This window comes from Sylvia atricapilla, chromosome 12 (genome assembly GCF_009819655.1).
Source record: "Sylvia atricapilla isolate bSylAtr1 chromosome 12, bSylAtr1.pri, whole genome shotgun sequence".
Lineage (NCBI taxonomy): Eukaryota > Metazoa > Chordata > Aves > Passeriformes > Sylviidae > Sylvia > Sylvia atricapilla.
Genome location: NC_089151.1, coordinates 8,349,728 through 8,915,143, shown reverse-complemented (window position 1 = coordinate 8,915,143; position 565,416 = coordinate 8,349,728). Strand labels below are relative to the sequence as shown.

Sequence of the window (565,416 nt, the reverse complement as noted above, 5' to 3'; positions counted from 1 at the left end):
CAAAGTTGATAGCTAAACATCTTACCCAGCACACAGAGATAAGAGCCATACCACAACAGTTAAACAAAACAATCCAATTTTGCATTATGAGTGGGAAGTTGCCTACCACTTAAAAAACACCAAGCACGGCAGGTATGAGGGAGGAAACAGCACCTCATGTCTCTTCTCTCTAAGCAGGCTACGAGACAGATGTGTCTTTCATTCCAGATTCCAAGGCTGGAGCCTTTTCCCTAAAACAAGATGCCTAACGGTGCTACTCAAAAATATCTCAAAGTGTTTGGAGTATTCAGACAGGAGACAGGAGACACTTCCCTCACCTGGGGCTGTTGATGCCCAAGTTCAGCCTCCCAGTCACAATTACTCTCACGCTGGAGAAGCTGTATCCACATCTCTGCTCCAGCCCTGGGTTACTACCACAGTGCAACAAAATACCTAAGTCTTCATGGGTGGCCTACCTGAAAAGCCAGTAGTTACAGCCATCCTTTCCTGTGGATTTGGACACTCTGGCTATACCTGGTTGTAAGCACTGGCAGTTTAACAGTGTGCTTCACACAGGAATAGGCCTTTGTTTCAATGATATACATGTGCAGCTCCCCCAAAAAGCATGGCCTGCACAGCCTGGGACATCCACCTGAATACACCCTTCTGACACCTGATAGCCACTTTTTAATCTTAAAGGGGTCACAAATGTGCAAATATGAAAGTACAGTGTGATATCAGGTTCAGGAATCTGGTGTAGCAAAGGTTACCTCTGATCAATGACCTTGGTACACAACATCTTAATGAATTGAAAATCTGTTTAAATCCTTTCCATTAACCAGGGGAATACACTTGTGTTGGTTTTTTTCCTAGTAAAAACAATATGAAATAAAACTTGAGAACATCAGAACAAATTATTCCTCCAATGATGCGATGGAGCCTCAGTTACACAATTGTTAGAGAATTAAAACAGATTATCCCAGAAGGCTATTTGATTTTCATACTGCTTATTTGGGACAGTGATTATGACTGCAGTAGGTATATATTTCTATGATTCTGTGCTATCTATACATGTTTTGGCAATGGAAGTATGCATTTTTTCTATTTTAACCCCCCTTTTTTCTCATTTTACCAATTGCAGCACGAATTGTTTGAAGAAATTTTTATCTGAATTCAGAGTCTCCCTGGTCTGGCAAGCAAAAACCAGGACTGGGTGCCTCTTCCAGCTTTGCCTTTGGCCTTCTAAGTGATTATTTTGGGCATATGGCTTCATCTCTAATGCCTTTATTCGCCCACCTATCAAGTGACTTGAGATCTCCAGATGAAGATCTTGAGATATCTATGTAAAGAGCCAGGCACTGTCATTATCCCAGATGTTGAGCAATGAGGAGAAAGTTTAACTGAGCACAAAATGTGACTCACACAAGCCTAAATACATAAAAGGAAGTGTTTAAAAACTGTCTTTGTGAAAATAGCTCTGAAGATGCTCTTATCAGCATACAGACAGTGCTAATGGCACTCAATTGTATGTTGTTCAGACATAGTTTTTTCTGTGTTATCTACTGTGCTGCCGTCAGCCACACTGTCTCCTTACATTGCATTTTATAATCCATTAAAAACTTAAAATCCTAGAATAGTTTGGGTTGGAAGGGACCTTTAAAGGCTATCTAGTCTAATCCCCTGTAACAAGCAGGGACATCTTCAACTAGACCAGGTCGCTCAGAGTCCTGGCAAGCCTGACTTTTAATGTTTCTGGGAATTTGGCATCCCCCATCAGTCTGGGCAACCTGTGCCAATGCCTTGCCACCCTCACTGTAAAAAAAAATCTTCCTTATATCTAATCTAAATCGACCTTCTCTTTGTTTAAAATCATTACCTCTTGTCCTATTGCACCTATTGCAACAGTGTCCCCAACATTTGTCCCCATCTTTCTTATAAGCTCTCTTTAAGTACTGAAAAACTGCAATAAGGTCTCCCTGGAGCCTTTTCTTGTTCAGGCTGAATACTCCTAGCTCTCAGCCTGTCTTCATAGGGGAGGTGCTGCAGCCTCTGATCATCTTCACAGTCTTCTCTGAACCAACCCCAACAGTTTGATGTCCTTCCTCTTCTGGGATCCCCTGAGATGAATGTAATATTCCAGATGGGGTCACAGCAAACAAGAGTAAAGGGACAGAATCACATCCCTTGACCTTCCTCAAATGCATATACATGATTTTGGGGAGTGGCATGTGATGGTGGAGAGCCTTTTATAAATTTTAAAAACATTAAGCACAATCAGACATAAAAGGGCCAGACAAGATATGTAATCCTGGAGTTGTTCTGAAACTGCCTGCAGATTTTCATATCTCAAGGGCTTCCAGACATGAGAATGGACAATGCAGACAGTTTCAGTTCCTCAGGCCTAGCACAAGCTAGCTGTACTATTCAGGCAGCTCGGAGTGGATGTGAACCTGCTCACCCAGGATATGTGAAGTTTCCTTCCAAATGAAAGAATCAGGGTGACAATGGTCATGAGCAGGGACCCTGCTCATATAAAAGGTAGTCAAAATACTCACATGCTCTAGTAGCCTCCACCACTTGATCTGTTAAGTTAAATAAAACATCATCACTCTGGATTAATAATATTTTTTTCAGTCTTCAGGTGGTCTTGGGCTTTGGTTTTGCTTTGGGATTTTCCCCTCCTGTTTGCATATGCAGCGCTGTAAGACATTGGTTGACACAAACTAAACTGGTGGCTGATGTGAGAGGGGAGCTTGTTTCCTGCATCAGTGTCTGCTCCTGCCTGAGCAGCACAGGGTATGTTAGGATTCAAAGCATGGAAGCAAAGCCCTTGTAGGGATAGCTGTTCGTGGGTTTAATTTGAGATCACGGGGAAGAAAGCTAAACAGTGACTCAAAGCTCTGTTCTTCTTTCACATGTGAATGTTTATTACTGAGCAATCTGTCCTACAGTCTGTTATACTTTTGATTATACTTAGTAAAACAGCTAGAGGTGATTCAGTCTTGGTACAGATAAAGTCCAAGTGACTTTTCAGATTCTAAAGAGATTATTCTTGTAAGCTTTGAGATATAATTCTTTCCTCTCAGAGATCCAGTGGTGGAAAGAAATTGCATTTGTGAAGATTTCTTTCCTTCTCTTTCTAAGGAGTTTTCCTGGAGATACTGTAAGTTAGTCTCCTACCATTCAGTCATCTTGATCACTGATATTTATCCACATGCCCAACTTTAAATTTGCCTCATAGAAGGCAGGAAATTGTTGACTTTTTAAACCATCAGATTATTCTAAAAATATTGTTCTTACTAAAGGATGAATTTCATTTTCAAGGTGAACGTTTCAGAACTTAGCTGAGTTCTGCTGGTTTGTTAGACAGTAACCACATCAAAGCCTTATATTTCCATACACCTAACACACTAGGCTGCCGTGTCTCATTGTAACAAATGGATTGTTGGCTGTTTTATTGTGCTTTCAGAGAAAACAGTGATCCACTTAAGAGAACCAAGAGACTGGGAGACAAAGTCATGAAACATGTTGTCTAATTAAACATTCAAGGCTAGAAAGAGCTGCCACCATTTACAGATGGATCACCATGGGGTGAAGTCTCTTGCTGAGGCTGATACTGGAAATTAGCAATATTTAAATGTATGTCTCCAACAAAGTCCACAAGGAAATATTCGTCTTTATCAGCACATTCCATCGTGGGCAGGTTTGGAGTGCTCTGGCACAGGGGTGCCGACCGCTGCTTTCATTACAGAGCTCGTAAAGTTAAAAAAAAATACCTGGCTGATGCTTTGGGGTGCTACCAAATTGTGCCAGCCTCATGTCAGCTCCAAGAAGGCAAAGCAAAGCCCATTTCTTGGGTGTGTGCTGCTGAGGGAGCTGCCTTTTCACCTTCATTTCACACAGAGCTGTTATTGTTTTTGTTCGCATTGATCTTATCCTTGGAGAATTTGGAAGGGATTTCAAAAAGGCAGGGTGTTGATAGTAACTTTGTTTTCATGCTTCTCCTCTGTTGCTAGAGCTATTTGTTTTTTACTGACTAGGAATTAGGATGGCCCCAGTCCTCCACCTTGATCCAAACAGGCGCGCCCTGGGTCAGAACGAAGCCTCATAGACTTTGCCTTGACTTTGTAAGGGCACAAGAATTTCCCCATGCAGATTTGGTTGCACGTTCCAGGTTGAAGGGTTTATTTACAACAGCCCCTCTGCCTTCTTTATGTCCCAAGACGGATTCCTGAGCACATTCTACCGCAGGATTTTCCTATTAGATGTGGATTTTCCCTCTTTTCAAGTGCTTAGTGTTATAATTTGCTGCAGTTTTGTGCCTTTCCCCCTCTGCCTGGACCTATGCTTACCAAGAGGAAGGAGATCAGCAAGACATCCACGAGCCAACACTACAACAGCAGCAAAAGAAGCAAGGCATGAGAGTGGCAGACGTTGCCCTTCACCCTTCAGTCACCTTTGTGGTCTCTGTTAGCAGCTGCAGCCTTTGTAGATGTCCAGTTAAGCTTGAGACTGACCTAGAGAACAAGAAGAAACAAAGGTCACTTCCAGTTTCACCAGAAAGAAATTCCAGTGGCTACTCCAACCCCATAATCCAGCCATGATTAATGTGTATCGAAGGCAGATCTGGTTTCATCAGAGATCCTGGATTTTAAACAGTCTTAACTGTTTGGGGGAAGGAATAAAAAAAACAAAATAAACCACCCTGGAAAGCTGAAGGAGGAAAAATATATCTTAAATACAAAGTTGGACCTTGTCACAGGGACATTAACAAATGACAATGTTCTCCACAAACATAGTCTGCTCTGCAGAGCATTAAAGCAAAGGTACTCTGGCTTCCTCAGGATTTGCACCTCCATTCTCCCCTTTCACTCGTACCACATAATCTAAAGGCTTTTGAAGGAAATTCTGAAGCCTGCTTTCCCTCCCATGCTCAAATTTACTTGAGTTTGCCCTGCAGACTCAACAATTTGTGGTGTGAGAGAACAGAAAAGAGGGGAAAAATGCATACAGGTGTAGCGAGCTCCCACATCTTGCTTTACTACAAGTTCCATGTCCAAAGGAGTTTATGCTGTGGAAGATAAGTCTTCTCAGGACAAGAAGAGTAACTCCTGAACCTCTCACAAGGAATATCTCATTATGAACTGAGGTTTCTAGGCCAACCAACCTGTGTCCACCATGGGGAGCTGTCATTTTTGGGGGGTTAGCACCTGACTGCTTGATCTTCAAGTCACAGCCCCTCTCTGAGATTTCAGATCAGAGCACTCGAGGTTTCCAAATATAGTCCCCATTCTAGTTCTCCTGTTCAGCCATAATGCAGCAGTATCATTCCCTAACCTTGTTCTCAGAAACAGCTGAGATTTTTGGCTGCATTTTAAAACAAAAAGGCAGAGATGAAGAAAAAAAAAAAAGCAGGGGGTGGAAAAGAGCTTGAGGGAAATGCCTGGCATGGAAAGGCTTTAGCCTAAATAGCTGAGCTTTGGCAAAGCTGTAAGTAGTCAGACTGCTTCTCAGAGTGAAAACCACACGACACACTTGATGGGTACAAACCCACTCATAAAAACCCAGACACCTCTCACATCTACAAAAACCTGCACTCCACAGCAGATAGGGTGAGCAGTAATGAATGGGTTCAAGTCGCAGCAGCAAGATCAAGATTAGGTAACAGCAGAATGTTTAACTGTAAAGATAACTCGAGTCGTGGGGTAGGTTTCCCAGGAGAACTGAACTTCCATCACAGGAGGTTGTCAGAAGCAGATGGAATGAAATCATCCCTGATATAGCAAAGAGCACTTCAACACTCTATTTACTCTATAAACAATCATCTACACATGCTAATAATAAGCAATAATTCTCTTCCCTTAGTGAAAGGATTTTATACCTGTTGAAGTGATCTATTTCCTCCACCCATGTTTCAACAGAGACAACATCTTTACCCCAGTCTGAAAAGGAGTGGTGAAGCAGAGGCCTATGTAGGCTGTGTGACCTCTCCATGCTCATAGTAAACTAGTTTGGGTAGGGTCAGTGACCAGTATTTAGAGTTCTGCATTCATCACTTCATTGCCCAAGCTCTTCTCCCTGGGAATTTCTTAAAAGTTCACATGCACGTTTTTATGGCCACTGATTGATGGAGTTCCTTTTTTTGACTGCTTCTTCTTCTGCTCTAGGGTTTATTTGAGCCCATTACCCTAGGATCTCCTTAGAGCTACCTCGTGGTCTCTTCTTTTCTCCAGCCAGGGGGTTTCCACTCTGCTGTCAGATCCAAGGTTGCTTATGTCCCTTTTATCTAGCAGTCTGCCGTGCTTCATCTTTCTGAGGAAAGATCCTAAATGGGAGCTTTTCCTCCTTATTTTCATCATCTACTTTTCAACTGTACTGCTTCATTTCCAACCTGGCAGGTTTTCACTGTATATCTAACTACTTCATAAAATGGGAATCCTGTTTATTTGATGTTTCTGTTCTTTCTTGCTCAAGGCTTTGTTTTAATTGTAGGAAGTCAAAGAGGCATCCTTTGGGAATCAAAGGAAGCCACTTGAGCATGTCAGAAGATTCCACAGAGAACATCGCACTGCTGCCTAGCTGAAGATGTCTGGTGAGCAGCTCATGATCTTGGCTTGGTTCATCACCACTTCTCTTTTGCTCTTAGCAGCAGCTTCCTTGATGATGCGTAATAACAAATTTATGACCATCGATTTTGAGTATCACAGATCTTCTGGGATCCAGAGGTTTTTATTTTGCACTCTGCAGACTGATTTCAGAGAGTGTTGAATCCTGGCCCCATCACGTCTGCTCTCATTCAGTTTGGCAACGAACTCATTTTGCAGCATGCCATCTTAATGGCTCTTTTCTGCTCTTATAAGGAGCCTATTGCCATTGCAGAGCTTTGCCCTTTAGTATGTTCTTGTCTGGCAGGAACCTGAAGCATGCATTTCCAAAGATGAAAGCCTGGTGTGCTCTTTGTGCTCCTGTTTTAGGGTCAAGACAGGGTATGTTTGGCCACCCACCTTAGGTTTCTGTCTCTGGGAAATGCCAAGTACAGATTCAAGGGGTTCACACCTTAGGCTTCACCAGTAACACTCTGGATGAAAGTGTGCCAGAGACAACCTGCAATGGCATTCAGGGATTACCTTCCTGAGAGCTCTGCCTGCAGGCAGCACAGTCCTTCATCACCTCCAAGGCAAAGCTTGCATGTTGCTATGAAGGAGAAACCAAGCCTAACCAACTGTTACTTTGCAGCTCCTTCACAGTTAGTAAGTTGTCAGAGCAGGCCTGTTCTCTCTGGGCACCAACTCATCTGAGAGTGGGTTAGACAGTGACCAGGAAAATTGTTCTTAGCAGAATATATAGATTCAGGCACTTTAACTTTCATGTAAAAGTACCAATAAAGCATTTCAGAGCAGAGTCCTAAGGTCCAACTTTCCCTGTTTTAAGGTCTGTCACCCACCACATTGTGCATCTTGGTTGCTAAAGGCTGAATTTCAGTGGGTTTTCTCCCCTGGCTGGAATTTTATCTCCCACAGAAGAAGGCATAAACACCTAAAAGCGTCACTCAGGAAGCAAATCCCCCCTGACAATCACAAAGCTGGGAAAAGCCTCCACTTTCTGTCCACTAAAAATAAAAATACACCTTAGTCATTTCGAATTCAAGTAGTTGCAGTCCCTGAATTCCTTTGGCACATGCTGAAATTGAAGCCGGTTGAGTCATTCTGGTCTAGGTAACTAGAGCTCAACGTCAAAGCCACACACCACTGCAGTCCCCACCCAGGCACAGGAGTACAGAGAGTCCTAGCTGTGCTCTCAGTGGGTCTGTTTCCCAGCATTTATCACTAACGCTGCATTTAGGATTAGTCTGATTGTCAGCAAACATCTAACAAAGGCCCAGGAGCACCATGCGGTGATTGAACTCACTGCCTGGGAGCTTCTCGCTCCCACGGCTCCTGTCTGCGCACCAGCTTTCCCTCTGCTTTATGTGAAGGGTGTGCAAAGTGCTTTGAAAGTCAGGTCTGCACGTTTTCCTCTGAAGCTGCCTGTAATCCACTTTTTTTTTTTTTTTTTTTTTTTTTTTTTTTTTTTTTTTTTTTTTTTTTTTTCTAATGTTTACGTAGGCAAAACTGAGTACCTCGGGTAACTAGCTGCAGTCCCAAGCACGGAGGCAGGCTGTTAAAAACATGCTGATGCCCTTTGTTTGGAAGTACCGTCCTCCTCCGCTTTGTTTCTCAAACACCGGTATTTAATCACAAACAAGAACTTTTCTCCAAGGAAAGCGACATTGCCACAACACAGAAGTGAGAAAACAGGATCACGAGTTGCTAAGTGCAAGATGCTACGTTTGAAAGAGTCAATGCAGAGGTGGGCATGAATATGGACATGAAGATGGGTCTCTCCATCTCGATCCCTCTGCACTGCCTTTGAACTGAAGAGGAAGTGCTCGTGGCAATGCAGGATGTAAAGCTGATTATGCTTTGCTCTGTAAGAAAACACATGTATCCAGGGAGCACATGACTGCTGAAAGATTAAAAGGAGCCTAAAATTCAGCACTTTGTCTTTATCAGCAGTTGGACTAAGTACTTGTTTTTTTCATCCTGCTTGCTCTTCAAAGATTTCAGAAAACACTTTAGAGACAGCTAAATGAACACCCCAAATCCTGAGAGCAGAGGTAGAGAAAGTGAGGTGTAGTTCATTTTCCAGTTCAGCTGCATAAAATGAGCTAGAGCAAAGCAGCAATTGCAATTCAAAGACTTCCAAGTCACAGCCTTCATCTGCAGTAGCAGCTAGTTATATTCTCATCAAGTATTCACTTACTGGTTTGTGAATGCTGCCCACCATTGAACTCTCCCTTGCTTTATCCTCTCCCTTGATCCCCAAGTTTTCAGAAACTCTTGGACCTTTGCAGAGGCGATGTTCACACTCTCACTTTCCTGCATTTTCCATTAATCTGCTCAGAACTATTTGAATAGTTTCTTTGTCTTTTTGATTTCCTAATTTCCATTTTGAGCACGTGGAGCCTTTGCTGTGACAAGCGTTCCCCAGAAGAGCTCTTGTTTCTCTGCTGATGAACCTGTAACTTAAATATAGTGCCAAGCACCTGTGAGATGCACGTGTTCAAAGAGACAGTTACAGTTCCTTGAGGTACTAAGCCAGCGGCAGCTATTAAAAGTCATCTGGGCCAGAGAAAGTGCTCCAGCTGCTGATGGCTGGGAGGTGAGGAAGGAACCACTTCTCCATATCTGGGACTCCTGGTGCAGGCAAGGCACCACACACCTGGCACAGAGCTCAGGGGTGCTTCAATTGCAGTGGAACACAAGCTTCAGCCTAATTTTTCTTCCAAAGCTTCATTACTCCTGTGGGCTTTTCCTGTAAGATGTATTGTCCTAACCCCAAGGGGTTGGCTTGTCAGGCACAGCTTTATCCTGACTTGTAAAGGCAGAAATTCGAGACCAAGAGCAGCTGCTTTCTGTACATTGCCAATATGTTTCCAATGACTTGTGCTCTCGCCGTGCTCATGGGTACGGCCCCAGCTCAGGAAGACATTTATTCAGCACATGCCTAAAAGCCATTGACCTGAATGAGCCCCAGGCTTGTGCCTCAGATTTGTTCTGAATCAAGGCCTGATAGACGGGATATTTTTCCCTGCTCATTTAAACATTGAAACCGAAGACTGTAACACAGTATATTGAAATGTCCCTCTGGCTGCTGTTCCATCAGCTCATGAATCTTGTGGAAAGGCCATCAGTTACAGGTTGCTGCAACTGTGGTAAAAACTGAACCTTACATTTATCTTTTCATAGTGTACGTTAATGACTAAGATGTATGATGTTTTCTTGCTATCAAATTTAGAAAATTTGGAAGCTTGTGGCATATGATGGACTCCTTGAAATATTTTCTTTGGATTGAATATCAGGTTGCATTTTGATTAGGAGAAAAATATAGCAGCGGAAGGCAAGCAGTGATGAATTAACAATTTCCTATTGCTTTCTCAGACTTACTATTCATTTTAGGTGGAACAAATTTGTGTCAATTGAAAATTCCATAGAGGCATTGATTTATTTGGAATTTAAAGATACAGTAAAGAAAACATTCAAAGAGTCTTAATCATGAAGAGTATGGTTTTGATTAACTCTAGGATTTTTAAAAAAGAACTAATTATTTTCCAAGCTGTGCCAATTTCCGAAAAGCTTTCTCTTTATACCAATAGTTTAGATAGAGGCACATTGTTTCTAAAAGAAAAAAGCAGCACCGTTTAGGTATCTGCCATACAGCACTAACACCAAACTAGCCTCATCTGTCATATCCAGCTGCCATTTGTCTTTGGGTATTTCTAATTAAAATAATAACAAAGGAACCAACAACGGACCCCACCCACACCAAAGAGGGGAAGCTTAAAACAAATCCCAGATTACCCACTGCAGCCAGTACTTGCTTCCCTGATAGCCTTACCCTTTTGAGAAGGTTTTGGAAAATGCAGCTCACAATAAAATTCTCCATCACTCTAAGGGAAAAACAATTGGTCTATATTTAGGTCAAAAAATTAAACAGTAATAAACCCAGTGAATTCTAAGCAAGGCTGACAGTTGTGCTCAGAGCAACACAATCACAGAGGAAGGGTCACACCAGTGGTCTGCCTGTGCAGCTGCTGTCATGAAGGTGTCCCCGAGCAGGCTGGTGCCCACAGCTGCATTTCCCAACACCAGAAAGGCACAAGGAACAGTCCCAGTGCTGCTGGCAGTGTCTTGCTCTTCAGAGGCACTGATCCAGCTGCAGCCATGCATTCAGGGCAAGGATGGGATGATTTACAGCCTGAGCTGGTTTAGGGGCTGGTTGCTGGACACCACCTCCTGCAGAGCGGAGGGCAGAGAGGAGGGAGCTGCAACCCCTCACAGATGCAGAGAAATGCTCCCTCAGGTGATGCTCCAGCCTGGACTTCATGTGTTAGAGGTCTTTCCCAACCTAAATGATTCTCTGTATCTGTGTTCCCAAGCCCATACAATAAGACATCTAAACACCACCCACCACACCTGTACAGCAACATCCACACATGCCAGAAAAATCTGGAAACTTGGAACAGCTCTCCCACATGGTCTAAAACCTATTGGAGCCTCCCAGGCATCCTGAAGTAATTCAAAGTTGGGACTAATGCTGTTTCAAAGGGCTCCCCATACACTATCAGAAAAAAGATATGCAAGAACACATACATTTAAATGAGGACAGGGGCTGTGGATCTTTTAGATTTAAATGAAGAATTGTATCATGTGTGATAATTACAGCCTTTGCAGGCAGCAAATGCTTCAGTCAAGTTCATGTTCCTTTAATTAAAAGAGCTGTATCTCCTTTCACGTTACATATCCTCATCTAAATAATGAACTTCCAAAGCACATGACCCAATAAATACTGCCTCCGGATTGCACATTCAGTATCTTCAATAAATAACGCTATACTTGCAACTACTAACTAGTTATGAATAGCAGTTTAAAATAACAAAGCAGCCATTCAAATGCAAAGCTAAAATGGCATTTCAAGTGGTAAAATTGTTTGAAATTGTCACTAATGGGAGCCATTCTGCTCCAGTCAGCAGCCTGTTGTCACAGAGCTGGACACCCCAGAGACTCCTACCTCTCCATCACACTGAGCTCAACTTGGCCCTTGGGTTCAAGCTAATTGGAGCAGGAGATGGACGGCCAGAGCACGACCTCCTCGGCTTTGTTTACGGAGGAAGCTCTTCTCATTAGATAGCTGGATGAGTCTGCACATTGCTGGGAGACAAATATACGGACTTTCACTTGTAGGTCAGCAGTTCAGATCTGATGGGGATGAGTAATGACAAGCTAATTGATCTCAGATGGCCGTTTGGTGGTCTCTGCAAAATGAATTTGGTGATCTGGGTTCACGTCTCAGGGGATGAGCATCCGTGTCAGAAAATTGGCGCTGCAGAAACCCTCTGCAAGAGCAAGGGCTGGAAGGAGATATGGAAACACCCTCTTTTCTTATTCTTAGAGAGAGTCCCTTGGTGGCAGGGCTGCAGCACACTGGCAGCTGGAGTCGAGGAGGTGGCTCTTTCTGAGAAACTCCACAGCTTCTGAAGAGCTGGGCTGTATTTCCTCTGCTGGGAGCAGAAGAGCCAAAGGTTTGCTCACAGCCCCTCTGCGTGCCGGGGAACTTGATGCCCACGCCTAATTGGAGAAATGCTGGCGATGTCCACTTCTAATCAGAAACTACCGTTTGCATTCTGGCTCTCTAATAATATATCCCCTGTCCTTCCAGCACACGAGTTAAAACATGACCCAATGCAATTCATCTTCTGGCTAAAATTAGTGATTTTTTTAGCGGCAATGCATTTCTTAAATTGTGTCCAGTGGGGCAGAAAGAGCCTGGAAAACTCCTTCTCTCAGGAGGGTCATTTATTCTGACAGCAATGCTGAAGCATATATCTTTCTGTCACAGCTCTGGCCCTCAGAAGAATTTCTAGATACAGTATTGCTTTTTTATTTCTTTTGTTTAAACATTATTAATTGCCTCCCCAGCCCTCTTCACTGAAAACAATTGTCTGGGGTCAGACTTGAGGGCTGTTGTTTCCATTCCTGCTATGCACAAAGGACTGCTCCATTACAGAGCCTTGCTGGAGGAGCTGCAAACGGACAGATCCTGCTCTCCCACTGCTTCATCCTGGACTCGCTTTTTTAATACCAAAGTTGCTCAGCAGGTTTGCTCCCGATTTGCAGGGGTAGGTAAACCTCAGCCACTCCAACAGCATCGACCTAAGGCCAGAAGGTACCAAAGCTGAGGGGTGGCTCTGGAGAGGGCTCCAGAGTGTCGGCACATCCCCGTTTCCCAGCTGGACTGGTTGGAGGCAGCAGCTCCAGCGGGTAAATGGGGAGGATGTGTCTGACCCAGCGGGCACGGCCAGCCTCACAGCAGTTTCTGTTTGGCTTGTCCCCATGGGAAGCTGCCTTGGAAAAGTGGTAAATACTCCAAGGAGGAAGTCTGCGCGGGTCGGAGGGGAGGTGAAGCGCCGGCTTTGTTCTCCGTCCCAGACACAGCTCGCGGCCCCGGGCGGGCCCCGCGGCTCCCCGCCGGCCGTGCAGGCAGGTGTGGGCAGCGGCGGGGCCCCAGCACGGCCCGGGGCCGGGCAGGTCCGGCCGGGCAGCCACAGCCGTGGAGACACCCAGGAGACACCCAGGAGACACCCAGGAGACACCCGGCACCGCTGCACCCGCGGCAGGGCGAGACGGCACCGCCTGCCGTTCTCCGCCCGAAGTCTTTGCGCCCCAAAACGTGAAGGATAGCCGGCAGTCTGTTCGTGATGGGAAAATCCACGGGGGTGCTCGGAGGGAAAGCACTGAAGGAGCGCAGAGTGCTGTATTTGCATGTTTAATGGCCGTGTTTGTTGCTCCCTCCCCTACTCCCCCTCACCTACCCCTCCCTGCTTCTCCTGCCATAAATTAGGGAGCAGGCAGGAGGTGTGCCGGTGCTCATCTGCCGGTAATTTGGTTAAGGCAGGGTGTAGCCGTGGCATGCAAATCCGCTTTTGCTTCCTCTTGTGCCTCGAATGGGGCGCCTTGGCACGCAGCGCTGCTGGCGAGGTGGGGAGCTGCATGCCCAGTGCCCAGGCCACCACAATTCCTCGTGGCTGACCCCAGGCGAGGCAAAGCTGGCCAAGGATGAGCCTCCGGTGGCATGGAGCCAATGTACCAGGTCCTGCATTGCTTCCTCCCCCATGGCAAGTGCACTGGGGCTTCCCAACCACTCCTGCCCCTCTTGGAGGGCACTGGCCAGATCTCATCATTCACAGAATGTTTTAAATTAGGAGGAGAGCCTGCTAGGGGTACAGTGTGGAGCATTGAGGCCATTCCTCCTGGCTCTTCCCAAGCTTCCCCACCTGCTCTTGGGGCATGCAGGGATGAATGGGAGGACAGCTTCACACTCAAGTCATGGGCTGTCCAGTTGACAGCCCACTTTCCCCAGGGATGCCATGCTCCCTGTGTGCAGGCTTAATCCTATGCCAGCTCAGGGATAGCTTTGGCAGGATTTACACCAGTAGCAGCTCACACCAAGTTAGAAAACCTCGTGCTTTCTAGGCAGGTGCCAGCACAGCTGTCAGCAGGGTAAGGACTGGGCAGCAAAGTCTGGGCATCAGCCCTGCAGCTCTCATTGTGGTGGCCACATGTGGATGGGACTGGGACCCTTTTGGGGGCTGCAGTGGACTGCAAGGCCTGAGCAGAAGGGCCTTTACCCTCCTGCTGTTGTGGTGGCTGTTGTATTCAAATCAAGGTCTGATGTCAAAAATAGCCATGGGTAATGCCTCTTGGTCCTCCATCATCCTTTCAGCAGATCTGCTTCATCCAGCAGTGACCACATCCCTTCCTATGCCCTATAGGCCTGGGTCTAAATGAAAACCCTATCTTGCACTACTGTATCCTCCTCCAGGGTCATGTCAGCCATTTGCAGCTTGTGCCCTTCCCTTTCCAGCACACAAAGAGCCAGCTGAATTAACTCTCAAGCAGCCTGGCAAGGAAATATTCCATTTGTCTGCCCCCAGCCATCCCAGACAAGCCCTCCTGTAGCAGTGGCTGCTCACTACCCCCATTCCAAAGCATCAGCTGCAGTTAGCAGCAGCACACCCATCTGCAGGGATGTCAGGCAGGAGAGAGCACATAGGTGTGTGCTCTTTATCCTCCTGCCTCACTGGGAAACACCCAGCCTTCCTGGCTTCCAAGGCCACAGTCTCTCATCTCAGTGCCTCTGCGGAGCTCAAAGCGCGGTGGCAGCACGACTTGCCACATGAAGAGGATGCAGCATGCCTGGTCCTCCTCCACGGCAGCAGGGGAATGTGAAGAGGTGTTTGATAACCCGTGGGGTTTTGTGTCTCTCAAAGCCCCCACAAATCTCAGCTGAGAATCTGCCAGTGCATTTGCTTTGGTGTTGGGTTCAGGACCTTAAGCTTTGACACCATTCCTTTCATGCAGCACCTTGTATTCCTTCACCAAAGCTGCTCCCTCAAAGCTCATGGTTCAGCACTGGGTGACACCAGCCTGGCAAGAGCTGCCCTCTGGACTAAAAACCTTCCCACACACAAGAGCACATGCACTTGCATTTGTGCTTTCAGGCCCTGCTCACCTCTGCAATCAAACAGCACATTTCTAAAACTCCGCAGGGTAAAGGTGCATTTGATTCCTAATGATGTCTCCACACACAGACCCCAGAGACTCCTTAGACTGCTCTGTGTTTACTTCCAGGCTTCTGGAATAGAAAGACAATCCCTGCACCAAGATCCATAAGTAAGTCCTGCACTGATGAGACCCCAGCTCCCCCTTCCCAGAGGGACCCTGGGCCCAAGCCCACTGCACATCTGGGTGGAAGGGCAGGGCCCCTAAGGGGATATCCCTGGGGCTGCACATCCCTCAGGGATGAATTCTAGAGTCCATTTTCCCGTTGAGTAAGAGAAGTTCTGGGTTTGGTACAAGGGAAGTAGGTGCCCATATGAGCAGTGTTAGCCTTGTGTTGGAAGGAAAGCCATGGTCTTGAAAACACCTATTATACAAGAACCGGGTTTACTAGTTTCTATTCTGTACATTTTTCTTCATTGTAAGGCCAGAGATATGTTTTTCATGCACTGTAGAGAGTAAACCTTTGAGAGCTGATGTTTGGAGACATGGAAAACTTAATGATTTTCTAGTGAAGGAGGGAATCTTGGTGTAATAAGAGCTTGAGCCCATTGGAAGGAGAGGAAGCAAAGTTGTCCTCACGCTTCCCAGGAGGTTCAGAACTGGTGCCCACTGGAGCTAACTAGGCAGCTCTCACTCATTTTGGACAACCAGCAGCAGCTCTCTGATGGCTCATGGGCTGGATCTGGACTGTCAAATGTTACAGAGGACCCTATGTTGGTCTGCTGCCCTGTTTCCCCAAGAGCTACAGGGTACAGAGGAGGGAGAAAACCCCTGTGTGGATCTGTGATGTTTTCCAACCACTTTTCCTGCCTGGCAAAATGAAAAGAGCTCATTTTTAAATGATAACACGTGGCAAATCATCCTGAGTACAGATGGGAAGAGCCCAGCACGATTTTCCGCAGGACATAAGCCTTCTCCGGGAGTTTGCCAGCGCTGGAAATATCACCTTCAGATCAAAAAAGTAACCTTGCAGCCGACAACTCAACAGCTGATTTATGTCATGGAAAAGCCAGAGCTGCTCATCAAAACCAAACTTAAAAATAACATTGTGGTTGATGTTCTCACAGTTCATAAATATTCCCACTCACTCCACAGTTGGGGGGGGGGATTTTTTCTTGGAGGGGAGGGGGGAAGAGGAGCAAACCAGGATTGTGAGCTCTTTATTTGTGTCAAATGCAAGGAAGAAAAACCCACCCAGCAGCTCTGCATCTGAAGCTGCCAGGGCTTCATTGCTGGAGGAGGAAACATCTCTGCCCTTTGCTCCAGCATCCTCCTGCCAGGCTTCCAGTGCTGCGTGCCTTTGCAGGCTCTCAGCCAGCCCCACAGCCTCTTGCTGGTGCATTATTCACCCAGGCTCTCCCAGAGCAGGCAAACCATGCTGGCTGTGCCTTTACACCACAGCGTGCCCTGGTTTCTGGCGGGGTTTTACACCCAGATAAAAATCGATTGCTGTTTTATATCAGAAATCCCCATGGCTGCAGCTCTCCACCTTCCCACAGGCAAAATAAATCACTCTCTAACCGTCCCCACACACACAGAGATGCTTCACACAACAAGGACCAAGCCAGGGAGGAGCAAGCTGCATTTGGCCACCAGCACGTGCAGCCACAGGGCCCTGGCTCCTCAATCCCTTGGCACTTTGGCTACTGATGCACAGCAACCTTGGTGGGCAGCTGATTGCAGTGGCTTCTAGTTCAAATTAGAACAGCAACTGCCTTGACCAGTGCTGGAGAGGAATAAATTAAGGTAAGAAATCCTGTTTATCATGTCGGGATATTACCTGTTCACAAACATACAGCAACAGAGGTCCTTGGGGGAATCTGAGGGTGCATGTACCAGCTTTGCCAGCCTGGTAGAGTATCTCAGAAGAAACTTAAAATGTGTGTGACTTGGAAGAACAGACTAAGTTGCATCACAGCCCAGACCAGCTATGTCTTGTGAAACCGAGCAATGATTAAAACAACAGACGTGTTTTGGTTGGTTTGGGTTTTTTTTTTAACATGCTTTAGATCTCTCATTGAGGAAAGCTAGGGCATGACTCACCCATGGCTTCCAGACGTAGGGAAAAAAAGGGGAAAAAAACCCAGAAAACAACCCTGAAAAAAATCCCCAAACCATTTTCTAACCAAATGTTTGAATGCATTTGTTTTTGGCATGCCCATGGGCAGGGTGCGAGACCAGCCCTGCAAAGCCTGCCCGCCACCTCACGCAGCTCAACTCGAATTTTGAGTAATCCCCACAAGCTGTTTGATGTGGTTGAGCCTGGCAAGAACTGGGGTCGATACAGGTGAACGGCTGCACTCTCGCTTTCTTCACCACCTATACAAACTTGCCACCATCTGATGAGTGAGACCTGGCCATCCTGCTGCCACACACTGCAGGAACATGGCCCTCCCCACCACACACCTCAGGGAAGTCAGGATCTGCCCTGGGAAGTCTCTGTAGAGGAGAGGTAGCTCCTGATGCTGTTTACTGGGAGCTCAGGGAGGCACCTTTGGCAAATGCATGAGTAAACATGTCTAATTGTTGGTTGCAAAGTCCCCCGAGCATCATTTAAACTTAGCCCATATGGACCCCGGGCTCCACCTCTGCATGGGCAGTGCTGGGCATGCCCCTGCCTGCTCCTGTCTTCCCTGAGCATGGGGGGACACACAGGGCACTCCAGAACAGGGCAGCCATTGATGGGCTGTGTGAGAATTAACATGGAAAGAGAGAGAGAGAAAAAATCTTGGATATTTCAAAAGCAGCTGGAAGGCTTCTGAACGTCTCATACCAGCAATTGGATAGAACATCGTACGAATTACCTCTAGTAATAGGTTGGTCTTGGCTTTCACATTGCTTTTAGCCCCAAGCTCTGTATTAAGCAGGCCAAAGCCCACAGAAGCTCCCTTAATGGATTATTTCTTAATAAAGCAACCCAATATATTTTCTCTATAAATTTTGGCATTCTTAGCATCAGCCAGCGTTCCTGAAGAGTGCTGGGGGGTGTGGGGTGATCCCTTCTGTGGGCAGCTGAGGAGCCCAATCCTGAGCTCACACACCCACTTCCCTGCAGTGGAATTGGGTGTTTTGGTGTCTAAGTGGGCTGTACAAGAAAAGGAGGGTGGAAAGGAGAGGAAATCCAAGCTCGGATGGATGGAAGTGTGGACTGTAAATCCACACCAAGAACGGTGTTTGATCCATCACCAGAAAGCAACTTGGGAGGAGGAAGGCAAGGGCAATGCTCAGTGCCTGGGGGTAAAAATCAACTAACAAACCCTCCAAACTACCTGGAGGGTTTTGCAGAGGGGAGCAATGCTGTGCAGGGCCAGAAACTGGGGAAGAGCAGAAGCCCCAGCAAGCCAGCACATGGGGGGAACTACTGACAATGAAGCAGGATGCTTCTTCACTGTCTGAACACTTCTTGAGCCATAATCATCCTTCTTTTCCAGACAAGAAAAAAATACTTCAGAAGTTCTTCCCCGCCTCCAAGCCCGGTGCCTTTGCTTGCTGGATCTATATCAGAAGACTGTAGTACTCACCCAGGGGATTTTATTTAGCGTCCCTGCCTTTGTGCCAGCAGACCTTGCATGGCAGGTTCAGTCACTTTCCATGGGGCCTTAAGAATTCAATTTTGCTTTTAAATTTGCTGCCTCTAGGCAAGATGTAGCAAGTTTTTATGTGCATGGTGCCTCTTTGTCTGCGTAGTGGTCTCATTCCTAATGAGGAGAAAGAAAACAAAAATTCTGTCTCTCTAAAGGATGCTATTGTGTGAAATTATTAAGTAAACAGGGGAGCTGGGGCAGACTCATGTGCTGTGAGTGGCAGGGCTGGCCGGACTGGAGCCTGGGTTGCAGTCCCCCTTTCCCAGCGACATCGCTTGCCAGGCCCAGCTTTCATAAGAGTTTATTTTCAGAGTTTCTCTCGCAGAGCAGAGAGGAGCAGGAATGCTCCAGCCCCGCATCCCACTCCCAGCACCATCCACCTTCCCTGCGGGGAGGTTTTGGCATGAGCTCCTCCACTCGTTTCTCTCTTTACTGTTGCCAGAGACCCAGCCAGCGATAAACAGCAGCGGGTGCCTTTTAATTAACATCCTCATTTCAAGGCAACATATTATTTTCATTAAAATCAATAAATAGTCTCTGCTTGGACCTTTTCGTATGCCTTATATTGAAAGCAAATCAAACCTTACCCCTGGCATCTGGATCCCATACTTCCTCCACAGGATGCTTTGCTGCAGAGGCTGCACCTGAGCAGGCTCAGCTTGCAGGATGGGGATTTCCCGCCAGGAAAGGCAGCAGCAGGTCAGATGTTTTGGGGGATGCTTCTCCCTGAGTGAGGAAGTTACTATTTTGGATACAACAGAGGACAGAACTCAGAGAGCACTGGGGTGCAGCATCCCTGGCAGTGTCCTATCCTGGACCACATCCCTTCCTGCCTCAAGCGGACCCTGGGGCAGCTCTGGACTCCTCTACATGACCAAGCAAGTGACCCTTTCCTTCCTAAACTGAGTGCTGTTAAATTAAGCAGGCTGACTTGAGATAGCCAGGCCTAAATCTGCAGTACTTTTGGATCCAAGTCTGAGTATTTTGAGCTGAATAAGTGGTATAAGTGAAAAATCACCTCACAAAAATAGGAATGAGGGCACTGTGTTGGTAAGAGCTGGGTCCTGGCATGCCAGACTGGACATGGGGGACTGCATGTGGTGAAGAGGTGCACGTGAGCATGGCAGTGCACAAGGGCACAGGGCTGTGCATGTATGGATAAGAGTTCTCCTTGCAAAGAAGGAAAAAGGCTGAGCAGGGTCTATCCCAGAGCAGCCAGCACAGCTCATCTCTCCAATGTGCTCCCAATATGTTCCCAGCACCCTGTCCCCAGTGCCATCTGGGCAGGCCTGCCAGGGCACAAAGAGGCCTCAGTCCCCTCCTGGCTTTCACTGGCCATTCTTCAATCCCTTTTTCCCCACACTACAGTCCACTTCCATACACAAAGCCTCAGTTTGTCCTTGAAACTCCTTGCAGAAGAGCTGCTGTCCTTTCCTACAGGCAAGAGGCCAAAGCACCACGCAGAGAGATTTCCCCAATTGAGACGAGCACCACGCTGGGAGGTTTCCCATGGCCACACAGCAAACAGACCACCCCACTGAGCCCTATCATTCCCATCTCCTCCCAGGTCACCCTGACCCCCAGGCTCATCCTTGCCTGCTCCTGTGTGCCACAGAGAAATGCCTTTGCTGCAGTGGCTTTGGCAAGGACTGTTATCCCGATGACTTTTCCAGGAGAGCTGGTGAATGAGATGTTTGTCTCCTGGTTCTTCACAGTTTATCCAGCCAGGTTTATTCTCAGGGAGTGGCTGGGGTTTGTGCCTCCCCAGTCCAGGAGCTAGCTTGAAGGGATCCAGTTCCCAGGGACAAAATTAATCCATTAGTTGAACACGATCCCTGTGCAATGCAGCACCCTTGGACTTCACCCAGCACAGAATTTTCCTCCAATTTGGGGCTTTATTGCAAATCTGTGACAAAGCCTGGATTTGTCAGATGATTAATTTTGACTCCAGTATCAAACATTACCCAAACACAGAACCCACCTCAAACGGACCTATCAGGAAATCTCCAAGCCCTGCCATGCCAGGCAAATGTTGATTTAATGAGGGGGCAGCAGTGGTTTGGCATGAGTTGCTCAGGCATTTTGTGGAGAGGATAAATAAATGCAGGGCACCCACTGGCTGTCACCAGGTGACTGCTGTAGGACCTCAGGGTCAAGGCATCCTTCCAGACCTCCTGAAAACTTCATGGAGCATCTCTGTTAAGCACTAGTAAATAGCAAAGCTACTGTCCCTTGTTTCTTGCTCTTGGTAGGGGCACGTCCTGCTGTCCCTTTTGGCAGGCATGTTTCTGGGAGTGCTGATGGCCTTAGTTTGCCCTTAGTGGGTCTCGTAGCTTTGAGAAAGAAGGTCTCCCAGAGCTTTCCTTGTGTTACAGACCAAACTTGAGCATGTGAGAGCTTATTCCGCCTTTGGTTTCATATTTTGATTCAAAGCAAATCTTCAGAGGCCTCCAGACCCTGGAGCTGGGGACGGCAACTCACCACAACGCTCAGAAGCTCAACCAGCCATCAAGTCCAGAGAGTTTCTACAGAGCTGTGTCCACCCACAGCCAGGACATCCCTGCATCCAGCACCCCTGCTGCCAGCACCAACTGCAAGGAGGGAAATTCGGTTGCTTGTCACTGAGGAGCTCAAAACAAATGGATTTGTATAAAATGCACTCACTCCGTTCACGGCCTCAGCAGAAGCCGTCTGCCCGCCTGGGAGGGAATATGTCATAAAGACCTCATTTTCTAGCTTGGATTTGAACCAAATGGTCACCTGCACGTAGAAATAACGATCACAGGACAATCTGGTGCCCCTTAAAATCTCCCAGCTCAAATCCAAGCCCAGGAGAGCCGGGTGTGCAGCCGTGACCCGGGGGCAGCCAGGCGTGCGGACTGCAGCCCTGCCGGAGGCGGACGGCTGAGCCCTGAGCGATAAAACCCGACTGCTGGCGGTTTCTTGGCTGGCCTTCTCTTGAGCAAGGAGTGTCTGAAGTGGGGTTTCTCACTGTGCTATTGTCCCTTGAAAGCCGCCATCCGGCTTTAGTCCACAGACACTGCCTCGCTGAGGCGGGCAGCCCTGGCACCCAGCCCGCAGGGATCTCTGAGCCCTGCCATCCCAGCCCTGCACGGGGATGGGGAGAGGGACATCTTCTGCAGCAGCAACTGAAATCTATCTGACATTCAAAACAACGTCTGGAGTTCATTAGAGCAGCAATCCGCAGATTGGGCATCAGGCACTTCTGAGGGATCGCACAAAGGCGCTTCACAGGGGTGTGAGCTCACGTCGGCGCGTTTTCTTCACGGCCCAAATTATTACAGGATCCAGATGTGCTCAAAGGCGCATCTGCAGTGTGCGTAGGCTCCCCAGCCCTTTCCTAGTCCTGCTGAGGCCATTCCTGCCTGCTGTGCTGCCCTGCACACAAGCCTTCCCCTGCCTGAGCCCTGCAGAAAAGCAGCAGGACCTGAGGACATGTCACCTCAGGAGTGAACACTTTTATTAGCAGAGATAATCTTCAAACCAGGCTTAAAGTTAAACCTCTGCTTGAATTTCTTGTGGCTACCTAGGAGCCCTGGGCTCATGGTAGACAGGCTGGTTTCCTGCCTGGTTGCACCCACTGCAGGGTTTAATTGAATTACAGCAGTTAAGGGACATCAGTATTGCTGCTTTCCATAGTTCCAGGCTCAGTCCTTCAGCTGGGCGGTGGCAACACCAGTTCCTCCCCAGCACAACCCCGCAGTCTGGTTTGCAGAAGCACCAGTCAGTGCAAAATCCCTGCAAGCTGCTGAACAGACCTGAAGTCGCCTTCAATAGAAAGGGGGGACAGCTTCCCCTCCATGCAGGGATCCATTTCTCCTGCCATCCTCAGCAAAATTCCCTGACTACTCCATCTGCTCAGGGGCTCGAGTCCTTGTGCACCTAATGATGCTTGCATAACGCAGGCCGAACACGTCCTGTCCTTGTCAACAGGTTAAGCCTTGAGAAATTTAGTGATGTTGGAAAAGAGCTGCTTGTGAACGGAGCCCCGTTGGATTAGTCCAAACAAAACACATGTGATGGATTAAAAATAAAAATGCTATTAAATTCTTTCAGGATGTGAAATTTAACAAAAGCCCTGTTGTGCACAGGATGGAGGGGAAACGCCAGAGTCGGGACCAGGAACTCACTTAGCCAGGCAGTTTTGGAAGGACCACCTTGGATTTATTTTGCCCCTCTATAATTGGATTTTACATGTAGGTTTTGTTCATGGAGTGACCTATTAATGCCTCTTTCTTGTCTCCCCAGGTTCCCCTAGCCCCAGAGTTCCACAGTGGGCACTCCAGGGCAGGCTGGCCGTGCAGGGCTGTGCCAGAAAGCAGAGCTCTCCCTCCCTGCCCGGGAAGCCATGACCTTTCCCAGCAAGCAGAAACAAAACCCGACAAATTCCAGAAAGTTTCAAAATCATGACGGCAAAACCCCAGAGCATCGCCTGGGAGCAGAAAAGCCCTTTTCAGATCAACACTGGAAGCTTTTCGGCTCTGATTCCCAAACGCTTTGGTCCAAAAATCACTATATTTTTGCCTTTTTTTTTTTTTTTTTTTTTTTTTTCTACCCCAAGGGGAAATCTGTGACTCCACCAAAGCCACATGTGACACAAGGGTATTGTCAGCCATCATGGCTCAGAAAGCAGGATAGAGATGACCCATCGCTGCCCTGGCAGCACCTCTTGCTCCTCCAGGCTGCTTTCTGCCCCTCTCGCTCTGTGCCCAGTTCACATAATCCCTGCTTCTTCTGCCGGCTGGCTGAGAGGAGCCTGCCAAGCTGGAAAAGGGCCCGGAGCCCTGGCCCACCGCAGCTAATGCAATATTTACTGCTGTGCAGCAGCGCTGGAGGCAGCCGAGAATGGGCTGCTTTGTGCGGGGCAGCTGCGGGAGGGTTGGGGTTCCCGGGGGTCCCCCCACCGCCCTCCTGCTCAGGGCATCTGGGGTGAAACCAAAGCTTCCCGGGGCACAGACATGAGCTGGGCTGTAGGACGTGCACATTAGAGTGTCAGTGTGTCCAAAGGCCTCTCCACAGGACTCCAGGGCCATCTGGGGACACAGGGACAGCCTCGTGGTGTGGGGCAGCCGGGTTACTCTCCTGCCAGGATGGCTGCTCAGATCCTTTCTTCTTGGAAAGATGGTAATTAAAAAGTGGAAACGTGGCCTCAGTTTGCAGGATCTCGATTTGCAGGAGTGAGGAGCCAGGCATGTGCTGTGCTGCTGGAGGGCCTGGTAGGGAGATGCCCCCACTGCATGCCAAGAGCCCTGTATGGGAACTCTTTTAGTTAATAAAGTGCAACTTTTGTGCAACCTCTGGCTGTTTCATCAAAAAGAAAAAAATGTATTTTCCAACAGCAGCAGGCAGAGACCTGCAAACTGCACTCTTCTTCTCAGGTAGCTGTATTTTATTGACCAGTTTTACTGAGAAATTGTCCACAGGACTGGACTGGAGCTGCTCCAGTGACCTTTGTGGGTCATTACCGAGGATGCCTTTGGCCCCAAGAGCAAAAGCATTGCAGTTTCATCGAGGATTCAGCTGCCACGGCTTTAAATTGGGGAAAATGCTGGTCTGAGCTCTTGGGAAAACCTAGCCTGGGGAAGCTGGGGTGCCTTGGGGAAACCTGGCTGGGACATGTGCTATCTTTCCAAACTTGGCATGGTGCCCCTTTGAAAATCTTTCTCCAGGATGTGACTGAGGTCAGCCAGGGAGGCAATTGCTACACAGGAAAGGCCATTCCTCCACAGTATCTCTGGGGTGGGGAATGTGCATGATATGGGGGCCAGACCCCTGGAGTGAGCTGCTCATGCGAGAGCTTTGAAAGTGATGGGATCATCTGCATCCTCACTGTGGAATGGCTGCAGCAGTCAGACAGCCTGTACTCACCACTTCACCAGCTGGTTAGTGCTGAAGAGTTAAACTGAGCTGAGAAATACAGCTGGCTGGTAGGGGCTGCTCAGCCTCCATTCATGTTTCTCGGTAGTCAGTAGCTGTTATTCCTCCTACAACAGCTACCTGCTCTGCCCAGAGTAAGGCACCAGGCAGGGCACTTCTTTGTGAGGTGATTACCAGTGTGTCAATAACTTAATTCTGCCTCTGTGTCCCAGGTTTGCCGCCATTTGCCAGCAGGGCAGGCTGGCTGCTCCAGCCTTTCCTCTTACTCCTGCTACAGGTGGAAGGGAATGACTTCTCCGGCACGAGTCCATTTGGTGCTAAAACCAGGAAATCAGTTTTCTATCGATTGGCATTTCTCTTAACGTATTCTCGCAAGTGCTCATTAAATTTTCATTCAATTATCCCGGGCTACATTGTATTATTTTCCCCCCGTCCTTTTCAAAAGGAATAGGCGATAATGGAGGCATCCATCCCTCCCACGGAAGCAGGCCGTTCAAGCTAATTTAATCAAGGAAAGGCAAATCTTAATAAAGGAGGAGGGAAGAGCAGTCCTCCTACCAGGATGGCTGACGGTATAATGACCTATCTTTTGAAGAAGCAGCATAGCCAAAGCTCTTCTGGTGCCATTAACGTTCAATATATCAGAGCTGAAGGTAGAGGTGAGAGGAAAACAACATCATTAAGCAGGACATCTCATGCTGGAAGGGAAGGCACATTTGTACTCTGACAGGGGATTATCTAGGCAGCAATAATAATAGCAGGAGTAATAACAATAATAATAAATCATTATCACTTGACATTGCTGGCTGTAGTGGGACCCAAGGGTGTGAAATGGCTCTGGCAGAGATAAAAGGGTGAGTGGTAGACAGGAGCATCAACAGGAGAAGACAGGTTTGCAGGGCGATCTGGGAGAAGACCCTGTCTGCTTCTGCCTCAGTTTACCCAGCTGCAAAGCCAGTCTGGATTTGCTCCTGCTCTGCCCAGAAGAGCTTTTCCCTGCAGGATCACCACACTTGGTGCAGAGCCCCCAAGGGCAGCCCAGCCTTTGCTCAGCCCATTCCACAGGAACAAGAGGGACGATGCCAAATGCAGACCTTGTACAAGCTTGGAGATGAGCTGGTTCTTAGAGCCTTTTCAGATATTCACATAAAACCTCAGGAAAACCTCAGGAGAACATTTGTCCTAAGGCTTATGACAACAGCTTGTCCATCTGCAACACTGACAAGCCCACTCACTAGCCAAAATATATTCCTGATCTGGCTCCAAATGCCACGTGTTTGACACACCTCTGAAGACCACACATTTCAGACAGAGTTGTTCCTCTGTGCAGCACCTTCCTGGGGTGATGTCTGTGTGGCACCATTGTGCCCATCAGTGCCCAGTGCATGAGCCAGTGCTCAGTCTCAGGGAGATACACTCACTGTTAGCTGCCTTGGGGAGGTCTGGCTCTTGGCAGAGACGGGCCAGCAGGGGAGAGCTGGGCCCTGGCTAATCTCCACAGCATGTCTGAGTGGTTACATGTGAGGGTGGGAGCCTCACTGCATACACCACCCTTTATCTGGGTTTCAAGACAGTCTTTGATAAAGAACCACAAGGCAGACGGCGGCAGCAGCCGAAAGGGATCGGGGATCAAGGTAGTGAAGGAAGACCTGGCTCCAAACCAAAAGGTGGCTGTGCTGAAGGGTCGGCCCCTGCTCGAGGTGGGATGGGGGTGTTCCCTCCTCTTCAGAGCAGGGGACTGGAAGGGAAGAGGGAAAGTGAGGCTGCAGTATTTCTGTGCATCCTTCTTGCACGTATTTTGCTGCACTCATTCCCTTCACTCTGCCTCCTGCAAAGACCTAATTTATCTTCAGCAATAGTTTGTAGTGTCCCGCTGGGGCATGGAGAGAGGAATGTCACACATCCCGTAGGCATGTGGTGTTGTCCCACAGCATGTCCAACATCCCTGCAGCTCACCCATCCCCATCACTATTGCCCCAGGTGCGCTCTTGGCAAATGTAAGCCTTGAAAGGAGGGAAGAGATTCAGAAACTCAAGATGTGCTCAAAGCAAATAAGTGTTTTAGCCGAAGTGCTGAGAGCTCTTTCCCTGAGTGCTTGTGGTAAGCTCCATTACCGCCGGGGCTCGGGACCTTTGGAGATGTGAGGCGGGAGAACGCTCCTTAACGCCAGATTGGAGCTGCCTTTCGTAATGCAATTATTCCTCAATAGTCTTGAAATGGAATACAATTAGGAAAGGAAGAGGGGGGAGAGTGTGCAGTGGTAGTCAGGATGTGTGATGCATGGGCTGTGCTGGCACTGTAGGGACACTGGACACAGCCCTTGGCCAGGGCCACAGGCCGTGGGGCATCTTCTCCACACCGAGCTGGCTGAAGCCTTTACCTTAACAGTGAGGAGTAAAGAGGAGGGTTTGGGGTTCCTCTTTTCCCTTTCATCTTGAAAAATAATCAGGCTCAAAAGCATTTCAGAAGAGGCTTGCAAGCTTGAAAGCTTCTGAAGAGCAAGCTTCTGAAGAGCCTTATCAAAGCAGCAGCATCTCCATCTCTGGAACTCCCCCGGGTTACAGAGCTGTGCCATTGTCCCTGGATAACCCCTCCCGGCCACAGGGATCTGAGGCCAGGATGCAGGAATCATAAAATCACTGAATAGTTTTGGCTGGAAGGAACCTTAAAGGTCATCTTGTTCTATCCCCCTGCCATGGACAGGGACATCTTCTATTAAAAGCACGGATAATCCATCCATAGGTGGAAGCACCCAAAAATCCTACAAAGAATTTTCTTCCTAGGACTGATTCTGAAACCCTTACTGGTCCATGTTGTCCCTATCTCGTACTGCTGTAGGCAAAATGCTTATTTAAATTGATGATTAAATGCAGCTGGTGTTGGGGGCTGAAGGATGGAGGAGAGTCTGTGGGTTTTAGGGGCTCCACATCCCTGGGTATGGATGCAGAGAACACCCCCAGACCCCTCTCTGAGTCTAAAGCTTTAGGATTTTCACTGGTGGTTGGGAACCACGGAGCTCCTGGACCATGGCTGGCTTTGCTTCACCCATCGCTGGACAGACACTCCCCCCACTCCCAGACAGACACCCCCTAGACAGACAGCTCACCAGTTTCTGGGAAATCTTAGCCATGGAAAAAAAAATTCCCAGTCCTGAGTGACTCATGGGGGAGATAATTGCCTACACTGCTTATTTTTCTTGCTTCTTCTGCCTAAAGAAACCATCATGTCCAGTGCCTGGCACTGGGACACCACAACTTTCACCATTTCCCTTTGTTTTGTCTGCATTATTTACTCTGGGAGGATAGGGGGTGTGTGGAAGGGCTGTTTCTGCCGCTGCCCCTGGCAGCAGAGCAGGGCTGGGGATGTGCCTGGTCCCCAGGAGCCACCTCACTGTGGGGATTCTTTGGTGGCTAGAAAGGGTTGTGGGGCAGACAAAATCTCTCCCTTCACTCCATCAAGTGATTTCATGAAACCTGCAGGAGCATGATCACTCCTGGGGCTGATTCTGGATCCCACTGGCCCCATAACTTGGGCTGAAGTCGGGGCAAGAGCCACAAGTACTGTGTACATCCATCCCCAGGAAGGCACCAGCTTTCTTTTTCTCCAGGACTGAGGCTGGAGAAAGAAAACAAAAGCTTTACAGGCAGCCCCGAGCTCACACACACCTCTCCTACCTCAGGGTACCCAGTGGAGGGCCCAGCCTCAGCTGGACAGGGGCTGTGATAGCCCAGCACCCACCACAGCCCCGGGTCCTCTGAACACCCCCCACACCATTATAAAAGCTTTGCTGAATCAGATCTAAACCAGGCCTGGAAATTCCTTTGGCATGAGCTGAGCCGGGGATTTCAAACCACATATTGCTATTTCATTGCAACGCCTGTGCTTTCTTTTAAATATATATATGTATTTTGATTTGGAGAGGGTGGGGGTTCTGCTGCTTTCCCAGCCCTTGGGTTTTGTAGAGTCTCCATCCCGATGCTGTTTGGCATTCCGGGGCTGCCCCACTCCCATACTAAAAGCTTTTTCCTTCTGGCTGCTGGCTCATTAATGCAGCTCAATTAATGCTTGCTCCCCTGGTGTCCAAAGGTATTGGATTCCCAGTCCCTTCCCACCCTGCTCTGTTGTGCGCACAGTCCTACTGAGTACCAGGACTGTTACCCCTCTCTGGGGTTAAAAGGGGTTTTGTGGAGATTTTTCCCTTTCAGGCTTGGGGAGCAGGGATTTCTTATGTGTCACTGGAGCAACACTGCTGCAGAATAGAGATACATAACCTTTGCCTTGACTTTACCTCGTGACTTACAGAGCACATCTAAACACATATCCTGGCTGAGGGACATGGGGTTGGTCACCCCACAACCACCTCCCTATTTCCCACAGGGAGATTCTCCCAGTGCTGCCACAGGAGCATGAAGCAGTTCTGAAACTATGAGAGATGGAAACTGGGCAGGCAGGAGAGTTTTTCCAGGGTGGGATTAAGATGTGATCATTTCCATCACAGCCCCTGCCTACCATGGCTGGGCAGAGCTCCTGTCCCACAGCCCTCTAGTCCCCTTCCCCTGCCCACCTCCATGGAAAACACCTTCACAGGATGCAGGGAGCTTTAAATAGAAAATCAGAAGTTTAAATTGGCACAGCAGCAGCTGAGGCAGTGCTTGGGGCCATGCTGTGCTGACAGTTTATTTAAGAGAAAAGAAAAAAAAGAATAAAAAGGAATAATAATAATATTGAACATGCAAAGCAGAGTGAGGAAGAAGCGGGCTGTTCCAGCACTGCTTCTCGTTTCTGTTTGGGGAGACTTAGGAAACACTACTCCCAGGCTCAGAGCAGTGGGACATTTAAAGTTTAAATTGCATTGCTTTGCTGTTTGGGTCTGGGGACTGGGCATGGCTTTAGAGCTGGCATTGCTCCCTAAGCTGGTGGCCCAGAGAACACCTAGCAAGATCCAAAACCCAGGTCCTTCTCTTGGGATGCTCTGCCACAGCTCCCCAGGGCAGTGACTTAAAATATTTCCTTTTCTCCATAGGAAAAGGTGGCAGGAAGTCCCCAGGAGCTCACATGGGCAGAATTTATCCCCTTCCCTAATTTCTAGACTGCCAGCCAAACTTCTGGTAGCAGAGGACTTCTTTTGAACAATTTCTCATTGCAACAACCACAAAAGAGAAGTGAGGAGGAAAAAAATGGGCTGAACTGCTCCATTTGCTTTGCCAGCATGAGGGTTCCCTGTTTGGGACAGGTTGAAGGCTGGAGAAGCAGCCAGGAGAGATGGAGCTGAGTATTGGGTGGGCTGGGTATTGGGTGGGCTGGGCAGGGTGTCAAGCATCTCTGCTTCCATGGAAGGAAAAGACTCTCCAAAAGGATCTTCTTTTGGAAAGGGTTCTATAATTATCTGGTTATAATTATTTCCTATGGTCCCTAGCAGCCCTGCCCCAGCTCAGCATCCCCTCACTATGGACATCTCCACCCCAAATATTTAACATCCAGCCTGCTACCACTTTTCTGGTAGCAAATTCCTTCCCAAATCTCCCCTGCAATTTGTGGCAGGCAAACCTTGTTTGAGTTTGAGGATTTAGCACATTTTTGTTGCACTGTTTTTTGCAGGGAGGGCCCAGCCTGTCCAGGCTGCATTTTGTGTGGTCTGGCCACCCCCAAGCACAGCACCCCACACCCCACCTCACCAGGGGCACCCCAGCATCCATCCTGCCCAGCCCCAGCAGCAGGAAGGCAAAGGGACCCCCACACCCAAGGACCCTCCCTGCACCCCGTTCCCTCTGCCTGTGCCCCTGCACATCTGGAGCTGCCACTGAAGCTCAAGGTCGTTGGGCTTTTATGTTGTTCTTTCTTTTTCCATTTTATGTGGTTTGTGGGCATATAATGGAAGGTGGATTCTGGATGGGTTTGTTCTCTTGCCAGCCTGAATTAATAATCCAGTTGGGCTTCTTTCTTTCCTTTTTTTTTTTTTTTTTTCTTTTTTTTTTCCTTTCCCCTGTGGATTTTATTTTAGGCAATGGCAAAGTCACTGGCTGGCAAGGCTGGCCCTCGCACCGGCCTCTGATTGCATCACTCGCCGAAGCACAGCCGCACCCTGGCCCACGGCAGCGAGAAGCTGCCAGCCCTGGGAAGCGTCCAGGGGTTTATCTGCTGCTGGTGGTGCCCCTGGCTCGGCACAGCCGGCAGGGAGGAGCCCGGGAGCGCCCTGCACCTCTGTCATGTATAATCTATAGCGTTTTGCTGGAACAGGGGGTTGGAGGGCGAAGTAAAGCCTCCTCCTGCCAGCAGAGAGGCTGCCTGAGCCGGAGGCGCTGAGCACGCAGGGCTCCGTCACCATCCTCACCAAAAGGCACGGCGCTGGGGGATGAGGAGCTAAAAGCCTGGCCAAGGCAGAGCAGGACCAGGGCTGATCCAGTTCCCCACAGCAGTTTCATCAGCACCCTGAGCCATTCCCAGCTCCCCAGGCACGTCCCTACGGGCCATCAGGGCCCAGGGTGTCCCCATCCCTTGCAAGCGGGATGTGCTCGATCCCCATCAACCCCAGGGCAGAGCAGCACAGTCCAAGTCCCCCGGGGTAGGGACAGCCCACCCACGCGTCGCAAGGCGGAGGGGCAGCCCCAGACATGGTGGGCCGGGGCAGCATTGTGGCCCCCAGGCCCACCGCCCTTACCTGCAGGCGCTCCCCGGCAGATGCGCCTCTGCTCCCCGGGGCGCTGCCAGCCTTGGCACCCGCCCCGTGGCTTTGGGTGGCCCTGACCCACCCAGCCGCCCCCGGAGCCTTCCTGGCTGAGCGGCCTCTGTTTGTTATGGCTGTGTCTGCTTGTCCCCCTGTGCACCCTGCCTGCTCCTTCCTCCTCTTCCTCGTGGGGACTGGGGCGCTGGGACTGCAGCGGGCACCCCACCCTTAGCACACACCAGAGAATCCACATCAGAGGGAACGGGTGGGAGCACCCCCGCACGCAGGAGCAATGCCAGGGAGCTGGGGATGCCCGGCTTTGCCCTGTCCCTGCTGGAGCGCTGCTGGGACTGCCGCTCCCCTTTGACAGCAGCCGAGGGGCGATGGACTCCTCCAGGTTTCCGCGCTCTGTCCCCTCCTGCTGCCCCACCCACGGGCAGGCATCGAGGCATCGCACAGCTGGCTTGGGTCTGGGGGCATTTATTTATCCTGGCAGGACTGGGAGGATATTAAACTGAGCATCGCCCAGCGGCCGCTGCGGAGGGGAGGATGCTCCCTGCCATCGCTGCTGCCATCACACAGCGGCGGGCGAGCAGCCTCCCCCTCTGGAGCGGGAACGCGCCTTCCCGTGCTAACGGAGCCCCGGGAGGGCAGGCAGCAGGAGAGCCTGCGGCGAGGAGACAAAAGCGCTTGTTGAAAGCGGCAGCCAGGTGGGAGCAGGTCCGGCACCTCTCCGGCTCATCTCGGCACGGCAGCAGCGCGCTCGGCTGCGCGGCACTTCGCCTCTTAATTAATTGGTGACCCCCGGCTGGCTGCAGCAATTAGAGCCGCAGCCCTCCCGTCCCCCGGGCCTCTCATTAACCACCCCTGGCTTTCCCCCGCCGGGAGCTGGCCGCGGGAGGCTGCCGGGTAGTGACTCTGTGCCGGCCGTGTGCGCTCCCTCTGCCCGCCTCGGCTGGAGCGGGAGCTGGGTGACAATCTGCATGTAGCTGCGCTAATTGGCGCTGTTGCTGCCAAGTTGTGTTGACTGGAGAGAGGGGAGGTCAGTAGATAAGGGTCATCCTCCTCGGAACAGAGGGTGCCTGTCCCCAGGGGCTTCTGCTTTGCGCTTACTCTCTTCCCCGAAGCACGTTCTGTAGCAAGGTAACTATCAAGGTGATACTTCACGGTCAGCTCCAGCTCCGGAGAGGGGAAGGATTCAGCAGCCAGATGGGAAAAAGAATTTCGTCTCACTGAGCATCTGAGGCCAGATACTCAGAGTTTTGGTTATACTGAAGCCTATTTTATCCCTGTCCGGCTTAATGTTATTTTCCATAACTTTTAGCTACGCAGAATCAGGACACAACCCGTTAAAGTCGTCTTCTGAACTTGCCATTTCAGGAGACCTGAAAATGGGGAAAATCAGTAAAACCTACAAGTGCGAACCCATCTCTGCACACCAGGCTGGGCAGCACGAAAAAAAAAAATAATTTACTGCCTGTGGAAAGCTAAGGCTTTGCTGAAAAATAGAGATATTGGTGTAGAAACTCGGGCCTCCAGGTGGTCAGCAAGGTTCCAGCCCCGAAATTATAGCACTGATGCGGCAGGCTGGGAAAGCCTGGTGAAACACAGCACTCATCTTTCCCCTCCATCCAGACATCAGATGGCTCCCCTCTCTGAGATGAGATTGCCATCTCGCCGCGGGAAGCCATTGGCTATCAAGGACAGATCCCGGTGGCAAAAAGCATCTTTGATCTCGCCGTGGCTGTTACTGGCAAGGCTGCCCGTGGGGTTGGCTGCGAACGTGGCGCAGCAGGCTCCCTGCTCCCAGCCTCAAATATCTGTCTGTTCCGCTCCGGCCACAAACCCTCCCCCGGACTAGAAAGAGGGAAAATTACATGCTACGATTTGCAGATTTGGCAGAGATAAATCCCCCACGGAAGGCGCGGCTGGAGATGCCGAGGGCGATAGCGCCGGGCTGAGCGTGTCGTGGGAGCGCCCCGTCTCCCGCCGAGCCCACTGCGCTGACACTGGGGCTGTCCTGCTCCCGGGGGAGAAGCTGGGAAACTCCCTCCTGCCCCGCTTCGGGGTGGCAGTGGGCCAGGCCGATCCCGTAAAACCCTGAGGGCGGATCGCTCCACAGGCAAAATCGTCTTGGATTAAACGTGGGAGAAAAAGCAGAGCGGTTATGCAAAAAGGGTGGCCACTCATGTCGTGAGAGAGCTTGGCCTCAACTGCTGGGGAGGGCAGCCGGGCTCAGCAGCATCCTGAAAGGGCAGAAAGGATGGAAAGGACAGACAGCTCCCAGCAGACCATCAGGGAGGGATGGGGTGGGAACCAGCGCTTCCAGCACGATGCAGAGCGGGATGCTGGGCGGAAGGGCTGCTGGCTCTCCCCCGCTGTCAGCTGAAATCCGAGAGGAGCCCAGGAAGGGGAGAAAAAAAAAACCCTGACGTGTGCCATATTTCATAACATGAGATGTGAAACTTTAATGGGCTCTGCGATATCGAGGGGAACAGGAAGCCCAAACCTGTACGTGGTGCATGAAACCCAACAGCAACACGCGATACCATCACACGTCCCTCGCCCGCGGCGTCTGCCGGCGGCCCCCGAGGCCAGTCCCGCCCGACTGCACAGCAGCAGCTCTTTGCTTAGCTCCAAGACATGAGACACTGACCTGAGGAGCTGCGACAGAGCAGCAAACAGAGTCCTAAATGAAAAGTGGTGATGCCCGAGGCCAGGCTCCTGCGGAGGGCGAGCTGGGACAGCACCGCGGCGCTCGGGGCTGGCAGGTGCGGCGCCCTGAGTTGTGGCCAGGGCTGTATTTCTCCCCTGCAAAGTTGAGCAGTAAATCCTGGACTGAGGATCTCACGGAGGCACCGAGGGACAGTCACTGACAAAAAATATGGCTCAAAGGCGGTAGAGACGGGCCATAAATACAGGAGGTGTGCAGGAGAGCTGCCCCCTGCACTTCCCGAGGGGAGGCTCATCGCCTTGCCTGTCCTCTTCTCTCATTTCGGCTTGGCAGTCAGCGTTCATTGTTGTTAAAATGTCCCACGCTCTGAAAGGAGCTGCGACCTGTCCCTGGCAGCGCTGGGGATGGTCACAATGGGTAACAGCGGCCTTGACTCCCACCAGCAGCATCGGGAATAAAAGAGAGATGAGACCGGGGTAGTGACACCTGCGAGCCCTCTCCCTGTCACCACCATCCATGGTTGGCCTCCCCCGGGTTCACTCCCTCTGCTGCACCCACAGGCTCACTCATCATTGACCTGCACCAAACCAAACCTTGTGGTTCTTCCCACACCCGAAGGCCAGAAAAGATGATTCCACCTGTGCCAGCACTTATCCCAGTGAATAAATCTGCAGCAGTCACAACCTCACTGCCAAGTGACACCAGCAGCAGCCAGTCAGGCTTGGATAGAGAGTAACGTGAGAGCTGAACGTGCCAGCCCTTGATGGGTGGCACTGGGTGGCATTGGGATGGCACTGAGGTGACACTGGGATGGCACTGGGTGGCACTGGGATGCAGGCTGACACACAGGCTGCGAGCACACTGGGATCTCATTGCAGGTAGGGGGGAAATGAGCATCTGTACTCCTGAACAGTGGCCAGGGAATCGGAGAACATTATCAGTGGGCTGAAGAAGGAGAAGGAAAGGTGTCCTGGGAGGATTAACCTGACATTCGATCCCACAGCAGCGATTGCACCCCAGGTAGCTATGGGCTTGGGAAGAGAATCCAAAAATGGGTTCAAAGGGATGAGTGGAAAATCCTGTCAGAAATGTGAAGGAATAAAAGCAGCTGAGAGGGGAACTAAGCAACATTTATCCAGGAATTAAAAATAATAATGAAGAAATAAAGTTCTGCTGTTTACTTCACTTTGGGACTATGCCCTGATCCAGGATTTATAGGCCACATACCTTTCTCATTTGGGGAAGGATTTGCAGACCTTTACCAATTGCACGAGGCAGCAGTGGGTACCACACATCTGGCTTTTCTGGGCACAGCTGATGCTTCTGCTGGAAACCACATTGGGAGCCAAATCTGAGCCTGGGATGAGAAGTGATCCCATCCAATGGTAACAGTCACCACATTATGCTGGGGCAGCTACAGCCGTGACCTTGAGCCAACAGCCTGTTGATAGGAAGTCACAATTCCAAAACGGAACATGCTCCTCTGGCCCAGAATTCTGATGATGACAGCAGAGCCTTAGTGAGCTCATCCCGGCAAAGAGGTTTCTGTCCAAAAGAGGAGGATTTTTCCAAAGGTCTGCATGTTCACAAGTCACAGTGAACTTCATAAAGCCATGAAAAGGATTCCAGATTGGAAAGCCATGAAAGAGATTCCAGGGGCTGAGAGAGGCACACTGCTCCGGGGCTGGAATCGATCTGCGGAGGGACAGCAGCAGAACCCAGGTTCCAAAACTCCTAATCCCTTGTCCAGCAAGTGAGAAAACCGCTCACAGAGCCCGGCTCAGCCCCACCCGTGCAGCACCCACCGAGCGCATCCCTCGGTGCAAGGGGGGTTAATTACACACCCCAAATCAATGAACCCCTCCGGCCCCGCACATCCCTCGGGGCACGGGGGTTAATCACACACCCCAAATCAGTGAACCCCTCCGGCCCCGCACATCCCTCGGGGCACGGGGGTTAATTACACACCCCAAATCAATGAACCCCTCCGGCCCCGCACATCCCTCGGGGCACGGGGGATAATCACACACCCCAAATCAGTGAACCCCTCCGGCCCCGCACATCCCTCGGGGCACGGGGGTTAATCACACACCCCAAATCAATGAACCCCTCCGGCCCCGCACATCCCTCGGGGCACGGGGGTTAATCACACACCCCAAATCAATGAACCCCTCCGGCCCCGCCGCTCCCCGGCCCTGCTCCGCCCTGCCCCCTGGCGGCCGCGCGGGGAACGGCGCCGGTTCCGCACCCGCGGCGCCTCGGCTCCGAACCGCGCGGGGAGTGAGCCCCGAACGCCTCCCCCGCTCCTGCGGGCCGCTCGGAAAAGGTTTTCCGCCACGGCCATCAGCATTTAAAAGCTCTTTAATGGCTGGGCTACTCCCCGCTGAGTTGTAAATAATTTTATTTTTTTTTTTCCAGCACTGAGTATTGTTTACTAACATGTTGTTGGGGCCTTCTTTTCCAAAGAGGGATGTGGCTTGGACACGGATGGCGACAGCTCAGCCGGGGCTCTGGACCGCGTTCAATGGCTGATCAGACACTCTTTGTAATTCATTTACCATATTCAGAGTGAAACTTTGCAGTTTAGAAACAAAACATTGTCTCCCCTCAGTCTCAATATTTTACTCACCATTTTCTTATGTTCTACTCCAGTTTCAGCCCCTAATCAGAGCAGGGGTTTGGATCTGGGTTTAACACATGCACTGCTCATGCCTCAATACTTGCAGTAGCACACCTCAGCATCTGCTGGGATGGCCCCAGACACCTCAGGAGAGGGAGATTTACCCCTGCTCTGCTGAGAGCCCACCTGCAGTGCTGTGCCAGCTCTGGGACTCCAGCATATGGAGGACATGGATCTGCTGGGGTAAGTTCCAGAGGAAGCCACAAAGATGCTCTGATGGATGGAGCACCTCTTCTTCTGGAGACAGGCTGAGAGGACTGCAGGTGTTTAACCTGGGGAAGAGAAGGCTTGAGGGACACCTCAGAGCCCGTTCCAGTACCTAAAGGGGCTCCAAGAGAGCTAGAAAGGTTCTTTTGACAGGGGCATGGACTGACAGGACAAGGGAGAATGGCTTCAAACTGACAGAGGCAGGATTACATTGGGTATTAGGAAGAAATTTTCCCTGTGAGGGTGGTGAGGCCCTGGCACAGGTTTCCCAGACAAGTTGTGGCTGGCCCATCCCTGGAAGCGTCCAAGGCCAGATTGGACAGGGCTCTGAGCAACGTGGTCTAGTGGAAGGTGTCTGTGCCCATGGCAGGGTGGGTGGACTGGATCTTCAGCGTCCCTTCCAGCCCAAAACATTCTAGAATTCTATGATTCTATGCCATGCACCCTCAGCCTCTTGGGATCCAGAGAAACCCCCAGGAGACAGATTGTTTCTCTTGCCTGTGTAAAGCAGAGCCCAGTTTCCCCAGCACACAAGGGCTGGCTGTTGGGGCGTCATCGGAGAAGTGGCAGTGCTGCAACGTGAGGCTGGGAAATTATACAGCCAAGGGAGCTGCTCTAATGAGAAAATGAACCAGACATCATATGGTGTTGATTTAGTGCTCAAGTATGAAGAATAGGGGAAAGGGAGGAAAATAATGCCAGACCAACCTCAACCCCCCAGGAGTCTATAAAGGCACTTTGTGCAAACACGCTGCTTTTACCCCGCGGAGCAAACAGTGCTGCTCCCCTCGCCCGTTCCGGGCTGCAATTAATCTGGTTCTGGCATATCACAAACAAAGTCCCCGACTCTATTAAGAGCTACCTCTTGTGGCATCTTGAACATCTGAGCAACTCAACTCTGCTTTGTAAGAGGCTGGCCAGGATGAAGGAAATGAAAGCGACGTTCAGCATGACGCCATTCAGCTCTTCCCCACGAGAGTTATAATGATGCTTTTGTCATTTGAGGCACCTGATCAGTTTCCAGAAGTGTGGCCCGGCATCTCCCTCAGAAACTTTTGAAATCTGCATATTTTTTTTCCTAAAAATTGTTTGTTTGGGATCCAGTGAGAGCTCGTCTTTCTGGGGGATGCAACAGACTGTGACTACCTCTCGCCTCCTATGGCCACAAAAACTAAACATCCCTTGTAAGGAGTCCCAAGGCTGGTGTCTACAGATAAAAATGAAGCCTGCTTTGGTTTCTTCCTGAGTTCCAGCTGTTGGCAAAGCAAGTGCACTCCACGGCCAGGCTTCAGGCTAATAAACTGAGTAGGTTTCCTGAGCAATGCAACCCCAAATCTTCTCCATACCAGGGTGGATCTGCCCTACCCAAGCCGATGAATGTAAAGAGCTGCAAAAGACCCTGAGTTTTAATCAGACACCCAGTTTATACTTTTTTTTTTTTAATCCACTCTATTAAAACTTTGACAAAATACAAGTCTCCCTTGAAATGCTCTGTGACCAAGCGTGTCCTGCTGCCCAGTCAGCCAGCTTGGGAAAACACAGGAGTTCAGCTAAGACCATCCTGTAAATGCAAGCTGATTTAGAAATCTGAGCCATCTGCAGCATGTGGAGTTTGAATCACCCACACTGAGTCCCCTCAGTGAAGGCAGAGGCAGACCTGTGTTTGGGGAAGACATAATTAGGAGAGATCCCAGATCATTAACTTCATTACTGCAGCTGTGATTAATAGCAGCAGCAGCAGTGTGGATCATCACCAGGGAGGATGGATATGGGATCCCAGCTCGCTGGTGATTTCCCAACTCCATGAGCTGCTCTCAGTGGCTGGTAAAGGAATTGAAATTAATTTCCAGCCACAGAGCCCCGTGACTTGGTCCCAGGGTTATGGAGTCAACAGAGAGGCGGTGGGGATGTGGCAGCTTTGGGTCTGGAGCTGTTGTGGCTGTGGACACTGCAAGTCTGTCCCACACCATCACCTGTGCCCCCTGCTATCATAAAACCTCCTTGTTTTGCCCCATGGATAGACATTATGATACTTGGTTAGCACAGAAGATGCTGCATCTAACATATAACACTCCAGTAATGTCACAGTAACCTGCTGGGGATTTTTAAAAATTCATTCCCTGGCTGTGCTGTGGTTGTCACACTCTGACCCTTGGCTTCTGCTACTCCAGCCACCATCAGCTGCTCCCACTCCCCCTCCCCGGCTCACGTAGCTGAGGGTACATCCAGAGGGGGTTTCTTCTTCAATAACTATATTAACATGCCAGCAGCAAGTGCTGCAGAGCATCAGAAGAAGCCGGAGAAGTCGCTCGTGCAGCTGCAGCGGTGGGGCCGGCGGGGCTCGGGCAGAGCCGGCTCCTCCTGCGAGATGCTGAAGGTGGCAGCATGTACCGGCAAAAGCCACCCGGCCAGCAGCAAACCTCTCCTCCCTGCACAAAAACATCGCGACTCCAAAATGTATCTTGCTACAGGAGACAGGAGCAAAAAATAAATTAACCCCAGTTCCAGGTACAAAGCCAGAGAACAGCCTCGTGTGTGCAGGTGTGTGTGTCTGTGGGGCAGAGTAGGGCTGCTGCTGCTCAGTTATGCACACAAAAGTCACGGTGCAGAGCTTGTGTTGGTGTTCATCCTCCTAGGAAATACTTTGGATATTCTTTGGATATACTTCTCACTTGGAGTGTTTCATTCAGGCGACTTGCAGAGGCTTTGCTCTGCACCACGCTGTGGTGGCTCCTGCTCAACCCAGCTGCTTGTTCCCTTGGACAAGGCTTTTGGGCAGAGATTTTGGGTGATGGGAATCTCCCCAAAAGGGAGAGCCAGGGAGAGCAGCCTACATCCCACTGGACAGCCACAGAGTCAGTGCCACCGGGGAGCTGCTGCTGGCTGGGCTCAGTGTGTGATGAGGTGACAGAGGGTGACAAGAAGTGCCTATAAATCCATCTGCAAGAAATCAGCAAGGAAACCAGGCACACAGTGAAGTTGTGTTTTTATTCCTCCTGCCAGGCCAATGGAAAATGTCCATGCTGCAAAATTTATGGTGAATATGGTTTGGGCATGGAATTGGCTTTTATTTTTCCCCTTACGGAGTTAAGCTCAAACCCAGGAGATTTGCTTTGTGGGATAGGTAGTGCTTTATTTCAGAAAGAATTGTTTTCAGTTCTGACATGTTTAAAGATGTTTGGAGTTTTAAAGGGAAAGAAAAGTAGAAGTGAAGGCACTTTAGAGTGTTGAAATGAGGAAAAAAAATCATCTCTTCAGAAGCTTATTTCTAAATGCTCCAGAGCTGACACATTCACTTTTTATTCTTTCATTCCCAGAACAATGTGTTCTTGCTGTTGATCAAATCCTCCAGGACTCAGGAACAGGAATGATGCAGCATCCCAATGGAAGTAGCAACAAAGCTGCACAGATGCCCAGGACATGGAAAAAATCGATTGTGCCTCACAAAAACACATGAGGGAAGCACCATTTCTGGTGTGACATAACTGTGCTCGTGGCCAAATCCCAGCTCTCCCAAGCACTGCAAAATCCTGAAGTATCCCAGCCGTGGCAGCCCTGAGGCTCCTGGCACTCAGGAGACCTCCTAACCACCACATACACTGACAGAATTCTTGCAGAGATTGAACTCCAAGGGATTAAACACCAATCAAGAGAAGCTCACCCTAAAATCCAACTGCAGAGTGCAAGGATTCAGGAGAAGAAATCAAACCTGACTAAAAGCCATCTCAAACCACCTCATCTGCAGTTTCAAAGTGACTCCAAATACCTGGGCTTCAGGAGCTCATTGGAGATGTTTCACCTGGCTTTCTCCAGGAGCAGGGATGGGGTGGGAAGCAAAGGCACAGGCACAGCAAGTGCCACAGGCTTGGTTCAGTGCTTGGCACACAGGGCTGCAGCAGCAGCTCAGTGATTTTCCCTAAGGAGAGCCTCTCTTGCAATGCACAGTGCTGATTTTTGTGGCTGTCACAGGTAAGGAGGCTTCATCTTCCCTGATGATGCAAAACCATGATGGACCATGAGGATGCAAAATCTGGATTCTGTAAAACCAGGGCTCTGGGTAGGGGGAGCCATGACCCAACGGGAGCTGATGGACAGAAAGGCTCTTAATTGCCAGAAGTTCCGTTAGAGCTGATATTCTCTGTCCCCCCTGGATTAGCATCTTCCACCCCTCTGGAACAACCTGGGCAGTGGCCATGCACAGGGCACAGCCCTGGCTGAGGCTGGCCAAGGTGGCTCCCATCTGCATTTCTGTGCTCACTTATCAAAAATAAGGATGGCTTTACCATTTTAGTTTATTTATCCATCCCAGGGCAGGTATGGGGCGTTTATTTGATGTTATAATTGCCTCAGTGATTGTGTGGTACACGATAATGGAGAAAGGGAGGAAGTTGGGCTACAGAAACTGGAAGCAAAGCAGTGATTTCCTGCATAGGGATAGCGCCCTGGCCGGAAGCAGAGGCATGGCCAGGGAAGGAACCTGGGGAGAACAGAGCATCCCCCTCAGCACCCAGGGGTTCATAGCAAGTGGGCAAAAGAGGGAAAGAAAAGCAATGCATCTGGTAATTTCCCTGACATTGGCTGAGGATGAAGCCATCCTCCTAATTAATTGCAATTGTTTTTGGACAAAGCAGGAGGGAGGGAGGGAGAGCTGCTTCTGCTCACTGAAGTGGGAAGCAAGAGCCTCTGGATGGAAATTTGGTTGCTGAAGGAGCTGCAGCTGTGGCTCAGGTGCCACCATCCCCCGGGGAAGGAGCCTGAGCCAGAGGCGAGGGCTGGGAGCTGGGAAAGAGCCGGCTGGCACTTCTCACCTCGCCGGATGCGCACGGCCAGGAGATGCCCAGCTCATTGTTCCCGGGATCCGGCCAGGGCCTGCAGGATATCCTGGAGTACTTGCTGGACCCAGCATCTGCAGAGGTGGTGAGGGGGAGCATTGCGACAGTGAGGACCCGCCACCAGTGGGACACTTGGTTTTATTTCATCTTTTCTCTGAGAAAAATCACATACAGAGGATGCTGAGGTTGTGAGGACGTCACAGTAATTCAGAGTGAAGCAGGACAACCGGTTTAATTTGGTCTCATCTGCTGGAAAGTTAAAACCCAGGGGGTTGCAGTGACCTGTAACCTTATGTGGGTGTCGGGTGAAGGGGTTGGCTGGAAAAACCGCAGCCAGCAAGTGGCCGGCCGGAGGGAGGGGAAGTTTCCCAAGGTCTGATAAGCCCTGGGGACACGAGGCTCCGGCTCTATCTGCCTGACTGGGTCTGCTTGGCGCCTGCTGTACCTCAGCAAGGCCACCCCTGCTGGTGCCACCGGCCCTCAGGCCCCTGGAGGGTTTTCTTCAGCGCCCCTGAGCGCAGGGCAGCAGAGCCCTGGGGCTGGAGATGGACCCGACCTCGCCACGTGCTCACTTGGCGTCTCGCCACCCGCCCAGTATCGAGCTGCTGAAAATAGTCCAGAGGATGCAATGAGCACCCGAGCCTCCACAGCTCTGCTTCACAGTGCTTGGGCACGTTGGCAGATAGGGCTGGCTGGGCTGACGTGGCCACACTCCTGTCCCAAGGGCCCTGGATGACGGTGAGGGATCTGCCTTTCCTCATCCACCCTGCAATCAGGGAGAGAAAACTCCACGGAGCTGCCAGACCCAGAGTGATTTCCTCCCATCCGCCTTCCCAGCAGTGGGAGACTGTGCACAGTGGTGGAGCTGATCCTGTCAGCAGTGGCCTTGGCCACATCCCTGCACCTCCACTGCCCACACAAGGCAGGGAACCCTGGGCTCGTGTTGGCAGGTGAGAATCCCTGCTACCTGCCTAGTTTCCTTTGGGTTTTGTTGTTCCTGTTGTTTTATTGATTTTTTGGGGTTTTTTTTATGGCTTTGGGGTTTTTATCAAGGTGTAGGAAGCAGGTGGGAGGGAGAGCACAGGAGCCCCATGCTTGTGCCCTCGTGCCAGCACCCACAGTCTGGGAGCACAGCTCATGTCTGTCCACATCCAGCGTGGCCCCGCCAGCTCCTGCTCTGGGAGGTGTCACAGCCCTGCTGAAACATGGGATAATATTCCTTGGGTTTTCCTCTGCCTCTAACAGTAGCTGATTGAAACTGCTGAGACATCTCAAATACTCAAAATGTCCAAATGTCCCAGTGAGCACCAGAAATATGAAATATGCTCTTTTTTTATCCTATATGTGTAATTACTTGGTTGTTCATGTATTATATTTGCACCCCAAATATATGCACTGGGGAGTTTATGGGAAAGCAGCCACAAGGATGGGTTTCTCCAAACCATGAGCCAAGAAAAACCATTAGAAAAGAAGATTTTTGGGGTAAATGGAGATATAAAAAGTTCAGTAGAGACTGGTATGAGAAAAGGGCAACTGAATTGGGTAAAATGTTTAGTTTTGGATTCTGAATTGCTTCTTTAAATTGCACTGGGGTACATTTGGTGAGGAGATGTCAGTACAGAAAAAAAGTGTCAAATCCTTCTGAGACAACCAGTGTGAAAGAGTCTGACTTGGGAGAGAAATTTTGTTGAGGTTTTTTTCTTCCCCTCCTAAAAAAAATGTGATGAACAAACAGGAATCCACGGAATGATTGACTTGACGTGACTCTGCTGATTTCGGTGTGAGAAAAAAAATAGAAACTCTGTGATGCTGTGACTCAATAACGCTGCCCGGTACCAGAGCACCTCCTGTGCCACTTGTCACCAGCTCACCCAGCTCCATCCAGCCCCGAGCATCTCCAGCAGCCGTGGGACAGGCGGGCAGCTCCCCCTGGGATGTGTGTCCTGCCGCTTGCCCGGCTCAACCTCTCCTGCAATGTGGCACCAGCCGCGGCTCCTGCCGGCGGGACCGGGGATAATGCCCGGCTTTTAAGGGATGAAGCGCGTTGGGCAGGAGAGCTGGTCCCGGCTGCTGGAGCGATTCCTCGTCAGCATCTGTCAGGGAAGATTAATGCCTAAGTAGGTTGTGGGCTGGCTTCCAGCAGCATTTTTAATAATCAGATGCTGTGCGCTGTTCGAGCAACCCGCGGAAATGAAGTTGCCTCATTACCGAAAAGAAATAAATGTGTTGATATGAAGTAGCTCATTTGCTGGGGATGTTGGAGCTGGTGACAAGCCCAATTCACTCCTGAGGGGCTGACACTCGCCAAACCTTCTCCTGGGCTGCAGCATTGTCTGTGCTGGCCCAAGGGCGTGAGGAGGGATGGGCAACCAGCACAGGTCCTGAAAAATATGTAAATAAGGCCCCAGGCTAGCACTTGCAAGGTCTCGGAAATTAAAAATAGAGCCTGGCCCCAGGGAAGAGGTCTGGCTGGGTATGGCGTTTGGGTCTGGAAGCCCACGTGCTTGGATCGTGCCCCAGAGCATGGCCATGGCTGTGGTAGCACCATCATGGTCCTTGAGTGTCTCCTTGAGCCTCACCAGCAATGTCACCAATTGGCAGCATTTGGTGTATGGTGGAAAACAGGTCTTTTTCATCTGCCGGCACTCAACACCAGACTGCTGCTTCATGTTTCCACAAAATCCTTGTTGCTCTGGAGTTTGCACTTCATTTTCCACTACCTGCAGAGAAAAGTAGCCAGTTTTGGAGGAAATTACAGATATTTTAACACAGAGTTCACTCAGAGATCATCAATCCTAATCCTGCAGGATGCTGGAGTGCTGGCAGTGCCAGTCAGGGAGCAGACGGCAGCACCATGTGCACCCAGCCCTGGAGACCGAGGGGGCTTGGACATATCCTGAGGCTTCACTGGGGCTGGAGACCCTGAGCAGCTGCCAAACCATCCTCACCCTCCTGGAGTCTCACTTGGCACCAGCCCAGCATTAAATGGGAGCTTAACCATGCAGAGAGGCTGGGCAGGATATTAATAGAGGCACAGCGGAACCACCACTTACGGTCCCAAAATAGGCTGCCGAGACGAGGGGATGCCCAAATGGGGCTGCTCTTGTCAGGGAGCTCCCCAAAAGGGTGGTGAGAGCAGGCACCAGCATGTCTGGAGCTGTGATGTGTTGGGAGCACCCATGGGCATGGGGCAGCATTGGGCCCCATCCCTGTCCTGGGGCAGTGGCAGCCAACAAGCACCAACCTTTCACCGCTGCAGTGAAAACACAATTCTCCTCCCTGGCATTACACAAAGGCTCTGTGGGTGCCCCAGGCTGACCCCCATAAGAGGATTACCAGGCTATTAGTGGATTGGGACAGTGGGGAGGATGTTTGGAAAAATTTTCTCTCTTACCCCTCAGAAAGTAGTGCTCGCAGAGTCATGGGTGGTCCCAAGGCTCCCTATGTCTGTCCCCATCCCTCTCAGCCAAAGGCCACCTGCAAAGATTAGGACAACTGCAGGGCAAAGACCTCTGGTCTGGCTGCAGCTGGCACTCAGAGCCCTCCACAGGCTTCCAGAGATGAGTTTCTGGGGCTGGATTTTGCACTGGGAGAGCCCAAGTGCCCATATACCTGTCTTCTGGCCACTACCATGGGACATTGCCAACTCACCAGGAAAGCTCCTTCCCCTGGAGCTGGAGAGATCCTAAACACTTACATTTATTTAACCTGAAAACGTAGTGGGCTGGAAAGAAATCTGGGAGTAGTATCGACAGCGAAATCCCATTATTGGCCATGAAATATGCATGTGCTGTAACTGCGTGGGAAGGGCAGGGGTGGTGTCCATGCAGCCTCTGCCACAGGCCCTGGACAGACACCCTCACCCCTGGGGCAGCACCAGCCCCATTTTGTGAGCCAGGATACAGAAGGAATCCCTCCTCACGCTGCTGGGGAGCAGCCCCCTGCCAACACGTCCTGCTGTGGTGCTTATCAGGCTGACAGGAGCCAAGTGTGCCTAAATGCACTCCACAGTGTTTATAATTCAAGGCACATGTTGCAGCTGCTCTGCCGCTGCACTTGCTGTGTGCAATGCCCTTCACAATTCTTCCCCCGTGCAAATCCCATCCAGACCCTTAAATCCCTGCATTGACTTGATATTTGGCATCATTGGGGGATATTTTCACACCAGTTCCAGAGGGAAAATTCCAGGTTAATTTATTTTGGCTCGGTGCTGTTCCTGCCACTGGTTCCCATTGCTTCCTGCCACTCTAAGGACACAAAACTGGAGCTGCAAAGCTGAAGAAGCTGATGAAAATTTCTTGCTGGTGATAAGCCCTTGAGAAGGGTAGGGATGCCCCTGAGCAGGCCTTAATTATGGCTCCAATTATTTGTCTGTTGTTAGAGCTGGTGGGGGCTCCAAGGGAGCAAGACTTTGGCAGTGAGACCACAGAAATGGGGTACCCCCTCACCCGGCCAGCTCCTGCCCCAAATGTGGGGTGCTGTGAGGTTTGAGGGTGCTGCCTGGCCCTGTGTCCTGCTGGGCAATGGTGCTGCCTGTTCTGGGAGCATTTATCAGCCCTCTTCCCACCACGCTGTGCCCCAGCTCCAGGCTCAGGTGCCTCTCCATTCCTCTTCTCAGCCAAGAGGGATGGAGATGTACTGAGTGCTGTGAGACTCTGTGCTGTCACATCCTTTGGGATCAATGTGACCCAGGTCACAAGCCCAAAGAGGGAATGTTTCATCCCAAAATCATCTCCATCATCTCAGCACATCCTGAGAGCTGCTCCACATGCACATTCACGTGTTTAATCAGCACCCAGCTAATTACCTCCAGCAATAAGGAAACCCTGTGTTTGTAGTGAGTATCTGCTTTAAATGATGTTTTACACAACATAAAAGGATTATTTTACAATTAGCTGTCTTCTAAACCCTGGCCTATTGAAGCTAGGATATTAAACCATACACTATTCTCTGCTTTTTAAATATCATCTGGAAGTTGATTAGTTTTGCATTACTAAAGAGGAACCCATTGAAATATTTAATCATCATGAGACCTTTCTCATAGAACTGTTAACATTTGATTTTTAAAAAATTTCCCCCGGTAATTACTCTAGCTTTGCTTACACCAAAAAAAGATTGTTGAAGCAATTTCCCCACAACGAAAGGATCAAAATAGTGCTGTGCTTAACACCTGGAGCATCCTTCTGTGCTTGCTGCCTGGCACAGCTCCAGACAGGAGTCTGTGCTGCTGCTGCTGCAAGCCCAGCGACCGCCCTTAGGACAGGGGGAGACTTTCCTTTCCCAAGGGGTTGATCCTGGCTCCCAGAGGAGCAGGAGGGAACAGGGCAGGTGAAATCAGGCAATATGCCCCAGGGGATGTAGGATTTTACACGGACTGAGCAGAGATTTTACGACAGACAGATCTGAACTGCAAACCATAACAGCGGGATGCTCAGAGCCCTGGGGCAGGGACCCGGAGGGTTGGAGCATCACTCTTGGGCACACAGAACAGCCTGGGGGTGTGGGATACCCCTGCTCACAAAGAGGGACAATGGAGCTTCTGGTATGTTAAATGCAGAAGGAGAATCTTTGGAGGGGGGTGAGTTATTGCCTTTAAACCCACATAGAATTGCACATGGGCATAAACAGCTCATCATGTGCTCAGGTAGAGGTGGGCGCCAAACTGCACCATTCCCTTGGCAGGATGGGAGCAGGGGACAAAGGGCCAGACATCCTCACCCCTTCTGCTCTCACATATAAAGCCTGAGCCAGAAGGTCCAGGAGCAGGATCTGTCCCACACCAGGGTCTCACTCCAGTGTGGGGAGCAGCCCCTTCCCCTTGGCTGGTCTGGCCACATCCACACCAATGCTGGGAATAAACCAGCTGGATTTAGACACACTTTAAATTCATCTCCTGCTCCATGCCAGTCATTGGAAATGATACATTTGTTGTGAAATGAAGCCAAGAGAGTAGTATTGAGAGCTTTTTTTTTAAGCACGCCTTAAATAACAAGAACATTTATTTTATAGGCGATAAAATTCTTACACATTTCGGTCAAATAATGAGGATAATGTTTCTGGCTTCAGGAAAACACTTCTAACATCAGCAAAGGGGAAATGCATATTTCAATTTATAATTTCAAGTTACAAATTTGCATGCAAATGTATATTTAGAAATTTGAAAGAGCTAAATCATACATTTTTGGCAGGCTTTTACTTGCAAAAGAAATTTCCAGCATGGATATAGCTTTGTACTAAATTCCATTATGTTGCTTAGAAGAAAAATATAAAAGATATGGAAAAGCAAAGGAGCTCTGCAAAATGCAGCCAGGTGTTTTTCCTGAGACGTGTCCTAACCCTGCAGCTGCACTGGTCAGACCTGGGAGTGTTGCCTGCCAGAAAAGTGGTCCCAAGCTGACATTTGTAGATTGACTTTTGCAGCCTGTGCATGTTGCATTTGCCCCTTGATTTGAGGGCAATTTAATTTTAGTCTCAGGCAGTTTAGGGGATAGAGAGGTGCTGGGGAATGTAGTGGCTTTGGGGACCATGGGGAAATAGTTTCATCTCCTCTCCCTGCTCAGTGAGAGATGGAGTTTTGTGTGAATGCCGCACTGAAAAGCCTTGAAACACTTTGGGTTTTGTAATATTCCCTTCTGAGCAATATTGGGGGAATCCTCCTAATGTTTGACCTAAAAGACCCCAAAAACACTTTTCCTCATCAGAGCTTTATTTATTTTCTCCATGGAAAGCATTGCCAGCATGATCCAAACCCACAAAGCCTAAACCCTCCATTTTCACCCAAAAGCCACCTTAACCAGTAAAGACACATATTCCTACCCCACTGCTGGGAGGAAAACTTTCCTCCCAGCAGTGGCTCACTTTAAACTAACTTCAAATGCAACTTTAAAATGTTTTCTCTCCTTGTTGAAGTACATAATGGTTTCTACTTGCAGTAATCTCCTCTGAGGTGTTCGTGGCTGGTTTATCAAATAACTTCTGTGCAGGAGGAAATTCATCCATTAGTTGTGGATGCTCCATTCACCATCATCATTTTGCTGGTATTTTGACTTGACATCAGCATCCAACACCCACAGGACCAGGGAGGCCACTGGAGGAGTCTCCCCACACTCACAAATGCCATTTGTTTTAAGAAATGGAGGATTTGGGCTGCAAAAAGAGGGCTGTGGGCCTGGGAACCCATTGCAGTGGGGCTTGTCCCCAAGCCCTGTCTGTCCCTGGCCTGCCATGGACATGCTGGCACTGTTCTCCTGCCTGGATTCTTCCTTGCTCTGGGGATGGAGAGTTTTTGTGGCTCAGGGCACACCATGTGAAGGATCCCCCCAAAAGGAAAAATAATCTGGAATTAGGAGGAGTGTTGCTAGGGAACCAAACATGATTGCTCAACTCCTTTTTTCCCTAAAGAAAGTCCAAAAGAAATCCCTGAGTTTCAGATCATGTGCAAAGAGGAGCTTGGCTGGTGGCTCACAAGCCTCTGTGCTGGCTTGCTGGGGATGTTGGGATTTGGCAGAGCCATCCACCACGTGGATGGTGAGGAAGGATGGAGAAGATGATGCAGGATGGGAAGGAGATGATGGGGGGTGGAGGGGGTAGCAATGGAGGATTGGAAAGACAGTGATAGAGAATGGAGGAGGAGAAGATGGAGAATGAGAAGGATGACGATGAGAGATGGAAAAGGCAGTGATGAAGAATGGAGAGGATCCAATCAGAGAGAGCAAAGTGGGAAACAACCAAGGGCTGTGGTTGGGGCCTCTCACTCGACCCAGAAAGAAGCTGGGTAAGCTTTAAGGCAGTCTCACACCAGCAAACATTATTTATTTATGAGGCTCCAGTATTCCTGTGTCATTAGGCCTGAAAAAGGCATAAAACATAAATGGGAGTAACGAGAATCAAAGGGCTGAGAACTCTCCTGGCTACTGGGGAGGGATGTGCTACATTCTCCTGACTGGTGACTGCCCACTTTCCACCCAAAAGTCCTGGGATTGCTGCCAGGGCCAGCAGCACCGTGAGCCCCTCTGCAGCCACCATGGACCCAGGCTTTGCTGGACTGCCCAGCACAGATCCCCTGTCCAGGTTTCTCCTCCTCACACCCTTCCTCATGGAGCTCAAACACAAATCCTGGTGCATGACACATGTGATTTTAGAGCCCTGAAATGACTCTTAACCCACATTGTCTTCCAGCTCAGGACACAACTGGCTTCTGTTACTAAACATAACTCTGAATTTTCCTTTTTTTTTTTTTTTTTTTTTCTGAAAATATTTTAAATATTTTTCAGAGCAAAGATCCAGAGATGCTATTTTCATCTCCCCAGGGGGCTGAGGAGCTAGCTTGTTTTCCGCCCACCAAAACAGCCATGATATTACATGGATATTTCATTTTTTACAGGTTGCTTCCCACAAGCAGACAGGGAAAGGAAGCTCCCTGGTGCTGCCCTGTGCCTGGGCTAACACATTTCAGACCTTACAAAGAGGCTGGTGCACTGCTTTTTTCTTTCTTCCCTGCAAAGGAGTTGATTTTCTAAAACTTCCTATTTCTCTAGCACTGCCAGTTGCTGAGTTGATGGGCTCATCTTTCCAAGGGACACTGAAAGGAGTGTAAAACACACAGCCAGGATAACAGGATTGTTGCTGGCACTGCAAAATGCCACCTGGATCCCTCTGCATGCAAAGTCAGACGAGGATTACAGTATTTCCCAGATTAAGCCATTTTAAAGAATTCAACAGTACAGGGGATGCTGGCAACAGCCACTGCTGAGATTCAGCTCCCCATCACCCAGTACTGCCAGGAATGGCAGAAGTTTTGGGTGCTCTGCGTAAATGTAAAGACATTTATTCATGATCCCCGTGGGGTTATTGATCTCAGAGAAGGCATGGAAGGCTTCAGCTCCAGGAAAACGATGGAAGGCAGAGAAAGAGGATGGGCATGAAAGCTGGAAGCTGATCTGGTTGATGTGGGGACAAGAGCTCTGATCAAGCAGAGCACCACTCCTCCCCCCACACCTTTGCACTGTCAGGGATGGGAAGGATGCTCTTTGCTGCCAAACCAGAGTGACAGTGCACAGAGCCCAGCTCCCAGATGCTGCATTAAGCATGAGCAGACAATTCCCACCAGTTGCTGCTCATCCTTCAGCAAGTTTTAACAATTTAGGGGCCAAATTAAATCCCTTCAAATTGGAGGATTTTAATGGGTTTTCAAACAAAAAATCTCTCTGCCCTAGGACCTCTCAAGCAGAGTCAGGGGGTACACACAGCTACTGTCTTCTACATTTCTCTGGTGTTCAGGGCTCAGCTCATTTGTCCACAGTAAAAGCCATTTTGTTGGAGAGGTGCCTTATCACAGCTGAGCCCCATCGGGTGGATGCTCAGAGGGGAATCTGACATCTGGCTAAGGCCCAAGGACTCTAAAGAAGATTTTAGTCTAAAACTCTACATAATCCTGTGATAACATAACCTGAACTTGTTCTCTGAGTCACCCTTTTGCTACCAAATCAACCCAAACTTCAGGAATGACCTTTGAGCCCCCTCGGCCAGCTCAGTGCTGGGAAAACAAGGGAATGTTTGTACATACCCAGAGCTGCAATTTAATCCTGCCTGCCTGGGGGAAGAGTGCAAGGGACTGGCTTTTCTCGGGAAAATATAAACCAGTTCCTTCTTCCCTAGGCATTCCTTTTCTATATTAGCAATTGGACAAGGTCAGCATCTGGGAAGGACAGTGCTGGGGAGGATCTTGTGTCCAGACCCCAGACCTGGTGCAGTGGCATCCTTCAGGCCTTTCCACCCACCTTCAAACCACCATGGAATTCCTCAGAACCAGACCTGAGCTTTCCCACATCTCAGCCTCTGCCCCAAAATTGTGGTCCATGGATAGCCTTTGGCGTAAGCAGGGTGGAGGACCCAGATTCCTCTGAGCTATGCCAACTCTTCCTCTCCTCCTGTTACAGCCATTTTGCTTGATGTTTCCAGCCCTTCTTCAGTCCCAGTGCCCATCAGACCCTGCCTCCCTCCCTGTGCCAGGCACCTGCCCATTCCAGCCCTGGCTTAGCCCTGCCAGGGGATTAGGATTACACACACTGTCAGGCAAAAACACGCCTGGGAAGAAAGCACTTAGTGTTGTATTTTTTTTTCCTAAGTAGGTAAATATCCCTGTTGAGTGAAATATGAATATCCATCTTCAGGCTCAGGATGGGATTTGGTGCTGTAAATCTCTCTTCAGGCTAACTCGCTCCATGGGGTTTAACCTGGGGTGACCCAGGCTGGAGCATAACATCCCTATCTCAGGTGGGCACGAGGCAGATGGACACAGCCACCCCACCCATCTGTTCTGTATACCCCAAAAAGCAAAAGGACCGAAGGGAAAGGAAAATTGCTCTGTGAAACCCAAATGCTCAGCATCAACAACGTAACAGGTCAGTAGCCATGCCAGGAATGGCCTGGGCTATTGGAGGGTAATTCATGGAAACTGGGAAGAGACAGCTCAGGGGAGATCTTAAAGCCGCTTCCAGTACCTAAAGGGGCTCCAAAAGGGCTGGAAAGGGACTGGACTGATGGGGCATGGACTGACAGGACAAGGGGGAACGGCTTCAAACTGACAGAGGGCAAGGTTAGATGGGATATTAGGGTGAAATTCTTCCTTGTGAGGGTGCTGAGGTACTGGCACAGTTTGCCCAGAGAAGATGTGGATTCCCCATCTCTGTGAGGGTTCAGCTCCAGGTTGGATGGGGCTTTGAGCAACCTGGTCTAGAAGGAAGGTCTGGAAGGTGTCCCTGCCCAAGGCAGGAGATTGGAACAAGATATTCTTTTGGGTCGCTTCATAAATACAATAATAATACATAATACATATTACAATAATACAATAATACATAAATAACACAATAAAACAATAATAATGATGAATATACTGACACAGGCAAAGAGCAGGGAACAGCAAGGCTCTATGGCCTCAGCAGGAGACCCCAGCACATCAGCCCAACTGGTTTTGTGGGTCCAACTATAACTCAGCATGAGGCACGAGTCTTCCCTAGAGCCAGCAAAAAGCAATAACCACCCAAATCCCAGAAGAGTTGTTGAAAGGGAGGTACATTCTCATGTCGTAAAAATACTCTGCAAATAATTGCTTTTCTTCATCTGCTGACATTTAATGATAGGAAGCCAGAACAAAAATTCATTTCAGGGTGAGACAATGTGACACTGGGTTCTCAGTTTTTCCACTCAAGTGAAATAAAAAATCCCTGTAGGTGGAGCAAAACAATTCATTCCACACTCAGGACATTTTGTTTGGTTTTAATATTTAATTGAGGCAAGGTAATTTTGTGACCAAAGGTCAGTTCAAAGCCAACATTTGCAGTGTTTCACTTGGAAAATGGTGAAACAAAAGGCTTTGACACTTAATAAAGCCTTGTTACTGGTTTTGTTGCCACTGATGCTTTAGCACAGTGGCAGCATAAATTCCCCGTGCCAGGACTGCTTCATCCCACTCCTCTGAACGGCAGGAGAGGCCAAAGCAGCTCCTACTGGAGGTGCCAGCATTGCCTGGATCCAGCTGGTACATCAGCTCTCATGCAGAAGCAGGTTTACACCACATTAAGCCCCCAAAATGCAGGTTTGATCCCCAAAGCTTAGTTGCTGGCATCTGAGCCCTTCAGTAACATCCATGGTGAGAGTTAATTCCAAACCACGGGGAAAAAATAATTGTAACCCTTATTTTCAGTGTAGTACCCAAAATACCTCCCTCAGTGACTTCTGTATTTTAATTTGACAGGCTGATGATGTGAAGAACATCTCCACTCACACCACGCTGGCTATTCCCTGCCTCTGCCTCTTGCCCTACATGCTGGAATCAGACATGCCTCTTCACAGTCCAGAGCAGAGCATGATGCTTTATGACACCTTTTTTTGAACCTATTTTTATTTAAACCCAAGGATTTTCCCCTCAGCAGGGTTTTATTCTGAACTAAACTCTCGAGCTGGGTGTGCCTGGTGAGGGACCAAGTCAGACCAGTCCTAGCAGAGGGCAGTGTGTGAGGGCAGTGTCCCTGGCTGGGGCTGAAGGTTTTTGGGGTGCTCCATGCAGCACCCAGCCCTTCAGTGGTGTCCACTGCCTCTGCCGTGTCCGTCCTCCCACTGCCCGACACAGTCTCCTTTCCATCATAGATCCAGTTGCCTAAAGTACCTGCTCACCGGAAAAAAGATGACATTTTAGAGGTAATTAATATCCAGGGAATATATATCTCTGCTTCCTATGCTTGTACATTTGTAATCTGAGTCTCTCCACTCACTCTTCTCCCTCCTCTGCAATGCCCTCTGGGGAGAGCTGAGCTGCAGGGGGATGTGGGGGTGCCTTCCCCCTCTGAGCCCAGCCTGTGGCTTAGACCCCACGGGCCCCCCTGGGTCCATCTTTGCTGGGAAAGGACTGACCTCAAAATCAGCTGAAGACCATGGGCTGCATCCCAGGGAGAACTGCCTTTTACCTCCCTCTGGCTCAGTTTTCCTTGGGGATCTGTGCCCTTGCTTTAAATCTGAAAGGCACTGCAAGGGCTGGGCCAGGATTGGCTGAGAAACCCCAAAATGCTCAGGAGATTGTGTTTCCATTTAAAATGAGCCACACAGTGCTGCTTTACCTCCAAAGACAAAACATGGTTCTGCTTTTCTCCACAGGTGATGCTGGGGAGATGCCTGGGCAGCACAAGTCACTCCCACTGCTTTGAACCAAGGGCATCTCCCACCACCCATTTCATTACTCCTCATCTGCTCCAAGCTGGGTGATGTTTTGGGCAGAGGGCTCATCTAACATCACCAGTGCCACATGCTGTGCATAACCCAGAATGATTTTCCATCCTGAACCCAAAGAAACTCACCAGGAGGTAGTACAGGCGGAGCCAGCACCATCTGCAATCACCTATATCCATGTCATATTCCTCAACCCCCTCTCCAATCCAACTGTCAGACACCCAAGTTTGTATTCACAGCTGGTGGAAACCTGGACATGGAAACTACAGTCCAGAGCAATGGTATGCTGGGAGTCAGGCCAGCAAAGGCTGAGGTGGTCAAAACCCAAAACACTCACAGCATCCCCAGCTGGAGGGCAGGAGGAACACAGAAATCCTGCTGCTCATCTCCACTGAATATGAGAGCTACACTGTGGTCAGTTTTCACAAAACAGGTAAGGCCCATTCCAATGAAGCCAACAATGGGCAGTGAGGGCACTCAGCTGGTACAGTGGAGCTGGTGCAGTGTGGAGGTGCTTCTGAAGTAGGAAGCAGAGCATGAAGATGAGCTCTGTTCTGCAGCTGAATGTATTGCCAGGCTGGGTCTGGTTATTGGTCCTAGCACAGGACTGGAGGAGGTCTCAGGAAAGGCAAACTGCTGAGCAAAGCACAAGGACACGGATGTGGCTTCTCCATCCCCACACACCCTGGCCAGCCCAGTGGTGTGTGACACCAGTGCTCCCATCACTCACCTGGTGGAAGTGCTGCCTCTGCACTGGCAGGTAATTTAACACTAGCACAGCCCATCTACTCCCTATCACAACCTTGAAGAGCATCCTAAGCTGGCGCCCTCCTTCCTTGTGGACAGTGGCAGGTGTTGGAGCTGGTACCACTCCCTGCAGGCAGGTTTTCCACTGGGAATCAGCAATCCTGGGCATTAGGAGGATCAAATTCCAGGAAACAGAGCAGGGGACCAGGAGAAGCCTGGGCTTGGAAGGAAGGATGGAGAAGCAGAAAGGTCCCTAGTCTGCATGTCACAATGCCCGGGTCCTCCTCCTTGTGGTTTGCTTTCTGGCTTTAGGATATGATGTACCCATCGTAGTGCAACGGTGTGCTGCTCTCTGGCCTTCCAGGACAGCCATAGGCTCAGCTCAGCTGACTCACAGTGCCTAAAAGTCAGCTTTTGACTCCCAAGCCCTATGCTCCCTTGTAAAGTGTGCAGCCAGAAGGGAGCCCCAGGCAACAAAAGGTACATCAGGCACCCAAGCACACCTCTGCATTTGGATGAGATGATTCACCCTGCTTTCCTCCTGGGATGATAAAATAAGCCCAGAGTGATTCATCCCAGCTGTGGCCCCAGCTTTCAGCTGTGGGCATGGAGGGACACGATCCCTTTGGACCAAACCGTGCTTCCCTCTCTCCTGCACCAGTCCAAGCCGCCTTCGGAGAGAGCGGCTTGGCCACAACACCACACAGCAGAAATGGGGCAGGAGAAGTCCCCTCTGCCCGGCTTGGGGCAGAGCAGTGCATTAACTGCTACATCTCTTGGACCACTCTGTCATGGGGAGCTCAAAGTCATAGGGATTGGGACAATGCATCTCCAAGAGGTGGATGTCCCACCTGCACTGGGGCTGATGGAAACATCCAGGACATGGGTTTTGCTGCCTGCTCCAGACAGGATGAATGTGGAGCATCTGACCTGGCAATGCTGTTCTCCATTGGCCATGCAGGGAAAACTGCAATGCAATTTAATGAAATATTAAAACCCAAGCAGACCTTAGTGAATGGCAAAACAGATACACCATAAAAACCCCATGAAGCAGCTTTATTTCTCCTTCATGATACCCCAGAGAGTCTGTCTCAGCTCCATTCCAGTCTTAGCCAGGGCCTGAGAACCCCAGGGATGTGTCAGGGCTTCCCTCCACTTCTCCAAGCATACCTTCCCTGCTCTGCTGGAGCCCCATGGGACACCCCCACATTTCCCCAGCATGCCCCAGGTGAAGAGCACATTGCAATGACAACCCCTTCTCTCCAGAGCAGCAGCAAGGGCAGCCCAGCACCCAGAGCACCCCCACGAGCACAGCCCATGTGCTCCACGGGGGCTCATCCTAAAGCAGTTCACAGGTCCCCTCTGCCCTACAACCCCCCCATGCCACCGGGGTGGGGACCAGAGGTCACCCTGCAGTCCACCCTGCATCACTGGTGGCTCCTCTGTGGAAGTACATCGAGTGCTGCGTTTCCATGGGAACCAGCATCGCACACATGCCAGTGTGGCCAGGCAGCTCCCAACCCTGGGAGATGCTGCTGTCGATCTCTGTGGCTTCCTTTACCTCCCTCCCTGGCTCCAGCATCATTCCCTGTGGTATTTCCTGCCCGTGGTAGCAGTGAGGGGCAGTGGGGCAGGGAGAAATCCCTCTGCTCAGTACTGCAAAGGATCGTGGGGGCACACAGCTCATGCCCTCGGCCTGCCTTGCTCCCTGCAGGCTGTGGTTGCAGGCGGCACATGAAAATGTCCAGCTCCTGGCCTGGGGTGATGCAAGAGATGCATTCCTGGCAGAGGAATGAGATCCACACACAAGGATTTTCCTTATTGTAGCTTGCTGCCTCTGGGTCTCAAATTTCTGGCAAATAATCACAGCCCTGCTATTCTTGCCCAACCCTTCTCTTCCCTATTGACATCTTAAGCACAGCTCCCTGCTGCTTGTCCCAGGCTGCTCTTGAACAGCATCGCTGCAGAGTCTCGGCTGCCTGAGGAGGGACGTGCACTCCCAGCAGTTCAGGGGAGAGGCTGTGCGGGCTCTCCTCCATCTAGCACTGCAGAAGGGATTGGATTCCTCCCTGGAGCCAGGCTGCTGGAGGAGCAAGGGTGTGTTCCCATGGTGCCAGGCTTGTGGCAGGGTGCAGAGCTCTTTTTATCACTGTCCAACTTCTTTCCTCCAGGATCTGGAAGCTCTGTAGTTCTCCAGTGCTATTAAACCCTTTATGAAACAGAAATTCTGACAATTATGCAGTTTATCAAAACAATATTCCCCATGTTTCCAAGACACATTGCTCTGGCCACTCTCCTCCACATCTCCTCCACTATTCACAAATACCTCTGCAAGTGCAGCATCTGTCCCCTTCCCTAGGCTATGACACCTGCCAGACAAAAACTACCACTGGAAAGGGAATTCTTGGCCTTGGCCCTTGCTAGCAGTGATGCAAACCCCACTCCCAACTCTCAGGAGATGTTTATCCAGTTCCCCCCAAGGGAGCAACAAGACAAGCACTCTACTGGTAAATGCAGCCCCCAAAAGGGAGGAAAGATAACCACAGCCCACAGCCACTGGAGCTGCAGTGATACTTGGCAGTTGTCTGTGGCAGAGTTAGCATCCATATCAATGTTGATAAGGGCTTTTAAATCCTCTTGCAAATCACAAAACCACAGAACGGCTGGGGTTGGAAGGAACCTTAAAGCTCATCTTGTTCCAACTCCCTTGCCATGGGCAGGAGCAATTTCCCCTGGACCAGGATGCCCAAAGCCCCAACCAACCTGGCCCTGAACATTTCCAGGGATGAGGTAGCCACAGCTTCTCTGCTACATATCTTGTGGGTATTCCCTGGGTAAGAGTTATGCACAGGGATAACATCTGAATTCAAGAAAGGGCATGAGAAAGAAGGCCAGAATGCTTTCAAAAAGGAGATACTGTTTCCAGCTAAATTCAACTGTGTAGCTGATTTTATCTTCAACTGAAATCACAAGGTGATGGTAGGGTTTGCAGAAAAGTTTTGCTCTTAGATGGTGTTGAACACATTTATACCTGATACAAGGCAGATAATTTTTATTTGTTTTGCCAGTTTCTTGACTGGTGAAAGAATCTGGAGACAGCTCTACTCCTGACACACAACATTTCATACCCTGGGTGTTCCCAGATCACATCCAGACTGATGGACAGCATCACCTGAGGTCAGCAGGATTTGCCCTGTTTGGGCACAGCTGCCCCACAAACCCCAGCACCCCACTGGTTAAGCAGGTGCTTATCCCTCTGCATGTCGCTAATACTATCAACTAGAATAAAACCTGGACAGGTCCCCTTCTTAAGCACACAGCCAAGTGCTGGTTTCCTCCAGCAGGATCTTGAAAACCCTCTGTTTACAACGGCAAAAGTTGATTTTAAAATTTTTAAGGCAGCCTTGAACTCTACAAGCTCCTGAAATCCAGCCCTTCTGCATTGCTTCACTGCTGTCTTGGCTTTCTGGTTGCACATGATGCAGTAAGGATGCCACGTCCTTGTCCCCACAAACACTGAACCTTGTATTTATCGCCCGAAAATTGCTATGCAATGCAAAGAGCTCCATTTCCGGATGGATGGAGCACATTTTCAATGCACAGGGCAGAGGATTAGGAACAGCCTTCAACGTTCACAACAGCTCTGCGCCAAGTGGGAATAAAAGTTTCGTACCAAATTAGAAACACGGCTCCCATTCCTGCTTGCAGATCTGTGGTCTGTGAATACAGCTAAAATGAATTAAAAAGGAAAAAAAAAAAAGCAACTTGGCAAGCACTCTCTCTCTCCCTTTGAATGAATTTGCTTTGACCAACCGCACGAGGTTTCCACATTTGTAGCCTCGCCAAAATAATGCTCCGTGCATGGGCAGGGAGGCCAAGCCCCAGGGAGCAGCAGGGGAGCCCCTGCGTAGCAGGAATGATGCAGCCCCTGGAGAAAAGGTGGATACTGTGATTTGCTGGTGTGTACAAACTGCCTGGGCATGGCTGTGGCATTGGGAACCACGCTCCACATCGGTGTTTTCTGGTGTTCCCTGCCTCTCGTTCATGAGTCCATCCGTATCTGTCAGCTCTTCTGGTTTATACATGGATGGCTGACTCCATTTCTGAAGCAGTGGGATGCTAATCTATAATCAATGCTCTGGAAACCCAATGCTCTGGGATCTTATCTTAATGCACTGATTGCAATACACTCCTGAGTGATTTCTCTATTTGAACAGCGCTAGTCAAAACACTTCACGTCTTGAATTTCATAGGGTGGATATCACTAATGAACTTACTTCTGCATTTTGCATAGTTCAAAAATTGTCGGCTGAAGGGTGAAGGGAATCCAAATGTCTTCCCTGCAACCTGCAGAGAGAGAAAAGGGAAGAACTCTGCCAAATAAATGATTAATTACTCAGCCTAGGTGCTTGTGTTAACCTCTGAAGAAGCCATCTCCACATGTGACTTCTCCAACTGCAGAGTAAGAGCAATTGGTGATGTCCTGCCAGAGCGAGAAATGTCTTTGGTCTGGGCAAGTTGTCCCCTCTTGCTAGGAACATCTCAGTGCCACTGGTTTTGAGAGAAGCAGCACCTGTCCTTAACCTTAAGTAAAAATCCCCCTTTCCAAGAGATACCCTGAAAGCCAGAAACCCCAATCTCACACCACATTGAAGAGACAGGAAAGAGAAACAAATAAGCATTATGTCTCTTTGCAGGGTAAGTATATATATTATTGACACCAGCAAAATGCTAAAGTCTACTGATGGGCTACGTGTGTTGTTGAAAGAGTAATTATCCCATTGAGTTTCCAGCTCTTGATGACGCAGAGGATAAACAGAAGTTTCCTGTTTGGAGCTTCATAAACACCCTGAGCAGATAAACACTCATAAGCGAGGGGTTTGGGATGGGGAGGGGATGGGCAACAATCCTCTTTTATGAGAAATGAGATTGGAAAAATGGTAATCTCCTAAAAGGGCATGGCTGGTGGGCTGATAAACAGAGCTCCTGGTTATTACAGTGATGAGCTCCATAGAAAAAGTGTAATCCCAGCCCAACTGTTCAGGAGATCGCTCTTCCCCCCTCTCCCAAATCATCACATTAGGCTGATAGGGGAAAATAAATGAGATTTCTTTGTGCCAGGTTGTATAACGCCATTGAACAGAAGCATCCAGCTTTGCACTTTTATCTGGGGACATCAGTGACTTCCTGCCCTGGATCACGGACAAGAGCCTCAATTCCCTGCATGCAGCTCATGTCCTCTGGTCCCTGCTTTCACTGAGAGGCTCTGCTGGGTCTGGCTCCATCTCCTCCACCAAGCAGCAGTGACCACAGCTCTTTCTTTTTCTGGGGTCCTTTTCCAGCCAGGAGCTGAGGCTGGGGCAGCTGCACACTCGGGGCTGGGGCACTGCTTCCTTCCTGCCTCCCACCAGCAGCACTGCCACCAGACCAGCCTCACCAAAAGGACCAACAGCCCTGCTCACTGCACTGTGCAGAGGGAGAGGCATCGGGGGAACCCCAAAACAAAGCTCAAGGATGAAAATTCACAGGTTATGGGGTGTTTTTTCCACAGTTCCTTTAGTAGGACTGCAGAGGAAGGCTTTGCATCCTGGTGCATATAGAAACCCTGTCCTCACTGCCAAAAATGCAGGCTGGGGCCAAATTAAAGACAAAGGACAAAATGCCATTTGATGTATTTTTGTTTTGTTTTAAAATGTTGGGGGGCAGGGGGGGAAAGGCCACGTAAAAGCTGTCAGCAGCATGACAGAGACAGGATAATGACTACCCAGAAAGCCATAGGAGCATCACAGACCCACAGCACCAGCCACATCAAAGAAATCTAAACAGTCCCAAGTTACATCAGCCAAGCAGCAAATCAAAGCAAAGGGACAAGCTCCCAGTTCTGGGAACATACTCACAGTTTTTCCTCCAACCCTTTGCAAACAAAGAGCTTTCTGCAGTTTGTTGGGAAGCTCGTAGGGTTTGTGCTAATGCAAGTGGAGTCAGAGGGATGGCAAGCGAAGGGCAAACGCAGGCACTTCGGGGAAGTTAGTTTTTGGGAAATAGCTTTAAACACAGAGAATAACAAATAGACCTCAAGCATTTGTGGCATTTTTTTTAATGTATTTTGCATGAAATGAAAAACTACAACAACAAGCAGTATATACAGTAACAATAAACAGTGCGAGGATACAACAGAAAGAGGATTATAATTTCAAATCGGTGTGCCCTGCATACGCAGTGCTTTCAGTGCTGGGGAGCAGAGCTGCCCTTATTTCTGCTGTCTGAAAGGCTGGGGATAAAAGATGTCAAACTACAGATAAAACTGAGTGTGCAAGGATAATGATAAGGTAAAAAAGATGAAAAGGAGGTTTCATACGGCTAAACTCATGATTCACATTCACGCATCAGGCTCTAAAAATTGCCTTTGAAAAAAAAAAAGATTGCTTTTTTCTTTTTCCCCCTGTACTCCACCTGAACAACTGTCCACTTTGGAGATGGCTGGTGGATGGATGTGGGTATTTAGGTTCCTCATTTACATCCAAGCAGCAGGAAGATGGGATGGTTTTGAGGTTCCCTGTGCCAGAACTGGGTCTGGCTGAGCTCGGGCTCCTGGCTGGGAGAGCGTGATGCAAGGCCATCATCTGCTCAGGGGGTAATCAAACACCCAGGAAGGTGGAAGGAGTGGGCAGGACTCACTCTGGACTTCAGAAAAGCTTTTGATGCCTCAGCACATGAAAGCCTTGCTACAGGGGTAGTAAAATAGGATTGGAAAAGAGCAGTTCTTGGAAAGATAAAAAAGCTGAAAACAGGAGTGAGGATATCAAAGGCTGTGGGGATCTCACAGGCTTCTGCATGCCAGAAGAACACCTCTGCCGTGGGTCCTGTGCGCTGCAGGACTGTGCTGGCTCCTTTGGAAATCAGCAGGCACAGTAGCAATGAAGTTGGCAGCATGGATTTGTGACCATGGGAAAAACCTCAACAGGGCTCCAAACCCTGAAAACAGAATCTGAGGGCTGAGGGCATATTGTGCAGCACATAAAAAGCTTTAGCATCCTTTTTTCTCCCCTCTCCTGCTTTGCCTGGGAGTATCAATCCCTGCTCTCAGTACGTTTAGCCAAGGGGCAGGGAGCCAGGAACAGGGAGTGACCCCACAGAGCCCTGTCCCCCAAAGGACTGCAAGGCATTCTTACCAAGAAAGATCAACAAGTTTCAACCCACCAGTTTGATGTAACTCAAACATTGTTTGGCTAGATGGGGCAGGGGAAAGGAGTGGGTTCAGAGAAAAAAAATAACTAATTCTCCATTCATTATATTGGTTGGGAAAAGTAAAGTTTGATGATGTATCACACTAAGTAGTTAGTTCATTTGCACTGACTGGTTTTGGTTATACTTTTCCATGGACCCAGGGGGAGGGGAGTTACAGATACAGGGGGTATTAGTGAAGGAGGTGCAAAGGTACACAGTGCAATACAACAATTCCACATTTTCTGCCCTTTCCACGAGTTTTGAGCCTGCCACAAGCCCAGCACAGCACCAACACGAGCTGGGGCAGAGCCTGTGCACACAGCTGCCCCATGGCCAGTGCCGGGAAGAGCAGCCACAGCTCCCAAAATAAACTTCCCCCATCCCGCCCCTCCCTGAGGCTGGGAGGAGGCCCTGAGGGCTCTGGTTTGCTCTCTCTCATTCCTGCTCTTCCTCACGTGGAGTCCATCTGAGGACACGGGAGGCGATGCTCCTGGCTGCTCCATCAGAGCTCAGTAAGAGCCGGCCAGGACCAGGCTCAGAGTGCTGTGCCATGGGGTGAGGCAGCCACGGAGCACAGCTGCTGCTCCTGTCCTGCTCCTTCAAAAAGCAAAAAAGCTTTTTAAAAGCATCTGACATGAGGAACGTTATATTTCAAGGATGCTTCATGCAAAAAAAATAAGCCCTGGAAAGCTTGTTCAGTACATGGGGTTGTGTTGGAGGCTGAAATCTTTCCTCCTGTGTTTGTGGGGATGTGCTGCTGTGAGGACAGCTGGGGAGCAGGAGGTAGGTCTGTGTGCCTGCACCACCCTGCACACTGGGCTGTTGTATTATGGTTCTGTCAAATCTGACATGGGAATTATTCCCTCTTCCACCAAAACATAGCCTGTTCTGGGGAAAACACCCCAATTTTAACATATTCTGATTTGGGGGGACTTGGGGCTAAGTCCTGGCTGCGCACAGTGCTGTATAAAAATGAAAGGAAGAAGGTGATTTTGCCCCTTCCAGCTGGGATACAAGATGGAAGCAGAATGCAGACAGGGACTGCATGGGACCAAATCTAATTTAGAACAAGAAATAGAGTTTTTGCTCCTGCAGGGATCTGGCAGACAGCAAGCCAGGGCTCAAATCCCCTCATATCCCCTCTTGTCATGCAGGAACTCACAGTTTCAGGGACTGAGCAAAGCCCAGAACAAGCAACAGTCTTTTCTTCACAGAGTGTACCAATAACAATACCCAGGGCTTTCTTCTCGAGGGAGCTGGGATGCTTCACTAATTGAGAATTTCAAGGATCTTTGAAATCAGCAGCTGGAAGATGCTCTAGAAATACAGAACCATTTTATTTTTAGAATGGACATACAATGAAATCTCTCCCCTTATTTTCTGAAAAGGGCTTTCTCGCAGTCTGGAAAAGCCAGCTGGGCTACCTTAGTGAAACTGCAGTGCAGCTGGAGGAGAGGGAGGGGTAGCTGCGAAAACACAGAAGAACAAACCCAAGGTGAGATGAACAAAGGTGGATTTTTTTTCTTTAATTTTTTTTTTTTTTTAACCAGAAGGCCATGAATAAACCTGGATTAGTGAAGCATTTTTTTGCTGGGTGAGTGACAGCAGGAGGAGCTGAACCTCCCTGAGCAACCCTGCACTACACAGCCCATGCAGTGGCATTGCTGCAGCAGGAACAGTCACACTGAGCTATGGCCAAGCAGCTTGCCAGCCCTGCCAGAGCCCAGGCACTTGCTGTGAGCAGCTGAGTTAGGAGGGCTTTGCTTAAGACAGGTCTTGAAATGACACAGTTAATGTGGTCAGAATGGGCATCTTTTGGGGATAAAACAGCCCTCCAAGAGATGCAGCTCTCTCCTGGATGGAGGAGTTATCCCAAGCCTTGCTCCGACCCAGGCTTCACCCCATCCTCCACAAGACCATGTGTTTCCCTGGAAGCTCTGCTACCTCCAAAAGCCTCTAGGAATGAATATTTATCCAAATAATCCACTTCTGCTCTTCATTTCCACTGACCAATTGCATTCTCTTTGCAGGATATAATTCAGCTCTGGTTTATTCAAAGAGGGCTGAAAGGAAGTAACACAAAGAAGAAACATAAATGGGCTGAACAAATGAAGCACAAATGAGATCTGTTTGGCCTTGGGAAAGGTACAATTCCTTTTGTAGATGGGACTGAATGACTGTCGGGACATATTTTAATGGGACTAACATTATTTGCTGTAAATCTGAGGTTAAGCAAAGCTTAGGTGCCCAGCAATGAGCCAGACTGTGTTCTGCATAAAACCAGCTGGACCAAGCCAGATTTCATTCATCATTCATTCAGCACACTTCAAGTAATTTCTGTTTATCTCTCCATTTCCATAAGACACAAAAGCCTTTGAAGAACATTTTCTCCTAAACACCCATTTCTATATAACCAGAGCCTAAAAACAGGGAGCTGTCAAGGTGAGACACTTTGGTCAGGGCATCCTAGCAGGCTTATCCCAGATGTCACCCCAAATGAGTTTGTCATTTGAGCAGTAGTTTCAGAAGGCAGTGCTGGATTTTCAGCGCCCAGTGGATCGAAGGACTGGAAGAGGAGAGGCAGGGAGGGAGCATCTCCCCTTCCTCTGTAGCCTTATTTCTCCTTGGAAATGGCTGCTGTGGCAGGATGGGGAAGGAGATGTGCTGAAAATGGGGGTGAAGCAGCACTGGGCAGTATAACCCTTCATTTCCCAGGCAGGGCATCCCACTCCCTCCCCGGCGCTGGAGGAAGGAAGCGTGGCCAAACAATGAGCTCCGGGAAGTGGCAGCAGCCAAAAGCCAGGCCCTGAGTCAGCAAACCAAGGGGCTGAAAGCAGAGCTCCCCTCGTGCTGCTGCCCAGTGCTGAGCTGGGGAAGGCTCCTCATGGGAGGTGTGCCTTCTGCACCCAGTGTGACAGGGAAAGGGTCCTGCACATCGCCCTGAGGGACCAGATCCCACCCTCAGCCATGGGCAAGTGGCGCATGTTGTGTCCTCGAGGCTGGGGTTTTAGCTCTGAGACAGATGGGAAGAAAATGGCTTTTTAATACAGCCAGGGCTGAGCAAGTTGGTACAAAAATAGGTGTCTTCTTGGCTCTTATGTCAGTGTTTTCCTCCTGTCCTGGTTTTCTGTCCATGTAGCCTTCAGTGGTTCACTGAGCTGCACAAACACCGTCTCCCTCCAGGACTTGGGAAAGTTCCCTTTTTGTTCATGTTCATTTAGCTCTGCCAGAGTGTGCAGGAGAGTCCTGTGCTGGGACACAGCATTGGGACCTGGTCCTCTGCCAAACACAGCACACAGTGAACATCCCACCCTGACCCACGTGCTGATGTGAGAACCAACCATAAACATAAATAAGTAATAATTTACTACCAAGCTATCACTGAATTATTCCTTTTCCCTCTCTTCTTGTGCTTGGCCAATGCTCAGTTTCTAAGTGATCTGGTAGTTGGCCTCATGTAACAAACAGATGAGCTTCTGCTGCTTATTAACTGCCTAAAACGTTACTCCATTGCAACATATTGCCCCATTTGCTGGGAATCCCGTGGAATTCCCAGGCTTCTGGATTACAGCACCCCATCCTTGAGAGCTGCAGGATGGCCAGAAACACCCCTGGGTACTTCTGGAGCACCCACTGCAGGGACAGCAGGGGAGTTTGGGGTGTGGGATGATGAGAGAAGATGGGGAGAAAGCCACTTCACATCACTCAGCTGCTGGCATTGAGCTGCACTGCACAAGCGCCCACCCTCTGACAGCTTGCTGGGAGAGGAGAAAAGCCAAGCTCACGTGCTGCCAGCCAACACCCTCTTTCCTCTGCAAGGCAGCTTACAAAAGCCATTTGCTATATTAATATGACAGCCCAGTCTCCCTCCAGTGCACCTTTTCTCCTCCCCTGCCCCAAAAGGCAGAGGCTGGGTCTAGATGAACGCTGCCTTCAGGGAGCTTCCCCTCCCAGCCCTGGCACTGCAGAGCCCTGCTCATCCAGGGCTGCAGCTTATGGGACAGAGCCCATCATTCTAAGCCCATTCCAGTGCCCACCACTGAACCCCTGAATTGTTCAGCTCCAACTGGCAGGAACAGTATTTTTCTATTCTGTGAATTTTCCCAGCAGATTCATGTAGCTAATTCCTCTGCTTTCCTGGACAGGATTTCCAGGAGGAAGGAAGTCTCATTCTCAGTGAGAGTAATTAAACACATCCCCAGCAGAGACACAAAGTGGCTGTTCACATGCTGAAGCATCACACCAGCTCCATGTCAGCAAGAGCTGCCTCCCCAGCTCCCTCCAGACACCCCCCCACTGCCCACATGGAGAGCTTTGGCACAACAGGCCAGGCCCCCACAGAGACACAACAGCCTTGGTGCCAGCCGAGGGACTACTGTGCCTGGTTGGGACAGTGTGAAGTTAATGCCTCCCCAATGGAGAACTTCCTCACCACCTTCCAGCATGACGCCTGTCCCCAGCTTGTCCCCAACACTGACAGATGCAGGGCTGAAATGCAGCATTAATTACAGTGGTGAGGTCCTAAAGCAGCTTCTTCCTCACAGTGATCTAAAAGAGTCAGAGACAGGAGGGGCTGGAAGAAGACAGCACTAAGGAGATGTGGATTCAGGAGACCTGTAAGCAAAAATACATCTGCAGCTTAAAGGCTGCAAGAGAAAATGTAGGGCAATGAATTTATAGAGTCGAAGCAACTTGAACATTGATCAAAAGTACAGAGAACGCAACAGGGAGATGGGGAAATAACAGAAACTTTAATTCAGGATCCTACCTGCCAGTGAAATAAATATTAATGGAATAAGTTGGAGAAGGGGGAGGCCTCCTTGAGAAAGCAACAGCAAAAACGCTGAGATTGATTTCCCATCAAATAATGTTTGACAAAGTAAAACAATTAAGGGCTGAGAAACAAAACCTAATTTTAGGAGGGTGATAGGCAGGATAAATGGATTTCCAAAGAACCAACAATCAAAGCTTTGGAGCTCACTTCAAGCCCAACACTGCTGGTTTGAATGAAAGTTCCCAACATGACACCAGGCTGTGCCCTTCAAGCACTCTCTGTCCCAAGGGTTTCTCCTGCCATTCCACAATCAACAAAACATGTTTTTACCCTCAAGGCTTTGTAGGCACATAAAACTTGGACCCATCTACAGAAGTCAATTGCACTCCACATAATGAGCTACCTCCACACACTGATACTACCCCCACCTCCCTTCCTACAGTGCCCACATGGGCCACTGGAAACTGCTCCTGTCCACCACCAGTTCCTCTGGCAGAGGAGGAACCTACAGATGCTGTTTCTTAGCTCAGCACATATCATACACATACACTCCAGAAAATAATTGCCCCCATCATATAAGCCTGAGTACTGTCCCTCTTCCAGTTACCTTGGCCAGTTTTTGTCTGATTTACACAAGGAGATATGTACAATTTGGTCTGAAGGCACCACTGAATGTGGCACTGGATGTTTCTCTTTCAGAGACGCTCATTGCTCATCAAAATTTTCCTCCTGTTGATTCCCTGTGAGGCTAAGGGGGAAACTGGGAGGTTACTGCCAAGTTGTGTGGTTGATGCTGCATCCTGTGAGGGACTCCGTGGGACTTTTACTGCCATCAGTAACACTGGAAGTAGTGAGTTCATCCAGTGCCCCAGGCCAACATTTTACTCCAACAAAGACAGGTTATTGCTTGGTATCTTCAGCTTCTGCCAGGAGCAGACCCCTCCTCTCTGTACCCCTGATGGTCCTTCAATGAGCCAGAAATCTCCTTCATCACTGCACCACCCACCCCATCCAAACCTTGCTGAGCAGGCTCTGCTGCACCACGCACCATGAGAGGAGCACATCAAAGCAGCCTTTTAATTGCTAGAGGAACAACTCGGATGTACAAAAATGCCAGCGAAATTTGCATGACTAATTAAATAATTAAACACAGCCTGACAACCGAGGAACACAATCACACATCCGAAAATCAAAACCACCTCTCAAGCATTGGAAGAAAGAAGGGATTCACTGCCCTGCATGTCCTGTCAACAAGAATTGCTGATGGGTTGTGCCTTTCTGATTACAGACCAAGCAGAAGCAACAGCACCCCCGTTCTCTGATGAAGCCTTTGATCTCTGTCCAAAGAGCTGCTGAATCCTGGGCTCAAGCGAGTGGCTGCAGCGGAAAAGCAGCACTGAATCTGGCCATGCTGCTGCTGCTGCTGTAGCAGGGACTGAGTGCTGCAGGCAGCTCTGTGAAGACTCTGGGTAGGGTCTGCTAGCCCAGTTTCCAGCTCTGGAGAGGCAGCAAACCATGATGCTGGTCAGCTTTGGAGTGCTGGAAACCTGGTCAGGGAAAGGTCACACTTGCGTCTCAGCTCCCATGTGCCTCTCAAATTTCACCCCAGCCCCCAGCAAAGGCCAATCCCACTCCCTCCAGCCACAGGTATCCAGACCTAAAGGGTTAAACAATGTTGCTTTCCAGCAAGGAGAATGCAAACTTCCCCTTGCTTGTTCCAGCAAACTTATAAAATCCACTTACAATACCAATATGGAGATGGTCAGAATTGCATGGGCTAAATAGGAATTTGAAAAGATTAATTCTCTATTGCAATTCAAGCCTTGATTTCATAACCTTAGAGAGCAGATTGCCTGAGACTCTACTGTGCTGTGGCAGGACGCCTGGGTTGACAACATTGTGACCTGACAGGAGCCAGAATCTGACATACTTTAATTCTTCAAGAAAAAACAGCATCAACACGGGTTTGAGGAAGGAGGGAGATGAGATGGGAAATCCAGCCTTAATGGAAAGGCCTGGGATGTTGCCAGTATTTTACATTCTTCGTGACACAGTTTGCTGCTGGCTCCATCGCCTGATGTGATTAGTCCAAGAAAAAATTGGCCACTGCCTTCCCAGCCCAGTGCTGTCCAGATGGTTCTTGCCTCATTCTCTGCCCACAGCCAGAATCCCTGCAGTGACCAGAAGCCCTGCAAGCCTCCAGGGACCTGTCCAGGAAGTTCATTATTCCTTTCCCCTGCATTTGGTGATATTATCTGGAAAAGCACTGGCACGATTTCAGTCCAGATTTTATTGACACAGAAACCAAGGGGGAAAAAAGGAAAAAAAACATTCCTAGAGGAAATGAAAAGGTCTAACAAGTAGTTTAGCTCCAGAATAGACCTGCTAAATGCTTGCACATCACAGCACAGCCTATCTGGCCACATAAAGAGTAAAGAAATTCCTTTCCATCCCCAGCACCTCACAAACCTGGCACCAGGTTCATCAAAACATTTTTTCTCAGTCAACAAGGTCCAACAAGTGCAAAATCCCTACACAACCAACCCTGCATATGTTTCCACCTTGCTTATGTAAAGTGATTAGTGATAAACCCATAAAAATCCAGAGTGTGAACCAAAATAGCTGGATGAGACCATCCCGGATCCACTGGAGCAGCTGTACTGTGCACACCGAATGTAGAGCAGCTCCTTACCACTAAAAGCTGAGAATCAAGGTACAGAACCACAGTGATTTCTCCCAAACCGTCTTCCCTGGGCTGGCTGAGGAATGCCAAGTGCCAACACTGAGCCCACTGTGCTGCTTGGGGGGCTGGAGTTTGCGTGGCCAGGATGATTCAAAGCAAGAACAGATCCTCCAAATGGCAGTACTGCTATAACCAGGGATGCTGTCTTGGCTTGCCTCTTTGCTAGCTGTGGAAATAATTTCTCGGCAGCAGAAGTGTAAGTAAGTAGACGAGAAGCACAAGAGGATATATTTCTCTAATTTACTCAAGTCACTGAGAAGCACCAGGGCAATTTTTAAAGACTGCTCACCACTTGGGAGGTTAAAGTCTGTCAGTTTCTAAAAAAAAAAAAAAAATTTATTATATCTGGCTGTAATTACAAATCTGAGTAAGAGACTATCTAGAGAAGCAGATCCATTTTGCCTCCACAGCAGAAGTGTGTTGGGGGCTTAGAGCACATACTGGGGACCCAGAAGAACAGCGTTACTGTATTATCCATAACTAAGACCTTCCCCAGATATCCAAGCCTCCAGGTCAAAAAATACAAAAAAGCATCCAGAATCTGGCCTAGAGAAACAAGTTTCCTTCACATGCACAGCACTGGCACAACAAGAATTCTTGTTTGCTGAATACTTGTGAAAAACACTGCTCATTTTTCACGTCTCTGAGCAATTTCATAAAGTTGGCCTCAGAAGCCCATGTTGCAAAAAGCAGGACCCTTTTCAGGCAGGCAGAATTCTCTGATGCAGGCTCAAGCAATACCCTGCCTTCAACCTTTATTACACCATTTTGTTTATTTGCAAAGCTGGTAAACACAGACCCATCTTCAGGCTCCTGCCTCGCTGAGCCATTTGTCACATCAGTGATGTTGGAGCTGGGATGGGCTAAGGGCTCAGGGACATGGAGAGAAGAATTACAGCCACAGAGGTGATGGCTGTTATGTTAATAATTAGCATCTGTTGCCATCAGAGCTTGTAAGCAAGCTCCAAGCAGAGAGGAAAATGCTGTGCCAGCATCTCCATTGGGTTTGTGGCTGGTCATTGGGACTCTCCAGCTTCCCACCACCTGGAGGGACTAGTGAAGGCTCTTGGAGCCATTGAAAATTGTGAGTTCAGAGCAGGCCCTGCATGCCTGGCGACAGGAGCTCCATCATTTTCCTTGCCAATTGAATCCCAGAGAATTTGCTTAGACCTATTCCCCAAACCTGTTTTGGAAAAGAGAGAAAAAGACAATGAAACCTCATAATTCTTGTATTGGAAAAGCACTTTATTCCCAAAGCACAGAGCTAAACCCAGCCTGCACTGGCTCCTGAAGAAAACCTCCCTCGGTTGATTCACCAACACATGTGCACATTTGCTTGGGTGAGAAAAAGGATCTTTCAGGCTGTCACACACTTGTGAGGGATTTCCAGCCCTGGAAGTTACTCACCCTGCCTGAGAGATGGACTCCAGGACACTGTTATGCTCCTGCCATTTTCTGGGGATGATGTTTTACCCTGGCGCCTTGAAAAACTCTGTTCTGCCCACTACATTAACACAGCTCAGAGGCTGAGCTGGGCAGAAGCTTTTCCAGGGGCCCAGGCACATGCTGGCCACATCCCCCTGCTGTTTGACTAAACAGAGGAGATGAATAGCAACACTCCTGTCATGGCCCTGTCTGATGTTTCAACAAACACATAATGAATATCTCACTGAATCTTGGAAAAAACGCTCTGGAGTCACCTTCACTAACTGCAGCCTTCCTTCTTCCATCTTGGTGGTCTCCTGACAACCAAGACTGCAGATCCAGCTGTGAAGGGGCTGTTCTCTGCTGCCAGCCCTGTCCCCAGCACTTTTCCCTCTGCCAACGGAGCAGCGCCAGGCGGGAGGTTTGCAGAGAGACCAGGAGTTCCGAAGCGTAATCCCGAACAGATGGCAGCTGTAGCCGTGCAGCCTCACAAGGGCACTTTTAAAAGTAAATAGCAACAAATGTTTTGGTGTGTAATGCGTTGAAATCTTCATCTCACACAGAGCTTATTTTCTTTTTTTTTTTTTTTCTCTCTCCCAGCAGTGGCAAATGGCTGAGGACAAATGCTGCTGAAAAGAATGGAGAAAGAAAAAACCTCAATCAATTAAATGTTTTAGAAACAATTGTGTTTCAAAATCAACAAGAAGAATTCATGAAAATCAATCCTAATTCAAGAGGGCTGTACTGATTTGTTCATCTTTCCCTTTCCCTGCCTAAGCAACCAAAGCAATAAAAAATGATAGCTCCATCTCAGGCAAGGAAGCAATTGAAACTTCAAAAACGTTCAGCATCAGCTGATGAAGCTTGATGCAGTCTCCATGGCCTGAAAGCTAAATATTCTGCAAGAGAAGCAATGTACCAGGCAGATGAGTGGGAGTTTCAGATAACTCCTACCCCTTCAGCTTGTTTCTCTCAATAAAGCCAAGCAAACCAAGGTAAGATTGTCCTGTCACAGGGGAAAAGCAGAACTGTTTATATCAGCAAAGTCACTGCACAGACAGGAGCTGCCTCAGTCGCTCTTTGCCAGTAGGAAACAACTGCTCTGTTCTCACATGATGCCCACCCAGGGCCACCACCACAGGGACATCAACAGGGAAAATCTCCTGGCAAGCAAAACTAGGACTTGAAAAGCAGATCCTGATGATGCACCTTCCTGAAATGCCACAGCCACGGGAACACGGGCAGCATGCCACAAACCTGCAGCTCTTCATCTCAAAACACCAAGTGGTCCCAGAAAAAACACTTCTTGGGAAACCCAAAGAGGAGGGCTTGGGCACCTCCTGCTCCCTAGATCTGGCCCCAAAGCAGTATCACATGAGAAAAAGCATTTTTCAGGCTGTCACACTGGCATGGAGGGTGGCTGGGGGATCACTACCAAGCGTGTTGATATTGCTCCAAATAATGACAGTTTTTCCAGAATGTCCCACTCAAACATAGGGTGGGGGAACACATCCCCCTGCCACAATCTGCTCTGCTCTAAGCTGAAGTCACATAAGCGTAATCTTGCAACACCCAGCCTTGTGCAAATAAACCGTGTCCAACCACCTTCAGAGAGCTTCCTGGCAGTGCAGAGAGCAAGCAAAGCCAGAGCAGGGCACCCGTATCCACAGGCTCACGTCATCTCACCTTGGCACCATCAACAGCAGCTACTGAGTTTTGTCTTGAGACAAGCAAACGCAGACTCAAGTATGGGTTTAAAGGTATTTGGAAGATAAAAATTCCTAGTTAGCAAGGACATACTCCCAAAGGAGGGTTTCTCTTTAACAGGCACTGACAGCACCCTGTGTCATTGCATGGCAAGGTCTGAAATACTCAAAGTGGAGATTGTTTATCTCTGACTCACAGACATCTTCCCCCATGCTCTCTAAAAGGGAGCAGGAATTTGAGCAAGAAAAAAAAAAAAAAAAAAAAAAATAGCAGTGTGGAAAGAAATGAGGAGAGACAGTTAAGAGAGAAGGAGAAAAAATCTGGAGACAAAACATCACAGGAAGAAAAGAGGAAATGTAAAACATGGTCTTAAGAAGGCTCTCAGACACCTGAGATTTTTACAGGTTCAGATTTTCTTCAGATAAGGCTGATTCACTTCTTTATAGAAAGTAATGAATTTTGTTAGACTTCTGTCTGCCCCATATAATCACAAAAATTATTCAGACAAACTTCATCATACTTCCTATGTGTCTAGTGGAACAAGATAGAGATTTTAGGATGGAGACAGTAATGACCTATATGTCCTGCTGTGGTCATAACCCAGGGAACTTAGATACCACTTGATAACTTTGTATATACTTAAGGATTCAGTGTCCTGTTCTTCTGTTTCCTGCCATGTTCCCTGTTACTGCAACTTGAGCAAATGCTTGAGGACTTGGGATGTATTTATCCATAGCACTGTAACAGAAATTGTGGAAAGGATTTTCAGAGAACAGAGCAGCTGCTTTCCAGATGGCATCCAGAATTTGGGGTCCTCTTTGTGACCCTCCTGGTTGTAATGCACAGCCCAATTTCCTTTTTGTCTTATATTCCACAGGAAAACACACTGCAGTTTCACTGTGGCTGTGAAGACACAAGAGTAAGGCAAGGGGCTGAAGTTCTTCTATGGAAAGAGAAAAACAGGCAGAGATAAGTGCTTTACCAGCCCCTGCCTTGGACCAGCCCAGCAACACATGCATGTGTTTGTGCTGCTGTTCAGTGCTGCCATCACCCAGCAACCAGGGAAGCCACTTGCTCATCAGGGAAGGCTCAGGATGGTGATCAAGTACCCAAAGGCAGGGTCGTCTCCTGGGCTGCCCCTGCAATGGTGTGATCAAGGGGTGCATCACTCTGCAGCCTCACCATGATTTGGTCATTCCCCAAATCCTCTGGCTCGTCTGGGCACGCAGGAATGGAGGGTGAGCCCAGCAACCCACTCACCCAGCAGCCCAGCCACACTGTGAGCAGCTTTTTCTTTCCTCAAATATATCCATTATATCTCTTCATTTAGCTGAGATTCACTGAGACTAATTTCCTGTAGACTTGGTTAAGAAAATAAAACTATATTCCCAAGCCAGCCAGCCAGTATGACCCATTTGCTACAACGGATAGAGGAAATAAATGACCTCACTACTTTTTTATGTCAAAACTGCCCAGGATATATCTTCACTTCCTTGCTGGACTTTGGTTTGATTATTTTTAATCACATGCTAAACTAGCTGACGTATGAGGGAGGCACATTTTATTTGCTTGATAACACTTGTGGTGCTGGGCTGTCAGAGACCCCTTCTGAACCATCCTCCTCCTGCCAGGAGTACAGGTGGCTTTCCAAAATGTGCCTCTGGTGCTCAGTTCATGCAGATCAGGGCTATCCTGGGACAGAAGAGATCTACAGCTTTCACGTGAACCTCCAAACCTTCTCCGACCACTGATCATCATCAGGAATTAAAAATATCTGCTAAGACCCTTACTTTCTTTCTTACAAAAAACCATTTCAATTCTTGGCACCTTGGCACCAGCCTGTTGAAGGCAGTGGATTTACATACAGCAAGAATTTTCTCTCTTCCAAACAATATCCAGCTCTGCACACAGGTTAATTCCTACCACATTCATCTTCAGTATTTAAAAAACCCTTCTCATTGACCTATTTTCTTCTTCATAACAAGCAAAGAAAAGGAGATGGGGTAGAAAGAAATACCATTCTTATGTGTATGCTAATAGGCCATCTACCTTTTTCCAAAGGTTTTTAAAAAATCAAGAAGATATTAATAACTTCTATTTACATATCTGTTAATCCCAAAAAAGAACATTGAACTATAGGACTACCTATGTCTGTCAGCTCCTGCTGAAAGGTAGAATAGGACAGGTGTTTAATAATTCAGTGGAATTGTTTTCCAGCAGTAAAGGAGGTGAAGAAAATAATGCAACATTCCATGAATTCAAGAAAGCAAGAGGCAGCCAGCTTAGTACTCATGTGAACCATCAATGCAGCTTGCCAGAGCTTCCACCCCAGCACTCAAACCTCTTGGACAAAATTCTGTTAGGAGATCAGGGAACTCACACAGTACATTTGAAAAACTCTGCTTCAGCCACAGAATAAGCATTTTCAGCCAATTTTTGGATCTTCTGGTCCAGGCAGCAATGAAATATATCTCAGAGAAGCTGGACTACTACAGAAATTGAATTCCTCATGCTGTGACAATGCATTTTTCAACGTTTTAGTCATTAATGTAGAACTCTCTTGAGCTGGTCAGATGCTCAGTTTCTGACATCACCAAAATCAAGGGGAGTTTCACTGCTGCCTGGTGAAGCCACAGCAGCTTCCAGGGCAACACCCTGCTCTTGGTAATTTCCGTGGTATTTGCTGGCCACAGCCAAACTCAGCAGGTAAGGACGGCACACCACGGCAGAGTGATGAGCTCCCCAGCCCAGCCTCCTTGATTCTCTCCAAGGCCAGTGGAGGCTGCACAGGGAGGGATATGAGCCCTGCAGCCTCTCCTCCTGCACTCGTGCTCCTGTCACTCTGTCACCTGGGGACAACTTTAGCCAGAGGCAGTAATTTTCTGTATTTTATAACCTTTGATGGATCTTTTCTACAGGACTTTGTTCTTCTGCTTTTTGAACCTGGATCAGGTTTAGCATCCAGCCAATATTTTGATATTAAGTGAGTGCACTGATCCTCCAAATACAGAGTTTGCTTCAGGTACTGTTTCGTTCTTGCCCGAGATGTCATTTTCCCCAACATGACCTTCTCAGAATACCACTGCCTGTTTTGCATGTGCAGATTTTGTTCTCCCAAATCCCCTCCCAGTGAAAGCAAGTCCTTATCTTAGGGCATTGTGAGGGAGGCTCACAAAGGTTAGCTTCAGCCAAGGACAGCCAGTCTGTGGGCTCTCTTCAAAATCAGAGGTAAGAGATGATTCCTGTTATTCATCCTCTAGAGGAGCGTCTCTTTTCCTCCACTGATTACAGCCTCTTTCAGCTAAAGGCAGCCTTTGTGAATCACATCAGTACTTAGAATCAGGAAGCACTGCATAACATTGAAAAAACACTTCGTAGAGCCAATGCTTCTTTTAGTATTTTAACAGATATTTCTGATAGAAAACAATTATAATTCTGTAAAAAAAAACCCAAAACCTGAGAGGTTTTTGAAGAGAAAAAGTGCAGAGGTTGTATGTAACTAACGGTATATTTTTACTTAGAGTTAGCTTCTGAGAGCTGTGAATCTTATAAGCACACACTGATATTTTCAGGGATTGATTTAGCATTCCTCAATAAGATCACTCATCAGGACTATTTGTGTGAATGAGAGCTGCAAGGTTCCTGGATAGCATTTATATAAAAACAGGAATGTTCCTGAAGTGCTGTAAATGGAGCTGCTTTAATTGTCTATCCAAGTCTTGCATCTGATGACAGTAGCTGAATGAAATGACACTTGTGTGCAATCAGTTGTATGTCTGAGCTTGAATGCTCAATGCAGAAGGTTAAGCTCAGTTTCACCAAGACCAAGCAATGAATGATTTTCCTACACAGACTAATCAAGACTTTGCCTCTAACCAGCACTCCTGGACTGTGGCTGGAATAATTTAATTCCTACTAAATCAACACTCCTGGTGTTGTGGAAATAGGAATAGTAAAGGGCTGATGGATCCTTGTCGTCATTAAACTCCAAGCCAAGGTCAGCTACCCTGTATCATTTTTGGCACCATTTTCAACATTTTACCCTCGCCTAAAGGACAACATTGCATAGCTGCAGTTTTGTGGCCTTTCAAGGTTACTGGTGCACCTGCTGAATCACCCATGCTATTACATATTTCTCTTACTGTGGAAAGTGGATAGATGTCAGCTTCTTCCCTGCTTTTAGTCCTGTTCCATTAGGTTCTCCCATCACCATCAAAGTACAAATATCTGCACTACCATACAGGCAGAAATTGGATCAGATGAAGAGGCAAAAAATAGCCCATCATTATGTAAACCTGACCCAACAATGAAAATACCCATGAAGGAATCTGTACTGATTTCCTCTCAATGATCAGCAGCAAAAGAGTTAATAATTTTGCTTCTGATTTTTTTGTAAGCCTACAAGCCTTTTAACCACCACCTGTCCCTGAACTACTAGAAAATGGAAAACATTGACACTGCAAAGACTCCTTAGAGCTGGGAGCTGAAAGTCATTGCAGAAAAGAGAGAGAAGCTCACATCACATTAAGGGTAATTGTCAAGTTCTTTCTCACTTTGAGAAACCATAACATGAGACTCTCTGCAAACTTAGGTAATGTCCTGTTTCAGGACACACAAGAAATGTCTTTTCACAATAAGTAGCAGAAACCTTTAATTTTTTATTTAAAAAAACTTCATTGCCCAGAAACTGATGTGGATTCTCAGGAAATTGGTCTGAACCACAGTACTGAGCAGTGCTTTCATTCAGCTGCTGTCTTCTGGGACTGGTAGACAGACCAGCCCCAGGACCTCCTCCAGCCCTGGTACATCCAGTTCTCCTCAGCTTCTCCTGCAGATCTTCTCTATGGCATTTGTTACTTTCCCCAGAATACATCTGTTCTGTTCTCTGTAGCATGACAGACCTGAACAGAAAACTTTCTAAGGTTAGTTCCATGTACTTTGAAGACAAGCTGTTGTATTTCTCTGCCGTGCAAATGCGTTAACCCCCTAAGCCCTAGCCTAAAGACTCCACCCAATTCCAAGACAGGAGCTGTCAGTGACTCCCAGATACTGTAGCTATCATTGTCCACCCAGGCAAGCAGGAAAAACTAATATCAAAGGTCAGTTTTTCAGCATTTCTCTAGACTTCATCAGGCTATCCAACTTACTTCTTGACACCAATTATATTGCAGGTCATAATCTTATGGACAAGTCACTTTTTTTTTTACTCTTGGTTTACAGCAAATTTTCCACACAATAAATCCACACTAGACCATCTGTTCCCTTAAAACTTATCTCTACTTCTCCAAATCGCTAGTCAAATTCTAAGGTGCTTTCTCATTTGATTTGCTGGAGTAGAACATATTTGTGGGGTATGGAGTGAGTAAGAGTGAAGTAAGGATGCTTGCAATTTAACCTAGTATCTGTGCATTTCATTAATCCTCCCTCCATCAACCACTTAACCTTTACGGGTGTTCTTATTGCCTCTCATTGTATTGATTTCTGTCCATTTCTCCAATTTAGTGAGATCATGCAGTATTTTAAACCTGTCTTCCACTGCATAACTAGGTTTAGCTGGGGGGTAATTGACATCAATTTAAAGAATGAAAAATTAAGCTGAATATCCAGGGAAAACTTCCTAATGGTGAGATCTGCTAGAATGCATTGCTATCTCTCCGTGGGATTGGTGGCCGTTCCATTAGCATGTACATTAAAACCACACTGAAGGAATATAAGATTATAGATTGGACAGAACAATCCTGAAGTAGGAGGGGAAAGACAAGCTGAAAAGCTTTGCAGCTTTCCTCCTACAGTCACATCATTCTGGGCTTGTCCCACTCCCTCCTCATACCACCCACCGGTTCTCTGAGGATGTGCTGATCCCGCAATATCAACTAATTACGGGGATGGAACCAATGTGGTATTCCCTCCAATACTATTGCAACCTCAGCTGTGGTGGTGGGAGTGTCGTGGTAGCTATGAGACTTTCTCAAGGCCCCTGAAACAGTTTTCTTACCCCTCTTTACTGCCTCCTGGCACACTGTGGAACAAACGTTTCAGCAATATCTGTTTCAATAAGAGAAGGAGTCTTGGTTTTACACAAGAAGAGGGTAGACTTAAATTAGATATGAGGAAGAAATGTTTGATTTTGGTGGGGGTGAAACATTGCAGGTTCCCAGGGAGGTGATGAATGCTCCATTCCTGGAAACATTCAAGGCAAGACTAGGGAGGGCTCTGAGCAATGTGGTCCAGTTGAAGCTGTCCCTGCTCACTGCAGAGGGGTTGGACTAAATGGCTTTGAAAGGTCTCTTCCACCCCAAACTGTTCTGTGATTCTAGGAAGAAGCCAGAGCACTCCACAAATCCTTGAGCTGGGTAGCAGTGCCCAGGATGGTGATGTGTGCTGGAAGGTTCATCTCTCCCCAGTCTGGAAGCACCCAGGATAACACAGGTGAGATCATAAAATCATCATCCACCCCACAACATCACTTCGGCACAGTGTTCCTCAGTGGCATCCATTGGTTCTGTTGCCATCCTTCACTCCTTGTGAAGGACGGCAACTACTATCTGATTAACTTTTCTAGCACAATGCTTGAAAACCGATTGCAGAAAGAAGCTGGGTTTTGCTGAGACACAGATCAGATACAGGGGAATAAAGACTTTTGCTTAAAATACACTGCTGACTCTTAGGTTTGCAAGAGAGCAGTCTGAGCAGAAACAAGACTGTTCTTTATGCACCTTGATGAAATAGTTTAATTGCTATTAAATAGCAATTAAATAGCCAGAAAGAAAGTTCCTCCTCTCCACCTTTAATGGAGAGGTTCTCTCATTTACAAGGGGAAAAAAAAGAAGCCTATTTTCATCTGAAGTTGTTACTACCAGCAACCACTTTTTATTAAAAGAGGACTTCTCTCAGCTCCTGAAAAAGGGAAACATCTCTTTCAGCAACAAAACCCAATATATTTATCTCAAAAGCCAAGTAGGCTGGAATGCATTTTGTTTGGTGGAGGAGGCAATCTTTTTTCTTTCAGGTTCTTGAAATTCATCTGCCATGAATAAGCAGATTTTTTTAAAAAATTAAATTTCCCTCTAAGAAAATTTCAAAAGAAACATTTCCACCAGCTCTGCTCAGTTAGCAGCAGCAAAAAAATGGCTCAGAAATGGCTCAATTTCACAGCTGCTCTCCTGAATTTTTCTGAGAGCTGAGAGCAAGAAGACGACTTGCCAATTTGTGATTTTCCCTTAAGAAAGAAATTAGCAGATTATTGTGTAGCAATGGGGATGTTCATGGGACAAAGGGCTGACTGCAGACTCCACACCGGTCAAGAAGAAGAGAAATAATTTTCTCCATGGCAGGAGGCTCAGGCTACAAATTTGTCAGATAACAAGTAGCCAGAGGCTGATACAAAAGACTAATTCTCTTAGTAAAACCCTTGGAGAGTTTCCCAATATGAGTCCAAGGCTGGCAAGCTGCTGGAGGAGACGGGAAGAAAATGCAGCCATCTCATGAGGACACTGCCTCTGGATTTCTTCATTGTGTTTTTTCTATACGGCACTTCTCAAAATTCCCTCTGGCTAGAACCATTTAAATGAAAGTTATTGATTGAAATTCTGATCCTATTGATTTTACACATGAGATTTGTGCGAATATGAAAGAGCAGGAACTGCTCTGTAACCGCACCCATCTCCGTTTATTCCCTGCTGAACACATGCTGTAGGCCTGCTTGTCCATCTCAGTCCCCCGAGCTTCCAGAAATAAATTACCTAAAATTCAAATATACTGCACCTATTAGCTCACAAATGTGTAGTAAATATTACTGGTCCTTGAATACACTGAGTTGCCTTTTGCTTTCTTTTGTCTGCTTTTCTTTCACACTCCCTTTTTACCTTGTAAACCACATGTCTTGTTTTTCCTTTTTGTTTCAGAGGTGAGGAGAGAAAGTGGGAAGAACATGTTCTGTGAGGAAGAAAAGATGGGAAACAGCACTGGGAGGAGATGACGGTTGTCTGGAAGGAAAGTGCCTGAGACTTCATGCTTAAAATACTCTAAGTGCTATTAGAAATTATATTTCTATCCCTAAGGAAATGGTCCTGGATATGGGATCTGGTGAACTCAGGACAGCAGGTAAGACAATCACAGCGTGATCAGAGGTCCCAAGTGGAAAACCAACACAGTGCAAGTAACACATGGTCATCCACACCCAGCAGAAAGAACAGCAGCCCCCTGCCTTCCCTGAGCCCCCGTGGGGCAGCCCTGCATTTCCTTGCCACAGCACAAGGATGTTCCTGTCAAGCCTCCTGTAGCTGGGTGCTTTTTGGCAGAGAGGTGGAGTGGCTTGTACAGGCAAAATCAGCAGCCTCAGCATTTACATCTACTTCCTAACAATCAAACCTCCCTTTGCAGGTTTCTTGTTTACTGAAATGGTGGGTGTCCTTTCCATGGATCAGGTAGCAATCCTTTATTATCTTCATTTTAATTTGATGCATTTTACCTCTCTGTGCTCAACACTTCCTTATTTCTTCTCTAGATCTTTTTATAGATAGATTGTCACATATCAATCAATGTTATGGATTAAAGTTGAGTATATTGGGACTTGTCCGGGCCTGTAGGAAAGTATTTTAAACAAAGTTCTATTTATTTTATTTTCCCCATTGACACTTGTTTTCTTCTCTCTTTTCCAACCTTGTGAAAGAGCAAAACCTGCCAGGAAAATTGTAGGACTTTAATTCACTTGTATTCTTAAATCACTGTTAGATGTCATGGAATGGTTATGAAAAGAAGGCAGGTCATCTGGTGAGGTCTGTGACCGCACTGCAACACAAAAACCCAAACCATCTGTTAATTACACTGATGGAAAACATAATCCAACATGGTGGTGAAACCTGACGCTTTGCATGGAGCATGTAAACGATTCATGTTGCAAGTGTTGATCAAAGTGCCTGAACTGTGAGGAGCTCCCAAAGGGCTCCTTGCGGGTCAGGTCACAAACACGGCATTGTGGGGTGGGGACACAGGGTGTGGGTGCAGGAGCTGTGGGGGACGCTCAGGGTACGTGAGGAGCCAGGGCCCCACAGTGCCCGGGACAGTGCCCAGGGGAGCGCAGTGCCCACACACTGCTGTCCCATCCCCAGGCACCCAGCTCAGCACTGCTGGGACAGACCACAGAACCGCGGCATGTCCTGAGATGGAAGCGACCCACAAGGATCGTCGAGTCCAACTCCTAGCCCTGAAACGGGACATCCCCAGGAGCCACACCACGTGCCTGAAAGTCTTGGCAAAATGCTTCTTGAAATCTCTCGGGCTTGGTGCTGTGATCAGTGCCCTGGGGAGCTGCTCCAGTGCTCAAGCTCGCTCTGGGTGAAGAACCTTTTCCTAATATCCAACCTGATCCCCCCCGGCACAGCTCCAGCCCTCGCCTCGGGTCCTGTCACAGCAAGAAGAGATCGGTGCTGACTGGCCCTCCACTGTCCCTCCTGTGGAAGCTGCAGCCCACGACGAGCTCTGTCCTCAATCTCTTCTCCACGCTGAACAAGCCAAGCGCCCTCAGCCGCTCCTCTTACGGCTTCCCCCCTAGACCCTCCACCACGGCAGACCCCAGCTCTGAGCCACCGAGAACGGGGGGCAGCAGCCCGAACCACGGCCTCTCCCGTCCGGGGAAAGGCTCCGGAGCCCGAGGCGAGGGGACGGGCCCCGGGGCCGCGACCTCCGTCCGTGCGGAGCCGGAACGCGCGGCCCCGCGGCGGGCAGCGGGCGCGGGCCCGGGTGGGGCAGCCCCGAGCATGCGCGAGCCGCGCGCGTCACGGGCGAGGCCGGCGGGAGCGCGCAGCCCGGCGCGCCCCCGCGCTCCCTCCTCCCTCCTTCCCGCCGCCGCTCCCGCGCCTCCATTCGGCTCCGCCGCCGCCCGCCGAGGAGGGGACAGCGACAGCCGGGAGCACGGGAGAGGGACGGACCCTCCCCCGCCGCCAACCCGCTTCCTCCTCCTTCTCCTCCGCCTCCTCCCCCGCCTCCGCCTCCGCCTCCCGGCCGGGAAGAGCTCGCCGTGCCCGCTGCAGCCCCGCTGGATGCACTGAGCGCTCGGGCGCGGGGAGAGAGGGGCAGGAGGGAGCCGGGAGCCCCGCCGCGGAGGCGCTGCGCTACCCGGAGCCTTACGGCCATTTGCTTTAATTCTTTTATTGCCCCCCCGGCCGCCTCCACCTCTCTGCCCGCGGGAGCCAGCCGAGGCGGCGGGGGCTGCATCCCCCCTCCCCCCCTTTTTTTTTTAATTTTTTTTTTTTTTTTTTTAAATTTTCGTCGCCGCCATGGGATGTACCCTGAGTGCTGAGGAAAGAGCCGCCCTGGAGCGGAGCAAGGCCATCGAGAAGAACCTGAAGGAGGACGGGATCAGCGCGGCCAAAGACGTGAAACTCCTCCTGCTCGGTGAGAACCCGCCGGTCGCCCCCCCATCGCCCCCCTCCTCCTCCTCCTCCTCTTTCCCCCCCCCCGCGCTTATCCCACCTCATTTCTCTTCCAACAGGAGCCGGAGAGTCGGGAAAAAGCACCATCGTGAAGCAAATGAAGTAAGTCCCGCGGGGGGAGCGAGTGAGCGGCGGTGCGGAGCGGGAGAGCGGGGCGGGGGCTCGCGGAGGTGAGCGAGGGCCGCGGGCGCCATGTTTACCTGAGGGGACCGCGCAGGCACAGCGCGGGGCCGCCGCCGCTCCCGGCGCTGTCCAGGGCCCGCTGGTGCTGAAGCGTCGCCCCGCGGCCTCGCCCCCGGCGGCGCTGAGGGGAGGCCGGCAGCCCACCTTCCCCCTCCGCGCAGATGTCCCCGTGAAGAGAACCGCTGTCAGTTAAGCTTAATGTCGGGGTGTTATCTGCCGGCCCTGCGGATTTAAACCAAGGCTCCCTATCACGGAAAGCCCCTTTTATTGAGCTTGTACCTTCTCTTTTTAATTAATGAACGACGAGCTTGGCCACTCATCTCATTCAGACCTCTCCTGCTCTGGGATCCGGGTCTCCCTATGGTACTCGGCGCTGTTCCTCGCTGGGGCTTCCCACACCCTCTTCCTGTGTTTAATTAGATGTAACCGTGTAATAAGCAGCAGTGAAAAGCCCCACCGCAAGGTCTCTACCAAGCATCCCCCTGGCTCCTGTAAACGCACCCTGTAGGAAAGCAGGTGCAGGGAAGGCTAATAAGGATGGAGGTACACCCGTGGTGCGACTATTCTGCCCCCACCCTTTTTTTTTATTATTAAAATACAATGAAATACCCCGTTCTCCCACTGCTGCCAACATGACGGGCTGGTTGGAGGCGGGCGCCATCACAGAACGAGCCTGGGCGCTGGTTCAGGGTCTGGATTTCAGCTGGGAGCGGTTGCCGCTTTGCGATGCTCGTGGTTGCAGAGGGATCCGTGTCTGGGAGGGGCTCCCCCGGGGCCGGGGTTGCTTAGCGAGGAGAAGAGGCTCGGAGATGGGTGTGGATGGGACGCGGGGAGCGGCGTGCGGGTCCCGGTGTGGCGATCCGGGGCTGCGCGGGCCGACGGGCGGGTCCCGGCGCGGCGTTCAGGCGCTCGGCGCTGGACAGCGCCCGGCGGGGGCTCGAACCGGCGGCGGCGGCGGGGCCCCTCCGGCACCGCGCGGCTCCTCCCGGCGGCGGCCGCGCCGCCTCGGCTGCCTCCGGAGGGGCTCCGGAATAACCAGAGGGGCCCTCGCGAGCTGCTGCCCTGAGCTCCCGTAGCCGCCCCGGGTGTCCGTGTGAGTGTGAGTGTGTGTGAGTATGTGTGAGTGTGTGAGTGTGAATGTGGGTGTGCATGTGCGCGTGCATGTGCTGCACCACAGGGGCAGATCTGGGCCTTCAGCCCAGCTCCCCTCCAGGCAGGGTGGCTTAGCGAGTGACCCGGATATTTCTGTATCAACTCCGTGGCCGCTGTGTCCACCCCTCGGGGGTTCAATGAAACCATCATCCCCGCCTGAGGCAGTGCTTTTCCCAAAGCGCTGCGGGGCTGGGAGGTCTCCTCTCTGTGAGGAGACTCGCCTCTAGTGTACAGCGGTGTCAATGGCTTTCCTCACAGACGTTTGTGTACCCTACTTCTGCAGAGGCTCTGATTATCCCCTTTCACTGTTTGAAAGGAGGCTTTCCCCCCTTTCACCCCCACAGTTTGATTTAGGTCTGGGGTGGGGTAGGTTTGGTTTGCTCTTGTTTGTGTGCAAAAGGTGGATCAGGAGACATGTCGCTGCAGATGAACACCAATAAATTATTTAATCTCTAGGAACTGCTTCTGCAGAAGCATGCTGGAATGGCGGGCGGTGGTTTTTGGTTGAAGGGAGAGGCTGTAGGAGCTACAACAGCAGAGTGCACATGTAGAGCCCATAGGCAGGAGGGTAGGCAGTGACCACACTGGCTACACAATAAGGGTACAATTACTCTTGTTTTCCAAAGAGCAGAGCTCTTGTTTTTTAAGCAAAGCACATCAAGATAATAACCTGTTTGCTGGACTAGATTGGTATATTGAGGACAGAAATATACCATTTTGTGTGCGTATCTATATATATACACACATACACATTTCATTAAAATGTCTCAAAGTTAAGCCATGCAATGCTTGCAGCTCTGTACCTGCTATGAAAACATCAAGTAAGCCGCTCTGTTGGATGGGCTTACAGCGATGGAAATTGGGAGAGGCATCAGTGAGAGTGGAAACTCCAGCGAAGTGTGCGGAGGCTGGGGTGGGGACAGCGGTGTTGCCATGAGCACGGCAGCAGCATCTGGGGAGAGCCGCGCAGCCGCGGGCGCCGGGAGAGCGATGTGCTGGGAACAACGCGGGGAAACTAACATTGCTGAAAATTAATTGAAATATAATGTGGGCATTAGCATTTCACCTGGTCAAGCTCCATTAGACAGGCTTGCTGAGAACCTAATGAATTCTTAATAAAGATTAAATCGCATGTTCATTAGATTTTGATGAAAGAGACTGCTATTTTTTTAATACTGTATTATTGGTGTGCTTCTAGATAATAAATCTCATCCTCATGAATGGCTAAAGCAGCTTCACACTTGGATATTGCCTTGAAAACAAGCACAGGAATCTACAGACAGATTGGAGAATGCTAAGACAAAGGAACAGAGAGCAGACATTGTTACGTAGTACTGGAAGAGGTTACACACTGCCCAGTTAAATGAAATGTCAGGTAGCAGGAGAAGAAGTAGAAATTACAGTAATTTGAGAGTGTAGCCAGGATGGAGATAAGGATTTGTAAATTTAATTCAGGGCTTTTTTAGTTAAATATTTTGAGATACCTTTTAGCTGGTGAATGGGGGGTTATCAAACAAAAAAAGAGGAACTGGTGAATGACAGAGGTGGAACTGGAGTCTGGAATGTACATCTCAAACACTGGCAGCACAGGCTAGGAATTACACTTTTCTTAGCACCCATGGTTGTTTTGACACCCTTAAGCCTTGCACTTTGACTACCCCACCTTGGCTGATTAATTTTGCTGTATTTTTTTCACAACTAGTCCTGCAGTCCAGATACTTTTACCCATGCCTCAAAATGAAGGGTCAGAGCCAAGCTAGTTAGAGGAACTGAAAGGCATGGTTGTGCCGTGCAAGCCAATGAGACTCCAGAGTGTGCCACAGCATTCAGAATCAGGCTGTGACCAGATTCTGTTTTCACTCAGCTTAATCTAAAAACTATCTGTAACCAAACAAAGGTGGGGATTTCCTTTAATATCCAAGGTAGAAGGTGAGCGTTACTGGACAAGAGAGATTCATCTTCCACTCACACCACCCTATCTCAGTAAATTCACAATGTAGGACTGCAATGGATGTTAACATTTTCTAGATTGTATATATTCAAATAAGTGTCGAGCACATGCAGAATTTGGAACTTACAATCTTCTTTTCTGGAATACCTGGACTGTAGCATGAAGTCGAGACTGATTTTATTCTAGGATATTTTTGTGGGGACATAAAACTCTGGTGAATGTGCTTGTTCATCAAAATCCCCAGCAGAGTAGGACACCGAGCATATCTCTACCTCTTACTGCTTAGCAGGACACTTAAATCCATGCAACGGTCCAGTGGTGAGCAGGGTTGGACTGCTTGGGTGGGGACACCATCCCCATCGCTGCCATCAGCACAAGGCTTCCAGGGAATTCAGTGTTTAATCGTGCTTGTGAAGAGAGGCTGAGTTAGCTGGCATGGCTTCAAAAACAAGGTCCTGCCACCTACTCAGCAGCCACTGTTCTGGATGGTGAGCCAGGGCAATATTTCACCTTCCCAAACGAGGGGTGAGTGATAGGTGTGGCATTCCAGGGCAGACATGGCTTCACCTGCCTGCAGGAAAAATCTTGGAGCTTGAGATTTGGCGTTGGATTTTCCTTTTGTAGAAGCAGCAGCTTCTGTCCCCTGCTGAGCTGTGTGCAGGGAGCTGGGTGCAGCTCCTTTCACAAGATGCTGGAGCTTCCAGCCCTGCATGTCCTCCAGAGCAGCTATCTGCCACTTCACCAGAAGTGCTGGTAGTAACTCAGTTGATAGGCTTCTCTGCTGTGTCAGTTTTCACAAAATGTTTTTTATGTTAAGTATGAGAAGGATGGAAATATACAATCAGTAGGAAAATACACTAGTGTACAGTGCTTATCTTGAAATATCTACTATCTCCTCCCCAACAGCCATCAGTCCCAACAGCCGGCTGATACATTGTTCTGACCTTTTTCAAAAAGCCCCTCAAAACAGCCCCAGGTTCTACTTGCTCTCTATGTAACCAAATTACTTATAATCTAATGAACTTCTTCAGTGAGAAGCAGTCCCCGCCCACTGGTTTTACAGCAATTTGATGCCAAATGCCATTGAAATGAAATGATGTGTTGTGAACACCCACTTGAGTGCTCTTTGCTGCATGTCTGTGTCTCAAATCCGTAGTGATTTCACACTTGCAGCCCCTTCCCCCGGGAATACTTCACCCCACAGGGGCTAACAGCACAGAGTTGCTTTGCCTCTGCAGCATCTTTGCAGGGACAGAGCTGTGAACTGTGTCTTCATGGTCTGTCCCAGTGCCCAGCACAGCTCCTCTGCCCCGTGGCACTGGGTGCAGAGCCCCCCTCGGCTCTGTTTCCATCTGGGAACTCTTTGGTCGTGGTGTGAGCTGGCAACCCAAAGGCACAAACCTCACTAGAGCACCAGGTCAGGCTGAGCCATCCTCATCGTTACTTGTCTCCTGCTGTTTTCCAGGATTTCTGAGATTTAAGGCCCAAAGTAGGGCAGTGACAGGCTGCACCTGGGCAGTATTTGAACTGGGTTTCAATAAGCAAGGGAAAGGGCTGCAGCCTTCCCAATCATTGGGAAGTTGTATCATTCCCCCAAGACGTGCCCCAGTGCACTTTGCCCTGGGTGTGGAATTGGCACCGTGCATGTGGCACAGGGACCCCAGCAGGAAGGAGGCTTCGGTGGGGCTGTTCTGGCAGTGGAACCTGCAGTGAAACCAGTAGCAAACTGCTTGCTGGGGCAGCTCTGGGATGTTGGGATGGCAGCTGGGCAGTACTTTACCTGCTCTGAGCAGGGCAGAGTGTGCTGCCAGGATGTCAGAGATCATCCCAATGGAGGCTGCTGTAGGAGGGGGCTCTTCCCTCACTACAACATTTTTCCTCACCTTCACAGATGCTTTCTTGCATCCCTGGATGCTGTGGGTGTCATGTTCCACACTCTGCAGTGGCACAGCACAGGGAGATTGCCCCTGAACCAGCCAAGCAGGATAAGAGCTGGGAACAGAGAAAAGTAAGGCTGTTCATTTTGGCTTGTAGTTGCAAAGAGTAATAATGTTTCCAGCATTTATTTCCTTCCTCTTGGATTTTGAATTGTGCCAAAACATTAACAACCATAGTTCCTTCTTTTATATTTAAGGCTCTTGTTATTAGACTGTGAGAGATTTCAGAGAAAAGCAGTAACAATATCATGAGGCAAGATGGAATACATTTTGGGTTTGTGTTTTTTCTCTTTCCTTGACAGTTCTTAATTTGTTTCTTGTTTTAGGGACTCAAAAAAGTAAAAATATCTTTCAGTGACAACAGTGAACTGTATAGCTTCTCCTCTTCCAACCCAGTTTTAAAGCCTTAAAAGAAATTTGCCTGTCATATTCTGACATGACACATCTAGTCCTGTTGGAAATGTTTTAGCAATCTAATGAGATGAAAGCAGTTGTTTTAATGAGCTCAGAAGAAAGAGACAAATCTGCTGCACAAATGTAACCAGGGATCTGTTTTGTTTTATGGCTTGGCTAACCCAGAAGTTGTAAGAGACATTAGATTGACAAATGAATTAGATAACAAATAAAAGAAGGTTGTGGTTTTCCTCTTCAGTCTGTCCTTTCCCATTTGTCTGGCATAAAACTTCATACCTGCTGTGAGTTCTCCAGGGTGCTTACCTGAGAAATACAGGGAAGATAATCAAAATGGGTAAAGAATGAAAAGGAGACAAATAATGGAGGTCGAGGCACTGTTTGGCTCTTCTGTTTCATCTGGTCAAGAGAAAGAGTGAAATGAAGAAGTGCTTCACTGATGGCCAAGGCAGGAGCAAGTTGCTGGAGAGTGAGAGCCAGGCAGTCAGGAATGTCTCTCACACCCATCATTACCTAGTTTTCTTCAGTCCCCTGTCAGAGTTACAGCCTGCCTCTGCGAGTATCAAGCTGCCTTGGTTTCTCCTGGATCTGCAGAATACAAAATCACAGCTATGTTGAAAGCTGGTGGATGTGCAGCCAGAAAGCATGATGCATGTGCAGGGTCCAAGAGCTCAATTTTGCAAACTCCTGCTCAGGTAGTGAAGAAGGCAAAAAGCTTTTCCAACAAGGCAGTAGCCATACACAGTGCACAGCCAGACCCATCCTTTACCATCTGAAGTCCGTGGTTACACCCTGAGTGCAACAGACTGTGAAAGATGGGATTTGGTCCTTTATTTATTATGTTGGTTTAAAGAGGAGCTCCAGCAGGTGAGAATTGCCAAAACCTCAATTCAAGCGGCCAGGATGTTTAAGAGTCTAGTCACTTCTCCTGGTGCTATTACAAATCTCCTGATATTTGTGGGTTTGTGTAGAGCTTGAAATTACTTCTGTGGAGCCTGGACTCACATGATGACTGGATCAGCTCTAATTTCAGGTGGTCTTTGCTTAGATGTATATTTTGTTTTTTGAAAGAAAACTTCCAGCTCTCCTCACTCCAAGGAAAAGTTAAAAAATAATAATAATAAAAAAAGTTACCTTATTCTAGCCTGGGGACTCAAGAATTGGGAGAAAAAAAAAATCCCAAATTGAGGTGAGGAAACCAAATACATCTCAATCACTTGGTTACTTTTGAAACCTGATACCTTTTAGCATTGACAATATTGAGACCAGAACCTCACTTATTTCAAATCAATTTGAGTGCTACTGACCCCAAATCCTCTCTTTGAGCTCACTGGACTTCGGGCCAAGTTCTTCCTACACTGAAGATGTTATCTGTTCAAGCTGTAGGTTTTATGAGATGTGATGAATTTCAAATGTTTGTGTGACACTTGGTGGATGTTGCTAAGTTTCATTCACAAAGCCAAAACCGGGAAACAAAAAGATCTAGAAGGTATTGGCACATTAAATCTACAGCCATTTTCTTGCCTTAGGATTTTTTGGGATTGGGTTGTTGGGGTGTTTTTGTTGTTGTTGTTATTTTTCAGGTTTTTTGTTTGTTTTTTCTTTTATTCATAGAGGGAAATAATAATGATTTGTGCCACATTTTTCCTAATGCTGAAGAAATGCTCTGCCTAATCCCCCTGAACTGTTAGTTGAATTATTTTATTTTATTTTATTTTATTTTATTTTATTTTATTTTATTCAGGAAAATGACTGATTTAAGGGAGGTTGGAGGATTACAGTCCTGATCATAACATGCTTAGGAATCTGCCTAAAATCAGAAAAGGCAAAAGGCTGAAAAATGTTACTGAGTAACACAAAGCAAAGGAACTGATAGTTTTCTACTGCTGAGAAAAAAGTATTTTAATTCAAAACTCAGTCATTGTGTACTTACTGTGATATCAGAATAAAACTCTTGATGAAGGCATTTCTTAACTCACCAGTAAAAATGCTTACTCTCCCCAGCTTTCATGTTGAGAAAGAACTGAGGATTGCCCTCAGAAGGGACCCCAGGAAACTGTAGTTTCTGACATCACACCTATTTTCCAGTTGCTAATCAATAGTTTTTGACATTGAAAGGGAAGGACTGGCAGAGCTGAAATTACTTGGTTTTTCCTTATTCTTGGGCATGTCCTGCTTTGCTTGGTCACCAAAAATTATTTCAGTTCATCAGCAAACCTTTTATCTGAGTATAAAATCTGTAAGTTTAAAACAAAGGAGCTGGAATGTACCAGCTTGAGAGACAAGAGGGATGGGTGACACAGGATCCTCCTGCAATATAAAGAGTTTGGGCCGCGGCTGTTAATAACCCTCCTCTCCCCATCAGGCCCATCTGTGAGGTCTTGTGTCCTCAGGAGCCGAAGACAATTTATCATCTCTTCTGTTTGTTACAGAATAACTTGTGCAGTCTTTCAGCAGAAATTCTGCTGGTTCATGTTGCAGGAGTTGCATGTGGGAAAAGGTTGGGAACTGCCAATCCTAGTCAGTGCTTTGGGGTGTGATCTCTGACAACACCCAGAGCTCTTGACTGACTGTTTAGGATCGAGATGTTCCAGGAAAATTTGGAGCAGGTTTCAGCAGAAGCAGGATCTAATGCTGGTAGGAGATACAGGGTTTGATAACAAGGAAAGGGATTCTCCTCTCTTAGGCATGTGTCAGTGCACTTATAGCATAGGAATGGGGAGATCCATGTTTCCATTGGGAGACCATGAGGGATGTCTTCAGCTGAATGGTTCAGCAGCCTTTCACTTGTCCAAGAGAAAATATCCTCTTTAGAGGATTCATGACCCCAGTCTTACACCTTGGCAGGGAGGCTGGAAATGGATGTTTCATCTCTGTGCATGTCCCTCCTCGGAAACAAGCCCCCAAGTGCTTAAAACAGTCTGAAAGGCAGAGCAGTGAGTCAACATGCATTGAGATTCTAGCAACTTCAGACTTGTATTAAATGCTCTCGTCTACAAGAGCATAATCAACACCAACTTGTACACATCATCACAGTCTGGTACAAGACTTAGAGTATTTCTGCATCAGCTGGAAATCATTACAGAAGGGAATGAGATCAGAATGGGCCTCTATTGAGGAAAATAGCACTTAAATGATAGAAATGTATACTACCTCCTAGCAGAATTTGCTCGTTTATCCTCACCCTCTTTGAGCTGATTTGAGCTAGTAGCTCCAGTTTTAAAGCATTAAATGAAAGTGTATAAGAAAGGCTGAGTGCACAAAATGGATGTTAAGCAGAATTATCAAGGTAGCAAATGAGAGGTTTTATAGGTGGATTTCTAGAGCTGTGATGTGTGCTATCTCACTGTGAAACAGAGATGTCTCCTCTCTGCCAGTACAGTGCTCCTTATTTATTACAGCTGGACCTTGCTATAATCCAGCTCCTTCCTTTACAGCAAAGGAGAGAGAATATCTCATTTTGATGTCTCTCAATGAAATAGTCCCATGTATATATTTCTGGAGGAATTTTGTGTGGAACTGGTGCATACCACCTCTGGGTCTCTCCAAAACTCATGGTGAGATCTTAAATTACTTCCATGGCACCACAATGTGGATCTGCATGCCCTAAATTCAGATTGCAATAGATAAGACTATGTGAAATTTTCATGTCTCCTGTGCTTCTAAATGGTTGACATGGCAGGGCACGTGCTCCTCCACAGCATGAAGGTTTCTGCTCAGCTTCATCCACAGGAGGGAAATACCATCCTCATAATGAGTTTTAAATGTAACACAATCCGCTTGGCTTCCTAAGTAGTGCAGAACTGAGTGTTTGATTCAGTATATTTTGGGAATCTGTTTTTATTTACTCACAGCCTCTTTACATCTATAAGCAGCGCGAAAGGATGTTACAGCAGGGGTGGTTACAGAGCAGTTTAGCTTGTTGCAAATAAACCAGTTCTGACCAAAGAGAGCTCTTACTACAAGGCCCTTGAGAATAAGGAATTAATTACTCATTGCCAGGCTGGTGCACCGATGCCCAGGCAATAGATACTCCTTCCAAAGGTTAGGTGGGGACCCCATCTCACCTACTGTAAGTTCTAAAATGGATTTTTACCCCTGGAATATTTATTCCCCCACCACAGACACTGCAGAGCCTTTGTCATCACATTTTGTCAGTAACACCAGCACAAATCACTGGGATGAAAGAAAATTGTTGTGATGAACATACACCTCAGAAAGTCATCACAATGTTCATTAATCACCAGTCACTCTTTGGTGATTAATTATTTAGCCAAATAGAAAAAAATTTCCACATGAATGAGAAGATGTTTACTTAATAAAGCAGAAAGCTCCTAGAAGCATGCCCTTGTTTTCCTCAATTTAGCAGTACGGTAAATTTATATCCTCCTGCTTTTACAGCTCAGGAAAAAAGACACGGTGCTGTATCAACTTGTTGCTGTTGGTTTCTGTCCAGCCTGTTCTTCAGCAGGAAACCTGAGGCTGCTCAGTGTGTGCATTTAAGATGTTTAAATGGTAGATACATGAGCTGATGGTCATGGTTTGTTATCTGCATCTCTCTGCGTGCCCTGAGCCCTTGTGAAACACTGGTAAGGAGGAAAGGAGAGTGCAGTGCCAAATCCCAGCTCCATGGTTGGCATTTTTCCAGCACTGCCTGATGGCATCAGGGTCACATTAGAAAAGAGGAAGGCCCCCCAGTACCTTCATCCTGGCAACAGCCTTGTGCGTAACAAGAATTCCCCTGAAGCATGTTGCTGGGACCAGCCAGATCTTACCTCTGCAGTGAGGTGGGATGTGCAGGAAAGAGGAAAAAGCCAGTGTTGGCACTGGGGAACACAGGTACTGAGAGCAAATCAAAATCTTGGTATCTTCTGTGGTCACATTGATGTCTGTTCAGTGTCTTTGAACATAGCTAATTATTAAAAGCATTCAACAACAACAAACATGTGAAGAGGAAAGAAACACTAAGAGAGCCCATAAATGGTAAAAAATTAGTGATTAGTAATTTTAATGGGGTTCAGTAAATAATTCAGAATCTAGCCTTTATTTTTCTGAGTTTTTATTTATCTACTACTGTTTCTTGATACTTTCAAGAAATCTTTTATTTTAAATTTATATTTAGCTGAACAAATTATGAAGTTTTTCCTACATGACAGAGCATGAAAATTGAATTATTTTACACTGAATTATATTACACTGTACTTTTAGCTCCGATCAGTGAGATCAAATAGTACTAATTTCCCCATCTGAGATCAAACAAATAGGTGAGACCTTCTGGCATAAACAGATACACAGTATACAGGACTAAATTTAAATTCTGATTTTATTCCCTACTCCCTCATGGTCTTTGAAATAGGTTTTTGGAGTTTCCAGTTAAAAAATTGGGAAAAAATTCTTACAAAGTGTCCAGAACAATGATACAAACCCAGCCAGAGAAGTGTATTTGAATTCTAAAGTAACTGGGCAAATATACTGAGATTTTTAAAAGAACCAAGATAATTTTTAGTGGTTCTCTCACTAACTTGGGCACACACTGGTGCAGCACAGAGCCTGTGTGAAGCTCTCAGGCACATCCTGCTCAGTCTGTTCTCCAGGAGAATCCAACTCATTCAGCAGAATGATTGTCTGGATCCTCCTGAGGACTGACTCTGTGCCTGACTCTCTGCTGTTGGTTTTCAGCAGCCCCACAGCTGTGTGACAACTGTACAGCTCAGCACTGCTGCTGCAAGGCCACACGACTTACAGGGCTTCCAAATGTGAGCTGCAACTAATCTCTATGTGGTTACATTTAGGCAGTAACTCACATTTCATTCATGCTCAGACCCCAAACCCCAAAACTGAGTTTTCTGATACTGTGCACATCAGCATCAATGGGCTTGAACAGAACTGGGTTAACACCTGAGCCTTGCTGAAGACATAATCTCTGTTTGTGCTGATTGCCCCCCAGTTTTAATGTCACTCTGTGTATCTAACCATTGTCCAAATATTATTCTGTTTCTTACACTTTTTGGAAAATAAAAGATTAGGGGAAAAAATATTCTTATGTTGTGGGCTTTTTCATGCCACATGCATTTCTCTTTTGCCACAGGAGCTCTCAGGTACCAGCTTTCAAATCTATTTCTGTTACAGTTCTTTGCCATGTTACTTGTATAAGCAGAAGGAAAAAAAAACACTGGTTTTAGGAAGAGCAGGTTTAATTGTAGCATTTTGTATGTATTTAATAACTTCAAGAATTGAGGTTTTGTGAAATCATCTGGAACTAAATCTTCCTATTCCCCCCTCACTTGGTGCTCACAAAGCAGAATCTGAAATGTCATGTTTAGTTTTGGATCTCCTAAATCAAGGGGTGAATCACTGATAAACTGGGCCCTCCAAGGTATTGGGGGCTAGAGCACAGGTCAAGTAAAGGGGGGCTGAGGGAGCTGAAGAAGAGAAAGCTGAGGAAAACTTTTCTGCTCCTTTCCACCACCCAAAGAGGGCCAGAGATAAGGGGAAGCCAGACTCTTCTTAGAGATACACTGTGAAAGGATGAGAGGCAACATAGAAGCATTCCATGGAAATTAAGATGGAATATACATAAGGAAAAAATGTTTCATGGGGAGGTTGATGCAAAAGTGCAGCTGGACCCAGGAAAGGGGAGAGTCATCACCCCTGAAGATTTTCAAAACTCAACAGGACAAGGACCTGTGCAACCTGGCCGACATGAGATGGTAGCTCTGCTCTGGACAGGGACCTCTACCCCAAGTTATTCAACGATAAGAAAATCCAAATTAGACTCCTTATTCAATGTCCCTAATGTCAACGTTGACTGAAGATCTACATCTCTGAACACCAGAGGGACAGTGTTGTACAGCACTAGCAGAATTTTCCCTGCGAGTGCATAAAAAGCCAGGCTTAGCTGGGACTGTTTGGTTATCATTCCTAATTCCCCTTCACACCACTTTGGTTTGTTTCTTTGCTCCTGAGTGTTGTCTTGGATTTATTCCTTACAGCATTTTACTGGCAGCCTTCTGAAATCGTAAGTGAGGTTTGACCAACATCTCATTTTGTTGGTGGTGTCTGTCCCTACCAGCTATGGTGGGATGGTGGCATTGTATGGTGATGTGTGGCAGTGCGATGAACCAGACTGTGGCACCAATATGAGTTAACAAAAAAAAAAAAAACACCCAAAAAAACCTGAAAGAAATGTCTGTCAAATGCTCCCTTAAGGCAGCAATGTACTGAAGATTGAGGTGTGGTCTTGTATTGAAGGATTCAGTCACTTCTGGCTAGTTCTGTGTGCTAGGGCTTAATTTTTGATGGCAAATCAGTCACATTCAAGATTGAAAAGTAGTTTCTAAGTTTTTCTGTACCATTTGGCATTTAAATGATGGGTGTTTTTCCCCAACCCAGCCTTATTTTCTCTGTGAATTCTTGTAAAAGAAGTGCAAATCTCTCGCTGGCTTGAAATTTCTGTGTTGTTTTAAATAAATTTCCTGTGATGCATAACGCAAAGGAAAGTGCAGCCATTTGTTGCTGTATCACTGTATTTAGACCATCTTTCATGCTTCTAGAGGTCAAATCCATTTAATCTGGTTATGCTATTTCAATCACATTTACATTTTTAATGCAAAGCTCAGGTTTGCTTCACACTAGAATGATCACTCTGGTTTTGTAACAAGCTTTAGCCGTCCTGGGCTTTGGAGACTTCTCTCTTCTGTTTTCTCTCAGCCTTAGACACAGTCTTTGTCATTTATAAGGTAACTTTCCCTCTTGAGGTGCCCAAATGCTACAGAATCCTGATTACAGGAGTGCTGAACAACATTTGCAAATTCCATGTTACTAGGAGCAAATTTTGAAGCTTGCATTAAAAGCCTGTCATTGATGTGGTTACCCTAACGTTGGTGCTCAAGGTGGTTTGCATAGGTCACTGCTGGCTTTTAAAGGGAGATACAGAATTGCATCTTCACCCATCTCCCATTCAGACAGTGAGCTATCCCAGTGCTCCCCTGGCCTCACAAGGGCTCACCAGTTCACAGCTTCATTAGGACACCTTTTGCACTCTTACTGTAAATAAACCAGGCTAGAAAGTCTGTCTTGTGCAAGATATTTGTCACATTCATAGTTTCTCAAAAGCTTCAGAAGGAGCCTGCCCTAACCTCTTCCTCTGTAAGATTTGTGTTTCCTCTTTTCCTTAAAAGAAGGCTTCCCACTTAAACACCTTTTTCCCTAAAGGAGGATGCTATATGTTAAGGAACTTAGGAAAATCCAAGAAAGCATACCAGGCTGTTAAGTGTTCTTTGAAGCTCTACTTGCTTCTGAATCTGAACAATTCACCATTCCCGTTGCCTTTTGCAGTAGTAACCTACTGGCTTCGACTATGTTCCTGCATTATCCCCCAAGGAAATAGAAAATAAGGCCCTAAATACTTGTTTTGTTTACTTGTAACATCACTTACAAACATGCAGGAGAGAAATAGCCAGGCTGGCAGAGGTTTGACACCACCAGGCAAGACAAGAACTTAGTGTAGATAGTGAAAAAGAGGCAGAAAAGGGCAGAGGTTGATCTTCTGAAGCAGGAGTCAAACAAGGAATCATGATCAAGTTCAGGCTTTGGATAACAAAATGAGGTTGTTTGCTAAGCAATCATCCAGAAGACTGACAGCAGCTTGATACAGCAATACATGGACTGGATACTGACATCTTTATGTGAACCTTGCTCAAAGCAAGTGCCAAGAGTAAGAGGATCAGACTTGTCAGAGCTGTTAAGAAGGGCAAAAGCTGGCAGCAGAAATGGCAACTCCCCATTTGCACTGTAGGATGTTACCATAAGCCAACAAGAGAGATCCTAGCAAGCTCTCTTTTCATGGTAAGACTCAAAGACTAGCTTCATAAATAAGGCTGTAGAAGCAGGACTCAAAACTGTACAAGCTAAAAGACATAATGATACAATGTGCTTTTGGTTTTTAAAAGACATCCTTCCATAACCAACATCAAAAAACGGGGGGAAAGGAAAGAAACTGATTTAATTCAACTTTAGTTACAAGCAAGCTTTCTTTAATCTCTGATTTGTTATCTCCTAGAACACCTCCTTAATACATATTCCTGCAAGTAGTGGTCCTTACCATAAGTGGAAAGACATTTAACCATTTATCAAAGTTCCTGCAGTATATATCCAACAGCAGCGTGATGAGTGTAAAAATAAATGCAAACCTACATAGGTACAGAAGCAGATCTTATATCCAATTGCAAACTCACACTTAATTATTAATGACTGAAGTGCTGTAGTTTTTCACTGAGTAGCAAAACATACCCTGAATATCTCTCAGGTTATGTCAGATTGACAGAGCATCAGTGCCAAAGACAACGTCAGCTTTTCAGTGATGGATCAAGTACTGTGTACAAGAGCAAGAAAGGTGAATATTCAAATGAGAGTCTCCGTTTCCTCTGATAATGAGCCAGAAATTCCACATTCCAATTCAACTCATTGATGGAAGTTGCCCTTGTCATAGACAAAATGGTAAACAGCTTCAGAATAATGAATTACAAGCAGAAATTATACAAGTGAGTGATGGAGTAGATCACGGAAAGTTCATTTTGTCCATCTCTGTCCTAATGCAGAATTCTATTAGATTACATATTCCTCAGTGTTCTTCATGGTTTGCTTGTAAATGACTTAAAGACTTGAGTATTTAAATTGCTATATGAATTGTATATCGCTCACCTGCAGGTAGTTTTTGCATTAAAGCACTTTCTCCCATGGCCTGATAATTTTGTCTGAAATTTTCCTTGCTTCTCTTAATCACTTCTGCCCACAGAAGAGCATTTATCACTTTCAGCTGGAGTAGTAAGTATGACTGGTGAATCTCTGTGAGGAACTGTGTCTTTTCTAGCCTTTGTACCAAAATTTGGATGGAGGAGTTGCTGTGTTTTCCTGTACTGAAGATTTCCAGTGCAAGAGACCATCCTCAACCACAGACAGGAATTGTTCAGTCCCCACAATGAAGGGAAGTGGTTGGAGGAAGCGATACAAGTTCAAGGTGGGAGGTTTCACAGGTTACATCTCAGATCCCTCTTAGTGAATTTGTATCTAATAAAGCAGGCTCAAAGCTGAAAGAAAGATCATGCTGGTGGCAAACAAATCCGAAGCGGAGAGGTTGTGGCTAGGCTGTGTTTGGAGTGCTGGCCTGCCAGGAGCTCAGGGCAATTTTGGGGGAATATGGAGGAGAAATCTCAAAATAACTCTTTTTAATGCTACTGCAAAGCCCTGTTTGGCTATGCTGACCCAGCAAAATAGAGACTGTAAACCCAGACACGGCGTTTTGTCTGCTGCAGTGACAACTGCATAGCTCTGCAGCCCTCACATGTGTCTTCGAGAGGGCAGTGGAGTTAGCAAAGAGGCTGGTCTTTCTGAAAAGCAGACTTCAAGCATTACAGAACAAGCACGGGTGTTATTTGGGCTCTTGGTGCTTTTCTAAAAGTAGAAGATGCCCAAGAACTCATATCTGCAGCTGGTGCTTGCCAGAAATGCTTGTATGATCTATATGGATGAGTGGAGAAAAGGGGGGAGAGGGGGGGAAAGGCCTTGGAGGGGAAATAACTGTGGAGATACAAATGAAAATTCAATTAAACAGAAAAGAAGGAAAATTCAATGTAGCATTGACACCCTGCTCAAGGCTGCTGATGCATCTTGATTTCATCTCTAAACCTAGTGAATGAAGGTGACAGTAAAGAAAATAAATTACCTCCCTGGAAGGAGCTGAATTAGATGACCATTGAAGATGAAAACATTCAAATACAGATATTCCTCTATGATATGCCCAGGGTTTGTAACAAATTCAACCAGAACAATAGATCTTGGCCTTGTAACCATTCCGAAGCTTGTCTAATATATGAGATTTTTTGTTTGTTTCTGTTTGTTTGTTTGGCTTGGGTTTTGGGGTTTTTTAGATTTTTTTTTTTTAAGGTCTCAGTTTATTTGCCAACTGGAAGACTTGAAATGGATGATGAATGTAATCCCCTGTTGCTTTCCATCCTTTGTACCTATCAGAATGGTGCTAATTTGACATATTACATTCAGAACGGTGGCATTTTGCACTCATTTTACCTTCTGCCCTCAGTTATGCTGGTGTGAGGTACAGAAAGTGATCTATTGTGTTGTTCTGGTTGCTACCGATTTCCTGGTTTGTGGGAGAGGTATCAAAATGCTCGGTGTCATAAGCTGTTTTAGCAAAGAAGCTGAATGTTCTTTTCTCTTCTAAGATAAACTGTCATTCCTCCAGAATGTGGTCGTCATCAATTTATTTCGGCTTTATTTTGCTCTTTGCCAGCTGTGTGAGGAGCATGTTCAATATAACCAGTCATTCCAATAGCTTAATTTCTCCCCTAAGTATTTTGCTTCTTTCGGGTTGTCACCACAATCCCATTTAAAAGCCTGCTAATAGTAATTGAAAACCATTTTAAGTTTGCATGTAGTATCAGAGTTTGAGCTGTGTTTTATTTCTGTAAAACAGAAATAATAGTTAGCTATGACAGATACTAGGAAGCTAAACAGCAGCCAAGGCTACCACGCTTTTGGAAACCTACATAGCTAAAAGAAACTCATGGATCCAGAATCCAGTGAAATGAAGTCTTCCCAAGGACTTCAGTGGCATTGTGATCAAGTTCTGAGTGCAAAGTGTGATCAGCAGTGGCCAGATGGAGGTTAGGCACAAAATAACCAGGAGCTGTGCCTTTGTAAAGAGGGTTCCCGGAACTTCAGCCTGTGTTTAAGGTGAAAATTACTGATCCTTCTGCAGAAAGCGAAGGGCAATGGAAGGGAAAGGGTGCTGGCTGGGTTGGACTAAGCAGTGTTTAAACCAAGTAGTCCTCTCCACTACTTGCAAAAAGATACCAGCATTGTTGGGAAGGAATCAGCTGATCCTATCTGTTCAGTTCCTCGTTCTTAATTATTTTGGCTGATATCATCTTTGTGCTAAGTCAATCTCAATGAATGGCATTTGAAACATCCCAATCAAAGTCATTACATTATCACATTCAGGCCAGGCTTTAAGTAAAAGAGATTTGGCTTGTTCTTTACACTGTTTGGCCCCTCTCCCAAATGTATGGCCATTATAACAGAGGGTTATCTGCACTGGACATTTTCTTCATTTCCATTAGGAGAAAAATTTCACTCAGTGCAGCGAGGGCAGCCTGAGATGGCAGGAGGAGATTGGCTCCATGCTGACGCCTTTGTTATCTGCTGAGCAGAGCCTGACACTCCCTGACACTGCCGGGGCCTTGGTGAGGGGCTGTTATTTATTTCAGTGTGTGGAACACATTGTTTTCTGAAAGGGAGGAGAATCAGCCCTTTATGAACAGGAGTCAGTGGGCAGCATAGTCACCAAGCTGCAGGAGCTGGCGTTTGTTGATATAGTTGGTTTTTCAGCAAGCGTCTTTGTTGTGCTTATCTTTTCTTTAAGTCTGTGTCTCTCTGGTGGTGTTTAAGGTGGGTCTGGACTCTCCCTGTCTTTCCCAACCCCTCTGCCTTTTCTAACACAAGAACACAGGGATAGGGACAGAGGGGCTCAAATTTTTCAAGCTTACAGCTCTCCAGAAGGCCCCTACCCTGAGATCCATAACTTCTTATCTAGAGATACCACTTGTCCTGCTGTAGGTTGCCTTAGTTCAAGAGGTTCCTCCAGTCTGTTTGCATACCATGAATGACCCTCCTGCATTGATAGGCACTGCTTGCTGGTTTTCAAGACTGCACAACACCCTTACAAAAAGGGCTGCTGCTTGCTGGTTGACACCAAAGCAGTTTGACCTCTGCATCACACAAGTCCTTGTAACAACCCCTGTGACGTGTTTGCATTCAAGTGGAAGCCAGATGGTGTAGTATCCTCATGTCTTCTAGAGCCTAGACACTGCACACATATGGTGTGTTCACCCCTCTGAGAGATGCCATATGAATAAAGAATATACTAGAACCCTTTGGAGCAGTGACCAGTCTACACTGAATTCACTTAAAAGTCAAGAAAAGCAGGCATTCAGTGTTGGCATTAAACACTGAACCAGCAGCAGTGTATGTGTGGAAACCAGGAGGAGTTTTTCTCAGAAGTGTCACAGAAGCATTGACCTAGCTTTGTGCAACACATTCATCATGCAATCATCCCAACCTGGCTCATGGGGCGTGTTCTTCAGGGCCTTGATCTTCCCAGAAAAGTCTTGGAAATACAAACCAAGAAGTGAATAAAGAGCTCTAAGTCTCAGACTCTGCTCTGGACCAGTGGCTTGTAGGGCAGTTCCTCCAAGACACAAGCCAATAAGGGAAGAACAACTTTCTTTCTGCCAGATAAAGAGACATCTGGTTCCAAGAGCCATCCAGTGACCCGCTACATGCAACCACCTGCCCTTCCCCATGCTGCCTCATATCCTTGCTGCAGGGCTCCCGGTGCAGCCAGTCTGCAGATCAGCCCTCAGGACCAAATGTGCCCTGCAAGCCTGCACCGCACTTCAGCATAGGGTCTGGCATGTGCCATGGTTATGCTCAAGACTACATTCAAGTTGCTGTCTTGTTGGGGTGGCTGCTAAGGTAGATTCAGAGGGCCATGTGCCACCAACCAGTTTACCAAGTGTTCTGAGGTCTTCAGCTAGGAATAAATTTTAGCATTAAAAGAAGAATGCATAAGCATGCAGATCACTTCTAATTATCTTTCTTATCCTAGAAAAGTGTCGACAGTAAAGCTGAAGGGGCAGTAGCCATAGCAGTAAAATGCCATTTGCTGCCCAAGATGGAAGTCTGACTTCAAACCCAAAATGAGAGAACTTGCAAGTATAGATTTGTGCTAAGATAACTGATTCAGAGCTTGATGTCTCTGAGAACCTTGTAGATAAATATTTTGTGTCAGAGATAGCCAAACTGATTTCATCTGATATTGAACTTTCCATTTCCGGTTGATTTCTTACATTATGAATCTTTTAAGTAAATCTGTTTGTGGGTGCTGCAAAACATGGGAAAACAGCTCTTATCACACCTGGTTTTTCAATGCCTGCACAGAACAAACTGATAGTGTCCTGGTCTGCTCCCACCTAACTGAGGTGTGGGGATTCTGGACTTTGGTCAGTCCAGGAACAGGAACAGAACTCTGTCCCAAAGGGTAGATGTGCACTGCTGCATGCAGGAGTCTGCTGCACACCTGCAGATGCCAATAGGCTGTGCAAGAATATATTCCACAGTTCAAGTAAGCCAGGTTGGGGTGCAGCAGCTCAGCAAATTCATGAAGTACTGAGGCAGATTTTATGCAGTGGTGCTGTTTGATTATTTGTTGATCTTGTTCTGATCAAATTTGCTTTGTTGCCATGATAGTAAATATGGTACATGTGAGGCTCAGGGCCATGAGCCACAATAAAAGGGATAAGATAATGCATGTTGCTTGAGCCTTTTACGGTCTTTGTAGTTAGAACAGTTATTGGAAGGCACTAATCCCTTTCTGCTGATTATTGACTTTTGAATGCATCCTCATACACTCTCCAGCAGCAAAACTTGTGGGTTTTCAGGCTCACTAAAGCTCAATAGAACCAAGACCTTGTCATTTATTTTCACTGTTACTATTATTTTTCTATTTCAAAGCAGAGTTTTCTGCTGCGAATTCCCTACTGTTTGACCACAAAAGCAAGCAAGGGAAATTGTTATTTTTCATCCTGAAGCTTTTGTCCTTTTTACTTTTATAATCCATGTGAGGCGACTTTGCTGGTCATTAGCCGAGTCAGTAAAGCGAGCTTTCTTTGTTGGGCGATAGCAGGGAAACATCAAGTGTCTGGTTCCATGGTAGCAATTTGCTCTTGAAATAAAGCAAGCGTTGATAAGTTGCTACCCTCAGCTATATTTGTCCTAGTAAATAAACATCATCAGGATTTTAGCACAAATACAAGTTGTTTTGCCCTGTTTAACTATTCTGAGATTGTGTTGGGCTGACAAAATTTCCTCTGCATCAGACAGACTTGTTCTGTTGCACCCTTGTTTCGCTGATGATGTGTTTCTGCACACCTAGCCAAAGATGTATTTTTAAAGCATTGATCAGCAGAGCAAATATGCCTGGAATGCTTCCCATTAATGTAAAGCAAGCACTACATGCTTTTTTGCTTTTTAGAGGCCAAGGTTTCTAGCAGTGGAATGATCTGCCTTTGCAGCGCCTGGGAATGGTGGATTTGCTCAGAGGGTGCTGTGGTGTGCCAGCACTGGTCACACAGGGGACATCACACCCTCAGTGCTCACAGTGCCAAGCCAACTGAAGGGCAGCAATTGATACGTGCTGGCTTACGCTGGCCAGAAAAAGCCCTTAGGATCTGTCATTGGGAGAAAGATTCAATTTTCCAGGATACTGATAAAAATGGTCATTAACCCTTTGGCAATGGCCTGTTCAGCTTCAAAGTGAATTTGCTCACTTGTACCTCACAAAATCGGGATTGTGCTTCTTCCCTGACAGGCAGCAGGACCCAAAATAAAATAAAGCAGCAGCAGGAGACCACGTGAAACACGACACTGACATTTGTTCCACTTGGAGCAGTGGAGACACCGCTAATTTGGGCTGGAAGATCAGAGCACATGGCAAAGGATGGTTTGATGGTTTCAGTAAATAAGCATATTGGGTCAGTCTGTAGCTGCAGGTGCCACACATTCTACAGTGAGGTGAATTACAGCAGAAACCAGCCAATGCTACCTCTTTGCCATCACAAAATTTCCCCTAGCCTTTTCTAGAAAATTCAAAGGGATTGCACAGCTTCCAGACCCAGTTCCAACATTTCATGGGGCTTCCAGCTGCTTTGACATGCTGCAGGATTTGCAGTGTGCATTGCTTTCCCTGCCCACTTAAACAAACAGATTTCCATACTCCAAAATTGGGCTGCCCTGCCTGCTGTGCACCTGAGACCCAAAGAAAATGCTTTTCTTCACACTTCTGATTAGAGTAATTAGATTAGGGAAGTTCACAGTGACGGAGGAAGGCTCTCCTCCATGGAAAACCACCCAGTGGAAGTTAGTAAGGGATCAGGAGAGCTCTGTTACGGTGATTTGACAGAGCACAAGCAAGCTGTAACCTGAGCAAGATCCCATCACACTAGGAACTCTACATCCAGCACAGAGAGATGGTGCCTGCTGCAGAGAGATGTGCTCTCACTGATTCTCCCTGCTCATTTTAAACCTCTCATTCTAACAGATCATGCTTTGAGCATTGGAAATGGTGAGTTCCAACTTCAGTGAGTTCTGTCTCAAAAGTCAGCACCAGTTTGGTTCCTCAGTGATGCCTGTCCCCAAGAGATGGAACAGGGAGGGCTTTTTCTCCTCCACCACACCTTGTAAAATTCATTTAGGAGCTCAGTTCCTTTGAGATCTCCACCAGATTTGCTAAAATTGGCCAAGAAACTGAAACATTACTGAAAGAGGAGCAGGAGGATCATGCAGGAGTACACGGGTGGCCATGCAGCAGGTGATTCATGGAGAAAGAGCAGACTGAGAAGCACTTTGGGAGACCTATCACCCAGGTTTCCTAAACCACAGGACAAATACCAAACCTAATTATTCCCAGGCAAGTAGACATATTAAAGCCACTCTGAAATCATTCTTCACTGAAGCATTTTTTTTTTTACAAGGAAAATTAATTCTGGGCTTATTAACAAGTTTCAATAAATAGAATCACACTGATGAACAGACACTGCTAATTGCCTTCTGTAAGATAGCTGGGGAAGCAGAAAACAGGAGCTGAATCTCCAGGCACACAGCCCCCTTCTTAGCGCCTCTCCCTCCATCTCCCTGAAAAACAACAGAAAAGCTCATGTACCCCTTCTGGCTGGGATCAATTAAGTACTGCTTTTAGCAGAGTTTTAGTATATTATTTTCCAGTTTAGGCCAAATTCAGAAGTGAAGCTGAAGATGGTTAAGATGCATGTCAGAAGGAAATTGGTCAGAAAATGGCTGTTGGGTGGGCGTGAGTAGCACGGCACAGTGTAACTCACAACACTTCGGTACTCAGTGGGAAAGCAAAATTGATTTAAGTGAGAATAACTTACACAGATTTGGGGCGGGGGTGGATGTAGAAGCACAAACTCTGAAAATGGCCTTTTTCTGAGAGGAGCTAAAAAGGAGAGGCCAGGAAGGGATCTGTTTGTGGTGAGAAATGGGTACCAGCCGCCAGGAACAAAGGGCTCTGTTTGCAGGATGTGCCCTGAGGAAAATGCAGATTTTTCCAGTGTCGCAGAGCCTCCTCTTTCTCCCTGTGTCCTGGGAGGCACCACCCTGCCAGCCACACACCCAGGCGGAGTGCAGAAGGATTCTTAGGGTCTGTTGATTAAAACAAAGCCACCAGCAACGCTGGAGGTGACTGGCAGCCCCCAGCCCAGGCAATTTCGGTTCGTAGGTTCCTGAGAAAGGAAGGGTTCTGTTCAGTGCTCATTGCCTTGGGGGAAAGAAAAAAGAATTGCTGTAGTGACAGAAAAATGCGGGGCTTAGATTTTGCGTAGATGGCTTATTAGGTCAGAGCCGGAACATGCTTTGATTTGTATTCCTGATGATTGTACACGGGCACTAATTGGCCCAAGAAGCAAGGGATCTTTGTAGTTTAATGAGGAAAATACTGTGTAATGTGATGATTATTTTCTAATCAAAAAGCAGAGGAACAGAATGGGAAAGAAAACCTGTGTGTGAATACAGACTGTAATTTTAATTAATATTTGCTTTTGCTAATCAGTTTTTCTGTTCTGCGACCAGCTGTTAGCCCTAAATATGGCCTAATGTTATATAAATATTATAGAAATTAATATTTAATATTTTATGCTTATTATTATAGAAATATAATATGTGAAGCATTTTGCCTATGCATACTTTTTACTCACATATATGAGCTCATTTAAGCCAACAGGACTGGCAATACTAGATGGATAAATGAGAATAACACCCATCCAGAGCATTTTCCTTAGTGAATCTCAAAGTACTTCACAGGTGAGACCAGTATTATTGCTCCATTTTCCAGGTGAAGAAACTGGGGTGGGAAGAGGTTGAGGGGAGAGGCTTGTACATCTGGCAGCATGTTGGCCAAGCCAGAGGTCTAACCCAGAGGGTCTCCTGTCCCCTCCTTCCTCCACATCCTAATCACTGCTCCAAAACATGTCACCTTTCAACAAGCTCAAGGTACATGCTCATGTCTTCCTACTCAGTGCCTCTCTGGGCAAGGGGTTTTTTAATTCTCCACAAGTGGCCCTTCTGCCCCACAGAAAAGCAGAGCTGGTTGCAAAGCTGAGCCTGTGGAGGAGGGAGTAGGATGCCTGTCACACCACTCTCTTTTAAACAAAGAAGCAGTAAAAAGCCAGTGATCCCAGTAGCATTTGGAAGAACGAAGTTGAGTTGGAAGGACTGTTTGTCATGGGCACTTATGTCCCCAGGAAATATTCTTTACTACCTTTGAATCTTGGTGCAAATAAATCTGATTCACGCAGCTTCCATACTGCACAGTGCTGTGACACTGTGCTGGCCTGAGAGCCTCCTACCTGGCTACCTGCTGGATTTTGAGTAACAAAAAAATATCAGTTCCTCTTTCAAGCATAATCAAAGTAAATATTATTTGAAATGAAGAAGAATTGGGGTTACCCTACTTTAAAACATGTAAGTTTTATTCACTTCAGTTTGACAGCCAAAAATTTGGAGCAGTCAGTGAACATAATTGGACTTCTAGTGCAATAAATGATTGTGGATAATAATCAATTTGAACTTGGTGATTTGTTTCTTTAAAAAAATAAAAGCTAACATTAAACTTCTGTGGCTCTACTCTCATACTTCCAGTGTTGACTCTGCTCTAAAGTCTCTGCAGGGTTCCCACTCCTGTTCTTCTTGCAAGCGTTATGATACCTCCTGAATTTTCCTTAAAAGCCCGTGGAAGCACATGGATTTGAGAAACCTCAATTCTAGGGCTTGGGTTTTAAAAAAAATCTCATCCTCCATAGCAGCATTGAAGTTGACAGTGGTCCCAAAAACCTGAAAAATCCAAAGGTAACTAGAAAGAATTATGTGTGGTCATCATAATAGAAGAGATATGAGAAATGCAATTCTTTTATGCTTTAGAGCAGCAATTTCATATGAGTCATCTCTTTAAACACCTGAAAATCTGCAAAACATCTCATAATCAAGATTTTTTTCTGACTTGTATACATTCCATAGTCAGTGACCATGGCAGCGTGGTTGTTATGTGTCATCCTGCCCTGACAGTATTTTGCCTTACACTGGCACACGTCCTGGGGAGAAGGGCTCTGGTAATCCTGCTCAAGGCAAGAGATCTCTCTTTCTGACTCTTTGCCCTCTTGGTGTGGAAGTTGCAAAATTTAATTTTTGACCCTAAAATGAGCAGCCCAGAGTCTGCACCCCCTCCAGGAACAGAGCTGCTGCATGAACACGCGCCATTTGCAGGCAGATGTTTTCTGAAATTGCTCTTTCAGGGTATGACTTCTTCCAGGTAGCCATTAAATTGCGAAAGTGCGAACCTTAAGGAAACCCTGTTTTAAAAATGAAAGGAGGGGAAGGGGACAAACTTCATCCCCTTTGCTGGCATTTCACAGAGGGCATTCCCTCTGAGAGGCAGAGCCGGGGCCGGGGCCGCTTCCACTGACAGAACGGGGCCAGCGGCCCCCTGCGCTCTTTGCAACAACGTGCCATTTTCCCTGTAAAACTGCAGAAGTGTTAATTATCCGGATTGGGCAAAGGCAGGAGCTGTTTATTGAGGCTTGCTGCTTTCCTGCTGGAGCAGGCTCGGGATCCCCAGTGGAACCATTCATCAGTGCTTTGACAATGACAGTCTGCTGCAGGGCTTTCAGAGCACAACAAAGATTTCCTCACAGCTCCGAGCGACCGGAGCTGGCTCCTGTTATAGTACGGATTTGACAAAGACAAAAGGAAAGAGAGTCACTTGCTAACACGTATTTCTCTTTCTGTATTGTATTTCTTTCTCTTTCCTCATAGCACTTCACACATTTAGAGAGAAGTGGTGTTGTTTGCATTTTACAGAGGGGAAACTGAGGCCCAGAAGGGGGAAGCAACTTGTACAAGTTTTTTCAGGCAGCGATGGTCAGAACAAGGAGCAGGAGCACTAGCCAACTCCTAATTCCTTGGCAGAGCCATGCATTCATCCAGCTGTACTGAAAGCCACTGTATTTCCATGCACTTGCACTGTGAGATACAGGCAGTAGGGAAAATACAGGGGGTAATGCAAATTTTTACAACCCTCTGTCATCATCCATCAAGCCTCTACTTTCCTCCTCCTTCACTATGTCATTTACTTTGGGGACAGGCTGCACATGCCAGTACAGTGTACTTTGGGCAGTATGCATATTCATAGCAACCAGGCTCCAGTTTCACTTTGCACAGGCTTTTCTCCAAGCAATTTTTGCTGCTGTTGTTGCAAAACATTTTAATTAATCAGGAATTTTAATTAATTGTACCCTGCTGAAAATGCCAAGGCAAAAGCACAAATGCACGGAGGCAGTTGCTCAGGTCAGAGCAACCCGTCTTTGGTTAGCTGTGTTTTCTCTGAGATAATGCAGTATGATTACAGACACAGGCACAGGGAAAACACTGGATTCTGAATGGCATTTTAAGTCTTAGAGAAACAGGGTGGTGTTTTTATCAAGTCAGGAAGCCTGTATTGAAGCTCTGATGGTGACACTGAGCTGGCATACTGCTAACTGGAAAGCTGCATCCCAAAAGGATTACAATGGCCTTTTTTCTAGTCCTCTGACTGCTTCAAACAATCACTTTCTCCAAAGGACTTCAAATGTTCAGTGTTTTATAAAGCTGAAAATCAGGTCGTTTCTAGACCGATTTCACATGCAGTGAATGAATTAGCACAGCTGCTTATTTCCACCTTTTGCTGAGCCCCTTCCTGGGGACATGTACATCTTGCAATGTTACTGCTGAAAGAGATCCCCTTCTTGTTCAATGTGTTGGGGAAAAAAATAATCGCATTCTGGTCTTGTTACTTGTCATTTTGCTGTGATGCCCAGCGAATTGTGGCACATTTTGTACTGAGGTAATTTGAGTTCATCTGTCTAGTTATACACTGGCCTGGACCAGTACTCAGTACACAAACTGATTCACCTTTCTGAGCCTAAATGTCATTTTCTACCCTCTTAAAATGGTTTCATGCCTTGGTGCACAGTCTAGACAACCCCCAGCACACCATGAATAATAGATCCCAAAAATCTGTAAAAGCTTTATTTATTTAAACAACCAAATATTTAGAATTTGTTCATATCATTGGCATATTTACCTTCCTTCCCCTGCAGTAAAAGCTCTCCAAAGGATTTCCACCTTGTAAACCTTCTCTGAGCAGTATTTACAGCCTGTTGTGTGTTTAAGGCCCACAAGTGAGGCAAACATGATTTCACCCTTGGTGACTTCAGCCTTACCTCTTTCTGGAGAACCAGTGGCCTAGGTTGCATTTTTCATCATAGAAGCTCCTCTTTAGAAAGCTAATGGCAAAGCCAGGAGGTGAAAAACCCTGAAAATGTGTCTTTGGTCAGAAAACCATTTAATTCCCTCATTTTCTTCTAAATGCTGCCACGGGTCTCATGTGAACTGGAGCAGAGCATGGAGATCTGGATTCTGCTCATGCCTTTTCTACAGACTCTCTGCTGCTTCACCATTTCCCCTCGGCAGTGGTGTGTCCTGCTGGAGACCATGTCCATCTGCACAGAGACCCTGCACAGGGAGCTGTGCCCTCTGGAACGCCGTGGCAGCCTTTCCAGGCTGGTCTCAGGCCTAGGGATAAGCTTTGGCAGCTTAGCAGTAAGCAGATGTGAGATCTCAGTGACTCACTGTAGAGCAGAGGGGCCAGGTAGGAGAGGAGGAAACCCAGCTCAGGGCTTTCTTCCTCTACAACAATTTTGTTTTCTCCTGTGCTTGCTCATGGGCACAACTGGCCTCATCAGCTGCATCCCTGGCTGTGTCTGAGGGCTTTGAGATGAACTTCAACAGGAGCGGGACTACAACCCTTTTCTTGCACTGAGATTATTCCTTCTCTGCTGTTACTGGTGTAAATCCACAGAGCTCCACGGATCTCAGCAGCGCTGCTTTGGAGGGTGAAAGCAAGAATGGCCACATGCTATAGCCTGGGGCTGATGGCTTACTCAAATTGATGAGCTCCTTGTGAAGATAGCTCTAAGTGACTCAGCTCTCAATCTGTTTAGACCAACTTCATGGACTGAGGTAGAAATTGAGCCTGAGTAAAGTTACTTCTCATCCTCTGGGTTATGCCTGGAAGCACACACTTCGCCTGTGCACATTTCATTGTCATAAGTGGTACCTTAGTGTCAAAACCCCCCTGGCTTGGAACTGCTCAGTTAATAATTTTTATCATCCGAAGGCAAGGCTGAGCACCTCAGGGTTTTACTGTGCTGACACATTGTTGTCCCATTTGTGCAGACCACAGTTACTGCCTGGCTTGCTTAGCTGAGCCCATTCTTCTCAACACAGCCCAGGTGAAAGGTTCTACACCACGAGGGGAGAGGCAGCTCGTGGGTTTGTGTGCATGTTACATGGGCACAGGCAGCAGCTGAGGCTGAGCTCACTCAGCCTTCTCCTCCACTGTGTGCCACGCATCCCGGCAGAGAGGGAGTCGATTGTGTGTCAGCAATGGGATCCCTGGGAAAAGGTGTCTAACTGCAGGATTAGTCACAACAGAAATTGCTGTGCTAAGCATGGAATATCCCTTGGCTCTGCAGATCTTTAACTTGGTGCTGGAGACATAAGGGTGAGGCTGGAGCTGGTATTGTATGAGGAGAAAGTGAGCAGGCAATTTGCCCAGGACAATGGGTGCAGGGAGGAACCCCCCTACCAGGTTCCTGCTCCCCTTTCCAAGCAGGTACTTTAAATTACAATGGTGTTTAACGTGCTGTTAGAACATTTACCTTCCATAGGGAGCACCAAGGGGAAATGCAAAGGTTTTCCTTTGAAAAAGAAACGTCTCGACACTAGGAGCTCAGTCCTGAAGAGCTGAGGAGAGGAAAGGAGATGTTCGTGTTAGGGGATCTGTTGGAGGTGCAGAGGAGGGAGACAAGAGGCTGGTTTAGGGTAGTGCAGACAGCAGAGGTTCGTGCACTGGCTGTGGGAGACAAGGATAAGCATAAGCAGAAACACAATTTCCCTGTGATCACCTATTCTACCTGGCAGCCAAGCAAGCTGGCTTAGAGAGCAGACTGCAAGGCTGGTGCTCAAGGTACCCCCCAGTCCTATTCTTCTGGGGTGCCTGAGGCACAGAGCTCTTTTTTCTAAGCGAAGTGTTTTACATGTCCTGGGAATCCATGCTGTGTGAACACAGTTCTTGTGCTACATAAGGAAAAGATGATGACTTGATTTTCCAATGGTCACTTTTCCCCTATGAAATCTCCACTCATTGTCTCTTATTTTATTTTCTCAGTTTTCATGGGTTTTTAAAACAATTGTTTTTGTTCCTTTTTCCTGTACTTGATTTTTCTCCTCCTCTAAAACCATTTTTCTTGACATTTTGGGATTTCTGATATGTTTCCTTCTGAACAGATTTTTTTTTTCCTTCTCTTTCCCCCATCCTGTTTTCTTTAGCCCGAGGTTTTTGCAGCTCTTACAGCTTTGTTATACTCTCCCAGCCTTCCCGGGAGGGGGCTGGAGCATTCATCCCACTTGCTTTCCAAATGTTGACAACAGTGTTTTGGAGGATGAGTGACTGACAGACAAACACCAGCCCCAAATACTCTGAATGCTCTGTTACTAATAGCTTTATTCTTGTCAACACCGTAAGCAAAATAACCCTTGATAGGGATAGGCCATATTTTTAGCCAACCTTAAACTCAGCTTCTAAAAAATAACTTTATGCTCAGCTGTTCGTCTCACTCCTTGGCTCCGTGTTCCCCAATCAGATATTTAGAGGATGGCTTTTCATGTTGAGGATGCATAATTAGACTCTTGGAAGCTTGTTTTCTTCAGGCACCTGGCAGTGCCACAGAAGTGGGACTCTGAGGCTGACCCACAGCTTGTGGCTGAGTTGGAAGTAGGAGATGCTCATCTGAGGCTTTGCTGCATATTTGGTCCCATGGCTTGGACCTGCACAAAGGGACCGAACAGGGTGAAGTTTGAACCCAACCAAAACTAATTGCTGACAAAGTGTCAGGGTTTCTCCGCCACCTGCAATCACCACTAAATTTAAAGTTTGACAATTTCAGTATATCTTGAAGGAGTTAACATTTAAAACAGCTCAGGGAAGATAAATAAGGATGTTTCTGGGCTGACCTTGGATATGTGTGACCTTGCCTTCCTCCGCTCCTATTGGTTTTAAGACAAGCCAGATTAAGGAGTGATCTCTTTCAAACAGTCTTCAGTTTGTTAAGCTTGTAAACAACAGCAAGAGTGGAAACCATTGCAAGATGGATAAAGCTTAGAAATGCTGGCTGGGATTTCCTTATGACGGGCTGTAAGGAATGTGTGCTAGTTAACAGGGCTAATTCATTTTGAGGGAGCTCCTTTCCTGAAGCTTCATGCATTTCCTTTTCCAGGCAGGTGCCTGAGGTGCCCTGTTGCTTGCCAGTGCCACCACAGCCTAAAAAAATGGGCCTCTGTGGGACAATACTGGGAGCAAGGAGGGGAACCTACCGCTGGGAGAAGGACAGAGGTTTGGTCTCTGTAGTCTGAGCCTGGCTATGAAAGCTCAGCATTGTTCCCCCAGCCAGGCACCCCACACTACCTGCCCTTGGATCAGCTGAGCTCCAAGCAGTGCTCTGACACCCAGCCAAGCTGAGAGCATTTCAGCTTGGCTCTAGTCTGTCTTTGCACAGCGCTTGGTGTCAACACATCCTTTGCTGGAGCAGGGCACAATCAGAGGCAGCGTGCTCAGCAAGGGTTTTGTTCTCACTACTCTTTTAGGCTGGAAAGAAGCCAGGGATCATCCGGGTAGGAGAGACTTTTTGTTGCTGATCAGTTCAGGATTTTTTTTCCCCTGCTTTCTCACAAGAGATACAAACCAAAGAGACTTTTGCAGTGGCAGCATTAGAGGCTGCTGTGTTTGAAGTGCTCTCATTCATTTGTAAGGGATGGCTTGTTTATGGCAAAACAGCTCAGAAGCAATCATTAGGATAGAAATGGAAAGGTAAACCTTTTTCTTTCATGGATTATCTGTGAAGCTATCAGTACAGGGGGGAGAAAGCAAGACCACTGATTAAGAAAAACAAAGAGGGATTACAGAAGTGAGTGTACCTGAACTTGGTAGTGAGAAATGCCATCAAAAATTATCAAGCAGCCTATGAACAGCACCTTGTAAGACATGGTGTTGAGCATAGACTGAGTGTACAGTGAGTTTGTAAGTGCCCACACTGTTTTTATGTGCTTTCAAACAGTGCTATTCAGTGTTCCCATTCATGTTTGGTGTGGTAGTATAGGAAGAGTACAACTCAGAAGAAGATACAGCTCAGAAATACTGGGGAAGAGCTGCAAGGGCGTCTGTGGACAGCAGGAGAAACAGTGCTGCTGAAACAGCCCAGGAAAATCAACGAGATAAAACTCAGTAACAAATATAAAGGTGCTGCATTTAAGAGGGAGAAACTGTGTTGTCCCAGACTGCAACTGTGCTTGACCCAAGTTAGGCCAAGTTCTCATGTGGGTACAGTCTGTACCAAGCAGGTGCCACGTGAAAATAGACTCAACACTTCAGAGCCAAGAGCCCAAATCTGGGTGAATATAGCAAAGGAAACCCACCTTCACTGATTACGGGAACTGTGCCATTCCCTTTCTGTGAAAGACCTATTATCCACAGTTCTGCACAGGCGTGGAGCAGAGCAGAGAATACTTTCCCAAGAATACTCTGCTTTAAGATGCCACAGCTGACATCGGCTCAGGAGGGAGGATTGCAAATCATGTCCACTGCTTATAGACAGACTGCTGGGATGGCTTTTCTCTCCAAGCTAAGAGGCATCTTTTCTGCTAGCGGGGCTTTTGCTGTTCTTTTGGCAGTTTCAGCTGGATATGAAAAATCCAGCCCAGCTGCAGACTTTAAGACATTGTTTTAGGACAAGACCTGTCAGGAGGAATGAGGCGTTTTGATGGCGAGTCGCTTATGCGGTGACTGTCACATGTGCGCAGGAGAGGCTATGTTTGCCTTTGTGCCTGCTGTCCTTTCTGTATCTGAAAAAAGCAGGAGCCAGTGCAGTGTTTTCCTTTGGCCATTCAGCACTGAGTGTACCAATAATAGCACGGTCACATAGTGAAAGTTTAGGGGAAGGGCCTGTGTCCTCTTCGCAAGGGACATGGCCCTAGCACGATGGGGATGTGGTGCTGCTACTCACATAATGAAAAGGACATGATTGTCCTTAGCACTTTTCCCCAGTTCCCTTTGATCTTGGCATAAAGCTTTGGTGCCCTTGGTACCTCTGTATGGGAATGTAAATATAAAAGGCAGATCGGAATTCATATGCAAAACTCCTTCTAGTTTAAGAGGAAAGGTCAGAACAAGTTTTTTCCTTGTTACTTTTCTTTCCAGCCTTCAAGAGAGTGATGGGGTGAGGGACAGCCAGGTTCTTTCTTGTTTATTTCTATTTCAGCCCTGGCCCGTGGTAGTCACTGTGTCTAGCTGGAATCCAGCTCTGCAGAATTAAGACACCTTTCTTCCCACAAATCAAGCAGAGGTTGAAGAAAGGCACTTGGAGGACAGGGTGAGATGCTTTCAGGTTTCGCAGGTTAAGAGGTTCATGATGTGATGTAATTGATTGCATTGCAGGGAGTGCCTTGGGAAGCCCTATCACTCTTAAATTTTGCAGTGAACAAACCCCAGACATGGCCACAAAAATACACATTTTCCTGCTTCACAGGACACCTGTCCTGTTTGTAGCACATGCCCAAGAACAGGGCATGTTGCCCTGACTAATAAAGAAAAGGAAGTTATACTGGAGGACGGTAGGGCAAATTTCTGTGCTAAAACTTAATGACATCCATGCTGCAAACCTCCAGCCAAATTCTTGGCTAAAGAACTGCCAAGTTGAGCAAATCTATGGAACCAAGTTTGGATGCAGGTGTGAATGAGCATGCGACCTCAAAAGCCAAATGATGAATGTTCACCCAGTCAGAGGCTTTTGAGTTTCTTCAGTGGATTTTTACTCACAACAGGTTTTTAAAATTTCTTTGACCACTCTCAGGTTTTGTCCCAATTTTCTGTATATCTCTCATCTGTTCCCTCGCTGTGTTTTTTTTCTTGAGCATTTTTTAAACCCTGCTGCCAATCCAACAGCCCTCAAGTTCGTGTTGAACTTCTGAACCTACCCTGTTCAAGTGGGTGCTAAATCAGGCAGGACAAGTCAAGCCAGCTCTAATTCTGATGATAGCAATTGTGCTTTTGGAAAATAATTGACAAACATTCTGCATTTAGACAAAGCTTGTCTAAGGGAGAGAGAACGTTTGTATTCTGCAGCCCTGGTCTGCAGAGAGCCTGTGTTCAAGTAGGACATTTTAATAACATCCTTCATAGACAAGTGTTTTGCTTGGAACCCTTTTTTCCTCCCTCCACTCAGACAATTGTCAGAGAAGGGACTCACAGGGAACAAAATGGAATTACATCTATTCAGAAAATTAGAACAGCCTGCATTTCTTTCTTTCTGTGCTGAATTCAATACTAGCGGGGCTATAATCTGCATTTTTTTGCCTGAAGCACACTCCCACTCTTACCTCTTCACGGCAATGCTGCTATTCTCACAGATAAACAGGTCCTCCCTGAATGGATTATAGCTTTCAGCCAAAGGCAGGCTGATGACAAGGGAAAAACAAACAAATGCATTCCCAGGGCCTGATCCAACTCCTCGGTAAGAAACTAGAGACACTCACGGATTTCACTAGAGTTTTATCCAGCACTTAACAGCCCCTTTGCTGATGACTAATTGCAGAAATTTGCGTAGTAAGGAGTCAGCGTTAAGTACATTGTGTCTTCCCATCATCTGGCAGGTAGCTCAGGGGGATCGAGTCCGCGGTCCCCCCACAGCGCCACTGCCAACGGGATTGAATTGAACTGGGACACGTTGGCTTTCCATGTGACAGGATTCCTTCTGCTGCCGCAGGTTTGCGAGGTTTTATGAAGCGGTGACTTCCTGGGTGCACAAACCGATAAAAGCAAGGATCCAAATTGCCAAAGGCAGCTCCTGAAGGGAGTGGGGTAGCGAGAGGCGACACTAAATGAGCCGAGATTGACATTAATATTCGCGCTTCGAGGAAAGGAGAGTGAGTAAAATAAGGAAATGAGGGGCAATTGAAAGAAAAATAAGACAGAAATATGAATGTTGAGTTAGGAAGACACTAGAGAGGGGACAAGAGAGATCTGAGTTGAATGATCAGGAAACCTTGTTGATTTTGAGGTGGAAATAGTCCTCCGAGATGACTCAGTTCCCCAGGCCTGGTGGGGGGCTGTCTGCCTTCTGCTCCCGCAGCAATGGAGCTGTGTCACTCCTGTGCTGTTGTGCATCCTTCCATCCCGGCTGTTCAGCCAGGTTCTTTTTATTTGTCCTGCTCAATTCTTGTGGCTGCTGAAGCCAGGGAACCAGTGCTTTCAGTAGTAATAGGCTCACTATTGCTTTGAATTAGGAGCACTTTTATCAGCCCAGTGTTCCTGTAATTTACCGTGGTTTAGAGTAATAATGAGGATTTGGGTATGTAAAGAAACCCTAAAGTACACATGGAAATCAACACAAGGGAGTGCTACTCTGAGCCTTGGGCATTAGTGACTATGAATGGGTGAGTGAGTGCTTAGCACAGGAAACCAAAACAGGGGAGACAAAAGCCACACATAATCTTCCTGTGCTGGGAAATGCTGTTTATCTTATTTGTTTAAATGACTGGAGAACAGAAAGCTTTTCTTTCCTTTTGTTGCTCAGTAGCTGTGTTACAGTTTAGCCTCAGCTGTGCACAGTCGCTTGTAAGACTTTGGCAAGGAAACCTTCCTGGGCTTGTCCTATGTGGGACTGGGAGGTGGCCCGGGGAGTCCTGGAACCGTGGGCATGAGTCCATCGCCCCACCACAGAAACCAAAAGAATCGAAGGACTCCTTTCAGTCTTATTATGTCTGTAGAACCGCAACTGAAAAACAAGGAGAGGGGAAGTTCTTTAAGAGTAATGTTATTTGGGAGTAAAAAATGTGAAATGTTTTCTTGCCAGGGTTGGTCTGTAGCAACAAATGTAAACTGTGGTCACAAATAGTCCTGCCAGTGGATATGCACCCTTTGAGTGGACAGTGGCATAATTGCATGTGCAAGTAGGGTTGGAAGCACACTGGTTTGCAAGCAGATTCCACAGCGGTGCAAATCGTTTGTAACATTCTTGGTACTCAATTAGCGCTCCCATCTGTAATTTCAGAAGCCTCATTCTAAGCCGAGGGGAGGAAACACATCAGGCCTGTCATTTCTACTGGCAACACTGGTACTAAAAATAACTGTGTGAATGACATTGTGGAAGCTGTTTTTGAGTTTGTCAATAGATAAATTTTGACTGGACAGCAGGAATTATTTCTAAGGGATTCATTGTGTTATGCTATGGATTATTATTCCTAGAGAAGAGGTGAAAGCCTCATTGCCCAGGATCCTCTAAAGCAAGGATTTAGGAATGAAGAGGAGCCGGATGAAACAGCCTCAAGACCAGTCTGTTTCCTGGGGTTTTCTCAGGGGACCTTTGACCCCATCCCAGCCTCTTGTTTGGGCATTAGTTGGATTAAATGTGATTCCCAGTTCCCAAGCAGAGACCCCTGTGGCAATCCTTCCCAAAGCAGGGATGGACTCGTCCACCCCGCCTGCCTTCCCCAGCCCTGCCAGGGCTGCAGCCGCATTCAGCGTGAGTTATTCCATTTAACATTGCCAATTGATTAGTTAATGAGCCACTTGTTTGCCGAAGGTTACTCAGCACTATTGCCTCTGCTCATAGATAGGTGCTGCTTTTTATCATGCATTTCCCCATATTCTGTAGATTGTTAACTTGTTATATGGATATTAGTAAGCACAATCGCCCTGTTAAAAGGGGACACTGTCAGGGCTATTAGATGCTAAATCAGCACGTCCTTACCTGTGTTTCCTAAGTTTAGATCGCTGTTGTGTTTGTTTTCTTTTCTTCCCGCCCACATCCCCCAAAGGGCAGAGGTGCTCCCAGCTCTCCTCCCCAGACCAGCAGTAGTAAAGCTGGGAGCAGTTCCTTTTCAGGGTACTGTGGGTGAGAGGAGGAAAGCCCGGCCACAGAGGGAAGGGAAGGTCTGTGCTGTTTGGAAAACTTGAAAGCTTTGAGAAACAAATGAGTTGTCCAAGCTTTCCTAGATAGGTTTTGGAAAAACAGAAGTCTACACCATCAAAATGGCTCATCATCCAAATACCAGCAGTGTACCCACTATGTGGGTGGGAAGAGAAAGTCAAAGAAATCTATGCTCATTAAACCTCAGCCTCTCTGAATCTAATCAAGCCTCTCCATAAAGCAGTAATCTTTTACACTGGAGACAGTAAAATAATACTAGAGATAAGCTTAAACACTGATGATCAGATGTGGAATAAATTTATCATGATGCAGATTTACCATATCTAGCTGGATGCTTTATAAGACGGTTCAGACAGTCACTCTGAACTGCCTTGCATCTTCTCAGGTACTCTTGGGAGAGACCTACAGGCAAATTTGTAAATTAAATCAATAAGGAATTTTTCAACTGAAGATGAGGACATGGGGGATGACAAAGACTGATGAAAGCAGTAGGAGGCATATTCTCATGTTCTGAGGTGTTTGCAGCAGCGGTCGCTTCCCAGCGTAATGGGCAAACACATTTACACATCTGGTTAAATGTGGCTCTGCTCAGTGATGGTGTCTCCTGGAAAGCCAGTGGTGGCTGAAGCAGAATGAGCCTGTACACGCAGGAGCTGCCTGCACCACGGCATCTGCAGCCTCTGTGGGGATGGGGAAGAGGTGCCGGCCGTGCTCTCCGGGGCTGTTCCCAGGGGATCGCTTCCCGGCACTCTCCGCCTTGGTTCTTGGTAGTGCAGTGCTCCTGGGGCTCCCATTAACAAGGAATAGGCCTGGGAAGGAGAACTTAAGTGCTGGCCTGGCTCTAAGCCAGGCTTTCAGATGGAAGAGCGTCTGGCCAGGGTACCCCAGATACTTGATTCTTGATGACTCCTTTCTCTGCTGGCAGGAGCTGCTGAGCCAGAAGCTGACATGAAACTCTAGGAAAGTGTAGGGACCCGTGCCTTACCCAGCGAGGGTGTGAGAGGTGTGCCTGAGGCACAAGGGCTCTCCACAGATCCCATCACGGTGGCTGAGTCACACAGGGATGCAGGGGAGCTGGTCTGCTTTGCGCCAGTGGCCAGTCCTTGGTCGGTCTGCTGATTTTATAGGAAGGAATTCTCCTGGTTAGAGTCCTGTTTTTCTCTCCCACTGCCGCCAGGAGGTCACAGGACAGCACTTGGATCTGGTTACAGAGTGCCAGCTCACTCTGCAGAGCAAGAACAATAATTATTCGTGGTCTTTTGGCAGTGGGTGCATTCATTGTGGCGTATGTTTGTACTCTTCCTGTACTGGCAGCACCCCACCTCCCAGTTCCACCCCGTGCCTCAGCAGCCTCCCAGGAAGGCTCTGACTGGCTGTCCCAGCTCAGAGAGACAGGAGATAGAGAGACACACAGGGGGACACCAGAGCAGGTGTCCTCTGTGCCAGGAATCGCCGTGAGACACTGAGGATGCCAAAGGTCTTAAAATCCTCTTTCAAACAGTATTGTGTTGGAGTAGGTTGGCTGAAAAGCTTGGAAAAACACTGAAAAAACCTGTTCCTTCATCCTTTTCACAGTAGTTTTAGGTGGGAGACTCAGAGCTGAAGTAGCCTTTCCCCATTGCTACAGGCAAGGTATATCTGGAGGCATGTGCCGAGTTAGACCAGCCGAGGTCTTCTCCCCCCACTGGGATTTTCTAAACATCAGCTGCATCTGAGGATCCCTGAAGGGTTATTTGAAGCCTTATGACAGGTGTCAGGGAAAAGCTGTAAAAGCTGTGCATTTGTCTTCCTTTCAGATAACCTGTTCTCTGAGTACAAGTGAAGTTATGATTCAAATATATCCAAATGCATGTAATTAACCACAAGTGCAACATACCTCCTTCCTGCTGAGAAATCTTATTAGCAGTGTGGGCAGAATCCTAAAATACTGTATCTGCCAGGTTTCAGCTCAAAGTCTTCAGCTTGGAAAGCCTCAGTGAGCAGACCTGGGCAGGCAGGCTGGGAGAGCTCAGAACCTGGCATTACTGAGCACAGGGGCTCAAAGCAAGCTCTCACCACCTCTGTCTGGGGAGATGCCTACTCCTGCTCTATCAGAGCCTGACCCTGCTCTATCAGAGCTTCAGCTGTAGGCAGACTTCCACGGGGCTCCAGTAAACACAGCAGAAACTTTGCAGCCCCATTGCAAGCAGTAGCACGGTTAGACAGGCAAAGTTTGGGTTTCTGCTGCCTGCAGCAGCAGGAGTGACAGAGGCCAAACTGATGTTCCTCCGCCCAGGACTTGTATCTCATCTGCACCAGCCATCCTCATTTTCACTACAAAATTTTCCATTGATGATCCATTACAGTCTTCAGGGATTTTTCCCAGCACCCAGATACCCTCCCTCAGCCTGCACTCTGTGGGGTGTGATGTGGTGCTTGATTACATCCTCTAACGGAAAGGCAGCGCATTGCAGAGCTGGGAACACCATGACTCAAAAATCTCTGAGCTGAGATTAGTGGAGACTAATGTCAGCTTGGCAGCACACCCAGGGGCTTGTGGCAAGCACACTGTTCAGAGATGGAGCCCCTGAGCTGTAATCGTGCCAGAGAAGATGGACGGGATACAAGGAATGGCATAATCGCTCTTTCCAGAATTGATTCCTTCTCAGCTTAACATGTTGAAACATCAAAAGTACTGAAAAACCCCCATCTGCCACCAGACCTAATCAAACACATCAATTATTGCTTCAGAAAGACAGTTGCTGCTAGATTTGATATCCCAAAAAAGCAAAGCTGCTTTAAAGCATCTTTTTATTTTAGCTGAGTGTTTTCATGACAGCACACAATTCCTAATGAGCACTAATACAACTAGGACACACAGAAAAATATGTCAACTGTGCAAAGATCAGCTCTAGACACAGAAGAGGAACTCTGAATTCCAGTGGATTTCAGTGGAACGAGGACTTTGGAAGCCAGGTTTGTTGCATGAGGGCAAGGAACCAGGTACATCCTACCAAAGCCTTACTTTGATACACTGAGAGAGTCGTACACTGATTCTTAATGTCTGGGTAAAATACACAGGGTTGGTCTTCTTGTTGTGAGTTTTGGCACTGGTGCTGGATTGTGAGGATGGAATGCATGGGGCAATGAAGAGACTATGCATGCCTCTTGTTTCCTCTGTTGTCCACAGAATATTTGGTTATGGAGAGCAACATCTGAAAAGGTTTTGAAAGGCAAAGTCACCTTGCAGCTATCAAAACACTTCAGATGAGGCAGATGGGAAACCAAAAATATTATTTAGGTTTGGGCAGTAAAACTGACATTGAACCCATTTGCCTCATTTTTCAGGCTTTGATGATAGTTAATGACAGCTTACAGAAGTTGTAAGTGATCTAAAAAAGCCATAAAAAGCTGCTTTGTGTCCTTGTTCAGGGGATGAATTTAACAAAACCATTATGGGGCTTTAAAACACTATTTTGACTTTCTAGAACCAGCTGTGGGATGATCCAGCTGCAGTTGGATCCCCCTTGCATCTAAGAGAACATTTAAGAAGATTAATCCCAATAATTTTAATTCAACAAAATGACCTTATGTAACATTAGCGAGGAATTAATGAGAATTCTCTCATGTGGGTCATCACCAGCCCGGTGGATTTTTTTTCCCTGAGGGATCTCATTGGTCTCAGGCAGAGCGTGGACAAAGTAGATTGACTATGTAGCACATTGCATGGGATGAGACGATAAGTCACTTGGAGCAGGAACACTTTTTCCTTCACTGAATTATTTTTTGGGGATGCACAATAAAGAATGCAGCTGTCAGCCTCCTCTGGTGCTATTTGAAACCCTTTTGGCTCCAAGGCTTTTTCCACAGAAAAATGCAATCTCATCTAATGCAAATGCTGCTGCAGGAATCTGTGTAGTCCAGCTGCCTTGTTTTAATCAAAAAAAGTCCTGATCTAATTGTTTTTGACTTTGTTTCTTTGCTGTTCTTACTGAGCTGAGCAGGATGCATATTAAAACTAATTAGGTGCATGTAGGGTATTCAATATTTGATCTTAATATTAAAGGCCCCAGGAGAGGGCACATTATCAAAGCTAACCAACTGCAAATTTTAGTAAAACCAAACTATGCCAGTGGCCTGACATTGCATAAAACCCAAGTCTGCGCTGCTCCCAGCTTTGTGCAGGACGTGGGGGTCAGGGGCAGCCTCTGCCTGCATCCTGCTTCCACCCTTTGCTTCCCATCTGGGCAGATCTGCCTCTCAGGAGCAGAGGAAACTGATTTGGAGCAGGAAAAAGAGGATCTGTGTGTGGCTTCCGTATTAGCTAGCGTGATGAGGTTTTTTCCCCCTGACTATGCCCCTATACTGCCAACCCCTATCTGTGCTCTAGGGGAAGGGTCTGAGGTTTGGCCTGGGGACTGAGGTGGGCATTGAATTGCTGCAGTTCCATGCTGGGAGTCAGATCCTGAACCTGTGTACATCAGTGTGCCCTCCCCAGCTAGCCCCTAGCCTGGCCCTCACCAGAGCCAGCAGCTCCCAAGAAAGGAGGAGCACATTCATGGTCATTAATGCTTGGCAGCAGGATAGTGCATCCAAGTGCCAGAACTCCTCTGGGGACCAGTGGCCAGCAATCTCTGCAGAAAAAAACTCATTAGGTTGCCTCAGGTGGGTGAAAGCACTGGTATGGCTGGCTCTGCACAATTAGGCTTGGTGTGGGCAATTATTGTCACGGGTAAGCCATGGGACAAGAGGAAATGGCCTCAAGTTGAACCTGAAGAGGTTTAGATTGGATATTCAGAGGAATTGAAGGGGTTGTCAAGCACTGGAACAGGCTGCCCAGGAAAGTGGCAGTCACCATCCCTAGATGCATTTGAAAGATTTGTAAATGTAGATGTGACACTTAGCGACCTGGTTTATTGGTGGAGTTGGCAGTGCTAGGGTAAGGTTTGAGGTATTTTCCAACCTAAACAATTCTATGATTTTCCTGACTTTGTAATGTTAAATTCTAAAGGATGACTATGTCCCTATTGTGTTGGGTGAAGTAGTAGCAGAGTAGCTGGCTTTGCTCTGGCTGCCCAGCCTTGCCTTCTTTTGAAGTATCAGAACTGGTGTCTTTCATTCATCAACACTAAATAATTGCTTTCAGGATGCAGTAGACTGTTTACGCTCTTGAAATTGTTTTATACACACACTTAAAAACAAAATCTCAGCACACAAAATTTCGCTCCACTGCTTCTTGTTGAGAATATAAATGCTGAAACAATCCTCACGCTGCAGAGATGGGAATGTCATTGGTGCATCCCAAATATGGGGTGCAAAAGCCAACCCAACAGCCCAGTCCAGTGAAGGACACATAGCAGGAACCTCGGCATGCTATCCAGGAAATCATCTCTCATCTCAGCTACAGCATTCAACCGAAGAGAGATCACCCCTCAAGACAGCCCAAAGCCAAAATTAGGCATTGATGTAGAACTCAATTAAAAAATAATAATAATAATTAAAAGAAGACTAAGAGCTACTTCGAAACAGCCACAGGGCCGCAGGGACACAGCACCATGTTGGGAGTGCTGTACATGTTTCTAGTTTAGGGCTATATTAATCTGGAAACGAAGAGTATTCTACAAATATTTTGTACACCTGAAAACAATCTGAAATCAAAGGTTTTGGGGAAGATGCAGTATCTGACTCTTGTATGTCTGGAAGCTAATCATTGTTGGCTCAATAGCTACTTGTCTACAGACAAAAATAAGATGTCGATGCAATGTCGATTCTGGGCAGACACAAGAGGGTTTCTTATAACACCATCTTCAAGCTTTTTGGCCAGCAGTTAAGGTGCAGAGGCTCATGGCTAGCTTTAAAGAGACGCCGTGAAGGCATCAGAGGGACTTACAGGCATTAGACACGAACTGAACTGCCTCAGAAGAGCAAGAATGCTTCTGCCTTGCAGAGGTCTGTGAAACTTCTGCAACTGATTTGAGTAAGCTCGGCCATTTCCAGGGCTGTAGATTTTGGCAGCATTTCAATCGTCTGATGGATTTGCTTATTTTTTAACGTGAACCATCTGGTTAGTTAGAATAATATCTTTGCATGCAAGAAATACTTTGGTGGTATGAATTCAGTTTTGAGTGACCCAAAGGTATTTCCTCCAGAAAGAAGATTTTCCCCAGCTGGGTGTCTATCACAGGGCTTCATCAGTGTTTCTCAGAGCAGTGTTAAAAGTCCAGGTTGAAAAAGTTACGTTTTTTAAAATGAGCTCCATTTGCAGTTTTTGGATGATCCTGACTAAGGAAGCTGTTTTTCTTTTTTTAAAAAAGGGTATGTAAAAAAAACAGTCATCTTAATTTTCATTTTGGAGAATTTCTTGTGGGAATAGGATGTACAACATGGCATTCTAGCACAGCTGGGGGGAAGAAGAATGAGAGTTTAGAGAGATTTGCACCCTGTCACGGAGGTCTGAACTGTGCCTTTGCAGTCTTTGAACACAAGGTCATGGGCATCTGCGTTGATTTAGTTTAACATAATCCAGGAGTTTTTAATCGCATTTCAGGCTATTAAACGAGTGAGAAGAGAATCACTGGAATTTAGCTTCATAACTCCACTGTAAACAAAGTTTTTAACCTCATATCAAGATAAAAATAAATTTAAAGTAGCTGATTAGCAGGAGATTTTCCATTAGAATTTGATCATCCTCCTCTCTACATATTAAAGTCAGATTTTTGTGCTATTTTTCCCCATTTGCAAACAAAGATTGCAGAATTTTCTTCAGAATTAGGGGAGTTTTTTGACTCAAGCTCTGCCCAGCCCCACCAGAATAACCTGCCTAATTCTGGGTAGGAGACATGAAAGATTATTTTTGAGAGAAAAAAGGGGGAAAAAGGGAGAGGATAAAAATCAGAAAAGTTTGCTGAGTGAAAATAGATTTTTGTGATGTATGTTTGTTCCAAGATTCCCCATCTAAATTCTACGTTGGATCAGTCTATACCCTAAATATCAGTGTACTAATGGGACTGAACAGCCTGAGCAAAAATGTGTCTGTGGATGAATTCTCTGTTGTCCTGTAATGCCACATCCCTTCTGCCATGGCCCAAGTCATCTCCTCCCTTTTATACAGCATTTTACACCCTTGCAGCATCTCACACACTTTGCAGTGTCCCACAGTGTCATGTGGACTGGGAACACTGTGCAGACCTGAGCTTTCCTGAGGTGGAAGAAGATGCTGCTGAGGAGCTCAGAGCCACCCAGGCTGGAGGGAACCTGCGGGTGCCACTCAGGGTGGTGCCACTGCCAGCCCAAAGCAGCTTGGTGCCCCAGAGCCCTGAGAGCTGAAACTCGTTACCAAGGCACAGGGCTCTGTAGGAAAGCTGTGCAATGACCTTTAAATTCCTTAATTTGTCCAGGTGAAGGTGAGGACCAGGTCTGCTTTTATAGGAACTGGACTGTTTGTTTGTAAGGTATTTGCTTGCGATACACTTTGAGTGTAATAATCTCCTGGTGATTTCTTGCCTGGTTTTATTCAAGCAAATCACTGTAATTGTAGGGATGTGCATTGATATGGGAAAACTTCATTCAGCTGGAAACATCTTGCTGATTGAAAGTAAATCATCTTAGGTAAAACAGAAACAGTATGGGTTTTATTTTCTCTGGTAGGCAATTTGAAGTTTATAAGTGTGTCTTTCACAGTGATGCAGGCAGTTTGAAGCCACACAAAGATCTCTGAATTTTGCAGGAAATATTTCAGAGGCATTGGCTTGAGGTTTTGGAGTGATGACAAAGGGCAGGAGATGAGACAGGACTGTTTCAGTTGAGGCACGAGAACCTGCATGTGAAGCTGTGAAAGGGATGAAGGATGCTGAGCACTGGAAACAAGAGGAGGTGTCCACAAACCTCCACTGCTGAGCATGCCATTCCCTCCTTCTGGCGTAGAAAGGACAAGTTTAATAAGACTAATTGCCTTCAGGTCAGCCATGCTTAAGGAAATTCTTAGTACATTCTTACAGGCGCCATCTCAGAAATACAAACACTTTCCCTTGAGAGCTCTTGGAGGGCAGGTGAGGCACCAGAAGACAGGAAAAAATGTAAACACGGTGCCTCTCTCTAAATATAGAGGGAGAAAGGAGGAGTGAGAATTATAGACCAGTCAACTTCTAGAAGCTTTCAAGAGAATTGAGCTATCAATCATATAATTTGCAACCACCTAGGAGATAAAAAGGGAGATGAGTGACATACAGCATGGATTATACAAAACTGAGGCATGTTAAACTAGTCTCATTTGATTTCTCAGCAGAAGTAGGAGAGCAATAGTTGGTGCCATATCTAGATTCTGGAAAGGGTTTGTCAGAGTCTCACTGGATTTTTAAAAAGTGACCTGGAAAAATAGTGCGGATAAACCTACTGCAGCTCTTACACAAAAATGCCTGAGAAGCTCAACTCATTCCCAAAGTATACAGTCATCAGTGGCTTTATGTTCAGAGCAGAGGACTCTGTCCACCAGGACTCTGCTGGGGTCTGTGTCAATTTCCTTCAAAATTTTCATCAGTGAAAAATGGATGGAAATACATCATCACTTACCCCTGGCAGTGATATGGAGCTGGGAGAGATGCTTCAGCACATCAGAGGATAAACTTTACAGCTTCAAGTGATCTTGGCAGACTGGAGACATGAGGATTTGGTCTAGTCTGGGACACTGTGCTTCAAAAAAGAGGAGGAGGACCTGCTTGGAGAAGGTGTAGGGAAGTGTCAGTGTGTTGACTAAACCTGGCTCAGGTTGGAAGGGCTGGAAGGAAAGCACCAGAATAGCTTGGCTGGAAAGGATGTATGGGGGTGATGATGACTGTAGCCTCTGCTCCAGGAAGTTTTCAGGATGATGGACAAGTATTTCCCTCAGGAGTGACCTGGGCAAACTCCTTGGTGGAGCCCAGCCCAGCCCCCAGCTGAGCTCCAGCCCTGCTGCACTGGAGCTGTCGTGGGCTTTGTTCAGAGCCGCTGTTCCACAACCGCTGGGGCCGCGCGTGTCAGCAGGGACAGGCGGCAAAATCAGCCCTGCCTTTGCCTTCTTAGTGCATTCGCTGTGTAGTGGAAGGCTGAAGGCACGTAAGTGCTTTGTTGAACAGAAGCCAAAGCAAGCTGCTATGCAGAATGCACCCCCTGTTTCCAAGTATTTCATTTATTTTGTAATTAAGCAATAATTGCTGAGGCGCTGGGCACTTCTTCAGGATTAACGACTTGCTGGGGGATGGCAGAATATCTGATCTGCAGTGGAACCATTTTCTCCAGCAGATACCTGCCTGTTAACTGCCATTCTGAAATGGGTACAACAACACAACATGCCAACATATGGGTTTTGTTGTTAGCAGCTGAGGGATGGGGAGCAGGCATTAATGGGTACCTTAGGCAATCAGGTTGCTTCAGTTGTCTCTCACCATTCCATTCAGAGCACAGTGTTTTATTAGTCACTTGGTGAATGAAATGGCTTTTTAATTGCTCAGAATCACTTTTTTAAATTACAGCACTTTCTTCCCCTCCACAGCCCCTGGGGATCCTCTTAAATCCCTTTTCTTCCTTTGCCCTGGAGAGAACCAGCGCTAGCACGGTAAAGATGAACCTGCCTGCAGCAATTTCCTTTGTAATTCGGACACTGGGAAAAATGTATGCCATTTTGAAAACAGAGGATCCACATTGTTGGTGTTGAAAACCCTCTGTTCCCATAATTTTCAGGTTGATTAAGGAGCAGCCCACCCCATCTAAATCTGTAAAGACTTTACAGTTTTGGTGTGCTGCTGGCTTCTGTTCCTACACCTCTATGTTTTTAATGATCACAGCTCACTACAGCACACAAACCCCACTGCTTCTCATGTCCTGTGGCACCAGGAGCTGGCTCAAGCCATGTCCCATAGGAAGATACCTCCCAGGAGTAGTTTTGGAGCTTTAAATGTCCTCTAGAGAGTAAAGCACAACTGCAGGCAAGAAGAAAGATATATCCCAAACAGGTGAGTGGCAGCATGAATGTTTCCAAAGGACTATGGAAAAAGCTGCTACAGGATTGGAACCATCAGATCACCAAGCAAATGGAGAAACATTTGTGAAAAGCATATAGGACAATAAACCAGTTCACAGTGTCCTAGAAGGCTTTGGAACAGGAGTCAGGGGGATTTGCTCACTCAAATATTAGGTAATGTGCTCACTGCATGATTGATTAATCCATAGGTATTTCCTACAGCAAAACTCCCATACTGGTATCCACAGTGCTGCTTTCAGTCACCATGGATGCCTTCTAGAGAGAATTCACACAAGAACAATCAGGGTGTTTTTTCTCTATGCTCTCTCTGCCCCTATTAAAAGTACCAGTTTTACTTCTGTGTTCAAACGACACCAGAGTTGCTGCCCAGCTGCAGTGTGTTCACTGAGGGATCCCAGAGCCACTCTCCATCCCTTAATTCTGCCCCTTCAGCACAACTGTTACTCGATGGGGAACTTACGGCTTGGAGTATTTAGAAGTGAAAATGTCAGGCACAACTTCATGGCACAAAGCTAAAAATGGGTTAAACTCTGAGGAAGACCACAAACCAAAGCTCACCTCTTTCCCCTGTTCCCAGCTGTTCAGCCCTCTTTGCCTTCTGAATTCCTGAGTTGATGCCTGTCAGTAAAAGCCAGAAACAAATCCAGCCCAAGCTGTGAGCATCTCTCCCATCTCCTCCAGCCTGACCAACAGTTGGACCAAGCAAATTTCAGCAGCATCCTCTTGAGGCCATTACAGTGTCCCTTGTGCCTGTCCTCACACTTTTCTTTTCCCTCTTCTTATGTTTCCTTCTCTTAGTTGCCCAAAACTCAGTATTTAATCTTGCTTGCTTGCCCCAAAATCCAGCTGTGAGCCAACCATCCAGAAAGAATGAATTATTCCTGGTGATGCTTTCACAAACTGCCTGCCTGCCTCCTGTGGGACCCCTTCCCTGCTGTGCTTCTTGCTGTCATGCTCAGAGCTGGGAGGAAGTGATGCTGTACAGTCTTTCTTGAATTCAGACAGAATGGATGCAGATCCTTTTGCCTTGTGCCACCCACAACTCTCTGGTTGAGTGCTCCTTTTGGCAAAGAACACATTTCCCAGAAGTTCAGCAACTTGTCTGAGTAACAGTAAATGATCCATGAGATCCAGTGCTGATACATGGCTCTGCTGCCCCACCTCCTGCCCCATCACTCAAATGCTACTGTTCTAAACCTCACCACAATCACTGGATTCACAGAAAACAAAAGCTACAGACTACAAGAACTGCTGTTGCCCATAACTCCATCAAAATCAAAACAAAATATTGAAATGTTGGGGGCAAAATAGCAAGTCTGGATTTACTAAGTCAGAAAGATTTTCATCCACCCATGTTATCCTCAGCTTAGGTGAGGGGAACCAGCAGCCCCCTGTGCTGTTTCCAGCACACCAGTGTCATTTGCCTTTACTGGAGGGTACCCAAGCAGGGGGCTCTGCCCAGTTCCTCAGATCTTAAGAATTTCTTGGCTACCAATTGATTTCAATTACTGTTTGTCCGAGGCTGTCTTTGCTTGTGGTCATGTTTTTCCAGGGGTTGTTGAGCAGCTCCCAGGAGCTCAGTGTTCAGTGTTGAGTAAGCAAAGATTGTGGTAGGGACAGCAGAGAGTCAGACATTTATATTAGAAAACCTTTCTCTGAGCTTCACATCAGGGGAAGGAGGTCTCTGTCTTGGTCAGCATGTTTCTACCAGCCTTGTTCTTCGTGTAGTCATCTGTTAATAACACTGGGCTGGCATCCAGCCCCATTCTCCATCCCAGCACTGTATCTATTGCAAGCTCACAGTGTGAGTTAGTGCTCCCTCTCTCCCTGGGGATACCAGCACTTGTCGGGACCTTTGATGGTGTGTATCTGATTTAGAAAAAAAAAGAATCAAAAATCCTGTTACAGAAAAGGTGCTAGGTTTTATCAGAGATCAGATTTGTTACTGAAAGACCCTCTGTTGTCCAGTGACATCTGAGGATGAGCAAACTAGGATTTCATTTTAGCTAAGCAGATCATCCCCTCTTCCGACATTTAAGACATAACTTATGTCTTCACTGGGAAGAATTATTGTCAAACACAATTAGTTCTGCAAATCCTAGTTGCTTTTGGAGATACATCCAGACTTAGTTCTGGAGTTAGTCAGAGATGAATAAATTACAGGGGTCAGTCTTCTGACCTGAGCAAGGGACTGCAATAACTTGTTCCATCAAATGGTTCGTTTGCAGAGTTTAACAGACACCAATGCACAGAGCATCCAGTGTGCAGAGCTGGTAGGACTGTGGGTCACATTCCCATCTTGCTTGGGGAAGGGATAACATAACATGCCTTGAGGCAAAAAAAAAAAAAAAAAAAAAAATCTCAGCACTTATTTGAAAGGAGAGAGAAGGTGGGGGGAGGAAGTGTGGAGGGTAAGTACTGTAAGTGCTTCATAACAGACACTTCCCCCTCCTGCTTGGCTCCCTGTGTGTACAGGGGTATTTTGACTCTGGTTCCTTTTGTAAGGTACCCCAGGAGTTACTACTACCAAAAGGACTAGACAAGAACTAGAGGATTTCTATCACTTGTTTCAGTGGTTAAGATCTGTTCTGATGGTCATTTATCCCCACTGACCATATTTCCATGGACCTTGACTGGGGAGGTAATGTAGGACCTGGAAACCTCCTTCCTGTGACTGCTGAGCGTGCAAACATGAGATGCTCCAGGCTTCAGCATTTGCAGTTCATTTGGGAAGGAGGCACCATATGCACCCACTGTGCACAAAACCTTCTTGATAGAGACCAAAAGGGATGCTAATTCCAGCACTGGGCTCAGACACACTACTGGTGAACAACCAGAAAGGTTTAAAAAGAAATGCTGACTAAATTAAGTGAATCAAGCCAGCAGATGTGCTCTTCAGAAGAGCACAGCTGTCTTTTAAATATCTCTCCCGCTGAAATCACATTCTCAAGAGTTTTTTGTCCTTTGCATTTTCTTCAGGATCATCCATGAGGATGGCTTCTCTGGAGAAGACGTGAAGCAGTACAAGCCAGTGGTCTACAGCAACACTATACAGTCACTGGCAGCTATTGTGCGTGCCATGGATACCTTGGGCATTGAGTACGGTGACAAGGAGCGACGGGTAAGTCAAAATCAGCCCTGCTTGGGCACAGGCAGCTGAGCACCCAGAGACTCCAGCCCATGAACAGGAAGCATTTGCACAATCTCAGTACCTTGGAGGGATCAGGAGGGAGGGGAGATTTACATCACTGTTGTGTGCCTCTTGCACATGCGTTTTGTACAACAGAGACACAAGTGCATGTGATGCACCATTGTACGCTTACACTGGGAAGTGTAGCCCTGGGGACCACTGTATCACAAAAGCCACAATCTCTCATGCCTTGGCACTAGTTAGGCCAAGGAAGAAAAAGAATCAGTTGTCTAGGGACAGCCTAGTCCCATCTACTGACAGATTTGAGAAAACAGTGATAACATGTGTCCTGTGTCCTGTCTCCTGTGCATGTGCTGGACACACAGGCTGCATGGACTGATGAATCAGGGAGAAGTCTTGGTGCCATTCAAAGCCCTTCCACCAGCCTGCTAATGCAGGAAAGCTTTTAGGATTTACTTGTTTGGGGCTTGACAGATTCTACTCACACATCCCCTCATTTAAGTGTACTCGAACAGCAATTTCAGTTGCAAACGAGGGGATGTATTACTTCAGTGAGGTTGGTATGGACAGGCTCTTAGGCAGCAGCATTGGCATCTGTCTTATCAGAACAGCTATGTGATGCTTGGCAGACTTCTTATACCACACACCTAGGCCAGCCTGTCCTTTTACAGTTGCTAGTCTGTGATTACTTTCACCAGCTCCCTATTTTTAAACAGTGGCTCCTCTGTGAGGTGCCCCTGCCAGCCTCTGCCTTGCCTTATTGCATTTCTGGCTCATGCCAAGCCCACACAGAGGAACTTAGAACCCTAGAGTGAAGTCAAAACCACCCTTTTTGAATGCTGCAATCCCAGAGAAGGTAAAACTACTTGATTTTACTGGAAATAAAATAATTTCAAATTAAAGACGTGGTAAAGACAAATTCCTATATGCCAGTGAGTTTGTCATGACTATTTTTAGGTAGCTATGAAATGACAGATGTACAATATACTTCAAACTCCTTATCTGAGGGTTGATAATAAAAGCATTCACTAGAAGGGATGCCAAAATCCTGCTGTGGTGTTACTGTATGAGAAGGTACCTTATTTCTCCCAATCACAGAGGTACTTTGATTTCTTTGCATCTAGGGATTTTCCCGTAGGAACTCTAAATCCTGGAGACATTTCCATCCCAAACGTGGAGATGATACCATAATGGAGTTCTTGTGAGCTTGCCGAGAACTAATGCTGATGGCTTTCAAACTGAATACATTAATCTGTTGATTACTCAGTGACTCAGCTCCCAGCAAGGCAACGTATCTCACTCAGCTAAAACCTGGGAAAACAGAAACAAGTCATTCTCCATGTCTGAGAAATAGTCTGTGGCAGACAGCTTTAAAATGTAATTTTTTTTTTTTTTAACGCCTAAAGTCCTAATTTGAGGAGGGAAAACTCATCAGTGCTTTAGTGCCAGGCCTGGCACAGTACAGGATGTGGAGGAGGAGAGCTGTTATCAGGACTGCCAGGAACGAGAGGTGGAGTACTGGGCTGAACAAAATGTTGTGTCCGTTCATATTCGCGTGGAAAAGATGCCAAATGTTCCTCGGGTTGTACAATAACTCAGGCTGGAGAGGAGCTCAGGAGGTGTCAAGCCCAGTGCCTGCTCAGGTAAAGTCTGAGGTCAAACCAGGTTGCTCAAGGCTTTACTCAGCTGGGTCTGAAATCGTTCAAGGGTGGAGACTGCACACCCCTGCACACCCTCTTTGGGCAAGCTGCTCCACTGCTCTTACAATCCTCATGATGAAAAAGTTTCTCCTTACGTCCAGTGTGAACTACTGTTGTTTCAATTTATGCTTTATGGCAGTAGGGATCTTGTGTTATGCTTTGCAAAGTAAAAAGTAAGTTCAATTAAGTTCTCCCCAGCCTAGTTTCTCCTCAGATGTAGTTCTGGAGAAATTACTTCTGTCTTAAAATGGTGTCATGCTGACTATGTGAGACAAGCCTGCCACAAGCCACTGTAAACCAAACCACTGTCTGGAAGGGTGATTCAGTGTATCTGTTCCCTTCATAGATGGCAGAAATATTTCTTCATTCAGCAGCAGACAAAGGGGAAGGAAACCAAGTCTCTCATGCTGAGGTCTTCCACTTGCTCCTTTCTCTTAGGCACAGAAAGTTGCTGGTGTTAGTATGAAATAGTATTTATTTTAATCTTACAAAGAAGCACATGGCTTCTGCTGCCCTGCTTTTGTTATTAATGCACAGCTGCTATAAAGAGAGGCCATTAAACAGGCGATTTGTTGAGTATTATGCTACGTGGTTCATCCCTTTTCAGGCAAAGCTTTTCTAATTTTAAAAGTCATTCCTCAGCCAAGGGTTTCCAATGCAAATCTTTTAGTGGGGGATTTTCCCCTACTCATCACTTAAGCCCCCAAGAGAAGGGAGCTCAGGAAGGGGAGCCAGGGCTGTAGCTGCTCCAACCTGATTCAGCAGCAGGGAAGGAGGGGACTTGGGCCTGGGACAGGTTTTCCCCAGAGATCACTTGGCCATTACTGCTTTCCCATCCCATTTTCTGGGAGATGGATCTGCACCAGTATCCCTTTTAAATCCCACCCTGACCATCATGTTCAAAAGGAAAAAACCCTCCCCTACTTAATAAATGCATGTTGTTATTGAGAGAAAATAACCAAATCCTCTCACCATTCTCGTTTTTCTCCTGCCTGTAATTTTACCTCCAGTATTTAGTCTAATAGAAATGAAAAGACTGGGGGAAGACTAAACCCCTTTGCTTTTGGCGGTCAAAGCAAGATCAGTGTAGGAAATGGAACTTAAAAAGACAAAATAAATCACAGAAGGCATATGCTCCAGGTCTTGCTGACCCTCTCTGCTGATAAGGACTTGTCCCCAGGTTGAGAACAAAACAATCTATGTGTCAGATTTCACTTTTCTGTGTGCTCCTTATCCAGGGCAGCGAGTTTTCTTGCCCAGCTCACGAAAGGTTCATGGCCTGTGGGCAGCACCCAGGTCCTTGTTTCGTGTCCTTCAGCACAGGAGGCAGGAGCACATCCTGCCAGCTCACAGCACATTATCACTGCACACGGCATGGAAGGGCAGGCTGAAACTCCAGAAAAGATGTGCAAGTGTAAAGTCACAAATCCTTCATGTGGTACAAAAGGGCAAGCAGAAAAGGAGCAGTCAGTGAGGAGACAGGAGCCAGCTGCAGGAGAAGTGGCATCTGTGGGTGTTACTCATCAGGGCCACCACTGCCCTGGGTCTGGATCCCTGACAAGCCAAGGGGTTACACACAGGAAGAGGCAGAGGCTTAGTCTCCCCTGCCTACTCAGGACTCTCCAGCTGGTCTGTAGGGCACCACTCAGTCCTTACCTTGATAATCAGATTAACAGGCAGGAAAGAGTCAGGCTGTAACATGTAGCCTGTGGATTAAATGGTCCTCTAAAGTGCAAATGTATTAATAAAACAAGCTCCTCACTGATTCCATTTCAGTGTACTCAGGCAAAGCAAATGGGAAATGGAGGTTTGAAACCAGGAATCTAAAAGGCAGTCCAAGTGTTTGGAAAGGATCAAGCAGGAAGGGCAGGGTAAGGATGGATTTTCATATCTCTGTTTGAAAATCTCATTCCAAAGTCTGGCTTCAGAAACCCCAGCCAGAAAAAGCATAAAGTCTCTTCTTCTGTGAGTCGACGCTGACCCCAGTACCTGCTTGGAAGTGCAGACTTGTAATCCCACTTAGGTGAAATGCCAGAGCTGCAGCCAGGCTGGGGGGCCTGGGGGCTTGTCTTCAAGTTGAATTTGTCCCAGGCTGCAATGGCCAACCTGCCCTGTGCAGGCTGGTATGAAAGCAGCTGTAGAGCATGCTCATATTTTCATAAGCCAGACAAAAACAGGCTGAAATTGTTCAGAAAGTACTCAACAGAGAATGCAAATATCAGTTGCATGGCTGATATCCAAGTGTCTGAGGCAAGAGGTCACAGGTTTAGTGCTTGGAGTCTAGAGGTGGCAGGCAGTGACCTTCACATCAAACTTTTTCCCAGTGTGAGTCTGGATGTCTCTCTGCTTCAGCTACAAATGGGAAAAATAAAAAGCTGCTAAAGTGTTAAAATATTTTCATTGGGATTTTTTTCTTTCGGACTTTGTAGCAAAGTGTGTCTGTGGTGACCTTCTGCTGTGTACAGTCTGCAACTCCTGAACTGTGAGCCAACCAAATATGTGCTGGGACATTTTAAAATACTGGCTAGTAGCCTTAAAAAACTCCTTTCTGTAGTGTAATTGAGCAGCCCACCCGGGGTGGCTGGCAAAGAGGTGCATGTCAAATCTGCTTCTGAACAGAGAGGTGCCTGTAGAAACCTTGTGTCTCCAGCCCCTTCCCCTCTGCACATGCCAAAAGGGGATTTTAGAAGCTGCCCTCTTCCTCCCCTTCTTGCTTGGCAGAGGAAGGAGCAAAGTTGTAGCCGCTGCCACCTGCTGCCTTCCAGGCACTGGAAGGGAGCAGAGTTGGGGAGGATCTCTCTTTCATAAGATCTGTTCCTGCGTAACTGGCTTTTTGTACTTGTCAGCTCAAGATATTGTGCTACTTCATTTGAGTCAGGTATCTGTTTAGACCAGCTGGCTCCTACTGTATGTCCCCAACCCAAGCTCTCTCAGAAATGTAAAAAGGCTTCTAATAACTTCAGGGAGGGCAGGTGAGGTTAGTCAGGCACTGCTGTCCTGGTAGGAAGCCTGCGTTAGCTACCTGAGTGGTCTAGGGGATGGACACAGGATTCCTGGGCTTGTGCTGCTTGACTGAGGATGCAGCCAGTCCTTGCTGATCTGCTGTTGTGAGTGATGGGAACTTAGAGCTGCTTTGCAGAAGGGCAGGATGGAGTGGAAGTAAATGGAAGTGGAATAAAGAGGTGGCACTAGACGTGCCATTTTTTACCTGGTGCCAGCATTTGTCCAGATATCCAGCTGCAGACAATATCTACTTGCAATAGTCACAGCTCACATATAATCGTATTTGCTGTACTGTACCAGACCCAGTAGAAATACAAGTAACAGTCCAGGACAAATATTTCAGCCTGTACTTCATAAAGGTGTGTCACTTTTCCATTAAGACTGAAGCTGTCGTGGTCACACACCTCCCTCTTGGTCCTTCCACAAGGTGCATTTCAGTTGCCATTGTTCATGTTTCTGAGGGGTGCGGAACAAATAAAGGCCAGGGCATTTCTTTAGAGGTGGGAAACATGAAACAGAGAGGAAAGCACTTGTTATTGTCACAGCCTGCCTTGTTGCCACGGAGATGGTTGGCTCATTCAAGAAATGCTTGTGTTTGCCGGCCAAGATGGCCAATGCATTTGGAATCTTTGCTGCAAAATGAGGGTGTGGGAGAAAGAGGGAGACAGCAAAAAACAAGGGAAAGCACAGGGTAAGCTGTGCCTACGTGGTCACAGGGCATGACCCACATGCCTCACAGCACCACCTATGGAGTCTCTCTAACCAAAGCAGCAGCTTCTACATTCCACTAATACATTTTCCTCCTTTGAAAACCCCTTGAGCTCCTGAAAATACAAGAGCTCTCCTAATAAATGATAGCAGTAAATTAACAGCAGAACACAAAGGCAGTTTATGGTAGCACTTTGTGCCAGCTGAAAGAGTTTTGAAAGGTCTACTTCCATGCCTTTGCTCTGCCTCTTATGGAGGGATAACTCTGTCATAACCAGCAGGGATCCCAGCCAAGTCAGCTGAGACCTGTGGCTGGACCTGGGAGACCTTGCTTTGCAGCAGCAGCAGTGCAGCCTGGCTCTGTGCTCCTGCAGAGCTGAAGTCGTGATCAAGTCTATAACATACAGTGATCTTCACATGGCAAAAAAGATCCCCCAGAACCAGCGTCTGCTTTCTGTACACATGCTGCTATTAAAGTTAATGATTAGAAATGAGAAAAAGCTGCTGGAGTCATGGCTGTAAACATATCATGGCCAGAAAATGTAGTAGTAATAGCAGAAACAGCTGGATGCTCTAGGCAAGCAACTGAACCACATGGCCAGTGCTGCACCAGAGGCTGTACCAGTAACCTTTCTTTCAGCAGAAGACTGTCAGTCACTCACAAGAGCTTTAAAAACCCAAATGTCCCCAGCGTGGCCCAATGTACTAGTTTTATTAAAATTCCTAAAGAATGAAAAAGATGGCTTGAAATGGATCCAGGAGGAGGCAGGGGAGAGTGGGCGGTTGTGGCGTAGCACGCTGGGAACGCGTGTCGTGTGGAAGGCGGCCCGCTGCAAGGTGCCACCTCACTGAGCATCGATGTGCCAGCTTGATGTTGTTCACATTGGTCCTGTTTCAGGATGATATCTGTGGTGTTGTCATGGCAACCTCACTCTAAAGTAAACACTCCCAAGTATACCTTTTTGGTTCTCCTGGACCCTGATGGTGAATGGGCAGCAGTCAGGCGACAGGGTGGAATAGAAGTTCACCTGTCCAGTCCAGTCCCTCTGTGCAGTCAGAAATCTGTTCCTAAAAAACACATTTCTGGGGGGAAAAAAGCATTGTGCAGCGTCATTTCTAAGGGAGCCAGATGAGAATAAGAGGTGTGGTCACACCTTAAAATGCCACCAGATCTGTTTCTTTAGTGAACACTTGGCATCAGCCAAGCATTGTAGGTTGGTGATACTTGCTGTCCATGCTGCCTTCCTAATTCTGAGATGAGTCTTATAGCTTAACAAAAGCACCTACCAGAACAGATTCCATCGATTAAAACTAGCCTTTTAATTTTCTTTTGAAGAAAAGCAGAAGATAAAGAGATATCTCAGGGGATCATTGCTAAGAAAGAGACCACAGTCACCTCTTTCCAATTCCAAGTTCCAGACTGAGTCTAATCACGCCTTTCACCACCTAAAGAAGGCTGTAAAGAAGACAGTGCCAGAGTATTCCCAGAGAGACACATGAGAGGACAAGGCAGTGGTCACTGGTGCCAGGAGAGGGAATTAAAGTCAGAGATGAGCTTGGGCTCATAGTGCTTTTCCTCTTCTCTCCATGGTATCAGGTCTGCACTTAAAGGACTACCCACCCCTTCAGGTATTAGATGAGTTGAGAAGTAAGAGAGGTCCGAGGACGTTTGTGTATGGGAGGATCAGTGAAAATAGAAAAGACCCAAAAGGTAATTTTTAAATTACAGGTATTGCCTTCCTCTTAAGCAGCAGAAAAGCATCTCTCATGAATTCTCCTGGCTTTGTCTTCTCCCTGGGTAGTGGAAGATACAGCCTCTTTAGGTGCAAATCCATCTTTAGACATGTCAGTTTTTTCATGGTGCTTCTGCTGTCAACTGCCATTTCAGGCTTGATTTCTGAGGAATGAATAACCCTAGTCCTTCAAAGCATCCTTGAAAAGGATCCCCACCTCCCCTAAAACTGTCCAACACCCCCATGCCATAGGGAGGTTAGGCTTTCCTCCTCCTTGTGTGCAAGCTCTCTCTTTTCACCAAGAGGGATGTATTTTTCCTCCATGAGCTTTATGTGTTTGATACCGATTTTTTGGATGATGCAGGGAACATTTTTAGTTTGAAAAGAAGGGGAAACCCCCAAACATTCCTGTTTCTTGGAAGAAAGGCTGCCTTCCCCGTATTTATTATACCTGAGATTTGTTATTCAAATGCAGCTGCAGTTAGGGCTGCCAGGGCCATGGTGTGACAGGAAAAAAGCACAGAAGGGAGGGTGAAGCAGATGGGACTGTAACATTAGAGGCAAATTAATGAGAAGTGGAGTGCTACTTTCCATTCCCATAAGATACTGATTGGAAGACAGCTTCTCTGGGAGCCCCTGGAAAGCACCAGAGTGGGACAGCACAAAAGACAAAGTGTTCAAAAATATTTGGCGGATGGAACAGAGCCTTGAGAAAGGCAAAACCTTGTTGCCTGAAAAGGGGCTTCCTGGCAGCTCCTGACTCCAGGGTCAGGAGAATGCTGGCTGCACACTCCATTCACTCCTTCTTGGTGGATGGCACAGCCAGGCCAAGGCAGATTCCATCTTATCAGAAGGGGCTCAGTGCAGCCACTCCCAACAGAGCAGGTGGCAGTGGCCTTGGTGGCATCTGGTATTGGTGAACACAAGCAGATACTGTCTCCCCTTCACTAGAGTCTTTCTGTCCATAAAGGGGTTGAAGGGCTTGTAAGCCAGGACAAAAAAATGCATCTAGGTATTTGATGTACTCACAACAGAGGCACTGAAGTTAAACACTGGCATGGCAGAGGCTTCAAAGAAGCCTGTACATGTTTCTGACTGCATGGGTGATCAGGCACTTGCTGAAGTCCTTCCAGAAAGTCACCACCATGTTTGAGACTGAAGTTCAGGCTGTGTCTGGCCACAGCCTTGCACAGGCAGGAGGCTGCCTTCAGGTATGATTGCAAGTCAGCTCTCCAAGCAGCAATTGCAGATAACTACTAACTACTCAGCATATTTCAAATACATGTCAGTTATTAAATAGATTTATTTCCATCTCTTCTGGGAAATGTTGGGAAGTACTGCTGAGTCACGCTGCTTACTCACCAGTTTTAGGAATGCCATTAAAAATATTTATTTTCCACATGCCTTCTATGATGTTCCTATTGTTTGGATGTCTCCAGATGTAAAATGAAAATATTTTGTGTCGGGTATTCCTGGTCTTAAACGGATCTCTGATGCAGAACTCACAAAAATATGCAAAGCAAGGGATCTATCTCTTGGCTCTGTTGTATGATACTTATTCAGGGATGGTGGTGAGGGGTAGTCTTTGCTCCAAAATGGCAGAAGCACAGGCAAGCTGGGCTTGACACAGCTTGGGATGGAGGAAGGAGAGTGTGAGCAGCTGCTTTGCTGTGCCCAAACTCATGGGAGAGGAGAAACACAGAACATGGAACATGTTCCTTGCTTACAGCAGATGCTCATAAACTCAGGACACAATATTCTGCCATGGTGTGCTCTGGCCATAGACCCCAAAACAATTCAGCCCCCAAGGGACTCGGTGTCAGGTGCCCTTGCAGGAGCACCAGGTCCAAGGGCACACTGAACCCGGGTCCTTGGCCACCTCACACTCTGTGAGAGCAGGTTTCACTGTCAGCTTCAGCGGGGAGGTGTGTGAAGGCCTCGCTGACAGCCCGCTCCCTTCACACCCTGGAATGAACCCAGACAAGGGAACACACTAGAGCAGAGGAGCCATTTCATGGCCTGTGGCTGTGATGTCCCATCCTTCCAAAAGAGGAATTTTGCTGAGCTGGTGAGGCAAGGACACAGAGCTCCCAGCTGATTGCTGCCCTTGAGGAAGCTAAAATGTGCCTGTGCTGTGCCCAAGCCCCACAGCACCCAAGGGGAACCCTGTCCCTCCTGAGTGAGCAGCTGCTTCTCGTAGGCTGGATCAGCCAGCTGGGAAGGGAGTACACTGGCTGCCTTCCCTCACACAGAGGCACAGTGGGATGGTGGCACCTCAAACGTGTCCCTTGCACTGCATCAGTGATGGGGATGGCAGAATGTCTGCCACACATGAAGACTTTATTACCCGAATACAGGTTTTACTGAGGCTATTAATCAGTATTGTGTACCTTGGTAATGACTGATTAAAGATACCACAAGGGAACTCATTTAACAGTACAATTACAGCTTTGACCTCAGCCTCACCCACTGAGTCGGATGCGAGGGTGCCTGGCAGTGCCGCAGGGACCAGCCTCACCCAAGGCTGCAGGAGCTCGAAGATGCCATTCACCCAGGTCAGAATTGCTGTGGCAGGTGACTGGGCAGGAGTTCTTGGTGTTTTGTTGAAAGGAAGGAAAGAGTTACAAGCTCCACATGAAGCCTCAAGAAAGCCTCAAGATCTGCTGTGAAACAGTATCATTTTGCACCTTGGCAATGTTTGGCCTTGCGGTCAAAGTCAGAGAGAAAATGTGGAGGAAAAAAGTGCAGGATATGTGAATTAGCCTCTGTCTGGTTTAGGGTTTTTGATAGATAGTCACTGGGGGGCCCAGGACAGCTCATCCTTCCCCAGCAGAGACCCACATCTGCGTCACATCACCCCTGAGTCGCTCCAGGCAGCACAGCACATCCCCTCCAAGTGTCAAAACCCACTCAGGAGCCAAAGAAAATCTCACCCACAGGCTTTGAACACATTTCCTACTTTTTGCTGTGCTATTCCTTTTCCAGGGCTGTAGGAGTTTCTGGTTTGCAACACATTGTATCTGTGTTGACGGTGAGACTGTTGCTAGATACTTTTCCCTTACTAAGAAATAATTCCCCTAGGTTGGCTATGTATAATTAAGACCTCATTTGCCTACAGATTGGTTTAAGACTAGATTAACTCCATTGAGTAGAGGGGAATTACACTTGATTTACACTGAGATCATGGGAATGGAGACTCAAGTGACACACAGGAGCAATCCTACAGTAAATGCTCGGGGTAGCTACGTCATTGTCACCCACCTTTCTGTATTTGGGACCTCCCTGGGCAGGTGTTTGTTCCTTTACGTGAAGGGGGTACTAAGTCAGTCTTACATGCTGAATAGACCTTACAGATGTTCAGTTGGGTATTCAGATTGTATGGTCATGTGTTGAATACAACCAGTTATTCCTTAGTTAGTCTGACAGTAAAACTGGAGCAAGACTGTCCTCCAGAGAAATTGCTTCTGGTTTGATGAGGTTTTACCAGTAAGGATGGGAGGGGACTGTACTGCACAGAGGAAAAGAAGCATCCAGTAACAAGAGAGGATACAAACAGAATTACATCTCCAAAATAACCCTTTACATGTTTGGGAAGGAAAAAGGGTTCCATCCCTTCTAACTGGCAGCATCTGCTCCAGAGGAGAAACGTCATTGTCCAGTCCTCCTCAGGAAGGGCACAGCAGGACGCAGCCATGCCCACACCCTTTGGATCACAGCTCAGCCCTGCTCCCTCCCGTGTCTCTGTCCGTGCCATCAAAGCCAAGCAAAAGGAGGCAATGGCAGAGAAGTGGAGTTTTCTGAGTCCAGGAAAGTGTTTGGCTTGCCAATTTTACTCTGTTTTTATTTTAAATTGTGAGAGCTTTTGGTGCTGGTAGATGATATTACAGGCAATAAAAGATTTTTTTTCCTGAGAAGAAAGAGGTGCCAGTAGCCATCATCCAGTGAGTCTGAGTTAATTCTGTAAAGTTACTAATTCATTTCTTCCAAGTGAGGAGCAGGTCTCACTTCTGTTTCTCTCTTCCACGTCATCACATTTGTTGAATTTTTTCTTTCCTGCAGGGCAAGTTTGCAACACAGCCCATCTGGAGGTGTGGTGTGACACTGTGGATGCAAAAGACAGGGGAATTTTGGGCTAGTTTTTCCTCACCACCTCACCAGCACCTTAGCCAAAGGTCTCACAGCCATTTTTCTGCTAGCTTTTATTCTTTATAATTGCTGTTATTAGTCCTATAAGCTTCAGAAAGCTTTTCTCTTCCCAAGTTCCCCTGCCATGGGCACGTTTCTAACTGGTGATATCTATGCTATCCTCATTTGAATTCCTCAGTTTTAAATAGGCTTTTGTCTTACTCCAGCTGCCCTCAATGCACACTGCAAGCAGCTCCCACCAAGATGGACACCTTGTGCTAGCGAGTTCATGTTCTGCATCTCACAGCTGCTGTGGCTTTTGAGTCTTCCACATTCGCTTCCACTTGGGAGATCCTTCACCCAGGAAATAGCGCAAGGTTAAATCTGCTGTCTGCAGTTGGGGTGTGCATGCTGCTGTTGCAGCCTTCTTTGTTAATTTGCTCCAGAGGCAAAAGTTGTACCAAGGCTGAAAAGACCATATTCAGCATTACAGTGGATTGTGTGCCAAGTTCAGGCAGGTCTTGTGACCAGTGAGTAGGCAAAAATCCTTTTTTCCTCAACTTTCTCTTCAAGAACAGAATCTCAGGGAAGGCTCTAGGACAATTTGCAGCAGCATGTAAGACTCTGCAGGTCTGAGCTTTTGGATCAGATGATCTTTATGTTGTTGCAGACCAAGTTTTGAGCATCTTCTATTTCTTGTTGGTGATGCAAGCAAAAATTTTACACCTTTAAAACAATCCCAACCCTAAAGCCCTGCACCACGTACCAGGAGGAGGAAGCCTGTCCTCCAGCATGAGGACTCTAAGCAATTACAGCATCAAGGCTCCCTGGACCATGAGGTTTCAGATACAGAGGCACCAGATCCAAACCACAGCTGTGCTTATTTCAGTCATGGGTTGTATGCACAGACATTGAATCAGCTTAAAAGCCACCTCTTGGGGTGACAGCCCTTTTCTGGCCCTCCTCTTCCCACTCCTGAAGGAGTAGGGTGCAAAGCCTGGCCCTGCTTGTGCAGTGTCTGGGCTCAATGTCCCTCAGCTGCCTTTAGCCACAAGCCAGCCATGGCACCACACGGACACCTCCGGGCACTGCTGCACGGCACGGCCAAGGAGCCAGCCATGCCCACCACAGTTCAAATTGCCAGAAAGTGTGATCAACTGATACATTCGTAAAAAGAAGAAAGATTATGAGGAGCTGCTAATAGTAATCCACACAGGCAGCAGGAGCTCTGAGTTGCCTTTTCACCACTAATCAATCATAAATCCCTTAAAATCCTGGGCAGACAAGACCACAGTTCTGGAGTCATGCTGCTTGCCAGCACACATTCTCAGCTTCGTATCTCCAGGCCGATCCAAGAGCACAAAGGATGGAAGGAGTAAACAGGCTATTGCACTGTGTCCCTTTTTCCTTTGCCATCAACTTTGCAAAGAAGAGTGGAGAGGAAATAAACAGTAAAGCCTAATGGGGAGGGGAAGCCTATCAGTCCACACTATCATTATCTGACTTGCCTTGAAATCCTCCAAGAGATTGCCAAAAATTAGTTCCAGTGCTCAAGAGTCTTCAGTGACCCTTTAGGAAGAGAACTGAGCTCAGGAGCCAACTCCACCACAAAGCACCAGCTTTCTGCAAGCTAAATCCCAGATGTAAACAGATGTTCTCCCCAGCAGCCCTTGCAAACCCTATTACACGTGTCAGGCAGCACCAGCACACCGTGTGATTCTAAGCCCTTTTCCATAAGAAGCTGGAGGGTATTGCCTGGGATCAGAAAGAATGAGTCCAGCAAGTTCCTCGAGGCAGAAAAATCAGATTTCGTTTCATACTGATTATGCAGCTCCTAGTTCACACCACAAGTTACTGGTCAGTTTGCTACACTCAAACCACAAAGGAGGTTTAGTAATGCCAGGGCAGTTTCCAGTTTGTCCCTAATCTCCCCCACCAAGACTGAACTGCATTCTTCTCTTGGCAGTTCTGGAGAGGAGTGATCATCTGTGGGCTAAAGGGTGGGGCCTCATCAGGTGAGCAGAGGCAGTGCTGACTTCACTCTGATCTTCCTCACTGAACCAGGCAGCTCCTCTCCTTTGGGGCAGGAGCTGGAGTTAGTATCACTTCTTCCTCTCAAGGCAAGTGTCAGGATTCAGGTGAGCTTTGCTCAAGTATCTTCTGCAGAAGGCAGCTGGAGGCCAGGTATGCCAAAGGGAGAGACCAACTTCATTTCTTTTTCCTCTCAGTTGGCCTGGAAAGGGAGACTGCTAATGAGGAGTGCCCATTAGTGCCTGTGATAAAGGTGGTAGCACTGAGAGATTAAATTCTTACAGAGCCACAGAGACTTGAAGGTTACCACAATTCTGGGCTGGAACCAGACATCACGATGTTGTATGAAACAATTTGCTGAACCGCCAGCATCTTCGTGCAGACACAGAAAATTACAGCTGTAAATCAGAGCAGCTGAAACAGTGACCAGCACCTAAATCTGAATGGACATATGCTAGGAGCAGTCAGAAATAAAGGGCTTGATGTGTGGAAGGAAGGAGATAAAATTTCATGTGCAGGACCACCAGCAAAGATCCTGAGATGGTTTTTTGCAGCTCTTACAGGAAAGGAAGGGGCAGTCGATTCTAGCTGAACGCTAAATAGAATAGCAAGTAGTGGAGTGATAAACGTAGCGTCTCTGTAACTGCAAAAGGTTGTTCTAAAGGTCAGATCTGCATGTACTCTCCTAGCTCTGTGAACAGCTATTCCTTTCATCCACAAGTTGAGCTTTTGGCTGGGACAGGCTGAAATAAACAGGACTAAAGCTGTCCCATCCGTTATCGCTGAGAATGGCTTGGCTCCAAGAGCAGGCTCTGCCTCTGCAGATACAACACATAACATGGCAGGGAGCAAGCCCAGAGGGGAGATGGCTCACGTCCATCCTCACCACCAAGCCTTCATCCCCGGGCTTCAAAATGCTGCAGTGCCCCTCTGCGGAGAGAGGGCAGCGCCGATGTCCTCACTGCCAACACACCCTGAGCACAGACCTGCTGGTCAGCGCCCCTTTGAAAGCACAGGCAGAAGCCAGAAGCCTTTTGTTCCACACACACTGCCCAAGGCTGTTTATCTGGAGCTGGGCTTCTTTTTCCGCCGTCTAAGGTGAGATGTCAGGAAAGAAACACTGGCAGGCCTGCCTCTGTTTTCTCTCTCTCATACCGAGTCAAAACCAAAGGGCCCCACTGTCCTGGCAGCACACACATACAGATTGACAACCATTCTGCACAAAATAGCCAGACAAGGCTAGGGATAATCCAGCCCTGCTTTTTCCATGCTTTTATGGATGTCCTTCCACTGTGGTGGCAATAAAGCACTTTATTGGCAACTAAGAAACAAAACCAAAACCAAATCAGTTTATTAAATGTCAAACAGAATTGGTGTGTCTCACAGAAATGCTGCCAGGACACCGAGATAGCAGCGCAGGGAATCCCTGGACAGTTCCTTTGGGTCTGCATGTTGCCATCATCTCTGAAGCAGCCGTCCTGCCTTCTTCACACATCAGTCCAGGGATGCTAGAGCCAGCCACCTCTGAGACACCTGTCTCAGCAAAGCCATTTCTATCTTAATGTGTAGATGGAGGAAGGCACATACTTTTGCAGGCTGTCTTAAATCTCAGCAGCCAACACAGTGAGGTTCTGCTGCCACCACCATATCCAGGTACTCCAGAGAGAAAGACCTTAAACAGGAAATAGAGCCATACCCATTATGACCAGAGCATTAGGTCCAGGAACCCTCTGTATCAACAACCCTCTATATCTGCTAGGCTGGTACAGGTGCAGTAGTTTGAGAGACGACTCCTCAATGAAAGGAGCTCATCTTCAAACAAAAAATTTTAAAATGTTGTCAACAACCCCTTACTTTCTATCCAGAAGAAAACATAAGCTGAAATACTCAGTTTGGGCATGTGGAACCAGAGAAACTAATCTTTGCTATCCTGGGAGTCTGTCGGGACTATAGATAGGATTTCAGCCTATCCAGGATTTCAGCCAGGAAGTCCATAAAGTGCTCTGGTTTCTAGTGAAAGGGCTGATCCTATAATACTCTTTTGCATTGCAGGCTTCAAGAAGCAACTTTTTGTTGGTCTATCTTGCTGTCCTATTTATAACCAGCTTATATAGAAATAAAAAGTGTATAATTCACAGTGCCTTCTAATTAGATGTTGTAACTACAATCCTATTTCACGGCACTCTAATTTGTTCCATCACAGTATTTTCGAGTTTTGTATTAACTATATCATGCAGGGCAAACTCTTCAAAGGTTTGAAGCCAGCAATTATGCACCACTTTGATTTTTACACAAAGCTGATGTGAGTCCACATGGTAACATCCCATCAGGACATCTGAAATACCAGAATTAAAAGACACTGTTGAAGCTCTGTCCGAAGTCAGGACTCACTTAGTCCAAAGCGTGGCAACTCAGAGCAAGCTTGCCAGGCTAGAGGAGATTTTGCAATCTGAGTCACTTCTGACCTTTCTGAAAGGACTGAATTTTGAAGAGTCCATATTTGGTAGATCTCCAGACCAATCTACATATAAGTTTGTGGCTGACATTTAAATCTCTAAAAATGGAAATGGGCCTTTGCCACTTGAGCTTCAAGATTATTCATAGTAGAGGGAAAGATATTGGGAGTAACAGGACTAATGTAGTTAAGCAAACATGATGGGATCAGCACAGGCCAGGATTAGGCATTCCCCTTTAACACACTGGCATCTGGAATAGCAGAAGAGGTGTGGGCTGATTCTCTTTGTATTGTGACTGTACAATTGTTCACACTGTCTGTGCAGATCTGATAACCACTTCGGATCATTAGGAAACTCCTTAGGTGTGAACACCAAAGACTCAAATGCAGTAGCAAAATCAGCCATAGAAAGTTTTTCCATGCATGTTTTAACCTTGGACCTCTGGTTTGCTCTTTGCAAGTGTTTATTAAAAAAAAAAAAAAAAAAAAAAAAAAAAAAACAAAAAAAAAAAAACAACACCCCACAACTTTTTCCTGGTATTCATCAAGTGAAAAACACAGTAAGACTGTAGAATCCCCGTGATATTTTCAGATGTTCTCAGCTATCTATTTAGGTTAAGAGTTCCAACTTCAGAACTTCAGAAAAACAACCATTTCTAAAATGCTCTCTATGTGCTTTTGCCTCCACATCTTTCTTAGAGACTGAAACATCTGAAATCCTGCAGATGTGTGTTAATACAGCAAAATTGAATTTGTCAAGCTTCTACGTTGAAGGGCAGCAGCTCCAGGTTAGGGCTTTCCTTAGCTGAGCTATTGGAAGAAAACAGCAGGAAGGTGCTAAAGGAGTGTCTCTCCCTTTATCCCCTCTTCTCCCAGCCCTCCCTGCCCCAGCCACGCCAGGCACAAGCATCCCCGTGCAGAGGCCAATCCTCAGCCTGAGCACATCCAGCTCCCTTGGAGTCAATCTGGCTCCAGGGCTTGTTTTGGTTTTTTTACAACAGAACAAATAGAGCAACATTTCATAACGTTCTAATGAGGCACATTGAGGAATGCCCAGGAGACAGAGACAATATCAGTGTTCCTTGGCACACAGAGAAAATCAAAGGCATTTGTTTGTTATCTGAAATGTCGATCTGTGTTTCTTTCAGTGGTGGGCAGACATTTTTAAAGTGTAGATTCCTGGAAATACTCAGATGTCACTGTCAGTGTGTTCTAAGAGCAGTATTTATTTTCAAATGTACCTATAAAAACTGAGACTGAAGCATGGAAATGTTTAGAGCCATTACAGGATTATTAGGTTTTGAGTAGTGGTTTGCACTCCGTATGGCCCCAAAAAACATTTGTGGACCTGTTCTTCTTTCATTGAATAGGAATTTTATCACTGACTTTATCACATGAGAAAGCCCTAGAGAGAGAGAAGTCTTTGCTCAAGAAATTTCCCAGGTTAGAGCCAGGCAGCAGAAATAAAAATTAAAAGACACTAACTACACCTGGCCAGGACATTGAGGAAACACTGTCTCTCCTGTTAGAGTGAACATTTGGTTTGGATCTCTGCTTGATGTGTCAGAATGTAAACCAGTGCCATTAAGAGGCATCTCTACTGCACATCCCACTGCATTACAGTACAGCTCATGGGCGTGGGATCCACCAGTGTCCCAGTATGTCCCAGTATCAGCCCTTTCCTGGGAGCTGGCAGGGTCCACATTTGACAGCTAAGGACAGCTCTCCAAGCACCATCATCACCCTCCTGCCTGTCTTCTGTGTCATGACAGTTGCTAAAGTTTCATCCACAATTCTGACAGTGCCTTTAGAGGATCAGAGAATCACAGAGTATTAGCTGGAAGGGACCCATAAGGCTCATCGCATCCAATATCCTGCTCCTCACAGGACCACCTAAAACTAAATTATATGACTAAGAGTATGCTGTCCATTCTGTCAAGCTTGGTACTTTTTTTTAAGTCTGGACCCTTGTTAAACGTTTCCCACTTCTGTAGCCTTAGTAATCAGGGACGTACCCCAAAGGCAAAATAATGATGACAAAGGATTGTCTCTCCCTTTTTCACCTTTTCCTCTTTGGAGTCTGTCTCAGGCTTGTGCTGGGACAGGAACTGGGACTAACTAGTACTGGACGCATTTGCTAGGAGGAGCTGCCAGCAGGCCACCTCAGCTCTGTCGCTTCACCTTTAGGCTCAGAAGGCTCTTGAGATCTGCCCCTCACGAAAGCAGCAGAGACAGCCTGGGCTCCATCTCCTCTCCATCCCTGGGAGAGGGGTATTTCCCAGTCCAGGCTGCTGTTACAGGTGAAATCAGAGCATTTGCTGCTGAGTCTCAAAGGGATGGGCATATCCAGGTCGGCTGATCAGAGACAGGGAAGATTCAAAGCCTAGGGAGGCTGAGCTGAGCTGACCTATTCTTCAGAACAACCAAAAACCTCCTCTTTAAACCCTTGGACAGCAAATGCTGCTGTATTATTTAGAAGCCCAGCAACTGGAAGGTATTACCCCACTAAAGGAAGTACATCTCCTGCAAAAAATGTTCCTGAGCAAGTAGTGCCATTCTGCTAAGGTTGACCTTGACAGAGATTTCACTCTTCTCATTTGGATATGGGAATCAAGTATATGGATAAACTCACTGCTGAGAAACTTAATATTATCCTGTACATTCTACTCACTCTGGAAGCCTGATTAAGCATAAGAGAACAAGGATGTTTCTTCTTTTTCATAACATTTTTTTCCGATTATCATTATTTAAGAAAAAACAGAGATAAAATAGCCCCCTACCCTTCTCCCCTCCCTGACCAAAGCCAAAATTATCTCAATTAGGTCAGATTGGTTCATTGTGGTTTCTCCAATTAAAAAGCTATCATCCATCAGGATTATCCATCCATCAGGACTCTATCAGCCAAAAAGCTTGTAAAAATGAACACTCTTCTGTTATTTTTGAGGACACACAGGCTGTTGCACAAGATCAGCTCATGCCCACTATTTCAGAATGCCTCTGCAAGAGATTAAAAAAAAGGAAAAAAGTGGTTAAAAAAAGCAATTCAGACATTAACAATGTCATGGCAACAGCAAATTAGAGCCTCAAAAGCAGAGCTCAGCTTGAGAAGGTTTAGGGAGTCACTGCACTGCAGGACTGAATGAAATATTCAGCACATAAAAGAGGTCCCCAAATGTTTTTTGTATTTGGGATAATGACACCAAGCTGACTGCTATTTATGTATACTTTTGCCTAACCATCGATTTTTTTTTTTGCCACAAGAGATTTTAAAATAGTGTATTTGTCAGGTAATCGTGGGTCTGTTTTGATTCTTGGGGAACTTTGGCATTTGGAAGTGTAATCATAAACATCAGCTTTTCCTCAAGCAGAAAGTTACTGTTGTAGGAAAATTTGATAGAGGGAAAATTGAGCATTTGGGGAAAAGTTACCCAGCAAGGATTTTGCTTGTTGAGGAAGACGATTTAACGTGAGGTGACAGCCTGACCCGTGACCAATAGTGAGGTATGCAATCTCAGTTTCTGTGTTTTCACCTAATGCTGTGCATGTGTGCAAGGAGACAATGAACCTCCTTTGCTATTTCTTTTCCCTCAACACCCCATGGCTTCTCTTCTAGGATTTTTTCCCCATGGGGTCAACCATGTCAGGCTGTCCATGTATCCAGTGACCATTCCCACCTCCCATAACCTTTGCTTTCCTGATCTTTACTCCAAGCTTCACTCTAGTGCTTACTTTCTTGATTATATTAGCTACCCGTGTCCAGTACCAGAAACAGGATGAGATAAGGAGAAAAAGCCTGTATTGTGAAAAATAGGCTTTGGTTTTAATTTGGGTTTATGCCAGGTTAGCAGGGAAAGAAAAAGTCCAGCGGAGTATGCTCTGTACACTGAATAAAACTCAGAAGTGAGACAGTACTCAATATTGATTTGTCCTGGGTTTGTATCATTCTTTCTGCCTTTTGTCCTCCACATCTCTCAATTTTACCACTCTCTTTTGCCTTTGCTGTGCTACTTTGGGAACTTGAGGTTTGAAGCACCTCAGGGATTTCTGTCCCTGTGATTTCTCACAGAACACTCCATTTTGGTGATCTACAGGGTCACTGCTGATGTTTCCAACCTCATCTGCCTGGTAGTGGGTGGGAAAATCTCTGAGTATCTCAGGCTGTTGCAATATTTGCCCATTCAGTTGATTGCCACATCCTGAGATTCTCCTGCCTTCAAAGATGCTGGGTGTCTTTTAGCTAAGTCCCTACTTCCTATTAGTCCTCTAAACTCTTGCAAGTTACTCCTCCAAACTCTTTCAAGATATTTCTCACAGTGCTGGAATCTTAAGGTTTTGAACCTGACCTTAAAGTTACATTTCATGTAGTGCTTACACAGGCATCCGAGTCATAGGGGTCAGGTCAGTTTGGAGCTGTGAACTTTCCCAGTGTTTCAGCCCAAGTTCTGCACCACAGTGACTCAGTACCAACAAGTAACAAGCCTCACACCCTTCATGAACAGGTATTGAAAGAGAGCAGCCTACTAGACTTTAAAAGTTACAAGCTTTTATGTTTTGCCAGCTGGGAACTTCCGATACCTAAACCCAAATCCACTGTCCTCTATGTCTCTGGAAGGGCTGGGAAGCACTTAGGGTTTGGATCAGTGAGTTCCAGAGCTGCCACTAAACAGGGGTGGAAGCTTTTATGATTTGTGCAATTAAGCTTAAGTGAGTAAAGAGGGCTTTCAGACTGTACAACGCCTGAAGTTAGGACGCAGCAGATTGAAATCTGCTGTTTGTGCACACTCCTTACCATTGGCACGCTGGGCACCACCACAGGGTTGTCTGATGGAGAGGTTTTGTGGCTGGATCTAACCAGTGGGTTGCTGAACAGCCTTAGGGTGGCAAGTCAGCCTCACATTTCCAGAAGGTGAGCAGGGAAACAGCACATACACAAAGCAGCATATGAACAGTGTAATTAAGAGCAAAAACGAGCTACAAAGAGGTAAAAAAGGTGTTTAGAAGTCAAAGTCACAGGAGTTCCCAAAGGTCGAACTTCCAAGTTTATGGCACAGTTTGCTATTTTCCACTTCTCTAGGAACTTGTAAAAAAGCAGTATGAGGGCTTAGATTTCACACTTCTTGGGTTTCCCTCTCCTCCGTGGCTGAGTTCCTGACTGCTCTCAGTTGCAGGAACCCTAAAACCAGAAGTTCCTCCTACACTGCTGCAACGCCCAAGCTGTTGAGACAGAGCCCAGAAAAGCCTTTATTGTGAAGGTGATTGAGCTTATTTCTCTCCCAAAGAAAAGTGTCTAAAACTTAAATTTTTAGTCTCAAAGCCGTGACTTGGGTCCTTCTGTGCTCAAAGGACACAAAACTGCCTTGAGACAAACAAGTGGCTGGAGAGGAGCAGTCGGGTTCCAGACAGAATTGACATGGGGCAGGTAGCTTGGGTAACCCTTAAAAAATGGGCATTTTTTCTTCTCCAGTTTAGAGAGGTGACTGTTTTAGAGCATCTGTTGTGTGCAGTTAGAAGCTAAAAGGACTACAAGAGAAGGATGAGAGTGAAAGGAAAAGAGAAGACATCAGCTGTATCTTGCCAACTTTTAACTTGGTTCCCTATCAACAGCTTCATCTTAAAGAGAATAACTCTGCTGTCAGGAGCTTCAGAGCCCCTCTGTACTCTGCTAATCTCCTGCTATTGCTTGTCAGAAGTCTCTTAAAGCAGAGTATGGATTTTCTAACAGAAGCCCTAACTGCTACGTTTGAACATGATGTATCCTCTCCAGTGCATAGAGCCCTTGACTTAACCTAGACAACAACAGAGAGGTGCTTTCCTTGCTTCTGCTCAGCCTTTCAGAATCCTGCACTCCTCATCCTTCAGAGCAAGACCCCCTTTGGTACAGCAGGTCTCTCCATTTATGTGGCTCTGCTAACCATTATTAGCAGATGAGAAGTACTGGCTGTGTAATCACCTGACCAAAAAATTTCTCCACAGACTGGGCCCAAAATATTTGACAGACCATCTTTAGGCTGAGATTTGCTGTAGCTGGTGCTGGTTGTGAGCACAGAGGCCCAGCCCATCTGACTCTGAAGTGTGCTCGCCCACAGACACGATTCCTGGATCCCACACCTCTCTGTCCAACTTGCTGCTACTGGAAACATCTGTCAGTTTGTTAACACTTGTTCATCTGCCTGTCCCACTGCTATTCCTTCAGTGGGCCTGCAGGGTTCTGGAAGGTGGGTTCAGTGCTTTGGCTTTGTGTGAGGTGTGTTTGCGTGGCAGCTGCTGAGCCTGGCTGCGTGTGCCCCATGGAAATGCTCCGCTGGGTATGTGCTGCCCACTAACTTAGGAGGGCTTATCTCTACCAGGCTCCCCAGGAATGCATGAGGAATGAATGCAACTTAGGCCATCACAGCAGTATGTTCCCCTGACATTTTCTTGGAAAAGAATGGTTGCTGTGTGAGCTGCATGGGGGAAGAGCTGGCTCTGGGTAAAGACACATCCCTGGTGCTGCCCAGAGTGCGATCATACACACGACTCTGAAAAGTAGTTTGCTGTCGAGAGCACCCTTTCCCTCCACTACGTCTTCATCGTTGCTTGCAAGCCACCTACTTCTCCATAGCTTTACCTACCTTTTGACAATTCCACTCAGGATAGATTTTCATCAGCACCTTTGAGAAGAAGGGGCTGCCAATCTCACAGTCACCCCATGTGTATCTCAGAGCTACACAACCACCCTTTCTTTTCTTCCTACAATGCCTGGTACCAGCAGTGACCAGGGAACCTGGGCAGCCCAAGAGCTCTTCTGGCCCTACAGCATGGCTGTCACCCTTTGAGGATGCTCTGAACTGCTAAACTCCTACAGAGCCCCTTCTCTTTGCCCATCTCACACTTGAAATGTAGTAGAGGAACCATGTTTCCTTCCCAGTAACATGTAGGTAACATCATCTATGTAATGCTGAAGGATGAAGCCAGGGATTGCTGTCAATCCCCACAGCAAAACCACACAATGCTACTTGGGGTTGCTCACCACCAGAGTCACAGCACTTCTGCTACTTTAATGCTGTCCAGCAAAACCTGCCTGATGGATCAGTTAGCACAGAATTCCTGGTCTTTACAGCAGTAGGAGCTATTAATAAGGAATTACCTACGGATTTCTGTGTCTGCAGATGAATGTGTTTACAACTCTGTAAGCCTTTAACCTTCACATGGTGGTTGCCTGTAGTGTGGGAATGACCACCAAGGCCAGCCATGGAAGTGGCCCTGGGCAGCTGAAGGAGCCAGTCTCTTGGTCTTCTGTTACTGTTCAAGGATAAACCTTCCTTCATCTTGCTGTCTCACATAAACACGCTCAGAATGATGGACAGGAAACTGATATTTTTGGACATTTTAATCATCAAAACAAATCAGAGCCATTTTTTCCTGCACATCCAAATGATTGAATTTTAAAACAACTCCCCTTCCCTGAGATGGAAGGAGCTGAGCTAATGCCAGCACATGTACTCTATCCAATTTTATTTATTTCCCTGGAAGTAATTTTCTGTCTAAAAATGCAGATTTTTCAAAATCCACCATTTTCAGGGAAGGTGGTTCTGCTGGAATATTTGACAGTGAGAAGCTAAACAGAATAGTTTACCAAAATACCAAAAGAGGGTATTTTGCTATTAGTCTAGTGCAAACTTTTGATACTGCTGAAGTGAGAGAACCTAATACTGTCTAAACAGGGTATGGGGAGAAACACCTGCCAAAATCTGTTGGCACATTTGTTTTGCAAAAAACAGTGTAAGTTTTTTGTCATGGCACTGAGGAGAAATGCCAGCATCCAGCTGGCTCTGATGGACATAGGATTGGCAATGCCATATAAGACATCTCATGTTAAAAAAAAAAAAAAAAAAAAATTAAGCCTGAATTAGTGTGAACATCATCTCTCCCTCCACACCTAAGCTGATGAGAGCGATGAGTGATCACCTTCTTTGCAAGTGTTGACTGCAGTTCCTTGAAGAGGCTGGTGGCACCCACGTAGGCAGTGTGAGAACAGCCCCTGCTCCCCTCCTCTGCAGGGGAGAGTCCTGGATGCAGCATGTGCTTGGCACTGCCTGTTCCTCCCAGGAAAGCAGATCCTTCAGCTGGCACCTGAGCCTCTCGGAGCGGACTGCAGCCGTGCTTCCCACCCAGCATCTGTCTCCTACCCCTGAGGATGGGCATGCTCCAGCCTTTATCTCACACATCCCTGTAGCCTTGACTTGAAGGAAGAAGGTATTACACAGACCCAGCAGGAGTGGGCTCATGAGCTCTCATTCTCCTCTCCTGTGTGTTAATATGAACAGAAGCAATTTCACCAAAGCCACTGCAGGCACAAACTGGGAGAGAGAGGAAACAGGACCCCCCCCTCCATCACTATCTTTTTCAGAGTTGGAGATGGTCATCTTGAATTTGGGAGATAATGAAGTAGAGGAGAAGGTGGAAGGTGTCAGCGAAGAGAAAAGAAACATGCTTGGGAGAAAATAAAGAATAATTAAACAAGGGCTGAAATCAGACATTTATTGTACTTCTGGAAATGTTTCCAAGTTTGAAAGCATCTGAAGTACAGGAAAAACTGAGTGTTGCTGTCATGGTCCCAGGAGAGAGGGGCACAGTTCTTAAAGTATGTGAACTTCAGAGAAATGCAGACTTCTGTTTTGGCTATGAAGCCTATATTTTATTTCATTTTTAATTGAAAGGATGTTTTGAATTTTTCTCACTAGCTGTTTCATTTATTCTCCAATCTAATCAGAAATCAGCTCCTACTGAGGAATGGACCTTGAGAATAACTCAACAGGAAAACACTAATGAATCTCTGAAATTAGTCTCTCCATCAGAGCATGAGACACAGTGCAGCATACAGGGGCTTCAGTGCAGGGGAGATACACTGGTGGGGCATCTCTGTCATGGGCACGTTACTCCCCACTCTCTGCCTAGGTACTTGGAAGATACCCTGAGTGTGGCTTCCAGGAGGGAGAAGCCTGGCATTTCTCTTCTGCATGAAATGCTGCCTGGTCCATGGGGCCCTCTGGGAGCAGTGTGCCTGTGCTGAGACGTCAGTAACTTTCCACGTCAGCTCCATGAGCACAATTCCTGTGCAGAACTGTCTGAGCATCTTTAGTCTCTGAAGATCTCTGTGATTTTTGCCGCTTCCTTTGACGATATAAATAATATGGTCTATTCTTAGCTCCACAGCAGTATATTCAAATCTTTATCTAAATTCTGCAGAATTTTCCATTTCAGATGTTTGGGCTTCCAGAGGCAGACTGCTACTTATCCCATGCATGCCATTATTCCTTTGACACATGATCTGAAAATTCAATTATCAGACCAATTACTGATTTTTACTGAAATTTACAAGGAAAACATTAAAGTTTGAGTAAGTGAGAATTCCCACTGGACTGATCAGTAGAGAGATCAAAATTAAATTGTATTTTTAATAGCTTCATCCTGTTGCAATGCATGAGAAGTATCTGACTGTGAAAGCCCATTGCCAGAAAACAAAATTGTGAACCTTGAGCAGCTCAGCAGAACTTTCAGCAGAACTCTGAAAGACTTCTTTCACTCATCATAAAAACAAGTACATGCTGTTCAAGCACCAGAGTGGGGCCAGGCCAGTGGTGTCAGAGGTGCCTTTCCAGCAGCAGCACTGGGAGTGAGCACTGCATATGAATTATCCATGCAGCTGAACCTAAGTAAAAACAAGATGGGGTCCTAACCTTTGCTGTTAGAAAGGGCTGAACAGCATCACATGGAGAAGCAAAGCAACAAGAAAACAACCACTTCCTATGTGGAGCTGGATCAACAGCAAAATGATACGGCATTGTCATCCCATGGTAACCTAAGAGACATGGGCTGCTCGAGGCATCATTCTTAGGTGCCTTGCACCAGAACCAGGAGAACATTGGCCATGATGGACGTCTCCAAAATGCTCATGGGGATTCCTGTTTGTGAGGCACACGCTCCCAAAGGACACTTTTGCAGGGTATAAAGGCTTTTATCCCTTACAGCTAGCTGTGATATACACCCAGCTTGTTACAGGCAGATGAACATGTGCCCTCCAAAAGATTGGACTGACATCTTAAAATACAACACTCTCAACTTGCAGGTGTAAAAAACCAAATTAATTTTAAACATTCGCTTGAGGAACAGATGAATCAGTAAATAGTAAAGGACAGAGATGTAGATACCTACAATTGCATCATCAATTAAATGACTGAAATCAGCTTAGGAACTCTGAGGTCTGCCAGCTACTGGTTTACAAACTTCAGAAAATGCAGTGCCTGAACAAGGTCTCTGTTTGAACCTTGTGCCTTCGCCAAGTTCTTGCAGTACCCAAAACTGTTTCTTTACAGGGCTGAAGGTGAGGATTTGGGTGGGTTTGTGTACTGATGATACAAAACTGTTCAGAGAAAGTAGGGAATTTACTAAAGAGGGTGGAAATGTTTGAATTCCCATCTGCACTGTGGCACTCAGTATCAGGGTACAGGGGCTCTCACTCCCCCAATTTTCCCCACCTCCACAATATCTCTCCATCTTCCAGCATGACAACAAGGAGCAAGGAAAAGCACAGAAATGCCTTTTAACCTTCAGTCTCCATCAAATCAGAATTTCCTGATGATGCATAATGCATAAGCACTTAGTGTGTTCCTTGTGAGGAGGGGTTAATGAGTGAAATGAATTGTACAGTGCCAGGGCCTGATTCCTTTGGAAAGCTCCTCTCCCCTTCCAGAGCCTCTGGATTTATCTTTCTTAAATAAACACACTTCAGAAATCTTTTGGAGTGTAAATAAGTCAGGGCAGCAGCAAGAAAGCAATTGCCAGTGAATAATTTGTAGAGCTGTTTGCAGCTGGCCCATCCTCCTGGGGCCAGACCTGCTGGTTGGCAATGCCCTGCTTATACCTTGATGATCTTGGTACATAAGCTCCCTCATTTAAAAAGATTTCCATGATCCCCACTCATTCTTTTCCTCTACCCTCCCTCCCTTTCTGAGCTGTAATCGCCAAGACACTGTTGACTGCAAGTACTTCAAACAATAACCTTCTGAATGATTTAGCAATGCAGCTCCTTCAATAACAGGTTCCTCTTGGATGAAATACATTCATATTTATGTAGGACAGAGGTTTTGGAATGCTATTAAATTTACATGGTGAGCTGGCAGAACAGCTATCTTCATCTGATACGAAGAATGGGAAAAACAGCCTCTTCAGAGTAGCAGGGAAATATTTACGAATACAGAAAATTCCCACCAGTGTTCCTTACCCCAGCTGAGGAATAGGACCATTCATATTAAAATGGAAAAGCTTGTAAGGCTATGAGTCCATCAGGCTGGCCTGGAGCAGTGGGATGGGAAGTTTGGTGGGATAGGTCATGCATGGGTGTTACTCACTTGTTTGACAAGGCCCTAGTGCTGGAGCGGGCTTTGTACAGCTTCTCATAGAAATGAAAAAGTCAAAGAAAACTTGCTGGAGTGTAGTGAAAGCAGGTAAGATGCCACATCACACAAAATATCATTTGGCTTTGGATGTCTAAAGATGAGGGGAGAGCACTCTCATGGAGCAAGCAAAGCTTTGTCCAGGGCACAGATGTCAGACAGAGAAGGGTACCAGCAGCTGACACTCAGCTCAGAAGGATGTTCCCTGCAAAACATTGTTTCTTAGGAGTTTGTTATCCCTAATCCAGCGACATGCAGAGCTCACAGGTGAGTGTTTAAGGCAAGAATCACCACACCCATAACAATAAACAGAAACTGGGTCAACAAAATATTACCTGCTGTAGACCATGATCCCTTCAGCTAAGCCTCTACAGAAAGGCCACAGGCTCATGTCTCGGGCCCTCAGCAGGCATTAAGTACAGATGCAGCCAGTCCATGCCTAGCCCAGCCCAGCCAGAGAGCAGAAGAGGTTTTCCTGGAGCTAAAGAGTGAGCCAAAACACAGGTGACAAGGACCCATGTCAGTGTAAAGATCATAGGCTGTGATGGAAGGGGGTATTGGGCCCACAAGAGGCATGTTCCCAACTTCACCTCCCATGCTGAGGCTGAGAGCAGAGCTGCTGGAAAGCTCCTGTGCCACCTTCCCATGGCAGCAGGACAAGGTCATCAAAGACTCAGCACCTTGGTGCTGTGTATGAGTGACATACCGCGTAGCCATGAGCAGTCAAAGGTCCATTAGGAGTGGCTTTACTGACCCCTCTGTGATATGGCACTAGCACCGTTGCTGACACTGACCAGCCTCTTGTGTGTTTGCTGTGTCTGGGTTTGGGGAGCACTGTGCTCTCACCAGCTCAGCTCCATGGCACTGTTCTCTGTCTCACGAGTGCTGTGTCAGTGACATCACCAGCCTGGGATGGTTTGGAATGGCAGTGCTAAGGCGGCCCCCTCCTCCAGCCAAGCCAGGATCAGTGCACCCAAGGACAGATTGCTCAGGCAGGCTTTCCAGGGAGGGAGGAGAGTGTCAGAGGAGGGAAGCAGAGCTGCTGGGCATACTGCATCCTTCTCCACCTCAGAGCTGGCCTGCTTCTCCTTTTAATGTGAGGAGCCCCATGTTGGCAGGAGAGATGTGACCCCGAGCAGCTGAGCACCCATGACCTTTGAAGAGCCTGTGGCATTTTTTTATAAGAGCAGAGAAGCATTTACAGCGACACTGTGGCCAACCTCCAAAGCGTGCAGATTACTTTTTGTCTCCTTAAATATTCTTTGCGGTGTCCATCAGCTCTAGAAATGCCAAAAGCACTGGAGCAGCTCCAGCTGAAACAGATAACTTGGTGTTACTCATTTGGCAAAGCAGCATTTTCACCTCCCATCCTAAACTGTTGTGCGTGGTAAGCAGGCTGCTCAATAACCTCTACGTTTAACCTCAGCAGAGGCTGCCCCCCAGTCATTGTCACAGTAGTGGCTCTGTGGTAAATAAGCAGTTGGAAGGAAGAAGTAGTATGGAAATGTATGATCCCTTTATAAAACTCACTGGGCTGTAGGTAGCAAATAACTTCAGCGATTCCCAAACGGCCTCAAAACATAGCGGCTGCAGAAGCAAATTAGTCATTTTATGCTCTAAATACTTAATGTCAGTGCTAAAAATGAAGAGATGGAAGAATGTTGTGGAGAAGCAGATCAGGATGCGGCCAAAAACAAACCCCATCTTCATCTGGTGTAACTCGATGTGGAGCAGCAGCAGAACTAACACAGCAGTGGTGGTTGACAGCCAGTTCTGTGAGCACTGACTGAGCAGTGCTATGGGAGAACGACCCATACACTTCCAAATATTGATACTGAAAACCAAGTCTCCCATTTTTTACAGAGAAAATGTTTGAGTTACAGAGTTCAAAACAGAGGCCAAAAAGATGACTTCAAAGGTGCTGTCCACTGACAAGCCAAGGGACATGAAAGGCACAGCATGAGGCTTTTCTCCTTGTGTGGGAAATAAGGAGGGGAGAGATAGGAAGCTGGCACTGCAGAACAGAATTTTTTTAAAAATAAAGGACTAATAAGTACAGGCTGTGGTGTGCCTTGAGAGGGATCAATGCAGCAGCTTTCCAGCGAGGGCTAACTGAGGCAGCAGTAATGTGGACCGGGAGCAGCAGAGCCCACGGCTCACCCCAGGATGGGCAGAACAGGAGCTGCTCGGAGCCGACCGGTCCAGCTGGTGGGTATTGTATCCACGGGCTTTGAGCTGGGAATGGAGCCTGGTACTTGGGCTCTTTTCCTCGTTTGATTAGCTCCTTTTCCTTTGGCAGCTGAAAAGACACTTGGCAGCACCAGGGCTTCACATCTTGTTGAGTTGAATAGGAGGGAGCAGGGTTTTGGCAGGGACAAAAGAACATACCACTGCTCCATCAATGGCCTCATTACTGAGTGCTGTGGCTCGCAAGGAGGGAAGGAGAGCTTGCTTCTGGTAGGCAGACATGGGTTGGAAATGCATTTCCAGCTTGACCTATTAGTCTGAAGATATCAGCTCAAAGGCAAGTTGAAAGCTTGACAGTTTTTATCTGTGGAGGAGATATAAGTGTGTATTGTCTATCCCTGAGGGTCTGGAAGCCAGCCTGAGTGTGTGTGTGTGTCTGTCGATCCCCTGTCAGTGAGCTAAGCCACATGAAGCAGAAGGGTGGCACAGAAAATGAAGGGGCAGACAAGTTTTTAGGAGGGTGTTGGAGTGCCCTGCTGCTCAACAGATGCTTATTACCTGGTCATGTTAGGACCAAGGGTAACAGGTATATTGTCCCCTTTTCAGTCCTCTGGAAAAACCAAAACAAGAGATATTTGCCAGCAAATACACAGAAGAAGTATAATACAGCTACCCAGCTGGCTGTATTTTAGCTCTAACTTATTCTCTAAATTTATTAGAGTATAAATCAATACTATTTATTCATTCAGGCATAATGGCAAGACTGTCCATGCAAATGCCATTAACGACCTGAGCAAATGCATTTTTAAAGACATCTAGGTGAGAATTTTTAACAAGCCGATAATAATGTATCCTGCAAAGTCTATTTTCTCTATCATTATGTCCAAGAGATGGGATTTTCAGGAACATTCATTGTTCCCTGTTGCTAACAATTTACAGTCAAGCCCAGTGTGAATCAGGTTAGTTCAATACCAAGCACCTTGGAAAATCCCAGCTCCTGTATTAATATTTTGAACTATTTTGACAGCCAGTTGTACAGAGAGTACCACACAATTTATGTCATGGTTAAGTGGGGGTGAGTGCCTTGAAAGTGGTCCAAGAGTATTTGCAAGTGAAAACACAAAGTGAACTATAGGAATTGTTTCATGTAGAAGTGAAGTTCAGCCACGTAGGAATGAAAGTTATGGCAGTGGAAGGTGATGCAGGAACACAGCAAAGGAGTTTAGGCTAGAAAATTATGAAGTTCACAATACTCTCTGTGGGTACTTGCAGGAAGGATGAAATGGGAACAAGAAGGTAAAATGACTGTGGTGGTATTGATACAAACATCCAAGTCCCATGTTCTCCCCATTCTTAAATCAAGTCTCATTCCTAGTGGTCCAGCCTCGAGCCCCAGGAGCTCCCTGTTGCCCAGGTTTTCCCCTCTGAATGTCCCCTGGGAAGAGGGGGAACAGAATGACTGAGCAGACTGGTTGTCCCCCACTTTTCCAGCAGCCTGTGCCTCCTGGGCCTGCACTGCATGTACCCAACTGCTCCCCAGGAGTCAGAGTGACACACCAGCACTGCCCATCAGGAGCGGTGGTGACAGCAGACAGGCCAGCTCTATTTCTCTGCAGGCAGGCTTCCCATGGCAACCCTCCAGCTCTGGGCAGAGCTGTAGGGACCAAATTCCAGCCTTGCTTCTCCAGGGCAGTTTCAGAGGAATTCCCTGAAGTTAATTTGAATTTAAAACCATTTCAAGGAGGAGGACTGAGAAGCAAACCTCCTAATCTCAAAACTTGCTCAGACAGAGGCTCTGCTCCACATACCAAGATGAATAATAAATAGCAGTCATCCATCCATCCATGTGGATGGATTGGCTCTGCCCACAGCAAACAGTGTGAAAAAAAAGTGTGAGGTGAGCATTTCCCATCAGCTCTCCCTCTGGGAACCTCTTGCTCACATGGTATTGATTGAGAGAAGATACAAAGAAAAAACATTAGTTAAATAAAATGTTTTAGCATCAAGCAGGACATCAATGGCTGAGTTGTTCATCATCCCTAAGAGTCTCTGAGGAAAGGAGAGGGAGAGCTCGAGCCCAAGGCTGACTCCAGTCCAGGGCAGAGACCAGCACCCACACCCCCTAATGTCCTCAACCCCTCCTGGCCACCCCAGGAAATGCCCAGGCCCTCTCCTCATCCCCACTTTGGGCATGGTGGAGCTCCGTGTAGGTTGTGCTGCTGAGGAGCTGAGAGCCAGCTTGGAGGAGCTCCTGACCCAATGCCTGTCATGTTCCCAGGGCATCCATGCCACCTCCTGGGACACAGAGCAAAAGCTCTGGCAGCTCACTTGGCATCATGATGCTCAGCTTTTAGGCATTCCCATGAGACCAGAGGGAGAGGGAGGAAGGAGCAGTGCCTCTGCAGGCAGGCGTTTCAGCCTCTCCCCTCCCTGTCTGATACCAAGCCCATCAATGATCCCGGGGGCATTTGACTGCAGCAGTCACTTATGTAAAGGCAGCTTGCACATTAGATGCACCACGGTGGAGTCCCAGACTTGCCTGCCTGCCCTCATCAAGGGAGGGTAGTGTCACACAGGGGCCGTGGGTGCCATGGGTGGGACATGGGGGGCACAGGGGTCTGTGCTTTGCCCATGCCTGATGCTCCCACTCTGCTGTTCAGGCACTTGGCTCAAAAGGATGTAAGAGCAAAGCCATCCTTGCAGCCATAGTGAAAGAACTGACTACAGCTTGGACTGCACACAGATATTAACACACTGCACGGCTCTGGAAACCTTGGAAAATGGGTGAAAACATGTTTCTTTCCTGGAAGAGCTGGAGGGATGCTCTGGTGCTCTGGCACCTCCTGCCTGCCTCACTGCCCTGGGCTATGGAGGGAGGAGGCAGCTCTGGCAGTGGGAAACTGGGGTGGCCAAAATCAATAGTGAGCTGCAGCCCTGGCTGGGGAGCTCCTGGGACCGGGAAAGTCTCTGCTCTGGACAATAGATTATTTTTAACTAGTTCCAATCTTCAAACACTGTAGCTTAAAAAGGGGGGGAAAGAAAAGAATAGCTGATTTGTGCAAGCTCCCCTGCTCCCATTAAGTCTGTGGAAGTGGTGCTCTGCATTTCAATGGGGGCAGGACTGAGCTTCTCATGAGATAAATTGCACCCTGTCCCTTTGCATGCTCTGTGCAGCTACTCCTGGCTTGTTTAGCTTCTCTCTTTCCTGGCCCCCCTACGAACACCCCTCCCTTTCTGAAACACTCCCCAGCAGATTTTTTTGTTGTTGTTGTCATTTAGCTATTCATTTTCCATAGGCTGCCTTCATTCCCGTGGCCTTTTGCAGCTAGGAGACAAGATGTTGCCTTGGAAACAAAGCCCCTTAGATGTTTGGAGTCTCTGGGATTGCTCTGTCTGCTCCCGAGTACTTTTAGGTTATTTTTATTAACCACACAAAGATGCAGCAGGCTCGTAGCCAAGGCAGAAAGTAGCCTTGGGAGGTGGAGGGAAGGCAAGAGTCTTACTGGCATCATTCACTCTGCTGGGGATATTTTTTTGCGATGCACCATGGGCTGAATGCCTGCAAGAGAAATGGCATCTCCAGAGAGTGCTGCACAGGCAGGGCTGTTCCTGGGGCTGGGATGGCTGCAGGCAGGCAGAGCTGCAGTAGTGCCAGGGAGAGAGGCTTGCCAGGAGAGAAAAAGACAAAGTAACCAGGAAGGGAAGGAGTTAGGAATCACAGAATTTGGATTTCTTGGGGTTTCTCACTTTCCAACTAACTGGCTGTGCCGTGGAGGGACCTAGTGTGCACTCTACTGCCAAAATGGACATGGTGACTACAGACTTGGGCTGCTTATTTTAGAAGAAATCAGGTTTCTAGACCCATTAGACAGCTGTGAAAATCTCTGCTCCAAAGTTTTATTGGCAATTCTGCTCTGTGCTGCTGGGCAAATCCAGGGCAGCACAAACAGACCCCAGCCCTGAGTTTGCTCCCAGCTGGATGGCTGGAGAATGCTGGTTACTTCTGCCCCAGATCTTTCTGCAGGAGAAGTCTGACCCCTTCTGCAAAGGGGCTTTGGGAGGCAGTCAGGCTGTACTGTTATCACATCCCATTATCCACTGGCTTCACTGCATGACACTGCCAAATCCCAGTCCCTCCATGGAGGACATTTTGGAGTAGGCTTTTACTCCTTTTTCTGCAAAGATGTAAAAAAGGAAACAAAACAAAAGCAGATTAAAAGAAGCTCCCTAATCCCCAGATGGTACTTGAAATATTTCCAGTCCAGGCAAAGTATTCCAGAAAAATGTGAATATATATAATTTTCCAAGAAATACTCAGTACATTATTAAGCTCATTCTTTGCTACTCGTGTCAGCACAGTCCTCTGCTCTGTGCAGCCATGAGAGAGAGCTTCCCACTGCAGCACCTGCAGGACTTGCAGACCCGGGGAGGGTGGCACAAAGAGAGAGGGAGCACAGAGGGGAAGGAAGGAATGCACCTTCAATAGGATGAACCTGGGAGACAGAGGGTGAGGACTGGCAGTGCCACAGCCCCAGAGATGAACACCACCAGATGATGAGAGCCTTGACCTTGGTGCTGAGATGGTGCAGCCATTTCCATTCTTGCCTACAGGCAGGCACTGGTGCCATCCCCACTGTGTTCTGTGGGGTTTGAGGTGACCTGTAATGGCAGCAAAGGGTTTTAGAGGGGGATTCACCCTCTGTCCTCTATTTGTATCACACAGACTTACACACAAGGGAGCAAATCTATTGTTTTGTGGTATTTTCCACCATAGCTGAGCTGCACAGATGCCCAGGGTAGCAAGATGCTCCCAGATTTTCTTATCCCTTCTGGTGCATCCTCACCAGAGCAAGGAAGTCTGCCTCACCCTCACAAGTGTCATAAATTCTGGGTGTTTTTTTCCCATTGTTGTTGATCTTCCTTGTTGTTACTACATGATGCCATGGTTACAGAGATGTAGGACTAATCCAGTGACAGCAGTTTATGGGCTTTTTTGGTTTTGATATTCTTTGATGCTATATTTGTGTCAGAAGAATGAATAATAAATATACACAACAGCATCAAAGATTTCTTCCAGCCCCCAGCCTATTTCTGCCTACCCTTGTTAAGCTGTTAGAAAGGTAGTTCTCTGCCAGCCACTTGTCTTATGAACTATCCTGTCATCTAATGATGCACCTGAGGTCCCATTTATCCATTTTATCTGAGAAGAGCAGTTAATAAAAATAAAGTTCCTCTTAATTTCCCAAGAACAGCTTCCCCTGAAACAACACTCACAATCAACCCAACAGGTTCCTTCCACTCCCTCTTCTTTTGCTTTCCCCCTTCTTCCTCTGCCACCCTCCCCCTATCAAAGGGTAGGGGAACTTTCTTGATGCTCTTGTAAGGAAAATATAGGACATTTTTTCTCTGCAGCAACCTGAAACAATGTGTGAGCAAATCTGTTAGTGTGTGACGTGCCTCAGCTCCGGTAAGGAGGAACTTGCTGGAGGTTAGTCTCTGTAATCCCTGCTGATCAAAGGAAGAACTCCTCCAAGCCTGTTAAAAGCACCCTAGTCTTGATTTTGCTGCAAATACAGCAGCACAGGGGAGATTTAACTAAAAAGTTGTTTTTCATCTGCTCTGAACTCTGGGGCTCCTTTTAAGCAGCTACAGAATCCTTGACCAGTCACTGCTCAACCTCAGCCACATCAGATGCAGCTTCCACTCACAGCAGAACCTCAGCCAAATGCTCCTCTACCCCCACCTCTGGTCCTCCCTGCAGAGAAGAGTTCACAGTCACCTGGAAATTAAGAAGGAAAGAAGCTAAACAAAGATCACATTAGCAAGAAGTCATAGGCAAAATTTTGCTAACCACTCACTCGGTGAATTACATCTTGTTTCAGTCTATCCCCTTCACAATGTAAATACGGAATTCTAGAATGGTTTAGGTTGGAAGGGGCCTTGAAGATCATCTTATTCCAACCTCCCTGCCATAGGCAGGAACACCTCCCACTAGATCATGTTGCCTAAAGCCCCAGCCAGCCTGCCTTGAGCACTTCCAGGAGTGGAGCATCCACAGCTTCCCTGGGCAATCTGTACTGGTGCCTCATCACCCTCACAGGGAAGAATTTCTTCCTAATTTCTAATCTAAACCTGCCATGTATCAGTGTGAAAGCCATTCCCCCCTGGGGTCTAGGGTCAGATGGGGTCACTCTGCATCTCCATCACTGGTTGTGTTGCAGCCAGAGACCAAAACACAGGGAGTTACCACAGCAGCAAAGACAGGAAACAAATGCTTTACTCAGGACCTTGCTTGGGTATTAGCTTTGGGAACTGCTGCAAACCCCTTCATTGCAAAGAAAACTGAGCAGCAATCATCTTGTAGGACATTTGGTGAAAGGGCACAGGACCAAATCCAAGATAATTTGAGATGGTGACAACTGAAATTAAAACAGAAAATAAGCTGTGAATGAAGGACTGCTGATGACAAAGTTCTTGTTGTACTTATTAATAGACCTGGACAGAAATGCTTGATGAAATGGCTAAAAAATAGTCATAAAGAAACCAAAATCATTTGTAAAATCTGGTCAAATTCTACAAATACAGTTAAAATCTATATGTAGTCATGGACAAAAGGAAATTATGTCAGAATTTTTCAAGAGGATTTTGCATTCCTAAAAGGACAAAGTAATTTGTTTTCATTTTTCCAACTTTTCATTCAGACTCAAATTTTTTGTTTGAAATTTTGCATACTTCTAAAAAATAATACTGAGCACCTAAATAACTCAAAATATTTTGATAGGATTTAAGGCAAATGCTTTGCTGGATGTGAAATTAATTTTTTCAGAGGATTTTGGGTTCACAGGAGAATGCATGTTTCATCCAAGCTGATTTTTTACACCACCTAATTTTTCAGTTCTGCTGCCAGGTGGAAGAATCAGTATTCTTTGGCTGCTTTGATGCCTAATGTCATATCAGCAATGCAAGAGATAATTTTGACACCCCCCCCCAACATCATCACAAAGCTTAGTATGCACAGCAAACCCACTGACTGCTCTGTCAGTGGAAGGCAGTACAAAATCCCTACCCAGATATCCCAGTTATGAGTTACAGAAAAAATTATGGGTTATGAGAAGAAAAGAGACGTTGGGAGATGAAATTTGATAGGGTTGAGACGAAGGGAGGGATTTCCTTCTCCCTGTTTTCTTTAGGTATATATCTTCAACAGAGATCACCAAGTAAAAAAGGACCATAAAATGAAACAGGGCCATTCCTGGTTGAAACACCATCTCTTTCTTCAGGGACAGATGAATGTAACCCACAGGCTTAGTCCTTCATCACAGAGGTACTGATAAATCTGTGAGATTAATTGTAGAGTACAGATTAGCACCCACCGTTCAGCATCAAGCTCTGAGCATTAAACTAATTACTAGGTTCCAGCACTGCACGACTTCCCAGCAGGAAGGCACTGCCCTATAAACCATCATACACAAGTGGCATTTAGCCAGAGATGTTTAAAAAAATCTTTCTCCTGGAAATGCACCCACCATAAGAGCTGGTTTCCCTTTCTGTTCCAAAGACAAAGCCTGTTTTCCCCCTTTGTACTGGGAAAACTCGGAATGAAAGTTTGTCCCCTCTGCCCTGCCGCCCTTAACACAGTCACCCAGAGGGATGTTGGTGTGGAAAATCTTAAAGACATTTGAAGAATGGAAAATGTACAGCCTAAACCCACCAGGAATTCCCAAACCTATAGTGTGTTCCCAGAGAATCACCACCACTCCCACTCAGCCGTTGCAATGAATGGAAAATAGCCATTTATTTTACAAATGCCAGCAGCCAAAGCAGCTTCCCCAACCTGTGTTCTCACTGTGGCATCTCAGGCATTTCCCTGCCGTTTACTGCACCGCAAATACTCGAGTGCTGTTACATTTTATGGACTTCTACCCAGCAGAGGATATTAGGGGGAGGAGAGGGCAGTAAGCTGCAAGGATTTTGCTCTCTCATCTTTACATGTTTCCAGCTCCTCAGCACTGCGGCAGAGCACTTCCCTGCGGAGCATGAAGCCATGCGGCTAATGTCCCCCATCTGTGACTCTCTCTCTCATCCCCTCCCTGGTGGGCAGTGCTGTCTGTGCCTGCATGGCCTGAAAGTCCTCAGGAAGGGATGCTGTTTGGGCTTTCAGGTCCTGTACCCAGCCCCTTTGCTCAGTGCTTGTAGGGCAGAGGACCCATTAAAGCATCCTGTTCTTGGAGGAATGCTGGTGGAGCGTGCAGAGGCTCTTGGTCTCTTAGGGATGCCCTCCTCTTGAAATAGAGGGGACTGGGATGGACAGAGCACTGTTTTCCCTCCTGCCTTTGTAGCTAGTGGGTCAGGACCTATTTTGAGACCATTTAACACATGCTTTCTGGCTTTCCCATCCTTGCTTGAAAAATCAGGTCAGCTACCCACCGTGTTTGTCTCGCTCAGCTCTGGAGCTTCTCTGAGCTCCTCAAGAAGAGGGGAGGACCCTGCATTTCCTAGAAAAAAGCAAAATCAGGAAATTACTTGTCCTTGCAGGTTGAGTTCCATGTTGTTGGGTCGTGGTTTTTCCCCCAATCGTGAATGAACCACTATTTTCTACAGGATGTGGAGCTATAGAAATTCTTACTATGGTGGTGGCCAGCTGGCAGCCCAAGAGCTTAGTCTAGTCCATCCAGTCTCTGGACTGCCATCAGTCCAAGCAAACCAGGAACATTATTTTATAGGTGTTGCAGGAGGGAAAAAGAGGGCTGGCAAATTACCAAATTACCCACATAAGGGCTGGCAAATTTTATTTGATCAATTGCAGTATCGTACAGAATGGGAATGGAGGTAGTACTGGACACAGCAGTTGGCCTGCTGTAAGAAACACAGTAATCTGTAATATCAGTCCTGCTCAGTATCTCCCCTAACAGGAAGCAGCAGACAGAAAAAAACAGCTATAACAAGGTTTCAGGCTAGAGATCCTAGACCACACTTCCCAGACACACAGAATTGCTTGGCCAAGACAGTGAGAGGTGGTGGTGCCATCTTGGCTCCAGAAGGATCTGAAAACCAGGGCTATACTGATTGCCCACAAGCTCGTGAGAAGATCTGAATGCCACCATGGCTGTTGGGTTATGTTTTCTCTAGAGTCTGTTTGCCCCTAGACAGACAGCGGCCCTTTGGCATTGTATCCAGGTCAGCTAACCTTTTTGTGAGAAGTTTACATGAAGGTAGATGGCTACTGTGGCTGTGGAAAGCCAACCATCTCTAACTTAGCTTTTTAGGCTTAGCTTTGTTGTGTGATGCAAACTGCTAGAGAGCATTATGCTGAGCTTTTGTGTAAACCCCTTTCCCAGACCACTGGGATCTGTGTCCAGAGTTTTGCATTTCCGCTTCCAGCTAACAAGAGCCAAGAGGGGAAGTTGGGGTGCCCAGCTCAAGGTAATCTCCAAAGGGATAGATATTAATAAGCCACTGGAGAGATTTTTACCTGCTCAGTGCCTTCCAGGATCTCTCAGCAGGCCAAATGCCAAGCCGAGGTGGGAGGCCTCAATTAAATGTTCTGAGGGTAGATGGAAGGGTGCAGGAGGAAAGTTGTCTCTCCCACGATGCACAGCAGCTGCTTAATGCCAGACGGACTTCACAGATTGAGAGGTCAGCTCTGAAACACAGATGTGTGAGAAAGAGAGGGAGAGTGTGGGGGAGAGTCATACATGTAGCTATTTATTCAGTGTCTACAAAAACTTCTAAGGACTTGGAGATAGGCCCTAGATGTCTCTGGAAAAGGGATATTCACCAGCCATACTTTATTTCCAGGATTTCTTCAGTCTGAAATGCTGTGAAAATCACTGGCTTTTGCTGCAGTGCATCCATACTTTGGCTGGGAAGTGGGGTCCATATTTCTGAGACACTCTGTAAGGAAAGAGGGAGGTTTTCAGTTTATGAGACATGTTCTGCCACAAATTCACAGGACATAATTTCTCATTGGAGTAGCAGAGGCACTTACTGCTGTGCCCTGAGGTCAGGATCTGGGTCCCCCACAAGGGTTGCCTTCCAAGGACATCATTTAGGATGCTGGATGGTCTCAAGACATCAGTTTGATTACCCCCAGGTTCGTGACTCATGATTGCCACTACTATTTTCCCAAGATTGCTTGCTGATGACTGATACTGTGCTGATTTGCCTCATACCACCAGCCAAATTGCAGTGCTTATCTTTTCCCCCAGTGCATGGATTTTCTGAAATGTTCCGAGAGGCAGCTCCTGGTACAACCAGCCACCAGAGGACATTGCCTCTGGGTTAACCTTTGAGTTAGGCTAAGTGACAAGTATCATTAATCAGAGTAAATAACAGCAAAAAAAATTGATATTTACTGGGATTTAGTTCACCAAAAGGAAAGGACAATACAGTTTGGCACACCAGCTCATATCTCTGGTGACTGTAACACTGCACAAGTCTGTAGGGTTTAGCAGATTTGTGCCACACAGCTTCACACAGGGTTTTGCCTCTTCCTTAAATTTCCCCTTCCAGAAAACTATTCCTTTTGGAAAAAGAAAAAAAAAATTATCCTAGTCAGTGTCCAGGCAAGTTCAAAGGATCAGAGCCAGGATTTGCCCTGGGATAGTCAGAGATGGGGACCTGGGTCCCCAATGTTACTCTACTGGAGGGATGGCAGCAGCAGCTTTGCTGGTACCTTCATAGTGCAGCTCTGCTGGTATCTTTGTGGGCACCAGTTATGGGTCGTGGTAAGGAAGAAGTAATTAGAGGTGGTCTGTATCAGTGTGATGGAAAATAACTTGCTTCCAGAGACAAATGCAGCTGCCAGTAGCATCAGACTGCAGGGAGGGGCCCCTCTCCCTTGCAGCCAGGAAACAGATTAATTGGGCTGTGTGGCTGTTGGGAGTGAAGTCACAAGTTTGTATGCTGAGCACAGGCTGTGAGCCTGGTGACAGTGACATATGGGAGACAATTAAATAACTGCAGTTATGTCCAGGTTAGGGACAGAACAGATCCCCTTTTGAACTGGATTTATACCAAAAGTGCTGTGCACAGGTAGGCCCACAACCTGGGGTTAGGGATGACACATGCCAACTTCCCACTGTTTGCAAGCTTCTTGTTCACATCTGCCTGTGGACTTCAGACCCTGCCCTAGCCTTACAGAGCCCTCTCCATTCCCCAACCAGCATGGAGATCTGTTCTTTAGCAGAGTTGTTTGGTCTCTTGGCTTGATGTCTAACGCTTGGATGTATAATTTCACCTTACCATGGTCTCTACGCTCAGCTGTCTCTCCAGGCCATGCCCAGCCAGCTTTAATTTTCATGTAGGTGGAAGGAATCAGCATTCAGGAACGACACAAAGTGACAAACCCCCCTCTCCATAATGAACAGCCCAAAGGCATTCAGCTCAGGTGTTAGGGTTTCACCTGCTATGGGAAATGCAAGCCACTGGGGAGTGGCAGCAGGACGTGTGGGAATGCTGCAGAGATAGGCTGGGGTGCTCGTGCTGGATAAGAACCAGCATGAAGGAGACCAGCCTAACCTCTCATCCATCTCCCAGATGTCTTGTTCCAAGGAGATGGGAGACAGAGCAGCTGGGAAAGGCAGAGGCAGCAGTGGTGGAATGAGCCCTGCACCATTTTGTAGCTCCTTCCAGCAATCCCAGGGGCCAAGCACTGCCTATTTTTAGCTCCCGAGGTAGCTGAAATACCACCGTGATGTTCATTAACGACAACCCTGTCGGATGGGAACTGCAAGGCAGGGGACTGGGGGGCTGGTTGGCCTGTTTTGTTTTGCTTTAATTGCTGGCTGCAGCACAGAAGCAGAGCGTGGCAGGAGGCTGGGCTCCTCTCACCTCGGGAAAAGCAGGAGCTGCAGACCCGGGGGAGGCAGGCAGGGAAAAGTCAATCAGGCAGTATTTAAAAATCTACCTGCTGGGCCCAGGGGGAGTTGGAGATTTTAATGTCATTCCCAGCTTGAGACACAGCCTGGAGAGTGAGAAAAGAAAGGGGTATCTTCTCTTCTTGGATCCTTAATTGCTCGTTAAATCATCTCACAAATGCCTCAACTCCTGGATGGCCCCATGCTCCTTGACAGAGGGACTTCAACCTTGGCAGGGGGAAGGGGTATTTTTAAAAGTATTCATTTCACCTGCTTTTTCTGGATCTGTAAAACCAAGAGTTCAGTGGTTCACTCTGTAAAATAAAAGTAAGTCTGGAATATTTTTATTACTGTTCAGCAGAAGCAATAAACTTTCCTTCGAGTTCTTCCCCTGTTTCAGCCTGCTGACTCTTAGTCTGCCCTGCAGGCAGGTGTCTGTGCTGTGGGAGGACAGCCTCTCCTGTCCCCAAAGGGGACCTCCAGTGACTGCAGAGGAGCATGTACCAAAATAATCCCCTGCCCTATGTGCTCAGCCCCACTTCTGGCCCACCAGACTCACAGATAACCATAGCAAGAAATGTCTGTGCCTGGTCATTCCCATTCTGCCTTGTCACTGCTGTTCATCTCTGTCTTCTGCTCAAAACTCCCGTGTTGGGTCTTACTCATGGGGAACTGCCACAAGTCTCACTAGTTGAAAAGGTTGACACAGCCGCTTCCCGGCACAGAAAATATGACAACTGTGCCATTCCCTCTGATGTTTTACAAAAAGCAGCCTGCAGTTAAATCCACAAAATTCAGAAGAAGCCCAGACCATGTCTGTGACAGCTGGAGAGCTTCAAATGTCCTTAGTCATCACAGACAGATGGACAGGTCTGTGACTTATACCTATAACCCTCTCCAGCAGTCAAGATGATATAGAAAGATATCCATCTACCTGACTTGAAGCATGGATGCTTTTCCTGCATCACCCATACACAAATAACGGGGCCAAGGCAGACCGCAGCTATTAGCAGGTTTTATGTCATTTAGAGTCTGTGAAAAGAGCAGAACTGCAGCTCCAGCAGGGCAGGCAAACCATACAGATGATTTATGAATATTCACTCAGCTCACAAAGCACTCCGGGGCAGAAAACAAGCTTTTGAAATTAACTGAACTCTTCAAGGTTCTTCGTTTGTCTTGGCTTTGAGGTGTGAGTCACCAATACTTTTTCTCCAAAATGAGCAGAGTCTGTACAGAGACCTGAGAGGATTCCTGGGCACTAAAATACGAAGTTAAGTGCTGTGTGAGAAAGATTTTATGTTCATAAAGCCTTCAAAGCATAGAGTCCACCCCATTAAGTTTTATGGGATACAGTACTGAGACATACAGTACTGAGACTTCTTCAGCCCATAAAGGCTGGATGTTCAGGGCACCTGAGGCTCTTTCACTGAGCACTGAAATCTCCAGCAGCTTCGGTCTCCAGTGCTTTTGGTTTGGTGCCCTGCAATTTTTCCATAGTTTCAATGCTCAACAAAGAGGCTACAGAGTTTTGATCCTGACCATACAGACCCTGTTATACACTTGTCATTCCCATCCATACAATAAAGTTATTGTGGCCCTCCTGAATGATGGCACTTTTAATTGTACCCAGCAAAGCATGGGCAGATCCTGCACTCCCCTCTTGAGATTTGTGTTTCTGGGCTGCACTTGCTGGTTTAGATCAAACACCCTGGAAGGCAAAGATTTCCACCTGCATTTGGCCAAGAATGGGTTCAATCTATCAGGCAAGTAGTAAAACAAGAAGGTTGTCTTCACAAGTTTGCAGCATACACACCAGGAACAAGCTCCTCTTTTCCAATTAATTATAGCAATAATAGTTGGGTTTGTTTCAGCTAGTAGAAATATGAGACATTTTCAAAACAATGAAAGAAAAATTCTGCAAATTAGTCAAGGATTTCAGGAGTCTGTAGGTGCTGTGGGACATTTACTTCTTGCAAAGCAAGCAGAGGGGGTCATGAATTTGAGTGTCCTGCTTCACAAACAAACGAAGCATCAGCCACTGTGGACTATTACAGGAGGGCTGAACTCAGCTATTCCAAGGCTGTCTAGATGTTCCCATCCTAAATCTGAGACATCTTCCAGACCCAAGTTGTGTTAGGGCATTATCCTCCAGAAAAACTTCTGTCCCAGTGAATCTTCTCACTAAAAAAGACTCCATCTGACAATGTCCAGCTGGCCCTGCCCTCACGGCCACGCTCCGTAACCGTGGGAGATTCCTCTCCCTCTGAGTCACAGAGCACCACAGCCAGCCAAGGTGGTCTGCATTAACATGAATTAGCCCTCACAACAGGGGCTTGTAGCAAAGAACAAGAATTCAGGAAAAGCAATAAACCAGCATCTGGAAAAAATTGTTTCTGGAGTCTTTCTGCTGTTCTTTCTGATACAAAGCCCCCACTTCAGCAACGTTCCAGACTCGGTTAAAGCAGGCACTGTTGCTAACAATTTTAAATATCCTTGTACATGTATGAATTTCTTTCTGTTCTTACGAAATTTCACACATGTGCAGTGCAGACTGCTTTTGTCTGTTGAACAGAAATACTTGTTGATATGAAGTGGATTGCACAAACGATCTTCTTCCTTGTGATTTCCTACCTCCATCCTCCTTTCGCCCTTTCAGCTGGATCACACAGTGTATATGCTAAAGCCCTATCTCAAGAAACACAGCCTCTTTACTCCTGATGGTTTGGTGAACTGTTTCTGAAATCTCTGCCTCCAAATTCTGCCTTGAGCATCTATGTGACCTCTTGTTTCTTTCCTCTGCAGGCTGATGCCAAGATGGTCTGCGATGTCGTCAGTCGGATGGAGGACACAGAGCCCTTCTCTCCAGAGCTGCTGTCAGCTATGATGAGGCTCTGGGCAGACTCTGGGATCCAAGAATGCTTCAACCGGTCCCGAGAATATCAACTTAACGACTCAGCTCAATAGTGAGTGTTTCTGTCCATATTCTTTCGTGTTAAGAAGCTGCATTTGGTTTTGTTCAAGTTTTTTTCTGAAGTGAATGACTTCATAGCAGTGGAACAGAACATGTCTCCGCTTACAGTCTGGGATGTTTGTTGTGTCACAGGCCACTGCAAAGCACAAAGGATCAGGCAGGGCATTCATGTCCCCTCTTGGCCAGTCTGAGGTCAGGTCTGTGACTCCAAATCCAGGTTCCCCAAACTGCTCCCAAATGTGTCATGGTAGGTTTTTGAAAACACGGATCTAGCAAATATAGGCAGATCAACCTGTTGGCACAGCGGATGGCTCCGTTATCTATCTGATTGAGAACAGAAGGGTGTGATCACCTGCTTTGTACAGCATACAGCTCTTGGGTCTGCTTTTCTTTCCTCTATTTGCTTTTCTTTCCCACTGTATTTTCCAGACTTTTACAGTGTACTGATAGGTCAGCTAGGTTACAGCCAAGGGTAAGGGACATTTTTACTTTTCCTGGGGCATTGAGTTACTCTTGTAATACAGCCAGTGGCTTCTCTACCATGAGGGATCAGATGTCATACAATGGCGATTGTCTGAATCCATGGCTTTGGTTCTTACTGTCATGAGGACAAGATATCCACCCAGAAAAGGCTGCTGTGGCTCTGAAGAGATGTTCAGTGTCTCCCCAGTTTCAGTTCAGACCCATTTGTAGTGACGGTTGATCCAATTCATTTGCTTCTGCCTAGGCCAGGACACTAAAGGTTTGCATCCCATGATTTCAATCACAGCATCTGTTGCAGTCAGGCAAAATGCCCCTAGCCCTGGACTGTGTTTTGAGCAAGAGTCAACCAAAGGTGGTTGAGTATAAACATAAGGAACAGGCAGGCAGAATGCATTCATTTTCCCAGTTGCACCCTTGGACCTTTTTTTGGTAGTCAGGGAAATAGAGGCTTCCCCATGGTGTTAGGCAATGCTACATCCATGCTTTTGGATGTCACAATATCCCATATCAACGAGTTTACCAGATGTTTCATGCACTTCTGGAGTTGTTATTGCATGTTTTGATTGTTTGACATCTCTGCTTGGGGTGTTGTGTTCCTGGATATCTATCAAAACACAGCCCAGGCACTGGCGTGGCTGCTGGTTTTGTTCTGTGTCGTGGGCCTGGTGTTCCCAGCTGCACCAGCTGCTCTCATCCAAGCTGGCAGGGCAGCTCTTGAGGTGCTGCAGCAGAAGGCAAGTGATGACACATCGTTTGGCACTGATAGAAAACTGAATGGGAAACCTGCAGATGTGTGGTTGGTGACACAGTGTCCTACCCAACCATGATCACACCTCAGAGATGATCCTGGAATTCTGCTGCCTTTTAATCAGTACTAGGTGGATGATAGTTTAGTCTATATTTTATTGCCTGTAATAGCAAAATCAGCTTTCTCTTACCATCAGCTTTTTCCTTTTTTCTTTTTCTTTTTTTTTCTTTTTTTTTCTTTTTTTTTCCCCCATGAAAGAAGTATATGATGGCAAAAACATACCTTTAGAGATATAAATTATCTAAAATGCCAGTCCTAGTTGCATTACAACTTTGTGGAAAAATCTTCAATTATTTTAGAGCCAATTACCTTGAGGAAAGTATTTTGATTTTCCTTCCATGCAAGATAGTAGTTGAAAATATTAAGTTGAGCCCTTCCAGTATGACCAGCTGCTGGGCAATTCATCAGCAAGTGCTCTGAAACCACAAGCAGTTGGTAGACATCAACTGAAGAGGCTCTGTGCTGTAGTATTCACAGCAATTTTAATCTGGGGTTGCAGCCTAGCCAAATGAATTCTGGTGTCTCTGACAAAATCTCTTGCATCCAGATGAGGATGGGTGACCCTCCTTGCTGGGGGAGTGCTGTGCTGCCTCTCTCCTTAGCTGCACTGTGAGCTGTGGCTGGACACCTTTTTTCTCTGGGCTAAGTCCTTCTCACTTACAGCCCTGCTGGTGTTTAGGAGCCTCTGGTGGTTCCACCACTGGGAGCAGAGCTGCTGTCCTATGGCAGGGAACCTCATGACACATCCTGCTGCACCTCTAGGCCTGGTGCCATCACAGGAGATGGTGGTGCAAATGAGAGCTCAGTTGTCACTTACTCAAGCCCAGTGGACTTCCAGTGAAAAGAGGCATATATTTTATTTAATTCTTCAATGCTTTGGGGTTGTTTACTTTTGCATGAATGGAAGATTCGAGACAGTTTTGTAATTTTTTTCCTACCTTGGGAAAAGGTTTGTCTTTATTGACACTGATACTCAATTTAAAACACTAACAACTACAAAATATGTTTTCATTAGGGTTGAGAAAAATAAATTTCAGACAAGAACTGAATTCTAAGTTCCCCAAATTCTGAAAAACAGTGACAGGTAGTGAGCTGCACTAGCATTTCATTTCAAGCTTCCCTTGGTGTTAAGCCATAGGGACTGGCATTTTGCTGGCAGGAAGGAATTTCCTGCAGGAGTTGGAGATTGGGCTCCATGGCTGCTCAGCACGTCACAAAACCTGAAGGCATGGAGTGACCAGGTCGTGTTGTGGCCAGCACGAGTGAGACCTTCAGGAGTGCTCCCGGCATTTCCCTTCACACCAGAAACCACCCACCAAATGCCCTGAATGCTTTTCAGAACTTCCTCCTGCTGCTTGGCTATTTCTAAGGAACCACCACCTGGGCTTCTCTGAGTCAGTGCTGCTGTTGTCCTTAATTGCTCTTCCAGTGCTTTACCTTGAGTTTTTTTATAAATGGCTGGAACAACAGGCCTTCTGTTGCAGCCGCTGGGAGACCAAGTCACAGGCTAACCAGCAGCCTGCAAGGGTCGGCAGCATGCCTCTTCCCAGTCTGTCATCAATTTCACAGAAAATAAGTTTAATCTTTTGTGTTAGACTAAACAAGAAGTGAGTATTAGCTCCCTTCTGGAGCCAGATGGGCCACAGCACATTGCTTTCTAGCCTCTGATGCATGCAGACAGTATGGATTTTCTGCAAAGCTTTGTTTCTTTTGCGCTCTAAAGTCAGCTGGTCTTTAGCAAGGATTTTGTAGCTACTGCAAAGGAGCAGTAGAAAAGAGCACTTTTGCAAAGAAAGAACATGATTGAGGAAGAGGGAAAGTTCTGTAATGGACCCCCTGTCTCTTGGACTGCAAAAAGCAAAACCATAAGGAAGGTAAGACAAGGGAAGAGAGTAAGATGTAGCAATTGGTTTCATCCTTTTTTGTTACTGCATTTTTTCGTAGTTCCCTAAGGCAAATTTACGGGTGGGTTGCATTCCACATTCCTAATATCTTGATTATGTTTTTATTCCTACTTAGTCTTCTCTTCCTTTCTTGTCTCTATGCCTAGGAGCTAAATCTACCTCTGATCATCAAAGAGTCTGGGCAATGCTGATGTCTTTTTCTTCTCCAGCCAGTTTCTGTCTGTGGAAGCACATCTGTGACCCACATTTTGCTTTCAAAATCAGCAAAATAGAGGTTTCCAGCTGGTTTCCTTAATCTCCTACTTTTGTTCAGGTTTTAAAATTGTCTTGTGTTTCCTAGCCTCGAGTTCCTAACTAGGCTGGTCAGTGGAGTGCAGCACATAGGGCAAGTCTGACCTTAACCAGCCAGAGATGGAGACCTGCTTTGAACAGCCTCCAAACTTCATGGGGGAAATGGAGCAGACAGAGCATCCACACGAGCACTGATTTTCCAAGTGCATCTCCAAACAGGAACAGACCCTGCAAGATGTGTAGGCAGAGACAGTTTGCAAGTACACAGACACAAAAAAGTCAGAACCTCTCTCAAGTTCTTCTCTTCCTGCTTCCAAGTACTTTGAAAGATCATTTGATAATGCCAGGGCTGTGAAACTGCCGTGAAAATGTAAAATATTTTAGGCCCGCATTCAACCCATCCATCTTCACACATATCAGAGGTGTCAGGGCTAGGAAGCTTGTTGCCTTTGGCTCCCTCCATCAGGAGGCAAGGGAGGGAGAGATGCCTCTGAAGAGGGATACAGACCTCACTGCTCAGTGGAGAAAGAGAGATGCAATTGTGTTTGTTGCTCTACCACAGCTAACCACAGCACTGACATCTCAAGTCTGTGCCAAATACCAAGCCCAAGCTGGACAACATTTTGGTTATTCCATCTTCAAGAACTGGTCTGGCAGTGCCTTACAGAAAAACAGCACCAGACTCTGAATAAAATACTGCAGTGCATTCCTTCTCACCCCATCTTGTGTGGGACTGTTTTCTGATCTATTTTTCTTGCAAAAGAATTGTCTTTTGCACGATGCTATCACCTTCCCTACTGATACTTACTGCATCCCACGTGCCAACACACACTTTGCATCAAAAAAGCAGTTAAGAAAGTAGAGCCAGATGTTGTTGTGATGTGGTGAATGGCTTCCAGATTGAGCCCTGACAAGGCAGCATTGGAACAGACTGCCCAAAGAGGCTGTAAAATCTCCATCCTTGGAAGTGCTCAATGCTGAGACACCTGAGCTAGCTTTCAAACTGAATTTAACTTTGAAGTTGGTCTTGCTTTGAACAGGGGGATGGGCCAGATGAACTCCAGAGGTCCAAACCACACTGGCACTCCTGGATTTGTTTTTTTCCCTTTGCTCTTTCTCTGATAACACTCAGTTTAAAAGAGGGAAAGGGTCTTCGAGGTTTGATGTAGTTTCCTGTGTCTAGTCATGTAGGACCATGCAGCTCTATGATAATGTCCACATCCCACAAGTCCCATGGTCTAAACATTTACCTTGCTAGCTTCACCAGCAAGGCAAACGTTTAAACCATGGGACTTGTGGGATTTGGTCATTATACATGACTGTCAGGACATGATCCATTTTAATGAGCTGCAATTGTTTCTGGCACGCTTAGACTGAAGAAAGAAAAATTATAGGTCAAAGTTTTGCATTAATATTCCCATCAGGTGTGTAGATTCCATTTTCTCATCACAGCTTCTGCATTAGAATATGGTCTTCTGCACACCCATCTTACTCGTGCTTGTCACTTGTGCTCCCTTGCATTTAATTGGAGGCAGTAGCAGCATAAATGGAACAATCCAATTAATTGGGATGACTTGCATTGCGCTGTTTATTGAGCAATCCACCTTTGTGTCTTGAAGCCCAATAAAGCAGAAAGGAAAAATACATCACAAGTGTAGAGGTAGGTACATTTGTCTGAATTTATGGTTTAATTTACCCCAGTAAGTAAATATGCCCACCAGCTCTGAATAATCAAGTTCCCCCTACGACAAGAAAAACAGAACAGTCCATAAAGGCCAGACCTGGTTGACTGGAATCACCAACCTTGCTCCATTCCCACAAATGAGATGCAAATCTGTTTCCAGAGAGGAGCAGCTCTGCAATGTCTGCTGGTGCTGGTGCTGGCTCTGGAGTGGGGCTGTTTCTTGTCAGTGAGTCTGAGCCTGAGCCTGTTATAGTCTAGCAGGGCTTGGTAGAGGTCTTAGGTTTTGTTATTATCCTCATAAATTAAGGAATTACTGTTGTTATATGGCTTCACCTAGGCCTGAGTGTGAGGTGAAGAAAAGGCACAATAGGAAAGACATTGTTTTTTAAATCAGCTGATGTTTTCCAGCATCTCCCCCTCAGTCTTCGCCCACCTGCAACATCCAATTTCACCAAAATTGGGTATATACTCTCCAGGGGCTGCCTCTGTTGGCCTAAAGCAGAGTGAAGACCACATCAGACTATCTTGACAGTGGCTGTTAAGTTATTCTCACCTTCCTATCCCACCAAACGCTGAAAGGAGAATATGAGAATTGAGCTTCTTTGGCAGAAAAACTCACAGCCAGGTGAGTCTGCAGAGGTCTGCAGGACTCTGTACAACACAGCCTCATCATGAGACATTGGATCTCTTTATAGTGCCCGTTCCATTTGGCCTCTCTCAGACCCCAGGGCAGAAGTAGAGCTCCACTAACCCACCCTCCTTTGGGGTACAGCTCTGAAGAGACGCAGGAGGTACAGTCTGCCCTGAAGGGAGGAGCAGAGAAGCTACATAGGTAGTTCATTCCTTGAGGACAAAGGCATAGCAGTACTTACCACCTCCCTGCCAGTTTTCATTCAGTGCTGCATCTAACAGTGTTGTCTTTGGCCTGGGATTAGTAAAATCTTGACATCTTGGCTAAGTAAATTGGTATTTAATGAGACACAATTAAATGGGCTCATCAGATCAGGGCTGTCCCCATTTTGGCAAAGCTCACACCAAAAGGGTAGGAGCTGAGGTAGTTCACACTGCCTGGAGGAGGAGACACTGCAAGAACTTGGAAACAATCTCCTCTCCTTTCACATTTTGCTTCGTGGGGAGGAGCAGCCAGCACCATCTATAAACACAGCACAGGGCATCCCCCCAAGGAAACCTGCTGAACCGTAGTCCTGAACCCCGGATAATCTGTTCTCATCACCGACTGACAGACCCAACAGGAATTTCTTCCTGCCTCGTGAAGGGCTGTGGGTGACAGATTCGGCGCAGAAAGATTTGACTTTTTTTGGCTGAGTATTTGTGTATTTTTAGGCTGAAATGTCCTTATGAAACCAGCTGGAGCTGGCAGGCTGCCACCAAGGGTTGGGGTTGGGTTTTTTTTTTGTTCCGTTCAGTTTGTTTTTTCACTGCTGCCCCTATTGCTGGCTGCAGCCTCCTTCTCCCACCAGCTCTGCCCTTCCACAGGCAGCACTCACACCTTGCAGTGAGCCCCTCACTGTGTCTCCCACCTTTGACCCCAATCTCCTCATCACACCGGGGCATGGCAGTGCTGGGGTGCAGCTTCACAGCCAGGGAGGCCAGACTCTCCTGGGAAGTCACAGCCCCTGCTCCTCCTCTCCTGCAAAGCCAAGGAATCCAATTCCTTCTCCCTTTCTGCACCCTGAGGTTTGATGTGCATGCACCCCCAGCTCCACCATCACACCCTGCCCTACAAGACAAACAGCACCACTCACACAGGCTGAGGACAGGAGATGGGCACCTCCTGAGGGGTGCACCAGAGAGGCTTTCAGGGTAACTATTGCTCCTAGAAGCTCCTTAGGGAATTGGATAGCTCTAGCAAGGCATATGTCCCCCTGTGTGTGTGATTCCTGCTTTATGCCAGCAAATCATCACCCAGCTCTGTGCACCAAGGGCTCTGAGCCCTGTCCCCCAGCAACACATGTGACCACGTGGGGACCATCCGGCTGCTCTCAGCCTCCTGATTCTGCAGTGTGTCTGCAGGAAAATCTGTCAGGAGACCACCATGCCGAGGCTCTTCACACGGCTGGCGTCAGGTCTGGCACCATCTGTGACGCTGGGAGGAGAGTGTGGCATGTGGTTTCCCAATGTATTTGCTATCCTTTTGAAATCCTTAAATGGCAAAGAATGGCAGGAACGCAGGCATTTCTCTGTGGCCAGGCTCCACGATGGAGCAAGCTGTCTTCCACGCAGGTCTGCAGGCAGCAGCGGTGGCGGTGTGATGGGGGGATGATGCACAGCTGCCTGTGGCCCCCCTACCCAGGTCCTATCCCAGAAATCATTCCAGTTTGTAAGGAAAAGTTGAAAAAGGACTTTGCTGCAGTCCAGGGAGTATGTAGCAGCACATTGGGAGCTCTGGGACAGAGCTGCCTGCACCATCCATGGGGTGAAGAGCCCAGGAGGAGCCATTCCAGCCTGGGACAAGCTTAGGACAGATCAGCTCTGTGCACTCAGGATGCAGATATCTTCCTTTCCCCTCCCTCACAGTTTCTGATGCCTCCATGGATCATCCCATTCCCCATCCTGTACCCTGCAATTCATCACGCCCCATGGTGCAGGAAAGCTCCAAAAGCTTTTGAGTGACTGCTAGAGGTGTGCAGCTGCTGCCACTCATTCCCCCCACCTGCTCCTGGGGACCAGACAGTGCACACACTCGCCCTTCCCACTAGAAGAATGCAGCATCCCCATGCTCAGGTTAGGAGTTTTATCCAAAATCCAACTTTAAGGTTAGGAGTTAAATCCAAAACCAATCACAAGCTTAGCTAAAACTCCCTATTTTTATTTAGAGAACCATTGGAAAATTGCTTTTATCTGCTGCTGCCTAAACCCTCTGGCTTGTACTTTAAAACCTTTTGTCTGTGAACAGTAGAGCTGGAAAGCCCTTTTTTATTTCCTTAAGCAAATAGCCCATCTAATATCTAGCCTTGAGGGGCTTGACAGAACAAAAGTGAAGGGGGGAAAAAATGGATGTAGCAAACGTTGTGACTCGCTGTAAAATCACAAGGTCACAGGACTCAGCAGTGATGGGTTTGAAGCACCAGATGTGTGCCCATGAAGGGAGAGTGGCACAGCCTCTGTTAGGAAGGCAGAGCTCCCCAGGCCCCTGGGAGCCCGTGGTTACTGTCAGCCAGCAGCTGAAGCTCCTTGTCACGGTTCTGGTGGGGACAATAACACGCTGCTCTTGATGAGTTGCTGACGTCCACGGTGGCGAGAGCAGCGGAGGCAGCAGCAGAGCGAGGCCGGGGCTGGTGGGGCTGGGCAGGCAGAGCATGGCAGAGGGGCTGGGGAACCCCATGGGAGCAGAGTCCCAGCACCTGGCCAAGACTGTTCTGTGGGCAGGGATTCGCTCTGTGCAGCCCAGGGCACAGATTCTTTCACAGACTAATTGGTACAATAGCTCTAATTAGCCCTGGAGCAAACAGCACTTTGTGTCTTGTTTATCCAGGCCCTGTGCTGAGCCAACATTCTACCCGCAGCCATCGAGCTGCAGTTTGGATGGGAAGAGGGGAAATATGGGGTCCTTTCTCCAGGACTCAGCAGCATGGACACACGTTTGTTCATGGCCAGTGCTCTGTGTTTGTGGTGTGTAAAGGGAGTGTCTTGGGAGACACCTGGAACCCAGGGGTATTTGGGCACAAGCTGTGCAGGCAGCAGGGGGCTGTGCTTTTCCTTGGGACTTCAGTACAGCCCTGTGGAGACCACCACTCCAGGGCTGGGTCAGTGCCAGGGGTGGCCTTCCTGCCTCTTCCCTCTCTTGGTAACCTGACAAGGGATTTGTTTGTATCTGTTTTTCTCCAGAGCAGTCACAGATGAGACTATCATTGATTTGGGCAGCAGAACCGAAGGCAGACAAATGTGATGCTGCCATGGCACTGCTCATATGCTGCTCTACCATACAAGCTGGGCATAAGCCCCATCAGCACAGGGGGCCTAATACACTGCAGAGAGATTTTTGACCTTTTCCTATATTTTTTTCTTTTTGCACCTGCCACACACTAGTTGGGACTAGCTAGTGCGAGGTTCGTATCAGTCCATTCATCCTCATCTTTTACACTATTACAGTAAAAATAACAGAGACTATCTGTGAACTATTGTTTCATCTTCCCCATGTACGTTCCTTGCCTTCAGACCACTGACATATCACACAGATCCAAACCCAAAACTCCTGTATTGTCAGTCCACCCAGAAAACCCTGTAATCCCCCAACCTGCCTCTCCCCCTGCCCAGCTCAGGCTTTCAGGGTATTGTCAGGAACAGGCACACATTCATTCTGCTTTGTGGGCAAATGCTCTGGGCATGGTTTCTCAGTTTGTTCATGACAGCAGAAGGAGGCTGGAGAACAGCAGAACGAACACCTATCCTTGTGCCAAAATCCTCATGCTTACAACCTTCCCCACCTCCAATACATTTAATGCATTTGAATGCTTGAGTGCCTGGAGAAGGACCTCCTCAAAGATCCCTGGGCACCCCAAGACTCTCTGCAGACTGAATTTAACGGGAAAAAAAAGAGGAAAAAGATTTCTGAGCTTAGATTTTAGGCAGCTCCATGCTGCTGGGAGGGGAAGGAAGAGATATGAGGGAGAGGGAAGCCAGGCACAAATTGCACCATGGAGCCACGCCAAGAAGTGTCAGCTCCGGTTTTGGTGGTTAGTCCAAGTCTTTTGCTGAGGATTTACAATGCACTTTATGTCAATGTAACCCCTTCCTTGCTGGGCTGCATTGTCATCCCAGTGCTGAGCAGGAGGTTTGCTGGGAACACCAGCATTGAAAAAATATTTAGTGCTCTAAAACTGCAAGCCTAGTCCATGGAATACCATGTGAGCAGTCACTGTAGCTCTGAAGCTTTTACAGCACTTTTAGTGGTATAAATCAGAATTTCCCAACCCCTCAGTATTGCTGTTGGTATGTGAGGTTTGGCAATAGCATAAGAACCATTTCCAAATCCTCCTTCAGGAAAACACCAGCCAGTACATCCTACTGAGCATCATTAATGTCAGTTTAAACATTTGCAGTTAAACAGATCCATGATATTGCAGTCCCCAAGACAAAAAATACTGCACCAGTGTGCTGAACATCGATGCCAAATCTGCCATGGGCAGGAATAGGAGAAAGAAAGAGACGGAGGTGACTGATGCTAGTTAGCAGATGCTGAGAGCTGGGAATTGATAATAGAGTCCAGGCAAAACCCTTTGCTCGAATTATACTAATGTTACAGCAGCAACTTTACATGAAGAAATCCCCAGAGGACCTTCTCATTGAGCAAAAATGCATAAACAAAGAAATGACACAAATGCAGAAGTTACAAACAAATTCAGATAAAAAGGCTGCATATTTCTCCCCAGGAGCTCAACTACCTATACCCTGCCCAGGGGACCACAGGTTCCATCCTCTTCCATCCACACTTGGGGATGGAAGAGCCTCTTCCTCTACATATGATAAAGAGCTGAATCTCCTGATCCACGGTCTTGATCCAGCCCTGCACCTAGGGCTGTCAGTGCAAGGTGTAGGATAAGCACCTTCTCTGAAGTCCCAGCGAAGATCATCTCAGCATGGCACTCCCTGGCTTGTCAGGGCATCCTGTGGCAACAGTGGGGAGCAAGCAGCTTTGCTGCATGGAAGGGGAGACCTCTTATAGGAACAGATAGCTCACATCAACAGGGAAACCCTGAAGAAAAATTGGACAAAATCCAGTTTTTTTCGTTACACATGCTTCCCTGCCTCCCCTGCCACGTGTTCCCATAACAACAGTGCCACATTACACACCTCTGTGGTTTTGGCTGTGGTCCCCCAGGTGCTCCCATCGCACCACGTCACGCTGGCTCGCTTCCTGTGCACACCAGGCCTGGACACATGGGACATGCCTGCTCCATGGCCTTTTTCTCTGCAATGCTGCTTCTTCTTTTTCCTTACTTAAGCCTTAAATCTCATCAGTCCAGTCCTCAGCTCTGGGGACAAGTGGGTCATGCAATGAGCATGTGAAAAAGACCCCACAAGAAAAATATTTGTAGGGATGGAGAGGCAAGGGTCAAGCAACAATGCAGATATCACAGATCCATCCTGCAGCCTTACCCTGTATGGACCTTAGGAGGCATTCCTGGGATTGAGGAGGTTAGTTCTATTTTCACTTTGCAGTGGGAGCCAAAAAACCTCTGTATTTTGAGAAGCTTCAAACATTGATTGGATACGGCTGATCCTTCCATCAGCTGGTGCAGTGCCACCAGATGAATAAATCTTGCATGCATCTGTAATTACTGCTTAGCTTGTGTTTAAGTGCTCTGTCATTGATCTGCAGAACTCATCAAAATCCATAAGGGAATGCATGAAATTATATTGGATGAAGCAGAAAGGTACATGACAACATCCATTTTCAGCCTTGTTTGTTCACCAAAAAAAAAAGAAGAAAGCATTTATCTCCATTCAAATTCTTGAGTTAACTTGGGATTTAATCATCAATTGTAACACCATTTTATTAGCTTCTCTTTGTGTAGGGAATATATTTCTTTCTTATAGTAGGCCTTCATATAATACATTCAGTTTCTACCAGCCTTGCAGTACCTGCCCCTAAGTGGGCAAAATCTCTATTAAAAGCATGGAAGACTATTCCTTGGGGGTTATAAAATTCAATATGGAAATATCTCGTGGTCAAAGCTTCTGACTGGATTTTAGGGAACCCAAAGTGACTTCCAAGTGCCACCACAGACTTCCCATCATGTCCTCAGGCAAATCATCTATCCTCTTAATATTTCTATTCCTCCTAAAGCAAGTGTGATTAATAGTATTTCCCTTCTCCATTGGGAGGCTGGGAAGACACGTCAATCCTGCTCAGCAAGAGCTGAGGTGCTCTAGCAGCAGGGAGAAGGGACAATGTTTTGCTAACCAGCTCGAGGTGCTCTCCTCCTCTGCTGCAGCCAAGAGGAAGCACACCAAAGGCATTTATTGGGAATAAAGCCCACGACGTCTGGAAGAACTCCTGATGTTTTCCAGACCTACTGTTTCTCTGGCCCAGTTCCATCCTCCCACGGGGAGTGAAGTGGTCCTGGGTCAATTCAAACTTCCCCCACAAGCAGAGAAGAACTCCTGCTCTGCTGGCCTGGCTTACTGCAGCACCATGGCCCGTGGCTTGCTCTCAAGAGATGTGGTCACTGACAGGTCCGTGGGCAGGCAGTGGAGGCTGCCTCTGGCAGGGACGTGTCCCCAAGGCACAGAGGGAAGTCTGCACAAGCTCAAGTGCAGACAGCTTTTCCCAGCCCTGTGGAGGGACATGCCTCTGAGGTGGTGTCCTCAGCTCATCTCCCACAAAACCAGACCGGCTTTGTGGCTGGGCTGTCCTGTACAGAGTATCCTAAATCAGTTTTGTCATGCAAATGTCCCTGATGCATCTTAAGCTGAGCACAGGGATCAGCCCTCTCCTGCAGAGACCTGGGAGCAACCCAAACCTCTGCGTGGAGGACTGCAGGAACCTAACCCCAGGGATGGATGTGTGGTGGCAGGAGACTGTGGTAATAGACCTCTGAGGTTGCTCATGCCAATAGAAGAGGGAGAAAGGAAAAATGGGGGACCAGCAGGCGACAGCCTTTCCTGGTGAGAACCATCGAGCTTTTTTGATATACTATGAACAATCTTCTCGTGACAACAATTCGGTTGAACATTTTCTAAAGGGATGAGAAACTCCATGAATTTTCCCTTACGTGTCTCTGCTTCTGGATCCGGCCTGGACTGAAACCAAAATGCTGCAATACCACAAGCAAAGCTGTTTTTGAAGGAGCCTCAGCCTGACAGCTGCTGAGAAGGACCAGAAAGTCCATTTGCGTAGCACAGATTTTACACGCCCAAGAGATCCACCTATGTCTGGGATAACTAGGATATTTTTAGTGTGCAGCCAAGGGTAAAATTTCCAGGTTTTGCTTTTGCTATGAGTCACATCTGTCCGTGTGGCAGAGCACTGGCTAATTTTGGTACCCATGGTTTTTGGCAGGGATGCTTAAATGACATTTGAAAGCAGAAATCCCCATAGCTTGCTAACAGACCAGGAAAATGGACAGATGAGGAGATCCAGAGATACAATTCCCACTCCATCACCAGCAGCACATCTTCCTCAGCAGGGTGAGTGGATAAATGAGGCCGCTGATTGAAGTCAGCTCCCAACAGACCTACCCCACTCCTCGTAATTGCACCATCATCCAGCCATGGGCATCCTCCAGCTACTTGATACGAGAACACGGATCTCATTAAGTGATGCTTTCCTTTGCAGCATTAGATCTGAATCTCTCACTGGTGCTATCCCTGCTGCAGACAGACACCGAGCACTACAAAACACTGCAGCTATATCTAATTCTTTTCCTCCAGCTTAGAAATGGAGATACTAATGCTACTTCACCAACAAGTGTGTAAATAGATGTCCCAAGGCCTTTGTGCACACCCTGATGAATATCTCTGGCCAGCGGCTGATCAAAAGGTTAAAGTCTGTGGGACTGGTTTCATCTGTGGTCCCAGCTGTCTGCTTTCCAGGGCTGGAGTAATTCTGAGTAATTAGCTCTTTTGGCCTTGGGGCCAAATTGAATCGCCTACTGTGCAATGCAAGGAGCACTGGGGCAAGCAATCCTTCGTGCTGTGCTGGTGTGCTCACTGGGGGCTGTGCATGCAGCAAACTGGGTTAGTTGATGCCTCTCCCCAGTCTGAGCTCAGCAGATGCTTGTGAATGCACCAGGGGCCCTGCTCCAGCACGGGGCCTGCATTTTCTGAGCAAGGCTCCTTCCCAGAACAAGCCCTTCATTATCCCAAACTCCTCGGGGCTTATTTTTAGCCCCTCCTTTTCTTTCCTTTCTTCTTTTTACAGTATAGAAAACCATCAGCTCCACTGTCAGCCAGCTTATAACAGCAGTCCTGGAGCAAGGAAAAAAAGCTTCAAACCCACTGACTCTGTTGCTTAAAGGTTTAGGCACAGATGCTGCTCACTTCCAGGGTTCCAAGTCCCACCATTCCTCATCTCTTTTCCAGCTCAGCTACTGTCCTTCAGAGCTGGTTATCAGAAGGAAGCAGAGGCTTATGTAAAACGAGGCTGGAGCTTTGAGCTTTCCTCTTCTTCAGCTGAAGTTTGATCAGTGCCTGTGTCTGCCCTGCTGTGCAGAGGACACCTGCATGCAGGGCCACCAGGGGAGAAGACCTTGCACAGCCTGAGCCGTGCGTCATCCCAAGCTTACACAGCTGGACGGACACAGACAGCCCCTGTCAAAATCCTTTGCTTATAAAACAAAGGCAAGTGTGCCTTGTGGTCAACAATTTAAACTGTATAAAACAGTGGCATTGCCCAGATGAGGACACTGCTAAAAGGCATCACAGCACTGCTGCTGGACTGTGGTCACCAAATCTGCCCCGTGTAGCAGCCCCAGGGGCCTGGTGTTACACTGCCTGGTTCTTCAAATAGCATCAGATTGAGCGACCGTAAAACACATGGTCACTTGTAGAACCAGGCAGCTATGGCTCCCTCCTTTCTCCATCTTTGGATTTGGGACATAAGAAAAAACCCTACCTATGTGACAAAAGGCTCCAAAGTGTTTCCCTGCAGTTATGTCTTGGTAGCAGAGTAAAGACACTGCACAACGGGTGTTGAGGAGGTCTCAGAGACGTCTACAGAGAAACAAGTGGGGGATACAGAGGAGAGAGAGGACAGCTGTTCCCATTCAAAAATTAACAAAGTTAAACTCTGACACAGCAGTTTAAAAACCAGAAAAAGGCAGTTTGTTCACAGACAGGGTAGCTGAGCTTGGAAATTCCTTGCTGCAGATGTGGTTGTTAGAAGATTAAATTGCTGCAAAAAGTGCCTAGACAAATTTCTGGAAGAAAAATCATTGAGGGGTAATAAATATAAAGATATCACACTTCTCTTGGAAGCTGTTATCCATATGAAATACTGGAGGCTGGGAAAGCTGAATACTGCATGCTTGCCCTGCATTCATACTTTTCTCTTAACATCTGCTCTTGGACACTACCTAAGCTAGGTGAGTCATTGATCTGACCCAGACATGTTGTTTATCTCTTTTGTAACGGTTCTGACATGTCAAAAAGCATCTTTTTCATCCCTCATACATCCCATCCAATTTCCAAGCTTCAGTGCAGAAAGATAAGCCCACATCTCTTTCCCTAGGGCCCTTCCAAAATCTTTTCTGGGTAAGTTACTCATGCTTGCTTTTCCTCCAAAACCCACCTCACCTCCAGCCAGAGCTCTCTGATCACAAACTCAAACCATAGTACAGTGGCCTTTAATCCCAGCAGTAAGCAGAGATATGGCCAGAGCTGACCACCTGTGAGCAAAGCCAGCCAGCACTTGCACCTGCAGACCCCTCATGTCCTCAAGTACCTTTGTTACACAGCTGCTATTGAGGGACTCTTCTCATCCACATGTAATGCTAAAAATTATTCCGGATCCAGTCATGCCTTGGAAAACTGCAAGTCTAACTAGGACAGCTAAACTTGAACCTGCTTTATTCATTCCTCCTGCCTATCATTAGTATTAATATCCACTTGTCAAGTTGATCTTCATGTACAAGCCCTGTACAGCCTTGCTTCAGTGCAGGGCCAAAAGAATAAAAAATGCATCACAACTCAGCATCTTTTTTGTCAAGATTTGGTACTTTCCTTTAATAGCAGGGACCATCCTCCTCACTCCCCAGAGAAGAGTAATGAAAACCCATGGCAGCCAGCAAGGTTCTTCCAAGAAAGTAACCCAAATAATCCCTGAGCCTGGTGGCAGAGCTGAGTGATGCAAAATGACTGCCAAGGTGTCGCCCTCAAGGCAAGAAAAACCCAACAGACATTTAACCATCTTACTGCCATTAAGCTCAATAACGTGAATATCCATCTGTGCAAGTTTTACCACAGGTATCCAGCTTTGACCACAGCCTGCAACCTCAGCTCCAGCTGTCAGCAGCCTGCAAGAAGCAGGCACCAGAAGTGACATCTCACTGATCAGATTAAGTTAGGGGAGGGAAGTTGGAGAGTTTTCATGCTGGTATCTCATCTGGTTGGATGTGAGATGAGATTTATCATTAGGAATAGCAGCAAGATAGCAGGGCTTGGCATGTAATTCATATGATTGCCAGGGAGGTAGGACTGGCTGATGGAGGAACACAGCCAGAAATACTAAACGCATTACCTCAAGTCTAGGAGCAAATTCCCAAGACCTTCCTTCTCTAGGCTGGACTGAGAAAGCACCAGACAATGTTCTTGCCCGCAGATGAGTTATTATTCATCCCCTACTCATCCTGTTTTCCCTGCCTGCCATAACCCCCATGGAAATGCCTCAGGAACAGTGTGTACCACCTTCTGGCTTAGGTGTTAGGGGGAGAGGAGGGTTCTGCATGGTCTCTGCCCTTAGACAGGATTGATTCCGTAAGGGACACAATGCCACTGCTTGGCAACATTTCAAGCCTTTCATAACTGATGATGATTTAAGACACTTGTGACATCACCTCTCTGTGTGCTGGATTGGGGCTGGATTCTGGGAGTGGGCTGTGCTTGATTTTCCCCTTTCCCTCAAATATAACAGTAGATATGACTGGACATAGTGTCTGCAGAAAAAGCAGTGTGGTGCCATGACCTCTGGGTGCTTGCCGGGCACCAGCTGCCCTGGGTAGCCAAACCAAACTGTATCACACCTTCAGGCAGCAGTGCCCACGTGGTTTTGCTCTCTGGAAGGAAATACTACAAGAGTTTACTCTGCTGTTGTAGAGCCACTACTAACACTCCCTAAACCCAGTGCTTCTCCTTTGAACCCTTAATCTACAGTCACCAAATATTAAATGGTTTTAATGCTGCATATACATTGAATTGTGTGTTCATCATTGAAAGAAAGGAAGAGGATAAAGTGGAAGATAAGATACAGGCAGCCTTCCAACCATGAGCAACAAAGGAGTGCTCAGGTAGAGCCGTCTTTACATAATCATTTAGATTTAGATGAGGTTGGAGCCTGCTTGTGACAACCTTGATTTAAAACTCAGCATTTGCCAGGACACAGTGTTGGAGCTGCCCCTTGAGTGCCTCAGTACACAGAGTCCAAAATAACCCAGCAGTGACTCAGCTGCATGTGTTGACAAATGGGGATCTGCTTCCTCATCAAACACAACACAAGCCAACAAATCAAGGCTGGGATGTCCCACACACACATGGTCTTTCCTTCATGGAGGAGACATGGCCAGAATTCAGGACAGCCAGGATCAAGGAGCCACTGGGAAGATGCTGCTGTCTCCAGGCTTGCTGTCTTGAAGCTCCAACTCCCACTCCCTGCAGACCTGCCCCAGACCAAAACCCAGATGTGGCTGCTGCTGCACTGCAGCTCGTTGAGCACTGAGGATTTGAGCATGGTATCAGCACGGTGTGAGCACCTTGGGTGTGCACAGGGGGAGCTGGATGATGCAAAAAGACTGCCAAGGTGCCACCCTCAAGGCAAACCCAACAGACGTTTAACCATCTTACTGCCATTAAGCTCAATAACGTGAATGTCTGTCTGTGTAAGCTTTGCCGCAGGTATCCAGCCTTGACCACAGCCTGCAACCTCAGCTGCACTTCTTCATCCAAGAAAGCAGGCAGTGGAGCTTTTGGCATAGGCAGCACAGTCCTGGGAGAAGGTTCCCCTGGTAGCCAAGAGCTTGAGGAGGGGTCCCTGTGCACGCACTGCACGTAGCTGCTGTCGCCGAGCTGTTCCCATGGGACACCTGGACTGAAGTTCCTTTTCTCCATGCAGTGTCTCTGGCACCAACAGTGCTGCTACCAGATGCTTTTGGAAACAGCAAATGAAGGGGCAATACTGCTTTGTACAGCTATTCACTATCAACTAACCTGTATAGAGTTCCTGCCTTTCTTAGCCTCTGTTCAATGATCTCCTCTCCCTGTATTTGTAAATTGCCATTTCCTCTGCATTTTGCTTTTTAGCAGCATAAAATAGTTGGGCTTCACCTCCCTGAGCATGGTAAACCGAATGACTCAGAAACCTGCAATCTGCTTCAAAACAAAGCATTTAAAATAAAAGATATAAGGAGTAATGGAGCTCCTCGGCTCAGGAGCAGAAATGCTAGAGGGTTACTTATTACTCACAAACCTTCTAACATTCCTTCAGCTTTTTTTAACCCCTGCAAACCCGGGGCAAGGCAGGCTGCAAGTAAGAGCTGATGTGTCATTTCAGATATGCTTCCACTCCAGTGTGCAAACCCTGGAGCTGGGAAATGGAAGACTCTGGTGCCAGCACCGATGATGTGGAAGGGGGAGCCAAGCTCTCGCTCCACGGCCTCCAAAGTGCTCTTATTTCTGCTGGTTAAACAGATGCCAGCTTCTGAGGGGATTATGTGTCATAGAGCCTGTTGGCTGTGACAACTAATTATCTCCCACAACAGTTTGGCCTTGAGATTTTCAGCTCAAAGGGCACACCAGCAGTGCTGCCATCCAGCACCATGTGTAGCAATTTGTCCCCACTTGGGTGTCCCTGTTCCCAAAGAGGTGGCACCCCCGAGGTGCACTGTCATCCCCCAGCTCAGGCTCACCCCAGCAGGTCCTTCCAAACAGCATGGGCAGGGAGCACCAGCACTCAGAGATGCTTCCAGCAGGAATCCAGGAGAACAAGCAGCAGCAAAAATCAGCTCAGCATCCAAACAGCAGCCCAGCCAATCCTCCCATTCCCACAGCTGGGTGTAAGTATGGCAGCCATGCCATGGCACACTCCTCTAGCTGAGCTTCACAGGCTGCACACACCAACAGGGTCCAGCTCAGCTGCAGCCAAGTGCAGGGAAAAAAATATCTGCCACAGCCTGAGTCTTTCTAGGGAAGAGCAGCCAAAGATTTAAACAGTTTTGGAATGCAGCCTCTAAACCAGCGCGGAAAATGTTTTATAACTTCATATAAATTTGTGGCTGACCCCCATCGAGACTCCTAGGAACAGATGAAAAGCAGACCCAGATAATTGAAAGAATTTAAGTCATTGAGAAGCACACAGAGTGCTGGAAAAGACTAGAGATGAGGAAAGAGATAAAGAGAGGCGTTAAGAGAAAAGGCAAAGGGTGTATTGGCAAGCAGGTATTGGAGCTGGGGTGCCCAGCAGCCAGGCTGGAGACATTGGTGTGGGAGTGACATCAAGGCTCTGGACTTGCAGAGTTCAGCTCCCCTGCAGCCAGAAAAGGTTGAGTACTGGGGTACTGAGTATTCTTCTACCAAGAACTAGTTAACCTCTGGGAAGCAGGTGCCAGAGGGTGTCCAGCTGAGGTTCCTATGGAGATATCCCAGCTGGAACCACAAACTGGATGTTGCCAGGTAGGAGAGGACAGATGGGATGGATCCTGCTTGGCTCTCTCCTCTCTCTATAACTATCATCCTGCCCTCTGGAGAGGTTGGCAGGCTGCACCAGCTTCCCCAAACTCTTGGTCCCCCAGAGAACTTGGGTAGAGCCAGACACAAGGCTGCATCACAAGGGAAGGGAGGCAAGGCTTTCCAAGCCTCAGAGCCAGGTTGAATGCAGGATCAAATCAAATCTGGAGCTAACTTGCTGTCAGACAGCCAAGGGGAATACTGTGTGGAAGAGCCATGGACTGGGCATGCTGTAGAGAGAGTGAGAATGCCCTGAAATCCCAGCACACAGCCCAGGGTTTAGATGATGCTGCCACTCACCAGCAAATCATCACTGGTTGGAAGCAACAATTACAGTAACGAGCTTCTCCATCACTGCACTGCTGAAGACCTGAGTCCTTTGGCCAGTTTGCAGTAAATTTCTTCATTTGCTGCACTCTCAGCATAAAAAGACGATCTCAAAAGCTAGAGTAATTAATGGGGAACGTTAAACTGAAGAGAGTTGGGTCATCAGAAAATGCAGAAAATGGAGGAAGTGATAAAGGACTTCAGGGTACTGCCAAGAACTGCAAATCCACCCTCTTACATCTCAACCTTTTAATATCACCTTGAAATACTCTGTTCCTGAGGACAGAGGAGAGCCTGAGTCTCTGAATACCAGCACTGCAGAGCTGCCTCGGTCTGCAGGGCCCTGTGAAGAGATGCAGCTGTCTCTTAAATAACAGGAGTTGACACCAGTTGTGAATAGATGAGTGATCGTGGCTTCAGCCGTCACAGCCGAGGATCTGATTTCAAATGAAGCCCCATTCATCCACCCAGTGCCCATCACAGGGTTATTAAAGGAGCATCTGTCACAAAACCACAATGCCTTTAAATGCTTGAAAAAGGGCACAACAAAAATAAGCCTGCTTAGCTTATATACTCTTCTCTGGGTGATGGGATTCTTGGAATTGTTTAGCAAAAATAAATAATTCATTTGATGGGCAGGGAAAATATGTGATACGAGCAGGATGGGGTTTGTATTTGACCTTAGAGTAGAGTTTGGCTGTTGTTCCAAGCTTGTGGGGTAGGCATGAGAGACAGTGGCAGGGAGTTTTGTTGGGTAGCAGAGTACACAGCCCCAGCTCACTAGGTGTCCTTCTCCAGAGCCCTGCTCAGTGCACTCCCTCCAGGACACAAATGGAAAGCCATTCCTGGTTTGGATACAGCAGGGGTATCACCTCCAGCAGCACATCAGGGCCAAGTTCAGGCCAAATGGGATGTGCTATGGAAAGGCAAATGAGGGGGGTTGGTTTGGTTACTCATCAGGACTAAATGCATGTTCTGTGTTTTTAAAAAATTGCATTTAGCTAAACTGAAAGTCAAGTGTAGATGTCATGGCTGTCTTGAGTGAATGGTTCCAGCTCATACCATCTCACACTCACCAGCAAACTCTCACCTGAGACAGCAAAGTCTTTTACTTCTCTGCAACTGTGCAGCTCCTCTTACTACTTTTTATTGTCTGCCTGTTGCATTGGGCAAAACTGCCATCTTCTGGTACCTGAATAGGTACCTGCCACCAGCAGGTCACCTCTGTCCCACTGCCTCTCTGGATGACATCCAGGCACAGGGATCAAAGGAAAAGATCACTGTTCATGCGCAGACATGCTCCATTATATCCGCAATATATTGAAAGCATCTCAGAGCATTAGATTTATGCTCCTAGGGCTAGAGGTGGACATTTATGCCCTGTAATGCACATCAAACCTCTTTTAAGAGAAACTGTGCCTGCATGCACAGGCTTAATGGTGGTGAGAAAGACTGTGCTGTGTGATGCAGGTCTGTGTTTATAATTCATATTAAATGGTAATCCAATTTCCTCTTTTCTTTTTAACTTCTTTTAAAATTGTCTTGAATGTGGATAGAGAACTGGATTGTGGTCATATGTGCAGAGATCTTGGATTCCTCTACACAAACATCTTCTGCCAAAAGACAGGACTTCCTACCCCAGGTTTCAGCCTAGGGAGGCATTGCTTGTGTTCATAGATTTTAAGCCTAAAGCAGAATAAAGTTACATGTTTTAAACTGTCCAAGAGTTTTAGAAAGCTAAATCTCCTCTCTCTTCCCCCAAAGCCCCAATTTGTACTCCTAGATTATCACCATTTAGGTGGCATCCTGGATTCTTTCCAAGAGCTGCATCTCCTGCAGCCCCAGCCCTATGCTGGATTTCAGACTGAAGCAGTGACTCACCTGTGGAGATTCATCTGCCTTCATTTGAGCTGACTGAAAGCAAAGCATGCCATGTCCCTCCCTCGCTGCCCAGCGCAGGGAGAGGCATGTCCAAAGGGGACTCGACCGTGTGTTCTGGAGCAAGACCTTTATGCTCCAACCTCTTATCTGAATAAACCCTTGCAGAAGAAGGTGTGTGTACAGGATCCAGCACAATGGACTGATTTGGACCCTTGTTCCTCATGGAATAAAAATAGCAAGTTAATATTAAAACTGTGTATTTTCACAGATTGCAGGCAGGACCCACAACACACCATGCTTAATTTCCTGCTTTCAGTTCCCTATCAGATTTTATGCTTGGCTTACTGAGGTTTGTTTTTCCCCAGAATAGGTTTTTTTTTTTTTTTCCTTTAGCTACAATACATTCAGCCATGAAAAATGAGATTGAAAGATTAATAGGAAGCTGAAGGAGTCATCTGAGATTTACAAAGATTAATGTGTGTCTTATTCTTAGCTGTTTTCTTTTTCTTTTCCCTTCTCTTAGCTACCTAGACAGCTTAGATCGAATTGGAGCTGCAGACTACCAGCCCACCGAGCAGGACATCCTCCGAACCAGGGTCAAAACAACTGGCATTGTAGAAACCCATTTCACATTCAAAAACCTCCACTTCAGGTCAGTCTAACACTGTACAGTAAATTTTCAGAACAATTATTTATCACAGGGTTGCCCCATATTTCCTAAAGGAGAAGTTGTTAAATTGCGTGGGCAGCTCCCACTGCAGAAGACACAGCATTTTGGAGGGTCAACAATATGAAAAGTTTTGCAATCTTGTCTTCAAAGTCACTGCCTGTAAGATAGAAGCTCATGGCAGCTTCTTCTAACCCAAAAAAAACACCTCTTTGTTGGAATGTATAAAACAAGATTGACCCCCAAATCTGATGAACCCTCATAAATGTAAATATATTTGGCTAGATCTTTTCTCTTCAGTGGGTCAGTGACATGTAGTTTAACACAATACCTTGACCCTCATGATGCCATCCAGCAGAGAGAAGAGGGCACAAAGACCGAAAACCTGACGCAAACAGTATTTAGAGCATATAAAAGTCAAGAGTATGTGGTCTCCACCTCCACAGACCCTTTGGGACCCAGCAGGCTGCTCAGGCTCTCCCACAAATCCCCACATCCTTGTCTGTAGCTGCTCCTCCTGGTCCTCCTCAGCTGGAGGCTCTGGAGGAGAACACCAAGCTAGCAGTGAAAGACCCACTGCCTTGTGTTTGGAGCCTCCCAGGCCCGTGTGGTCAGGGAATGCCAAGAATGCTGAGGTTCCCTGGTAACTAGGGAGGAGTGGGTGGTGATGGTCCTCCCCTGTGCTGCAGGCTCTTCGATGTTGGGGGCCAGCGGTCAGAACGCAAGAAGTGGATTCACTGCTTCGAGGACGTCACAGCGATCATCTTCTGTGTCGCGCTGAGTGGCTACGACCAGGTGCTCCATGAAGACGAAACCACGGTGAGTCTAACTGGGTCTTGGAGGCCCCAACATCTCTTTTTGGGATACTGCATAGCCAGCAACTCCTCAGAGATCGCCAAATGCTGCCTGGGGTGCTGCAGTAATAATGTGCCTTAGCGCGTCATTCCCCCTTGACTCTGAAATCCTGGGGAGATCTCTCCTCCTTCACATTCTTTGATATGAAGTCTGCATTCCCAGGTAATGCTTCCTTACACTGGTAAAGGCGCAGTGGTTTGCTTCTCCTTTCTAGCCAGCCTGTGTTTTCAAAATGCATTACAGGACCCTATAACCAGCAAGAGGATACAGCTGGGTGGGCTTTAAAACAGGGAAGTAGTCAGGCTGTGGTGCAGAGGTGCAGTACAGCACTGTACCCAGGATTATAACCTATTTCTTCAGGCTACAGAAATTTGTTTTCCTTAGTGAGAATGGAAATGTTTGAGTCCTCAGGTAATTTGCTCTAGGAGAGGTTTTATGACTTCCCACTGTGACATTAGGCTCAAAATACCATCTGGAAATAAAGCTGGTGAGGACCTTTGTGCTCCCTGGTATTAAAGTGCAATTAATACACGTGAATTGAATACGCAAAAAAGGATGCAGTAAGACTCATTACTGTATTCTGACCATTCATTCAGCATGATGGGGATGCATGTTTTTGGGACTAATGGCAACTGCTATGAGCACCCAGTTGCGTTTGTCTAATGAAAAGGAATTGGAAGCCATACTCAGACTCAGTAATGGTTTCATTGGTGCCCAATCTGCAGCAGCAGCATGGAGTGCTCACTCCTGCCAGCTCTGTCTCTGACATTCTTTATTCTCCTGCTGGTAAAGATGTCAGGCTTGCAGAAAGCTGTGGATGAGGATGGAATCGAGGGAAAGATTGCTGTTAGGTGATGCTTGTCTTGTCCCAAAAAGACTAGGGGAACTGTGGTTTCTGGCCTCTGAGGCAGGTTTTTCAGCTCAAGCAAACTCTTTGATGAAATCACCTGGTAGTTTGAATCATACTGATGCCAGAATTCTGGGTGATATTAACATTACCAGTCACAGGACTGGTAACAGTGTGAAGCCATGCCAAGGAGAAGTTTAAGCTGGAAGTAAGAAAAAAGCTTCTTCACCCAGAGTGTGATCAGCTACTGGAACAGGCTCACCAGGGAAGGGGTCACAGCACCAAGCCTGACAGACTTCAAGGAGCATTTGACAATGTTCTCAGGCACTTGGTGTGACTCTTGAGGTTGTTCTGTGCAGGACCAGGAGTTGGATTGGATGGATAGTCCTTGTGATTCTGTGATCATGACTGTGTCTCCCTCCAGACTGACTGAGATCCTCTACATCCTGTCATGTCCACTTATTTATAATCCCTAGTTGTCTCCTCCCTCTGCCCCTGGCCCTGATACATTCAAGGATGCTCAGCCCTGTAGAGTTTACTGGGAAGGAACCAAAATCTCCTGACATGATTTGAAAAATCCAGCCATTAGCTCAACATTATAGAGCTCTGCAGCTGGGCTGCAAAATCAGCCAGGAGACACAGAAGAACACAGAGGGACAGGGCAGGTCCAGGGGGCAAGGAACAAAGCTGTGATATGAGTAGAGAGCAAGGTGCTCTGTAGGTATAACTTGGATTACGACACCCAAATTGTGAAGGCAAAGGCAGCTTTTAATACAGGTCACCTTTGGGTGCCCATCTATGCAAGTCAGAGCCTGTGATTCAAAGCCATGGAGCACAAAATGGAATGGCCTGAATGCTAATGCCATTTTTTAAATGTCAGCCTTAACTCTGCTCCTCTGAACTGGAGGTTAGAGCATCTCTCCTGGGGAGAGCCCTGCCAGTGATTGTCCCTCACCCAGCACCACCCCGGAGCCAGCTCAGCCTCCCCCCTGAAGTGCTGCGCTGCAGAAGCTGGGATCTAGCATCTCCAACTTTCCCTTTGCAGCAGGAGAGCAGCCTGGTGCAGCTCTGGCACAGCACTGACATTTGCTTGCTATTTCAGTCCCTGCTCACAACACATTTCGGGGGATGCTGAGCAACAGGAGGGCAGAGGCAGCTGCTGCTCATTTACACATTCGGCGTAAACGGGGAAAGGATTCAGTATCACCACCACCACGGCGGCAGGACGCCCCTGCCTAACCCAAATAAACAGCCCTGGGCAGGGCCAGTGCACTCAGGAAAAAACAATGGTGTTGGATCTTGCCCACCCTGTTATATCCCCATCACAAAGGGCAGGTGGAAAACGTGGCACCCACAGACCCTGATGCCTCCCAGGTGAGCCCCCAAGCATTTGGCCACTTCCTTGGTAATGTGGTGCCTCTCCAAAAACCCAGCAGTAAAACAGCATCCCCTCAGACAGCTGATTTGCTATCTGCATCCGTCACATCTGCTGGCTTTAATGACGTCAATCAGCTTTTATTGCTTCTCACTTGGAAAACACAAAGAGGAGGCAGCTGAGAAAGTGAGCTGGATGCTGCTCCTCCAGCTTCATTTTTTAGAGATACTTACTGCAGTCCAGGCACTTGCAGCTGCGTTGGGGCACTGAAGGTTTGGGAACTGTACAGGTGTTTCCATGAGTATGAAAGGACTTGCAGAGAGCTTTCATTGCTGGCATGGAGCCATGAGAAGGAAAGAGCTCGACTGCATATCAGGGTCCAATAAAACCCTTCCAAAGCTGGGTGCTTTTCCTCCTGCGGTCAGCACCCTGTTGTTAACAAGCACAGGATTTCACAGGTGCTTTTTGCGCTTCTCTTAAGTCAAGCTACGCTTCAGGTGGAGAAAACTGCAGTTCAGATGCAGTCAGCATCACATGGACCAGGCTCACCTTGGTAATCTCCAGGTGGGACAAATGTAGGGTCAGCTTGTCTCACTGAAAAAACCTCACAAACAGGTTTATTGTGAATCCTTTCCAAAAAGCTGGTTAAATCCTTTCCAAAGGCTGGGTGAAACACTCTGACCTGTCCCTGCCCTTAAAATTCAAACACAGCTCTATACTTGTAAAGTTGTTTTGTGGGTTATTGTGCTCTTTGTTTTAAAAGACTGAGCGCCCATCCTCTTGCAGCAGCTAAAACAAGACCGTTGTGTTTGAAGCTGTCCCTGCTTCTTAAGACCAGTCAGTCTTTTATAAGAGATGTATTTTCTCTCTAATTCCCTGTAACAAAGAGCCACACAGCAGGAGTTGAGGAAAGCAAGTACTTCCCTATGTCCAGATCAGAAAGACATAAAGAAAATAAAGACAACTTTCTGCATGTGTCATGTTTAGGCCGGCAAAGTTTCTGTTTTCACAGAAACTCCCAGTACTGCTGAATCCAGCTTCTCCCATTGCTTCCAACACCTTATGCTGCTGTTGGCAGATCTAAACTGTGTCCCTGTGTGCCCAGCTCCCAGGGGAGAGGAACAAGGCATGAGAGAGATTCAAGCAATACTTTCATCAGTCCCATTGCTGCCAGCCACAGCCCCAGTCAGAGCTCATGTGGCAAAATGGTACCCTCGGCCCAGCCCATCCAAAGCACAAGGCAGTGCCCTCGAGGTATTACACCTGCCTATGCCTTTACCAAGTCCTTCACAAGGAGCAGCCAGGCTCTCTGCCATAACTGTACACAGTTGGAACATCCTGCTTTCATTGGCAGAAGACCTCCCTGGATTATGTCTTTGCATAACAAAGCTGTTTTCTCTCATTTGTGACTTACCTTTTGTTTCATAAGCTGAGGTTACAGAAGGAAAAGCCTCAGCTCTGTAATCTGGGAAGAGAGAGTGGCAGTCATATCATTCAGTAAAACTAGAGAAAGATGATTCACAAAAGTACATTTTCATTGTTCTTTCTAAATAGAATTCCTAATGGATTTTTTTTAAAAAAACAGCAATGGCATGGGACCTGCCATGAGAACTGAGACTACTCTCTGTTTTTTACCTTGCAAATTCAAAGGAGTCATGGCAAGAGAGGGAGATGTTGATGGTGCACATTGCTGCCTCTGAAGCTAAGATATTTAGGTCAGCCAAGACATGCAAGTACTGTTTGTGTCCCTGTTGCTGAGGATGGGATGGGTGGAAGGCTCTGTGCTGGTAACCCTTGGTGTGCATTACTGTTGGCCTGTTGGTTTGTATTGCACTGCATGACCTGGTTAGCGTGCTCTCTCTGCTGTCATTGGGCAAGGAAAATGGAATTGCAGTGCTCAGAAATTGCCTTAGGAGTGACAAAGCAAGCCAAAGTGGCTTGGACATCTTAGGAAATAAAAGCAGGAGGGGGAGTATGGAGTTGCTGTGCTTAGGATAACCATCAGTGTCCTTATAGTTCGCGTGACAGCTAGCACTTAATCACCAAGGAAAACAGAAAATATTGAATCAACTGGGTGTTGCAGAAAACACCAAGTCTCCTCCCAGGCTCTAAAAAAAAAGATGGTTTTTATGAGTGTGTTTCTGCCTGGACAGCGTCTTGACCGCAGCATCCTTTGTCCCTCATGCTGAGTGAAAAGCTGTTTGTTCTTCACATCAGTGACAGGAACACAGCTGTGCAATGACATCTGAACTCAAATATGAGCAATTCTCTCTCTTGTCTTGTGCAGGAAAAGTTAACTGGACTTTGAATATGCAGGGGCGAGTGGTTACCCCTCTATAGCATGGTTGTTGGTGCTGCTTTTCTTCTTGGGGTACAAAATACTTGTCAGTATAAGGATTTAAAACACCAATTTTGAAATAGGAAGTGACATTAAGAAATTAACATCCAAAGAGCTCTTCCCTTAATGATAAACCCAACATAAGGTGAGATAAAGCAGCATGATGGGTCCAAAAGCGGGTGAAATAATTTATGGCATTTCTTCTAAAAGTATGAGGAGCATAACCTTTAGTGCCTCCTAGCAGAATAGGCACATCTGCCCCATCACGGTAGAAAGGGGCCCCAGGCAAGTTCTGTGGGACTAAACTGGTCTTCCACTGTGGATTTACTGAGAGGAGGGGAATTATTTGAGAGATTTAAGTTCTCACTCCACGTTTAGCAGCAGTCTGTCCTTTTACATATGGTGGTACCCAGACACTGCTTCCTCATCCTTGCCTCTACACCTGGGTCTGCCTGAGCTGTTGGAGGGCTCCTACAAACACCTATTGAACTAGTAAGGGTTGGGAAGGGAAAGGAAAGGGACATAGTGAGGATTCCTGACGCTAGCCAGCACCCGGACAGCTTGTGTCCATGTGTGGGCTCCCAGAAGTCCTCCTGGGATGCAACATTTCCCATATGGCATACAGGTATGACAACAGAAGCATCTGTGCCTGCTCACCAGAATATTGCTCTGCACCTTTGCCACACACAGAAAGCAATTTATGACTTTTGAATAATGTAATCTTCTGGCTTTGGAATAATGTCATCTTCTCTTTGGTGATGGGGAAGGAAAAGGTGGATTTTAAGACCAAAATATTTTCCAGATAAATAAGGATGAGTGGGCAGAGTAATTCATTATGTTTACTTGTCTGACTGGCAAAGCTGAAGGAGAGATCAGAAAGCCAGGTCAGACAGCCTTAGGAAGCTTTGAACCTTGTTTCTCGAGTCTGAAAAGAACAGAGGTCATTTAGTGTAACCCTCATGTTGTAATGGGATGTATTGGTTTGTGCTGTGTGTATGTGATTCCGTGATTCTATATTCTGGTTACTACTGAACACTAGGAGTTGCTATTTCTTGGAAAAACGGTCTCATCCCCTAACATTCATTAATGGAAATTGATCAGACTGGATAAGAGAAGTAGGAGGACTTCTGTAGGTTCCTTACATACTCCTACAACTGTAGAACAATTGGCTTCACTAACCATGAAGCCCAGCTCAGAAGTCCTCAGCTTCTGTTTCTTAGACAAACCCGATGCCACCTGTGGTGGTCGCCGTGCCATGAAGAGCAGTCTCACTCCTCTGCTCTCCACCAGGGCTGTGCAGTGTGGCAGGTGTGGCACGAGGCTGCCCAGATGGCTGATGGCTGCTGCAGATGAGCTGTGGGTTTAGCCCACAAGCAGTATTCACGTGTTTCTCCGTGTTTTTAGTTTAAATCAGCAAGGATGATAAAAATGTAATTTAAAATGTTCTGGGAGGGACCCTGCTTAAAAAAAATGGTTAATTGTATTTGCTTTCTGTTCCCTGATCACTTCATTCTCTCCTCTGGAAGGCTGTGGGTATCCAAGAATCTCCTGCATAAAATCTTTGTACACCAGGTTTCTATGTGGTTACAATTTTGGCACCACAAGTAGCAAAAAGGAGCATTGCTCCAGGGTACCAGCCAATACCAAATGGGTTAGCAAAAAAAAACAGCCCACAGGCACAGGATGATCCAGATAAGCAACGTGTTGCAGCTGAGACCCAGTGAGCAAATGCACTTTTACATTCTTACGTGATCGCATCGTCCCCATGTGTCGATACAAATGGTGGGGAAATAAATGTGTGGTCATCCAAGACAGGGCACAGCAAATCACACGTGTCCTGCTTCACTCTGGGCTTGATCAGATGTTTCTTTCATCCACAGAGCCTCTTCTTTCTACATAAAACATTCAGTAGACACTAAAGCATATCATTGACAAGGAATGTGTTAATCAGTGAAGTGCTGGCCTCAACTTTATGCCAGCACAGGTGTGAAATGGAGTGGGAGAGGGGTGAAGACCCCTGGCTGACTCGTGTACCACTCCACATTCCCAAATCCAGGGCTGGGGGCAACAGGACATGCTGCACCCACCCCAAAAACCTCTCCAGTCACAAGCCCATGCAGCCCCGTTCTCTCCATTGTGTCTGTGGTGATGGCTGTACCAGTTTCTTACTTTTTCACTGGCGGGTTTGGGGAGTGCTGTTCTAAGGAGATCCCGCTGGGAAAAGCCGAGGAGCCGGTCTGGTCTGTACCATGCTTTGCCTTTGATAACCCCCCTGACTCTTGGGTGTGCTTCGTCCTCACCGCGCCTGCTCTCTGCGCTGCCCGGCTCCCGGCTGAGAGACGGCCACGCGACCGGCGTGCGCGCTCCGGCGTCGGCCTCGGCGCCAAACGTCGCCAGCCTCGGCACCTCCACAGCCTTGCCTCGGCCGACTGACCTTATCTAGCCAAACAAAGGCCAAAAAATGAGCATTTGAGAGATCAACTAAATTTGGCAGGTATGAAGCTTCTCTTGAACCGAGAAAAAAAAAAAAAAAGAAAAAAAAAAAAGAAAAAACGAATTGAGAGTTGAAAGCAGCAGGGAACATGACACTTGGTTGACTTTGCCGTGAGCTCTTTCCACCACCATAAACCCATGTGGCGGACCTTGCAACTCTCTAACTGGTCTGGTTTTTCAATTCCTCTTATGTCTCTCCTTTTCTGTGTCCTTTTTTTGCATGAGCTATAACCAAAAAGCTGACTTCTCACTGTGTGTACATATGGATATATGGCTCTTCTGCTAATCTTCTTCTAGTGGCATGAGCTAACACCAGCAGTAGCTGCCTGACTTCTAGTCTGGTTGTTCTTAGATGTTCTCTGTTATGTTTTTCCTTTTTATACTATTTTCTCTTCCTTTTTCACTTTTTTCCTCTCTGCGAGACACTTTCTGTTGAGCCATCTTCCAAGAGAACTAAAATGAAAAAGTTTAAAAATTAAAAGCCCAACAACAGACAACACTAAACAAAATAACAAAACCAGGCAAAGGTCACGGCAAGGTCATTTCCAAAATTATGTCACCTTGATGTCTGCTTCCAACTCTAGATTAATTCAAGGATCTACCAGTCCTTGGTTAATGTATCCAACCAGTTGTGTGCCGCACACATTCGAGAAAGTGGAAAAAACATTTTAGAAAAATTATTGAAAATGTTTTAGAAAATCTGCATGAGCTACACCGACACAAAAATCTGATCAAAGGGCAAAAATAATTCTCCATCCATGCATGGTGCATGATGATTTCTATGAGCTGGGATCCTGTAAATTAATGTTATGTAAAATCAAACAGCTCTGTATTGTTAAATGCCCTTAAGTTACTAATTGTCTGTCAAATGTAATAGGGACTGCATCTGTGTATGTATATGTTCAGCTGTATGTATACATAAATTTATTATGTATATTGTAGATTTTCTTTTTTGTTGTTTTCCTCCTTAATTTAGTTGTTTTAGATTTCCCTACATGTTGAGTGTCTTTGGGTCGCTGGCTTTGGCCTGATGTGATCTTTCCTTTTTATTGCAGAACCGCATGCACGAATCTCTGAAGCTTTTTGACAGCATCTGCAACAACAAATGGTTCACAGATACATCTATCATCCTGTTTCTAAACAAGAAGGACATATTTGAGGAGAAAATTAAGAAATCACCACTGAGTATCTGCTTTCCTGAGTACACAGGTAATGAGAAATGTGGCTGTACAGGAGTGCTTAGCAAAGGGGCCACAGAGCTCTCCCCTGCCAGGCTGATGCTGTAGTGTGTCACAGGCAGCAAGGCTAAAGATGCAGATCTAGAGCTCCCATTGACTTCATTACAGGTTTTGTTTCAATAAGTGCCAAAGGATCACCCCCACCATGGTCCACTTAAAGCAGTCACATGTCTTGACCCAAGTTCTTTGCTGGCAAAGGGCCACCACCACTGGTTCAGGTGTCTGATCTCCATCTCACCACTGGGTTTGATGCCAAGCCAGCACCTGCAGGTGTGGGGCCACTGTGCACCCCCCAAACCCATGTGCACTGGTTGCCTGTGTCACACAGGATCATGGACCTTCTTGCAGGTCTCTCAGAAAGGTGCAGTGAGTGTAATGGGTGACTGGTCTCCAGGAGACCAGCACTCGGGGTTTGTTAGGCTGTCCTCAGCTGGAGTACAGCTTTGTTCTTTCATACCCAACCATCCTCCCTTATGGCCACAAGAAGAATCCCTCTGCAAAAAGGGATTCCCTCTGCAAAAGTTTCTGGCCACTTTTCCACTTCCAGGCACTGTGAGGCTATAGAATCATCATGATCCTGGAAAAATTCATGTCCAAGCTGGATGGAGCTCTCAGCAACCTGACCTGGTTGAAGATGTCCCTGCTCACTGCAGGGGGGTTAGATTAGATGGCCTTTAAAGATCCCTTCCAACCCAAACCATTGTATGATTCCATGATCAGCCCTCCAGTATGCAGACAGCAGGTCACTCAGCTTGGCTAATTCAGCTCAAGCAATACATTATCATCACATTAGTTAAAAAGTCCCCTGTTTTTCTCTCGGGTTTGCCAACCTCAGGTATCTGGACATGAAAACACTTCCAGTTAAATGCAGGTAGAAAACAAGGTGTTTCATATTCTGATCTTCCCACACCTCTTAACCCATAGTGCAGGCAGAGGAGAGCCACAGTGAGCCCTGAGCTTGGCTGGGGAGAAGGAGGCCTTGGTGATGTGTGGAGTTGAGAGCAGGAGCTCTGGGATGGGCAGTGAGCAAGAAGCCCCCACTCCTGCTGCCTTGGCATCTGACCCGCTAATGATGGGAATACATCAGCCATGCAAAGGCTGCAGCTGCACCCCGCTGCTTCCCTCTGCATCTCTCCAGCTTCCACAAACCCTCATTACCATTCTGAGATGGCACAAAAATAAACTTTTATCGTCATGAATTATTTAAACTCACCGGAGACATCCAGACGAATCAAGCCGACAGACAGAGAAGCCAATCTCTTTGTCAGGAAACACAGTTGTGAACCAGGAGCACCAGGAGTGTCACAGTTCTGGGCAGGCCAACAAATTATTAACCAGAGCTTCTTATCTCTGAGCACTTGATTTTTCACTGTGAGTAGACAAAAGTGATCCCTCATTGCTGCTTTGGGCTGAATGATCTGTGGCCATGGAGCTGAATAACTCCAGCTGAATTCAGAACATCTGCAGGCTTCCTCTCCAGAGAAGATTTTGGTGTTTGTCACAACCAGCACATTTCAGGCATCTAGTCATCTGCTTGGTCCAGACAGAACCAACATATTCCCAACATATTTGTCTGAAAAGATCTAATAATGGAAATTTCAGTCTTTACAGCTGAGCTCACAATAATGCCTATCCCCAATTTTCCTGGTTGCAAATTAGATTGCTGCTTTTGGATGGCTTGTAGAGCAGCTCATCACCATCTTCTTTATAGCAGTGTTTCTGTATACTGGATGGTTTCTGTCAGGTCCTCTTCCCTTTTCTCAGTGAAGCAAACCTTTACCTCTCACTCCTTCCTGATCACAGCTTGTGCACCTGGTTTTATAGATCTTCACTGTTGTCTCCCAGAAACCTCAGTCTGAAATAACATTCTTACAGAACCCCTGATGTCAGAGAGACTAGAACAAGAAGGAATGTGATTTTAGATACTCCTTCCCAAGCTATCCCAGCCCAAGAGGGAAGTTCAGTGGAGGAGGCAGACATTCATACACATGGAGCTGAGCTCCCGGCTGATTAATCAGAAGAAAACAAAGCTTCTGTCTGGAGCACTGCAGCTGCAAGGGAACCAAACCAATCTATCCCAAGTCTCAAGGGAACCCAAAGGGGCTCTAAATTCCTTCAAGATGCTTTTCTGTAAGCTGGGAGTTTTCACAATGTCAGAGACCCTCAACAGATCTCCTGTCTCTCTTGTGCCATCAGAGAGGGCAGGAAGTCTGACTGCTGAAAGTCCTTTTACTGATCCAACAGGGATCTAAGGTAAGGAGTTTTCTCACCCCCAGGTGCTCAGCAATGCTGTTCCGAGCTAGCTGTGCTAACAGTCAGCCCAGGCTTTGGACCCAAGCACACACTTCAGGCTGCTTGCCCCTGCTTTGCTGGCCACAGCTCACAGGATGAAACCCTCGTGGCCTCATGAAAAAGCAACATTATTAGAATGTTGCCCTGGAGTTAAAAAGAATTATTTGATAAAAGCCTATAAACTGAACAAGCAGACTTTCAACATCACAAGTAGGTTCCACAAAATGCTTTTAATGAAATGAAATTTCTGATGTCCATTAGTTCTCCTGACAGGGAATTATTAGAAGACTGCATCCACAAATTTGCCTGCTGTTTGCTGGAGCGCTGTTTCCATCCCCTTAATTCACTCATGCTTTTAACTAATCCACAATACTTAGTAAAGCAGCAGCAGAATCCACAGCTTGATTTAAACCAAGCTGGCATTAGTGATTCCCTGCTCTTGTAGACAGAATCAAGCATCTAAATCCTCATGTCTTTGAACAACCAACTTCCTGTTCATGAAATACCCTCCTGGTTGTGCTCAGCATGTGGAACTGATTCTTTACATAGCTCTTCATGCAAGAATCTGCTCCCAGAAAAAACTTTGCTTCTCTTACTTCATGCTTATTCTCAAGTCCCATGGTCTTCATGAACTTGTGTCTTCAACTAGCAGTGCATGTGTGTGCAAGTGGGATTTCCCAGAGCAGCTTCCACCACAGTGCATCTCCAGCCTCAGTAAGCTTCTCTCTAGCAAATAACAGCACTTCCCATCAGTAAAGCATTGTGGAGAGAAAGGGACCCAAAAGCAGTAGCAGTGTTACTTTGTGGAGCCTTTCAGGGTTCAGGCAGAGCCTGGCAGTACTGGGAGCTGCACTCCAGGCCAGCCAGAGTCTTCATCAGCCTTTAGGAGGTGCCCAAGTGGAGCCATGTGTGTGTGAGCAGGGTCAGAACTGGCCAGAGGAGAAAGGATCTACTCATTTGCATTACTCCTTCTAAGCTTTTTTTAACACTAAATTTGAGGGTTAATGAGGTTTGGCACAGATATCTCTATATATCAAAACAAGAAACTCCTCACAGTGTGATTTTAGTCATGGCTGTAGCAGAGAGTACTGCAATCCAAACTCCTTTTTTTTAAAAAAGGGACGTTCTGTATCAGTCTTTTTGTTGAGTTTTGGGATTTGGGGTTTTTTGAGAAAAACCCATTTTGCACTGTAACAGAGGCTGGATCTTTTCATGTCCCTTTCTCTTACTGATTTAGGGAAAGGAGGACATAGCTACCAATACTGCCCTCAATTCATGTTAACTCTTCCATCAAAAACTGAAGCTTTAATGAAAAAAAATCTAAAAAAGGAAAAAAGCTAAGCCTTTTTCCTAGGTCAAGCACTTACTGCATTTCTGGCAGGTTTCTTCTCTTTTTTTGTCACCATGATGTGGAATTTCTTCCATCATAGCCTGTTTAACACTCAGCTCCCTCATCCATTTCATCCCTATAGACTATAAACAGCAACTCAGAATAAAAATACAGCTGAGCTGACAGTCAGGGAGCATCTCCTGCCTGGCAGCAATCCTGGCTGCTAACACATCCTGAGATGCAGAGAGGGCACCTGGGCTGCACAAGCTCCCCACAGCAGGATGGGGATCCCACGTCATGGGGCTGCTTTAACCCGCTGTTTCTCCTTTGCTCTCGGCTGTCCCGCAGGCCCCAACGCTTTCACGGAGGCGGTGGCCTACATCCAGACTCAGTACGAGAGCAAGAACAAGTCTGCCAACAAGGAGATCTACACTCACATCACCTGCGCCACCGACACCAACAACATCCAGTTCGTCTTCGACGCCGTCACGGACGTCATCATCGCCAACAACCTGCGCGGCTGTGGACTCTACTGAGCTCCTCCTCTCCTGGAATGTCCTCCGCTCCCGCGGACAGGTCCTCCCTTTCCTTGTTTATTCCTCCTCAGAAGATGACAAGGAAGAAATACATAATTCCCTCCTCCCGTCCCAGAAAACTCTGCAGCAAGTTCTGCTTTCCCCAGACCCATTTATTTTGGTTCATTCCCTTGCTGCCCCGTTCTGCTCCTCCGTTCCAATTCACAGTGTTGTGCAGGGAGCTAACGCATTTCCCACGAAGTGCATTTCAACTGCCAAAAGACAAAAATACTTCAGTTTGAAAGAGAGAAAAAAATCAAAGCCTTAAAATACTGGTCAGGAACAGTGTAGTTTGGAACCAAAACTTTTTTTTCTGCCTTGAAAATTAAGGGATATTGTTAATTCTTCTGGTTATTTGCCTTTTTTTCAATGCTATTCCTTTGGGAAGTGCTAAATACAACCTGATCATTTTGAAGGTCCCTTACAGCTCCAGTTCTGACCCAAAGCTGGAGGGTTTGGTGTTGAATGCAGCCACCATAGCTTGGATTTGTACATTCTCCTTTTTTCCAAACAGCTATTTGAACAAGTAAAACAGCCATATCAAGTCCTGCTGGTGTCTGAGTAACAGGGACACAGTAACAAAGCCTACTAAGCCTTGCCTAAAATCATTCATTACTGGTAGCAGTTTTACCTCAAGTTTTTCAAAATTAATGATAAAATTTACCTAGTGGTTGCTGTAATCCATTTCTGAGGCACTTCTGTGGAGGCCATGGAGGCGCTGGGCTGGGACCTCTGGAGTGTAGGCAGTGAAGATGCCCCAGGAATGGTGTCCTGACAGGGACCCCCCACTCAGTGGCATCCTGACAAGGAATCCAGCCTGGGGACCTTTCCCACAGCACCTCCCATCCTTAGTCATTCAGCAGAGGTGATGCTCCTGCACACGGCATCACTTTCCAAACTTCAGCTTTGAAATGCTGGGGTGCATGAAAAATATTTAGCCCTGGCTTCTTGTAGGCAGAGTCTGACCTTCAGGTGCCTGAGATGGGGAAAGGTGCTTTGGAAAACCTCCCTGTGCTTGGGTGGCAGCAAAGTGTGCAAGAGCCTCGTGCCCCTTGGGCATCTAAACCCCTCGAGAAGCCAAGCCCAGTGCCCTAAGCCTCCTTGGCTGAGCACAAGCCAGTGGCTTTCCTGTGTCACCTCCTGCCTGAGCATCCCAGAGAGACAGCTCCAGGGTTGGTGTATCCAGTCAGGGCATCTCTTTACCAGTATCTATACTGAGATGGATGGTTAACACTGGCAAGGGAGCTGATTTGAGTCAAGTGATGGAGTTGGAAGGAAAAGTGCAAGGAAAGGAAGAAGGAAGGGCAGGGAAGAGGAGTGGGAAAGGCAAGGGTAGCACCCAGCACAGCAAAACTGGGGGCTCAGAGAGGACAGATGCAGGTAGGCTGGGGTACGTGTGGCCACCACCAAGAAGTCTGGATGCTGCTGAGTCAAAGGCAGAAGGGAATGTGAGAGGTGGGGTATTACCTCTGTGTACATGGAGGGACTCGTTAGAGTCTACTCCAAAAACTTGTTTGTTGTCTGGGTGAGACAATCACCTCTGAGGTCCCACTGGGGGCCAGTGGGCAGTGTTGATCCCTGCCCCTTCTCTGCCTCTTAGAAGTCCATTATCTTGGGAATCATGAATCTTTGCAGGCTGGCCAGAAGTTCAACTGTCCTCTCTTGGGAGCCTTATCTAGGAGTGGCTTTCAGGTCTCAGGAGGTCTCTCCAGGGCTGTAGTTGAGAGGGACAATATCCCTTTTCACTGTGCCCATTTAGGAGAGGTGGTGTGAGAGCAGCCCAGAGCAGCACAGCCCAAAGGGGAGGAGCCAGGTGAGCCTCAGTGTGCAGGAGGCAGTGACAGAAACACATACGGTGCCACAGGAGGGAGAGGTCAGTGGGAGAGGCTTAGGGAACGTTTTGGGAGAGAAGCTGCAGAAGGGAGATGAGGTAGATTAAGACAGCAGGGAGGATGGGAAGACAAGGGCACCTGAGAGCCAGAGGAGGGTCTCCATCAGAGGCTCTGCCAGGACAGTGTTTGTGGGACATTTGTGACAAATCCCCAGCCAGGGATGTGAACACTCTGAGGCAAGCAGGAAAGGTGTGCAGAGGGAAACAATGTCACCCATCCAACCAGCTACAGCCCAGCATGGCTGGTAACTGCCAGTAACCCCTAGAGAGAATTAAATGATGCATTTACTATTGTACAGCAAGGACCTGCTGCTGCTCTGCTGGGCACTAACAGCAATAACACATCTCCCTGCCTCCCCTGCTCTGGCACAAGCAAGTACACACCTTTCTCTTCACCACCTCAGCCTTAAAATGCCTGCAATGACATCAGCTCCTGAAAAGAGCTGGCCAGCAAAGCCAGGAGCTCCTCACTGCTCCTCATGCCACAGCCCACCCACACATCTGTCTGAGCCCCAGCAGTAACCCCCAGCATCCACGCAGGTGTTCTGTCAAACCCAGGGCAGAAAAACCACACATTGGTTACATTTGGTACCTAATGTGTAACCACTGCACCCAGCGTGATGATGGCTGGTGCTGGCAGGGATGTAGGTCTTTTATTAAGCTCTGTGAGAAGAGTTTGATCAGAAGCACTGGAGTTTTGGAGATTTTCTGTTTGCACCCCTTGCTGTGAATGATGTTTTATCCAAGCAAATAAGTAACAGAGGCTGTTCCCAGGGAAGGCAGCACCGTATCAAGGCTTTGTGAGCTCCCAGCATAAAAAACACAGGAATATTTAGGTAAAGACAATTTAAGTTAACTCCAAACTGCCAAATGCAGTCAAGTGGCCAGTACTGGCTCAGTGCACTTTTACCTCTCTCCAGGCTGGATTCAGGTAACCCATTCCCAGCTTTGCCAGCTGGGAGGTCCAAGCCCCCTCTGCAGCTCCAGCTGGTCCCTGGCACATTGGTAACCATCAACAGCTGGTGCCCCATGGGGAGAAAAAGGAGAAAAAAGCAGAGGAAGTGTTGCCACACAGAGCCTCTTCTTTCATTTTCTTTGGCATATTGTGTGTCTAAAGCTTCATCTCAGCTGCTGCTGCTGACATTCCCTCCCTCACACGAGTGTCATGAGGATTCACTGACAAATGCTGGAAACAGCCTTTGGAAAATGAAATGCTTCCAGTGTTAAACACTACTATTTCTCCCACTTGATGGCCACGTATAGATTTGTGTCTCCAGAGCGCCTGCCAAATTATTACTCACTGCTGCCTTGTGCATCTTCCAAAGCCCTTCCTGGCAGATGTGCCTTCCACAGGCAATCTTTTGCCCCGTATTTTCTCTAAACACCAGCAATTCTTGCAGCAGTTGCCTAAAAAGTACCTTGAAATACATCTTTGCTTTAAAAAGCCTTTTCTTAGCAGCCCCTTGAGCTTTGCAATTGCCATACTCTGAATCCAGACCCTTGGAGATGCAGAGCTGTGTTTCATTTGCAGTCTCCACATAGCAGGGATGTTGCAACTGGTACGGCTGGATCAGAAATCCTGCCAGGGCATGGAGGCTAGATTTTAAAAGCACAAAATTGAAACAGCTATATATATACCCTGCTGCCCTTCAAAGCTAATGTGGGAATTTGAAGGAAAAAAAAAATAAAAATTAAAAAAAAAAAAAAGCCCTTTTTGCGATGCAGAAGCAGAAGGTTTTTAATGACTCAGGTCACTGTTCCAGCAGCAGAAGCATCCAAGTGCTGTCAGCATTGAAAGTAGCATTAGCAACTCGTGATGAGCTTCAGACAGCAGCAAAAAGAAAGAAGGAAGCTCCCTGTCGGCTTGCTCCATAGTCAATGAGAGGGTCGGCTGTGGAGCCATGAGACCACAAAATTGCAAATAGCTTCTTTATTTAAACAACTATTTCAATGAAATAGAGAAACCCGTGCAAGGAAAGTCTTGCCGTGCTGCCGGGCGGAGCTGCAGAGCTCCTTGGGAGGAGCTGGGCTGGGAAAAGGAGCAATAACCACGCACCGGGGAAAGCACACACCAAAACACAGCCCCAGGCCGCCAAAGGCAGTTTTTAATCTTGCATACAGAAATTGCACGCAGTCTGGTTTTCACGGGGGCCGGAGGAGGCCGGCGGAGCGGCAGGACAGCGGGGACGCTCAGCGCGGCCATCTGTCCCCGCCGCCTGCTGCCCGCTCCTCCAGTGCATCTCCCTCGGGAGGGTGTACCGGAATATGCTCCTTGCCTTCAGCCAGCTTTCCTGGATGGCCGGCCAGCCTGTCCCTCCGTGGAGGACAGAGCAGCCTCAGGAGGAGCCTGCCGTGCCTCCTCTGTTGATGTGATTTTGTTTTACAGGACAGTAAAAGTATTAATGAGGGCAGTCTTTAATGTATATTAAAACGTATCTGGTGGGTTTAATCTATCATGGCGTGAGCCCAGTGCTTGCCTGCAAGGAACGGACTTTGTTCTCAGTCCAGGAGCGTGTTCTCCAAGAGGTCAGGATGTGACATAGAAGATGTCCTTTTGCCAGAAGGTCCCCGTGTGCCCAGTCTCACTGTGCAGCTCAACAAGGCAGACGTCTCCCCTGGGGGATTTGCAGACAGTGCTGGGAAAGGGACCAACCCTGCACTATTAGTCTGTGTGACATGTCCCAAGCTTTTTGTGGTCACAAAGTCTCCTGGAGCCAGGGAGAGTTGCTGAGTTCCTGGGAAGAAGGCTGACCATCTGTCAAGTCAATTAGAGAAGCTTAGTTGCAGTGGGCTTGGGTGTTTTCATGGTTTGTCTTCAGGCCTACCACCAAAAACTCCACAACCACTTCCAAGGAGACTAAAACACTCATTAGAGATGTGACACTGGACACATCCAGGTCAGCGGCAGTGGTGTTACTGAGCATCACCCTGGGCACCCAGACCCATCACTCACTTGCATCCCCAGTGCACACAGGAGAAAGCAGAGACGTGGTCCAAGTGGCACAAAATTGCAGACCACCGTCTTGCCTCTACCTCCCTGCAGGAAAGAGCAGGCAAACACACCCCAAGGCTCCCTGAGACTTGAGAGTACTGTGTCATTGCTGAGCTCCAGCACTGACACAAGGTAATTGATGCTGACAGATATAGGTACGTGACCTATATAGTTATACTGAGAATGTGGCTGTGGAAAGGGACTTAGCACAGGACCACTCATGCCCCAGCCAGCAGCCTGGGAAATCTTTATTTGCGTGCAAACACAAGCAAGTTCAACCCTTAAACACCGATGCCTTAGTGAGAGGAGAACTAAAGCCTCCAGCTGGCACCCTGCAGGCAGAGGGAAAGGGAGCTGGATTCAAGAAACAGCCCCATCTCCCGAGGAGGGCAGCTCTGTTCATGGACACTGAGTGCAGTAGGCACAGGGAGGAGAGACCAGAAGAGGCAGAGGGGCTGGCAGCTGGCTGGATGCTCACTGCCCCAGGCCCTCTTCCACCCAGTGTCTTGGAATTGAGATGCAGTGCTGACTGCAGTGCAGGCAAAGAGCTCCAGAGCTAAAGCTGCTGCTCCAGGTGGGGAGAAGAGATCATGGCAGGTAAAACATCATTTTCAGCCGTGCCTGAGTCTCACCAGCTTTTCCAGTGCTGGACCAACCTGGTGGTGCTGGGCAAGCAGATAGGGTTGTTTAAGCACCAGCCATGGCCCTGTTAATTAGCCCAGTCCCTAATTTGTGCTCCTCAGCCCTATTCCCCCACCTCCTTTTCCCCACTTCAGCTCGACAAGGGAAGAGTGACCATCACCCTGCCTCTGGGCTCCCGGTCCCCGTCACAATTCCCAAAGGATCGCCGGAGGCCGCCACCATTTTCCTTTTGCTGGTTTCCCGCTGAATCATTTCTCCTGCATGTTTGATGGCCCAAACTGTATTAACTGTAATTTTGTACGAAGAGTGACTGTCCATTGGTTTAATAGAGCATTAGTTATTGTAATAATTTATTGGCTGTTGGTAATGTATTTATTAGTTACAAAATGTTAATAAAGTGCCAGCTCTTTTCTAGTGTGAGAGTGGTTTTATTGTGTCTCCCTTGAGTGCGTCCAGCTTCTCAAACTTATTTAACCCTATGGCTGCTCCACAAACACTTGCACAACACACAGCACCAGCTGCCTGCCAGAGCCTCATCCACCTGGAAATAAGGAATTTGAAAAGGATATAACCAAAAAAGACTTCATTTTATGTAAGTATTTTGCAGGATTTTTTTCTCCTTTGCTTACCAGAGGCAGCAGCAGGGCAGAGCATCCTTGCTGCCCCACTGTTTCCTCCACCACATCAGTTACAAATCCTGCACAAGTCACAAGCTTTGCTTTTCCACTGTCTCTTTGTGTAAGCACAGAGTCAGAAGACCAACTAGTAGCAGAAAACATGGAGCATCCCTTCCTCCCTTTAGAACAATGCTTGAGCCAGTTTGTTCTTCTCTGTTTAAACTAAAGATCTTCCATTATTTGGGGCATAATAGAGAAGTAACAAACTTGAAGAAATCAAGAGAAAATTTTCTATAAACCTCAGCAAAGTAAAATGAACCATTGCTCCTATTGACTTCACCAACTTCCAGTGATGTGGCTTCAGCTGGACTCATCCTCAGTCAGGAATTCCCACGTGGGCCATCCTGTGAATCAGACAGAACTACAGGCCAGCCTTGAGAAAAGAAAATAGCTGAGAAGGAAAGGATTTTGCTTTGTGTATTGATATTGGAGATTTTAAAAACTTCCTCCAGGACACCATCCTGCTCAGATTCTGCCTGGGTGTTCAGGACCCTGAAGTCATCAGGGTTATTTTGCCTAATGGGAATTCTCATTTCCCTGGGCAGAAGCTTTATTTCAGCTGCTCTTCCACCAACACCATCACTTCTTTATTTAAATATAACACATGTAGGATAATACCAGAGATGAACAAGGAAAAGCCCATCCTGATACTCGCCATGAAAATCTCAAGACCCAGCAATTTTGCAACAAGCCCAAGTCAACAAGAAAGAACCATATCCTTTTGTGGCAGTTTCTGGTTTGCCTATGAATAAGGCCTTTTTTTAATTTCAAGATAAGGATCAAATTGAAGTCCCGAGGCTTTGGAAAGCGCCTGCTTGGCATCCCCAGCTACTCTTTGTCAAGGAACCGACAGAGCAATCGCAAAGCCTTTCAAGATGCAATCAGACAGCTGCTAAATTTTGCATGCAAAAGCTACCGTTGAAGTGGAGCTAATAAAATGACTCACTAATAAAACATTCATGGAAAACTCCAAAATGTGTAATTGGGTCATCATTTCATTAGCAAACATATGTGTTCTCGCAAATCTGCGGCGAGTCCAGAGCCCCTTTCACTGTGCCTCCAAAAAAAGGGGCTGTGGGGGGACGTTGTGGGGGATGTTTGCTGCAGGAGGGTTCCCCACCCGCTGCACAGCCTCCTGTGCACATGTAGACTTTCCATGAGATTTCCACAAGGCTTTTGTGAACAGCTGTGCCCCCCGTGAGCTTGAGGCTCCTGTGAACTGGGGGGCTCAGCCCCCAGCAGGGCTTACAGCGAGGGGCAGCAACTTCAGACTTCCCCAAGCCCTGCCTTTGCACCAGAAGCTTTGCAAGTTCAAGCAGAAACAAGGTGGGTACAAACAAGGAAAGGGACACGGGGACTTCCCAAAATGTCCCCCAAAGCTGTCAGTGAACTAGCGGGGAATGGCTTTCTGGTGATTCTAAGAGCAAGTTAATGATGGAGGAAATGCTTGGGGGCTCTTGGAGAGCCGGATCTGTCCTGTCCAGTGGCACCTTCATACTAACAGTGAGTGCATGCACCTGCATGGGAACACCCTGCTCTGTGGGGCCCTGTGGCAGCCACTGGGGCACAGGACAACCTCACCTCACCTCCTCCTGTTCTGCTGTCTGCTCTCCACTTCTTAAGAAACTTCAGTAGCATAGAGGGAAAATGACTGTTTAGTGGGTTTTGTCCACATGTAAATGGGAAAAAAAAATCCACACCAAAAAAACCCCAAACCAACCACACTCCAACAAAACTACAGCTTTTGGGAATTTACCCTTATGCTCCTATAAAAGCTTTTCCAAGCTTAAAGTCTCCTTGGAGCAGCCTGCAAGCCCAGAATTCTCAGGAGAGCTGGGAAGTGGGCTGGCAGAGACACCTGTATTGGTTACCCCCCTGCAGGTAACCTCCTTGGGATTTCTTGGAAGCAGCCCAGCCACCACAGGTATTTTCAAAGCTGAGCTGAGGATTTTTCCAGGGACAGGACCTGCCCCAACCTCTGGGCAATGCCTTGGCACTGGTTTCACTATAATGACACCACTGAGTGCCAAGGACCCTTCCAGGCAGGCCCATATGACCACCCTGGGATGGCCAAAGCCCCCTCCATCCCAGTCCCCATGCCCAGTGTGTCAGAGCTGCTGGCTGATGCTGTCTGTCCATCCTTTATTTGGCTTCTCCAAAGGATGCTTCAGGGGTGCCCAGTCCCTGAAGAGAGACAGGGCCCCTTTCCTACTCCTTTGGTGAGGCAGGGGAGGAGCAAATTACTTTTTTCCTGCTCTTTCTTGAGGTTTCAAGTGTCTGTCCTGCCAGAGTGGCCCCATAGGCATGAGGATCAGCTGCAGCCCCACACCTGCCCTGGCCTCCAGCCCAAGGGGAGCACAACACCCCATTTCCTCCACCTTTGTAACCAGCTCAAATTTACCACTGTCTTATTATAGAGATTTTTTTGCTTTCTAACCGTTTCAATTCACAAAAATGTTCTCCTCTCCTCTAACTCTGTCTTTGCCTTCCTCTCTCCCCTCTCCTCCCTCTGTGCTCCCCTTTGCAGAACCGCATGCATGAATCTCTCATGCTCTTTGACTCCATCTGTAACAACAAATTCTTCATCGATACCTCCATCATTCTCTTCCTCAACAAGAAAGACCTATTTGCTGAGAAGATCAAGAAGTCACCTCTGACCATCTGCTTCCCTGAGTACACAGGTGGGTCCTGGGGCTGACACGGCAGAGCCGCTGTGACGCCCACCCTGCGCCACCGGGGCCAGGGAGACAGAGGGGACAGGGTGCCTTTGGGGGGTGCCAGAGCCCTGCAAAGTCACCTTCACGAGCTGTGATGCAGCTCCAGCACCCCGCTCCTGGGCTGGGGCTGTGTCCTGGGTGGGGCAGTTCTTGTGGCAATGGTGCCCAAGCAGCCGGTGGGACAGAGGGGCGTCAAGACAAATGCAGAGGAGCTGGAATGAGCCTGGACACAGGGAGCTGTAGAAAGAAGAGTTGGCAGGAGCTGACTGGCCAGCACTGGAGCCATCCTGTTTGCTGGGGGCTCCTGGGAAGCTCCCACAAGAGGAGCTCCCCAAGACTCGTGGTCGTCCAGGCTGTGTCCTCCCAGGAGTGCCTTCACACTGGGTGTGGCTGGGGGAGGAAAGAGGACTTCTACAGCATGAATCTGTGGAACCACAAAAGAATCGTCCGTTTTGTAGTGAAACCAGCGTGGCCTGGGGAAAAGGATAAATAACCAAGAAGATGGGCAAGCATAGATACTTTGGAATTGTCTAAGGAAAAGAAAACAGCCAGTTTAAATTCAGACTGCAGCATCCCCTACAGATACTGAGATGTCTCTGAACTGTCCCGCCCAGAGCACATCCATCCTGGATGCCAAACCCTGGGGACAAGGGAGTCCCCCAGCCAGAGGGCACCCATTCCCCTACGGCATAAGTGCACCAGCATTTCCACCAGAGGCATTCTCCATCCTGAAGGCACCAGCAATTTTCTCACAGCCAGGCTTCCCCATGGAGGGGACAGCCCAGTGGCACCGGCCCAGCTTTCCTCTCCTTCGGCCACCCACTGCATCATGAACAAGGGGAACCAGCGAGCTGGGAAAGGAAAATAAATCTCCAGATAATAGCAGCTCTTGCAAAGGCGATTTCAGGGGCGTAGCTCAGCTTTGTGGCTTCCCGCGAGGGGCCAGCGCAGCCTCTCTGCTGCCCTAAGCAGCTTAATGCAATAATGCACATTTTTCGGCTCAAACATCTGGCGCCTCTCCAGCCCACCTTCCCAAAGCAGACCTCCCAGCCACGGGGCCAGCAGGCAACACGTGTGTCCCCACACGGCTCCTGGGCCACCACCACCCCAGCGCCTGGGTGAGACCCCCGCCCAGCCCAGGTGGGGCTCAGAGGGGCTCAGCCCCACCGAGGGGCTACAGCCACTGTCCATGGGTGATGTTGGGGTGGCCACCAGCTCTCCTGGCCACCTCGCCTGGCTGGGGGCCAGCAGGCCTTTCCCCCCATGCCATGGGCTGTGTCGGGGGGCACCACGGGGACATCCCTCGGGCACAGCCCTGCTGGGCACAGCTGGGGGGACTCTGCCCTTCCTGGGGCAAAGGGGACGGGCGGAATGGGCAAAGCAGCAACACCTGGGGAAGGAGGAGCCCTCAACAGCGCTTAGGAGTGATGGGTTTTGGGGGAAGAGGGGGAGCAGAAGGGTAATGGGGGGTAGAAAGGACGGAGATGGGAGGAAAATAAACCCTGCAAAGGGGTGAAGGAGGGCGGTGGGGGGAAATACGCAGTGTTCCCTGTTTGTGCTACAATGAAAGCGCTTCGCAAGGGGCCGGGTGCAGCGGGAGGGTGGTGGCCCTCAGCCCTGACTCCGCTCTGCCCGCAGGTCCCAACACCTACGAGGATGCGGCCGCCTACATCCAAGCACAATTCGAGAGCAAAAACCGCTCCCCCAACAAGGAGATTTACTGCCACATGACGTGTGCCACAGACACGAACAACATCCAGGTGGTTTTTGACGCCGTCACCGACATCATCATTGCCAACAACCTGCGGGGCTGCGGCTTGTACTGATCGCCCGGCGCACAGCGACTGCTTGGGTGGCGATCCCGGCGCCAGGAGAGAAAAGAAACATAAAAATAACAACAACGAGAAAAAAATAAAAATGAAAACCCCAAAGCAACCACACACAGACACACAGACACACACGCGCGCGGGGAAAAAAAAAAAGGAAAAAAAAAAAAAAAAAAAGAAACGAAAAAAACAGATTGAAGGAGAGAAAAAAAAAAAAGTCATCATAATCATGTGAATTGGTAAATAAAAAGGCATAAGGAAAAATTATATATATACGTATATATATATATAAAAAAAATCCACACCCACCTTTTTAGTTTGTTTTTTTGAACCTGTTCCCCCATCAGGCTCCTCCCTCCAGCCCCCAGTGTCCCAACTTGGGGGCACCCGGGGCCAGGGGGGCTCTGCCCGGCCCCAGCATCCCAACAACTCCCCCGGTACCAGGCAGGGAAAGGGGTAAAGGGCAGCGCCCAGGGTCACTCTGGGCGAGTTGGTCTCTCCCAGGAGTTAGTATTTTTTTTATTATAATTATTATAATTAATTATTGTGGGTTGGCTTTTTTAAATTATTATTATTGATTTTTTTTTTCCCCCCAGCATGGGCAAGGCAGGGCTGCCCCTGCCTTTCCCCAGCCCTGCTACCACCTTCAGAAACAAAAAGATTTTTCTTTTTTTCCTTTCTTTTTTTTTTTTCTTTCTTTTTTTTTTTTTTTTCCTAAAATGGAGGGAAAAAATTGAAAACTGCCCCTGGCCACATGTCACAGCTAAACAGGGAAACAACAAGTGGATCTTCTCCCATTTCCACCCTGACTGTTTAGGGGGAAGGCTGCAGTGGGGGCATCCTCCTCCTGCTCCCTTCCGTGGGTTTCAGGGTGTTTAGGTCAGATTTTTTGAATTCCCACACCAATTCAGGCCAAAGCCCTCACCAGCCAGAGCCGGCGGGTTTTTCCCATTTTTTCCCTCCTGGTTCAACAACTCCCTGCTCCTGGTCACTGCTCACTCTCCAGGTCCATATCCAAAAGCACAGCTCGGCCCCCAAAACCAGAGTCCCCCCTCATCCCTCCTTCAGGGCCGACCAGGGACATCAGGGAGGGCTACACAAATACATACAGATATTATTTTATTTTTTGTTTAGAGTATTTTTTTGTTTTCGTTTTGTTTTTATTATTTTTAACTCTTTCCAGTGAATGCTTTTTTGTGCTGCTTTTCTCTCCCCCTCTCCTGCCCCAGTCCTCTCTCCCTTTTAGTGAATGGTGTTTTCTCTCTCATGTGGGGATGTTTGTGCTGCAAAATAAGAAAAAAGGAAAAAAAAAAGAAAAAAAACTTAAAAAAAACTTAAAAAAAAAACAAGAATGAAAATAATTTAAAAATTTTAAAAACACACACAAACCCACAAAAAAATATAAAAAATAATAAAAAAAAACCAACAAAAATCGAATGTAGTGTTTACATTGAAGCCACAGTTTTCATGACCAATCCCTCGTCATTTCTACTTTGATTAGTAACCAGACGTCTTCACGGTTTCACTTTTACGAGTTACCTTTGCTGAAGAAGAGCAGTCACACCTGTTCAACAGAAAATTAATACATAAAGAGGAAACTTAAAAGAAGATATTATATATATATATATAAAAAGCGCCAGGTCTTTCTAAGCCTTTCTATTACCAATCAGTGAGGTTTCTGTGATATATTACACACTGCCAATCTCTTTCTCTGACTAATGGAAAAATTCATGTGTAGCTCAATAAAGAGAATGTTTGTCTGTAGCCCGGGTTCTCCCTCCCGTGCCTCCGTCTCCTTCTTTCCCCCCACGCCTGCCTCCTTCCAAAGAGAGGAAGAAGAAATACCAAAAATTGCATTTTGGGGGGATTTGCTGCTGGTAGCAGAGGGAGAAGGGAACTATGGATTGGTGTAAGTATAGGATGGGTGTAAATCTTAGAAAAGTGGTGTGTGGAAGCTCTCTGGTGTTACAGAACATCACTGTGAGCAAAGGTCCCCCTCAAAAGGCCTCCCCAGGCTAGAAAAGATTATTTTTTTAGGGAACGCAAAGTTAATCACCAGGGTGAGTCAATTATGGCAACATCACAAGTCCCACAATATTCAAGTTTTTCCCCCTAACATACAGAGGAAGGTTTTTCAAGAAAGTTGAGGTTTTCTCCCTCCAGCTCAAGTGATTCAAGGATTGTTTGGATTTTTGAGGGGTTGGGGGTTTTTTTCCACAGTTTGGATTTTTCCTGCATTCTCCCTCATCCCAGGTCCCCAGCTCCTGTGCATGCCAGCACTGGGCACCATGACCACAGGTGGGACCCTGGGAGAGCCACCATCCCATGGGCAGAGTGCTGGCACCACATGGTAGAGGGCTGGGTCTGGGCACCACACCTGACATCCCCTCCCGTACCACGGGAATGCTCCCAAAGCCCACGGGACCACCAGGGGATGGAGCCACAGGGAAGGTGACCCAGGCATCCAGGACCCCCCCGTGCCACCCCTGGGTGTCCCCTGCCCAGCCCCAAGGAGGGAAGGGTGGTTTGCAGAGACTCCCACACGCAGCAGCAGCTCCTGACCAACTCGGCTTTTCCAAGGTTCCTGCTGTTTACAGCCACCAGAAGCGTAGGTTGGCACTGGGAAAGCCCATCAGGCCTCTCCTCAGATGACCTCCCTTTCCAGGGAGGCAGAGCCAGCCAAGAGGCCACCACCGGTCCTGTGCTCCTCCGCACAAACCAGCCTTTCACGGCTCAAGTAGGTCATTTTGCAGCGGTGCTGCAGGCAAAGGTGCCATCCAGTGGCTGGCCAGGGTCCACTCCTCAGGGAGCTGCCGGGAAAAGTCAGGAGCACAACAGAAGTCGGAAAAGAAGAGCCCGAGTCTCTGAAACATCCCCAACCATGAGAAAACATGAGAAATCACACTACAGAAATTTACAAACAATTTCCAACACTGATCAAGGTTTTATTTTTGTTTGGTTGGGGTTTTTTAACAGTAAAAACAAAACAGCTGTGTTCAAAGCAAAACCAAAGATCTCAAAAAAAATTTTTGAGATTTACTAATAGCATTGCAAGGTAAGGCTTCCCAAAGAGTTTTATTGAAATAAATTATTTTCACCTAAACATTGATGCAATTCCTCTCATTAAATTCACCTTCACCTAAAAACCAACAGTAAAAAAATTACCAACAATTCTAGATAATACTGGGCTCCTTCTAAAGAACGGAGAAACTAGAACTCACTCTTCAGAAGTTTAAAAATTAAGTCACTGCCATGTAAAATTCAACTATGTAAGCTAGCGACGGCAGTGCCAAGGGGATCTCAAAAGTTCTTAAGAAAATCCAGGTTAGCAGGTTGGGCTGCAGCCAGCAAAGGTCCAGCTGCCCCCATTCCTCCAATCTTTCTGAAAAAACTGAGGTTGTGGGGTTAAAAAGGAAACAAAAAGCAACATACTGGAGCAATCTCCGCGCCATCCCATCCATGCTGCGCTGGAGTCCAGGACAGGCAGGTTTTACTTTTGACTCCCGCGGCTCATGGCAACACTGTAAGCTCACATTAGGTCCCTCTTCTTCACTCAATCCCCCTCTGTCCTTTGCTCGTTCCTGGACATAAAAGGCAAGGGAAAAGTGTAGCCCTGGGGATGAACAGAGCCAAACCTCTGCCAGTGCAGAAGGGCCCAGCAACAGTGAACTATTTTATGTGGGAATCGGCGCTTTGCTGCACAATTCATTGATTCAGGTTTTCTGTGTTGTGTAGCCAGACAACTTCATCCAGTGTAAGTAAGAACCTCCCAGCGATGCTCCCCCAGCCCTTCAAGCCGCCCTACGTAACTCCCTTGGCTGCTGAAGGAACAGGGACTGAGGAGCCTGCTCATCTAACACAGGGCTTGCTGCAAGCTTCTAAGCTTCCTTCCCTCAGAGTGACTGCCCCTGATCTCAAGCAGAACATGCCCGTGCACTCCGTGACCTGTACCCACAGCTACCTCAGAACACACTTCCCCAGCCTCTGCTGTGCAGTCAGCCCCACAGCTCATGCCAGCTGCAGAAATCATGCCCGTGGTTTAGAAATTGCCTTTTGTTGTGGAGAAGATCAACGTCACATAGAAAATATTACAAAAAAGGTTAATTTGTCAGCTGTCCAAACATTATTAGACCACATGCTTTATACAGCAGAGAGGCAGCCAGCTCACTCGGCAGCACAGCCAGCTGAACTCTGAAGAGACACTTTCTTGCTGGTATAGAAAGCGCAGGGTTTTTTGTATTTAATTTATTTATTCAACGTTGCTCACGAAGAGGAGGAAGGAGGGGCAGCGAGCGCTAAGAGTTTTGCTGCATCTGAAGTCTCCGTTCAGCGGCAGCAGCGAGGGTCCTGCGGCGCAGGGTGACGGCGTCGGCAGCTCCCTCGGGCAAAGGCTTCTCTGTGCTCAGCTCCTCATCGGAGGTTTTGTTTAAGTAACGCCTGAGGGAAGAAAGGAAAAGATGAGTGAGCAGAACCCACCTCGTTCTGGCTCTGAAAAATGCATCCCCGCAGTCGAGGAGGGCTGGAAGGCAAACTAGCAGGAAAATGCCTCAATAAAAGTGCACACAAGTTATGCGCTCCTAAAAAAAGCCCACGTCACCGACAACAGGCTCTGCAGAGTTGGCAGAAGCTCTAAGGTTTTGTGTAAGATCCTGGTGCCTGTGGGAAGGAGCCAGTTCTAAAGGTCAGAGGTGTTCTCTCAACTCAGAGCCATTCACAGCAGGTGAGTTACTGACTCCCTCTTGTTCCTCTTACTCCACTCCTCAGCCTCCGGCACTGCCTACCACAACAAGGCACTGATGACAGTGGGTAAGCCTGTGACAGAAAGGGCACTAGGGGCTGCACAGTGTAAGGTAAGGCCAGAGGGCAAGGAAGTTGCTGCCAGAGTTAACATCCCAGTGAATTTTTACACTTTAATGGCAAAAAAACAGTAGTTTGAAACTCAACAGCTCTTCAAACCAGTAAACCAGAAAGTCTAAAATACTCTGTCTCTAAAAGACATTTTTTTCAAACATCAAGGAAAAATTAAGTCTAGGAGCAAGTCTGTTTATAGACTTATAAAAGGTGTCACACCCCCAGGTATTTATAAGGTATTTCAGTGTGGAAAAGAAAAAGAGCAGCAGTAGCCTGACAACTCCAAAGGACCCAGAACACAGTGGAGTTGTTGTAGACCCTTTCAGCAGTGTCCCTGCGATACAAAAGAAGGGAAAATACTTGTTAAAAACACTACCAAGTTTTTTCTACATCATTAAAGTGCTTTTCCTTCTCTGCTTAATCAGCAACTGGATGCTAGTAAATCCAACATTAGCTGGAATTCCAGTAAAAAAGTTGAATTCTATCTGTAACAGCTATTACTGGTTGGGCTAAAAGAAACAGTTCAAGTTGGTCCCTCTCTCTTCGGTGGTACTGACTGGCTGGTGCTGACTCCTCTGGTGAGGTCTAGTAAAGGTAACCTGTCAGATCTGCACTGCTCTGGGCTCTGTATCTGGAAAAAGTGGTGCCTGACAGGAATTTCAGTTTTTAAAGCACAAGCAGTGAGGGGCTGACACCTGTGCTAGGAGCCAAACTAAAGATTGCTGAAGGATTCAGCCCAAGTAACTTGTTCTCAGTACATTCTTAGACTAAAGCCCACTGAAGCTGGAAAAATCAGGTTTTTGATTTCAAAGTGCTTTGGATGAACTGCACAGGAAGCTGTGTGCATGTTGGGACACACAACACTATTTTAGAGTTGGGTTTAGTAGCATCAAACAGAATCCTGAGCCTGCTGTGGCAGATGTATTCATTCCTCTTACTGCTTTTCACATCAACCCAGGCTCTCAGTGGTCCAAATCCATTTGAAACCCATTCTGGGGGACTCCACCTGAGTGGCCAGGCTGGAGTTTTAGGAAGGAACGTACTTTCGAGCTTGTTGCAACAAGTCCTCCTTCCGCTGAACCAACATACGCTGCCTTTCATCGGCTGACTTGGAAAAGCGACTTCCCCTGGCCTCAAAATCTTCTGCTCCACTGGGTTCTGCTTCCATCTCATTGAATTCCACCATTTCTTCCAGTCTGGAGTTCAGTTCAAGTGGCACTCTCTCAGTCTAAAAAAAAGGAAAAAGAGACATATATCTTTGCAAAATGTGGGCTTCTTTGCATCAAAACAACAAGCTACAAAGAATTGTCGCTTTCTGAGGCACTGGAAGAAACCAGACTCTCACCTGCTATACCAAATTCCCTTGGGTTCCTTTGAAAAGCCCAGCCAAAAAAACAGAACAAAGCTATTTCCATCCATGCTCAAAGCTCAAAAATCCTATAACGCTGTATCTTTTATGCCATGTTTGAAAGTAATGTCAAAGACAAACATTTATTACTCATAATTAATGCTCTCTGAAAATGGGGCATTTGAAAGTCAGATTCTGCAGCTGACTTGACAAGTGATGCAACAGTAAAGAGTTGAAAAAGCAGAAATCCACATACTAAGGAAAGAATAACAAATGCATTTGCAAAGATTATTCGTGCTCAAGAAGGGAATTTATGAGGCTTCGGTTCACTGAGTTCTGCAGTAGCCACATTATCCTGGTTTAGACTGCTGGAGCAGGGCTGGCAACTGTCCCAAACACCGTGTGCCAAAAGAGGAGCTGGCAGACCCCACATGGCACCTCTCCCCCCTGACAGCCAGCTGATAACACTAACCTGAAAACTGAGCTGATGGATGATGGCGCTGGGTTCAGCAGCAGAGATGAAACAGCACATCCTGATCACACCCTGCCACACAGGATCACATCAGCCCCGTGATGAGAACCACAGTGAGAGCCAAGAGTGGTGGTGACAAGAAACCAATCACCTCAGTGAAGGGCTGAACGTAGCCATCATTTGGTATCCCAGAGGATGACTCAAGCCAGTGGAATGCTCCAAGGAAGCAGTGGCCAAGGCAGCTCCTACTGCCTGGTTTGGGGCCTTTGGCAGAGCTGCCAAGGAGCCACCATGGCCAGTTCCATGGGATTGCTGCTCCAGCCCCAATGGCCCGGACGTGGCAGCATCACAGTACAGCACACAGGTTTAGGCAGCTGATGAGCAAAACAAGTTGAGTCATCCCAAAGCCCTAGAGACAGGCCAGTAACGCCATCTCCCCGACACAACGCCTTCAGAGAGCAAACACCGAGACAAATGTCACTTCCCATTAGGGAGGTGAGCCAAGCAGGAATCCCAGAGCCCAAGTCAGCACAGTACAGACACTGCAACCTCAAACTCAAGTACAGATGTTTGAGCTCTCTGAGCAAAAAACACCAGTGCTGCAATTTACCGAAGGGCTCCCTCCAGTACTCACACAACTGCACTAGGATAACACAGGGGCACCACTGGACTGCCTCAAAGCACTGCCACATCCCTGAGGAGGGAGGGAGAGCCCCACAGAATGATCCAATGGATTGGACTTGGGGCCAAGATGACCTTGGCAGACCCAGAGGAACAGGTACAAAGCAACTCAGCTGCTGCTTCCAATTACCACACAGGTGGGCAGGGAAAAGGGCAGCTCTGCTGGGGGAAGCAGTGAGGAGGCCACTCCTTGCAGTCAATGTTCAGACAAGATCACTCTCTTTTCCTCCGGGCCATTTGTATGAGAAGATGCAAGTTGCCTCACCCAAGTTTTGGGTTTTTTCATAAGGTTACAAAGATTCAAAAACCAATACCCTGAGCCCTATTCTCCATCATGAGCACAGGAACAGTTACCAAGGAGGTTTTAGAGACAAAACTATCACAGCTAATTGCAGTAAAGGTTATGACAAGCCTCAGATGCAGAACACAGATGCAGAAGCCTGTATACTACAGAAACTGTTCCTCTTTCAGACTCCAAGAGTAAAAATAACATGATTTATACCATGATGGTGATCAGAGATGCCTCTCAACTACCATTACATTATATCAGCCCTCACTCCCCAAAACCACAAGCTACAAATGGGAAAAAAATGCCAGTCATCATCTCTGTCTTAAGACCTTTGAACTCTAAGTGGAATGAAGTCATAATATGACAAGGTACTAGGAAAACCAACACTACTCATGAAGAAGAGCTCTTTTATTTGAGCATCTTAGCTGCCCTAGGAAGTTCTGTTTCCAACAAGCAGAAATGATGGGTTGTTGTTGATCTCCACTTGCTGTTGGAGATCTAAAAAGATTCCCAGTGGGTATGCTGGGAAAAAAAAAAAAAGATAGAATACTTGTAAAACTGACTCTAAGGCTGCAGCACAAAGGAAATGGGAGTTTCCACGGTCTCTCTCAGAGACTGTGCCATAAGGTGTCAAGGTCTATCTATCCACAATTTGGAAATTCAAGTCACACTCAGAGGAGATGATGGCAGCTGCTTATGTAGCTTGTTTGCTGCTTGCCCTTTTCTCACAAACAAGCCTTTGACTGACTACAGCAACAGATTCTTCTGGCAAGCCGAAAGAGATACACCAGGTATTTGGTTACAAATTAAAATCACAATCAAGGGGACACCAAAGTGACAAGAGTTTCCTAGAGCCAGAGGCTCCCAAGGCTCCTCTCCTCAACAGAAATACTCTCCCAGCAAGGAGTTAAGTAACGCTCCTTGGTAGAACTCTGAGTTCTGTAAGAAGAGTGAGCAGTTTGTCCAAAGGCAGCCTAAGCTAACGCTAAATGCACAAAGCATTTCTGAGGCAGGAAGAGGAAGCTTCCAGCTTCCACAACACTACCCAGCAGCACGTCTCTCTATGCATGGCAGTCTCAGTCTCCCACTTCAGCTCTTGTGTGTGATTCCACTTTGGCACAGCATGTATCCATGCAGGAAAACCCTCACAGAGGCCACCAGTTCATCCCCCACAAGCAGCCACCAGCAGCCTGACTAAACTGCAGGATATTCACAACTGTCTCCAGGTCATCTCTGTGCTGTCCTACATGATAAAAACAGGTTCTTCATCCAAACCACCATTTGCTCCAGCCAGAACACATCATCTGAGCAGAGCTCAGCAGCACTGCAAAGCAAAAAGGCATCTCTATCAGAGAGCACGTGCTCAGTGCTGATGTATGGACACCACTCCCAGGTTTTTCAGGTTCTGTAGAAGGAAGGACAGAAAATAAAGATAGTGCCAGGCAGGAGGGAAGAAAGATGAACAGCAACACAACTATTCGAAGTGGGATCTGAAGCCAGAATCAAGCTAAGGATAACTAGTTAGTAAAAACTAGTTTTTACCAACAAAAACGTTGGTAAAAACATCTTTATGAAGAAATGTTTCTCTCATTTAAGAGCAGGGCAAATGCCTCCAAAACCTTCACAGGAACTCCCTTGATTCAGACCAAGATTTTCATTCCTGCAGTTCTGTAGCTGCTACCAGGCTCTTACCAAATACCAGTACCATCACTACCACCTCTTCCTCAGCCTCAACTGCATAATCAGACACAACCAAAGTCTTTTGTCTTACAATCTGCTAACAAGGAAACTGCCACAGTTGAATTCCAGGTAGTAACAGGTTGGCTATTCAGGTCACTAAAGGCTGCAGAGAAAGTCACAACTTCACAAATTCACTCAGCCAGCAGAAAGGGAGATTTATAAAACAGAAACCCTGAGGATGTCCCTATTACAGTCAGGGAAAACAAAAGTGAAATGAGATCTTACCAGACTCACAGGGTAGTTTTTGTCCCTGCCACACTTTAGCTAGCACATGCTGCTTAGTAAAAGCCTTAGCAAAGAACAACAAAACCCAATATTGTGCTTTGTATATAGAAAGGCTGTTATCTCTTGGTCCAGTTCATATCTCACTCTATTCCCACCAAAGCTCCCCATGTCCTAAAGTGCTTCCTCCAGAACACAAAAGAATTCTTATACTCAGAAAAGAAATACTCCTCCTTTTAATGGAAGTGTTTGGGGATGTACAGAATGGGAATGAGAAGAGAAAGGGAAAGAGCAAAGCATTCTGCTCTTCATATTCCATAGACAGGCATGGGCTGACCAGACATGAAAAGAGACATGATGATCTTCTGTTCTTTGTACCATTTGAGAGCACTTTCCCTCAAGGAAGAAAAAGAAAAGCACACAGATAATCCTCTACAGGGGCACTATATTAATATCTGATTTATCTGCCTGACTGTGTTAGCTCTGATGTGAAATGCAAGGAAGGGCTGCCACCAACCTGACCTGGTACAGAACCAAAGGCACCTACCAGTCCATGAAGCTTCTAATTGTGCTTTCTGCCCATTTTTATGCCAATTTACCTGTGTGACAGTTCCAGTATCCTCCTGATCAGTACTGTGCCTTTCCACAGAGTTGTTCAATGCAGGTCTAATGCTATCTGCACGCTGAAATGCAAACATCACAGGTTTAATACAGTGTGGGAAATAGCAAAAAAACCCGAGTTCTCTGAACACATTCAAACTCTGCCCTCTGCAATGTCAGGCATTGTGTTCAATTTAGAAACAGGTAAGTTAGCAATAAACAGAATGCTCTGGGTCGAGAGAGAATTCTCTCTGCTTCCCCACACGCAGACTCCAGATAACAGTACTATCTGATGTGCACAGGACCAGAATTCAATATACTTATTAACAGAAACATTGTCGCCAGACTGCTTTACTGGAATCTGCTGGCGCTAATTAAGAACAAGGCATCATTTTGCCGACTTTCTTTGCAAAAAATCTTCCTAAGTGGTACAATTCAATTATCTGTCAGCAGAGATATCAACTGGAAATGTTCTAAAAGCTCTGCACAAGAGAGACCAAGAAGAGCTGCTTTAACTGAGCAAATACTTGTCTCTTGTCTAGGTAGGACATTTTCAATATATTTTTGGTACATATCTGAATACACTGCATTTACAGAGATTTAAACAAAGGGAAAAACAAATCCCAGATTCACCAGCGCTTCAACTCGCTTCATTCCCCTCACTCAATTATTAAGAGGCTCAGTGCTGTGGTAAGAAAGAAAGTAATTTTAGGTGCACAGTCTTATGACTCACCTGTGTGGGGAAAGGCACCTGGATGCGCCCTTCTAGGATGTTGTCAGTGGTGATCTCCACAGAACGAGTTAGCTGCAGATCCTGCAGAACTAAATGATAAGGAACCTGAGGGAACATCTCCTGAATCTGATGGGCCTGGAGAAAGCAATACAGTCAGTATCAGCAGTAAATAGAGGTTAGTTGATAAGTACGTCAACAGAAAGAGATTAAAAATATTATCAGCTCAAAGATGCTGCTAATGATACGCAAACCCACAGACAGAAGGAACAGAGAAAGAAAACCCATGCTGGCTTTGACTTATAGGGCAATATGCTGCCTGCACTGAAGTCAACACCAAAACAGCAGCTCCTAGGGAGACATGACATGGCCCTGAACAGTGCCTGGAGATGCACAAAGGCTTCAAAAGCTTCCCAACCCTCTTCTTATGACAGCCTTATATCTTTAATAAAGATCTACACAAAACTCAGGGGTGACTGAAAGTTAGATCAACACTGTGAAGAAAAAGCAATGTTGCTTTTTTTAGCCATATTGTTTCCAAATTGGCAGTGATAAGGACAAGTGGAGTAAGTTTTAATAACCCACTCCCTCCAGCCACCCTCCCTGCAAACCAGTTTAATAGGGTCTGAAAATTCAAGTAAATTAAACTGAGTTTTCAGGGAACTGTTATTATTGAATTTCAAGTTAAATAATATCTGAATTAAATAAGTAAAGGTAAGAGGGAAGACAAATAATATGCCTTTAGAGTCGAACAACATGATTTAATTTAATATTTAAAACTCTATTTTCACTAATGCCTCAAGTCATAAAGGCAGAGGGGAGTGAAAACAGCAAAAAGAAATGAAAGGTGGAAGGAGTTTTTGAGAACAAATCAAAAACTATGCCCCAACTGACAGTGAGTTCCAACACAAGCAACTGCTGCAAACCTAACCCTCCATTGTACTAACCTGTGACCAAAACAACTGATTTAGCATTTCAGCCTCTGGCTTTCCCCTTAAAAATACTTCCCTAGGTTTTTATTCAGAAACACAAAGCAGAATGTTTCTGCTATTTTCTATTAAAAATGTGTAGCACTTTAATAATTTGCTAACCTTTAACCAGCTTTCCATTAAAGTCGACATTTTAATGTAAGTTGCTACTGTACTTTTGATAATACACAATCCTAAAAAACCATTACTCATCCTTAACAAAAGCCCATTTGTATCACTGTGTCCAGTAAAAGAAAAATTAAACTGACCTCAGATGGAGAGTTTCAGCATGTTTAACTAATAAATCATCTGCCAACATCTTACTGGTCCCTCCCTGCCTCAAACACCCTAAAAATAGTGGCCTTACCCTGCTGATACTTAAACACAAGTATAGGCTATGGAAAAGACCTAATATTCAGAAAATTCCATCACTTTCAAATGACACCTCACTAAACACTTATTACCATGGTATAGAACACAGTAGTTTGAAGAACTCAAAGAAAACAGCACTTCTGAAAAAAATAAAGTGTTTGACAAGGCCACATCCTTTTCTATTTGTACTACATTGGAGTTTTTATGGATAGATTCAACAAATACAGAATTTCATCCTCTACACTTCTATCAACATCATGAATCAGCAAAAGCTGAGGGTGCTAGAGAGTCCATCTCACACTGAGAAGACACTGAAATTGCTATCTTGAAGCTTAGTGCTATTAAAGATTAAAAAAACAAATCAAAACCTATGGAATGGTTTGATCAGTTACTGCATGACCAACAGGTAATTTCTCTGGATACAGACTCACACCCTTTGGTGCAGCAAGTTGTCAGAGAAGTACTGAATAAGAGCTAAAGAAGTTGCACTAAGCAAGCTGAGAAAATGTCTGCTTATCTAGCCTGGAAGTACGCGTCATTCTTCTACCTCATTGACTTACCTCCAGACCTGTTCTTTCACGCTGGCACATTTGAACCCAAATATGGCCCTAACTTCACTGAAGTAAAAGCTTCTCTCACTCACAAAAACAGCTTTCATCTAGTGTCCAACCACTGTTTTGACTTCCTTCCCCTTTACAATCTGCACTTCCATGTAACCCTTTCCCCTACACAACACAAACAGGAAGGCTGAGGCGCAGTCTTACCATAACATTGAGCTGGGAGTTGCTGGCTTGTGCAATTCCAAGGATGTTGGTGGTGTGCATCACTTCCACAGAAAAACTGGGCAGCCAGCTGGCAATTCTGGAGCCTGGGAGTTAGAAATCACCAAGAAAGTCAAGAAAGAGCATGAGAATCTCAGCAGGCCAAGTACTTCTACATGTATTTAACATAAGTCTTCATATTCCACAAGGCACAAGCAGAGAGTTCTGCAGTGCAATCTATCCCTAATCTATCTCCAGACATGGAGATGGCTGGAAGGAATCAGTAACTGCCCATACTCTCTTCAAACACTGTCACAATGGTTTAACAATCTGGGGACTGGAAATGGATCAAGGAAGCAACACATCCTTGTTTTCTTTTTTTAATATTCCTATTAAAGTGAAAATAAAAATAATCCAGAGTCAAATCCAGTTTTGGAATATATTACTAAATCCAGCAATTTTACAAAAACAGGACAGCTTCTAAGCAATCTGAATCCAGGTCCAAAATGAGTTACCACTGAGAAATACTACTTCAAAGGGACACAGAATAACTGAAAAAAGTGACTGCTGCAATAGTGTGCTTCAGCTCAAGGGAGTAGGGCACATGGGTGGCTCCCTCCTCCTTCTGTGCTGCCACTTAAATAAACATGGGCTTTGCTCTATGCTACTTTGCCTTCTATCTCCATGGTAATCCTGCACGTCTCCAAGCCACTGGAGAGCCATCAAAAAGACAGTGTTATTCTAAATATAAATGTCCTTTGGAGACCTAAAGCACCCCAGAAGTGGAAGCCATACAGAAACTATCAGCAGTCTCCATGTACCTAGAAATTGTCTGACCTTTCTCTGCCCATTATTTTCCCCCACCACAATCTCCAAAGATTTCAAAACAAGCACAGATGAGGAACAGGTCACTGGGTAAGTCTGCAGTATCTCAACTGCCTCATGGGAGCTCCACAAAGGCAGAGCCCGAAGCTGAATATTTGCAATACTGAAATCATCTGAGAAACACCAAGACTACCAAGAAAATCTGGGAAACTCTAGAAGACCAGCACACAACAATACGAAAACTCTAAAAAAATCTGGAAGACAAACAACACAAATTGCCTTTTTCAAAACAAGTTGCCTCCATACACAGAATTTATCGTGGCCTGGAATCACATCTGCTTTGAGAGAACTTACAACACGCTACTAAAAAACCCCAAACATTTTAAACTGTTGTGGCTACATGATTCCTTCTGAGACTGATCTTCTGCACTTAACCAAGCATTGCAAGTGTCTTGTAAGCTGAGTGGCAAATGGACTTTTGACAACCACACATTAGCTAGGGCATAGGGGAAAGACTGACTTTTAGACTGCATCACAGAGGGCTTTTTTTCCTCTGACTGTTGCTGATTAACCACCACATGGCAACAAAAAAAGACACAGGAATTTCCCATTCTGCTTGTCAACATGGCACACAATGAATAAATGTCAATAACTTAAGCTGCTGACTACAACAAATCCAAAAAAAGGGAGCACTTACACAAAATCTTTCAAGAAATCTCAACAGCTCTGGGAAACCTCAGAGACACATCTGAGCTCTTGCAAAAGAACCACCAGAAGCACAGTGGTGTTTGACAAACACAAGCAGAGCACGGTTTGAGCTTCAGCTGAAGCACAGAGAGAATTCCCTTCTACAGAAGGCTGCTCCTCCCCTTTGTTTATTGGGGCAACAGCAGCAGATGTCAAATGTGCTGAGCTCACCGTCAAAGTGGAAGAAGTGATTGTGCTGGTTCAGGCGTGGTCTGCCTTCTGCTGCTGCCACAGGGACTAGGTTCTCATCCAGATTCTCCCTTTGGTGATCCTCCCTCACGTGATGGCTGTCAGTGATATTAAGAGACATTCTGCAGGTGGGGCAAGATGTGTCTTGTTCCAGCCAGGACCGCAGGCAGGAGCTGACAGGAAAACAGTAACACTGTGGTGAGCTTGCAGTGTTTTTCCAAGACTCCACTATCACCAATACACCAAGCAGCTGTAGCATATTCTGTACACAACATCAACACATGGACTACTCAGAGATACCCTTAATGAGCTCCTGATGACTCTGGCATAGCTTTCTTATTTCTTTCAGCTGAAAATCCTCAAATGTTCACTTTTTTTAAACACGCATGCAGATTTATCACAAGCTTAAAACACTCTCCAAGCTTGCTGTCCTTCTAGCTCAGGAAAAGTAAGTTTTGCCTGGAAGGGAAAAGAAACCAGTTCTTTTCTCTCACCATTCCCAAGTGAAAAAGGCAAAAACCAACTGGACGCATAGTTAATGTATCCTGACACATTTTCACAGCAGCTCTGCCTGTGATGAGGCAATGGCACCTCCAGTGTTTTCAAATAGCTTTTCAAAATACCAATACCCAAACCACAAAAGTCAGTACCACTCCACAAACTCCCTAAACAGATTTATTAATACTAACAATTCTGTACCATTACAATCCTTCCTTAACTCTGAAATTTTCTGTCCTGCAGAAAGTGGAAGTGCTTGAAATGAGGCTCAAACACTCAAAGCAGTGCATGTTTTTTGATTCATGCTGATATGACCCAATTGCAGTATTTGTTCAAGTTAAACCTAATTTTCAGTGTGGAATAACTGAATTTCACAGGCCTGAACACTTATCAATATTATAACACATACTTCATATTTGCAGGGTGGGTTTTTTCCAGAAGTTCTCAAAACACTTTAGAAAGGTAAACATACCAAAAGATCAAATAAACCTGTTCCCCAAATTGTGTATTTGTAAACAAAATGAAGGTATGCATCACAGGTTTGGGTTGACACAGCAAGGGAAAAGCTGTAATTGCAGGACTATAGTGAAGTCAAAGATACAAGCATTCTGTCCAGCTCCTGAAACTTTGCTGAAGTGCTTTCCATCATATTGCAACAGACACACAGTGATGGGTTTCCCAAAAACAACCAAAGCACCACAGTAAACATCTGCCACCTTCCACCACCCAGGTTACCAGTACAACCAGCATGCTGGCACTGGCAGTGCTGCCCAACATCACCTCCCTGACTACAGGAAAACCACCCTGCCCACAGCAAACTCAAACCTCTTCTACTCCAAAGCTCACTTGGGAAACACCTGGAGTTTCCCCAGCTGCCACCACACTGCTGCTCCTCAACAGTTCAACAGCCAAGATGCTGGAATGGGCAGAACCCCGTGTCAGCTGCATCAGCACCAGACCCAAAAAGCCAGCTGTGGTCACACCCATTGTGCACCACACAGGCAGAAGGGCTTGGTCACCCACAGCACCTCAGGAGGAGGAGGGCAAACAGCAGGTCAACAACTGGCAACCTTTCAGAGCAACAACTCTTGAAATTGCCTGCTTCCTAGAAGGTAAAGAAGAGAGTTTCAACATGCCTAAAAGATTCAGACACCTATTCCCATTAAATTTCTTTAATATTTGGGAACAGGGTTGATCTCAGCAATGCGAATTTTCCCTGCCACCTTCTCTGCCACTCCAATTAACTGATGGGGAAAAAAAAATCCTACATAATTGAGAATGGACACAGTGTTCAGCCTGTCGACAAAATCACCAGGCTTTTATGAGGAGAGAAACCACTCTCAGGTTGTAAATAGGGTTATTAGTTACATCTGGTTTTATATGCAAGCCATCCACTGAAACATGTTCCCTCTCTAAAAGCACCAAGGAGTGTAACTTGCTTCAGAACTATAACTGCTTCAGAAAAAAATACAAAAGGATCCTTTTAAATACAGAGAAAATGACTTTCTGAAGAGAAGACCCTGGGCTTCTCAAGTGCTCAGCAGGTGATTAAATATTCACATGATTCAGTAGCACTGGAAAAGGAGTTTCTGCTATGGAGGCACATTATCTCATTAGAGACTTCTTGGAACACAGATAAATATTTATGGCAAGGTTTGTCATAAATGACAACAAATTAGCACACAGATTACAACCTCTGGTTTGACAGTTACCAGAAAAGCAAAAAGCTATTTACAGAAAGTAATACCACAGGGACAATTTAACTGACCTGCATATTCATCACATGGCCCTCCAGAAATGCCTGCTTCAATCCCTGTTTCTCATTTCATATTTAAGGATGGGCATGGGTGTGTAAGCACTGCTACAAAGGATTCAAGGAAAATCACATCCAGCTCAGCATACTGTGTCCACAAGCATCTGCTACTATTCACTACTGAATGAGTGTAAGAAGCAGTGTAAAAAGAGGTGCTTTGGCCAGAAATCTCCCAGTTCTAACTACCAGCTGCTTAGGGACCATTTTCTGCTGATTTGGTTAACCTCTTTACAGCCCTGATGGACTTAGTGCCACAGATTAGAAACCACAGATTCAGACCTGGTCTCCACAGCTGGGGGATTCACCACCATGTGAGGATGCACTGTATAAAAATACTCCCTGTTTTCTCCTTAAAGCTGATATCTGGGAAGTATTTAAGGATCCAGCTCCAATTGTTCTTCTTCACCTGAAAATCAACACAACTAATCTACCAACCTGTGTTTGAGAAACTCAACACTAATTACCCACTAGCTGACAAGGTGCACACTCTTAGTTTGGGGGAAAAGAAGTGCACCAGGTGGAACAACTCAAACATGAAAATGACTGGAGTGAAAAAGACTTGTACTCTGTAATCGGAAGCAGACCAAGACAACCCAAGCAGCAAGCACCCAACAGCTCTGCTGGTAGTTTGTTATTTGTCATCCCACTGTAAATTACAGCCATGCCCATCTATCCCTTCCTTTCTCAGCTGGGTGCAGCCTCTCCAGCCCAGACACATACTTGTGGAAAAGGTGGCCACAGGGGAGTTTACGTGCGGATTGCATGGAGTCCCAGCAAATGGCACAGTCATCATTGTTCACTGCCAGCTCCTCTGGTGTTGCAACTGCAAACCTACAAAGAAGAGACAGAAGGAATGACTACACAAGCTCAGCATGGCCTCCTCTCTAGAGAATCCAGTACTGAGAAAACCTTACCCTCCATGCTAACTTTTCATTAAGAGAGCTATGCCAACAGATCTGTTATTTTTTTAATTTGCTGTTTTCCAGGCACTGCAAAGGAACACACACACATCACTCTGACGCCTTTTGCAGGCACTTTTTTTGCACATCTCTTCATACATCCTAAGTGCAAAAAGCTTTGACTTAGTACCTTCCAACACACAATTATATGATCATTTTGTTGAGATTCTTAAATTATAATCTGTATAGATCCGGTCTATGTCATTTTTCTAAATGAGTTTTAATAGCTGTACCCATTAAGTTGTCTCTTTGGGATCATAAGCATTTATGGTGACTAATTTGGGCCTCAGATTTAGCCATTCCCACTTGTCTTGACTCTTCTCCCTTTTTTTATTTAAGCTACAGCGCCATGTAAGCAGTTATATAGAAATGAGTGGTGTAACATTTCACAGCACTGCTGGTGGGGAATATACCTGAAGAACAAGCAGCACATAAAGGCAGCTGCCAGTGGCAGCTTCAGAAGTAAATTAGAATGCGGTTCTTCCAGCACAATCAGAATGACCAAAACACATCAAGTCATTCAGACAAGAAGTCTGTGACACATGCAACTCAAACAGGTTCGTGAGCAGCTCAAAGGGATTCAGTGGCTGCATCTTACTGGAAAGAAACAATGCATTGTGGATGAACCTTATTATGCAGCTCTTAACATGATATCACAGCCATTAAATGAATTCTCAAAAAAAAAAAAAAAAAAAAAAAAAGCGCCTCAGGAATTTCTAGACAAGCCAGCCTTCTCCACCTGGATTACAGCAGCAGGAATCAGAATTAATCAAATGCACAGGGGCGCAAAATTAAAACAGTACAGTGAGAGAACAGTCAAGAAAGAGTAAAACTCTCCCTGTGGATCTTAAAATTTTTAAGAATATAGCTGAATTTTGAAAACATTGGGTCAGAAATCTGACTACCTGGTATAATATCAGGTTTTAGTAGGCCTCCCAATTTCTCCATATTACCTCACTAAAAGAGAATGGACTAAAGTACTGCCAAGGTGTTCTCAGCTCTACTTTAGGTAGAATCTTAGAGTTGGGTTCAGGTTTAGTAAATACAAAGGTAAAGCTATGCAGGTTTTAATTAATATTTTGATTTCATTTCAGTCAGTAAGGGAATAGTATGGCCTAATGAAATTAAGAGTATTGATTTCTATCACAGCCAAAGCCAGTAACTGACAGCTAAAACAGGCAGAGCTGTGCAGAGCTTCTGTCACATCACTAAGGTAGTACGCAAAAGAATAGAGAAGAAGAAATACTGGAGAGGTGAATTCACTTTTTGCCACTTTATCCATTACCAGTAATACTGCCATTATACAAGTCAATCCTACATATCTGTAAAATACAGAGTCTCCCCACTAACAAATAAAACGGATAAAAACATACTCTAGTGTAGAGACTTAAGGATCAGGTTTGCAACATTGCATCTGTCCAGCTTACAGCATGCCACTGTGTATCAAAGAAACATAAAAGAACCCAACTTCTTTCTCAGGATCCTCTCTACCAGATCTACATCAAGACTGCAGAGCAAGCAAGGGGCTCACCTGGCTTCCATGTTTCCAACCACACGCAGGTAGTTCTTGTGCCGCCGGATTCGCCGCTGCACCTCGTGGAACAGGTAGCGCAGCTGCATGAAAATCACCAGGCTCGCCATTGACAGCCAGATATTGCCAAACAACTTGGGAAAAAAACAGAGCAATGATTAGAAACAAGCACCATGAGAAACAAGAAGCTGCATCAGGTCTTAAGAGACAAAGAAACTGAGAACCCAGCCCTGAAGAATTTCTCTTTTGTTGGGTCCATTCAGGTACTACCATTAATTATCTCTTCACACACAACTTTGGCATCACAGCATTTATAATGAGGATAAACTGAGTTGTTCTGTCCAGCTTAGCATCCCCTGCTGCCAATGAAAATAATTCAGTGTGATATTACTCTATAAGAAAAGCTAATTAAACTCCTACTAAACAGATAATTACACACAGTAGTTAATACTCCTTAACAAAGTTATTTGTGAATACTTCAACTACACAGGAAGAAAGAATGCCAGAATCCAACCCCTCTATATTTTCATCTTTATTTAAGTAACTTCTCTGTAGTATCTGGTTTCTAAAATAAGTAAAAAAAAAAAAAAAAAGTATACCCAATATCCTTTATTTTAATGCCAGTCTATTTGTTCAAAATTATGTCCAGTATTTCATACCAGCATATGAATATGATGCATCAAGTCCAGGGAAAGCAAGGTCAGCTCCATAACAAAATCTGTGTAGTAGACGTAAGTGCCTTTGCCCTCCCACGTTCCTTCATGGTTGAGATCCCAGAGATGAACTACATATCTGCAAGTGAGGAAATTAACATTATTCTTTTTTATTTTTGTTGGTGGTGGTAGGTTGTGTGGTGGTTTTGTTTGTTTGTTTGTTTTGTTGTTGTTGTTGTTTGTTTGTTTGTTGGTTGGTTTGTTTTTTTTTTTTTTTTTTTGTTAAATTCATCTCTAGAATTCAAAGTATTTTGTCCATTTTTCAAAAAACTTCTGGATATGGATTCTTTGCCCTTCCAAGGCTCTGTGCCCATAGTCTGTGCTCACTCAAGGGGGACTTCTTTTAATGTTACTGTTTTTTAAACAGCAACATCTAAAAAAAAAAAAAAAAAGCAGTCAATGCTTAGCCCACACTGGCACTACAGACACTGCCAGCCGATAGAAAAGATGCAGCATTTGCTAAAAACTACTTCATGTACTGAAAGTCAATCTTAGCATTGTAGTAACTAGAGAAGCACATTTTTCAGCACATGAGGCGTTTCTAAGGTGAGTCATTACAGCTCAGTGTCAGACCTGAAATGCTGACAGTGACCTGTACAAAGAGGTTCCTGTGTTACACACAGGTGTGTTACAGGTACACATGCATGTGAATTTTTCAAAGCAAACCTTCAAGAGACCAAGGCCTTAAAACAAATCCTGGAGAATGATATTAAGTAGCATCTATCAACCCTCATCCAGCAGCAACAATCCACTTTAATCCATGCCTCGAGCTATCACCACCCACTGAAGCTATCCATGCATTTCAACCTCCATGTGTAAAAAGCACTCCTAAAACGCATTTCCATCTGTAAAAATCATTCTGAAAATGCTTCTATACATATTTAATCCTTTGTACTATCCGACATATCTGCCAACTGTTTACTAGCTGGCTTTAAAATAAATGTTCCTGTAACTACTTAAACACCAGTACAATCTTTTATTCAAATAAAGGCTACAGGATAAGACACAAACATAACTCAAATAAAACAAAAAAAGTCAATTGCAAAACTTTTGCTAAAAAACAGGGCGAAAGCTAACCACCTTTGCTCATCTCATAGAATCCTGCAATGGTGTGGGAGGGATCTGGAAGATTATCTCTTTCCAGTCTCTTTGGCTGCCTCATGCAATGAGGCTGTGACCACTTCCAGGATGGGGCATCCACAGCGTCTCTGGGCAACAACTCACAGTGCCAGTGACTCACCAATCTCACAGGGAAGATTTTTTTCCCTAGTATCTAATCTAACCCTGTCTTCTGTCAGTTTGAAGTCATTCCCTCACGCCATGCCCTTGTCCAAAGTCCCTTTCCAGCTCTCTTGGTGCCCCTTTAGGTACTGGAAGGGGCACTAAAGCTTCACTAAAGCCTTCTCTTCTCTAGGCTGAACAAGTCCAGCTCTCTCAGCTTGTCTCCAACAGCAGGTGCTCCATTCCTCTGAAAATCTCTAAGGACTCTTCTAGACTCACTTCTAGGCAGGTCCACATGCCTCTCGTGTTGGAGGCCCCAGAGCTGGATGCAGCAGTCCAGGGGGAGTCTCATCAGAACAGAGCAGAGGGGCAGAATCCCTGCCCTGGACCTGCTGCTCACACTGTGGGTATGCAGACCAGGATGTGGCTGAGCTTTCTGGGCTGCAAGCACACATTACTGGGCCATGGCAAGCTTCTCATCCACCAACATCCCCAAGTCTCTCCTCAGGGCTGCCCTCAATCTCCAAATATGCATTTGCAATTCCATGAGGTAATGACACACACCTCATTACATAAACACATCAACATGCTATATGCACTACCATCCTGAACACCACCCTGTAAAATATAAGCTACTTACCGTAAAATCACATGAGCAGTTCTGACTGTCACCAGCAGAGACTGCAAAAGAGGAAGAAAAAGAACACACATGGTAACAACATTCTGGCAGAGACAGATGCAGGAGCTCAATGAATTTTAAAACACAAAATTCATTTAGGCAGCTTAACAAGTTCCTGTGAACCAATGGTCACTAGAGGTGACTGTGTGCACAATATACCTGAGACAACCATGAAGCTTATAAATAAATATGGAAGAAACTGTTCCCAAAGACACAATGCTTTTAAAGCAGCCACTAGTGTTAGTGCTGCTAAGTGTCATTTTCCCCAACTACACAGGATGCATTGCCTTTTTCAATTATTATCACTGAGCAAGTGTTAAGACCACAATCCCACCAACTACCTCTCCTCATCCCACTTCTTAAAAAAAGAACAAACTGGAAGAACTGAATAATAACAGAAATTTGAGGAAGATAATTTCAGATAATTCCCCCCCTTTGCTGAGATGTAAATGTTGCTAAAAGAACTTCTCTCTTTAATCATACTTATGTTTCTAGGCTAAGTACAGACAAAAACCCTGAGTATATCAGAAAGCGTAAGATCAGAAGTGTAAAGACAAGTCACCAAAAAGATAACTACATTTCCATGGGTTCTTACCATCTAAGAGACAGTGGCCCCATCACCTCTCTGTAATCCCTGGAGCCCACAGTGCTCCATCTCTTCATTCTACCCTCACAGTGCAAAACACCAGACATGCTTCCCCCAGAGACTGCCCACACCACCCTGTAGTTATCAGGGGCCAAGTGACACTGAGATGCAGGGGATTTACAATGAGTAACTGAAACCACTTCTGTGAAACTGGTCTGATGGCATGCCTTCAGCATAAGTACTACAAACAGGACAGAAGAATTATCAAAACCACTAACTTCCCAAAGTAGCAATAAGCCAGTTAGTTTGAATAATTTTTTCAGTGTGTAAAAAATATTCTTTAAGTGTTTTGATATATATTTCACCCTTTGCAATACCCAACATATCTGCCAACTGTTTACCAGCTGGCTTTAAAAAGAAAACATGCATAGATAGACAGACTGCTTGCTATACTATAATTCTTGAACAACATATATTAAGGAAAAAAAGATTAATGTTTTCTCAAAAATACAGACAAGTCCCTACTCAACTTTCCCTGGGCATCTGCACATTTCATATCCACCCTCTGCAGCAAAAAAAAATGCTGACAAAGAAACAGAGAACAAGGGGAAGTTACCTAAAACACAAGAAAAACATCTATATTGCTTTATTGAAAAACCTGAGCTAAATCATTGTTTGCAGAAGAGAGATTATTAATAGCTTAATGTAACTTAATGTAATTCATTCACACTAATGGAATACACTTGGCAGGGTCCCTCTCGAGGAGCATCACACAAGCTGTAACCAGAAAAACATTTCAGTCTGAAAGATTTATTGTTTTTTACTAAGAGCTTGAAGTCTGCTATGAGATGTCACTGCCAGTACCCATACAGAAAGAAACCTAAATATTTTATTCCACTCACATGAGTGCTGGGTATTAAAATCAAGAAAATTACTCATGGTTGCCCAATCCATACAGGGAATATTTAAAATGTTCAAAAATGCCAAGATATTATACAATCTCCTTATGAGAAAAAATTGAACAGCCTAGAATACTTTTGCTTAGATTAGAAGGCAGCAAAGGAACAGACAAAAGGATGATAAAATCACAAATTCTATGAAAAAGTTTAAAAAGGGAATGATTTTTTGCTTATTTTCACCATAAATGTATTTGATGATAGCTAAGGACATTACTCCCTGCCCATGGTGGGGGGTGGGAACTAGATGATCTTTTAGGTCTCTTTCAACCCAAATCATTCTGTGATTATCAAACACAAGATTCAGAACAACTCAAAGAGCTCTTACATGTACACGAAGCCAGGTAAAAGTGGAATTTGTTGCCTTTGGATATTACAGAGGCTGATACACAAACATTCCATGAATGATTAGACAACTTTCCACAGTACATCTGGGACTATCAAACCCAATGGGTTTGTGCAGCCCTCAGCTCAAGAATATTCTCAAACACCAGTGGCTGCAATGCTAGAGACCCTTCCTTCTGTATTCCCCACAAATTTCCTCACTGCCCACCAGCAGCACAGCAGGGGATCCAGGGCTTGGCTGGACACCCCACATTTACAATGACTGAGCCACTCCTTTGTTAATCAGCACAGAGAACAGCTCTCACTAAAATGAACAACTGGGCCCCATCCTGCAACCCCAAACACTCACACTACCACACAGGGCAGTGCTGAGGAGCAACACAGGCACCACAACACTCCCTGATTAACCCACCCCGAGCTGGTGCAAGGCTGATAATCCTTCTGCCAAGCCAAGATAAGAGACATGGCACCAATGAGACCTCACCTTTTATAGACAGTGTTAAATATTCCAATTCCCTTCCACTGTTTAATTACAAATCTGGTCTTGCATATTCTCGTATTCATGGAAAAACAAAGCGACGTATTGAATAACTGAACTGTGGTGTGACAAGCATCATATTCTCCTACTATCAGTTGTTTTCCTTCCTGCTTCCTAACTCCAAGTATGAATTCAAGATAGGAGAAGAAAAATAAATTGTATATGTTATTTGTTATCTAAACTAATGATGTGGCAACACAGCATACTTGGATCGGATTCCTCTCCTTTGTTTAAGATTATCACTTCCTCAGACAGAGTGCAACAACCCACCACAACATCAAAAACATACTGATGTTCACTCCACAAACATACTGATGTTCAGTCCACTGCACAAAGTGTTCAGGAGTGCACAAAAATGCTTTGCTAATCTCAGCTGAGACAACTCAATACACAAACATAAGCAAATCCCAAAAGTATGCTTTAAGGAAAGGATGCCTCACTCCTTTTGGGGAGAAATCAAACAGAAAAGACAACCTCAAAGAAAGAGGCTGAAGTGCACATTACACTTTCATACACACTCTCTCAGTCTCTCAAGCGCTGTTTTACAGACCCTTCCTGCAATGTTCATGAAGCACAATCATTACTTTTTCATAAAGCTGTCATTTGATTTCAGCATCATCTTACAGGTCTATCCTCTCATTCTCTTCTTCAGACTAAGATATTTTTCAGGATTAAAGGCTAAAGAGAGATAGCATGCCAATCTGGCAACTTCTGGGAAACAGGGGAGGATTTGTTTGTGTCTTCAAAGTCTCTTTCTTACGGGAATGAAAAGCAAACCCATTGCGTACCAGGACACCCCCAAGTGAGGGGTCAAAGGCAAAGCAGAAACCACAATACATATAAAGAAAGTCTCACCTCTGCTGCCATGAAAGCCAATGTGTGCATGCCATGGGTATAGCCAACAACTCCACAGACAACTGCTAATCCACAGCAAGACAGGAGCATGGCTATGAGCAGGGCCAGCACTCTGACGTGGCTGCTCATGGGTGTGGTAGGAGAAAAGGAAAGCTGCAACACAAATACATAAATACATGACAAGTGTAAATGAGTACTTCAAACACCCTGCCTTCCATTGTCACCTCACCAAACAAGGCCTCATTCAGGAAAATCTTTTGCTTTCTAGCATAAAACCAATTTCACAATGTAATAAACTATGAAGAATAAAGCTAAATCCACCCACTATCCCAAAGCCTCATTCATGTAACTGTCATTTACAGTCATATTTTAACAATCAGTTAGATTTTTTATTTACAATTATTATGATTATTTGAGCTGTTTAAATCACCTGTGCAAGAAAACCAGAGATATTCTGCACCAAATCCACAGCATCTGCTTAGGATTAATACACATTTTATAAAGACAGCTAACTTAATACACAGTCTTCAAGCAATGTTTTGCCAATTTTTCACCCAACAGCTGATCTGAATTTGTCCAGTTTAGTCTTCTATCCCATAGTTCTTCCACTGTCATTTTATTTTCTTAAAAAAACATTTCAGCTGCAGCTAGAGACTGTTGGACAGACTCTGCTGATAAACAGTTCTGTCATTCAATAGCATGCAAAGTGTGCTAAATCTCTAACTACCTTAACAGAGGGCTACACCTAGTCTCTTTAAATCAAAGGCAACCCAAGGGGATGTTGGTTCATCCTTTTTCCAGGGCAGGATGAGAAAGAACAGGACAAGGAAAGAAGGAGTTGCCCAAAGCTTCACTCTGATCTGATAACAAAGTTGATTCCCATGTTTTGTTTTTAAATGGGTGCTTTCTAACTTCTTTGTATCTAGTTCAGCCCCACATGCTGCATCTTCACAAGGCAAACCATAATAGTATCATTTGTCCAAGCAAAAAATGACTATGCGTGCTTTGAATGCAAAAGGAATATAATAAGGATTTCTTCCCACGTGACCTTTGTTCGTTCAAAGCTTTCTGAACAACACTAAAAATACCAGGTGACTGCCTTGTTCACTGCTGTCTCAATTTTCCTAACTCTAGCCAATTCAGTTTAAAATTTAAGTGCTTAGCAACCTGTGAATTAACAGGCCTTACTGGACACTATTTTACAAGAACACCCAAAAAACCTTCAAAGGCCAGATCTACCAACAAGAAATTAATGGATTCAATTCAGGTCAAACTTCTATGTCAAGACAGCAGAGACTAGGAAAATGCAGGTCCATTATTGTTTAAAGGCCAAGATTTACTGTTTAAATTGCAGTTTTGTCTTCCTTGCCTAGCCTTCAATTTCTGCATCTCTACCTAATTTATTCCTGGTAATAACAGAAAGTGGAATGTAGCTTAGAGAGAAAATTGAACAGTATATTGTAAAGACACTGGCAGTCAAAATTCAGCATATCTAAGTGAGTGTGAAACCTGAGCAGAAACAGGTTCCATAGGCCAATCCTAAAGGGCACCAATCTAAGGGATGTTCTGATAAGATACTTTTACTAAGGAGACCTATGAAGCCATCTCATGCAGTTATGTAATAGTAATTACAGGGCTCATATAAGGAGCAATTTATTAAAGAAAATAAGTATCTTCAGCTCCATTTGTCTCATGGGAAAACTGAAGGAGTAAGATTGACACTGTACTTTAAAGCAAGTATCTGAAGCTAATGAGAAGTGCACGTGTTCAGTGCAGGGTGAGGAAAAGGTCTAAATGATCTGTTTGTACCTTATCTGAGCCAGTGCCTGAACCAGAAACAGAATTTGCACATCCCAAAAGACAGCCCATAATCAAAACTTACATATTCAAAGCGATCCTTGCAGAGCTGAACCATCAGATGGAGAAACACAAGTCCAGAGAACCAGAGGCACCACATCACTACTTCTTCCACTGTCTGAACATTCAGCACACCAAAAATGAAGATGAACTTGTAGAAAATGAAATTCCAGAATTTATCCTTGAGATGCTGTAATGGAAGAGACTTGGTTACTGTAGTGAAAGAACTGACAATCAACACATTGGAGAGAAGGAAGGGAAAAGTGAAAGGGAAAGGAAAAAAACCATGGAGGTAGAAATGCAACAATACATTAGCTGAAGTCTGCTGCATACACATCTTGAATAGTGTTACCCTTACTCAGATAAGAAACATATTAAAAATACTAGCAGAACTTACTGTCTATCTAGTTTCTTGTACCACGGCAGCATAACTGTGCTACACAGCACACAATGCAGTTTCCTGCTATATTCCTAAAACAGTGCTCAACACAAAGCAAGTCTGATCTCAGTTTGAGTCTTCATGCCCAAGCAACTCAGCTACCAGGCTGCAAACACACAGTCCTCTCTGCTAGAAGAGCTTCCAGTTATTCAAGATGCCCAAACTGCCTAGCACCTTGCTTCCAAAAACTTGCCACAAAGTACGGATGATTAAGAAAAGATGATAAAGTCTGTCCTTAAGAATCACAATGCCTACAGTGGAGAATGAGATGGATGAGCAATGAAAATAAAACCATTCCCACACACACGAAGTATGAAAGAAATAATATAATGTTCTCAAGCAGCAGACAGCAAGCCAGCTTGGAGGGGATAAAAAAAAATTATGAAACAAAATGTTTTGTTAAAGCACACGATGAAGTCACCAGGAGTTTAGTTAAGACAGGCCCTGAATTCCTTAATGATGCTGCTGTTTTAGGCTCGCCAATATTAATAAGCAGCTTTCCTTTACATGACAATTGAGGCAAACTCCCACTGTCCAAATACAAATGGATCTATCCATACTGCTACTGCTTTTCACTTCAGTTTTTAAGGGGGTAGAGAACTTCCTGGAAACCATCACCAGTTAAAATTCCACATCCTTATAGTCAACACGGACTGGAAAGAAAATCTGGCCCACTGCAGTTTGATAGTGCTTGGGTTTTAACACTCCACTCAGGGCCCCTACGAGGTATGAATTACAAATACAATAGGCTTTGAGAGATCCACAGTTACTAATGAGGCTTTGTGCGCCTCAGTTCTGGATGTCAAAAATCATCATGGCCTAATTCCTCCTAAAGAACTCTTTTTACAGACTTTTTTTATAAATATGTGAACACACTCCAAACCACTGCTACTGCATTTACACAAGCAACCTATCATTTGCCTTACTTTAAAAAAAAAAAAATAGAGATACTATTCAAGGTCCTGCTGCTGCTTTCATCTTCTGCAGGATCCTGTTTTTTAAAACTCTGGGCTTTCATGGTTCCCTTGCTGAATTTTTACAAACATTCCACATAGCCAAGAGCAGGACTATACAGTCTCAGTTTTCAGTCCTGCTCACCGTCTTTCTCTGGGGATTTTCTTGCCTACTCCCTCTGAAACCTCCACTCAGTGTATGAGGATGGAAAGCACTTCTCCAGCAGTCAAGGTACAAAAGAAGAGGGAACTCAAGACTGTCAGTGCTGACAACTACAAAATGCAATGGAGAAATGCTGCCAGGTGCAGGCAGGATAGAGAAGAACATGTTACAAGTATTTTTAAGTGAGGTGCACTTGTAAGAAATCTGACAGAGTCCATTAAAGAAACAGGATTTTCAAGTTGACTGTGGGCTTATAAAATACAATAGGAAAAATTCCCTTAGAAATAAACCAGAAGCTGATGGCTGTGGATATACTAGCTAATCAAATGGTAAAACATATATTGTAAAATCTATTTTTCCTGTGCAGTTTCAGCAATCCCATACAGAAAATCACACCATTTGTCATGTTCCACAGTTTCCTTGTTTACTGTCTCACCTGCCTCTCGCTGACACGAAGAGGACCAAACACCATACACTGGATTAGCTTAGCAACCAGCATCAGAAAACAGCAGGCAGTATTCACTAGTACCTGGAAAGCAATAAAGCAGTCAGCAACAAATACTTCTGCCCTATTTAGAAGAAGGGAGAGAAGTGGAATGAACGAGTCTAACAAAACCTGCCATTGTTCACAGAACAGTCTTAGTTGTCTTTTTTATTTTTGGTGAAATTTAAGCCTGGCCTCTTCTAAGACATGTGAAGTATCTGATAAGTCACTTAGCTGCTTTTTTTAATTTTCTAGAAATACTAACACAGTTTGATACAGCAGTAAAGCCAACAAACTGCTCTACTTCTTCCCAATAAATTATTTCATACAAATTGCCAAATTTCATAAAAGAACATGGGGACAAAACCTAGAGATCACCAAGATGCTCATTTTGTTTAATATATGGCAGATGAGAAAAATCCAGTTTGAATATGTTGTTACAGTAAGAGGTTTCAGAGGTTGCCTCAAAACATGCTGAATAGCACACATCCCTTCAGTAACAACACGGCTTGCAGCTTTCTTGGGAAACTTTTTTACAGCAAAGTAGCAACAAGCAGAACACAGGGGCCTGGGAAAACTGCTATCTCACATTTGGCAAAGGTATTTGTAATTAACTTTTGACCTAAGCAGGACGCTAAAAAGGCTAGAAGGTGGATGATGAAGCCTCGCCCTGTCACTTCCAAAGGACATACGACAAACTTTTCCAGGACCCTTAAGGCCCCAAGACCAGGTTTCAACAGGATGAATGTGTTCGGTATATTAAAAATCAGCACCTCAGTCAAGCAAGTATGCTGTGAACCAAATGTCCAACTACTGCCACCTCTGAGTGACAGACAGATGAAAAGTTCAACAGCAACAACTCAGCAAGGTTTCCAATATCCCCTTGTTGAGCCTTTACTTCAACTACAGGTCAGCGAGCCAAAATTCATAAACCATTACGAGATTTGGGTTTAAAAAGATACAGAATTTTTTTTCCTTAAATGGTGAGAATGTTTCCTCTTACCTACAAGACTCTCAGTGTTATTTAAAAAATAATAACAAATAAAGGCAGGCAAGTCTTGAGCTCGAATACCTGACAGCCCCTTACTCAGATTTCTGGCAGAGCATTTCGGGCAATGTTTCCAGAAGCTTAAGCCCAGCAAGCGCCTGTGTCCGCGGCAAACGCTCCCAACAGCTCCTCCCAAAGCCCCCGGCAGGACGAGCGGGGCTCTCAGGGAGACAGGCTCCAGCCGAGCTCTCGGGGCGCTCGGCTCTAACGCTGCCCCGCCGCCTCGGCCAGGCAGGAAGGGAAGCGGCTGCGGAGGCGGCCCGGGGAAACCGAGCCGAGCCCCCGCTTTATGCCGCGAGCAGTTTTCAAACAACAATAACGAGACACCCCCCCGAGCCGCCCGCCTTCCCCCGGCCGCGGGGAGGTGCCGGCAGAGGCGGATCCCGCTGCCAGCCCCGCAGGCCGCGGGCCCGCAGGCCCCTCCGCCGCCCCGGGCTCACCCAGACGCAGAGGCTGTCGGAGAGCAGGTAGTAGGCGACGTCCAGGGCCCGTGGGCCGGCGCAGCGCTGAGACTCGGCCGCCTCGGTGCCCGCCGCCTCGCCGGGCGCCTGGCTGAGGGCGCGGTAGGCGCTGAGGCCGGCGCCCAGCAGCGCCAGGGCGCTGAGCGCCGTGTAAGTGCGGAGGCTGGGCCAGGGGAAGCGCTCCAGGAACAGCAGCGGCATCGCGGAGCCCTCGCCGCCGCCCGGGCCCGGCCCGCCGCGCTCCCCCGGCTCAACGCCCGCCCCGCCGCCCCTCCCCGGGGCCGGGCGAGCCGCCCCCGCCGGAGAAAGGAAAAGAGACCGGGCCCGAACCCCCCGCTCCGGGCGCCGCGTCCGCCCGTCACCCCGCGCGCTGAGTCACGGCCGGGGCGGCGCTTCCACCGGCCCGGCCCTGCCCCGCACCCCCCGCGCCCGGGACAGCGGCCGGGGAGCCGGACGGGCCTGCGGGAGCCCCGAAACACACGGGCCGGGGGGCAGAGAGGAGCGCCCAGAGACTGCGGGAACAGCGCCCTTCCACAGGCAGCCTGGAAAAACAATGTGTGGTAAGTAAGGTGAGAGGTGCTCTAAGTGCCAGGGCTCAAAAGCTGCACACTGCTCCTTGTTCTTGCAGCACCTGGCTTCCAAACTTCCACCTTCCCTTCCTTACTTCCACGGGCAAAAAGGGTTCTGTTTTCCACTCTCCTACTATCTTTATTTCCCCCAGCTGGCAGCTAAGAAACCATACATTCTACTCACCATCTGTCTGGACCTTCCATTCTATAGGGCCAAAGTGAACAGCCCTTGCACTGCCTTTCCCAGCATTTTGCAGTACATTTGCCATACTGCACAGCTTCAATTTGACCAAAGCACCAAGCTGTCAGGCTTGTTCTGTACATTGCTTACCAGTGCAGATGGCAGCAGAGCCAAGCACTTTGGCAAGAGTCAGTTCTCTTGGCAGCAGGCTCTCTCCAACCCTACCTTCATAAAAGAGGACAGTGCACAGGCAACAGTGCATCTTCTGATCAGAGGCAGAACTTGGAAACAAATCTTTTGAAGACTCATCAAGCAAAATTATGGAAGACTAAAAGCATTGGGAAGTGTCCCATCTAACTGGACTTCACGTTTAGCCAAGCACGTAAAAACCCCAGAATTAGAAAGGTTTATATTTACTGCCTACAAAAGACTGAAATGCTGAGAAAAAGCAAAAGTGTGCATATCCCTTGCAAGATGAGACAGCACAGGACAGCGTAACATGGAACCACTTGTATGTAGCACTGGCTAAGTGTTTCAGCAGGACCCTAATTCTGTCCCATATCTAAGGAAAAATATACAAAATTAACTTCACTTTCCCTGTTTTAATGACATCTCAGACCAGTCCAATAGAATTTTTGGGGTTGTTACTGTCTTAAGGGGTCACTGAAGGAAAAGATGCATGCTGAATCTCCTCCAAGCCCTGTACAAACACATCAGTTCTGGTAAAAAAGGTAAAGGCTACACGTGCCTTTAAGTACTCATTCTCCCTCAAAAAGCAGTTCTGGTCCCCAAGTAAATTAAGACTTAAAATGATATTGAATCCACTTTGCTATTTCATTTCTCCCTGATCCTAGGGATATTCCCTGCTCATGGATAGAGATCACAGCATCTGAATGGGCCCTGAATGGCTTAGCTCCTCCTCATCCCAAGAAGATCTGCATTCCTGGAGAAAAGTAAAAAAGTTTAAAATATGCACCTAAAAGTAGGAGACAATAAGGAAAAATAAAACAACTAATAAATAAAAGGAGAAAATCCTAGAAACAAACAAAAGATAACAAATCACCAAAAAAACCTCACCACCCCAACAACGAAAACCAAACCAAACCCAAGACAAACAACATCTCAACCATATTGTTTAATGTTGTACAAAACAAAAAATTGGTGAGTATTACAATGAAAAGGGAGTGGTAGCCCATTGCCATCTCTCTAGCTAAACAGTTGAGATTCACTTCTCTGCTCATACCATAGAATGTTTAGTGGCCTTCAGGAACAGAATGACCTAATAAAATCCTTGTGTCACACGTATTCATTTCTCTACAGTTCAAAGCTGTGCTCATAGAGACGGCTTCTTCTACTGGAGTCTTCAGGTACATAGGAATTCAGTTGTAAATAAAGTTGAACCTAAAATTAAAAGGATTATACCAAGTGAGGAATTTTCATCCTTTTTTTAAAGGGCATTTTAGAATGAAAAACAAATGTTTTGTTTCTGCTCTGGATAAGCCTCCACCTGACAGGAAAAAAGTGCATTTTTTAATAAGACAACTTTACAGTACAGCAGGGAGCATATTTTTTAACAGCCAATCCTATACTAGCATTGCACAACTGTCTCTTAGGGTTGCAGAAAAACTAATTATTAACATTTCATCTCTTATAAGAGGCTCAGAGATACATAAATCACAGTGAGAGTTACATTCCTCCATCAGCAACTCTTTTGCAGCATTTCTGCTACCAGGCCAACCTTACACAGGCCAACCTTACACGTTCCAAGGGGAGCATACAGACATACTGAAGAGAGAATCTTTCCCAACTAAGTTTCATAAGTAACTGTGGAAGCAAGCATCCAATTCAACTTTCAGATGCCCAGCCTTTGGCCGTGTCTGTTGCACCACTACCCAACCTGCGTAACAGTGTTTTGCTGGTACTCAAGAGGAAGTACCTGCTATCTTTAGAGGAGAGGAAGCCAAAGTCTGGGCTAGAGAGAAAAAAATATTCAGCAGGAAACAAAAATATTATGGGTAACACCAGTGCTAACATTCTGCTAACATACTTTTTTCATCACAGTTGGTGCATGACAGAACTACTACCCTAAGGAAGAGCCAGCAGGCTGTGGACTCCTGGCATGCCTCAACATCCTCTCAAGTAAGAGACCAGTGAGCTCTGGAGAGACGAGCCACAGGCCATTTACAGGTAAGAAAGTCAAAGCATGTGTAATTGCAAGAGAAATGAAAAAATACAGCTATCCCTACAGATATTTGTGTCATAAAGATACTACACTTCTTTAACTCTACTGGAGACTGTAAAAAACCAAGGACATTTAACAAGCACAAAGCTGTGATAACATGCACACCCAATTCAGTGCTTCAAACTCACATCCTGGCTTTAACTCTCCAGCTGTCCCCAACAGCTACAAGAAGCTGTTCCTCAGTCTGTGCAGAGCCTCATCCTCACTGTCTTCCATGTCTTCCTTATCTACAACTGCTAGGTGTGACTTTGGTGCTAGGCAGTTGTGATCAGAGCCTTGAAAGTGTCCATCATAGCTCATCTGAAGCAGAATCTTTGGGATAGATGCCACCTCTTAAAGTTGGTTTCTGTAGCATCTTGCCTTGCTCTGGTGTCCCACGGCAAACATGTTCCCAAGACCCACCATACAAATACAACACACCTGCTCAAAAGTTGAGGAAGGCTGGAAATAATGGGTCCATATCCTGGTGCATTGTCATAGAGCTCAAACAGTGGTGCAGCAACCAGCTTGTAATTTTTGGGGACTGCAAACAAAGCTAAAAACAAATACAAGTTGATGAATCAGAAAAACCAGCACATTCAGCCAAGGTGTCATCATCCCACATCGGCCTCAAAACAAGTTCACTACATGGAGCACTCAGGCAGGTTTATTCCTTTAGTTAAATGTGGGATTCGCATGCTGTACACAGACTGATGCAGAAACAGGAATAAAAATTTACTAGGAACTCATATTCAAAGGATTATCTACCTTCAAAGCAAATACCAGTATTTAACTATGTTAATGATCAACTACAAACAACTGGAAGCATACAATCACAACTTGGTTTTCTTTGCATGAAATGCAAGCATAAACATTGTTACAAATACCACCCTTTGATGCAAACAAACACTCACCCTTTTCTTGAAGCTGGACCAAAAAAAGCTTTTTGTGTTCTTTTGGCTTTGTAATATGAGCTGGGATATATGGATACTAGAAGAAAAATGGTAAAAAACAGTTGTACAGAGCTTTGAAAATATTGTGTAATCTTAAGTGCTGCTTTATAAATTATCAAGCCCTGTACAAGCTTTCAATGTGTCATATTTTCTTTCCTGGCACCAAATAAAGAAAACCATTTTCATAAGAAAGTACTTAAGAAAGGAATGCTGTTGCTGTCTCAGCTATTGACAGGTTCTAAAGTGGCACCAATACTCACAAGCAGTTAAAACAACCCAATAAACCAAAAATGCATAAAAGCAAACTAAGCAAGGTTTTTAATATTTAAGCACTTAGAAATAGGGTGGTAAGACTAATTTATTCACAGGGCATCTGATCCATAAGCAGCAGTGCAAGACTGCTTAGCAGTGCAAGACTGCAAGACTCCACTGCTGCTACAAAAGAAATTTAAATGGTGCATCTGTCTCAGCACAGAACTGGAAGCTACTACATCCAGTGGTTTCTCATCCATCAGGACAGGTATGAGAAGGGAGACAGGAGTTTCCATTAATAAAAGGCTGTCGTTTCTCTTCAGTCATAGAAGGAGATGAAACAGCTAAAACCCAGGAAAACTAATTGCTCATGCAGCAAGTACTCAAGAAGCCCATCTGGAACGTTGAAGGCTTTTAGAAGTACAAACAGAATTTGACCAAAGAAGATGGAAGCCCACAGGAGTACTCACCTGTGGAGGTTCAAAGTTTGGTCTCCACCAGTTGCCAATGCAGTCATCAATCACCCAGTCTTGCTGAACACCATCCTGACGACCCAGTATCTATCACAAATTCAGTACTAATCAGACCTCAAACTACCTCAAGGAAATTGTTAGTAAACACATACTGGAAGCACAAAGATTTGCTGTAATATGTGTCTGATGTAGTTCGTAAATGCTCTGACACAGCTTTCAATAGAATTGTAGAGTATTTTTGTATAAAATGAGATTTTTTAGTAAAAGCCTCACCTGGTTGGACAAGGGCACTCTAAAAAGCTTTTCAAAATCTTTGCTGTACTCAGTTGGACTGAGTTCTATCAGACAAATGGGAAGAATGAAATACATTGTTACATTCTCTAGAAGAATTAATTTAGCCACTTGGAGAAAATGGTGCATTGGGAGGACTATCTCAAAGGCAAGTCCCCATCAGTTGTCCTCCACAATATATTTTATTGCTCATCTCTACACTCACTTGCCTGAAGCCAGTCAGAAAGCAAAGCTGCAAATGAACACAGGACTTGAGCACCGGGTAGGAGTCAGCCACACTCATGATGCAGACAAATGAAACCTTGACTGCTTTATTTGTTAACTACCTGAGAACATCACAAAAGCAACAAAATAACAACAGTGGTAAGACGACTATTCTATTGCTTTTGCTTATTCTGGTAATTCTAAAATAATGTAACATTCTGCTATAGCAACATAATGAAAGAAAACAGACCTCTGTCATTAAGCGTTTGAGCCCTTCTACTTCATCTTCTCCTGGATTCAGTTCACCACCAGGTCTGTTAAAATAATCAATCGTGAAAAAGTTATTTTATTGCCTTTACCAATCTTCACAGGCAAGTTCCAGTGTGCTTCCAGGCAGGGAGTTGCAAATTCACTTATGGCTCTTAAGTCAGAAGTTCCAAATCTAGCTTTGCTGAATTTGAAGACAGCAGGACAACTTTCACCAAAACCTAAACTAAAATGGCTATTTACGTCCCTTAAAAAAATAATGCGTAAAATAGTTTCAGCTCAGCAGAATAAAGCATAACAATACACATGATAATAACTGGGACACTTAAAGGGTAAAGTTTTGAGAATAACAACCAGAGGCTGAAGGGCTCTGAAGAGCTGTAACTACTGCCTGTATTTGTTCTTATCACAAAACCAGCACTCACTGAAGCATACAGAAAGCAGAAAATAAAACTCATGTGGGGAAATTATGCAGGATTACTCATTTTCGTGATTACAGCATTTTGCAAATCATTTCAGTCTTGTCTACGAATCTAGATATAAAATGAGACTTGAAACACACATACAAAATTGAGAACAATATAAAATGTTAAAACGGAAGAACAAGAATACAAATAGGGTAACATGAGACAAGTCAAGCCCATCTTGTTTAAAAAAGAAAATAACCACCATTACTACAACCACATTCAAACACTAAAATTTCACTCTGGCTATGATAACTGTGAGATGAACTGAAGTAATTTTCTCAAATTTAGATGCCTACCTTTCTTGCTGTCCCAGCTCAGCCATTAGTTTGTAAACAGGTATCACTCTGCATTTACAGAGGGTTAGTCCTTGACCTCCTTTTGCCCATTTTTGTGGGCATAGCATAAGCTACTGAAGCAAAACAGCTTTCACAATGCAAGTACAACACACCAACTGCTGATAATGAGTTTTAAACAAGGTTTTACTGTAGTAATGCACTGTAACTAAAATTCCCAGTCAGTCCCCCTCATAAGCAGAGTCAAACAAACACACTTTAGATGAAAACCCCACACATTCAAAAATTACTTTCTAGACCAAATCTTTACAAGCAATGAATCCCATTCAAAACATTGAGCAGTTGGCCACAGTTTAACCTCTAGCCCGCATGTTTTGTGATCTGTGACAATAAACGAAAGTTACACTTAAGAAACAGACACTTACAGCTTGAAAAAAGTTGTACCCAGCTGCAGTAACAGCACATGGGGCAGCCTGTGCTCATGCACAATCAGAACTCCTTCCACTGTCCGCCTCATGCCAATCTTGTCAAACTCCTCTCTCATGCGCTGAAACCGAGCGGCCACGGAACTGTCCTTCTCATACAGAGGCTCCTTTGTGCCAAATGTGTAATTTGTCAGAGGATACCTGTAAGGAAGAGAAAAAATGTTACTGCGTAACAAGAAATCTAACTTTAAATCACCATGAGGCAAATCTTTCATTGCTTGATAAGTAAGTCAGTGCAGGGCTAAAATCTTTGTGGGTGGCTTCTGAGGCCCCAGGGAGATCTGCATTATGGAACACACAAGCACAGACAGTCTGTTGAGCTGCACTCTAGCCTGCTGCAGGCTCAAAAGAAGGAAAAGAAGCTCAGAACCAACTGTCATTCAACAGCCACCCTCTTTGATCACGCTGCAGGGAAAAGGCAGCTGAAGCTCTGAAAGGAGCTGGAAAAGAGACTGGAGAAAAAACACTGCTGGGAAGGAAGGAAGCTGCACAGGACTGCAGTTTGTTCTGCAGATGTAATGAGAGCCTGAGAACTAAACTGTTAGAAGTGGGTTTTTTTTGAAGTGGGAAATCAGACATGTGGATCACAGAAGAGGAGAAATGCTGAGTTTCTCAGTACAGGGTTGGGAGCCTGGGGTAAGATCAAGAGTGTGAGCAGATCCCTCTGTTGGGCTGATGCTGGGCCCCTGCACTCTGGTGACAGTGCAGCAGAAACTCAGCGATTTCTCCAGGTAAGAGGGACTGAAAACAGAAGACAAAGTAAAGGTTAGTCAAGAAATGGGTCAGTCCAAGACAGCACAGAGGCCAACAGCGAAGTGTTATTGTGCAATTAAATCCTTGTAACAGAGAGGTCTGATGGCAGGAGACCTGGAGGAAACACAGAATTACCCAGATAAGTCAAAAGGGAGAAGAAAGTGGTTCTGGGCAGAGCAGTGATGAATTATCACCATGGTTTTTACTGACTTGTGGCACACAGCAACTGAATTAACAGAATGAATGACTGATCTTATGTTTTCCTTGAGATGCTTCTTGGCATGGATTCTTTCCCCAAACATGTCAAACTTTAGTATCATACACTCTTCCCCCCTCAAATTCCAGCCTCCCTCCTCCTCCAATTTTCCTCATGTTTTACAGTGGTTAAAATAACAAGCCAGTTGCTATTGTTAGAGCCTTTTCTCATGTAGACAAGTGAGCCAAAACAACCAGTTTCCAAACCACAGATTCCCTTACTAACAAGCTCCCCCACTTTTAATTATAGTTTAAAACCCTCTCTATATTTCTTTTTCCATTAGTTTCCATTCTTAGATACACAAATGCCTTTAATAATAACAACCTATTATTCTACCCCATACTATACTAATGTGGGTGCATTAGTCTGTACATCAAAACCCTAAACCTAAAAAAATGCTGCTGATAACACAGCTTCATGATGAGTCTTTGCTTCAGAAACCCGACAGAAATATTGCAGTTTCTGATGTTCATACCTGAACTTTCACACAACTCTGTGAATGAACTCAGCTACACAAAGCTGTCAGTGAGTAAAGCTAAAATTGAATATTGACTGTTGCAGCTAACATGTGCTAGTTTTTGCAACTTGACAGATGCATAATAGCAAAGAACACATCCCAAATCCACCAGAGTTTACTGGAAGAAGCAAAAATATATGACCTCTCATAAAAAATGCATGAATACTTATTAGTAACTAATTTGTATCTATGACGATTTTCTGTGGTAGCAAATACTCTGAATTTTAATTCCAACACCTGCAGCAGACAATCCACAAACACCAGGCACATCCAGCCACACCCTACTGACTGCCTAGGGTCAGCCCAAATCCCAGCGAGGGCAAGAAAAATCCCTGCCTCTCTCTGCCGCCCTTCTGGATGCCTATGAGGGCGCGAAAACGTCTGTGATGCTGAACACACTGAAACCTTTCCTGGGTTACTTGGGGTTCACACCTCCCGAGCCAGACGCTATTTCTAAACGCACTAAAGCGTTTACACCAAATATTCCACACTCCCCCGAAGCCCTCGGTACCCTCAGCGCGGCTCAGCAGCCCCTGTGAGGGGGGCGGGCCCCCATCGGCACACGGGCTCTGCCGCCACTGTGCCCCCAGCCCTCCGAAAGGCCGGGACCCTCCGGACCTCGCAGGGCGGGCACTGAGGGAAAACCCCGCCGAGCCCGCTGAGGGAGCGGGGATGAGCTCGCCAGCGGGGCGGGACAGGAGGGGGCACAGACGGGCAGGCCCGAGGCGACGCTCACAGGTTGATGGTCCTTTCCAGCGTGAGCGGCTTCGTCTGCTGGATGTACTTGTTCCCGAACTGGTTCACCCCGCGGGGCCAGCCGGTCTGCGAGCGGTTGGGCGGTACCACGGACATGGCGAGAAAGCGGCGGGAACGAGCAGAGGGAGCGGTCGATCAGTTCTGGGCGGCGGGAGCGACGTCCGCCATTAACGCCCGCCCAGCCCTCAGCGCCGCGCGCCGCCTGCCGGGACCCACCGCACTCCGCCTCTCCTCGCTCATTGGCCAGCAGCTTCCCGTCCGGCCCCCACGCGATCCGATTGGTCAGCGCGGGCCAAGCGCGGGGGCCGCAGGGAGTTGTAGTTTGGCCTGCCGGTGCCATGGCCACTAAGCGTCGCGGAGCGGCAGCGCCGGCGGCAAAGCGCGGGAGGCGCGAGGCGGGCGCAGAGCTCAGCGCGGCCCTCGGGGACGCAGCGCTGCGGGAGCGCGCGGGGGCGGCCTGGGCCCGCGGGGAGCAGCTCCAGCACGGTACGGTACGGTACGGCCCGGCCGGGCCCGCGGGGAGCGGCTCCGGTACGGTACGGCTCGGCCGGGCCCGCGGGGAGAGGCTCCGGTACGGCCCGGCCGGGCCCGCGGGGAGCGGCTCCGGTACGGCCCGGCCGGGCCCGCGGGGAGCGGCTCCGGTACGGCCCGGCCGGGCCCGCGGGGAGCGGCTCCGGTACGGCCCGGCCGGGCCCGCGGGGAGCGGCTCCGGTACGGCCCGGCCGGGCCCGCGGGGAGCGGCTCCGGTACGGCCCGGCCGGGCCCGCGGGGAGCGGCTCCGGCACGGTACGGCCCGGCCCGGCCGGGCCCGCGGGGAGCGGCTCCGGCACGGTACGGCGTGGCCCGGCTCCCCGCCCCTCGCTGATGTGCCTTCCTTTGCAGAAGCGGTGGTGCTGGAGCCTGCCCCGTTCCGGCACGGTGTCATTCCCGGATTTCTGGCGGGCCCGGCTTTCACGGAGGCGCTGCGGGATGAACTGCTTGGCCTCGGCTTCCGCGAGCGGCGCAACGACCTCCTCTCGCTGCGACAGGTGGGCCCAGGGCTGGACTGAGCCGGGCCGGGCCGAGCTGGGCCGAGCCGAGCCACCCTAACCCCCGTCCCTTCTTGTCTTCCATGGGCCGCCGCAGTCCGAGGAGCTGGGGGCGAGCCCGGAGCCCCACGTCGCCGCCCTGAGGTAAAGCGTAGGCTCGGGGGCTTTGCCCGCCCGGGGTGTGGGGAAGAGCCGTGGTGGCTCCACAGGGAAGGCGACTGCGGGGTGGGCCCCGGTGTGGCCGCCTTCTGCCCCCGTACACGAGCCAAAAACCGGCCCTGGAGCACTGAATCTGCTCTGTGTTTTTCATGGGCACTGAAGTCTGTTCAGCTTTCATCCATATTCAGCTCTCACCCCTCTGTCACCTCTGAAGTACCTTCCGACTGGTTGCATGTTTGCAGCTGGTTATTGCCAGCAGTGCTGTGAGCACTGTGCTGTTTTCCTGGCCAGCAGGTGGTTCTACAGGAACACACTGTCACTCACAACAACAGTACCTGTAACTGTTTAAATCGTTGGCAGGGAGACAATAAATTAGTTTAGTCTGTGATGGTATGTTTTGTAACACAGGAGGGCACTTACTATGTGCTTATCTTTTTAGGCATGCTCTGTGTGAAGAATTCCGAGTGTGGCTTTCTGCTGTGACCCAGATAGTGCTGGAACCAACTATTGACATATCCTGTGCTAAATATGAATATACTGGTCAGTCTATAAGTGATCCTTTCCCTAAAGCTCCTGTGCATGTGTAAGGAACAAAATATCTATAGAATACCTAATTTCATTCTAGTTCCAGAGGGTCCCAGAGGCTGTCAGCAGCAAAACAGTGTCTGAAAATGAAGGACAAAAAACTGTTGCTGGTGTATACTGCCTGTACTTTCAGAGTGATCCATCTGTCAATTGCAGTGCAGTCCCACAGAAGAGAATCTTGCAGATCTCAGGCTGGTGATGCTGATGAGTGAAATGCAGTTCTTGGAAAGAACATGTTTTTTCTTGTCATATCCTTGCGGGGACAAAGCTGGGAAGCAGTTGTTGGGATGAATCATGCATGTACTGGAAAGACACTACAGCAGCAAAATGTGTGTAATTGCAGATGTCTTGCTGTGCCACGATGATGAACTGGAAGGTCGGAGAATTGCTTTCATCCTGTACCTTGTCCCACCCTGGGAGAAAAGTGACGGGGGAACGTTGGATCTGTACACCACAGACGGTAAAAGCTCCAAGCTCAGCCTCAGGTGGATGAAAAAGATGAAGCTTATATGCCCCTTGCAGCAATTCTCACCTCAAACAGTAGAAGGGAGATAACGAGTTTCTCCTTTGTTCAAAGAAGCTGATGTATCAGTAAAGTGTGCCCCTTAGAGATGGGCTGTAGCATTCTTTGCAGACAGTGCTAACAGGCAACAGCAGACAAACTTTTGGAAGGGTCAAGAGTAGAGGCCAGATGGAAGCGATGCCAGTAAATGTGCTTGGAACTCCAGACTGATGAGAGTAACTTCCCTTTCCAGCAGAAGCACAGAATGGAAGGGATCTTAAAGTTCATGTTGTTCCAGTCCACCTGCTGTAGGCAGGAACACTGTCTACTAGACCAGGTTGCTGCAAACCCCACTGAGCATTTCTAGCATGGGGCATCTACAGTTTCTCTGGGCAACCTGTGCCAGTGCCTCACTGCTCATAGTAAAGAATTCCTTTCTAACAGCTAATCTAAACCCACCCTTTGTTTGAAGCCATTCCCCTTGGTCTGTTATTCCATGCCCTTGTCTATCCTTAGTGCTTCTACAGCACTCTTGGTAGCTCCCTTTGGCACTGGAAGAGGCTTTGGGTTGCCCCATAACCTTTTCTTCTTCAAGCTGAACAGCTCCAGCTCTCTTCCTGTCTCCATGCAGAGGTGCACTGATTCCTCACCAAGCCCTTGCTCTGAGCTCTATCCCTTATATTCAGGTGTCCCACCAGTCAGAGAGTCATGAAGTCAGAGAGAAGTCCCAGTTCCTATCTTAACCAGGTATGTTTTCTTCCTCAGAACACTTTCAGCCACAGCAGATCACCAAGTCATTAGTGCCTTCATGGAACACGCTGGTTTTCTTTGAAGTGTCTCCAGTCTCTTTCCACCAGGCAAGGATCTGTCTCTTGTTAATTTTTTAATTCTCATTGTTGTGGTTATTCATTCTGTGTGTTATTACAATCCTGATGAGAAAGGAGAAGAACTGTGGATAGAGTGGATACTCATGCTAAGTGCTGTGTGCTAAAGAGAGGGCTTCAAGGACTTTAAGGAGGACAAGAACCAACAAAGCTACCTTTAAACCATCACTCTAGCTGCATCATTCTGGGAAAGAAAAATTCCCATTTCTATTTTGTGTTACTATCCTGGCAAGCCACAGCTGTGAATTTAGCTCTCACTTCTTTCTGTTTGTTGGCTTGTCCTAAACTAGATCACATTTTTTGATATGATGGTCATGACTTTGCTCCAGAAGAGTTCCTCAAGCCATCCATCACCTTGCCAACAGTGCAAGGGCACTGTGCAGATCTGGCTGTACCCCCTCAGTGACACAGGCATGGTTCAGTGCCCTGCAGCAGAAATGCTGACATAGTTAAAGAGTACTCTGTGACACTTGTCAGGAAAATGCCTGAGAACAGGATGAATAATTTGGGGATCTGCATGACACAAGCACCTGAGTGAAATCTCACACTTGTGTACCTCAGAGTACCAGGGACTCTTACAAAGGGCCAGAGAGCAGAAGGCTGGAGAGGAAGATGATCAGTGATAGAGGTTAGGCATGTCCTGACCTAGGCCACTTAGGGGGTTATTTTTGTGTCATTTATGTCTTACAGTTATTAATTAACAGCAGCATCTACTTGTCACTGCCCTGATTGTTTTCAGGTAGTGATTTAATTTTGTCTTAAAAATCAGTGACTCAAAACTCTCAGAGGGAGAGAGAGAATGGATTCTTCGTGAGCTTGGAGTTAAAGCTTAGTCTGGAATTCTAGAAACCTGCAATGGACTTCAGGACGATAGGCCTGTCTCTAATAATGTGACCTGGTCTAGGTCTGTGTGAGATTTCTGTGTACACAGTGGGCTCTCTGGAGCAGAGTCCATCTCCTGTCCCAAGTTTGCATGGTCCCAGTGACACGTGGTCCCTGTCTAACTTGTGACGTGCTGCCCACCCTTGTGCAGGTGTCAGAGGTTCTGTCGCACAAGTGCCGCCTGTCAGTGAGTGGGTGGTTCCATGGCCCGGCTGTGGCCAGACCTGCACGGCACATTGAAACCCCCTTGGCCAGGAGCCCACACATCCCCTATGATGTGAGTAACGAGCCTACATCTGTATATCTGCATTTCTCTCTGTGTCCTGTAATGCCTGTTAGAGAATGCATCAATGCACTGGGGATGCTTTAATCTTTATCCCATTCTCCTTTTTGTTTCCTGTCCACATTTGTATGCAATTTCTTTCTTATGCATCTTTGTATGTTTTGCATACCTACAGTAGTTCAGAGAATGTGGTGAATACCTGTGGTGCAATGAAATAAGGCAATAGTGTGTGTGTGTAGGAATTCAGTCCTGTGGCCAGCTCAGTAGAGGGAATTGGGGAATCTTCTTTACTTTTGAAAATTCAGTATTCTAATCAATTTCCCTTCTAGCATGAAATATTGTATGAGTGGATCAATCTAGTTTATTTGGACATGGACTCCCAAGCCCAAATCCAGGAGGAATTTGAGGAGCAATCAGAAATTCTCCTGAAAGACTTTCTTAAGGTGAGCCTAGTGGTTCAATCTGATGTGATCTGCCAGAACTGGTCAGACAGCTGGCAGGTACCACATGGCACAAAGGTTGGGAAAGGGCTTGCTTGCATATCTGTTAAAACACCTTCTAAGTTTCACACCTAAAAGGGAATGGACCAGGTGACCTCCAGAAGCCCTTCTAACCTCAAGCACTCTGATTTCTGTGGAATGATTCCCTCTGACTGCCTGTACAGTGCTGCATGCGTACTCAGCAAAAATAAAATACTTTTCTTCAATCTTCTTTTCCTGGGAGCTAAATGCTAACATTTCTGCATCTCTTTCCCCTAGAAAGAAAAATACCAACTATTGTGTGAAGCACTGGAGAACAAAGGGATCCAGTGGAGTAGTCGGGGGCCAGCTAATAAAAGGTGAGGAACAACAGCATGCTGCACGTGGTGATCAGGCTCAGCAGGAGCTGCCATGAGGCTGCACTGGTCAGTGCTGTCCTCCTGGGCATGGTCCTTGTTGGCTCTCCCACAAGGAGATGCATCTGCTGTCTTTCAGACTCTATGAGGCAGCAGAGGAGGACAGCCTCCCTGACACGCTGAAGAAATTCCTGCAGCTGCTGCGCTCTGAGGCCTTATTTTTACTGCTTTCCAACTTCACTGGCCTAAAACTGCACTTCCTGGCTCCCTCTGACGAGAATGAAGATGCTGGGGAGGGACAAGCAGCAGACACCACTGGGCACAGCAGTGTCAAACCTGAGCAGGAAGAGAATGAACAACCAGCTAATGGCAGTCCCCATCAGCCACACCAGTCTGAGAACACCCCTGAAGCACAGGACGGTGAGATGCAGAGCGGTGAGTAGAGCAGCAGTAGTGTGAAAGCATTCAAACACAATTCCCAATGGTTTTCATGGAACTAGTGTTGTGTTGTACTGTAACCAGCACAAACATGGGACTTGAAGCATGTTAGATTGATTATCTGGAAACAGTGACCCATTGCAAAAGAATTTGGAGTAATCAATGACTAATTTGAAGATACCATTTTGAACAAGTCTTCAGGGTGGGACTTTAGGGGGGCTGTTAATCTTTTGTCAATGGTTATGTGGTTTCTACATCCACATAACCCCTGCTTCATGTAGAGCATATTCTTGTATGAAGTAATAAAACAGAAAAGTGAAAAGGTCAGAAGTAAAACCATTTTAGAATTTGAAAACTGATACCTAAAACTAGGATTCAGTCTTTCAGAAAACAGTAAGCTTAAACCACCACTTAGTTGTCAGCAGTGATAACTATCCAAGATTAGGTTAATTCTGGATTTTGATTGGGGATGGTTATTTTAAACAGTGGCTATGAAGTTTAAGGGTAGAATTTTTGAAAATGCTCATTCTGCACTGTCAGGCAAGTTAGTGGACACTGGAATAAAAGGTAACAAAAAAAGTCCTACTGAAAACAATCCCACCAGAACACTTCCCAGGAACAAAGGCTGTATGGAGCAAATCCTGGTCCCACTCCTACACACTGTTCAATGTAGCTAACCTAGAGTCATCTCTAGGAAAGATATTGACATGTGATCTGTGGTTTTACTCTTCTCACTGGGGCCAGCAGACAATTTCACAGTGGTGTGAGATCACTGAGCTCCTCACATGCTTTGAGCTCAGCTGATGTGGCTTCATAGCTTTCCCTGGGTGTCTGTTCCCTCTCCTAGGCTCGGGTACCCCTGTGTGTGCGGGGGAGCTGCGGCGCTGGACCCATGGGCACTACACTCTTGTCCACGACTCTCAAGCCACAGAATTTGCTCTTGACCTGCTCTTCTTCTGTGGCTGTGAAGGTAAGCAGATGAGAGAGAGATATCAGACTCTCCTTTTACAAGGTTTGCATAAAGGAATGAATTCTAAGTTCTCAGCAGGGCTAAAACAGCCAAATTTTCCCTGCTTTTTCCTACATAGAAGGTGTCTATAGACTTTGTCCTAGTCCTCACTTTGGCATAAACCCTGTTTTCAGTAGTCCTCACGCAAAGGGTTTGATACTGTGGCCTTGGAATCATCTCTGGCCTTTCCCGCTGGCACCAGGAGGTGGCGCTTGGACAGAGGGAAAGGCTGAGCTTCCCACGCCTTTCCACTCCTAAGCAACGGCTCACAAGGGCTCTGGGCACGCTGGAGGTGGCCACAATACCCAACCAAGAGTGTTCCCCCCCTTTCCTCACCGGAATTACCACTACACCTCCAATTCACAAAACCCAGGGTATTCAAAAGTTACTTTAGGCATGTCTAGGCATTTTGGGTCGATTGCTAGTTAGATAGTGGTAAAAAAAGAAAACCTAACCTTAAGCATTTTAGACCAGATGAGGCCCGAATGTACAGCTGAAACCATCTGGCACATGCTGGTGATTATACTGAAATATATACTTTATACTTTGGCTAGGGCCCAACTATTCTACAAGTGAGGACCACTGCACCAAACAACTTTAAATAGCCCATCTACCATAAAAGGCAAATCTAGTACATTTGCTTCAAGTTCTTTCTGAACAGAAGAAAACAAATAGACTGGCGGAAGGTAAATACTTACCTTGTATCCAGTAACTCTGGGAAGCAGGGTGAAAAAATGGCATCTCCTGGAAGGCTGCATGGAGCCTGCACAGCACTGAGGTTTCTAACGATCTTTCTTTTCTATTTTAAGACTGGGATCCTGAATATGGTGGCTTTACTTCCTACATTGCTAAAGGTGAAGATGAAGAGGTAAGGATCTCAGTTACTAGCTGCAAATCAGATAAAACTTCTGAGGGTGGAGAGACATAATTAAACTTTGTCATAACGCCAACATAATACTGAGGGTGCTCAGTAGTGCACTGGAGCCTCCTTGCCCCAGTTACTGCTCGTGGGTGAGGCTCTGGCCTCAGCTTCAAGAGGCTGCTGTTCACCTAATGCATGAGACCTGGGCCCTGAGAGTGCCTCATAGCACCTGCACCCAGGGCCATTTGGGAAGCCTGCCTCCAAGGGACACAAGGTATAGCAGAGATAACATTCTTCCAGGGAAGTGCTGTTCACTGGGGTCACATTCAGCATCAGTACTAGTTACAGTGCTGAGCAGTCATACTGGTAAGAAGTCCAGAAGCCCTTAATCTATAACAATGCTTAAGGAAAAGGGTATTAGAATGAAAATAGTGTCACAGTTCATTTTCTAACACCAGACCTTTGCTCTAACTTTTGAAACTCTTAAGGAGTTTTGTTTTCTCTTAAGAATTTTATCAAAGCTATTTTTGTGAAACTGATTATTTCCTTCCGTATCTTTGTGTCCTCTAGCTGTTGACAGTGAATCCAGAGGCCAACTGCTTGGCCTTAGTTTACAGAGACAAAGAAACTATGAAGTTTGTGAAATATATCAACCATAGAAGCTTGGTGCGGCTGAACAAGCATCCAAACAGAACAGGATTTTGGGATTTTTCCTTTGTGTATTATGAGTGATGGTGCAGTGTGACCACTGTCACAGAGAACAGTGATGGGTGGTGGGCAGGTTCCTACCTAGACATTCAGAGCACAGACAAACTTTGCTCATGCAATTCCATCACACTGCATAATGTGGGGGCAGGTGGTTTTTTAACTGCAAAAATGGAAATTTAGTCTTCTCCTGAGTCCATTGTAACACGTTCTCAATTGCTTTTAATGCTCTGTGGGTGAGGTTGTCACACAACTGTCAGCTTTCCAGCTGTTCTCTCATGGGAGCAGCACAATGGCATCTCTGACCATCAAGAGTTGTACATTGCCCCAAGCTGCTGACCGATATTATTAAAAAAAAGAAAAAAAAAAAAAAAAAAGGAAATGGGTCAGTTAAATGATTCACACACTGGTCGGGCAAGTTTTGTTACAAAATGCCCAAGACATTTTCTGGGGTTTAACTCTGTTCCTGAGACAAAAATAAAGGAGCTGCCGTGGGAAATATGAGGTTTTTCCAGCTGCGCGACTCTGTGGAGTTGGGAAGGAAGACAGTGACGCTGTAAAGGCACTGGGAAGGACTTGGCACCATAACAAGGAGCAGGATTTTATTATGCTAAGTGCTGTGCAGACAGACCTAGATGCAGCCTTTTTTCCAAAGAAAAGCTGAACAGCCAAGAAGAAATCTGCTCCTGCACACTCTCCTTGGGTGGGTGTGCAGACAGCTCCGCGCTCCAGCCTCAGAACAGGGGCCAAGGACTGGAAACAGGAATGAGGTAACCTTTTACTGGCTTAGTGTCCACAGGTAGTAGGGAGGTGACCCAAGAGCATGGCCTTGTGTCCTTTTATTTATGTCTGGGATCTGCTGGGTTTTAACATGGCTTCTGTCACTGGACAGATGATCAGCGCAGATGTTTGAAGGCAGCAGCCAGCCCAGTCCTGTGGTAAACACTGCAAGAAAGGCAGTGAATGTCACATTGGTGCAACAGCTCCCTGCATGTTTTCAATACTGTGCACCTGCCCCACATTCACTGCAAGCAGGACTATGCCAGACTCACCTCTGAGGTGTCCAGCCCACCAAGAGGTGCAACAGACCTGTACCAATGCATCAGGAGACAGCCGGAGTGCAGAACACCCTGCTGGAGGCACAGCCCTGGCTTGCACCTGCTTGTCTGAAACTTTTTTTTCCTCAGAGACAGGTGTTCTTTCACCTCATTCAAGTCAGACAGTGCAGGCCACAGGCTTGCAGTAAGCTGGGGAGTGTGCATGTTTCATCACTCCTGTCTCTCCTGGGTGGGGAGAGGGTAGTTTTAGATTAAAGTCTGCTCCTCCAATTCCAGGCCTCTTGTTGGAGGCCACCACAGTGGTCTAAGACCACAGCTGGCAGTGCAGGAGCAGTAAACTCAAAGCAAGGCTGTGGACATGAAGTACTCTGCACACTTTCCTGAGTAGGTGGGATATTATGTGGGCATGCTGCATGAAGATACAGGAGCAACAACCTTCAGCTTCGATCCCAATACACAAAGTTCATAAAAGGAATCCCTGCCATTGCTTCCAAAGGGAAAGGTATCTCAGTCCCCACAGGTGGCAGAGCAAGGGGCCAACACTGCTGTTAGCACTGTGCAGGACTCCCTAGTTCCAGTGTCAGTTCCACCCTAGATGATGAGCAGCTGCTCAGTTCTAGCTATTCCCTCATGCTCTACTGGGTGGGAAGGATGGTTCCGAGCGGCTTTTGCAAGATCTTGTTCATATTCCGACTCGTTTCCCAAAGCCAGCGCTGCCAAAACTCTCTTGCTCAGTTTTAATCTTCCTTTGCCACTTAGGAAGACAAGGGGATGAAGTTAGAAACAAATCCTGAAATGAGGACAGAACTCTGAATCATGGTTTCTGAGGTACTTCTCTGCATATTGAGGCAGTAGCTCTTCTGGGAAGAAAGCAGTTCTTATTCTGAGCTCTCCACTAGAGCAAGACAAGTAATGGAGGTTTCAAAGACAAAACCCTAAACAAAGGGAGGTTTCAAAGAAAAAACACCAAAAAAACCCTAAAATTATTTGTGTGGTCTGAAACAAAAGTGACAGACATCACAGCTATTCAGAATGTAGTCAACTAGGCAAGTTGGGAGTAAATTCATGAACAAAATAGTTACTTCTTTGACTGCATTGTGAGCCTAAGAATGTGCTTGGTAGATCTTGGAACATCCTTCCAGGAGACTGGGAAGAAGTCAGGCTCTTTAGAGCTTGCTGCTTTTTAATAGTAAGTATTACACTAGAGGGCATACCAGGTTTGCTTGAGTAAGCCCCTATCTACCTGATCACCCAAGGAACCACCCTTCTTCCTCCAGTGACTCAGATGAAGTAATTTAAGAAGCTGAATTTGCAGTTAGCTTTCAAAGGTTTAAAAATGAACATGTCTCTGCTCTCCCACCCTTCTTGTTAGGTCCTAAAGCCACAGGCAGCCCCAGGCATGACTGGTGCTGCAGGTACAGAGGAAAGACTTCACTCACTAAAATTTCAAATTACATGAGCTGCTAAAGGAAGAGGAGCCTTCATTTATATAGTGCCAGTAACTGGAGCTTTCTCTATAGATGCTCTTGCTGGATACCAATCTGTATTTACAATTAGATGCAGCTGCTTACAAAGCATGTGCATTTTTCATTTGGCAAAGATAAAAGTTGGTTTTACAGGAAAATACGTGACAAATTTGTTGTCAGAAACTTAGATAGGGGAAATCAGTCTTACCGAAGGTCTGGACAGTGAGTGAAGGACTGACCTCACTGCCAGGAGGAGAACAGAGCTGGGATTGGCAGTGCCTGGTGCATAGTTCTGAAAATCAGACTAATGGGAAAGCTGCTTTCTGATCAGAGCCGCTCTCTTGCTCTGTCATTACATGAAGAACATAAATATAAGCAAGCAAGCCTTAGGATTTTAAGCATAAAGAACGAGAGCTTGAAACAGTGGGAACAGGTACAGCAAGTGGCAGAAAGCCCAGCACTTATGCCAGGAGACTGTTCCATAATCAAGTCTCTGAGTTCACTTGCTTAGAACAGCATGGGTGGCTCACCACCCTTCTACCAAGCAGCTGGATTTGACTAACAACCAGTTTCTTAAAAGGATTCAAATGAGCTCCTGCTGCAGATTCTAACTGACACAGGTCTGTGCTTTCAGCACCATAGTTCTCCATATAGAAGGGGCCAAGGAAGTTTTGGGGATAAAACATGTTGCAAGAATTACATTCCCTATTCAACTGGTCACACCATGCTCACCAGTGGCTCTGTAACAAAGGGTGGGTTGCTGGTTTTAATTAATAAGAGAGACCAGTAAGAGAACATGACTCCTGACAGCCCCAAGAAGCCACTCAAGGACTTCAAGATGGGCCAACTCCTCCCTGCCCACGTCACAACCACCATTGTATGGTGGCAAGGGTGATGCTGATGCAGGAGCACTGGGGCCCAACCTTCATCCTGTGCAGGTTATTTTTAGCTTCCAAAAGAAATTTGCTTTGGCAAAGGTTCTAAAATACCTTTAGATCTGAGATAGAGCCTTACTGTAATATTTTAATCCAATTCTAAGAGATCACACAATTAAACAGGTTTGAGCCAGGAGCCAAGTCATTTTCCAATACCACCTTCTTTTGATCCCATTAAGTACTACCGGCTCTTCATGATTATGCACCAAGCTTGGGTGTGTAGTTTGTTTTTGTTGTTCCTGAAATGCATCCTTGCCCACCTCAGTATCTGCAGTTTTTCCAGCAGTAGCACAGAACCAAGTAGCTACAGTAGCACAGTAGCTGGAAGCAAAACTTCTTGCAATGCAGGTGTGGGGAGAATGCTGGATATGAAACAGACCACTTCATACCTGCAACAATCATGGAACTGGATACCCGTCAAAGATCTTCTGGCTTAAAACCCAGCAAAATGTTATCATTGATGGTTTTCAGGCACTGGTCTGCAGTTTACCTAAAGAGCCACACATCCCTGCAATGAAACTCAGGACTCTCCAGCACAGGAAGTACTGGAGGAACTGTGCAGCAGAAACCAGAGAAGTTGTTTGGCTTGGGTTTTTTCAACAAATAAACTTAGCATTACACATCTCCCCAGCTAAATCAGAATAAAATCAGTCAGGCCAGTCTATGTTTTAATGGAAAAGACCAATGCCTTAACTACAAAATATATTTAAATACATAAATAAGTTACTGTAATAAAAAATAAGTGTAAGCTTCTGTCTTGCATAAATACCACATCTGCAATTAAACTGATGCTCTCTTCATGGAGCTTTGGTCTCTGTAATATTTCTCACCTGACAACTTAACTACACCACTACCGTTGTAATTACTTCACCCTACAGTGGAGTAGGGGTCTGAATCAACTGCTTGTCATCCATTATGTGCCCAGTGCATGGAATCACTGCCTCTGCACAGCTGCTGCTGCTCCTCTCCCTAAGAAGAAGCTGTTCCCACACGCATTATCCTGAACAGTGTGTTGAAGTTGTTGCTTCTTATTGCATCCCGACAAGCACTGACCACTTGTGTTTTAGGTTTACCAACTGCAAAGAGGAAAACAAAGGAAAGAAAAGAAAGAAACTCAGTTACAGAGTAAGAAACTGGTAAAAATACTTAATCCAGTGTGAAAATTTAGGGGTTTCTTTCAAATACTTTTTAAACACATGATGAAACACCACCTTTTTTCTAGTACATAAATCCTTTTTCTAAAGAAGAATCCCCTGTAGCTCTGTTTTATGAGAGCTTGTTGGAAAGGGAATGCTATAAACATACAAAAAAGTATTTCCCTCCCCAAAGACCTAGAGGACTAATAATGCAGATAAAACAGCCCTGCTTAAGATAGTAGTTGCTTTTTTTTAAAGCAGAATTATAAACTAAGAACTGAATTCTAAAAACATTTCAATACTATGTTTAACAAAACTATCAATTTCTGCCTCATTCAGAAATCTGCAAACTACTTCAAACTGTTCTTTCTAGAATTGTGATCCCAGATTATACTAGATACTCACAGCTGACTGTCTCACATAACTGGCTATGACTAAAGAATGAAAGATGACTTCTACTAAACTGAGTTTCAGGCCAAAAAGCCTAAAGTCAATTAACTAACCCAGGTGACCTGTGGGACACATCTTATGTGCCTCACTGGGGGTCTGAGGCTCCTCACTGCTTTCAAAAACACAGACTTACCACGTAACCGCCCAGCCCTTTGGATTGCCTGATTCACAGCTTTCAGATTATTCAACAGCTCTGTGTGATTGTTGCAACGAATTTTGTATTGATTTATTAAATCTCTGTTCAGGTCATACAGCTCACTGTACCGTGTCTTCATGTTTTTCCTGGGGAAAAAATCAGTCCAGTTATTTGCATCTCTGAGGACAAGAAAGTCATTTCTGGTTTGTCAAAATAAAGGTGTAGAAATACATGGTTGTGTTGGCTACCACAGTCACCTGCATGTCTGCCAGCTGCAAGACAATAGACTTGTCTAGACATGTTGGTTATACTCATTATTTTACTAAAAAAACCTGAACAGTCTATTTTTGCAGTTACTTTATCCAGCAAGACAAAGTGGAGACACCACTTTCCCCCCTGCAGTAGCTTGGGCCTCTTTACTGCTGCTCTTCAGAGTAAAGCTCAGCATTAGCAGAAAACAGCATACCAGAGTGAAAAGCTGACACCTAATATTTCTTCCTTGGTGTTCTCAAAAACACACACACCACAGATACATTAAGGGAAGAAGGCAGGGAAAAGCTATCTAACATATCTCACCATCTTGAAGTAGATTCACCTCACCTGCCCCTACCTTGCCCTCTTGCCTTCCCCTAACTGGTTTCCCACCTAAAGAATCTGACAAGGTTCAAGGAGAGCTCATGGTAAGACAATCAAAGATACAATTCTACATCAAAAATCTTAACTACGCAACTCATGTATCACACACATGTTTTTCTGTGCTCTTTTCTGCCTGAAAGGCAAAGATTGGCCATTCTAAACCCCAAACACACAAACCAGGAAGCAACTGCTCACATGTCTCCCAGGAGCCGGGCATCTTCTGCCTGAACCAGCATGCTGCGGATGAGGTTGGAGTGTTCAGCCATGTCAGCAGTGAGCCTCTGATTCACTGCATGGTGCTCATCCACCTGTCCAAGGCAAACAAGTCATGAGCAAGGGTCCTTGGCACCTTGGGCACACAGGGTTCAGGCTAAACCTCAGCCCAGTGCAACAGGAAATAACATCCCAACCTAATCAACCAGCATCCCTGACACTGTTCTCTTTCCCCTCACTCTCCACTGCAGGAGCAGTAACTTGGTCGCCAGAAGGGGTGACCATGATGACCCAAACCCAGAGCTCAGTCTCCCAGAACAACATATTTACTTTATCCTGAACAACCAACTGATGGGGACTAAAGGCCTGTTCTACAGAACAAAAACAGACAGAAAGTTGAGGCTGACCCACAGAATATACAGCAAGCCATTGTGGGCTGATTTCCACAACAAAGATAAAGCAGTTTAGAGATCTTCTAATAAAAAAGCCCCAGTGACTGCTCATCTGCCTACTTAGAAATGCCCAAAGCCTCCTCACCTTCACCAACACTTTCCGCAGCTCCTCAAAGTATGCAGGAAAATCTGCTTCCACTTGCAAATCTTCAATGGCCAGGAAAGAGGCCATTGACTGGATAATGTCACCAGCTAGATCAATATCATCTGTGTTGATGGAAATCTGTCAGAAAGGAAAGAAAGACCAGGCTGAAAGCAGGTCTTTTTATCAAGAGGGCATGGACAAGCTCTATAGCTTTCAGTAGACATGAAGACACTGATTTCAAAGGGTCTTTTATTCAGGTTTGGGATAGAGAGGCATCTGTGCACACAGGACCAGAGCAGAAGTTACAGGCAGCTTTGTGCCTCATATTATGGCTCCCTGAAACAATTCTGTGAGGAAGTAATTTCCCTCCCTCCTACAGATCCACAGACTAAGCAGTTTACTTCACTAACAGGCCCTGGAATTTTTCCCACCGACAGTAAACAGATACAGAAGTTTCCAAAACACGAGTACTTTCTCTGCCTGTTCATCCTTCACTTTTCCTGCATCCTACTGGCAGTATGACTATACTGGTTTCACTGGGGTATCCAGGGAGATACTCACCTCTCCACCAGGCTTGATTTTGATGCAGAGCTGACCTGCATTACGAAGGGAAGTGAAGCAAACCTGAAAGGGAGCGCTCTGAAACTCTGCATCCTCTGGCAGCAAGAAGCTCTGATTCAGCCACATAACGATCTTGCAAAAATGAAATTAAGAGCATCAACCATCCCTTCAGTGTGGAAAGCCTCAGGAACCACACAATGTCCCTGCACATGATGTGCACCAGAACACTGTGTTCAGGGTACCCTGGAAATTTCATTTACTAGATTTCATCCCATAACCCCATGTCATGAACTTGTTAGAATGAGGATTCAACTTGTTAGTTGAATCCTTGCACCAAAGCTGAATATTCCTAAATCAAACAATCAGAGACTGCTGCAAAACTGAGCCACGACCTGACCATTGTGCTGCCTTTTTCCTGTCATCTGTTCATTTACAAAATTCAACACTCACTACAGGTCTCCTGCTGTCAGCAGGCACACAGCAGCTAAGATAATATATAAAACACCTTCTGATCAGAAGCCTTTAGCTCCTGCAGGAACTCCTGATGCTTGGAATGCCTCAACTGAGTCATCTTTTAAAGACAGAAAAAAGCAGGGTTGACTGAAATACACAGACTGCTAAGGCCAGTAGTGCAGTTCACTGCATAATTTTTCCTTTGCTATTGGAAATCTCAAGCTGATTGCAAACCTTCCACCTATGCAAGCCTTGAAACCAGGAAGAAGAGCAGAAACTCACCCTTTGTGGCCTTTCATTCATGGTACAGTTAACAAAGCTCAGGGGCTCTGTGGCCGAGTCTGGGCTGCTCAGGGCATACATGGAAAAGCGAGGAAGCTGTCTTGTCAACTCAAATACATGGAACTGTGTGCTGGAAGCAACCCAATGGAAAAACAGAGTTACTAACAGCACGGATTCACCTATTGCAATGGCTCCTGGTTCTTTTTTAGCTGGAGACTGACACCCACAGTTTCCAGTTACATAATTAGCTGCTTACTGCTTCCCCAGAAGAAACACTGAAACTTGGAAATCCCAGGCTTATCACAAGGTTGTGTGATTCCTCCCCACTGCTGTCATTTTCAATAACCCTTCCACTGAAGTGTACTCTCTAGGCTAAAACACTTACAATTTTACTTTATGATTGGATATTTTCTTTACAAGTTCAGTGAAGTCTTATTAAAAGAAAACAGAGAAAACAGAAAGTCTGTTTTCTCTATTTCAGTCCCATACAGTCTTTCTGCAGTGGGTGGCTAGCTTTCAAAATATGGCACCCTGTTCAGGGAAAGAATGCTGCCTTCTCAGGCACCAACAGCTCTGGCAGATAGATGTGAGCAGGAAGAAAACTGTTTTCAAGGGTATATGAAGAGAGATTTTATTTTCTATGGAGAGATATTTCTAAGGGAGACTGGAAAAATGTTGTCTTGAAATCAAGCATGTGTTACTTTCTATTTGCCCTCAAGCCAAATGGATTCAGGGTTACGTTACAGCTTGAGAGACAAAGCTGTGTCTCCACAGTGTTCAAGTACTCCTTCCAGAGCAGCCACCATCCAGGGCCCAGCCCCTTAGTGATGATCACAACAGAGTCTCTTCAACTCTTGATTCCCTCCACACACCCACAGTAAGACATCTCCTGCACAAATGTGCATTCCTTCCCCAAAGGCAGAACCAGAACAACAGAGCATTTCAGAGCATTTAAACTTTGCCTGGAAAAGAACTCAGTGCCACAAGAGTATCAATGTTTTTAAGAAAGCATCCCAGCTTTCCTTTCAGTAGGACAGAGAAATGAGGCACCCAGAAATTAACGGTGCACTTCCAATGGGACAAGCATGAAACCACATTATTGCTGTTTCCTGCTCCCACAGTTCTGGAGAGCAGCAGAGATCACACCACAAAACTCACCTGTTTCGGTAACCCACAAAGGCTTTGATGTGCAAATCCACAGGGACATCTTTGGGTGGAGTAAGGGGAACACGAACACAGCCTGAGAGGTTCTGGAGACTGGGGTGCACCACATGGCTCTCTCCTTCAAATATGCCCTCAGCAAAGATCAGCACAGCACGGATGATTGTGTCTTAGCAACAGGAAGAAAAAGCAGTTCCCAAATTAAAAGCTGTCCTCTGGCAACAAACTGTCCTGTTTTCAGAATTAAACATGTTCGACTCCTTACATCTCTCCTCTGAATTGTTAAAATATCCCAGGCAACCAGGAGTACCACATCTGGACTTGACTGCATCCTACCATGTCTGGTGCAAGGTGAATTTGCTGTCCTGGGGTAGTTCCAGTTTTGCATGTAAAGCCAGCTGAGATCCAGCTGCATTTATGCAACACCCTCACTAAAGCAGCTGTGGGTTGGTGTTTACAGTCAATACAAGAAGTGCTGCAGGGATCACCGAGGCTGGTTTCATCCAAGCTAAATGTAAATTGCCTCAGAAAATAACATATAATAAGAAACAAATTCCATCAAACTCCTCTCCACTAAGACCCATCCAAGGAACACAGCTTGATTCAAAATTCCATGAAAGGAAAGAAACCACAAAAGGGACATTAGAGACAATAAAGAGGAGACATTCAAATCACCAGCTAAATATAACTAAAAATTTGCATGATTTTACATGAAGTGAATATCAATGGTTGCAGGTTACCACTCACCATTTGTGGTGGAAATACACAGCTCCACATGGGCAGACTGGCTGTCAGAGCCCAGATTAACTGAGAGGGTTGTCTGAAGTTGGGTGTTTGCTGGAATCACACCTCTCTCCCCGTCAGCTTCCTTCAACTGAGTGTTCAATTCAGCCTATTACAAAATACATATCCTTCAGTACCAGAATTTCAAAATTTTCATTCAAAAAATCTAGAAAACATATGCACAAGTCAGTTCTCTTTTCTTTCAGAAGAAGGTGGCATTACAGCAAGTCCCAGACACTTCCAACTAGCTCTGAGTGGTGGTTGGCTTAGGCATGGAGCTATGTACACATGGGCTACAAATGCATTTGAGCGCTTCACTCTGGATGGACTTCTGCTCTGCATGCAAACTTTCACTCAAAAAACACTTCAAATCAGTCAATTTTAAACACAATCTTACAGAACTCCAAGCTTCTGCTATGGTGGTCATTTGCTGATCAAACAGGAGTTTGCTCTTTTCTCAGACTGTTTTCTGAAATGCTCACCATCAGCCACAAGTGTGATTCTTACATCCTGGCAGCGCTCCCAGCCCTCACCCAGTGATCTAATCCTCTCACACAATTCCCTCTGACTCCCAAGATGGCTTATGTACTGAAAACTACAAATTTCAGTCATAAGCCAAAACACAAGGCTGAAGGGGATCAAGCTCTAAACACAACTGCTCTGGCAAGAGGAAGAAGCAAAGAAAGCATTATTAAAATACAAAAAGCAAGTTCTGAACTTGCACAAGGAGCCAGCCAAAAGCAGAGGCTGGAGCCCCCAGCAGACAATCTCACTGCATCCTGACAAGCTACAGCTCTGACTTGTCTGAACTGCCCCACAACCGCTCCCCAGATTACTCTGGATTTATACCAACAGGAAGGTGTGTCTTGGCCCTACACATTATTTAAGCAGTACCTTTGCATTTTCCTCATAATTTTTCAATTCCAGCAGCAGATTTTGCTTCTTTTGACTAAGTTCTCGGATAAGATCCTGCTCAGCACTTGTATCCATTAGGTTCCCTTTCATTTCCTCACCTCCTGGTAGGTAGCCTCGGACTGTACAAAAACAAAACAGAGCCCATTTCAGCAAAGATTGAAAAAGCCTGCCCAGAACTTCAGTTTCTGTGACATGACTCCCTTGTACAACCTCTCCAGTTCTGGTCTTCAGCTAGAACTATTCAGCTGAAAACCTGACCACTGATTTAGATCCACAGAGGCTCTCACTTTCCTGGTGACTGGGGCAAGAGAACTGCATGTTAAAAAAAATAAAAATAAATAAAGAAGGTGAATTTCAAACTTGTCTTTAAGCTGTACTCACCTGACTAAACAAGTGCAGCACCCAGTCCTTTTGCAACAGGATTCCCACTGCAATCATTCTTTCAGGTGCTTAGGCAAGTTTACAATTATGCAAAATTAATACAGTGTGTGCCTGGATTTCTAGAGCTGGTCAGAGGAGTTGTTGCTGTCTGGAAGTGACTGTAAGTCACTGTTAATCAGCCAGTAAACAAGATTTACCCACATTAGTTTTTTCTCAAATCAAGGGATACTTCACTTCAAGGGGTAAGACTTGTTTCCCAGTAGCCCAGTGGAGCAGAGTGTTGAGGAAATACCTCTGTGGACACAGAGGACCTGAACAGGTGATGAGACTACTTTCATTTTGCTCTAAGGCTGTGTGCCCTGATTGAAGCTCTGACAATGAAAGCCCAGGACAAAAATCTTTTACCTGGGAAAAATATGCTGCCTGACTGCAAATGACTGCTGCCCTGTAAAAAGTTGAGTGGAACCTGAAATCATTCAGCTTGCACATTGTCCTCTGATGACACATTTCATTATTTCTGAGCAAATCATTTATTTAAAATGAGAGCAAGAGAAAAAACAGTGCAACACAGGAGAACACCTCATGTGAAAGGATGCTGGTCCCAAAGGGAACTCTAATAATATTGTCTATATAACCCCACATAACTAATTATAAAGGCCTAAAGGGATCCCCATCATGCCAAGGCTTGTTTACAATGGACCCATCAGAAAAGGATGATCATGCTCACTGACACCAACCTACACAATTCTGCTAAGAAAAGGTTCTCCAGAACTGCTTACAATGCTTCCCCTTTTGTAAGCTTGGGAAAAAGGTTTATGAGCTGAAGCCCAGCAAATCCCCACAGCCTGTGATTAAGAAAGACAGCAAAACACTCTGCTATTTAACAAGGACAGGCTCTTGTTTCAAATGGGTTGTGCCAGACCTGCTTGTCTCAGGCCACTGACGCCAAGGAGTCGGATAATCACACCAGTGTCTTTCCCGGAGCCATCCCTGTAAATTCATACTAAGCTTATTTAAATCGTCTGTGATCATATTTATTTCCACTCACAATAGCAAGGTCTGACTTGTTGAATGCATGGTGGGATATATCCACCACTTCTCCAGTCTCAGGATAGCATTTTCCAGGAAATAAAGTGCTGTTAACATCTAAAATGTCTAATATAAAAACTCTTCATCTGCAGAAGACCAAAACACACACACCCATAGTTCTTTAAACACCTTTACCAACTGTAAAGCAGCCAAAGAATTAAAACATAGAAAAAAAATTTCCTATACATTCATCTATTATAATGTAGCCTGAAGAACCAGAGTCTGTACTGAATATCATTATCTTTGAATTAGGATGGGGTTTCTTCCATTAAACAAATGAATTTTGATAGTTTCTTGGATCATAATGAAACACGTGCTGATTCTCACAGAGAAGGCAATATTCAAAACCCTGTTTGCAGATAGCATAACTCAAAATTCCCCTAACTGCACATAAAGCTAAGGGAAATTGGCACACAAAATGCTGGAACCAAAACAATGTTTAGCTAATCTGAGATGATGTGATGTGCCTGATACTGCTGTGTATTACATTAACATCCTGAACAATGCTTTTACCTTCACCATCTATTGAGCAGCAGATCAGCTGGGTGCTCCCATCCATTCTGTAATCCCCCTCCACCAGTCCTGCAATCGAGGAACCAAAGTTGTCCTTAAAGATGACCTCCCCAGTGCGGTCACTGCGTGCATCAACCTGGAACAACAAAAAGTTCCAAGCCCCAGCATGAAGAGAAAAGCCAACTCTAAAACACATGTCATGCCATACTCTGAGCAGCTAAATGAAAGCCAGCTCTGCATACAGAACTGCAGGTGAAGCTGCAGCTCTGCTCATCCAAACACCTCACATGAAAAAAGTACTATTAAGAAATGACCTCTAGGCAGACTCTAGAAGGAGCTAGAAGGAACTTCTCCTCAGAGATGCTTCCCTAAGTTACAAAACTAAAAAAGGAAGGAAATTAAAGGGACTGCAAGTCTACACTGGAAAGGTTATGCACATATGATGCAGCAATGATGGGACTAAACCAGAAATAACTTTACTGCAGTATTTACAATCTCTCCTCTCAGCTGCAGCTCTTGTGTGGTGAATTATTTTTACACACAAATACCACAACCTTCAATTATCTTTCATTCGATAAGAAGGGTGAGGTGAGCTAAGTTCCATGCACTGTGTATTTTCCAAAGCACAGGTCACAGCATTACTCCTTCTATGGAGTATAGACTGTTTCAGACCAACAAATTGGGCAGAGACAATCAGTGGAAAAGAACAGGAGCAAAGCAAGGAGAGGTCCTCTCTTTAACAATGTTACACATCTAATCCAATGTAAGTTACAACACATCTGGGCTCCAGACTGCCAGCTTGATATGAATTTATTAAAGTGCCGCAGGCTAATGAGAGTAAGGAGAGGTGTGAAGAAAAAAAGCACAGCTTTACAGAAAAACCTGGCAAGCTGCATCCAGGAGAGATGTGGCAGTTAAAACAGTCATTTCTGGCAAAGGAGAATACCAAGGAACAGGCTTGAAAGACTAAAACTGAGCTGTATAGAACGCCTCTACATAAAATGAAATATCCTTGATTAATCCTGCCACAGTCAAGACTGATGCTGCTTTCCTGTTACATAACTGCTTTGTCTTCCCTGTAGTTTGGGAACATTCAGAACACACTGCAGAGGATTATTAGTGTGTCCTCAAGACACACCTGAATAGACACTCAAGAACTCTAGGATGTGGCATATGATCTCTGCTGCCATGGAAACAACTTGCCACACCTTAGCAATTGACTCTGAGCTAAGCAGGGGAAGCAGCTTTTCTCTGATCTTGCACTTGGCACAGGACCCACCAGCCAAACTAGGTTTATTGCAGTAGATCTGCAGTGCTCAGGTTTCTAAGTATTTTTCATTTTTGGGTTGCTGTTCTTCAGATAACTTAACAGCTTTGTTCAAACACAGCCCCCATATCTACAGCTCCTCATTTTCCCCCTGCATAAACTCACCTTCCCATTAGACCAGCCAGTGATCAACTCACACACTCCATCAGAGTTCAGGTCAAACGCATGTATGCTCATTGCTTGGTTTTTTGACTGAGGGCAGGAAAGAAAGAACAAATCAAGCTTTGGATACATTCTCTAAACATCACATGCTTGCCACTTGGAAAACACTGGATTGTGAGACTACAGAGAGTACAGAAAAGAATACAACTATGCCTCTCAACAGGAAGTTTGAGCATTACTATTTCTAAGGTCCCAGACACGTGTGACACCTTAGCCCTTGCACTACTAACCTAGTACACTGCTTTCAAAGGACCTGATTGTTCCTTTAAACGTATTTCCATCAAAATAGATGATTAGAACTCACAAAAACAAAGTGCAAAAAATCAAATCCTCTAGGGAAAAAATATCAGGGCCTCAACACTGTAATAAAATTAGACTACTGAGGACAACCATGAGCCTCTTCCTGACACCTCTTGAGCAATCTTCTTATTACTACTAAATATACTATTCTGCGTTATATTAAGAATATTAAAATGAGCATCAGCAAAGGATCTTGCCAAACTGATTTGCTGGTGCAGGAAATCACTGTTGATGAGAAAAATTAACCTTGAACATAGACAATGCAGTATTTCAGTTTCTGAAAAACAGTGTATTGATTCAGCCAGAGGATTTTCTAACATGAATTTGAATGTCTCTTGTTAAGCTGAAGAATCCCTTGTTGTATGGTTGTATCACTATTGTTTAAACCACCACCAACAGCCCAAAAGTACTGCAGGAACTGACCTGGTATTTTATACGAGCCTATAAAAACAAATAGATTTTGTAAGAACAAAATTACATTAAGTTCTCTGCTCAGCAAAGTTCACCTAAGGGTAACATCGAATGACCCGAAATTAGATACCAAGTCTCCTGGCAGCCTTCAAGCTTCCAGTGATGATACTCCAACAGTGGACTAACCTTAATCCTCCAGTAGCGCGCTGTCTTGTTGTAAACTCCGACGGTGCCATTGGCGAGAGCGTAGCCAAAGCGACTGCCATACATGGGGCTAAGGGCAGTGATGGTCTGGTGGGCAAGAGAGGGACACAGAGGACACAGGAGTGAGACCCTGTGCAACTTCAGCTAACATGGAACAGCCTACACATCTATCATATGAATCCTACATTTCTTAAATGGCAAGTAAGTCTGTTGTAGGAAGGATTGAATACTGAAGTAACTACTTCTAAGAATCAGTCTGAAATCACTGAAGGTCTTGTAGGATTTCCTCACACAAGCTGTATTGCCAATGTTAGGACACGCTTCAGCAAGGATTGCAGAACTGCCCTCAAACTGTGTACTTTGACCAACTATTTCCTACCACAGGCAGCAAAACAACTGCTCATAGGATTCCTGTGGTCATCAGTGCTAACACACTATCATTGAGAAATACACACAATATTCCTTAACCTTAAGGAGCTGATGATGCCAAAAGTTCAACTTGCCCAGGTTATGAAAGCCCCAGAAATATTATTGGTAGAAAATCTTTGCTCAGTACTAGTAAGTTAAAAATTAAAAATTCCCACAGCTGGACTCCTTTGGAACACAACTGGAACACCAGGCTAAGTGTCCTACCTGAATAAGCTCTGGGGAAGACCTGAGAGTCATAACTTGGCCTGTTTCTCAGTCCTTTTAAGACCCATTCCTCACTGAGCTACAGTTCTCAGGGCTTGGAAATGCAGGTTTTTCCACACGCTAAGATTAGAGATTTTAATGTCAGAAGGAACAATTGCAATCATCTGTCTGATCTTCTACAACATGGCACAGGAGACTTCCTTCAATTAAATTCTTCTCCAACTTCTTCTTTAAACTCATCTGACTGTGTCCCTTGGATGTTTTACCACAAAACTTTGTTTCCAAACCCTTTATTCTTTACTCTCACAACCTTCTGCAGAGTATTTCCTAAGTATCAAACTGAATTATAAGCACCCAGTAGTGAGAGAAGACCACAGCAAGAGACAGAAACTCAAAGGTAACAATAAACCCACATTTATTGTCCATTTATAAGAACCACAAAAGTCTACAGCTTCAGCTTCACCAGAGTAAGTGATTAAAAACAGAAAACAAAAACTATCCAAGACTTCCAAACCAAACATAATGTACAAAGACACTTTTCCCTGAATTTAGCCTCCTAAAAAGAAATGTTTTGATTCAGCTGTGTCCTTTTATCTTAGAACAGTAGAATTGTAACAGGCCTCCTATGACTGCAGGTGTGAATTTAGAACAATTCTACTGAGGATCTGGAAATAAATCACACTTGAGAGTGACAGACCTTTAGCATCCCTTTAATTTGAAATATCTAACGACCAGACTAGCCACTGCACAGAGAGCAGGACATATTACAGGCCCAGTTCTAATTGTAGTGATAGCAACAACCTCCTTTTCCAGAACAGTACCTGGCTTTGTCTTTTATAGCTCTTCATAAGTGGTTTATTAGCTAAGCCTTTTAGTCCCATCTTGAGCAGCAGGGAGGCCTCAGATCTTCAAGGACAAAGGTCTGTGACCTTACTCTACCTTGGGTCCAGAAGGGCCATGAGAACACTGAGAACACTTCTAAATGCAGTGATAAGGGTATTTGACTCCCTTCCTAGAAACTAACATCCGTGGGCATCTTCTCTCAGTTCTTAAGCTAAACAGCAACTCCTACACCTTTTATTTATCCCTCTGTAAACCTATCTGCCCCATACCTTACTTTAGTCACCATAGCTATTTTATTTAGCCATTGTGTAACCCCAATTGCAATATAATCTTCCAGTTTTGCCTGGGCATCCCCCTTCTACCCTGTCATGCACTGTGTGGATATACACACAGGGGCAAATTACATCATCATGACTGCATCAAAAACATTTGAGGAAAACTGTAGAAGACATCCTTTTACTCAAAGGACACTAAGAGCTTCAACCACAATCCAGCAACCTTAATCACCCTTGCACAGGGTCCTGACTGTCAGCCAAGAACAGTCACTTTTCTCAGTGGAGTGAAAGGTTTGTAAATAAACAAAGCAAAAAGCCCCCTGCATAATGAAAGACATTATTAAACTCAAACTTTTGCAGTTCTAACAGAATAGATACTGTGCCAAATAGTTGAGTAACTACTTAACTACACAATAAATCTGAACCAGAGAAGCTTTAGAGTATACAACACTTTCAGCTCTGTCAGCAACTATAACAAACATAAGCCACAAATAATTTACCTCTGTCTCTGACATTTCTGCCACAATCTCATCTTCTTTAAACACACGGATGTCAAAATCTTCAGAGCCAACAAGAAGCTGAAAAAAAAATAGTGTTCTTTAAAAATAATTATTCAAGCTAAAGAAGCAAGTGCCAGGATCCAGAGGACAAACAAATATTTCAAGTCCAGCAATGAAAAACTTTTAACAGACCTATGAAATGTTGCCAGTGTTCCACTGAAGACCCCTCATTTGAAAAAAACCAACCAAACAAATAGACACAATAAAACCCCAAGACAAGCAAACCCCAATGAATTCAAGTATCAATCATCTCTGCTCCTCTGACCTAAGTGGTGGCTGCCACTACTGCAAAGTAGGAGTAAAAGTGGGTTTATTTTGATGTAAATGATTATACCAACAGGCATTGAATTTGGTCTTCTGCATCCTCACTCCTTAATATTCCCTACATTTCTCTCATTAACAGCAAGATGTGCATTACAAGTTGTTGCCATTTAATTCAACAAACAAAAAGGATTTCATTTCTCCATGTCACTATAAGGAAACAGAAGGGCTGGATGTGAAGACAGATTTCTTGATTTTACCAAGTGTAAGTGAAGCTCTTCAAAAGAATAGCCGTTTAAAAGTTCACTTTTACATGTAAGCTTGCAAGTTGTTTCTCTAAAATTTAAGAGTTCATAACCATATTCAAGAAATATCACTGAAATAAATTCCTTGCCAACTGATGATCACAGGCATTTCATTGTACTGCTCTTGGCATTAAAAAAAATGAGAAACTTTAACTGGTGATGTAAGTCAGTTGTATCTGATAATCTAATTTTTTTTTTATTATCATTTCACTACAAGACCACAAGAGCAGCTGAATTTATGTGCAAATGGCTACAAACCTCAGTTTTCCCATCATCATCAAAGTCACACAGTGCTAAGGATCGAACATTATCTCCAGTAACCTACAAAGAGAAGGACAGTACTCAGTGATGGTCATTGCTGTCAGAAGCTGAATTATTTTTATTATCTCAACTGCAACAGAACAATTGACACAGTGTTCAAGTAACACTGAACAACACTGACTGCACTGAATACATGGCCAAGACACAGTTTAAGGCCTGAGATAAATTAAGAACAATCAACAACAAAATTAATAGTTATTCTATTAAAAAAAAACCAAGATGATTTAGTGCCATTGAAAGAATCTTCTAATAAGATCAAAACCATTATGTGTGGCCTTACCGTCCAAAAACGGTCATTTCCTTCACAATCAAAGCCCTGCAGGGCACAGTTTCCACCAATAATAGCAAGGGGAGGTGAAATATCTCCCAGCCTTCCAAGAACTATTGCATTGGCCCCATCTGAAACCTACAGAGAAGCATTAAAGAAAAAAGAAATAGCAGACAATAATACATTAGAGCACACAAATGAAGAAGAGAACTTCCAACATTATCACTGTCAGTTTAGCTGAGCTCTGAAGGCCTAATTTTTTTAATGTGGTCTTGCAAGGGGATATGACATACGAATGCAATGTATGTGTGAGAGTAAATTTTCATCTATTAATTTTGAAATATTGCAGATATTCTAGAGACAAAATGTTCTGAATACAGCAGCAGGAATAATGCATAGCACAGACACATAATTAATTGACAAAGTCATGTAAAAACTGTAATCTTTACAGTTCAAAGAAACAGAATATGATGGGGATACTAAAAAAAAAGACAGTTAAATCAACTTGCCTCTCTGTAAAACAAATCTGAGTTGTTATACACATCATAAGCCAATAAATTAGTCTGTGTTCCAACGAGAAGACAATCATAACCCAGCTGAGGGTTCAGCACCCCCGACGTCAGACACGTGATCCCTTGATTAATGTTCAGAAGAGAAATGTCTGAATCTTGGTTACTTGGCACCATTCGGTTTGTGTTTGTTCTCTGTCCCCGGGCATGAGGATTGTGAATAAAAACCTGTAGAAACAAAGATATAAATATTAATACACACATGTATCTGTTTGTATACAAACAGCAAAGACTATTGTTTGGATAATAACTGCAATGGGGACAAAAGACAGGGGGGTTTTACTGACAGTTATTGAGTTTCCCTCACAGTTATCCTTTAAACTATACTAGAAAAAGGGAAATGGCAGGAAAAACAGTGTTCTGGCCAGTGGAGCTGCAACATCACTGTTCTGTTTATTTCTGAAAATGACAACTGACAAGCCTTCAGAATAAGGCAAAAATAGGAAACCAAAGGGAGCAACAACAAACTAAACAAATTACCTCCAGCTGGTAGCAGTATTTCCAAAACACCCCAGACATTTAGGACAATTTACCTGGTACATATCTGTAACCTCCATCTGTAGGTGAACATGGTTAACTTAAAAAGGATGAATGATAAATATGGTTTTACTCTCACTGACCAATGCTCAATCACTGTAATTGCCTGGAACCAAATCAGAGGATCACAGGCTCAACAGTTTGCTTTTTGGCTGTGCAGTCTGACCCTCAGACAAGCCCTTGTTCTATGCTGTTCCTCAAGGTGTCAAAATAAAATTAATAATACAGGGAAACATCACAGATTAACCCTGTTTGTATTTATAACCTAAGCACCTCTGTGGGTTTATGTTTCAACCTATGCTTTATTATTCAGGTTGTACTTAATCTTGTTTTGTTTACGTTTCTAACTCAAAGAGAGCACACAGGATGCTGCTCTCTGTTCCCGTCAGGCTGTTTTGTGCATCACCCACAGAAACCTCAGCCCCGTTATCAGCACAGAGCTTGGTTTGTAACCGTGCCAAGGCTCACTGCCCTGAGAGCTGCAGGATAAAATCCACGGCTTAAAAAAATCCCACTGGTCCCTAGAAAACGTGATTTTCCTTAGAGACTTGGGTCTGTAACGTGGTTCAGGCTGGAAGAAGCCACAGAAGTCATCTAGTCCAACCTCCTACTCCAACAGGGTCCCCCCAGAGCGTGTTACTCCAGGTTGTGTCTAGACAGCTTTTGAATATCCCCAGGGCTGGAGACGCCACAGCCTCTCTTTGCTACTGCTCACTCCGTCACTCGCAGTTAATGTTGGCAAGCTCCGTGCTGCAGCACCGCGAGGCCGGAGCGCCGCGGCCCCGTGCCCGCACGCAGCTCGGGCGCCTGGGCCACGGGCGTGCGGAGGGCGAGGGGCACGACCCCCAGCTCCTGGCTCGGCTCAGCCCCGCCTCAGAGCACCCGGCGGGGGTTATCGCCGGGGCTGTTCGGCCGGGGCTGCTCGGCCGGGCCAGGCCGCGCCGCCGCTGCTCCTGCCCCGTTACCTTGCCCGCCTGCGTGGCGGCCGCCAGGCAGGGGTGCGTCCCGTCGTACCGGCCCAGCGCCACCATGCGGGGCAGGATCTTGTGGTTGAGCTTCAGCGTGAACACGGGCACCAACATGACGGGCGAGGGGCGGCGGGGCGGGGCGGGGCGGGGGAAGCCGGGCCGGGCCGGGCCGCGCCGGACGCCGATCCACCGGCACCGCAGGCGCGCATGCGCAGGCGCCGCCTCAGCGGGAGGGGAGCGGCCCGAGGGCGGCCGCTGGGGGGCGCTGTGGGCCGGGGCGGGGGGCGGTGAATGTGGGCGGGGGGACATGGGGGGACATGGGGGACCGGGGACTGTGCGGGAGACGAGACCGGGGACTGTGCGGGAGACGAGACCGGGGGCAATGGGGGAGATGGGACCGGGGACTGTGCGGGAGACGGGACCGGGGAGCAGGACAGTGGGATCAGGGACAATGGGGGAGACGGGACCGGGGGCAATGGGGGAGATGGGATCGGGGACAATGGGGGAGATGGGATCGGGGGCAATGGGGGAGATGGGGGGACCGGGGGCTGTGCGGGAGACGGGACCGGGAACAATGGGGGAGACGGGACCGGGGACAATGGGGGAGATGAGGGGACCGGGGACAGTGGGGGAGACGGGACCGGGGAGCAGGACAGTGGGATCGGAGACAGTGGGGGAGACGGGACCGGGGAGCAGGACAGTGGGATCGGGGACAGTGCGGGAGACGGGACCGGGGAGCAAGGCAATGGGATCGGGGACAATGGGGGTGATGGGACTGGCGAACAGGACAGTGGGACCGGGGACAATGGGGAGGATGGGACTGGGGTAGCAGGGCAGAGGGACTGAGGGGGCAGTTAGTGAAGTAGAGGGCAGGCAGGTGGGGACATGGGGTAGCACTGGGTCGGCAGTTGCAAAGGTCAGGGCAGCTGGGGCGTAGGAGTGGAGGAGGTGGGGGTCACTCAGAGGGATATGGGGAGGTTGGGGGTGCAACTGGAGATATTAGGGTGAATCTGGGAGAGATGGTGTGTGGGATTAAAGGGCCAGGAGGACAAACGCAGAGGTCAGAAGAACTGAGAGGTATTTTGGGATGCAGGGGGCAGTTGGAGGTGTGGAACTAGGAGAGGCGTTTGTAGAGGTCAGGAGTACTGGGGGAGGTACTGGAGGGCAACCGGGGACAGAAGGGTAGAAGAAATTTCCCCCGTGGGCAGCTGCAGTGGCCTCCAACACCCACATTGCCATCTCAGTCCCAGCTTCTCTGCAGGGTCAGCACCCAGTTGGGGCCAAGGGCTGCCCCCTCTGTCCCCAGTGCCCTCGCCTGACCCTTTGTTGCCTGCTGGCTGCCACACACCCCCTTATTTACACCTTGCCAGGAGCATCTCCAACTGAGAGGTCTCCAAGCCAGTAAAACCCAACCCAGAATTACAATGTCCTGTGAAGCCAAAAGCACAGCCTCAGAACATCATTACTGCTGCTTTGTGGGATTATGCCCTGGATCCTACAGAATTCAGCCATTGGGACACTGGGAGGAGGTTGGAGATGAGGAGGATAGAGGGCAAACCCTCACAGAGCCACAGTGTAAACACTGATGCTGGTGCCCATCCTAGTGTGGATTTTGGTATGTAGACCCTCATGGGTCTCCCTGCAGTGCCCACTCCCTGCCCAGACACAGGCTGGATAGGGAACCTCTGGCTCAAGGTAATAACTTTAGAAATTCTCCAATTATTTAAGGTTTAAGAAATACTTTAACATGATAACCCTCATGGGTGCTGTAAATAGACAGTGCTCTCTGACAGTGCCTGAATCCATCACCTGCACTGGGACATTATCACCTCCATCCTAGCAAAAAGCAAGTTTGGAAGAGGATGCACTGAAAAAACAGCACTTCCTTCCCTGCAAAGGCCACTGGTTTGAGGCACAGATTCATTTATTTCTAGGAGAGCTGGCAGACACATCCCAGTTGGCATTTCCTTGTGCGTTGGCCGGGCCCTGACCAGCAACAGTGTCCCTGCCCCGCATGCGAAGGAGGGCTGTAAAAAGCAGCACTCAAACAAGGATCATGCGATTCTGAATGTGACAACCTCCTTTTCCTCTTTTTTTTAATTGTTTTTACGGAGGTTCTCTGGCACCTCTATCAATGTGCCATTATATTTGTGGATAACGAGGCAGCAATTGCGTGCAGCATATTAAGGAGGGTGTTTTTTCCCCTCTGTAGCTCTGTTTGGGGTGAGCGTGGGTGTCAGTGCCAGCCGTGCAGTGGGTCCCCCCTCCCTCATGCTGGTTTGGGTACCAGAGCACAAAGGCAAAGCACTGGCGTGAACTCAGGCACGCAGTGGGATGTTGCTCTAGGCCAGCAAACACTGTTGTCTTCGCAGGAAAAAATGCAGAATTCTAGAATGGTTTGGTTTGGAAAGGACATTAAAGATCACTCAGTTTCAACCCCGTGCCATAGGCGGTGACAAAATCCCCAGCTCCCCTCCCAGCAGTGCTGAGCATTGCTCTGCCAAGCTCTTCAAACCCAACCAAGCAAAATGGGGGGGAAACTGCGCTTAGAGACCTTTTTAAGCTGGTAAAATTGTAAATAGATGGAAAATTCAACTTCTTGCTAAATATGTATGATTTGAGCTGTAAATATTATTTTGAATCACTAATTATGGTATTGGGTTTGGCATGTCTGCAATACAGTTAAATTACAGCTGCCACTTTGAATCAGCTGGCTCTGAAACTCTTAATATTCAAATCGTGCTTTTAGCACTCATTTCTCTTTGTTTGAAAGGCCCATCATCTATAAAGTTAAATTAAATGTGTTTATTTTATAAATAAAGTAATAAAACATACTAAAATTTATTTACATCCAAAGGTACAGCATGCAGTTTTTGCCACTTTTACAAGGGGAGAAATCCCATAAAATCCTCACTAAGCCCCTGGGTTTCACTGCTTCACAGAAAAGGGCTGCTTTGCAGCCCAGATTAATTTGACTGTAGTTGAGGGATTATTCAGCTTCTTCACTGCAACAGGGGTCTTAAAATCCAGCAAGAGACCATCATCATCCTGCTTCCTGGCCAGTCTGCACAGGCTTGGCAAGGCAATGCCCTGTGATGAGTGCTTTGTCTTTTCTAGCTCCTACTAACTTAATTGATACACTATAATAATTTAAAATAACATTGTTTAAGCCACTATGATTTAATATAATATTATACAATAAATTAGATATAGATAGAGATTATATAATCAAACATGCTTGGCACAGATTGCTGGCTTTCTAGGCAGCTTGCATGGAGAAGCTGGACCTGACAGCACAACAGGTATGAGAATTATCGCACACCCAGAAGCTGTTTCTTGGAAAAGACTTCCAATGTAACCAAAAATTCACTATGCCTTTATCTGCCTGGCAGAGGAATGCTGAGGAGTGCTCAGATACTGAGTTTGGGAAAATATTGGCTAAAAATAACCATTCCCATCCTTCAAGGAGGGGGATTATATGGCTAGAGGGAGTGGGGAGGGATGAGCAATTGCATCTGCACACTTGAGTATTCCTTAAAATGAAGAATGACCCTGTCTGCAGGAGCTTTTCTCTTTCGCCACCCCAGGTTTGCTCCCCCAGCTGGAGCATTTCTTGCCCCCATCCCATGCCCATTCCTGGGATGGGAGACACTTTTGGATGGGGATGTAAAGAGCTTTTGTGCCAGATCCTTCCTCTACAGCTATGCTGCTCTTGGGGGAGGCAGGATCCAGCCCAGCAGCTGCATGAATCATTCCCAGGATAGACAACAAGGATCTCTGGATCTCAGGAGAAAGGCTATAAAGACATCAAGGAAAATATCACATCCTTTTATTTCACACCTTTATACTGAGGGGGCTGATGTTTTCTTTGCAAGCTCAGGCAAGTATGTACTTGACATCCCAGGGAATTACTCATCCCCTCTACTCCTGGCTTCTAATTAGCAACTAAAGGGGAATACAATAATTAAATATGCCCAAGGTAACGATACTTGGAAACTTTGGGTCACGTTTCAGCCAGGGGAGGTGGCGGGTAGTTGGAGCAGGTGAGTTTGAAGTCTGTGGGAACCTGAAAGACACAAAAGGGAAGGGAAGATGTAAGGAAAAAAACAAAACCAAAGAAAAAGAAGAAAATCCAAACTGTACAATGGGAAAGCATTAGATTGGTGAATTAAAATGATGCCTGGAGTTAAGGTGATGCTTAGAACCTGTCATGTAGTCATGCAGTTGCCAGCAGTGTTGGGCAAAGTAGGGGATACCTGGAAAACCCTTTTCCCAGAAGAGTATGCAAGGATGCTGGGCAGCCCCTGACCCACTGGTTTTCTGCTCTCAAAGGTGGGGGACCAGGTAAATTCAAGCACTTTTATTTCCCAGCCAAAGCCTGGTTGGTCCTCACCCCCTTCCTTCCCTTGGGGGCTGCAATTCAACCCTCGTTAGACCTCGAAGTAATTCCCATTAACATTTATGAGAATTTCATGATCAAAAGAAGAATCAGCCCTTTCATCTTCCAGACATGCCCCAACGCACATCACCTGGCCCCAAAAGCCTGTCCTGCCAGGCAGGAGCTCCCACCTTGCACTGGGGTCTCTCAGGATGCACATCCCAAAACTGGCGGGAACTTTGCAAGGTCAGTTTACCCTCCTTCATGGCATCAATTCAGCATTTCTTCCTTTCCCTTCTCCCCATAAGTCAGTAAGTAGCAGATCCCCACCCTCTCCACACTGCTTTTTCAAGGGGAAAGTAATATCGATAGCTCTGTTTCAGATAAAAAATAAGGAGTAAGGGCCAAGCCCTCGCCTGGAGCCACAGGATGAGCCGGCAGCTGAGCCCGACTCATAATCCCGGCCTTGGGAGTCCCAGCCCCAGCGCAGCCGGCTGGGTCACAGGGCGGCTCCCAAAGAGCCCACATCAAAGAGCGCTGCCGGCTTGTGAAAGCGTCCCAGGATTGCACGCCGAGCAATTCCTGCTTAATGGAAATCTGCCCGTCCCCTTCCCACTGCCAGCGGGCCCTCGCTGAAGGTGCCTTCCTATGGTTACAGACGTGATGTGGGCCAGCAAGTCCCCGAGGAGGGCATTTCCCCAGGAAAATGGGACATGCCACGTCTTTGCTGATGGCTGGTATTGGAGAAGCCCTAGCTGGGATGTATTTTCCTAAAGCTGCAATCAAGGTGCTGGCGTGGAAGCAGGCAGCTTCCCGGGAAGATGTAAGGAGGGAGAACAGACATGGACTTAGCTTATGTCTGCCACTGAGAGCAGAACAAGTCTTTGCTCCCAGTTTTCTGGGAAAAAGAAAGAAATCTCCACAGCCTGAAGCCACCCCACTGATCCGGTTTCACTCTCAAATATTTCCAAGGCTTTGCCTATGCACACGGGGAGTGGTTGGGAATGGCTTCCCAGGGCAGACAAGGGGTGATTCACCCTCTTCCTCCTCTGCCAAAGACCTGGCAAGCGCCAGCAAAATAAAACTACGTCAGCACCTATTTCCCGTGTTTCAAACACTTGTTTATCATCAGCAAACAATAACCTGAGATTCGGATCAAAGCCAAGCCTGCTTTCTAAGCAGCAATCACTCCTAGGGCTTCCTGCTGGCTTTCAGCACTAGCACGTTCTGGGTGTTTGCTGGGTGCTAAAATACTTTTTATTTTCCCTATTTGGATTTAAAACGCTGGTCCCAGGTGGGCTGCGGTTCCATGTACCTCTGGCAGCTGAGCCCTGGCCAGCCACAGCTCTCCTGCCCAGAGACCAACACAAAGAGGCCGCTGGAGCAGGCAGAGCTGAGCTACCCTTGCTGCTGCTGCAATGTTGAGGCCATCCCTGGGTACCCTGCATCAGCATCCTGCCTGGCAAGCAATAGGCAATGGTGAGGGGCATGGTACCCCCAAGGACTGTACCCCAATGGTCTTGGTGCTGTGCCCACACAGGGTTCGTGGGTCCCTGCATTCCTACCCACAGTCTGTACCCACCAAGCCATGGTGCTTTGCCAGAAGAGCCCCCTGGTTGCCCGGGATGTTGTATCTGGGTGAAGGAGGGGTCACCAAACCCATCACTGCTCCAGAGGGGATGATGAGCCCAGAGCAAGCACTTTGGGGGACAAGCGCCATGAGAAAGAGACTTGTAGTAGTCTGCAGGGTCCCCAGAAGGTGATGTGCTGGGTGGCTGCCCCACAGGCAGCTGGGGACTGATGCTGGTCCATTACTTGTCTCCGCGTGCCCACAGGTGACTGGAGCCACGTGTCCTTCAGCAGAGAGCCAAGGCAGACCTGTGCCAGCTCACCTCCACGGGAGCTGGCTGCTGTGCCTCCCTCCTCGTCTGCCTGGCACCAGCCTTGAGTCACTGCCAGTCACCGGCACCAGCCCTGACACCGTCCTGTAGATTACCTTCAGTAATCAGCTCTAGACACCCCAGGTGTCACAGGAACAGGTGCCTCCACCACACTGTCCTGTCAGCCTCCTTCTCTCCTTTCTAGGGAGTCCTGTCCCTGGCATGTCCATGGTGATGCTCAGCCATCACCATCCTCCCCGGTGAAAGTCATCTCCGGCTCTGCCTCGAGCGCTGGAGCATCACATGCTGACTCACCCACCCAGCAGTCTCCGGGGGTAATTGCCACGGATATGCCTGGGGACAGAGCCAGGAATCCCACGCAGGGGACATGAGAGCCAAGGGTTACAGCTCTGGTATGGCAAGGGCTGGTGAATAAACTCTGTGCAAGGATCCTGCCTGTTTTGCTCAGCCCTGGGGAGCAAGATCAGGCCCATTTAAATGATGGAGAACCCCCAGGCACATGGAGAGCACGGGCCAGAAGGCAAACTGAGGCTGGCAAGACCTTGTCACTGGGGGTATTTAAACAGCAGGAAGGTGTCCTCAGCTCATCATTGTCACCACAATCACAGGTTGCTTTCTGGAGGTGGTCTGATTGGTGTGTATCTGCCTGACAACCCACTATTCTAGTCTAATCCCAAATTAATTATAGAATGTATCCCAAATCAATTACAGAATAGACCAGGAGCAATGTAAGATCTACCAGTCTTGACTCCCGGTCCTACATCACCTGGAAGATGCTTTTTTCCTTTGTGCAGAAAGAAAGGAAAGAAGGTAAAAAGGGCTGAGGTCTGACTGAAAACAAATACTGGAAAGCTTTTCCTGCACCCTGTCCTTTCATGGCAGAGATTGTTCTCTTCCCTTTGTGTAGGCTTCACCTTCCTCCCCTAGGCTAGAGGAGAGGACCACTTTGGAGAAACCACCTGTCCCCATATCCCTGGGCCACCACCAGCTGGGGACAGGGCCAATTTTTGCCTGTGTGGCCAAAGGTGCCAGCCAGTGGGGGAAGACACAACAGATGAAAGAGTGATATTGCTGTTCCCCATTAATCCATCACAACACGGCAAGAAGCATTTCCCTCAGCATATATAGTGCTTGGCTGATCATTTCAGCCAAGGAACAGAGCAAATGCAAGATCCCAGGGAGATGTTGTCCCTCTGTCATGACACCAACACAGTACAGTGGGCTGTGGCCAGCGTGACAGGTGACCATTTGCACATGTGTTTCCCATGTTTGTGTTTCCCTGCTCCCACAGGATCAGTAACACTCTCAGCATGCACCTGGTCCCTGGCACCGTCCCCTGCCATCACACCCTGGTGCATCAGCAGCAGTGTGACATTCACAAGACTGCAGGGCTGGCACGTCAGGGCACTGACAAGCTGCTCCAGTATCATTATGATTCAGGACGGCCGTGTAACGATACATAAAACCTCAACCTCTTCAGAGGGCATTATAGCAAAATTTATTGAAAGAGAGATTCTTTTTAGACAATGTTTTGGTACAATGAATAGGATTGGTTGTTTAGAACACCACTTTCTTGTAAACATCTTCACCAGTAAACAAGTTGGAAAAACACCAGGTGTCAGGAGGAGGCCATCTACAGGGATTGTTTATAGGGATTGTTTTGGGTTCCTCCTCACAGTTTCCCAAGCCAGCTTTTCTCACAGGTTTCAAGTCACTGTCTGGTGTCTAAGATCTATTTTTTGAGCACTGTCAATTCCCACACTCCAGGGTAGAGGAGCTGAGGAAGGGACCCATTGGCTCTGTCTTCCTTAGGCTTTTCCATTCTGATTTCCCACACTGGCCTGGAGAGGCTGGAGCAGACACTTAGTTGGGGTGCTGGCAATGCTCCCCATCAGGTCACCAAACAAGTTCCCAACAAGCCCAGACAACTGAGTGGTAAAAATACTCCTTGGGCTGCTGTTTTGGCTGGATTAGCATCCACAAACTGCCTCAGCCAGGTACCTCAGGCAAAAGCCCAGCTGGGATAAAACCCCAAGGCAAAGGAGTCTCAGAGCAGGGGGCAGCTGGGATGGCGTATCACTGACACCAAGGAGCTCACAGAAACACAGGAATGAGGAGGAAGGATGCTGCATGGCTGACAATGCCTCCTGCACATGAAGCAGACTGTCCCCACACTAAAAATCTCAGCAAGCATCTTTTTTTTTTTTTTTTTTTTTTTTTTTTTTTTTTTTTTTTTTTTTTCTTGTGCCTCCCACCCCATACCCTCACTGCGCTTTCGAGTGGGTGGGTAAAACCCGCTGGAGGAGTTGACCAGGGTGATGGCAGCTCACCTGTCACCCTCCTCCCCTGCACACCCAGCTAATGGCACACGGAAATTAATTCAGACGAGTGGGATGGAGCACCACAGCCAGGAAGGAGACAGGGCCCCGAGGTGCCATGCACGGCGCCAAGGGGACGTGGGTGCCACTGTCCTGGGGCACTGGGAGGGCATGGCAGGCTCTGGCCAGGCCAGTCCAGCTTGTTGCTGCTCCTGCTTGCAGGGAGGGTGTAGGAACCAGAGGACAGGGTCTCAAGCAGGGACTGAATCCTTGTCACAACATAGAGCCAGTTCCCCATCATCCACTGTGCCAGTTCTGAGAGGAAGGGACTGAAATTTCCCAGCAAGGGTGGCACTTTCTGGATTAATGTATCCCCCAAGTCAGATTGGCAGATTGATTTTGGCATCAATCAATAAATCAGTCAATCGTGGGGGCTCCCTGAGTGCATCCCCTCAGCCCCCAGCCCCGTCGAGTGCAGCAACACTCCCGAGACAGGTGTCATCTGTGTGATGAGATCCGGCCGTTCTCTGCACCACTTCCAATATCTCAGCGGAGAAGGGTGGTGACCCCGGCAGCTCTCTCTGCTGCCGCAGCACGGCGGGGAGGGGGCGCGGGGGGATGCGGGAGTCCCGGGTCACGCTGCGCCGCCCGGGGAGTGAATCAGCAGCGCCCGGGGCAGCCGCCGGGCTGAGCCGTGCGCAGGCTGCAGGGGCGGAGGTTTTGCACTCGCTCTCGCCTGGCCAAGGATAAATAGGAGGCGGCTGCGACTCCTGCCAAAGCTTTTTCCCGTCGTCCAACGTGTCCGACAGCAGGCACCCAGCCCAGCCAGACATGGACTCTCAGGATTGCCCTTGTGCCACAGGTAAGGCAGCGTTTCCTTCCATCCCGGGGGCAGCGGGAGCTCCAGCATCCCAGCGGGAACACCGGCACTGCTGCCCGCCGGCCTCCTCCGCCATTCCCGATGTTCTCTCTCGTACGGGCTGGGCCAACAGCTGAACTCCTCTCCCAGCACTGCGGTGTCACCTGGGAGCACCTCACTGGAAAGCGGCTGGGAATGCCGTGATCTCCCCTCTGAGCGAGGCTGAAGCATCAGTAGATGCTCGGAAGGGAGGCAGTGCTGCTCCCCGCGGATGTCTGGGTTGTTGGTATCCCCTCCCACCACCTCTTCTCAACCTCTTTTTCTCCTTTTCTCCATGTTTTAGGTGGCACCTGCACCTGCGGGGACAACTGCAAATGCAAAAACTGCAAATGCACATCGTGCAAAAAAGGTAAGAGGGATCCGTGAGCCCCCCGAGAGGGAAGGCGGGAGCAGAAACATTCGGGGGGGTTTCACTACACGTCTGTGTATGCACTGAATCAAATCACTCTTAGCATTGCCAGTGGCGAGTTTCTTCTTCGCACATGGTTTTTTGCCCCTAAAGGAGCACAGTGTGAATCCCACCCCCTCTCCAGGCAATACAAGTAACTCAGTAGCACCTAAACCTGAGCATTCCCCTCAGTGGCCCCTCAGGCTCAGCACAAGTGGATGCTGGGGATGAAACCTGCACTGGGATTTCTTCTGGGTGTTCCTGATGCTGTCACCCACAGCAGAGCTGTGTGCCATGGGGGATTGCAAAGAGAGGGACTGAGGGAATCCTGGTGAACCCCTGGGAGTTCCAGACTCTCCCCCTTCCTCTCCAGTGCCAGCCATGGGTGCATTAACACCCTGGCAGACACTGCCAAGAATGGGGATGCTGCTAGAAGGGAATGACATGAGTACATGGGAGGTCTCCAGAACAGTGAGACCCCCCCTGCAAGCCCCAGCCTAAGACTTCCCAAGAATGTATAATTTTTATTTTTTTTTTTTTAATTTTTTTTTGTCTCTCCCACAGGCTGCTGCTCCTGCTGCCCAGCTGGATGTGCCAAGTGTGCACAGGGCTGTGTCTGCAAGGGGCCCCCATCTGCCAAGTGCAGCTGCTGCAAATAGGGGACCCCGGGCTGCACATCTGGGGGTGATGCACATCTGGGGGGCAAAGAAGAATAACCTTATTGTGTATGTTGGTTGTCTTTTTTATATATGTGTTCAGATTCCTTTAGTGTTTGTCATTTTGACATGTAATAAGCTACCTAAATAAAGTGATATGTATATAAAGGTCCACAAGGAACTTGGCATTTCTGTTGGGCGCAGCAGTTTCCCTGGGGAGCAGGAGGACAGTGGTTGTGGGAGGTCATGGCAAAGAGCCTGTGTCTTATTTTTGCTCCTGTCTTCTAATCTTGGCTCTGCTCTCCCTACCAGTAGCTCTGACTCTTGTTTTAACACTTTCCCAACACAATAAGGGATTTTTCCTCCCCCACCCTCTTGTTACCCAGGGGCAAATCCCATGCTGTCTCCTCCACCAGAGATCCTCAGGGCTAATGAGCAGCTTATTATTACAAGCTTTCACTGTAATAACCACCCCAGCCCTGCCCATTTCCAGGGGGAATATTTCCAGGCAGGTGGGGTGGCAGAGAAACAGGTTTAGCTTTCCTCCTGGCAGTTTAGTTGAACTGGCTGGAAGAACCACATTGCTTATCCCCCTGCCACCTCTGCCAGCCTGGCAGAGTGCTCTGGGGGAGCCTCAGGTGAGCTGTTTCCCCACCATGGGGTGCAGTGCACATGATGGGGTGTGATCCTCATAACAGGGTGCACTGCCTGCAATAGGGTTCAGTGCCTGTGATGGGACATGATGCCCAAACCAGTGTGATGCCCACTGTGGTTTGCAATGCCCATACCAGGATCCCAATGACGGGATGTGATGGGGTGCAATGCCTGTGATGGGGTGGAATGCCCACGATGGGACAGGATGCCTATGCCAGGCTGCAAAGCCCACAATGGGATGTGATGTCCGCAATGCCCATGTCAGGGTGTGATGCTCACTCTGCCCAAGCACAGCCATGCTGTCTCCAAAACGCTGCACCCCAGGTGCCACGTGCCACCCTGCTGCTTCCCAGGAACATGACAGGTTCTACCTGTCCCCGCACTCCTCAAATGCAGAAGTTCATGGCCACTTTTTAGGTTAAAAACCTTTCCTGACCTACCAGTCACCATCGCCAGGACTCAGCCAGGGATTTGGCATAGCCTATGGCACAACACCCTCGCCCACAGGCTGCTCATGATGCCAATCCCTAGAGGATACCCCTTGCTACAGGAGAGCTCCTCCCTCAGAGTATCCCCTGAGATGTCACCATCACCCCACACTTCTGATGGGTGCAAAGGCCACCCCTGTGACAGCTGAATTTAGACAGGGCAGGCACATGTCAGGCACGGAGCAACAACACTGAACTCCATTCTGCAAAGAGCAAAGTTATTTTTATTCCTTCCAACCCAGAGAGATGTAAGTGCCAACCACACAAAAACATCAGTGGTGAGCTCACAACAAGAGTGAAGGAGAGGTTGCTAATGGGATTTATCACCAAACATCTTGTTTAACCAGCAAAGCTCACAGAATTGGTCTGGCTTTGCTGACCCCTGTGGCTTTGCACTGGTCCTGCCCCATGGCTCTGTGCTGTGCCCATACCCATGCCCTATGGCAGTATCACGGAGAGCAGCTGTCAGGTGCTGTCCCCTGTCTTCAGGGGATTTTGGGGCGGGGGGGAGGGTGTTAGTGTGGGAAGAGAGAGGTTCCAGCATCCCAATTCTGACTCCTGAGACCTGTGCTGGGCAGCTGCAGCTCTGCCGCTCACTTTATGACTGTTATAAAATCAGAGTTGCACCTGGCACTCCTCTTACATGGGAACACACTTGAGTTTAACTACTCCATGCCCCGGGAAATTGGAATACTCGCAGTTATAAAGGAGACCTCTCCAAGCTCTCATCTCCCCACTGATGTCTGGCACAGCCTTTCAGCAAGCCCGCAGCTCAGGGGATATTCATTCCTCCCTCCCTCTTCTGCTTGCGGGATGAGCTCACTATTTAGTGGAAATGCTCAGATTGGGAAATCAGGCATTTTCCAGGCTTTTTTCCCAACTCAGCTTCACATTCAGTTCTGCGGGAATGCTGTGCTGCCTTTTCCCGCTCACGGTGACACAGGCCCAGGACAATGTGTCCCAGGTTCAGCACAGCCCCTCCATGTACGATACACAGGATTCCTAGCAATCTGGGAATTCCCCTGCTTTCCCTGCACAGTCATCCCGGTTTTGGTATGGCCCCGTGCAGGGATGTACGATCCCATTGTGGGTGGTCGGGGCTCTCTTTTCCTCGACTACGGGTGCAGCAGAACCCGCCCCGCCGGAGGGGGGGCCCGCGGGCCCAGCACATTCCCGAAACACTGCGCTGGGGTTGTCCTGGAGGGAAGTTATTTCACAACCCGTGTTTATGTGCAGCGACACCACACGTGCTCGGCTATTCCACCTCTCCTCCTTCCCGCTCAGCCAGTGGCGTGTGCAATGCCTGCTGGCTTCGCCTCACTGCTGCTGGCAAACGCTGCCAGGAAAAAACAACTCTATGCTTCTGCAAATAAGCACGAGCCGTACCCTGGCACAACCACCCTGGGTCACTGAGCCTCTCCTGGTCCTGGAGCCCGCTGGACCAGGCTTCTGTCTACAGCACTGATTCTGAACTCAGGCTTGCCCCATCTGGGACACCACCAAGAGCAGGGGATGGAGGCACGGGGACAGCCTGGCCCTGGCCCAGCCAACTGTTTTCCATGTTGGATGTTGAACTGGCCAAGGGCACGTGCGTGGTTGTGGAAGCCAGTTGGTACAAAAACCCTGTGACAAGGTGGAAAACTCACAGGGATGAGAAAGTGATTCCCAGCAGCTCCCAGCTGGCAATACCAAGCTACCACACTGCATCCCCATGCTCACCCGAGGGAACTGCATGAAACTCTGTCAAGGGAGGTTTAGATTGGGTATTAGGAAAATGTTCTTTACCCAGAAGGTAGTCAGGCCTTGGAACAGACTCACCAGGGAAGTGGTCACTGCACCAAGCCTGACAGAGCTTAGGAAGTTTTTTGACAACACACGCAGGCATATGGTGTATTTTTTTGAGTTGTCCTGTACAGGTTCAGGAGTTGGATTTCATGATCCTTGTGGGTCCCTTCCAGCTCAGGGTGTTCTATGATCCACCCCTCCTGGGAGGCCATCTGAGCACTCCAGACCCATGGGGGCTGCCCAGGGCCATCCCACTCTCCTGTGGAGTGCTGAAACAGTCAGTCTCATCCTCATGGACAGCCCCGTGCACCCCACAGCCACCTTGAGGTGGTGGGCACCGCAGCGCTGGATACATGGGGCAGCATCCGGGGGCTGTCCCAGGTGTGCAGGACCTGGTGGCAGTGCCATGCCACTGCTGTTACCCCCACACCCCGTGCATTCCAGGGTCTCGGTTCCTTGCAGTGCAGCACCCTGCCGGGGAGGGAATACGGGTGGGACACCTCGGCCTCCGGGCAGCGGGAGCGGGGGGGAGCGGGCAGGTCCGTGACTCGGGTAAGCACGGCACGGCCCCGGGGGTGGGCACGGCCCGTGAGTGAGCACGGCACGGCACCGACCCCGGTGAGCACGGCCCCGGGGTAGGGCACGGCCCCCGGTGAGCAGAGCACGGCCCCGGGGTGAGCACGGCCCCCGGGTAGGGCACGGCCCCCGGTGAGCAGAGCACGGCCCCCGGGTAGGGCACGGCCCTGGGGTGAGCACGGTCCGAAAGCGAGCACCGCCCCCGGTGAGCACGGCCCGAGGGTGAGCACCGCCCCCGGTGAGCACGGCCCGAGGGTGAACACGGCCCCGGGGACAGCACCGCACGACACCGCCCCCAGTGAGCACGGCCCGAGGGTGAGCACGGCCCCGGTGCCCACGGCCCCGGGGTGAGCACGGCCCCGGGGTGAGCACGGCACGGCACCGCCCCCAGTGAGCACGGCCCCGGTGCCGACGGCCCCGCTGCACCGTGCGCAGCGCCAGCACCGCCCCGCGTCCTGCCCCATAAATACGGGGCGGCCGGACTCCGTCGGCACCGCTGCCAGCCCCGCCGGACCGAGCCGAGCCGAGCCGAGCCGAGTCAAGCTAGACTGAGCTAAGCCGAGCCAAGCCAAGCCATGGACCCCCAGGACTGCACGTGTGCCGCCGGTAAGTGCCCCGTCCTGTCCCGGCTGACTCCCGCCTAACTCCCGGCTGCCTGACTCCTGGCTGATCCCGCTCTCCTTCCCTCGCTCCCCAGGTGACTCCTGCTCCTGCGCCGGGTCCTGCAAGTGCAAGAACTGCCGCTGCCAGAGCTGCCGCAAGAGTGAGTGGGGGGCTCAGGGAGGGGGAATTCAGCCTTGTCTTTTGGAGGGAGCTGTCACTGCCCTGTGGGACATCCTTAGGCATCTCTCTGCTCCATTGGGAAACTTCTTGTACTGTGGGACTCTCTGAGCACCTCGCTGCTCCGTAATGGAACCCCTCCTTGCCCTGTGGGACTCCATGGACACCTTTCTATCCTACAAGGGAACTCTTTCTTGCTCTGTCGGACCCAATGGAGATCTCCCAGCTCTTGCCCTGTAGGCAGTCCCTCTTGCCACGTCAGACCCCGTATGGAGTCCCCAGCACTCTCTCTCTTGCCCTGTAGGACCCTCACGGGATCCTTCCCTCTTCCCCTGGCCCATTGAGATATACACGCACCCTCCCCTCCGGGGGGCTGCCCCAGTTCCTGCCCTGTAGGACCCTCATGGAAATCTCCCAGCCCATTGGGATCATCAGCTCTGCTCATGCAGAGGTGCTGTTTCCACGCTCCATCGGGTCCCTCTGCCTCATAGAACCCCAGTCCCCTCCGCCTACCTCCTAACTCTTGTGTCCCTCCCCAGGCTGCTGCTCCTGCTGCCCCGCGAGCTGCAGCAACTGCGCCAAGGGCTGCGTGTGCAAGGAGCCGACCAGCAACAAGTGCAGCTGCTGCCACTGAGCCGCTCGTCTCTGCCTGTAAATAGTCGGCATGCTTCGGGGGGTGGGGGGCACAGAAAAGCCTATTTTTTTGTTGTTTTCCATGTTTTGTATTTTCTGTACCAGTGGTGAAACTGGAGGGAAATAAAGGAGTTTGTCTGGAGGTACGAGTGCTGCTGTGGATCTGGAGGCTGAGCATTTTTGCCGCTTGGGACACCTGTGTGGGAATTGTCACTGTGGGGTGGGAGAGGGCTGCTCACAAACACTCCCCTATGTTCTTCCCTAAGTGGGCTCTGCACCTCCTTGAGGGGGAGAAAAAGAGCTTCACAGGGCACAGGATGAACCTCATCCTACATGTGGGGTTGCTCTGGGCATCTTGAAGGTGCTGGTCTCCCAGGGAGAGTGGGTGTGGGCAAGCAATGGAAGGAGGGGCTCTAGTCCTCTCCAGCCTTTCTTTGGCTTCATGGCAGGTGCCTCTGCACCACACTTGGAGCTTCCTTTGGGTGAAAGATCTTGTAGGAACAAGTGTCATAGGTGGGAGGCTGATGTGTGCTGGCAAGATACCCTGCCCTGAGCTGTTGCTGGAGAGCACTTGGATAAATTCTAGTAGGGACAAACCTCTCTTCCTCAAGCGCTCCTGCTTTGCAAACCAATCCGTTGCAGAGCAGATCAATCCCCAAAGGGACATTTCCCCTGCAGCCTCCCCATGCCAGATACCTGCAGCTAAATGCCTGGCTCCTGCTGTAAGCAAAACCCCTAAGCACTTTTTTCCAGCTCGTTTTTGGGAAGCACCTTGCTTAAAGCTGCAATGACCTCCAGATGCATGAGGGCAGGCAACCATAGCCATGAATGCAATGCTTGGCTGCCTAGATTTGGGGTGGCTGCTGTGATGGGAGAGGGAGGGCAGTGGGAAGATGCATGGGATGTGTTTTGCTTTCGAAAATCTCTGCCAAGTGAAAGAGTCACTTTTTAGGCACCTGCTTGCCCATGCACGTCTCCTGGGTGTGCCCCACCACAGATGTAAGGTCCCAGCTGTGCTGCTCTCAGCCGTTTTGTGCCTCTTTGGGCAATCAGACAGCTCTGCCTGGCAGGAAAATCTCCTGCAGCCCTTGATGACAAGGCACTAGCGACAAGGTAAATTTAAAACCCAGCAAAATTGGTCACTTGGGTATCCACGTAGCCCTTTCTGCTAGGCTGGGTGGCACAAGGTGGGGTGTTTGCACAGTGGGAGCATGGCAATACCAGTTCCTAGGGATGTTTCAGGCATCCAGGATGCTCTAGTCTCACCCCTTCCCCAAAGTCTGCCCAGCTTCAGCACATGGCTCTGCAAGGGGTGCCCAGCCTGCTCAGCACCCAGCTTTGCCAGTGAGAAAAGCAACACCTAGCTCAGCACCCATTTGCCTTTTAAATGTGTTGCCTTATTGCATCAGGCAATTTGTCTTTGCCTAAGCAGCCTCCCAGCACTGCTTGTTGCAACGGGCGTGTAGTGCTGGTAATGGGTTTTAAGGGTCTGCCCTGCCCTAAATGCATATAAAAAACAATCCCATGGGAAGACGCTCTGCTGGAAAAGAAGATTGGCATGGCTCTGCTGCTGGAGCCATATAAAACAGAGCTGCGACGCGGGCCACTGTGGCGGAGGGGCTGCAGCCTGAGCCCCCCGGGGCCAGGCGCCCGCATCCTGCACCAGAAACAAAGCGGATGGGGTTTCCCCTCACAGGAAGCGCCCCAGGCATCAGCCACTCCCCGTTCCCCGCGGCGTGCCAGGGCGGGACGTGGGCACACACTAATGCACCGTGCCGGTGCCAGCCTGCCGTGCCTGCTCCCCGTTCTGCTTGCACGCCCGTCTGGCAGAGACCTTCAGCTTTGGTGCCCTTTCCAGCCTCCTCAGGAGGGATTTGGGGCCAGAAAAGCCACAGGACCAGCGGAGTGGGTGCAGGCACCCGTGTGAGGAGCTGGTCAGGGACGTACCCCGTGCCCATCCTTGCCTGTAGTTGCTCTCAGTGAGGTGGGTGGGGGCTTTCTGGTCCCCTCAGGAGTATTTTCTATATTAAAAACAAAACAAAACAAAAACAAAAACAAAAACAAACAAACAAAAAAAAACCCACTACTTTTTGATGAAGAAAGGTGTGCTTCCTGTGGACAGCTCTGTATAGTGGTAGGAGGGAAGGAGGCAGGGGGTGAGGGGAGCCTTTGGTTGAGCCAAGAGGCTGATGTGCTTTATTCAGCCCCACGAAGAACAGCCCAGCTCAGTTTGCAAAAGTGGTCTTGAAGTGACCATGCATCCCCTCCGGACACCCAGGGAAGCCAGGCCCAGGGGGTCCTGGATACACTCCCAGACAAGCTGCCCATGAGGTTGCATCCAGTTCCGCTTTTTCTGGCTGTGTGTAAATCCCAGGGGGATGATGGATGTCCGTGACCCTGCGTTGTGCCTGCACATATCATGCTCAGGAGGGACAAGTGCCCTGTGCAGAATGGATGTGTGCTCTGTGCAGAGGAGTGATGCACTGTGTGCAGAGGAGACGAGCACCCTGAGCACATGTCACAGGAACCTGTGTGCTGAGGGGACATTGTCCTGTGCCGAGGGGACAAGCGCTGTGTGCAGAGGGGACATGCACCCAGCGCAGAGAGTAAACACACCTTGTGCAGAGGTGACAGGCACGTGTGCACAGCGGAAATAACACCCTGCCCTCAGGGGACGTGCGCTCGGGGCAGAGGGAACACGTACACAGTGCGGAGCGCAAATTACCCAGTGCGGAGTCACAGAATTATTGGAAAGGCTGGAAAATCCCTCTCAGGTCATCAAGTTCAGCTGCTACCCTAGCACTGCCAAGCCCGCCCCTAAACCAAGTGACACATCTGTGTGGTTTTTTAATCGTTCCAGGGGTTGTGATTCCACTACTTTCCTTGGCAGCCTGTTCCAGTGCTTGACAATACTTTCAGTGAAGTATTTCGATAAATATCCAGTCTAAAACCCCTGGCACAGAGATGAGAAGCACTCTATGCTCATGGGATGGCCTCCATCCCGTGTACGGAGGGTACAGGCGCCTGATGTAGAGGAGATAGCACCCTGCGCACGCTGGCCAAGGGAACACTGCGCGCCCTGCGCCGCCCTGCGCGCCCGGTGTAGAGGGACGGGCACCCACAGAGGGGACAGCACCCCTTGTCCCTGCGCAGAGGACACGGGTCTCCCGGGTTCAGGGACGGCTCTCCCGGGCGGCTCCGCTCCCGGTGCCGCCGAGCCCTTCCACAGGGATCTGCTGCCACCTGCCTGCCCACAGCACCGCCGCCCGCCCGGCCCGGCTCCGTGCTTGTCCCCGCTTCCCTCGGTCCCTGCATGTGCCTGCTCTTTCCCGATCCCGCCCCGGAGGGCACCAGCGCCGGTCTCCGGGCGGACCAGGACTCTCCTCGCTCTGGAAAGGTGCCCCGGGAGCCTGGAGGGGCTCAGGGAGAGCTGGCGTGGCACGGTCACCCTGCCAGGGCACCCATCTCATCAGGACACCCGTCACACCAGGACAACAGTCCCACCAGGGCATCCATTCCGCCAGGGCATCCTGCCGGAGACAGGTGCTCCACTCAAACCGAAGTGACGGGCAGGAATGTACCCTGATGCCCTGCATGCACTTGGCAATTAGGAGCGACTACAGCCGATGCCAGCGCCGCCTCTGGCCTGGGAACTGCTTCTTACACGGGAAAATGTGAAGTTAGAGATGTATTAATGGGGAAATCTGTTTAGCTTTGAAGGTTTGATGGATGATGTTTTGGAACAGTAGCAAGGCCCAGACATCACTTCTTACACAAGCCGGCCTTTCCCAGTTCCCAGATTTCCCCCAACAAATCCCGTGTCATTGGCAATATCTGTTTTAGGGCTGTTGTGTGTGTGCCCAAGAGGGGACCAAACAGCGGACCCCTATACACTCTCAGGACACCATGGTGCAGGTGATGGTGAGGGTACCTGTGGACTGGTACTTTTGCTGGTGTATTTGGCCATAGGTGGCAAAATCGGGATGAATACGGTGTCCTCATTTTACCTCCCAAGGAATCAGCTCACAGACGGGGTTTGCCAGCAAGAGTCAGCGCTGACTAAACAGAGAGAGGGGATAGAGAGAAACAACCCCATGAACGTTATTTCTGTCTGTATAGCTCTTACTGCGGTGATTCCGGCGCGGCGCGGGAAGGCGGGACTCAGCCTCGAACCCGCGGCCTCACAGGCAGCCGCCCCCTCACATTCGGTCCGCGCCCCCTGCGAGCGCCTCAGTAAAGTTGTTCTCGCGAGGGGGCGGGAACCGGCGCACGACGGAGAGCGGCGGCTGGGCCAATAGAAGCAAGCGGCGCCGGGATGCGCGGCGGCTCGGCCAATAGGAGGGCCGGGACGGGCAAGAGGGCAGCCAATGGGGGCGCGCGGCGCGGCCACGGCGGGTGCGGCGCGCGGCCCGGAACGCAGGTGAGGTGAAGGCGCCGCGCGGGCCGGCCGGGGCTCCGCGTCCCTCCGCCTCTTTCCCCCGCTTCTTCCCTGTCTCCGGTGCTCGCTGTCTGCTCCCCCCCGCGTCCGGAGCCCCCGGCAGCTCCTCCCCGCCCATGGCTCCCTCTCTGGGCCGTGCAGGCCGCTGCGGCGGGAGGCTGGCTCGGAGCGCTCCAGGCCTCCTCGTGGGCCCTCCTGGGGCTGCCCGGAAGCTGGTGCTGTCAATAACCCGCGCGAATGCAGCGGGGCCGGCTGTGGATGCCCGAGGAGGGGTCTGTGCTGGTCGGCAGTGCTAAGCCCGGCTGTGGAAGAGAAGTTTAGTGTTTAACCAAAGTGCGGTGTTGGTGCTTTAGGAAGCAGAAGTTGGTTGTCTGGGAAGGTTTCAGGAGAATGGGTTTGTGTATGCGTGTGGTTTGGTGTCTGTTTGGAGTTCTGTGCATGGGGGTTGTTATTCCCCACTGTGGATTTGCTGGTTGGTTCCTAGGAATTCATAGAATATTAAGGAGTTGGAAGGGGCTTCAAAGCTTGTCTAGTTCCACCCCCCTACCATGGGCAGGGGCACCTTCTGCTAGAGCAGGTTGCTCAAGGCATTGTCCAAGCTGCCCTTGAGCACTGGCAGGGATGGGTCAGTCACAACCTCCCAGGGCAACCTGTGCCAGTGCCTCACCACGTTCACAGTAAAGAATTTCTTCCTAAGTCTGAATGTCTCCTCTTTCAATGTTTATCTGTTATTCCTTGTCTTGTCACTAGAGTTCCTGACAAAGAGTCCCTCTCTGGCTTTGCTGTAGGACATGTTCAGATACTGGACAAATATATGAACAGTGAGTGGAAGGCTTGAAAAGTCCAGGTGCAAAGAAGGACTGCTTCTCTTCTACTGCAATTTGATTGTGTTGTTCTAGGGACAGTAGTTAAGGCACGGAGAGCTAAGGTGATAGTAAGAAAGGAACACCAGTTCCTGTGTGCTTTTGTGCTGTTATGCTGTGTTTTAAAAAGTTTTCTACTCCTTGGGAAAATTTACTGATAGAAAAAGCTTAAAATTGCTTGGAAGAATGTATGTGATTCTGTCATCTAAGTCTGTAAGGTTTCTATGGTGCAGCTATGACAGGAAATTCAGTGAGAGGGGAGGATATGGGTTTTCATGCAGGGAACTTAAAATACTGAACCAGATGCTCTGTCTAATGAGGGTCAGTTTGCCACTCTGTGCAAGTTATTGCCCTGCTGAGTTGGGTGCTTAAAATAAAGACTGTGTTTGGAAAACAGGAAAGAAAAGTGGTAAGATGGCAAAACTGAGTCAGTTATTCAGAACAACTGAGTCAGTTATTCAGAACAGTAGGGACTTGAGACCATTATGAGGAATTTATGGCAGATAAAAGGAAGTGTTGACAAATGTGTGATAGTGTGTTTTGGTAGAAATCACTTCAAATGCCTACTTTTCAGGTCCACTTTAAATAATGACCAGTGTAGTGAAGCACTGTGTGCCCTTTCTTGTCCTTTCTCACAGTGCATGTAACCCAAAGTTACTGCCTTTAAAATTGGAAAAAAACCCATTTTTGTTGAATGTGCTTACTGTAAGGGCTCTCTGGGGTCATAAGATTGGACTTTTGCATATCTACCTACAGATGAGATGAAGAAGAAAATATGCAGGACTCAAAGCTTTTTTTATAGGATTAATTACCACCATTAATTGATCGGTGGTAGAAGAAACAATAGGTTTTGACGGTTGTTATGGGATCTATTCAGGATTTTCCTTCATCTGCCTTTTGTTGCAGGGGGAACAGGCTGTTGTACCAGATGGGGTAGCAAACATAGCTTGAAGCTTTTCAGTATTTAAGGTGGCCTATTGTCATTTTATCTGGGTTTAGTGTAGTTAGGGTATGGAAGCTTTCTCTCTGTTAGGTTTGATGAACATTTTGGTGTTTTACCGACAAGAGGATAGTGTGCTGAAAATGTGCAGCAGGTATTTGTGTTGTACAATTGTCCATCTCTCTTTGATTATCATCGCTGTGTTTCTTAATCACTTCCTCTGTCTGTAACATGGGTATTACATTGCTGACGTCTTTGAAATGTCCATGTGTCTGCTCCTGCCATGTGGGAACTCAGTATTATTGCTGCTGCTCAGACAGAATTCCCCAGGCCTGCAAAATGGACCTTTTACTTATTCATGTTTAGCTTAGTAGACAGAAGCTGCTTCATTCTCTGTAGCAGCCCAGGCTTCGAGCCTGTCAAAAAAGCACTTTGATCTCAGATCTCAGCTGTAGGAAGTAGAGCATTGCTGGCTTGCTCTTACGACTTGTGCTTTTGTGTTTTCTTTCCACAAGAAGCTGATCCTGACTCATCAGACTGGGTCTCTTGAGCACTTTGGGGTGGGAGCCTCTTTGAGAAGCCAACAATGATTTCTTCCTTTTTATTTCACATTTTGAAGAATCTTTCTGCATCTTGTGGAACTCTTGGTTCATCAGCTACTCTGAATGTAGTGGGTGAGGCTTTTCTTCTCCCCTGTGACATCTTCATCCTTTCTTTTTCCCAGATCACTGGAAAAACCTAATTCTTTTACTGTTTCTCAAAGTTAGTTGGTTAGTTGACGCAAACCCTGTCAATGTTTGAAGTACAAGAGACACTTGCACATGCATTGGAGTACTTCAGCTTAGTATATTTCTGAATCTAGTGCATTAAAATGTTCATCGTGGCCATCCATGTTTGGAGTAGAATAGCTACAGTTTTCTTCCTGAGATAGCATTGTAGTGATCTTGAGGAGTTTTTAGTGTTTTTTAGGTAAGAATTCTTCAATTATAATCAGTCTGAATAGACTTAAGAAACCTGTCATCTTTTCTGTTTTCTTTGTGGCTTAAACTTAGTCAGCCTGTGCAGTATATAGTGCTTATGTGTGGTTTTAAATGTTGGGGAAATTAAACTGGGATTTAATGGAATTGTAGTCTAATGCAGCAGCTTCTATTGATAAGTCATCAAAGTTGTTTTACAGAAGAGCTTTTTCAGTCCTGGCTTTTAGCCCAAGGTCAATCTGGTTTCACTGAAGTTAATTTAATTTCTGAAGTATTTTCTTTCTCTTAGTGTTGGTTTTTGCTCCTTCTCCAGCCAGACATGAAAATCTGCCATTGCTATGCTCGTTACTGTGGAAGCAGTTTCCATCTTGCACAGCAGCAGGAAGAGTCAGACTGCAGTGTCATGAATGCAATAAATTCTCAGGGTGGAGACAAAGTTGTTTGTGCTGTTACGAATGTATGAATATTCAGTCTAAATGTTTGAATTCTGTCACTTAGAAAAAGCTGTTTAATGTTGGCTCTCTGAGTTTTGAGTTGCTTCCAGTGCTTGGTTAGAATCATAGGTACTTTAACTTGCTCTAAAATAACCAGTTTTTTCAGTATTTGCTGAAGTGGGCTCAGTCTCACAGAGTTGTGGCAGTTGTCCTACACTGGCAAACTTATGTAAGACAGCTCGTACATGGTATTAATGTGGTGTCTGCAGGTAACAAGAGCACATTTGGGAGCAGTTCTGTAGCACTCATTTTTCACGCTTTTGATTTTGGTAGTCTGAGAAGTTGATGCTTCTTGCACTCTGAGCTTTTTATCTTGGTAATGAAAGGAAGAGATGCACCAGATCAGATCAAATCAAGCTGATGTCTGTGTTGTTCTCACAGTCACTACTCCTGGAGGATGTGATCAGTCTTTGAATGTACAGGAGTGTGACTGTTCTGGTCAGTGTCTGCCAACAGAGGCTGTTCCTGGCAGGGCTGCATCTGAGTTATTGCAAGTAAACAGTGGGAAGAGGTTCTGTACTGCATTGCAGGGCATGAAACTGCTTATTTCCACCCTCCTCCTCCCTGTTCACTCGTCTCGGTAGCAGGATAATCTGTTCAAACAGATCAGGTCTCTGCTATCTCACCTGATTAACAAGTCATTGCAAATACAATCATTCCTCCCTCAGCTTTCCAGAAATGTGTGGGGAGTGCTTGTGAAATTCTCCATTTCTGGATGATGCTGTTAGGGTTTGTCCTGGCACCCAGGCAGGAGGGATCAGTTTCTCAAACTGCATATGTCTTAATGAATCATCATGCAGTGCTTTTAAATCATTTGTCCAGACAGAGGAAAGCACTGCTACTGCTGCTGGGTAGTTGTACTTGGGAATGGTGGTGAGACTGAGAACATGAGCAATGTTCAAGTTCTACTGTAAAATTGCTTTGGTTATCATTGAGGAGTAAAAAGAAATACTTGAATTGCAGGCTATTGTTGATTTCTAAAAATCCCTGTTTTCTTCTTAGGGGGCTTCCTTGAACCAGATAGTCTGCACTGATTTTACTTTTGAGTAAAAGTATAAACTTTAAACAGTTATAAACAGTTGGAGTTAATGCTTGAGATCTGTTTTTTGCTATTTCATCCCAGGCCCTGAGGGTTTGGGTGCAAAAGCTGTGAGAGAGGGACTGTGCTGAAGATTTCCATCTCTGTAACACCATTCAGCACCACAGCTTTCTTACAGGCCTTACAGAGGTGCCTGAGCCTTACTGCTTGTAGCTGGTTTAGCTGCAAACCATGATCTGGTGTGTGAAATCCAAGTTTTGGGTTTTGTATTTTGTTAACGTAGACACAGTTGCAGCTGCATGTCTTTTTCCATAGTGATCCCAAGCATGTATGCTTTTGTCCTTTCTGTAAAAATAGCAGGCTCCATTCTGAATTTAGAAGTGCATGATGCATTTAATGCCTTGTCTGTTCCAGCTGTTGCCTTGTGCTTTAACTTCTTTAATTATTCTGTCACTGGGTCAATGCAAGGAATTCTCACACTGGTAAAACTTTCTGCAGGCATTGAATTTAGACACAGGTCTTCTAAACTGGAAAAACACGCACTAATTTCTTTTGACTGGGGGTTAATCACATATGGAGCAACACATTCTAACAAATAGCTAGTTATGGCTGCTTGTGTGCATCTATAGCTCAGCTGTTTTGCTATTAATTTAACTTAATGTTTATGTGTGTTTTCAGCCCTCATATATTCCTATGCTTGCGCATGTATGCATCTTTCTTCATAATATATAAAAATATAGAATCATAGAATGGGAAGGGACCCATAAGGATCACGGAGTCCAGTGCTCCAAGTAATCTGTTTTTGTGTGTATGCAAGTAGTTTATAGCTAAATTAACACCAAATTCTTCTCAGGGACCTTCTTTGCTTTCACTGTATTTTGTTTTAAGGCAAAATATGAACTAAGATATGGTATCTGCATCCCACTTCTGGCAGGTCCATAGACTGTAGTCCTGCAAGAGAAAGCTCTCTGAGACCACTTGCAAGGATTTCCTTGATGTTTAATGCCTGGGGAGGATAGCCAGTGTATGCTGTTCTAGAAGATGTGCTCTTGCCGGTCTGTGACCCCACAAGCGTAGAAACTGTTTTTAGCTGAGCAAGAATTTTCCCTCTTTCCCTTAAGGTTTCAGCGTGTCTTGAGTGAAACCTGCAGCAGAGATGGACACGGAAGGCTTTGGAGAGCTGCTGCAGCAGGCAGAGCAGCTGGCAGCCGAGACAGAAGGGATCTCAGAGCTCCCACACGTGGAACGCAACCTGCAGGAGATCCAGCAGGCCGGGGAGCGGCTGCGCTCCCGCACCCTGACCCGCACCTCCCAGGAGACCGCCAACGTCAAGGCGTAAGTACGGAGCACTGCCCACGGCGTGGGACCTGTTCATGGGTTTGGCTTCCAGCCTGGGGGTGTCCTGCTGGCAGAAATACAGTGACTGCAGGGCTGTTTTTTAGAAGGACTGCAAAGCCTGTGATTCCTTTTATTTTTTCCCAACTTTTCTCCTACTTCCAAAAAGCAATAGGATAGTTGAAGGATTTATCTGAGGAGCTACTGTTCTTGGTTTTGGATGCTAAAACTGAAAGATGCAGTGCCTTGTTCTGGCTGCTGCTGAAGATGTTTACCAACATGGTGTACATTTTTTTTCTGTTTGGAAGGACTTGGCAGCTGTGCAGCACTGCAGTGGAACAGCAGAAGGAGTTCAGCAGGGCTGAGGTGTTTACGTAGACACAAAGAGCTGTTCAAAATTCAGTTCTGTGCAGTTTTTGTAACACGTTTGGGAGCACTGTCTGTACATGGCTAGCTGCTGACCTAAATATTGGCAGTGAGTCTGGGTTCAGAGTTCTTTCTGTTCAATACTAATTTCATACCTGTACAATTTCTTCCTTATAGATCGGTTCTTCTTGGGTCTAAAGGACTTGATATATCCCACATTTCTCAGAGACTTGAGAGTCTAAGTGCAGCCACTACATTTGAGCCTCTTGAACCAGTGAAGGACACTGACATCCAGGTAGGGACGTTTTTGAATTACACTTGCCTTGCCACTGCCGTTCCTGTGTTGTGGTTCAGAACTGTTCTAAGGCTTCTGTAGAGATTGTCTTGCTCTCTGTTTAATTCATTGGCTAGAGGAAGTGCAGAGGGGAGATGCTCCTTTCAGTGCTGAAAGATGTTTGAGTTAGCCATGAGAAGTAGCAATAAGTACCAAGATAACAGAAGTATTTTAAGTTCCATAATCTTGCTGAAGTCAAGAGGAACTAGGTGCATACTTACTCCCTTTGTGGACTTCTCTTTGTTGGCCTTGCAAGCCTAAATTACACAGGGATAGCTCTCTCATCTCATAGTTTTGAAACCCTTTTTATGTCTGGTTGGAAAAACACATGTGGGAACACTTTTGAGACAATTTTGAGGTGTTGGAATAGGGGACATTTAAGTCAACAATCAAAAGGGGTGAGTATAGCTTTTTTTCTTTCATTGTATCACAGATGTCATAACCTTGTCTTGGTGATAGACTGAATTTGCTGTGGTTCAAATGCTTTACCAGATGATTTTATCTTGTAAAGTTTCCTGTAAATTTTCCCTGTGTGTCTTAGAAATTATTGTGACCTGTCTTGTTTTGATTTCTGATCATTACCTGCTTTTGTAGAACATCTTCATGATGAAACTGGCAATATTCATTACTCAGTTAAGAGCTGGAAATGGAATTGATGTTGTGGGTTGCATTGAAGGTAACAGTCTGAATTACCGGTTAATCATTTTGATGCTCATCTTTTCTCTCCTTTCTGGCAGATGGCTCACTTAGGAGGGTCAGAAGAGTTGTAAGCTCTTCTTTGTTTTTTTGCAGAAGTAGTATGCTAAACTGCTTAACTTCAGGAGGGGAAGGGGAGGCATGTGAAATTACCCCATGTTTTATGCATTTGGTGCCATCCATTTTGGGTGCAGGGCCCTTAGTTGAATCTCATGCTAGTGCTAGGAGCCCTGTGGTCTCCTGTCTTCAGGCAGACTTATTTAACCCCAGTTTTCTAAGGCCTCTCACTAAAGATTAGTCCTCTCTGGAGACTTCATTTGTTGCCTGATCATAGAGTGAGAGCTCTAAACCACTGGCATTGTTCACTTTGTCTTTTCTCATTTTATCCCTTTGTCCCAATTTCTGATGTTGTTGTCTAATTGGTGATGTTAAACTCGGTACGCGTCTTTCTTGACCTCATTCTGTCTAGATTTTTTTCAACAACTCTTGCCTCTTTTTTCTTTTTCCTTTTTCTTTTATTGGTTTGGGGTTTTGTTGGTTTGTCTTTTTTTTTTAGGTTTACTACTGCTATTATTTATTTGATTTCTACTGTTTTCCCTTTCTGTTGTAAGAAGAATCTTAGTGTAGATTCTAAAGCCCAGAAGCAGTAGAGCGCTTGACTCTTTGGAGCTGTGATTTGTGGCACGTGAGAAAATGGATATGATTGCATAATAATCCTGTTTTATATTATTGCTGGTTACCTAACCAAAAAGTGAAGATTTTCTTATTTATTAATTATACTAGATCTCAAGGCCTTATTTGAAATGGTGATTCTGGGATACTCTGGTAGTGATCTTGGTGTTTTCTTATCTCCACTACCTTTTTTTAATCATTCTTGTCAATATTTGAATGTATCCTCCTGTTCAGGAAAAGCTCCAAATTTAACATAAAACCAATGGTCAATTGAAAATCAATGTGTTTAAATGGCCAAATCAGACAATGAGGTTCAGCCCTTTCTTCAGGAAAACAGCTAAAAAGTACAAATGAGAAACAGGATTAAAATCAATCATTTAAATCAAAGTACCCTGTTTACTGTGTTGAATCATGATTAACACTAGTGATTTAATCACTGATCACTTCAACAGCTCATCTCTGAGGCCTAATACTTGGGTGCTTTGAATCTTACATATTTTTGCAGGCCATGTGCAGAAAACATTCGTTGTCAATTACCTAAAAGTGATTTGCAAGGGGAGGCATGGCACGGGGCTCTACTTCAGACCATCTTGGAGGCACATGAGCCAGGTGTCAGTTTTAAATGTTTTGTCCCTGTTTGTTTTTGCAGTTAATGGGTGCAAGGATTTTATGTCTTGCAGAACATCATCCTCTGCTCTGAGCATATTTGCAGTCACATCTGAAGCTGTCTGGCTGGTGTCAACTGTCGTCTGTACCTGACAGTTATTTGCTTAGAATATGGACTAGTCTCTGTATCCATCTGTAGGTTATGCAGTGGTCAGCACTTTAGAATAGTTTTAAAGTTTTTGTTAGTTATATAAGAGGACCTTTGTGTTAGACATTGCTGATACTCCTCTAATTACCTCTGTTAATCAAGGTCGTCCTAAAACTACTTGGTGCTATAGATAAAGATATGCTGCAAAAGATTCTTTCTGTGTTACTTTTTCTCATACCTTCTGATGACTGTTGGCATTTCTTTTCCTTGTTCCTAGATAGTTTCTTAAGTCTTCTACCAATTGTGCTTGTTTTGGGACAGTTGAAGTTATCCCTGTGCACTGTGTGGAATCCTTCATCTATAAGCTGTTCCCATTGTATCTGAAAAGCAATATGCAGAGTGATATACGGGAGGGTCCTGCTTTATTTCTTTACAGGACTTTACTGTTCCTCTGCTGTTACTCAGTATTTACACAGGTACACTGGTAAACTTCAATTCTGTGAATTGGGAAGGCCTCTTCTATTCTGCATCAAGCCCTCAGCCTGTGCCTTCTGACATTATCATTACTCTTTTTAACAAAAACTTCTTCACATATTCTTAATGAACTTGGTCCACACTTTATCATCAGTGTTGTAGGCTCAACTGTCCTTCCTCAGACCTGTCTTTCCTGATGCTCAACACACTCACAACCCTGTGTAGCTGGCAGCAAGTTTATTTAGCCTGAAATCTCATCTGAAACTTAATTGTCATTTGTAGATTCTTTAACATTCCAATTATTCTTGTCTGTGTGGTTCCTCATATCTGTCCCTTAAGCTTCAGTTTGAGCACGTATCAATTCATAAATACTTTACATCATTATTTTCCAAAGAGACTTTTTTGGGTGAGCATCTTAGACTGGAGGTTTGTGCCCTCTTCCTCAGAAGAGGTAGTGCAGCTGCATTGGTGTAGCCTGTGTAGCACCACAGAACAAGAGAAGGTGGTGAATATGGGCACAGACCTAATGCATAGCCTTTGCTGACTGTTGCAGTTGTGTGAAGGCTACAAATATAATTAAGCCTTTATTGTATGAATTTTAGGGTTCTGCTGACTTTTAAATTCTATCAAAGCTCTCACGGCATGAAAACACTCTTTAGACTTTCTGGCCTGTGTTCTCATGTCACTCCTTTGCATCTAGAGATTTCTCTGGCAGTTTGCTTGAGCTTTCCCTGCATTATTTCCTAAAGCATTTATTGTCTCTCTTCCTTCTTCCAGTGCAGTCTGTTCTAGCAGCCTGTGGGAGGCCATCACAGAGAGATATGCTAGAATCTAATCTCTCAAATTATGGCAATCAGCACTGCAGAAGGGGAATGCCAGGAAATATCCTGTTTCTTATATAGAGAGTAAAGCAACAAGAAAAATAAGAGGGGGGAGCATCCTAGGGCATGAAGTCCCAGGATGCTGGAGGCATTCAGAAAGTGTTAAGAGAATCTAGGAATTCACCTTAATAGAAGTCCCAGCTTGGGTTAACAAGCAGGAGGGACTTTCTGTACAGAAACTCTTTAAATGGTAGTCTATAGTGCTGACTAAAAAGTGCACCAAATTGCAGCTCAGTTAATTATCTGAATTATTTATCAGTTGTAAAATGTAGATTGCTTGCACATAAAAGGGTTGTGAGTCCAGGAAATATCTCCCACTAGAGCAGTAGGCCGGGAAGATTATGTAAAAGATTCTGGGCTTGCCATTAAATTATAGGATTTTGTATTTTTCCTCTCTCATTTCAAAGTTTGTGTTATTAAATTGCATGCAGAACAACAAACACTTCTTGCAGTAAATCCATTTTACAATAATTCTTATGTCAGGAGTTTATAAAGATCAAGATTTTTCTAAATTGTCAAAATGCCCTATTTTGGCAAAATCTTTTCAAACCTGAATGTGTTAGTCAAGTGCTTCTTGATCTCATATTTAGCATGTTTTTATGTGCTTGGGTCTTTTTGTTTGTTTCTTTTTAAAAATCCAAGGTAAGGCTTGATGATGCAAATCCGTATCCCAAAGATGGGTTATGTGCATATAAACATAACATGGCCATTCTGTTCAGAAAAAGTGTATTTCTTCACTCTCCCAAAGATGCAAACTATGATGTCCTCTGCTGTCTGTCATAGCAGATCCTCTCTCAGGGTGCAGTAATGGCAGCCAGAGGAGGAATTACTCCAAAATTGTGGATTGGCTGTGCTGTTGTAACGTGTGAGGTGGGACCTGGCCCCTGCACTTGTGCTGTTTGGTTTATGTGAGGAGGTCAGAGAGAGATTCAGTGCTGCTCTGTCAAACTGATTTTTGGGATACCAGGTAGGAGTTAGCTGCTAGATCAAGGCCTGATTTATTCCTGCTAAGATAATTTGACTGGTTACAATGTATATTTTGCTTTACTGTGGGATTTCTTTTGGAACATGTCACTTAGCTTGATACTGGGTTTGGTCCTCTCTATATTTTGTTTTGAAAAATATAAGCCCAGAGTCATGGTGGGGATTTTAAAAAATGGGTTTTGTCTCATTTTTCTGACTCAGTCTAGCTCTGTGCAGATTTGTGAAATAAATGCTAGGGTGAATGAATGCATTGCTTATCTGCTTAGAAAGTTTGAGGTGAAGGCCTAGCTCCATTACACTGAAGGAAAATTCTGTTGAATTATCTCACTTGTGCAAGTTTCACCTTGGCTTTCTGACCCAGGCAAAACTGACATGAAAGGTTGCATACTAGGATTTGGTTTTAATTTCTGGGTGTGGGTACTCAGAGTATTGACTGAGTAGCTCTCTAGAGGTCCAGAGACAGAAATAAGAGCTTTTATCTAAATGAGGGCAGAGGGTTAGACTGAAATCACTCCAAGTGGCAAAAGAAACAGACTGAAATTAAGTATCTGGGATATTTTGAAGCTTTTCAAAGTACTGTAAACAGGTTTTGTATCCAAGGTAGCTTTAACTTCTATTTAAGTGTTGATAGAATCTGGGTGGCAGGATGCCCTCCCCAGGGCTGTATGTCCTGTTTGTGTATGACTCGTAATTGAAAAATTCTTACTCTCACATCAGGTACTGAAAGGGTGCATTATTCAACAATTGAGCTCTTATTGCTGTTTTATGTTACCAGTGGTGATCTACTTTGTGTTATCTGCTAGAATAATACCAAAGCCTGTGCTAATCTACTAGAGTGTAACTAAAATCAGAGTTTATAAATGGAAATGCTGACAGAACCTTAAAGGGCCAACCTCAAGTGCTGTTCACCATCCATTGCTTGCATTAGCTTAGCCTGAAAATGCATTTTTCCTTTTGCAGATTTTGTCCTTTCTCATTTGCCAAACATTGATTTCTCCTCCCGCCCCCAAGTCCTTCAGTTCTAATGGAGCTTGAAATTAAGGTGGCTTTATTTTTCTGTTGCTTCCTTGTTCACCCTAATCAATGATGCCAGCACAGCTGTGGGGTCCCTTTAACCATTGCAGAGCCATGGTGGTGAATGCAAGAGGACAACCTTTGACCTTGGTTTTTTTTAGGGTTAGTCATTAGCTGTTGGTTTCTTTGCATTGCTGCAGTCCAAATGAAAAATACTACTTGTGGTCATAGTTGGGAATTCTTCAAAAACTGTAGAAATGTTTGGCTCCAAAAATACCTCTCTGCAAATGTTCTTAGAAGTAATTTTTTTGTCCTCCCTTTACTAGTGCATGCTGGTATCAAACCCTGCTGTCTTCTTTGCCTAGGTTGTCTCATTGATTGCATTCAGGATTTGAGCCTTAATGTACGCATGTAGGCATGTAAATCAAGAATATAAATATCCTGGTAATTAAATGTGGCTAGAGGCAGTTTGCACACAATTGAAGAAAGTGGTGGGCAATGAATGAGTATTTTGACAGGCAGAGCAAATGGAGCTAAGGGATGTGGACCTTGGAAATATAAATTACAGAACCTTCCTCAGCTCATCTCTGCTGTGTTTAATGTCTCCTCCTTCTAAGTAAGGTGTAACAATTTTACATAAACTGCAGCCTGCCTGTGCTCGCTCCTGGTGCTCTCTCCTTGTCTTGCAGGGCCTTGGGCAGCTTGCAGCCCTGGCAAAGCAGCCAGGGGATCAGTGGCCTGTCTGCCACCTCCCTGACACAGACAGTCCCCACTGAATGAACAGGCTGGCTCAGAGCCTCCCGAGGCCTGTGCTGATTAAAGGATGCCCTGGGAATTACCAAGGTGTGTGTGGATTGCGATGTGATAGGATTTAAGAGTGCAGGTTCTCTATTTTATAGCCAGTGTGGGGTTTTGGGGTCTGTTTTGGTTTTAAGTTAAAAGGAATAAAACCCAACAAACCCAAAACACCCCCTTCTTTTTGGCATCAGGTAGGTGATTGAGTAACACTATGGGAAACAAAAAGGCTAAAAACATTGGGAGTTTTTTTTTTTTTTTTGCTTGTCACTTTTTCCCTCATGTTTGTAATTTGCATTTAGCAGCAGTTTTCTCTAGTTTCCGTTACTGCTTTAGTGGCATGGTTTAGAGCAGTTTTAAATTACTGTGGCCTTATGAACTTTAAAAACAAGTATCCACACCCCCAAAAAAACCCAAACCATGGTACCTTTAATAGAATAGTAGAATACTCAGGTGTTTCATTAGTTGGCCAAATTACAGTCATTCAGTAAATACTCTGATACTGAGTTATTTTAAATTTCATTTGTTTGCTTGGTTGCATGCTAATTGGAGTAATTATTTGATGATCTTCGAGTTCATGATGGTTCTGATCATGGATTCCTAACACTAAGGGGTTGGGAACAGGGAGAGAAGATACATAATCTTCCTTTCTCTTTTTTTATGGGTATCTAAGAGGGTAGGAAAGGTATTTCAGAACTTTATGCTAATGCAAGGTCATGAGATGGAAAAACTGGGAACTCTGCTTCTGGTATTGATCTGTTTAAATTCTGCTATGTCCTGGCATATTTCACATTTCCTGTCTGCTTAATCCAGATAGGTTCTTTGCATTTCAAATCAGGACAACTGTAAGCGTTTAATAAATGTTTGTGTAGCAGATACTTCAAACGTCTTAAAACATACCAGATTTTGAGTCGTAATGCTTGACTTCATTCCCCCTCCCATGTTTTTCTTCTTTTGCCATGTAGCTCTGCCCTTGTTGGAAAATGGCTTCAATTTCTAATTGAATGTTAACCTTTATTTCTGTGAAGGAGCAAATACAGTATAAAAAGGCAGTTTGGACATCCCATACCCAAAATGCAGCCTCTCATGTGCTGAGGTCTACACATCTCCGCTTCTCTTGGTAGCAGTGCAGGATCCTTTCATAGCTGGAACTTGGGAGCAAACCTGGGTGTGAGGACCTGAGGCAGAATTTCCCCAACACCCTGCCTGTAGCAATGTTACTATTGCAAGATGTACTGTGGGATCATTAAGGACTTCCAGGATCTGTGTTGCATCTGGCCAGGAGGACGTAATTTCTGGCAATGTGGTACCTCTTAGTGTCACCCTGTCCCATTAATTCAGTGCTCACTGAGGTCTTTATTGACTACTGACCTAGACAGTGTGTGCTCAGCATGTGCAAATGAACTGTTGGAATTAGTGTTTTCATTGTGCAGGAAAAATGTAGAATGGTTTCATCTTTGTGTTTATACAGATTGGTGAGAAGAAACAATGCTGAGATGCAGCCAGGCAATTTGCCCCCTCCATGTATCATGTGATAGAGCACTTACTTGGATTAAAGAAATGGGTTTTTTTTATTTATTTGAGGTTCAAATGCAGCTTTTGCAAAGCATAACTCCTGTTTTGTTCTGTAACATCTTTTAAAACATTAATGAATAAAGCATAAATCTTACAGGAGAGGATTTGGAGTTTTCCAGTACCTTTATTATAGCTCTGAATTGAAAGATTTGCAGGGCTGTGCTGGAATTTCACAGTGGAACTGATTATACACAGAAGTGAACCCAGTTCATCTGTGTTGCATTTAAGTGGGAAAAAAAAAGTTGTCAAAAATGAACGAGAAAGTAAGTGAGATTTCTAATATATGAACAGCATTTTGTATAGTAGCAGTATAAGTTATACCATGATTTGGAGGCGGTGGTTGTGTTTTGCACACTTATTTTTAAAACAATCCAATTTTCTCAGTGGACCTTGCTATGACCTTCTAGTGCCTCTGTGCCCTGCTCACAGCCACACAGAGGTCACAGAGGTGTTGTTGTTGAGGGGACTTCTCACCTAATGGCAGAAGTTTTCAGTTCCAGCATTGCAGTGGGTTAATGGAGTTAAGCCATAGGTGTGGGATCAAAAAATTAACATTTACCTGTTTAAATCAATATGGCTTTTTAGTTCTTCTGAAAAGGAAGAGAAAGAAACTAAAGAAAGTTTCTGAAGTGCAGTAGGAAAAAAAGAATTCTGATCTTCAGCAAACTTGTCTGAAATGAGACAAGGGGCTTGGAGCTGACCTATAAGAGAGGTGAAAATGTTTAAGAGCTATTGTTTTTGTGGGGTTATTTGCTAGTCTTTATTACATGAATATTGTCTTGACCATTTTTCTCAACTAATCCCTCAAGGGGCTGTGAGCAAAACACTCTTCCACAGGAGAAATCTGTAATGTGGGTAGGCCAGACTCTCTTGCTGAACTCCTGTGGTCACAAACAGCATAAAACCCTGGACACCCTGTTTTCACTGAGGCAGTTCATCAAATTTATTAGGAAAAGCAGCAGCTGCTGCAGCTCTTAATTCCCTCCCCTCCTCTCAAGCTCTCCTCATTTACTCAAGCCTCTTGAAAGTGTTACTCGACTGATGAATTCCACTGGGGTTTATTACTAAACCATTTGCGTAATTTAGCAGTCTGGGAAAGGCCACAGGTATATTGTTGTGCATGCCCTCCTCTCCCCTGTCATAATTAGTCAGTTTGACTCCACATCAAAAATCTAAATCCTAGGCATTATCAAGCTTTGGTTTAAAACAGTCACTAACTAAGAAGTGTGTCAACTGTTTATCAGTGACTGGGCATCAGACTGTGTGTGTACTTAAGGTGCCCCATACAAAACAGCAGCCTGAAAATTTGGCAGTTTGTGGAAGATGTTTGGGTTGTGTGCAGGGATGTTTTTCAACTTTTCTTTTTGAAGTCAAAATGAAATTCTTATTCCTGCCAAGGTATATTCCTGAAAGAAAGTTGCAGCCTTTTGAGGTAGAACTAAGGATACATGCATTTGTTTTGCCCGTTTAGATTTTTGAAACAACTTCTGGTTTCATTGTCTTCTGTTTTCTAACCTTTATTTCTCATCTTTCTTCCACTCTTTTTTTTATTATTTATTTTTTATTTTTTCCTTACTCTCACAGAGATGTTCTTGGGGATATCTACTTGCTTTATTAGGCTTCATGTTGTTCCTTAGTGGTTAGAGACTGGTTATCCTGAAGCATGAGGAATATTTCTTTCCAAAATTTCAGTGTTAAAACTCAGCTCTAGATACTGTGAATATCAATACACATACTGAGTCAGTTCTTAATCCCATTGTGGTTTTGGCCTTGCCATCTTCCTGTGGCAGTAAATTCCACAATCCAATTACAGATTATGTTAAAATTTGTTTCCTTTTATTGATTTTGATCTTGGCATCATTTACACAGACATCGTTTCCTTTTTGTTCAGACCTATACGAACTGGATTTCAAAATCTGCCCCTTCTAGAACACTTACTTCACTTAAAGTACCAGCTCTTTCTTCATTCTTTTTTGTGATGTTATTCATCCCAAAAGTGTTCCCAGACCATGTCACATGCTTTTGACAATTCCCTGAGTGTGTCCTGCAGTTTTTCTTTTGAGGGTGCCTGTTGAGCTTACACAGTGTTGTTGATAACACCAGTTTGTTTGGGTTTTCTGATAATGATGTTTGGTGTAGCCAAACTCAGTGTGAAAGGCAGAAGTAGTAATCTGTGAAGGATTTGATTTTAATCTCAGGTAGATGGGAGTGCATAGGTGGGAATACTGTACAGTATCATGACAAATCCTTATCTGTAAGCACAAGTCAGTGAGATTCTTTGGGCTGGATTCTAATGTATGAGAAAAGAAATATCTGAAGAGTATGGGGGAGGAAATGCAGAAGGAAAAAAACAAACCACATTTCAAATAGATGATAAAACCTGTGTGTTATCTCAGATCCTCTGAGCAGTAATTGATTTTGCCTGCTATGGTTACCATACAGTAACTCTGAAACATTCATTATTTCTTTCCTGCCCCAAGGCTTGTAGCAGAAAATGGCATTTTTAAATCCTTTTACTCTGTCTGTTAAGTATATACAAAAACCTGAAGGTTTTAATGAATGTGAAATAAGTGCTAATGCAGTAGTCAAAAGACTCACCATTGTTTTGACTAAATGAGACTGTGACCATCTTTGGGTTTGAGTGAAAGCTAAATGCTGGAAGCTGGATACAGAAATCCATCTCACTGTGGGATTACACATTTGAACCTTGTACTCTGGTTTGTTTTTATTCGTTTTCCATAGATCCAACTCCTCCATATTGATTTAATTTATCCAAGGTTAAAAATGGCTTATCCAGAAAATTTGCAGCTCATTGCTAATGGTAAGAATGTTGATTACTCAACAGATACAGTGAATCAATATTACTTCTTTTTGTTTTACTGTTTGACTTGAGGTTAATGTTTTGGCTTCATATTTCCTGGTAGGATGAGGTGTATGACATTGCTGTGCATAATTAGCTAAAGTTACGTTAAATGTTTTGTTGCTTGTCTGTGGTAACATACTCTTAAATGCCTTGTTCTCTACATTTTCTAATGTCCTCCTGTTTTTTTTTGTTTTCCTTGTCTGAGGAAAACTTTGGTTTTATTTTCTGGGTTTTTTAAAATTAATTATGAATTTAAGCACTCAAGGTGAATGTTTCCTCTGGCTTGTTGCTAGAAGCAGGGGAAAGCTGACCTGGAAACGATTCCTATCAACTAGTAGTGTGAAATCTTTGGCTGAGAGTTGACAGTAGCTTGTTACTCAGTTATATCCCTGTTAGTCACTGTAGCAGAACTGTTAGCTATCTCTTCCTTTTTTTCTTATTTCCTCTGGGTTACTCTCTTTGCTTTTGCCTTGCTTTGGCCTTTTCCCTCAGAGACATCTCTCCAGGATGTAAAGTGTTTGTTACACTGTGTCTCTTGAAAGCTGTCAGAAGGCAGCTGGCAATCTCCAGGCCTTCCTTCCCCCTGGTGGATCCTGGATCCACCAGTCAGTGGGGCAATCCTGTGTGTGGAAAGAGTCTGGGACTTGTTTTTGAAGGCTGGATAGTTCTTGCAGATATTTAGGGATGCTGGATTTGGGGAGGAAATATTACATATGAGTCCATCCATCCCCAGGAATGCGAGAAATGGAATGCCTTTTGCAAAGCATCCCCAGGAAAAGAGAAGGAAGTCTGGCTCATCAGTCAGAAGTTATTCCTATAATAAATACCCAAAGCTAAACTTTGAAAAATGGCATTCTTCTGCAGCAGAATAGTAGAACAGATCCTCTTCCTGCAGGGGGTTGAAACTGCAGTGTAGCTTAAAGGGTAGAATTTAGTTGTTTGTCTCAACTAGATTTGTCTTCTCTTGGTTGTAAGTTTGCTCTGTTTGTCTTAGAAAATTTCTTCCTCAAATTCTTCAGCATGCATTGCCTCTGAAAAAGCTGCTGTAACATTTTCTCTCTCTGAGATGAAATACTAATTTCCAGCCAATATATTATGTATTAGCAATGCATCCTGGCAACAAATGTTGAAGCCACATATTCAGAGAGGAAGGTGGGAAGCGCAATTCAAAGACTCATGTTGCAGAGACAGCTCAGCAGAACATGTTGCATGTGGGAAGTGCCCCTGTGGATCCAGAGAAGGTTCATCTTGCCATCTTGGAGGAGTTTCTAAATCATTTGATTTTATGCAGATCTCTGAAGTGGATCCTTTTCCCTTCAGCACTCGTGGCAGGTGTCATCTACAGGAAAGAACACCCCTTGGTACTGGGCATTTGGAAACCAGTTTGTCTTGCGGCAAGCGTGCTGGATGGTTATGGTCATCCAGAAAAAACATGGAAACTTTGAAACTGGAAGGTCAGATGCTGAAGGGGGAGAGAATGATGGCCACATCTTAAAATGCAGATGGCTTTTGCTGGAGCTCTTCTATATGCTGACTGACTGACTTCAAGCAGTTTATATGGGCAAAGACTTGCTGGCTCACTGTACCTGGTGCAGGAGTTGCAATCTGGTTGTCCATGCCACTGCAGGCTGTGCCTTCCCATTAGTGAGACTCTTTCCAGTGTCAAAGGCAATGGCTTGCTGATCTCATCCTTTTCCTAACTGAAGTTCCAGAGTGATAAATTGAAAACTATCTTGACCAATATCCTGTACCTCTCCACTTTATGGAAAATGCATGCAGTAGACAGTGAAATAAAGTCTCTACCACAAGCAACTAAAGAAGAGTTCTTTTTGTGTCTTCCACAATTTATTATTCAGAGAGCATTGCAATTTGTTTTTGTAACCTAGCTGTGTAGTCAATGCACTACTTTGAGAAGCTAAGGAGCTCTGTTAAATCCGTGAATTTGTGCAGGGAGAGTAGGTAGGCAGGACCTCAGAGTTTAAACAACTCCGGAGCTTATTGATTTATTTTACTCAAGTTTTTTACATCTTGAAACAGCCCTTTGCTACAGTTATAGCACTGGATCATTTGCCTTGCTGTGTAGTGTTGACTAATTATCTTTTTAAAAAAAGGAACTTGCAGCTTCCAGAGCAAATCAGGAGTGACACCTTATCAGCACCACAGGTGGCAACTTTTTCCTCAGACAGAGAGAGACTCCACGTGGTCACACAGTAACGCTGCTGAGTGTGAGGCTGCTGGCCCTATGAAGTGCCAGATCTGAAAGACTGAAGTACCGACCCTTCTAATATTGTTTGTGAAATCAGTGCAGTGAGTTAGTGACTGCAGCATTCACTGATAGGCACAGCTTCACAGACTAAATCTTGCTCACTCAGATTGACAGTCTCACACATAATTCCTCTGGACTCTTCCAGGGCAATCGTGAGTGTAAATAATTTAAGTATAGCACTACCTTTTGAAGTGTTCGTATGAATTCAGAGCATTTTGATATCCTGTGGTACATTCCACCAGAGTGGAATCTTACCTGTGGGATCATCAAAGCTTCCTTTTTGCATTAATACCAAAGATTTAGTTAATTGTTACTTCTGATAGCCCAACATAACTGAAAGAGTCCCTTGGATTTTGGCTATGGTTTGGGTCTGGATTTTTGTTTGTTTGCTTTTGCTATTAATCTCTGAACAATTTGCCTAGGTGCTACTAGAAGCATCTGCTGAACAAGCTGTTGCTACCAGCAGTAGAAGCAAAACTCTGCAAGTGTCAGATGCATTGTCAGATTTCTGTGGTCAGTAGTTAATGTGTTTATTACAACACATTAAAAAACAGAAAAACCTTGGTGATTCTTAGGATGTGTTATTGAAATCTCTTTTAAAAGACTTTAAAATTTTATTTTCAGGAGGAACTTCAGCTGTTTTGGAGCTTAGGTGTATTGACAGGCCTAAGACACAGAAGCGCAGGGAAATGAAGGCTGAGATAGAAACAGGTTCATGCAAATCAATATTGAGTGTAGCTGTGGAGATGTCAGGATGGGCATCTCCAGCAGAGCTGCAATTCAGTGTATTGAATTGTTAGAGTGTGCAGCCAGGTGGATTATTGGCAGTACACATCTGCTGGGCTTCTACCTCCAGTTACAGCAACTTCCAGCTCATTGAGTATCACGTAGTTTAAAAGTGGGGGCTGGGTTGGGCAGCACAGGTAGTGACTGACAATAGGGAAATGTTGCCCTACAAGATCATAACTTATATTAATGACTGGTTAAAACAATTGGGAGGTTCAATTGCATGTGGAATATCAAAATGCTGTTGTCCCTGGCCTTTGACTTCTTGAGATCTATATTGAGATGTAGGCAAATATGTGTCCTCCATAGTTTGTGTCTAATGACAAATTGCATCTTACATTGTTTTATAGCACACTTTGTGAAAACAACTGAAATGAAGGCCAAGCAATTAGCTTTTGAAGACAGAGATTATAAATGAGATGTAAAAATGGAGAGTGTTCTGGAGTTTCGGGTTTTGGGTTTTATTTGGGTTTTTCAGGGAAACAGGGTAGGTTTAGAACAAGAGCTCATAAAGAGCCAAGGATATAGGATTTCAGCACATGAGATTTATCTATTTGTACTTGCTGACTGAAAGCAGCACATTCAAATCAAACCAGCAAACTGCTGTCAGATGTGTTGTGGATGAACAAGGAATGGGGTTTTTTTTCAGAGGTTCCAAAGGACAGAAGAAAGAAGGGAATGTTGGTTATAAACTTTGAAAATAAGTGGCTGAAATACATTCCAAGAGTATTTTGGAGCAAGAGTGCTAGTTTAAATATTTATGCAGTGTTTTATTGTACTGATTCAGGTATTGAATAGCACCTGACCCTTGAATTTTTGGACCCTTGCCTGACTGGCAGCCCCTGATGCATATATTTACTTAGAAAATGGCCTTCTGTGGCAGCTGCTTTTCATAGCAGGAAATTGGGAAAGCTGGATTTTGATCCAGTTTTTGTCATGATTTTCATGCTTGACTTTGGGTTCAAGAAATGCCTTCCTATACATTAGTTTCTTCAACTGAGAATTTAAAGTTGCATTTACCACTGGCTCTCACAAGATCATGAGATTCTGTAGTGGAAGATTATGTGGATGGTTTCCTTTTTGCTATTTCCTCAGATCTCTTTATTGTTCACAGTCCTGATCAATATTGGGCAACATTTCACTGGCCTCCAACTTCCCTCCCTCAGATACTATCAGACCTTGTAAAAAAATAAGGTTATTTCATTCCATCCATTGTTTTCTAGTTTGGCAGTGCTAAACAGCACCGTCCTTGGCTGCCCCTGTGGTAAAGACTGTCAGCAGAGCTCTATTCCCTACATGCTGAAACCACCCTTTTGTCATTAAGACAGCTGCAGTGGCTGTCACCAGTCTGGTCTGGAGACCTTTAACTCCTCTGAGCTGAAATTGTGCAAAGACTGCTGTTAGTTGCTGCTCTGAGCTGGAATTGTGGCCACAGAAAAAAACCTTTCAATCTGGCAGTTTAGAGTTGTAGGCTGAAACTTTGGTCAATACGGCTGCTGCCTGCAACCAAATATAATAATTTTATGCAGCAGTATTTAGTAGTGTGATAACTCTCACTTGGGATGGATTATTTAGGATATACCTGATGTAAAGAGAGTGAACTGAAGCTGAAAAACCTAATAGTCAGAGGTCTGGCCTAGGCTATTGCTGGTTGCACACCCTGCTGCTGAACTTGGATTGTGCACTGGCAAACTGCTCCACGGTCTGTGAGGACTTGGGTATTCCTGCCCTGTCCCTGCCAGGCGTGCAGCGTTGGCTGCTTTTGCAGAGCTCAACCTCAAGATGCAGATGTCCTGACTTGCCAGCAAATGCCAGCAAAAAGTCTTTCCAAATTCCCAACCATGCTCTGTGCTTGTTATAGCTGAAATCCCAGGGATGCAAGATGGTTTTAGCAAATAAACGTAAGGGATCTGTGGAGGGATTTCTGAAACAATCATTTGCTGTTTTCCTCTGTGTATTTGCAGACTCGGAGAAGAAAATAGAGAATTCAGTTGCCTTGTTTACCCAAACTATTAGGCTGGCTTAGCCATTCCATGATGAAGTTCCATTTCAGTACTGAGCTTACTAGGCTGTGGAGATAAAAATAATCAATTTGATTGTCTTTGTCCTCCTCTTTTTACATTCAGGTTTCACAGGATTGGATCAATGTCTGCCACCATTTCTTCCTGAAAAGCATACCCTGAACCTTTCTGCAGACTTACAGAGCTGCTCCAAGCACCCAAAAATTGTGGGTTTTTTTTCCACTGTCAAGAAATATAGTGGTGGCTCAGCATTATGGCCATGGCTCTGACTGGAAAGCCAGAGTTAACTAAATTTGAAGCATTTGCTCTATTGCAGAGCAATATGGCTTGATGGTCATGCTTTCCAGAGGGTGTCCAAAACTCCTGCCTCTGCAGAGGTTGCCTTTGGCTTCGTTTGATCAAACTGATAGGGTGGATATGTCAATGGACTGTGCAGGACTGATGTTGTGCAGGCAATTAAAATCTATGAATTGGATTAAAACACAAATGTTAGGATGCTTTGATGGGATTTTTTTTTTTTTGATTGAGATGCTTTTTGGAGATAAAGCTGGAACCAGCTCCTAATTTGCAGTTGCTTGGGGCTTTGCTGTTTTGCGTTTTCTTTATTTTGCTGCTTTTACCTATTGACCTGCTTGATTAATTTTGTGTCTGAACTTCTGTCCTTTTTATTCGTCACTCCTCTGCCCTATTTGAAAAACAAAAATCCGTACAGTTCAGAAGAGCAATTAGGCCTAGAGTTTAAGATAAATGTTTAATGACTGTGTGTGCTTCATTTCTTGCTTCAAGACTTATTTTTTGTTCAGAGCTGAGCTTGACACAAAAGGATGAGGCCAGTGGCAGTTACAAAGGGTGCATTGTATTTTTACTGCAATACTGAAGTATTGATTGTTGACTTATTGATAGGCTTAATGCACAACCATTTCCTTAGTTAGTGTTTGAATGTCCATTAGAATGTGGCTTAGTGCCAGAATATTGAAATGCTTCTTTTATAATATAATTTGTCTATCCAGAAGTACTAATGTGGTTTGGATTTAAAAGGAAAAGATAAATAGGCAAGTTTTGAGTTTCCTTGTTTTGTATTTGTTAACCTTCGCATACTGAATTGAACCTCTGAAGCAGGAGACACTGGAAAGGCAGAGGGAGGCTGACAGAAATCCTAATATTTTAAGGTTTGTACCTATTGATATTTTTCACCTTTGATGTTTGCCATGCCCATCATTTGCTGAGCTGCCAACAGACAGTAAGAGATACTCTAATTTATTAATTTTAAACTAGTTATTGTTTTTTTTTCTAGGGGAAAGTTTATTTGTATAGCTTCACAAGTGTGTTGCATGTCAGTAGCACTACTCCTAAAAATATGCCTGTTGTGGTCACTGTGTAATGCTTCTCCAGATGTGAGGTGGGGTGTGCCCTCTCCTCCCTGCAGCACCATCAGTAATCTCTGCTCAGTTCCTGGGATCCTTCCCAGTGTGGTTTAATGGTCAATGTTCCTTTTGGTCCCTTCTGCTCGAGCTTGTGCTACTGATGGCCAGTTGTCCAGCTTGTAGAAAAGACCACATCAGGTTTTGGACAGATGCTATTGCTGTTGCACATGAATAGTGTATAGCTGTAGAAAGCAGCTGTCCTGATCATTAGGGTGACTTTCTTGTATTGATAAGGTAGACAGGGTGGAACCTTTAACTGGTATCAATCACTTGCCACTGTGGTGAGCCAGAAGCCTTTCCTTACCCAAGCCTTTCCTTTCTGACTGCTCTGGGACAGGTGACCAGGGATCCTTCAGGAGCTGTCGCTCCCCTTTATAGAAACACAAACCTTCACAAAGCAGAAAAGATTAAGCTTGTTTTGGTTTATGTGTATCTGTGGGCATGGCCACACTTTTGGTAGAAAATAGCATTTTCAGCTATCTGGTTCTGTCAGGTAGTTTTGCTGTTTGTTACAGCCTGCTGTGAAAACAAATAATTACACAAGTACTAACTAGTTCACTGTGGCTAGACTTACTGGAAATTAAGGGAGACCAAAACACCTTTCTGCACTTTCAAATGTGAGGGGAAACACTTGACAAAAGGTGAGGAGCCAAGAGTTTGCCCTCTGGCTACTGTCTTGAGTGTTAATTCATCTCTCTCACTTAGACTTGTAGCCAGGACTTGATGCAGTCGCTTTCCTATCATTTCAGCTTTCCATTAAATAATAAAATTTTGTAAGGTAGGGGGTTTGCCTGTTAAGAGTCCACCATTTTAAAAGAAGTTATTATGATATTTTTGCAACAACAACAACAACAAATTCTCTCACTGGGAAGTAGTGGCAATTGCTCTAGCTCTTAGCAAATACCAGTGTGAGCAGTATGATTACCAGGATGAAGCTTGTGCTGGTATTTGTGTTAAAACTGACTTTTTATCTGCCATGGCATATATTTGGCTTAGTGTTGGTTTCTGCAGTGATCTGACTTTTCTCCATTCCCCTGTTTCAATAGTCTGCCAGATCTGATACTTTTGTGCAGAGGTGGCCATCACTATTGTTCACATATAAAGATAATGGAAAAAACCTTTCAGGATTTGTTTTTTTTCCCTATGCAGTTCATATCCACTCAATTACTGTGGTTGGTCTGTGAAATTTTATGGTGATTTTTTCAAAATTCTGAGTTTGGGTGACAGATGATGAAGCAGTTTGGAAATTAGTCTCTTCTCTTTCATACCAAGTGGGAATGAGAGAACATAACAAGCTACTTCAGATTTTCAGCTCATCTTTGTGTGGAGTACAATACAATGTCTAAGCATTTGTACTCACTTTCCATGGACTCTTACAAGGCATGGTCCCAGCTTACCTGACTTTATTCAGAGTTCAGCGTTAAAAGGTAGAAAAGAAAGGACATTACCATATAGCAATTTAATTAACACTGTGGCAACAACTATTTATAGACTTTAAATAATTGCAATGCAAATTTAAGTTGCTCTATTTTACTTTTTTAGATACTAGCAGTAGGAAGAGATGATAAATTCCCTTTCTACAAGAGAGTGAATTAATTGGTGCCCCAGAAGGCCTGGAAGGGGCAGGATTTGATTGCATTCCTTGAATGCTGAGTACTAAGTCTCCCAAATTGGATAGTAAAGAAAAATACCTTGAAAGACTTGACTTACAAGAAGGGCCTTTCCTGATAATGGAGGACCCTAGGGAAAATGCTGGAGGATCTTGTTTGGAACAAACATTAATAAAAGTTTTTTTAAAAAAAAAGGAAATAAAGTCATCTATGTCCTTGCTTCCAATAAATAGACACAGGAATTAATGTTACTTGCAGGATTCCAGTTCAGTAATAGTACATGAATAATGTGCTGTATCATAATTGAATAGCAACATATATTTTTATATAAAAGTATGCATTGATGTACGTAATGATGACTGTGCTGTTTAAACTGCAGGCCCATAAGGAAACGTTTGCTTAATAGTAGGTCAAGAGTGGTTTGACACAACCTCCCCTGTAAATACACCTGCAGCCTGTATTATAGTGCCCAGTAAAAGTGAGAAGGACGATGCTTCACTGGATGTCCGTGGTTACAGCCTGGTGTGGAATATATTAGAGCTGTGATTCCCTGTGAAGGGAGATGGGTGATACCCAAGTTGTGCTTGATGACCAAAGCTAAAGTGGCTGCATTACTGGATGTACCTCCTGAGTAGTAAACATGGTGTGTTTACTGCTTTTCATTACTGAAATGTATGTTTTGGAATACTGTCTGCCCTCTTTGGATGTCCTCTGGAAGCATGTTATGCAGTAAGCCTCGTCATAATATACATCTGAGTCTGCAGTGCTGCAAGATCTCTAGGGATAACTGGAGCCTCTTCTGAGCCGTGTTGGGGGAAAAGGATAAATAGCGTTTTCATGAATATATAAGTTATTTGACATTAGTGAATCAGCACAGTATTTTCACAGGAAAATTCTCTGACAAAATAATACTGAAAAACCTGCAATGTGATCTTAATGCTTGTTTATAGATGCTAAGTGGGTGTTGTTCAGTGCAATATCTGATAATATGTATCCAGCAACAAACATTTGAGCCCACTATGGTAGAGTACCTTAACCAGAAGGAATAACTTGGCCATTTTAAGCAAATGGAGCATTGTATCTCTCTCATTTCTGCAATGACTAGGGAACAAGCACTTGGTGTCTAGGTACCCACCTAAGCCCTGGCTGTTCCTCTAGGGCTGGACAGAAAGTAAATTCTGCATTGTTTTCTGCGTGGATCTTGCAATATGGGCTTCTGTGTAGCAGGAGCTCAAGGAGGATTAGCAACACATCTTTGTTTACACCACTAATCAGTCTTTAGATGCTTTAGTCTTGGCCATAACTGATCTAGTTTGTATTTGAACTAGTGACCTCTATTTAAAAGTCACTTTGTCCTTTTAATAGTTTTCTGAGTCAGCCTCTGTCCCTTCTTGAGAGTCTCTTTATCTGTACACTTGAAAAGGTTGTTCTTTTTTTGTAAAAGACTAATCCCGGTTTTGTATGGCTATGCACACTGCATTAAATAAAAGCTCTGTGCATTCCCTTCACTGGTCTGGAATGAGTCCTTGCTTTTCTCCTAATCTAACAGCTGGTGACTCAGTTTCAGCGGGCTTCTTTTACCTTCAGTTTTGAAGGTTTGGATGGACAAATGAGGAGAAGGTGGTGGTGAGTCTCATCCCCTGCAGCCTGTTGTTTCCCAGTCTCTACCAAGTTTATGTTCCTGAGTTTGACCTTTCTCTAGGCATTTGCTTTTACTAGAAGCATCTGCCTAACCCCAGCTAGCTGACCTTAAGACATGTAGCATTGCCAATCCTTCATGATCTTGATTGAGTCTAAGATTCAATCCCTCCCAGTTCTTTTCCTTCTAGCTCTTCCCATTCTCTAGCTGTCTCAGTGTCCTTACAATGTCTTTGCAAATAATTACTGGGTTATAACTCAGAAGAAATGGTGGCATAAGTACTTTTCAGCATCAGAAGAATAGAGATATATAGATAGATAACCATTGGGAAAGGTGAAAAGCATGTGAGTACCAAAGTAATAATTACTGACTTCAGTCTTCTAGTTTTGCTATTCAGGTGAAACCTCTGTAGCTTTAAAATGTGTTTTGTAAGGGATTTAAGGGCAGGATAAGCTGTTCATACCTTTGTTGTCCTTTTTGGTCAAATTCAGCAGATGGATGCTTTTATTTCCTCTGCTGGAAGATGTATCCTCCGTGTTGTCTAATGTAAGATGACAAGGCAAGGAGATTTAGACAGAGAAATGAAATGATAAAACTCCAAATGACTTAATTTGGTCCAGAAAGGACAGACTTTTGTTTGTCTTCCAGTCATGTCAATTTTGCATGGAAATGCTGCTGGGAGGAGACCTGGTGCTTTTAATACGTATAGCTGCTTAATCATTCTGCTGATGACTGTGATATAAAACTATTAACCAAGCAGACACGGCCATGCTCTGTGTGAGCCAGGGCTGAAGGAGTCTCCCTTCCCAGTCACTGGGTGTTCAGTGATCTGCTTGAACACAGTGTTTCCACTCCTCCAGGAAATGGAGAACAAACAACACTGACAGATGTTAGTCATGTCATTTAATACAGGACTGGAAGGCACTTGGATATTAATGTAATGAGCACAGTGTAAAGACCTGAATAGAGTAGACCTGACTTCTAATTAAGCCTACTGAGATGCCAATACTGATTTCAGTTGTACTTTCACTTTGAGAAATACAAGGATAGTTTGACAAAGCAGCCGTGCACTGCTGTTGTTCACTTAACCAGCATGCTTGTGGGTGTTCATTTTCCGTGCTGGCCAGCAGTTCTAGTGCCACTTTCTTCAGAGCTGGCAGCTGTAATTAAAGGAAAAGCACAAATTTTCTTCTCATCTAAGAAAAACCTAAAATGCTGTCTTCATCCTGGCTTTTCACTGCTAATTTCAGAATGGCATGGCACCCCAATCCAAGCAGACATTCTTGTGCATTTTGGGATACAGCAGGTCTTTTTAGGTCCATCACTAGTGTTTGTTCCCTCTTGGTATCTTGTGGTTTAATATGTGGATTCCTTTGGCAGAGAATTGAGCAAGTTGTTCTTCCTGAATGGTGGGATGCTGCTAGAGATGCATTTCTTGCATCCAACTGGCAGGGTGGGTCTGTGCCTTTTGGAAGGAGGCTGGGCTGCCCTTTTGGGTATCACTCATCATCATAAGGGGTGACTGCATCTGTCTTCATCTATCTACTATTGGTGAGCAGGCTGGAAGCCACAGCTTCTTCTGTGTGCCCAGTCAGGCTCTGGGCTGCAAACAGCTTGTGCTGTGTGATGTTGTGACATGGCCAAGGATGGTTCTGAATCTGCAGGCAAGTTTCTGTGACTGCATTTTGTTCAGTCCAAGATGGATTAAATTGCTGTGGAAATTAAAAATATGGACTTGGTTCTGCATATGTGACTCTTCTGTTAGTGTTGCAAGTCCATGAATAATTGCTAGTAATGCAGGTGCAAGGCAGAGCTTTCTTCTCTCAAACCACTCACGGCTGATAATATAACCCTGAAGAAACAAAGGTAAAAGCACAGAATTGTTTCTGCTTTCATACATTTGGATGTACATTTCTGTGTGGTGCCTTTTGGACTTTGTGATGGGGAATTTTGAGACATTTTGTGAGAAGCAGAAGTATTGATAATTGCATTCTGGTTAACCATCATAGAAGGCTCATATTTGCTCCTAGCTGACACTTTGTTGCTTCTGCTGGAGTTAATAATTCATTGCTGGACTGTGTCAAAGCATGCTCTTAAGTCAGGTTCCTCCATGGATTGCTGGCATTAGTAGGAGTCAGAAGAGATGAAAGATGGTTTTAGTGTTTGGCAGCCATTAACTTGGTGTGGGCCTCTTAGGCAGTGTTAGGTTAACTTCCTCATCTTGTGCTTCTTTGTGTTTGGGAATGTGAGGGATGTGGGAATTTAGCTTCCTGTGAAGCTGTGTTAGAATTTCAGTAGCCAGACAGAAGAATGCTGAAATGAAGGTGTGAATATCAGTGGCCATATGGTTCTGGTTTAATAGGCTGTGGGTCGAGAGGATTTGCTTGCCACGATGCTGAGGTGACAGTTTTATAAAAGAGCTATTTTACTACGAGGTTGAGTTGCTTTCCAACGCACAGCGCCAAACCTCCCAGGGAGAGTGTGCTTTTACCACCGAGGGTTGAATTTGGTCATGTCAGTGCTTACAGTCATCTGCAAGAGGGATTGACATGCAGGGTTTGTACATAAAAAAGGGGTTAGCAATCTGAATTAAAAATTAACACATTCTCCTCATAATTACAGACTTACAGCAGGCTAATGCTGTACAAAAGAGGGCTTTCCAGACATAGTTTAATGGCCTCAAAGCAGAGCCATCACTTCTCTCCCCCCTCCTTTTAAATTAGCATTGGCATGTTTAAAACACTCCTCAGATTCTGCTGCAAAATAGCTGTTTGGCTTTCAGTTGTGGTTTTTGGTGGTGTGCGCTTTTTTAAAGGTGATTATTCTTTTCAGTGCTAAAGATGGAAAGTGGTTTGCATATTCATGGCGCATTATAATTTTGAAAATAATCTCCTAGTGGATATTTAACAATGGCTTTGGGTAAATGGACACTTGTTGCGCTTTGTTTAAACGATTACATCTCAATTATCGCTTGATGGTGAGAGCATGGGTAATACCCTCAGTTCTTTGTCAAACAGGCGCTAATTAAAACTGGTTCCTGCACTTGCCTCTTGGATAAATATGGACGTGAGGTAGTTCAGTGACACCCTGTCAAATTGCCGAATTGAGTGCAAGTTCCCCATTCATCCGGACAAATGATACCACTAATTGGGGTGTGGATGGCAGTAACAGCTCTGCCAGTGTTGATGCTAATCCTCTCTGCTTGGCTGGGCTCCCCTCACCTCTCCCCTGCTTGGGGACCAGCACTCTTCTAATTTTACAGGGTTCGTGTTTCACTTCCCCATGTATCTGCCTGGTCACTCAAAGCACTGGTCCTCAATCAGTTTTCTCAAGGGTGTTTCCCACTCTCTGCCTTTACATCCTGCCTTTCGTTTGATACAAATTCAGTTACAGAGCTGTGTTGAAATTCAGGTGTCCTTTGAGCTCTGTAACAAGCCAGCAACTCCCAGTGTGAGTGTGCTGGTGGGTTTTTACCCTGAAGGAGGATGGCTCCCTGTGATGGTTATATTGGATGGTACTGGAGCTGGTCAATTCCTAGTTCTAGTTTTTGTTTTGACTCTGGATGGCTCATTTGTTCATACCTACATAGTTCATGTAAGTTAGCCCGTTGCAACAAAGCCCAAATTCCCTGCTAGACCAGTAGCATCATAATACATTCAACCTGACTTTTTGCTCTGCTTGTATTAATGTTCAAGTGTTTGCCTGGGTTTTCTTCATTTTCTCTTCACCACAACCTGCTTGGATTGGACTTCTGAATTCTCTGGCTGTTCTTTCTGCATCCCTCTGAAGGGGTAAGATGAGTGTGCAGAGCTGAAGGCAGAGGAAGAGACCTCGCCTATCATTAATGCTGGATAATCACCCTGCTGGCCTTGCCGAGTACCAGCTAATGCTTTAAGGCTTTCTCCAGAGCCAGTATGACAGTGCAGTATTTACTGCTGCTGTTACAGTGCTGGATTAAGCAGAGAAGAAATACTGGGAAGGAGCTACCTATCACTGTTACAATTCACTGCCAGCAATGTCTCTCAATTTTGCTGGCTAATGCTCACCAGCAATGGCAAACTTTGAAACTGTAGGATTTCAAAATGGAGCTAATACAGGAGCAGATCCAGGGATGCTGGTCCTATTCTCCAGCTTATCCCTGTCCAGTGCAAGACTGAAAGAAAAGGAGGTGAAATCGTTGATTGCAGGCTACCATGTTTTATGGTTTGTTGGTGGTGTGTTTTTTTAAAGTAATGGTGATTGCATCTCTTCATTTTTGTAGTCGTGATGAAGGAATCTCCTTTACTCCAGAGATGAAGCTTTACCTGACAAGGCAGGAGGTCATTGTGGACATGCAGAGATAGAGTGAGGGAATGATCCTGACCTAGAGAAGGATATTCTTACTCCAACGGCTTCTGCATTCTCTTTGCATCGTCATTCTCTTAGATATTTGATGCTTTCTTCTCAGAAGGAAGACTTCTGCAGTTTTCCTTAGCTGGGGCCCAGCAGCCCTGAACAGTAGTTTTCCTTCTCCTCCCACAGTCACATCAGAGTGCAGAAGTGATTGATGCGTGAGCTGACTGAACGCTCCACTAAATTGATTGCCAGTGAAACAGATAGCAGTTCCGACATCTTAGCTGGGTTAGCACTCACAGTTGTTTACACTAACAGCCATTTGGGGTGGGTAGTTTCTTTCATATCCCTCAAAGCTGTTGCTTTAAGAAATCCATAGGTAATGTGAGACAGTGCTTTGCTGAGCCACACCAGGAAGGCTTTCCCTGGCAATGCGATATGTAAAACAAAGTGCAGATATATAATTGTGCTGATTGTAATGCACAGATCTGCAGTTGTAAGGAGCTTCTGCAGTAGCATTACATGGCCAGAAAAGAACAGAGAATGTCTCTTGATAAAAGCAGCATCTTTAAGGTTGTGGCTAGCTGCTCCAGATGGATGATTGCGCTCCTGAAATCCCTGGGAGGCTGCTACCTGTCCTAAAGAGTCAACTGCCTCTCCAGGTACCTTTACCTGTTTCAAAGTTTGGCTAGGAAGCAAAAGCTCTGTATATCCTCAGTGCTTCTGCCTCTGCACCACTAGTGGGTTATGCAGATTAGAGGTAAGTGGGGGGAGAAGCCATCAAAGGCAGAGCAGTGTGTGTGAGGTGAGTGGCAAGTTACTGAGGCAAGCCCAGCAGCAGGGATGGTGCCAGACATGGATGCTCATAAATGCAGGAGGAATGCCAGAGTTAAATTATCCCTGCAAATGTATTAACCTTCCTCTCCCAAAAGGGACTTCGCCTGCACTATGGGGTGTAGCTGGCTGTGATCAATAATTTTCCCTGCAATGCAACTGACTGCAGTTTTCCACTAAGAATGTTAGATTTAGACCTGTCTTCTCCACTCATGAAATGCCTGGTAGCAGGATTCAGATATTCGGTGTTCATTTGGTCACAAGCAGGGAGAGATTGCTCCTTGCAGTCACTTGTGGAAAACCCCCTTTCAGATAGTTTCTTAATTTCAAAGAAAAAAACACACTGGAAGAGATCACTCTGCCACCTGTGAAACTGAATTGGGCAAGGTGCAGTGATGCCTTTGGGGTAGGTGAGCCTGAGCCACAGAGCACCTTCTGCAGACATAACCCTGTTCATGGGAATTGCTCCCAAACCAGAGCATTCAATGTTAATTCAGAGACTCTTGTTTTTTCCATATAAAATGTCCTGCACCATATTTTCTGATATTTCCTGTCCAATATACACATTGCAGTGTTTTAATTTAAACAGAAGTGGAAATAATGAGTTGATGGTGATTCTACATGTATATCAGTGTTCATGCACAGTAGAACACTCTCCTGATAGCTTTTTGTTCTTCATTAAATGTAGACATCTAAGTCTGGATTTTTTTGCCTGTGTGTGTTTGCAAATTCAAGATGTGCATTTGTGAGCAGAATTACTGAACTGTGAAATGAAGTGATGTGGCAGCAGGGCTGTTGTTCTGGAATTTTAAAAGAATGAACTTTGAATTTGGTAGTGTCACCAGCAGTTTGCAGACTGGAGCTGGGTTGGCACCCTGGGTTAAATGTGCACTTGGGACCTGTGACAGTAACTTGCCAATAGTGTTACACACACATTCTGTGAAACGCTTCTTCATGGTCGTACATTTGGCATATTAGCAAGTACATTCTTTATTCCTTTGGTGCTTCTAATTTTTTTCTTGGAGATGGGGGTGGTCTGTTTCTCGATTTTTCTGTGGCTTTCTGCACTGTAATGATGGCACCATCACCTGACTGCTGGAATACACTGGCCTGACTTTAATCACCGGGTGACTGGCTCTTAGCATGGTTTCATCTCTGCCGTTTTACATCTCCGCTTGTAATTGCATGATTGCTTGCAGCATTGTTTTTCTACTGGTGACAGTGAAAGGCACACACGAGTATTTATGTAACCTTATACTTTTCCGTTTGATGTTTAAAGTGTAGGTGAAGAAGTGGTACTTTGCAAATAAAATTCTCTTTATTTGATTGTAAGCAGCATCTTTTCACCCCTTACGTTGCAATCATTTTATTTTCATGCCTCATGTGCAATCATTTGTAAGACAAGGTTATATATATACACACACTCTTTAAGTATCATATGGAGGAAGAAGTAGGTTGAGCCTGTATGAATAACAAGGCTGCATTTCTGTAGTGCTGACAGTTTCATTGATGTATATATGCTTACAATTAAATAAACTGTGTAAAGCTACAAAAAAGAGCGATGTTTAACATAAGTAGTATCGCAGTCTTTTAACTGCTAAATAACCAAACACAGCAAAACAATGGAGAATCAAAGCTCCCCTTTAAAGAGCATCGACATCAATTAATATGCAGTAAAATTATCTGCCTGTACAAGTTGTACCAACAGCTCTGCAGGTCTAAAATGGCAGAAGCTTTCAGTTGCTGTATAAAAATCCAACTACCATTTATTTCAGCCTCATGGTATGTGCAAATTCATGCAGCTCAGTTAAGGGAATAGCTTCACAACTGGTGTTACAATCTGTGGCTGGAGTGCTGCATCACAATGCAGCAAATGCATTTTCCACATTAACCAAACATGACAGCTGAAACGATTATTAACCATGCAATATGTCGGAAGTCATCAAAAATTCACATCAGAGTAATTGCAGTGGCTCAGGGAAAAAAAAAAAATAGTAGCATCTCTCTCCTCTTGCCTGCCTGCCGCCTCACCCCCTCCTAATTCCTACATGGTACAGTCCGTTAACAATAAAATATCCTTCTGTAACCTATAAACTGTTACTCCCATCAGTTACTGGTTTCAGACTGATGCTTTCCCTAGAATTTAAATAAAGCACCACTGGAAAAAAATATATAGATGCTTTACAGGCAGTGGTGTTCAGCCGTGGAAAGCAGCTGCTTTCTTATTGTCTTGCTGGACTCTTGACTGTCTCAGCCATTTCAGGACTTGCAGGTTTGATTTATATATATATATTTTATTTTTTTTTAAAGATGAGAAAACTTGAAAATTAATAGAGATAGATACAGCTGTGTATGCCTAAATACCAAGCAGCTGAAGTGTGGCAGTTACAGCCAGCATTAACAGGTTTGTAACTCCTCAGTACTGAGATCTACAGGTAGGAATGGCTATCTTTTAAAATATATTAGAGTAAAAAAGCTTGCTTCAATAATAGAGAGCTTTTCTTCAGGTGTCTTTTATGGCAGTTTTTCTTTGTATTGTTGCTGCAGGTTGTTTTAATTTGTAGGTGAGTAATTAAAGAGAACAGGTGGGTAGTTTTGGAGAAAAGGTCCTTTGCTCACAGGAAAGAAACAGGAAGGTTTGTGTCTTTACCTTCCAACGTTCTTCGCTAGAGCAGCTGTTGGGTGGGGCAGTCCAGCGTCTGCTTTGGGTTTTATATGTATTGCCTTTTTAAAGACCCTCTTGACATTGCTGACTTTGCTTTTCATTTAAGCAGAAATACAGTAGCATAACTTTCTGAATGCCTTTATTCCTGTTTTCTCTTCCCTAGGCTGTGAAAAGTCTATGGAAGTATTTTAAACAAAAAATAAAGATAAATGCTACTTGATTATGTTTTTTTTTCTCCTGCTTTTTTTCATTGTGGTGCAGAGATGTTGGTCCATTCTGTTTCCCCTGTTCTTACATATGCACTTACAATTTATTTAGAAGACATGTTAAACTTTCTTTAGTTTTATTTTGAAGTAAGGATTTCAAATGTAGTACAAAAATAAGAGAGAAAATATTTCTACTCTTTCAAAGCAAAGGAAGGTACTTGGAGATTTGCTTTTTCTGTTTATTTCTTAAATGAGGTGGTGAAGCATATTTGCTTAGTCAACTGGAGTTTGCAGCCTAGATCCCACTTCTCTTTTAGGTGAATAGGAGAGATTATGAAAAGGGTTAATCCAGTAAAGTCATAGTAAGGGGAAGCAGTCAGGGAATTAACATTTATATAAATGTGGTGGCCGTGACTAGCTGGGTGGGTGGCAGCTCATTTAATACTCTCAGATCTGGGGACTTAGACGCTGCATGAAACTGGGAAATCTGCCTGGCTTTGGTATGGGGACAAAAGTACAGAGTGGGTTGATTTTTCTCCTTTCCTTTCAATTCTATTTTTGTGTATGAAAGGAAGCAGTTTAATAAAACATACTGTGCTGGGACAGCACCTGGGCTCTTGCAGTAGAGTGAGTTGCCTCCTTTGGGGCTCCCTCCCCAAATATTAAGGTGCCTGTGTGCCATGTTCTGCACTCTTCCTTTTGTCAGCTGAGAAATGCTCAGAGGGAAGACATGGAACAGTGGCAAAGCATAGCCAAAAAGTTGCCTCTCTCCAACCAGATTACCTGTGCAAAAGCAGGGGGATCTTTCTACAAAAGCAGCTCAGCAAAAAATCAAGTAAAGGACAATGAAATGTGTGGTTTGCCTGTGTAAAAACATGGAAGAAACCATCCCATCCCCACTGACCCCATATGGGAGATGGCTCAGTTATCCTTGCAGTTAGTACAGTGTGGCAAATTATTTTCCTTTGTTTGAAGTGGGTGGGAGACAGACTTCAACTAAGCTCCATAAATTAATGTATGAATAAATGACTGAGCCACTGTAATGAACAATTAGCTGTAGGTCTCTTTTAGCAGGGTTTTCTGTGATATCTTTTGGCAGCATCTGGACCTGACGTTTAATTTACATTAAAGTCCGAAAGCTTGTGTGCCTTGTTAATGCAAGGCACAAATAAAGGCATGCACTGCTAGACAGTTCCTTAGCCAGGGTGGAGTACAGCCAGAGGAGAAAAATGGAAACCTATTGTCTCTGGTGTATCCTCAGCACACCGGCCTCATGCCCCAAGTCTGGAAAGTTTAAACCTTAGGTTTATTACACAATAGGAGAAATAAACTGCTAAAGGATAAAGTGTTTATTGCAAAATATTTATTGCAGCAGAGAATTTGGATGTATGCTTTTCTCTCTGAGCCCTTTAATGTCTAACATTTTAAAGTATAAGTTGTATAATTATAACAGGCGTATTCCAGACTTCTTTTTTCTTAATTTAATGATCTGTAATTAATAATGAATATGTAATTTAAATAATTAACTTTGTGAAATGTATCAGTGATGTAGTAAAGAAAACCTATTTCTAAAGACCATGACATGTTTAAATTGAGGATTTAAAGATATCGTGACATGTATGAACTCCAAATTGCTTGCTTTCACTGTCGGTAAAATATTTATATTTATTCTAGGGGATAAGGTGTCATGTTGAAGATAGCTATTAGGTGAACAAAGTAGCTATGATTTATTTACAAATACTAAGGAAGAATGGGATAGCTAACTTGGGCTTATTTTTTTAACTCAGGTGGATGATTTTGCCAAATCATCTCATGTTATTTAAGAGGGCTGAACTTCAAATTTGCACATTTTCTTGACATTCCAGTGTGTATTGAAAAGAAAAAAAGCCTATATTCTTCAGACTACAGTGAATGTGATCTTATCTCTGTCATGTTAGCCACTATCAGCGAAATAAAGTAAATTTAACTTGGGAAAGGTTTCCTTTCCCTGTATGGATTTTTCTGAGAGACTTCAAACTGCAGTAGAAATGTTATAGGAACCCCCTTTGTGGAGGTACAGCACTGGGGAAAGCCACCTGTGCTGGTTTAGGATTTGCATCCCGGTGTAACTTGGTTGTCGCATTTCCAGTGCTGACAGGATTTTCACGTCTGAACCAGGCGTTGTCCCTTCGAGGCAATGAGCATTCACTGCCTGCATCGCTTTCTGTCTGAAATGCAGATGGAGGCTGGAAGATGCTGCTTGGCATTTCTTTTCAAGAAGCAGAAAGATGACTCGTGCTCCTAAGGAACATTCAGGAAGGCAGTACGCAGGCTTTCAGCTGTGGGATGGGGGCATGGCAGCCGAAATCTTTCTGCTTGAGTCAGCCTGAGAACAGGGACAGTGTCAGACTCAGTGCTGCCAGGCTCACTACTTGAATCCAGAGGAGGTAAAGAGAACCAGTTTTTTTCGTTACTGTTCTGTTACCTGCAGTTTCAGACTAACTTGAAGGCGTCTAATTGTTTCTACTCATCTGAAATCGTGAAGGAAGAGATGTGGAAATAACAATCATGTTTTGGTTTTCAAAGAATCCTGAGAGCATCCCTGTTTCTTGCAAACAGGAGGGTTACATGTACCCAGTCAGACAAGCAGAAGGATAAAGCACTTACCAAGGTGTGGGGGAGACTGAAGGACTGCAATGAAATTTTTAGTAGTCAATTACAGGAGGCTGGGTTTTAATGAGTAGCAGGTTTGTTTAATAATTTGCCCCTCTTGCTGGTGATCCATCAGAAATGTCATTTCGGAATAAGGAATACTTTATTGATTGACTGGGGTGGCTGTTTGGCTTTTGGATATGATCCTGAGAGATGAATTTTCTGCTGCCAGGTTAAGTGGGTTTTTGTGGTTGCCTATACGTTAATGCTAATGTACAATTAGTCCAGCAGCAGGCAGTGCAAGCTTGTCTGTGTGCCTCCCTTATGCCTTTTGCTTCTCTTTTCAAAATACTCCCTTGCTAGCCAGTGTTTTCTGTGGGGTTCAGAGCGATACCTCCTGTAACAAGGCTGGACACTCCTCTTTCCTCAGTTGTATCTATTTTCTGTGTGGTGCCCATGAATTTCCAGTGGCTGATTTCTCAGCTTGCACCTTCTCGGGAGACTCCTCGCCAGCTCTCGGTACAGGGAATTGAGGTGTGGTCTGCAATGGCAACTGTGCTTCATCCCTGCCCCTGCCATGCAGGGACGTGGGCAGAAATTCAACTTACAGGTTTCATTTGTCACTGTGTTATTCGAGCGTGATTTCCTCTTAGAGCAGGGAGAATGCACAGCTACTTCTCGAGGAAATGTGGAGTAACCACGATGCTAAAATGGCAGCGAAAGAAGTAAGAAAATGGCGTCATCAGTGAAATTGGTTTCGATGGCTTGATTTGAGGGCGTCCTGCCTGATGTAAGGATGTTTCCAGCAAGAGGTATTACATTACAGCCTTAGTTATGACTGTACAATGAAGGTATTAAATCATTTAAATCTGTAGGTTTTTTCACAGTATTCCCTCAAAAAACATGATACTGGAGGGGCGGGTATAACAGCTTATTCTTATGGATGGTCAGAAATTAGCTTTGCTTGCGTGCTATAAATATTTTTACTCTGGGTTGCGTTGTGGATCTCAGACCCACTGGAATTTTCTCATAATTTAATTTACCAAAAATAAATTCCAAAAAGAGGCAAAGCCTTGAGTTTTGTTTTGATTGTGTATCTCTTGATGCGTTTGTGATTTTTGTAGGTTTGGTTTTTTTAAATCACAATTATAATGTGAGGACTTGTATAGCGCAGGGGAGAGGCTGTAGCCACTCATCATAGCACTGAGCAAAGCCCCACACTAAGGTCATCCCTCTACGTTCAAAAATGTCAAGCAAAACAGGTAGCCATGTATTTGGAAACTTGATGTTAGAGCTCAGGTTTCAGACTGTGTCGTCTGTTAGCTCTGTGCTGATGCCGTTGCTGATGGTGAAATGCCGGTGCCACAGGAGATGGGCTTCCCGTGAGTCCTGCTGCTGGTCCTGCTGCCTGATCTGTGTGGAGAGATTTCCTCACTCAAGAAGCTGTAATTCCAAGTGAGGTCTTGTGTTTAATAGCCTTTGTGACATTGTAAGACAAATAGAAACACTGTCTGAGATGTTTTCAGGTGTGATGTACCAGTGTTAGCCAGCTGAACAACCTCCTTCTTGAGTAACATCTCCTACTGCCACAGCTGGCTGGCTAGCAAGAGCCTTTCTACCTTCTTTCTAGTCTTCCATTTTCATGTTCATTCAATTAATAAAATACAGAGATGTTTATATTCCTGATAAAAATATATTCAGGAATACAAAGATAGCAATATTTTTTCTAGTTGTAGATTTTTTTTTCATTGTTATTTCTCCTGGTCTTTGCATGACCTCTCAGCAGTTTAGGGCCACTCTAGACTTTGTCTTGTTATTTCACAGATCTCCTTGGTGCTTTGTACCTTGATAGGATCTGGGGTTCTTGTTGAACCACTCCCAGTTATATCATAGGCAGTAGGAAAATGAGTATGTGACTGAGGAGAAAGACAGGATCACTAGAGAAAGTAGCACTGTTGTTTACACTACTTTTGTGTTGCATTAACAATTGCTGTCAAAAATTATCTATGCAGTGGAGGCTGGTGATTGTATGTGAAAGAGAACCTCATTCTAATCAACTTTACTGCAAAATTTTGGATTTAAAAATGTATTATCTTAGTCTTATGCCATTAAAGTCTTTGTGACTTTGAAAAAAACATACTAAGCAGCATTCCCATGCACTGTGTAGCCCAACATGACATGGCAACAATTTTTAGAGTCTGAGAATAAGAAAGTAACTTGTGTAATTGAAGTTATTTTGTTCTGGTTTCCCCCCCCACTGTAATGGAGGGGAAAGACAGAACAAATAGTGTGGATAATTACTATATATTTTAATAATTAGGTGTGCTGTGTAAGTAGTATATAAATTGTTGCAGTGGTTGGTATATATGGTGTTATTTTTTAAAAGTGTCCTACTTTACTCATTTTAATTGCCCTTGGATTTGTTAAATCTTGGAAAGGTCTCTGACGTATTTTGTAAAATCTGAAATACACAGGAACACTGAATTTTCATGTTATGTTAGGAGTTAAGCCACTTGTAAGTACAGTTTTAAATGAAATACTAAAATCTCATAGTGCATGAACTCACTGAGCATCCTGTGTTGTCTTATAAGAAACTAAAATTAAGCAGAGTCATGTTTCTTGCCAGCAGTGATGATCTCCATTTATACACAGAACAAGCAGTGCCACATAGCAGAGAGTTCGATTTTGGTGCTGCTGAGTGCCTGGCACAATATTCCTGCAGGAAATCTGAACAGTGGTATTTTTCTAGACTTTCCAGTATGATAAAGCTGTGCTCCCTGTATGTTTCATGGTAAATTTTGCTTCTATTCACTGCAGGTACCAGCGCTCTCCTTGCTAGTCACATGCTGCAGATGTGTTTTGGAGGACTGCAGTTGAGTGCGGGATTTGGTGGTGCCTCTCAGTGCTGGGGATGGTTTGATATTAACTGATGGTTTGATACAAGTTTCCCATGCTTAATGGATGGTGTGTGGCTGAAGTGATCTCTAGGAGGTGTTTGTATTTCTTCCCTTCAAGGCTGTATGTCTGAGGAACACATTTGCAGTCTTCACTTGCCAGATTCAAACAGGCCCAGCAAGAGTCAAAGAGCGTGCACCATCTGCCCCTGCTTATGTTAGAGCTGATCCGTGATTTTCCCAAGGAATGCCTCTTTCGGCAGTTTGAGTTTCTCCTGTCACGGCTAGAAGGAATAATGGTATTTATCCAACACAGCAAAATCCAGGGTTCCTGGATACTGTCTTAAGATTACTGTGAAAACTGCATGAATTTCACAGATCAAACAGTCTAAACCAGTAAAATAATACCAAAAAGAGTACTAGATCTTTGCATTGCGGGCACTAACCTGCGGCAGAGGGCTCTTTGTAAATATTTGCTTAAGGCTCACTCTGTAACGCAGATTAAAGACTGTTTGAACCTGGGCACTGCATCAAAGTGTGCCGATGGTGAGGTAGGGGAGACCCATTCCTGCCCCAGTGCTTGTCTCTGCATTTTCCATGGTGCACACAGCCCCAAGGGAGAGCCCTGTGGGCAAGTGGAGGTGCCCCTCCTGTTCTGCACTTCACTTGGGCTCCAGCTTGGTGTGCATCAACTCCTGCTGCTGCTGGGGTGAGACCCAGATTGCTGCTTCTCCATCATGAAAGGAAGACAGTATTGCAGCTCTGCCAAATTTGATTTTGCTGGAGCAGGAAGCTACTTAAAAAACCCTGAAGTAATCTTTAAAATTGCTACTAGTCACGCAAGGAAGCAGAGATGAAGCCAGGCTTTGTATATTTTAATGACTTACTGCCACTCAAATGCTATTGGCTTGCAGAGTGGGGAAGAACTCTCCTAGCTTGACTCGCAAATCAGTTGAGCATGAGTGTTGGCTACAAGTGTGTAGCATGATCACAGTGCATGGGGGAATGTGATTCGACCCCTGTGAAGGCAGGTAGCAGAGCAGCAGATCTTCCCCAAGCTCAGTGTTTGGCTGTATTAGCACAGTTTTGTGTCCTAGCTATTGCTACGTGCTCTTCCATGTTCAGCTTCAACACGGCTGTTGCTTTGAAAATCTCTGATGCAACAGCCGACTCTTAGGTCCTACCAAATTCTAAAGCCTTATGGTTTTCCTCTGCTTCTCCTGTTCAGTCAGCAGGGAATTAAAAATGTTACAGGATTTCCCACTCTAAACATGATGGTAAGGAAGTTGAGAAATGTATGTTGTAGTTTGACAAGTGCAGCTGTCTTAGGCTAAGGAAATTTTGTATTGCTAAATCCTTAAATTGGACAATGAATACAGCTATGGGATGAGACTCATCAGACTGTCCTTTTCAGTGCACTTTGTCTGTGTACAGATGCTTTGCTCTCATGCAGCTTTGAAGTGATGCTGACTAGTGAATTACCCTTCCTTGGGTTGTCTTCCTCTCTGCCCTGAGTCTATTTTGGCCCCATAGCAGTTTTGCCATCTGAAACTCTCCAAGGAGAAAGCAAATTTCACAGATGCTCTTGGCTCGTTGTGCTTGGTAGTTGATCTTTGAGCATCTGCCTTGATGCTTTGAAGGGCACAGTATTGCGCAGGCCAAGGTATGTAGTAAAGCTGCTTATCTACATGGCTTTAGCAAAAAAACCTGATGCTTTCTGAAAAACAAATCATGGGAGACCTTTGGAAGCTTCCAAGACATGGTGGTGTCACATACACAAAAAAGAGTAAATAGACTGAAATATTGCCCATGCTACACTGGTGTGTCCTCATCCTCAGGAATACAATAGTTGGCCGTGGCTCTTCACCCTTTGGCCTTTCTCTTTAAAGCCAGCTAGCAAGCACTAATGCTTTTGTCAGCACAAACAATAATTTAGATTAGAAAAGTGCCAGGCAGTTTTGCTTCATTTTCTGTTTCCAGAGAGAATGTGTCCGGGAGGGTTGTGCCAGGGTACACCACCTGAGGGGTGACTGAGATGTGTCCATGTTTTCAATAAGATTGTATTTAGCAAATTGTTTCTTAGAACTGCTAGTAGAAATAATAAATTCGGGTGCTTCACCTGGAGCTGCCAAAGAGTGATTTTTGTTAACTGTCCCTGCTGGATTCACTGGATCTACTGGAAATCCAGCCCTTGGAAATATTTTTAATCAAAGAGCAATTGACTTGAAATGGTCCCAGATTGTTCATTTCATTTTCTTCTTTCTTTCTGTGCCAGTGAAAAAGTACCCATTGCTGTCAACATCCAAGGCCTCAATATACTATTTGGCAACATTCACCTTCTCTTGACAGCTTGAATACTAAGATCAAGTATTAAAAGTATGGCCTGGCTGATGAAAGTAATTAAGAGATTTCTCTCAGCCAGGAGAGTTTAGTAACCTCATTTACTGCAGTAAATTAAAGAGACTTTCAGTCTCCTGTCAAAAAGAGACCATCGGTGCATGCACGTGTGCCCTTTTGTACTGATAATGAACTACTGGAACACTCTCTTGCTGGAATTCAGGCTGGAGCAAGGTGCTGATTGCTGTCAAACCAGCCTGTTTGTCAGTCAGTGGTTGTTTGAGATGAGAGGTAATAATGAGCCAAGCACAGGCTGCCAGGGGTACTGTCCTGCCCTTCCACTATGGGCCCACTTCTACAAACAGTCATCAAGTGCGGCAGAGTGAAGCTGGATTTCAGCAAAAAGGGAAGACTCTGAGATCAGGCTGAAGTTCAAAGTGTAGGAGATCCAAGAGGGATCTGGAATTTGCTTAGGAAAGATGCTGAGAGTCAGTAGACGTCTAAGTGTAAGCAGGACTGACTGAGAAGCGGGAACCTGAAGGTGCGAGAGTGGGTGTATTTCTATGCCTATGTCCCTGTTTTGCAAACACCATCGCATCGGATATTGTACAAATGGTGTGTGGGAAACATTCAGCAGTGAGTGGTGCAGAGAGCTGGTGATGGAGAAGAGTTATGCTGCTTCCCTTCCAAGCTAGATTGCAGGAAGGATGTGTGGGAGTCAGACAGTAACAGAGAGGAAAATCAAAAGCCACTCACTAAAGCAGGGCAGAGTGATGTGACATTAAGGCTCTGTGAGCTTTTTGCATAAACCTGCCTCAGGGAAGTAAGATTTTCATTTTCAAGCAAAATCCAGGCTACACTGGGATCCCTGCACTGGCAGAGCTTGTGCAGGGAGAGCTGCAAGGTGAGGTTTTCACCTCTGAGATTATTGCAATGCTCATGTTGGCTGTTCCTATCTTTGCCATCTGCCTCTGCAAAATAGCCTTTTGTCTCCTAACAATAATCTCTGTTTTCCTCCCGCTTTTCTCTTTGGATGCTGAATATGAAGCAATGTCTCGTTACTCGTTGTACAATGAGCAGCATCTCCCCCGAGAGGGCGGCTCCTGCTCTGTGGGTCGTGCACTCCCTGTGCGTGCTGAACGCTGCACCTCCGTCTCCTTGTTACAGTCTGCCAGCGTTCATGGCAAAGTCAAACCCTGCCTCTGGGACTGCAGAAAGCTTTTAGGGCAGATGTAACTGGTGAGCACAACCAGCGCTGTTCACAGCTCAGCCTTCTTAAGAGATACGTAAACCCTTAAAGTTGTGACCTGGGATTTCTGAGGACAAAAATTCTCCCATGTAAAGTGCATCTCAGCCATCTTTCTGCCTAGCCTTGTTCCGGGGCTCTGCTTTTTCATGCAGCAGAGGTACATTTGTGTGTGCATTTATGTATGTCCATGAAATCATGTCTGGTGATCAAAGTGGTAGTGCACCACTAGGTGGCAATGCGATAAATCAGGGAATCCAGCAGCCAGCCGGACACACCTCACTTTCTTCATTCTGGCCACCAAAGCCTGGAGTGACACCCCCAGGAACTCTGTTATTTGGCCTGACTAAATAGAAGCAGCTCGCACAAGCAGTAACAGGACCTCCAGCATCAGTTACTGAAACTCCCTCTTCTGAGGTCTAACAATTAGCTTGTAATTAATTGAAGCAGAAATTGTCAATGCTACAGTCATAATGTTTAGCACAAGATGTAAGGCAACCTTTTAAAAATGTATTTCTCCTTAATGAGGCAATACAGATGTTATTTGGAATGTGTGAGGATTGTATTTTGCTAAAGAAATAGTTTTTGAGATTGAAAAAGACAATTATCATCCTCTAATTGGCATTCAGTGTAATGTGTTCCCTTAAACAGACCTAGTAGAACTCTTTGGGAGCTGGGCGGTTTCATTAAGATACTCAGCCTGGATTTACTGACATCAAGGGAAGTTCAAGCACATCTTAAATTGCTCTGTTGATTGCCATCATTGCTGTGTATATTTCTAGGCAGGTAGCTGCTAGGGCACACATCCCTGAAAGGAAAGAGGGGAAGACCAAGGGCAGGAAAGGTAGCGCTTGTATCTCTTGGGGTTTTCAGGAGTCCAGTGCTCACAGAGGGCGCTGGGAGCCAGGCATCCAGGACCTCTGCAAACTCACACCCTCCATCACATCCAGATAGCTGAAGGTCTGCATCTTGGAGACAGAGGGCTGGTTTTGCCTGTAAAATTAGCAGTGTTGTTAGAATACAGCTAACACTAATACGCACTGTTCTCTGCAGTATCAGATCTCTACCATCAGAAATGGGTCTGTCTCTTCTGCTTGTGTATTGGTGTGTACTTTGAAGGTCTAGAAGCATTGCTTGTTTTAATTCCAGATAATTTTTCTCCATTTTAGGTTGGAGATAGTAAAAAAAAAAAAAAAGAACCCAGAAAATTCATTGTCCTCCCAAAGTCCTTCTACCCATGGAGGCAGGGACAAGCCTTACAAAGCACGTCTCCATCCTTCTTCTGCACAGAGCCAAGGCTGGGTCTTGGCCCAGTTAGGTGACTGCGGCAGCCCTTGTCTCAGTGACAGCTGCTGTAATGGTTGGTCCCCAGACGTGTGCAAGGATCTGGATTTAGCTTCCTTTTTTTCAGGTTGTAACTGTGATTTCTCTGTGGGCATTGTCTAAAAATAAAGCAGGACCTGTCGGCTGGTGAAATGAAGAATAGGCTGGGTAGCAGTGACCGCTCTCTTCTGTGTGTAATTCAAGGGCTGTTTCTGGGGAGCTGCACTGCACATCTCTTGGAGGATGGTGGCTTGTTCTCTCTCTGGTGTACAAAGAAAGGGGTCACCTTATTTCCAGCTGGAGGGGGTCACAGCCTGTCCCATGTACCTCAAATGGTTGTTCTACATATTTCAGAAGGAGAGGGTGCAGTGCCCTTTATTTCACATGCTGGTGCTGGGGAACAGGAATCAGGCAGTACAACTGTGCAACAGTGTCCTGCCAGATAGCTTCAAACTGGGGAGATTTGAACTGCTCCTCATTTCCCAGAGCTAAGTAGAACTCTGTGATGCTTGTGGTTGTATGCATTACTGCTGCAGGGCAGTTTCTACCAGACCTACCATAAATATATTTTTCCAAAAGCCCAAATCTCCGTGTATCACCACAGGAATTCTTTGCAGGGGAGACTAAAAGGCATAAAATCATCCTGATTACTGACAAATTCAGTTGGACACTGCTACAACTGTGTTTTCTCTTCATAAAAGCATAAAGTGTGGTCCACTGAGTTCCCTCTCTCTGGGTTTGTTAGCAGCTTTTAGTTGTAGAGCTTTGGAGTGAGTGTACAGATTTTAATGATATTAGCACTTAATGGAGTTGATAATTTATAGCTGATTATATCAGAGGGATACAAAAGCTTCTGTTTCTTTTTTATGATCTGAATAATGAGTAAGATGAAGTGTAGGCTTAGAAATCAACTTGGTTTATTTAATTGGTGATGTAACAGTGAAAATTCAAAGTAAAATAGCCATGTTAAAATGTGATAAACATATTCTGACTGTTGTATGTGTGTGTGTTACTGCAGTTTACCCCACAGCTACTTCTTTTAAGTTAAAACTTTATTTTTTATTTGCTAGTATAGGTCAAAGAAGTAACCTTTGGGATAAGGTGCTAACAGCTCATCTAAATCAGTTTGTTCACACACACCTGACCTCTGAGATTTACTCATATACTGTGAATTAAAAATACACTTCTTCCTTTTCATCCACTCCAGCTGTATTCATGGAGAGAAGCTGTGTGGTAAACTTTTTCTGTATGCCTTCCAACTGCTTAGTTATTTCTATCCTTCCTCAACTAACTATTTTTAAGGCTCTTTTTCACAGTTGTATCGGTCCTCCAAGAGCTCTTCTTCTGCCTGAAGCTGCCAAGTCAAAGCCTGTTTTATTTTTTTCAGGATACTCAAGTCCAACCATCTTATCTTGGCTTATCGCTCCTACCAGCTTTCATCCTAGCTCCCTCAAATGGAGAGCAAGAGGAAGCAGATGCTGGGACACAGAGATAAAAGAGAATAGAAGCAGGACATTTCACTAGGATTTAATGCATATTAAAAGAAGGGATTAATGCATTTTCATTTTCATGTTGCTCTGGATGGTCATCTTACTGTACCTTCAGTGAAGTAAAGTGATCTTTAAACTTTTTGGGACTGAACTGCAGAGAGAGCTCTGAGCACCTCTCAGAGCTGAAAGAGCTGAGTACTACAATATGTATCTGATGTTAGTGCAAGGCTGGTTTTTTTTGGCTGAAGCTCTTTTTCTTCTTTTTTGCAGGGATTCTTGAAGAATGAAAAAGATAATGCATTGCTATCTGCCATTGAAGAGTCTAGGAGGAGGGTAAGTTGGAAGAAAGCACCATGGTTTTTGTCTAAAAACAAAATCAGGACAAGTTTGCAGAGTCCAGTTTTCTTCCCTTGAAAGGGATCAGTACTTAGTCTCTAAGAAAAAGACAGAGTTAGCCTTCCTGTCTTCATCTCCTGTATCTTCACCTCTGAATAAATAGTTGTTTTGAAGATTATCTGAGCAGCAACTTGTTTTCTGATAAGAAATTCATCTAATCCTGTTTCTGAATCTATTTGTGCTTTTGGTATCTGTCAAGTTCTGGGACAGTGATTTTTGCAATTGAATTATGCAGCATGGAAAAACACTTCCTGTTGTTTGTCTTGAAACTCCTTGGAAATGTCATTCCATACTTCCTAATGCTCATGTTATGATTGTTTCCCTCCATGTATAATGGGGGCATCAGGTTTAGAACTGAATCTGTGTTTCTTTCAAATGATAAGAAATAGTACATAAGCATTGTTAAATTATTTCAATTACATGAAATTATGTTGTAACTGTTGAAGCATATTTAAAATTCTGTTGAAATTATTAGAGTGAAGGTACAGGTAAGACCTATATCCTGATTAAAGTATAAAGTGAATTTTATAATGCAACAAATAAACACAAATGTTAAGCTCTAGCTGCATGCATGCACTGTAATTAAATATTTGCCAAACTGTCAGTTTCTCTTATAAATTCATTCCTTCTGAGAAATGTTTTGCTCATTAATTGACAAGATCCTAACAGTGAACTGCAATGAAATGAAAAACTCAGCCAACCAAGACATTTAGTTATGTACATTGCAGCACGGACCTGTGTGAACAGGAAAAAAGAAGATGACACAATATAGCTTATTCTCTATTTAGAATTAGTGGAGATTCTCTTAATTCCTGTGCTGGTACACCTGAGGCTGTTAGTCTCACCCCAACAATAACAGAAAAGGTAGTGAAGCATCTTCTCTATCCTAGCACTATTTTCCATACTAAGGGAAAAGCTGTTTCCTCCCTTATGTTCCCCAATTGGATCTGAAGACAATGTAGCACATCAGCCATTTTAAAGGTAAAGGTTGTTTCTTCTTGGGATATGATTTTCCTGTGTGCTTTCCCAAGATATGTTCCTGATGAAAGAGACTTCCTAATTCTTTGACACTGGTTTATTTTCCCTTAATATTTTGATTTTTATTTTATCCTACTTCCTGTTCAAAAGAAAAAAACACTGGTAAAGACCTGAGAATTATTATTGGCAATAAACACACATCTTTGTTCAGAATGCAATGAGTCAGACCTTGGTCACTTCCAGGAAGGTGAAAAGCTAGTGGGCATTAGAGAATTAAGTCTCAACAAACACAGATCAGTGATGAACCTGGACATTGTGTGTGTGCTGCTAAGTTAAAGAAGGAACCCTATCGATTTTCAGCCTGCTCAAATTCCTGTGCTGCTGTGCTGTGGAAGAGACACAGTTTCTCTCTTTTACCAGCTGGGGGTATGTGAGAGTTGTCTTAATTCCACATGCACCTACTTTGTGAATCCCCTTGTACCTGAGCAGGAAGCCTGTTAAAATAATACGCAGAGCACCATTAGCTCTTAAGGGCTGACCTCGTTGATTTATGTAGTTGCTATTTTCTGTTTCATTTTGGGGCTTGTCTATTAATAGCAGAGTTAGGCTGGTGGGTGTTTCTATATGTTCCTTAGCTCTTGTTCTTCTTCACCGACAGACTTTTGCCATGGCTGAGGAGTATCACCGAGAATCAATGCTGGTTGAATGGGAACAGGTGAAACAAAGGATTCTTCATTCTTTGCTTGCATCAGGGGAAGATGCTCTTGATTTCACACAGGAAAATGAGGTAACACTGTCTTTCTAAATTGTGTGTATGTGACAGTCACACATGGCACTGTACACAGCTGGCATTCCAGCACTGCTGAAACCACCTCTGAAATATTCTGCAACTACAACTATGTGAAAACGAGAAATATAAAATCTCTATTTAATTCTAGAATGGCTCTGACTAGCAGAATGCATTGTCTAGCAGAATATCAAGCCTTTGTGATTGTTTCCATTTATTGGCTGATGGGTATAGGCAATGGAGATGCTATTGCTGAAGCTGTGTTTTGAGAAACATATATGCTGGCTGGAAACTTAGTCACAAACACATACTAGGTCATATACCCAGGGGACAGAAAACACACTGGGGACTTCAGGAAGCCTTTGGGAAGTGACACCAGGGAGTTTCTCAGGTGCAATTGTGTTTGCACATAGGTCTTAGGGTGTCTCTTCCCCTTATCACTGTGTGCTAGCCTGGATTTATGGCTTTTGTTAGGAGGCTGATGAAGTCTCTCAAGTTTCTTGGCAAAGCCAAAGGAATAAACACAAAAAAAAGCTTTCCTTTTCATCTTGCTGTCTCATGCAGAGCAGATTAGAATTCTGTGCTGCTCACACCTCTAGTGTTCAGGTTAATCCAGCAGTGACCAAACCCTTTGGGCAAGACTGACCCCTTGTTTAACAAAAGAGATACTGACTATCATCTTAAAACATTCCTTCTGTGAAATTTAAACCTTTACAGTTTATTCTCTTAAAGAAAATGTTTCCGTTAAACAAGTACAGCAAAGCAGAGTTAGTGCAGAGTGTTGGGAGCTCAGCTCCTCTGAGCTGAAAGCATCAGACAGCAGCTGTGATCCCTGGGGCACAAAGTTACATCACAGCTGCTGCACTGTGCTCCATGAAAATGCTCACCTTGAGAGGAGAGGGGATAGGGAGGGGGGGGTGGAAGTTGCTGTGCTTTCAGGCTGAAAAAGAGACACATTGTTTATAGCCACCTTCTCCATCCTTGAAAACGAATTCTTGTTCGTTGGAATGACCTGCAAGTATGCTAAAAAAAAAAAAAAAGTCCTTGGTGCTAATGGGGTATGACCTGTATAGGGATTTGAAAATAATTAAAATTGTTAATGAAATGTCCCTTTCTGATTGCTGTTCTTTTCAATATAGGTTAATCCCAGTCAGCATACATCTTTTTATAGAGTCTGTCTTCCCCAGAAAATATTTTACTAATACTTTACTGGGACTTCTCAAAGGTTGTCCAGGTTTCCAATATTAGAAATGCTAAATAATGCAGACTGAATTAATTTAAAACTACGAACAGCTATCCCATTATTTTGGGATGTGAATTTGAAGACTTGGCAGTTAAACTGATAGCTTCCAACATCTTTGATTTATGTGCTAGTTACTGGTATGGGGTTTTCCTTTTGAAGTGTAGATGTTAACTGCCAGCAAAAGTAATGTAATAACCCACTCTGAACAGGTAAAACCCCTCTTCTGGTGTTTCATTGTCAAATGGATGCTACCCCCAGTCCATGGCACTTGAGAGGCTAAGCATCAAATTGGTGTGAGGGAGGGGAGAAAACTCAGCTCCTAATGTTTTTCATGAATGAGTTTAAAGATTCAATGTACACTATCACTCAGTAATACTCCACTCTCTGTTTCAAAGCTTTTATAGTAGCAGTATGTCATTTCAGGAGCATTTAAAATCCTTGATATATTCTAGTCTTAGCCTCAAGAAGTCAAAGGTCTGAGAGGTTTGAAGTGCATCTACTGTGTTAAAAGCCTGTTATCTAACCTCCCCACAGCAGGTTGTTCTTCTAAAGCCTTGTTCCAGTCAAATAAGTTTTTTGTGTGTATGTGACACAAACAGACACAGCCTGTAGAATATAGTAGAGGTTTAATTGATATCCTCTGGAGATGGAGAATCAGCTGAAAAGGCACAGATCCAAACACAGCAGGGGGCTGGTCTGCCTGCGAGCCAATTCTCAAGCTTTGGGCAAGCTAATTTGGGCAGAGTGAAATACCAACACATTATTCATGGAAATAAGACCAATTAACAAGCACAGCTCATGATTCAAAAGAACCTAGTGCAGGACTTGCTATTAAGGTTTTCTTTTCCCTCTTGTCTTCCAGCCTGGCCACTTTCTTGTCAGGGAAAACCAGAGCTGATAAAAAGGTGCTTCTTGTGGGGCTGGAAAAGGGTGAAAGGCTGAGTTTTGTCTACAAAACCTGTGGTCTGAAGATGTTTGTGCCATGAGGTGCCAAGGCATTTCCTTTGTCCTTTTCCAAGTTTTTCCTTATTCCAGGCTTTTCTTTCTTCCGCCCTTGCCGTAAGCTCTTCCACTCCTGCTGTCAACCAGCACACTCCTGCAGTGATACAGAGACACAGGCATCTCTTGGTTTCTGTTCTGCCCTTCTGTATCATGTCTTTATACCCCTTAAATCCCAAGCACTGCGAGATGCTTTCCACTCCACCACAGTGTATTTTGATGGTGTTTCTCCAGCTTGGTCTCCTGCCTAGATATTCACTGCGTCTACTGGCCAAGCCATTTGGAGTGCTGACAAAATGTCTGCCCAGACTTCTGCTGAGGAATGTGCATATGCATATGAGGGTGATGAATAATGCATCTTCACATGCACGGGGTTTGGTGTGTAAGTGAGGCTGAATGCTTGGCTGAGTGCAAATGAAGGAGGACTCCTTTGAAAAGCAGCATCATTTGGCTAAGTGAATTTAAAAGATAAAAATGTGATGGCAGTGCAGCTAAGCTACGGCTTTGAGAAATGGATAATATTCAGAATAAATATTACTGTTCTGAAGAATATTTTGGAAAGACCAAAATTCAGGGCAGGGAAAAGCAAAAGTGGTTGAGAAAATCAGCACAAGCCGTTTAAGCGATATCAGACTAGAGATGCAGCAAGATTTGTGTGTGTGCACTTACACTTCTGCAGTCCTTTGTGCATTCCCCACTTTTCTGCTTTTTCTTTGCTGCTCCAGTTAAACTTCAGAATCTGACCTGAAACACAATTCTTCCCATATTCTCCTAGCTGCTGTTTTGACCACACCTTTCATTATCTTTTTCTTGCTTGAAACTTGGTAAGTTCTGACTTGGCAGCAAAGGATATTCTCGCCCCTGTTAGTTTGTAGGGGCTGTCTCTTCTTGGGAAGGACTGCCTTAGCAATCCATTTCTGCAGTTCCGGGGGAGCACTGGAAGTGGCCTTCCCCATGCTGACTCACTGCTTTAGTTTTCCTTTTGAACTTTCCTTTTAGCGCAGCCATGAGATAGTTCAGTGAGCTAGTGCTTTCTTGTAGTTTAATAATTCAATGGTAAAGCCAGAGAATGCACGCATGAGATGGGAGAAAAAGGAAATAAGCTTGCTTCTGTGGCTCCTTTTCCATAGAAAAGAAAAGTATAAGAAAATTAGGACAAATTCTAGATGTCTGATTTATTTTTTTTCCTGAAGTGCCAAGTCAGTAAAATTTAAAGAATTTAATTCCACTGTGGCAGTTCTCAGCTGTGGCAGATAGTTAAGAAGTGTCTCTTAAAGCATAGCAGTTAAAATAAAATTGGAGAAAGGAAAACTCAACCCCAGAGCAGATATTTCTTCGTTTCAGACATGCACTTTTGAATTCAGATTCTTACCTGAATTGGTTTGAACCTGGTAGTCACACACCACTCTCTGGAGTGGCAGCCACGTGGGTGTTCTTTGGTGCTGCAAAGCAGAAAAAGGAACAGATTCACAAAACAAACCCCCAACCCCTGTATGTCAGGTGCTTGGGCACAGGCTGAAAAGTGACACTAAGTCACTATGTACTAGTCTTCACTTGCTTTAGGAGATGAAACCTCATCGGTAATTAATGACAACGTCCATAATTTAGCATTACTTTAAATAACTCTGCATTTTATCTGGCTTGGCACAGGGAAAGGCTGCAAAGCGCTATTTCTGCCATCACGTCTGTTTCCCAGGAAACCTGCTTTAACAGCTTCTTTGTTCTAAAGAACAAAGAATTTGTCGGGTTTTAGGTAGGTTTAAAGGAATTTGTGTCAGATGATTTGGCACTGAAAGAAAAATGCAGATGCTTCTGAATATCCGTACCCACTAAGAGGGACTGTGAAGAATATTTTTAGTGTAAGTTCAGTTGCAGAAAGAAAAAGTGAAATTGCTTTTAGGTTTTTTGTAAGGTGTTTTTATATAGCCTAAGGTCTAAATGCACCTGCCTGAATTTGTAATCAGGTTAAACATTATTTAAGTTGCATTATTAGTGAGAAATTAATGCAGTAATAGACTAATTTCAGCCATTTTCAAGGAGTGTCCAGGTTCATCCTTGGTACCTTCGTTCATTTATATTTAATTATATTAGGGACAAAGACTGCTCAGTATTTTTTATTATGTAATCAACTGTTGTATGCAGTGCAGAAAGCTGTAACTACAGATATCACAAAGCTGTTATAGTTTCTTGATAGGGGTCAGTGCCCTTATCTTCATGTATAAATTCCTAGCCAATGCTAACAGTTTCTTGGCCATTGCAATTGTGTAACTTTTTTTTTTTCCTAAATTTTAACTTGTGAACACTTTATTGATCAAAACTCCTGAACTGGGAAGTGAGTAGTAGTTGTCTTTGTAAGGACACATGCTAATGACTGTAAGAGAGGTCTTACACAGTAGATGTTCCAGGTTAAGCTGATACCAAAATAAAATTAATTTGGGAATGACTGAGAGAATGCTCAGTGCAAAACTGATCAGTAACATGTCTGGGAGTTCATATGTTTGTATTATTGCATTTTGAAGTTGGGATACAGTTCCCAAAACCAGTGAGATTCTTTTGAAGACTGCCAGTATTTCATCCTCATTTGAAACAAAAAACTGAATGATGGCACCATCTGGAGAAATGCTATCCATTTCTGGATCTCTTCCTGAAATCCGCATAAGCCAGGTCATGGCAGGAACGTTGCTCCTGCCATGCTGCAATCTGACAGGTGTCAGCAAAGCTGAACTCTAAAGCTGATAAAACTGGAAGTGAAAACAGTGCTTTTCCTATTGCATTTGGGCTTTATATTGTTTGTACAGGCAGCAAGTTGGTCACATTTAAGTGAGCTCTTCCAGGCAATACTAGAGCACGTCCTTAAGCAATCCTTGGAGGTGATCCTGTCTGCACTGTAAAGTGCTGACATTCCGGGTGACTGGTGTAAGAAGCAGTAAAGCTGTTTTACAGTATTGCTTAGGTGCACTGTAACAGCTAATGAGGATGTGCAGCCAGTTGTAACTGCCTTTGATGGTAAAAAGCTTAATTTTTAAACTCTGCATTTGTACCTGCCCTTTCTTGGAAAAAATTACTGATTCCAGTTTAGATTAATATCCATGGCCTTGAGTTATACGGTAACAAGCCTGAAAACCTTGCTTTGCTGAAAGTTTGTCTGTTCTTTTTTGCTTGCCCCAACTATGTCAGTTGGCTTCATAATAAACATTATGCTTCTGTACTGTGCTTGTCTTGCTTTGATCTTCAGAACAGCATGGCTTCTGAAGCAGCTGATATTAAAGGACTGTTTACCTCAAAGGGATCTGTCTTTAAAATGATTGTACTTTATTTTTCAAACTCAAGACCTACAATGCTGATGCTGAAATGAAGAATTACATTCTTTTAGAAAACAGGAAAACAGCAGAGAGCATTGTTGGGAGTATTCTTTCCTCCAGAGTGTTGAACATCTATGTACAGTGGTGCCTGTACTGAGAACATACCTGTGCCTTGTACTGAATACTTAAAATTGCTTTATGCAGCATTATACTATTATGGCATTGTGTTACAAGTTTTACAAAAGTATGATTTTTTTATGCCATGATTCCTTCCATTGGCTGTCTCTCCCTGCTCTACACTCAAAATATCTCAATCTTGGCATAGTCTCTGTGGGTAAAAATACTATTTTTTTCAGGTCAGGATATTGCCAGCATACTTCTCTTGCATCAGACCAGCAGTGGGGCAGTTTACAGCATACGATTGAATCCTGCAGTCCAATTTTATGTCTATATCATGGTACTGGGACAAAACTGGGGTATCAGATTTGCCAGACTGGATCTGTTTGAGGTTGTCCATTAAATGCTATGTCTGTGCTGTGATGGAGGTTCAGACTAGATGCCTCACAGCGAGACACTGACAAGAAGCAACCTTTCAAGAAACAAAAGCAAAGAATTAAAATTATAAGGTGCTACCAAGAGACACTGATGTCCTAATTCTAGAAAGCTAATGGTTGGTTTGTGGACTGAATAAGGAGGATTTCTGTCACTTTAGATGGTTTCAGCTATACTGGGAAGATAATGGGGTATCACAGTGAGACCGCATTTTTCTCTGTAAATGGTTCAAAACCCTGTACTTAGTTCTGTCAGGAACACAGTTGCTGTGGTTCTTCAGGAGAAGATGCACTGATAAAATATATTGTGGGTAATTCTATACTTAATACCTTCCTATATGCTTCTCATTAAACAGCCCAGCTATGTTGGTGAGGTGGGTCCTCCAGGTCGCAGCTCTTTGGACAGTGTGGAGATGGCATATGCTCGTCAGGTGAGTGGAAGTGGTGAAACTTAATTAAACACTGTTCTACATGGACAGAGATAGGGAAAATAGACTGGAGCTTAGTGTAAAAGATGATATGGTAGGTAAAACATGAAAATATCTGCCTAGAGATAAAATGCTATTGATAAACACATAAATCTTGATGTTTTTAGAAGCATACTCACCTGTTTGGTGTAGGATATTTTTTGTCCAAAAGAGATCCTGAGCATCATATATTGAGTGTAGAAAGCATTTGTGCTTGTAAAGTAAACTGAAATTAGGTTTTCAAAAGTTTTTTTTTTTTTTAGGATTTGTGTCAATGCATACTTGTTTACAAATGAAGGCTTTATATTCCCTTTATTTTCATATGTGGAAGATGATTTTTCTCGTGTATGTGTGTAGGAAAAAATATGCTGAAGTGTTAATCCTGATGTTTGTTGACTTGCATCCTATTTTAATGACATTGCTTCTGAGAAGCTTTAGTACATCAGCTATGAATTAATATGCCTGGTAGCATTAGACTCCCTCTGGAAATTTTCAGGGAAAACTGATAAACCTTTACATAACCAATTTGTTACTGTTGTTATTTGAGATTATCTGTTTACTAGCACTGTTGAGAACAAAATGAAAGAAAAGGACTTGATTTTTCAAAATGGAATATGTGAAACGACATTGCACACAATTACTGTTATTGTGTTCTTTGGCTCAGTCTGTGCTGAGGCAGGGAGCAGCTTGTGCATCTGTTTTCCTGCATCTGCATTCAGTTATGGTAACTGGGAAGAAACTTAATAGCAAAAGGTTCATGGTTGTGCTGATAAAGCATACATTTGATTTAGTGGCTGTTAATAGTTTGTTAATTTAGTTCATATCTACTGTAATACACCCACAGTAAAGGTGTTCTTTAAAGCATAATTGTCTGTGCTCTGAAGCCATCAGTGTTACTCCATGCTGGTTTTTGGCTATGGGAGGCCCAGTCTCTAACAGTCCTGGCTCTGGGTTAGCTGTGGAGTCATTGTGGGTGGTGGGCCCTTGTCAGGGTCACGGGCTGTGCCCAGACTGCTGCAATGTGCCCTGGAAATGTGGTGTTGTGACCAGGCTTCTGCTACCAAAACACTCGGTGCAGTCACTGCGTGCTCCCAACAAGGGCTCCAGAGAAGCTGGCCTGGCTGAGCCATGCTTATGTCAGCCTGCTGCAGTTCAAGAATAACCCAGTGTCAGCATTCTGTGTGCGGCTCCTGTGGCTTCAGTGAGGAATTGGAAGACCTGGAGGTCAGGCAGGAGACCTGGAGATCCATGCTGCTTCCATTTATGCGCAGCCGTGAGATGTGTTGTAATTACACTGAAGTGATTAATTGTTCTTTGTGAGTAGTTCAGACTGTCTCACAGGAACACAGTGACATCCACAGACAAGATTTCACTAAGGCTTCATTCTGTTTGCAGTCCTGAGCTCTACATCTTGTCTGCACCCTGGGCATGTTGTAGTACTGCTGCACGCCAAATGGAGTTAAAATACAATGGCATTGCCTTTCTAGTATTGAGAATTATTTTTGGACATACTGGAAGGTCTTTGGACTGAGAGTAGAATAAAGAACAGTAGACAGATCTCAGTTAAAATCAAGAGTTAAAACAGGGAGGTGTGTGTACACGTTTAAGAGCAGGCTCTAAAGGGTCAGATTTCTGTTCATTTCCCTGTGTCAGATTTCCCTGAATGCTGCCACAAACCAGCAAAATCCTGTTTCTTTCACATCAGCAGGTAGGAGGCTGCCATGCAGGGGAATATCACAGCCATCCATTTGTCAGGTCACTTCTGAATCTTTGTCCTCCAACAATTAGCTGCAATTAGTCTAACAGGACATTCAGCACAGTGCTCTGCCATGCAGAACCCCCAAACAGCTGGGCTGCTGCTGGCCTTCGGGCGGGCCTGGGGCTTTGAGGTGCTGTGCAAGCTTGGGTGATGCTGGTGCTCATTCCTCCACCATTGGGTTGGAAGTGGCTTATGTGGGAGAGAAGCAGAGGGACTTGCTGGGAACAGTTTTTGAAGCCTGATTTAGATTTTGCTGCTGTGGCTGGGGGTGGAGCAGAGCAGAATTTATATTGTTAAATGTGCTTACTTTAATTATGTTTTAGATTTATATTTATAATGAGAAGATAGTGAATGGACATCTGCAGCCTAACCTGGTGGACCTTTGTGCTGCTACTGCAGGCCTGGATGATAAGGTACTGCCAGTAAGTTAACATAAGGAAATGTATTTAAGCTGTTTTCAGGCTGTGATTAACAACCTGCTGACATCAGGGGGAAAAATACTGATATTGCCAAAAAAAATTGCATGGCTCCACAGAAAACACAGGGGCAATACCAGAATTTTCTCCAGTTCAGCAGGGCTCACCTGCAGTGAAGTTGGTCATGGTGAAAATTTCTTAACAGAGCGAGGAAGAAACGAACCTGGTGTCCCATCATAAGTGATAAGCTGTTGAGGGAAAAATTGCTTTTAATTTTAAATAGATTCTGCTGTCTTTGATTTACAAAATGTGGTCTCTTAATATCCTTTGAAGGTATATAGTTGAGGGTAAAGGGTCTTCAGTCAGACTCTGCTAGAGCTGAAACAGGCTCTCGTAGCAAAGCATAAAACCCTTAGGATTGCCTTTAAATCAATGATTTGCCTACTTTCTTTTTTTTCCTCTTCCTTTAATTGTGTTGCCTTGATCCATCCCAAAAAAGAAAACAAATGCACAAACCTTGGAGAAATGCCTGGAGGAGAATACTGCAGCAGGGTCAAGCTATGAAAAAACTCTGCAAATGGGGAGAGCAAAAAGCTGCTCAGAAGCTGAAGGGCAAACCCTTCCATTGGATCTGAATTACAGATGTGCATCTTCACTCTGAACAGCTCTGTTTGTTTTGCAAAGGCCAGCACAGGGAGTTTCAGTGTTCTTGGATGGCTTTGAAGCACTGAGATCAAAGAGCTGCCCTTGCCCAAGTGAACAGTGCTGTTAGTTCTCGTTATTTCGCCATTTCAGCAGGGACACCCTAGTCCTGTAAACACTGATATGATCTTGTCCTTGTGAATAAGCAGATCTGGATAGTTTTCAACCTTTATTTATAACAGAGCTTTTGTCCAAGTGATCAGTGTCCTTTTGATACTTCTTATCACAGCTGATCGCACAGCTTTCCAACAGCCTCCAAAGCCATTGCTTACATGGAAAGCTGATGATGCTGTGGTATATATTGAGTGGGAAGTGTGAACTAAAAATGAGCAAGAGACTGAGTACCAAGTACCCAGCCTAGTTTTGGAAATAGTTGTCAATTTCTGGGAACAATTGCAGGTACAACTTTCATAGCCATTTTCTTAAATAAAAACTGTGCAAAAAAGCCTGTGATATTTGAATTCCATGGGGCAGAAGCACCTTCATGGCTGTATCCAGTATCTCCATTACAAATCTAAACTGACACGAATTACTCTTGTGTTCTTATGCTTTTCTTGAGCATCAAAACACAATGTAGCTCAAAACAGTGTTGCTTGTTCATCTCTGTACTAATCGCTGAGGCACGGAAAAACTTTTTTACAGAACATCTCCGAGATGTGGGCCATGGTGAAACAAATGACCGACGTCACCCTGGTTCCTGCCAGCGATGCCCTGAAGGTCCGGACCAACATGGAGGTGCGCATGGAGTTCGTGAGGCACGCTCTGCACTACCTGGAGGAAAGGTCAGATGGGTGCTCTGAGTACAGATTGCTACACTTCCCTAATAATAAGCCAGAATGACTTTGTAGTGCACTTAAAGAGTCAGCTACCTTGTGCTGCCACAGACGTGTCTCTTGCCTGTCTTTTTTATTGTGCAGGGCTTAGAGCAGCCACTTAAATAAAAAACTGTTCTAATTTAACAGTGTTCTAGTTTAAAAGGCCTTGAATCCGTGGGGAGGTTGTTTAAAAGATGCGAAGACTTTTCTTCTTTCTTCTGTGTTGCTTATAAATATTCTATATATGTATGGTGATATGTGAGGGTTTTTCACTTGAGTAAAATGATCTATTTATCTTCTGCAAAAGAATGTCCTCTGTTTTATATGCTCCCCTTCTGATTGCTGTCAGCAGCCCGTGAGAACAGCATGGGGACAAACCTGGTGCAGTGAGTCAAGTTCTGATCGTTTCATTTCTACACTGAAAAGATTTTTGAAAATGTGAAGAAGCTGAAGTTAATACATGTAGCAGTGATTTACAGACAGTAGAAAGTGGTTTCCCGTGTGTATTAGCGAGTACCATGGGGGCCTAAGCTCCTTGGCCAATAGAGTTCTCAGAGAGCTGCAGGCTGTAAAGCTTTGCCCAAAGCCAAATGCCCATTCACTGCACATGTGGATGGATATTGCAGTGTCTCTTTTCTAGTAGCTGCAATGTGATGCAAACAGGCTCTTCCAGCCCACACAAGCAATAACTGCAGGGTGGTATGTGGGCATTTGTTAGGGACATAGGTTGCATCAGAGCATGGAAAGCGCTGTGCTCTGACACAGCACTGTAGGAAGAGATTCTCTCACCTCCTGGCAGAGCCTCTTCCTGGCCCTGACGGTTGTCACACCCCATCAGCACTTGGTGTCACCCGGGGATGGTGGCGGCTGCTGCCTGTGCACAGAGGAGCTGACACATCAGAAGGATCTTCTGTTCCCAGTTCCTCAGTCTCAGCAGAGTGCGATGAGCCAGTGACTCTTAACCTGAATTGCCACATATCCAACTTGCTGAATTCTTACAGTGCCATTAATTGCTAACTGAAGATAGGAGTTAGTTATATGTAGTACTTCCCCCATGCTCCCAACTGTGGAGATCAGGCCTCTCAGGCTTAGTTTTTGTTGGGTTTTTTTAATGAAAAAACCACCGTGCCTTGCTTCATAGCTTTTCTTCCCTGGTGGGACTTGGCTAATACTCGTGTTTCCATGCCTCACCAGCCCCTCACTCCTATACAGAAGAGATGTAATGCCACTTACAGCTGTTCATACATTAGTTCCTTTGTAACAACTGTGGTCTTAAGCCCTGAGGAGTATGCACTTGCCTCAGCCATAATTCTGTTTATCACACTACTCTGATACCTGATTATATAGTATTTCAGATTTCTGATAGTGCACGAGTCTAACATGCTGCAGAGAAAGAAAAAGAACTTAATGTCATTTGTTGATGCTGCTTACTTAAGTCTTCCTTCAGTGTACAAATTTTTTGAGACTCCTGCTTCTAAACATGAGTATTTGACAAATTGATCTGCCTTGATTAAATGCTTTGATGGGTGATTTTAAATAATTTTCTTGAAACTGCCTTGTTGTATAATTATCGGTTATATTTCTCTAAATTTCCTTTTTCTCTGGGATTTCCTTCTGGTGAGTCCATAGCCCTAAGGCTGATATTTTTCCATAGAGCAGGAAGGAGAGACAGAGTCATCTATGGTATTTAATGGTCCTTTCGTGATAGGAATGAGAATTAAAGTATTAGGGTAGAAAGGCTTTTTGCCAGTTATGTTTGTGACCTTAGCCTTGTATAACAAGAATCTAATAACAGGAACTTATAATTGAGAGTTAAACCTGGAGCAGTCCACCACAGACTCCAAACACGGTGTCTTCTGAGACCACTAAATACAAGGATCTTCCTAAACTGACCAAAATTTGTGCTTCATTTTGTTGTAATGATAATGTTTGATCAAGTTATTTTCCATTAAATTGTTTATTCTGTCAGATCTGAAAGGCAGTGGATGTTTTTGTGGCAGATGTGTCTCAGTTTGTTCATGTTTGTTTGGCTTGTGTTGTTTTTCAGTTACAAAAATTACACTTTTGTGACCGTCTTTGGAAACTTGCACCAGGCTCAGCTGGGTGGAGTCCCAGGCACCTACCAACTGGTCCGCAGCTTCTTGAACATCAAACTCCCAGCATCTGTCCCTGGTCTGCAGGTATGGCCAGCACTGTCAGCCAGGGAGCCAAAATAACAACACAAATCTGTGCACCCACCCCAGTGCAGCCTCCAGTGACTTTTCTACTGTTTGAGCTGCTCTTAGGGCAGCAGGCTCTCACTCCTTCTCTAGAATTCTTCACTAGGAAAACAGGAGATAGCAGACAAAATCACTCTTGAGTTCAGACCTAGTCCCAAAGCATAGTGAATGATCAGTAACTGGAGTTCTAATTCTAGAAATTATGGTGTCTTCTTGTCATCATCTTAGAAATCAACAAGCAAGAATTGAAATGCACTGTGATGCTTCAAAAAAGGAGTAACTTAATCTCCCTCTCCCCACATGCAGCCTTCTTACCTGCATGTAGTAAAAAGTGCATAGCTGTGCATGTACAAAATTATCAGATAGGCAGTCCAGGTTGAAAAATTAAATATGAAAGGTAAATGAAGAAATAATAAATTATAGCATTGGAGAGCCCACAGCTAAGACTAGCTGTCTTTTACCTGCTGAGATCAGTGATTAGATTGATATCTTTCTGTTTCACTGAAAATGTTTTTAATACCTCAGTGGCCTAATCCAGATCAATCTCCTGTGTGGGGAGGATAAAATATGCTAATTCTGGGATTCTCAGAACCTCCCTCAGAATTGAAATCTGGGCAAGCAGAAGAGAATCACACCTGTAACTGCTGAGATGAGCAGAGCTTTGCCAGGATTTAACCCTCATGACCTCTGGCTTCTGTAACAAACAGATTTTTTTTACCAGATGACTGTGGGTGTAAGGGCAGAAATAATGGAAGAGGCAAAGGATAAAGAAAAATCATTCAAATATGTTGCCTTTAAGAAAAAATTATGTCCTACTTCCTTTTCAGGATGGTGAGGTGGAGGGCCATCCTGTGTGGGCACTGATTTACTACTGCATGCGCTGCGGAGATCTGACTGCAGCCATGCACGTGGTGAAACGGGCACAGCACCAGCTGGGAGAGTTCAAAACCTGGTTCCAGGAGTACATGCACAGTAAAGACAGAAGGTAATTGGGAACTAGGAAGGGTCTTTGTGAGGGGTGGGAATTGCTGCAGGGTAGTGAAATTATCAGTGGCTGGGTAGAAATACAAAAAGCTCATGTCTCTTCTGGTGATGATGGCTGCCTAATGTTTATATTACCTACTTAAATTACATGTAGAAGTTTGCATATTTTAATTTGTGGCTTTGAAGCTGAGAAATCTCAACAGAGAAAGAGTTGTTTGAAAATACTCAAAAATTTACATTTCAAAAATAATACAGTGTGGTGTAGCTTTACTTTTTTACAGAAGGATAAGCACAGTGTCACAGTGGGATATGGCATACAGTAGATCAGATTTAAGCTGCTGTCATGAGTCCTGTATCTTTTTATTTCCCCTGTTGCTTATTTTAGCTGAATTTCCTTTGGGGAACACTTCTTACTACACCTGTTTTCATAAGAGTGCTACACAGGGAAAGCAAGCAGTGTTTGCTAGAGGCCTTTAGAGGCCTCACTCTCACATCTTTCTTGTGTTTATTCTCCTCTTCCAGTTTTTGCTGTCCCGCACTAGACAGAGGCCATTGGCCAAACTGCTGCTGCTGTGGTTGCAAAGTGGTTGAGTTAGTGCACCCAAAGTTGTGCTCTGAACTCCACAGTGGGTTTTTTTTTTTTTCATCTTTCCACTTGCAGTGAATTTCAAAAAAACCCAAAAACCAACAAAACCCAAACCAAAAAACCAACAAACAAACAAATAAAAAACAACTAACCAAGCTAACAAAATTAACTGAAAGGATAAAAGTCCAAGTGCCATTTACAGTGTATGGTATCCCATGGTATTCTTCTATAAAGAAGAGAGAGTATCTAGGAGTGCTCATTGTATCAAGGTTGTTGCAGAAACCTTGTTGAAGGTACTGTCATTGTTTTCATTTCAAACACTTTTATGATCTACAACATAATAGATTTGTTTTTATTACAGCTATGAAAAAGTGCTCTGCCTACAGATTTGACAAACAATGCCTTAGTCTAGGAGAACACTTTATTGATTAAATTCTGTAAAATCCTCAACAAGACGTTGCAAAAAAAGAGTGACAAAGAACATTATGACTGTGGTTGATAATGATGAAAATGTCTCTTAAAAGACCTCATGGTACAATGACCTACTCATTTGTTAGTTACTAACCCAGGCTTCCATGTTGTGAGCTCTCTTTTTCTGAAATGATGCATAGCAGAGTCAGATAAAAATAGCTCATCTGCCATAGTATTAATGTACCCCTGAAGAGACTGTCATATGTGGTCTCTTTCCCTGCAGTGAGCATTTGAAGATGATCTTCCATAGCTTTAATTACGTGTTTAAATTCACATGTGCAAAATTTTTACCTACAGTTATGAACAGGAAGTGCAAGAAGTACTGGCCAGTGTTTTATGCTTCATTATACCTTTGCTGTGGATATGCACCTATTTACCTTTATTTGTACCCCAGTTTCCTCATACAGGGAAAATGGGTTTCATGTCTTTTCCTTCAATCTGTTCTTTTCCTTAGACTGTCTCCTGCCACAGAAAATAAACTGCGTCTTCATTACAGACGAGCTCTGAGAAATAACACTGACCCCTACAAAAGAGCTGTTTATTGTATTATTGGTCGTTGTGACATTACAGACAACCAGAGTGAAGTTGCTGATAAAACAGAAGATTATCTTTGGCTAAAAGTAAGTCTGGTGTTGGGGTTGTGGTGTTCGGCTTTTCTTTTTGTAAGAACAGCTCTAAATGGTACCACATTTTTCCACTGCTCTTCTACCTTTTCTACTTCTAGATCTGGTGTTTTGCATCAATGCAGTGCATGTGACCTGACCTTGAAGATAATGCAGGGCTGGGAACCCAAATCCCAGAGCTGTTCTGTTACTCTCTGTGCTATCAGGTGTTAGTTTGGGTACAGTTGTCTTTGCAAGTGTCATGTTCTTCATTTGACACTGATCTCTGTCAGTTGTTTTTACAAGTAGTATTAGCTTGCTATAGTGAGGAGTTTTTGAATTCTCCTTCCTGCATGGGTGTCTGAAATGTCAATGTGAATTGACCAAAGACAATACTGTCAATGTCTCTGAAGTCCTTACAGTTTTGGTGAGGGCAGGGTAGATACTGGTTGGTACCTGTTTCTCCCTTTTATCAGAAAAAAGGTGGTAAAATGATGTATTTGTTAATATTGTATTTGTGGCAAAAAATGCTGCTTGAGAGTGTTCAGAGTCTTAACATCAGAGTTTGCTGGCAGGGATGGAGATGGAACCCTGGGGTTATATCTGCATGGATTTCAGCTCTTGCTGCATTAGAAATCTTTGCTTCCCAGCAATGGATGGAGCTGATGTTGTGGCTAGATGCAGTTTCTACTCAGTTGGTCAAATCCTCGGAGGGGCTTAGATGGAATGAATATCTTCTAAGTGCATTTCCTGTGCAAGGGACAATATCTGTGCTTCCTCTTTTTTGGATGTGCTTTTTAGCTGAACCAAGTGTGTTTCGATGATGGTGGCACGAGCTCCCCACAGGACCGGCTAACGTTATCACAGTTCCAGAAGCAGCTGCTGGAAGACTATGGTGAGAAACCACAGAGTGATGTCTTGCTTGGGGCTCTGCTTTTCTGCTGAGAACAGTTCCCAGTTGTTATTACACAAAGCCCAGACTGCACAAAAACCCTGCCGCTCTCCACTAGTGACAGGCATCTTCAGGGTGTCCATGGACAGCCTGCTTCTCACTCTGGAGTTATGGCAGACTTCAGTGAGGCATGATGAATGAATCCCATGTTTTCCCAGCAGTCCAGAGAGTGAATACTCATCTGCGAACAACACTACTGCAGTTTTTCATTTTTCCATTAATTGTGGGTTGCTTTCTCTCACCATAAATATGCAAAAGTCCTTTAGCAGAACTTCCAGTTTTGGGAATACAGAACAGAAAAGCAGTCATTACCTAATGTAAGCATGTATTTCCAGGATTTTCTTCTGTGTGCATCTGGTGTTCATCTTTTCCCTTACCTTAGTGTTTCAGGGAAATTTCTGGGGACCAAAGTCATAGTTCCTTCCACTTCAGAAGGTTTTAAGAACATCCATAGAATACATTTTCCTGTAATCGTCTTCCAGTCAATCAAAATTAAGTCACTTGGAACTGTACAAAACATACCAAATTTCATTCTCCACAGCCTTCTAGTTTGTAGTATCACTCTCACTCAGATAAAAATGTGTGGAAAAGAAAAATAATAAGCTACTGTTGGTGTCACTGAGTAGGAAAATCCAGGGTTTTAACATTATTTGTACCATTTGGCGTAAGTATAAATGAAGACAAAAAGTTGTGGTCTTTAGAGAATCTGTCAGAGGTGATGGTTTATTGTCTGAAAAGAACAAAGGAAGTTTTCTGAGTAATGGTTTATTCTGTTTCACTTTTTGAATATGTCTTTATACTGTGGTCCTTTGTGATAAATCTGCAGCAGCATAGTTGTAGGTGAGCCACTGATGTGTGGTTAGGAATTCAGTTTTGTGTACTGTGTTTATTTCAGCTGGCACCTAATAAAAAGTAACGATGCACTTTGACAGGAAGCATCCCTTGTCAGTCATCTCTGGTTGCAAAATCATGAAAATGATGTGAAAATGCTACGTGTTGTGGTTTTTTTTCAGGTGAATCACATTTTGCGGTGAACCAGCCACCTTTCCTCTACTTCCAAGTGTTGTTCTTGACAGCACAGTTTGAAGCTGCAATTGCATTTCTTTTCCGGACAGAGCGCTTGCGCTGTCATGCTGTTCATGTTGCTTTGGTCCTGTTTGAGTTAAAATTGCTCCTGAAAGCATCTGGGCAGAGTGCACAGCTATGTAAGTCCTATTTACTTCACAGTAAAGGAATATTTTCCTACCCCTCAGAGTACCCTCTAGAAACTGCAGATCTATGTGATTGATTGAAGATTTAGCAGAACAACCTCATAAAAGTTAATTGTTTTAGTTGCATTAGAGCTCTGGATCATGGTTCTGACTAATATGAGTTGAAGATCAGCATTTTCCTGGCATTAGATTCTCTGACAGTGCTGTTTCTGACATTGCAGTAAGCCATGAAGCTGGTGACCCTCCTGGTGTCAGACGTTTAAATTTTGTGCGCCTTTTGATGCTTTACACCCGTAAGTTTGAATCAACAGATCCAAGGGAAGCTCTGCAGTACTTTTACTTTCTCAGGTAGGAGCTAATATATGTCTTCAGATTTTCTCCTAGTTACAATTGTTTCATTATTCTTATCTGGAAGGTTCTCAGAAACAGAAGTCCCTTCCTCCCTCTTTCTTTTATAGGAACGAGAAGGACAGCCAAGGAGAGAATATGTTCTTGCGCTGCGTTAGCGAAATAGTAATTGAAAGCAGAGAGGTGCGTTTTGGCCATGTTTTGCCTTCAACTGAAATTCATTTCTTCATTGAAATCTTTATTAGAACAGTGTTAGAGTTGCCTAGTCTTTCTGCCTCATGCAGACTAAGACAACAGAAGGTCTTGCAATGGCCTTATGTTTAAGACATTTAATCATGTCATTTTCTCTGTTATTTAGTTACAAACACTTTTGACATTGGTCACTGTTTTTCATTCCATGACTGTACTTAATAAATATGCTATGATATATGTGCAATTCATCTCTCTATTTTTGTTTTCTTTTTTTTTCTTACTTTACATCTATGTGGATATAGTTTGATATGATTCTTGGAAAGCTGGAAAAGGATGGAAGTAGGAAGGTGAGTTCACAATTTATATTTTACATTAAAAGTACAACCTATGTATGATTTCCAAAGTAGTCATGAGGCTATTTGGCTTCTCTTTGTTTTTCACTAATTGAATTATTACTGTGTTTGAATACATTCAAGTTCTCCCAGTATGAGATCCTTTTACAGAATAATCTGTGACCTGCCCTAACAAAAGGCAGGTCAGAAACTGCTGACCAAACTATGTTCCTCTAGACAGCTGGTGTAACTGAAGAAGCAAATGGCATCAGTAACTTTAGTGAGGTCAGAATTTCGACTTCCCAGTAGGAAATGGAGTTTAGTTTAGGCGAGTGTGTGAGAGTGTTCTGTTAACCAAGGTGTGCATGTGAAAATGATTTATGACATCCTCATTCGCCTCACAGAAGAAATGAATTGCAGTCCTTCAAAAATCCTCGTAACTAAAGGAGCAAGGACTAACAGACCACAAGCATAGCCACAGCTGCTCTGACCTTCATACAGGTGAGAGTAAGTATTGGATCAAAGTTCAGCCATTTTTAGATGTGATGGATCTTACTCCAGTGCAAAAGCAGTTTCATAATAGTAAAATGTAAGATTGCACAGTCAGAAGATAAAGGAAACCTTAAGGTTTTCCCTGGAAACAGGAGAGTGCATGCAAATGATGAAAATTTTAGATCACCAATGAAGTTTTTCTGTTTGCTGTGACAACTTTGGAAGATTCCTGTGTAAAACAGACTGCCGAATCATTGCATTTTAATTTTAAGATTAGTGCTCATACTGCTGTCAGAAATAGGGGGGAAAGTTATTTCTGGCAGGAATTTCCTTTAGATGTCTTTATTTTGTCATTTCAAAAGCAGTGAGAATGCATACAGGAGAGCAAGATAACTTCATGATCTTTACAAATATTTTATTGTTTTGCATTTTCTTTTATGTGAAACCAACAATCTTAAGTTTAAAATAAATTCTTCTAGATGATATAGTCTTATTTTTGAATCCTCAACTACAGTAATTTCCAGATATTCTTGACTCTATAATCTCTTTTATTCTATGTGTTTATTATTTGTTTTAAAATTCTTGTTGCCTTTTCATTTATCTGTGTGATATTTCACTCACAATCTGTCATGCCAGTATAAACAAACTGCATCCCTGGAGCCCCTGAAATGCTCTATGCTGAAGTCTTTTGTGTTTTCTTCTCTGTGTCATCAGCAATTAACAGCTCAAACTCTGAGTTATTTTATCTGGGTCATTTTGAATGAATTAGAGACCAAGGATGTCTCAGTGCTGACTCCATTTAGGAGAGAGTCCCTCTTGCAAAAGAGCTCATTCTATTTTTAATGTCTCACTTTTGCACATTCCCATGGAAATGTACAGGCCATTCCAATCATAAGCCAGCATGTAAAATATTCATTGCCTTGACAGAATATTCTGGTGTGTTTGAGCCTTCTGATTCTTCTTTTGATTTTTGTATCATCTCTTTAGCCTGGAGTGATAGACAAGTTTACAAGTGACACAAAATCCATTATTAACAAAGTTGCTTCTGCAGCAGAAAATAAAGGATTGTTTGAAGAAGCTGCAAAACTCTATGACCTTGCAAAGGTATGTCTTGTGTGCTGCCTTAAGTATGTACTTGGCTCACCTTTTTCCTTTCCAAACATTCTGCCTGTGATTAGGAGGTTAAATTTCATCTCAGAGATTGAATTGCCCTTATTCAAGCAGCTTATTTCTGCTGCTGGAAGAACAGAGCCACAGACTGCATGAAGAGATGATTTAGTTAGCAAATCCAGATGGATTGTGCTCCAGGGATTCTAATTTAGGACATTGTGGCTCCTGATCAATGTGCTCTTTTGAAGAGAGTGCCCCACGCATGATTTAATTCTGTCTAGTGCAGTTATTTACCTGGAGTGTACTCTTCCAGTTTCATAGACGTTAAACTGAAGTCTAAAATACTTAGTCTTTATACTGAGTGCTCTTGTTTCTTTATAAAATAGAAGTGGATACAACCATAACCACTGTTGTAGTGAAAAACTAGGGGGAAATGCCTTTTCCTGTGACCCAGCATCATTATGTTGCTTATAGCTAGTATGATCTTGGCTCTTCATGGGAGGGAAGTGGCTCTGGGCTCGCAGGAGACACCATGGCATGAGACTTTTCTGCTTTTTCAATGAGATTAAGACACCATGTTCCATCATGCTCCTTTTATTTGTGTAACTTTAATGCCAACAGAACCCTGACAAAGTTTTAGAGCTGATGAACAAGCTCCTTAGTCCAGTTGTTCCCCAGATCAGCACTCCCCAGTCAAACAAGGAGCGGTTGAAGAACATGGCCCATTCCATTGCTGAGAGGTAAGACTCAAGTGAGGGCAGGACTGGGTGATTCACCTTGGGACTGTCAGTGCTGTGGGTGTTAGTTCCTGACGTTGTTTCTGCAGGCTGGACTGTGGCATCCACTGCAGTGTATTTAGAAAGACAGAGAAGAGGTCAGAATTTACCCTGTCCTGCTTGTGATGGCTTGCAGTACTGAAACCAGAAATCTTCAGGGGCAGGTCAGGTAAATTTGGCAAGAAGTTTTATCTGTAGGTGAATCAGGATTGCCAGCTGGAGATAGAGCCTGTTAAGGAGCAATAAATATAATGAATTGAATGTTTTATATTGACTTCAAAGCAAAATATTGTAACAGTCACTGAGTCGTTGCATGCAATTCACTTGTTTGAAATTGCTATGAACGCAGTAATTCTGAGTTATAACAATAGTTCAGTAGCTGTCTGAAAACTGCTGATTTAATGAAAACTAAAAAGGGAGTATTTAAGATGAGCTGTGTATGGCTAATGCAAGCAGTGGGCCACATTTCCACAGCCTGTTACATTAGCCAAGTACTGTGTGGTGTCCAGAAAAGAAAGGAAGCAACTGTAAGGAGTGTCCCGTGCTGTATACTAATTAGGGTATGTGCTTGAGAGACATCAGTGCTCAAGACTTACTAGCAGCTAGAAGTTAGGAATAACTTGATTCTGAGAAGCTGTAATTGAAAAATATGTCCATGATTTTTTAAAATCATCATCTTTTGGTGCATCTTGGCACGGTGACTGCCAGGGACAATAGCTGTATTTTACTAGAGCAAAATGTGGATACCTATGAGAAATGCCTCACTGGTTTTTATCAACCGTTGAGCTGCAGAGAGAATAAAAATAAACCAAGCCCATTTGCTGGCACTTTGAAATTGGGAAGACAAATACAGAAATGTATTGATTTCCATCAGAGGCCTTTGCCATTCTTCTTTTACAAGTGGCATTTGCCAGTCACTCCTTCTGGTCAGCCTTTCCTTCATTTAGGCAGACTGGGATCAAATTAAAATTGTTGCCATATTGACTTAGTGAGAGACTGATTTGGTGGCAGACATTAAAAAGAATTAAATCTATGCCTTGAGTTAAAGCTTCAGCAAAGGCTGTAATGGGCTTTTTTGGTTTGCTACATGCTTTGATCTGTCTAAAAGCACTAAATACTACTGTGAAATAATGCCACTTCACAGCTGCAAATCTGGGTAGTTGCAAAGCCAGAGCAATTCTGACTAGTACATCTTCTTGCCAGTTGAATGTAAGACAGGGCTTTTCCTTGTGTACTGTCCTGATGACAGTGCTGTAGGCGTGCAGCATTCCTCCTGTGTGTTCTTGTGATGCTTTTGGAACGGGGAGAGACACCCAGCAAAATGGTCAAGAGGCTACACAGCTCATCTGCAGCACCACTCTTGGGGAAACAGCTGCTTTGTGCCCTCATGCAGTTAGGTGTGAGAGCAGGCAGCCCTCCAACTCATGCTATAGCCAGTGTAGCTCCTGAGAGCGTGCAGGAGTTCTTAATCCATCTTTTAAGTCTTAACTTCTTGCCTGAAGCAGGCAGTCGTGCTGGAGGATTGTCTGCTGTAAAACCGCGTGTTAAACGTGCTTTTACAGAGCTTGCCTTGCAGGTCTCTGCTGCCTGGCACTGTTTCCCCATGAATGTGGGAAATGTAAACACTTTAAAGGAAACAAATTCTGGATTTGATGCAAAACTGGAAGTGATTAACAGTGGTTTCAAAAAGCCACAGCCTGTGAAAATTCCGCCTCCTGGTTAAGGAAAATGAAAGCTGTGTTTTGTTAAATGCTCTCTGTCCTTGAGTTTGATGTCTCCACTTCCAAGAATTGCAAGGACACAATTATAAACGGTTGCCATTTTGCACAATAAAATTGTAACACAATTTCTTTCAGGTACAAAGCGCAGGGGATAAGTGCAAAGAAGTCCATTGACTCCACGTTCTACCTTCTGCTAGACTTAATCACATTTTTTGATGAATATCATGCTGGTCACGTTGACAGGGCCTTTGATGTAAGTTTCAAGAGTTCTGTTTGAAGTGTAGCCTTCCTAATGCCCTTGAAAGCCCCGAATGTCTCAAATAATATCACTTTAAAAATTATATTTAATGAGTTAGAAGGGACTGCAATGTTACAGGAATTTAGAAAGGTGTTTCTTCCCTGTTGCTTGATAAACAGGATGATCTTCCTGGAGCTTTTTTGTAGACATTGAACAAAATATTCCTGTTGCTCAACAAAGTGAGGAGATAAACCAGTCAATGACAATGAAATTATTTCTCTTGAATGGAAACAAAAGCATTTCATTAACACTTCAAAAACACACTTTATTACTATATGGTACATCGAATGCTGATTATCTGTCCTGATTCCTGCATTTCTTTTTGAAGATTATTGAACGCCTGAAGCTTGTACCTCTTAGCCAAGATTGCGTCAAGGAGAGAGTCGCTGCCTTCCGAAATTTTAGTGATGAAGTAAGTAATATCTTGGGTTTAGCTTCCTAGAGCCTTTTGCTTTGTTAAAAGGATCCTAAAACCTTGTCATCTTATCATTCTTATTCTTTAGCGGAGAAAAAGGATGAGATTATTTTGATTTTATACAAGTAGACTCTTGGCTTGCAACGTTTTCTTCTTAATGCTGCTCTTTTGAGCGCTAGAATTCACTACCCAGAAATCCTGTCTCCATTTTGAAGAAGGTATCTGCAGATATGAGCCTCCCTGAGCTTACTGAGTTTCATTCAAGAATTCAGAATACTGAAAACTTTTAACTTGCTGGTGACTTAGTTTTTCTGTGCTTTTAATGGTCACTAAGCATTTGTAGGGTGTTTGTTTCCTTCCCTCTAAATTACAGGAAATAATGGATTTGTGTATTAGCAAATGAAGCATAGTGGAAAGCTGTTCCTGCTCTTGAACTGTTTTAACTGGAGGGTGACACTTCTTTTTTAGGCAGTAGTTGTGTGTATTTGGGTGCTTTGGGGGTTTTATCTGACCTGCTGCTATCAAACATGAAGATGCAGCCATTGGGCATGTCTGTCTTAAAGCTCTGGGTAGTGTTTCTGCTGGATGGTGCAGTCAAAGCAGGGGTAACCATTTACACCTCTGACTTACAGGAATCTGTATAGTAAGGCTCATGGTTCTATCAACCTGCTTTTGCTGCAATGTGTCTTTTTCCCCCCCCCTCCTTTGTGTAGATCAAACACAATTTGTCTGAGGTCCTGCTTGCAACCATGAATATTTTATTCACCAAGTATAAGAGGATGAAAGGCACAAGCCCAACCACTCCTGCCAGACCCCAGCGGGTAATGGAAGACAGAGATTCGGTAAGAATATAATCCTCACTGCCTGACAAGTTTTCCTCTATTCTGCTGGTTTCAAGAGGCTGGGCTTCAAGTAACTGTGAATCTCTAATGGTCTTGGTTTTGGCTTGCTCAGTTGCTTAGAGTCTTGGTCCACTGAGCTTGTCCAGTTGCTTAGTGTCAAGGCTGGTCTCTGATGCCTTTGGTTTTGTGTAAAGAAAGGTTGGAGGTGGGTGGTCTTTACGGTCCCTTTCAGCCTAAGCCATTCTGAGTCTGTGATATTGCTTTAAATGACATTGAGCTAATGGAGATATTGCATCTATATTCACCTCCTAGCAAGAGAAAACTTGCTTCTTAGTGGAATCTTAGATGGTAAAGCAAACGGGCAACCTGCATTGTCTCTAAGATGGTTGATGTTGCTGACTTGACAAGTGAGCTGTTGCTTTTTAAAAATCTGATTGCCACTCTTTTCATTTGAGTAAGTGCCCATTTCTGGTGGAAGGGCCTTGGCTCTTCCCCTCAGCTTGATTCTTAGTGATGCAGGCCAACATATTCCAGGTGTTCCTGGATGAAACACCAAGATGCTCGAGCACATCCCCTTGGTGACTGCATTGTTCTGGTGCCCCTGCAGGGAGTGGGCAGCTTGCAGCAGTGCTTGGTCTGGCTGCTGTTGAAATGCATGGCAACAATGGGTTTGACTTCACTGCTCCAGTTGGTGCAGAGGCATTTCCCCAAGCCACTGATGGGAGCCTCCACCTCCAGCAAGCTGCAGAATAGGCAGCATTTAAATGGCATGGCCAAATCTGTGAGCATTCACCTGCCAGCATGTGGGGTTGAGCAGAAGGGTTCACAGCCTAATTCCAGCCAGGTTTGGTCTTGTAACTTTTACTAAGTTAAAGCTTCTACAGGCACTTGAAACCAGGGCCAAACCATTCATCCTGTCTTAACAGATTAGAAAATAAATATCAACTCCTGAGAGTGAAAAACCAACTTGGGCCATAGCCAGCTTTATTCCAGGCTTTAGTCAACTGCAGAAGTGCCTTTGATCTCTAAATTGTAATATTAGTGAAAATCTTAGTAGCATTTTTAAATTAAATAGAAAAATAAAAGGCTCAGGTAACAGTACAGCTTTTGTCTTTGGGGTACAGCCTGCAAGAGCTGAGGGATCACAGGAGTGCTGGTACTCTAGATCAGCAGCACTGGAGAAGGGTACACACTGTTTGGGCTTCTCCCACCTTAAACTCTACACATGTGAAGAAGTCCCAGGCTAACACAATCTGTCACTTGCTGTGTGTCTTCACAAGGTTGGCACTGAGCAAAGAGTGCCTTTGCTCCTTGCTTTCCTAGTGAGCTGTTTGTTTTGATTTGTGATTTCAGTCTTGTGCCTCGTATAGAAGGATTTGCCATCTCCATAGGGGTGGAGTGCTGTCAGGTGTCAGCTCAGAATGGATACCATGGGCTGGTTGGGGATGGGATTAGCAGCTTTGCTGGCAGAGGTTTGTGTGGAAGGAGGCCACCATGATACTGTATCATACCCACATTGTGCTCAGTGTGAGCATCACTTCATACTCCTGCACTCTGCACTCTTGTGCTATCACAGTTGTGGAGATGGACTGATAATGTACCCTGCTACAAAACCTTGAAATTTTTCTTTATTTCAAGTTTTGTTAATCAAAAGGCCTTGTGATGGGATCTCATGACAGCAGGGTGTCAGCGATGTTGGGAGTGTGGGGTTTCTGAGTCACAGATCTTTGGCTGCCATATGCAGTACAAGCTGTGCTTTGCCACCAGAGGGGACAAGTGTCCACTGCCTCTGGTGTCAGAGAGGGGAGAAGAGAACAGCTTTGTGACTGGAGCGTCACAAGGGAGTGTAAATCTGCTAATGTAGGATTAGCAAGAGAAAAAACCTACCACCCTGTAGCTCCTGTCTGCCTAAAGATTTGCATGTGCAAAAACAACCAAAAATACAGGCATGAGCACATTCAAGGTAGGGTAAGAATGGCTTTAGCATGTGTTGCCCTTTTTTCTTACCCTGAAGAATTTCTGGACTGCAGGAGCAGGGAATTTAGATTGTTTCAGTTGGGATGCAACTCGGGCAATTTTGGTGTGAAATGAGGGCATTACAAATGTGAGGAGAGAGGTGTTTCTTCAGCAAAATCTCATTCACCTGGACAGAGATGGCAGACATGAGCTTCAGCAGGCTGTGCATGACAAGAATTTGTCTCCTGAACTTCCCTGGGAGAAGGGCAACATTTCTATATTCTCTGAGGAAGCAAATTTATGGGGAAATCAGGTCCTTTTGGAAGCTTTAACAGTCTTGGCACACCGCCCAGCAGACATGCAAGTAAAAAATTACCTTTCCTTGAACAGGTCTTTGAAATCCCTGGCTTTTTCCTTAGCTCCATCAGAACAGGCAGATTCGGATCCCTCTGTTCATCAGAAGAAAAGAGAGTTGCTGTTTGTAACTCTAAGGTTTATTCTACATAGCAGGGAACAGCGTCCCCCAGAGAGGAAATCAGAGCCCTTGTATTTGTCCTCTGGTGCCAAGCACTGCTCTGCCAACCACCCTGGGTGGGGATCCTGGTGCCATGGGTGGGACTTCAGCAGGAACAGCATGGACCTGGCAGGATGAAGAGGAGTAGTACTGCTGGAGCCCCCCCAAGCCAAATAATGCTCTCTGTTAAACATCTCCTGTCCCTCTTTGGAGGGGGACTGGACTTTACTTAGAAAAGATCAGGTTTGAGGTCAGAGCTGGCATTTCTGCAATTTCTGCATTGTGTTTATTTCAGAATGAAGTCACCCAAGCTGTGTTTTGAGTATTTTTTCTTTTACGTATATAATTAATTAGTTTTGGGAATGAGGGAACAAAGTCCTGTCTCACTTGGCCTGATCCATTTTGTCAGATTTCAGGCAGAGATTGCAGGGAGCCCAGCCTGTAGTGCTAGAAACTATGGTTGTGGTGACAGCCCTGACCCAGATGCTGTGAGTGCAATGTCATAGGCTCCTCACCCCAGTCAGGGGTGGTGAACTCTCTGAAGCAGCCCAAGGGCATTATCTTGGCAAATTAGGTCATGAATGGAATGGAATTATTTTTTTTTTCTTTATTATCTATGGTCTTATTTAAAATTGCAAGTAACTCTAACGTTCATTAAGTAATTACAGGCAATAGAACATCTAGACCTCCAGGCTGCTCTTAACCTCTGCAAACCTCTGTTTGTTCTTCCCAAAGTATTGTTTTAATTTTTAAAAATGAGCCAGCTCTGGTGTCATTGCTACTGTAAAGGTAAAGAGAACAGTGACTCATGTTGCTCCTCAGCCCTTCTTAGTCTGGTGAGAGTTTTTTCTTCTTAATACTGTAACTCCAAAGTCAGATACCTTGACATGCTTTTTTTTTTTTCATCTATCACCTGTTTTGACCTCCACTGAAAAGCAGCAGCTCAGACATAATTACATAGCCTCAGTGTGTAAAACATTTGGGAGCAGTCTGGGAGACTGTGACTGGAACAGAATGAGTGATTTCCAGGCCACCTTTGTCAAGTTGCCAGTCTGTTGACAGGGAACCCTTAAAACATGGGAAGCCTGGACAGAGCAACACAGATCAAACCAATATGGTTAACATGATGTTCTCTCTTTATTCTAGCTCAAATGGCAGATTATATACACTTCAGTATGGTTTACAATTACAGGTCATAAAAAAGAATGCAAACAAACATTGTTGATCTTATTCTTAGGTGGCTAAAATGTTCACACTACAAACTATACCTATCAACACCTAAAAACCCACTATCCCATGTGCACACCTTAGCATAATTTCTAACTGTGCCACAGACTTCACAGGCCTGAATTTGGGGCCCAGGCTGGGGCAGCTCAAGCCTTAATCCAAATATAAATCATGTCCTTGCTCTCTACGAAATTCTGCAACACCAGTCCATGGGTAGTAACTGACAGCTTGAGAGGCAAACCTGTCCTGGGAGATCTTAGCAGGAAGGTCAGTCTGGGGAAGACTCCCAGCTTTTCCATTATCAGCCTCCAAAGCTTCTCTGTGGCTATTGAATAACAGACTGGTTTAACATCACCCTGAAAAAAGGGTGGAATTGGCCAAAGAGGTATTAGGGATGGTGTTTATAACAGTTCCCAACTGAGGAATGGGCTTCAGTCACTTCTCAGTTTGTAAGTTCCTGCTTTCAGATTTATCATCCACAGGCCAACAGCAACCTGAAAACCTTTGGCTTTTCCTGCAGTCAGCAGGTGAAAGCAGGATTTGAACAGTGGGATCTTCTAGTACAGTAATTTTGAGATGCTTAATATTTAAGAAGAAACACCTGTTAGCAGTCACAACAGTCTGAACAGTTTTCTACAAAGATTTGGGTTTTCTGTGTTCTCTCTCCTACTAGTTATTGGAATGACTGTCCTTTTACTTTAATAACAGTTTTAACAAATGAAACAAATTACTCCTGAATTCCTTCAGCTGTTCTGTAGTCATCTGGTGTGCAGGGAAGGGTTTGCTTGCTTTGGGCGAAGGTCTGAGTGGGCTTGGTGCCTCTGCTTTCCTTGTGTTACTGGCAGGAAGAGCCTTTGAGGAGATTGGTATGTTGCAGGTGATGCTGGAGATCTCCAGTTGTGTGTGGCATCTCTGATTTGTTTCTAGTGCTTCTGCTTTGAGAACATTAATGCTGCGTTTCAACAGGTTCAACTTGGTTTTGCAAGGTGGGATGGAATCCTGTTGCCCTGGGAAAGCCCACTTCATGCAGAAGTTACAAGATTGCTGTAATACAGCAATGCCCCACATTGCTGAAAATGGTTTTTCTTAGGTATTTTCAAATAAATGGGATTATTTTTTAAGCAAAAGGATAACTTGACATGCTTTTAATGGTTGGAAAAGAGAATAATTGGATTATCTTCAAAATGCAGAGACTCCTTTTCCAGAGAGCAGCTCTGAGAAATAAAGATTACATGTGCTGGTTTGAAGAGTATTATATCACTGTAAATTTTTTTTGATACTAAAGTAACTGTACTTTGTTTTTCTGTTTTTTAGCAACTTCAGTCTCAAGCTCGTGCACTGATAATGTTTGCTGGGATGATCCCATACAGAACATCGGGAGACACGAATGCAAGACTGGTGCAAATGGAGATCCTTATGAATTAGCAGAGCAGCTTTGGCTGGGGTTGCAGCAGCCTGTGCCTGTCTTTAGTACGTTCAGGGGGCCCATGGGACCAGTGTCATTTTGTATTCTGTATTTTTGTTGATGGAAATAAATTTCTTTGGTTTTGATATTTGTTTTTGACATTTTCATTTTCACTGATTCTTGTGTTTTTATGTTTTTATTAATTTTATTTTCACTTGGTTTACATTTAGAAATTCTTAATTATTTAATAGGGCATGCAGAAAAAGAAGTCATAGGTCTGCAGTAGGGACGCAAATATAGAATTTTATAGCAGAAGAGGAAATGGAGAAGAAAACTTTGATTTATTGCTTCATGAACTTAGAGCTGAGAAACTTTAGGGAGTTTTGAATGCATGTTAAGTGTTGAAAATGTGTCTGATGCCCCACCCACCCCTGTGACACTGCCATCAGTCCATCCCGTTGTCTCGTGTGGCACATGTGCTGCTGCAGTGCTGGTGAGCTCTGTGTGCTGCACAGACCCCTCCATGCTGAACCAGGTGCTCACAGCCCTGGAGCTCTGCTGAAGCTTTTGCAGGAGCGGCTGAGTTGGAAACAGGTATATTTTGGTAGGAGAGTTTTCTTGTGAGCAACACATGAGTTTTGAGTCGGTTGCATTCCAAGTGGGCCCCTGTTGAGTTTGCCACAGGTGAGGAAGCTGAACCAGAGAGGCCCAGCTGTGTTGGGTGTGGGTGGATATTACTGTTGGTTTAGCAGGAAACCTGAGCCTCAAAAGCAAGGGGCTTGAAAAAATGGTTACCTTTAAATGTTTTGAGCTACAATTAAATACGAGTGAAAGCCCAAGGAGCATGTTCTAGTAGAAACTTTTATTATTAATATAGCTGCCTATCTTTGAAAAAAGAAGAGAGGAATGTTGGTGGTTACTCTTACTGCTCCCCTACTGCTGTCTCAGCCTCTTGTGTTGCTGGGATCTGAGAACATGTGGAGTTTGGAATACAGAGCAGGCAGCAAAATGTAGGGGCTGATTTTGGCCTTTGTATGTTAATAGTGATCATGGGAGAGAATTCATCTCTATTTTGCAATGTCTTACTTTACTGTGATGGAGGAATATCTGACTGACATGATGACAATTTTTCAATTACTTTTTTCACCAGAAATGTTGTAGCATAAGTTTTGTCCACCTTTTGGACAGGAAGCAAAGGGCTTGCCAGCCACCCCAGTCCATGTCTGTCAGCATTAGCAAACCACCAGCTGCTGGGTTCTCAGAGGATAGAGCTAGGGACTGTGTATGGCACGGAGTGCTCCTGTAGCATGGCCAGCATTGTCCCAACTGAAGGCTGAGAGAGACTTGGACAACACCCTGCAAGTAAAGGGGCGTTGGTGAGTTACCAAGGAGTTATTTGGGGGTGGGAGTGGGGTAGAATTGCTTAACAAACTTGTCAACAGGTGAGTGTGGAAAGTTGTATTGGCTATTAATGTTTGTGGCAAATTTGTGTGGACATGCTTCTTTGGCATATCTCAGGTAAGAATTGATCCCATTCCCTAGAGAACAGGCACCTTGCCAGCTGTTTATGGGCAGTTGTAGTGGGGCCAAGGCCACCCCACATGCAGTCCTGCAGGATGACCCTGCTCCTGTGTTTTCCTTGCTGGTGCTCAGCCCCTGTCCCCGAGTTACCCCCAGCATCAAACCACCTCCTGTACAGAAAGTCTGGCAAGTCTGCACCTGTCCTCAGGCAACTACTGACCTGAGCAAGAGGGACAATGTTTGCTGGAGTCTGGAAAGGGTGAGGGCCACCTTCCTCACTGTAACTCCCTCTCCCTGATCTGCCATTCATGCAGGGACAGAAGTCCTCTGGGGCTCAGCTCTTACTGCTGCCATTTCAGGAGCTTGTTCTCCTGTCTCTTGCCCATCCCCTGCTCAGAAGAGCTATTGTGCTGCCTCACTGGCATGTTCTGGTGTCCAGTGTTGAACCTGGAGACCTTCTATAAGCAGTACATTACCCTTCTCAATCTGCCCTTTGAGGAGGCTGTAGCAGGTGCTTTCTGGTGCTTATCAACCTTCTTGGCTATTGGTAAAAAAGACAGTTGATGTCTGTATATAGTTTGCTCCCTTTGTGCCCAGTGGTTGTGACTCCGGCCCTTGCTCCCTTTTGAAGTTAATCAGAAACTGAATTATTTCATGCTTTCAAAATCCAAGATGATCCTTCTCTGGTGGACAGATGGGAAATAAACCCCGGGGAGTCCAAGTCTCAAGACTAACCCCGAAAAGGTAAGACCGGGCCCATTTCAGTCAAGATAAGAGATTGTGGGTATAACAGAAAGTGCCACAGATGTTTGAAGTTAGTTTATTACTTGCTGATTGCCCTGTGATTTCTTCTTCAGTTTGTGCAGGTGGTGAATGTTACATCCCATCCATCTTCCCACATTTCCCAGAGTGGCAGGTTCCAGCTCAGTGTCTGAGGCTGGCTCTGGCAAACCTGACTCCTCTGCATGACTTCAAGGGCTTTGCTGCTTTGAGGTAGATGCTGATGCACATACTGATGCTTTGCTGAATAAGGCACCCCCATGGTTTTCCAGATGTCCCTGTTTTCTCTCCACCTCATGCTTATTCTGCTGGAGAGAACAACCAGCTTCTGCTCCCTCAGGTTTTGCATCATCACACTGACTTTGCTAATTTACAAGCTTTTCTAAAAGCTTTATGTTCTGGAAGGGTTTTTTGGGGTGTCACTAAACTCATGCCTTGTGTTTGATACAGCCTGTTCAAAGGTGCAGCCCCTTTACAACAGGGAGTAGTGCACAGTGTGCAGCTGAGGCAGGGCTGTTCATCTGAGCTGAATTCATTCTGAGTAAAAACAGACAAATCTTCTCTAAGTCAGTGGAGCTCTGCTCTTTATACACAAAGCTGATCTGCTGTTTATACACAAAGCAAGCACAAGTTAGGTTTAGGATAATTCCATCTGCTTTTTCCTACTGTGAGACTAGATCCCTGGCATTAAAGATCCTCCAGGTAGATGAGATGCATCCAAAGGATGACTCATTGGTTTGAGTCAAACACAGCTGAAGCTTGTGTTGCTGCAGGAGATTAGAGGAAAAAGTGAAAAGGTGTTTGCTGTGAGAGCATGTGACAGTCTTGTTCTGGTGTGGATGCAGCAGAGGCAGGCAGTCTCCAGGTCTGTGTCCCACAGTTTGTGTGGTTCTGAAACATCCACACGTGCTGCAACAGCAGCACAGCAGCTCCTAAAGCTTTATAGACTGCACCTCCTGCAAGGACCAGAGGCTGAGTGATGTGGTCTGGATTTGCAGGGAAATCTAGAAACACTCACTGTGAAATTCTGCTCTGTTACCTGTCCAGTAGGGAAAAAATTAAAGTTCTGCCCAGGGTTACCCTGGTAAAAACTACACTGAGCTAAGGGAAGACAGTCATCTCCTATTGGAACTGGTGTTGCTGAAATGTGCCTCGGGGGCCTCCTAAACACTGTCAGAAAGCTGATGTCGGTGGGTCTTGTCTTCTCAGCTGTGTCTGTGAGGTTTTTCTAGTCCAGACCACAAAATTAATCCTTTTAAGTATTTTCACCATTACCCCAGAGTATGCTGGTCATAGTAAGGGTACTGCCTGTGTGTTACATTCCTGCTCCTCTGCCTTTTCATGGATTTCCCTATACAGTGCAGATTCTGCATCTCAATCTGATTTTTGTCATGTTTTCCAGAGCCTCTGGCTGGAGTAGAACTGCTAAATGAAGTGGCTTCTCTGTTCATCACCATTTCCTACTACTACTGCTGCATTTGTCTAAGACACTGCTTGGACCTTGTTCCTCGCAGAAGCTGAAGGAATTGAGTTCAGAAAAAGTGAATTCAATAAATTTCTTTTGGTTTTGTTACTCTCCCAGCCCTTGGCACCCCAGCCTCTCAAAGAAGCAAAATGTTTTCGTTCCAGCCTCGAAGAAGTAAGGGGATACTGTTAATTCCAGTTCTGTGTCCCTGGGATGGGACAGCACTAAATGCTGCCTCTGTTCATGTCCCTGTACCAGCATTTTTGTCCTCTTTCTCTCTGGGTTTGAAGTTGGAAGGATGGAAATGGTGTCTGAAAGAGATAGATGGGAGATGACCTCTGTGTTCCCACTGGGAAAGGTTATTACTGACTGGTGGCTGAATAACCATCTCTCTTCTCTTCCCAGGCTTCCTTTGCTGTGGTGCTGAGAAACTGAGTCTGCTCTGCATGGTGGGTTTGCAGTGCTGAGCCCCTGCATCGTTTGTGCGTCCTGTGTCACTCAGGGCGGTAGGTTCCCTCTTCCACAGGGATGGAAACAGGTCAATTAGAGCCTCATTAACGCCTCTTGAAATATAACACTTCGGCAGTCTTTAAAAGAAGCTGTGTAATGCACTGCACCATGCTCTGCTTAACTCGAGTTTGGGTTCATTTAATGTCTTTAATATTCAGAACAAACTGGGGGATCGGCTGGAAGTGAGGGAAAGCCCTGCAGAAACAACTTGGCACCTCTTCCCTGTGAGCGGAGCGGCTGGAGGGAGGTGCCGCAGAGCTCCCCTCCCTGCCCGCAGCTCCCAGCGCCGCTCAGCCCGGTATTGTTGCTGCAGCTGGTGTTGTGAATCAGGCCGACGACAAGCGCTTCCTACAATCCGGCTATTTCACTACACCAGGGTTGCATCATACCACTCGCTTCGCTCTTCGCCTGCCTCTGGAGCTCTCCTGACTCTTCCGGAGCATCTCTAACCGTGCTGTTTTTAACAGACCCCCCACTTAAGAGACTGATTTGTGCTGTTTTGGCCAAATCAGCGGTTTTGATGAAGGTTCTAAAATAAAGCCATTTCTGCTGGATGTGAGTCTGCTGGTGCGTCTATTGTGAGTGGAAGCTGGTGTCCACTGTGCGGAGGGTGTTGCATGAGGTGCTGGCGTGAGGCTCTTTCCTCATCCCCACCTCGCCCTTGTCCCCGCTCTCCAGGCTCTGAATGCTCTGCAGTGCAGTGAGGGCTGAGCACGGATGCAGACCAGGCTGCCTGCCCTCAGCTTCCCGGGTAAGCGGCTGTCTGCCCACAAGCAAGGGGGCTGGAGCGAGTCCTCAAAAATCGGGTCAAAATTTGTGTGTGAATGCAGAGACAGCCAGAGGCAGCAGGGCAGGCAGGCCCAATTTTCCATTAACTTGCAAAGCCACACAGAGCTGAAATTCCAATGGGCTGCCCTCGAATTTTATTGCTGGCCTTGTTTGCTGTCTTTGCTGATCTTATCTATAACTGCTTTCGTGGCACATGTGACAGGGGCTGCAGGGGTGTAACAGGCGCCCATCCCTCCCCCTGTCCTGGCCTGTTGTGGCTGTGGGGTTACGGGCACACAGCTTCAGCTTGTGTTTTGTGTTAAAGGAGTAAGGGTTTAAGTGGCTTATTAACTCAAGGATGGGACTGGGAGCAATTCTGAGCCCTGGGTGTTCGGTGGTATCCTGTCCGTGGGTCGGGAGGGGAAGGGAGGTGTGGGACCGTGGGCATCTCTGCTGCCTGGTCCTGAGAGCTGCCAGTTCCCGGCCTGGATAAGCACAGGCAGACTTACACTGCTCTGTGCACCTTGCCTTCTCCAGCCCCCTGGAGCCCGAGTCCAGCAGGGACATCCCTCAGATGTCACGCTTCTCCCTTCCCCCAGGATTCACTGTGAGATAGAGGCGCCATTCCCCTCCCCACATCCGGCCCAGCTCAATGCCACAGGCAGCATCTTGGAGAGCAGCCAAGATGATTTACGGGATCTGACGGGTCTCGGCAGTATCCCAGGGAAGGGCGAGAGTGCGTGGGAGTCTTGCTCCCTTTTTCCATAATAAATCCCTGTGGGAACTGAATGTTCCGGGGTTGGGGCCGGAGGCAAACTCAGCGCTGCATTTCTCTGCTGATCTGTCCTTGGGACTTAATCTCAAATCCGTTATCGCTGCCCCCATCGAGCGCTGGGAGGCAGTGATGCCCATTATAGTGGTTTTGGTATCCCTTCCAGCTATTTTTTTCCCCCTGACCAGCTTGGGGTGGTTTAAGCTGATTCCTTTCCTCTATTAGCATCAGTGGTGGGTGTGTGCCGGTCACCTCGCTCCGGTTTTGTGGGGTATAAAGCCGGCAAGCCCCTCTCCACCCTGTCCCCCACCTGGCAGGCTCCTGGGCAGGGGCAATGGCCGAGCTGCCCATCCCAGATCTGCCCCTGGCCCGCTGCAGTGGCCGCTTCACCATCAGCACCCTCCTGGGCATGGAGGAGGGGGGCCGGGGTCCCTACACACCCACCGAGGGGTCCAGCTGTGACAGCGCCCAGCCCACCCACCTGTCCAGCAGCACCCTCTGCACCAGGACCTTCGGCTACAACACGGTGGACGTGGTGCCAGCCTACGAGCACTATGCCAACAGCAAGGGGGTGGAGGACCCCAGGAAGGGCAGGCCCTCGCTGGCTGACCTGCACTCCATCCTTAAGGTAATGGGGCTTTGCTGTACCCACAGCATCTCCGGCATTCACTGGCCATGCTGCTGGTCCCTGCGATGTGTCTGTGGTGGGTCACTGTGTCTCCTGCCTTTTGCTGCCATAACTGGTGCTGTGCCGACTGCACATCCCCAAGAAGGCCCTGGGAGAAGACAGAGAATCCAGCTGTTTCCAGCTGTGTGCTCAACCAGAGCATCACCTCCAGGAACAGCTGCCTGAAGTCCACCCTCACCTGCCTTCCCCTTGTCCCACAGCCTGACTCAGGCCGCCTTCGCACGCCAGTGTCTGACCTGCAGCAGAGCAATGGCCTGCCAGAGGCTGGGCCGGAGGCCGGGCTGGAGGAGGCAGAAGGGGAGCCAGGCAAAGATTCTGTGCAAGAACCTGTCCGCTTTGGATGGGTGAAGGGCGTAATGGTGAGTGTGACCCATTCCCCACAGAGCATCCTCCTGTCCTCCTACCCTGTAGGCGTTTTACTCTTGTGTTGCATTTTTGCAAGCACATGTACTTTGAGAAATTCCCTGCCCTCCTCAGTGGGATGGTTTTCTCTGAGGAGCAGCAGAGCTGGCATGGTTTGGCCATCCCCAGGTGTCAATGCCCTGATGGCCAGTTCCCCTCTGTCCCCCCCAGATTCGCTGCATGCTGAACATTTGGGGAGTTATCCTCTACTTGCGCTTGCCCTGGATCACCGCCCAGGCAGGAATCGGTGGGTGCTGCACTTCACTGTGGGCTGGACAGGGGCACTGGGACCATCATCACCCAAACACCTGGGGGGTGGTGGGACTCCTAGGGAAGGCTGTGGGGCTGGGGGATACAGCAGTGAAGCAATGCCCTTTCCCTGCAGCCCTGACATGGCTCATCATCCTCATGTCCGTGACAGTGACCACCATAACTGGCTTGTCCATCTCTGCCATATCCACCAATGGCAAAGTGAAGTCTGGTAATCTCTTCCCTCCTGGCCACTCCAGGGGTCTCCTTATCCTGGGGCTGCCCCATGGATGTGAACTCCTGGCATGGGCTGTGAGGTGTGTGGGGGCCCCAAAAACGTGGGGGAAGCAGTGATGCCATGGGGTGTTCCCTGCCTCAGGAGGCACCTACTTCCTCATCTCGCGGAGCCTTGGGCCGGAGCTGGGCGGCTCCATCGGGCTGATCTTTGCCTTTGCCAACGCGGTGGCCGTGGCCATGCACACAGTGGGCTTTGCCGAAACCGTCCGGGACCTGCTGCAGGTAGGAAAGTGGCTCTGTGTCCTCTGGGTCCCAATATACCCCCTACCCCTTCATACCCACCTTCTTCTTGCACTATCTGTGTTGATTATCAATATTTGTGTTATCATTGGACTACTGATAATCAAAGGGTGGCTGCTTAAAGTCATGAAAAAAACAGTGGTTTGCTAAGGAAGAGGGTTATTTCCACGTTGTGAATAGTTCCCCTTCCACAGGAGCACAATTCCCTCATCGTGGACCCCACCAATGACATCCGAATCATTGGGGTCATCACTGTGACAGTGCTGCTGGGCATCTCCCTGGCTGGCATGGAATGGGAGGCCAAGGTAACCCTCACTCCTGCTCACGTTTTTCTCTTGGCCTGGTAACAGCTGTCCCTGCTGCCCATCAGGCATCTGAGGAGCAGAGGACATGTGTTGCTCCCCAAAAATGGGCATGGGTTTCTCCTGATGCATTCTTCACTCTTTCTGCGCCCAAACACCAAATCCTTCAGCTGGCTCTTTCTGGTCTGGCAGGCACAGATACTGTTCTTCCTGGTCATCTTGGTTTCCTTCATTAACTACCTGGTGGGGACAGTGATCCCAGCCACGGCTGAGAAGCAAGCAAAGGGCTTCTTCAGCTACCGAGGTGAGTCCACCACAGGGTGGGTTCACTCAGCAGGTCCAAGTGCATCTCTGGAGCCTGGTTCTTTGCTGCAGTTGGGGTAGATGTTTGCTATGGGAAGGTGCTCCTTGTGAGAGACATCATTAAAAACAGTGTCCTCTCCCATGGGGTCCCTGCCATCAGCACTATGCCCCCAGCCAGTGCTGAGGTACTTGAGCCAGGAAAAAAGTAGCTAAGAGGCCTTAAATGCTTCTCCTCTGCTTCCTCCCCAGCTGATATCTTTGCTCAGAACTTTGTGCCCAACTGGCGTGGACCTGAGGGCTCCTTCTTTGGCTTGTTTTCCATTTTCTTCCCGTCAGCAACCGGCATCCTGGCCGGGGCCAACATTTCTGGTGACCTGAAGGTGGGTTGTGACTGTTGCTGCATAAACCAGTGTTTCTCTGTTTTCCCTGGGGCTTTCATTTTGATCCAACTGTTAGACTTTGTTTTATTTCTTCTGGAAGCTTTGGGCTCAGCCAGGAGATGCTCTGTGGCTTTGTGATACAGGGAATTAAAATTCCTCTTGTACAGCAGCCACAGATAAACTGCCTATGTTAGCACTGCTGCTGGAAAGTTGTCTTACATATCTCTGCAACTTCCTTGGGCAGGATCCTGCCGTGGCCATCCCCAAGGGCACCTTGATGGCCATCTTCTGGACCACCATGTCCTACCTGGTGCTTTCTGCTACCATTGGTAAGCAGCACGTCCCCAGGTGCCATGGGTGAGGGGCTGGGTGGGTGGGCTGGCCCCCACCCAAAATGGGTGGCCTGGGAGGATGCAGGTGGGTAGGAGCCAGGAGCAAGCCGTGGACACTGGCACTGATATCCCGGTGTGAGTGCCACAGGTGCCAGATCTTGTTCCTACCCCCATAGGGGGCAAAGTCATCCTGGGTGGGCAGTTGAGCTCATGGCATTGCTCAAAGCCATCATGGAGTGGGGCAGGCCCATGGCAGGGACTTAGGAGCTGTCACAGGGAACAGGATGTGGGGATGGGCTTCACGAAACCATGGAGAGGTGCCGGCCCTGCTCTAGCCCTGTGTGTCCCCCCAGGTGCCTGTGTGGTCCGAGATGCCTCAGGCAGCCTGAACGACAGCGTGGCCATGGGCTCACCAGGCTGTGAGGGACTGGCCTGCAGCTTTGGCTGGAACTTCACCGCCTGCACCCAACAGCAGAGCTGCCGATACGGGCTCAGCAACTACTACCAGGTAGTGCTCAGAGCCATAACCAACCCCTGTTCCTGCTCCTGGTCAGGTTTGTGCTGCAATAGATGGGTTTCCAGGGCAGCTGCAAGCCTGGCACACCCCTGGCATCCTGCGGGGCACCCATGCTCTTGAAACAGCCATGTTTTAACAGGAAGGCACCAGGGAGTGGGCTTTTGGATGGGGCTGGACTTTGCTGCCTGGATAATGTTAGAGGAAATGAAGCAGGATGGGGCCTGGGGCTGGAAATCCCTCAGGGCTGGGGTGGAGGTTGGTGCACCAGGGATGCTGGGGTTCCTGATCCCCTGGTTTTCATACAGAGCATGAGCATGGTGTCTGGATTTGGCCCCCTCATTACAGCAGGGATCTTTGGCGCTACCCTCTCCTCAGCATTGGCCTGCCTTGTCTCAGCCCCCAAAGTCTTCCAGGTGAGGGGGTGATGTCTGCACACCCCAGCTCCTCTCCCTGAGCTCAGCACTGGGCGATGCTCCTTGGTGCAGGGCCCTACATCCATGAATAGCCTTGGGGCAGGGAGGATGCTGCTGTCAACACAGGGCATGTCTCCAGTCCCGCCCTTGCTCTAAAGGATGCAGGAGCCACCACGGCACTGCCATCCCATGTCCCTGGCAAAGCCTGCTGTCCCCACTGTGTCTCTCCTTGCAGTGTCTCTGCAAGGACCAGCTCTATCCTCTCATCGGCTTCTTTGGGAAGGGCTACGGGAAGAACAGCGAGCCCATCCGTGGCTACATGCTTACCTATGTCATTGCTGTTGGCTTTATCCTCATTGGTAGGTGCTTGCTGCCCAGTACCCTCCTAGACCGTGCCACCAGCAGGATGGCTCAGTCCCCACCACTGACAGCTGACTCTCCTTCTCCCACAGCTGAACTCAATGCCATCGCCCCCATCATCTCCAACTTCTTCCTCTGCTCCTACGCCCTCATCAACTTCAGCTGCTTCCACGCCTCCATCACCAACTCCCCAGGTGCGCTGTGCCACGCCACGCCGTGCCCTGCGGCAGCCGGCTCCGCGTGCGCCTCCCCCTCCCGGCAGCGGCCGCTGTGTGTGTTTGCGTGCAGGCTGGCGACCCTCCTTTCGGTATTACAGCAAGTGGGCTGCGCTCTTCGGAGCCGCAGTCTCGGTGGTGATCATGTTCCTGCTGACCTGGTGGGCAGCCCTCATTGCCTTCGGCATCGTCATCTTCCTCCTGGGATATGTCCTCTACAAAAAGCCAGGTGGGTGGTGGTAACCTGGCACCAGCGATGCCCCAGAAGGTGTCCGGCCCTCTTGCTAATCATCTTCCCCATGCAGATGTCAACTGGGGCTCCTCCATGCAAGCCAGTTCCTACAACATGGCCCTCAACTACTCTGTGGGGCTGAGCGAAGTAGATGAGCACATCAAGAACTACAGGCAAGGGCAGCTCATTGCAGCGTTGGGCACAGAGGGAGTGAGATGAAGAGCCAGCTCCTGCCTCTGGTAAACCCAGGGAGGCTTCGTGCCCGTGGCCACAACCCCACGACCACCCCCAGTAACCAGGATCTACAGCAGAATGTGTCTGTCTCCAAAATCCCATGTCTGTGCCATGTAAGGTAGAAAACTGGGCAAACCCTGCCCTCCCTGTACCAGGCAGACACAGACACATTGGTCTCATCTGATATAAAAAGACCAAAGAGTGAGACTGGACCCTAAGGCCACAGAATGTTTTCTCATTCTAAAGATGCTCCCTATAGTTGCCACTGGCCAAGCATGGAGAAGAGACATGGCTCATTCCAAAGAGGCTGGATGCCTCCAAGGTACCATTCCTCACTTCCTTTTTCCCCTGCCTGCAGACCACAGTGCCTGGTGCTGACTGGCCCACCCAACTTCCGCCCAGCCCTGGTGGATTTTGTGGGGACTTTCACCAAGAACCTCAGCCTGATGCTCTGCGGCAACGTGCTGATTGTGAGTCACTTGCAGGAGCTGGCTGTTCCTTCTCCTAGGGGCTATGGCCACTGGTGGGTGGTGGGCTGGGAAATCCAGTTGTATCCTGGTGGGCTCACAGGGTAGAGATTGAAATGTGCCCACTTGTGTGCTGCTGCATAATGAAATGTGTCAACTGGAAGCCTCTCTGAGTTGTTAAGCAATATTGGTGAAGCACCAGGATGTCCATGTGGGCTTATGGCTTCCCTTTGCCAATTAATTGTGGAAGATTTGGAAGGATGAAGTAGTTGCTCAGAGGACAGGGGGGTCCTGCAGCCCTGAAGTCTCCAGAGCAATTGGGTGCAGTAAGAACCAGCTCATCTGCACCCACAGGACTGTTGGGATCATGTGCACTGAGTGTCGGCTTCCTGGATTCACTGGTTTTCTTGGCAGTGATTGCAACCTCCCATGTGTGCAGTGGTTACATCCATCCCTTGCCAATGATTTGGGAAGAGAGGAGCCACAAGTCCTTGGTGGCAAGACCACCAGTTGGAAGGGGCTACCTGAGCTCCTGCCCCTGATTCCTACAGGGACCACGGAAGCAGAAGATGCCGGAGTCCCAGCTGATGGCAGAGGGCCACACTAAGTGGCTAATGAAGAGGAAGATCAAGGCTTTCTACACGAATGTGGTGGCTGAGGATTTGAGAAGTGGTGTCCAAATGCTCATCCAGGTACAGCCATCATTGGCCTTCCAGCAGCAGGGTCCTTTCTCTTTGTCACACCTTGGGACAGCTCTGACCCCTCCTCCACAATTTCCAGGCATGCCCCTTTGTGTTGCTCCCCTATGGAGTGGACTGACACCACCTGTGTCCATCTGTCCCTGCAGAGGGGTCTCATGGGGACATCTATCCATAGGCTGCTGGCCTTGGGAAGATGAGACCTAATATCTTAGTGCTGGGCTACAAGAAGGACTGGCGGACGGCATCTCCACAGAGCCTGGAGGACTACGTGGGCATCCTGCAGTATGGCCACATGGGCTCCTCTGCCTCTTGGGGACACTGGCACCTGGTGGTGGCCCCACAGTCGCTGACAGCTGCAGCCACGTGCGCAGCATCCAGCTGGACAGTGCCACCCCCATTAACTGCCCTCTCCTCCCTCCTTGCAGCGATGCATTCGATTTCAAGTACGGTGTGTGCTTAATGCGGATGAAGGAAGGGCTGAACGTTTCCCGAGTGCTGCAGGCACATGGTAAGTGGTTTTGGGCGGCCAGAGATGCACAGAGACATGGAGTTGTGTGGGATGTGCCAGCCAGCACCATGACCCCAGAGGTCACAGTCCTGGTGGGACATCACTACTGTGCTGAGATCAAAGATGATGAGGACACTGAGGCATTGCCGTGCTGCCCTTGCTCTTCTCCTCCCTCCTCAGTTAACCCCACGTTTGAGGCAGCAGAGCACCCCAAGAATGGCACTGGCAGCAGAGCAGTCCCAGGCACAGGTAAGTTGGTCCTGGCTTGTGACTGCCCAGAGCATCCCCAGCTCTGAGGGATTATTTTGCAGGCAGGGTGGGGGTTTTCAAGCACTGATGGGGAGCAGGGCTGGAACCAGGAGGAAGTGATGCCTTTAATCTGTGGCTGGTGGTGCCCTTTGCTGACACCAGGACCCTCTTGCTCCAGCAGTGGACCCCACCACCTTGGCCAGTGAGCAGCAGGCGAGCACCATCTTCCAAAGTGAGCAGGGCAAGAAGACCATTGACATTTACTGGCTCTTTGATGATGGAGGTAACCTTCACCTTCCATCTGTCCAGATAATGTGAGCCCAGCACCTCCAGTGTGGTGCCCAGGAGGGCTCAGGCCCTGCCAAATGGGGCCAGGGCATCCCTGGTCTTTGGCATCAAGGGAACACTGGTGAGCTTGGGGGTCACTGCTGCATCTCCCACCGGGTGTTTTGGGGACAGGTCTCACGCTGCTCATCCCCTACCTCCTGGGGCGCAAGAAGAGATGGGGAAAGTGCAAAATCCGGGTGTTTGTCGGTGGGCAGATCAACAGGATGGACGAGGAGAGGAAGGCGTAAGTTGCTGGCAGTCACCAGCACCTCTTAGCCACTTGATCACCGCCACTGTCCCATGGGTGGTGACACAAGCTGCTTCTCATCCTGCTGAGCCCTCCCAGCTTTGGCATGATGGGATCTGTGAGCTCTGACCTGGTTGCTTTGCCTCATTTCTCTGGAAATCAATGTGGCTGCAGAGTGGGAAAACCTGAAGTGCCAATCGAGGCCAGCAGCAGCGTTTTCTGCTGTGGCAGGTCCCTGTAAAGAGCTACTATTCTCTGCTAACTTTGGGAAAATGTGTCCTTTTCCCTCCATTAGGATTGTCTCTCTGCTGAGCAAGTTCCGCCTCGGCTTCCATGAGGTCCACATCCTCCCTGACATCAACCAGAAACCTCGGCCAGAGCAGTAACCACCCCCCTCCCCTTCTCTGTGCCCCCCCAGCACCCCCAAACCTGTCCAGACCCTCTTCCTTGGCACTGTCTGCTTGTGTTGCAGTATCAAGAGGTTTGACGACCTCATCGCTCCCTTCAGACTGAACGATGGCTTCAAAGATGAGGCCACAGTGAATGAGATGAGACAGAGCTGTCCCTGGAAGATCTCTGATGAGGAGGTCGATAAAAACAGAGCCAAGGTAGCACCAGTGCCAGGGGAGCTCCTGCAAAAGGTCTCCTGCTTTTCAAACAAAATTCAGTCTTTCTAGAAATTATTATTTTGGGTTTCTCAATGCTCTTTGCTCCACAGTCGCTCCGACAAGTGAGGCTGAATGAGATTTTGCTGGATTACTCACGGGATGCAGCACTCATAGCCATGTAGGTGCCAGTAATGCCCTCACACCCATTTCTTGCCCCACGGATATGGTCCCTCTGGATGTTCACCCCTCCCTGGGTGGGCAGATCCTGCACAGACGCCCTAATGCTGTGGTGAAACAGTGCTGCACCACAGGGAAAAGCCCCTGGAGGACACCAAGGGCGCCAGCTTCCCAGCCTGTCGGGTGGGAGGATGTGGTGTTACCCCCTTTATTGGACTGAGAAAGGGGCGGTGACGGGGCTCTGTGCTGGCCCCCCTCACGCCCCTTGCTGCACCGCAGCACTCCGCCCATCGGCAGGAAGGGCCGCTGCCCCAGCTCCCTCTACATGGCCTGGCTCGAGACCCTCTCGCAGGACCTGAGACCCCCCATCATCCTCACACGAGGAAACCAAGAGAACGTGTTGACCTTTTACTGTCAATAAAACCTCCTGGATCCCTGATGACTTGGGATGTGAATTTTTCAGGCCAGTTTTGATCCTGGAGCACTCTCCTCTGAGTCTGGGGAAGCTGTGAAGGCATGGTGGAAATGTCCACCAGGCACAGCTCCCACCCTCTTACAAACAGTTGTTGGGCCTGTCTCAGGCTCTGTAGGCTGTACATCAATAAACAGCAATGTGCAGGTACTGCTGTGGCCTGGGGTTAGCCAGAGCCAGGCAGGGGAGCTGTGGGGCCCTGCACCTGCACGCCCAGGAGAGCCCAAGTGGTGTGCAGGGACTGAATGCTGGCAACAGCCAAGCCACTGGCCCAGGGTGGGAACAGCCCCAGGGGCTGGGAGCGGGTCAGCAGCAAGCCTAGGGGCTGCAGAGTCCCAGCATGTCTCCTCAGGGACAGGGACAACAGCTAAGCCTGTCCCCAATGCAGCAGTAGAGATGTCACCTCAGACTGTGACGCCTGGCTGCGGTTGCAGGTCCAGCTCCTGAAGGAGACAACATTTACCACCAGAACCAGGACATTTTGTGTGCAGATGACCCCAAGCAAAGCAGGAGTGCACTTCATTTGCAAAAGCACACCCACCACCCCTTGTCATGCTGCAGAAAAAACACACCACATTCATTCACTTTAAGAGTTACAGAATTTACTGATAATCACCACCACGATTAGGAGTGTCAGTAGAAAAATAAAATGTACACAATTTTCAGTCATACAAAGATTTGTTCATGACAGCCACAGCTGTGAGCAAGAGGAAGCCAGGTGGGAGCAGGGGGGATGTCACACACAGGGAGCAGGGCCACAAGCCTCAACACAAGCAGGTGCTCCTCCAGGGCAGGCAGCTTCTCCAGAAGTGTTTCCTAAACCAGCACATGGGCTGGACTCCTCAGCAGAGGCTCACACAGCACTGCTGAGCCCAGGACACCTCAGTGTTGATGTTTTTGCCAGCTCTTCACAGTTGTTGGCAAGTTTGACTGAGCAAAGTCTACCAACAGCTGATGAAAACTGAAGGGATCCCTCCACATGCCTCACTTGGAATAAAGGAATAGAAAGGGAAGGCCAAACCAATGAGGGGAGGACACTGCCACCAGTGCTTCAATTGCCATCTGGTGTTCAACTCAAGGCTACTCCTCCTTTCTGATTAGCTCTGGTTTTACTGGGGAGGGAGGTTGCCAGCACCAGCCAGTGGCATGGAGGATGCTCTGTGAGCACCAAGGTGACACAAAGAACTTGCCTCCTGTGCTAATATGTCAAGGCAGATCAGCTGATTGTTCACCTTTTATGCAGGAATTCCCTGAAAATTTCACAGCATCCAGGTATAGAGAGACATTGCCAGCTCCAAACCCTCCAAACAAGGTCAAGCTGACAACTCTTCAACTAAACCAGAACCCCCTCACAACAGACTCTCATAGATCCCAAGGGATAGAAAATGGGAGGTTTTCAGTTCACCCAGCAATGAGTGACTTTACCAAGCAATTTTTCAGTTGTTCTGAGCTCTGTAACTGCCCCATTTGTGTCCTGCACCCCTCAGCCCTGTTCCTGCAAGGAAACCTCCTCTTGCTGTAGCATGGGGCACATGGATAAAGTGCTTTCTCAGTTGCAATCAGCTTAATGGCTATTGAGTGGTGCCAGGCACCAGGGCAGGGTAAAGGAGAGCACAGCAGGTGCTCAGGACATTGGTTTCTGGTGTCACCTGAAAGGTAATGCCAGACCCACCCTTTCCAAATTCCAAAAGATACTTTTAATCCATCCAGGAAAACACGGGATAGTTCCTATAAATTAAACTGTGCACTCTGTACACATGCTGAAATACAAAGTGGGAAGGGGGAAAAGGAAGTTAGTTTATTTCTTCTTTTTCATTGTTTCTTCCTTGGCAGGAAAACTGGCTCTCTACAAGCAGCACAGCACACAGGGCTCCCCACAGATCCAGAGTTTAGTATATGTTACACCACTTGGACCTTACCCACCTAAGGAGAAGGATTCATATTAAATTATTTCCTAAACTGAGCATCTATATTCCCTGAATATAGCAAGTAGCACCTGCAAAACACCTCTCACCATTGACAGACCACACCTGAGAAGTCCGTGCATACAGAAACACTTTTCCATGACAATCACAGTGCCCTGCTGAAGGATCACAGAATCAATTTAGTTTGGAAATGCCCTTTGAGATCAAGTCCAACCTTTGACTGGTCACCATCTCGTCATCCAGACCATGGCACTAAGTGCTATGTCCAGTCATTACAGCACTAAGGACATGGGCTCACAGTGCATAAATGGCCCTAGGAAATGCTGCAGGTGCAAAAGGAACTGACTTGGAAACCAGAGGAATTCAACGAAGACACAGATGTGAACTGTCCCCTGCAAGAAGGGGACACAGACAGTGTCAGGACACAGACAGTGTTTTCCCTCTGCAGCCCATATGGTGTGAGCTGGGTACAAACACAGACCACACCAAACCCCTAGGGGTGGCCATACTGCCCAGCCAAATCCCTGGAATTCAACCTCAGCTTCCCCAAAACCAAGCCCCAGGAAACACCCTGTAAGTTGCCCAAGTGCCCCAGCCATGTGGCACAACCCCGGGCACAAGTGCAGAGCTATCAATTATTTACAAGTCACTTAAAATTGAAACAAACTAAAACAATTCATGAGGAGACAGTACTGCCTGTGGAGAAGGGTTGATTTGGGGCTGTGTTCACACAGACACAGGAATCACCCAGGCTCCTGCCAGGAGCCTTACAGCTCTCCCAACCCCTGGCACACTGTTGGATGCTGAAAACACGGCACACTCCAGCAGCAGGTCACAGCCCAGCCTGGCCATGCAGCTCTCAGCAGCAGTAGCAGGAGGGATTTTATCCAAGCTGGCCAGTGCCACCTCCAGATCAGTGCAGACACCCAGCTCCACCACACCAGCATGAACAGCACCAGCAAGTCAAAGGAGAACAGGGTCATTTGAAAACACGAGTCTCCTTCAGTGCCTGAGAAGTTGTGCACACCAACATGCACACCTGGGATTTCTGGAGTGCCCATTCCACTGTGCTTTGCCTCTGGGCAGAACATTTACAGGGCCAGAAAAGCTTTGCTATAACAAAATTCATAAAATCTTTTTTATACCAGTCATTTCCCCTGTGCAGCATTTTCCCTTGTGTCCCAGACACAAATCTGCACTCTCAGCCATCTAAAATGAGTTTTCCTTTTGCTGCTTCCAAATCCACTATGGCCATGACCTGGTATTAAGAAGTTTGGGCCAGGAAAAAAACAAATTAATTTTTTAATTTAAAAAGCTGACATTAAAAGAGCTTCAGGTTCACTCAAAACCAAGCAACAATGTGGTGAGTGTGCTCTGAGGACACAAGTCACTCTAGTCCTTTTCCTACCTAGCACAGCTGGTGCCACATTTTAGTCATGTCCTGTTACTGCAACTCATAACTGGTGAAAGGTACCCGGGTCTACTCCTCTGGTGGCCATTTTCCTACCCTCCAGAGAAGTAGTTTCACTTGGCACTTAATGTTACCAAAAAGTAACAAAATTCACAACTTTTAACTTTCAAGCCAGGCTGGAGGCAGGAGCAACTCCTCCCACTTCCTTAAATCAGTGGAAGAAGCACAAGGTTGGAGCTGTGCTCCCTGTGATTTGTTCTGAGGCAGCAGGTCCTTTGCTCCCCATCCAGTTTGTGTTCTCCAGCCTCTCCAGAGGAGCTACAGAGTAGCCAGAATGCGCAGGAAGGAAACCACCACCACACAGAACGTCTGGCCCACGCCAAAAATGAGGGCCTCAAAGGGAATCATTTTTTTCCCTGCAGCTCTGTAAACTCCAGCAATGGCAGCACCTGTGGAGAGGGGGAAAAGCCAGAATGTGAACGTGAGACAGCTGCTCTGCCACAGGGACGAAGAGGAAGCCTCAGGATGTGAGGCTGGGGCAGAGAACAGCGGGGTCTGAACCTCTCCCTGCACAGCAGCAGGCAAGAATGCTGGGCTGGGGATGTCTGACAAACCTCAGCCAGTAACCAGTGCGTGCTGGCAATGGGTGAACTGGTGCTGAAACTCTGCCGAGGCCTCCAGCAGCTGTGGGGGTTGGGGTGGTTTGGGACATGCCCTTGTCACAAGATTCCCCCACCCACAGGCCACAGGCTGCAAACATTACCCAGTTCTGGGCACTGACACTAAACCTCAGAGATTTTCCTCCAGGTCAGAAGTGTGAAAGCCCCCTTGGCTCTGCACCCGATGGGCACGTTTGGGACGCCCGATGCAGAGCTCGACAACGGGGTGTGGTTCAACTCTTCAAACGTGGGGCAAGGGGGAGATAAAGCCAGAACATTACTCTCCATCCCGGGGCACACCGCTATTCCACGCGCTCCCGAATGCAAGCTCTGACCACCTCAGAGCCCTCCGGCCGACACTGCCGGGCACTTGCCGTACTTGTGAGGGTGCCGGCGGTGATGGGTCCCACGATGCCCATCAGCAGGACGCTCACGGACATGAACCTGCCGTACTTGTGGTGCCGGAGCGTGAAGAGGGCAAGCAACGCGGCCGGGACGTGGAAGGCAAGGGAGGAGACGAGTGCCCACAGGAAGACGCCGTACCACATCTCTGCGGAGAGAAGGGCTGTGAGGGCGGCCCGGGGCCCGCGGGCCTCCGGCGGCCCCGGCGGGCGGGCCCCGCTTCGAGTAGGAAGGTACCTGGGAAGGTGGAGAGCGGACTGGAGTAGGTGGTGGTGCCATTGCCCACGCGAGGTACGAGACGAAGGCTGAGGATCTGCTGCAGGAGCCCCCCGCCACCGCCGCCTGCTTCGCTGCCCTCCATCCCCGCATCCGCCACCGCCTCTTCCGCCCGTCCCCTTCCGCCCGCCGCAGCCAATGGGAAGCGTTGCAAAACGACAGACAGGGCTCAGCACCAATACCACTGGTCTCTGGGCAGCCGGGCCCCGCCCCGGCCCCGCGCTGCCATGGGAACGGCTGTGGGCCGCAAGGAATGCGGGGAGCCCCCGGTGGGGTTGGCGGACGCTCTGGCCCGCCGGCGGACTCTTGTCGCTGCTCCCCGCGCGCGGCGCCGCCTCGGAGGCGCGGCTGTTCTTCCTGTCCGCTAGGGGGCGCCCGCGGGCGGCAGCGGCGCTCTGGGCGGCGGCGGGCGGGAGGCGCAGTGAGGCGGCGGGGCCGGGGCAGCACCATGTCGGCGTCGGAGTCGGAGCAGGAGCAGTACTCCTCGGCCGAGGATGACGACTATGTGCCCTCAGGTGAGTGGCGGCGGGCGGGAGCCGGCGGCCCAGGCGGTCCCGGCGCTCACTGTATGTGCTTGCAGGTGCGGAGTACAGCGAGGATGATGAGAGCGAGCTGGTGCGGGAGGAGGAGCCGGCGGACAGCCCGCGGCCGCCCCGCGGCAGGAGGAGCCCCCGCCGCCCCGGCAGCAGGTACGGCCGCTGCGGTCCGGCCCGGGCCGCCGCTGGTACGCTGCAGGGCGGAGGAACGGGAAACTCTGCTCTGCGCTCCTGTTTAGTGGCAGGAGCAGAGAACCTCGGCCTCGACAGACATCCTCCTCAGCAGGAGTTGTTTATATTAACCTTTTTCCGTGCAAAGCACACACATGCGGGGTTTCTAGTGTTGATATAAATATATACATACTTTAATTGAGTTTGGTTTCTGTCTAGGCCAAGTTCTTCTCCTCTCTTGGTTCCTGCATTATCCCAGCACCACAGGACCCTGGAATGGTTTGGGTTGGAAGGGACCACCTTGTTTCACCCTCCTGCCATGGGCAGGGACGCCTCCCACTAGATCAGGTTACTCAAAGCTCCATTCAGCCTGGCCTTGAACACTTCCAGGAATGGGGCAGCCACAGCTTCCCTGGCCAACCTGTGCCATGTTACAGCACATTATATACTCACAGAAATGCATGCAAACGGGCCAGTTCACTTCAAGGGCACTGCCTGCATCAGTCTCGCTGTATTTTCTGAGTAGCATCATCTTTTGATAAAATATATACACTCCCAAGGTTAAGAGAGAACCTCCCAGATTGGATGTCTTAGTAAAAATATGAAATACCGTGTTGGTTCACCCGAGCTTACAGTTCAGCTCTGGAATAGTATCGCAGCAGGTCCATATACATTTTTTCTTTTTTGGTGTCTGCTTTCAGGAAGAGAAAGAAAGGCGGTCTCTTGCTAGAGCCAGATGAGAAAGAGGAAGAAAAGGCCCAGCAGAACGGAGAGGGGCAGAAAGAGGAGGAAGTGGATAATGTAGAGCAAGTAGAAAGAAGCAGAGAAGAAGAAGAAAAAAAGAAAGAGGATGCTCTTTGGGCCAGTTTCCTCAGTGATGTTGGACAGAAACCCAAAGCAGCGGCTGCCACACAAGTGACACAAATCAAGAAGGTAATGGGGACCTGGGCCTGCACTGTGAGAGTGTGGGAAGGGCCTGAAGTTTTAGAGCATGCAGCCTTGGGTCTGGCTGGTACCAGGTGTTGGACAGAGCTGGGAAGAGGCTGGGTTTGCCCCTCTTCTATGTAAGACTTGCATCCCCTGATAGGCCAGACTGTAAGGTGTTGGTTGCCTTCCAAATGTGGAGGTGGTGCTGCTTTTGGAACTGTTTGTCAGCATCTTGGAGTGTCCTAAGCAACCCTGTTTGCTTCTCTTCCTGATCCTGGATTCCTCTTTTCATACAGGAATGATGTGCTTTGGTCGGAGCTGTGCTTGTGGGCACAGCTCTCCCTGAGGCTTGTGCCTTTCCTGATGCTTAAAAGAAAAAATAAGAGAAAGGTGGGGGGAGGCTCTGTGTGTGTGTGAATGGGGAAACAAGAGGGGTCTGTGCTGGCATCTCTGTGCCTCCATCCTCATGGAGGGGGTCTGGAAGGTGCTGCGTGTTGCACATTTGTAGCAAGATTGAACCTGGCTTTCTTGTGTCCTTTGGAAGCTCCAGTAAACTGCTATCAGTGTGCAGAGGCTTTTCTGGAGAGAGAATTCTGTGTGGTAGCTATTTAAAAGGATTTAGTTCACAGTAAAAGCAAGTGCATGTGTTTCCCTGTCAAGACCTTTCATGCTTTAGGTGGTAGAAGGGAAGAACATATCACAACTGAGCTTCTGTTGCTAGAATTGTCAGTTTGGGTTTTTTTAAATGGTCGGCCAAAATAAGTGTTCAGTAACAGAAGACTGGAGTCTTCCTGGTGAGTACAGTTCTGACTGTGTGAAGCTTTTTTCTCTGACTGTTGGAAAGTTGTGGAGAAAGTGCAGTGTTGTAATATTTGCTTGCAACTTTTGGAAGAGGAGTCCTTTCATCTTTGCTCTCCTGCTTCTCCTTATTACTGACTGAGCAGCTGAGGTGGTAACTTGTAGAGTCAGAGGGAAGAAGAGAAGTGAACATTTTCTTCTGAGCAGATCTACTTTTATGGTCAGGTTGTTAAAATGTGAGATGTCTTTGAAAGTTCCTGTATAGCCTGGAGTAATTCATGGAGACATGCAGTTCCTCTGTTCTCTTTGTGAAATTCTTGGGTTTGCAATGTCTGCTTGAATATATCTCTGTGGTGTGGGGGTGATTTAGAGCAAGAATTTGGGTTTTGTTTTGGTAGCCTACAATGTCTGAGGTTTTTTATGTATCCTTTTAGCAGCTGTAGCTGTGACTGAGTAAATTAAGAGGTATTGTTGACAAATTGCTTAAAAAGATTTTTTCTTCTCAAATAAGAGAGGTGTTATTGACAAGTAGGGAGATCAGCATTGCTTTTTGTGCTGATGAGTTTTGTTCTTCTCTCTTCTTGAGTAAAAATAAACATACTTTAGTGGAATTCACTTTGGCAGCTTTCCTGCTTGGTGGTGCTTAGTTTGAGAGAACCAGGTCTCCAAGCTTTTGCTTGCTTTCTGAACCACTGCAATGTATTCTTGTTCCTTCCTACATTTATTACAATTTCACTTCTTGTTTTAGTTTGTTTTGATCCTAGAGCTTCAATGACAGCTTGGAACCAAAATGGGGAATTTCATTCTGGTGGAATGAAATTTATTTATTTCCTTGTCTTATTCGTGGGTGACTTGCTTTGACCACCAGTCTAAATTGCAGTGCTATCCAAGGTTTGTGTTGGGCCCTTGGCCCCTTAGAATAATTTAGCTTCACTCCACAAATGCATTATTTTGCTTTCTGCTTCATATATTTTGTAGGCTGAAGAAGAGAACAATGGGAATAAGCCTCAGGAGAAGCCAAAAGATTCAGGAAAAGTGACAATCACCAAAACGTTTGATTTTGCTGGTGAGGAAATCAAGTAAGTTGGCAGATGTGATATGTCCATTGTGGGCCCAGTGCGGACTGGGTGCTGTGGTGCTGGGGGCAGACTGGAGCTGGGTCTGAAGCACAGTGGTCTTTTCTTTCCTTTACACTGTTCTTTTCTTCTATTGTGAGTACATACAAAACTCAGGGCAAACAAAGCCAAGATTTTCCTGCATGGGAGCTGCAGGGTATCCTTATATGCAGACCTCAGTCTTTACTCAACTTCAAAACATTCATAAATGTAATTCAGATTCACTTGGGCTTCCCCATCTGGCCAGTGTTTATAATGGTTGGCCGAGCTCCCTGGTGGCACTGTCACTGGGAAGGTTGAGACAAGGAAGGAAGCACATCTGCTCCCACGGGGATGAGGGTAACACATTTTATTCCTTCAGCCTAGTCCAGGTTCTGTACTGTGGGCAGGATATTGGCTGGCACTTTCCCTGGTCATAGTCACAATCCATGACCAAGATTTGCAGGCAGTAAGAGGTGTTTTGCTTAGCAGACCAGCAGCTGAGTGCTTTTGCCTCTGAAACAGCTGCAGCAAAGGGGATGAGCTGGGTAAAACCAAGCTTTAGGCTGAGTTTGGCTTACAAGAGGCCTCTCAGGCTGTGTGGCAAGAAGGGCCCGGGTGTTTTATAAATGTGCAAGACCAGAACTGAGGGGCTTGGGTGAGCCCACCTGAAATCTGACTGCCCTGTAAACTGCTGGTTCTTTACATGTAGCAGTAAATCTGGTTTTGCCAGACGAACTTGACCTGTTTCATGTGACAGCAGAGGGCAGCAGTTCCCAGCAGTAACACTCGCCCTGCCTAAATCTGGAGGCGGAGGCAGAGTTGGAGCTTCTGCTGCTCTTGCTTTTCGTGTTAGCACTGCTGCCTGAGCTGTTTGAAAATTCTGGGCAGAGCTGTGAGCCATAGTAGGGGCTATGCTGTTTCCCTCGGCAAGCCAGACCGTAGCAATGCCCCTTGATCACTGATGAACTTCACTCACTTTGTTCTCTATCCTTTGAAACATTGGTTGCCTTATGTGAGGAGAAGTTGTTCGGGGCTTCTAAGAGGCTAATTTTATGCTTTTGACACCAGTATCTTATCTGTAGTTTCTTAAGAACTAAGAAAAAGATATTTTCCTGTACCAGTTGCTTTTCTAGTGTCCTTTGTACTGCTCAGAGCTTACTGTTTCCCTTGGGAAACTGCAGAGGAATCATTAGAAATTTCTACCAATTTTTGATGAAATAGGCAATAGCTGGAGCCTGAGTGACAATGAGACTATAATTCTGCAAGCACCAAGGCTACTGCATGTTTTGTTTACAGCAGTTATTATATTATAGTTGGTTACAGAACCAGCAGCAGAAGGTTTGCAGTGAGGTCTGGATCACTGTTTTCTGCTGGTACCAGAGTTACAACAAAGTTATGTTCTTGAGCTCTTTGATAACAGAAAAATCCTTCAACTTTTTTGCTCCCTTGATTTTTGTGATGCGCTGAGTTGATTCTTTTATGTTGTTTGCTACATGCTGCATCTTTAAATGGGTTACGCTGTTAGCTGTGGGGAGGGTACAAGGTGTACTTGCTACTTGCAGCTGCTGGTACTTTCCCCTAATGGCAGTAGGTGAGGCCCAGAGGGCTGCCCTTTCTTCAGAATAGCAAGAGGTTGTCTTTGCACCACCCCAACGTCTGCAAATACTCTGAATACCAAACACTGACTCCCTTGCCTGGGGAAGCAGCTGGCAAATCGTTGCTTATGAAAGGCCACCACACGGTAGTTGTGTGTGTGTGCATTTCTGGACCGAAGGAACTGAAATGAGAGCTCTCTCTGTTGCTTGCCTTTCTAAATGGTTTGAGGCTACTGTTGAGTGTTGCTCTTTCGAAAGCTTGAGAAGAATTTAGATCAGTATTTAAGCAGTGAAAGATTCAGGGCAGAAATTTTTGCAGTCTGCTCACTGAAGCTTTTAACAGAAGATCATTTAGTCCTGATCTCCTGTTGCAGAACAATTTATTTTCTCCTGTAAGAAGATGATATGATTTTTCTGGCCTGATTGGAGTAGCAGAAGTGGCTTGAAAGTGATCTCCAGCTACAGGGCTATACTGGAATAGTAAAGGGCTTTGTGTTGTCAACTCCCCTGTAGGTTTTTGCTGCACTTAATGTCCGTTTTGTTGAGTCCGTGCTTGTATCAGTTGCTGATGCTGAACTTTAGCTTCTGAGTGTTAAGAATTAACAATTACCAAATGAAGATTTTAATTTAGCGGCTTTTAATTTTAGAAAATATATGATATAATTTTGTTTTGTAAAACTAAGGCTGTCAAGTCCTGGAACTAGAAACAATCTTAAACTGATTGCAGTGCTCTCCAGTTGGGACTTTTTTGTCTGCTTTTTCTGCCTCCCTCATGTTAAATAGATTAGAAGCAGCAGGTGACTGTCACCCAAATGGCTGTAATTGTGGGCAGCAAGGGCAATTTGTGAAGGCAGTTCAGTGTCTAAATGGAAGTTCAAGCCATTTCTCCCTGGCAGAAGAGATTGAAGGTCCTTTGAAGCCTCTGGTTTATGAACTTGCCTCACAGTGCAGGACGTGTGTTTGCATTAATAGGGAATTGCATCCCTAGTGCCATGGTTTAACTCTTGCATTTTGTAATTGCTTATTTTCTCTTTGCACTCCAGAAGGATTTGGTCCTTGGCTTTCTTTAAATCTCTGTTGTGCACAGTGCATCAAAATGGTTCTTCTGTGCCCTTTCCATGAAAGTGAACTTTGTGTCCAGCTGGGACTGCAGCAGAGTGGAGCTCACATACATGGAGCTGGTCCAGCCCCATGGTGTCAGTGTGACAGCACGTGAGGGAAGAGCAGACTCAGGTTATTGATTGCTGTCAAGAATAGATTTTACTCTGAAACATATTCTGTACCTTAATTTGGCTTGTGGAAGGCAAAACTAAGTTAAAAGAATTAATGGCTTGGGTGCCATTCAGGAATGGGAGGCCTGTGTTTAGCACCCTGCTTCATTCATACACTACAGATTCCAAGTAAGGGACTCCAGACTAGAAGCTTTGTATTTCTTGCACGTGGTTTGTTCATGTGGTTTAAAGCCAGAGCTTTACACAGGTTATTCTTGTGGTGGGAGTGCTTTCCTGGTACTGCAGAGTTGCTGTGCTGTACTGATGATGCTGTGTTGTGCTGGCTGAGCTGTGGCTTTTGCTGCTTCAGTGACTCAGTTGCTTCCTGATGTGCATGAACCAAGCAGCCAAAGCAAAGCTGCAGTAGGGCTGCACTCTCCATCTGTCAGTGGGGAGAGCCCTGCTCTTTTCCTGAGCTCTGACAAGGTGTTCCTGTCACAGCTCCTTTTACTTTCTCACAAGGATAGGTGGGGTCCACATTGAGCTGGTGCATTGCATGGACCAAATCAAAATAGGAAGAGCCAGTGCCAAACAAGCAGTGTCATGCTGAGTTTCTACTTGCTGCTGGATATAAGGAATACTTAAAGTTTATATAGTTCTGTAGAAAGAGGTGGGCAAACTCGTGTCAAAACAATGTGTTGAGTTGTTCAATGTGAGACATGAACTCCCCTCTCTTGATAAGGGCTCCCTGTTGTTGACTTGTGTAGGAGACCACATTTGTGCCTGAGAATAGCCCCTGGGTTGCTGCTGTTGGACTGCTTTTATTTGTGTGACCACTCTGCTCTGAGGAAACAAGGTGTGCTGGTACATGTGCTGAGCAGAGTTGAGTGGTAGCTTGTGTTCTGGGTTAGGGGACATGATGGTTCACAGAGCAGCTATTACATCTTAAAAGTGTAAAAGAAATACCTAAGGTATCTGATTTATAACCAAATAGTATAAACTTAAATTACTGTAGTAATCACTGGGGTTTATACTATCTGAATTTGATACTTCATCTGCCACAGTTGGAAGTATGGTTGAAAAAGAGCCTGATTTTCATCTGTTACTGTTTGTAAGTGGTTATCATCTAGGATGTCCCTGGACAAAACCTCATTGCTCATTCTGTGTTGCTGCTTCACAGGTTTTCAGCCTGATCAAGGATTCAAGAAAGATTATTTAAAGGAGATTGTTTTTAAGTTGAAATTCAAGGACCTTAAGCTGGACCTTAAGCTGAGGAGTTTAGTGGTGAAGTTCATGACTTTTTGAGCAGAAGCAGCGAAGGTGAGGGGAGGTGGCTGAGAGCAGGTTCTTGTCAGGAGACTTACCTGTGCTAATGAAGGCCCTTTCTTGGCCAGTACCCCAGGTGTATGTACAAGAATGCCATTGATAGTGGGAATTGTGCAGGCAGAGCTACAGACAATGGATGGAGTGTCTTTTTTTGGTGTCCTGCAAAGACACTGAGGTTTAACTTAGGCCTGATTGGGTGGGATGGTGAGGCCTGAACCCAGTCTGAGGTCATCTGGGCTGCTGAGCTCTTCACCTTGGTGAGCTCCTCAGTAGAGTTGTGCAGAGCTGGTGAAGGACTGATTTATTTCTTTGCAGCAAAAAGTGCTGACCTCAGAGTGGAGGTGAGGTTGTAATTTAGTTCTCTGCAGCTGTACAGTACTGCTGCTTTGGGATTTCTTTATGGTGCCTCTCCTTACTGAAATATTGATTTTTCTGTTATTAATTTTAGTTCACCTGTGTGCTTGTTGGATGGCCAGCTATGTCCTAGACTACTCTCACTGTTTTAACTCTGGATCTGCTGTCCACTTCCAGAACTTCAACCACTTGATCCCAGAACCTTTTTAGCCAATAGCAGGTGGAAAGGGCTGCAGGAGAAACAGATCAGACACCTGAGAACAGCCTGAGCTTTCCACTGTCCTTGCTCAGACCGATTCCTTATTGGTGGCTGTGATGTCCTCTCTGCTCCTTACACTATTACTAAGACCAACCAAATGAGACAAAGTTGGCAAAGAGTGTGTTACCCAAGAAGTTTGGGAGACTGTCACCTATTTTGTTGCTTTGCTTTGGAGACAGTTAAGGTAGCTGTCTGAGCAATAGCAGCTGCTTCTGCTTTTTCCTGGAAGGCAAGAAGAGTGGAAGGAAAATCCTGATGCTGATTATGTATTTCAAGGGGAATGGGTAAAACCAGCAGGGAATTGACTCCCATAAGCCTCAAGATTTAGAGCTGGCACAGAGAGTAATTTTTAAAATGTGTAATTGTCCATCTGTGTTCTTGCTTTGTGGTCTCAGCATGGCCCAGTCAGACTTGTCAGGCTAACGAGCAGTGAGAGAGCATGTGACACCATTAACCCTTTCCTTACTTTGTAATACTTTTCAGGGATCTCAGTTGATGAATCAATGCAAGGGCTTGGCAGCATGCTCACACTTCTTGCTGGGTGTGAATCTTGGTCATTTGTTCTGTGTTCGTGGGGTTTTGAGCAATGCTGAGTGAAGCACAGTAGCTTTTAAAACCAGGAGAAAGATCAGGAGTTTGGGTGGCCATCTCTTAATGTCGTTGGTGGTGTGGTGCACGTCAGATGTTGATGTGCTTGACGTCTTCCATATCTGCTTTTTTGAAAAAGCTTTTGCTCTATTGCTTATACCTGTGAGAGAGAAGGCAGGTGAGCATTACCAGAATGTGTATCTTGAATCCTGATATTTGGAAAGCCCTGCCTTTTTTCCAGTGCCTCCAGTGAAGGAGGCTTGCACAATGCAAAAACCTTGGCTTTTAAGATTTTCCCAGAAATTTAGTCTGAACAGTATAAGCATGAGGATGATGCTGTGGGACCATAAGACAAATTCAACCATCCAGAATTACATGGAAGATGAATGTGACCACTGTTTCGAGGTGGCAGACAAAAAAGTGGATGGTCACTTTCCTACTACCAACATGGTGATCTTGGCATAATGGAGTGTAGGCAGCAGCCTGTTTCTGCCTTTATGCTGTTGTTTTTCTTAGAGGTCAAAGCATGCCGCAGTTATCCACACTTCATATTGGCTTTTTCCAATTTAAAAAACAACTATTGATTTTTTTTTCCTCTTTTTTTGGAAGCCAATAAGTGAAAATATGTTCCCTTTCAAGAGTGCCAGGGTCTCAGGGGCTCATTTTGATAACCTTTCCTATGTGTGCATCCATTCCCTGATGCTTCAGAATTTCCCTGGAGAATACTAACATCGTACGATGCTGATGGGCACGATGGTGGCCCAGTGATGAGGTCAGTAAGCCTGAGCAGGAGCTGTGCTGTGTGCTGGTTCATTTGTGAGCCATTTGCCTTTCTCAGAGGCAGCTGCAGAAATTCTAACTTCATAAACATCAAACCTAGCCAGGACTCTAAGCCAGAACACTTGCTTCTAAAATAAATGGTGTTATGGTTTGCTTAATGTGCTTGGAGAAGGGGAATGGGGTAATGAACAGCCTCCAGTCAGGGTTTTTTCATTAGTAGATGTGCAGATGAGGCTTCTGCTCAGAGGGGCTGTGATCTGCAAAGTGTTACATAATAGCCCAACATGCTTTTGAGACCTCCAAGGTGACTGAGCAGATGCCCACCTTTGGGCAAAAAAGTCATCTTTGCCTTCTAATGTGGCTTGCTGCTTTCAAGGAAATAATTTATGTATGCTGGTTTCATTTGTGTGGTTTTGCTGGTAATTGGTGTGATGAAAAAGAAGGCTCAGCTGGTATCTCCAGAGGTAGGAGGAGTCTCAAAGAATGTCCAAAATGATGGATTGACCTCCAGATTAATTTGGGCATTTCTAGGTCTTTCAAACCTGGGGTGTCTGGCTGCATTGGCTTTGGGAACTGGATAAGAAACTGCGTTGTCTCATCTTCAGATTCTTCCAAGTGTGTTCTTCCTGTGTTCTCTGTAAGTCTGTGTGGAAATACTTCCATAAAAATCACACCCTTCCCCAGCAGAAGACACTGTTTCTTTATCTGGCTCTCAGGTAGTTTCCTGGCTTTTAAAAATCTGAAAATAGAAGATACTTAGTGACCTATTCAGGTCTCACAGGTGCTCTTTTGCTATTAGTAAGGGGATCTTTGGTCCATCTGTTCATGGCTTCATCTCAGGGGCCTCAGATCCAGTCCCAGCATTTTGCTGCTTGGCCTGTTTCCCTTATTTCCAAGCTGCTGCTCATTCCTGACAGCTCCAGGCTCAGAAAAAGGCTTTTGATGTCTGCTGAGATGCTGGCAGAGCCTGCTTTGCAGGCATTGGGCCTGGGGTTTCCCCTGCTGGAAAGTGCAGCTTGCAAGATGCATTATTTTTTTCCTGTAACTAAGAGATGGTGAAGCAAGAGGGTTTCTGTGTTAGCCTGAAGGGGAGGCAGAGCTGTTTGCTGCCATACTATCTCATTAACACGTTACAACTGAGCCAAGCTTAGTCTGGCCTTTCCCCCATGGGGATTCTTCTGCTTTGTAGTGTGCGCTGGCTCCTGTTATGATCTGTGTAACCTTTGTGTCTAGTGTTCATAGCTCTAAGTGAATTTGGAACCCCTGGCTCTTAATACCTATGGTACTGCTGTCCTTCAGCAGGAGAGGCATCCATGACACGAGCCCTGCTTTGGGGGAGTTGGAGGGTTGCAGGGATCTGTCTGCCTTTCAGTGTATTTGCAGGTCGTGGTTAACAGGGTCAGGGGACTGTCACACTCATGCATGCAGCAGCTCATCTATTCACCTAGATTACTCAGAGGTGTGTTTTGTAATGTGGATTTAATCCTTTTGTGAGGTACAAATTAAAACACAGGCATGCCTCAAAGATTGCCATGCTAATGCATGGTGGGATTTTGAGGCAGTGCAATGGAGCTGGGCAAGGGAATTACTTATCCAGTAAAGCAAGAAGAGACTTCGTACTTTGAGATACTTAAAACTGGGGTGAATAAAGCACCAGTCAATGAGATGAAGGCTTGTGCCCTGACTGCAGGTCTGCTTCTCCAGAGAGATGTTTGGTATGCACTACCTATTGCAAGCCCCAGTGGGAGCTTGATAACTGGAGTGCTGCTACCCTCTGGATTTAGGGAGACTCTTGCAGAAGCTGCAAGCAGAAATCCAAAAGGAGCCTGACAGCTTGGTCAGCATTTCAGGAGGCAGCACTGTTCATCCACTGGTATTTTCTTTGCATCTGTCATGGAGTTTTTGTCGTACAGAAGATGATGGAAAATCGGTCATTTCCTTCAAGGCTTACAAGGTTATGCATTATTGATGTTAAAATACCATTCACCTGTGCTTGTTTTCAGGTGAATTGGTTTGAGCTGCAGCCTGGGCTGACTGCTTGGATAGCGGCACACACCTGCTGCAAGGAGCAGCACCAGGCAGGCAACTTGGCCCTTGCCTGACCGCAGGAGAGCTCTCATCACATTTGATTTTTTTTAGAAACCAGCCAACAGCTTCTGTATAGAAACCATCCAGCTTCTTCTGCCTATCTAGTCAGCCTACAGAATTATCAGTTATTCCAGCTTGGTCTTGTCTGTGTTGCTTCAGGGAATAGGCTGAGTTTCCCAGGGAACAGCTTCTCCCACCTGGTTTGGAGAGGAATGCTGTTTTTTTTCTGAAAGGGGGAAAACTAGTGTTTTACTTTGAAATTAGAAAAGTGATGGGGATGTACTAATTTTAGCTCTGTCTGCTCTACACCAGGTAATTCAGCATAAAATACATACATATGCAGTGTTCAGGCAGATGTGGTCTGGAGGTTCACTTGTGTGAGGACTGAATTCCCTCCTGGAAAGTGCTGAGCCTGTGCACTCCAGCATTTTCAGGACCTTGCAGACTGGAGGATCTGCCTCTCACACTGTGCATCTGTCTGTAGAAGGCACCTGGGATACTGCACAAAAGTCCACAAAAAATATTCATAAAAATTATTCCTTGGCTCAAAAGGGATTAATTTTCTTAACAAACCCCTGTAGATGAGTATTACTTTCTCCTTAAGTAGTCATTCCAGAAGGCTGGGGGACTATTTATTGAGACTAAACATAGATGGGAAATATTGAGAAAGGGTAATTAGCCTCTTTTTTGTCCCCCTTGGTCTGTGATTCCCCAGAGCTAACAACATTAAGATAGTGTGGAAAGTTTTATAACTGTGTCAGGTCTAAACTGGGACAGGTTTCCCAAGCGAGGAGTGTGTCCTGAGTGGTAAAGAGCTGGCATTTTCCACAGCTTTCACTCTTGTTCTCCCTTTCTTAGCAGGAAGGTCAGGTACAGGGTAACTTTGTGCTGCTGTGAGTAAAGATTTTAACAGTCTTCTCTACTTTAAGTCTCCTTATACCCAAATACCAACATGTACTTTCTCAGTCTGATATGCACCAAGTGTTTTGGTTAGGAGAACATAGCTGTGTTGAGCCATGTGGGGGTAAATTGGAGGGATTTTGGCACTTGGGATGCATAAGGTTGCTATTACACAGCAGACTACAGATAGTTAGCCAGCAAGCCTTCTCAAAAAAGCCTGTTTGTCTTTCCTAGCTTGCCGTTATCCTGCCTCCCTTTCAGCTCTGTGCAAGGATGAAGCTCTGCTGGTGCACTTCTCCAAGGGCTTGCAGGGCCTCTTGCTGCTCACTGCTGAGCTGGGCACTTTGCTGACACACTGCAGCCTTGGCTTCCCTTATGCAAGTTCTGTTTCTGGCCAGCAGGACTGGATTCAGCTGTGCTGGAGTGGAGGCATCTGAGTCCTGGGCTGTGGGTGTTGTGTTGTGCCATGGTGTGATGGATTGAGGCCCTCCTCCCTAGTAGCTCTACATCTGGTATAAAACCAGGGTGCAGCAGACAAACTGTTGTATTAGACTCACTCTGCCACTGAACTAAGGCATGAAAATTTGGGTTTAATCCTCTTCTGTAGATTAGCTGGAGCTGTCAGCATAATGCTCCTTCCAGCATGTATTCTTCCTTCCTTGTAGCAGTTTATGTGGCTAAGGGCACTGCTAGGAGCAGATTGCTCTTGCTCTTAAATTAATCTGCTGCATTTCAGTACTGTAAGTGCTCTGTGGAACCCCTTCTGGCACAGCCTAGACAGCAGGTGTTGTCTTCGTGTGGTTTGTGCCCAGTGTCCATAACCTGGGGCCGTTTCCATGCACTTAGGTTGCAGCATTTCAGTTGATAACTGTAAAAGGAAGGGTGATAAGTTCTTCAGTGGACATTGGACTAACATACCCACCACTGGGCACCAAACCAGCAGGCTGGGTGGCTATGGCTGTGTCTAAATGTTTGGCTACCACTTTGAGCGAGGTTCAGAGATGAAGGGTCTTAGGAAGGACATCTATAAGTATTCAAGGCACTTAGTGATCCAGTTTCTAGCATATTTTCCTTATAATAACTTCTAAATATGGAAGACATTTCTATTTTACAGTTGCACAATACCTTGTACAATCTGTGCTACCAGGCTCCGACGTGGTCTAAAAAATTAGTAACTGTTCTGTGTTTTGGAAGTCTTATTATGCAATTTAATATCATAGCAGTGTAATGAAATCTCTGTGGCAATGTGATTAGAGTGAGTGGTTTTGTGTGTGAATTACAGGGGCTGCAAGTAGGCAAGACACTAGCTACTTGTTTTATTGCTGACAATATACTTATTTTCATGTTTATTCCTGGATTACAATGTGTGAATAGCATCCCAGTAAACAGTCAGGCAAATAGTTATTTATCAAGTACTTAAAAGTGAAAGGTCTTGTAATTTTCCTTAGTAATGACTGTGATTTCTTCCAGCTGGATTAATGATTCCCATTTCTCCCCGTGAAGAACAAGAATTGTTGTGGTTTCTACATGGAAAGAGTTATTGTCTCCCATAATAATGCAGTCCAGAGGATTTCTTTTTCCTTCCTGGCCTGGGATCTGGGAAAGGTTGAAATGTGCATAACCTGAATTAATACCTTGTAAAGCTCTTTAATACTCTTCCGTCATTCCTGTTGGAGTGGTGCAGGAGTTGCTGCTGGCATCAGCCCAGCAGCAGCCCGCCTCAGAGCAGCTTTTGTTTCAGTTTATGAGGCAGTAAGTGGGTCTTGTGATGGAATTGCCTTGAAAGGTCACTTTTAATTACACTTCTGTCACATTCCTCTGTCCCCAGCTGGGCAGTCCTGGTGGAACAGGTTGCATGCAGCTTTGCAGCTGAATTTCGGCAGCCGACAACTCCAAAAATATGTTACAGCAGCTGCTGGCAGGCCAAAGGGAGCAAAGAAAATGGAACTAAGTGTGGTATTTTGTGCCCAGCCATTGTTACTGGTACTCTGAGGTGGAGGAGGGTGTGAGAATCAAAGCATAAGTAAACCCTTGGTAGCAACCTGACTTGTACTCCTGGACAGCTGAAGTGTCTGTCATTGAAGGCCTGTGCTAGACTCTCCCTGTGCATCATGTGCTTTCTGCCTTCTCACCCTTTCTGGGACTGAGCATCATCCTGTTGTGGGAGCTGTGGCTTATAGTTCCGGTCCAGCCAAGAGAGTGGAGTGCAAATCCCTAGAGCTGTTTTTCATTTTAGCCTTGTGCCTTTCTTTTCCTCAGCTGGTAGGGGAGACATCAGTTAGTTCTGTCTCCGGGCTGGAGAAGGCTGAAGTTACAGAGGAGATTAAGGCCAAGGGCCCAGTGCTGAGATCTCAGCTCTGCTACTGGCTCTGAAGACTTGCTTGCTACTGTGTGTGTAGATCCTGTAAGCTCCTTAATTGCCAGATCCCTGTAGGTTTGTGGGAGTTGAGCTGGGCTGTCATCTCTTAGCAGAGCCAGTGGGATGGCATGCTTTCAGTGACCTCTGCCTCCTTTCTCACCCCCTGCCTCCTCTTGGTCCTACATTCTTCAAGGCCCAGAAACATGCAGGGTTCAACAGCTGGGATCCAACCTAGGAGCAGGTCCCGTGGCTGTACTGAGACCAGTCTAGAGTTTGGTTTTTCCCCAGGGCATGTGGTTACTGTGCTACACCTCTTGCATTCCTCCACACTCGAGATTGCCTGATGTTTCTCTCTGTGACTCACATGTTTCCTGCATGTCAGGGGTGCACCCTGAAGGCACAGCAGTGCAGGGGGTGACAAGAGGAGAGGGACTCTGCCAGAAGCCAGCACTGCAGAGCGCACAAGAGAGGGTGCTGCTTCTCAGCTTGGCGAGGGTCAGAGCTAACTGTTTAGATGCTGCATTTGAAAATAAATAGACTGTGTGATTGCATTGATCTGAGCCCAGCCTCGTGGTTGGGGGAAATTCTGTCTTATTGCTGCATGAAGGCACCAAGTTCATCCTGTCAAATGAAATCCATGGATGTAGGGTAACCTTTGGTGCATGACTGCTACATGATGTGACCACTGTTGCCAAGGGCTGTGACTGGATGGTGTGTTTGTGGTGTTCTAGGTTGTGATGATGCTGTAGCAAGTTTGGGTTTTTTTCTTCCTGAAGTGCTTTTCTCCTTTTCCTACCCCTTCCCTTCCCAATCTGATCAGCAAACACTTCTAAATATTCATAGTGTGGGATTTGTCTCAATCCACATGACTGCCATGGTCTGAAAAGCATGTGACAGTGCAGGGGGGAAATGGGGTTAATCTCCTCCTGCACTGGCAGAACAAGGCTGAGCAGTTGTACAGCTCAGGCATTTATTCTTGTGCCTTTTCCACTGCATTTGCAGTCTGGAGAAGGAAGGAAGTTTCAGATGCTGATTCACTGTCAAGATGGAGACATGGATGCACTAGTTGTGTGCAAGTGAGATTTCAGGACATGACTACCTCCAGGGTTAACAGCTAAGATAACTCTGTGTCGCTTTCCTTGATGCCAGCCCAGCAGTAACCTGTCTGGGGCTGCAGCCCCTGGAGTTTCTCCATGACTGTTATCCAGTTCTTTCATGGAAGTTGTGGGGTCAGGTTGGTGGGTAGGAAGCAGGCAGTGATTAGTAGCCAGGGGAGATCCCATGGCCAGCCAGGCTTTCAGCCTCTCATCAGCATATGGTCTAGACCAGGGATGAGCCTGCACAGCCTTGCTGGAGCAGATGTAGCCAGAGGCCCAGGCTGCAGGAGGGTGAGATGGAGGATTGTTTCTTCTGTGCCAGCTGAGCTGTGGGTCAGGCTGCCTCTGTGTCCACAGAGCTGCAGGCTCTGGAGAGGCTCACAGGCTTGTGCTCCATGGGAACAAAATTGTTAGCTTGGCAAATCAGGGCAACCTCATTAAGAGCTACTGAGAGCGTGAAAAGCGTGTTGCTGGAGGCAGGTCATGGTAAATGAGGGGGCTAAAGTAGCTGGGATTTTCTAACAATTAATTATTGAGTGGTTTTCTAGAGATTCTTTCTCATGTTTATAATTCGTTCCCTGCTGTAGATGCCATATTGATTTATAATTTTTTGAAGTTCAATATTTTGCACCCTCGGGGCCTCAAACAAAAATTAACTAGAAAATGAGAGTAAATTTCTACATTCTGCCTTGTCAGAGCTTTCTCTTCCCTTGCCCTCTCCCAGAGCCAGTTTCCATGCATTGGTTTGGGTTGCAGATGTTGCCAAGCCTGTGTGCCGTGGGCTGTGAGATGTGGGTGGCAGAAGAGCTGCCTCACTGACCAACAAATGAGAAAATCAAGAGCCCAATTAAAAGCCTGGAATTGCCCCCAGTGACCTGAGAGAGCATTTAGTAGCTGCTAGTGAGACAGGCCTGTTTGAATGAATAAGCATTCCAGTTTGTTGGAAGGAAAAAAAATCCCCTCCTCCCCCAGCTCTAATTAGCTACTCTTTTTCTTTTTTCTGCCGTGAATGTAGAGGGTTTGTCACTAGAATGAAGTCTTAACAAGATGTGTGTTCTTCAGCTTGCAGCTGATGAAGGTGATCTCTGTGCAGAGGATGTGGATACTCTTGTACCTGTTTTCTGTGTTTCCTTGATGGATCTGTTGTGTACAGCTCTCCCTCACCCTGTTTTTCCTCCTTTCTTCCAACAGGGTGACTAAAGAAGTGGACTCAAACTCAAAAGAAGCTAAATCTTTTCTGAAGCAGCAAGAGAAATTGCAGTCAGCAGCTCCAGGTTCCTTGCCGACAGTCTCGGGGTGAGTGTGGGGATTTCCCTGCCCAGATATGGGCCTTTAGTGAGAAAGATGCCACTGCAGCCAATAGTGCAGGCTCTGCAGTATTTAAGGGGTGTTTGTATTCTGCAATTCTGCAGGATTTCAGTGGGAGCAAGACTAGGCCTGGAAGGTGTGATGATTTGGGCTGGAGAGAAGTGGGGGAAGCAGCCCATGAGTTCCAGTGACTCACTTCATACGTTCAGGCTCAGTTTTTTTAATCCTCATAAATCGTTCATCCTAGTAAGGAAACAGTGGTTTGACTGTCTTAAGCAGCCTGATGGAACTCCAGGTAGCCAAGGAACATGCCTGAGATTGCCTGCAGTTCCTTTGACAGGGCTATAAAAAGCCATGTCAGGCTGGGCTGTGGCTTCTTAGAGACTTTGGGTGAGCATTTAAATGAGAGATACTTTTGCCTCTTTGATGTTCTCTAATATCATTTTGATGTGGATTTGTCGCTTTTCTGTTTAGGTTTTAACACCTAATTCTGAGATTATCATAATGCTAGTCAAAGATACAAGGAGGTCAGGTCCCCTGTGCATCTGACACGCCAGTCTGGTTCTTGATGAGCTTGGGAGTTCACCAGATTCCTAGGAATAGAGGAGATGGTTCTGTGTTCCAGCGATGATTTTTATTTAAGTCAGTTGTTCGCATTCATATTTGGAAGACGTAAGCTGCGTATGACTTGATCACACAGAAACAATACCCATCAAATAAATACATTGTCCTTCCCATCTGCTTAGAGCAATTCTCCAGTGTGAGTTAAGACTGCCTTTCCTTGAGATGCTATTATTCAGTTACTACAGCTGGATTGTCACTCATTTTTTCCAGCTAAGTGTTGCCTAGCTTGTACTTAGCTCAGGGTAGTGAAAGCATAGTGTGTGTGTGTGCATGAGCCTTGACAGCTGCTGTTCTCTGAGCTGAATGAGGGCATAGATGAGCATAGTCTTCATGCTCTTGTTCACACTGCACAAAGGTTTGTCCCTGCAGAGCTCATTAATTGTAACCTAAGTGTTGTTTACAGGGTTTTGTGCTGGAAAACTTGCCTTGGGTTGGGCTAGCATTCTTTCTGCTGTTTTGGTGGCGGAAGTTTGTTCGAGTGGCAGCTGAAGCTGGGGCAGCTCTGCACTGTGCACACTGCTGGTGGTCTCATGTCTTCAAACCTGCCTTCCAGTTTCCCCAGCAGCTGCCTTGCTGCTCTGAGTGCAGGCAGGTTTGGCACCCCACTGGGGAAGTTCCAGGGGCTGTTCACCTTCCAGTTCAGCAGAGATCCAGGTTTCTTCCTGTGTCTTACAGGCCCAGGGGAGGAGCTGGGTAGCCTGTGCAGCCTGGTCATTACCAAGGGGCATGGTTGCTTTTGCTGGAACTTGGATTGCTCAGGAGTAATAGCCACAGCTCAGTTTGGGTTCACGTTGCAGATATCTGAAGGATTCACATCAAATATAGGAAAAGTGGACTAAAAATCAATATAGGAAATAATGAGTTCAAGGATTTCTTTAACTTTCTTTCAGTATGATTATTTTGGAAGTGGCTTAATTAGGCCATTGTTTAGCTCGCTGATGTGTGATGTCCTGCTGACAGTTGCTTGCCCAGAACATGAGGTGACCTGACTGAGGAGAAGGTTGGGGAAAAAATATCTGGGGCTTGTATGTCTTGCCTTTCTTCAGAGCACCAAACCTCGGTGCAGCACAGCCTCAAATGCCTTCTCTTTTGCTACCTCCTGCAGCACATGCTGGCTTTGTGCAGGGATGCTATGGCAGAGGAGCAGCAGTGCTGCTTGGATGTGTGGAGCAGCCCAGCTCTCTTGAGGCTTTAGCAGGAGGTTCTCAGGGGCAATCTGGCCAGCTTGGGCCCTCTGATCTGAGAGTGCTCCAGGGAGTCTTGGACTAGTATCTGAGACTGATCCTTGAGACTGCCAGCAAACATGTTTACTGTTGGGCTTAGAAAGATGCTTCCAACTGGGAAGCTAGCCAGGGTATTTTCAGGTGAGAAAATTACTAGCAGGCTTGTGGTATTCCTTAAAGCCAGAGGCAAGCCCCATATGTTAAGCAAATTACTAAGGTCAGGTTTTAGACTTGAGCCAAGCTATCCAGACCCTGCTGCTCTGGAGCAAAGAGCCACAAGCCTTGGTGACATGCCAGAGCAGTGCTTGGGGACCGAAGAGCCTGGCATAGCCTAACAGTTCTTTGCATCTTTTGTCTACTTCAAATAGAAGTTTTGGGGGAGAGGGTGCATTTTTCCCTTATGCATTATGGGAGAGCCCCAGTCTATTGCCACAAGTCAGTGAAAAATGTGATTTTGGGATCTTAGCTGTGCCTATGGACACCCACTGTGCTGAGCCATTGTCAGTGCCCAGGAGCTTTGTCAGCTATTAAAAAAAAAAAAAAAAAAAAAAAAAAAAAAAAAAAAAAAAAAAAAAAAAAAAAAAAAAAGCCTTGCCCTGAGTGCAGGGAATTTGAGCAGCTAAGAGTGGCCTCTCCCTCTGGCTTTTCTTCACCTTGCAAGCAGCATGCATTATTTCTGAATGCAGCCAACCTACCCTGCATTTATTGAATTTACCTTCTCTAAACAGAAGTAATCCAGAAAAGCAACAGTCACAAAATCAAACATCCGGCTCCGTGTTACAAACCCTTGCAAATTAACTGGTCCAGGGGAGGGGATGTTTGGGGCTGAAAGTGCATTTCCTGAATGTGTTTAACATCCATACCGGATGTGCTATAAAAAGCTAAATTTGTGCTTGTGAGGGACATGGGGGTGGTTGGAGGAGAATAACTTAAACACTTGGCTGTAATTAAAGCCAGGAGTACAAAACAACCCACCCAGTTCTCTCAGCAGGCTTTGCTAGAAAGGTCAGAAGCCCTTGGTTCCCAGGGATGCGATGGTTTCCCAGCCTTCACATTATTCCCATCGTGTCCTCCTGTGACACACAGCTAGGCCATGTTCTGTCAGCAGTGGGTATCAGTTTGTTGGAGAGTTTTGAGGTTGTGATACTCTGTTCCAGTTGTTTCTGTTGTGCTCTTGGGTTCTGTTAGGCTCTTGCTGATGCCATCAAAGGTGTCAGATGAGGTGAGGGGATGCACTGATCCCTTCTCACTTGCTGCCCCAATAGATGGGGGGGAAGGCTCCCAGCATCTAAAAAAACCCCTCCACCCACCCAGCTGAGCCTTCTTGCCTGTGTGTCTTAGGGCTCATTTCCTATCCTTAACCACTGCTCCAGGACCTTTTGGGGAAAGCATGAGTAGATCCTGGCTGTAAACGAAATGCATGACCTGATTTAGGGATCAGTGGGCATTCTTGGTACTCCAAGAGATGTTTTTTGCACTCTTCCCAGGCCAACCAGGACCTGTGAGCAGGGTCCATCATCCCTTCACTAGTAATCCCATTTTACAATCCCATTTCATATTCAGAGGATGTTAAAGCAAATTAAATCCTCCAAGCAGCTTACTGCAAGATGACTCTCTGCATGTACTTGTGTGACTCGACAGGGGGTTGAGCTCCAGGCTGGGAAAGCCCTGCACAGACCCAGCCCTGTGCTGGGACCAGCTGCGATCTGCCCATTGGTCCTTGGCCCTTGTCAAAGCATTGCACAGGGAACACTGCTGCTGCAGCAGTCCTGAAAATGGAAAAAAGGTAGTTAGTGAATCTTATTTGAGATTCTCTTCTAGGCAGCTGTTTCTACACAGAGTGAACAGGAGCCAGGAGGAAAAAGAGAGGGTTTTTGCTGGCTTTGTTCTTGCTTTTGCTTATTACCGAAACCATTGTAATTAAACGTGGACTTGCTCACTCAGCCCAGCTGTTGCTTTTCTTTTTGATCCTGCCTGAAATTACAGTGGTGGATGTTTGACCTCCTAGGCCTTTTTCATGCCTTGTAGGCTGGTATAAACACCGGGTACAATTTGCCTTTGAAGCAAGCAGGCACTGCTCCCACAGAGTTCAGGAGGTGCTGTGCTTGCGGGCCCCCAGGCTGCATTGGGACTGCAAGGGTTTGGACCTCAGTACAAGACTGGAGGGAAGTTCTGACCCTGAGAACATATACTTGCCCTGAACAAAAGAAACCAGATAAACTCTAACCTGTTCATGATGGATGCTTTCCTCCCAGAGCCTACCGTAGAGCAGTTCACATGGACTGACTATTAAATGGCGTGAAAAGCTTCAGGCATTTTCTTTCAGAAGTCATTTACTCTGCTACATGCTAATTATTTATCTTTGTGGGAGGATAGAGATGGTAGGAGAACCTGATGCCTGTTTGCAGCATCCTGACATGTTACTGTAATTTCTAAGCCGACCTTCCTCTCCAGCCTGGCCCCTCCTAGGAGCTACTTTGCATCCAAAGCTTTTTCTTGCAGAAGATGCTCTTTCTGCGTGAGTTGGCTGGATCCCTTTGCTATTATGACCAACACTAGTTACTTGAGATCATATGTAGATGCTGGTGGACAGGCACAGGCTCTCAGTTCTTGGAATCTTCAGATTATCCAGAGCAAGTGCTGCAGTACTTGCATGCCTGTAGGGAGCAATTTAATTTCATAGCAGTCTCATGGGGTTTTATTCCTTAGAAAGCAGGAATTTACATGCTTCAGCTCAGCATCAACTACAAACAATTATTTAGCTAAAACTCTTGGACGTTTTTCTTGTACAGGATGAGTAAGAATGCCAGTAAAGCAAGTAATCAAGACCTTTGGGGGAGCTGGAGGTGAGGTTTTTTTCAGGAGTCGCTTAAGCACTTGAATAGTTCTGCTCTTTCTGGTGAATTCAAAGTGTCTCGTCTTTCTCCTGCTCTTCCCTTAATGTGCTCCAGAGAGTGCTGTTCTCTCAGATGGAGACATCCAGCCCCTTGCACCACAGCCAAATGTCTGGGTGTAGTAGCACATGACATACTTTTCTGTGAACATGATGAACAAGCTAGGGGCAATACTCTGTGCCCTAGAGCTAGTTTTACTTATTTCCTATTCATATGATTTTGTTGTGAAAGATTAAATGTGGTAATGCTGTTCCAGGTAAATAATTTCTCTTTGGATCTTAGATTCCTTGTTGTTATTAACTTCATTTTAATTATTCATTGTTAGTGTCTGTCTACTGTTTTACAGTCCCTGAGTCAATGTGGTAACGAGGTTAGGTGAGTTTTTGGAATATCTTGGTATTATTTGCTAATGGAACTGAAATGAATTACTCTATAGGGATGAATGTGGAAAGGTGTTTGTATGTGGCAGGAAGAGGAAGTTTGTCGTTGGCAAAAATGATTTGTTCAGTGTTGAAGTGTTTTCATCAGCCATAGTAAATAAGATACTGATTGCTGCACACTTGTAAATCACGTGAAACACCTTATTGTCTGAGCATCTGCCTCCTCTCTTTAAGTCAGTGTCACATGAAATGAGAACCTCCAGCACTGAGGTGCCCATCTCAGCCAGTCCAGGCTGCAGCAGCGAGGGCACCCGCAGTGGTTTCACAGCCCAGCTGAGGAGCCAGGCGAGTCTGGCTGTCCAAGCTGTGATCCTGTGCTGGGAACCTGACTGCTTCCTGCAGACGGCCTTATCCAGGGCTGCACTTTGAGGCTTAGCTATGAGTGAGAGAGCTCTGCCATTTTGGGACTTTGCCCCTTTTCTGAACAGTTCTTTCTCCTGAGCTTATGTTAAACCTATTTTGATAAGAAACAGAGCTCTGAGTGTGGGAAGTTTCATACTCATTCTCCCAGACTCAAAGCAAAACGTGCACTAAACATTCTTGTTTTTAACTAGTCTCTCAGGAGCAGTTTTCTTGTTCTCAGGCCGAATGAGTCAATGTCTTCTACCCCAGCCTCTGTTTTGCAACAGAGAAATGAATGAGATTCTTTCACTCTGTGCTGTGCTTTCCTGTGGCCATGCTACCACAAGTGCAGTTGCCTTTTTTTGGGGCAATAGCATCTTATTGGAAAGAAGTTTAGCAGTGCCTGTACAGCTCTGTGCCTTACTCCAGTCTTCTCTCTTAATGGGGCTAAGCTGGATCCCTGGGCTGGACTAAGTGGGATCAGCTGTGTCTCTTTCTAGTCTCATTGGAGGTTCAGCAGAAAGGAATCTCAGCTATTTGAAGACTTACTTCTCTAAAGCATCTGTCTTATAAAATAAAAACAACCCCCCACTAGTCTGGGGCCTTTGATAATTCCCCAATGAAAGTTGTGGGGCAGCTTTCCCTTAGGGCAGTGCAGGTTTTATGAGGCTTATTTTCATATGCTTTCATCTCTTGGATCATGAGCATTTCTCTTTCTCCCTCTGTGAGAATGATTGAGGAAATTAACTGCTAATGGGGAATGAAGCCAGCTGTATTTTTATTCCAGACCCTTTGCAAAGTTGCAAAGAGAAACCCCTGTATCTTCCCATGTTGGACTTGCTCTGACTGGAGTGAGAGGTGAGAAGGGCAGCCTTGCTTTATGGATAAATCCTGGGGTTGAAGGTGGATGCTAAGAGCTCCTGTTCCCAGCTGTGCCATGCCTTGGGCATGTGTCTACCAAGATTTGTTTCCACTCCTGTTTCATTTTGCTTTTATAGTGTTTCCTTGCACATTAACTGAGTTGTACCATGTCCCTTGAGTGTCTCCCCCATACCAGATGCTTGTGTTACATCCTCTTGCTTTCCCACACTTGTGTTCTTCCTTTTTTCTCATGTCAAGGAGCAAGTTCAGCTGAATCATTCTTCATAAAATGTGAACCAAGTAAGGCTGGAGTGGCAGTCAGAGTAGAGTGATGTTCCCTGCTCTCAGGCAGTCCTGTTGCCCCAGGCTTTTCACATAGTCATGGCTTCATTCATGGAAAATCTCATACTAGAGGCCTCATTCATGGAAAATCAGCACACCAGTATTTTCCAGCACATTTGTTGGCCAAGACTTTGATCTGCATGCTATGTTGTCAGCCTTGTGCAGGACTGTGTTTAGAGAATGGGCATGCTCAGGCTGGCTGGATTGATATCAAGATGTGAAGTCAAGTAATTAGGGTTAGTTACCAACTAATGCCAGCTTTCTCCCTTCCTGCCTGAAAGGAGGTGTTGGTGTGACTGAACTCTTGAAGGGTACTTGGTCTCTCTTCAGAGCTGCAATCTCTTCAGCTGGCACCAGTCTCTGCCATTGCTCTTTTGTTTGAGTCAAGAAAAAGACCAGGAGAGACTGAGCAAGTGTCTGCCTGGCCCATGGGGATTTCCTCTGCCATGAGGATGGTTAGGATAGCTGGGATTCACTTCAGCTGTTGCAGTCCTGGTGTGGGGGTGGCAGAGCCCCCCATTTTTCTCACTGCCCTTATTCCTGCGGAAAAACCGAGTCTTAAGTGAACTAGTGCATGGTCTGAGCTGAAAGGGCACCTTAAACAAGTTCCAGTCTGTCTCAAGCTCTCCAGGGTGCTCTAATCCAGTCTGCCAGGCCATGGAGTACTTTGTTTCCCTATCCAAGGAGTTTCAAAGCCTTACTAATGTGTTGGGTTACAGCCCAGTCGTTTTTGCCCCTGAGCCTTTGCCGTTGTGCTTTTCAGAGCGCGCTGGTCCTTGAGGCAGTTGCTGTACAGAGGGACCCTCTGCAGAGACAGATAACCAGTGTTGTGTTGGCAGCAGATGTCCCTCCGGGTGTGCAAGGACACCTGTGACATGCTCCTGTACCCGCTGAGGCAGGGAGCGGAGGGAACAGATTTATTTGACATTTCTGTTGGAGACCAGTCTTTTTTCTGGGAATCCCGGGGGAAGATGTGTTTTGTGCCATCTCTTCTCATGGCTTCTACTATTGATTCTTCCCCGTGAGGGTGGCGAGGCCCTGGCACAGGCTGCCCAGAGGAGCTGAGGCTGCCCCATCCCTGAGAAGTGTGTTCAAGGCCAGGTTGGATGGAGCTTGGAGGAACCTGGACTCGTGCAAGGTGTCCCTGCCCTAGGCAGAGGGGTGGAATGAGATGATCATTTTTGCGATCCTTTCCAACCCAAACCATTCTAAGATTCTATGATTATCAGCAAAATAATAGAGGATATATATGAGTCTGATCTGACCTTGTGCAAAAGCTTTGATACCCTTTCAAGAGCTCATACTTCAGTGCTGTTACTAAAAGCCCCCAGGCAGCCAGTGGACAATAGTGATGCCTGTTCATCGCCTGACTGCCTGGCTGGAGAACAATGATGGCATTTCTTGAAGTAACAAGTCCTGGGCATGTGCAGGGTTGGATTGTAACTTTTTTTTTTCCCCCTTTAAGCTGCAGGCTTGAGAGCAGCAGGTCTGGTTGCAGCACCCATGAATGTGAGTACAGAGGAAACTTGCACCTCTTGGAAAATACTGAAAGAAAATAAATGGCTGGTTTTTCTAGATGCTTGCCTGTTTTGCCTTGAGGTTGTATGCATACGCTGTGTGTCACCAGTATGTGTTTACTGTTCAGTGGTCGGTTCAGATTGTTGTTGAACAGCAAGGAGGGGGTTAAAGAGAACTCGGGAAGGCTGGCTGATTGCTGCTCATGGCTTTCATAATGCAAAGCCTGTGGGAATTCAGCCGGCTTCGGCTTCATCTCCCCCCACCCCCTCCCCTCTGCTAGAGGCAGGATAACCTTCCTGACTCCTCTGGAGCTGTGTCCCTGCCAGTACGGCTTGCACGGGGAAGCTCTGCAAAAACCTAGCAGAGGCGTGAGCGTGTGAAAGATGAGATTTTTTTAACTTTCTTGGGAGAACACTGAAAGAGTAATTTTTCAGCAGGGTTGTGCTGTTTCCTTACGCTGTGACTGGGCTGCAGCATGTCTGCCTCTTCATCTGTGACCTGCAGATTTCCCACTGCAGGGCGCTGAGGAAGCAGCTGGTATATGCGATATCTCCATCTCTCTGGAGACTGGAATGCAGGGACGTCCTTGGCTTTGCCATAGGTTCTGGATGATGCACAGCAAAGTTGTTTAGGCCAGAAAAATAGGAAGATGGTTCAGCAGTGGTTTGTACAGCACTGTGCACACTGACCTGCAGCCAGCACAGTGCTGCGATGTGCACACTGTGACAAGGGGTTCCATCTAACGTTTGGTATTAGAGAAGTGCTAAACAGACAGTGCAACCCAGGGCCTTCTGTGTAGCGTCTGCTTTAAGGACAAGCACCATCACGGTGTTTTTCCTAACGTGTGAAATCTTTTCTCCCTCCCTGCTGTTTGCAATAACCCTTTGGAAGGCTGGAAAGGGTCTCCATTTCCTTTCCCACTCACACGCGTGCATTTGTGAGCCTCGCCAGCACTGTTTGGCTATTTGCGTTGGGAGGGATTTTTTTATACTTTCCCAAGTCAAAGAAAAGTGCGTAGCATTTGTTTTGGAAACAAACACTACTCAAGAATTACATGGCCTCTGCAAACAGATCAGCACAAAACAGGTCATGTGCTTTGGGCTGACTTTGAAGACTGTACAGGATAACTGTCTCCATCCTTGCTTTATGGTTCAGGGCTGCATTTAACAAGGACCGTTAAGAATCTTTTGAAGGAGTAGTATAGCAGCAGCTTTACAGGTCCTGTGGGACAGTCAGGGTGCTTAGCAGCTTTCCCCTGGTCAGTGTTGTGATTGCAGGGCAGGGTTTGGATTTTTTATGAGGATAGAATACCTGCACTCAAACAAATGGGAGAAGGGTTTTTCATCCTTAATTTTCTCAAAGCCTTTGGAAGTAAAAGTTTATTGGGGAATATTAGTAAGAATATTGGTAAATATTAGTAAGAGGTTGTTGGTCATAGCTGCTGAGGGACACTACAGAGCTGTCTATCTTCTATTTCCTTTGTTACAAACAAATGTCTCCTGGAAAAAAGTTTCCTGCTGCCTCTTTCTTTTAGCACTAGGCAGGCTAGATGGGAAGTAGGTAGCACTGCTGTTACAAGAAGTGCTTTCCTGTCTCCACATGGCACAGGAATCCTCTGGTCAGCTTTGATACTTTCCTGCTCATGTTGAGCCAGGTCAGCAGGTATTTGTGCTGCTTTGTGCTTAGTATGTGACTGAGTGACAGTTGTCACACTAGATTATTTGGAGTCAGATCTGTTCTTGAAATAAAAGGAAGGCTTTGAGTGCCATCCAGACTAAACCAGCACAAACATCTCAGCCTGAAGCAGTTTTGGGCAGCGTGTACAGCTATGTTGGAACACAGCACCTTTAGGAGCCCACCCTGGCCTCTTGCTGCTACTCCTTTTTTTGAGTAACAGTGTAAAATGCAAACCTTCAGTGCTCTTCTTTGTCAGGAGCTGTGCTTTGCAGGAGGGACTCTAGACTTTAGCACTATTTTCTAGGTAATTTGAGCCAGAACTGGTGGGTTTGTGATGTGTGCTGAAGGTACCAAACCCCTTCCTGGAATGGGTGAAAATGTTTGGGACCAACTGTCCTGTTAATGTACCCCCTGGAAATGCCCTTTACCTGGTCCTGGATCACTGTGCTGTGGTTACTGTCTTCATTCATCCTGACTGTTAAATGGAGAAGTGAAGGCACCCACAGGCTTCTGCTGCTTTTAGGTGAAAAGTCTGATTGTGCATGAAAAAAAGGTTTTCAATAAAACAAAACAAAAGACAGAACTCCAAAACCCTCTCTGAACTGGGCATGCCTAACATGGCAGGCCTGCAAACTGGCTCCTCAGTCAACTACTGTCAAGCTACAACCTCTGCCTGGCTGCTGGGGCTGAAGGCCAGAAAAGCTCGGGAGTTCATCTGCCTCAGGTCCTGCGTGGCACACTTCTCCCCAGCCACCCCTGTGCCAAAACAAAGGCACAAGTGGCCTTTGACTGGCCTCTCTGGTGAAGAATTGTACCTAATTTTGAGTTCTTCAACTCAAATAAATGAAGAATTCTCCCTTTCTTTGAGCTTAATTAACAACGACAACTAATTGTTGAACAAGTAATTTGAAACAGTTACAAATATGCCAGAACTTCCCAGAATACAGCAAATTTCTTGAGCTCTGCTTTTTTGGGTCTTACTTAGGTGACACTAGGATGTGGTTGTGTTTATGCCCGTTTCATGTGGAAGAGATTGCCACTGCCTCACTTGCTCTCCAGCTCTCTCAAGGTGCCTATCTCTGAATTTGAGGATGCACAGTGGCTGATTTATGTCATTTACTGGCTTGACTAAGGGCAAACTCCCCAGCTGTATAGCTGTGAGTGATTCATCTTTCCTCATCCATGGAGATAAATGTCAGGATGGGTGTCAGCTGTCTGGCTGATGCATGAGTGAATCTGCTTTCATATGTGCACCTTGAGCCAAATGTACATGCATGAATTTTTTACTGTTTGTGATAAGCCTGGAAATGCAGATTGTGTTGGAAGAAGAGGCCTCTTGGTTTTAAATATTGATACCAATGTAACAGGGCTGTGGCTGTGACAATCTGAGAGCCTTGAAGCATTAGCTCAGAGATTATGCTGAATGCTGTGGGGATTTCAGTGGGTGTGTAAAATAAAAGGAAAGAGTTTTGCAAAGTGGTAACATGCTTCAGATGGAGAAGTAATGGATGGGGTCCTCTTGGGTCCACAGGCTGTGGGGCTGAAAATGGAAGAGATTCAGGCTGAATCTTTGAAGAGGCCCCTGACAGTTTTTTTATTTACTTTGATTTGTAATGTAACTAAAAAGAGAGCAGCTGCCCAGAACCTAGGCGCCTATGGATTGATGGCTGTGGAGGAAGAGGTGAAGACCCTGTTCCTTGGAAATGCTCAAGGCCTGGGGAGCTGGATGTGGTAGGTCGTCGTCATCTCTAAAGCCTCAGTTCAGAGAGTATCAAGTACTTCTGCTGTGTGGTTCTTCATCAGCTAATCAAGTTGAACAGTCATCCAGAAGGCATGCTGAGGGCTGAGAAACTTCTTAAAGTAACTTAAAGTGTTTTCATCTCTTCACTCCCTTTAGGACTTTGAGCCGTGTGTGGAGCTAATACACAGTCAGACATGCTGGGGTTCTTGCCTGTGCAGTTGCCTCTTCCCCATCACAGCTTGTGAATAAATTGTAAGAAGCCTGCAGACTCCTGAGCTGGCTCCACACGGAGTGTACCTGCCAGTTCTCAGAGGGCTTGCTAGCAAAGCAGAGGATTGTGCAGGATGAGCTGTGGTGCTTTCAGATCTGAGCTGGCTTTGTGCCTTTCTGTGCCTGGTCTAATCAGCTCTCTTCAAGTGGGATTTGCTGGGCAGTGCCTGTTGAGGCACCTGGGCTGGCTGCACAGTGGTGAGCAGAGGTCTGACACTTTGGGCACTGCAGCCCCACTTCCTCCCCTGCTGCTGTGAAGGTGGGGAGCTGCTGTAGGGTATTTTCTGGCTTTTACATTAACTGGTTGTAGTAAGTGTCATCTACATAACTACTAGTGGCTCCTTATTTAATTTTTGCAGGCTGTTCCAATATAGAATCTATCTGTTGATCAGGGTAGCAGAGAATATCCTAGCACAACTGGGACTCCTCTAGGCAAGGTAAAGCTGTGTGGGAGGGGACTCCCTTTTTGTACTGTGCCAGAGGGATCACTCATGTATCAGGGAGCACCCTGGGAGCACACTGTTTGAGTTAGTGTGTATGGCAGTTGTGTACACTGCCCTGTAGAGTTTGAGCACCTCAGCATGGTTAGTTGGTAAAAGAAAAGCAAGCTTATAAAAATTTAGGATAACTATCTTCATGTAAAAAGTAAACACTGATGAGAGGCTGCAGGAGACAGGGAGGGAAATAGCAACCCAGTCTATAAATTCACCTTAAGTTTCATTCAATGTGGAGAGAGTAAATGAGAGGAAGTGATTTTTCTCTGCCAAGTGCTTTATCTAGATATAAAAGCTTTTCATGGCTACTTGCAAAAGATACTGTTAACAGCGTGGTCCTTTGCATGACACTTCTTTCAGGCTTTCAGGCTCCTGCAGCGTCAGCCAGATGATCTGGCCACTGACTGTTGTGTTCCCACTATTCCTGTCACATCCATGGTCGTTGGATCTTTTTGCTGAGCTATTTCGGTGCTCTGAGCTGAAACTAGCCTGACTGCCAGCATTGCATGCTAAAACAGCCCTGCAACAGCTGAGTGCTGGAGCCAGTGTCATGGAAGACATGGATAGATTTAAATTGTGAAGTAACTTCATTCTTAGTTAAAGAACCTAATCTTTCCAAAATGAACTTGTTTTCTCAAGGCAGGAAACATGTGCCAAGGACCAAGGACCATTTTATACTTTCTTCTCTTAGGTGTGTACTCCAGAGCAGTGGTAGAGGCAAGGTCCTGGATAAACCAGGCCCTTTGGACAACAGCCCACTTGCAGTGAGCAATCTTCTGTTTTGAAAGCTGCTCTGTGTGTATATGTGTTAAGGTTACTATTAGGATAAGATAATATTAGGATTATCATCTACTGTTGCTTAGAGTTGCAAGAATAAATAGGTCATGTGCTAGCGCAGCATCTCTGGGGTCACATACATGCAGCTGCTGGTGCCTGTGGTCTTTGCAGTCAGAGCTCATTCAGAAACACCATGATGCATTTTTCTTCAGCTTTTTAATTAAACAGAGACTTGAATTCCATATATTTCTTTCCACATTTCTTCAAAGGTCATATGTTTGCCCTCTTTCCCTCACTTCAGCTTTCCCTGGTAGATTAGAGCCTGCTGTAAAACATAGAGCACATTGTGAAGTCCAAAGCAAAAGCTGACTCAGCGATCCTTCCTATTAAGGCTGCCACTGTTCATGGAACAGGAGGTTAGCCTTAAATTACTTCTGCCAAGAAATGCTGCTGCCTGTTTTATTAACTGTTGCTGTGTCCTTTAACTCAGTTGTTTGTTTCTTTTTAAAGTAGTCTGATAGTGCCTTAACAGTCTGGGAAAGATGTCTTTATTTTCATATGCTGGAATAATTCTCATTTTGCTGTAAGAGGCTTTTTCATCTCTTCTCCAGATCTCTGGAGAAAGGAGCTGTCCTAGGCACAGCCCCTATCTCTACCAACAGTGGCCCTTGCCCTTGAAAGCGTTCAGCTCATCCTGTCTTGAGAGGGGGCATGGTTGTTGTGCTGGGTGGCTTCATTTAGAGCAGGCACAGGGCAGTACAGAAAGAAAAAGGCTTCCATGTCATTCCTATTATCTGTACTAGCTGGAGCAGATCCACTCGTGACCTCAGAGCAGATGGGCATCAAAACCTGATCCGTGTGTCTGATTGTGATCTCGCCAGTGTGTATGAACTGGGATGCAAACACAGCAGCAATGCTGGAGGAGCTGGTACTGAGGTGCCACTACAAAGAGAAAAGTGAATCTCACCGAGTTCCTGTGTTCTCCATAAAGCAGTCAGTGACAACTTAGGGTGATATTCCAAGGAGAAAGTAGGTTTTGAGGAGAGAGCTGGCCAGAGAGCAGTGCTTCATGTCACAGTGCTGGGAATTTTGGATGTCTGCTGTTCCCAGAAATACGCCCAAGTGCCCTTTTTCCACTGGCGTATTAAGAAGTTACGTAGATGCAGCCTAGATTTGTTAATGGATTTAAAACAGGTTTTGGCATAAGGCAGCCAAGCACACCAGGAATGGAACAGAAAATGTTCTTCCTCAGTCCAAGAGTGTAGAATCTGTCTCTCACATGAGCTAAAGCAAGTGACAAATGCTGGTTTTGTTGTAATCTAAAATCTTTCTCTTTTCTCCCTCCCCCACCTCCATCGTGTGTGTGAGTGCAAATACTGTTTATTGGCAAATTTAAAGCCATGGGCACAAAACTACTGTGGAGTCATCCTAAGGCCCCTGCACTAGAGGAGGAACATGTTGAATTAAGAGATACTTACCAAAGCAGCTGAATTCAGTGATTCATGATTGCCTTGACTCCAGCTTGAGGTACTTATTGATGTTTTTCCTTTTTAACCCTTGTTTCTTCTCCAGTCTGATCTGCATTTTTGACAGGTGATTATTATCACTGAAAGAGCTGACAGCTCTGATGGTTGTTTTAATGCATGCAGGTTGTCTTTGAATATTTGGAAGGAAAGACTGTAGAAAACTTGTAGAAAGTGTATGAAGTTTGTCTGCACTGCTCTGTTGGGGCAGGACCTACCCTGGTCCCAGAACAACCCTGAGATCGCAGAGTGTCTTGGACCTCAGTGGGGGGCACTCCTAATTGATAAAACCAGAACAAAGTGATGTTCATAACAACTAGACAACTTCTGTAGGTATTTCCAGCACTTCCCTGGCTCTGTCCTTAGAGGTGAGAACCTCCTCAGCTTGTGCTTCTCAGCTGTACATCAAGTGACCCAGCTTCTGGGTTTGTTCTTCACAGCAGGTGCCTCTTACAAAATTCATCTTGTTAGTGGGCAGTCTGTGACTTGTCTGAGTCCGAAGGAGAAGCTCGTTGGTGTCAGACCCAAACCAAGGCTGTGACTGCAAAACCCTTCCTCCTGTGCTGAAAGACTGTAGGGACACTCAGACCTGTTGCTCAGAATGTCTCAAGTCATGGTCAAAGTTGAACTGTACTGCACAAATGCTTGTCATATACTTCAAGACCTGTTGATGGGAAGAATAATATTTTTAGAGTCCTAGAATGATTTGGGTTGGAAGGGATCTTAAAAGGATCATCTCATTCTACCTCCCTGCCTTGGGCAGAGATGCCTTGCAGTAGACCAGGTTCCTCCAAGCCCCATCCAAACTGGCCTTGAACAGTTTCAGAGGCAGGACATCCACAATTTCTCAAGGCAAGCTGTGCCAATACCTTTCCACCCTCACAGTGAGGGATTTTTTCCTAGTAACTAGTCTAAACCTCCTTTCTTTCAGTTTAGAGCCAATTCCCTTGTCTTATCACTACGTGCCCATCCACCATGATGGATGATGAATGTCCCAGTGCAAAGCCTCATGTGCAAGGGTTGAACAACTAACAAGTGCTAGGATGAAATTCATTCCATGAAGGGCCCTATTTTTAACTTAACATACAAAATTCTTTGTAGCTGCAGTTTGGCAGGGTTCTGTCTCTTGCAACAGGGGTCACTGCTTCCATACATTGCCAGGGTTGGTTTATCCTATTTTTACTAAGCTGCGAAAGTTGTTTTTCTAGTGTGCTGTAACTCTGATTGCTTCCCCGCCCTTAGACTCCATCTGTACACTTCAAAATAGAAGGAGGAAGAGAGCAGAGAAAGAACAAAGGCTCATAATACGAATGGAAGGAAACTAGGGAAATTCAGGAGGAAATGGACAGTGAGAAATACAAAAAAATCCAGCTGTGCTGAATGCATGCAATGTGAGTGCACAGGGATGCTTTCTACTTGTATTCAGAACTCAAGACCTGCATTGTGGAGCTCAACTTTCCTTTGAGTCAGTGACCTATTCAGACACCTAACAATGTCCATTATGTACAGTCAGCCTGTTTATACCCTTTACAGGGCTTTCATACCTTTTTTCCCTGTACAATAAAACTATTTACAAAGAGGCCAGGCTGAGCTCAGTTTTGCTGTGCGAGCTCTTGACCATCAGCTTTCAGCAAGCATCTTGTCACTTCAGAAAGACATAAGAGGACAAACTGTGAAGACAAGGTGCTCAAGGAGAACATCAGCTGAAGAGAACGCTTCCTGGCTGACTGATAGCAAATGTCTCTTTCCTTTGAAGGACAGGGAGAGGGGAAGGGGGTAGCAAGAATTGGGTCCCTGCCCCTCATGGAGTTGTAATGATCAAATTGATACTGTGAGGCAGCCTGAAGAGGTGAGACCAGAGCAGTGCCTGATGGCAGTGTGGGACCAGCCTGGACAGCGGTGCTTGCACATCACTGTGGGGTGAGAACAGTGGAGAGGGGAAATTCTGGCAGCTGGAGGAGAGCATCTCTGCTATGGACACCCAAGCAGTGCTGTTGCTGCCTTCATCCTTGCTGTAGAATAGGTGGGGCTGTCAGCCCATGGGAGAGCTGTTTATGTTCGTTCCACAGCTGCAGAGGAACCAGCTGGCCTATGTTTAACATAGAAGGGGATCCCCCAGGAGGCTTTGTATTCTCTCTGTGGAGTTTGGGGCAGCAGCTGCAGAAGTGCCTAAGTGTGCTCCTCAGCAGAGATATCCTCTGTGACCTTGGGCAGCCCAAGGTTTTAGCCCTGTTGCTTGGAAACAGCTCCCACCTCCACTAGAAAATTCAGCATGAATTTTTGGATCACGTGGTGTCCCTGATTAACATGAGAGCTGAGGTACAGCTTTTGGGATAGGAGGAATTATGCCTTGACCTTAGCCTGTAGTTTTCAACACAAGGATGTAATTCTCAGTTGAAGGAGGTGCTCTTTGACCCAGCCCACCAAGAAGCAGCTGTAAGTAGTGACTGGAAGCTGAAGCCAGAAATAAGGTATATATTCATGGTGAGAGCAATTTGGGCATTGGAGCAAGTCTGTGCAGGCGCTGTTGCTTTCTCCTATTTAAAGAGAGAAGGCATTTTGGCAACTTGCTTGTTCTGTCTTATGCCCTTGTTTAACCACCACTCATTCAGTTAGAGCCACTTAGCAGTTTTTAAGGCATTTCTTTAGGGAAAAAAAAAGAATTCTACACATTCAGGAAAACATCTGTCATCGCTGGGGGCAGAAACTGTAGCTAGCATGGTCCCCAGAGCATGTGGGAGAGCTCCAGTTCATTACTGCCTCTCTGCAGTCACTTCTGAGAGAACAGAACTCATTGTGAAAGTGAAGAAGAGTTTAGCAGTGTTGCCCAACATTTAGAAAAAAATCAAGGGGGTGCCTCTTTGAAACTTCAAATGTGTGCACAGCACATGACACACAAGGAGTGTTTTTATTAATGTTTGTTTCCCAGGAAATTGTGTTGCTTTGTAAGCTGAGCTCTTTTAAGTGTCTTAAGTTTGGCACACTACAAGCTGGGCTTTAGCAGGCACTTCTGGAAGTTGTCAGCCTGAGCTGTATTTTCCTGACTCAGATCCTTGCAGTAAGAACTGAGAAATGGAGCATATAAATGGGAAAAAAAAAAAGTAGAAGCTACGGTGCAGCTAGATAATGTCAATCTTGTCATTGCTTTTAATATTCATTGCCAGGCACAGCGATCACACTATGTCAGTTTTAACTTAAGCAACCCTTAGTCCTAGTCATCTTCTGCCTGTGTACATGAAAGGGATGACTGAGCCCACAGCTGCTAAAGGCATCTCTCAATTACTTATATTTCACTGGGTATTTAAAGATTAGGTTGGGACGTAGAGGATGAAAGGGTTTTTCTTTATCTTTTAATAAGAAACTTGCATTTGCAGATATGAAAAAGACCAAAGTCTGAAGTGTCTAACATGTTCTTCTTTTCCCTGAAGCTTCCTCCAACTGGTGTGGGGGTAGGGAAGCATGTGGAGATCCTACAGGGAATAAAACAATGTTCCTCTTGGTCTACAGCTTACCACAGCCCAGCCCTGTTTCCCAAAATTGATGGGTAAGGATGTGCTATGCTGGAGTTCTCATGACATAGCCTTGCTTGCAATGCAGGAGACCAAACAACGTACAGGGAATTAAATATATGGGGCTTTGCACGCTTTAAATATGAACAACAAAGGGGAGGATGTAATGTGAGAAGCACTGAGGGATTCCTGTAGTCCCTTGCTTTTGCTTTCTCAGCTGACTATCAGACACTTTTTGGGGAAAGGACCTTTTCATTAGCCTTGTGATCCTCTAGCTCTTCAGTCAATAGCCATCCTTGGGATCTCCAGAAAATTATTTGGCAAAATCAGGGAGGACCAGATTAACCCTGTCCTAAACTCAAAGAAGGAAGCAAGGAAGAGTTTGGAGAAGACCTTCCAGCTGTCTGTATTGAAAACTGTGGGAAGGGGGTTGAAAGGCATGGATCCCAGTGTTAAAGTCAGCAGCTTTCATATCCCCTTTAAGACAGACATATGTGGCAGGAACAAAGATGCTCCCCTTACTGTGGCTGCATGACCTCAGAAATAAGTGGTGTAGAGACTGCACTCGCCCCAGCGTGTGCTCAGAAGAGGGGTGTGAGCTGTTCCCACACAACCATCTCTAGAGCAGCCTGAAACCATGTTTCACGTTCTCCTGCCAGAGATGTCAGCAGGTTGAAACAAGTGATGAAGTTGCTTCAAGATGATGTGATGGTGAGCAGGTTGTGTGTGGTGTAACAGACTTAGCCAGTGTCTTGAGGCACTTGCTTTGTTAGTAGCGTAACTGGACATAGAAAACTCTGACTTCATGCTGCATTGATTTGGGGATGTGGGAGAAAGCTGGGCACACCAGACCCAGCACTGTCTGTATTACCAGAGGCACATAATGTGGATGAGGAGGACATGAGGTAAAGCCAGCATGTCTGGAGAACAGTGGAGATGCTGAGCAGCCCAGGCACAATGCTGCTTTGGGGAAGCTGAGTGAATTTGTGCCTCCTGCTGCTGGTGTGCCCCAAACCAGCTTGGATTTTCCATGTGGCTCTTGGTGCAGTCACCCCATGCAGGGTGAAGGCCTGGGGGAAACCCTGTAGCTAAAAATGCCCTTTGTTATTTGTCTGATCTTGCCTTCAGGCCCTGAGGCTGTTACAGCTGGATAAGCTAAAAAAGCAAAGGAATCATGGCACAGCAAGGAAAATCCCTGATCTGGATTAGACACGCAGCTGAGTTACCAACACTTCCACAGCACAGCCAGGCTTTCTCAGCCAAGCTGCACATACAGGTGGTATACAATTCAAAGGAAAGAAGTGCAGGGTGAAGAGGAGGTGACCCTGGTAGCCAGGCGTAGCTAGGAGCCAGTACACATTGGCTCTGCCTCTGAGTTTGCTGTGTGACTTCATCTCTGTGTACTGCTCTCTTCTTCCCCAAGTTGCAGGGTGTGCCTCACACGCGTGGAGGACTGAGAGATTGTGTCTGTCCTCTTCTGAAGTGCAGCATCTTTCGTTGTGGTGCTTTAACCCTGAGAGTTAATACCTCCAGGTCACCTTTCCTGTTACAAACCACCTTCACCTGTAACTTTGGCCTCTCTGCTCCTGTGTTCATGCCCCAGCAGTCCTTTGTTGCTCCTGAGTTTGAAAGAAGTGCTTGCTGCTTCCCACCTTCATTTCAAATCAAATGTGCAAGGTCAGGAAGCCAGCAGGGAAAGCCAGCCTCAACTCAAAGGAGAGGAAGGAGGTAAAATAAACACTTGGCTTCTGAAGTTGCTACTTGGGACTGTACCAATGCAGACTTTCCCATCTGCTCTGTTCTCTGTGGAGCTGAGCACAGCAGGGTCTGTCCAGGTAAGCATCACCCCACCTGGGAGATGCTCCTGTAGGATTTTCCTGTGAGGGAGAAGAAAACCGAAGAGGGTTTTTGTTCATAATCTAAGAATCCTGCTTGTAAGCAGTGCCTTTAGGCATATATTTAAATGGCAAAAACTGTCAGTTTTTCTTCTGTCAGAATTCATTCCTGTTGCTGCATTCAGGCAAGGGTATACTGTGAAAAATGATCGTCTCTGGTGGCAGCTTCAGAGTCTTTTGCCATTCAGAATCAGTCTTGTTTAACTCTGCTGCTGAGAAAGGGCAGTCAGGCAGTCTTGCTTTGTTTTTGTTCCCTTTGTACAGAGTCAGCATGGCAATGATAAGAGCAGAAAGTAAGCTTCAGTTTCTCTCTGCACATTGTCACCAGGCTGGCTATCAGGCTTTGGGCATCTTTGTGTTCTTCCTGTTCTTTAAAGCAGGAGAGTAAATTGGAGTCTCCAGGTTAGGTGTCAGCCTACAGAGATGTTTGTGGTAACCCACAAGCAAGGAGGAACTCTAATTTGATGTGCCTTCATATTGACTCTTTCATATTGACTGCCTCTGAGTTTTTCATGTTGTGTCAAAATGGTGTTTTTCTGAAAATTCTGTAGTTCTGTCGATGCTGCTGGGCCAGTATGGAAAGATTTCATACTCTGCTCTTGCTGCTGCCTGGGAGGTTGTACTAGTAACTGTGGTTTTCTGCAGCATGACATTGCACTTCACCTTCTCCAGCACAGAGGATTTTAGAGGGTCATTCACATGGTCTGTGGCCACAACATGGTCATTCAGAGTCCATGAGCAGTTTAACCCTTTAGTCTCTCTGCTGATACTCATAGAAAAGGGGCTCAGTGAAGAGAGCTGATTTTGGTGACTCTCTGGGCTGGGTTCTGGATAACAGCTCTGCTCTACCCTTAACCAACCACCACAAGCCTCTTGTTGCAAATTGAGTCACCCAGTGTCGTATTCGACTGATTGTGGGAGGGGGTGATGCTACCTTTGAATGAACTGTCAAGTCTGCAAATACTTGGCAAATTTTCCTTCTAAAGCTGAAGTCTTGAGGGAAAGCAATCAGATGAAAAACCTCAGCTTTGGAACAAGGAAAATTATGTTTCTGCCTCTAATGGCTGGAAGGAAAGGACAGCCACTCTGGCTGGCTTAAGCTATGGTAGGAAACTAGGAGGCAAATTATTGCTGCTTCTGATTTTGTTCCTTTTCTGTAACGCCTGGCTTCAAGCAGACGTCAGCTGGAGGGGTGTGGAGGCTGACTGGGCTTTTGAACGCTGGAGTTGGCAGCTCTGGAGTAGAGCTCCCATGTGCTCTTGGTTACGCTGGTGTCCATGTGCCTGTGAAACTTGGGTGTGTGCTCTGCTTTGCAGCAGTGCTTGTTGCCAACATGTGGCTGGATGTAGGTGGCCTGCCCTTGCTGTAATTTGGCGGGTACTAATACATCAACACTATGCAAATCTGCCTTTAGTTAGCTCTTCCTCCTCCCAGATGTATGGCACTGCATGTGGGGTTTAGTTATCTGGAGCTGCAAGGAGAGACCCTGCTGGAGGATTGTATCTTGCCCTAGTTTAGTTACATGTTCAGAGAGAAGACTTCATATTGCAAAACCTGGGGTTTTGCTATTGGTTTCTCAGTCTATCCTGTGCCCCTCTCGTCTAAAAAAATTGTTAATTATCAAGAATGTTGCCATCCTGGTTGGAATAAAACTGCTGTGTGACTTCTAACTACAGCTAAAGAAAGAGCAGATCAGCTGTCTTGATTTAATAGCAGAAGTGGAGGAAAGCTGACGGTGGTACATTTTGGGGGTTTTTTTTGTGTGTGCAGTGATCTTTAGCTCAGAAGAGCACCTCTCTGCTAATTGACTATTAAAAAAGATTGCTTGCTGAGGTGCGCTGGCTTGCCATTTCAATCCTTTAAGGAATAAGCCTCTGATCAGCTGCACATAGGGCTCTTAAATATAATCTGCCTAATGACTGGAGGGCTTTGACCTTATGTTATTAAGGCGCTGATGTTTTGGGTTACAAACTAAACCTTTGGGGTGGGGGGCTGAGCAGGAGTGAGGTTTTTTTCTGAAATGGTAATACTCCAAACAACAAAGGCTGCTTTTTAATCTCAGAGCAAGACTTGGAAGCAGCACAGAGTCAGTCTAGAGATAAGTCTCTTTTAGCTCAAGATTTCTAGGATTGTACACATGTTACCACATGCCTGGACCACCAGTTAGACACCCACCTGGCCCACAGATCCTTTGTCCCAGTTGCTGTGCATGCAAATAATGTGTTTTTGCGTGTGTTTACCCAGTTTGGAAAAAATCTGAGCCCTGAGGGATTCTAGCTTCCTTTTGTGTTATGAAAGGGGCCACGCTGAGAGCCAGCTGAAGCAGTGCTCAGTGCCTGCTTTGCAGACACTGCAGGCTCCAGGGGGGTTTTGGAGCCCGTGCACTCAATGTTTGAGGAAGGATGCTTAGTCTGGTGTTTCACGAGGATTCCAACTGCCATTTTAAAGAGCTCTGTGGACAGGCTCCAGAGGAAATCCCAACGCAGGCCTGAAAGATAGCAGCAGCTTGGGGTCAGAGTCAGAAAGGGCTGGGCAAAAGGAGGGACTAGCTGCAAACGAGGCAGATTGGCTCTTTCCCTCTTCAAGTCTGTTTTGTTCAACTGGCACCATCCTCCTCCACAAGCACAGATGCAGAGGAGGAATGTTCCTTGTTGTGGCAGGCTTTGGGTGCTCTCCCCAGGGTGTGGGGAGGGCACAGATTACTTGGATGCTTTCTGGTCCTGTGTACCCCCACAACCCAGTTGGTTGATATGCATCATCCTAAAGCCTTCATTTTGTGTGGCAGCAGGCTAGAAATGGGAAGGGGGACAAGACTCACACTTGCTTTTCAGTTTTAGAGTAAATGCTGCAGGAACAGTTGGTATTTCATTGCTGATACTAAACCTGGATGTGGGGAGAGAAGGGAGAATGTGGCTAATGCTGAACACCTGCCTCTGACAAATAATCCACTAGAGACCCTGCAGTAATTTTGTAAATCACAAGCACATTTTCAGCCTTTCCAGAAATGTATACTTCTAAATGCTAATCATCAAATAGCCTAAATTACTGATCCAGCAGATTAGTCTATAAATTGAGGTAGGCTTAGAATAGCCGTTGGAGAACAATATTTAGTAAGTGGTATCTAGTTCACTGCTCTCTATCTCTTGTTGTCTGACCTGACAAATAAAGCAATCTCTTCTTTGTGTTATATTAAAATGTGTCATAGGAAGGCTGTTTAAATGGTGTCTTTTTGACCCATCACATGGCACATGTCTGTAGGAGAGAGGGCTCCTCTATGCAGCAGTGCTGCAAACAAAGTGGGAGACTGTGAAATGAATGATGCCTAGAGTGTCAAAATCCAGCCTGCCTGTTTTCCTTGCCTTTCTTTTCTTGCAGTTGAAATCAGAGAATATTGGAGGATTGTTGGGTTGCTCATAATAAAGCCTCAAAGCAAGGATGAGCAGTGGGAGCAATATATTTAATTTGTTGTAACCTGAAGTAAAACTGCTCTATGCATGTTCCACTAAGATGAGTCAGGTCGCCACCTCTTTCTAAGGTGACATTACAGGATGTCTGTCTGCAGACTTTGGCCTTTTATTTGGGAGGGGAGAGGAGGGAGTTGGTTTCCTTTCAGCAGCAAGGGCAAAATAGGCTTTTAGTAAAGCTTAAATTCTGCAGCTGCTGGCTAAGTTAAAAAAAGAAGTGCTGGCACTCTGTCCTCCTGGAGATGAGCCTTTTCCAGCTCTCTGCCATGGCCCAGAGATGTGAGCCATCCCTTCTTGTCTTTTTCTCTTTGTTCCACTTTCTTGGATGAGAATAGTGGGAGAGCTTCTTCCCCTGGCAAGGCTTTACCTTGCTTCACCTTTTCTGCCCATGGAAGTGGTTTAGGTTTGTGAATGGAAGGAAAAGAGTCATAGAAGGAGAAGTGCTGTAGCATAGATATCATGGAGGAGGCTTTTTGTTGGTTATAAATAAACTCAAATCTCTGATTACAGACCCTGAAGAGAACTAGAAACTCAAAAGCCAAGAGATAAGAAAAGGAGAAATTTTATATATAACACTTTCCACCATGGTGCATGTGGATCAGCTAAGTGTTGCTGGAGACCTGAGAACAGCCCTGCTGGAACACCAGATTACAGTCCAGATATGGGCGAGAACACTTTGTCCAAATACTACTTGATTGAGCCAGATAAGGGTATTTTTTTTTTTTTTGTTCATGTAGAAAGTTTCCTGCTTCTTACTGGTCTCCTGGGAGGTTCAGCATGACCTCCTTGTACCTGGCTGTTTGCAGAGCTTGGTCCTGGTGCTGGAGAACCCAGCAGTGTGAGGTCAGGAGCAGGGCAGAGCATCTCCCTCTCCTCTCCTTTCGAATGTATTTTTCTCCCCCTTTGCCAACAGTAGCCTCTGAAGTGCATCAGAATTGTTCACAAGCAGATTCTCTGCTGCAAACCACCAAGCGTTTTAAGTAGCTTGAGGCATCTGATTTGACAGGAGAGGACTCAGAATGCAGACATAACTGGGTGCTTAGCATCAGTGAGCACGCTGCAGTACCAGGGTAGGGGCATCCCAAGGTAGCTCCTAAGCAGAGTGTCCCTTGATGCAGTTGTCACAGATGAAGTTAAAGAAATTGAGGAATTATACTCATAGAGATTTAGTCTCCTCTCTCTTGCCAAGGAACTGAGAGTAGGCAGAATGGTGAATGACCTGACTCTAGCAGTGTGGGGTCATTGGGTGCTGCATGCTGTGAAGGCTTTCAATAGCCCTTATCTGGGAATTTTGCCAAGAAACTGGTGCTGGGGGAACAGAATCTCAAGCTATGAGGCAGAGAAACTTTCACTAGGAGGTCTGTTAGTAATTGAAAAACAAGGAAACAAAACCAGCTAAAGAGGGTGACGAGGTTCAGAGGATAGCTCAGTAAGTTGGGTCAAAGGAAATTTAGTTGTCCTGAAGCAGATCATAGAGACAGCTGAAAACTGGACAGAGACATGGAAAAGGAGCATAGCCAAGAAAAGTCTTGAATTTCCATGGCACAGTGCAAAGGGCAGGAATCTCACAGGTTAGGTGCTTGAGGGTTCAAAGTGCATGCCTGGGTACCCTGTCTGAGCCCTTGCCTTCTCTGGGGTCGTGGCATTTTCCTGAGAGCTCCCTGTGTGCACTTGTGGTCAAACTACAGCCTGCATTTTTGAAAGAGGCATCCACTCACAATGGAAAGACTTACAATTTGGGATCCACCACATCCTTTGGGAAGCTGTTCCCATGGTTAATGCATTTGCCATGTAACTGTTAGAGTTCCCTGAAGGAGTTTGAGTCCTCAGCTGGCAACCTCCTTGCCTTGCTCAGTGCTGCTGCATAGCTCTGTGCCTGCTGAACCAAAGGTCTTGCTACAAAGGGACTAAAGAGCTTCCTGGGATCATGCAGGCTCCTCTAGGACAGCCAGGGAGCTGAACCTGTTCCCTCCAACCAAGTGTGGAGTGAGTTTTGTGAAGCATTAGTCTATTCATTCATCAGCAGTCCACTGATCTTGTCTCCTCTCTGGGTGGATGTGTGCCTTGCTGGTTTGCCCTCAACAGCTGGTAGGTCACGCAGGATTTAAGAAACAGCTCTGGCATTGTAGCAAGCAGAGGCTGTGGGACACTCAGCAGTGAATTCCAGGGATGATGTGTCATGAAAGCCCTGGCCCTGCCAGCCCCTCTGCACGAGGTGGCTGGAGGTAATGGGAGTCTTGCTGTTGCAGCCTCATGTTTGAGGAGAGCTTTGGCTTTCTGAGCAGATTTTGGTAGGTGGATGTTAGCTGTAAAATCTGTTTGGGAGCCTGAAGCTTTTTGTGGGCGGGAGGGAAGCCTTGTGCTCACCCCTCTGCCTGCCTCCAGCTGGAAGGTGACAACTGAGCTTGTGGCTGGGAGAAGTCAGCTGTTTCCATTCTCTTCCTCTGGAGACTTGAAATCTATTTCCAGTGAGGTGGGTCCCTGGGAAGAGGAAGGACAGTTCTTCTAAGTGAGTGCTGCCAAAGCCAAAAGGCACTGGGAGGTGGCCTTGCCAGCCTCAGACATTTAAAACACTTCAGTCAAGCCCTGGAAGAAAAACAGAGGATAATCTTAGTTTTTCCTCTTACGTACATTTCGGGCTCTCTCCACTGTCCTCTGGTTGATTACTAAACTTTTCTGCAGCCTTAGAAAGTTGCTGAAACCACAGAGAAAGTTCTTGTTGAGAAGAAGAGCACATCCTTTCATCTTTCTTTTTGACTTTCTATTGTCTGTTCTCTCCTGGCTGGACATCATGTTTTATATGGCAAACATCTTTAAAGCTTTTAGGGTATTTCTCTTCTTTCCTTACCCCCAAAATACCCTCTTTGATCTGGATTGTTGGGTCAGGTCTTAATCTGGGCTGGAACAGGAGAAGGTAATTGTGATGGATCCCCCAGTGATATTACCCTTCCCAAAAGCAATTAAATGTGATTAAACCCTCATTTATGTTTTATGAGTGCTTGTAGCAGTGCCCAAACATTTATGGTCCCCCAAAGTCCCTCATGCTGCCAGGCCAGGCTTTCCACTGGAAGATAACACATTATATTTTTGCTGTTGGTTAACTTGCACAACACTGCAAAGCAATCGCTCCACTGAGCTCTAGCTTGTTGCTTATTGTAGTGATGCATTTGTGCTATGCCGCCCTGATTCTCCTTCACCCTCACTTAATTTCCTGGGAACTTTCCCCTCTCCCAGGCTGCTGAGCTTTGTGAACATTTGCCAGTGGAAGGCAGTGTATTTGCTTTAATCAGATCTAGTCTTAAAGCTGTCAGATTAATTGCTGGACTAGGAGGGGGTCCCTCCCTGCCTCTGTCCTGCCATTCTCACCTCATTTTGATCAAAGCCTGGCATTGATCTGGTACAGTGGGAAGCTAACCAGGACTAAACGCTAAGGCTGTCTAGGAGCACAGAGACAGACAAACATCCTCTCTGCCTCTGGGGGGGACACTGGGGGTTGATTTCTGAAGAGTGGTCGTGGTGCTGGATCCTCCTTGCATGGCACACTGCACTGTAAAGAGCAACCTGGGAATCACACCAGCTGCTCCACCATTCACACTCATTCACTTTGAAATCCCTTTAGCACTGGAACAATTCCATTAGCAGGACTTTCTTAGGCCTGATGTGGAGGGGTTTCTCTGCCGATTAAAACTAAGTCTTCGCACCAGTGTGGAGAGCTTGTCATAACCAAGACATTCCCTGGGTACTTCGGGGCTGCTTGCAGCTGAAGTCTTGAACAAAAGATCTGCTGTTAGACAAAGGAGGAAGGAGTGAGCCTCTGAAGAGAGGAAGAACTTCTATTTGCCAGCAGTTTTTTTCTAACTATTCTTTCTTTAAGGATTGGTCACTAATTAATCCATGTCGTTTTGCAGACAAAGCTATCAACATTTTTAAGGCCGCATGGTGAAATAACTTCAGTGCTGCTGGTTCTAGCAGCTCTGAATGCTCTCAAACAAATGCCTTTTATGATAAAAATGGCCTGTGTTTGATCCCAGCCCAAAGTTGTGGTCGTTACTCTTTTATTCGAAACATCTCAACTGAACCCAGTGAAGTCAGTGAGAGATGCAAGTGTTTAAAAGTCAAGTCACACTTATTTCCATGGCTAAATAAGGGCGTAATGCAGGGTGTTACTCTAAAATGCTTCAGTGTGTGACCCAAGTTGGAGCCCAGCAAGTGTGCTGTGGGCTGCAGACACTGCCTGCAGTCGCTTCTGACAGCTTTCAAGTCATCAACCTGTTGGACCCGAGTATCAAACACATCCTGCCCTCTCACTTTTATTTTTTGCTCTTACCTGCTGTTGGGGTGTGAGATGCCTCACAGCCTTGCAGGAGTGTAGGCTCATTGGCAACTTGGATATGTGTGCATTTCTGCTGATTTCTGTCCATTGGGTCAGAAGTGAGAATGGTAGAAGCAGACACCTTCCTCCCCCATCCTTCCACAGTTCTCACAGTGTGGACTGTTAGAGATTTTGAAGTGTAATTTCTTGCCACTCTCAGCGGCAGCACGAAGATACAAATTAAATGTAGCCCATAGCCTTGGAGTGGGGTAGGTGCGCTGGTTCTCTCCTGGTGTAGCAAAGTCCATCTGAAACTGACACATTTATTATCCCTAAACGTTTGAAGAACTTAAGAGGAATGTAAAACATATATGAAGAACATGCGTGAGATTTTTTCAATAAAATTAATTAATACAAGCAGTGCTTTGCAAATTTAATTTAGTCCATGTGGAAACAGTTTGGGGAGTTCTGGTGCATGTATGCAGTCCTTCAGTGGCAGGAGCAGGTCTGGTTTGTATTGTGGGGATGCCCTGGGTGGAGGAGAGCTCACATGAGGAGTGACTGCAGCTTCCAGCTGGGAAGGGGCAGCTCCATCAGCATTTGGCTGCAGCTGCAGTGCTGTGTGTAACAGGGGCGTAGCTTTGGCTGTAGACCAAGGCCAAGTTACAGGTCCTTACCCGTCAGCCGAGCATCAGACGGGGCTGGTTAGTGCTGGCCTGGAGTCCTTAACGTCTTCATAGTATCAGAAGTCATTTGAATGCTACAGCTCTTTCAATTAAGCTCCCATTGAACTCTGTGCACAGATATTGTAATATAATTGGCTGGCCTACTGCAAGTGCATTAGGAGAATCTGCTGGTGAAACAGCCTCTGTCTGTGCTCCAGGCTGGAGGGAAGCCAGAGTGAGCCCTGGGCTCTGCACAATGTCATACTGATTAGGAGGGTGCAAGATTTTGTTTTTACTAAAATAGTTCTGCCAGTATTGCCCGGAGGGCAGCTGCAGTTGCACTGGTACAGAGGGGCCCTTATGCTGCTCTGAATTGTCCCTGGCTCTGGGGTGGGCAAGGATGCTGCTGGGAGTACCTTTATCCTGCAGTAACAGCCTGTGCGTGGCTGAGTGCTGACCAGCTCCACAAGTGCAACTTTATTTTGTTGGTATCCACCCCATTGCAACTTTGTCTCAAAGGCCCAAGGGAAATATTTTGCTTCCTCTGGCTGTTAGGAAGTGGGTTCTCCATGGCAGCAGTCCCTTCACAAAGGGTTCAGTCCTGAGCAGGAAACCCTAGTCCAATCCCTAATGAGCCCTTCCTGCTGATAAGGGAACCTGTGGGGCAGGGGCTCTGTCTGAGCCAGTCAGCTCCCCAAGAACTGATGTGCTTTTTGATGAGCACATCCTCCAGAGCCTGTAAAATTAGATTCCAGGCCCTCCAGAGAAGTGGGTGCAGACCTAGATGCCACAGAACGGGACCTGCCTGATGAAAGGCCTGCTCTGGCAGAGCTGTGCACCTGTGATATTGCTGCTGCTTTTAGACATTCCTGAGCTGGAACATCCCGACTCTCCCCTGCTCAGCAAGTTTGCCTCTTACTGTACATGGAGACCCAACACTGGTTTTGCTCCTGGAATAACTGTGTTCATGTGTGCAGTATTATGTGTATTTACACCTGGGTTATCTCCCCGTTTGGACTGGAGAATAAGGTGCTGTCCTGTTTTGGAGCAAGGAAGCTCTTAGATCTCTTTTTCCAGCTTTGCACTTTGGCAAGGCCTATTCAGTACAGTCCATGACATGAAGATAGGATGAAGTATTTCCATATTTTTGAGAGTGCACTAGAAAAGAAGTCCCTGACTGGTATCTCTGCTGGCAGCCCATGGCATGTGCTCTGCAAGCCCCTTCACCAGCTGCATGTCAGGTTTGCTGTTCAAGAGGCAGTTCTGTGACACTTATTTCCGTCCTCAAGGTGAGGTGCACAATGCCAGAGCAGCATTGCACAATTTCTAAAGTCACACCTCAACTCACTGTGCTGGATTAATAACAAATCCAGCAATAAACCTGGAATACTGGAGCATTGCCCTTTGTCAGGCAATGCTTGCTGCTGTTGCTGGGAGTTGGGAGTGACATGGTTTTTTCCCCTGTGACAAATCTTTGTTCCCCCACTGACTATATTTAGACACAAATACATCCAGAATCAACTGTGCCCATGGCAAGCTAAGCTAGTGCCTGCAGCAGCCCTCACCAGGGCAACATCACGTGGGCTTTTGTTCTGTCACATCTGCCCTTGCCTCTCCACACTGATGGAAAACGCATCATCTCAGGCAGGCTTCGATTGCTGGGCTGCTGGCATGGAGTGATGGTACCTTTAATCCCTATCTTAAACTTTTCAACATAGAACCTGGCTGTGAGAAGGAGAGTTATCACTCTGTTCTGGAAAGGTTACACCTCCTCTTCTGTCTGTCTGTCTGTCACATTGCTATTTGAACACTAGTGTGCTTTAGTTATGATCCTCCTCAGGGATTACTTCCTTGACTCAATGGAGCCAGTATCAAAAACTTCCTATGAGTAGAAAGAAGCTGTGAACGTCACTGCTCATGTAGGGGTCTCCACCATGAGGCTGTCTTGGGTCTCCGGGAGTATGGGGTGACATTAGAAATCAGAAAGGTCCTGGGGCTCAGCTTAGCTCTTGAGATTGCAAAAGCAGTGAATTACAAAGCAATTTGGGGTTAGCCTGGGTTGGCAAGCCTGAACAAAAGCCTGAGAAAAGTTGACTCACACTATCAGCTCTAGTTAAAACTCCAATTTCCTTGTTCCTTATAAGTACTTGAGGCCAGTCCTGCTGCAGTCAGACCATGCTCCTTTTGCAGGTGTGCGGTCAGAGCATTTTCACCAGGGGCTGACTCCTGTCAGCAAAGCCCTCCATGCAGCAGAAGTCAGCCTGCCTTGGTCTGCGGGTGGGATCACAGGCAGGGTAATTCCCATTTTCCCACTGCACTTGGAACTCTTGCTGCCTTTGGACACAGCTGCCTGCTCTGCTGCACCTTGTAGCAGCACACAATGGGTTTTGTCCCAGCCATTGCTGCTTTTCCACAGTGGTTTCATGCGTGCTGCTCTTCAGAGTGCAGGAAGTTTGGTGGCCCTCACTACAAAGATGTAAACCCACGTCAGAAATCCCCACTTCTCCTAGAGCTCTTCAGGCAGGTTCTTTGGCTCAGTTTGTGTGTGCTTTACAGTGTAAATGCTGGGTACCTGCTACCAGCTCAGCAAGTAGAGCATATGGGCAGGCACCTCTGGATTGGCAGTGAGTTCCTTGGGCTGTGCCACCCTGGCTGGGTGGTGGGAATCCATCAGTCCTCTCCCTGCCAGCCTGCCTTGGGCAGTGCCCTCCAAACAGGATCATCACCACCCCTGTAGCACCATCCACCCTGCTTTTATCTTCATTTCCTCCTTGCTTGTTTTTTTTTTTTTATTTTTTTCCCACCTGGGATTTCAGTGTTTGTTTGTTTGGTGTTAAGGAGGCTTTCTTGTTTGCTTTTTTAAATACCCGTTGTGACAGGCAGAGCTGAGAACAAGCCAGGTTGCTCTCTGCATCCACCCTAGAGTCTGTTTGGGAAACAATGCCAAGTAGGGGCAGGGGGTAAAGTAGAAATGCAATTGGGTTTTTCCTGGAAGACTTTCTGTCCTTGGCTGGTTATGTGGGGTGAGGGGTGAGAAGAGCTTGTCAGTGTTAGGTTCTGAAGAACAAGACCTGTTGTATCATTCTGGGGAAGGTTTCTGCAATACCAAGCACTGTAGTTCTGCTGTTGTCTGCACCATCCAGCTGCACCATCCTGACCTCAAGGAGCAGATGGCACTGCTCTTGCCTTCCTGACATGTGCCACTCTTGTTTCCTGCCAGTGTTTTCCCTCCTCTGTTGAGGAAGATGGTCTGGGGGTGAGCAGCAGAGCTGGTACATGGGCACCAGCCAGGTCTCTGCGTACATCCCTCTCATGCACTGTCTCTCACACCCTTGCATGCAGAAAGAAGGACAGCAGGGCGGGTGATCCATGGTGGGCAGGAATCTTCCACTTTATTAAAATGGAAATATTTACTGGCTGCATCAGTTGCCCAGCTGTGGTTAGTTTGCATGAGAACCATTTCCTGCAGTTAAGGAAACTATTCAGCTTTACAGCAAATCATGGAAGGAAGAGATACTACAATGTCCAAAATCCTCTCTTTGCTGAGTGGGCAAGTTTCTCACCTGAATCTCTGCCATCAAAGCACTTGGGGTGACAGGAACAGAGCTGTGCTGCAAGTAAATATCCTAAGTTCCCCTGAGGAAGGGAGGGGGGCCCAGGAGAGGGACAGTGGGAGAGCCAGGGCTGGGTGGTCAGGATGGTGCTTTAAGGGCCTTGGGGCCTTAGATGACAACTTTCTGCACTTGCTGACATCTACTTGCCAGCACCCTGTCCTGATGGTGGGATTTGACATACTGCTCAGCCCTGCAGGGAGCCAGCAGAGAAGTGATTTTTGTTGTAGTGTGTGTTTGAGTTGGGTTCTTCTGCTTGAAGCCATTAGAAATCCATTCAGCCATGCTGGAGGTCTGGGAATGGATGCCCTCCTGCTTGTCCTCTTCTGCCAGACATCATAAATACACTCCCCCTTGCAGTAGTCTCATCATCTAACACACAAGAAAAATTATCCATCAAGTTCTGAACCTTGCTTGAAAGTGGATTTTTATAGGTTGTAGGTGTAACCTGCCTTTTTAAATGGTAATTGGTAAAGGTGGTGTCTGATAATCTGCTTCCAAGGGCTGGGACAGAAGGCATGGAGGCTTTCCTGGCCTTGCAAGTTTTCCTACTGATGAAATCATGTCACCTCTGTGAGTCCACGTTTATTTCTGCAGAAGGAAAGATTTCTCTGCAGTGCCTCATGGAAAGTCACCAGATATTTTGGATAGATGCTAAGAATGTGATGGAGTGTCCAGCAGTAAATTGTCTCTGCTCTGGGAGGTGCAAAACCCTGCCATCAATCCAGAGAAGTTGTCCCAGTCTGTTGTCTTGTTTCCTCTACCCTACAGCTGAAAGGTGTGTGGGATGCCTTAGTGGAATCAGCATAATCTAAAAAAATACTCTTCTTGGTTCAAGTCTTGCAGCAGCTGCTTTGTCACACGACCCTCATTGGCAGAACAGATTATTTGCCACTGTTTAATTGGGGCTCAGTGACTGGTTTTAATTAGTGGGGAAAAAATAAGCAACTCATTTGTTATTTGCATACATCAGTGACTGTCCTCTTTCTATGTGTTTGCTCACACTATCTCCCCAAAATGTGGCATAACAAGAAGAGGGGTGAGGGAGCATTGCAGTGTTAGCTAAGAATCAGTAATACCCTGATTCATGTTCAGGGTTTTCTTCTTACAAATTGAGTCCTTCTTAAAAGTATTGATAGAGGACAGAAGTAGGGCCTTCCTGCTACAGAAGTTGTTACCCACAGCAAGAAGGATACTACAAGGCAGATGATGAAGCAGCACAAGTCTATAGTCTGTGGAACCAGCAGAAACAGAACAGCAGAGGGTTTGTGATTCCCATGGGTGGACTAAACCAGGCTAAAACTGGGGACAGTTGCTGGATCCTTGTCCAACATTTGAGTAAGTGTCCTTTGGGCTCAGTTTGTTCATTGGTGCTGAATGTGATCTGTCAGCTCCTGCAGTCTGACCCTGCTGGTCCTGCCTGCTTCTGGCCAGTCACCTTGATCTTCTTAGGCCAACTGGTGCTGGTTCAGCTGTTAAATAGTCTCCATAGGTATTTCACAAAGACAGGAGGTGCTTTCCCTAGTGTTCCTCCTCAACAGCTGCAGCATGGCTGTTGTGGATAGGAGAGGCTGATTTCCAAAGACATCCAAGATCCACTGTGTCAAGGGAAATGTGAAGGTAAACAGGAGGAGCAGCACAGAGCTCTGCCTCTGGTTAGCAGGATTGTTCTGCATGGATGGAGGAAGAAAGTGGCTTGGCAGCAGTGGAGCAGACAGATATCTCGGTGAATCACAGGTTCAACATGAGTCACTGCTGTCACAGGGTTGTGAGAAAGGCACACATCACAGGGAGCTGTGTAAGGAGCTGCGTGCTTTCCGAGGCATCTGAAGCATTCCCTCTGCTCCCAGTGCTGGTAAATGTGTCACTCATGCTATTCCCAGTTTGGATGCTGCATTTTGAGGAATATATGGGCCGATAGCCGAGAGTTCATGGAGAGCAGTGAGAGTGGTCAGAGGGCTGGAAACCATGAGGAATGAGAAAAGCTTGAAAGGACCTGGGATTGTTTAGTCTAGGAAAGAGCAAGCTGGAGGGGGGGGTGCAATATGAAAAGTTTTCGAAGACATGAAAGGCTGCTGCAAAAATGCAGGAGTGATCTATTCTTAGTAGCTTCTAGGAAGAAGATATCTAGTCATACGGCTGAGCAGGGAAATTTAGTCATTGGGGAAGACTTACATAAGTGAAAGGCTGATGAAGTACTGAAACCTCAGTGCATGTGGGATTGGTGTCAGGAGACCTTTAGAGCACCTGTCTCTGGGTGGGTGGGAGAGGAACTCACCTTGCTTTGGCTGGTGAGATGTACTATGAGACCTTTGTAGCCGTGTTCCAAATTGCTGGAAGATTATTTTCTAAAGCTTGTGATGAAGTTCACCTCTTTTAAACAGGCATACATTTCCCAGATGCTGCTGACCTTCCTGTTACAAGACATCAGAGATTACATGTGGCAGTGACACTTTATCACTGCTGTAGCAGCAATTTTCCAAGCTCCTGGTCGGGCTGCAGGCTTGCACCAAGATGGGGGGAAATGGGGGGGAAGCCTCATTGTTAAGGACAGGGATACAAAGTGTCCTCACCTGTGGTGGGACAGCAGGGGACCCAGGGCTTGCTGCTTGGTCCCTGTGTACAGCCATGCCAGATGATGCACACACACAGTCCTTGGCCTGATGACATTAGATGGTTCAGGGGAATCCCCCCACCAAGGCAGAGCTCCCCAGCACTTTTTTTCTTTTTTTTTTTTTTTTTTTTTCTGGTTCAGGGGCAGCCTTTGGCTGTGCTTTTTAATTGTGAAAATTCAGAGCATGTCTTCGTGTCCTAAATAGGCGATTGTCCTGATCCTCATCCCTGGGATCCATTATGTCTTAGCAAATTACTTTCTCTCTTTTAAATGCCTTAGTGATTAAAGATGCCACAGCAGATACCCTTAATGAGTACAAAAAGGGTAATAATTCCTCTTGTTGGCACTGAATGCAATTAATCAAGCCCCTTTACTTGCTTTTTAAACAGATGAGGCATTTAAGGCCAAGCAAGTTTTTAATTGGACTTTAATGTTTCTCATTTACTTCATTTTGGCACAAGCGTAGGAATTCCCACCCCCAGGTTTGCTGGATTTATTCAGGGTGATAAAAGGCTCAGCATGGAATGAAGACTCAGCAGCAGACTCAAACATGTCCTTCAGCCTGTGCCTGGCCCTATTGCCTGGCCCAGGCTTGGTCCTGCTGCAGCAGCACAGAATTGTCTTGACAGGAGCAGAACCAGGTTATCCAGCCCTGAGCCAGTTTCCAGCATGGGGCTGACACTGGATATTAATATTTCTGGAGTAGTTGTCTATGCAAGGGTGAAACATAGCCTGCCCTTTTTTATCAGGTTCCCTTGCCTTGAAGGAACTGTTGACTTGTATTCTTGTGATTATTTAGATGCCATTGATGGAGGTCCATATCATAGCCCAGACTCTGTAGCTTCAAACAAGGGGTGAATTATATGTTTTGAGCAATATTCCTGAGATCTATGGCCAAGAGGACATACAGAAGCCTTGAGCACCATTACAGACGGATGTGCGCATCCAGATGTTGTTAATTTATGCCAGGAATTGCCATGGAAGAAGGGATACACTGTAAGCAGCCCTTACCTGATTTGCAGCTCCTGCTCCCCGAAGCCAGCACCACCTCTTCTTCCAGCTCTGGCCATGGACTATCTTGCCTTTGGTTCCCTTTTCTCCCATCAGTTCTCCACTGTGGTTTGGGCACAGCAGGGGCCTGTCAGCTGGTCGTGCAGAGACATGTTCAGCAGCCCAGCTTGGCCCTTTGGCTCCTGTCCCAGCTCAGCTCTTCCCCACCAGCAGCCAACAGCCCAAGGTTCAGCCAAGAAGGATCAGTCTCAGCATGTGTGAGCCTGCCTCTGAGCCTGCTTGTCACTCTGCAGGGCAGAGATTGCTCTAACACCCAGGAAAGATCCCAGAACTTTCAGTTGGGTTTTTCCAGGTGTGTGCTGTGTCCTTTGCAGTCAGACCTGTCTGGTTTTCAACTGACAGTGACTTTGGACTTCCACCCACGGAAAGGTCAGTGGATGCAGAGGAGCTGTGGGTGTCCTTGGATAGGTGACATGGCTCTTAGGTCATTGGGGATTTTTGTCCCCAAAAAACATTTAGGAGAAATCTATGGACAAGAGACAACACCCTCCATTTCTACATCCCTGCTTTTCCCACTTCAACAGTAGGAAAATCTTAAGCCCAAGTGTGTCAGAAAAGTTAAGTATATTCAGAGAAATGTGTTATTGAATACCTTGTGTTAATTTAAACACCTTCTGCCTGCCAGGCTTGGGACAGAGGAGCTTTGCCAGCTGGATCAGCCATAGCACTTCCCTAGATCTGTTTCAGGGCATCTTTAAGGCCTCCCAGTGCAGCATAGGGAACTGCTCTGCACGACCACCGGGCTCTGCTTTCCAGGCAGCTGCACAGCAGGGAATGCCATGGGGGATACTTGCCCAATATTTTATTTGGTTCATCCTTATTCTTCGTCGTATCTCTTTTCCTCTGACTCCCTCAAATATTGAACATGCATCTGATACTGGGTTTGGTGGTTGAGCAAGGCATATGTAGTCCTGGATAGCCAGAGGTGGGAACCAGGTCTCTCCGATTTTATCTTGTGCTGAGAACATCTTTGGCCATTTTGCCCCCTTACACCACTTTCCCGCAACCTACAAATAAGGATACTTGGAGCCATCATGCCTTGAAAAGTAAGGCAGAACTGGAGGCTGAGCAAGAATCAAGGTTTTATTGTGTGATCATAGTGTTAATGGCTGTAGACATCTTAATGAGATGTTCAGGGATAAAGGCGAGTCAAAGAGCATCCAGCTTGTTCTGTATCCCCACAGACTGAACAACTGCTGGCTGTTGCCTGTGCTCCAGCCAACGGCAGGGACTGAAGAAAATAAGAGGCCCACATCCTGGGACATTTCTGCTCCTCTGGCTGGTATTGAAGAGGGGCAGGCAGCCTTGTCCAGTTGCTATGGAGCCTGCCAAGATGTCCTTAATCTCAAATATATCTATGTCAGGAAGCTGCAGCCCCAAGTGACTCTAGCCAGCCATTCTTTCATTGAGAGTCTTCTGGCTGAGGCTTACAGAGTTGTCATTTTCTTTGATTTAATTCCATATAAACTGCAGAATTATTTTCCTTTAGAGGCTTGCAAATTACGGAAGAATAAACCATGCTAATGATCCGATAAGGACAACTTTGGATACGTTCCCAAGGACGGCTACCCCTGGGCAGGAGTGTGCTCAGAGAGCACTGATGGAGAGCAATTTGCCATGCTCACCTGGCTGCCCTCCTTGGGCCCCCCTTCCCGAATTCCTTCATCTCTCAGGAACGAGAGTAATTTCCTCTCTGGCTTCTTGCAGAGGCAAAGGCCCTGCAGACCTGAAGTTATCTCTGGAATGTGTGTAAACATGAGTTCAATGGGATGTTGTTTGCCCCCCATTCCTGGGGGGGTTTAAGAAGGGTTAATACAAGTTTGTTTTATGGGTTCCTATCCCTGAGAATTGTCTTCCTTAGAGGGCAGCTCGGCTGACCTGAGCTCCTGTGTGTGCATTTCCCAGCATAAAGGGGAGATTTGGGGGCCCCACTGCATGGGTGGGATTTCACTCCTCTAAGAACAAGGGATGAAAGACCAAAGTGGTCTTCCTGACAAACAGGGACTCAGAGATGGTATGGGATCACTGCACATGCGCTGGGACTCAATGTACAGCTAACAGGATTTAGGTGATGTTTGGACAGAAACAAATCAGGAGAAGGGTGGGGGTTACAGGCAGTTCTGTGCTCCCATCTTCAAAGAGTATTAAAACGTAAGCAGAGACACAAAACCTTAGAAGTGATGTATGGTCTGGGGCAAAATGCATTTCAATGAGAGGCATAAGGAACTCTTATCTGTTTGCATTAAAATAATTCAGATGTAAGTTCATTAGTGGTGTACAAGTATGTCACTAATATGACTCGCCTGGAGACCAAAGTGTTCTCAAATTTAGAATAAGGAGCAGCAACCAGAACCTAAAACTAGAGAAAATCAAACATTAATACCAATGAAATGGTTAATTCCTAGATGTGTTGTCAGCGCTGGTGACGCACTGAGGCTGGATGCCTTCCAGAAAACAACACTTTAACTGAAGACAAAGAACCAGACTTAGCACAGAGGTGATCAGTGGAATGGTTTGGCCTGGTATATACAAGGGGTCAAACTAGATGATTTAATGATCTCTTTTGGCCTGAAAGCTCTCTGTTCTCTTAAGAAGATAAATGAAAAAGCCCTTTCACAAAAACCAAGCACTTGAGATATGTGTGTAATGAACTCTGCTGCTTCCAGGGGAACAGCAGAGCAGGATCTGCAGGAAGCGTGACCTTGCTGCCTGCAGGCTGCCTGGAGTTGGTGGCCATCTGTTTGGTGGCGGTGGCTCACCACCATCGAAGCCACCACTTCACGTGTGATGTTTCTTAGCTTTGTTTTTAATTGCCATCTCCCTGCATTCAACCAACATTTGCTCCTTAATCTCCGTCAGGGTGAAGAGGCCAAGCGGTATGAGTAGCCTCCTGGGGAAGATCGGTGCCAAAAAGCAGAAGATGAGCACACTGGAGAAATCTAAACTGGACTGGGAGAACTTCAAGGAGGAGGAGGGGATTGTGGAGGAGTTGGCAATCCATAACCGAGGGAAAGACGGGTAAGAGGGACTTTATCTAATAGTAGTCCAGAATTTTCCACCACTTCCTTTACATGTGGGAAGCCCGTTGCTGGCTACACAGTTCAAAAACCCATGGGATTTCTTAAGGATTTATTCTAGGGATACATAAAGCCAGTAGCTGCTGGCTTTATGTATCCCTATGATGCCAGTAGCATCACAGGGGACAGGTAAGTCTGCAAACACCTATCACTCTCTGCTAACAACCTTGTGAGTTCTCTAAGTCCAGCCAATGTCTGGCTTTATCATCTGTTCTGCTTGTGGCACAGAGTATGAATTAGTCTAATGCAGGCCCCTCCATGAGAAAACACAATTGCCTCTGTCCTGTTTTCTTTTTTTCAGTTTGGGAGGGTTTTGTTCTGTTCTTCAAATGACATATTTCAGCTGCATCTGTCCTCCTTCCTCCCACATAAAGATCCATGTAAACCCGGAACAGCTGGCAAGGTGCATTAAGGATTATGGCAGCACTGGGCGTTGGTTGTGTGCTTCAAGCAATGCTCACTCCAATGAAGTTAATGGAAGTATCATAAACGTAAATGGTGATGCTGTAAATAAAACAGAAAGCTAATAACATGCACTGCAGGGAGTGATAATGAGATCAGAAGCAGCATTTCCACTACAAGTGCTTTGCTAAGCTCTGGGAAAACATAACTGGCTTAGTGGACAGCTCATAAAATGTAGATTTTATTATAAGCTGTTCTTTTACTCTGCAGGAAAAACTCAAAGCTTCTGCATTCCAACAGATTGGTTTTTTTCTAATTTAAACAGATACTTTATAACCATCAAACTATCAAATAGATATTTTCATTTTGGTCTTGCACCCTTCCACAGCACACCTTCTCCATCAAATCTCCCCTGGTTTGTTTCTGGTCACATGCCCTTGAAAAATAGAGCAATTCAGTAGGAGTGCTGGAGAGGGGCAGCTGTTCCTCTGAGATCCCTGAAGTCCAAGAAGGTGATGATTTACACAACACACAGGTGTGGCAGTGCAGTGTTTTGTGTCATCACTCGTGTGCCCAAACCCAGTACTGTTCTTGGTCAGTGCTGTTTCCTTTCCCATCCCATCCAAGCAGGACAGCTTGCTCTTCATGCCTGGCAAACCTTTCCGAAGACACTCGCGTGATGGTCTCTGGAGGCTAAAGAAGGGATCAGCACATGGAAAAGATGAGAAAGCAAAGCAGCAATTTTAAGAGCATCTTTAATCTTGGACAGCTTTGGGTATTGCTGCCTGTCACATCCCAGGCTAGAAAATCTGCTGAGCTCTTTGCAAGTGGTTTTTGTCATTAAACCAATGAGGAACATAATGCCAGGATAACTTCAGGCACTCCTTATGAATATGTTTATACTAGTCAGGCATGTAGTGTGAAGGGATCAACCAAGCTCACTGGGAATTACTTCCACCTTCAAGGTAAAGGGAGAAGGGAGGAGCACCGATGGAAGCACAGCCCACTGCATTTCTGCTTACAGGCCACCTCGGTGTGAGGGGTGCAGTACCCTCGGAGAGCAGCCATCCCGCCTGGGCGGCAGGTCACACAGACACAGCTGCTGCCGGCCTCAGGTCATTTCACAGGAGCCTGTTGTCCCTTCTGCAGCTGCCTCTTCTCCTTTAATAATGTCAACTGTGCTCACCCTTCAGTGGGCAATCATTTACACATCTCTATAAAAATTGTAATGAGCTGTTGTTAACCCTTCAACCCAGGCAGGTGAGAGCAGGGCGCTGCCTTTAATCCCTGGTGCTGTTGGAAACCTCTGCTCCCCCCGTGTCCTGCTGTGTGATTGTAAATGTCTGCCTGACAAGGAAAGCTACAGCCCACTCCTGGAGATGTTTGCTCAGTGCCACACATCCTTTGCACTTACAGAGATACAGTCCATGTGTATCTCAAGGAAGGCAGGAATCATTACTTTTTGCTCGAGAGGAAAGGCAGGCTGAATTCCTTTATTGTGCTAACCCTGTAGAAGCTGCTGCAGCCCAGAGCTCCTCGTACCTCCCTTACCCTTCTCCAGCAGCCACACATGCTTGGCCAGAACAGGGCAGCCAGTAGAGCAGTGGGGCTGTGGCATCTTTCTGCTGCCAGTGCCAGTTATCAGCCAGTCACAGCCTGGGCTTAGAATTCCTGAGAAAGAGGGGACATGTGCTGCCCCATGGCTCTGTCCTCCCTTGCCTCTGATTTTCCACCCCTTGTACACCCAGCCCCCATCCAGTGATTTGCATTTCCTTAGGTATAGAATGTGGCTTTTACAGCCTAGCAGTATCAGGTCCTGAGGGCCTGTCCTGGATTTGACAGGAGGGGCTGGAGTAAGGAGCAGACACAGCTATCCCCTTTGCTGTTCATCTCTCTGATGTGCTTTATAAATGGAAATGTGTAGTGGCCTCTTAATTGGGCCACCTTTGTAGGGCAGCCCCATGGGGGAGCAGCCGGCCCCGTGCACTCCTGCACCGGGTGACTGATGGTGACTGACAGGGGACAGGCAGCACCAGAGACCCTCCCCAGAGCAGCTTGCAGCTGCCCTTGTTAGCAGTGACAGCCTTGCTCCCGATGGATTTACTTTGCTCTGCTGTGGATCACAGCTGCCCTGTTTCCAGGCGGGTTGATAATTTACAGGAAGGTATTGATTCAGGTAGCAAAGGTTGTTTAGACAAGTGCAGATCGGGTGTTTGTGCCTCACTCATGTACTTTGCACTGTGTTTGGTGGTGCCTTGGTGTCGGCTGCACAAAGCTGGCTGAGCACAGAGAGAGCTGCAGCTCCAGCACAGGCTTCAGAGCGTGGAGGGGCTTGTGCCAGCCCTGCAGCTTTCCTGCTCATGTCTGTCTGCACCTCCAGCCCCTGTGTGCCTGCAGCACAAGCCAGCCTGGCTCCACAAGCCCCAGTGTACACCCAGGTAGTGCCTGGGGGGTCTACTCTGGTACCTACAGCACGTTGCTGTGACCTGCCAAGGACAACGCCATGGGATGACGTCGCAGTTCCTCCTCTGTGCAGGGCTGCTGGCTGTAGCTGTGAGACCACATTCCTGGTTCATGATCCGTACGGATCCCCCACAGGAGCCAGGCCCTGCCCACCAGAGAGGCACAGCACTCAGGGAGGAAGAGGAGGAGAAAGAGACTGACCCCTTGCTGGGGTTGATAGATGGGTGTCGCAGAGGGGACCAAAGAGCTTCAGATTCAGTAGGTTGGGCTGTTGCTGCCCAGGTCATTGGGCTGTTCCCAGATGAACATTAGTAACTCCTGTCCTTGTCTTCCCAGCTGGGGTTGTGGTTGGTGTTTACCAGTGAAGGAGGAGGAAAAACCACACACCCAGCAATATGACACTGAGCACATACAGCATGACCCCTCAGCTTCCTTCCTGTGGCCTCTCTGAGCCCAGCCCCAGGAGCCAGTCACCTCCCTGCTTACAGGGATGAAGGGAAGCGACACTGCCCTGCCTGCCTTTCCTGAACCAGTGTGGGGAGGGGGCCTCAGTGCACAGCCCTCCTCCAACAGTGAAGGGCAGAGGCCACAAAAATACCTCCTTCCAGCCAACTCTTTGCCTGCATTGCGCTGTGCTGGTCCCTGCCCCTCGCAGCCAGCGGAGATGAGCTGACCCAGTTGTGTCAGCACAAGACAGGCTGGAGCTGCGATGGGAATGGGGTGGCAGCAGGAATGCATGGGGCTGTTCACTCGCTGAAATGGATCTGGATTCATTCATTTCCAGTGATGACTGGATGAGCAGGAGTGTCAGGGCTGTCCCTTGCAGCAAGGGCAAAGGCTCCCTGCTGGGAGCACATTCAGTACAGGTTCAATAGTTGTAGCGAGAAGAGTTGGAGAATCACAGAATGGTTCAGGTTGGAAAGGGCCTTTTAAGGGCCAACTAATGCATCCCCCAGCAGTGAGCAGGGATTCTGTATCTAGGTCAGATTGCGTAGAGCCCCATCCAGCCTGACCTTACAGGGACCTCAGTACCAAATCTTCATCTGTCTCAGAGAGACCACTAGTAGGAGAGGCCTTCAACCTTTCCGTGTGGGTCTTAGGCATTTTCATGCACACTGCCAGCCACCCAGCAGCCTGGAAAACCTGCAGAGCCTGAGATGCTCATCGTCCCTTATGCTTTGGTCTTGCTTTCAAGCAGTGGGTTGCTCTGGTGAGCAGGAAAAGCAGTGACTGACAGAACAGCCAAATTCAGTGGTTCCCCACATGAGTTTAATGACCTTGTCGTGGTAGTCCAGTGTTTGCCACCCTGGAACAAATGCAAAACAATTGTGATGATTCAATTACAGCTCCTGTTTTGAATTGCAATTTCACTCCCTCTGTAGGTTAATTAGTAGCACAGCCCCAGGCTGTCTGTGGCAAGGGTTTGCAGTGAAGTACATTAAAATTCAGCTGCATGCCATTAATGAGCAGCAAGGTGCTTTTCCAGGCACAGGACTGCCTTCTTCCTCGCAGCACTCAGGTGCTGTGCTGAGGGGCAGCACTAAATACTCAGTGGTGGTTAGGAGCTGGTCTGTGGCTGGGAAACCCCTGGCCTGCATCCCTGAGCTGCTGCAGGCTTTCTGGGTGATACTTTTTGCATACCTAAATGGTCCCTGTGCCTGTTCCTGGCTTGTATCATGGGCCTCCAGCTTGTATTGAAAGTTGTGGTTGGGTTTGAGATGCTTTGCTGGGTGGTGCAAAGGCCTGCTCTGATCCCCTTCAAGGCATCTGTGGAGGACATTTCTCAGCTCTAGGAGAAGAGCTGAGACCAGAATCAGCACATTCAGTTCTCTAGCCTGTGTGACCACCAGACCTCTGGGAGTCCCCCAGATGACAGCCAGCAGGCCACAGAGCAGTTCTGGTGTCCAGAGGAGACGTTCAGTGGAATGATCAGTTCATGGAAAGAGAGGGAGGAGAGACAGATGATGCTTTCCCTCCGTGCACGTCCCTTCGGGTGGAATTTGCCCCAGGCTGGGGGCCACACAGGCTGCCATGGGCACTGCTCACAGCCTCTGCCTCTGCCTCCCTGCAGGTACATCGAGAGGAAAGCGTTCCTGGAGCGCGTGGATCACAGACAGTTCGAAATCGAACGCGACATCAGACTGAGCAGGATGAAGCCCTGACGTGCTGGGGGTGGCTGTGGGGGATCTTGCTCCCTTCTGTGCCCCAGGGCTGGCTGGGGGCTGCCGGCCACCAACAACCACCAAGCACGGAAACTGTTCTCTACCCAAGACTCAGCCTGTATGTCTCAACATACAGGATTTTCCTTTTACTGTAATAATTTGGGGAGGGTATTTGTCAATGGACAGGAGGCACGTTGAGGGTTAAATGGCCCAGCAGCTGATGGAAAACATCGGTGCAATTCTGGCAACAACTTTCCAAGGAGAAGTGGTGGCATCCATCCTTTACCAATCCCAAGTGCTTCTGGCGGCAGGAGGAGTCACCAAGGCTGGGAGAGTACTGGCATGTCTGGGGGAGAGTGGAGCTGCAGGAAGGTTTCATGGCTGCTGTACGTACACAGGCTGTGGGCTGGAGCCCTTTTGCCTGCTCTGCCAGCCCCGCAGCACTCCTTGCCCCTCCGCCCTCTGCTCCTGTCCAGACAAAGCCAAACTGTCTGTACTTGTTCGTGGGGTCTGATGATGCTGGGGGGGGTTAAGCAAGCTGGTGAAGAAATCCTTCCTTGTTCACACTGTCAGGAAGATGGGAGCAGCTGCAGCAGGCAGGAAGGGCCAGGATCTGAGTGTTCACGTGAATAAAGTATTCCATCCCAACACTCTTGTGTGCTGGCAGTGTGATTTGTGCGGGAAGCAGAGGACAAAGAAATTAAGGATCACATATAGTAAGGAGTGTCTGACAGGAGTCATAAAAACCTCTATCAGAGGTACCTAGTGTGTGCCCTGATAGCAGCCTGGGCATTGAATCCCTTTCCCTCCTTATTACTGAGGCTGGTGGTACAGTGAAACCCAGAACTGGGGGTGACAAGGTCAATGTAGTCCTGTAGCAGTGCTGCAGGAGTAAGGAAACTCATCCCAAAGCATGGCCACACAGGGACATTCAGCAAGTGCAGCTGCCTGGGAGGGCAGGCCAAGGCGCCTGGGTGTGGAACGAGCAGCTGGAGACCAGTAACACACCGTCATCGTGGCCGTCCCTGCTGGCCTGCCTCTGGTGGAGCTGGGCAGCTCCTGATGTCTGGCCTGTGCACATCCTTGGAGTAGAGGTACCATCAGCATTTCCCCACAGGATGCTTTGGGCCCACTTGGTGGGGCAGCCCGTGCTGGTGCTGTGCTGGGGGGAAGCAGCACAAGCCCCGTCCTTCCTGCCCACAGGGTGAGTGATGCCGTCACTGCCCGTGGCCCCTTGCCTGTGGCTCTGAGCACAGTCTGAGCCTTCGGCTCATGTGTCTGCTGCTGAGTCAGCCCCTGCTCTGTGGCCTGCAGGATAGACCAGAACAAAACACCACGTGCTCAGGGGAGCTGCAGCCTTTGGCGCCTTGTTCTATACAGAATCAGCTGTAATGGACCTGCTTGAACAAGCCTGAAATGGGACAGAAACAAAACAACAGAGTGATTACATGTTTTCATCTCCAAACACTTCCAAGCCAGTTGCTGCTCTGGCTTAGGTTGCAAAAACAACCAGAGTCCCTGTGCAGGGTACCGTGTGGGGATCTCTCAGCCTGGGGCTCCTGAGTGGCAGAGAATGGCCCTGGCAGGACCTCAGTGGGGGCTGTGGAGCAAGGCAGGTGCTGCTGCAGTAGTTGGACTGCTCTCCTGCTTGGAATGGTAGTGCTGGACCATTTCCAGTGCCTTCTCTCCTTGTGTGCTGTCCTGCCCTCCTTACAGGGTCTCTCCCAACAGGGACCCCAAGGCAGCCCAGGCTTGTTTTCCTGCAGATCCCCAAAGATGGTGAGATGCCGAGGCAGCCACAAGTAGGGCTGGCAGGGCTGGACCTGCTGTGAGTGCTAAGCATGCAGCCAGGGAAATGATTTGCCTATTGCTCTGCTGTTTCTGAGCAGTGAAGAGGGAATATTTGGGAACATCTCTGCCCTGTGCCCCCCTTGACTCTGATGCTAGGCAGCAGCAGGGAAGGGTCATGTCACCCCTGCACATGGTGGGACCCCATGGCATCTGGCTTCTGGGAGCTGCTGACCAAAACTTTTTCTGCAGTGTGAGTATCCCTGCTGCATTCTAGTGCCCTTTCTGTTCCAGCAGCTGGGCAGCACCAAATAGGTAAGTGGAAAATAATTCTGTGCACCGTACCATGAGCAAGAGCAGAATGGAGATGCAAAAAGTACCCTTAGAGATCCCAAAGACCAGAGGCACCAAACCCAGCTTTGTTTTTAAAACCATTAAAGAGCTCCAGGCTGTGTCCATAGTGAGTCCTGCAGCTGCATCTGGCTCTGGATGGTTTGGGGGTGGCTTTGGATTCACATGTACACTAATGGTGTGTTAGAGGAATGTGGCCAGCACAACCTCCCCTGGCATGCTGGTGAACTGGGAAAATTGATGACCCCTAGTTTACAGGATCCTGCCTGCCAGCCCCAGCTATGCTCTTCAGAAACCCTCCAGAGTTTTTTTCTTCTCTTCAGCTGAGCAAATGTAGAAAATCTTGAAATCTTGGAAGCAACCTGACCTTCTGGAAAGGTGCAGTGTAATGGCCGAGAGCCTCGACTCCCCTCTCTGCTGGGCTCCCCAGCTCGTGGCAGCATGGTGTGCCCAGCTCAGCTTGAGGATGCTGGGCTGCAGTGCCAGCTCCTAGCCCAGCAAGCTGGGACAGGCTTGGTGGGATGGCCGGGAGGCAGCCTCCAGCCTGGGCTGATTCCTGGCTTCCTCCATGCTCCCAAGCGTCCCGCGTTTTTGCTGGGTTGGATCATGTATTCCTCGCCTCTCTTTCCTGAAGACGAGGAGTGATTTACAGGTCTCCAGAAAATACAGCTTGGCTGCTTTGGAAGGAAAAAAAAAATCCAACCAAAACCCCTCTCTGCTTGCTATTTCCATTGCTCAGTCGCCTTCCCACGAAGGGGGGTGGCCCCAGGACCCACCAGCCCTCAGTGTCCCCACCAGCCCTTGATGGCCCTGCACTTTCTGCGAGGAGCAATGTTCTCAGATGTGGGTCCATCTTTTGAGACATTCCCACTTTGAGCTGTGTTCTCAGGGAAGGTCCTGTGTTCTCCATGGGTTGGAACCCACCTTGGGCATTTGCTTGGGGTAATTTTGGCCCTATAAGGAGTCCCTCATGGCCAAAGCATCACCTCGCCCCAAGGAGCTCCCCCTTCCCTGGCCGCCTGAAGGGGCCCCTTGTGCAGCTGAGCCCCAAACAAGGCTCCAATTGTGTCCTGATGGTCAGGGCTTCTGTCGCAGCATCCCTGTGCTGGGGCCATGGGTAAAACCAGCTGTGTCCAACCCACCCCCACAGGCTCAGCTTTACGGATCTGCTGGGGTTTGTGGGGGCTGCTATGGGGCCACGGGAATCGTGACAGGGAGGTAACACTGCATTTAAAGCTGCTTCAGTGAAAGGGATGCAGGAATAAATGTTAGCTCTCAACATGGGAGGAGATTGAATGCTGGTTGGCTGCGGGTGCATCCCATAGCCCCAGGCTGTGCCAAGGACCACAAGGGGATTCATGGACAGAGCTGCCATGGGGCAAAATGTGGCCGCTGGGAGAAGAAGGGGCCAGAGTGTGGAGCTGACCCTAGGAGCAGGGGCAGAAGGGGCAGAGCTGGTGCCTGAAAGGTGATACTGGCAGCATCATATCCCCTTTTCCAAGATGTTTTCAGCCTCTTCCCACCTCCCCTTCAGAGTAATGTCCCACCCAGCAGTACAGCGGGATTCTGTTTACAGTGTTTCCAAAACTAATGGGGAGTAATGGAATGGCCTGTGGGTCTCCTACCCCATTTGAGGGTCTCCACCCCAGGGCACCCCTAGGGCTGGTTGTGGGTGCTGGGATGGCACAGCCAGCCCTTCCTGTGTCAGCCCATCCCACTCCCAGCAGTGAGCCCCAGCCGAGGGCGAGGATCTGTGCCAGCCCTCACTGGGGGATGAATGGGGAGACAAACAGAGCTGCTACTGTTGGGGCAGCCTGAGGCCTGCAGTCTGTCTTGGCTTTGCTGGAGATGAGGGGGTGCCCCACCATCCTGCTCTTCAGAAAGGCAAGCAGCCTCCCCCAGCAGCTTCTCTCCACAGCTAACCAACCCAGTGCCACAGAGAAGCACAGGGATAAATCCTGGTTGTGATCCTGTTGGGTCCCGTGATATTACAAGCCAAGAGAAATGTCCTCATTATTTCCAGAATATTGAAGTCTAATAAATCCTGTCCTGCCTTATAGGATTTATTTCTTCATTCATTGCTAGGAGACTCAGTCCTGTGTAATCCTATTGCTGCTCCAGGAGGTGGGGAGTGGCTTTCTGAAGCACAGATCTGGCAGGGCTGTGGGCAGGAGCAGCAAGCCCCAGCTGAAGCTGCTGGTCCTGGCAAACATCCCACTGCCAGCCCATTTCCTGGTATGTCCCACTGTCCCAGCGCTGTGCCCTGTGTTTGATTCACCAAAATTAATCTCATCCAATGGTTGGGGCATGGCAGGGCCAATGGGACATTAATTGGCTGCTAGCCAATTAATATGGCAAGGCTCAGCACAGCCTGCTCCCCCTGTCCATTGTACATCTGCTATGCTCCCCCAAATCTCACTTTGGTGTGCTACACCTTTTCACACCATATCCAGCAGGAAAAGCTGCAAAAATTCAGGAATAGCCAGGCCCAGCACAGCCAGTCCCCTGCAGCCACAGCCTGCCCGTGCAGAGCCAGCCGTGCCTGGCTCACCATACACCAGGGACTCTCTGAAAGACAATGATGGACACATGAATATGGCTGGAAATTTTGCCACTGAAGTGTTTTCCATAGCAACCGTTGCTGGGGCAACCTGCATCCCAAGGAGCATCCATCCCAAAACACCCAGCCCTATGTCCAGTGGAGCTGGCAGGGAATCATGGCATGGGACTGGTGGGACCCTCACCACCAGCAGCAGCACAGGGATGCTCTGGGCAGCCAGCCCAGCTCTGAGCATCCCTAGAGCAGCAGGGCCCCTGTAATGCTCCACTTTTCATCTTCTTTTTGGCATTCCATTTTCTCAAAGGAAGACCTGTTGGTGCCTGTCACCCCATGGGTGCTCGGCTGTGGAAGCAGGGATGTGCAGGAGCTGTTGCTAGCTCGAGGTGCTCAGCAGATGCAAGCAGTGATTTTTGGCTCTGATGGACCAAAAATGGGATCGAGTTTAACAGTGAACACTTTGACCTGAGCATCAACACAGGGAGAGGGAAAAGTGAAATTCCCATTGCTTTTAAGTCCAAAAGCAGGAAGCTTATGGTCCCTCAGCACCTGCCTGAAGTCATATAGTGGCAGCTTCAACCTGGGGACATCTCAGGGATCCCAGGAGACTTTCACTGCTGGCCTGGTGGGCCCACACCAGGTTCAGGGTCTCCAAAGCAAACACATCCTGGCTTCATGGGATCAGCTCTAGAGTGGTGGGAGAGAGGCTGGGGCCCATCCCAAGGATGCCCACAGTGCTCAGTGCCTGCACTGTCACCACTGTCACCAACAAGAGGAAACTGCAGTCCTCAGGCTGCGCCCGTCGGAGCAGCTGTGGTTTGTGGGCACGACCGCAGTCCCTGCCACCGGATGTCTCCTCCCCACAGCCGTGCCTCAGTTTCCCTTTCTGCCGCTGATACACAGGGCCACTTGCCTCCAAGCTGGGGACAGTGGCGGTGGCTCAAGCACTGTTTTTTGGGGAAGGGCATGTGTTTGCAATCTGGCCTCAGCTCTGCCACCTCACCCTGGTGTGGCCTGAAAGTAACCCCGGAGGGTGAGAGGAAATGCCACGATGAGGACTGCAGCCAGGAGGCACATGCACCGTCAGGGGCACATTCCTGGCCTGTCTCCACATGTATCACTCACTCACTGGCCTGCGGCTCTCACACAGACCCACTCACTGTCCCCTCACCTGTGAGCCCACGGCTGCAGGCACCCCTCGTGTCCCTTCCCTTGGTTCCCTACGTGCTCTGGCTCTTGCACGCCTGGGGAGCAGCGTGGGTGTCCGTGCAGCTTGTGTATGACCATAGGTCCTGCGCCTCCCACAGCTCCCAGCCACCCTCCCAGCCTGCTGCCAGCTCTCTGCAGATGATAGCAGGGACTGCAGCACAGCATACAGTGATGCCAAACCAAGGCTTAGCAGATGTGGGGGTGCCCATGGGCCATGTGGCCAGGCTGTTGGAACAGGCCAGACAGGCAGCTGTGGTGTGCCCTTTGTGCCAGGTGTCCCATGTGTGCCAGGGTGTGCCATGGTGTGCCATGTGAGCCATTGCAGATACAGCTACCTGTTACCTACCCCTTGTATCCTCCTGCTACTACACACCATCCCCATTACACACTCCAGAACTCCCCAGTTAGCTCACTCTTACGCTTTATTGCACACCCACTGCACACCTTTTAGCACTCATTAACCTTTAATGACCTTTGCTCTTTACACACCCATTTCAGAGCCTTTTTCCTTCATTCGCACACCCATTACACACCCATTACACACCCAGATAGCCTTTGCTGCACACCAAGTGCAGGCCCACTACAACACCTGTTGCACACCCTTCTGCGCACAGCTGTTGCACGCCGGTTCCGATCCCCTCACCCTTTGTCGTAGTTGGTCACACCCCCCCGGCCTGTGTCACACCCCCGTAGCCTGTGTCACACCCCCGTAGCCTGTGTCACACCCCGTTTCCCTGCCTTTACACACGCGTGGCTCGCCCGTCACAGCCCCCGCGCCCCCCGCGCCCGCCCCGCCCCTCCGGAGGCCCCGCCCCCTTCCCGCCCCGGGCCCCGCCCCCGGCAGCCAATGGGGGCGGGCGGAGCGGCCGGGCCGGGCGCGCGCGGCGCTATAACGATCCCTACGGCGCCGCCGCCGCCCGCGCGCCCCGGCCCCGCCGCCCCCGGCCCGGCCCGGCCCTCGGCCCGCACCCGGCCCGCCGCCCCCACTGCGGCCGGAGCAGCCCCGCGGGAAGATGAACTACCTGGTGAGCGGGGGCGCGCGGGCGGACACGGGGGCGTGTGCGGGGACAGGTAGGGCGCGGGGGAACGGCTGCTGGGGGGCCCTGTTGGAGCAGGAGGAGGAGGGCGAGGAGGAAGGCCGCAGCCCCCTCACCGCTCGGCCCGAGCAGGGCTTCTCCTGTGCGGCCGATCCCACTGGCGTGACCTTGGCCGAGTTTCCCCGCTCCGAGGCGGCGAGGCCTTGCCTGCTCCCCTTCCCTCCCGGCGGGTCAGGCCGCTGCGGGACTCGCGGGGGGCCCAACGGGGCCAGGGGCCTCCCCAGGCCTCCGCCTCACCGGGTGTGGCGGCACCGGCGGCGGGCAGGGCCGCGGGACGGCCGGGAGTCCGGCCCTGCCATCCCGGGCGGGCCGCGGCCCGTCCCGCCGCCACGGCCCCGAGCAGCGCTGGCAGGTGCCGCCGTGGCCCGGCTCGGGGACTCCGCGGGGTGGAAGGGGCCCGGGCCCGGCGACGGGTGCCGTGCGATGGCCACGGCCACGGCTGACTCACCGCCCCGGCACTTCCTCCCAGTCGGCGGAGGGAAGGGGCGGGAGAGGCAGAGGAGGCCCCCCGAAACCGGGGAGGCGGAAGGGCCCGGCCCTTTCCCAGCACCACCTCTGGGAAGGGTGGGTTTTGCTCCAGCGAGGAATCCCGCGGTGGCTGGAACGGGGAGATCCGGCTGGCGGGAACTGCGCGGCGAAGCCTCCGGAGCTCCGTCCCGGTGCTGAGCTGCCGCCCCGCTGTCGCCCGCTGGGATGACGCCGCACCGGCCGGCGGGACCCGGCTCACCGCCCCGGCGCGGGGCTCTCTTCCAGAACGTGCTGGCCAAGGCGCTGTACGACAACGTGGCCGAGTCCCCGGACGAGCTCTCCTTCCGCAAGGGCGACATCATGACGGTGCTGGAGCGCAACACGCAGGGGCTGGACGGCTGGTGGCTGTGTTCGCTCCATGGCCGGCAGGGCATCGTTCCCGGGAACCGCCTCAAGATCCTCGTGGGGATGTACGACAAGAAGCAGCCGCAGCAGCAAGCGCCTGTCCCGACACAGGGGCAGGCGCCGCCGCAACAACCATCGGTACCCCAGCCGGCTCTGCCCTTCCTTCACCAAGGGGGCTATACTCCGCTGTCGCCCGCCTCGCAGTACACACCCATGCACCCTGCTTATGCCCCCCAAGGGGACAATGTCTACCTGATGCCAGTCCCCAACAAGGGACAGCAGGGTCTGTACCCGGGCTCAACACCTACTGGACAGTTTCCTCCTGCCCCAGCTAAGCAGCCCTCCACCTACCCGAAGCAGGCACCCTCTCACACCTTCCCCAACCCCGGCCAGGAAATCTACCAGGTGCCCCCCTCCCTGGGCCAGGCTGCAGAGGCGTACCCAGGGGGCTCTGCCAGTCCCCCCCAGGATGTCTACCAGGTTCCTCCTTCAGCTGGTCAAGCTCAAGAAATCTACCAGGTGCCACCGTCACTGGACATGAGGAGCTGGGAAGGGCACAAGCCCCAGGGAAAGGTAGGATGGGGAGACTGGAGTAGGGAGTGTGTTGTGTTTGTGGGGTGCTCTGTGGCCTGTGGGTGTGAGTAGGTGGCACAGCTTGGGTTTCTCAACTTGCTACTCTTGGAGCAGGCAACCCATGTGCCCATTGCTGGGGTTGTGTGGGCATCCTTGCCCACACTGCTGGCAGGAGTGTGTACACTGGGAGAGTCTCTGCAGTGGCTGAGGTGCTCTGGCTGGTGTGAGCTACCCTTCTTGGGGCTGCACAACATTCAGCACTCTGGTCCTTGTGATCTCTTGTGTGGGCTTTGCTGGTGTCACTCAGGGCATGGCAGTGTGTCTGGTATGGTCACAGAGTGTTGGTAACCCAAGAGCTGGTTTGGGATGCCGGGTTCTGGAGCTGTGGAAGTAGCTGTGGTGCCCAGCACAGTGCTGTGAGGTTTTGTTCCTCCTGGGAGTGCACACAGGAACAGACAGGCAGTGCCAGCATTTCCCAACTGTGCCAGGCAGCCTGCCAGTACTTGCTAGGTACACGAGTGAGGCAAGGGTGAACTACCAGGCTGTCCCCAGCATGGAGCTTAACGGCTCCATCCCAGACACCAGCTTCCTTCTGGCTCTGCCCCTTCCCTGGCACGTCATCCTGGGGAAGAGTAGTGAGGTGCTTTCAGTATCGTGTTTTCTGGGAAGGCTACTCCAACTCATACCCTTGGGAAGCAGCCAAGGAGGGGAGGGAGCTGCCAAATCACAGCCAGGGCACAAGGAGCATCTGGAAAGGAAGGACCAGCCCAACACCTCAGCCCTCCTTGGCACTGGTCGGGCAGGGTGCCATTACCCTCTGGGTTTGGTTATTTTCCGCTCTGGTGTCATCATGAAATGTCACCCGTTCAGGCACGGAGCTGTGGGCAGGGATCTCCAGGCGCTGGCAGACCCCGGCCCACGCCTCGATGGGCCGTTGCTTTCTGCACGCCACGGCCGTGCCGGCCGGGCTTTGTCTCTCGCTGAGACTCTATCGCCGCTATAAATAACTGGTGATATCATCCCGTCCCCGGTTCGCTGCACACCCGGCCGGGCAGCGCCCTCCCGTGGCACCGGGCAGACCCTAATTCCAGGCAGTGCAGTATGGAATCCAGCAACCATCCTTTCTCTGGCGCTATTGCTGGGTTTTGGGGGAATGATACAGGGTGGGTGATGCTCGGTGGTGGCCACATCATGTCTTTTCCTTCTTTCCAGGTGCTGGTGCCCACCCGTGTGGGTCAGGTGTATGTCTATGACTCCCCCAAGGGTGAGCAGGTTGAGTACGATTTCCCTCGTCACCTCACCTCCACGGGCTCTCAGGAGATCTATGACGTGCCGCCTGTCCGAGGAGGGGTCCCAAGCCAGTTCAGCCAGGAGGTGAGGCTGCTTTAGGTGTCAAGGGGGAATCTCTGGCTCTGCCCGTAAGAATGGGAGATGATCTGTCACAGCCTGAGATCCACACCAGACTAAATTGCACCCAAAACTGTACTTCATGGACCTTGGTGCTGAGCACCTCCACCATTCCCAGCTGGTCCCTGAGAGGAGCTGGGTGGCCACTCCATCTCTGACACATCGTTCTGTGTCCCCCCCCCCCCACTTCCAGGTCTATGACACCCCTCCCATGGCAGTGAAGGGTCCCAATGGGCAGGACCCGGGGCAGGAGATCTATGACGTGCCCCCCAGCGTGGAGAAGAACCTGCACCAAACTGTAAGTGCTGCTGGGAAGCTCTCAGCTTCTTTGTGTAAGAATGACAAACAGATTTTTACAGGAGGGAAAAAAAATAATTACTAGATCGGTCTCCCCAGAGATGTGGTGATGTCCCTGGCACTGGAGGCTTTCAGAATGCCAAGGAGTGGGTTGCTGGACGTTCACATCCAGGGTATGAGGTTGGACCCATGCTCTTTCCAAGTCCCTTCCAACCTGGGCTGCTCTAGGATTTTTTGATTCCTGTCCCAAAGGGCAGGGGCACGCCTGGGGTGCATGGCTTCATTCCCACCCAGTGCCGTCTTGGATGCCCAGTGCTGGCACTTGCATGCCCTGCAGCTCAGGGCAGCAAACCTGTGCCTCCACACCTGCCCCAGGCCAGCTCTCCCAGCAGTGCTGACAGTGCCACTGCTCTGCCTTTGCAGGTGTACGATGTTCCCCCCTCAGTGAGCAAGGACGTGCCGGATGGCCCAGCACGGGAGGAGACCTACGACGTGCCACCCGCCTTTGCCAAGCAGAAAGCCTTTGACCCCTCCCGCCACCCCCTCATCCTGGCCCAGCAGGAGCCCTACTTGCCAGAGGATGTCTATGATGTGCCCCCGGCAGCTGGGAAAGGTGCTCCTGAGCTTCCACCCTCCCACGAGATCTACGATGTGCCCCCCAGCCTCAAGAAGCTGGGAGGATCCACCTTCTCCTCCCAAGAGGTGTACGATGTACCCCGGGACTTGCATGCCCCAGGCAAGGGCTCTGTGGACACGGAGGGCGAGTACATCTACGATGTCCCACCACAAGTAGACCGTGAGGCCAAGGGCGCTGATGCCAAGCGCCTCTCGGCTTCCAGCACAGGCAGTACCCGCAGCAACATCTCCACGTCCTCGCTGGATGTGGTGCCTGTGAAGGAGTCGGCTAAGGCAGTCAGCAAGGAGTTCTCCCTGGACTTGGATGCCGCCATGGAGACACTGGCCAAGCTCCAGAGTGGCGTGAGCAACGCTGTCTCCTACCTCATGTCCTTTATCAGCACCAACTGGCGCAGCCCCGAGCACATGGAGGTGAACGCTGCCAACATCCGTGGGGCAGCCGAGGGCGTCCGGACAGCCCTCCGGGACCTGCTGGAGTTTGCCCGGGGGGCAGTGGCCAATGCTGCCCAGGCCTCTGACCGCTCCCTCTACACCAAGCTCAGTAAGCAGCTTCAAAAGATGGAGGAGGTCTACCAGGCCCTGGCACGGCATGGCCAAGCGCTGGACGCTTGCCACTGGGCCCCCAGTGCTCTGGCCAGCGGCAAGCCAGGCACGGATGACTTGGAGCACTTCATCATGCACTCACGTGGTGTTCCCGATGACACCAAGCAGTTGGCTTCCTTCCTGCATGGCAATGCCTCCCTTCTCTTCAAACGGACAAAGACGGCGGTGGAGAGTGGTGGCCATGGACCCTCTCACCCCTCTGACAAGGCCAGCAGCATCCAGTCACGGCCCCTGCCTTCCCCTCCCAAGTTGCTGGCTCAGGAGTCACCTGACGGGCCCTACGAGAACAGTGAGAGTGGCTGGATGGAGGATTATGACTATGTCCATCTCCAGGTGGGCACGGGTTTGGGGGCTGCTTCCCACAGGGAGCATTATGATGGTGGCTCCCTGGCACAGGGGGGATTAGGCAGCTCTGCTTCCACACATGCTTTGCTCCTACCCTCCATCTTGAGGGCTGTGTGGACCAGAGATGTCCCAGGGCAAGTGGGAACTCTCTGGCAAGGCTAATATTACTGACCCCTTCCATGTCATGCCCCTGCAGGGCAAGGAGGAGTTTGAGAAGACCCAGAAGGAGCTGCTGGAGAAAGGCAACATCATCCGGCAGAGCAAGGACCAGCTGGAGCACCAGCAGGTAAGGGCACTGGGGCAGGGAGGTGAGTGCTGCTGTGCACAGCACTTGGGGCGCACAGGGCCCCATGTCTTCCTTCTTTTTAACCTCTGCTGCTGGTCTGACTACAGCACTCTTCCCTGGATGTTCTCATGGTGCATTCTACCTTGCCTTCCATACCAGTGCTATGCCAGTGAAGAGGGGTGTAGGCACCTTGAGCCTGGAGGGGAGCCTGGCACGGCTGTCCTGGGGCTGGATCTGTCCCTTGCTGTGTTCCCTGAGGCTGGTGGCTCCTTGGAGGGGCACAGGTGCTGTCTCAATGGTCACCCTGCCCCATGCCTGTCTCTCCCATAGCTGAAGCAGTTTGAGCGGCTGGAGCAGGAGGTGACACGCCCCATCGACAACGACCTGTCCAACTGGAGTCCCCCCCAGCACTACAGCCCCGCGCGGGGCGGTGGGACACTGTGTCCTGCTGACCGCCAGCTCCTCCTCTTCTACCTGGAGCAGTGCGAGGCCAACCTCACCACGCTCACCAATGCTGTCGATGCCTTCTTCACTGCCGTCAGCACCAACCAACCTCCCAAGATCTTTGTGGCCCACAGCAAGTTTGTCATCCTCAGCGCCCACAAGCTTGTTTTCATTGGGGACACACTGTCCCGCCAGGCCAAGGCCCAGGACGTCCAGCACAAGGTGATGCACTACAGCAACCTCCTCTGTGAGATGCTCAAGGAGATCGTGATGACCACCAAGGCAGCTGCCCTCCACTACCCATCTCCTGCTGCCTCCAAGGACATGGTGGAGCGTGTCAAGGACCTTGCTAACAGCACGCAGCAATTCAGGATGGTGCTGGGGCAGCTGGCAGCCATGTGATGGCCTCAGGGCCACTGTCCCCTCTCTCTGGGGCCCCCACCCTTCCCCAGACATGCATTTCCCTCCATGCAAGTCTTCTCCACCCAGTCTAAGCAGACATGTGCATAGAGACTCCCATGCACACTGGGGAGCTGGGGCTCTGTGGGAACAGAGATGAGGGGCTGCAGCCATCATACCCCTTCCTCTTCCCTCTGGCCAGGAGCCAGGAAAGGCTAGAGCTGTGGCCATAACAAAGCAAAAGCGGGAAGGTGGATCTATGTCTACTCTTTCCCTGCTGTCCTCTCTCCATACAAAACCGGTGGCCAGTTCTGGGCTGAAGGGCATGGGGCCATGTCCCCGGGGAGGCAAGGATGTGCCTGGCAATTTGAGATGCCCTTTGTGATGCTGTGGCTGCTCTGCTCTCCAGGGGACTCTGCGGTGCACTCCGGAGAACTCTACAGTGGCCAGGAGATTCTAATGGTGTGGAAGCCATTCCCTGTGATGGTGGGACAGTGACAGAGATGGGTTGTACTGTCCCCTTGTGTGCTGGAGGCTGGGGATGGGGTGCCCAGGGGGGTAAGGGGTGGTGGGGAGCTGCTGGGGCAGGAAGGGGCTAAGCTGTGCGTTCGCACGTCTCGGGTTCTGCTACAGTACCAGCTGTAACCGAAACGTGAACTGAAATTGGTGCCTTTTGAACGTGGGAAGCTTCCGCTGGTTCCTGGAGCTACCAAGTGGCAGCCCCCTCCAAAACTTGGCCCCAAGTCCCTCAGCAGTATAAAGATTTACCTAGAAACACCCCTTTTCTCCTGGGTATGTGTGTGTGCCTCCTGGGGTGAGGGAGAAGTCCTGTGGCAGGGCTGGGGTTATTCTATCCTCCTAAAAGACCTCAGAGCCTTTGGAGACTGTTGGGGCACAAGGGATGGGCCTGAGAGGGTTGGGGGAAAATAAGGGGTGGCAGTACAGGGCAGTGGGGGCCCACGGGCCCTGAAAGAATATGGGGTGGGTGCCCCTCACAGCACCTTGCCAGGCGCCAGAGCCACCATAGGAGCCATGGGTGTGGTGTGGCAAAGAGGACGGTATTCTCAGATCCCAAGCATTCCTACAAGTGGTTATCCATCCCTTCCAGAAGCTCAGGAATCATGGCATCCTCAGTCCTAGATACATATCTGCTACAGCCCTGCAATCACGACACACATGTGGGCACTCCACAATCCACGCTTCCTCAAGTGTGTCTTCATCCACAGCCTCTCCAGTGCTGTCACCCCCAGCCCCATGACACCCCTCATGCCCACGGTACCGACAGGAAACCAGAGCCCGGTGCCACGCAGGTGCTTGTTGAGGGCCTTGCGGGTGACACCGGGCTCCACTGTCACCGAGAAGTCCTCGAGGCTCAGCTCCGCGATGGCGTCCATGCGGCTCAGGTCAAAGCAGACGCCGCCCTGGCACACAGGGACACGCGGGGGTCTGGGCACGGCCGGGCACCGACAGCCCCTGGGGGCTCAGAGGGGCCGGGGCGGCCGATACCTGCACGGCATTGACGCCTCCTTCCAGGCCCGTACCGGTGCCAAAGGGCACCATGGGCACGCGGCAGCGGTGACACAGGGCTGCCAGCTCCTGCACCTGCCCCACCGCCTGGGGCCACACCACGACGTCCGGGGGGGCGCAGCTGGGGGACAGGCAGCACCACTGACCAACTGACCCAACCTCTTGACCCTCCCCGTGGCCCTTCCCGGACGTGGACACGTCACCTGCCCCTTCCCTGCTCCATGGCCCCTGGTCCGCCCAAACGTTTCCCATCCATGCCCAGATCTCTGCCCATGGCCCTTCCCCTTCCCAGACCCCTCCCCGGGGTCCCAGCTCCAGGGGCACTCACGGGTGCATGGACTCATCGTGGCCGTGCTGCTCCCGCACCGCTGTGGCCGTGGAGACATTGGGGGCTCCGGCCACGGCCCTCAGGGCATCCACGAAGTCGGGGGGCAGCGAGGGCTGCGAGGGGAACAGCGGGGACCCGTCAGGGATGCGGTGCGGAGGGTCGCGGCACGGCCACGGGCCGAGGGCACGAGGCCGAGCGGCCACGTCAGGACCCGAGCGCCCTTCGGAGCCCCGGCCCCACCTTGGAGCAGCAGCTGCGGCGCCCCAGCGCCGCCCCCAGCGCCAGCGCCCTCCGCAGCGCCATGTCGAGACGGGACAAGATCGGCGACATAGGAACCGCACGGGACCAGGACGCTGCCCTCCCCCGCAGCCTGTCCATCCCTCCCCCACACTGACACCTTAAGGTGGCTCCGGCCACACGCCAGAGTGTCCCTGGCGGAGGGACCTGGGTCCCGCCAGTGCCTGTGCTCATGTTCCCGTGCTGTCGTCCCCTGCCTGAGCGGAGTCGCTGCGTTCACCACGGCCCCCCTTTACCCTGCCGGGTGTCCCCGAGCCTGCTCAAGTGTCTCTGCAGCTGGTCAGGGGTCCCTGACCCCAGAGGAGACCACATGTCCCCGGTGCTCGTCCCCTCCCAAACAGGAGTCACCATGTCCCCCGTGTGCCCATCTGTCCCCAGCCATTTCCAGTCACGGCTCCCCATTGCCCCCCCGTCCCTCTGTTCCCGTGCGCAGGCAGCCAGGTTTCCCCATTGGGGGCCAGGAGTCACCACGTGCCCGTGTCCATCTGTCCCCATTCCCAGCCAGGTGTCCCCACGCCTCTCGGCCCTCCAGGACAGGTGTCCTCACGCCCGAAGAACTGACCCCAGCCCACCGCATGTCCCCATTCCCCGCCGAGTGTCACCCGGCCACCCGCCTGCCCCGTGCCCAGCTCCCGTCCGTCCCGGCGCGGTGACAAGGACACAGCGTGCTCAGGGGCTGGCAGCGTTTATTGCAGGCCTCAGTTGGCCTCCAGGATGGAGTCGATCCAGTCGCGGAGCTTGGTGACGCGGGCGTACACGCCGGGGGTCTTTGTGTCGCAGGTGCTGCTGCCCCAGGAGACGATGCCCACCAGGTTCCAGGCGCCGTCCTTCTGGCACACCAGCGGGCCGCCGGAGTCGCCCTGCACGGGGCAGCGGGTGAGCGCCGGGCCGGGCCGCGGGGGCGCCGGGGGCAGCGGGGGCCGGGGGCACGTACCATGCAGGAAGAGGCTCCGTCGGCGCCGGCACACACCATCACGTCGCGGATGCGGAAGCCCCAGAACTCCTTGCACTGGGTGTTGGTGAGCAGGGGCAGAGCCACCTGCTGCAGCACCGCCGGCGTGTGCGAGGCTGCGGGGAGCGGGGGGCGTCAGCGCCGGCAGCGGGAGCAGAGCGGGAATGGGGAAAGGGCTGGGATGGGGAGGGGGGAACGAGGAGGACGGGACCGCGGTGGTGGTGGAGACGGGGACAGGACTGGGGCAGGGTTGGGCATCGGAGATGGGGATGAGGAATGGGATGAACGTGGGGATAACAGCAATGGGATGGGGATTCAGATGCAGATTTGGATGGGGATCCGGGTGGGAGATTGGCATGAGCATTATGATTCAGATGAGGACAACGACTGGCCTCATGAGTGAGGAAGGGGACAGGGAAGACAGCGGACAAGGATGGGAAAGGGGATTTGGATGAGGCAGGGGACAGGAATGGGGATGGGGACAAGATAGTGCAGTTACCGCTGGAGTCAGTGAGCCCCCAGCCAGTGGTGACGCAGGTTGTTCCCCCCTCGAATTCATCGGTGGCCTTGGGCAGGCAGACGGGGGACACGCGTTCCGACAGCTGCGCCGGAGTGGCCAGTTTGATCAGGGTGATGTCGTCGTGGATGGTCAGCATGTTGAACTTGGGGTTCTTGAAGACCTGAAGTCAGGCAGCACAGCTCTCAGCACCTGCACCCCCTGCCAGGGCGCCGGGCACCGGGCACTCCACCGGGATCAGGAGGGATCTCGGGGACCAGTGGGGACCCCGGCGATTGCTCCCGTGGGTCCCGCGATGGCAGGGCATCTGAGTTGCAGAGCCCAGTCCCTGGGACGCAGGAGAACAGGGACACACACCCAGGTCACATCCCCTGCGGGGATGAAATGGACCCTGAGGCCTGAGCCCCTATCCCTTGGGAGTTCCTGGGAACATGGGGACATCCAGGGGACCTGACCTGAGGGATGAGTGGGAGCAGGGACACCCCAGGGGATTATTGCAGTGCAGGGACGGGGGACACCGTGGACCCCCCAGGGAACGCTGACCCTCAGGATAAGGGGAACCGGGGGCTCCTCAGGAACACCAACGCCAGGACAAGGGGGACCCAGACATAAGCCCCCAGGCCGCCTGTGGCTGCCGCGGGATCCCGCAAGCACACGCAGCTCTCCTCGGAGGTACCTTCTCGATTTTCAGTTTCTGCTGATCAGGGCCGGGTGCGTCCTGGTCGTAGGCGCCCACCACCACGGTGTCGGTTTTCCTGGGCACAGGCAGGCGCTGAGCACGGGGCAGCGGCACGGGGACAGGGGGTTCCCTGGGCTCCCGGTGCCCGTGCCCAGCCCCGGCCCGGCCCGGCCCGGCCCGGCCCGGCCCGGCCGGCAGCGGAGCCGGTGCCTACCTGACGCCGCAGTGGGCAGCGGTGACCACCCAGTTCTCGCTGATCAGGGACCCGCCGCAGAAGTGGAAGCCGTTGTAGCGCTGGCGGGGAGAGAGAACTGCCCTCAGCACCCGGCCCCGCCGCCGGCACTGCCGCCGGCGTGCTCCGTGCCCGGCCCCCCACACCGCACCCACCCCTGCCCCCGGCCCGCCTCGGGCTCTCACCTGGAGGGACACCTGCCATGGCCAGGACCCTGCCACCGCCGGCTCCCCGCCGACAATGCGGTTGTAGCCACGGATGACCGGTGTGATGGCGGGCACGCCGCAGTCTGCGGGGCACAGGCGGCCGTGGGACGGCGGCTCCGGCCACCCCGGCCCCGTGTCCCGTCCCCGGCACTCCCGCCCGCCCGAGCCCCGAGCCCGCCCCGCCGAGCCCCACCACCCCACGCACCCTCAGGGAGGGCGGCACGGGCAAAGCCCGCCAGGGCCAGACAGCTCAACACCCACAGCAGAGCCATTGCCACTTGTGAGGACAGACCTGCCTGGAGCCCGGTGGCTCTTATATGCACCCCTGGGCGCCTCCCCGCTTCCGCTGGCCTTGCCACCGCGGCCTTGGGAGATAGCGTGCCACCTGCTGTGGTGCCACCGGCATATTGTCACTCTGGAACCTTCTCACCCAACGCCGTGGAGTCTCAGGCACCTGGACCTCTGGATGATCAGAGACCCTGTCCCCTGCCTGGGTGGCAAGCCTGGAAAGGGTCTGCAGGCCCAGCCCTCGGTGAACTCCATTTAGCAGCCAGCACTTAGTCCAGGCCAGTGCGGTCTGGCTCCAGGTGCCATGCTCCCAGGCCATGTCATCTAGCCACAGCAGGTGGCACGCTATCTCCCAAGGCCGCGGTGGCAAGGCCAGCGGAAGCGGGGAGGAGCCCAGGGGTGCATATAAGAGCCACCGGGCTCCAGGCAGGTCTGTCCTCACAAGTGGCAATGGCTCTGCTGTGGGTGTTGAGCTGTCTGGCCCTGGCGGGCTTTGCCCGTGCCGCCCTCCCTGAGGGTGCGTGGGGTGGTGGGGCTCGGCGGGGCGGGCTCGGGGCTCGGGCGGGCGGGAGTGCCGGGGACGGGACACGGGGCCGGGGTGGCCGGAGCCGCCGTCCCACGGCCGCCTGTGCCCCGCAGACTGCGGCGTGCCCGCCATCACACCGGTCATCCGTGGCTACAACCGCATTGTCGGCGGGGAGCCGGCGGTGGCAGGGTCCTGGCCATGGCAGGTGTCCCTCCAGGTGAGAGCCCGAGGCGGGCCGGGGGCAGGGGTGGGTGCGGTGTGGGGGGCCGGGCACGGAGCACGCCGGCGGCAGTGCCGGCGGCGGGGCCGGGTGCTGAGGGCAGTTCTCTCTCCCCGCCAGCGCTACAACGGCTTCCACTTCTGCGGCGGGTCCCTGATCAGCGAGAACTGGGTGGTCACCGCTGCCCACTGCGGCGTCAGGTAGGCACCGGCTCCGCTGCCGGCCGGGCCGGGCCGGGCCGGGCCGGGCCGGGCCGGGCCGGGCCGGGCCGGGGCTGGGCACGGGCACCGGGAGCCCAGGGAACCCCCTGTCCCCGTGCCGCTGCCCCGTGCTCAGCGCCTGCCTGTGCCCAGGAAAACCGACACCGTGGTGGTGGGCGCCTACGACCAGGACGCACCCGGCCCTGATCAGCAGAAACTGAAAATCGAGAAGGTACCTCCGAGGAGAGCTGCGTGTGCTTGCGGGATCCCGCGGCAGCCACAGGCGGCCTGGGGGCTTATGTCTGGGTCCCCCTTGTCCTGGCGTTGGTGTTCCTGAGGAGCCCCCGGTTCCCCTTATCCTGAGGGTCAGCGTTCCCTGGGGGGTCCACGGTGTCCCCCGTCCCTGCACTGCAATAATCCCCTGGGGTGTCCCTGCTCCCACTCATCCCTCAGGTCAGGTCCCCTGGATGTCCCCATGTTCCCAGGAACTCCCAAGGGATAGGGGCTCAGGCCTCAGGGTCCATTTCATCCCCGCAGGGGATGTGACCTGGGTGTGTGTCCCTGTTCTCCCGCGTCCCAGGGACTGGGCTCTGCAACTCAGATGCCCTGCCATCGCGGGACCCACGGGAGCAATCGCCGGGGTCCCCACTGGTCCCCGAGATCCCTCCTGATCCCGGTGGAGTGCCCGGTGCCCGGCGCCCTGGCAGGGGGTGCAGGTGCTGAGAGCTGTGCTGCCTGACTTCAGGTCTTCAAGAACCCCAAGTTCAACATGCTGACCATCCACGACGACATCACCCTGATCAAACTGGCCACTCCGGCGCAGCTGTCGGAACGCGTGTCTCCCGTCTGCCTGCCCAAGGCCACCGATGAATTCGAGGGGGGAACAACCTGCGTCACCACTGGCTGGGGGCTCACTGACTCCAGCGGTAACTGCACTATCTTGTCCCCATCCCCATTCCTGTCCCCTGCCTCATCCAAATCCCCTTCCCCATCCTTGTCCGCTGTCTTCCCTGTCCCCTTCCTCACTCATGAGGTCAGTCGCTGTCCTCATCTGAATCATAATGCTCATGCCAATCTCCCACCCGGATCCCCATCCAAATCTGCATCTGAATCCCCATCCCATTGCTGTTATCCCCACGTTCATCCCATTCCTCATCCCCATCTCCGATGCCCAACCCTGCCCCAGTCCCGTCCTCCTCGTTCCCCCCTCCCCATCCCAGCCCTTTCCCCATTCCCGCTCTGCTCCCGCTGCCGGCGCTGACGCCCCCCGCTCCCCGCAGCCTCGCACACGCCGGCGGTGCTGCAGCAGGTGGCTCTGCCCCTGCTCACCAACACCCAGTGCAAGGAGTTCTGGGGCTTCCGCATCCGCGACGTGATGGTGTGTGCCGGCGCCGACGGAGCCTCTTCCTGCATGGTACGTGCCCCCGGCCCCCGCTGCCCCCGGCGCCCCCGCGGCCCGGCCCGGCGCTCACCCGCTGCCCCGTGCAGGGCGACTCCGGCGGCCCGCTGGTGTGCCAGAAGGACGGCGCCTGGAACCTGGTGGGCATCGTCTCCTGGGGCAGCAGCACCTGCGACACAAAGACCCCCGGCGTGTACGCCCGCGTCACCAAGCTCCGCGACTGGATCGACTCCATCCTGGAGGCCAACTGAGGCCTGCAATAAACGCTGCCAGCCCCTGAGCACGCTGTGTCCTTGTCACCGCGCCGGGACGGACGGGAGCTGGGCACGGGGCAGGCGGGTGGCCGGGTGACACTCGGCGGGGAATGGGGACATGCGGTGGGCTGGGGTCAGTTCTTCGGGCGTGAGGACACCTGTCCTGGAGGGCCGAGAGGCGTGGGGACACCTGGCTGGGAATGGGGACAGATGGACACGGGCACGTGGTGACTCCCGGCCCCCAATGGGGAAACCTGGCTGCCTGCGCACGGGAACAGAGGGACGGGGGGGCCATGGGGAGCCGTGACTGGAAATGGCTGGGGACAGATGGGCACACGGGGGACATGGTGACTCCTGTTTGGGAGGGGACGAGCACCGGGGACATGTGGTCTCCTCTGGGGTCAGGGACCCCTGACCAGCTGCAGAGACACTTGAGCAGGCTCGGGGACACCCGGCAGGGTAAAGGGGGGCCGTGGTGAACGCAGCGACTCCGCTCAGGCAGGGGACGACAGCACGGGAACATGAGCACAGGCACTGGCGGGACCCAGGTCCCTCCGCCAGGGACACTCTGGCGTGTGGCCGGAGCCACCTTAAGGTGTCAGTGTGGGGGAGGGATGGACAGGCTGCGGGGGAGGGCAGCGTCCTGGTCCCGTGCGGTTCCTATGTCGCCGATCTTGTCCCGTCTCGACATGGCGCTGCGGAGGGCGCTGGCGCTGGGGGCGGCGCTGGGGCGCCGCAGCTGCTGCTCCAAGGTGGGGCCGGGGCTCCGAAGGGCGCTCGGGTCCTGACGTGGCCGCTCGGCCTCGTGCCCTCGGCCCGTGGCCGTGCCGCGACCCTCCGCACCGCATCCCTGACGGGTCCCCGCTGTTCCCCTCGCAGCCCTCGCTGCCCCCCGACTTCGTGGATGCCCTGAGGGCCGTGGCCGGAGCCCCCAATGTCTCCACGGCCACAGCGGTGCGGGAGCAGCACGGCCACGATGAGTCCATGCACCCGTGAGTGCCCCTGGAGCTGGGACCCCGGGGAGGGGTCTGGGAAGGGGAAGGGCCATGGGCAGAGATCTGGGCATGGATGGGAAACGTTTGGGCGGACCAGGGGCCATGGAGCAGGGAAGGGGCAGGTGACGTGTCCACGTCCGGGAAGGGCCACGGGGAGGGTCAAGAGGTTGGGTCAGTTGGTCAGTGGTGCTGCCTGTCCCCCAGCTGCGCCCCCCCGGACGTCGTGGTGTGGCCCCAGGCGGTGGGGCAGGTGCAGGAGCTGGCAGCCCTGTGTCACCGCTGCCGCGTGCCCATGGTGCCCTTTGGCACCGGTACGGGCCTGGAAGGAGGCGTCAATGCCGTGCAGGTATCGGCCGCCCCGGCCCCTCTGAGCCCCCAGGGGCTGTCGGTGCCCGGCCGTGCCCAGACCCCCGCGTGTCCCTGTGTGCCAGGGCGGCGTCTGCTTTGACCTGAGCCGCATGGACGCCATCGCGGAGCTGAGCCTCGAGGACTTCTCGGTGACAGTGGAGCCTGGTGTCACCCGCAAGGCCCTCAACAAGCACCTGCGTGGCACCGGGCTCTGGTTTCCTGTCGGTACCGTGGGCATGAGGGGTGTCATGGGGCTGGGGGTGACAGCACTGGAGGGCTGGGGATTCCTGTAGGCCTGGGCATGGTGGGAGTGTTGGCAGTGCTGTGGTGTCTGCAGGTTTGCTGTGCTCCCAGGGGTGCCCCTGGGAATGGAAGTGCCATGGCCTTGTTACTTTTGGGGATGCCCATAGTTGCTGTGGTTGAGGTCCCAGCAGTGTCCATGTGGGATGGACACCATCCCCACCTCCCTCCCCTGCCCGTTCCCTGCTTGCAGACCCTGGGGCGGATGCCTCGCTGTGTGGCATGGCAGCCACGGGCGCCTCGGGCACCAACGCGGTGCGCTACGGCACCATGCGCCCCAACGTGCTCAACCTGCGTGTGGTGCTGCCGGACGGGCGCCTGCTGCACACCGCCGGCCCCGGGCGCCAGCCTAGGTGGGCACCGGAGGCCGGGGGGCTGGGCTGGGCTGGCCATGTGCCCCGTGGGTGCCAACTCACCAGCTCTGTGCAGGAAACGGGCAGCTGGCTACGACCTGACCTCGCTCTTCGTGGGCTCCGAGGGCACTCTGGGCTTCCTGACTCAGGCCACGCTGCGCCTGCACCCGCTGCCCGAGGTCACTGCTGTCACTGTCGCCTCCTTCCCCAGCGTGGGGGCGGCTGTGGCTTGCACCGTCCAAGTGCTGCAGGCTGCTGTGCCTGTGGCCCGCATTGGTGAGTGCCTGTGGCCAGAGGTGGGACCGGGGGTCCAGGTGCCAGTGGTGGAGCTCAGCACTCCCTTGTCCCACCCAGAGTTCCTGGATGATGTGATGGCAGATGCCTGTGGCCGCTTCAGTGGGATGGGGCTGCCAGTGGCAGCCACGCTCCTCCTGGAGCTGCACGGCTCCCGGAATAGCCTGGCTGAGCAGCAGCAGCAGACGGGTATGGCTTGGATTAGGGAGGAGGAGAGGGTGTCTGGGGCTGGGGGCCATGATGGACACCTGGGGATGAGGGATGGGTGCCCACGGCCAGGGGGACCAGTGTTCTGAAGTGAAGCATGGTGCTGGGTGGCCATGATGTACCACTGGAATGAGTGAGGGATGTCCAGGACATGGGATAGTGGGACCAGGCATGTCCTGGGGTGAGGGATGGGTGCCTAGGGCTGGGTGGGGATTTGAGACCTTGAGGTCATCAGGATGAGGGACAAGTGCCCAGAGCCCAGAACTGAGGGACTGGAATCATGGATGGCTGCCTATGGATAGGGGATGGGAGATCAGGGGTGTCCTGAGGAAAGGTGCCCAGGACCAGGAGGAGGGGACCAGCAATCGATGTCTGGAATGGGGACTGGGAAGACATAGGGTGAGGGATGGTGGTGTGTGCTGGGGGTCTGCTGAGGGGCTCATGGACATGGAACAGGGGGCACCAGGAATGTCACAGGGTGGTGGACAGGAACCCAAGGAGAAGGGGCAGAGGGAGCAGGAGTATCCCAGGATGGGATGAGTGCCCAGGATGGGCACTGGAGGTCCTGGGTGAGGGCTGGGTGGCTGGGGGTGCCGTGGGTCCTGTCCCAGAGCTCCTGGTCACCATCAGAGGAGATCATGCGACAGAACGGTGGCTCTGGCCTGGCCTGGGCGGAGGGGCTGGAGGAGCGTGAGCAGCTCTGGTCCATGCGCCACAACGCCTGGTACGCTGCCCTGGCCCTGCGGCCTGGCTGCCAGGTGAGGCACGAGGATGGGGATGATGGTGGCAGTGCCCATGGTGCTCCGAGTGCCACAGCTCTGCTCTCCCTGCCCCAGGGTTACTCCACGGACGTCTGTGTGCCCATCTCCCGCCTGCCTGATGTGGTGGTGGAGACCAAGCAGGATCTGCAGGCCTCTGGCCTCACTGGTCAGCAGGGCCACAGCCCCCTGGGACAAGAGGGGGTTGGGGGGGTCACCATCCTCCATGTCACACCCCATCTGACCCGTGGCCTTGCAGGACCCATGGTGGGACATGTGGGCGATGGCAACTTCCACTGCATCCTTGTCTTCAACTCCCAGGACCCAGAGGAGGCCCAGCGCATCCACGCCTTCACCCAGCGCCTGGGCAGGTGGGGCTAGGGTGCTCTGGGGGCCAGGGCTGGACGGACAGACGTCCCCATCCCATGCCTCCCTGTCCCACAGGCGGGCGCTGGCAGCAGGGGGCACCTGCACCGGGGAGCACGGCGTGGGGCTGGGCAAGCGGGCACTGCTGCAGGAGGAGCTGGGCCAGGAGGGCCTGGACACCCTGCGCTCCATCAAGGCTGCACTGGACCCCCACAACCTCATGAACCCCGGCAAGGTGCTCTGAGGGGAGGCACCAGCACTGAGCTGGCAGTGGCGAGCCTCTGCCCCTGGAGTCAGGGCCAGGCTGTCCATGCTGCCCTGCAGTGCCACTGTATGCGTCCCTGCAAATCCTCCCATCCCTACTTTGGGGATCAGGAATCCTCAAACCCCCAATAAATCCTTTGGACTCACATTGTCCATGTGCTGTGAAGTTGTTTAGGGGGACAGGACTCCCCAGCCCCTTCCCAGGAGGCCCCTGTCCCAGACAACACACACAGGACAGGGCATCTTTAGGGTCTCACTTCAGCCACTTCCCCTGAGCTGCAGTGCTCAGGGGAGCTCTCTGGACCTGCTGAGCATTACTGTGGCCATCCCCACATGGCAGGCACACAGAAGGAGAACTGGGGTGGGTGGGGGGCTCCAGCACCACACTGGCATCATCTGCTTCACCAAGAAAGCCAGTGAAATAAAATAACAGTGAATATTTTATTGAACATTGTTTTAATACCATATCAAAACACCTTGACTAATGAAGGAAGCTCCCCCCAAGCTCTGAACTCTTTTTTGTTTCCCCCGGATTTTTTTTAATATATAAATACAGAAAGGTTTCCCGCAGGGGCACGGCCACCGGCAGGGGAGGTCTCACCAACGAAAACGCGCCCGCCGCGCCAGGAGGGGACAGGGATGGGTGAGGGGGGTCACTGCCATGAAATGACACCATCTTGGCACCTCCAGCAAAGCCACCCCCGTGACTAGGGGTGGCTGGGGGCATCCAGGGGGCCACTGGGGCCTTCCCCATACCCTCCTCTAAAGGGTCCAACTCAAAGCCAATGGAAAAGAAAGAGGGGAGGCAGTTTTGGCAAGAGGAGCCCGGCGAGGGGGCACAGGAGGGGCGGCGGGGATGCTGCAGCTCTCCAGTCTCTGAGTGGTTATAGCTGAGTTAAAGAGTGACCAGTCTGTAAACATCACCGGGGCAGGGAAGCTCAAATTGAAGAACACGCCAGTCAACACGAAGCTTCAGTTGTGGTTTGTTGTTTGGTTTTTTTTTTGTCCATTTTCTCTTTTTTCTTCTTTTTTTTTCCTTTTTTTCCTTTTTTTTTTTTTTTTTTCTCATTGTAAACACTTGAAAGACGGATCCCCTGCGACTCAGCAGGGGGGAGCAGTGGCCCCGCTCCCGGCGTGGGGCAGAGTCCCCATCTCATCGCTGCCAGGGCCGGGGTGGAGATCTCCAAAAGGGAGATGGGAGAGAGGAGGAATTTCCTGTTTAGTCAGTGCAAAAAAACCGAGCAGAGCCCCCGGGAGAGTCCGGGTGGGAGGTTGGGGGGTTGCCGGTGAGAAATGCCGTGTGCTCCGTTTGGCCGGCTGTCCCCCAGCAGCTTTCCCCTTTCGGATCGGGGAGAAAAGCCAAACATCATGGCAGGGTTTCGGCCGAGGGCGTCCCTGGGGCCTCCCTGGCAGGCAGAGCTCTCCTGGTGACCAGCGGCTGTGGAGGGGAGAGCAGGTCGCTCCGCTTTTCTCACACTGTCGTCTCCTGGATGTTTCTCTTTTGTTTTAAGTCTTTTAAATTAAAACAAAACAAAACAAAACAAAAAGCAGAAAAACAACAGAACAAATAAAAATAATAAAATAAAATAAAAACTGCGCCGTTGTCCCAAGTGGATTCAAGTTTCTGGGTTTTATTTTTGTCTTCTCGAGGAATTTAAAGTCAGCCCAAACTCCAGGCGGGGCAGGGGGGACGGGGAGAGGAGGTACAGCAGGTATAGCAAGGTGCCCTGCAAAGGCAGAGAGAGACCGTCCCGGGTGAGGAGCAGGAGCCCCAGCTGTCACATCCCACCCTATCCCACCCCATCCTCCACTTCCAGCCCTGGATTTAAACCCAGCATGGGAATACCCCTTCTGAGCAGCCCACCACAGGCTCACCTTAGAGAGAAGTCAGCAAGCACGCTCGGCGGGTCAATCAGAAGGATGCTCTGGGCAAGATCTGTTCACTTCAAACCATGAGTCTATACAGCTGCAAGAGGAGAGCATGTTACCACCACGCTGCTGAGCGTCAGGTGTCCCCACCCATCCCCTTGCCACTCGCCCGGCTGTCCCCTCATGGTACCTTTTGTGATAAATGCAGAGGCAGGGCAGCCTGGCTATCGTGTCCCCCTGCAGCAGCTCCTCCAGGCAGATCACGCACTCGCCAGCGTCCTTGGTCAGCACGTCATCTGGGAGGGGAGGACAGGGCAGCAGTGAGACGGGGACCACCACAGCATTCCCCTCCCTGGGATGGAAGGGAGCCCAGGGTCACTGCTGCGGGGGCAGCCGGGATGGGGTGGAATGGCAACAGTGCTGGAAAACACTGGCTGGAGGCTCATGTGGAGGCACAGGAGGGACATGGGTATGGGGTGTCTGGAGTGAACACAACCCCTACCCCTGGCTGCCAAAAAATCACCAGCCGGTAGGGGGTGAGCATCATTCCCACACCAGGGGTCAGGAGAGAGGTGGGAGATGCCAGAGCTTGCAGCCCAGTCAGTGCTCAGCCTCATGAGCTGCCCTGCCAGCAAGGAGGGGACGAAGGCAGACCCTTTGGGGGGAGCCCAGGATGACACGCACCAGCAGGGCTCCCTCTGGCACAGAGGGGAGGGGAGAGGGCCCCCTCGGGGTAGGAGGCTCTGTTACAAAGGAGCCCGAAAGCAAAAGCAGCAGGATTGAGCCATGACAGGGGAGCGGAGTGGAGCAGCATCATCCTGCCGGAGCACAGCCCTCTTGGGAAGCCCAGCCAAGCCGCCTGCCCACAGCAAATATCTATTCAACCTGCCCAGAGCCATCCCAGGGTGGCAGGACGCCGTGTCCCCCACACAGCCTGGCCCTTACCGTTGTAGGAGAGGCGAGGTTTGCTCAGACACATGATAAAGTGCATTTCCATCTCGTCAGAAGCCACAGATTTGGAGCAAATGGGGCACTTGAAACCTGGAAGGAGAGCAGAGAGATGAGCCCTTAGTGAGGGCAGAAGGAGTCGTGCACCCTGCATCCCAGGGAATCCCTGGGGCCACGGTGGGGCACGGCAGCGGGCAGCCCCTCACCTGCTGCCTGCATGGTGACCCTCACCCCACACAGCACCCACTGGGCACCCACTCATCCTGTGCCGGCCACCAGCAGCCGCCAGCGTGGGGGACAGCCACCGAACAGGGGACAGCTGACGAGCTGGTGCGCTGGCCGTCCCCGTGCCCGCCGCACAGAGGGCACAGAGAGTGTGCCAAGCCACTGCACACGTGGCCATCAGCTGCTGCCAGGCCTTAAAGGGCGAGCAGCAGCCTGGGGCACACAGCGCCCAGCCACTGGCAGTGTATTGTATGGGCATGTCCGTGCCTGGACAGTGCTGTCCCTGCTGCCAGATCTGAGAACCACATGGCTGAGCCAGAAAAGCTGCAAGGAAGTTTTTTTTCTATGGCTGCAGCAGAGGACTGGCATAATGGAGCCTCAAACACGAATGGCTGCTTTGTCCAGCTTTCCACAGGAGTGAAGTGGGTGCTCTTCCCTCAGATGCCAGCCTGCCTCCCCAGAAGCAGGAGGACACAGCAGGCTTATGAGCCAGCTTGACCTTGGCCCTGCCTGGTGATTTGGGTTCTTGGATGAAGCTGGATGGGATGCTCACATCTTCATTGTGACCTTGCTTGGGGTGTCACACCAGTGTCATCACCTGCTCAAGCCATGCAGACCACCATGGCATCATCCCCAGCCCCACTGAGTGAGGCTGCCCTGCACAAATGCAGTTTGTAAGCCCCAAACTCACAAGGAGCAGAACCCCAAGCAGTCCTGTAGGTCACCCATCTGGGACTCCCTGCCCTTCCACTGCAGCCAGCTCAAGGCCATGTGGTTTGTCACTGCCCAGCAGAGCAGCTCAGCTCGAGCCGAACACGCGCGTGCCACCACCACGGGTTTGCACCAGAATATCCAGCAATTCCCTGCCTGCAGAGAGGGAGAGGGTAATTTAAGGATCTGCCTTCTAAAAGCAGATCAGGTTTGACTGCAGTGCCGCTTAAGAGCTTTCTTCATATATATGCAAAGGCTGCTCAGGAATGAAGAGAAAAAGAATGTACACAAATTATCTAAGGATGAATCAGGTTCTTGTTTGCCACCACGTGGATGTGGACAGGGCATTTTATTTTTGCTTCTTTTAAAGGAGAAAGTATAGGGTGGTTTTAAGGAGAGGCAGCTCAGACCTTTGCTGTGCAAACAGCCCCTGTAACTTTTCAACACCTCAGTGCTCATTAGCCACAGTGATAAATACAGTTTACTTCCCAGGTCCTTGCATCCTGCCCCTCCAGTGTCATTATTTCCCAGGAGGGTGCAGCGAGGATGAGCACCATGGATGGTATGGGATTGGCTTTAAGTGGACCTGCTAAAAGAAGGAGCCCTCAAGCTCAGGCGTCCCTCCAGTGGGGTGTCCTGCTGGCCTGCAGCATTGCCACACTGGGAAGCCATCCCTGCCCCAGCCTGGCTGAGCCACAGGGGCTCTGCTCTGAGTCTGGCCTCAATTGCACCAAGCCCCTGGCGATAGGGCAGTGCCGCAGCCAGGGCCTCGTGGGCAGCAGCACCAATCTGCCTTCTCCTCTCCAGCCTAATTTTACTCCTGACCGATTTATACCTTGTGGCAGCCGTGCCCATTAGCTGAAGTAGCTGGTTTTTTTCCTTCTCCCAAGTGTTTACCCGCCCGGTGTATTTATAGTGTGGAGAGCTCGGATAGCCTCCCAGCCTGCCTGCTGCAAGACCCAACTGGCCTCCCCTTGAGAGACACCCTCCCGGTGCCCCCCTCCCCTGGCAGCCCTGTCCCTGCCTGAACTGATCCCTCCTGGAGCAGACGGTCTGCCAGAGCCACAGGCACCGGTCCCTACTGGGGGAGCTCTGGGCACTGCTTTCCAGCAGCAAGTTCCTGGAACGGCTGTGAAGGGCTCCCTTTGGAAAAGGCATTTTGTCTGCAAACTCTGTGTCAGGGCACGGCATTTGTAGAGGTTCAGTACTGTTCCCTGTGCTGTGTGTGGGCAGACCTCGTTTCCTCTGGTCCCCCCTTTTCTGTGCCAATGTGTTATTTTAAACAGCTGTCCCAGATCTGCCAGCTCCGGCAGCACCCGAAGGGATCCTATGAGACGTGCAACCAATGTAAAGGGAAAAGGCCCCAGATGAAGCTGCCTGGTCTGTGGCTGCCAGGGCACGGCTGCCAGCAAAGCAGCAGGGCCAGGCAAAGAGCAGGGTCCTCTGCAGGCTCCAGCGAGCGGCTGTTGCTGTATCTCCAGGCCTTTTTGGTAGCTGGGATAGCTTTAGCACGGTTATAAATAGCCAGCATGAACACTCCTCATGCTCCTCACTGCTCCCTGGGCAGCTGGTTGGGGCACTGGGACTCCTGACACCGCCACAGCCCCGTGGCAAGGACGTGGGGACACTGGGCAGACAGAGAGGCCCAGGCTCAAGCCCCAGCATGCGTGTGGCATCCTCCAGCCAGACAGGTCTGGGGGCTGAGCCAAGTGCAGAAGCACACACACGCTTTTCTGGCTCTGCATTTCACAAGATGGAGGGGGGAAAAAAAGGAAAGATGAATGTGCAGTTGCATAAATTCCCAAGTTTGAGCAGGAGCGTGGAAAGGCCCCCAGGGCAGGGGGCTGCCCTGCACCCCCAGCTGTTGGCACAAATAGTTGACATTGCAAAAGCAACTGTGTGTGTTTCCCCTCATGGCAGGCACAGAAACCCACCACCAGTGGGAAGGGGGAGGCAGAGGGTGAACCCCCTCACCCCTTTTCCAGGTGACCTTTGGGTGAAGGTGATGGGCAGAGAAGCAGTGAGGCCAGGGGACAGCCAGCACCAAACAGCAGCAGGCACCAAGCCCGGTGTCTTGGAACATCCTTTCAGTTCAGGCAGGAGCCTGTCCCGAGGATGAAAGAGCTGCTCTCCACAGGGCCAGCCCCCTCCAGGCCATGGTATTTTCCACATTCCCCGAAATCCCCGTTAATTTATCCTGCCTAAGCTGCCAGCCGGAGCAACGCAGGAGATTACATTTTGACAGCTGCTCATGGAAAATTCAGCTCCCTCCCTCCTCCTCAAGCCCTTTCCGTCCTCCTCCCACATGCCTAAAAAAAAAAAAGAGAGGAAGGGCCCAGCTATTCCTCCTTGCCTGGGCCTCCCACACCCATGGGGAGGCCCGGGGGTTGCTCCAGGGAAAGGCCATGGACACTTCCTGCCTCCCCAGCCTGGTGATGCTCCTGCCCCATGGCACATTAAACCTGAAGCTGGCACTGTCACCTCATGCAGAAATATGTGGGCAGGTACCAGCTCCCAACAAGAGCAAGTGAAGAAGAGGAAGGTGCTGCAGGAAGGGGGCTGGCCTGGAAAGACAGGTTCAGGTCAAGACCTGGACTCTTGTACCTTGCAGGAGACTTTGAGAAAGCCAAGGGTTTTCCAGGGCTGCGAGACATAGGCTGGCAGGTGAGCTAATCTCTCCAATGGCTTGGTCTAGAAACCAGGAGCAAGTGGCGCTGGTGCTCTCCAGGGGTTACTACCCTCTGAGTATTTTTAGGAAGGTTACATGGTTAATTTTAGAGACTTGGGCTGGGAACCTCTGAAAATCTCCACCCAGTCCTATGAATGCTGAAAAAGCCTGGTGGTTAACCCTCGCAGTGCCAAAAGCACTGCCACAGAACTGCAAGGAATTCAGTGATAGGAGGATCAAGACACCTTTCCAACCCATTTCTAAGTATCTCAAACAGAGCTGATTCTGGAGCTGGGATAGGAAATTCCCATCACTTGTGTCTACTGAGCACCACAACAGGGTCAACCACACCATGTCCTGAGTGTGGAAGTGGCTGCTCCCCTCAGGGGTAGGTGAGACCATGTCCACAGGAGCTGCAAACCTGCCCCAGATCCCAGGGAGAGGCATGTGCCATGTTTACCTTCACCTGCAAACCCTCCTGCTGCTGGGTGTGCCTCCAGGCAGATTGCTTACAGGCCACGGCGCCATCAGGAGTAGCCCTGGCAGTAGGATACTCTGGCTCTGTTACTGGAAGGTGCCTGAAACATGGAGAGCAGCAGCTTTTCTGCTGCACAGGACCTCCAGCAGTGGGAGAAGACACCAGTGGGGATGATGTGCCCTGAACCAGGAGAAAGTAGCAGCTCAGGCACAACTGACCCTGTACAGCATTCACCAACAGGATCCCTAGTTGTCCAGTCTCCCACTACTACCATGAGATAAACTAGGAGTCCTGTGAGTGGAAGCAGCAGTGCAAATTCCCAAAAACATGCCTGCCCCAGGAGGGATCCTTCTCTGGTGCCCAGCCACCCCACAGGACACCTGGGGAACCAGGATGCTTGGGTAAGTTTCAGGCTGCCTAATGATCATGGAAAATTTGGAAACCTCAGCTGCACAGCCCATCTCCATGTCTCTGGGCTCCCAGCCAAGGGAGCTGGCTTATACCAGGTGAGGATGTGTCCAAACATGAGATAAAATCATGGAATATTTGGTGCCACCTCCTTGCTGAGTAAACCACGAGCATCCCACCTTCCACCATAGCTTCCCTAACACTGCCAACTGAACCAGCACCAGGTGGAAGCTGGAAGTGTGGATCATCTTGGAAAAACCTACATTAGTGATTGAAAAGGAGGGAAAGACTGAAGGACCAGTTGGTCAGCCTGAAGCACGTGGGGTTGGATGATGCAAAGGGGTTCCAAATCCTCCCCTTCCCTTAACCCTCAAGGGCTCTAGCACAGCCCTAGGAGGAAAGAAGGGATCAGGGAGGAGTTGTCCTCTGTGCCAGCCAGGTGAAGGAAATCTGAAGAGCCAAGTTATTCAGACCCAACATCTCCTAGAAAATAAATTCCCTATGGGTTTAAAGCAGCCTCATTTTTTTAAAGCAAGCCACAGAGCAGCACAATGGAGATGGCACATGGATGCATAGAGCCCCTCTCCAGCACTGGCTGGACTCCATGGGTGTCCCCTCACGAGTGGAAGGCCACCATGGAAGTGACACTCTACCAGCCCCAGTGATGCAGTCAAGTGATACTGCAGGAGGCAGCATCAAGTGCCTGCAGGCCAGGGCACCCAGCAGAACCAGGCCAGAATCCACTTCCCCCTGCAGAAGGAAATAGCATCAGCTGCACGGGCAGAAGCAGGAGCCAAGGTCCAAGGCAGCCCTGCTGTGCTGCAAGACTCAAGGCACTGGGTGAACTCCACAATGGTGATGGGCTATTGTGCAGCACAAGGGCTGACACGAGCAGGGACACGTAGGCAGGAAGGAGTAAAGCACTTAAGCTGCCTCATTTGCCAGCTTTGAAAAAGTGAGTGGCCTTCCTCCTGATTCAAGGCTGCAGAGAGGTGAGAGAGCATGAAGTGTGGGTCCAGGGTGGAAATAAGATATCCCACCTTCCTGGGGATGGCTGGGCTGGGGGATGCCACTGAACCTGATGCCTTAAGTTTTAGCTTTCATATTTCTTAGATTTTGTGCTGCCTAGGTGTGTACCTCTGAGCTTCATATTAAGTGCTAGCTCTCTTCACAGGGTAGGTAGACAAAACAATCCTTTTCCAGTTTGAGACCAAGGACAACTGCTACAAGCTTCAGCCCCCAAAGCATAAACAGAAGAGAAAAAAACCCAAGAAGGATGGAATTTCATAACCTGAAGGTATAATTGGACAATTAACCCCAATATGCAAATAGACCAAAACTTATAAAAGTGTGAAACCTCATGACCTGTCGTCCATTTTGGGTCCGTCTTGGGTGTAGCCCTGGCCAGGCTCTTGTACTGCCCAAAGTGTACCTTTAAGGTCTTTGAATAAATAACTCCTTTATTCTCTTAGGTCTGTCTAGTCTCTGTTCCAGGTCAGCCTTCTCAAGGCATCAAATCAGCCCCATCAATGATCAGCCAGGCACGGGATGTGGCTTGGATGGGACATCTGTGGATGGCAGTGCTTGGAAAGAAACTCAACCATTTCTGCTGCCTTGGCAGAAGGATGGTCTTGCTCCGTCCCCAGCCCACCCCACCATTTCCTTGCTGATTACATCAGTTCACCTTGCTGAGAAGGGAGAAAATACATGTTTGTAATGTGAAAGCAGCACCCCAAAAAGAAGTTACTTTGGTGCAAGCCAGGTTTTCCAAGGTCTAAGAAAAGCTGTCCTCGGTGTGCAGTAGCTCCTGGCAAAGTCCCCACGTGGCAGGTGTCTGCTGTCAGGTCAGCCACACAGCAGCCAAGGGTGGCAGGGATGTGCCATGGAACACGAAGGTGGCCAAGGGCAGCACCATCCTAATGCTGAAGGCATTGTGTGTTTGGAGACACCTCTGTCCACTCTCTGACTCAAACCACAAAGAGGAGATGTAGCAGCAAGGACAAAGCTTTGGTGCTTCAGGTGGGATGCAGGGAACCACTGGGGTCAGAGAGACGCAGGACTCAGAGAAGAGGGGCTGGGTGGCACCCCATTACAGAAGCCCAAGGCTAGCTTGCTGCAAGCCAGGAGGCAGAGCTATTTTTCTTTTTAGCCAGTTGGGTTCTTATGGAGGTGGTGGGGGAGGATGGGAAGAAGGAGAACAGATTGCAGTTCTGGGGCTGAGGAAAGCTGGAGAGTTGGAAAGGAGCAGGAGACACAAGAGAGTGAACCCCAGAGGAACAGTTGCTCCAGAACACCCAAAGCTATAGATTCTCAGCAGATGGACACACCAAAGCCTTACAAAACACCTCCAGCACAGCCCACAGACACTAAGAAGCAGGAGGGCAAAGAGGCCTGTTCATATGGTCACAGGATGTCCAGACACCAAGTACCCTCCTTGCCTGCCATTGTTTGACTATTGCCCCTTTCACGGTTGTAATTGCCATTTTAGAACAGAAATACCTATGCTGAGACAGAGATCATCTCTCTCCTATAGCTCAGGCTATACTGCAGGATCAGTTCCCCCAGACCTGGATGAAAAAGGCAACTTCTCAGGGTCACCCTGTCTTCTGGCAAGTCCTAGTTTACTGCAGAAACACTCCCCCAGCTGCAGGAAACAGGTTTCATAAGGAAGAACGTGTAGCCCAAAGCTAATTTTAGCATCCCAGAGAAGAGCAAAGTTAAGCAGAGGGGTCCTGGTGATAGCCCAGCAAAGGCATTAACACCTCCAACTCCTGCTGTCAGGCTGCAGCACTCAGATTTACCAAGTTACAAGCTTATCCAGGGCTCCTGCTAGTCACAGAACAGGTCTGGGGCCATCTCATGGCTCAGGGGACTGCAGGGATGCTCTGGTGCTGCCTCCACACCTCTCAAGGGATGCTCAGGTGCTCAAATTCAATGCCCAGAGAAGACAACGATCCTGCAGGCACACGTGGGAATTTCCAAAGGGTTTGCCTGAATGCCTGTTTTTTTCCTCCCACATATTTGTCATAGGAAGGAGGAGGCCCAGCAAAGCCCTGCTGTGGGCAGCAATCATCCACAAGATGCACAGAGCCAGCAGGGTAATGAGGGGGTCCCAGGTGCTGAAATGAAGGAGCACAGGGGATCCTCTGGCAGCACAGTGGGATGCAGCAATTTGGAAATCAGAGCGGGAAGGGTCAGAATTTGGCACTTTGGCTTGGCAAGGGCTGGGAAGGAGCAGCGGGGCAACGTCACGTGGGGACTGTTGGGGTGAGTCATTTCTGACTAAGACATCCGCTGGGGAGGCACCCACGGAGTCCCCACTCCTCCAGCACTGAGGAGCTGCCAGAGGAATTCCCGCTTTTGGAAAGGTTGAAACACCAAAGCCTGATCTGAGCCAGTCCCACACACAGCCGGATCTGACCCCATGGGGTGATTTGCTTCCTGACCCCTGGGTTTTTCCAAAGCAGAAAAATTGTGCTTTGATGCTCCATCATGCCTCATCATGAGATGATCTCTTGGGAGGATGATGGGACACTCCAGAGGCACATGATGACATGCTCTGGTTTTGTGATGCTGGGAGTATGGCCAAGCACTGATTGCACCCATGTACCCCTTCATGTCAGAACTGATCCCAAACAGCTCCTGGGACACCTCCTCCCCAGGCATTCCACAGCAGCATTGCACAAAGAACATGGTGGAGGGTGTCTTTGTGCCTGGGCCATGGTGGCAGGATCACTGAGACAACTGTTTTTCATCAGTGCAGCACTCCCAACCCTTGGGGTGCATGGAAAGAACAACACGTTGCTTTTTGGGGTAGAGAAAGGGCAATTTTTATGTAGTGGACAGCAAACAGAGCATAAAAGGCACACAGAGCACCATCCACAAGCAGTGCATGGCTGGGGAACACTTGTGGCCAGTTCACAGGGGTTATTTCTGCAGAAAGACAAAAAAAATTGAAATTTTTCCACCACCAGAAAAAAAAAAAATCTTAGCGAAGAGATTGCTGCAGAGCACACCCTGACCTCACTTGCCCCTCACATGGTAGGAAGGGCTGCATGGCACAGAGCATCTCTCTGCTCCCAGGAGGGACTGTGATTGCTGAGGGATACCCAGTGAATGCCCCAGCCTACCAGGACAGCAGGAAGGGGAAAAAGCAGGTGCAAAGCTGGGGGGGTGATCATTCTTCTCTATTGTACATGGTGCAGACGGGAAGGGATTCTCCACAGCACCAAGCTGCCCAGACAGGCAGACTGAGCACCCCTTTGACAGTCAAAGGCTAGGGATTTGGGAGGAAGATCTATGCTGAGGATGGGGATACACCACTCTAGAACTTCCTGGCTGCCTCTGCAGCATGGAGGCATCTGGCAGAGCCAGCTTTCTGCAGCTCCAGGAGCCCTACAAAACACAAAGCATGGTATCTCAGAGGAGTGAGTCCCTTGGAGAGTGGCAAGGTCTGCCCACACTGGATCCTGCTGGAGGAGGCTGGAGGGGTTACACACTGTCCCAGGCAGGAACAACCCTCCCCAGGTGTCCCACCTTCTCTGTCCCTTTGCTTCAACGTGTGCCAATCTCCAACATGAAAAGGGCTCCTTCTGAGGAAGGAGATAGTGGGGCTGCAGATGACAGAAATCCCAGCTGTGGGATTTGAAGTTCTCTCTTCCTCATGACAAAAGTCAACACACAGAGGAGGAGAGTGTAACCCCACTTCCAGAGCTGGGCAGGACCTTGTGAAGCAGCATCCTCCCATGAAACATTCCCCCACGACTAGCTACAGGGTGCCACCTGTTTTGTACCTGTCTACAGAGAGCAAAAAGAAACCAAAGACATCTAAAAATCTCCTCAGAAGGGTAAGATCCAGACAAATAGCAGACTTCAAGGGCTACAAAATCAGGGGTGCATAAGTAAGCAAATGGACATTTGTTTCAAATGGACTAATTTTGAAGCAGCAAGATCTGACCAGAGATAACGTGAATTGCCAAGGCAGGGTGCTCAGCTCAGCCTGTCCTGCTCCACACCAGCTTAACAGAGGGTTGGCCCCAAAACTGATCTCAGCCCATGCTGACTCGACCTCTCTGCAGACAGTAATTTAAGCCATCTGCCTAGAGCCAGCCCCCCTCCTTTTCCCTGGCTACAGATGTACAGGCCTTGGATGCATAGATTGAACGGCGGATCTAATTCTCCTGCAGTGCTTCTGATGAAGTGCAGCTCCATTGCCTTGTAGGAAGAGCTCCCAAATGAATTACTGCAATTACCCCGGCTGCAGGAGAAACTGCAGGTTTTCTCCTCACTGGTGACAAAGACTTCTCCAAAAAACAATCCCTCAAACGCCCACCACCCCAAGCTGTAATGCAACCATCCAGGATGTGAAGAGCAGAGCCCCTGGCACCACCCTCAAATCACTGAGCTGTGATCAGAGAAACTCACAGCCATGGTGAAAGCCAGGGGAAGAAGGAAGAGAGCTGTCTTTCAAGGCAGCAACAGGCAGAGACACAGAGGACATGGAAATGTCAGTGGCCTCATCCTGGAAGGAAATAAAATGCTGGGCAGGGATGTGGGACAGGGTCAGCATCACTCAGTTCTCCTGCCTGACTGCTGCTTTCCCCCTCTTGTGTTGCAGGCAGCTGGCCTCTAAAAATACCCACTGTTGTCACGCCGTCCTGCCTGCTTGGGCCAGGAAACAGCTCTGAGCAGCTTTCAGTTCCATTCTTCATCTGCGCTGCTGTGCTTCCCTCACCAGGATCTCTCCCAGCCCTTCTTCTGTGCCTGGCAGGTGACAGTCTCTCAGGAGCTATGGCCATAACTTGACATTGAGTCTATGAAACAAGGGTGCAAACTGGGAATATACAACCTCAGGAAATTTGCTAAAACTAGCAAAAAGGTAAATATTTCCACAGCATCTCTCTGCTTCTCTACAAAGTGCCACAAGACCATTTCAAGGCACACAGTCTAGTTTCCACTGATGGGAGCGCCACAGCTACATGAGTGTGCATGAGCACAGGGAGTCACAAATTTCCCAAACTCATTCAGCCCATTACACCACAACTGCCCCAGGGCCAGCCTGGTGTTGATGCTGGCCACCTCTGGTCTATAGAGAAGGAGGGGAGAGAAGAGTCAGCTTCACCTCAGAGGTGCAGTACAGCCTCTCCAATGGTGAGGTACCATCCCAGCTGGCAAAATACACCCTGGATGGAACACCCCCAGCTGCCCACAGACCTGGCCTTGGTTCTGAGCGACGCATCTGTTCAGGCTCAGCTGGTGGCACATGGCACAAACCTGGCAGCATGGAGGCACAAGGACCACAGCAGGGAGCACCAAGGCATCGAGCCCCATGCCAGCAGCACAGAAACCAGTCATGAAGATCTGCCTGCTGCTTCTCTGGCATTTCCTTCCACTTTCCTCAAATCCCAGATTGTATGGACCTGCAGTGGGCTGGAAAGTGAAACTGTGACATGAGAGAAGCAGCTCCTGTCCCTCACCACGGGTACTCCCCTCCCCTGCCTGCAGCCCAGCAGGGCAGGAAACCTGCCAGCAGCTGGGCTCTGCCCACGGGAAATGCTGTGCAGCGGCACGAGAAGAGGCCCCAGGCAGCAGAGCTTCCTGAAGCTGCACCTCCAACAGCCTCCCATCAAAAAGCACTAAGCAAAAGCATTCAGCCAGGCAGCACCTGCAAGGGACAGCAGAAGCACCCCTGGGGGGTACTCAAGCCCCCGGTGGGTTCACCCACATTTGAAACCTGCCTGGTGGAACTACTGCAAGGAAGACATTTAAAGGACAGCTTTACCCATTCTTGCTCTATCTGAAATTAAAAAATTGGTGTCTCTAGAGAGGGAGGCTTGTTGTACCCCAATGTACAGCCAGGCCAAAGCAGGTGGGCAAAGTGCTCTGCATCAGGGCCTGCTGCTTTACAGCATCACTTGGCTGCTCATGCTCATCATTGCCAAGTCCTTAGGATTTCAGTTTTCAAGGGAACCAGGAGAAAGCCAGGTCACATTTATTTAAAACCAAGTACTCAGCACATCTGGGGTTTTGGTGTACCTGCAGCAGATGCCATGAAATGCACCTCGTGGTTGCCCACCGTCTGCTTGGGGCACCACAAGACTGGTCCCTGCAAAGGGAATTTATCCAAAGAGCCCTTTGCTGCCTGTCTGATCTGTCACATGAGAGATTACACTGGAGGGAGGAAAAAAAAGCTTTTTTTTTTTTTTCTCCTCCTCCAAAGTGGGCTTTTCTCCCTCCCTGTGCTTCTCTTGAAATTAATTTTCAGCATTTAGCAGCATTTTCCCATGACTCTGCGCGGCTGCCTTGGCCAGGCGCCAGCCTGATACTGCTCCTCCACCAAAGATGTCTGTATCTGATTGATCCTTCGGCCAGTGAACGAGAGAGAAGCCTTAATAGCACATTAATAAATAAGAGATGCCTTTACGGTTATTCCAGTCACCGGAACAAACATCTCAGCAAAACAAACCAGCATGGGATAAACTTACGTCACAGGCTGGGAAGACAATCCTGGCTGGGAAGTGGGTCAGCCCAGGAGCACGAGAGCATCATTCTCAGCATCTCTAGAAGATACATGTGAGGAAAAAGGAGAGGGCACCCAGCTACCCTATGCTAATTAATGCACAGGTTTATGGCAGAGAGAGCCCAGTTAATGTGCACAGGAATTAGTGCCTCGTTCCTGGGGAAAGCAGTTGGGATTTCAGAGGGCACTGGGGAGGCAAGGCAGCGCAGAGACAGCCTGCTCACTCTCGCTGTGGAGACTGAAGATAACTGCCGCCACCGCCGGCTTCTCACACACAACGCCAATGTTGACGCACTTAAACTTCATCTCCAGCCCTGGTGTGCATTAAAGCTGCCTTTGAGCCTCCCCTCCTCAGGTGCTCAGCACTTTGCTCTTCTGAGGTAGCCTCTGCCTCTTCCCCCTGTCCCAGGTGGATGTTGCCCTGGCAGCAGGCTCAGGCAAGGCAGAAGCAGATATTATCCCCTCCAGACCTGGAGAGCCCAACAGCTGAAGATCACCAGTGTAGGGAGTCATCAGGACTTCTTCACCCACTTCCCACATAATCTGCAGGTCTGGCAATGGTGCAGGTGCTTGATCCAGGTGTCAGACAGTAACCAGCACCAAACCCACAAAAAGATGGTTTGAGGACAGTCATCTTCGGAAATTTCCACTAGCAAAAATAGATTCAGAACGGCAAGTTCGTGCAGACCTTGGGGTGCCCTTCCCCAGGCCTAGCTCCTGGAAGTGGGGAGGGAAGCACATATGATGTCTGCATGTTGAAAGCCTCATAGATTCAGCTGGAACAGAATCACAAGGATCATCAAGTCCAACTCCTGTCCCTGAACAGGAAAACCCCAAGAATCACACCACGTGCCTGAGAGCCTTGTCCAAACACTTTCTGAACTCTGTCAGATTTGTGCTGTGACCACTTCCCTGGAGAGCCTTCCAGTGTCCAGCCATACTTTGGGTGAAAAACCTTTTCCTAACATCCTACATGAACCTCCCTTAGCACAGCTCCATGACGTTCCCTTGGATCCTGTCACTGGTCATAGTGAGCAGAGATCACTGCTGTCCCTCTGTTGTCCCTCCTGTGGAAGCTGCAATGAGCTCTGCCCTCAGTCTCTTCTCCAGGCAGAACAAGGCAAGTGACCTCAGCTGCTCCTCATACAGCTTCCCCTCCAGACCCTTCACTATCTTCATGTCCCTCCTCTGGATGCTCTCTAACAGCTTTATATCCTTCTTGTACTGTGGTACCTAAATCTGCACACCAGACTTAAGGTGAGGCCACAGCAGTGCAGAGCAAGTGCTCTGCCTGATACACCATGGGACACTGTGGGGGCCCATTTTGGCTGCCAGAACACACTGGTGACAAGTTGGTGGCAGGACAGTCAGGGCTGAGAGCAGCTGACTAGCAAGCTAGAATTCAGCCTTCCCGTTCTGGTATAGAGACTGCAATGGCAGGACTATTTGAGGAGCATGGATTGTCAGGCACCAGCAAGAAAAGGCTCAGGGCTCAAAGCTGTCATAGCATTGCAAGGGTTCACTGCAGACAGGCTTCTTCCCAGCTGGCAGAGACTGGGGCTGCCCAGCACAGGTGTTCACACACACCTTCAGCTCACCCTCCAACAAACAACCCCTACTTCCCAACCTGTTACTCTGGGGCCAGATTGAAAGGCACTGCCAGCCTTTTTTCCTTTCAAACTGTGCCTGGAGAAGGATTTAGCCCAGCACCCTGGCTGCCATCTCTGCACTAAAAACCCTCCCATCTTCCTCAGGCTGGGCCCTCCTGCTCCAGAAAGTGCTGCTGAGAACACAGCAGCTCATTTGGCAAAGAAGGCCTCCTGACACTGGTGCTACCAGCATCCAGGACAAACAGCTTGCTTTGTCAGTGCACAAAAAACTTGTGACATTCCTGGTGGTACTGCACAGGAAGATGAGCTAGGTGTTTCCTTGGGCTAGCCAGCAGACAAGGAGATATGGATTTATTAGAGCTTCAAACACTCAAGGGCTTTGGGTGATGAGTAGGATTTCCAGATAAACTTTAAGCTACTTACAGCCTCTGCAAACTCCCTTAGATCCTCTGATGAAGATGAATAACATGAGAGATACTAAGAGAACCACACAAAGCTGGAGACATGCAGCACTAAACCATGTATCTCCCTCTTCTCCCTTCATCCTACTAGCCTTGGCTTTACCGAGAAGTCCTAATAGTCATAAACCTACAGAGGCAGGGTCAAGTGCTACAGGCAAATTCCAAAGTTGTGCAAGATGTGTTATTTTCCACTCATGGAAGTCAGGAAGTGGATCTCAGAAACCCTAGTCAGACAGGGAAATCCCGGAGCAGTTTCAGGTGCTGCTGGAACAGTTACACTGTTTGTGTATATGGTGGGCACGCCTTGGGAAATCCCCAAGGAAACAGGAACTCACCCACAAAGGTGCTGTCCACTCAAAGAGAGGGACAAGCTCCACCATAAAGGTCAGAGCTTCTTGCCCATCCCGTTTGGAAGATATATGGGGGCTTCCCTGTTCACAAGAGCAGCAGCTCTCCTGCCCTCATCCTGGGATGGGCTAGAGGCCATCAGTATCTAACTGCTCCTCCCATCCTGGCTTCCCAGCAGCCATAGGGGAGCTCAGAGGGATTCAGCAGTAGGCTCTTCTCACTGACCAGAATCCCCAGGCACAACATCTTACAGTGATGCTGCAGTATTCACTGGCCTTGGGGAACACTTTGCAACCTCCCTCTGCACAGGAGCCCCGGCACAATCCTCCTCTCTTCCTCCCCAGGCACACCTAGCTCTTCTACAGCTCTTCAACAGCAGAGAGAGGAAGGAGTGACACCAACCAGGGAAGAGAGCTCAGCCTGCCCCAGCTCACTGCTCAGGGTTCCTGCTGAGAGGCCCGATGAGCCATGAAGCAGCTGGAGAGGCACAGAAACTCTGCACGGCAGATATAGGGAGCGGCGAGGCGCCAAGACTATCTGTGTGCTCCTGTTATCACAGGCATACTGCTGCAACAACAGCACCTTATCACTGCCCTCATGGCTCCTTGTTGTCCCACTGATGACCCCACAGAGCTGAGGTTGCACTTTGAGCTCCCAGCTCATCCCTCAAACCCTAGTGCTCCTGGAAAGATGTGAATGCAACCCACATGCAGAGAACGGCACCATCCAGGCCTCCAGAAAGGGGCAGGCAGGGCAGGAATCCACTCTCCAGTCCTGCTATCCAGAGTTTGGGGGACTCCTCTCCTTGGTAGCAGCTCAGGCAGATCCCAGAGAACCCCAGGCATGCCTTGTGCTGAATGGGTTTGGTACATCGGCGGGTCCCCTCATCCCCACCCTCGAGTCCTCCTTCAAAGAGAGGAGGGACAGTCACGCGCAGCAATGTCAAAGCTCCTCTCCATTTACCAGAGCACTGCTGCTTCAGCACTTTCCAGTGGCTAATGGAGCGGCTCAGCACCACGACAGGAGCAGGTCGATGGGGAGGCAGGGGGAAATACACAAGTAGCTCCTGACTGCCCTGCTGGAGGTTAACCAGCTGCAATGGGAGATTAACAGGAATTTCAGCAATCTTGCAGTGGCTTACTTCCCCCCTTCCCTGCAGTCTCCAAATCCTTCATTAACTTCTTACACTAAGAGAGGAAGAGTGCAAAAGTTAAATGAGCTCTGACAAGTTTTCAGAAGGGTTTTTAAGCATCCTCCACTCCTTTTGCTATTAATTAGCAACGAGGAAGAACCACCACCGGGAGAGGCGTCGGCATGGACTGAACAGCTCTTGCTGCTGCCCGCGCACGCTTCAGCTCAGCTCAAATGCTCTCAGAGGGCCTCAAAAGAGGCACCAGAGAAACCCAGTTCTTGCAGCACTTCCCATAGCTCACGCTGCAATCTTTCAAGGGCACCGTGTTTAACTTAGCAGCACTGCACTAACTCGCTCAAGTGGCTGAAAAACAGCTTACTCCATTTTGCAGCTGGTTTATTTTTCTGAACAGATTTTTTTGCCTCTCAGCATTGCAGTTTAAAATGTAACTGATACTCTCTGATCAACCATTGTCAGCTGCAGGGTTTTTCTGTAACGAGACCCTCCTCACTCCAACACCAGGCACAGCAGAAGCCCCCACAGAGGCTTGTGCAACACCTGGAAGGATGCTGTGCCTTTGTCTCTCCCTGTGTTTAGAAACCAGAGCAGCAGCAGCACAGTCTGTGCAAGGTCACAGAGCAAGGAAGTTTGCAGGAGCACTCGGTCTCAACTCTGGCACCACATGCCAGCCCTCTCCATCTGCCAGGGAGGATGGGGCAAGCGCCTGGCTTATCCGGATCAATAGGAATCAGACCTGGGGCGTTCTGCCACTGAGGATGCAATGCAAGACACACAGCTTCAATCTAACAGAGAAGAGCAGCTCCTGGAGACCGGGCAAAGTGGAAAAAAAACCCCAAGATTTTATTTATTTTCCAAGAAGTAAGAAAATGGGCCCCACGAGACTCTTCTTGCACTTTGTTCTTATCCACTGTTTCAGTCTCAGGCCTTCCTGAAAATGAGGCATTGTCCCAAGGCATATTATGAAATTCCCAGACCACGTCACACAAGGAGAACACAGCATTTACGAGGGGGACGGGTGGGAGAGAAATCCCAGACTATTCCAGGAAATGCAGGGAGACATCACTGAAATGACTTCCCCTCAAGCCAGGAGGGGAAGGGAGGACCTCCCACCTCACTCCCTGTACCCAGCCAAAACTAGGTCAGTGACACAGCCCTGCTCGCAGCCAGTGCTCCTCTCCAGACACCAGGACACATGGAAGACTCCAGCCAGGAGGGTGAAGGGGGTAACCTTGCCCCTTCCCATAGCCTTGACATGTTTCCTGCACCAGAGCCCAGCTGGCCCCCCAGCCCTGTTAAAGAGGCAGGCAGTTCCTCCTCTGCTTCCTCCTCAGCACCACAACACTGCCAGCTGGCTTGAAAGAGAAAACACACTTTGGCCTTTCCCTGGCCCGTTATCAGACAAAACAAAGGAAAAAAAATAAAATAAATAAAAAGATCCCCACACGTTGCTTTCAAAGGCTTCCTCTGCTTCTTTGCCAGTTTCTAAGGCCGGGAACTGCTACACCTGACTGGAAATGCTCGAACACCTTCAGAAGAGACACAAGGTGCTCAGCCTGGTTGCAAAACCCAAGGTCTCGAGCTACAGCATCCTCAAGACCACTATCCACCAAGTCAAAGCGGGGTGCCACATCCACTGCTTCATATCCTAGAGCCAAAACATCTCCCTTCTAGAAAACCTCCTTCCTTCACAGCCCCTTCCTCCCTTGACCTTGACACAGATGCCAGCTCCAGCACGCACCCACCCGTCTGTGCCGAGGAGCGGAGGGGGATAAGGGTCCAAGAGGGGCGCAGCTCCCCCCTCCCGGGTGAACCGCGCCCACCGCCGCCCCCGGGCACCCACGGAGGGAGGGGAAGGCGAGGGAAGGCTCCGGGGAGCCGGCACTCACCGCTGTGCGAGCTGAACCACCGCGGTGCGATGTGAAGGGGCAGCGCGTCGGCCAGCGAGGCCCTGGCGCCCAGGTACAGCATCCCGTCTCTATGGTGACCGCCTCCCGTCTCCTGGAAACCGTTGCCATGGGCGTACGTGGAGTCGGAGCCGGGACCGCCGCCGCCGCCGCCCGGGGCCCGCTCGGCCTCCCCCGCCGCCCGTGCCGCCGCCGCGTACAGCCCGAAGGGGACGGCGCCGGCCGCCGCCGGGTCCATGCCCATCCCGGCCACCGAGCTGACGGAGCGGCTGCGCAGCCCCATCGCGCCGCCGCCGCCGCCCGCCCGGTAATGGCCGAAGGGGGGCGGCCCCCCCCCTCCTCCCGGCGGCGGCACGGCGCTGTCATCCGTCGACACCCCCGGGAAGGGGCCCCGCGAACGGGTCGCCGTGCTCTGCTTGCCCCCCATGTGGGCGCCGCCGGGCCGGAGGGAGCCGAGCGACAGCCCCCCGCGGGGAACGGGGCCGCGCCGCCCCCGCTGGGAGGCGAGAGGGGGCGGAAGGAAGCGGGGGGGCACGGGGAGCTACGGGCGAAAACCCATCCCCGCCCCAGGCATCCTCCCCCCGCCGGGCCCGCAGGGGCGAGGGCGCCCCGAGTCCGCCGCCGCCGCCGCCGTCACCCCCGGCGGAGGCCGCCGAGGGCTCCGGGGCCGCGGAGCGGGGAGGGAGCGGCGGGGGAGGGGGGGGCTGGACGCCGGCAGGGTCGCTCCGCCCGCCTCGCTGGTGCCCGGGGCGCGGCCGGGAGCCGGGCGCGGATCAGCTGCGGCCCATGAGCGGCGGGGGCGGCGGGGGCGGCGCGCCCCGCTCCGCTGCGCTGCGCCGGGCACGGCCTCGCTGCGGCCGCCGCCTGGTGCTGGGCGCCGCGCCGGAGACAATAGCGGCCGGCAGCACGCATGCTCCCGCCCCCGGCCCCCCCGGCCCGCCGCCCTTAACCCCTGCACCGCCGCCGCCCGGCGCTGCGCTCGCCGCCGCCGCGGGACGCGGAGCCGCTGCCGCACCGACCAGCGGGCGCTGCCCCGCGGAACACAACCCTCGACCCGCGCTATGCACACATCTTGCTCCGCAGCGGGGCCGCGACCACCCGCGGGCCTCCGCGGCCAGAGCCCCTCCGGAGAGGCCGGGCCCGCACGGGGACCCTCCATTGGGCCGTGGGACCCCCACCGGCTCCACGGGACCCGCTGCCCCAGTTCACCGGGCCGGGGGCGGGAGGGGGTGGTGAGCGGCGGGACTACATCTCCCAGCAGTCCCCGCGCGGCGCCCGGCAGTGCGCAGGCGCCGCGCAGGCTCCGCCGGGGCGGCCCAAGATGGCGGCGCGCTGGAGCAGCGAGAATGTGGTGGTGGAGTTCCGCGACGCCCAGGTCGGGGGGCCCGGGGGCTGCCGCATCACCGCGCCGCGGGGGCAGCCCCCGGCCGGCCCGTGACGAGCGGAGCGGGGGGAGGTCCCGGCCCGGGAGGGCTCGGCGGCCCCGTCGGGCCTTTCTGCCGCCATGGCCGGGGCTGAGGCGGTCTGGAGTCGATTGCGCGGAGATAACGCCTTAATTCACTGGGCACTTAATTGCTGATCTTAATTAGGTCTTGTATGTTTTTAAAAAATACATTCTCAGGCCTAATATACGATATCGCCACTTCTCAGACGTCTTTCCTCGTTTTGTTTTGCTGGAGGCTCTCAAGGCCAGCGTGGATGGGGCCCCGAGCAACCTGGTCCAGTGAAAAATGGCACAGAGTTGGAACGAGATGAGCTTCAAGGTCTCTTCCAACCCAAACCATTTTATGGCTTTGTCAGTTTTCCCAGAGACTGTTACAGCTACTGTCTCACTGCCAAATTAATTGCTGAGTGTTGCTCAATTAAAATAAAAAGCGGGTTATAATTTTTTTTGTAAATAGCAAAAAGGCCAGCTTTTGTTTTTGAAGCTGATGGTGATAGTAGAGCTCTGCTCAGAGTTTGCTCACATGTTGTTGTAGAAGTTGTTCTTACATCCTTGGAAGTGTTCATGGTTACACTGGAAAGAGCTTGGAGCAAACTAGTGACGGTGTCCCTGCCCATGACAGGTGTTTGGAACAAGATGATTTTTAAGATCCCTTCCAACCCAAGCCATTCTGGGATTCTATGATTCTGTTCCAAGAAATGTGAGGGGTTTAAGATGTTGGCAGTAGCTTAACCAAGCTACATACAGTGGGTGAACTATGAACTACTTCAGCAGGAAACCCAGAAATTAAAAAAAAAAACAGGTCTGGAAGCTCTCATCTCATTTATCTTCTTGTGCTGGAGCATTAATGGCTCTGCCATTGCAGGCAGAAGCATTGAACCCTGAGTGTTGTATCCAGCCTACCCTCTGTAAGCTCACAAAGCAATTTTTGCTTTTGTACCTCTCAAACTTTGTATTAGTTTTCTTCCCAGAAGCATTAAAGCAGCCTCATCTGCTACTGAGGATTTGCCCTCAGGAAACCAGTAATGAGATATGTGGGTACATCTTCCTACATCACAGATTCACGTTGCATCTGGCTCAGGAGACAGGAGGCCTCATGACTTTGTTGCTTACTCATAATGTCTGGTGTGTGGGAGCAGAAGGGACAGGTGTTGCCATCCCCTGCTGCAGCAGTTGGTTTCAGTGTCACTCCTGCACTGGCACAAGCCTTGGCAGAGGGTGAGCACGGAGGTTTCGGTCGCTTTGCATTACTCTGGTGTGACCTTCCTGGAGCTGTTCTGACCTGCCTGCTGTCCCATCTGAAACCAGAGAACTGCTGTGGCTGAGACTGCCAGACTGCTGCTTCAGGCTAAACTCTTATATATTTGTGTCTGAGCTTTTTTTTTTTTAGAAGTCTGCAGGAACATTTTTGCAGGTGGGAAACTTGAGCTTGAGAAACTGGAGCACCTTGGCTGAAATCATCCAGTACCAGTCTTAAGCTCTGCATGTAGCCACACTATCTCCAATATCCCTACCCCAAAAGCAACCTAATGGAAACAGGAGGCGAAAGAGTGGGCAGCTGTTACATTTATAGCCAGTACACCTCTGCAAGCATTGCTGTTGTCTTTGTTCAGCATGCTGGAGTGTGTCATGAGCAGGCTGCAGCACCCAGCCTGTAACACATCAGAAAATCACTTTGTGTTTTGAGGCTCATGTTACCTACAAGTGTCATTTTTCTGTACAACCTGACAGAAGTGGAAGTCTGTGTACTCTTCTGATTTAAACAAGACCCACAGGTTATTTGGCTGTTGGCACTATCAAAAGGAGAGTGAAACTCAACCAGTGCTGAAATAGAACCGTTTGCAGCAATTCAGTGCCTGGATGGGAGGTTAGTTATGCAGGGAACTGGTATTGCTTGTTAAGAGTTTGCAGCTCTTGAAAAACAGTATTGCCCTGTCAAATTGGGTTGGTGTGTTGCCTCTCAGGTGGAGAGAATGAGGCTAAATTGAAAACGAATGAAAGTTCAGACATGAAAAGGAATTTTCTTCCTTGGTTTGCCCAGCGCAGAAATTGAGTGAAATGCCAAAGTAGATGCTTGAAGTCTGAGAAAATGCTGCCTGGGCTGTGGGTTCAGAGCAGGTTCTCAAATGTGCAGTGCTCCTGCTGTGCTTACTCATGTCACTGTTATTCATGAACAGCGGTTTTAGCTATCCACAGTGTTGTTTTAGAATAAAAACTGCTTTCAGGTTGGTTTGTTCAGTTTCAACTCCCCCCTTCTGGAAGGCTGTGCTGTGACGACTGACATATCACTATACCAAGCACGTTAAATGACAGCTGTTTGGTTTTTTCTCCTGTGCCTAGATAAAACTCTTGTGTCATAGGGAACTGTTTCTTGCTGTAAAACAAGTTAATTTGTGACCCATCAGAGTAGCAGTCTGAGATGTGAAACTTTTTAATTAATTTTGATTGTTCATTACATTTTATGATGTTTGGTGGCTGGAAAGAAACAGTTTACCAGTATTCATTATTGAAAACAATTTGTAAGGATTTATGAGATCCTGGTGCCAATACTAGAAAAAATAAACTTGTATATGAAATTATCAGTCACTTTAAATTGACATGGGTTTAGAGGAAAGATGGCCCCAACTATATGAAATAGGTCTCCTGACTAGATCTTCATCCCATGAGAAAGCTCTGATGACTGTTGTGGCTTTAGTGATCCCCATATCCCCATTTTATTTTCTCAGAAGAAAAATGTTTACCATCTGAGAAAAGTTCCTTCTTCTGTTGATTTGTTTTGGCTGGCTGGTTGGTTTTTGTTTGTTTTTTTGTTTAATAGATTCAGTAACCTACTTTTTTGCAGGTTTTGTTCTGTGTTTTACAAGGTGCTGTGGAGTCTAGAAAGCTGGAATTGTTTCTTTATCATTTAGAGATCTTAAAATTAGCTGCTTATTTACAACATTAGTTGGACTAGGGAAACCTTGCCAGAAGATTGGATTTACTGTCTAGGAAAAAGTAATGAAAGAGGGTTGTTCGTGGAACAGTAAAAGGGGTGAAATGGGGTTTGGTTTACTATGAGCTCCTGCTAAAACTCTGCAGGCAGCTGTAGCTATTTGCCATGTGGTCACTAGAGAAGACCTTCTTCTAGAGAAGAATGGGTCTGTGATGCTCTTTTTTCCCTCTCTTGGGGTGTTTTCATGGAGGCAATAGGCCCTGGCTGAAAAAGATCAGAATTTGTGATGGATATTCTACTGTCAGGTCTGACTGAAATGGAGTGGGATTTCTGTGTTGTCTGTGAGGTTTTAGTGATGCTTGTAAGTAATAACTGTGGGACATCCTGAAGTCTTGTTACATCCATGCTGAGAGCACTTAAAATCCTGAACAGCAGCAGGAGATACATCCTGAGCCTTCAGAGAGGTGGCTTTGAAGATGACAGCAGTTAGTGTGAAGAATGTGGGGCATATTCTGATTTTGTACTGTGAATACTCAAAACTCTATTGAAGTCGTATCTGTGTTTAAGGCTGAACTGTTCAGCTTTCCAAGTAAAATTTTCCTTTATTCCCTTGGCATTTAAACAAGATGACCAGCCAGTTCATTCTGCACAAAAAGAGGGGGAGACAATATCCAAACAGTCATTTTATTTTTTTTTTTTCAAATGGCCTTTAAGTTATCACATAGCCTTCTTTATAGGCAATGCCAGAGTAAATTCTGATGCCTCTTGGCCATCTCTCCTTTTTGGAGACTAGCCATACAAAGATGGTTGTACTTCTATCTCCCGGTACATATATAATTAAATCTGACCCTGCAATGAAAGAGAGAGACTGCAAAAGTTCCTGAGCAGGAGCAGAGGCTGATTAATACAGATTATTAGAGATTGCTGACTGAAAGGCTGCAGCTGTGATTGCCATAGCAGGGAGAAGGAAGCAAGGTCTTAATGCTCATGATGTTGCCTGCCAGGTTTTGTCTTCAGTTTCTGCTAACAAAGATGTTTCTGTATGCTGTCATGCATCCCAAAATCAACCACTACACCCATTGCCCCTCTGTGCTACTTTAAGGGGATGTTACTTTCCTGCCTAAAGCCATGTGTTTGACTGAGCAGCTGAGCTGAGGGGTATTATTTAGTGGTGTTCTGTGTTTCTCTTTAACAGGCGACTGCGATGTCGGTGGATTGCCTGGGACAGCGCGCTGTACTCTCGGGGTGAGTGTGACAGTCCTTTCCACAAGGCAGACCAGCAGCCTTCAGGCTGACCTCAGCTGGAGGGTTGATGGATTGTTTCAGAAAGGTGCAGCTGAATTCTGTTCAAGGCTTAATGAAACTGATTCTGGGTCATGTTCCCAGGGGAATACAGAGTGGAGAGACAGCAACAAGAGCTCAAGAAAATACTGGTGTGGCTTTCCTGATAAATTCCTTCCCAAATCCACATATGGGAGATGGAACATCATGAAGTACTATTTGGATTGTCTTGAAATATGAATTAGATTATTTTCTAATAAAATTTGCCCCAAATATTCCCATGGGGCTCTCTGACCTGCTTCTCTGCTGATTCAGTGTGGGATGATACTCACAAACACAGTAGATGCCACAGACTTCCAAGTTGCCCGAGTTTCCAGGAGAGCTTGGCCTTATATATCCACCCCCAGGGCGAGTCTTCGACCACCTCAGCAGTGCCTTTCCAGCTCCTGCTTTTCAGTACTAACAGCTATTCCTGTCCCACTGTCAGGGACACAATTGCCACACCAGTTAGGATATTCATTTCAGAATCATGTGAATGTAGATAATCTTTGGTCAGCCTTCAAGGAACCTAGTCCTTTGGTTCAGCTTGAAGCAGTGCTTGCTTCCATGTAAACCCTTAGTCTGGCAGGAATAACAGGAGGAATGACCAGTGTTCAGAGCAGCTGTATGGTCACTGTGAGATGTGGTTAATTTTGTAGGGTTCATTATGTTTTGATGCTGGTTTTCCATAGGGTTTAGCTGCCTTACAGTTATTTCTGGGCAGTTTCTCTTGCTTGTAAGATGAGTCACACAGGATGATACCTCGCTTTGTGGGGAATTGGGCACGTCCAGCAGGATGTATGGGCTCAGGTTTGCCATCATGCAAAATTATTTCTGCTGCATATAGAGTTAGCTCAGGTAAGTAATGGAACCAGATCTGTGCAGGACTGTGTCCACCCACGTTAACAAGCTGCTGCAGCTGAGCATGAGCTCTGTGCAGGTGTTTTTGTACTGTCAGTGGAACCAAACCCTCAAACTGGTGTGGAAAGAAGCACCCACGTAGAATCATCTTTGTCAAGGCTCATTAACTCTTGCTCAGAGCAACCTATACGGGCTGAAGTTGTTGCATTGCACTCCCAGGCCTGTGCCATTTAGGCTCTGCTGCTGCAGCATTAGGCCTGTAAAACCTATTTGAATGTGTTTGCACCATTTTCCAGCATTTCCTTTTGTATCCAAGTTGTCTGGGGTTTTCTGTGGTGTAAGCTATCTATTACATTTGCAGATCCTATTTACTTTCACTGTGTCTTGTCTTTGTTGGGGTGTAGTGGGTTTTTTTTCTTAAGCCAGTTTTGAAGTAGGTAGTCAAATGTAGTATTTTCAGGTGTGCTGTTTTTACTTGTCTTGTGAAGTGCTTCTCTTCTTTTGGGTCTTGTGCTTCTAGACACAAGGCTGTGAGCTCCATGTGAGCTTGGGGTTTTGAGATCAGTCCTGTGAGATGCAGCCCCTTTGTGTCTGTGTGTGTTGCAGCCGCCGTTTCCTCTACATCGTCAACCTGGATGCCCCAAATGAGGGTCACCGGAAGATCTCCCGGCAGAGCAAGTGGGACATTGGGGCGGTGCAGTGGAACCCCCACGACAGCTATGCCTACTACTTTGCAGCTTCGGTAAATTCACTCATTCAAAAGCTCTAACTCATCATCTTCCCTGGTCCTTCTTTCATGGGTGAGCCTCTGCCGAGCTGGAAGGCTGTGTGGAGCTGGCACAGACATGATTCTGCAAGTCACATTGCAAGATCAAGGCCTAACTCTGATTTACTGCCAGTGAGGTGTTCGGCTTGATGGCTCTCAGTTATTGGGCAGTCAGGGTTGAATCTAGTTTTGCTTGCTTGTCGTTTACAAAACACTTTGCCAAATAAATCAAGCATCCAAATGCTCCTTTTCTGGAGGGAAGTGCACTCTTTCTGATTTCTGGCCTAAGATTTGTGCACTTCTTGAATTTCTTGCTCTATGCTGTTTTGTTCTCACCTGCCTGCCTTGCTGCTCAGCTGTGGTGCACCAGGCAGTCTGTAAATAGCACAGGTCTGTAGTGGTTTGCAGCTGAGCATGGACTGGATCATTGAGGAGTTCCATGAGGCAGTGGGTTGGGCTGAAGAAGCAGTAATGGCTGTGTGAGAGTGAGTGCAGTTTTCAGCTCTGCTCTGTACTTGGTCTGTCATGCTTTGCAGCTTGTTCACCCAGAACCCTGAGCTCTGCTGATGGAAATCTCAGCTCTCAGCCACAGCACCATGGCAATTGGTACCAGCCAGGTGCAGACTGTTTTTTTTTTATTTTTTTTTTTTTTTTTTTTTTTTTTCCTTTTTTCTTCATTTTGCTTCCTGGATTGGCTGTATTTTTAATTAAAAGCAGTTTTAAAAGTGGACTGGTGGTGTCAGCTGGGAGCCTCTGCCTGTTTGCTCTCTCATGTTCCCCAGCCTGTCTCTACCCAGCCCTGGCACAACTGGTGTCTCAAAGGTGCCTTCAGCAGCAGTCTGCTTCTGAGTAGAGAGTTAGTAAAACTAGCAAAAAGGTGTCCTTCGGTGCCACTTCTGGGTACAGTCTGTGGAAACCAAAACCAAGTAAACAAATGCACTGGGCAGGTCACAAGTGGAGCAGGAAAGCTTCTTTTCAAACACACTCTGAAGACAATATCCTATCCTGAACTCACCGATGAGTTCATGCTGATCTGAGCAGCACCCTGCTGCAAAGGGGAGCTGTGCCCATCTCACCCATGTGAGCATTCCTGCTTCTTGCTGCTCTGAGCATACAGGAACCCAGCTTGTTCCAGACTGAAACCAGGTGTAGCTGGCATCAAACCTTGCTGCTTCTGTTTATAAACAAAGATGCTATGATGCTCTGGGGATTTGAACATAGTTGCTGACACACACTGGTTGATGAGTCCCCAAGATGAGATGAGGCAGATTTTTCAGTTTGAGTCCAAAATACTACCTTTCAAGCCATTTCACTGTGTTGTAGACAGCTCAAGGGTCTTATCCCTCTGCATCCCTGTGGATGGAATAAGAGATGTAAAAGGGTGCCATTCTGTTTGCAGTCCTGTTAATTTGAAGTAGTACAGGGAGAGGGGAATCTCTCCTTGTGTTTAGCTTCTTTGCAGAAGAGCTGGAGCAAGTTCTTTTGCTGTGCTTGGCTATGTCTGTGTCAGCCATGTTTTTGGGGACTCCTTAACTGTTGTTTCAGAAATGCTGTTGTTTTCAATCCTAGATCCTTGTTTTTTCTTTTTTGTGGCCACAGATTCTTGAACCAAGGGGGTGATGAAATTGTTGGAAGTGAATATTGATACTTACAAAAATCACAGTTTTTTAGAAAATGCTCTTGTTGGGAGGAGCAGTCTCTGTGGTGATCATTATCTTGTATCTTGTCTCTGGAGTCCTGGATAAATCCTGTTGGGTAATTTCATTCTAGCCCTTAAATACTTCTGTCAATGAGAAACATGCAAAGAGTTTTTTTCTTGCCCATAGCTCTTGTGCAGCCCTGCTGTGAGCAGTTAGAGAAATGTCATATATTATTGCTGAGCTGGGATGAGACCTTCCATTTCAAAGAAAGCTGTAATGTTTTATCTATCTGCAAGTTGAAATTCACATGAAGCAGCTTTGGGGAAGGAAAAAAATCCACTACCACAAAAAAAAAAAAAAAAAAAAAAAAGGCCACAAAAATGATAATGTAATAGTTGGACTCAGTGATCTTAGAGATCTTTTCCAACCTCAACAACTGTGTTTCTGTGAAGTCTCTTATCTTTTCCTTCATCTACCTAAAAGTCTGAAAACAAGGGACTAATGAGAATAACATTTTAAAGTCATGTTCTTTCTGGTTTTGCAAAACCAGCATGAATTTCCAGTCATGATCCACTTGAGTGCTTGACACTCTGTATGCACCCACAAAGGCAATTCCTGCCCCAGAAAGATCAGAGCTGGCCTGGCCTGAAGTGAACTTTGATTGAGACAGAACATGAACTTACAGCAAAATAACTAGTTTCAAGTAACTTTGTGTGTGGCTGCCTTTGGGCAAGAATTTATTCCTGGAATGAGTGAAGAAACCCTAAGTAATGTTGTCATTGATACATCTTTGTTTTTTACAGCTAGTGGTAAACACTTAAAGAAAGTTTTCTCCTGGGCTGGCAAGGATGGAGAGTACCCTTGAGAAGGTGACCTTGAAGCCATTAGACTGTTCTGTTTGTGTTTGGCAATGGCTCTGATTATCCCAGAAGGGAATTGTGAGAGAGCTGAGGATGACCAGTTGTAATCCATCATCCCCCTCACCAAAAGCTCCAGTTGTGAATCTAACAGACTGGTAGGGTATTCCTGCAGAGAGAATTTGTCTGCCTGTTGCCTGCAGTTACAGCACGTTGTTAAGAAATAAAGACTCTGAGAACATAGTTTCATGGAAAGATTTTGCAATGTGGGATTTTTTTCTCCTCTTCTAGGAGAAAGAGAGAAATTTTTCTCCTCTCCTCTTCTCCTTCTTTATCTCCTGTTTTAACTGTGTGTAATTAAAAAGTGTAAGCTTTTGAAAGTCCTTGCAGCCTGTATTTCATCTTTGCTCTCCTGTTTTGGGCAAAACCTTTGCCAATCACAGCGTGACTCATTGTTACCTGTGGTTGTTCAAAGTGAAGGGAATCTGGTCCTAACACACAGATCTGTGTCCTATCTTGTTGGCCTGAGACTGTATCTCCTTTCTTCCATGTAATTGCAGAGCAATCAGCGTGTTGACCTGTATAAATGGAAGGAAGGTAATGGGGAAGTTTGCACATCTCTGCAAGGACACACACGTGTGATCAGGTGAGGAACAAGCAATGCTGTGGCCTGCTGAGTGGAAAGAGATGCATTGTTTCATAGAAGCTGAATGTTTTGGTGCTGGCCCCACTGAGGCTCTGCTCTGAGCCTGTTTTTACTCACGTCTGTCGACTGGACTGCCTTTCATTTGGTGCTGATGTCATGCATGAAGTGGTTCACTCTCTCATGGCTCTCCCAGTATATTAACTTAGCCCTTGATGGCTTGAGTGTCATTGCCTTAGGCTGCTGTCCTTGTAAAGAGCCACAGCCATCATCTGGGAAACAGACAGCATGTGTAGTAAATTGAATCCCAGCTGTGTTTCTGTGTGATAGCAACTTAATTAAGGCAGGTAATCCTAAAGACCAAGTTTAGAGAATATTACGGTGGTGCAGGGGATATTTTTGCCTGTTGTTTTAAGGTCATATTTCAACGCTGGGTTGGAAGTGCAGTTAAAGAACTGTTTTTCCTCAAGCTCCTGACTATGGAAAGTATTTGCAGTCCTTGCAATGACAGTTGTTTGGGCTGACTGGAGGCTGTTTCCTCCCAGGTGCACTTGATGTTCCCAACAGGGAGGCATCCCAGAGTGAGGGGTTGATACCAAGGATGTGTGGTTACTGAGAACTCTGAGACAGTGTCCCTTTGCCTGGACAGGAAAGAGCACACGCACTGTAGCTGTAAAGTTCAGAGTTAGGAGGATGCTTCTCTGGAATTTACTTAGAAGCATTTCATTGCTTCTTGGAATTTACTTAGAGAAATTATTAAGATCTTGCTTTTTACTTTAAAAGTTTCAGTAGATGTCATGGAGTTGTGAATTTGTTGGAAAATATACTGGCGGCTTGTGAAAAGTTGATGCAAATTCTGTGTGTGCTTTTCTCTGCTGATCTATGATTTTGCCTTTGCAGTGACCTGGACTGGGCAGTGTTTGAGCCAGACCTACTGGTCACCAGTTCTGTGGACACATACATCTACATCTGGGACATCAAGTAAGAATCAGTATGTTTCTGCGTTTTGGGGAAATCACTGGACTCTCTTCCATAAGTATCAGCTTGCAGAGCAAAGCACTCCCTGATGAGTTCTGCTCTTTAGCTGTGCTTGCAGGGACTTCAGCTCCTTCCCATTGTCTCCAAGATGACTTCTGCTCCCCTGTTTTCAAGCCAGTTCAGAGTCAGTGATGGGCACTAGAGTGGTACAGTTAAGCTACAACTGTCTGGCTTCACTCCCTGCCTACTTCAGATATTTCCATGGGGGCTTTTCCTGGAGCCCAAGGGTGTTCTTCAGCCTATTGGGATTTTTTTGCTGAGTTAATGAGCACCATTTCATGATCCTATAGCCATTTTCTACTAAATTCAGTGACAATTGCTGGTTCTCCCTCAGTGGTGGCAAGACTGACAGTGGTATTCAAGAAGGTTTTCCTGTTTGTATCTTCCCTTGTTTCCTGGTGCTGCTTTCTGCCATATTTTCAGGATAGCAGATATTCCAGATTTAAGCCCCGTATTTTATACCTGAGAAGCAAGGAGCTGACACTGGGGTTACTGAGTTCTCTTGCTGGCTGTACAACTCTTTATGACCTGCAGCAAATCACTTTTTTCTTGTCTCCCTCCCTTGCTCAGTTATAATAGGAGGATAATTATATAACCCCTCTGCACCAGGCTACCCGTAGGCTTGCTTAGCTCCTATGAACAAGCACTTTAGATCCCTGGTTAAATGGTGCTTGAGAATGACAATATATTATTAATGTGTAATTAAAAGACAGAGAGATACAATAACTGCCAGTTGTTTTCCTGTGATACTATCTTAATACCAAGCAGAAAAAAAATAGAGATCTCTGAATGTTGTTATCCAAAGTCCTCCTTTAACTCTATTGTGCCCTTCCCATTGTTTTGTATCTGCCTGTATCATTTGCCCAGAACTGCTTCCTTAGGCAGTCTCTGAAAGCCTCTACCTCCCACTTGTGCTAGGGAAGGCTCTGAGCTTGCTGTGGCACTGAGGTCCTGGTGTTGCTGGCCTCCAGCAAATTAACATCCTGCTGAAGTGACTGTCTCTAATGACACCCTAGGGAGGTAGCCCTGCAGTAAGGGTAGCTGGAAATTCCCCACTTAATTTTTCATACAAAATAACTTTTTGATTAGCCTGAAGTTCTTAGAGGGAGACATGCAGTCCATTCCAGAAAATATTCTGCTTTTCAGCAAACAGAAAAAGCTGAAGACCGTATTTCTTACTTTCACTGTCACTTTTCATGAAAGAGCAGGTGAATTCCTGAGGAGCAAAGCCAGGAGGTAAATTATTGCCTTGATCTATGCCTTAGCTGCTAGGAGTTGTCATGGTGCTGCACTGGTTTCTGCCACTGCAGAATTTGGTTTGTAGACAGACAGAATTTGGTCTGTATACAGCTGGGCTGATTTTCTACTAATTTTATTATATGCTAAACATTAAGTTTTTGCTCTGTAGTAACTGCTCCATCTGCTTTGAATCAGGATCTGCAAAGGCTCAACAAACACATCAGTAGCTTTTGTCGAGTGCTTCCACGGCTCTGTTTGTTCCTTTAATCCTCCTTGGAAAGGCTCTTTTGTTGCTTCCTGCAGCAACAATTTGTGAGCCCTGTTTCCTTGCTTACCCAGTTGCAATATGCCACAATTTATGTATGTTTCTCCTCCCTGTCCTCCAGTCAAGCTCTGTCCTCTGTCCTAAACTTCCTTGTGCATGTGCTGGCAAGACAGGATTGTAAGGGTTGGAAGGGACCTTCAAAATCTAGTTCCATCCCTCTGCCAAGTGCAGGGACACCTTCCAGTAGACCAGGTTGCTCCAAGACACATCCAGCCTGGCTTTGAACACTTCCATGATGGTTGTTGTCCTCCAGATGGTCACCTTTATTCCATTTAATGCTGGTGTATTTTGGTAAGCAGAAGGTACATTAAGTCCCAAGGCAGCAATAACGTTAGTGCTGGAATAGCAGGGAGCTTCTGGGAAGGCTGGACTGTGCTGTGTGTACTCACAGTGGCCACATTGTATTTCAGAGACACCAGGAAGCCCACGGTCTCACTCTCTGCAGTTGGTAAGTCTGATGTGTGTAATGTCGGCATTAAACAACATTATTGTTGCATGCCCCTACTGTTACTCTTCCCTCCCTTCATGCTCCAAGGCCAGGCATGGCAAAATACAGAAATGCCACCATGTGTAGTAGCAGCCTGAGAGGCTCCAGTTCATTCCTTCTAGAGAAGCAGAATTCAGAAGAGATGTGGAGCCCCTTGAGGTTCTCAGGCATGGAGGGCAGTTATAGTACTGCTGCCCCAACACTGGTGGATAACCACATGGAGCTTCCTCCCACCTTGCTGCACTGCTTGTCCTGGGTTGCCTGCCTGTAATTTCCTCATGTCCTTTTATGTGTGACTGAATCAGTTGAGGAACTAAACCATATCCCAGGCAGCTCTCTGTGCCAGCCTGTCCCCTCACTCATTCAAGGTTGGGTACAGCAGCTGGCTGTATCTGTTTCCTTGCTGCACCTGCAACAACAAGGTCTTTGCTCTAAAAAGGCTCTTGTCCTGGCTGCTGGCAAGGTGAGTGTCCAGGCACTGCAATATCACCTGCTGACAGGTGCTGTGTGTCCATCCTCACTGGCGGGAGCTGGGATTGGGCATGGATGATGAGCAAAACATCCTTTCCCTGAGTTACTGTCCCCAGTACTGGAGCAATCCTCACAATGTGTCACTCTCATGCTCTGCTGTTTACATCTCCTTAGGCTACACATCTGCAGCAGCTCCCATTCCCCTCCCAGCCAGCAAACCTCTCTATCACAGAAATGCAAAAACCTCACTGAGTCAGAGAGACGCAGTGATCAGGTCTGGAGTCTGGGGTGAGGTTTCACAGCTGAGCCAGCCCAGCAGCCTGCTCCCCAGAAAGGTTACTTGCTTCCTTCCCTCCTCCTGTGCTTCATGCTGTTTAATGCTGGTCCAGACATTTATGTACCCTTCAGTGAGTGGATCAAATCAATCAACTGGCAGTCTATTTGCAGCTTTTTATCCCCCAGAATAGCTTTTTGCCAGGTTGTCAGGATGAATCTGCTCACCATGCAGCAGGAGGTGGGTAGTGGAGGTGGGGAATAGCAGCAGGCTGAGATCTGTTTAGCTTTCTCATAGATCTCACCTTTCTGATAGCTCAAAAGGTTTGAAAATACTGGCAGAATAAGGATGAACAGATACATTATGGGTACAATACCTGAACAATCCACATTAACTGAAGCTGTGCTTTGTTTCTATTAGAAATAATAACCTATCATCTGATTTGACTGAGTCCTTCATTGATATCACATATAAGTCGTATCTGGATCATCATCCAGTTTCTGTTATTGGTGTCTTTGACCTCTGTGGTGACCTTCTGGTCCACTCAGTGAGTCCACGTCCAGCTGGCCACACCCAAGGTCACCTGCACTGCAGCCTTCTCCTACACCTGTATTTTAATCATAGATCAATAGCACTAGTGCCTATTTAGCAGCTGATAGTATTGGGGGGTAGTAGGGAGAAGAAACAGGCCCTAAGCACCTAGAAGTAACTTGAATAAAAAGAGAGGGGATTTAGGAAGGAGGTGATGAACCTACATTTCTGGTCTGGAGGAAGCTGCTCCATCAGAGCTAATGGACATGAGTATTCTAATCAGGTACAGCTCCTGGCTAGAAGGTGTGATAAAGATCTCTAGGCATGCAACTGGAACACTTGCTTTGCTGTCCTGAGGATACAAATGATACACTGAGGAACCAAGAGTTAATGATTTTCATGCCATCCTTCATCCTGGCTGCTGGGATATCCTTCCTCTGAACTGCCTTTCCTGGGCTAAGAGCAGCTCGAGGTCCAGGCAATGGGACTACTGTGCTGTTTTCTCCTTAACTGCTTGTTTTGGCCTGCTCTGTTTGTGCTGCAGCTGGAGCTTCCCAGGTGAAATGGAACAAGAAAAATGCCAACTGTTTAGCAACAAGCCACGATGGGGATGTCCGAATATGGGACAAAAGGGTAAGCTGAGGGATTTTTGAGCAGTCTGTACATATTCCCACCTACCCAATACAGATATTCCTCTGGTGACAGATAAATACTGAGGAAATGTATTACTTTATCCCAGATCTCTCTCGTGGGCCAGTTTAAACTAGAGAGAGTTGGGAGTCCAAGAGCATGGTGAGAGTATGTAGGTACCCTCCTTGCTCAGAGACTGTACCCGTCAATGTTTTCCATTTGATCGCATAGTACTTAACTGTTCAACTGAGTATAAAGTATAGTTAGGGTTGCACTTGGTGACTGGAATTTGCCATACCTTCACAGGATCTTTTCTTCAGCTACTTCTGCTGAGCTATTTGCCATTCCCCAGCAGGAGTGGCTGTTCTAACTCTCTTGCCTGGGTTAAGGTGTCTCTTTTTATTCCAAAGAACTAGACCAAATTTTAGGTGTCCTATGCTAAGAAGGACAGTGTCTCTCCTTGCAGAAACCCAGCACTGCAGTGGAGTATTTGGCAGCTCATCTCTCCAAAATCCACGGTCTGGACTGGCATCCTGACAATGAGTATACACTGGCCACTTCCAGCCAGGACAACTCTGTCAGGGTAAGTGTTGTTTCTGCAATTCCTGCTAGGGAGTACGAAGGATGGTGGAGCAAATCCCCTTCTGCCGTTGCTTAAGTCTGTGGGAGTGCTTTGCCATTGGCAAGATCTGGATCTTTATTGTTTGGGTTCTGGCCACCTGGTGTGTTGAGCCAGGACTGCACTTTCAGAACAGGCAGAGAGGTCATTGAAGAATGGATGCACATATGTTTGCCACATATCTGTGGTGATTAAGGCAGTATTGAAGCTGAAAACAACTGCCTCTGCCTGTTGCTTGCCAGAAAGGAACAGACCACACATGCCAGAAGAGCGTTTTTCCTGAAATGCATGTTGCCAGCCTCAAGCTGATTATAGCAACTTGAGGGGAGACATACTTCAGCCCCTGGAGTTTCCAAACTTATGTTGAACAGGAGTATCAATAAGAGACTGCCTGCAAGCACTGCTGTGCAGGGCTTCTTGCTTGAGGGGAAATAGTGTGCTTTGTATGTCAGCCAAATTGAGTTCATTCACATTGAGCTAAGCTCTGAGGCAAATGCAATTGATGTGTATTCTAGCAAAGCAAAAGGTTAGATTCTTCATTAGAAAATTAGCAGGAACAGCAGGGTGGGCCTGTCTCCAGCCTGGACTGGCACATTGGCTGGCAGCCTGCAGGGTACCTTGTAGTTCTGAAAGCCCAAGCTGGCTGCCTGTCTCCCTGCTCTAATTACTCAAGCTATGATCACTGTGAATATGACCCCAAGTCACTCATTTTCTAAGGGATGCTGCCAGATGCTGATAGCTTGGTATTTGTCTTTTGGGACCGTCTCTGCTGTTAATGAATGGGATTACTAATGATGCTGTGGGCACCCTGGCATGCTTTTTGGTCTGTTCTATCTGCAAGCCACATGGAAAACTACAGCCTGAAAATATAGCCAGCTGACTCCTGCCTTTGCTTGCCTCTCTCTTGGTTTGTTTTTTTTTTTCAAGTTCTGGGATTACCGTCAGCCTCGGAAATACCTCAATATCCTTCCCTGCCAGGTTCCTGTCTGGAAGGCAAGATACACGGTGAGTGAGAAACTCCCACCAGTTCCACTTGTGCTCTGAGAAGAATGCATGAAGAGACATTAAATAAAGAACTGCCATGGGGTTTCTCACCAGTTTTACTTGTGGACATTATTAAATTGATTTTAAAAATCCTTCTTGGTGCCTAAAAGGTGTGGAAAAGCAGTGTCCACAGTGTGGGGGCATTCAGGAGAAGGAGTGAGTGCCCACCCAAGTGAAGCTAAGGCTCTTAACATCAGTCATAATCCCCAGAGATCTGAATGTGGCCTGAAGCCAGTGCTGTGCCTTGAATCTTGATCCCCTTTCCTGTCCAAACAGCAAGGGGTGTAGGACTTGTTTCCATGTTCCTCTGAGCATCGTGACCCTGAGGAGCTGCTGGGCCTCAGTCCTCAGGTAGCAGTTCTTGCAGCTCCAGACAGATTGCAGTTAAGGATCCCCAGTGAAAATTCAGTGGTGAAATCCCTCCAGCCTCACAGATGAAAAGTGAGGAAGCAGCAGAAAGAAGTTACTCATCTTAAGTGAGCTGCATTGAGTGTTTCAGTGTGCTATGTCTTACCCCTTGAAACACAGTGTTTTTTCACAGCAACTGCCTTGGACTGTGCCAGGTTTTAGCCTGGTTCTGTTTTCTGCTGAGCCAATTTAAAACCTTCGCATTCGTGTTGGTGGGAAAAGGGAAAAATGAGAGTATGATAATAGCAGTATGGGAACATAACTGTCCCTGGCTAACTAGAAGGGTGTTTCTCTCAAAGCCTTTCAGCAATGGACTGGTGACAGTGATGGTCCCCCAACTCCGTCGAGAAAACAGTCTCCTCCTCTGGAATGTCTTTGACCTGAACACGCCTGTGCACACTTTTGTGGGACATGATGATGTGGTGCTGGAGTTTCAATGGAGGAAGCAGAAAGAAGGTGAGTTCAGGGTTGAGTGTGCTCTCTTCTCTACACTGTGGCTGTCAGCTAATCAGGGGTGTGTAGACCTGATTGCAGTGCTGTTGCTGCTTGACTCTTGCCTTTCCTTTGAAGTAGCTCTTGCCCACCTTTCTGTCCCCCACTGCCCCCCTCAAACTACAGCTGTTCTGTACTGGTTTTATGGCAGTGCTTACAGAAGCATTGCCTTGTTTCCATGCTAACAAAGCAAATCTGTTGAATGCTGGATGGGTCAGTGGGACTGTCATTGCTTCCACTCTCTTGGGAATCTCTTTTCAAATTAATCTTTTGGAATAAGATTAATGTGCAAATTATTAGATAGGTGCATGAGTGCAGGCACCCTTTCCCTGCTTAGAGCTGCAGGCTGACCAGTTAACCCCTCATATCATGGTCTGGATCAGCAGCCTCCAGCATATCCCAGACCACAGACCCAGCAAGCTCACCTTATTTGTGTGCTGGTCAAGGCAAGGGAGGAATAAAGTGGGATAGAGAATCTGCTGTTAGAATTCAGTCCTGACTAAATTTTCTGGTGTAAGCAGCTAAGAATAGGAGATTCCATAACCAGGGGTTGCATAACTACACAGAGCATAGCTTTGTTTCCAGCACTTCAGCTGCCACTGGCAGAATGTGCATGTCTGGCTTTGGTGTCACTTGTGCTATAGCTTTGCAGTTCTGTGTAAAAGTGCTGGTCCAGCCCTCTGCCACCAGCTGCTGGGGCCGTTCAGTTAAGTCACCTCCTTCTCCACACCTTGACTTTCCTCTTTCAAAAAGAGGAGAGCAATGGAGAACTGCATTAGGATCTGAAGGCACAGTCTAGGACAGTTTGTGAATGAACATTAAAGCAGGCTTGAGCTACAGGTGGTTGTCTTACCTGTGTTAATAGGTACATACCCAGGGTTGGACATCTTGCTTGTCTCAAGCAACATAAATCAATTACACAAGCATTCCAAGTCTGCTTCAATGTGGAGACAACCAAGATAGTACAATTTTCCTTCCACAGAGTCTGTTGTGCTGTATTTAGACTGCCCCTATGCCTCAGCAGAGGGGTGTAGGAAGCAGCTGTGCAGCAGCAAATTCTTAAGCATAGCAGCTGTTTGACAAGGGAAACTTAAAACTGTATCACAAGACCTAAACATGGACATAAATAGGTCTGTGTACCTCTGCCCGCTGATAGATAGTATGTGGTTAGATCTATTTCCTTACAACCTGAACTTGGCATCATCCAACTCCTTCAGAAGCAAGAAGAGGAAGGGCAGAATCACCTTCTCATTGCTGAGAAATATTTTAAAACATCTACCTCATGAAACAAATTTGATGAACTAAAGGATATTTTTTACTTCACAGTTATAGTTGAGAAACATTTATTTTTACTATACTATTTCTTCTATTTAAATAAATATTGTTGTGGGTCTTGTTTATTGCTGGTTGTGTCACATTCATTATACTTTGTGCTTTTGGCTTGATTTGGTAAATCACAGTCTGTTTAGAGGTGTGGGCACAAAGGCTGGTGTGCCTAGGTCAATTTGAAGCAGAAAAGGCCTTGCTCTGCCTTTCAGTTTAGTGCCTTATGCATTGGATGTGCCTGCTGGCTTGTTTGAATCTGTTTACTCTAAACACAGGGGTGAGATAGTCTCTGTTTTCCAGTGGGGTCTCTAATTGTTTCTGTCCTCTTCAGGCTCTAAAGATTACCAGCTGGTTACGTGGTCCCGGGATCAGACCCTGCGCATGTGGCGGATTGACTCACAGTTGCAGAGGGTATGTGGATGCTCTGCCTCTTGAACTGTAGGCAGTTTTCTTACAGGCTGGATTCACCTCCCCTTCCTTGCACTCCCAGTCACTCCTGGTATCATAGAGCTGCAGACACAGAAGCCAGCTGCTGCTTTACTTTCCTCTTCAGCTCCAGCCCTAAAACATCCCCATGGAGACCTGTGATGGGTCTTCTCTTTTGAGCCTGTGTGTCAAAAGTTTCTGTAGCTGTGCAAGGCTGCTTTGCTGTCTTAACATTAAGTGCAGAAGTTTGATTAGAGAAGATAGAGGGCAGTTATTGCCTGTGTTGTCTCTAAAATGCCACGTCCATGGCTGCAAGACTATTTCTTGGTGGTTTAGGTGCCAGGTAGATGTAGGGATTGTGCCTTCCTCTACCTCCCCTGTGTCCATTGCCTCTAAGCCTGAGGTGGGTGGTGTGGGTGTGTGGATCTGCAGCAGTTAGAGATTCTGATGCAATTACTAGAACAGCTGTGCTGGCTCATACCAGAGGTTCGTATGGCCATGATGGGCCACATGGCCCTGTCACATCTTCAGCTTGGGAGGGGATAAGAAGGAGGCAGGCATAGAGTGATGTTTCTCTCAAATGCCCTGTCAGCCTCCTGCTGTTTGCAACTTAGAGGCTCATTAAATCTGCATCTTTTTTTGAGATAGAGCTTGATGAGTGTCACTTCCAAAGACTTGTTCTGTTTTTCCTTGAGCCTGTGTAAATTTTTGTCACCTTAAACATCATAACAACAAAGAGTTTCATGGCTTTTCTGCATGTTGTGTGGAAAACCAGCTCATTTGTTTATTTTGCCACCTAATTTAATTCCACTGAAGATGAAATGAGCCATATTCTCTCTGCTACTGATGATTGTGTAGGCCTCCATCATATTCTTCTTGCCTGCCTCCTTTTCAAATCAAAAGGTCTTGATTTAATTCATCCTTTGTACTAGAACTTTGACTGTCCTTTTGCCTTTCACGACCCCATTTCAGTTCTAGTACATACCTTTGGGGATGGGGATCTGAGCTTTGTTCTTTCCAAAGAATTCTCAGTACTCAGTTTAGTTTGTAAATTGTTTGGCATAATTCCATTAAATCATCAGCTTAGTCTGGCTTCTACATCATGTTCCCTCAGCTTGAGCTTGCCATTTTTCCTGATGTATGTTGCTTTATATTTATCAGAGCCAAAGTTCATCTTTCATTTTAATACAGTTACTCTTGTAAGGTCTTTCTGTGATTGTTTGCCGTCAGCCACACTTGTTACTGCCCTGAAAAACTTGGTGACATCAGCAAACCTGGTCATGTCGCTATTCACCTCCTATTCCAGGTTTTTAATGAATATGTTGAGAAGCATGTGTCCCAGCACAGATCCTGCAGGAGTCCTGCAGGTCTGTAACAAACTTTCTCTGTGAAAAATGACCCTTTACTCCTACCTGATATATTTGTGAACATTTGATTTCTTTCCTGTCTTTATAGCAATTGTTCATTCATGTCAGAGCCTTTATTTTTCCTCTATTGGCTCCCACTCTTTTGTCCTTGTCTTTGTCTGGATCAAACTACGCACATGATGGCATGTTGCTGGTGACCAATGCTGTAATTTGCTACATCACAGTCTTATCCTTTATCTCCCCTTCATCTTCCCAGTTTTCCTGTGCTGAACTTAAAATTCAGGGTTTTGTAGTTTCAGTTCGATACAGGACCTAGAACAATAGGGCCCTGTGTATGTACCTGGGTCTCTAAAATATCGAATACAGAAAGGTTGCTGTATTAAGTTTGATCTAAAAAATTAAACAAGTTTTAACAAATTAATTCAATGAATTAAAGTAATATCAGTTTCAGTTTTGACTAAAGGTAAACTTCTATTTCTTAGACTGGCCCTGTCAATTAAGTGGCTTTTTAAGTGAGCAGGAGATTTGGCCAGGCTGTGTGAGGTGACAGTGTTGAGGGTGCTGGAAAGTGAAAGATCACCTGTCTTTGTCACAGGAACAGTGCAGTCCTAGTCATGACTGTTGCGTGGACAGACCTACCTTGCAAATCCATCTGTCTGGAGAAGTGAGTTGTTTAGTGGTGGCTCTTCCCACAACTTGGATTCTGTTGTGCAGCATGTGGATGTGTTTGTTCTTTTCAGCTCTGTGCTAATGATATCCTGGATGGAGTTGAGGACCTCATTGATGGGATTTCTCATCTGCCGGAGCCAGACAAGACCCTTCACCCCCAGGACACGGAGCCTCAGCATAACTCTGGACATGGTGATGAGGAAGGTGAGAGAAGTGATGGCTTGTGGAACCTCAGACACCAGCATCTTTGTGTTGGGAAGAAGATATATTTTAGTATAAGAAAACATAGGCAAAGCACAACCTGCTGCTGTTTCAAAGGTTAATGGATTCCTCATCAGAGAGGAGGAAAAACACTAAGGGTTCCTCAAGATGGTCCTCCCATTTTTCTTCTCTTTATCACAATGATTCTAGCTGTAAAATGAAGCTCTTCCTTGTCATGATTTTCATTTAATTGCATGCTCTTTAGGTTGTAGTTGCGGCTTGTTGCCAAAAGTAGGGCAATCAGAAAGTTCTGCCTTTTAAGAAGATAGATTAGTTTAAGGTGAGGGATGAACCCATAGAAGAGGGAGTTTGTGAGTAAGGCACTTTGACACAAGCTGCTTATATCACACCTGGTACTTAAACACATCTGCTGGGGTCACAGTGTGAACTGATCTAACAAGGAGGTGTTTGCTGGTGTCTTCACCAGAAGTAGATACGGAGACAGGTCATGAATTTTTGGTCACATATTGATGAGAGGTGGCTGAAGGCTGGCAGAGTAGAGGGGGAGGAATAGTATCCCTGGCTTTTGAGATACTGAGGGGTGGATGGGAGACACTTTGACAGAAAGTGTTAGTTTGTCCCTACAGAAAAGAAAGCATGCAAGGAACATGAAGGAGGGTTTGTGTGGACTTGGATCTGGCCTGGTTAAACATTCAGGGTTAGTGTTTGAACAGTGTCAGTACAAGGAGAAGAGGTTATAGCATCACATGGTGATGTGCATGGAAAAAAGGTATCTAAAGAGATTCGTAAAGCTACACTGAGGAAGAAGAGTTGAGTGCACCAATGCCTTCACGTCAGTTTGGGTTTAATTTCACACCTCCTTGCAGTGTTGTAGCTGTGCCACAATGGGTCCCCATGTGATGGGTTTATGGGGAAGCAAGTTGATTCTCCCTTTGGCTTGCCAATAAACTGCAAGAAGGGGAGAAAGTGGTCTAATGTCCATCCTTTGAATAAAGGAGTTGTGAGGTCCCTTAGTGAAATCATCTCTTCCTGACTGGAAATTTCTTTGCTCAGCAATTGCCAGTGAAGTTCCTTTCTGCCTCCTGTCCTGTGTGGCAACAGAACAAGTTTCTGAATGCCATCAGAACTTCTGTCTATGTCAGGGTTTTATGAGATGCTAGAAAAAGCCCCAGATACCTGTGCTCCCCCTGAGCTGTACTTCTGGGGCAGCACGACCTCTCTTGCTTCAGCTGGGAGCATTCTCATTCTGGTTGCCTGACCTCTCTTTTTTCCACAGGAGAGAGTTAACTCTTCCACTGTCCCTGATGAGGCACATCAAAGCATCCCATGTGGTTGCTGTGTGGGTCTGGTTTCCATGTGGTTTCTTTGGTTCAGACTGTTAGGTTTTCCTTATGGCCAAAGGGAATGAACGGGGCTTTTTTGTAGCAGGGTATATTTTGCTGCAAATAACACAACTGCAGGATTAATGCACAATAAAATGGCTAGGTAGGAATTTCGGTTCTTTCTATCCAGGAAGCTGTTGTGGACTGTTGATGTTTCATCCTGGGGGTTGCTGCATTTCAGCTGCAGACAGAGCCTCCATGTTTTATTAGTAAAGCACTTTGGGGGATCTTTTGAAGAGATCAGCACTCTGCAGGTGAATGAGAGAGCCCCCAGCTGTGCCTTCACTGCACAGCTCTCTCTGCTGCTTATAGAGGAGCTTTAGGAATCTGTACAAATACATGCCTTTGGAGGATTAAAAACTAATTGGAAGGGAATGGAAGGAGAAGACAAAGGGAGGGTACTACCCATACTGGGAACCTCAGAGATGGCTTTTCAGTAAGCTATATGGTGTCTTGAGCTAGAAATAATTATCTTCCCTGAGAGCCACTGATCTTCCTTTAATCTCCTTTTCAGCTCCCTTTTCTGGAATATATCTCAGCCCTGTAATAGAATTGCAAACAAGAATGATTGGCTAAGCATCCTACCTATCCAAATCCAGCAATCCATTGGGTAATGGTAATACCAGATATTTGTCCCTGAAGCAAAGTCAGTAACTTCTAGGCAAATGCCTGTAAAAGGTCAACTTCTTGCATTTATTTTCATTTATTTTTGCTGGAAATCGTCTGTGCAATGTGATCTTGCAAGTGTGAGAATGACAGCTGAAAAATCAGGACTTCCCTTCTTTCCTTGAAACCATCATCGAAAAATATATTTGCCATTCCACAGTAAAATGCCCTTATGGAGGAGATACACAGCAAGACACAAGGCGAAAGCCAGGCACAACCACAGGCAGAGACCAATTCTTCTGAAATTCAGTGAAGTTTGTTATCTTAAATGTAATTCTTTGTGTCCTGCAGCGCTTGCCTGGCTGTTTAAATGTGTTCTGGCCTTCAGGGGTTATTGTCCTCCTAAAGACTGCTGAAACTGGAGAGTTAGACCCAGTATTTTTATGAGTCTTTAAAGGCTGTTAAGGCACTACGTGCTTTGCAACATTAAATTTAAATGGGTGCTGCAAATGAATTAAGCTTCTATTAGGACCAGAAATACTCCCTGCTCTCTCCCAAAGCATTTTTATGCTTTGGAAGCTTTCCCTGAAAGTCAGGAATGATGGGGTGTTAGTCCCAAAGACCAGAGCTCCTCCTGGAGACTGCTAGGGCTGCAGTTCTTTCCTGCTGAACTGAGATGCTCCAGTTCAGCCAATCGTGACTCTGACAGCACCATGTAGGAAGGAAGAAGGGTCTCACATGAGAAGAGAAGGACCATTTAGGACTGACAGAGTGCAGGCAGGTTCTGTAATATTCCTGGGAACCCTATCTGTAGACAGCTTTGGTTTTTGGAAGAGAAAGGTCAGAAACTTGCCTCCAAACAACAGCTGAGACCCTCCAGCTCACAAGTCTTTGCCAGGTAAAACTCATACCTCCATGTGTCAGAAGAGCAGAAGAAAACCTGCTGTCTTGGCTGCCTCCTGATATCATGTGAAAAACTCTGCCTGCTATAGCTTGTCTTAACTTGTTTTTTCTCTTTCCTGTCAGCCTTAAAGGAAGATTTCCTGAATGACCCCCTGGTGGGAAAGAAACCAGACCAACTGGGGCTGCCACAAACACTGCAGCAGGAGTTTTCACTGATCAATGTGCAGATCCGAAATGTCAATGTGGAGGTACAGAGTTTCCTTTTTCTGGCTTATTAGGAGAGGATGTGGGCAGGCTGGCTTATTGGAGCCTTTAGAGGGGAGCCTTTTTTGCTGCAGTGACTGCTGTCTATAAACAGGTTTTATTTTGAGCTGTCAAGATCCTCTTGGCCAGGGGTAGTAAGAAAAAGGATAATCCCAGACACTGGTGTGAGAGAGATGTTTCAGCACAGTAAGTACACTGGCTGATCTGGAGAAGGCTGGATGGCGTTTTCGTCTCTGTCTAGACTGCAGGGCGAAGGTGACTTGTTCCGTGCAGCTGATCTCATTTCAACTGGTTCTGAATCCTATCTGCTGAGCCCTCCCTATCCTGAACTCTGTCCCTCAGTTTTGCCCTCTCCCTTGCACTCCAAACTCTCCTCTGTGCGTGGAAGCTGGCTGGAGGCACAGCACTGAACTGGGCTGGGAGGCTCAAGGCAGCTGCCTGTCTCCATTCCCTACCCCTGTGGTTTCACAGCTCATGGCATGATCCTGATGTAGTTTTATGAGACAGTTGTGCAGGGTCTTAGAAGGTGCCTGTTGCTGATGCACTGGGCTGGAGCTGTCCGTGGCCAGGTGAAGTGGGCTGGGGTGCAGTGGCTCTTAGGAGCAAAGCCCCTTTCTTGGTGCTACCTGGGCTGGCCATGGTCTCCAGCTGCTGGAATGCTGGAATGTTAGTCTGCTGGTGTGAGCTGAGCCTGTCCCCATCTGCATGGGGCTTTTTGCTGTCACTGTGTTCCCTGCCCTTGAAAACAGCATGACTTCATCTTACGTGCAGAGGAACCAGTCACTCAGCATGAATTTAAGCCACTGTAAGCGTAAAAGTCCTGGGAGATCTAACTAGAGAGCAATTGCTTTTCCTCACAGATGGATGCGGTGAGTCGCAGCTGTACGGTGTCGGTGCACTGCGGCAACCACAGAGTCAGGATGCTGGTGATGTTCCCTGTCCAGTATCCCAATAATGCTGCACCGTCCTTCCAGTTCATCAACCCAACCTCCATCACAGCTTCCATGAAGGCAAAGCTGCTGAAGGTGAGTGAGGAGTACAGAGTGTCTTTATAAATCTACAAGTGATGGATATGTAAGATCTGGATTTTCACGATGTAACCAAACATCAGGCCTTGCTGAAGACATACCACAGGTCTTGTTGAACTGATAAATTGTGAAGCCTGTAGGGTGAGGTTTTTGTTGATGCTACAGCCCAGTATTTGCCTTTTTCCACTGCTTCTTCATTGCTGTTGTGTTCCAGCGTAATATGTATTGCTTGAGGATGCCTAACATCCTTCTCCTCATGCAGTTGCCCTCAACCCAATAATAGACAAAATGACCAGCTAAGCATCCAGCTGCAGAATGATACTATTTTTGAGCTGGGATGTTGTTTCCTGCTCTACTATACAAGCTGCTTTAAAAATGAGGGGACTTTTTTTTACACGGGCCCTGCTAATTCAGACCAGGTGTTTGATCATCTGGTGCAGCAAATCCTATTGCTAATGAACTCCTTTCCCCAGCAACACATTGATGGATAAGTTTGGGTTTCTTCCTGAAAAGAACCTGATCCAGTTTGCCACAAACTGGTATGAAACATATGGGCTGCAGTAATATTGAAGCCTAGATCCTGGCTCAGTGTGCTGCTAGGTGAACCTCAGTGCTCTGATCAAAGCACACAGCCATTCCTCAGAGCAGATAGCACACCAGTGGCTCTAGGGGATGTCTTTGACCTGTTCAGGTCCTGGCATCTAAGCTGCTCTGCAGACAAAAAGGATATGGACAAAGTGTGGAGGGAACCATGATTCAAATTGCATCTTGTATGTATTCCAGATACTGAAAGACACTTCCCTGCAGAAAGTGAAGCGGAACCAGAGCTGCCTGGAGCCTTGCCTGCGTCAGCTGGTTTCCTGGCTGGAGTCTGTCGTGGTATGGAGAACTGCGTGGGCTCTCTGCCCTAGTTTGTTGTCTTTTCTCATGTCCCACGCTTTTGACTCTGCAGTGAAAGTCTGGCCTCATTAGATGTGTAAATAGACCCCTGTGACTGGCCATTGCATTTGTGTGAGCACTTGTGGTTAATGCTAAAGAGAGCTGGGCAGATGATTAGATGCGTTTTGTTTTCTGCAAACAAGACCCTGAAGGTTTGCTGCTTTGGGGAACTCTGATATCCAGGTTAGCAGGAGTGAGTGGAGATTGGAGAATCTTAGTGGTGCATGGTAGCTTCCCAGCTCAGCATATATTTCACTGACTGCCAGGGCATGGTTATCATCTGTGAGAGAAGATAAGAGGCCTCAGGTTGTTGATGGATTCATTCTTGTCTAAAAGACAGTGGCAGATGTCTTTACCTCCTCAGTTTTAGTCAAAGATCCTGCTAGTCCTATTCTAGGGTTTTTGTTTTCTTCCCTGAAAAAAACCCCAAACTGTGAAAATCTGGGGTTTTTTCTTCAGCCTTCTGCTGAGGTTTTGTGGGGCTGATACTGCAGATAAATCCAAGCACACTCTGCTCTTAACTGAGAGATCTGTGATACCTACTCAGCATCCCAGTGTCAGGTATTAGGTCTTTGTGTGGGTGAAGTGTACTGGAGTGGGTGTTTTTAGCATTCAGGAAAAGATTGGAGAGTCTCCTCAGGTTTCTTTTCTGAGAGGTTCTGTTTATTCATCACAAATAAAGGGCTGGGTTGTTTTTTTTTCATGTGAAGGCTTAATTCTGCTTGGTTTCAGCAGTAATATTGTAAGAGTGGGCACCTTCTATGCTGTGTGGAAATCTGATGACTTGAGGCACCACTGCTTTCAAAGAATTCCTTTAGACCAAAATTGTGGTATTCTTTATCCAACAAAATGCCTGTGGGTAGTCCTGAGGTTCCTCAGTAGTTCAGACCACCTGCCTTCCTCACTTGAAGACTCCCAACCTGTGTTTGACACCCCAGAGTTGTGTGGTATTCCCACTGAATGAGATTTTATGGATCATTGAGGTATCATGTTCAGCTCAGCTTACTGTCTTGAGAGTCATATCCAGAGTCTGAAGGTCAGATTTTCTGTATAGTTTCTTCTTGTCCCTCCCCAAGTTAAACTCTGCTTTTCAGCATAGTTATGGTGGGAGAGAAGTCTCTGGACAAGCAGCCAGAGAAGCTTTTTCATCAAAGGCAAAGGTGCCTGCAGGTGCCTTTGCAGTTGAAGCAGTAACTGTGCTCTGAGCTTGGTCTGTTCTGGCTCGAAGGATGAGTACCTCCTGTGAGGCTGCTTGGCACTGCCATGTCCAGTGCTCTGGCTGGGTTTCTCTCTTGTGGCAGCAGGAGTGTGACCTTGGGTAACTTCTGTTTCAGAACCAAGAGGACAGCACGTCCAGCAATCCCTACGCTCTGTCCAACTCCGTAACTCCTCCCTTGCCAACATTTGCCCGGGTCTCCAATGCCTACGGCTCCTACCAGGACTCTAACATCCCATTTCCACGGACCTCTGGAGCCAGGTTCTGTGGTGCAGGTCAGCCCTGTCACTGATACATTAAATCAGGTACCCGGGAAATGGTCCTTTTAGATGTCTTGGGGATCACTTGCTTCTGAATATGATGAGGCTTTGGTCACAGCAATGCCAGGAGTAAGGAACGGTGTTAAAGTTGTAATACTGTTGTAAATTTAGAGATGAGACTAGTTAACAACTGTTCTCAGTTGGGGTTGCATGTGGGGTTTTAGGATTTGGAAACACAAGGCTAGCTGGAGAGATAACCTTTGGCTTGTCGCATGCCAGGGGCATTGACAGATCTCTTTTTATAGAACACTGGAAATAGCTGTTTTCCTTGCCTAGTTCTCTCCTACCAGCATCACATTACTGGGTGTATTCTGGCACTCAGTCTTCACAGAATTCCTGTGATTTGAGGTTGAACTTACCCCTTGCTGAAACCATATTCATATTACTAACCACTCTTTTCTCATTCTACACTCCTTCATTTGTCCAAAGTAGCTTTCCCAAAGTCATTAAGAAACTTCTCCTAAATGGGAGATGAGGTACAATCACATCCAGGTTTCCAGGAGAGCGCATAGAGGGTAAAGATCATTAAAAATCAAGTTAAGGTCTGAGTAAGAGCTGTTAAGTTTCACCGAGCTGTTTCAGATGCACACATGCCTTCTCTGGACTTGACTACATCCCAGTGTGAGCACATTATCAAAACTGATTTCCATACAGGCCTCACCAGATTACCAAGCAAAAGTAAAACAGAATAATATTGCATTCAATAGGCTCAGTGAAACCTGCTAAGTCCTAAAATTCTTGCAACAGTGGGTGGCTGAAGACACTTGAGAGGCTAAATGGGGTAAGGCTTGTGAGAGAATGCTTTGGAGTTGGCTTCTGATATCTGGGGCTCTCCTGTTGAAGAAGAGAGTTGTACAAGATGCAGTAGTTTCTCTGCATTGCCAAACACCACCTCACTTACCTCTGAAGTAACAGTCCTTGCCAAGTTCTGGTGGAGAGGTAAAACATGGGCATGCATTTGCTCATTTTCTTTTCCTGTCTTTTCTCTAACAGCTATAAACCACTTGAAATTATGCTTTTGAGAGAAACATCTCAAAAATCCCATGCTTTGTAGCAGGTTTGCAGGGAGTTGATTTAAGTTGAGAGAATGTGGTGGTCTGCTTTTAGTTTATGATCACTAAGAGTAGTGGATAAGAATGCAGCCTCTTGCCTCTGAAACACAGGGAGATCTGGTCATTTAAGTTGAACCATTCCTGAGTATCCTACTCCCTGATGCATGATCTTTATGCCATGTCCTGTCTCTTCAGGGTACCTGGTGTATTTCACAAGACCCATGACCATGCACCGTGCTGTGTCCCCGATGGAGCCCACGCCCAGGTGAGTGCCTTGTGTGGTGTTTGAGGCGTGCTGCTGTCATGGGCAGGAAAATGCCAGGTCCTGCACTGGAGGCAGTCCCCTCTAGTGTTAGCTGTGACCTCAGTAAAGGGCCTGGGCCCTTTACACCACGGGGCCTCAGCAGAGACTTCTTTTGAGGCAGTGGCAAAGCATTGCTGGCAGCTTGGGTTAGTGGAGATGTCAGTGTGAGCCTGCAGGACGTTTTGGTGGGAAAAGCCCCTGGAAGCGTATTCCCTTTTTTCCAGGTCTCTGTCGGCTTTATCAGCGTACCACAGTGGCCTCATTACTCCAATGAAGATCCGCACGGAGACTCCGGGCAACCTGCGCTTGTACAGTGGGAGCCCAACACGCAGTGAGAAGGAGCAGGTCTCCATTAGCTCCTTCTACTACAAAGAGAGGGTAAGTACCAGACCAAAACACTGCTCCCAGTGCTTCAGCTTTCATAATCTATTTTCCTTTCATTTTGCATTGCTGGTAACAGAAGCTTTATATTCCTCTCAAAAAGACTTTTTTTTTTTATAGGCTCTGTCAAATTGGTTTATCTCCTGTTAGTAACTTCTTTACTGATCCTCTCTAGCACTGACCTGCTTATTTTGATGTTTCTCTATGCTGACCATCACAGTTCCCTTCACTGTTTTCTTTACCCTTATGTTGGGTTAAAATCTCACCCTTTAAGTTGTAGTCTTCAGATAAGTACATGTAGGCAGCTCTTGCTCTTCCGGGTATTCCCTGATATATATAAAACTGCAAAGGGTTGTGACTCTCTCCAGCTTACTGCCAGCCTCTCCTGGACTATAGGATGTGGTTGGTTATTTCTATTTCAGGTGTCTCTTTCAGGGATATGTGCCCCTTTGAACCTTTTTTTTTTTAAAACAAATAATTTCTACATGATTCTCTGAAGATCTTCCAATCCACATAATTCTGGTTTAGGTGCAGGTTTTGCTGTTGTTCCTCTTTACAAGGCTTTGGAGAAGAGTGGAATTGTTTCCTTCTGGGGCGTGGTGGGTGAGGAAGACCTGTTGCAGTTGTGGGGTGGGCACAGGATAGTTGTAAAGCAGCTGTGAGGGCTTGATGTGCCTGGAGCAGATGCTGTGGGAGCAATAGGCTGAGCAGATTGTTAGAAACAAACTGTGCTTCAGCAGGGGGTGAAGTGGCTTGCAAAAATGCAGTAAGCTTCCACTGGGAGCCTCAGAATTTAGGGCATTTGAGTAGTTTGTTCACTGTCCGTGTAGAGGACATGAATATGTTGCAGTAGTGAAGAGCTTCTGGTAACCCAGAGAAAGCCAAAAGCTGTCTGCACTCTGCTGGCAGAAGAGTTTGGGAACTTGTGTCCCAAGAGCAGAGGAAGTCAAAGCCTTGAACACCCATCCTTCCTGGGCACTGAGAGAAGTCTTGTTTTTCTTGTGGTGCTGGGCATGACAGCCAGCCCTGTCTATGGGACTGTGCCCTGCTTACATGACATCATTACACCTGCCAGCTATGGGGAGAGCCCCTGTCCCCACTGCTAGTTCTGCTCCCATACAGACCCCAGAAGACTCTGAGTCCCCATCATGTTTTTTTTTTTTCCCCCACACAGACTTCTTTTTTTTTTTTTATGAAAAGAGAAAATGGTGCTGCCTGGTACAAGAATTACAGCCTGTCCTAGTCTTTGTAGGAGAGTTTATTTAAAGAGCTACCTCTGTCCTCTGCAGCAGGCTTGTCTCTCACACACAGCCTCTCTAAGATGACAGACAAAGCTAAAAATAACATGTGGAACCAGCTTGGTGCAATTTCATGTGACCTGTCTCTCCAGCCTTTGTATTGATGGCAACAAGATTTTTGTCACAGGGTAAAAGAATTCAAGAGAACAAAGCATGTGTGCAGCCATGTCTGCTGAAAGCCAAGAGAAATTCCTGTGTTCCCCTTCTCCTGCTGAGCTATCTCCTTGCATGCTGAAATAAATGTAAGAACCCTGGCAGGGAGCTGGTTCAAATGTTCTTGCAGATGAAATAGTGTTAAAGAAAAAAAAAAAACAAACCAAAAAGCCTGTATCTCCCTTCAGCAGAGGTTTTCTGATTCTTCAGTAGTTGATGCCATGGCCTCTGTTAGATCAATGCTGTATATTTTTGTTATTTCATTGTGAAGGGTATTAAAAAGCTCAGACTCCAAGTTAACTCCTTGCTCTGAAGCTTAGATTTTATGTTTGTATTAAATATAAGTTGAAATTTTGTGCATCAAACTGTGATTATCAGACAACTTCATCCCCAAAACTGAATTTATCAGCCATAACCAAGTATTTAAATCCAGTGTAGCAACCACTGGCATCCACTACCATTAGCAAACAAATGGAATTTGCCCATTGCTAGACAGGAAAGATGTCATGTTCTCATAAAGACAGGGGAGCTGCTGATTCCAGTAGAGAGCTCCTTAGTAAGCCAAAATGAAACTAAATCTGGCACTGAGCCTTTCTGTGCTCATTTAAATATGTATATATATTTATATATACATACACACACACATATATATATATCTTTCTCACTTTTTATTCACATATGCACACTCCTCCTTTCTTCCTCCCTCTTTTTCACTCCTCCAAAGAACCCCACTGAAGAGCAGTAGTCAGCAGAAAGGAGGAGCTTTATGTGTACTGTGGCAATGCCATCAGTGTTTTGAACCTGAGCGTGGCTTAAAGAAAGTGCCATGGAGTTCTTTTTTCCCCCTGCAGTTAGAGGGTTGTGTCAGTGGGGACCTGGGGACAGCTCAGCCTTGCTGGGGATGGTGAATGTGGTGTCCTTATGCTTCCCATTGGGGAACTGGTGGGGCGACTGAGCTTAGCTTTGCTGCTTTTCCACTATACTGAATTGCCTTTAACTAACGCCTTTCTCTTTCTCTGTGAGGCCTGCTGGAGGAACCTGTAGCACAGGGCTGCAGCCTTCTCCTCTCTCTTTCCATGGGGCCCTGCAGCCAGTTTTGGCTTCCTGGCTGTAGGGCTCTCCCAGCAGTGAGACACAAGGGGGATGTAGAGGCTGAAGGCAGGGTGATAGTCCTGACTGTCTATCATCAGCTGAAAACAAATGCAAAATAGATTGTACCTGACCCAAATACCCCCTTTTATTGTGATGACTCTTACAGATCTGTACACAAAACTTTTTTTCAAGTGAGTGTACAGTCATGTGCTTTGAAAGATTCCATTTGTTGTTGCTATAATACTGTGTTGAGTACCTACTGAAATATCTTCAAGTTCCTAATGAAAGCCTACTTTGGAGCTATTTGGCACAATCAGTGGATTTGATTGCTCAGTCAATTTGAATGAGTTTCTCAACCCATTATGACAATATGCACATGGCCCTGCCAAGTAGCAGTGTCTCTACATCCCTTCTCATATTCTGACATATGGTTTTTATCATTTAAAATGAAAGTGAACAGTTACACCAGGTTCCAGTGAATGAAGCTCCGGAGGGTGCTGGATGTTAAAGGGAGTCTGAGTAAGCAGGAGTGTCTGTTTATCTTCCTGCAGATAACTGTACCATGGCACTGGACAGCTGTGTTAAAAATGGTGCATTTACACTTAGCTGCTTTCCTCTTCAGGCAAGAGGAGTAAAACTTTGGAGTTTAGGCATGTGGGGCACTTGGGTGTTGTCCTCTGCTCAATCCATGGTACGAACAAGGTCACATGAAGCAGTTCAGTGCTTCTTGCAGTAATACAACTCCATGTGGAAGACTTTATTCAGATTTGTGTTTGCCAAAGTCTTCCCTAGAGGCTGGTGTTGGGCACAGACACAGCAGCCCTTGCTCTGCCAGAGCCACAGATAATGCTGTGTAGTACAATTGTGTGAGGATGAAGGTGGGAATCGTGGTTTGCAACTGTTTGCTGTGTACCAGAATCATTGGGAACAGTATCTTTTACTCTGCTGGTTCAGGGCACTTTTCATTTCAGTTTATTTACCTTTGTCTTTAATTTTCTTGGTGTCTTTCTTCCCTTTTCCTGGGTATAATGTTTTCGCGTACAGATGTCTCCTCGCTCTGCCCGGCGGCGTTGGTCCATACAAGCAATTAACGACTTCCCGGTACTGTGTGCTGTGCTAATACTGTCCTTGATATGACCCTGTCTTCTGCCCAAGGGCCCAAGAATAAAATGCCACCTGCCTGTCTTTGAGTAACCTGCACAGAGCTGGGGGACTCGCACTCCATGCAGGGCCTAGGGCTTCACAAGAGCAGATGCACGTGTCAGTGGGCAGGAGCAGACTGTAGTTTGCAGGGTGCAGTTACTGACCTACAGGATGCCTGTTTCACCTGGCCTTGTGGTCAGGAAAGGATGCCAAGGGGTAATCTGAAGTGTAAGAAAAGATCAACCTCTAAGAAACAGAGTGCACTGTAGAGGAGCTGAGTGATTATTATACATCATCAACCAACTGATGAGACTGACATTAGAGCACATAATTTCTGAAAAGATAAAGCCTTGCTGGAGAGGGAGGGCAGATCACTTAAGAGCTGTGGAAGAAGCAAACTGGTTGAATTTCTGACAACAATCTGTCATGTCATTAAAATGCACTTCCACTTCTCAGTGCAATCCATCACAGAGTCTTATTTCCTGGATCAGAAAATACAATTTCTTCTTAACTTGTGATCTTCTCCCAGCCCTTGGAATTGCATCACCCTGCATTCATTTAGAATGGTTGCACTTCAGCTACCCTGGCAGGTACTCCCTCCTCCTGGCACTTGCCCTGCCAAGTCTGCTTTGACAGTTCTTTTCTGATAGTCAGGTCCATGTGTCCCTCAAGCTCCAATATCATTCATTAACATCTTGATGATATCAGGATTGCTCAATCTGTGCTGTACGTGTGGGCAATTACTATTTCATCACTCATCTTCTAAGCATAGACAAAGCTCAGAAAACTCCATTTCAATTTAAAGATGATCTCTTTAAGTCTGTTTGTCTTAATGTCTGCACGAACAACTGTGTTTTTTCACAGCTGCTGTCCTTCATGCTCTCTCTTCATAAGACAGCAGGGAATAAAATAGAATCCTGTAACACCTAATTTAACTTGGTATAATAAGATCAAATTTTCCTAATTGCAACAGTTCTAGGACTGTACTAGCAAATAATAGGTGAAAGAAACCAGAAGTAATTTACTTGATTCCATCAAGGCTGTTTGCAAAGAGCCTTGTGAGCAGCAGAGACAAGAAATTCAGTTCTGTCTTGAATCAGGAGCAGACTGAAGTACAGAAAATCAGGCAATGAACCTGTCAGCTTGTGTGGGAAATTGCAGGGCACAAAGGCCACAGTTTAATTCCCTTATCACTGTCCTGGAAGGAAGAGCAAGTAGTGATGTGATAAAGTTATAATTTTCTGTAGCATATATTTAAAAGCGATACAGGGGTTAGTCCAAGTCTTGAAGGATTGATTGTTTTTGAGGATAACGTTTGGAAGAGGCTAAACTGACTCTCTAAAGAGGGCAGCAGTGCCTAAGGTGAAGACACAGGCATACACAAGGAGAGGCATAGGTTATTATTACAAATCCACGTGCCTTCCTTCTGGAAGAAGAGCTTAGCATTGCTCAAGGTGTTTGGGGAAGCAATAACTCCTCTTTCTTTCTGGCCTCCTCCTATGAGGTGCCCATGCTTCAGGGCAGGTGCCAGCTATTGATTGATGGAATCTGTAAAGAAATATTCCTGCTCTGGGGCACTTGATTCAAAAGGGCCTTGGATGTTTTGGCGCCTTTGTGGCAGGTGCTTGATACTGTGGCAGATGCTGGAAATAGTAAATGTTGACTATTTTGAAGAGAAAATCCAGCAGTGCTGCATGAGCCACACGGGGGAGTAAATCTGTAGGCAGTTGTTCAGAGCATAGCATTCTACAGGGAGGAAGCAATTTTTGAGTTTTATTTATTTAAAAAAAAATAAATATGAGAAGCAGCTTGAACTGACTTGAGGGGGTTTAACTATCTGTACATGTCTTACTGCAGCTTAATCTTTTGGCATTGAGTCTGTTCTCTTCTGTTCACAACCTTTACCTTTGCCCTACTAATGCCAGTTTATACCATAAGCCCTGAAGTTTTGCATATGCTGATGTGAAACAAGCACGTTACATTTCAGGATCCTACTTAAAGCACTGCCTGCCTCAGCAGGATCCAAAGGCACACACACCCAAGTGTTCAGCATCCTTTCCAAGCGGGCAGCATTTTGCAACTGCTGCTGAGTATGCAGTGATGATGGTGGTTGCTACAAAGCAGTTGGTGGCTTATTCTTGGGCTATCTGTTTCTACATGTAACCCATTTACTGCCATCGTTATCACCTCAGATTGCAGCAAATTACAGCCTTGGGTATAGTAGTGCAGGTGCAGGCTGGCTTTTTTAGTCATTATTCAGTGCTGTTCCCTGCTGTCACCTCCAACCCCATGATTGCCATAAATGCTCTGGTTTCTTTCCTTCTCGTGCTCTGAGGAACTGATGAGTCTTAATTTACTTATCACTGGAGCTATTTTCTTTCGTATCTTCCTCTCATTAAGCTGAGGAGCAGCTGGGTAGATGCAGTTCTCCTTGGCATGGATTCTAGGCTTCAGAAAGAGCTAGAAATGTCGTGGGCAGAGCAGAAGACCTGTGCCTTTGTCCTTCAGCTGCCAGCAGCTAGCTTGGTGCATGTTGATTTTTGCTTCAGCTATAACTGTTATGTTCCCTGCTCCCCATCCTGACCTGTGCTCCAGTCCCTAGGAAGAGATGTGTTTTCTGCTCTACCCTAATGTCCCTGAGCCTTGGTGACACCTTTTGATTACACTGTAGTAGGAGCTCCTCCTGGGAGAAAAGGTGGAATGGGAGGGAGGTGGACCTTGGCCAGACAAACCCAACCTAAAGGTTCTTTGTCTCTGGTAATCCCTATTAAAAGCACTCAAATGCCGCCGGTGGAGAGCTACTCCTGTAATTAACACCAACAATTACTGGATTCAAAGTAGAACTTCAGCTGTCAATGGTGATGAACTTTACCCATCTGTGAGGGTTCCCATACTTCTGATTGTGGGATTTTTTCCAACTCTTACTTTTTGTAGCTGAGGTAAACCTGAATTACAAAAAACCCAGACTTTTATTGGTGACTCTACATGTAGCTTTAGGATTTTTTTTCCTGTCACAGCTTTAGGGGCTGGAGGTGGTGGGCATGAAGTGTAGTACAGGCAGGGCCTGTGGCCATCAACTAACTCCACTCCTGGAGCCACACCAGTAAAGAATTAGGGTTTCCTTTTTTGCCAGTAAATAAGCAAAGTTAAAATGAAGAAAACAGGACAATTTTGGTTTGAGTCCAAGTCTTCAGGGAGTTTGATACATTTAGTGTTTCCATTTGTCTGGTGATATGCTAAAAGCAAGCAGTGGAAACCATTCATGAGAGCTCTTTTTCATTCTCATCTTCATTTGTTGTCATTCTCCTCAAAAAAAAAAAAAAAAAAAGACTCAATTGCCTGTGGAAAATGATGTGTGTTGTCCATGTTTCTAGTCTTGAAATGCCTGTTGTGAGGCTTCTTCAGTCTGCTCTTGCAGGGGGCAGGAGCAGGTTGAATCTGTTTCCAAAGAACTGGGCAGAGGGAGCTCTCCATCGACTGTGAGTCCTGAGGGCAGCTGGCTTACAGATGGTCAGGAGGTGACAAATTACCTGCCAGGCTCTAGAAGCTCTTGTTGAAAGCCCTGCAGAATGTGGTTCTGTGTCTGCAAGCCTGGGCTCAAACACCTGCTCAGACACAGCACAAATAACAGTTCTTGCTGTGAGAAGCCTGATAGCCCTTCCAGAACAGTGCCTGAGCTCTTTCCTCCTGGTGTGTCATTGTGTTGGGGCTCCCAAGTTTCACTCGTATACTGATTCTGGTGGCATCAGCAGCTCCTCACTCCACTGGGAGACAGCATTTGCTGTCCTGAAAAGGAGTGAGGTACAGGTGCCACTGTTACTTGGGAACCTTGTTGTAATACAGCCCACATCCTTCAGCATGGGAAGGGCTGCTTAACTTTTAGGTGTTACCAAAACAGGATTAGCCTGCCCAACATTAGGAGAGGCAGAGCTGATCCAGACTGTGCCTTGATTAGGAACTGATGGACTGAAGACAGATGGGTCTCCCACCTGACCCCATTCTAGCCACCTTCCACTGCCTAGTGCTTTTCAGCTTCAGGGGACAGATAAGTATTGCAGGTAGATTGCTCTTGGCTGAATTAGGATTGGAAGAAATATGGCAGAGAGTTAGTTAGTCAGCTTTTTCAGAGCACCGGATGCTGACAGACCCGTTTCTACCAGTGTTTCACCCCTCTGAATGTTGGGCATCATGAAACCTCTGCGCCTCTTTACTCAGAGGAGTGGTCGAAGATCAGGGGAATGGTGGTGCTGTGTAACATGGGCATCCCTGGAAAAAAACACTTTCACCTCCTTTGAGGATGAAATGCCCTCTTCACTTACTGTTAAACTGGAGCCTCTGATCCTCAGCTGTGCAGTGTTCAGAGAAGCTTCAGGAGCTCATCCTTTTTACTTCTTGTGGCATATGTTACTAGTATGCTCAGCATGGCAAGACCTCCTCAGCACACTGGCCTAAGCTTGGGCCAGGCAGGCAGTGACATTTCTTAAGGTCATGAGTAATTTTTAAGGACATTTTGTTTGATAAGCCTGCCCAGGACTGCATGGTCATGGTCAAAAGCTATTTGGCCCTCAGCCATTCCAGAGCTGGCTTCAGCCTCACGCCCACAGTAAAGGTGACCCTGCTTGCAGGTCCAAGTCCTGCCTTTCCTGTATCCCAGTGTGCCCTTTAGGAGCGCCAGTGTGAGCCTGTATGAGCTGTGTCTGCCTTGCAGAGCACAAGCACAGGGCTGCCTTGCTGGCCCCTTGAGAGAGGGGCTGTTCTGCTTTGTTGAGATGTGTGGGAAGCCCCAGCATGAGTGCCCCAGGAGAGCCTCCCGAACTCAGCATGACCAGGCACTTCCATGTGGGCGCCTCGGCTCTGGCAGTGAGGGAACACGCCATAAGAGAGCAGCATTGCAAAGCATTGGAACCCTGTGTAGCAGCCAGTGCTTCCTTCAGTAGAGCTCCAGTGCCTTCTGCCTGTCGTGCTGCCAAACATCCTCTCATCGCTCCTCCTCACTCTCCTACAGCAAGGCGCTGGAAGAGGTCAGGATACCAGACAAATGCTCTACGGTATTTCACACAGCCAAGGTAGCTTTATGCAGCTTGGCGTTAAGATGGCCTCTGTATCTGTTACAGGGAGTATTTGGGAATCTTGGCTTCTTATTTCTGTTCCCTTCTGTTGGTTCCTCTCCTTTCTTCTCCCCCCTCTTATGTCCTGAGCCAGCTGTAAGTAGTTGTGAGTAGCTAGGGATCCTTGCTAGGAAAACTTGGGCCTTGCTTTATCAGCTGCCAATTGTTTGTTTGAAGCTGTTGATAAAGCAGGAGGTGGGAGCCCTGTGCTGGCACTGAACAGGGCTGTTCTCACCCTGAGAGGACAGACCTAGAGACAATCTGGAGCTGTGGGCTTGCCCTGAGGCAAAGGTTGAGCAGCAGCTGCCTCCAGCATGTCTCTGCTGACACTAGCTGAAGTCAGTAGTGTTCTATCTGCAAAGGGTTCCCAGAGAATGAGAATTGAACAGTCCTGCTGCCAAACTTGCCCAGGTTTGATTGGCACCCCGATGCTGATTTCTTCTATTATTGGCTTTCACAGGGAAACTCACAACATACTTTTGAGTGAGTTTGACCTTGAGCTCGCTGCCTTCACCTGCTTTTCACTTCCTACAGATGGAGGTGCTTGTTCTCCTGGGCATGTCATGAATGTTTTCCAGGGTAACACAAAGCCTTCTGAAAGGCAGGTTTGGGTGCTGCTTGCATTATTCCTGACCCTAGTGCTTTGTTCCCTGTCCCAAGCAGCCCACTGTCCTCTTCCCCAGTAACACTTTGCCATTCATTCTGCAGAAATCAAGGAGGTGGAAAAGCAAACGTGAGGGGACAGATGCCAACAACCGACCTATCAAAGCTGCTGGGAAAGTTATTATCCAAGATATTTCCTGCTTGCTGCCTGTCCACAAGCTGCTGGGAGAGCTCTACATGTGAGTACATGTGGGCTGTCATCCTTTCCCAAATGAAAGTAGCTGTCTTTGGCATTGCTGTGCTTTAATCCTGACATCAGTCAGCGTGAATGTTTCTCTACCTTCTTCCTCTGTTCTTGCCTCACTGCTTTTTTTTGGTATCCCTGTGATAGGGGTCCCATCTCCTGTAAATCTGAAATGTGTGAGGGAAGAAATTTGTGATGAGATGTAGTCAACAGAGTTTGAAGTGGTGCTTCAGCATCATCACTGCAAATATTACAGGTTCAGATTTTAACCTGCTAAAGAGAGAAATTATCTGTAGAAATTCCTTTTCAAATTTCATGTTAAATGTACAGGCTTAAAAAATCTGTAAAACTATTAATAGCTCATAAATCTTTTTAATTTCAAAAGTATTTGATATGTTCCCACTTGGTTGTACATGTCAGGTCTGTTCTGCAAGTTGTTCTGGGTTAATGGAAAGGATGGAGTTCGGTAGGCATTTTTGTGTTTTTGTTGGTGTTGGTTTTGGTTTTATTTTAACAAAGGGCTTCCTTTTTCCAGACTTTCTAAATCACATGGTTACAAAACCTCTGTTCCTGAATTTTTTCTTTCTTAGCTTTGGTAATATTGGTTGGTCCTTAACAGAATTTCCAGTCTATGGACATCGAAGGAAGAAGCAGGTTTCCTTTCTGAGGAAAGAGAGGAAAAAACCTCTTCTTTCTCTCCCTTTCTATGTTATTAAAAAGAATATTCTTCTTAAAAACCTGTTGGACCTTCCTTCTTGGGACATCTTGTGTAAACAGCTTGACCCTTTTCCGTGTATTGTAAAAATCTCAAGCAGTTGAAGTGTTGGGGAAGATTTCTGTTGACAGGCAGAAAAGCACATATGGGCTTCCTGAGCCCACCTTGCCAGGCTGTCAAGGCTTCACACAGTGGGTATGTTATCCCCCAGCCAGCCTGGTTCTTACCAGTGTGCCCCCATCTCCCTCTGAGTCAGCCAGAGCAGACTGATGGGCTCAGTGGGAACAGGAGCATGTAGCCAATGGCACCAGCCTCTAGGGACAGGAATGATTCTGGACTTCGTGATACCCTGGCAGAAGTTTGGTCTGATAGCCCCTTGGAAATGGTGTTGCTTAGAATCAATCCCAGCTAGCGTGGAGTTGGACTTGATGTGTGCTGTATTAGCAAAAATGAATAGTGGGATGAGGATGGCAGTTACTCAGAGCTGAGGTACCTCCTTTCTTTTCAGACTGAACGTGAATAACATCCAGGAGACTTGCCAGAAGAATGCTGCCTCAGCCTTGGCTGTGGGGCGGAGGGATCTCGTACAGGTATGCCATGGAATCAGACCTCTTCCTCAGCATGCTCTGCTACCCTCCAATGGCTTGTGCTGTCACCAACACCCAAACGGCCACTGGGGTTCAGCAGCTCTATCAAGGGGTCTCTGGCTGGTGAACCAGACCTGTGGAATGGCTGCCAAGGTGGTCCCCATCTCACTGACTCTGGGCTTTGAGAGATTCCTTCCCAGGATTGCACACAGATTCTTTTATGCCCTTTGCCATACTGAGTGAAACACATTTCTCAGGGAATTCCTGTAGGCAAAGTGAGGAATGTAGCCTGCTTTTGAGTCATCAAATGGAGTAACTGTGCACGGAGTTGCCTAGCTGCTGTCAGCATTTTGATCCATAATTTTTTTCGTACTTATGTAATTGTGCTCATTGTTTGGCATTCATCTGTGCTGGCACTGGGTACTAACTGCAGCTATCTTCTCCCAAGAGAGCCTGGGCCCAGGGGCCCCAAAATGGGGCTGGCTATTTGCCTTTAGCTAAAAAAAGGAGAAAAATGTCTATTGTGGCCCATGCTTTTCCCTGTGATTAGTCCATTGCAAGAGGCAGAACATTTGACAGGACATGGGAGCACCTGAAAGAGATGGGAATTGGCAGTGCCACAGGAGCTGTGCACATCTTCTCAGCATTTGGCTCTTCCTAGAGCTGGACAGGCAACATGCATAGGCTTACCTGATCTAAGCAGAAGCTGACTGAAGCTGTTGTCTTGCTTCTTGGGTTCTGTGACACCAGCAGAGAGAGAGTAGGTCTAGTTCCCCTTTGTCTGTTCTTCCTCTTGCAGTCTGGTTTGTCCACATTGGACCAGAGTTTGGGTGGAGTAACTTCAGCAAGATTTCTCTGAGATAACTTGGTTTTCCCTGACCTGTGTGACTCCAGCCTGTAGTGCAGCTCATAGCAGACATGCAAGCTTGAGCTGCAAGTTACAGGTTTGGTGTGCTCTGTAGCAGTGTAGGAAGTGGCATTTTCCTGTTTCCTTTCTGTATGCTCTCTTACTCAGCCCAGTCCTTGTTTCGGTTTCTCTTCTGTTGCTCTCTCTGGTTTCATGGGGAGAAGCTTTAGGACTACTTTTTCTAGCTGTTTGTTCTTTGTACTTGGAGCATATGTTTTTTCTTTATTGTCCATGTTGTCAGTTCTCTAATTTCTGCTGTCTTGTTAGCATCATGCTCTTTTTTCCTTTCCTGCTCTTTTTTCACACTAAACTAGGAGTTTTCATTTTCCCTGGAATATTCTAACTGTCTCATTTTTAAGGCACAGCAGAAAAAACATTCCTAGATCAGTGGTATGGAGAATGACAAGATGGAAGCATTTTCAGAGTAGAGGATGATAAATGAAGGAGAAATTTAATGTGAAGTGGTTAAACTTTTGAAGTAGAAAAGACGGTGTCCTGTCTGTGCCAGGCTGCATTTGGAGAACAGTGCTCAGTGACACCACTAATGAAAGGGTATTTCTCATGCAAATAATGATTAACCAGTAAATTTTCTGCCATTAGACATCTCTAAATGCAAGAACTGTATCAAATCTAAAATTTTTTGAGGCTTGTGAATATAAAATGCACTAATAGACTATAAACTGTTCTGCTTTTGTGTTTAATTCAAACACAAAGTGAGTGGGACAGGGAAAGGTTTGGGTTTGTGTTAAACTCTGTCTTATCTGTGACACAGAGACCGAAACTGTTCCCTGCTGTCAGGGGGGGGGAGGGGAGGGGGAAGCCAAACACAAACAGACAAACTCCATTATTATCTGTCTGTCTGTGTGTGAATTTGTGCACACCTATGCCCTGGGAGTGTGGTTAATCCTAATTGTAGCTTTGCTGCTTTTGCTTCCTGTCTGCCAGGTTTGGTCACTGGCCATGGTAGCCACTGATCTCTGTCTTGGACCGAAGTCTGACCCAGATTTAGAGATACCTTGGGCACAACATCCATTTGGACGTCAATTACTGGAGTCGTTGTACGTGTCTGAATGCTGGGAAGGGGTTGGGGAATGGTTGCTGAAGCAGAGCCCTCCATAACTATCTATGTGTAAGGGTTCATTTCAGATTTGGGGTAGTGCCACAGCATGGATTCTTTTCCCATCTCAAGCGTGTGATGCATCAAAGAAAAACTCCAAATGTGTTTCTGGCATACAGGAGGCGGCCCTTCACCTTCCACCTATCACTCAGGTCTTCCTTGGCCAGCATTGAGCAATAGGCCAGGCACAGGTGGAGCTCTGCTTTCCATGCCCACAATGCCTGACTTGGAGATTTGGGTTTCCTGCTCCCCACTAAACGAACCTGTTGGTGCAGCATCTTTTTTCCACTGTCAGGTTCCTTGTTATCACCTAGCTTTACTGAGAAGTTGTTCCAGTGGCATCAAAGCCAAGTGTTAGCTACAAATATCTTCTAGGTGCTGAATCTGCTCAGGAGGGCTTATAATTAGTAATTGATATTATTTGTTGATCTACGCCATTTGGAAGTGCAGGATTTGTGTGCTGTACTTTCCATACTGTTGCTTGGCTGAGCTCTCTCCTGCTGCATGGCAGCAGTGGGAGCACAGCACAGGTTGTTCTTTATCACTCTCAGCCTTCAGAGCAAACTGGAAACTTCCTGGCCTTCTAGAAAACCTGCAGCAGCCTTTTGCCTTGTGATCCAGGTGCAGGATGCTTGCACCCAGAGAGCTTTGTCAAAAAGATGTTGTGGCTGGGAGTGAGTCTAATGGCTCCAGCATTACATCAAAAGCCCAAGCACTGCTGGATTCCCAGAGCTCCCCCATCTTTCTCCCACCAGTTAGGGCATGAGCATTTTCAGGAGAACTTGGCTCCTCAAAGGTGTGACAGAAAAGCCAACCCAGGCCCTCAGTGTACATATCTCCTGTGGGTAGTCATGACACCCAAACCCATGTATGCAACAGGCTTGAAATTAGCTGCCCTGGAATCTCAATGGTTTTGCCACCAAATTCTTCCCAGTCTCACAATGTCTTTTTTATTTCCCAGGCTGGCTCATTACTCACAGCTCCATGACGTACAGACCCTGGCCATGCTCTGCAGTGTGTTTGAAGCCCAGTCCAGGCTCCAGGGGTGCCTCAACTCTTGTGTCCCCTTTCCTCAGCGTGCCTCCAACCTGGCCTCCCACAGCCGATACGTATGATGGCCATTTCTTTCCCATTAGTCTTGGATATCTTTGAATGTCTCTCACATAGATGACATGATTTATTCTCCTTTCCCCCTCAACAGCCCAGCTTTACTTCCTCTGGCTCCTGTTCCAGCATGTCAGATCCTGGAATTGGTACTGGAGGCTGGAGCATAGGTATGAGACCTGGCTAGTAAATTAAGGAATCTCCTGCCCTTCTGGCCAAGGTTTTAGATGACTCCTATGGTGGGGAAAAGAGGGAATTAGTACTGGCTGTGATTGCAGATGTGCTCTGCCAGAGCAGCTCTGTGGGGTTTGGCCAGTATGGTGTGACTCCATGGAAGTGAGCAGGTCTTGCAGTACCTGTGTCGAGGCTCCTGCAGTCCTGCACCTTCTGACTTCAGCAGATACTTCATTCAATGAGTATCGAAAATGGCCTCAAAATGTCATCAGCCAGCTAATTCCACAGGGTTCAGGGGAAAAGCAGTGCTGGACTTTCTTTTCTCACAGCTCCAAATGCTGCTGGAAAAAATGCAGCATTTGGAAAGACTGGCTTCTTTGTTCTGCGGATGTCCACAGAGGTTTTTCACTGTGACAAAGGGGGACTCTGATGTCAGAGTTGAAGCTTTTGGCAGATGCCTAGTGATACACAGGGCCTGGGGCATCATCAGCCCTGTTTGCACCACAGCTGTAACTTGTCCGTGTGATATCAAGGCAGGTGTGACGTGGGGAAGAGGAGAGGATGGGGGTTAGGGGAGCGGATAATCTTTCATAGCAGTTATTAGCAGTCATCTCCCTGCCTCCAGGGCAGTACCTTGCATACAGAGGCCCCTTTACGTAATAGCAGTCCTGGTGATGAGAATCCTCCCTGTCTAGGAAAGAGGAACCCAGTTCCACCTGGGAAAATGTTCCAAACAAACTCCATGGGATTGATTTGCCTGGTTGCTTTTTGTCTAAAACAGAAGGCAAAATGGATTCCTCCACATCAGATTTCTCTGCCTGGTGATCCCCATCAAGTTCTGTCACCAAAAGTGTAGGAGAAGCACTTGGCAAGTAGAGGCTGGCACTTAGTTTTTGGAGGTGAGGCAGTGTTTGTTGGAATGCAGAGGGTGGTAGAACAGAGATAGGTCTGAAGCGTGGGGATGCAAACCTGTGGTCTTTGATGTCCCTTCTTGACTCCCGTTTTGAGGGGGGAGATGCCCTCACAGGCTCTTGGTGTTTGCAGCAAACAAAGACACAGAGCAGACCTCCACTCCCTGGTGCGAGTCTTCTCCGGATGACTTCCGCTACGGAAACCTAATGTACCCTGATCATCGGGAGCGGGAGAAGGACCAGCATGAGAAAAACAAAAGGTAGGTTATCATGTGCCTTGGGGATATTCAGAGATGCCTTACTTGTGTCTCAGTCACGTGGAACTCCGTGGCCAGGTCTGTCTTGGTGCTGTGCAGTACCACACCTGCCCTTGGACCTTGTCATTCACACAATTACTTGAAGAAGCTCCATCCTGCCTAACAGCCCATGGTGGGGGCCCCAAAGGACAGTCCACCCACGGAGTATGCACCTTGGATCGTAGAACAATTCCAAGCCAGAGCAGTTTGTGTCCAGCAATGTTTCAGCAACCTGTGGGAAGTGCCCTGCTGCATTTCCAGCAATTTCCAGCCTAGCCATTGCTGGAAAGAGGATTGCAAACAGAGTCTCTGACAGGCAATCAATTACAAGCGTGTTTGTCCCTCTAGGCTGCTGGATCCTGCCAACACTCAGCAGTTTGATGACTTTAAGAAGTGCTATGGAGAAATCCTTTATCGCTGGGGCCTGCGAGAGAAGCGGGCTGAGGTTCTGAAGTTTGTCTCATGTCCTCCTGATCCCCACAAGGGAATTGGTGAGTGTCTGGTCCAGTTGCCCAGGCAGAGCCACAGCTCTGCCTCAGGAGCTTAGGAACGTGCAATCTGCAGGGCAGGATGTGTCATGGATGGAATGGACAAAGGTTATCTGAGCGACCCACCCAAGGGAGTCACAAGGGTTTAAAATTGTTATATAGGTGTAATTGGACCTTGGTACAAATCGTTCCACAGGATTAATGATGGCAAACTAATTATTTAATATGAATAAAATATGAAGGGTTTATTTAAGTTGATGAATATAATGATACTCGTTAGACTAAAAAAGCCTTAATCAGAATTATTTACCACACAGTATAGAAAATTAAAACTAGTAATACAATGCACTGATTATTAAATAAATAATATCAAAGGTAGCTTAATAATTATCAGGTAGACACTGATTTCCATCCATAGCAATGACCATGGGCAAATCTCTCTCGCTCAGCTTTGAGGAGTGACCTTGAGGGGTGTCCCCACCCAAGGTAAGGATCTTCACAGACGCTTAAGGGAGGTGTGTTAAAAATTTTCACCATTTAAAATTGGAACTGGTCTTTATGGTATGAAATGACTGACTGTCAGTCACACAATTTTAGATAAAATGTTGTCCTGCCTGCTCAACAGAACGTGCTTATTTTTGAGTAAGATGCTATCAGCTCTTTGGTTTGTTCTTCTGTAAACATCTGCCTCTCCCTTCCCTACCAGGGCTTTCACATCCCTGTTGATGCCAGCCTTGGTGAGGAAGCCTTTGCCCTACCTATCCATGTGATGGGTCTGATTTGGGGTAGTGTGATCAGACTGGTTTCAATATTGTTCAACACTAAGAACAGCAGCCCCCCCCTGCTCAATCCGTCACTGATAGCTTGCAAGTATGGCAAAATCCAAGCTGTTTTACTCCTGCTTAGAGCATCTTGCTACATGGATTAGGTGTCCATTGGTTACTGAAATGTCACTGCAAATGTGGCATTTAACCTCTGACAGAGGTAAGCTCTGCCAGTAAATGGGTTTGACTTCTTCACAGTTCTGGGTGGAGGTGAGGCTTGCAGATGTTGGTTCAAGGGTTTTGTAGACTATAACATCTCTCCAGGAAAGCTGGAAAATTCACATCCTGCCATGCCAGCAATGCACAGCTCTGGGCTGATAAATGTCCTTTATTCCCTCTGAGATGCCCTATCTTCATCTCTGATCCTGGGCTGAAGTGTCCTCATGTTAAAATTGCAAGATCTCTAATTAGGTGAGCTAGCCAGCAAATAGGTAAAGAGAACTTTTCTCCCAAAATACTTTCAGCAGCATAAATGCCCAGATTAAGGACAGCTGCCAAATTGTCTTCTTCACAGACCTCTGGGAACAGATGTGCTTGACCGGGGAGGGGAGAAAAACAAGTGAAGGATGCCAGAGAAACAGCAGTAGTCCCACCCTGTCACCCAAGACAACTTCTGGGGAGTAGGTGGAGTGAAAACAGGTGACTTAATCCCCTGCCTTTGGCTCTCCATGGCTGACAGTCTGATACAGGAGCCATCAGGTGGGCTCTCTGATGAGAAAAGGAGGCTGTTCTTGTTTGCTTAGTGACACTTCCTAGTGGTAAGAAGTGGATGAGCCCAGCAGGAAGCCTTCATGAGTCAGTGTCTCCAAAGCTTGAAATCCAACTCACATTTCCAGCAGACAGCTGTAGCCACCACTGGTGGGCCAGTCAGTGCCTCAGTGCTCCGGTTGCCCGTTCCTTTTTTTGCATATGGAGAACAAACCAGGATCTAAACACCATCCCCTCTCCCATCCTGGTGGAGCTTTGAGGTGGTTTCAGGGGCTCATCTGCTGAGCAGGGGCTGTACGCAGGGCTGCTCTGTCCGTGATTCCGCCAGCACTAACGGTCCCGTTCTGTGCCCGTGTCCCCTCCGGCAGAGTTCGGCGTGTACTGCAGCCACTGCCGCAGCGAGGTGCGCGGCACCCAGTGCGCCGTCTGCAAGGGCTTCACCTTCCAGTGCGCCATCTGCCACGTGGCCGTGCGCGGCTCCTCCAACTTCTGCCTGACCTGCGGACACGGAGGCCACACCAGCCACATGATGGAGTGGTTTCGCACCCAGGAGGTCTGTCCCACGGGCTGTGGGTGCCACTGCCTGCTCGAGAGCACCTTCTGAGCAGTGGGGACAGCGTGCCACCCGGGAACTGATTGAATATTTAATTCCCAAGCCATGTTGAGTCAGCTCTGCTCCGCTCTGTCTGGAGGAGATTGCCGCGAGGAGCTGAAGCAGGACGTCCTGGTAATGTGCTGTGGTGATGTTTACAAGTGCTTCCATTAATCCTACGCTTCCCAGGTTGCTTTCAGACCAATTTGACCAAATTCCCTGTGTCCATTGCTGGCAATGGATGCGAGACCAGAAAAATTGCTCTCTCCTGCAGAAGGGTGTGTAGGTGTTTGAAGAGGGTTTTGAAAGCTCCCCTGGAAAGGGCCCACCTGGCAGAGCCAAACTTGCTCCAGCAATGTAGAGTCTTTTCCAGGTGTCTCCCTACATGGCCTCAAACTGAGTAAAACAGTTGCTTTACACAAGTGAAGCAGAAATAATTCTCAAGCAACAGTAAGCTCTAAAGGTGAGTTGTAAATAGTGCTTGAAGAGGAAATAGTCCATGGAACTTCTCTGGAAGCAGCCGGGTCCTTATTTTGAATGGCTGTTTACATCATTTAGATTTCCCCACAAAGCAAGAGAAGGAAATGGCGTTTTTCAGGCTTACTTCTTGTATAGATTTCTGCTCACTAGTCAGCAGCTGTGAAAAGCCCAGACAAGCATCCAAGGTCCCTGGGATTAGTTGCTTCCAGCAGTTTCAGTACTGTTAGGCTTTGAGGTATCTCCATCTCCTCCTCAGACCAGGTGATAAAATGCACTTTAACTTGTACCTGTCTTGTTGGTAGACACTTCTTGGTGACTGGGAAAGGCATCTGCCTTTTGAGTTTGGGATCCACACTGTCTTTCCACAGATGTGGTGTTTTGGAAAGCCTTTGCTTCTTCACCGAGAAAACACAAAGAGAACATTTATTCCATACAGCTCCTTTTGGCTGCTGTCTCCAAGCACTATGGAGAAAATTATGGATAATCTGAGATTTGCTGCTGCTGGAGTGATGAGGCTCTTGAACAGGGAGGAAACAGTTTCCAGGGAAAAAGGGGATTCGGAAGAATGGTGGGATCCATGGAGGCAAAAGTTTTATGACTTTTCTTACTGTGGAGCATCAGCTGGAGAATGTACCGATGGATCTGTCTGTTTGGGGCTATGCCTGTGGGACAGCAGCACAGGGACACTGCTGTGCACTGTGTGCACACCTGGAACATGCAGCCTGTGACTCTCTAAGGCTGGCTTCAGCCTGAGCTTTGGATTTGGGTGAATGTGTGGTCAGGGATGAGCCAGCTAGAGCTAGTCCCCACCTGTACCGGCACTGACCCCTTCTCCCACGCTTGCCTGCTGAGTGGGGCCGCGTGCCATGCCCATTCCCAACCCCTGTGCTAGCTCAGGCTGTGGGATCCTGCTGTGGAATAAACAGATGATGTATCTTAAACAATTAAAACATTAAAATTATTTTTTTAAAGTGCTGTTCTGATATAATGTGGTGTCGCTCTGATGGCTCTCCCTCTGTGGGGAGCCCCCAGCAGCTTTTCCTCCCAGTGGGTGGTGAGTGTTGCACCTGTGGCCCTCTCCCTTCTCCCCAAAGCAGGGGGCTCGGTGCTAGCAGAGCCCCACAATAGCAGAGGGGCTGTTGGGTCCCGCAGCCCTGGCTGGGACAACGTGCCACACCAGCCTGGGAACAGACTGGGAACTGCCCGCGGTTGTAAGGCTGCTCTTGGGAAAGTGAAGCCGGGCGGCGTCTGTACTGCTGGCAAAGCAAAGCCCACATCCTGCAGTTCGGGGAGGCCCTGGGCAGCGTCTGCCCCCCAGGAACGCAGGCGGGTGCAGCGGGGTCCAGCCCGGCGCCGCGGCAGCCCCAGGGCCAGGGTGCTCCTTGCCAGGAGCTGCA

The 565,416-nt window shown here is 47.2% G+C and overlaps 18 protein-coding genes across 29 annotated transcripts; 11 read left to right on the top strand and 7 right to left on the bottom strand.

The window, feature by feature from the left end:
* Nucleotides 1–82,894: 82,894 nt before the first annotated feature.
* GNAO1 (G protein subunit alpha o1) lies at nt 82,895–223,295 on the top strand. 2 transcript variants are annotated; one of them, XM_066327797.1, is made up of 8 exons: nt 82,895–83,420; nt 83,518–83,560; nt 132,293–132,434; nt 176,502–176,662; nt 198,972–199,100; nt 199,805–199,934; nt 208,079–208,232; nt 212,232–213,506. In XM_066327797.1, exons 1-8 carry the CDS (start codon nt 83,303–83,305, stop codon nt 212,417–212,419), a joined length of 1,065 nt encoding a protein of 354 aa, XP_066183894.1. In that variant the 5' UTR covers nt 82,895–83,302; the 3' UTR covers nt 212,420–213,506. The 2 variants fall into 2 exon arrangements, with proteins under 2 accessions (XP_066183894.1, XP_066183893.1); XM_066327796.1 differs by lacking the exons at nt 208,079–208,232; nt 212,232–213,506 and adding exons at nt 221,188–221,341; nt 223,016–223,295 and having other exon boundaries at nt 82,911–83,420.
* Nucleotides 223,296–226,127: 2,832 nt separating this feature from the next.
* On the bottom strand, nt 226,128–254,475 carry AMFR (autocrine motility factor receptor). The gene is made up of 14 exons (XM_066327795.1): nt 254,077–254,475; nt 252,541–252,633; nt 250,575–250,739; nt 248,693–248,845; nt 245,374–245,414; nt 243,459–243,591; nt 242,800–242,933; nt 241,030–241,140; nt 237,981–238,171; nt 236,241–236,344; nt 234,140–234,274; nt 233,406–233,489; nt 229,098–229,282; nt 226,128–227,640 (listed from the first exon to the last, which is right to left on the bottom strand). Exons 1-14 carry the CDS (start codon nt 254,296–254,298, stop codon nt 227,499–227,501), a joined length of 1,893 nt encoding a protein of 630 aa, XP_066183892.1. The 5' UTR covers nt 254,299–254,475; the 3' UTR covers nt 226,128–227,498.
* A 1,490-nt stretch (nt 254,476–255,965) lies between these two features.
* Nucleotides 255,966–262,809, bottom strand: NUDT21 (nudix hydrolase 21). The gene is made up of 7 exons (XM_066327793.1): nt 262,791–262,809; nt 260,694–260,894; nt 259,492–259,555; nt 258,744–258,833; nt 257,983–258,058; nt 257,510–257,624; nt 255,966–256,248 (listed from the first exon to the last, which is right to left on the bottom strand). The coding sequence occupies exons 2-7, from the start codon at nt 260,810–260,812 to the stop codon at nt 256,227–256,229; spliced, it is 486 nt and encodes a 161-aa protein (XP_066183890.1). The 5' UTR covers nt 260,813–260,894; nt 262,791–262,809; the 3' UTR covers nt 255,966–256,226.
* A 212-nt stretch (nt 262,810–263,021) lies between these two features.
* Nucleotides 263,022–271,708, top strand: OGFOD1 (2-oxoglutarate and iron dependent oxygenase domain containing 1). Its single transcript, XM_066327792.1, is given in 14 exon segments — nt 263,022–263,138; nt 263,140–263,521; nt 263,918–264,063; nt 264,161–264,207; nt 264,662–264,762; nt 265,151–265,267; nt 266,075–266,166; nt 267,227–267,352; nt 267,688–267,801; nt 268,117–268,196; nt 268,333–268,628; nt 269,479–269,601; nt 270,450–270,508; nt 271,073–271,708. Coding segments are annotated over 14 exon segments (1,962 nt in total). The 3' UTR covers nt 271,235–271,708.
* A 3,609-nt stretch (nt 271,709–275,317) lies between these two features.
* On the bottom strand, nt 275,318–292,004 carry BBS2 (Bardet-Biedl syndrome 2). Its single transcript, XM_066327794.1, has 17 exons — nt 291,854–292,004; nt 290,292–290,519; nt 289,795–289,920; nt 289,452–289,514; nt 288,568–288,645; nt 286,299–286,403; nt 285,345–285,431; nt 283,913–284,048; nt 281,909–282,048; nt 280,979–281,123; nt 280,229–280,400; nt 279,071–279,200; nt 278,336–278,467; nt 277,775–277,912; nt 277,220–277,332; nt 276,386–276,534; nt 275,318–275,742 (listed from the first exon to the last, which is right to left on the bottom strand). The coding sequence occupies exons 1-17, from the start codon at nt 291,968–291,970 to the stop codon at nt 275,636–275,638; spliced, it is 2,166 nt and encodes a 721-aa protein (XP_066183891.1). The 5' UTR covers nt 291,971–292,004; the 3' UTR covers nt 275,318–275,635.
* A 9,205-nt stretch (nt 292,005–301,209) lies between these two features.
* On the top strand, nt 301,210–302,593 carry LOC136366318 (metallothionein-1). The gene is made up of 3 exons (XM_066327304.1): nt 301,210–301,315; nt 301,656–301,721; nt 302,325–302,593. The coding sequence occupies exons 1-3, from the start codon at nt 301,285–301,287 to the stop codon at nt 302,417–302,419; spliced, it is 192 nt and encodes a 63-aa protein (XP_066183401.1). The 5' UTR covers nt 301,210–301,284; the 3' UTR covers nt 302,420–302,593.
* Nucleotides 302,594–306,393: 3,800 nt separating this feature from the next.
* LOC136366317 (metallothionein-2) lies at nt 306,394–307,474 on the top strand. The gene is made up of 3 exons (XM_066327303.1): nt 306,394–306,525; nt 306,617–306,682; nt 307,239–307,474. The coding sequence occupies exons 1-3, from the start codon at nt 306,495–306,497 to the stop codon at nt 307,331–307,333; spliced, it is 192 nt and encodes a 63-aa protein (XP_066183400.1). The 5' UTR covers nt 306,394–306,494; the 3' UTR covers nt 307,334–307,474.
* A 4,241-nt stretch (nt 307,475–311,715) lies between these two features.
* On the top strand, nt 311,716–389,744 carry NUP93 (nucleoporin 93). Of its 2 annotated transcripts, none has more exons than XM_066327790.1 (22): nt 311,716–311,752; nt 317,205–317,418; nt 317,962–318,079; nt 358,801–358,863; nt 360,563–360,691; nt 367,143–367,217; nt 369,336–369,425; nt 370,773–370,912; nt 372,993–373,125; nt 373,992–374,149; nt 375,660–375,825; nt 376,609–376,702; nt 377,773–377,964; nt 378,192–378,318; nt 378,429–378,501; nt 378,813–378,857; nt 380,322–380,438; nt 381,066–381,184; nt 383,077–383,194; nt 383,568–383,651; nt 384,368–384,496; nt 389,508–389,744. In XM_066327790.1, the coding sequence occupies exons 2-22, from the start codon at nt 317,240–317,242 to the stop codon at nt 389,616–389,618; spliced, it is 2,460 nt and encodes an 819-aa protein (XP_066183887.1). In that variant the 5' UTR covers nt 311,716–311,752; nt 317,205–317,239; the 3' UTR covers nt 389,619–389,744. The 2 variants fall into 2 exon arrangements, with proteins under 2 accessions (XP_066183887.1, XP_066183888.1); XM_066327791.1 differs by lacking the exon at nt 311,716–311,752 and adding an exon at nt 316,278–316,322.
* Nucleotides 389,745–395,651: 5,907 nt separating this feature from the next.
* On the top strand, nt 395,652–404,301 carry SLC12A3 (solute carrier family 12 member 3). Of its 4 annotated transcripts, none has more exons than XM_066327788.1 (26): nt 395,653–396,042; nt 396,303–396,461; nt 396,676–396,751; nt 396,890–396,985; nt 397,133–397,272; nt 397,485–397,595; nt 397,785–397,896; nt 398,145–398,275; nt 398,520–398,604; nt 398,961–399,115; nt 399,430–399,537; nt 399,773–399,896; nt 399,990–400,091; nt 400,186–400,341; nt 400,418–400,517; nt 400,937–401,048; nt 401,597–401,737; nt 401,922–402,028; nt 402,172–402,254; nt 402,435–402,503; nt 402,682–402,786; nt 402,963–403,074; nt 403,373–403,459; nt 403,550–403,685; nt 403,796–403,863; nt 404,142–404,301. In XM_066327788.1, exons 1-26 carry the CDS (start codon nt 395,749–395,751, stop codon nt 404,281–404,283), a joined length of 3,111 nt encoding a protein of 1,036 aa, XP_066183885.1. In that variant the 5' UTR covers nt 395,653–395,748; the 3' UTR covers nt 404,284–404,301. The 4 variants fall into 4 exon arrangements, with proteins under 4 accessions (XP_066183884.1, XP_066183883.1, XP_066183885.1 ...); XM_066327789.1 differs by having other exon boundaries at nt 395,654–396,042; nt 402,685–402,786; XM_066327787.1 differs by having other exon boundaries at nt 395,652–396,042; nt 396,676–396,985; nt 402,685–402,786.
* A 613-nt stretch (nt 404,302–404,914) lies between these two features.
* Nucleotides 404,915–409,113, bottom strand: TMEM170A (transmembrane protein 170A). Its single transcript, XM_066327784.1, has 3 exons — nt 408,969–409,113; nt 408,709–408,879; nt 404,915–408,119 (listed from the first exon to the last, which is right to left on the bottom strand). The coding sequence occupies exons 1-3, from the start codon at nt 409,090–409,092 to the stop codon at nt 407,989–407,991; spliced, it is 426 nt and encodes a 141-aa protein (XP_066183881.1). The 5' UTR covers nt 409,093–409,113; the 3' UTR covers nt 404,915–407,988.
* A 147-nt stretch (nt 409,114–409,260) lies between these two features.
* CFDP1 (craniofacial development protein 1) lies at nt 409,261–471,022 on the top strand. The gene is given in 9 exon segments (XM_066327783.1): nt 409,261–409,288; nt 409,291–409,451; nt 409,453–409,522; nt 409,588–409,696; nt 410,416–410,647; nt 412,418–412,518; nt 426,285–426,389; nt 465,128–465,286; nt 470,282–471,022. Coding segments are annotated over 9 exon segments (1,056 nt in total). The 3' UTR covers nt 470,373–471,022.
* Nucleotides 471,023–477,158: 6,136 nt separating this feature from the next.
* BCAR1 (BCAR1 scaffold protein, Cas family member) lies at nt 477,159–484,014 on the top strand. Of its 2 annotated transcripts, XM_066327782.1 has the most exons (7): nt 477,159–477,302; nt 478,128–478,820; nt 480,033–480,194; nt 480,421–480,525; nt 480,948–482,096; nt 482,305–482,394; nt 482,725–484,014. In XM_066327782.1, exons 1-7 carry the CDS (start codon nt 477,291–477,293, stop codon nt 483,238–483,240), a joined length of 2,727 nt encoding a protein of 908 aa, XP_066183879.1. In that variant the 5' UTR covers nt 477,159–477,290; the 3' UTR covers nt 483,241–484,014. The 2 variants fall into 2 exon arrangements, with proteins under 2 accessions (XP_066183879.1, XP_066183878.1); XM_066327781.1 differs by lacking the exon at nt 477,159–477,302 and having other exon boundaries at nt 478,053–478,820.
* Nucleotides 484,015–484,388: 374 nt separating this feature from the next.
* On the bottom strand, nt 484,389–485,437 carry LOC136366343 (probable D-lactate dehydrogenase, mitochondrial). The gene is made up of 4 exons (XM_066327326.1): nt 485,333–485,437; nt 485,093–485,205; nt 484,744–484,885; nt 484,389–484,658 (listed from the first exon to the last, which is right to left on the bottom strand). The coding sequence occupies exons 1-4, from the start codon at nt 485,420–485,422 to the stop codon at nt 484,389–484,391; spliced, it is 615 nt and encodes a 204-aa protein (XP_066183423.1). The 5' UTR covers nt 485,423–485,437.
* A 621-nt stretch (nt 485,438–486,058) lies between these two features.
* LOC136366316 (chymotrypsinogen 2-like) lies at nt 486,059–488,253 on the bottom strand. The gene is made up of 7 exons (XM_066327302.1): nt 488,181–488,253; nt 487,955–488,058; nt 487,752–487,831; nt 487,535–487,613; nt 486,841–487,021; nt 486,324–486,457; nt 486,059–486,249 (listed from the first exon to the last, which is right to left on the bottom strand). The coding sequence occupies exons 1-7, from the start codon at nt 488,245–488,247 to the stop codon at nt 486,088–486,090; spliced, it is 807 nt and encodes a 268-aa protein (XP_066183399.1). The 5' UTR covers nt 488,248–488,253; the 3' UTR covers nt 486,059–486,087.
* A 454-nt stretch (nt 488,254–488,707) lies between these two features.
* On the top strand, nt 488,708–490,888 carry LOC136366315 (chymotrypsinogen 2-like). The gene is made up of 7 exons (XM_066327301.1): nt 488,708–488,780; nt 488,903–489,006; nt 489,130–489,209; nt 489,363–489,441; nt 489,955–490,135; nt 490,490–490,623; nt 490,698–490,888. Exons 1-7 carry the CDS (start codon nt 488,714–488,716, stop codon nt 490,857–490,859), a joined length of 807 nt encoding a protein of 268 aa, XP_066183398.1. The 5' UTR covers nt 488,708–488,713; the 3' UTR covers nt 490,860–490,888.
* Nucleotides 490,889–491,509: 621 nt separating this feature from the next.
* LDHD (lactate dehydrogenase D) lies at nt 491,510–494,895 on the top strand. 2 transcript variants are annotated; one of them, XM_066327776.1, is made up of 11 exons: nt 491,510–491,614; nt 491,742–491,854; nt 492,062–492,203; nt 492,289–492,430; nt 492,699–492,858; nt 492,935–493,134; nt 493,213–493,341; nt 493,990–494,117; nt 494,196–494,286; nt 494,377–494,488; nt 494,562–494,895. In XM_066327776.1, the coding sequence occupies exons 1-11, from the start codon at nt 491,525–491,527 to the stop codon at nt 494,725–494,727; spliced, it is 1,473 nt and encodes a 490-aa protein (XP_066183873.1). In that variant the 5' UTR covers nt 491,510–491,524; the 3' UTR covers nt 494,728–494,895. The 2 variants fall into 2 exon arrangements, with proteins under 2 accessions (XP_066183873.1, XP_066183875.1); XM_066327778.1 differs by lacking the exons at nt 493,990–494,117; nt 494,196–494,286.
* A 279-nt stretch (nt 494,896–495,174) lies between these two features.
* Nucleotides 495,175–515,771, bottom strand: ZNRF1 (zinc and ring finger 1). 2 transcript variants are annotated; one of them, XM_066327780.1, is made up of 5 exons: nt 515,032–515,771; nt 497,562–497,657; nt 496,807–496,912; nt 496,623–496,713; nt 495,175–496,259 (listed from the first exon to the last, which is right to left on the bottom strand). In XM_066327780.1, the coding sequence occupies exons 1-4, from the start codon at nt 515,474–515,476 to the stop codon at nt 496,656–496,658; spliced, it is 705 nt and encodes a 234-aa protein (XP_066183877.1). In that variant the 5' UTR covers nt 515,477–515,771; the 3' UTR covers nt 495,175–496,259; nt 496,623–496,655. The 2 variants fall into 2 exon arrangements, with proteins under 2 accessions (XP_066183877.1, XP_066183876.1); XM_066327779.1 differs by having other exon boundaries at nt 495,175–496,474; nt 515,032–515,770.
* Nucleotides 515,772–516,343: 572 nt separating this feature from the next.
* WDR59 (WD repeat domain 59) lies at nt 516,344–564,990 on the top strand. 4 transcript variants are annotated; one of them, XM_066327774.1, is made up of 27 exons: nt 516,344–516,424; nt 520,621–520,670; nt 522,213–522,348; nt 525,430–525,515; nt 526,413–526,493; nt 528,525–528,562; nt 530,422–530,510; nt 530,974–531,090; nt 532,054–532,131; nt 532,878–533,034; nt 534,728–534,807; nt 536,930–537,062; nt 540,095–540,219; nt 541,096–541,260; nt 542,047–542,142; nt 543,537–543,693; nt 544,986–545,055; nt 545,319–545,472; nt 549,063–549,119; nt 554,978–555,111; nt 556,340–556,421; nt 558,271–558,383; nt 559,404–559,551; nt 559,644–559,716; nt 560,765–560,891; nt 561,276–561,418; nt 563,316–564,990. In XM_066327774.1, the coding sequence occupies exons 1-27, from the start codon at nt 516,371–516,373 to the stop codon at nt 563,549–563,551; spliced, it is 2,979 nt and encodes a 992-aa protein (XP_066183871.1). In that variant the 5' UTR covers nt 516,344–516,370; the 3' UTR covers nt 563,552–564,990. The 4 variants fall into 4 exon arrangements, 3 of the variants coding, with proteins under 3 accessions (XP_066183871.1, XP_066183869.1, XP_066183870.1); XM_066327772.1 differs by lacking the exon at nt 549,063–549,119; XR_010744540.1 differs by lacking the exons at nt 549,063–549,119; nt 558,271–558,383; nt 560,765–560,891; nt 561,276–561,418; nt 563,316–564,990.
* The last annotated feature ends 426 nt before the right edge of the window (nt 564,991–565,416 follow it).

What these genes read in the sequence shown, in the direction of transcription:
- TMEM170A (XM_066327784.1), bottom strand. Translation starts at nt 409,092, where the DNA reads ATGGAGGGCAGCGAAGCAGGCGGCGGTGGCGGGGGGCTCCTGCAGCAG. An exon ending in TCCGCTCTCCACCTTCCCAG is followed by an intron (nt 408,880 to 408,968) that starts GTACCTTCCTAC and finishes TTCTCTCCGCAG; the next exon opens with AGATGTGGTACGGCGTCTTC. An exon ending in CACCGCCGGCACCCTCACAA is followed by an intron (nt 408,120 to 408,708) that starts GTACGGCAAGTG and finishes CCCTCTCCACAG; the next exon opens with GTGCTGCCATTGCTGGAGTT.
- ZNRF1 (XM_066327780.1), bottom strand. Translation starts at nt 515,476, where the DNA reads ATGGGGGGCAAGCAGAGCACGGCGACCCGTTCGCGGGGCCCCTTCCCG. An exon ending in GTGGTTCAGCTCGCACAGCG is followed by an intron (nt 497,658 to 515,031) that starts GTGAGTGCCGGC and finishes CTCTCCTTCCAG; the next exon opens with GTTTCAAGTGCCCCATTTGC. An exon ending in CTCTGCATTTATCACAAAAG is followed by an intron (nt 496,714 to 496,806) that starts GTACCATGAGGG and finishes CTCCTCTTGCAG; the next exon opens with CTGTATAGACTCATGGTTTG.
- GNAO1 (XM_066327796.1), top strand. Translation starts at nt 83,303, where the DNA reads ATGGGATGTACCCTGAGTGCTGAGGAAAGAGCCGCCCTGGAGCGGAGC. An exon ending in ACCATCGTGAAGCAAATGAA is followed by an intron (nt 83,561 to 132,292) that starts GTAAGTCCCGCG and finishes CATTTTCTTCAG; the next exon opens with GATCATCCATGAGGATGGCT. An exon ending in CTGCTTCCCTGAGTACACAG is followed by an intron (nt 221,342 to 223,015) that starts GTGGGTCCTGGG and finishes CTCTGCCCGCAG; the next exon opens with GTCCCAACACCTACGAGGAT.
- BBS2 (XM_066327794.1), bottom strand. Translation starts at nt 291,970, where the DNA reads ATGTTGGTGCCCGTGTTCACGCTGAAGCTCAACCACAAGATCCTGCCC. An exon ending in ATGATGATGGGAAAACTGAG is followed by an intron (nt 288,646 to 289,451) that starts GTTTGTAGCCAT and finishes TTTTTTTTTCAG; the next exon opens with CTTCTTGTTGGCTCTGAAGA. An exon ending in ATTATGAGGAAAATGCAAAG is followed by an intron (nt 281,124 to 281,908) that starts GTACTGCTTAAA and finishes ATTTTGTAATAG; the next exon opens with GCTGAATTGAACACTCAGTT.
- LOC136366343 (XM_066327326.1), bottom strand. Translation starts at nt 485,422, where the DNA reads ATGTCGCCGATCTTGTCCCGTCTCGACATGGCGCTGCGGAGGGCGCTG. An exon ending in GCCGCAGCTGCTGCTCCAAG is followed by an intron (nt 485,206 to 485,332) that starts GTGGGGCCGGGG and finishes TTCCCCTCGCAG; the next exon opens with CCCTCGCTGCCCCCCGACTT. An exon ending in GAGGCGTCAATGCCGTGCAG is followed by an intron (nt 484,659 to 484,743) that starts GTATCGGCCGCC and finishes CCTGTGTGCCAG; the next exon opens with GGCGGCGTCTGCTTTGACCT.
- LOC136366318 (XM_066327304.1), top strand. Translation starts at nt 301,285, where the DNA reads ATGGACTCTCAGGATTGCCCTTGTGCCACAG. An exon ending in GGATTGCCCTTGTGCCACAG is followed by an intron (nt 301,316 to 301,655) that starts GTAAGGCAGCGT and finishes TCCATGTTTTAG; the next exon opens with GTGGCACCTGCACCTGCGGG. An exon ending in ATGCACATCGTGCAAAAAAG is followed by an intron (nt 301,722 to 302,324) that starts GTAAGAGGGATC and finishes TCTCTCCCACAG; the next exon opens with GCTGCTGCTCCTGCTGCCCA.
- NUDT21 (XM_066327793.1), bottom strand. Translation starts at nt 260,812, where the DNA reads ATGAGAGAGGAGTTTGACAAGATTGGCATGAGGCGGACAGTGGAAGGA. An exon ending in CAAACTTTGAACCTCCACAG is followed by an intron (nt 258,059 to 258,743) that starts GTGAGTACTCCT and finishes TTTTTCTTCTAG; the next exon opens with TATCCATATATCCCAGCTCA. An exon ending in GGTCCAGCTTCAAGAAAAGG is followed by an intron (nt 257,625 to 257,982) that starts GTGAGTGTTTGT and finishes ATTTGTTTTTAG; the next exon opens with CTTTGTTTGCAGTCCCCAAA.
- BCAR1 (XM_066327781.1), top strand. Translation starts at nt 478,068, where the DNA reads ATGACGCCGCACCGGCCGGCGGGACCCGGCTCACCGCCCCGGCGCGGG. An exon ending in AGAAGAACCTGCACCAAACT is followed by an intron (nt 480,526 to 480,947) that starts GTAAGTGCTGCT and finishes CTGCCTTTGCAG; the next exon opens with GTGTACGATGTTCCCCCCTC. An exon ending in ACCAGCTGGAGCACCAGCAG is followed by an intron (nt 482,395 to 482,724) that starts GTAAGGGCACTG and finishes TCTCTCCCATAG; the next exon opens with CTGAAGCAGTTTGAGCGGCT.
- LDHD (XM_066327776.1), top strand. Translation starts at nt 491,525, where the DNA reads ATGTCGCCGATCTTGTCCCGTCTCGACATGGCGCTGCGGAGGGCGCTG. An exon ending in CGGGCTCTGGTTTCCTGTCG is followed by an intron (nt 492,431 to 492,698) that starts GTACCGTGGGCA and finishes CCCTGCTTGCAG; the next exon opens with ACCCTGGGGCGGATGCCTCG. An exon ending in TGAGCAGCAGCAGCAGACGG is followed by an intron (nt 493,342 to 493,989) that starts GTATGGCTTGGA and finishes GGTCACCATCAG; the next exon opens with AGGAGATCATGCGACAGAAC.
- WDR59 (XM_066327774.1), top strand. Translation starts at nt 516,371, where the DNA reads ATGGCGGCGCGCTGGAGCAGCGAGAATGTGGTGGTGGAGTTCCGCGAC. An exon ending in AAGCAATTAACGACTTCCCG is followed by an intron (nt 549,120 to 554,977) that starts GTACTGTGTGCT and finishes TTCATTCTGCAG; the next exon opens with AAATCAAGGAGGTGGAAAAG. An exon ending in TGATCCCCACAAGGGAATTG is followed by an intron (nt 561,419 to 563,315) that starts GTGAGTGTCTGG and finishes CCCCTCCGGCAG; the next exon opens with AGTTCGGCGTGTACTGCAGC.
- LOC136366316 (XM_066327302.1), bottom strand. Translation starts at nt 488,247, where the DNA reads ATGGCTCTGCTGTGGGTGTTGAGCTGTCTGGCCCTGGCGGGCTTTGCC. An exon ending in AGAAACTGAAAATCGAGAAG is followed by an intron (nt 487,022 to 487,534) that starts GTACCTCCGAGG and finishes GCCTGACTTCAG; the next exon opens with GTCTTCAAGAACCCCAAGTT. An exon ending in GGGGCTCACTGACTCCAGCG is followed by an intron (nt 486,458 to 486,840) that starts GTAACTGCACTA and finishes CGCTCCCCGCAG; the next exon opens with CCTCGCACACGCCGGCGGTG.
- AMFR (XM_066327795.1), bottom strand. Translation starts at nt 254,298, where the DNA reads ATGCCGCTGCTGTTCCTGGAGCGCTTCCCCTGGCCCAGCCTCCGCACT. An exon ending in ACTGCTCATGTGATTTTACG is followed by an intron (nt 243,592 to 245,373) that starts GTAAGTAGCTTA and finishes CCTCACTTGCAG; the next exon opens with ATATGTAGTTCATCTCTGGG. An exon ending in GTTGGAAACATGGAAGCCAG is followed by an intron (nt 241,141 to 242,799) that starts GTGAGCCCCTTG and finishes TCTTCTTTGTAG; the next exon opens with GTTTGCAGTTGCAACACCAG.
- LOC136366315 (XM_066327301.1), top strand. Translation starts at nt 488,714, where the DNA reads ATGGCTCTGCTGTGGGTGTTGAGCTGTCTGGCCCTGGCGGGCTTTGCC. An exon ending in GGGGCTCACTGACTCCAGCG is followed by an intron (nt 490,136 to 490,489) that starts GTAACTGCACTA and finishes CGCTCCCCGCAG; the next exon opens with CCTCGCACACGCCGGCGGTG. An exon ending in ACGGAGCCTCTTCCTGCATG is followed by an intron (nt 490,624 to 490,697) that starts GTACGTGCCCCC and finishes TGCCCCGTGCAG; the next exon opens with GGCGACTCCGGCGGCCCGCT.
- SLC12A3 (XM_066327786.1), top strand. Translation starts at nt 395,749, where the DNA reads ATGGCCGAGCTGCCCATCCCAGATCTGCCCCTGGCCCGCTGCAGTGGC. An exon ending in CAGAAACCTCGGCCAGAGCA is followed by an intron (nt 403,460 to 403,549) that starts GTAACCACCCCC and finishes CTTGTGTTGCAG; the next exon opens with TATCAAGAGGTTTGACGACC. An exon ending in TCGATAAAAACAGAGCCAAG is followed by an intron (nt 403,686 to 403,795) that starts GTAGCACCAGTG and finishes TTTGCTCCACAG; the next exon opens with TCGCTCCGACAAGTGAGGCT.
- LOC136366317 (XM_066327303.1), top strand. Translation starts at nt 306,495, where the DNA reads ATGGACCCCCAGGACTGCACGTGTGCCGCCG. An exon ending in GGACTGCACGTGTGCCGCCG is followed by an intron (nt 306,526 to 306,616) that starts GTAAGTGCCCCG and finishes CTCGCTCCCCAG; the next exon opens with GTGACTCCTGCTCCTGCGCC. An exon ending in CTGCCAGAGCTGCCGCAAGA is followed by an intron (nt 306,683 to 307,238) that starts GTGAGTGGGGGG and finishes GTCCCTCCCCAG; the next exon opens with GCTGCTGCTCCTGCTGCCCC.
- NUP93 (XM_066327790.1), top strand. Translation starts at nt 317,240, where the DNA reads ATGGACACGGAAGGCTTTGGAGAGCTGCTGCAGCAGGCAGAGCAGCTG. An exon ending in TGAAGGACACTGACATCCAG is followed by an intron (nt 318,080 to 358,800) that starts GTAGGGACGTTT and finishes TCTTTTTTGCAG; the next exon opens with GGATTCTTGAAGAATGAAAA. An exon ending in TAATGGAAGACAGAGATTCG is followed by an intron (nt 384,497 to 389,507) that starts GTAAGAATATAA and finishes TCTGTTTTTTAG; the next exon opens with CAACTTCAGTCTCAAGCTCG.